Below are 576,716 nucleotides of genomic sequence, written 5' to 3' on the forward strand. Positions count from 1 at the left end.
CCAGAGTATTTCCAGTGCCAGAGAACTTGGTTAGGTTTGAAATATACCTTCCAGAATTTTTATTTCCTGTGGGGTTTATTCATATTAAATAACATAGCCACATAATTATTACTCCAAAATTATAAAACTATGATGCAATTAGTTCCTGTATTCTCATTAAATTGCTGTAAAGCCCATTCACATGAGAAAGCAATACTCAAACTGATGTCATTTGATAACAGATGATAACAGATAAATAAGTTTCTGAATTTGTTTCAGTGAATGAACATACATTTTCCAATTAGAATGCTTATAATGTCTAGTACAGTTAGTTACTTTGCACATACTTGGATAGGGGAAATATTTGTTGATTGACTATAAGAAAATTTGTTTATTAATAATGAAGAAACCAAGAAGCCAAGTTTAGATGAAATACTACTATCTTAAAATATGGGTGTGATGTCAGTCTTTGAATATTGCTTTGCTTTCTATAAATTTATACTGTACTGTCTTCCTAAAGGTCAATCTAAACTATTATTCACATTTTTACTTAAAGATTTAAAAAAAGGATTAGCTGGTATATTTTTTCCTATGTTCATTGACCAAGAAGATATTTAAGGTATAAGATTTTCTAATCCTGGGCTACTTGGAGGGCTCAATCATTAAGCCTCTTTCTTTGGCTCAGGTCATGATCTGAGGTCCTGGGATCCAGCCCTGAATCGAGCCCTGCATCGAAAGGGAGTCTGCCTCTCCCTTTCTCTCTGTCCCTGCCCTGCTTGTGTTCCTTGTCTCCCCCTATCTCTCTCTGTTAAATAAATAAATAAAGTCTTTAAAAAAATTCTAATCCTGATTTAAGCATGAACTTTCAGGCTTTTTAGAAATTGGAAATACAAAAACAATACAGAATATTTGAAAGATAGAGACAAATACTCATTAAGGTATTCCTCCTGGTACTTCATTTTTATCATCTACGTTCTAATTCTTGCTTATTAGACCAATTTCTTTGCTTTCCTTCTCTCCTATTTTTTGGGAATTACAGTTTGACAATATAACAAATGGACATTAAGATTTAGGAGGTGATTTTGAAAAGATAAATGCTTCACTTCCTCAGAGATTTATTAACTCACTAACTTCAACCCTATTCCTAATGACATAGGGTTTTAAGATTCAGGGACTTTAAGTTCCTAATGCAAATTAGAGGGAAAAAACCCTACATCAAGGAATCAGAGGCCCATATAATATACACTTTTAAACCTTGGGAGGTTAATTTGAATATTTTTTTTCTTTCTTTCTTTAAATCACAAAAGCAATATGATACCAGCAGGAAAGATAATTTTTTTAAAAAAGAAAAAAAAAAAAACCTGCCATCCAGATACTAACAATTATTTTCAATTGTGCACATGCCACTGATTTCCTCATCTTGATGTATACGCATTTTATATAGTTAGAATTTTACCATATAAAATTGGTATTACTCTGATTATCTTCACAGATGTCTTTTAATGGCTACTTTTAAAAAAATATTGAATATTCAATAAGGTCCTAAAACAGTGTCTGACACATAGTCAGTGTCATAAATACCTTAATAAAAAGATGGAAAGTATGCCAACTTGGCCAGAAGTTTCTTATTTTTTTAAAAAAGATTTTATTTGTCTATTTGACAGAGAGATATAGCGAGAGAAGGAATACGAGCAGGGGAAGAGGGAGAGGGAAAAGCAGGCTCCCAGCTGAGCAGGAAGCCTGATGCCAGGCTCCTGTGATCATGACCTGAGCCAAAGGCAGACACTTAATGACTGAGCCCCCCAGGCACACCCAGAAGTTCCTTAAAGGAAAGATGTACAGTAGCTCCCCCTTATCTATGGAAGATATGTTCTAAGACCTCCATGAATGCTTAAAAATGCAGGAAATATCAGATCTATATATCCTATGTTTTTTCCTATACATATATGTCTATGAAAAAGCTTAATTTATAAATTAGGCACAGTAAGAAATTTTAACCACAATAATAATAGAACAATTATAACAGTGTACTATAATAAAAGTTATGTGAATGTGGTCTCTCTTTCAAAATACCTTGTGGTTCTATACTCACTCTTACTCTATACTTACTCTACACTCTGTACTTACTCTATACTCTATACTTACTCTATACTCACTCAATATTGTTCTTTACTCACTCTTACTATGATGGTGTGAGATGATAAAATGCCTATGTGATGAGGGGTGGCTGTGTGTCTCATATAAGTGTCTGACTCCTGATTTCTGCTTGGGTCATGATCTCTCAGGGTTATGAGTTCAAGCCCCATGTCAGGTTCTATACTAGGCATGGAGCCTGCTTGGGATTCTCTCTCTCCCTCTGTCCCTCCCCACTCATGTGCTCTCTCTCTTAAAAGAAAGAAAGAGGAAGGAAGAAAGCAAGGAAGGAAGGAAGGGGAAAAAGAAAAAATGCATACGTGATGAGATGAAGTGAGGTGAATGATGTAGGCACGGTGATGTAGCGTTAGGTTACTATTGACCCGATGACTCATTAGAAGGAGGTTCATTTGCCTCCGGACTGTAGTTGCCTGTGGGTAACTGAACCTGGGAATAAGCGGGAACTACTAAAACTTACATTTTATAATACAGGACAGAACTGTAGTCTGTATTTGGGAGACACAAGTATGAGTTAACAAATTATGCCATTCTCCTCAATTTCTTTTGAGATGTTTTGAGTCTTTTCTCTAGCAGGATGTCCCTGCCTCAAATCAGGCAAGAGCTTTGGGTTATGCTGGAATGGCCTTGAGCTCGTTATTCAAGATTATGCTTGTCATGTATTGCCATGATTCTAAGGGGAGAAGGAGTTTGCTCTCATCTGATAATGAGATCAAGCAGCCCCCACTCTGGGAAGCTAAACAGGGACAGTCTATGGAGAGGCAGGTGATGGTGAGGACCAGCAGGACTGAGAGAAAGCCATCCCATTTCAGTGTGGTATAATTCCTAGCACTTTTCCATGTTCGCGTGACTTTTTAAAACTGCAGTAACTGTGTATAGTTTTTTACATGCTATTTCCCAATTTATTTTGTCATATGTTTTTGTCCAAGTGGCTACAAAGAATAGCAGCGTTCTACGTATCAGCCGTACCCCCAGTTTGAGCTCTGGCATAATAATGAAACAGAATGCCTTGAGAATAGTTTTGAATACATAAAACATGGGAATTAGTGAAAGTTTGCCATCTAGTGGCTGTTAATGCCTCTTTCGAAAATGTTAATCTAAGTACCGGTGTCTCCCTATCCATGTCTGTGTGTCTGAGTTTCCTGCCTTTGGATAACCAGATTTCAGGAAGTGAGATTGGGTCATGAGGAATACCCACATCTGAGCTGTAACTGGGTTTTGAATAGAGACTTGTGAGAGTTTGGAAGAAAGGGCTGCTTAGCTCAGGCACACTGCTCACTCCGCAGCCGCAGGAGGCTCTGCACCTCCAGTCCCAGTGCTTCCAGGCGTGAGGCCACTCGGTGTGGGGGGAGAAGGAAGGGTGGGTCGTTTGTGACATTGAGGACTACGAATCTCTGACCTTTCCATAGTCCAGGAGTTCATGTTTTACTCACGAAGGCAAAGAGCTTCTAGGAGAAAGGGTCTAGGGGACTGGAGATAAAAAAGACAGAGAAATCTTTTAAAGACAAATTTTACCCATTTTAAAATTGGCCTGTACCTTCATGTCACTACCGATCTATACTTTCAAGGCTGTTTTTTGTTTTGTTTTGGTCTGGTTTTTGTTGTTGTTGTTGTTTTTTAAATAAGAAAATGCATTCCACATTGCAAAGACACACACACCCGTGAAACACAACTCATCTACTTATTGGACTCTGTACTCGTGGAAGTGACAGACATCCCTGCACAGTGGGGAGACATTGACTTCAGCCTCAGACAGTGGGTGTTTGAATTCTACCTTTGTCACTGGTTTAGGGCAGTATTTTGCAGTAGTTACACACAGGCCTGGTTCAAATCCCAGCACTATCACTTACCAGGTTTGTGACTTTAAGTGAGTAATTTAACCACCCTGACCTCAGCTTTCTCATCTGGGAAGTGAGAATAGTCAGACCTATCTCATAAAATGGTTGTAGGAATATTAATATAAAGTATTTAGAAGAATGCCAGCACAAAGAATTCGATAAATGTTACTATTGTTAGCAGCTGTCTTCTATCTTTACAACTTGATATTCCAAGATTTGTGGCACATCATTGATACTAATATAAATATGCTCTCATCAAAAATCTATATATGAACATATATACATACGTGAATAATACAATGTATATGCTACTATACTAAGCCTTATTTTGGGGAAAGAACTGGTTTCTGAATTCCTATACAAAGTGGTTTCCCTTAAAACATTTATATGATTCCAATGCTAAAATGTCATCAACATATAATTTTAAGATATTCATATTTACATTATATTTGTGAAAAGATTTTTTTTTCCTGGAATAGTTTAATATTTTTTATAGTGCACCAAAATGAGGACAATGGTCGTTGTCAGCTCTCCTCAAGTAAAAATAAAAAACAATGGTGTGACTGTTCTAATTTTTCTCATTTCTAATTCATTGTCTTATGATTATATTGTTTATAATGAAGAAAATTACACTTACAGAAAGGCGCCTACGCGTGGGAAGTACAAAGACAAAGCAGCACTTGGATGTCAAGTATCAGGATTTTGATTCTTCATTCTCTCTCCCTTTTAGGGCAAATAGATTTACAGAGAAACTCAGCTGCAAGGCCCAACGGAAATACAGTCAAGTGGACAGCCTGAAAGGGAGATGGCAACAATGGGCTGATGAACACATACAATCCCAGAAGCTCAATCCTTTCAGTGAGGAATTCGATTATCAGCTGGCCATGTCCACCCGTCTTCACAAAGGAGACGAAGGCTACGGGCGTCCCAAGGAGGGAACCAAAACGGCGGAAAGGGCCAAGCGAGCCGAGGAGCACATCTACAGAGAGATCATGGACATGTGCTTCATCATCCGCACGATGGCCCGCCACCGACGAGATGGCAAGATCCAGGTTACTTTCGGAGATCTCTTTGACCGCTATGTTCGTATCTCAGATAAAGTGGTGGGCATTCTCATGCGTGCCAGGAAGCATGGGCTGGTTGACTTCGAAGGAGAGATGCTATGGCAAGGCCGAGATGACCATGTCGTGATTACTCTACTCCAGTGAACCTTCCGCAAAGAAAGCCAGACTTGACCCGCTGCTGTCTTAATGCCAAATGCTAATGCAGTAAAAATTAAAATGCAAACCACTCTGTAATAAGTTAGTAAATATTAAACAATTTTTACATAAATGACTTTTGGGGACTCTTATTTCTGAGGAAGTTTGAAGATTTTGAAGAAGTGCACACAGCCTATCAGAAGGCATGTAGAGTGTTATCAGTATACAATAATGGCATAAATATTTGAAATTCTACTTACCCTTTAGGCAAAAGTATTTGGCTATTAGTTGCAGAAATTATTATAGATCTTTAAACAGTTGCCACATCTAAGAAAAATGCTAATTTTAGGTAAACATTAGAACATAATAAGATGTGTCATTTTGGGGGAAAGAATTCAGTTAAGTTTGGCAAAACGAAAAATATTCTAAGAAGCTAGACTTTGTATTATTATTTCTATCAAAGCATCACTTATAAAATAAACACAGAAGTAAAAAGTATCCAAGTAAGATGTGGAAATTGATGACATTTCTCTGTTAGCTTGGAACTTAAAAGATTTCCAATAGGAGTTAGTTGTCCCTTTTGTATGATTTGCACAAATCACATAAAAACAAACATCACTGGTGTTCTTAAAGCTAAAAGAGAGGGTGGTATGTTTACCGTCACCGTGAAAGTAGTACACAGGTGAGAGATTCAGAATTAACTGTCTTTGTAGGACTTATTGGAAGAGTTTATTTTTTCTCAAAACATTAATGCATCATGCTGCTTACACTTATGTCAATGTATACAATGAAGTAGGAATACAGAAAATTATACAATGAAGTGGAATATTCAGTGTAAAAGAATCTGATAGAATCATTGGAAAATTAGAAACACATTTGAGTCATTTTAATTTTCTTAATGCTCTAACAAATTTTATGAAATACCTGAGAGTCATAAAATGGCATTATTAGTTTTGCCAAAGTAAAAAAGCTGTTTCATATAATGACAGAAACGTTTATTGGGCATTAATCTGTTACTTATTTTTTCTCAGATTTAATGTGTCTTACAAAATTCTAAAAACCAACTAAGACGTGAGGTTTTAATTCTTACTAGTTTCACTAAAAGTTGGTAATTATAGTACTTTCGTGTTAAATACAGAAATTAATGTCAAATTATAATACCTCAAGGTAATAGATACATTCATAATTGTTAGATGTTAGGTTTACCATAAAGTATGGATTAAACTACTATAGAAATTATCCTTGTTTTCATGTATGATTCTCTTTCAAACTGAAAGTTCCAATATCTTCTTAAAGAAGAATGTGTATTTTTGTTTCCCTAATAGATTTGTTAAATTACAAATTAATGACCAATATTCCTAAACAGAATTTCATGTAAGATCTACACTTCTATCATAGTGAAACCTATGTCAACATTTCAAGTCATGCACAATAATAAAAGATATTTTCTATATTTTCTGTTCTTGTTTATATATTACTGTTTTAATGTTATATTCCACAATACCACTTTATTGTGCTTGAAATACCACAAAATTACATAGAGTGCAAATTGAGTTACTTCTAGTATTCGTGGAATATTTAGACCAAGGTTTCAAAAGAATTTCCTCATATTCAGCTCCAAACGATAACCATTATGAAGCCATGGAGCAGATAGTCCAAACTTCATTTTGTCGGAATCTGAGGATGGAGTTAGAAAAGTCTTCTCAGAGAGCCTGCATTAACATTCCTCTGAATAAGGTATGGCTGTGAAGTCGGAAATCTAGTTCCCTTGGAGGAAAATGCCTGCTATGTGAGAGAATTTTATCCAAAAACTTCATGATAAGAAAATGTGTAGTTGAAAAACAGCTTTTAGACAAAAAAAAAAAAAAAAAAAAAAAGTAGAACTCAGGTGGCAAACGTCCTCATATTTTTTATAGTTGTCAAAATAATGAAAATTACACATGAAATACACATCATCAGTAGCATTTTACCAATGGTAATTTTATATACTCAAGCAGCAGTATACAATCGGTTTCCAAATCTTCAGTATTTTTCTTTTCCGAACTTTCAATAAGTTTTAAGAGTTTGGGGGCAGTTGAAATGTACTTTCTAAATACCCCTTCTGTCCAGACCACCAAATGTTTGGTGACTTTCAATTGTTATAACTTGAAGTTTTAGGACTTCCTGATTCCCAAGTTCACCTTCTTACCATTCTTCCCACCCACCCCCAACAGGAGGGAAGTCCTGCGTTCGAGTTTTTGCACCTATATTCATTTGCCTTCCACTTTGAATTTGCCAAACTCAAGTTCCTTTTCTCAATACTACCAACAGGTATATTGGGTGTTGATTCTCACATGATGCGGGGATAATTCTGTGTAAGATAAAACTTTGAGTCAATGGGAACTCATGCTCAGGGAAGTGCTGCCAAACTTCAAGTCACTCTGTTCAGAGGTAAGAGCAGTGGAATTCCATCTGGCCCCTGCTAAAGTGGCCCCTTAGTGAAGATGCTCCCTTAGGATTCCTAGAATGTTCCTTTTTATCCCCAATACCTACAACATTTATTAGTACACAGTTAGGAACACAGTTAAAGTCTATTGAATTATTTGCTTTACAAATGCACTGTATGATCTGACCTCTCAGGCTAGAGGTTTTCAGAGAACTATGGTTCACTTACCATCATCCCGAGAAGGGTGCTCTGATGACTTTTTGTGCCCATTTTGGGGGCATGTTGGTTATCTAACAAAATTACATTGCATTTATTTTTTTTTAATTTTTTAAAAGATTTTATTTATTTGACAGAGATCGCAAGTAGGCAGAGAGGCAGGCAGAGAGAGAGGAGGAAGGAGGCTACCTGCTGAGCAGAGAGCCCAATGTGGGGCTTGATCCCAGGACCCTGAGATCATGGCCTGAGCTGAAGGCAGAGGCTTAACCCACTGAGCCACCCAGGTGCCCATGCATTTATTTTCTGACCAAGAAATTCTACTCCTAAAATTTTCCTTGAAGATAAAACAACATAAAAACATATGCATAATGCATTATTCATTATTTTAAGTTGTAAAATACTGGAAAAACCTAATACATATGGGAACATTGCTGAATAAATTACGGTACATCCACACAATAGAGGCAATTCTAAAAAAAACCAAAAATCTTTTGAGAACTGGAGTTATTTTCAGTGTGTATACATATGCATGCACACATATATACATACTGGATTATATATGTGCATGTTTGTATGTATATATAAGTGTACACACACACACACATACAATAGAGGATACCCAGAAATAATGAAATTGATTTCCTGTAGGGATAGGGGGAATTGGGTTCAAAGAGACAAAATTCTGCAGAGTTTGACTTTTGAATCCTTTAAATGCTTACATATACAAAAAGTAAAATTAAATAGACAGGAAAAATGAAATTGAATATAAACAAAAGTAATAAATTGAATTCTATTTCAAATTCTTAACCACATAGGATAAAAAGTGTACATAAGTCTTGAATACAATATTTTGATTAAATATCTTCGGTCTAAAGACAAAAAAACAACCTGCAAAGGAATATTCTACTTTTGTTAATAGGTGTAGCAATTCTTAAACCATAATGGGTATATTGTCAGATTAAGCAAATCAGTAATATATTGGTATCCTCACAGTAGGAGAAGACACAAACATGGAGTGAGGGAAGACAAGGAAGAAGTCCGTAATGTTAGCCTATCAGAGGTGTTAGTGTGCATTCATGATATGGATTTACTTCCTGTCTCCTAAAAGGCCCTAGCAGCAAAGCCATCGAAGCAGCAGCAAGCACATCTAACATTCAGATTTCTGGGTGCCTGGGTGGCTCAGTTGGTTAAGCGTCTGCCTTTGGCTCAGGTCATGACCTTGGAGGCTTGGGATCCAGCCCTGCTCTCTGCTCTCTGCTCAGTGGGAAGTCTGCTCCTCCCTCTCCCTCTTCCTCTGTTCTCTCTCAAATAAATATAATCTTTAAAAAAAAAAAAAAGAAATTCGGATTTCAGATTATCATTCTTCTTGAAAAGAAACATGTCTACTTGGAGAAAAGGTTGCTTCTAGGATTGGTTTACAAAAAGTACAGGTAAATCTGGAACAGGGCCAAGCACCCAAGAAAATGAAGAAATGTACAGAAGTCAGTTTGACAGGGTACTCACTGGTTGAATATCGGACAGAAATAGATTATAACACTTCAAATTAAAAAAAAAAAACCATTAGTTCATACCACTAATACATACTCAAGTGGTAAAAAAAAGTTCTTACGGTAAATGCCAACTAATAAATGTGCTGAGAATGAAAGAAAAATCATTTTACAACAATTTCTTTAATTCAGGCAAGAATCCTCAATGGATACCAAAAACCTGAAAATCTAGAGAACAGAATAACTACAGAGTTAAAGTATTTCCCCACACATACCTTATTAATTACAAAGGGAAAATTATAGTAATGCAAAAGCATAGTGGACGCCATATTAATCAATGAATCCAAGCTATTATAACCAATAAGGGGATAAACATATATATGCGCATCTTTATATGCGGAGAACACAGCATCACTTCTGTGGTTTTCTTGCCAAAAATGCGTAACCTAAATATAGGAAAAAATTTAGACAAAGCCACGCTGATGAACATTCTATAATCCTGAGCTCTTCAAACATATTACTCATAAAACACGAAGAATGACTAAGGAACTCTTCCAAGTTAAAGGAGATAAAAACAACTAACTGTAATGCAGGATCCTGGATTGGATAATCGATCAGGAAAAATAATGCTTTGATGGACATGATTAGGACCATTGGTGAAATTAAAAAGCAGATGGCATATTAAATCAAAATATTGTATTATGTTAGATTTCCTGAATTCAAACACTGTAGTGTGGCTATATAAAAGGATACCCCAGTTCTTAGGAGATGCACAGAAGTACATATATAAAGTGTAACAGAATTGGATTCAGTATAATGGGTGAGTGGATGGACGTGTGGTGGAAGGGGGAGATAGTGGGGAGAGGAAAAAGCAAATAGTTCTATAAACATTCTAATACTTACCTCTTGGTTAAGAAATCCACATACTGCTCTTGGGTATATACCAAGGAATTAAATTGCTGGTCAACAGCTTTGCTTTAGCAGATACTGCCAAAAAAAATGTCCAAAGTTGTTTCACTTCACATTTTCTTTTAAGATAGACTTTATTGGGTATTTATTCTAATACTCTTAGGAATTGCCAAAGTTTTGCCTTTTTCGTTGAACTTTTTCGATTTGTAGTTGATTATATATTGTGTGCTTGAGACATCTATTAGATCTGTGTATTATACAAACCTTCCACCCTGTTGCTTGCCTTTTCACTTTTAATGATTTTTGATGAAAAGTTCTTAAAATTTTAATGTAGTAGAGCTGTTCTTTCCCTCCTGAGTGCTTCTGTGTCCCATTTAACGAATGTATTCATACTCGAAGTTCATGAAGATATTCTGTATTGCTTTACTATTTTACCTCTTCCATTTAGAGTTATAATCTGTAATTTTTATATGTGGTGTGAGATGGATCAAGATTATTTGTTCATTACACATATCCAATTAATCCAGCACCATTTATTTAAAAGAGCATACTCTCCACTGAGCAAGTGTCATCTTGTCAAAAAAAATAATTTTCTGGACCCTTGATTTTGATTCTTTTGACCTTTTGACCAATACCACATTGTCTTACTTAGCTTTTTAATCATAGTCTCTGGTGTTCAAGACTACAGCCTCATTCTTCAGTGCTTCCTTGGCTATTCTTTGCCTTTAAATTACCACATAAATTTAGAATCAACTTAATTTCCAAAAATAAACCTGGCCGAGATTTTCACTGCCAAGAGATTGATTTGGGGAACTCACATCTTTCAGTATTGTCTTCCAATCATGAATATGGTATATAAAGACTGAGGTCTTTTTTGCTATATATGCAATATTTTCAATGGTATTACAAAGGGCAATCATCTAAGCTTTATTTTCTAATTTTTGGTTGTATATGAAAAATGAAACATTTTTATATTGAACTTGTATTTAGTGAACTTGCTTAATCTAAAAACTAATTATAAAAGTTGGATCTTTTTGAAATTTTCCAAGTCCACAATCATGTCATATACAAATGACATTTGAAGTTCTTCCTTCCCAAACCTTAGGCCTCCTTTGTTGCCTTTTCACTGGCTGAAACTTCCGGAACCAGGTTGAATAGAAGTGCTGATAGCAATTATTGCCAGGCTTCCGAATATCTCTGGGAGGAAACTTCCAGCAAATCACTATTAAGCATAATGTTTCCTGTACATCTGTCAAGAATAATCTTTTTAATCCTTAATGATTAAGGAAGAACCTTTCTTTCCTAGTCTGAGTTTTTATCCTAAAACTGGCCGTGAAATTAACCAAAAGCTTCTTTTGCTTCTACAGAGATGATCATGAAACTTTTTTTTTTTCTATAAACCTGGTAAATGGTATGTTGAAATGTTAACTGCTCTTGCTTTCCTGGAATAAACTTAATTTGGTTATATTATTCTTTTATATATGGCTGATTTGATTTGTGGCTATTTTATGTAGGATTTTATACCTATATTCATAAGAGACTGTTTTAGAACTTTACTTCCTTGTAAGTATGGTAAAGTTTTGGTATCAAAGTCACGCTGGCCTCAAAAGGCAATATCCGAAGTTCTCTCTTAATACCCTGGGGAAAGTTCATCTCATTAAGACTGACTTTTTTCCTTTAATACTTAAAAGAATTACCTAGTGGAACCATCTGGGCCTGGTTTTTTTGTGGACTATTTTTTTCATTAACAGACTCAAATTCTGCAATACAGAAATCATTATTTCTTCTTGGGTCAGGTTTAACAAATTCTGTTTTCCAAAATGTTTTTTCCATCTTACCTACATTGTCAAGTTTATTGATGTAAAAATTGGGTGACAATATGCTCTCCTTTTTAAAGTCTAGAAGGCTCTGCAGTAATGTCTTTCACTTTTCAATGGTACTTTTTCTTCATCTTCCTAGAGGTTTAGTTTTATTATTCTCAGATCTTGTCTTGTGTCCTGGTTTAAATTTTACTGACTTCTGTTCCTATCTTCATTTTGCCCTACATTTTATTTTCATTAGGCTTAATTTGTTGTTGTTCTAGCTTCTAGAAATGGAGGCTTAAGAATCTTTTCTTCTGCCTATCACTTTATATTACCATATCCCCAAAATTTGTCTCAAGAATTCTCTCTTTTCACTCAGTCTATAATCTCCAAGGGCATTTCATTTGTAAGTTATGGCTGCAATATCTACTTGTATATTGTTGATTTAAAATTTTTTTTAACAGAATGAAATAGTAACACCCATCCCCATCGGCTCTCTAATTTCTCATAACCAACCTAATTTCCCTATCTGCTGCTTCTCTTTTTTGTACATCACTCATATCAATGGATAATTTACCCAGTTCCTAAGTAAAACACCTAAGAATTATCCTTATCTCTTTCTGACTAGTAGTAATGAAATTGTGTTAACACTAATTCCTAAATCTCTTTCAAATCCATGCTCCCTTTCCCCCCATGCTTCCTTCTTGATCACTATTGCTACAATTCTTATTCAGGCCTCATCATTTTTCCTCTGGACTGTGTGTAAAGGCTTGTCTCCTGGTCTCTAGTTTTTTTTCTCTACCAATCTAATTTTCAGAGATCTTTCTGAAGTGTAAACGTGATTGCGCCATTCCTCTGCTCGAATTTTCTTAATTGCTCCTATGAGATAAAAAAAAAAAATCTAAATTTCTTGGCATTGCACATAACGAAATTTTTTATGCCATCAGTCCTACCTTGCTATGCACTTCCCATCAAAAAAGAAAATAACGAAAAAAAAAAATAACCTAATTTAAAAATATCAAATGACTTGCGTACTTCTTCACAAGCCAAGTACCCTCTTTTCCTCATTTTTTAAACTATCATGCTCTCTCTACTTGAAGACATCCTTCTATCATTACTATTACCACCACCACACTACCCAAAACTACTAAAAGCATTTTTTACACATAAACCATAGTAGTAGGCTTAATCAAAGACTTCTTAAATATGAAAGTAACTTGATTATTCAATAACTCCAAACTCAAATTTGTATTTAAGTATTTGATTTTATTTGGTATACACCACTATGACCTTATTGTAACTGAAATCCAATACAGGATTTTTTTCGTTATTTATTTTCTTTTAATTATTAGTCAACTCCACAAAGACAATAATACTGCTGTGGAAGACCAAAGGGGGAAAAATGATATATTTATTTACAATTCTCTATATTGTAAACATTTAATCCAGATACTGTTACTAACTTATAATGAGAGAGCTTTACATAGACAAGGAAGTGATGCCCACATTTCTATTCACATTCAGCGATAGCATATTAAATAGATCAGATTTTGTTTTCCATTAGCATTATGCTTTCTTTAGATAATTATCTAAACTTTCAAAAGATCTAAATATATTCAAGTCCTATACAACTAAAGCTACTAAAGCCAACATATTTGGCTTATAATTTCCTTTTTAGAATAATTTAAAGTGCTATAAGCAACCTGGCAATCAACACTTTCTATAAGAACAAAACTACCTTTAAACATTAATTTACAAGATAATATACAATGTTTATCTGGAATAGCTGAAATTTCAGCACAAGGTCACTGTCACATGTATAACAGCAGGATTTTTTTTTTTTTTTTTTTGCATAACATGAAGCTTTGAAATTAACTGATGAATGACCGCCACAATGGCATATTATTGGTTTCCTACAAAAGAGGATAAGAACTACTAGTATATTCTATCTTGTCTTTGTTTTTTTTTTTTTTTGAGGTCACTTGACAGTAAGTTTGCATATTCAACAAGTCTACTGAGTTACAATATTGTCTACTATAATCATTGCCCTTTTATAACAGCAAATGCTAATGGTAGTTAATAACATATACCACTCAAAAAAACACACTTTTTTTTTCCCTTTTGAACAGGAACCTATATTTTGGGAGTTGGTGTGCAAGAAGGCTAAAACAACAGAACTATAAAACAGTGTATCTGACACAACATGTTGAAGAAATATGCATCTGTTTCATAGTTTTTGTACTTATGATAATGCCCTGCTAAGCTACAAATACGTAAATAGTATATTTTCTCGCTTGATATATTAAGTCCACTAGAATCAAGTTCTCATTCTCCTTTGTATTATATAACTTTACCAGATAATCCAATCATGAAAGCATATGCCCAAACCTGCAGATCATGTGCACTGTGGTCTATTACAACCAGAATTCTCTTCAATTTTCATTTTTATTAAAATGAAACTGAGAATACCTGAAAATTAATAAAGAGAATGTAGTAGTATGAATTAAAACTAGAACTCAGTGGTTTATGGACTATTCATTATTTTGGCATGTATTTTTTCCTTCACAAGAAAGTCTGACTAAGTTGAGCCTGTCCAAAAGTCACCTGTTGCAACCTCACAAATACCTCACAGCATTACCTAGTCTATTTTCTCAATGTCCCAATTAGACTGCTCTAGTAAAACAATCAACAGAGTTTTAAAAAGAATAAACCAAAAGAGGTTCAAAAAAAAGAGCACCATCCTATTAGGAGACTGAGATAACATGGACTGTAGATGAGGTGGTTACTGTGATTAAAATGCTGCCAAAATTCTGACAAAAGCCAAGCTGTTATACTGCATGGACCCATACCATGGTCTAAACCTAAAAAACTCTGGGACAGAAACATGATTTTAAAAATAAATTCTAAAATTATAGCTGTAAAAAATGGTGATACGATTAATTTTAAAGCACAAGTGACATGTTACATTGTATTGCTTCTTGAACTTTCCAAACAATGCTTGTCCATGTCAGGTTTGGGCCATTATCCTGCCAAGACAGAGAGCATTACATTTATTCAAAAGCCCAGATTTCAATGTCTTGAATAAAGAAATCTTCCTTCTTAGAAAGTGTATGATTCCCAAATGTTTTACAAGAATGGCTTCTTCCATGGTAGAGATCGCCATCAAGCCAAAGGGCAAATTCTCCCCTGCAATACATAAAAGAAAACAGTTTTAGCAATAATCTCTTAATATTTATGCCCTAAGTTGTAAGATAAATATTGCAGGGGTTGTAAAATAATAATTTTAATGTGACATTTCAATATTCAAAACTCTAAAATCATTCGTTTTTTCAAACCCTTTCCTACTCCTTTCCATACCAGTACAAGGCAATTTTGTTTTGCTCACATCCCAGTATAAAAATCACTTAGTGCACAGATTAAGCAACAAAATGAATCCTCTAAAATTAACTTCACATAGAATTCTTTTGGCTGTACAGGTGCCACTCTGTTATTCTTTGCCTGGTATTACGAGTTTCTCTTTGGTAAATGGTTTTAATATATTTGACATGAGTTAAATATTTAATGTATTTAACATGAAAACTCCTTCTCATCTAACATTAACATGCATAGTTAATGTTAAGAGTTCAATCTCTAATTCACAACTTAGGAAACTTTCGACTTCAGTTTGCTCAAGGTCCCATATATAATATATGTTGAAACCAGAATCTAAATCAGGTCTAACTCCAAAGCCTATACTTAGTCCATCACATCATGATTTACATTTGGGGGCTCCTGTTTGGAATTCTGGAATATCAAAGTCCGTGTTGCTCTAGGTTTCTGAGCCTGTACTCTCCTTCTTCAAAGACTGTAAACTGGTCTTAAGTTGCTATCAAATGACCCAATGTTTAGTTTTAGCTAACTGCAATCACGTGGTATAATCAAAATCAAGTTCCAGCAGACACTAATGACATTATGTATGTTATTTTCAAAGATTCAAGGCATCTTTAACAGCTTGAAATTATCAGCCATTTGCCTGTGAGGACTTCCTGGAGAGCTAACTGAATCACATTACGACTACCAGTTGGAGTAGGGCTGAATGACTGCCTGCACCCCACCAATAAAAAAAGGTGTAATTGGAACATATAAACATATGCTGATTCAACTAAGAATAACATAGTTTTTAGTTATCTGGTTAGGTCCCTCAGAGAAAGCTATAATAACCATGGTAATTTTTTAATCACTAAAATCATGTCTTCCAAACACCTACCTATAGAAAAGCTTAAGAGAAATTTGTTAGAATCACTCAGGATAATGAATATTCTTGCATACTAACAAAATTCTGCAGCCTAACTCAATTATTATAAATCCTCTGCTGTGGGAAACAAATAATACTTTTATAAGTTTGGGAATTATTTAGCATACTTTATATCCGATCCTGAAGGATGGAGAGAAATACCAAAAGAAGGAGTCAACGTTTGCTAAGAAGCACTATTTGAAAAGTCTAGGCTAGGAGAAGTAGAGCAAACTACTTCCAAACACTGTCTTTTAAAGACTGAATAAAGTTGGGGTGCCAGAATAAACAAAAGTTCTCATAGTGCTTGCCATGTAAAGGGAATCAAATTAATGACTGAAGCATACTGTTAAAAACAAAGCAAATAAGAAAACAAATTTCTGTTATTCTCCTACATATCAATCCAAATAGTCTCTAGGGTAGAATAAAAAGGAAACAATTGGATCTTTTTAATACATTGGGAGAAACAACATACCATCGTGTTTTTAAAACATTTGAGAAGGTCTAAGATATTAGTGTATTTCACTTTCAAATACCAAGGAGTCACTCTACTCTAAAAGATGGGTTTTAATCAAAAGGGAATCAACAGCATTTTAAAATGAATAAACAAATATTTTATCAATAGTTTCACATACTACATATAAGCACCTCCCTGTGAATGTATTTTCTTAATCGTAATATACAAATTAAGATTCAAATGTCCAAACTTTCCAAAAATAACTGATTTTATAAATAACACAGATGAACAGTTTCTTTAAACACCTCATGGTAAAATGTTCAAGAGACTTACCCTCCACCACCAAAAGCTAGTGAATCCATGTCTCCTTTGATAAAAAACATATTATCTCCTGTCCACTTAAAGACCTACATAAATAAAAAGAAAGCTTTAAATATGTAGATGGAAACAGTTACTATATAGAGTTAGTTCTCCTAAATCCCAAGTACTTAACAAAGCCTAGATTGACAGTAAGAGGAATAGTAACAGTACGAACGAAAGACTGGGCACAAGGGTCTGATGCTTTGGGCTTCAGTAGTTGTATGACTAAGTTTAAAAGCACACAACTTTCATTTCCAATTCCTCAAATCTTACTATCTCTTTACACATAGTTCTCTTTTCTATATATGTGTCAAGAACTGGGTGGTTAGTGAAAAAAGTTGAGGCAGAAAATCAGTTAAAAAATTAATATAGATGCCATTAACTTTTACCATTAAACATAATTGTACACTAATTTGATAATACTTTGATATAAGGCCAAGGTATTTTCTGTGGATACAGATTTGACCATCATCATTCTTAGGTAAGCCTACTACGTATGTTTATGGTTTCTAGTTTCAATTTTTTTAAAGAGCAGTGAGGACATAAAAACACTTAAGAAGTCCAAGAGCAAAATTTCTAGATGTTCACATTCTTAAATATCTTTTTTACGAATCTTCCATGGGAATTTTACTTAAACCTAATAAATAGCCATTTCTAGCACCGCACCTCACCTTTATCAACTTTTTCTTAAGTATTCATTATACTTTTCAATAAGATAAACGTTTTAAAATTTTTTTTCAATAAAATAAACTTTAACATTTGCTTTTTCATAGTTATAAAACATCTAATTTGTAACATTATCTGGTAGAAATAGCATAGAAAGATTTAAGTATAAGCACAACTGATGCTTAAAAAATCTGTAACGGGAACCTGGGTGGTTCAGTCAGTTGGCCTTTGGCTCCTGGTTTTGGCTGAGATCATCATCTCATGGGCGGTGAGATCCAGCCCCATGTCAGGCTTTAAGCTTAGTGGGGAGTTTGCTGCTCTGCCTCTCTTTCCCCCTGCCCTCACCCCCCACCCCGCTCACACTTTCTATAATGAGTAAATAAATCTTTAAAAAAAAAAATCTGTAACAATTATAAACTTCCAGTTAGCTGCAGGCATCGGTTATATTTTATGAGGGAACAGAAAGCACTGGTTAATCTGGTGAGCCAGTAAAGCACAAGGTATCTAGTGTATTATCAAACCCTTCCTATTCTGCTCATCATAGACACTATTTTTAAAGACTACTTTTTTAACCAACTGTGCTGATTCCTTTTTCAAGATTATAATTTCACTCTTAGGAAAGGTTTGACACACCGAACTTTAATGTACCTAAGATGCTGCGACTGCATGCAATGTTTTAAACAGTCAACATATTGATTGAAATTCATGTACATCTCTACATTTTAGATCTTACTGGCAATGGAATGTAGTCAATCTAAGTTAATCAAGCCATAATAAAGAAAAAGAAGTCAGGTAATTAACTGATTTAAACCCAAATGATTAATTTTTTAAGTTTTCAATACTTACATCATGCAACTTAGTAACTGAAAGTTTCTAAGAATTTCACAAAGGCAATTCAGAACAGTAATAATGATGTATACTCCTTACTGAGACCATGATGTATGTCTGATACTATGCCAAGTGTTGTATATATGATTCTCATTTAATTTTTAAACAATCTCATTACATTTTATGGTTCCCATTCTATCCATAGGAAAGTTGACTTCAAAATGGTCAAGAAGTGTTAAGTTATAGTTAGTAAAAGACAGAGATGAGAGTCAAATGTAAGTGTGTATGACTCCAAAGTGCATGTTCTTTTCATTATGCCATCTCTTTATAAACTGGATTTTGGAATAATTGTCCTTACCTCAAACTCTGGACAGAACGTAAAAACAAAGGTCTCTCCAGTACCATAAAAGCCATCACTCACTTTAAATGGCTCAGATGCTAATGCACCAAAAACCTAAGGATTAAAAAAAGGCATGCTCAATGACATGACTATTAATTTGCTTCATTAAGCATTACCTCACTATTTAGGTTTAAGTTAAGATGTAAAAACAACCAGAAATGTAATATAATTTTATCTACTTCTACTTAAAAAGGAAAACACGATTGGCTATTATAAAATTTGCATTATTGTCAAGTACAAAGCCTCTCACTTCTCAATGGAAAATTTTTCCTAGTTTTGAAATCTAAAAGGATGCTTATTGGGGTGCATGGGTGTCTCAGTCATTAAGCGGATGCCTTGGGCTCAGGTCATTATCCCAGGATCCTGGGACTGAGCCCCACACTGGGTTCCCCGCTCAGCAGGAAGCCTGCTTCTCCCTCTCCCACTCCCCCTGCTTGTGTTCCCTCTCTTGCTGTCTCTGTCAAATAAATAAATAAAAATCTTTAATTTAAAAAAATTTTTAAAAATTAAAAAAGGATGCTTATTATGACAATTAAACAGTCTTAAAAAGTGATTATTGGGCGCCTGGGTGGCTCAGTGGTTTAAAGCCTCTGCCTTCAGCTCAGGTCATGATCCCAGGGTCCACATCCGGCTCTCTGCTCAGGGGGGAGCCTGCTTCCTCCTCTCTCTCTCTCTGCCTGCCTCTCTGCCTACTTGTGATCTCTCTCTGTCAAATAAATAAATAAAATCTTTAAAAAAAAAAAGTGATTATCACATTTCAGGAGAACATATATGCACAAAGCACGTACAATAAGGATAACAAGTTACAGAGGGATTACAGGATTTAGGAAAGCAAAAACCCTTCTGCATGGGTAAACATTCTACTACTAAAATGGTATATGCTCTTTTTGTTTTCATTAGACAATAATGAGGGAAGGCTTTTGGTCTGAATTTCTTGGACCTGTAATGCTATGCTTTTACACAGAACAAGATACAAAACATAAATAACCTAAAAAAAGAATGAGTGAATAAGGAACTAGGACAAGGTATTTCAACGCTCTGGGTCTAAGTTTCCACATCATAAAATGGGAATGTAGAGAGTTTTATAGATGATTTCTATAGTCACTTTAACAGTCTTAATTTTTGATAATCTATTGATAATCTACTTTTACGGCATTTATATTTTTAAAATAGCCTTTCTTACTGAAAGGTGTAAGCATATATATATATACATATTTCATATAAATACAAACACACAGCTCAATGTTGAATTATCACAAAGCAGTCTCATTTAACCTTCAATTAGAACAAGAAACAGAACATCATTAGCACTTCAGAAGCTATTCCTGTGCCTCCTCAGCATCACCACCTCCACTTCCCCAGGGAAGTTAAAAAGCCAGAATACCATAGATTTGTTTTGCCCGTTTATGAAATTTCCTTAAATGCATTTGTAAGACAGTTACTCCTTAGTGTCTGATTTCCAACTCAATATAACATTTGTGACATGAATCTATGCTATGGCATGTAGTAAGCAGTTTCTTCATTCTTGTGCTGCAATTACCTTTTACTGGGTATATAACTTTGGGGAAGTTGATGAAATTCTTTTAGTCATAGTTACTCTTCTTGAGAACAGTGATGATAAAAGTATCAATCTCATAGGGTTTTGATGATTAAATAAGATAATGCACATCAATGATTAGTCAAATATGTAGAAACAGCACAATAAAGATGTCAGCAGTAGTGTTTTGTTTTTTAAATTAATATTGCTATTTCATCCTGTCATTACTCTCCAATCTGAACTAACTGACCTGAATTAGATGCTTCAGGAACGAACCAAAACCAATACCAATATTTCTCTTGCTTACCTATGGTTTTGTTCTTGGTATCTTCTTCACACAATTATCTTTAACTTTCAAAACTATGCTTCAAGACTCTGTAATTTTCACCCTTTCCATGAACTTCATTCTCACCTTGTCCAAATAGATATGAACACCCCTTATGCTTTCTCTAGGTTCTCACTACATTTGGCATATTTTGCTTATTCCAGGAGATACTAGTATACCTAAATGTTCTTTTTTACCAGTCTATAATCCCTTAACGGATTCATGCTCCTATCTATCCTCTGTAGCACTCAAAAATGTCTTCTATATTAGAAGTACTAATAAAATTATCAGATAAACTTAATAAAAATGTACTAATGGAAATTTTATGAAAAATATATTAAATGTTTAACTGTAAGCTCTTAAAGGGTAAGGTGTCTACTTAGTTATTTTTCATACCTGCCCATCACTGTCTTTAATCACCATCAGCACTGGGGTGTCTAAACCTGTCATTGTTCGATAAAGAGTCTTCAAGCTTGTGCCATGCTTCCCAGTGCCATAAACAAGAGTCCATGGATAGCCAATTGTTCTTGGTGGAAGATGCTTGGTAAGCTTTGAAAAATAAAATGTTAACATTTTACATTTAGCTTATTGTCAATATACAAGACAGTAATGTCAGCTGAAATGTAATGGTACTTTATAAAATGTAGGCTACAAAAATAACAGTAGAAATTATTCTCAAAGATACAGAGATGCATAAAGAATAATTGTACACTTCTCAGAATGAAACAGTAATTGTGCACCAGGAAAAGAAAGGAACATGCCAAATAAGGACATGGATTAGAAGAGAGACAAGAAATAGGGTTTACTTATTGTTTTTACCCTCTGTATTAAATTAGCAAAAATACTGAATGGACTGTTAAATTATTAACAAACTCTCAAATAATGGGCCCTAAAAACTGAGCTTCAACATTTTATAGCTGTGTGACTTTGAGAAAGATACTAAATTTCTCTATGCCTAAATTTTTTCACTCATAAAATACACACAATAAAGAGTATCCAACTCTGATAGGTCCTGTAAAAAACACATGACATAATCACATAAACCAAGTAACTACTACACAGTAAGAAATCAAAATTTTGGCTATTATAACATCTCATATAAATTGCTATTTTTTATTTTAATGTCTGCTCCTAACATCTTCTGTTGCACTAGTTGCTATATTTTATTTACTTTTATTCACAGGAAAGGAAGACTAATAGCAGTAACCCTACTTCTTTAGCTTGAAAACAACTAAAAAGAGGCCGTTTTACTCTTATGGGCATACACTCAGAAATGCACATATGTATGTCATACCTTTTCAATTTGATCTGGCAGTAAGAGTTCACTGGGATCACTTAGGTTTGGTCGAAAAGATTCAGACTCCAGGTCTGCTTTCAATGGAGCAATCTGCTTTGAATTTAGGTCTTCTCTTGTAGTAATCTAAAGAAGTAAACAGCAGCAGCATGTTAATATAAAAGTGCAACATACATTAAACAATGTCTGCCTTTTGAGAGAAATAAAACTTTGTACCTTAAAAAAGTAGGCTAAAACTTTAATTTAGGATTTTAGAAGTCAAAAGATGCTCCATCTAATAACAGTAGTATATCCAAGGTAGGGAAAGATTTTTTAAATATAAACAGACATTTTTCTCAACCACTGTATGATGGAAAGATAATGATTAACACCCTTATTTCTGTGTGAAAGGAAAAGTCACATGCAAACTTTAATTTTCCTGCTGAAGGGCAAAAGTGAGCCAGCTAGCTTGCTATTTATCAGTGCTATTTAAAATATGTAGGATTTCTTTTTTTTCATGGTAAACATAAAAATAGCCAGAAATAATTAAGAAAACTTTCTGGGTGCCAAAATTTTAAAGAATGATCCAAAGAAAGTATAGCTTTTCATCAGTATGTGTGCATACATAGATTTATTTGCTTCACTGAAAAATTACCATTACTTAGAAAATGACTTCCTTATTATTACTTTCAAAACAATTTTTGTAAATAGAGTTGGACCACACAAGAAATTTAAAAGTCAATTTTTTCATACCTATATTTTAAAAATTAGATAAATGTGACACATTAAAAAAGAATGTATGCTTTTGCATGATGGAAATGATCCTAAAACGATATTCTTAAAATGATAAAAATGTCAATTAACTCAAAACAAACTTGGATACAATCTATTCTGTTGATACTTTTTCATATTTTATTAATTATTTTATAAAGTACCATTATTACTTTTATTTTAATATATAAAATGCAGTAACATTGGGAAATAAAAGATATAAAACATAACTACTATTGATTTAACTTATAAGTCGGAAAATAGTACTCTATTGAAGCAGATAACTAAAATGCAGCAATGTCCAGCAACTGATTCCATTAAGAATGAAATCTTGCTAAATTATTTTGTTCCTTTAATAGATTTCTTACCAAACCTAAACAGCATATATTTTCAACCAATACATGTTCTAGAACTGTATTGTTTTTTGATGAGAAGTTAAACTATGTTAATTCCTTCACATCATCAGCATGTTTTACCCTTATTCTGATGATGTGAAAGGTTAAAAAAAAAAATCCAAGCCAGCATGAGAAGCATTAAAAGAAAAGAAAAAATTCAGTAGTTCTAGCACAGCCATAAAAACATCACTCATTAAGAAGAGGAAAGCACACAATACACAAAACTGAAAAATGAGTTCAACTGTATCACTTTGTTTCTTAAAAAAAAAAATCACAAAGATTATTTCATGGAATTTTAAATAATTTATCTAGTTCTGATATCTAGGATATTATTCTAAAGTATTTCTAATACCAACCAGGAATACCTCAAAAACAAAAACAATTTATCTCATTTAAAATATTTGATGTGAGGTTGATACAACTGAAATAACCTTAAAGAAGAGAAAATATTTAAGTCTTGTTATTCATTAAAAGGTTTTCAATTGTCTGATAGTACTTCATCTTTCAGATTTTATTTAGTAAAGATTCAACCTCAAACCCAAAACATTCTTCCAATTTTAAAAGTAAATGGACACTTCTCATTGCTCTAAGAAACACACAATACTGAGAATAGTTCTACAGTGACAGAAAATTCCTCTGAATATTTTTAAAATGAAAAGATGACAGAAAAGATAATCCTAAAGCTCTTCAAGGCAAAACTGGACTCTTTAAAAACAAAAAGGAATTTTCTGATGGGTTATTTTAATGCCACAGTCAAAACAAATCCTTTAAAAATGAGATTTGCCCTGACGGAAGACACTAAAAACAGGGAGTGTTCAATCTCCGGAGGGATTTAAACTACTGAATGGGGCACCTGGAGACGTCTGCAGAGTGTGCGTAGTTCTTCAGTATTTAGAGCATCGATCCTGCGGTGATACTCAGCCACTGACACTACCTGAATATGGAGACAGGAAGACAATAATTCCACTGACAGTTGAGAAAAAGAGCCAGAACAAAGCAAAACAAAAAAATGGAGAAATTTAAATGGAGAAAGAGAACTGTACTCAGGGTTTCTTTCCCCACTCCATGCTGAAAATCCAGGACATACCAATATCAAGCTATAGTGAAATACACATGAATGAGTTTAAAACTGCTACATCCAACTGGTTCATAATATAAGGTTTATGAACTTCTTCATATAGACAGAATTTGATTGAATAAACAGAATTATAGTTGCTATTTATAAAGGAAATACTACAGAAAACAACATGCTTTGCTAACATCAAAGACAAAATCGAAGATAACATCTAAAATCATAACGGCAAGCATTTTACGAAGAAAAGGCAGTTTCAACTCTCCCCTCCAAATCAGTTTAGCTCAAACATTATATCTTAAAGGCAATGCTGGAAGAATTTCTTCTAGGCAAAGATAAGAAACATACCCATGCCATATGAGCTGTATCAGAAAAAGGAGGAGGAAGAATAAGAAATGAAGTACATTAAAAAACCCAAGGTAGTAAGAAAAATAAGCTCTAGAAAGTAAAAATTAGATTTTCAAAAGTGTATCTAATCAACAGTACCTTCTCAGGCATATCTACTTCAGTCTTTCTACAGGACTCTTTTCAGTTTTTATCTTTATATTATTTCTTTATATTGGTACTGTAACAGTTATCTGTGACTAAAACTTAATGGCTTTCCTACATTCTGAATTCCTAAGAAAAATTCTTTACCTTCTTAAGTGCCTAGATCAGTCTCTTGCATAATGCAGCTGAAAGTTATATATGAAGAGGAGCATTATTATAAAAGTCCACAAAAACACACAAGTTTTCTCAGGTTGATACAATAGCTACAACTTTCTCAGATCATGACCTAATTCCTAAAACAGAAACCATAACACAGTGAACTCTGGTTGTGCCATAAATACGTGCTGACTCTCCTGAGCTATGACAGATTGCTCTTGTGATCAACACAGTTGAACCACTGGCTTGGAAAGAGTTGACTTCTAACCTAGGTTTTAAAAAGCTCTTCTTCTAACCAACTAAAATAAATTAACCACCCATATACACTGAGGTAACTCTGACAAGTCATATAAGCCTGTTGAACGCTATGAAAGACATGAGAATAGTAAAAAGGAAAAGAAACTGAATAAATATGTTTTCTCATAATATTGACTTTTACAAATTGACAATGCATACAATGTGATGGTTGATTCTACTCAGAAAGAAACCTAAAATGGTTATGATTTCTAGAGCCCTAGAGGATCAGATGTATCTGAGTTTGGGCCCTTCTTTATTTATTTCTCCATAAAACAATGGAATTAATAAGACCACATACAAAATACATTTTTTAATGAAATAATATGAGGAAATAAAATGCACACATACAGGACATACTGTCCTGCACATAGTAAATGATAGCTATTATTGTTAGCATTATTTTTGCTTAATTATTTTTCACAAATTACCCTAAGGACTAAAGGGTAATGTCTGAGAGCTTCCTTATTTACTTACTGATTGACTGACAGTATTTATTTATTTATTTATCCATAGTAAAATACTTCAGTTTTGAGAGCTTAACTATCTTGTATACCATGACTCTTCTGAAATTAATTTTAAATTTCAGGATTAGATAAAAATATTAAAGACCTTTCAATGAAGAACAAAAAAAATTTCAATAAAGGTGAAAGAGAAATTAGATCTTAAAATTAAAAAAATCACAGCCTGTTTTTCTATGACCAACAAAAGAAATCTCCACAAAATATTAAATGGCCAGCTATATTTTTCTTTTTTTTTCCCAGGGTGTTCAATCTGATCAAGTCTCCTAGCCAAGAGTTTTCAAATTATATGACTTATCTACTCCTCTGCATTCCTTCTATCCTTCTGGTTAACATTAATTTTATACTTATTTCTACTAAAGCTCCTTCTGTTACCATATTCAACACATTTCATTGCTAGAAGTAAAATTAAATTACGCTCACAAAAGGAATCACTTACAAGCTAACCATATCAATATCACTGAGTAGGAGGTATCACTGAGGGAACCATGAACTGCCATCCTAAGTATAAGCTTATAACATTTGGTAAAGTCATAGTTTCTTTTTACTGTCACAAATCTACCTTTTCTCATTCACACTGTTTTTGTAAAAAGCTGTATTTTGGGACTTATAAACTCATTACTTCCTCAATCCTAATATTTTCTCAGGCTATAATGAATGAAGATAAAAGAGACTGTCAAAAGAGTCTGTGAATTGGGGCGCCTGGGTGGCTCAGTGGGTTAAAGCCTCTGCCTTCGGCTCAGGTCATGATCCCAGGGTCTTGGGATCAAGCCCCACATCGGGCTCTCTGCTCAGTGGGGAGCCTCTTCCTCCTCTCTCTCTGCCTGCCTCTCTGCCTACTTGTGATCTCTGTCAAATAAATAAATATTAAAAAAAAAAGAGTCTGTGAATTAAGAAAAAGGGTGTGAAATCAAATGAGAACAGAAACACAGATAATATCAAAATAAATGAATAAAGACATACAGATTCCTAGTATATATGATGGAACTAAATTAGTCTTTTTTTTTTTTTTAAGATTTTACTTATTTATTTGACAGAAATCACAAGTAGGCAGAGAGAGAGAGAGGAAGGGAAGCAGGCTCCCCGCTAAGTGGAGAGCCTGATGCGATGCAGGGCTCGATCCCAGGACCCTGGGATCATGACCTGAGCCGAAGGCAGAGGCTTTAACCCACTGAGCCACCCAGGCGCCCCATGGAACTGAATTAGTCTTAAATTAATTTTTATCCCTTTGGTAAATCATACTTCATGTACAAAATTTAATTACCCAAAAGATGAAGTAGATTAAGTAGAAAATGGACACATCTCTACAAAATGTCCTATACAGAAAACTTACAGTTTCTGTCAGTCCCATGAGTAAGAACATGTTCTTCTCCTAGACATAAAGACCAATGCTATGGTCTAATAGTCCTCCTTCTAGGATGTTCGGTATTTCCCCAAGATTACACCCCCCCAAAAAAAACCCAAACAAGAACAACACAATCTTCCTTCCCCCAACTTCCCGGCAGACTAACAAAAGTCTGGTAGATAGCTGTGAATGTGACATTTTTATTCCTTACTTATTTCTTACTTTTGTTTCTTAGTAAAGGGAAATGGAGTAGAAAGACAAATATTACCTAATCAATGCCATTTATACTTAGTTTGGTACCCCAAAATATGTTTAATAAGGAGGAAATCTAAGTTGCAGTAGCTAACAAAAAGGCATACAACAGCATCCTTGAAATCACATAAACTTCTGTTCTATACATACACACCGTCTTTATTATAAAACAAGACCTGGATTATGTTAAAACTTTGCTCCTTTTTTTTCCCTAAATGATTACTTTCAAAATAACACTTCATGGGACTATAATAAATAAGGTATAAAAGAAGCAATTAGAGAATCATAAATTAGCCAAAAAGTAGAAAGAGGGAAAAAAAGAGATTCACAGTGAATCAAAACCAGAACATATTATCAAAGTTTTGATTTGAATAAATCTATATTTAAAGTTACTTCCTCTTAAGTGTATTTGTAGGTGACTCAGAGTCTCATGAGAAGGCAGATATATTCCCTGTTCTTTTAGTTAAAAAGAAACCTGTTAACCACTCAAAATCACTCAATTACATTATGTGTATGCTGCTTAACCTTTCTGGAACAATAAATGTAAGAAGTGAATCTCAAAAAGCGAATAATCTTATTTTCTCCACAGTATGTCAGAGAAAAAGAATACTCATTACAAAATCTTGAAATATATAAATCCACTATTACAGTTGGCTATTTCAAACCTCCTATCTCATTTATAAATCCAGCAGGCAGAAAATCGGTAAGAACATAGTCAAACTGAAAAGCACCTCAATTAACTGGATCTGACATGTATAGTCTACTCATCCAACAACAGAACACACATTCTTCTCAAACTCACATGGAACATTCATTAAGACAGACCACATTCTGGTCCATAAAACATAACTGAACAAATAGGTATTATAAAAAGTATGCTCTCAGACCACAACGGAATTAACTAGAAATTATAACAGAAAAACAGTGGGGAAATCCCCAACTACTTTTCAACAACACACTTCTAATTAATGCACAGTAAAAAAAAAAAGTCCTGGGAGAAATTTTAAATGTTTTGAACCTCATGAAAAAAAAAATTCCAAAGTACTGAAATTTTGGGATGCAGTGAAGACAGGAATTAGAGGAAAATTTATAGCATAAAATGCATATATAAGAAAAGGAAAGATCTAAGATCAATAATCTAAGCTTCCATCTTAGGAAACTAGAAAAAGAACAAATTAAATCTGAAGTAGAAGAAAATAAATGATAAAAAAAATTAACAGATATCAATAAGACTGAAAACAAAATACAGAGAAAAATCAATGCAAGAAAGAGCTAATTCTTTGAAAAGGTCAATAAACTGATAACCTCTAGCCAAGCTAACTAAAAGAAGAGAAAAAAGAAATGAATTATGTCAGAAATGAAAAGGGACCATCACTATTGATCCCACGGACATTAATTAAAACAAAGGAATATTACAAAGATTTTATTTATTTATTTGAGAGACAGAGAGCGAGCATGAGAGGAGAGAGGTCAGCTGGAGAAGCAGACTCCCTTCCAAGCGGGAGCCTGATGTGGGACTCGATCCTGGGGCTCCAGGATCATGACTTGAGCCGAAGGCAGTCGCTTAACCAACTGAGTCACCCAGGCACCCAGAAAGGAATATTATAAAGGACTCAATACTTATAACTTTGATAACTTAGATGAAATGGACCAATGCCTTAAAAGAAACAAACCACCAGAACTTACACAAGGAAAAACAAAACAAAACAAAATAGATCAACTGAGTAGGCCTATATTGATTATGAAATTTAATTAGTGGGGCGACTGGGTGGCTCAGTGGGTTAAGCCTCTGCCTTTGGCTCAGGTCATGATCTCAGGGTCCTGGGATTGGGCCCCTCATCTGGCTTTCTGCTCAGCGGGGAGCCTGCTTCCCTTCCTCTCTCTCTCTGCCTGCCTCTCTGCCTACTTGTGATCTCTGTCAAATAAATAAATAAAATCTTTTAAAAAAAAAATTTAATTAGTAACTACTTATCTTCCAAAACAGAAAATATGAGGCCCAGTTCTAGCCAACTAAAATGAATTAGTTACCAGGAAACATCAAGATACTCTATAGAAAGCTATGCAAACTTGTTGGAAGCTATGAAAGACATAAGAATAAAAAAACAGATAAACTGAACAGATTTCCATTTGTGCCATTATTATTATATTGACTTTTGCAAAGCAACAATGCATGCACTGTGGTAGCTGACTCTGTACTTACAAAGAAAATTACGATCGCTGGCATCTGGATTCACTGATAAATTCTATCAAACATTTAAGGAAGAAATTATGCTAATTCTCTACAGTTTCTTCCAGAAAATAGAGGCAGATGAAGTATTTTCCAACTCATGAACTAAACATCTGAACAGACACCTCACCAAAGAAGATAAAACAGAAGACAAAGAAGAATATGAAAAGATGTTCAATATCATCCATCATACATACAAATTAAAATAATGGGATACTACTATATACCTATTTAGAATGGCTAAAATCAAAAGAACTAACATCAATGCTGGTGAGTATGTGGAGCAACAGGAATTCTCATTTACTGTTGGTACAGTGGAAAACGGTATTGCTGCTTTGGAAAAGTCTGGTAGATTGTTACAAAACTAAACACACTCTTACATAATCTGGCAACCATGCTCCTTCATATTTACCCAGATGATTTGGAAACTTATCTTCACACAAATTCTTCATGTAAAACAGCCTTTCAAGTGCCAAAACTTGGAAGTAACTAAGATGTCTTTCAATAGGTGAAAGGATATATCCAGACAACAGAGTATTAAGTCAGTACTAAAAATAAATTAGCAATCAAGCCATTAGAAGACAGTAAGGAAGTTTACATGTATCTTATTAAATGAAAGAAGCCATTCTGAAAAGTCTACATATTGTATGATGGCAACTGTATGATACTCTGGAAAAGGCAAAACCACAGAAACAAGAAAATGATCAGTGGTTACAAGATATTCAGGTAAAGAGAGATAAATGGAGGCAGCACAGGGAGCTTAAAAGGTAGTGAAACAATCCTGTGTCATCCAATAATGCTATAGGTCATTCCACAGAATGTGAAACAGAAAGAATAGACCATAAGGTAAAATACGGACTTTGGGTGACAATAATGTACAATGTTAGTTCATAAATTATAACAAGTATACCATACCAACACAAGCTGTGAATGACAGGAGTAGTGTGTGTTGGTGGGGAGAGGGGTATAAGGGAACTCTGTACTTTGCACTCAATTTTTCTATAAACCTAAAATTGTTCCAAAAATAAAATCTATTACTTAGAAAAAATCAGGGGAAGGATAAACAAAATTTGGAGAGATGGTTACCAATTTGGGGAAAACATGAAATGACAAGGAGAAAGAACATACAGGCTGATACAACTGCTTTGATAATGCTCTAGTTCTTTAGTTGGGTAGTGGGATCATAGAAACTCACTTTATTATTACGCCTCCTAACTTGCATATGCAATAAATATACTTGTCAACTACTAAGTCAAATGAATAAAGAAAAAAAACATTCTACACTGAATATATATGCATATATCTTTTCAGTTAGGTTGCTGACTAGAAAGCAGATGTTTTACATACAGTAAGATGTATGTAAATACTAGTTAATAAATTTCCTGTGAACAGGTACTACAGGTAGGCAACACAGTATAGCAGAAAGAATAGTGGGTTTGGGTGCAGACCTCTGCCTTATTTTTAATTCTGCTTTTCAGTAGTTTTGTGAAGTTGAACAACTGCATTTAATCTCTCCATTTCCACGTCTTTCAAACAGAAATAATATTTTAAGCACTTTATGAGGAATAAATGATAATATATGTAAGCCATATATCAAAATAAACAGACACATTAAATATACAAAATAAATGTTAGTTCCCTTCCCCTGGCTATACTGTAAAGATTTTGAGAGAGAGTAAAGAATTTAAGGGCACAGGCTAAAGTGAAAATGCGTGGATTCAACCACAGCTCTGACCCTTATTTGTTGTAATATGACTGCCTTTTGTTTCTTAAAATGGAGATCAGAGTAGCAATTTTCACAATGAGGATTAAATGGTGTTAAGTGTTTAGAATAATATAGTGTTATTAGCATACAGTGTTAGAAGTAATATTTTTCTCATTAACATGATCATTATCTTGAGCCAAGGTCACTGGAAGATTTTTACATTTAAAGTAGCTCTTCTTATGGACTTTTTCTTACAGAGATACAAATAATTTATCACAGGATTTTTTTCTCCTATTTTCATACATGAAAGCCTAAGTACAAAAAAAAGATTTGTCTTGTCACATGAGGGCCTAAATATAAAAAAAAAAAAAAGTTGACTAATGAAATATTGACAGAGATAAAACAATGTTGATATATTTAATGATTTGTGACTTTAATCTGATTAAGCCTAAATTCTTATTATAAAATAGGCTTATAATGCTCAAGCAAATTACTACTGACGGACATTAAAGAGCTAGGATACAGCATATGGTTACAATAAATATATAAACAGCTTCAAATAAATAGTTAGAAATTATAAAGTTTAGGTTGTCAGAATAAACTCTAAACTGGCCTTAAAAAAAGACAGGAAAGTTAAGCATGCTTGATCAATATGGTTCTCACTGAAGTTCAATGGCAAAGGTTTAACTTGATTCCATATATTTTAGAGCATATTTTACCTATTAGTTATTAATGTCTCTGAGCCTTAACTCATTTGTAAAATGAAAATAATCTACATCTGGTTAACACACACAGTTACTATAAGGTGAAATATGACACTATATACATAAGCATTTAGTAAATTGTCCTGGTTTACATAAATACATAGCCATATTAGTACTAGCTATATGACAGTTTATCAATGAGGGCTACAGATACCATTCTACTAATCAGTTAAGTAAAGATATGATGAATTGTGAAAAGCTACAAAATATTTGTTATTCTTTAAGAATCATTTTCTATTTTTGGTTTTAAAGCACAAGAATCCCTTTTCAGGCAAAATCATATTAGGGAATCTCAATCTACATAACAAGAACTGCTATCCTTTTAAGCCTTATTTTCTTAAGCTTTTCTTCTGCCTTACAGCTACTAGGGTATCCACTCTAAAACAAGGAAAACAGCTAGAAAATCAGAACGTGAACCTGTCCACACATCAAAACATATCACACTGTATTGTCCCATTTTAAAAAATATATCCTGGTGAAGTAAGGAATGTGACAGTCATGCTCTCTGTGCTCCATGACAGCTTAGTTCAGTAACCATTCATACCTGTTCCCTCATCTTTAAAATGGGGAGTAATGCTGATTCTACAAGGTTACTGTGAAGGTTAACTGAAATAATATATAAACTACATGTATGGGAAGAGCTGAAGACCAGTGCAAAGCATGCACTCCTATCTGATAAAACCACGTAATAGCTTCCTATAAGAGTAAAAACAGGAAATGTTGAATGTGTTAAGTTTGTGATACACATTATAATGATCCATAAAATTCAAAACAAGAACATTTTGTTTTGCCTTTTTTCCTAACAGATTAAAGTCTTAGCAAACTAATTATAAACACTTATTTGAACTGCAAATTAAAAAATACATGAATGTTCTCCACAGTTCTTGGTTTAAAAAAAAAAAGCTGTGTTAACTGGCTATTCTCATAAATCTGTTCACAATTTTAACAAATTAAATCATTTCAGATGCCTACTTCCCTCTGTGCTGATGTATCACATGAAAAAAAAATTGAAATTATTCAACTTAAACATAAAAAGACCTAACAAAGTACTCTCAAGCCCAATAAAAACACCAGTTGAAATAATTTTGGTATTTTTACATGCTTAACATTTATGGGTGGCAAAATGCTTTGGGAGCATCTTCCTAAGTCATTCTTGGTTCTAAGTATTTACCTAGCTTTATTTAAATCACCAACAGTTACAGTAAAAATAAAATTAATATTCATAAGGCAAGTTATAATCCTGAATCACCACAGAAAGAACAATCGGCAATACGTTTTCTAAGAATTAATGCACACATATTTTTACTCAATAGTAAAAGGATTCTCAAAACAGTAAGTTGAAATTTTTCTTGACTAGAGAGAGTATCTTTTAAAGTTTTATAATAGGTAGCACAGCTGGAAATTTTTAGGATAGCTTAAAAAAGGCTTTTCTCAAGATTACTAAAATAATTGTCTTAATACACAATATTATAAATGTATCTAATTTGGGATCCAGTCAATAAAAATTAAAGTTAATTCATTCTGATGGTTCTACTCAATTTATTTAAAAAAAAAAAATTCTGAATATTTTCCAAAAACATCTTAAATTAAAAATTAAGGCAGCAATAAAGATTTTATAATTTCCTGCTGATGTAAAATAGGAAAACCAAAATACTTTTATAAAACAAAATTCCAGTTTCTTATTCATTCCTTTTTTGAAAATATTTAGGATTAGCAGAAGAAGCTTAAAGGTACTTTTCTGTAATCATACAACTTTGTATTCTATAAATATTCCCTCCGCTTAAACTTTCAGAGATTGTATAATTTTGCATCATGTCACCATAAAAAGACTAGTAAACAGACAAATTGAAATCATTGACTAAGATTTACCAGAGTGTATTTATGATTAATTGGTTGATGTCTTCTCCCTTTTTTCCCATACCAGAGACGAGACATTTCCTTTCCAGAGCAAATTAAGTTATATCAAATCTCATAATGACTGTTTTAAAAAGCATTCTTCCTCTGCTAAAGATAAATTTTCAGCACAAGAGCCCTACTACAGTGACAAAACAGTTTGCTTACAGACAAAGATTTGATTGACAAGACAGAGAGCTAATCACTAAGTAGTTTCTATTGCAAAGATAGTTCTGAGTGGAGACTGTAAAGCCAGGGAGGGAAGAGGTTTCTCATGTTGAAGTTTGGTTGCACTGTAGCCAAATGTGCAAAAAAAAAAAAAAGGGCTCAAAACTTTAAAGACACAGAGCATGTATTTGGAAGCACCAGTACACTAAGAAGCACACTAAAAATTATGTCATAAAAAAGTACTAAGTGCAGTTTCTAGAGTACTTCCTAATGTACACAAATGATTTCAACTAACATTTTGTTGTTTTGCTCATGCAGTCATACATCCATTCTTTATTTATATCTAAATATCCAACAAAATGTCATCTTTTATGTGAGCATTTTTTGAGCAATGAGACATCTTTTGAGGACACTCCAACCCTCAATTTTTATAGAATGTCTATGTAAAAGTGATGCCAATCTACTACAATAAATCCTATACAAGTATTCAAGTGACCTGAAAATTCCTTTACCTGTTTATACAATCCATTTTTAAACTTCATTTTCTAATACCTAATTTCTTGAAAAGGTACTTACAATTACTATAACCTACCTATACTTCACTAATCAGTGGTATGCTGAATATAACCGAAGAAGTGAACTTTGAAGATGAAATATTATGGCTATGAATTAAAACTTCCTAGAGCGAAGTTTTAAGTCAAATATCAATGCATAATATTGCCTGAATATTTCTTCCATTTTAAACCAGCTCCTACCCACACCTCCACATTCCATGATGAACACGCACAGAACACAGCTCACTCCACACTAAATATCCTTCCTCCTACTCACACCAGCTACTGCCCCATCTCCTCAACCAGCCCCACACACTTACACTAAGATCTCTCTCCCACAGTCCCTCATCTGTAAACTCTAACTATCTCCACATGGATCTTACTACACATAGAGCGCACCGTAGTCACTACCTGCCCCCGTCATGGCACACCCCTACACATACCATTACATGATTTGGTGGTAGTGGGCTGCCATTTTGAAAACCTTTTATCACTTCTAGCCAGATTTTCTAAAATTAAAAATATTATATGTGTACCCAAATGTGGCTGAAATACGTACATACACACCCCAAGCACAGAGCAGCTTATTTTGCTGGTTATCCTATCAGCATCCGTCCCTGCACCTTCTTCCTAATATAGCTCTGATTTTGCTCAAGTATCTTTTCAACCATGTTTCTGAGAAGTCTTGCTCTGCACCTGGACAGGATGGGTCCTTACAGATCTAAACCAGTTGCTCTCAACGTTTAGCTTGCATCACAATCGTCTGGAACATTTGTTGACATACAGACTGCTGGGCTCCAAAACTGGTTTCTGATGAAGCAGACTAGAATGCAATCTGAAAATATGCATTTTAATAATGCTGCTGCTGCTTATGGTCCAGGGACCATGCTTTTTTGAAAAACAACTAAACCACAATGAGATGTTACCTCACACCTGTTAGAATGGCTATTATCAAGAAGGTAAAAAATCACAAATGCGGGTGAGGCTATGGAATAAAGGGAACCCCTGTGTAATATTGTTAGAAATGTAAACTTATGCAACCATTATGAAAAACAGTACAGAAGTTCCTCAAAAAATTAAAAATAGAAATATCGTATGGTTCAGAAATACCACTCCTGGGTATTTATACAAAGAAAACAAAAACACAAATTCAAAATTATATATGCATCTCTGTGTTTGCTGTACATTATTACCGCAGCCAAGATATGGAAACAACTGAAGTGTCCATTAATGGATGAATGGATAAAAAAGATGTGAGATATATAGATATAGTATAGATATAGATATCTATATAGATATATCAGAATACTATTTGCCTGTAAAAAAGAATGAAATCTTGCCATTTGCAACAATACGGTTGGACCTTGAGGGCACTATACTACATGAATTCAGACAGAATAAGATAGATACTACACAATCTCATTTACACGTGGAATATAAAACAACAACAATAAAACCCAAGCTCACAGATAAACAGGTGGTTGCCAGAGGCAAGGAGTTGGAGGTAAGCAAAATGGCTGAAGGGGGGCGGTCAAAAGCTATAAGCTTTCAATTCTAAAATAAATATGTCCTGAGGATATAACATACATGGCGACTATAGTTAATACTGTATGCACATTTGAAAGTTGCTAAGAAACTATATCTTGAAGTCTTCATTACAAGAAAAAGAAATTAATATAAGGCAGCAAATACTAACTTTAAACTTGTTGTGGTGACTATTTTGAAATACACACAAATATCAAATCATTACGTTGTGCACCTGAAACTGATGTTATATATCAATTACACCTTAAATGACTTAAGCTAAGTCATTTAAATAGTTCTAAACATCCCAGAGTTTGAAAGAAATCTCAATTTACCATTAGCGTAAAATGACAGACTATAAAATGAAGCGCTTTTAAAAACAACCAGTTTAAAGGCTGAACAAAATTCATAACTCAACCTATTCTCATGCTTCAGATATTCAATAATCTCCTTTCCTCTACTTTCTTTATGGTGCTGAAATTATATCTGATTTCCTCTGAGTTGGGAATGGTCTACCAGGGCCAACTATACAAAATCCACCTACTCAATATTTAAGATAATACTTTAGAAGTAATTTTAATATTTAAAAGAATAAATTAGTTGTTCATTGCCGGTATATAGAAATAAATTAATTTTTGTGTGCCAAAAAAAAATTAGTCTGGGTGCGCCTAGGTGGCTCAGTGGGTTAAGCCTCTGCCTTCAGTTCAGGTCATGATCTCAGGGTCCTGGTATCCAGCTCTGCATAGGGCTCTGCTCAGCAGGGAGCCTGCTACATGCCCCCACTCTGCCTGCCTCTCTGCCCACTTGTGATTTCTGTCAAATAAAAAAATAAAATCTTAAAAAAAAAATTAGTCTGTCATTCATCCATTCTGTCTCTTCTCACACTCTGTATTAAACAACATTTTGGATTTTTTTTTTTAACATTTTGGATTTTTAATGGAAATTTGATAGCCTGTAACTTTTGGCTAGTTACTAAGGGAGAATATTAACAAAAAGCAAAACATTAGTTCAAAATTTTCCTGAAGTAGATAACATCCCAAGCTGACATTTTTATTAGTCAAAACAGAATATGTTAGGCATAATTAATGAATGCTGAATGATAATATGAGAAAATTTATGAACAGTCTAGAACTGGAGATCTACTCTGTAGCATAGTGCCTATGGTTATACTCTACAGCATACCTGAGAATTTGCTAGGAGGGTAGATTTTATGTTGTGTTCTTATTGCAATAATAATAATAATAAAGAGGGTAGGAAGAAACTTTTGGAGATGACGGATGTATTTATGACTGTGGTGGTAGTTTCGTGGATATATACTTGTCTCCAAACTTATCTTGGATATATACTTGTCTCCAACTTTTATATATAAATTTATATATATATATTTTATATATATAAATATATAAATATATTTAAAATATATAAAATATAAATATATATATTTTATATATATAAAAATTTGTATATATATTATATATAAATTTGCACAGATTTTTGTATGTCAATCCCTCCTCAATAAAGTGATTTAAAAAATACTTAATATAGAAATATTATTTAAGACAATTTGTATTAACTCATATATTCTAATTGCTTTAATTTTTAAATACTTCTTTAAGAACTTAAGAAATCTGTGTCTGCAACAGATATAATGACAGTCCTCCAAATTCTAATTGTTCTTCATGCTTTTGATTTTTACCCTTTTGTCAGATTTACTGAATTACTTTTGGAGTTCTGGTTTGTAATACTATGTGATATGATCAATTTAAAAAAGTATATTTTTCTTTAATTGCTTTTATCTAAAACATGTGACCTCTCTCATTTTAGTGACTTAGACATAAAGAGTACTTTCATTTTGAACAAAATCAATTCTGTATGGATTTTGCTGGCTAGACAAGGAGTGATAAGTAATTTTGTCTTGCTTTATTTATTGCCTCAGTTTCAATTTTGGCATTACTTGTGCCTTAATTAAAAAAAAATCCTTCTGTTTAATAAAATAAGTATCAGAATATCTGACACCTTAAGAAATAAAATATTCACCAAACAAATGAAGTCATCTCAGAAACCAAAAATCAAATGAAATATATTCTTCTTAATACTTTGGCAAGGGTGAGAAGTGATGACTAAACTGACATGATATGTTTCTAATTCTTATCATTACTTTTAAGAATGAAAAATACTATTATGCCATATAATCTACTGGCACATAATACTAGCAAACTCATATTTTAAAATTTAGTCAACAAGTATAAACCTGGGAGGTAAACATCTAAATAAATCAATTAAAGCTAATTTAATAAAGTCAATTTCTTAATTGTTTTTATCATTGTAGGGGCACTTAATTAGTAGGTTTGCAGTATGAAAGATACTGAACTGTAAGTGGCATAAAATTAACTTTAGAGATGAAAAAATGGAAAACTTTTTCTGCCATTTCTTATCCCAAAAGGAGTGAAAGTCAACTCAAAAACGTGGGACAACAAGCAACTGTAGCTTAAAAACCTCCAGTTTTGAGACCTGTGTCATCAAGCATCAAGACTGGCATGCCCAACACATGTGGCATTTTGAAGCCCAAAAAAACTTTCAGAGGATTCTAATAGAATATCTAAGACTATTTGAGACTATTAGACTGGTAGACCACTAGAGTCTATTAGAGACTCTCAAGTTGGAACTTGGGGTTGAGGGTGATAGAGCCTGAGGGGGTGTGTCATTGAGCCATGTGGTGAGCCTGGTGACAGGATAAAATTGACTTACATTATGCTGCAGTATCACTTTTACTTCCTAAGAAATTTTAAAAAATTCTTTTTATAGAACATCAGATAAATTAAAAATATGAATGCAAAATTCATTTGAACCTTAAGGATAAAACAGGCTTCAAAGATTTTTTAAGCTTATTACTGTGGCTGCTGTGTTAGACTATATTACTAGACTCTTGGGTTCTTGTCAGGTACATCAAACTTTAAAGAGTATTTGATGGACAAGTTCAAGAGGTACAGATCAATGAATTGCAGAGTGATAAGTTTCTTGGTTTCCCTCTCCTTGTAGTGCCTCTGAGTATACAATGTGATAAAAATCCTTTCGGTGTATAAGGGAGCTATGCCTGAAGTAATTCAGCCTGGCTGTTATTGATACAAAAAGAAACAAACAAACAACCGTGTTTTTTTAAAAGTCAAGGCATAAAGTGATTAAAGAAACCTTTCTCCACAGTGAACCAAATTTACAGACTGCAGATGCAACACACATAATAATGAGGAATATTTTGAAAAGTATTTTTATACAACATAATTTGCATCACAGGGCCTTGAAAATTAAAGTGTGGTATGATCAGTACAGTCTGAAGAATCTTCCAGAGTCTTAGCACTACATATATTCAACACAACACCTAGGGCAGCACACTGGTTTTTCCACCACTACTATACAATGTCACCCCATGAGGAGCTATACAGAATACTGATTTTCATTTGGTCTGAGATGACCCTAAGGCAGTAAGTTTTTTGAAAACTCCCCCAAATGATTCAAAGGTTCTGGCAAGATTGAGAACTTGGCATGGTAAAAAGGACAACTGACTCTGAATTACAGATTAATTATTATGATTTGTTAACGAGCATTTTAGCCAAGTAAGAAATAAACTTACAGAAATTATCAATAAAATAAAGATGATAGTCTATGATTAAATGGGTTGCTCTAGATCTAAGGCAGAAGAACATGTTAGCAACACTGTGGGGATGTTATCAGCAAAATCCAGACTGCACAACATTCTAGAAAAAAAATCTGATTTCTTAAAAATGAAAATTACAAGAAAAAAAAGCAATGCATAAAGAAATGGACAGAGAACCTACATTTACAGACTTAAAGAGACATTTTAACTGAACATTTGGAGCTTAGTTGGATCCTGATTCAAGTAACAAATTGTAAAAATTTATTCATATTACATATATTTTATAACATACTTACGACATTTGAAGAAATGGGAACTGGGGACAAAGAAGGATTACAGATGGAGTAAGTTGATAAAGCTGAGTGATGGTATATGCAAATTCATAATACTGTTTATCTCTAGTTTTGTACGTTTATCAAATCAAAGCACTATCATGAGGAAATAGTGTCAATAAGCATCTTTCCCACCTCTACCTAAAGACCTTCCTACACTTTGTTGAAATACCATTAGAATACTTCCCTTGTCAGTGAAAATCTATAAAAACAATCCCCATCAAAAATCAAAAAGTAACATTTTTCACAAAACTGCAAAGCCTCACATAAAACATTATACTCGCTACACATGTTGCTCTACTTCTTGTCACTGGTGACACTGGCAGAAACTAGGGAAAAGAATCTACAATAAATAGTTTCTTTCCGGTTGCAACATTATTAAACTCCAACAGCAGAAGGATTCATAATTAAGGAACTCATTATGGTTGGAAAATACAAACTTGAGGTAAGCTGATGTTTTTATGCTATTTTATATTGACTAAACTAGAACAATAAAGAGTATATGGTGAAGAATATCAATCTCTTACATACCTTAGTATAATATGCATAGTTATATGCATTTATATGTTATATGCATAGTATTTCTCAGATTCTTTCTCCCAATAATCAGGAATCTTAGAATAGAGGCTCTTACTCCTGACCATCTAAAACTTTGGCTAGCCTGCTCTTGGTGAATGCAGGTTTCTATTGCTCTCACCTCTCTCTGGAATTCACTATACAATCTCTAATACTGTACTTCTTCCTTCCTTCCTGTATGAAACTGGCTCTGAGGATATAGTCATGTATGAAACCCTGCCCTCTGGCACTTACAGTGGGAGAGGGACAGGAGGGACACAGAAGAGAAACCAGAGCAAATTAATCATATGCAAAAGTTTTCCAAATGTACAAATTTCTGGTTAGCAACGTATTTTTGCCTAAATAGCAGTTAGGGATACTAATCTCTTAAGTATTACTAGCTGCTTTACTCAAACAGACTGATGTTCAAGTTAGCTGTCATAATAAATTCATCCTACATTCTCCAGTCACCTATTCTTTACCCTGACATACAAAAAAGCCCCCAAACAGCAAGCACTTCACATTTTGAAGTACTTTTATTTACATAAGTGCAAAAAAATTCCATTTTTAAAACATTAACATTTAAAATATTTTAATGTCATTATACATTTGTTCACCAAGCATGAAACCTAATGTAAACAGACTTTGGATGAAAAAAAATATGCTTTTTATTTAGGCACTTAGTAACCATCAGGCACTAGATCAGCATGGTCTGATCTCAATCTCCAAAAGCCAGTGTGTACTCTTTAATACAGAGCATCTCAACTCAGACTAGCCAGATTTCAAAAGTGCTAAATAGCTACATATATGTAGTAGCTACTGTATCTATAGGAATTAGTATAATTTCCATTACAGCACCTCTCAATTCAGATATTAAATTTTCACAGGAAATATCTGATGCTGTTTAGAGTTAGGTTTATTTAGATTTCATAAAACTTACAGTTGAAAAATTCATGTATCGTAGTTGGTCCAAATGTACAAAAAACTTACCCAGTAACTGAATCAAATATCCATTTCAAAATTTAACTGAAAGTAAATAAAATTAAAAATTTAATTTCTTAGTTGCATTAGCCACATTTCAAGTACTCAACAGCCACCTAATAAAGATGTGGCTACAATATGAGACAGCACAGCACTGTTTCTAGATAATGCAGCAAAACATTTCTAAAATTAATTTTTTCTCTTTCATTTCCTTTTTATTTTAGAATTAATTCTGGTTGAAAACAGGTGAGGAGACATTTTTTTTTTTTCTTCAGAAGTTATGACCTTCAGAATCTGCCACAAGAACTAAGGCAGTTCCTTTGAATCAAAATAGTCAATAATCCATCAACAGTGATAGTCCATTATTTCCAAGGTTATGTGCTCCAACCCCAATGGAGAAAAGTTCCTTATTTGATGGAATTATTGCAACCTCCCTTGCCACCCAAGTTAAAAATTCCACTGTTACTTGGCTGTCATTAAATCCTGTCTGAATACCTAGGTTATACCTTTTTAAAACAATTCATGGAAACCAATGAGAATGAAGACACTTCGGTCCAAAACCTATGGGATACAGCAAAGGCGGTCCTAAGGGGGAAATACATAGCCATCCAAGCCTCCCTCAAAAAAACTGAAAAATCCAGAATACACCAGCTGTCTCTGCACCTTAAAGAACTGGAGAATCAACAATAAATCAAACTAACTCCACACATAAGAAGGGAAATAATCAAGATTAGGTTATACCTGTTTAAAAAACTTAATTTCATCCCCTTCCACTCTACCTTCACCTGTTGCTATCCTAGTACAAGTAGTTATCTTTGATCATCTGACCTACTTTAAAAACCTCCTAAAGTTAATTTTAAATACACAGGGATTTTACATATGTCAATACCCATGCAACTGTCACCCAGAAAAAACGGAGTATCTCCAGTACTCTATAAAGTTCCCTCCTGTCCCTGAACCCCTCAACCCCTAGAAACAAGTAGTCTGATGGACTTCTGATTAGTTTTGCCCTGGTGAACTTCATATAAATGCATATAAATTATACAGTATATATAAATTATTTACTGTATAAATAATACAATATATACTCTTTTGCACCTGGCTTGGTTTAATTAAACACATTATCCAAGACATTTATCCATATTGTTGCCTGTGCAAGCAGGTCTTTTTTATTGCTAAGTTATGTGGAATTTTATGAATATTCCCAAATTTACTGATCCATTCTTCTGCTGACAGACATTCAGGTTGTTTCCAGTTTGGGGCCTACTGCGAATAAAGCTGGTATGAAGATTAATAATGTTGGTTTAAGTATTAAAAGAACCCAAAATAAATGCTCAGTATATGTTACCTCTTTCCCTCCATTGTACTGGAGTTACAGTTGAAACTGATGCTGTATATACTACACAGAATGAACTTAAACAACTTAAAATCAAGTTGAAAGACATGCCATGTATACCTTTAATCATTATACATGTTAAGTACATGCACAATAAATTCATATTCCACAAACAACCACAAACATTAACACCATATGACTGACAAAATATACGCCTGTTTAATATCACATTTTAGCATCTGCTCTATATTTTCTAACGCATCATGAAGACATTAATCTAGGCAACCAGAAGAGAAAAACCAGATTTTGTCACCTTATCATTCCGATAAGACAACACATGTAAAAACATGATGTGCAATATTAAAAGATGTATCTTTAACTACTATTAAGTGGTTACAGAAAGTTAATTAGTGTTATTCTGGCCATTTAAACAAGTTCAGTAAATTTTAGCATATGAAATTTTTACACTTTGTAAAATTAGCATCAGCTTCCCTAGCATTATTGTACATTCACTTCAAAATAATGCTCAGGTATGGACTTAGAAGGAATGCTAATTGGCATGAATGTGTTAAATGATTGGTGCACTTCCTCCATGGGAGGTTATATTAAAATGAATCAGATCAGAAATAAATGTTTTATAAAAATTAGTAAAACAGCATTTAATATTCTAAAATCCACTCAAAGAAAGTGATTTTATTGCCGAGCAGTTGTCTAACATTATAAGGCAAAAGGAAAATGATAAACAGTAAAAAAAAAAAACCAAACCAAGGTTACTAATCAGATTATTTAAATAAACACATGAACAGAAAAACTTTAAGAATTACTCTTTTGTACAAAGATCATTTGCACATTGCCTGTATTACCATAAAGCTATAAATTCACACAAAGTAAAAGGATCGATGAAATCTTCACATTTTTCTCCTTACCTCCCATTCTCTGGCTGCTGCTTCATTAGTAGAATCCTCATTTGTTTCAGATTCTTCAATCTTTTTCACTACTATAAATCCAGGTTCTCTGGTATATTCGCCAGTATCTTCTGCATATATTTCTGGACTCCACTGAATGAAGAAGGCATACAAGTGGTCTGTCCTGTTAGAACATGTGACTGTTAATAACCGACCTACAATTCTGTGCTCCTAGCTTTAATTACAAAATGATATTTGTTAAATGACTTCACAAAACTTGAAGATATAAAATACACACAACATACACTATGCTTTATTTAAAAAGATAACGAAGCCCAATGGCAGGAAGACATTAACTTAAAAAAATTTACTTGGCCGTGTTCTGTGTTCTGAGAAACTCAGTTTTCCTTGTCATGCTTTTGAGTAAGCTTAGATGCTGTCCATGGTAATTTTTTTTCATCTTTAAAGAAACTAGTGGAGCACCTGGGTGGCTCAGCAGGTTAAAGCCTCTGCCTTCAGCTCGGGTCATGATCTGAGAGTCCTGGGATGGAGCCCTGCATCAGGCTCTCTGCTCAGCAGGGAGCCTGCTTCCTCCTCTCTCTCTGCCTACTTGTGATCTGTCAAATAAATAAATAAAATCTTAAAAAATAAAATAAAGAAACTAGTGATGGGAAAGGAAACTGAACCAGCAACTGTGACCTCATTCACACAATGACCTAATTATCTAAAATACAAGTAAACAATTTAGTAACTGCCTGTTTTAAAACCTGGACATTATACAGAATTTTCCCATGTTAACAGAAATTTAATTTGTTTAACTTTTTTTTTTTTAAATATTTTATTTATTTATTTGACAGACAGATCACAAGTAGGCAGAGAGGCAGGCAGAGAGAGAGAGGAGGAAGTAGGCTCCCTGCTGAGCAGAAAGCTGATGCAGGGCTCGATCCCAGGACACTGAGATCATGACCTGAGCCGAAGGCAGAGGCTTTAACCCACTGAGCCACCCAGGTGCCCCAATTTGTTTAACTTTTAAATGATACCAGGAACACACAACGTATTATTGGTTCAGGGATAGATGATCTAATATTTTAAGTCTCTCGCTCCCATATTCAATTTTGTTTACTATAGCAAAACCTGCTGTTACCAAAGATAATTACATCCTTGATAAACTTATTTGAGGATCAAACACACATTTCAAATATCTATGTTTTCTTGGCTATTAATTAGCCAGGATAATTGAATTTTAAAAAAGGGATTATCATTGCCTGCCCTGAGGTAGCGGCCATACTGTTTAATACATTAAGGAACATTCTTGCTCTAAGATATTTTTTAAAGTTTTTATTTACATTCTAGTTAGTTAACATATTGTGCAGTATTGGTTTCAGGTGTAGAATTCAGTGATTCATCACTTAAATACAGCACCCAGTGCTCATCACAAGTGCCCTCCTTGATACCCACCACCCATTTAGCCCATTCGCTGGCCACTTCCCCTTCCAGCATCGATCAGTTTTTCTCTATAGTTAAGAGTCTCATGGTTTGCCTCCCTAAGACATTTTTTTTTAATTTATTTTTTTATAAACATACGTTTTTATCCCCAGGGGTACATGTCTGTGAATCGCCAGGTTTACACACTTCACAGCACTCACCATAGCACAAACCCTCCCCAATGTCCATAACCCCACCCCCCTTCTCCCAACCCCCCACCCCCCAGCAACCCTCAGTTTTGTTTTGTGAGATTAAGAGTCACTTATGGTTTGTCTCCTTCCCAATCCCATCTTGTTTCATTTATTCTCCTACCCCCTTCTCTAAGACATTTTTCTTTTTTTTAAGATTTTATTTATTTATTTGACAGACAGAGATCACAAGTAGGCAGAGAGAGAGAGGAGGAAGCAGGCTCCCCACTGAGCAGAGAGCCAGATGCGGGCTCAATCCCAGGACCCTGGAATCATGACCTGAGCCGAAGGCAGAGGCTTTAACCCACTGAGCCACCCAGGTGCCCCTCTCTAAGACATTTTAATGAGGTTTCTTTACCACTAAAACTAGGTACAAATTTACTTTTTTTTTTTTTTCATTAAATCACAAAGAGGAATAAAATGTTAAATGGGGTAAATTAAAAAGTACAAAATGGGAGCTAAATAATTTTAAGGGGTGCCTGGGGGCTCAGTCAGTTAAGCATCTGACTGTTGGTTTAGGCTGAAGTCATTTCATGGGTCTTTATTTTATTCAGCCCTGGCGTTGGGCTCCACACTCAGCAGAGTCTCCTTGAAGATTCTCTCCCTCTGGCTGTGCATGTACACCCATGAGCACGCTCTCTCTTTTCTTTTCAAATAAATCTTTAAAAAATTAATTTTAAGAAGATTTAAAGTCAAGTTTTAATCATAAACTATTTTTTAAAAGTACTTTTCCACTGGTGGTAAGTGATACATAAGAGATCATTTTAATTCAAGGAATCTCAATAACGTTTTTGAGGTTTTTTTTTTTTTTTTACCTTTCTTGTGGCACAGCAAACCAATATTCATGTTTCTTATCTCTCTGTGCATACTGTTGCATTGTTGCACTTGCTTGAGATACAAATGTTTTCCTCATTGGTTTTCCAACTCTGAGACACAAAAACTTATGTAATCGATGCCTTCTCTTTTCTTTTAAAAGTGCAGAACCTAGAAATGAGATAGTGTTCATTCAATTCTCATACACCATGCTTAAATAATTTGGTTTAAGAATGCTTACCTCCAAACTTCTGACAATACAAATTAAAATTTAATTACTGAGTGTCACTTAGATGAATTTTCTTAAGTAACTTTTATTTTCTTGAAAACAAGATTCATGAACTAGCACCCAAGTTATGAACTGAAATTATGTCTAAGCACATTAGGGGAAAAAAAGGAAAGTTTCAGGAATTCTTGCGTTAAATTTTTGCTTGGAACAACTATATTAAAGCAATTACATGCACATATATAATTATCTGCATATTCTCTATCAGCCTTCTAAAATAACATCTAAATAAATACATTTGTAGACTCTTAAAAGGCTTACTTTAATATAGTCATTACAGAGAAAAATTTAATAAAAAATGTTTCTGAAGCTTTTCTATATATATGATGTAGGATAAAACAATCAATAATATCCTGGATTCAGCCACCTGTTTGGATAGTTTATTATGAATTATCTCTAACTCTTCCAAACAGAGATGCTGACATAAGGTATACTGAGGGTCTGAAATTATAACGGAATTCAGGATTCTGGACATTATTAGCTTATGAAGGTGGCATACTGTGGAAGAAAAAGCACTTATTTATAATCAAGGGAACTGAGTACTAGTCATGGCTTCCTTCTGTATAGTATTGTGCAAGGTGCATAAATCTGAGCCTCGATATTTACATCTGATTAAAAGAGTGAAATTTTACCATTTCCCCCACAATTATACTCCACAGTTCCATATTTCTTAAACCATTTCCTTATATTATAAAATCACTAAAGATCAGAAATGTGGAGTATTTCCCTACTACAGAACCTCAAGTTACTTCAAGTTAGTTACTTAAAACAGATTTTCACTCCCTGCCCTTTCAAAAAGAACTCAAATGGTAATACAGGTATAATTATATCTAAACTTCTCACTTTCTCTCATAACAGGAGCTCCATCCCCATCTAATCCCATAACCCAACAAACCCACTAAAACTGAAAGCATTCTACCACATTATCAGGTCAAACAGAACCCCTCATTTTATTTTTTTCAAAGATTTCAAAACATAAGGCAACCATCAGACACAAAGATAACAAATAAAGACATTCACACCAGCATTCTTTACAATATCAAAGAGATGAAATATCTTAACAATATGAGTTGTTACTAATGAATATATTAACAGTATGGAAATGGCTAAAATACAGGGCCATTAAAAGCCATATTTTCAAAAAACTATAATGACATAGGAAACTATTCACAACATAAAATGTTAACTGAAAAAATGATACAACAGCATAATCCTGATTGTATATGAATAATATACATGTATAGATACATAAAATACCAAAGTTGTATACATAATGTATTTAAGTGTGTATGTATATACACATACACACCAAAAATCAAGGATAAATACACCAATAATGATTACTGCACTGATGAATTTCAGAAAAAATTTTTATGAATTTACTAAAAATCTCCTATATTTGTCAAATGTTCTTTAATCTTTTATAGAACTTTGAGTAAATTAATTCCTTAACATCTACTAGATATCATCAGGATATCTAAAAAAGATGGTGCAAAGAAAATTCAGTACAGGTTATTTTAAAAACTGAATCAAACTTTTTGGATTGCTGGTGGGAAGATAAAATATGTAGCCACTCTGTAAAACAGCTTGGGGGGGGGGTTCCTCAGAATTAAATTAAACACAGAATTACCACAGGAACTAGCAAATCCACATTTGGGTATATATCCAAAAAAATTTAGAAGAGGGATTCGAACAGATATTTCTACCCCAATGTTCATAGCAGGATTATTCACAATAGTCAAAAGGTAGAAACATCCAAATGTACTTAACAAAGGAACACATAAAAAAATGTGGTATGAAAAGTTGACCAATGAATGATGCAGGGGTTAGGATATGGAATCCCCACATAGTAAAAAATCTGAGTATAAGATTTTTTGACTCCCCAAAAACTTAACTACTAATAGTCTACTGCTAACTAGAAGCTTTATCAATAAACACAAAGAGTTGTTTCACACATTTCATATATTGTATTCTATATTCTTCTAATACAGAGAGCTATAGAAAAGAAAATGCTAAGAAAATTATAAGGAAGAAAAATACATTTAAGTATTATACTGTATTAGAAAGAATCATGTATAAGTGGACCTGCACAGTCCAAACCCATGTTGGTCAAGGGTCAATCGTATATCGAAATACTGTAGAGCTTTTAAAAGGAAGGAAATTTTCAAACATGCTACAACACAGATGAAACTTAAAGGCATTCTCCTAAGGGAAATAAGCCACACAAAAAAGAACAAATATGGTATGATTCCACTCATATGGGATGCCTAGTATGGACACGAAAGTTCATAGAGACAAAGAGCAGAATGGTGGAAGCCAGGAGCAAAGGGGAGGAAAGTATGAGGAGTTACTATTTAATGGGTACAGTTTGTGTTTGGAAAGATGAAAAAGTTCTGGCAATGGATGGTGGTGATGGTTGCAAAACAATGTATCAAGGTACTTAATGCTGCTTAATTTTGCACTTGAAAATGGTTCCTATGGTCAATTTTATTCTACATACATTTTAGCAATAAATAAACTTTTGAGTTTAATTTTAAAAGTTTATATGCAAATTTCTTTAATAATAATATAATTATTATATATATTGTATATATAGAGAGAGATTGATGTGGAATCAGTATTTTAATAAAATATAAAAAATGTTAGCTAAGATACCTGAACTGTACCCCATTTAACCCATTATGTATTGAGGGGAAGCTATTGTGAAATAAGTCAAGCAGAGAGATAATTGGATAAACCAATTATATGGTTTCACTTACTTGTGGAGCACAAAGAATAACAAGGAGGACATTAGGAGAAGAAAAGGAAAAGTGAATTGGAGGAAATCAGAGGGGGAGATGAAGCAAGAGAGGCTGTGGAAACAAACTGAGGGTTTTGGAGGGGAGAGGGATGGGGGGTTTGGGGGGGTGGGTGAGCCTGGGGTGGGTATTAAGGAGGGCACGTATTGCATGGATTGGGTGTACTGCATAACGAATCTTGGAACACCGAAAAAATAAAATAAAATTATAACAAAAAAAGAAATAAAACAGTCTACTACTATCATTTTCATAAGTACACGGTACTAAAACCCAGAACTGAAAGAGAAATGATTTGTTTTAATTTAGCCTTGGTGTTTTTTAAACGAAAACATTTAATCAGAAAATGATGAACTTCTGGATATTTGGAACAATTTAAGAAATACATTTTTGTCTAATTGTACTTCTAAAAAAGAATTATAAACTTTGGCAATTACAAACTGCAATTACAATATTTTATGTGTGGTGAAAAAATTTTAATGAGGTAATACAGCAAGAATTAAGAGAAAATGGAGAAATCAAAGGTATTACAGAGCTTGTGTGCATTTTCAAGAAATTGTTTAAAGATAGAATGCTGTGAGTCAGGAGTATCTAAACATGGTGGAAAAGATGCTCATTATGCATACAATCCACCATGGGATAAAAGACCTTAGAGTAGGACTACAGACTACATACTTATTCCCAGAGAGGTATCAGTCAAGGGCCACTAGATTATCCTTGGGGAAAGAGGGAGACAATATGCCATAAGATGAATTAACTTTATATATTCCTTAACACTTACCTTCTATGTCAGCAATTGCTATTTTATGCTTAATTTCTTTGTGTGACACCTGTTGAATATTTTCCCTTTGCTGTTTAGTCTGTTGCATGGTATGAGTTTTCCAGAGTTTCCGTAGCTCTTCTACCTCTGTCTCTGAGTCCTGATTTTGCTCCTTTCCTTGTTTTCCTTTGTTGACAGTTGGCTTTTGTTTAAAATCTGCTGCTTCCCCACAAAGCATACTTTCTTTTTCACCCTCTTCTTGATGTAGTGAATTCTCATTCAGAAGAAAATCCTGGTCTGTATTACCTTTTATACCTATGCTTTGTTCTTTAGGGCCTGATATTTCCTGAAAATTACCTGTAGCCCGATCTTCCTTAGTGGCCCTTTCAAGATTTAAATCTGTTTTAAGAGAAGTAGTCCCAACTTCATTTGTAGAATGTCCAGAATCAGATTTTAAGTGATCAGGCATGTTAGTAGACTCTGATATGGGTGTTAAATATTCTATGCCACTCTGATTGACAGTCTGCACAGATTCTGATGACGCACCAGATGATTTATCTTGCCGAAGTTCATCTGAAGAGACAAGCTCCTCCCGTATGGGAGAAAGTTCTGATTCTGTGAACACATCCTCAGAAAGAGACTCCTCGGTGCTCCTCGGAGCTGTGCTGGCACTATCATTACCTGCATCGCGGGTTCTGGAGTCTATTTCATCAGTATGACTTCTCGTCATTTTCTTTAAATGGCTGAAGTCCCTTCCTGATACCTGATCTATCTCTCTGTCAGTAAACAAAATTAAAAGTTGTTACTTTTTAAACTGCATTTTATTTCCCACAAATGTAACACTGAATTAGTCATCTCTAAAAAGGTTTCTAGAAAATCACATAGTATATATCTCAATAGCATATCAAAAATTTGATTTATACAGATAGATCAAGTAATTAACTCAAGCTTTTGCAATGATTTCTTGAGACCTGGGAAACAACAGGACTACTTCCTGAATTAATCTACCTGAAAAGAAGTGGGAAATTTAAGTTTTGGGTGAAGCTATAATTCTACATTATAATTTATTCATTACTGGAATATGGAAAATAAGTTTAGATAAAATTTTGATAAAAATTTTAAATGTCTTAAAAAATAGACTGCTATTACACACATGGGGACACACACACACACAGACACACACACACACAGGGCTTATTTACATTTAAATAGAGATTACACTAAGATATGCAGCTCAAATGCAAAGCTGAAGACCAACTGGAATAAAACGGAGCCAAAAATACTTACAGGAATTCTTTGGGCTACCAGCAACAACTCTTAATAATTCAGAAAGAACTTGTTCAGCTAAAGTTTTAGATACTAGATATGTGAATGGTTCATAATTCTATCAAGATTTCCATGTTTAATGGCATTTATATATATGAGCACTAATGTTCAAAGTTAGTTTAAATTTTGGAAGGAGGCAGTACAAACGTCTATATAAAGCATGAAATGGAAGTCAGAAATTTTTTAAATGATGGTTAAAAAGCAGTTTGTGACAAATGGAAATTAACACGAGTTTACAGTGGGAAAACTAGTAGCAATTATGTAAGTTTATAAGAACAGGAGATGAGATGAGACAAAAATAATTGGCTGTCTCTGGATGGTGAAGCTGGATAACTCTTCTGTTTTATTTTTCCTTTGTAATATTTTTCAAATTTTATATAACGAATATACATAACACTTTATAACTAAAATAGGTAAAATTTTATTTTTTAAAAGGGTATCAGCAGAATTCCAATTCGTGTCTGTCTTGTGTCCCTTGCATCTGATTCACCATAAAAAACATAAATATCTAATGTGTCCTATTAAAAATATAATAGTGTCATCTACTGGTGATCCACTCAAATTGCATCTATAGGGTCTTGGAACTTGACAAAATGCAAAAGTTTTGAGAAACTGTACATTTAAGAAGACCATGAGGTAAGAGATAAAGTTAGCAAATGTAAGAAGACATATGTTTGAATAAGGGCTGTAAAACCTTCAGAGTTAATAAGCTAAAACTAGATATTTATGCCAATGATTTTGCTACTGCTTAATACAGTTCTAGAACAATACCTTTGAAATCAACTTTCCAAGCAGAAGACAGAAGAAAAATCAATCAAATCTTGTGCCTCAGTATTGCTACACATGACATTACTCTGAAAAACTACTTGCTTTATTTATCTAATCTGCTGCCAAATCGTGTTTTTAATTAATTCACAAGGCAGGACTGAAAGGTACTTCTTTTTGGAGGAATTTTTTAAAATGTATGGATCAAATGCATGGTCTTTCCAGGGACATTCTAAATAATAAAACAGTGATTTGCAAGAAGAGGAGCCCTACAGCATCCTAGTGGAATACTTACAGATCGTTCAGCATAAGAGAATCCCAAAGTACCAAAATAAAAGTAGAAAAGCAGGGCAGAGGAAAGTGGATCTCACAGTGACTGACAATACATGCACATATATATTATACATATATATATATTATATGTATGTATATCTTATTTTTTTAATCTAATCCTTTACTCTTTCACCTTTGTCTCATTCTTCCACCCACCCCAATAATACTTCCCGAAAGTTACTTTAGATAATGATCTATAAAAATAACTAAAGTAGAAGAAATTCTAAGAAATTATCTGCACCCCTACGGATGAGTTTACCAAGCCAAAATAATATCTATTGGATGGGAGGTATAATGGAGAGTTTTTGAATAAGGGATTTTATTCTACTACATGTATCCTAACAACTCATGTACTCTGCCTCAGAAACAAAAATAATTTGCTCTTCTCCTATGCAAGCAGTTCTGTACCATAAGGGTTAATTTTCAAACAATGATCCACATCCCTGTTGACTAATAAAGGGATATATATCTCAGTATCAGTTAAAGTGAAGCCAGTTTTTAAACTGTTGACAAGGTATGTGTGAAGGAATGGGGAGTATTCTTTTCTGCTGTCATTCCTTTTTTTGAATACTACTTTCTTCTTTTATTTCTTATTCCTCCCTTTTCTCTCTGGTCATTCCTTTGGTCAAGCAAACTACTTTCAAAGGCTGTACTGGGCTGCAGTCTCACAGCTATGTTATTTGAATCACATGAATCCTTTGACCAGTATATTCCAAGCATAACTCTTTCAAGGTTAACTGAGAGAGGAGGATGCTCATGGGATCTCCCTCAATTCTCTCACCAGACCCTTCAGGCTCTTCTAAGAAAAATTTGAAAGCTACCCTAGTCTACTTATACCACCTTAAATTAGTAACAGAAATAATTTAAAAGACTGAATGCTGCATTTGAATAAAAAGGCTGGTAAACACTCAATTAAAAAAGGTTTACAGGTTATTTTTAAATATCCAATTTCCTGACCAAATATACAAATATAAATCTAGAACAATTCCTAATTATTCAAGGTGTGTTACAAATAATCTTTTCAATACTATATTCTTTAATTATTGATAAAATAAAAACCAGTTTTAATAAAACTAATTAAAAATACTTAAGAATAGGAAAAATACTTAAAAGTATTAAACCAGGATCAACTATCTAGATGTAATAAAATTCCAAAGGAGTATAAACACCAATCTTACATGGGTAAGGATTCCTTTATCTTGCTATCCAAAATTTCTTTGTACATTGCAGCTGACATCACCTCTTCCATTGGACACATGATGCCATATTCCTCACAGCCATTCTCTTGAACCAAAGGGTCAGTTTTATGTGGATCAAACATTATATTATTTGGTGTAACTAGCAGCACACCACTGACTGTGCCCTAAGATGAAAAAAGAAAATGACATTTAATGTTCAAATTTTAAATTTTCAAAAAGTATTCTAGCTGTTTTTACTAATTTTGTTCTGATGTTAGGCCATCTGTTATATATAAAAGTAGTATATCCAAGCACTAAGACATTCTCATGAAAACATTTTTCATTATGGTTTACATTAATTTGCATTCTGCTTCCTGTGTTGTTCCCGCACTATGGTACCCAATATAGTTTCATGTGCATAAACAGGTTTAATAAATAATGTGTTGATAATTCAATCCAGTATAAAAGAAAAATAGTATAATCTCTTCAAAATGCCTTTTTAAAAAAATCTGTTTCAACTGACTCTGCTAACTACCTAGCTATTTAACTTTGGGCATGCAAAACTTCGGGGCCTCAGTGTCTTCATCCATAGGAGTAAGTAGATTAGATGACTTTCAGGGTCCACAGTAACCATTTTTAATTTAATCATGAAAAGTTATGAACTTTTAAATACATTTATATAAATAGCAATATAAATATGAAGTCCAACCTCTTGTTTTGAAATAAGCAAACTGAAGTCCATTAGAAGCCAATCCCACTAATTATTTAACTAATACTTATTGAAGCTTTGTACGTATCACATTTTACAGACATTATTGTTCATTTGATCTTCACAAGCACAGCCTGAGATGATTATATGAAGGGGAAAATTAAGGTTGTGAGAGGCTAGGCAACTTATCCTAAGTAATAAATAGCATAGCTAACGTAAGTGGTAGAACGAAGATTCAAAATTCAGGCAATCTGTGCCTTTTACTAAAATCCCTCCACATTTGAATCTAAACCACAATCAATCCAACTCAGGTGCTAAATATTCCTTAATCCAATTTTTAACTCCTATTCTACTATATTCTGTAAGTGTAAAAATGAAGAGCCGTAAGGAGTTACTTCAAAGCTGTCCTGTCTTTTTCTGAAGCTACTGAGGAAAAGAAAAACTTAAATCCTGCTTGATTTGGTGTAACATCCTCCTTCAAAATCCATATTCAGCTCTGTAAATTTACCTGGCTTAACTTTAAGAACATAAAACTTAAGTTATGACAGACACTGCTATTAAAAATGATCAAGTAAAAGAGTAAAAATGGATAACTCTACTTAAAATGGTCTCCCATCTAGGAGAAAGTTATGGCACATGTTCCAGATAATAAAACATGCTTACCATTTGTAGTAACTGCATGCAATATTGGAGAGAAGCATATGCATGTGTGTTTGCATTTCAGTGAAAAAAAGGGAATCAATCTGAGACTCTAAACAGCATTTTCTTTTTTTTAAGTTCAGACCAGGGACTACCTAAATAAGGAATAACTTTATATAAACCATGGCCTGATCATATTTTTCTTAAAGATTTTATTTATTTATTTGACAGACAGAGATCACAAGTAGGCAGAGAGGCAGGCAGAGAGAGAGGGAGAAGCAGGCTCCCTGCTGAGCAGAGAGCCCGATGCGGGGCTCGATCCCAGGACCCTGAGATCATGACCTGAGCTGAAGGCAGAGGCTTTAACCCACTGAGCCACCCAGGCACCCCCCTGATCATATATTGATGAACATTTTAAATAGATTCCTGGATCACATGCTAACACAAAACAAAGAGACATGGTGAGGTATGTTGTAGGGATATTTACATTGCTATGGATAATCTAAGAAATAGACAATCGAGAGAAGAGTATAGGGGCGCCTGGGTGGCTCAGTGGATTAAGCCTCTGCCTTTGGCTCAGGTTGTGATCTCAGGGTCCTGGGACTGCGCCCCTCATTGGGCTCTCTGCTCAGCAGGGAGCCTGCCTTCCCCCACTCTCTCTGCCTGCCTCTCTGCCTACTTGTGATCTGTCAAATAAATAAAATCTTTAAAAAAAAAAAAAGTATATACAATGTAAAAAATCTTAAAGGTTTCTGATTCTCTATCTTCCCTTACTCTATCTCACCTTCTATAAACTTAAGTTACTTGAGAAATAAAACCAAGTAATCAGTAAGAATTAAGGAAAGCAGGTGCCTGGCTGGCCCAGTTGGTTAAGCAACTGCTTTCGGCTCGGGTCATGATCCTGGAGTCCCAGGATCAAGTCCCACATCAGGCTCCCTGCTCAGTGGGGAGTCCGCTTCTCCCACTGGCCTCTCTCCTCTCATGCTCTCTCTCTCTCATTCTCTCTCTCAAATAAATAAAATCTTAAAAAAAAAAAAAAGAATTAAGGAAAGCAAACACCAAGCAAAAGTAAAAACTCTGAAAGACCTCAGTTCATTCTTGATTTCATAAACTTCATGTAAGCATTCGTTTTAAATAATGTTATATTATCAGGTTCACTGGCATTGCATTACATATTATCTTTCACTTCAGAGTATTTTTGCAAAGATAATCACTAGGTGTATAGGATAGAAAAGGCCCAATATTAATGTATAGGTGTATAGGATACTGTGTGTATAGGTGCATAGGATAGAAAAGGCTCAGTATTAATAATAATGCATTAATTACTAAATCTGTTAATATCGTAATACTGCTACTTTCAGTAGTGTAACTACAGATATCATTTGAAAAACGTCTCTAAATTGTGCTTCTCCTTCTTAGACCAGAAAGGGCTAAAGCCCTATCTCTCAACACTAGTCTCTCCATCTGGTAATGTTACTTAGTAGGAATTCACCTTTTTTTGCTGCTATTGTGGATGTGCTAATGTATTCTTTAAGCTTCTTTCCCTGACTCTAGGTGGGACTCTGAGGTATTCTGTCAGATGTTATTCTCTCTAAATCAAGAGTTGGCCATAAGAAACACCCCTTCAACATAAAATTCATAAAAATCTTTTGACAAAGTACTGCTCAAATTCATCTAACCAAGATCAAGTTTGAAATCATAAACCCAAACTAAAGCATTCCTGGTTTCATTCTGTTTAAATGCTGCTTCATAAATCTGAACATATTATCAGAAGCAAGAACATACTATAGTAAGCAGTTTCCAATTAAAATATCTTAATTCATATGACCTTCAGAAACTTTAAGCACCAATTTCTCTTCAGTATTAGTAACTCCCAATTCCTTATGTGCAATTACCTGACTAATCTTCCATGGAGAAATTATTTCTATTAGAAAGTAAAGCCTGTCTGTAAAAGTTATCACTTACACTATAATATTTGTAAATACTAGAAGATAAAAAACAATTTAGGAATACAACCCAGCAGAGAGAATAGCATTTACAGATCTTATTTTTTCAATCTTAAGTCCACTGTAACCTATTACAATTTTGTCGATAAATTTCCACAATTTTTACATAAATAACCCTTATTACAATAAATCTATAGGAAGAACCAGCCTTCAGCAGATGTTTACCTTCCAAGAACACCAGGCTGTAAGCTGTTCCTAACCCTGCCAATGACTTTATCTTTGCTTTGATACTTATATAAAAATTTTATTCAGATAGTTACAACTGAAATCCTGCTTCCACCCAATAACCAATTCTGCTTAAAACTACTAAAGCCACACACACACAATACATGAAATGACTGTTTTCAGCTATTAGAATGCTTGACAATGATACTTGAATAAGGGGAAACAAAGAATATGAACTCTATAAATGCCCCAGCATACTGAGTGGAGAGTTTCCAGGCCAGAGGCAGAGAAAGGAGAGATGAGCACTCCCAACTGAGAATGCTTAGAGATCCATAGAAGGCCTTTGTTCAAGTTTCCAGCTGAGCACTGAATGCTACCTATATGTATGGCAACTATCCCAGGACAAGAAAAGCAGCAGTACTCCAAAGTGGAGGAAACAATTCACAGAGTCAACAGAGAAAGGAATAGCTTGTGTTCTTACCAACCACAGCAAAAAAACCTTATAATTTATAGGCCCCCAGAAAACTCAGAAGGGCATTGTCTCAGTAAAGAGAAAAACTAGCTAGAGTTGCTTTGGTCCTGGCTGACAAAACTTAAAACAAGCTATGTTATGATCAAACTGCTTCTAAAACACAACTGTGTCACAGAAAATAGTACAAGTATATGTACAGAAATATAAAAATACCCAGCACCCAAGAAGATAACATTTGTATCTGATAACCAGTTAAAGATTACTAGGCATAAAGAAAAATAAAAAAGTAACTCATCACAATGAGAAAATAGGAAAAAACCCAGAAATGTGAGAAATTAATTAGTAGAAAGATATTAAGACAATTTTTATAACTATATTGTATATATTCAAGAATATAGAAGATAGACTATGCATGATAGTTATGGACAAGGAAGATATGAGAGAGCCAGTTTGAACTCAGAGATGAAAACATGCTCAATGGAATTAATAGCAAATTAGACATGGCAGAAAAAAACATTAAATAAACTTAAAGGTATAGCAATTGAAACTGTCCCAAACAGAAAGGGAAAAAAAAAAAGAACAGAGTACCAATGAGCTATAAGACACAACATCAAGCAGTCTAATACATACATAATCGGGGTTCCCAACAAGAGAAGAGGATGGAAAAAAAAAATCTGAATAGGACTCCAAATTTTCCAAATCTGATGAAAACTATAAACCAACAGATTCGAGAAGTTGAGTTATCGTAAGCAAAACAAACAGAAAAAATACCAAGGCATATTATTATCCAATGGTTCAAAGTCAATGATATCGAGACTCTCTTAAAGAGCCGTAGTCTAAAAACTATAGAAAAACTTACGAAAGAAATTAAACAGGACACACACAAAAAAAGGAAAAACATGCCATGCTCATGGATTGGAAGAATAAACATTATTAAAACGTCCATACTACCCAAAGCCATCTACACATTTAATGCAATCCTCTCAAAATACCATCAGCATTTTTACCACCAGCTAGAACAAATAATCCTAAAATTTGTATGGAATCACAAAAGACCCCAATAGCCAAAGCAATCCTGAAAAAGAAAAGCAAAGCTGGAGACATCATGATTTTGAACTTCAAGCTATAGTCAAGCTATAACTACCAAGTTGCAGTCATCAAGACAGTATGGTACGGGCACAAAAACAGACACATAGATCAATAGAACAGAACAGAATACCCAGAAATGGACTCACAACTCTATGATCAACTAACCTTTGACAAAACAGGGAAGAATACACAATAGAAAAAAGACCATCTCTTCAACACTGGTGTTGGGAAAACTGGACAGCAACATGCAAAAGAATGAAACTGGACCACTATTTTACACCATATACAAAAATAAATTCAAAATGGATTAAAGACCTAAATGTATGATAGGAAACCATCAAAATCCTAGAGGAGAACACAGGCAGTAAACTCTTTGACCTCGGCTGTAGAAACTTCTTACTAGGCATGTTGCTGGAGACAAGGGAAACAAGAGTAAAAATGAACTATCGGGACTTTTATCAAGATAAAACCCTTCCACAAAGCAAACGAAACAATCAATGAACCTAAAAGGAAACCCTAAAGAATGGGAAAAGATATTTGCAAACGATGTATCTGGTGACAAAGAATTAGTATCCAAAATCTATAAAGAAATTATCAAACTCAACACCCAAAGAACAAATAATCCAATCAAGAAATGGGCAGAAGACATGAACAGACACTTCTCCAAAGAAGACATAAAAATGACCAAAAGACTCATGAAAACATGCTCAACATCACTCATCGTCATGGAAATACAAATCATAACTGCAGTGAGATACCACCTCACACCTGTCAGAATGGCTAAAATTAACAACACAAGAAACAACAGGTGTTGGCAAGGAATGTAAAAAGAGGAACCCTCTTGCACTGTTGGTGGGAATGCAAGCTGGTGCAGCCACTCTGGAAGACAAAATGGAGGTTCCTCAAAAAGTTAAAAATAGAACTACCCTACCATTCAGCAATTGCACTATTTACCCAAAGGATACAAAACTACAGATTTGAAGAGGACATGCACCCTATAGTTTATAGCAACATCACCTACAATAGCCTAACTATGGAAAGAGCCCACATATCCATCAACTGATGGATAAAGAAGATGTGGTATACATAATGGAATATTACTTAGCCACCAAAAAGAAAGAAATCTTGCCATTTGCAATGATGTGGATGGAGCCAGAGTATACTATGCTAAGCTAAATAAGTCAGTCAGAGAAGGTCAAGTATGGTATGATTTCATTCATGTGGAATTTAAGAAACAAAACAGATAAACATATGGGAGGGGAGTAAAAAAAAAAAAAACAAAACAAAACCGTAAGAGACTCTTAAAGATAGAGAACAAACTGAAGATTGATGGAAAGAAGTGGTGGAGGGGAGAGCTAGATGGGTGATGGCTATTAAAAAGGGCACTTGTCATGTTGAGCACTGGGTGTTATATATAAGTGATGAATCATTGAATTCTACTCCTGAAACCAATACTGCACTGTCTTGTGACTAACTAGAATTTAAATAAAAATCTGAAAGAAGAAAAAAGAGAGACTATCTTAAACGCAACCAAAGAAAATCACAAATATCATGCAGAACATCAAATATAAAAACTGTAGAAGACTTCTCTTCAGAAACCGTGCAAGTCAGAAAACATTGAAGTTCTGAAAGAAACATCTTTAAAGTTCTGAGAGAAAAAGAAAACCATGTATGACTTAAGTTGGTAACATACTATAGTTACTTTCTAAACAATATCTGGAGTTCATTCTCCAATTCTGTGTTACTTTACTATATTCTCTCTGCACGCTGGAAGTTCTTTGTTTAGAAAAAGCAGCAGGTGTGGAAAGATAAAACATATATTCACATTGGGATTGAATTCTTGCCCTGATAGAGAAACCTTGGACTTATTAACCTTTTCTGAAAAAAAATTTTTTTTCCTGTGAAGATGGAATAGAACCACCGACTTCGTAGGCTATTCTGAGTTGATGAAATACTTAAAATACCTCACACAGCCTCTGGCATATAGTAAGTAATAAATAGTAGTTATTTTCCTTTTGTGTGTTATACCAAGTTTGTAAGAGTTACCATTCTGTACAGTGCCCAGCAGTGGTCATTTTATGTCAGTTTTTTGAAATACTCTACCAAGAGCAAATCAGCTATACTCTATTACAGTAAATTTATATCCCATTACCTTTAACAACTGCAAAAGACTACCACATTCTAAGTTAGTTATAAGCAAGGTCCATACTAACCCAAACTAGTATTTCCACCAATATCTTCAAATATTCAAGCCGTTGCTGATACTGACAACTTAAAATGCAAATGCCATATTGTAATATTTCAGTAAAGCATGATTAATTTTTTTTTTCTAAAGTACTATTCATTACCTTGCCACTGGTAATATATTTGCAATTAATTTTAAGAAATTTTTCAGTAAATGCTTCTTCTTCCTCAGAAGTTGAAGATACAACTCGTGCAGGTCGAATACCAGTAAAAGTAGATAAGGGAGTTGCTTCTTTTGGGTGGACTACGTCAGGATTCTTTAAAAAAAATAATAATAATAAAGGTACATCAGAGAACTAAATAAAAATTAAATTAGCACATTATTAAAGCCAAATAAGTTTTCCCCAATTCTCATCACATTCTTGGATGTCAGCTCAAAATACTTTTTTTTTTTTTTTAAGATTTTTATTTATTTGAGAGAAAGAGAAAGCAAACAAGCATGAGGCAGGAGGAAAGGAGGAGGAAGAGGGAGAAGCAAACTCCCCACTGAGCAGAGAGCCTAACACGAGGCTTGATCCCAGGACTCCAGGATCATAATGTTGAGCCGAAGGTAGACCGTTAACCGACTGAGCCACCCAGGCACCTCTCAAAATATTCTTTTTTTTTTTAATTAAAAAAAAAAAATTTTTAAAAAGATTTTATTTATTCATTTGACAGAGATCACAAGTAGGCAGAGAGGCAGGTGGGAAGGAAGGGGCTCGATCCAAGGACCCTGAGATCATGACCTGAACCGAAGGCAGAGGCTTTAACCCACTGAGCCACCCAGGCGCCCCAAAATATTCTTAAATAAAAAGAAATAGGAAAGAATGGCACTGTGTTCACATTCAATAAAGATCTCTAACAGAGCTTAAACTTATATTTTCAATGATTTCTTAATGGGATATATATTTATGGATAAATGGATAATCTGGAAAATGTGAAAACTACATCTCTTGTACCTGCACACTACACACACACACACACACACACAAACACACACACTCTCTCTCAATTGCTCCTAAGAAGACAGTTTACTAATCCCTCAGGTGTTAGGAACAGAGAAAAGACAGAGTGCTTGTCTGTGATACTTAGGTATTCCATTCACTGGAAGAGCTGTTTAAAATATTATGCTACAAAGTTTATCAATACCACTGTATAAAGTAGTAATTGGTTAGATCACAGAATCTTGACTTTTTTTAATGCCATGGACCATTCTCACAGTGAAGACTAAGGACTTCCTTCTCAGAACGAATTCTGAATACTTAAAATATAGGATTATGAAGAAAAACAATTATAATGAAACACAATTATCAAAACATTTAAAATTTAGTTATAATTTTATTCATATTTATAATAGTTATATATATAGTTGACACATATATCCTTCTTTATTAAACATTAATAAAATCTAGTGTTGACTGATAATCATAATTTGAACTATAGGGCTATAAACAGAATTTTTAATATCTAGAACTCAAAAATGATTTGAAAATATTTGTGAGTTCTACTGGGGACAAAGTCACAGGTATGCATGGTGCTACTCTATAGTTTGTTTATATTCTTAATTTTAGAAAAATATTATATTTCATTATAATTCACTTAAAGTTGTTTATATCCAAGTTCACAGACCCCCTAGAACTCATGTGTTCCCCCCGAAGTTCAACATCCTATACAATGTAGGAAGGCTAGACAAATGTCCTTTATTCTTTGTCTTAAATACCTCTAGAGGCATTTTATACTTCCTGAGTAGATGAACAGTGCCATATAGAAGAGTGCTCATAGTACCAAGGTTCTTCAGAGCTTTGAGCTGAAAACTGGCACTTTGGATAGTGCTGAATTGGCCTTTTGAAATAATAAACAAGAATGCCTCCTCTTCAATCTTAAAGATTTTGAGATACTTGAAAAGCACTCTCAAATTTTAACATAACTTTTTCTATTTCAATAAATGGATCTAACTCCTTAAGTCTGTATGAGGACAAAATTTTAGACTTCCTTTCTAAATTTTATTCCCTTTCTCCTAATAGATATCCAACAGATATTTTTTGAAGGAAGAGCAGTACAGAATATGGCAAAACAATTATATTTAATATACTATGAATGCATTTTTAAAAACCTAAATGGAATTAGATTGTAAAAGATGCATGACACTGTTCAATCATTAATATCTATTAACAAAGTTCTCAATCTTTTCATTTTATAATACAAACTAATAACTTTACACTTATCCTCTTTTCTTTGGTAATTATCTTACCTGAGTTTTATATGATTCATAAATTCATTCAGCACAGATCATTTAAAACGAGGTATTAGTAACAACAACATTAATGGATACTTATGACTATTTGTTATATATTTAAGTGTTACATGAACCATTTCATTTTACTTTCAAATCACTCATATTAGGTATATATATTATTACCTTAAGTTTAAAGGGCACTATGGTTAGCCATGTTCAGTAACTTGCCCAATAAGTAAGACAAAGCTGTTATGTAAAAGCCACGCTATCAACATTTGAACTAGTGAGCTTCACTGCAATACTTACACCTTACCTTTCAAATATTTTTCTAAACAATTGATAAATGTGCAAAGGGACTAAAAAGCCAATTCCAGAGCCAATGGAAGGCCCTCTGCAAGCTGGTACAAAGCTATCAACAAATTTTGTTTGACTCTTCAGGTACTGCCAGTTGCCAACATTACCTACTATGTAACCTAATCATTCGCAAAAACTGTATCAAGAAACACTGTCAAATGCTTTCCTTATATGAAGATAATACCTCGTTGAACAACATGATCGCTTAGGTTCCCTCAAAGTCTCAAATTCTACAACTCAGTATCTATAGCAATCCCGATTTGGCAGTGTAATCCTATTAAAAAGAATACATGAGATTAGCTTAGTAAATGCTCAAAGTATAGCACATAAGCACATAAGAGTACATAAAAAAAAAAAAAGCAACGCTTAGAGAGGAATTATAATTAGATCTCATCATAACTTACATACATGTACATTACCACCCAAAATATCAGTATGTCTATGTAGCTGGTTTTGTTGGTATTTATAGATTCTGATGCTTTTTTAATTTTTTAATTTTTAATTTTTTAATTTTTAATTTTTTTAGATTCTGATTCTTAATGCAGTGATTTTGAAGCTCCTGTGTGCTTTCTGAGATTTCTCTGCGCAATTCTGTTTTAGCCACTAAGGACAGAAAGGTCCTTAAAAATACTTAAGTATAAATATTTATCTAATGAGCCTCAGTCACTGTCCCAAATGTCAAATGTGCAAAAACAAAGCATCACCAGAACAAGTGAAGCAAAAAGGTTGACTTATGGTCATCTTTTTTTGTACAAGATGATTAAATATTATACATTATGATTTTTGCAGCTATGAAGTGGTCAATAAAGAACACGGGCTCTAAACCAGACTACCTGGGTTGGAATCCTAACTCAGCTACTCGCTAACTGAAGGAACTTAGACAGTTTCCTTATATGTAAAATAAACACTGTGACTGGTCAGGTACTGGAAGAAACTGGAAGAAAAGTATTTTATCTTGTAAATCTAGTAATGAATATATTCCTAGGCAAAAAAACAAAATGTAACTAAACCAAAATGTAACTAAAGTTAATAAAATTACTGTTCAAAAGAATTATTTTTAACTATTGCCTACTATCTCTAGCAGGTGATGACTATCACCCAGGGAAAGGGAAAACTTCTAGGAGTCAGTGTTTCTCAAGCCCTTCCTGGATTCATCCTAGGGAGAAAAAATTTATTCATATGACCAGTCATATTAGAGGATACTTTCTGGGCATCTCTGACAGCAGCTGAGTCACTACAGATTAAAAGGTCATTCATTAAAAGGTCATTCTTTCCCTCTCTCCCAGTAACATGGCAAAAGTGAGGAAGAGACCATTTTCACAAAGGAGGCTTTGTTGCTCCCTTTTAGCATTCTCTTCTTTGTGATCTTACACCTTTCAAGGAAGCTAGTTGGTAAAAACATTTCGGTTAAAGATGAGGGACAGAAAAGGACCCTACGGGTGTTTTAGTCAGGCAGGCTACTACAGTCAAGTTTTCACAATTCTGCTTTAGGGTTTGAAAAAGAGGGTAAATTAACCTAAGGCTACATTGCTCTCCTTTGTTGTTAAACTGCTTATGAGTACAGCAATTTGTGTCATGGGAGAATGGCATGGCCATGTTCAAAAAAGTATTCTTACATCATCTGGTCCAGCACTACCTACTCATTAAAACCTGACTTCTGCTCTCATCAATGGTGAAAAATGTAATATATTCCTTTTATGAGACTGCATTCTAAAGTACAGTGCTGATGTATTTATACAAATAACATATCCAACAAATAAATATTTGGAAAACGACCCTACTTCTCTCACTCTCTCACACACAAACACACCCAAACACATACTAAAAGCCCCTGGAAAGGAGAAAAAGAGTTAATAGTATTTCATGTACTTTACTCCATGAAAGAAGTGGAACTAGTTTAACAGTATAGCTTAGGAACTAATAATGTCTAATAATTTGTAGGCAAATTAATATTAATGACTTGTGTTTTGTTACCCATAGGTCATTCGGTATCTTAAACTTTGAGTGCAAATTGGGGCAGAGAAAAGAAGATGCTTCCTAAAGTAGGCAAGACAAGACAGAAGACTCTCCCACAGGGGGCACCTGGGTGGCTCAGTGGGTTAAAGCCTCTGCCTTCGGGTCAGGTCGTGATCCCAGGGTCCTTGGATCGAGCCCCGCATCGGGCTCTCTGCTCAGCAAGGAGCCTACTTCCTCCTCTCTCTCTGCCTGCCTCTCTGCCTCCTTGTGATTTCTGTCTGTCAAATAAATAAATAAATCTTTGGAAAAAAAAAAAAAAGACTCCCACAGGAATCTAGTCATTTAATAGAGAAATAGACTTTTATATGTAAACATAATCATTGGGTCATAAAAAAGGAAAAATTATGATTAGTATTAATTTACATAAAAAGGTAAATTTCTTTCAGAGAGATTTTAATTAAAATTATTAAATACAGTTTGGGTCTTTAAAATTCATTTATAAAACGTAACTTATATAAAACATTCCTTAAAAATGCTAGGTAAATTAATCCACTATTAATTACTCAAAATACTTAGAAGAATGATTAAGATGATGGGATTTTTTTTTAAAAGGCAGTGTATCAGGGGCATCCGGGTGGCTCAGTCAGTTAAGTGACTGCCTTCAGCTCAGGTCAAGATCCCAGGGTCCTGGGATAGAGCCCTGCATCGCATCAGACTCTGCTCAGCTTCTCCCTACAGTCAGCTTATTCCTCTGCCCCTTTCCCCTGCTTGTGTACTCTCTTTCTCTTTTTTTCAAATAAATAAAATCTTTAAAGAAAAAAAAAAGAAAAGAAACTCAAGAGTTCTAACTGCTGTAGAAATAGAGAAAACTGAAAGAAAAATCCAACAGGACATGGACTTCCTATCGTGTTACCGTCACGCTTATTAGGTAAAACTCCTTCTTTACTTAAATTATTATATGGTATTTGTAAGAGAATCTTGATGAATATCTGGACCATGACCAATAAAAAAAATTAATTAAATTAATATAATTCATTTTATTATTAAATTAATTTAAGCTGTCTGGTTTAATAAGAATGTTCCCTTTAAAAACAGAAATTTATAAATTTATGTAGCAAAATAAAAAGGGGAAATTTTGTCTTAACCATAGTCAAAGCAGGATAAAAAATCATGATGATATGTACATATATAGTGAGATTCCTTCATAGCTATCTTTGAAAAAAGACACTTACAGTGGCCTTATCAAATTCAGCCTCAGAAGATGTTGGCGACAGAGGACTTATAGGGCTTAGAGATGGAGAGCTCTCAACACTGGAGACATATTCAGGATCAGGAACATATAAAACCTGCAAGAAAGTATTCACATAAAAATTTAGTCAAACTGAAATATCAGTAACTGAATGGTGTTCTAAAAGCAAGTACCATTAACAACGATCTTCACCAATAAACAGCAAAAATAAAAATCTTTAAATTAAAAGAATATTTTTTACCCTAAAATTCTAACAGTAAAAAAAGATTTAAATTCAATTTAGACAAGTTTGATAATAAATACTGTCAAAGATAGGGTGGGGAAACAATAATTCTCATGTACTCTGGGTGTTCATCTTAGATGACAATCTGGTAATAGCTGGCAAAATTTAAGATGCATATATCATTTAACTCAGCAATTTTACTTCTAGGATTTTATAGAAATGTCTGCATATAAAACAGAGAAAAAGATGTAGAAGAGTGTTCCCAACAGCAATATCTATAATAACAAAGGAACTGAAACAGTCTAAAGCTTACTGTGCTTTGTTAATATATCTATACAGTCAATAATACCTACACATGAAAAAGTTTGAGGTCAAGCCATACTTAAATAAAACATTTTCTAATAATCAAAGTTAGATTTAAAAAAAAAGGAAAGGCTAGAATATTTCTGAAAGAGGATACAAACTGCAAATGTGATTGCTTCTGGAAAAGGAAACTGGAAGTCTGAGATGGGATAATTTAAAATTTTTTATCATGTACATGTATTGCTTTGAATATCGTAATAAGCTCTTTAAAATTACATTTGAAAAGATAATTCACAATTATCACTCTTAGTAATTTTCAATTACTAAGAAAAATTAATATAGATATGTGACCATGTTCTCTTCTAGAGACAATATGATTTGTTCAAAGCATGCATAAAATTATTCCTATATTTTCTATATTATTAACTATACTGCAGTGGATACTTTCTGTGTTGCTACTGAATGCTTCTAAATACCAATGAATTAAAATAAGATACCTGTCCAGTAACAACTGCTCGGGAGAATAACTTATTTAACTGAACAAGTTCGTTGGGCGTTGTATCAAATTTCAGGGCTATACTATTCAAAGAATCCCTTGATTCAACCTGTTTGAAAGAAAAATTTGAATCTGTTAAAACAGAAAAACTAAATCACGAGGTTTAATATTATTAAGATGTCTGTGGACCGATCTCACATTTCATTAACAAGTGGTATTTTCCATCTTTAGATATTTTCTATCTTTCCATCTTTAATTAACTTAAGAAATTTTGTGCTTTGTTAGCAAATGGCCTCAACCTATTATTATACAGTGTATATGCTTTATCATAATATATCACAATTATATGTGGGCCTCTACTTCAAGTAATTTCCAAATACAAAATATAACTTACAAAACACAAATGATTTTTATCTTACAAAGGCTCTAAAATATATTATTCCTTTGAATTGTTTCTAAAACATATGGAACCTAGAAACATACAAATTCTATTTTAGCAAAGTATGCCTGTATGAAACTGAAGATGCTATTTCTAATGATCTTTACATACACATCCTTTCATTCAATTATATAAATTAGAAAACATATTTAAACCAAAGTAATCTGCTTCCAAATCATTAATATCCTTTAATGATTGTATTTATAGAAATCTTAAGTCATGGGATTTTGCCAATTTCCTTGAAAGAAAAAGTCACTAGATCAGTCAATATAGTCCTTTGGAGTCCTCTACACATAAGGCATTATGACAGCTCTGTAGGATAAAATCAAGTGCATCTAAGTGGTTTTAGTGCACAAGGGATTTACAACCTAGTTGGAAAATAAGAATGACCAAAAAGGTTATATGAGATGAAGAGCAATTTAAATGAAACGACAAATATAACAGAAGTTCTGAGTATGGATAGTGTACCATATTTGCTCCAAATTGTCCAGGAAAGATTGTATTAAAAATATTTAAAAGCTGGATTTTTAAGAAGGAATAGGAATTTGAGAAGAAGAGAGAAGGGAAAGAACATTCAAAGTGAAGAACAGGACTAACATGTTAGGAGATAAAAAAAGTACAACACACTTTTTGTGTGATACTATTTCTTCCTCCCAATTCCCCCAGAGTACACTAATGAGTTTAGGACTTTAGGAAGGTGAGTAACTAGTGTTAATTCTGAAAAAGGATGAGATTAGAAAGGCATTTAGAATTACGCTGGAGAACGCTTTCAAAGTCAAGAAAAACAGATATGCATGTAATATAAAAAAAGTAAATATGTAGTTTTCCTTTAAGGGTTATATAAAACTAAATGTGTGACAAATACATGGGATAATAATTGAATAGTTTTGTTTCCTTCCTTTTACGCAAATTTTCTCATCTATGTAACGAGAGGATCTATCACTTACCCTACAGAGATAATATATGTAGAGTCTCTCTATAAACATATTTTACTTTGCAGTAACATCTCTAAGTTTACAAAATACTTTCATATTATCTCGCATTTTATCCTCACAATGATCTTATTAAATGGAGTGAGGAAAGTAATAAAAGACACCAATAGTTATAAAGCAAAGAAGATATATAGCTTGAGTGACAACAGGTCTAGGATTAAGGGGAAAAGAGAATAGATGCAGAAAAACCAACTTAACACTACTGCAGTAAATGAGGTTAAAAGTAACAGAAATATAAAGAGAGATTAAGGTGTATAAGGTTTCCAAGTAAGACTCAAGAAAGCATTCATGGAATGAATGAGGTTGTGATGATGTGTAGTAGTAGCAGCAGCAGGTCAGGGGAGCAAATGGTAATAAGCAACAGATGGTGAATCTCAAAGTTCCAATCTGGATGAATAACAGACTGAAGGGAAACAAAAATAAGAAAATCAAGCATTGGACAAGGATGGAGAAATTGGTAAGAGGTTTGCTACAATTTGGTAACTATCAAATGAAAGTAGGAAATACAAGCATCTAGGAAGGTGAGAACAGAAAAAAACTGGAGGTTCACTTCACACAGTTTATATAGTAAAGTTCTTAAGATCTATAATAGATTATAAATGGAAAAGTGAAAAGAAACAAGGGACCACTTATATTTGGAATCAAGAAGAGTAGAACAGCCAGTAAAAGAGAGGAAGATACAGTAAAACTGACAGCAAGAATACCAGGGCAATGAAACATAGTCCAATTAGTTTCAAGAACAAATAGAGGAAAAACAGGAGACATACTCTAAGAAATGATGGGTGATAATGTTCCAGAACTATGAATGACAATCTCCTCAGACTGAAGAAACACAGTAAGTAAAAATTTGTCTGAATCAGGACTTATTACAGTGGCACTGCAGAACTATTTAGGGCAAACTTCAAAAACAAAAAGAGAAGACTGCTTAGAAATGAATAAAACTAAAAAGGCAACAGAGGGACGTAAGACAATGGATTAAAACAGCTGTCAGAAAACTGTCAACCTGATAATCTATATAGACAGGTCAACTAACAGGAATGAAGGTGCAGTGAAGACTTTCAGACATCGCTTGATTATCTATTCCCAGATCCTCACTGAAAACAACTGTTAAGAAGAGGAAAAACCAGAAACCAGAAAGAAGGAACAATGAGCAAAAAGCAACAAAGGAAAGGCCTCTGGGTTTGATAATTAGAAAATCATTAGTCCCTTGGAAAAGGCTCTTTCATTAGAAAGGTATACAAATATTAAATTAATTAGGAAGAAAATGACAATGTATAGCATTTTCAAGATCTATTTTTGATTCCTACTGAAAGTGATTTCACAATTAAAAACATAATGTGTGTTTATATATATACATACATATGTATATATTAATTATTTTAATTTTAAAGCTATGTAAATACAGTGATTGATTTATACTATATTTAGGTGTATAAAATATATTTAAGCTAGATCGCAAATATTTCAGAACAAATTCTGAGAGCACATTATGATATCAAAAGTTTTATTTTAAGAGAAATACTGAGGAAATAGATTTTTTCCTAAATATAAAAATCATGCTATATAAATATTTTATATAAAGATGTTATATGAAAGTTTTATAAAACGGTCATAAGGATAGAATGTAAGACAATAAAATTTTATTCAGACTTTAGAAATAGAAATACACTTCTTACTTTCTTCTAGGATTTGGCATAAGGAATAGACTAAAAAATAGGGAGTAAAAGTCTAAACAAAGACCTGCAAGAGGATGTTTTATAACTTTTCTGGGTAATACTTGATTATTCCTGAAAGGTCATTTGTAACGTTAAGGAAAAATGTAATTTCAAGTTTCAACTATTCCCCCCATAAAATAATGGTTCTTAATTTAAATTTAATTCTGTTACAGAGAACACAAGTTTTATTGAATTATAAGAAAAGAATGGTAAACTCCTAAATTCAAAATGAACTACACTTTCACAATGCTTCACAATCGCATTATTACATGTGTAGATAACATCATATGCCTCATGCCTATAAAAATCTTATTCCTGTATAAACACTAATGAATACATTGAATTACATGACCCATTATTTTACTGTTTGAACTTATTTTCTCAATATCTCAATCATGTAGAGAAGGTACAAGCACACTCAATTGAACTTACAATATACTTTAAGATTCTTTCGATGGTAAAACTAATTCTACCCTAAATATCTGATTCCCAACCTTTTAAAAAAATACTCAGAATCTCAAAATTATCAATTATACAATATATAGAAATAAAGTGTAAACCAAATTTTTGATAATTTTTACAATTTTAAGGATACATGGAAAATAAAATCAAGACTGGAAGGTTTCATGACACAAATTCAGAGATTGTTTAAAACTGCTATTTGCTTCTTAATACGGTTGTAACATTAGAAAACACAAAACAACATAAAAATAAGGCCAGTTAAATAACTGTTTATAACTTCATTAACATTATGTAAATAAACAATATTATATATAATCAGATAAGCATTACACCACAGACTAAAGTGAATTTCTCACTTCAGTTTTCCATAGTAACCAGAAATGTAAAAAGTTGACTGCCAGAGAGATGTGAACGTCATTTGGAAAACAGAAAGAAGTTCCATTTCAAAGCTAAACAAACTTAGCCATAAATCAGTGCAAATAATCATGTGAGAGGTTATTCTGGAAGAAAAATGTCAATTTATCTTTTCAGTATTCTATCTGCCATTTTCATTATACTTAACACTGCTGAGAATGTAATGAAGACCACATTTCTAAGAGAGTAAATATTTTCCTAAAAGCCTAATCTAATAAAAATTATTACAACACAGGAATTTTGACTCCCCATAAATTACCATCTGCAACAAATTAAACTTTCTGGGTAACTGTCTTTGTATCACACTTAAAATTTCTCTTTAAGGAAAAATAAAACCTAAAGTACAATTAAGAACTCAAGTATTATTAATAAAACAGTTACTGAAAGGCAAGTATTTCTGAAATAAGGCAATTAACAATCTTTGTCTTACTTATTATAGTAGAAACAAAGAATGTCTTACGTAATACTCTTGCAAAGACAGTAACTTACTGTATACTCAACAGTTCCTTTAGGTTTCTGAAAGGACATTCGTCTCCCATCTTTCTTGTCTAAGGTCTTCTTTTGGCCAGTGTCTGAAAGAAAATGAGGTAAAACTATTAAATCTGTTTTCCTTCCAGAGCAATGTCAAGGACTGTTTAGAGCTCACTGGGCAATTATCTAGTAGACTTGCTACTACTACAGCTTGCTTCCTAGGATTCTCTGCTCTAAAATGCAACCAACTGCTGAAAAAGGAAATGTACCTTCTTGCTTGCTTGCTTGCTTTAAGAACTGACCAGTATGAGACACTATAATAACTGCAAGTCAATTCAAAACATGAGCAACTGCTGTGAAAGGATTATTAAGTGTTATTAAAAACTGAATTGTGGATCATTTCTTTCAACCTATCTAACTTAATTACAATTAACTATATATTTGAAGATATTATTATTATTATTGTTATAAACCAAACCAAGTCTGTAAAATGTAACATTAGTCCTCACAGGAAAAAAATAACTCCACTTCTACAATCATAGTTAAAGATGAAGTCTTCTCTATGGAATTATTTCAAATTATTAAATTCCTTATTTATATACCATAAAGTAAATTAAGATATGCTTCTGTATATAAATAAACTTTAGCGATTTCATTTCAGATAAAGTACTAAATATTTTTTACTTGCTTATCAAGGCATTTCACTTGAACATGTCATTATCACCAAGATTATGGTACCTGTTTCACTTTAAATTTCGCATTTAAAAAAATCTCATCTATACTTCATGCAACAACCATTACACTGAATTGATAAATACCACTCCTATCTAAATAATATGAAATGATTAAAATCAATCTCCAAAAAACAAAAACCAAAACTGAGTAAGATAGTTTGGTAAACAGTTCTAACAAAGCATTAATAATAGAACTAATAAGTCTGAATATCAAAAAAGTCAGTTAGTTTCACAGTGCTTAAAAAAGCTCTCCTAAAACATTCCTGATCACCTAAGGTAACCCAAGTCTCTGTTATTGATCACACAGCATTTGTATGTCTCCTTCTATAGCATCTGACTCCGTTTTAAGTCTCTATCTCTTTTTAATCCTTTCCGCTAAATGGTAACCTACAAAATACTGTGCTTGCTTTGTTCCACAACGCCTCCTCAGTGCCTAACAGCCTGCCATGGCAAGCATCCAGTTTGAAAGAACTAATGTTCTGAAGCACCAACTTAAATTGTACCTAGACTATCATAATTTTCATAAACCATCATTAATTTTCCATAAAGAAAAGCAGACGAAGAATTATGGCTCAACCATTATGTCCCTGGGGGCAACTGCCATTATGCCCCATTCCCCACTTTTATTTCCTAAATATTTACAGAATTCTTAAAAACTGAGAGTGGAAAAAATGTAAAAACTCAGAAAAATAGGCAAAAACATATAATCAGACAATTCAAAGAGAATATAAAAATGGCCCTTAAACATATAAAAATATTTTCAATCTAACTGGTAACTAGAGAAATGCAAATGTAACTTCACTGAGATACCATTCCTCACCTATCAGATTGGTAAAAATTCAAAAGCCTGACTACATATTGTTTGGCTGTAGAAAAAACAGCATTCTTCTATATTTATGGTAGGAATGCAAAATGATATAACGCTTATGGAAATGAGTATTTTTTTTATTGTAATCTTTTTCCTCCAATGAATAGCATATATTTTAATTTGATTTTATGATAAAACATTTTAAATCTAAAACAATTTTAAAAGTTTTAAATAGTAATTTCTGTTCTTTCATAAACAGCAGAGGGAGCTAAAAACACTATCCTCATTTTGCTGTTTAAACTTAAGCAATGCAGAGTATAATTACAGATTACTTTTTTTATAATTACAGATTACTTTTAACTAATAATATATATCCATCCTTAACTGATTTTAGGAATAACCATTAGTGTACATTTACTTTGCCTAACTGAAGTTTTTCAATTTGTGTTTTATAATATCCCAAGAGTTCATTAAATATTTAATCACAATGAAGTTTGCAATTGCTCTCATTTACAAGAGTTCACCATGGAATGCAGTTCAGAGCATGAAAACCAAGGTACCAGATTTCTATAGTTTAAACTTTAAAATAAATTCAAAGTATCCACCTTAATAATTTACAATTATATATTAGTTTATTACAAAAACAACTGTAAAGGTTAATAGCCAATATTAAAACATTTATTCATAAATATAACTACCAGAGCACAATGAAACACACTGATCATTCTATCAGTATGAAAACAGAATCACATAATCACATTATTTGAGACTTATTGAAAATAATTTCAGTTGCCACCAAGCCCAATCTCTTATTGGGTAATCGTAATACCTTTTTTTTTTTTTAAAGATATTATTTATTTATTTGACAGATAGAGATCACAAGTAGGCAGAGAGGCAAGCAGAGGGAGAGAGGAGGAAGCAGGTCCCCTGCCGAGCCAGAGTCCAATACGGGGCTCGATCCCAGGGCACAGGGACCATGACCTGAGCCGAAGGCAGAGGCTTTAACCCACTGAGCCACCCAGGCGCCCCATAATACCTTTTTTAAAGACAGTTGCCAGCATAAAAGAATCTAGACAGTGAGTATGGAGAGGAGAGGTCTTTTTCTTCTTCCCCACAAAAGTTATTACAGTTTAGAAATACATACATATTTGTGATTTAACAATCAAAATAATAAACATTTATTAAGTGCTCAGTATATGCCAGCCATTGTTCTAAGTACTTTACATTTATTACTTTATCTGATTCTTCAACCCTATAAAGTAGCTATCATTATTATCCTCATTTGACAACTTAAACTGAAGCACATTGGTGGTTATTGCAATTGGGAAAATGTTACTGTAATCTACTGGGTACAGGCCATGCATGCTGTTAAACTTTGTGTGCTAAACAATGTATACCACATTCCCCTCACAACAAAGAACTCTCTGTCCCAGAATGTCTATACTGTTAAGGTTGAGAAGCCTTTCTATGTACCCAGCACCTTATATTATTATGTGTGGGATACAATAGGTGTTCCATAAATTTCTGATAGGAAAACGAATATATAAAAACTTCCCCAAGGGGCGCCTGGGTGGCTCAGTTGGTTAAGCCACTGCCTTCGTCTGAGGTTGTGATTCCAGAGTTCCAGAATTGAGTGCCACATCAGGCTCCCAGCTCTGCGGGGAGTCTCCTTCTCCCTCTGACCTTCTCCCCTCTCGTGCTCTCTCTCAAATAAATACATAAGATCTTTAAAAAACAAACAAACAAAAAAACGAAACCACCTTTCCCCAAGATATAATTATCTTGATATATTGAAAAGAGCAAGGGACTTGGATTTTACTCTATCATTGCCAGATGCAGACACTTAACATGTAATCTAGAACAATAAACTCCCTCTAAGATGAATCCTACAAACTTCTATATTCTGTGTTTTCATAATTTGGTCCAAGATATTTTATAACTTCTACTCTAATTTCTTCTTTTGCTATTTAGAGAATATTACTTAATTTGCCAACATAATAACAGTTTCTAAAATTTATTTTTTGGTTAGTGATTTTTAGAGTAATTGCACCATGGTGAAAGAAAATACAGAAGTTCAAAGCTTTGAGATTTGTTGAAATTTGCTTTATAATCATATGTAAATTAGTAAATACTCTATAGGTACTTGAAAAGAATGTGTCTTCTCTACTGTAGGTTAGTGTCCTATGTGTGTGTATCATACATACATTTAATCTATCTCCATATCAAAAAGGTCGTTTGACAACTGTGTTCTCAAATTTTCTATATTCATATTGATTTTGCATGCTTATTCTGTAAATTACTAATACAGGTTGTTAAAATCTCCCACTAGAATTGTGGGCTCTATATGGTCCCTTATAAAATTTTCTCCTTTGTTTTCTGTATTGTAAGACCATGACACTAGGTTCAAATAAATTAGGAATTGTTTTGTCTTCCTGGTAAATTGAACCTTTCCTCAGAATACTTTTTGCCTTAAAGTTTGCCTAGTCTGATATTATACCAGTTATTCTCCCATCAGTGTTTACTTTTTCTTTAGATTTTCAACCCTTCTTTATCCTTACATTTTATTTTTTTTAAGAGTTTAAGTAATCTTTAGGCCCAACATGGGACTTGAACTCACAACCCTCAGATCAAGAGTTGCATTCTCTACTAAGCCCTATCCTTACACTTTAGATATGTCCCTAAAGTAGGACCTTATTGTCTATTTGTTCTGTTTTCTATTGGTCTGCCAGTTCTGTTACTCTCCTTTCTTCTTTTGGATTACTACTTATTTTGTTTTCCTCCCATTAATTTAAAGTTATGCATTCTGTAATAATTCTGTTAGTAATCAACCCAGAGGTTACAGCCTGAAATACTGACTTATCAGTCTAGTATTAAAGAGTACTTCTAGTCTCTTCCTGGACAATGTAAGGGCATTAAAATCTGTATGTCCCTGCCAAGACTTAAATGCAATTATTAAGTACTTAAATTATATACATGTATATTTAAAAAATACTAGAAATCATTACTTTTCTAGACTGTCAACATTCACTTAGTTTTACCCTCATATTTACCATTTTTATTGCAACTCTGAGTACTTTTACAGAGGATAGAATTCTAGATTGGCAGATTATTTCTCCCTGCTTTTTTATTTCTACTGTTTCTGTTGGGAAATCAACTGTCAATTCTACTGCAATATCATTAACTGTTCTGATTGCTAAGATTTTTTTTTAATTTTTTTTTTTTTAATTTGATAGATACACAGAGAGAGTACAAGGAGGCAGAATGGCAGGCAGAGGGAGAGGGAGAAGCAGGCTCTCCACTGAGCAGGGAGCTCGATGTGGGGCTTGATCCCAGGACCCCGGGATCATGACCTGAGCCAAAGGCAGCCACCCAACAGACTGAGCCACCCACTGAACCATCTTTTAAGATTTTTTCAGCTTTGGTGGGATTAGTATTGATTCCAGTAGAGGTTTGCAGGGATGCTTACATCTATGAATTAAAGTATTTCATCAGTTTGGAAGTTTTCAATCTCTTATTAAATAAGGCTTCTGCCCCATTCTCTCTCCTCTCCTTTAGGGACTCAAATATACATACATTAGACCTTCCCATTGCATTTTTATTAAGCATAACCTTCTCCCATATTTTCTACTCTTTTGTCCCTCTCCCTTTATTTTTTTTTAAGATTTTATTTATTTATTTGACATGGAGAAAGAGATGGCAAGTAGGCAGAGAGGCAGGCAAAAGGAGGGGAAAGCAGACTCCCTGCTGAGCAGAGCCTGATGCGGGGCTCTATCCCAGGACCCTGAGATCATGACCTGAGCCCAAGGAAGAGGCTTAACCCACTGAGCCCTCTCTCTTTGAGTATTTTCTTCTGACCTATCTTTCAATTCACCAATTCTCTCCTATGGTGTTGGCTAATTTGCTGTTAAATTCATCCACAAAGGTTCTAACTTGGATTATATTTTTCAGTTCCAGAATATCCATTTTTCTTTTTTATAATTCGTTTCTTTCTCCAAAATTCTCAACGTGGCTATTTTAAATCACAACTACACTATCCAGATTCACTGTTGTTTCTGAGGTCTCATTGTGTGCCTAATTATATTTTGTGCGCTGCATACTGTATTTGCAAAACTGTCTACTGACAGAATTTGACACACAAAAAGCTGTATTTCTCCAGAAAATATTGTTTCCTTCTGTCAAACAGCTAAGGACACTAGCAATACCAGATCTTGTTAATGAAGATACAGGAATGATAATCTGAAATTAAGCCAATATCTTATGAGAATCTACCTACTTCAGTTTCTCTATACCCTCAGATACAATGTTTTAGGGTCCTAAGTGAGAGTTCACCACCTCGCTTGTAGTGGGTCTTATATTCTATCTCTTATCCTTTATACCTGTATGTTGTTAAAAGCACCTTTTAATCTCTCAGTTGCTATTTCTGGAATCAACACATTACCCAGGGAAAAAGCAATCCCAAATTAGAACTGCTCTTCCTTGGCCTCTGTCCTCACTTAGATCCTAGTCTAGTTATATCAGTTTCCTTTCTGATACCTTCAGTAAAATTTATTTTGCTTTGGCCCAGCTCTTCAGATTGTTCTCGGCAGGAGAGTCTGAATTACCCAGCTTGCTATTACCGGGCTCAGAAGTCCCAAAAGATTTTTAAGCAGCAATTTGAAAAAGCAGTATCGAACTTTTAAATTAAAGTCATTTTGGTAGTAGAATGGAAAAGGCAAACTGGAGGAAGAAAACAAGCCTATAAACCAACAATGAAAATAGTATGAGATCCAGTTTTAAAATACTAGAAGTCCACTGCTATAACTGAATATTCTCATTTGGGTAGTAGCTACTGATAAAAAATGTGATAATTTAAAAAATATTGAGGTGGGAGTCAATATTTTCACACACAATAATAAAGAGTAAAACTTCAAAATCATCTTCTAAACTACAAGAGATATTCTGATTACAGCTTTTCTAATTAACTGATTCCCTCTATAGTGAGGTAGGACAGGATAAAAAAAAATGCCTGTATTTTCAAACTTTCACTTCTGATGACTCTTTATCCACAATCAAAACAAAAATAAAATTTAAAAATCCCGAGTTCTCTTCAAACTTTGTACACATGCTCTTCTAGATATCACACTGTCTTTCTGCTTCTTTTCATAGTCGAACGCTTGGAAATGAGTCTACTTTTCACTGTCTTTACTCCATCACCACCTACTGATTCCACAATGCACTATAATGGCTTCTCTCCTCCTAGGTTCACTAAACCTGCCTTGGTAAAGGAGAGCAAACTAACTGGCAAATATGATGGGCCTGTTCAATTTTATTTTATCTGATCTTTGTGAACCAGTCAACTAATTCCTTCTCAGTGCTCATCTGCCCCTTTATTTGGTAGTATCTCATACTGTTCTTGGTGTCCCACCCATTAGTTGTTCCCCTATAGTGCCCCTTTCTCTACCCAAAGATTTTTTCAGTGGTCCTCTCCTAAGTAAAAAGCTCCATTACATAAAGTGCTATATAGAGAGAGCCTTGCTACTTAAAGTTGTTTGTCAGGGACCAACAGCATTTGCAACACCTGGGTGCTTCCAGTGAATGCAGCTTCTAGTGAATGCAGAATCTCAGGCTCCACTTCAGAACTACTGATTCACAACTAATACGCATGTGCGATAAATCTGAGAAGCACTGTTAATAGAGCTTTTGAAAGGATCGAACTTGCAGACTGAATAACTGACAGAAGAATGGGCTTCCCTACTGGTGACAGCAATTTTCAAATCTCTGTCAAACTAATCTAATTGTTTTCTAAAATAGTCATTGAGATAGACTACATTGTTACTGAGTATCCTGTATTCCTTCCTGGGGAGGAATATAAAATACACTGCATCGCACTGATGTCTGACATGGCCATGTGACATGCTTTGCTCAATGAAACATGAACAGAAGTGATGAGTATTCCAGGTAAACTGTTAAGACCCACATTATAATTCTTAACTCTCTTTTTCCTCTATCTCAAGACCAGGGCTGTTTCATATAGAGGCTGCTCCATCAACATAGATCCTAGAGGAAAGATATAATTCCTAAGAGTATTACACATACACACAAGTACACATAAATCTGATCATTCCTTTCTACTCCTGATTAAATAATAGTGTGTGGAAAATAAAAGAAGAATTCATGCATAAAAAGCAAATCACCTACTAGGGAGAAAAAAGCAGTCTAGCTTGCTTAACACTTCCTTATGGAAACATTATTCAATTCCGGAAGACTGAAGTTATGTTAACTATATCAAAATAAAAATTCTAAGAGTGAGGAGGGCTTGATAAAAGGACTAATGGAAAGTACTGAACAATGGTATAAAAATGTAGCTGAAAAACTAACTGTGAATGTTAAAAATATGAAAAATATAAAAATAATGAGTCAGTATCAGGAGATGGTGAGAAAAAATATGGGAGACGCTAATGCCATCTGAAACAGGAATTAGTAATACCAAGGTCTTAGAATTTTCTCAAAATCTACTTAACTTTAGATACACCATTTAGAAAATACTTCCTTAGGGCAAAAAATATATCTTTCAGTTACCCCTTCCTTCAAGCCTTCCATACATCATTCTATCTGTATGTATACATAGATCTGGAAAAAAATGCTTATCCTAATATTAATTATGTCTCTGGATGTCTAGATTGGAGGTGGCTTTTAAACTTTAATCTTTGCAATATAGGACTTCTTCATAGTTAGCATATATGAATTTTACGAAAAAAATGTCTTATAAAAGATTGGAAGCATATAAGATTCTATCTTCAACATTTCTCTTTCAAGCATATATACGTGTCTTCTTTTCAGGAACTTTTCATTGTCACCTCACTTTTCCTAAGGTCTTTATCATACTGCGAGATTGCCATACAACTTAAAAATAAACCTCTTTTCAGAAATTGAATTACAAAATATTTGGTGCATGTCCAAAGGGCTTGTGAATAAAAGACAAAAACAAAAAATAAACAAAAAACCACTGTGGCTCAGTAATTTGAGACTCAGTTTTGAGGAAAATCGTTTTTTTTTTTTTTTTTTCCAACTCTACCTACACATTAGTCACCTGATAAAATTAGTTGAGGTCCTAAACTTAAGAGATTTTGGTTTATGATCTAATCTTTGATTACTGTCAGAGCATAGAGATCTCATGCTAAGAGTGGGGACTTACCATCAGAATTTAAAAAAAAATCTACCCAGGAAATTCTAATGTGCAGCCAGTGTTGAGACGCATTGCTCTAAAAGAGTGCTTTCCAATGACTTTCTGCAGTGACAGAAATAGTTTATATCTGTGTTATCCAATATAGTATCCACTAGCCTTAAGGCTTCTTCTGAGTGCCTGCAGAAGGCAAGTAAGGCTGAAAACTAAATACTTAATTAAAATTTTATTTCTGTAGAAAATTCTATTGAGTAGCACTGCTCTGGAACTCTAAAATCTAGATTTTATGTATGATCTAAAATCTGTAGTTTATAATCTAGCACCTACCCCTCAGATACACCATCTGATTAACTATGTATCTGTATTAATTGCTTTGGCCCTGTCAGAACTGCTTTTATTAACTTGCACTTTGTTGTTATACCACTGAACCACACTAAAGGATGGTGTTAAAAAGTAGCTTTTTGAAATTAGAGGCTATATTTAATATAAAGATGGTAAGGATACTTTTTGCTATATTGGAGTTCCATGAGAATTTCTCATTATTCTACCACCAATAGTGATATTCCTGCAGTGAATGGAATTTTCAGCAATGATGGAAATGTTCTATATTTGTGTTATCCGTTATAGCAGCCACTAGGCAAATGTGGCTATTAAGCACTTGAAATGTAAATAGTAAGGAACCGTGTTACGGAATCTGGATTCTGGACTCTATTTCTGAATCATCCAATATGATAGCAGTAAGGCCCACATGTGGCTACTTTAGTTTAAGTAAAATTAAAAATTTAGTTTGTGTTTCTCCTGCCTGTCTAAGCAATACATTTATCTTAGGGATACTAATTTACATCTGGTTACATTTCCCTTTTTTCAATGACTGCTAGAAAACAAAGGCAAATTTTGGACCTTTCTCTAACACAAGAGTTTGACCTTAAAATATGCCCCTTTTTTGTTCAAGAAAATTTATCAAGAGTCTCGTACCGTAAATTTGTTGATGACCACAAAGAGAGCCTTTATAAACAAAAAACTATTGTAGTTACTTTATTTTTTAATTAATGTTTCACTTATTAAAGTACAAATATAAAAACCTAGCTTTCCCTTAAGCCTTCAACTATAAAGTGCATTTTATTTATATATCTAGTAACTCCTAATACACTTCCCAGGGTACTTCTGATAGTTGATTAACTCAAACAGAAAACAAACTAAATATCCTTAAATAATCCTATTTATAAACCTGGATAATTAAATTTTCTTACTTACATTAGACTGCATTTATAAATTTCCTATATTCTATTTTAAACACTTAAATTGCCTCTAACAAGTAAACCTTTCTAAGAATGTAACTGTAGGTAAATACACTAGAATAAAGTTTTAAATATAATTAAGTTCTAAATATTCTCAGTTTCTAAATTTAGCCTACTAAATACTTGCACCTTACAATTTCAAAAACAATTACACAAATACTCATTTTAAATTGTATGTACAAGACTAATCTGTACGTACTCTAATAGGCCTAATTCTCTGAAACATAATTTTTTTTTTTGAGAGAGAGAGAAAGAATCTTAAGCAGACTCTGTACTGGGCCTGACGCCTGACATGGGGCGTGATCTCACCACACCGAGATCATGACCTGAGCCGAAATCAAGTGGGAGGGACATTTAACCAACTGAGCAACACAGGTGCCCCTGAAACATAGTATTTTAAAGACCAAATACACTGATTATTCCTAAACTTAATTTTAAAAATATTAGTACTAAGCATTTAATAAATGAAATATATTACCTGTACTTACTCCTAACTTGACCATGGAAAAAAGACCCATTAAGGAAAGTAGTGATTCTCAATGTGTGGTCCTTAGACCAGTAGCACTAGTACTACTTGGTAAATTGTTAGAAATGCAAATTATGGGGTCACCTGGGTGGCTCAGTCATTAAGCATCTGCCTTCAGCTCAGGTCTTGATCCCAGAGTCCTGGGATGGAGCCCTACATCAGGCTCCCTGCTCAACGGGAAGCCTGCTTCTCCCTCTTCCTCTCCCCTTGCTTGCATTCCCTCTCTCTGTCAAATAAATAAATAAAATCTTTAAAAAAAAAAAAAAAAAAAAAAGAAATGCAAATCATGGGGCCCAACCCAGAAGTACCAAATCAGAGTTTCTTGGGAAGCAGCCCCTCATTTTTGTTTTAACTAGATTTTCAAGTGATTCTGACACAAGTCTGAGAATCATTGTTTTACTGTAGTGTCAAATATTCAGAGACACTTTTGTCCAAAAACACAGATAATACTGGGGCACCTGGGTGGCTCAGTGGGTTAAAGCCTCTGCCTTCGGGCTCAGGTCATGATCCCAGGCTCCTGGGATCCTGCTCTCTGCTCAGCGGGGAGCCTGCTTCCCCCTCTTTCTCTGCCTGCCCCTCTCTCTGCCTACTTGTGATCTCTGTCAAATAAATAAATAAAATCTTTAAAAAACAAAACAAAAAACAACAAAAAAACCCCACAGTTAATACAAAAGATTTCAGTTTAGCTGTCCTGTGAGATGAGCAGTGACTCTAAAATAGGGAAATCTACCTCATGTTTAAGGAAAAAATATGATGAGCTCAAACTTACCATCTGTTACCCTGAGAGCAGACTGAGATTGTTTATCAAGGTGAAGTTCTTCTCCCTCACCTACCCCTCCGTCCACCTTAAGCAATGACACTAAGACTGCAGACATCTAAGGTCACTCTCCTCCACCGACCAACACTGAGTTTTGGGGATTTTTTAATAGTTACTGCAACAATTGGTCCTCCAAATCTTTTAGAGCCACTTGGTCTTTCATGGGTTCAAAATAAACTATTACCATAGCTTCAATGACAACCTATCCTATCCTTTACCTGATTTAACTTGTTTTAACTTAACATCATTTAATTTAACATCATTTAATTTAACGATATTTAATTTAACATCATACCTGATAGAGCTCTGCATTCTTCTCACATTCTTCTCACATCTGCATTCTTCTCACATCTAAGAGTGATGGCCCTAACATGGCCATCACTCTTAGAAATATCAAGATAACACTCAAATGGATTTTATATCCCTTATTTCTTTGTCTGGCTCAGTTTCTTCATCAGAAAAATGGGATAACAGTATCTATCTTATAGAGTTGTTACTAGGACTAATTATTTGATAGTGCCTGCCCAATGTTTCTGGCAACTATTATTTTTGTTGCTGTTTCCTCCTGAGAGCTAGTGTTTTAACCACTAAAACTAAATGAATATAAATTTTAAATAGGACCGAGTGAGATTAAAAGTATACTGTCACCAAGCAAGAAAACAGAATTGACATAGCAGGGAAGTTTATGATAACTAATCACAGTAAGTTGAGACTTAAACTTGATAAATCTACTTATTTACATGTATTTTTTACTGTATGACCCAGTAAAGTGAGTACTTTTAAAAGGCTAGGTGAAACAAGTCAGAGAAAGACATATATCCTATGATTTCAGGTGGAATTTAAGAAACAAAGGAGCGAAAAATAAGAGAAAATCAGGGAGGGAGACAAATCCTAAGAGACTCTTAACTGTAGGAAACAAACTGAGGGTAGCTAGAGGGGAGGTGGGTGGGGGGATGGGGTAATTGGGTGAGGGCACTTGATGTAATGAGCACTGGGTGTAACATGTTACTGATAAATCATTAAACTCTATGTTAACACTGTATGTTAACTAATTGATTTTAAATTTTTAAAAAAATGAAAAAAAAATAAATAAAGGCTACATAGTATAGGCTTTTGGTCATGCTCCCAAACAAGAACTATACTCAAGGTCCAAAAATTTTTCTTGAATCAAGTCCTAATTCACTCTAGGCAGAAATAAGAATTGCAGCATAAGATGTTTTCTTTGTAATTGTTATTAACTAAAGCAAATGGTGTGATAAGCTCCTTAATGTATCTAAGTTCCATTTATGTTTTTTCCCGGGAAACTATATAATGATGGAGTCAGAAAACACTAAAAGCTAGAAGAGCAAAAGCAGCCACCTAGGAAAGGAGTAAAGTCATCAGTAACACTAACAGTATAGCAAGTGGTTTGTTTATAGAAAGAGTGAAATCAAAACCATTTGACCAGAATTTTATCTAATTCATCCTTAATATGTCAACAGTAAAGGTATTTTATCAACATCATTACTGAACCCAAAACGGGGCAAGATCACTACAACGGGGTCCTGGAGTGCAGCCAATTTACAAGTGTGGATGTGTCTGTACAAGAAATACTGCGATAGTACACAGGGCATTTTAAAGAATTGAAGGCAGGGGTGAGTGACGAGAGGAATCTTAAGCAGCTGTTACAAAAATCTGAAATAAAGGTAGTCACAAGCAGAAAAGGCAAAAGAAATCTTTCAAACAGACTAATACTCATACCAAAAGACAGAAATACTAAAAGAAGGAAGGAAGGAAAGGAAGGAAGGAAGGAAGGAAGAAAGAAAGAAAGAAAGAAAGAAAGAAAGAAAGAAAGAGAGAGAAAAGGAAAGGAAAGGAAAGGAAAAGAAAAAGAAAAATCCTATAGCCAAATCCATTGGGTAGGTAGCTGCAAAAAAAAGAGTTCTCATTTAAGCAAAGGCTAACTAGAAATAAAGCACCACCTGTTTTTCACTTGTATATATACATGTTGCCTCTCAAAGGAGTCAATCTAGGAAGCTATACTTATTCTAAAAATGGTGATCAAATTATTGCTGGAGCACTTATTTCTTGAACTGCCTTTAGAACTCTGTAGGCATAACTTCATAGACCCACAATGTTTTTACACCCAAATGCTATTTTCTAGATCTACCACCCATCATTTTCATTTGTTGTGTTCTAAATGAAAAAGAGCTCCAAAATTGAGAACCTCTGGGATCATCTAATCAGTCTCATTTATAAACAAGGAAATAAAGGACCAAAGAAATTAAGTAAATGTACAAATTCTTTTAGCAAGTTAATGACAGGATGTACCTGCCCACCTGAGTGTGATCATAACTGGGACATCACAAGGCCTAACTTGTGTCAGAGATCTGGGAGCACCATAAATATTAAACAGTGTGCCATGAGTTGATAAGGCAGCCTCAACAGAAGAGGAATTTTAAAACTGCGACTATGATGGAGAGCGTCAGATATAGCAGTCTGCTCAATAAATGTCTTTGAATAAATGAATCTTATGTTTATGTTTGTGCTCATTAAAATACTGATCATATTCCTTCCTGGTTAAGTTTCACCACATATCTCTGAATCATATGAATATGTCTATTCATATTTTTTTTAATTTATTTATTTGACAGAGATCACAAGTAGGCAGAGAGGCAGGCAGAGAGGGAGAAGCAGGCTCCCTGCTGAGCAGAATCTCAGATCTAGAGGCTGATCACCTATCTTGTTTTCAATCAGGCAACTAAAGACTCATTTTAAAAATCCCTTATTCAAACACTTAAAAGGTTCCATCCTCATCCTTGGTCCCTCCTTTAGGAGAATTCTGCATCTGGTTAACACTTCCAAGGAGAAATATAGTATCCTCCCACTTTTTCATCTTTTAATTCCATAAACAGGAATACTAAAGACGATATGTTATGTAAAGTGAGGAAAAGTTATTTAAAGGGACCATGCTAAAATTAAGACTTTAATATTCAAGTTTCTTCAAAGCTTAAATTACACACCTACACACACTGGACAATAGATGTCTCCACTGTTTCACTGCTTTAAAATGAACGGCAGGATGTGGGGCTATGGATAGATTTTTACACTTGTGAGCTTTCCTCTATTTTCTAAACTCTCTAATGCTGGTAGTTTACTCTCAGAACACCAAAATGTGTATTAGAATAACAAAAATAAAATATAAATGACTAAGAGAGGTTTGCCACTTAATAACTTAGAGGAGGCCAATGACACTGGAGAAGTTCTCATATGCAGTACCTCTTCAACAAACACTTTAAAATTCCCTAAGATATCAGTATCGTGCCTTTATGGCTTTTTTTTTTTTTTTTTTGAAAGAACGCCACGAAGTCGTTATGATGGAAAAAAAAAAAAAATAAAAAAAAAACACAAGAGTGGGTATACTTGTCATTAAGGGAAAAAATAGTCTGCCAAGTTCTGCCCTCTCAAGACTCTCAAGACGCAGCCTTTCAAAGTATATGGCACAAAAATCGATCTATGTTCCGGTGTAAATTAAGCATTTTCTTTCCCAAAGTAATACTAAGTGAATCTTAACAGTTGACAAATTTCAAATAAAAACTGATCCAAACCAGAACACCAAACCCGGCAAGGCGATCTTAATTACCTCAAAGACGAAAAACGCCGGCATCATAATTGGTTCAATATTCACCTCCCAGTGGGAGGGAAAAACAGAATGGATCAGATCGTCCAAGTACTCGGCGGGGTTAAGAAAGTCGAGACTAGGTGAAGAAAGCAGGAAGAGCAGAGCAGGAAAAGCTACGACGCAGACTGCCGAAAGTCTTCCGTCCCTAGAGCAGAGCGAGTCCCCCCCCCCCCCCGCCCCGCTGGCCGCCCAGCCACACCTGCCAACGCCCGGCAGAGCGACCCCCGCCCACCCAGTTCGCGAGCGGCGCCAGCCGGGGCCGCGCACTCCCACCCCGAGCCCCGACCTCCGCCGCCCCTACTCCCGCCCTAGCCCTCAGCTCGGGTCGGCCGCGCGGGAGGCGAAGGAAGGCTGGGCTCACCAGGTCCCTCCGGGCTGGACGGCGCCGGGGGCCGGTGGGGCGGGGACCCGCACCCGGGGTCCCCCTGGGCTGGCTCCCTCAGGTAATCCTCGAAGCGCACCTGCCGGGCTTCGCCGCCACCCCCGAAGCCCCACAGGCGGTTGGCAGTGCCCCGCAGAAGGCGCCCGCTCTTCCCCGTGAATGTGGTCAGGTAGTCCATGCTGCCGCGGGGCAGGGGCCCAGGAGGCCGACGGTTTTCGCGGCGGCGGCAGCCACTGGGTGCGAGGCCGCCCGCCCCTGCGACCCGACCGGGGGCGGTGGCTCCGCGCGCCTCACAGGAGGCGGGGAGGGGGAGGGGGCTTCCCTAGCTTGGCCCGGGGGCGGACCATCAGGAAACTATCCGTCGGGGGTGGGGGGGGAGGAGATAGAGGGGCAAAAGTTTTTGAAAAGTTATTCTTGTTGCTTCCAAACGCCAAGTCGGGCAAAACTTCGCTTGTAAAGTAGATGCATTCTTCCTCGAGTAGATGCAGGGACGAAAAGCTGGCGGCTTTTAAGCAAGCCGGACCCGTCCTACCCGCTCCTCCACCCCCCGTCCCGCTCCAATGGAGCAGGCCTGCCCCGCCCTGCCCCGCCCCGTCCGGACCCGACCGGACTTTCAGGACTGCTGGGGAAAGCGGGGGAGGTTGAGCTTTGGGGCCCTAGGGCTGAGCAGAGGATAAAAATGGCCCAGGGAGGCTCTGCTGGAGTTACGTAGAGTTTGGGGGCCTAGAAGAGAAGTGTCAAAAAGTCTGTGTGTGGGGGGAGGGGCACAATTAAAACTTTTGCAGCTTGTTATTTTGGGGGCTCTGTGGGGGTAGGGAGGAAGGAGGGAAGGTGGCTTTAAGGCAAAACTTTGTAGTTAAAACCAACTTAGATAAGATGCTTCTTACCAAGCATTATGAGACCATATTCGAAGAATAAAGCATTAATAGTCACATTTTAAGTTCGTTGTGACATTATGAACTGTTAAGAGTTTGACATTTCATGAATCTGGTCCTATAAAGCAAGGTAATTAAGGGTTTTAGTGTGCAACCTTATTCTTTAGGCAGAGAAGTAATGACTTTTGACATTTACTGAGATTTGGTTATTCCTGTCCTTTCATATCTGTTTATATTACTTTTAGTTTTTCACATGCATTAAATAAACTCTCTTAGAATTACCAATTTATTAATGTATGTGAAGATAAGGTTTGAATTACTTAAGAGTTGGAGATTTTATGGAGTCCAGAAAAGCCTTCAGGAACTTAAGCTTTTTGCCGAACCATAAAGATTATCCCCTCTTCCCTCTTTCAAAATGATCTTTTCCCCACCACCACCTTTCAGCTTAAATTCTTACTAGAAAAAACTTCACCATTTTAACAATAGCATCCCCTTTATACCCGGTTAAAAATACACAATGTTTGGGGCGCCTGGGTGGCTCAGTGGGTTAAGGCCTCTGCCTTTGGCTGGGGTCAAGTTCATGATCTCAGGGTCCTGGGATAGAGCTCCTAGTTGGGCTCTCTGCTCAGCAGGGAACCTGCTTCCCCCTCTCTCTCTGCCTGCCTCTCTGCCTACTTGTGATCTCTGTCTGTCAAATAAATAAATAAAATCTTAAAAAAAAAATACACAATGTTTGGGCTGTACCCCCAGGGTGTAACTCCGTGTTTGTGAGAAAGGACCCAGAAATCTACATATCCACCAATCATCCCTGTGTTCAGATGTTCTGGACCTCTTACCGGACCCACCTGGTAGAATGGTAAGTGGCTCCTAGTTTTTCTGAGTTTTCTTTTTGATAAGGAAGCATTACCACCCTTAGCACCACTTCTGAAATCTCACAGAGGCTCAGTAAGCTTAAAAATCAAATTGGAGGGGCGCCTGGGTGGCTCAGTGGGTTAAAGCCTCTGCCTTAGGCTCAGGTCATGATCTCAGGGTCCTGGAATCGAGTCCCGCATTGGGATCTCTGCTTGGCGGGGAGCCTGCTTCCTCCTCTCTCTCTCTGCCTGCCTCTCTGCCTACTTGTGATCTCTCTCTCTGTCAAATAAATAAATAAAATCTTTAAAAAAATATCAAATTGGAATGACTTAAGTCTAATTCTGATTGACTAAATTCAAATTCTTTTTCTAAAATATGTTTCACATATAGAAATATCTAATTTAGTTTGTGATAATCATATCCAAATAGTGTCTGAGTTTTTTACGCTTCATTGAATCTGCACTTTTACATCCAACCTAAGCAGGAACCTGTACTCTTATCAGTTCGAATACAGGTTTAGAGGCAGTTGGCCCATGAGTTTTTTTCTGCTTCTGTTTCATGGAAAGCTAGAGCTGTTGGAGAAAAAAATGTGTAAACTTGATGATTATATGCTTTACAAATTTTGATTTAAACTCAAGTAAGCCCTTAATGTCTCCAAAATCCTTTTATTCATATAATCAATTAGCTTTCTTTCTTATTCTTCACATTTGTTGTCTGAAGTTACTAAATTCTTCACTCTAATGTGTTACCTTGCCTTCTGCATGAGAAGTCATTAGGCCATCAAATATGAACCCTCTCACTTTTCTTTTTCTCTTCAATCTACAACAAGCTCATCTCCTTTTACTTTGCCTCAGAAGTAACTTCTGTTACTGCCATTCCCTCTCCAAATTAACTTTTTAAAAATTTATTTATTTGAGAGAAGGAGAGAGAGAGAAAGTGAGTTCACAAACAGAGGGGGTTACTGGTAGGGATGGGGGTGGGGGCAGGGAGCTGCAGAGGAACAAGCAGATTCCCCTCTCCTGCTGAGCCGGGACTCCATCCCAGGACCCTGACATCATGATCCTAGCCAAAGGCAGATGCTTAACCAACTGAGCCATCCAGGCACCCCTCCAAATGAACTCTTGATCTTATTCTGGTTTATATTGCATTTGACTTGTCAATATTATTACTTCTTCCTTGTATTATTTTCTCTCTCTTCACTCTGGATTCTTCCCATTTTCCTACCTATATCATTCACAGAAATCCTTTCCATCCTTAAAAAAAAAAAAAAAGTTTCCTTATACCATGTCTGCCTACCCTAGCAACCTTTACTTCATTTAAAAATATATCTATTGGGATCCCTAGGTGGCTCAGTCGGTTGAGCGTCTGCCTTCTGCTCAGGTCTTGATCCCAGAGTCCTGGGATCAAGCCCTGCATCAGGCTCCCTCCTGAGAGCCTGCTTCTTCCTCTCCCCACCCCACTCCTTGTGCTCTCTCAATCTGTCCCTCTCTCTCTCTCAAATAAATAAATAAAATCCTTAAAAAAATTAATAAGAGAAATTATATTTATTGAGGTATGATTGACAAACCATATAATCCACCTGTTAAGGCATACAATTCAACAGATATTGTACATGTACACAGTTGTTAAACCATTACCAAAAATCTAATTTTTCAACATTTCTATCACCCCAAAAAGAAACCTCTTACCTATTTGCAGTCACTCCCCATGCCCACCTCCCAGGAGTTGGTGACCACTAATCTACCATTCGTCTTTATGGATTTACCTTTTATAGATATTTCATACATATGGAATTATATACTATCTGGTGTTTGGTATCTGACTTTTTTCACTTAGCATAATGTTTCTGAGGCTTATTCATGGTATAACATTTATTATTATTTTATTCCTTTCTATCGAGAATAATATGACACTGTATGGATATATCACATTTTATTTATCCATTCATTAAGTTGATGGGCATGTGGATTGTTCTCATTTGTGGCTATTATGAAGAATTTTGCTATAAACATCTGTGTACAATTTTTTTATGGACATATGTTTTAATTTCCCTATATGTATAATAATGTAAGTTTAAGGTATATAATATGTTGATTTGATATAATGCAAAATGACTACCACAATAAGGTTAGTTAACACCTCCATCAATGCACACATTGCTTTTCTGTATGTGGTGAGAACATTTAAGATTTACTCTCTTAGTAATATTCAAGCATATAATGGTGACTGTTTCCTATAGTCACCATACTACACATTGAAGCCTCAGAATTTCTCATCTTAAAATCAGAAGTTTGTACCATTTGAACAGTATCTCACTAATTTCAACCCCCAGCCTCTGGCAATCACAATTCTAATCTCTGTTTCTATGAGTTCACCTTTTTTAGATTCCACATGTGAGTGAGATCATACAGTATTTGTCTTTCTTTGGCTTTTGTTTCACTTAGCATAGTGCCCTCAATGTTCATCCATGTTGTTGCAAATGACAGGATAACCTTCTTTTTTTAATGGCTGAGTAATATTCCAGGGGTGTGTGTGTGTGTGTGTGTGTGTGTGTGTGTGCACGTGAGAACGAGAGAGAGAGAGAGAATATTCTTTATCCATTTATCCAATAATGGACATTTAGGTTGTTTCATGTCCCGGCTACTGTGTAATGTTGCAGTGAACGTGGAAGTTCAAATATTTCTTTAAGATAGTGATTTCATTTCCTTCAGATATATACCCGGAAGTGAAACAGCTAGATCTTATGGTAATTCTAGATTTATTTTTTTTTGAGGACCCTCCATACTGTTTTCCACAATGGCTTTACTAATCTACATTCCTACCAATGGAGCACGGGTTCCCTTTTGTCCACATCCTTACTGATACTTGCTCTCTCTTCTTGTTTTGATGGATAGTCATTTTAATTGTTGTGAGCTGATATCTCATTGTGCTTTTGATTTGCATTTTTCTGATGATTAGTGATGTTGGACATCTTTTCGTGTACCTGTTGGCCATTTGTATATCTTCTTTAGAAAAATGTTTCTTGAAGTCTTCCACCCATTTTTTTCATTGGATTCTTTGGGTTCTTTTGTTTTTTTGCTTTTGCTATTGAATTTTTAGTTCCTTATGTATTTTGGATATTAACTCCTTATCAGATAAATGGTTTGCAAAGGTTTTCTCCCATTCTTTAGGTTGGGTTTTCATTTTATTGATGATTTCCTTAGCTGTGCATAAGAGGTTTAGTTTGATACAGTCCTACTGGTTTGTTTTTGCTTTTACTGCTTGCCTTTTTAGTATCATATCCAAAAAATCATTGCTAGGACCAATGTCAAGGAGCTTTTGTCCATGTGTTTTCTTCTGGGAGTTTTATAGGTTTAGGTTTCACATTTGCATCTTTAATCCATTTCGTGTTTATTTTTGTGTATGGTATAAGTTAGAAACCCAATTTCATTCTTTTGTGTGTGACTATCCAATTTCCCCAATACCATTTATTAAAGAGACTGTCCTTTCCTCAGTGAATATTCTTGGCTCCCTTGTCAAATATTAATTAACAGTATATGGATGGTTTGTTTCTGGGCTCTTGATTCTGTTCCATTGGTCTGTCTGTTTTTATGGCAGTACTATACTGTTCTGATTACTATAGCTTTGTAATATAATTTAAAATCAGGAAGTATGATGTGTTCAATTTTCTCCTTCTTTTTCAGGATTGGCTATTTAGGGTCTTTTGTAATTCCATATTAATTGGGGATTGTTTGGTTTATTTCTATGAAAATGCCACTGGATTTTTGAGGGATTGCACTGAATATGTAGAACACTTAAGGTAGTAAAGACATTTTAACAATATTGTTCTAATACTTGAACACAGAATACCTTTCCATTTTTTTTTTTAAGATTTTATTTATTTATCTGACAGAGAGAGAGATCACAAGTAGGCAGAGAAGCAGGCAGAGAGAGAGGGGGTAGCAGGCTCCCCGCCGAGCATAGAGCCCGATGCGGGGCTCGATCCCAGGACCCTGAGATCATGACCTGAGCTGAAGGCAGAGGCCCAATCCAGCGAGCCACCCAGGCGCCCCTCCATTTATTTTTTTTATGTCCAATTTCTTCCTCAACGTCTTATAGTTTTCACAGTAGAGATCCTTCACCTCTTTGGTTAACTTTATTGCTAAGCATTTTGCTGTTTTTGATGCTATTACAAATGGTTTGCTTTATTTCTTTTTTGGATAATTCATGGTTAGTCTATATAAATGCAACTGATTTTCTATGTTGATTTGTATCCTGCAACTTTATAAAATTCATTTATTAGTTCTAACAATATTTTCATGAAGTCTTAGGATTTTCTGTATATAAGATCATGTTCTGCAAATACAGACAATTGCATTTCCTCCTTTCATATTTGGTTGCATTTTATTTCTTTGTCTTGCCTGAATGCTCTGGCTAGAACTTTCAGTACTGTTGAGAGTGGGAACTTACTGGGAACCCTTGTCTTCTTCCTGATCTTAGAGGAAAAACTTTCAAACTCTCACCATTGAGTACGATGATAATGGGCTTGTCATATATATGGCCTTTATTATGTTGAGATACCTTCCTTCCATACCCAGATTTATTGAGAGCTTTTGCCATGGTGGGATAATGAATTTTGTCAACTGTTTTTCTGCATTTATTGAGATGATTGTATGATTTTTATTTTTCATTATATTAATATGGCATATATATGACATTTATTGATTTGCATATATTGAACCATTCTTGTATCTCAGGGTTAATTCCCACTTGATCATGGTATATGATCTTTCTATTATGCTGTTTAATTTGGTTTGCTAGTATTTTGTGAAAAATGTTTGCATCAATATTCATGAGAGATACTGTTCTGTAGTTTTCTTTTCTTGCGGACTCCTTATCTGGCTTTGGTATTGGGGATAATGCTGGCCTCATAAAACGAGTTCCGGAGTGTTCCCTCCTCTTCCATTTTTTGGGAAGGTTTAAGAACTGGTGTTAATTCGTTAAATATTTGGCAGAATTCTCCATTGAAGCCATCTGGTCCTTGGCTTTTTTTTTTTTTTTTTCTTTTTGAGATATTTTTGATAACTGATTCAGTCTCCTTACTCACATTTGGTCTGTTGATATTTTCTTTCTTTCCTTCCTTTTTTTTTTTTTTTTAAAGATTTTATTTATTTATTTGACAGAGAGAGACACACAACAAGAGAGGGAACACAAGAAGGGGAGTAGGAGAGAGAGAAGCGGACTCCCCGCTGAACAGGGAGCCCAATGCAGGCTTGATCCCCAGACCCTGGGATCATAACTTGAGCCGCCAGAGGCAGACACTTAATGACTGAGCCACCCAGACACCCCTGTTCAGATTTTCTATTTCTTCATCATTCAATTTGAGTAGGTTGTAGATTTCTAGGAATTTATCCATTTCTCCCAGGTAATCCAATTCTGGGCACACTGGTCTCTTATGAACCTTTATATTTGTTTGTTATCAGTTGTAATGGCTCCTCTTTCTTTCTAAATTTATTTATAGCTGTTTATTCTTTCTTTTTCTTAGCCCAGCTAAAGGTTTGTCACTTTTGTTTGTCTTTTCAAAAAACCAACATTTAATTTCATTGATCTTCTCTATTTTTTGCTGGTCTCTATTTCATTTTGCTGCTCTGATCTTATGTTCCTTCCTTCTGACTTTTGAACAAGTTTGTTCAAAGTTCTTTTTCTAGTTCTTTGAGGTATAAAGTTAGGTTGTTTATTTGAAATCTTTCTTTTTTCTTAAAATTTTCTATAAAATTATCTCGCAGTACTGATTTTGCTGTTTCTAATAGTTTGGGTATGTTGTATTTTCATTTTCATTTGTTTCAAGATACTTTTTGATTTCCCCTTTGGCCCACTGGTTCAAGGGTGTGTTGTTCAATTTACAAATATTTATGAATTTTTTCCAATTTTCTTACTGTTACTGATTTTTAGTTTCATACTATTGTGGTTGGGAAAGATATTTTATATGATTTCAACCCTTTTAAATTTACTGAGACTTGTTTGTGACATAACATATGATCTGTTCTGGAGACTATTTGATGTGTTCTTGAGAAGAATGTGTATTTTGCTGTTGTTGGATGGAATGTTCTGCATATGTTCTGTTAGGTCCATTTGGTCTAATGTGTAGTTTAAAACAATGTTGGCTGACTGATTGGCTAATCCATCTCTTGTTGAATATGGGATTTTAAAGTCCCTTATTCTTACTGTATTGTTACCTGTTCTCTCTTCACATCTCCCTTCACATTTTAAAAAGTATATTTAGGGGTGCCTGGGTGGCTCAGTTGGTTAAGCCACTGCCTTCAGCTTAGGTCATGATCCCGGAGTCCTGGGATTGAGTCCCACATTGGGCTCCTAGCTCTGTGGGGAGTCTGCTTCTCCCTCTGACCTTCTCCCCTCTCATGTTCCCTCTCACTCTCTCTCGCTCTCAAATAAATAAGTAAAATCTTAAAAAAAAAAGTATATTTAGATGCTCCAATACAGGTGTATCTATATTAATGATTATTATATTTTCTTAATGAAACTGACATATTTGTCATATTATAATGACCTTCTTTTGTCTCTCATTATGGTTTTTGACTTAAATTCTATTTTGTCTACCTTAAGTATAGCTGCTCTTGCTCTCTCTTGCTTTCCATTTGCATGGACTATCCTTTTCCATCTCTTCACTTTTAGTTTATGTGATCCCTGAAGCTGATGTCAGTCTCTTGTGGGCAACATATGGTTGGATCTTTTTTTTTTTTTTTTTTTAATTCATTCAGCCCCTCTATCCCTTTTGATTAGAGAATTTAATACATTTACATTTAAATTAACAGGTAAAGATCTGATAAGTAAGGGCTTACTGATGCCACATTATTTTTTGACTGTTACTTAGTTCCTTTGCTCCTTTTGTCCTCTTTTGCTGTCTTCCTTTGTAAACTGATAGATTTCCATAGTGGTATGTTTTTTCTTTCTTTCTTTTTATCTTATGAGTATCTATCTACTATAGGTTTTTGCTTTTACTATGAGTTTCACGTAAAACATAACAGATTATTTTAAGCTGATAACTTAATTTCAAGAGCATGTAAAGACTCTTGGGGCTCCTGGATAGCTCGGTCAGGTTAAGTGTCTACCTTCCACTCAGGTCATGATCTCAGGATCCTGAGATCAAGCCCCATGTTGGGGCTCCCTGCTCAGTGAGGAGCCTGCTTGTCCCTACCCCTCTGCTGCTCCCCCTGCTTGTGCTCTCTCTCTCTCTGTCAAATATATAAATAAAATCTTAAAAAAAAAAAAAAGCCTCTACATTTTCACCCCTCCCCCATTTGTTTTTGATCTCTCAATTTACCTCTATTTTGTGTATCCACTACCAAATTATTATAGCCAAACTTATTTGTAATACTTTTGTCCTTTAACCTTTTCACTAGGGGTTAGTGATTAACACACCACCATGTTACAGTCTTAGAGTATTCTGAATTTCACTATATACCTATCTTTACCATTGTGTTTTATCTTTTCATATGTTTCTATGTTACCAATTAACATCCTTTCATTTTAGCTTGAAGAACTCCTTTTAGCCTTTTTTTTTTTTTTTTTTTTTAAGGGCAGATATAGTGGTGATGAACTCCCCCAGGTTTTATTTGTTTGGAAAGTCTTTAACTTGCCTTCATTTCTCAAGGACAAGTTTGTCAATTCATGGAAATCATGTAATATCTAACTGGCAACTATTTTATGGGACAGAAGTATCAGCACTCAATTTCTGATGGGATAAGCAGAATCACTGATGGAATTGATAAAGCGGACTGCCAATAAGCCAAGAGTTTTTGTAAGCGTTAAGAAACAAAGGAATGAATCTGTTTTCCATAGTATATCTGCATCTGCTAGTAAACCTAAAGCCTAACTTGGTGGATAGCCAAACTGGTTATGCTTTCTGTATTCAAAGTCTTACTACTCCTTTCTCCATTAAAAGAGTTACACTTGCATTCAAACTTATCATAAGAGACTATCACCTGTGTCAAAATTACCACAGAGGGGAAGAGTGTAGGTCATTGTCTGGATACAACCGCGATCAAAAACCAAAAAGTATATTATGAAGATTCAATTTGACAGAATGGGAAAGAACTTAATATTGATTAAAAACAAATTCCCCTCTAGTAGATGCAAATCCAGGATACAATCACTACAAACCCTACTTAAAAACCAAGTAACCTTTGCTTAATTTGAAAAGTGTCAAAAAGTATCAACTACTACACTTACAAAAAAAAAAAAAAAGCAAACAAAAAACAAAACAAAACAAATAAACATATGTAGGTAATCAAATCAAGCAAAGACCTAGGAATAGCATCATTGAGAATTTTAAGTGAAACTTAAGTCACCATAACTCACATCAACTTGCCATATAGTTATTTGAGGACTATTTTTATATCCTGCATTAACCATTTATATCCAAAGTTGTGAAAACTTAATAAGACTTTAAAAGTCTTTAGGATCAATAGCCAATCAAAATCCCAAACAGAAGTGTGATGCAGGCAAATATTTGCAGTCTCTTTCTACTGCAGGTTTCTTTTTCTGTGTGTACTCTGTGTGGGGTTGCAGTACAGTATTTACTTCTACAGATGGGACTACATGAATAGCCATGAAGAAGTATACTTTTAGTCTCTACCTTTCTGGATTCTTCCTCTCCACCTTGTTCCACTTGTCTCTTAAATCTATAATAGTTCTTTATACGTTGCTGCAACTTCTTATTTGTGTTTATTGGATAGAATTTTGATATTTCATGTTCTTTTTTAAAATATTTATTTTATTTATTTGACAGGCAGAGATCACAAGTAGGCAGAGAGGCAGGTGGGGGGGGCGGGGGGAGCAGGCTTCCTGCTGAGCAGAGAGCCAGATGTGGGGCTCGATCCCAGGACCTTGGGATCATGACCTGAGCCAAAGGCAGAGGCTTTAAATCACTGAGCCACGCAGGCGCCCCCTGATATTTCATGTTCTTAATCTAAAACTGATAAGTGAAACATTTGGATGTGTGGCATATTAAATGCTTTATTTTAATATATTAATTTTAGTATTAATATTAAATATTTTAAAGTTATAAAATATTTAGTTATGTTTTTAAAGTGATTTTAGGTTAGGATGTATTAGAAATAATTTTCCTCCCTTTGCTCTGTATTTTTTTAATGTATTTAAAAAATATAAAGTCCAAAATGTAAAGAAAGAACAAAATAATTTGGGAGGAACCCAAACCTGTTGTTAGTTAATACTTTTATACCAACGTGCCAATTTCCAGCTTCAACTTAGAGCTGCTAATTAGGTATTTGCTTTGTTTTGTTTTGTCTTCCTGTTGGTGGGGGAAACTGAACCCTGGGCTCTATTAATGCAAGAAGAAAGCAAAGCATGGTGTTAAAAAAAGAACCTGACTATAAGTCCATTCATCTCTCTTAAAGAAAGTGCTCAGCAGCAATGCCAAGTTCTTACCAATATTCCACTTATTTCAGCCATGCTACATGAACAACTAATAAGTACTGAGCATAGTATTTAAAAGAAAGAGAACCTACTCTTATTCCCAAAGTGTATGGAGATGCCCTGACTCCCCACTTCCCCATCACAAATAGCATTTGGGAGAGATGGTAACAATGCCAAGGTGAATCAGCCACAATTCAGGCAGCATATAGGAAGAGAAACCCAAACTTAGATGGTCAATCTTTAAATGATCCAGCATGAACTGGATAGGTTTAATTTGCAAAGAAATCATGCACTGGTTATTTTCTTCCATTGCAGAGCTACTCTTAAATCTCAGCTTTCTTAGAAAGCAGCAGAGACAGCAATATAACCATATTCTGTGTTGTCCTAACAAGCACGAAGGAAAGTTTGACCACATCCAGCCACCTCTCAAGAGAGAAGCAGACCACGCCCACATATCCCACTTCCCTGACCCTATCCAGGGACTCCTAGGGGTGCTCAGCTAGCTCTATACAACCAACAGCATCAGCAGCAGTGGCATGCAAAGCATCTATTGAGTGAGGTGATGAGGCCTTTTTGTGCCTATCCCATTGGTTTTCTGAGACTCAAGGAAGGGGTAGGAGGAGATTCCTAAAATATAAAGAGAAATTTTATAACAATGTTGTTAGGCTCTCAGATTGAGCCTGTCCTGCTAACATGTTACATGATACATAAGCACATGTATTTATGTTTGCTCTTAAACCCTATATATTATGTGACATGAAAGCCCAGCTTCTAGGTTCTCCCCTCTTAAATCCAACTCCAGCACTTGCAGTCAGGGTAATCTTAAACCCACAGATCTAACTGTTGTTTTTCCTCTACTTTTAATAAAAACACTCCTTATTCACAGCAGCAGCTTCCTGTTGATAATGAGAATGGGCTGTGAAACCTTTTTCAAAATGCAAATTTCTCAACTCAATTCCATTGATCCCCATTCCAGGGCTGTAGGGTGGGGCTCGGAGCCTACTCCAATTATGAGGCCTGCTCCTTTGTAGTTCTTCTGGGTGCATCTGCATATTTAGCTCATGGGAATCACACAGTAGTTTCTGAAATAAGGTCATACGTAAGATTGATTTTGGCAAATATTGAGGAGAAGTGATGTATGAGCTTTACACTCACATGTGTAAAGAATGACCTCTGTTCAAAATCCAGGCAATGCTTCTCACTCCAAATGCCTCCGCCCCTGCCTCAGCAATGAAAGCTACCACCAGCTCCAGATGGTACAGCTACTAGATGGGGACGCCATCTGCAACAACCTGGATGCCTGAAAAACCTTGTGGATCAGAACTCCTCCTCCCTAATCTCAGCCTGAACTGGGCATACAATATCGGCAAGAAATCGAGAAATACACACTAATTACAGCAAGCCACCCAGGTTTGGGGTTCATTTCGCACCATAGCATAAGCTTAGCCTACTCTGATACGAGGCATTACAAATGCTTACTTCACATTTATTTTTATTACATATGCCGAATTAATATAGGTTCCCCGACTATTTGAAAGTGGGACATTTCTATGAAACCTTTAATCAGCCACAATGGTATAAAAGGAAGAAGCAATTACCATTAATTTATATGGAAAAGTTTTTGAGCATTCCCAAAATAACCAAAAAAATAACCTCTCTTTGGCTTGGCTGATATCTTAGGACACATCCTGTTAACAGATGCACAAAATAAATCCAGATAAAGATGCCCACACAGTTCAAGGCTACAATGGCTTGATGCTGCGATGCTGAGTGTGGATCCCAGGGAAGGAGTTTTGCAGGGCTGTTCTCTCTGCAGTGGGTAGGCCTGCCTCTTTAAAGATTTGCTCCAAGACAAATGCTGAATGCTGTTTTTACTTTTGCCTTTTGTCCCTAAGAGCAAAAATCCTCTTTGGATTTCTTTTGGTTATCCAAAAGAGGCATTATGGTAGGTAGGTCTTGTGTAAAGGTGAAGTGGTGTAACCTGAACTTTCAAAAATCGGGGGATACCTGGATGTTGTAGAGCAGCTGATTTCGGCTGTGAAGTTAGTACATTTTACTTCTAGGCCTCTTGCATCATTTTCATATTCTGAGAAGTATTTTGAGGTTGCAAGACTATTCATCTTGGGGCGCCTAGGTGGCTCAGTCAATTAAGCGTCTGCCTTGGGCTCAGGTCATGATCCCAGGGTCCTGGAATCGAGTCCCATGTTGGGCTCCCTGCTCAGCAAGGAGTCCGCCTCTCCCTCTCCCCTTCCCCCTTGCTTGTGCTTTCTCTCTGTCAAATAAATAAAATCTTGGGGCGCCTGGGTGGCTCAGTGGGTTAAAGCCTCTGCCTTCGGCTCAGGTCATGATCTCAGGGTCCTGGGATCGACCCCCGCATCGGGCTCTCTGCTCGGCAGGGAGCCTGCTTCCTCCTCTCTCTCTGCCTGCCTCTCTGCCTACTTGTGATCTCTGCTGTCGAATAAATAAAATCTTAAAAAAAAAAAATTATTAAAAAATAAATAAATAAATAAAATATTAAAAAAAAAAGACTATCTTTTTTATCTTAACTATGTATGTGAATAAGGATTTTCTTGACATTGCACAACCAAAACACAGTAAGCAGAATGCTGAGACTCTGATGCTAAAAAGAATCCATCCATCATCTGTCATTCCTGGTTTAAAACTGGTATTTCATGTACATCAGCCTAATTCAGTATATGTATCTATAATACACATATGCCCATAAAATGCTATTTTTGGTATGTATTGGTTTTATGTAAAACTTAATAAATAAAGTTTGAAAAGAATTGCTTTTAGAGCTACAAAGGAAAAGTCCCAGTTTTCTTTCACAAGATGCCCTTAACATATTAATACCAACCTTATTAGACCTGAGAGAGGCCTTGGTGTTTATCTAGTTGAGCCATTTATTTTTATCGATTTGTTAGCGAAGGCCCAGATTCATCAAGTGAGTCTCAAGGTCAGATCCTTGAATCCTCACAGAGCCAGAAGAACCCAGGGCTTTCCTCCAGGGAGTGCTGCCTCATGAAATGCTCCATCTTTGGGGCCAAGCAATTAATTGTGACGCTCTCAATTTCCCCAAACATTTGCTGAAGTGGCGTGATGTCCCATAAGTGTTTCTCAGATGTGAAAGCTAGGTCAAACTATCGATTTATTTTTGAGATTTAGCTTTTTCATCTGTAAAATAAGAGCAAATAATGCCTATTTGAGAGCTCTACTGTGATTAGGAAGGATATCACTCATGCATCATGTGAGGCCCACTGTTCTTTGGCCTTCAATGAATAAATTTAGATTTATTACCTTCAGATGTCAGCCTACACTTCTAGATCAGGGTTCAGCAAAGTTTGGTCCATGGATCAAATCTGGCCTGGTACCTTTTTTGTGAATGTGGTTTTATTGGAACATAGCCACACTGGTTCTGTTACGTATTATGTGTGGCTGCTTTGGGGGCTATAGCAGCAGAGGTGACTAGTTGTGACAGAGAACTTAAGGCCCCAAAGCCTAAACTATTTATGCCCTTGCTATGCTCAGAAAAATTCTGTTGACCTATGTTCTAGATTGCTGAGATTATTTTGAAACTACTCTTTGTTCTTTTACCCCCAGTATCATTACATAACTCTTTCACTGAATCAGGCACAGATTTGTCTCCATTCAAGCTGTTCATAGAAATGTTTAATGAGACACAGGGAAGGAGAGGCCTAAGGCACACCACAAGAGACCACCTTCATGGCTGACAGTGATTCCATTCCCTGGACTCCGTTATCTGAAGAAGTATGAACCCACTAAATGATATTATCCATCAGTTCTCATTTATCAACAAAGTTGTGTATTTGCTAAATGCCTTCCTAATATGCAGAAGATGAGGTTCAGACCCTCCTTTTTGCCCTCCCAAGTGGTTTCCAACCTATTTTGTTTCTATATCCTTCACCTCCATCTCAACCCCATTTTTTGAAATCTGAATTATTCTTCTAGCTACAGTTTTCTGGCAGATCTCCTATTATTGGGGTAGAGATTAGCTAGCCGTCATCAAACCAGATTATTATTCTTCCTGGGCATACTACATTTCCCAGCTTTCTTTTCTATCAGGGGTGGCCAAGTGACTAAGATCTAGGCAATGGAAGGCTTGCAAAAGTCATGTGTGCTGGAGGAGGAGTCAAGATGGCAGAGAAGTAGCAGGCTGAGACTACTTCAGGTAGTGGGAGATCAGCTAGGTAGCTTATCTAAAGATTGCAAATGCCTACAAATCCAACGGGAGATCGAAGAGAAGAAGAACATAAATTCTAGAAACAGAAAATCAACCACTTTCTGAAAGGTAGGACTGGCGGAGAAGTGAATCCAAAGCGACGGGAAGATAGACAGCGGGGGGAGGGGCCGGCTCCGGGCAAGCGGCGGAGCAACGGAGCACAAAATCGGGACTTTTAAAAGTCTGTTCCGCTGAGGGACATCGCTCCAGAGGCTTAACCGGGGTGAAGCCTACGCGGGGTCTGCGTGGCCTCAGGTCCCGCAGGGTCACAGAAGGATCGGGGGTGTCTGAGTGTCGCAGAGCTTGCAGGTATTAGAACGGGGAAGCCGGCTACAGAGACAGAGCCAGGAGTGAGCTCACAGCTCGGGTTTACCTTGAACCGGTCGCAGGCTCGGTGAGCTTGGAGCGCGGCTGGAGGCCAGGGTGACAGGAGCAATTGGGCGCTGTTCTCTGAGGGCGCACTGAGGAGTGGGGCCCCAGACTCTCGGCTCCTCCCGGCCGGAGACTGGGAGGCCGCCATCTTCATTCCCGTCCTCCGGACTCTACGGAAAGCGCTCAGGGAACAAAAGCTCCCGAAAGCAAACCCGAGCGGATTACTCAGCCCGGACCCTGGTAAGGGCAGTGCAACTCCGCCTGGGGCAAAGACACTTGAGAATCACTACAACAGGCCCCTCCCCCAGAAGATCAACAAGAAACCCAGCCAGGACCAAGTTCACCTACCAAGGAGTGCAGTTTCAATACCAAGGAGAGCAGCGGAATTCCAGAGGAGGAGAAAGCAAAGCACGGAACTCATGGCTTTCACCCCATGATTCTTTAGCCTTGCAGTTAATTTTTTTTTCTTTTTCAATTTTTTTTTCTCTTCTTCTCCTAAATATTTTTAACTTTTACCCTTTTCTTTTTTAACGTTTTTTTAACTAGTTTATCTAATATATATACATATATTTCCGTTTTATATTTTTTCATTATTGGTTTTCTTTTTTTATTTGTTTCTCTCTTTTTTTTTTCTTTCTTTCTGAACCTCTTTATAACCCCTTTCCCCCCCACCCTCACGATTTGGGATCTCTTCTGATTTGGCTAAAGCATATTTTCCTGGGGTTGTTGCGACCCTTTTAGTATTTTACTTGTTCCTTCATATACTCTTATCTGGATAAAATGACAAGGCGGAAAAATTCACCACAAAAAAAAGAACAAGAGGCAGTACCAAAGGCTAGGGACCTAATCAATACAGACATTGGTAATATGTCAGATCTAGAGTTCAGAATGACGATTCTCAAGGTTCTAGCCGGGCTCAAAAAAGGCATGGAAGATATTAGAGAAACCCTCTCAGGAGATATAAAAGCCCTTTCTGGAGAAATAAAAGAACTAAAATCTAATCAAGTTGAAATCAAAAAGCTATTAATGAGGTACAATCAAAAATGGAGGCTCTAACTGCTAGGATAAATGAGGCAGAAGAAAGAATTAGCGATATAGAAGACCAAATGACAGAGAATAAAGAAGCTGAGCAAAAGAGGGACAAACAGCTACTGGACCACGAGGGCAGAATTCGAGAGATAAGTGACACCATAAGACGAAACAACATTAGAATAATTGGGATTCCAGAAGAAGAAGAAAGAGAGATGGGAGCAGAAGGCATATTGGAGAGAATTATTGGAGAGAATTTCCCCAATATGGCAAAAGGAACAAGCATCAAAATCCAGGAGGTTCAGAGAACCCCCCTCAAAATCAATAAGAATAGGTCCACACCCCGTCACCTAATAGTCAAATTTACAAGTCTTAGTGACAAAGAGAAAATCCTGAAAGCAGCCCGGGAAAAGAAGTCTGTAACATACAATGGTAAAAATATTAGATTGGCAGCAGACTTATCCACAGAGACCTGGCAGGCCAGAAAGAGCTGGCATGATATATTCAGAGTACTAAACGAGAAAAACATGCAGCCAAGAATACTATATCCAGCTAGGCTATCATTGAAAATAGAAGGAGAGATTAAAAGCTTCCAGGACAAACAAAAACTGAAAGAATTTGCAAACACCAAACGAGCTCTACAGGAAATATTGAAAGGGGTCCTCTAAGCAAAGAGAGAGCCTAAAAGTAGTAGATCAGAAAGGAACAGAAACAATATACAGTAACAGTCACCTTACAAGCAATACAATGGCACTAAATTCATATCTCTCAATAGTTACCCTGAATGTTAATGGGCTAAATGCCCCAAATGACACAGGGTATCAAAATGGATAAAAAAACAAAACCCATCTATATGTTGCCTACAAGAAACTCATTTTAAACCCGAAGACACCTTCAGATTTAAAGTGAGGGGTGGAAAAGAATTTACCATGCTAATGGACATCAGAAGAAAGCAGGAGTGGCAATCCTTATATCAGATCAATTAGATTTTAAGCCAAAGACTATAATAAGAGATGAGGAAGGACACTATATCATACTCAAAGGATCTGTCCAACAAGAAGATCTAACAATTGTAAATATCTATGCCCCTAACGTGGGAGCAGCCAACTATATAAACCAATTATTAACAAAATCAAAGAAACACATCAACAATAATACAGTAATAGTAGGGGACTTTAACACTCCCCTCACTGAAATGGACAGATCATCCAAGCAAAAGATCAACGAGGAAATAAAGGCCTTACATGACACACTGGACCAGATGGACATCACAGATATATTCAGAACATTTCATCCCAAAGCAACAGAATACACATTCTTCTCTAGTGCCCATGGAACATTCTCCAGAATAGATCACATCCACGGTCCTAAATCAGGTCTCAACCGGTATCAAAAGATTGGGATCATTCCCTGCATATTTTCAGACCACAGTGCTCTGAAGCTAGAACTCAATCACAAGAGGAAATTTGGAAAGAACCCAAATACATGGAAACTAAACAGCATCCTTCTAAAGAATGAATGGGTCAACCAGGAAATTAACGAAGAATTGAAAAAAGTCATGGAAACAAATGATAATGAAAACACAATGGTTCAAAATCTGTGGGACACAACAAAGGCAGTCCTGAGAGGAAAATATATAGCGGTACAAGCCTTTCTCAAGAAACAAGAGAGGTCTCAAATACACAACCTAACCCTACACCTAAAGGAGCTGGAGAGAGAACAAGAAAGAAACCCTAAACCCAGCAGGAGAAGAGAAATCATAAAGATCAGAGCAGAACTCAATGAAATAGAAACTAAAAAAACAATAGAACAAATCAACGAAACTAGGAGCTTGTTCTTTGAAAGAATTAATAAGATTGATAAACCCCTGGCCAGACTTATCAAAAAGAAAAGAGAAAGGACCCAAATAAATAAAATCATGAATGAAAGAGGAGAGATCACAACGAACACCAAAGAAATACAGACAATCATAAGAACATATTATGAGCAACTCTATGCCAACAAATTTGACAATCTGGAAGAAATGGATGCATTCCTAGAGACATATAAACTACCACAACTGAGCCAGGAAGAAATAGAAAGCCTGAACAGACCCATAACCAGTAAGGAGATTGAAACAGTCATCAAAAATCTCCAAATAAACAAAAGCACAGGGCCAGACGGCTTCCCGGGGGAATTCTACCAAACATTTAAAGAAGAACTAATTCCTATTCTCCTCAAACTGTTCCAAAAAATAGAAATGGAAGGAAAACTTCCAAACTCATTTTATGAGGCCAGCATCACCTTGATCCCAAAACCAGACAAGGATCCCATCAAAAAAGAGAACTACAGACCAGTATCCTTGATGAACACAGATGCAAAAATTCTCACCAAAATACTAGCCAATAGGATTCAACAGTACATTAAAAGGATTATTCACCACGACCAAGTGGGATTTATTCCAGGGCTGCAAGGTTGGTTCAACATCTGCAAATCAATCAATGTGATACAACACATTAATAAAAGAAAGAACAAGAACCATATGATACTCTCCATAGATGCTGAAAAAGCATTTGACAAAGTACAGCATCCCTTCCTGATCAAAACTCTTCAAAGTGTAGGGATAGAGGGCACATACCTCAATATTATCAAAGCCATCTATGAAAAACCCATCGCAAATATCATTCTCAATGGAGAAAAACTGAAAGCTTTCCCGCTAAGGTCAGGAACACGTCAGGGATGTCCGTTATCACCACTGCTATTCAACATAGTACTAGAAGTCCTAGCCTCAGCAATCAGACAACAAAAAGAAATTAAAGGCATCCAAATCGGCAAAGAAGAAGTCAAACTATCACTCTTCGCAGATGATATGATACTCTATGTGGAAAACCCAAAAGACTCCACTCCAAAACTGCTAGAACTTGTACAGGAATTCAGTAAAGTGTCAGGATATAAAATCAATGCACAGAAATCAGTCGCATTTCTCTACACCAACAACAAGACAGAAGAAAGAAATTAAGGAGTCAATCCCATTTACAATTGCACCCAAAACTATAAGATACCTATTTATAAACCTAACCAAAGAGACTAAGAATCTATACACAGAAAACTATAAAGTACTCATGAAAGAAATTGAGGAAGACACAAAGAAATGGAAAAATGTTCCATGCTCCTGGATTGGAAGAATAAATATTGTGAAAATGTCTATGCTACCTAAAGCAATCTACACATTTAATGCAATTCCTATCAAAGTACCATCCATATTTTTCAAAGAAATGGAACAAATAATCCTAAAATTTATATGGAACCAGAAAAGACCGCGAATAGCCAAAGGAATATTGAAAAGGAAAGCCAAAGTTGGTGGCATCACAATTCCAGACTTCAAGCTCTACTACAAAGCTGTCATCATCAAGACAGCATGGTACTGGCACAAAAACAGACACATAGATCAATGCAACAGAATAGAGAGCCCAGAAATAGACCCTCAACTCTATGGTCAACTAATCTTCGACAAAGCAGGAAAGAATGTCCAATGGAAAAAAGACAGCTTCTTCAATAAATGGTGTTGGGAAAATTGGACAGCCACATGCAGAAAAATGAAATTGGATCATTTCCTTACACCACACACGAAAATAGACTCAAAATGGATGAAGGACCTCAATGTGAGAAAGGAATCCATCCAAATCCTTGAGGAGAACACAGGCAGCAACCTCTTCGACCTCAGCCGCGGCAACATCTTCCTAGGAACATCACCAAAGGCAAGGGAAGCAAGGGCAAAAATGAACTATTGGGATTTTATCAAGATCAAAAGCTTTTGCACAGCAAAGGAAACAGTTCACAAAACCAAAAGACAACTGACAGAATGGGAGAAGATATTTGCAAACGACATATCAGATAAAGGGCTAGTGTCCAGAATCTATAATGAACTTAGCAAACTCAACACCCAAAGAACAAATAATCCAATCAAGAAATGGGCAGAGGACATGAACAGGCATTTCTGCAAAGAAGACATCCAGATGGCCAACAGACACATGAAAAAGTGCTCCATATCACTCGGCATCAGGGAAATACAAATCAAAACCACAATGAGATACCACCTCACACCAGTCAGAATGGCTAAAATTAACAAGTCAGGAAATGACAGATGCTGGCGAGGATGCGGAGAAAGGGGAACCCTCCTACACTGTTGGTGGGAATGCAAGCTGGTGCAACCACTCTGGAAAACAGCATGGAGGTTCCTCAAAATGTTGAAAATAGAACTCCCCTATGACCCAGCAATTGCACTGCTGGGTATTTACCCTAAAGATACAAACGTAGTGATCCGAAGGGGCACGTGCACCCGAATGTTTATAGCAGCAATGTCTACAATAGCCAAACTATGGAAAGAACCTAGATGTCCATCAACAGACGAATGGATAAAGAAGATGTGGTATATATACACAATGGAATACTATGGAGCCATCAAAAGAATGAATCTTGCCATTTGCGACGACGTGGATGGAACTAGAGGGTATCATGCTTAGCGAAATAAGTCAATCGGAGAAAGACAACTATCATATGATCTCCCTGATATGAGGGAGAGGAGATGCAACATGGGGGTTAAGGGGATAGGAGAAGAGTAAATGAAGCAAGATGGGATTGGGAGGGAGATAAACCATAAGTGACTCTTAATCTCACAAAACAAACTGAGGGTTGCTGGGGGGAGGGGGGTTGGGAGAGGGGGTGGCGTTATTATGGACATTGGGGAGGGTATGTGCTATGGTGAGTGCGGTGAAGTGTGTAAACCTGGCGATTCACAGACCTGTACCCCTGGGGGAAAAATATGTTTATAAAAAATTAAAAAATATTAAAAAATAAAAAAGTCACGTGTGCTACTTCCAGACCTGGCTCAGAAGAGCATCCCATTGGTAAACCTCCAAGGTCTTTTCCTTTTCATAGCCTGGAAGCAGATGAGCATGGACACCTGAGAGGCCATTTATTAAAGATGGCAAAGCCACAGTTGAAAAGAACCTGGGTCCCTGAATCCACCCTTAGAGAACTCAAGAATATTTTGGATTTGAACGTGAATAAATTTCTATTGTATTTAAACCATTATATATGTATTTTGATGTTTGTTATGAAAGAGCATGTAATTGTCAAAAATACACTTATCATTACTATTATATTACTACCAAAATATCACAGGAAAATATCCTAATAACTCAGTTCTGGACCAAGAGGTTACTAGTCATGCAAAGTGGAGGTAGGTGGTCTTTCACTATAGTCTCACCTACCTTGGCCTAAACACTGTTTTTGTTTTGTATTCTGGTAGCTTATTCTTCTTAATTGAGAAAAGTAAAGTAAAATAGGCTTCATGCTTGTTCTGCCTTTCTGTTAGTGTACATCTTCCTCAAAAAGAGAGCCTCACATTTCCTTCTTGTTCTCTTTAAGTCTAGGACTTCCCTTTTTAACAGAATGGCCCTAGTTTCTTCACTATTTCTAAACCTCACTTTTCTAAAACCTTACTCTCTGTTTTGGCCTTTCTGACACTCTTTGCAGTTTTATGACATTCTTTCACAAGTCCTTGGTAATATGTCCTTCATACTTTGATCTCTTCTAAGAGCTAAGCTCAGAGAACATCTTGTTAAGTCATGATGCTTCCTCCCCATTTTGTTTTCTCATCAAGATTATTCATGACTTTGCTTTTCATTGGAATGCTACCATCTCTCATGAAGGCCTTAGTTATAGTCTTTGAAATGAGATTAAAATGTCTTATTTGTTTATTATCTGTCCCTCCCTACTATCATTCAACAAGGACAGGGACTCCCTTTACTGCTTAAAACATGGCCTGGCACATAGTAGGCACACAGATATTATATTTGTTGAATGACTGAAATCATGTCTGCTCTCTAAATCTGATCCTAACCCAATTTTCTACAGCCCAAGAATCAGATATAGTTATATAGAAATATAAGTTTAGTTTATTTCCTCTCTTCATTATTAAGGAATACCAATTTCCAATACTCTTCTCTCAAAGAGTGGTTGTCAGCCTGGGCTCCAGATTTTAGGCCTCCTGTGGAGCTCTTGAAAATTCCAATGCTCAGGCCACTCTCTAGATCAATGAAATCCAAATTTCTGACAGGTAGGATATAGACATCAAGAAAGGACATTCCCCAGGTGATTTCAATGTGCAGTCAAGATTGAGAATCACTGCAGGCTTCCTCTTGTTTCTGTAACACAGTCTTTCCTGTTAGTGAAAATTAAGTCCAGACATCAGTAAATATTATGACACCATCTTGTGAGGGAATGTCAGTAATGAACATATATCAATTGTTTACTATGCCAGGCACTGTACTCAGAGTTTTTTCATACATTATTTCCTTTATACCTCATGTCCACTCTGTGAGGGAAGTTAATGAACCATCCCCCTTTTGCAAACAAGCTTATGGGGTTAGAGAGGTTAAGGAAAGCAACACTATCATTCAGGTCAGTCAAGAGTCTCTCCGGTGTTTGCTCTCAAGTTATTGATGCTACAGTTTTCAGTCATGGGCAATTTTGCCTCCCAGAAGGGTTTCTAGATTAAAACATAGGACTCTCAGTTAAATCTGAATTTCAGAAGAATGACAAATAAGTTTTTAGTACAAGTCTGTACCAAATGTTGCATGGAACATACATGAAAAAGTTACTTGCTGTTTATCAGAAATTCAAATTTACCTGGACATCCTTTATTTTCACATGCTAAAACTAGCAACTCTACCTATATGGCATATTCAGCAGTGTCTGGAGATATTTTTGGTTATCAAATGAGGGTGTGCTACTACTGGCATCTAGTAGGTTGAGACCATGGATACTGTTTAAGATCTTATAGTGCTTAAGAAAGCTGCAGCAACAGAGAACTATTTGGGTTCAAACGTCACTAGTGCCCAGGCTGAGAGCCCCAGATCTAATGGATGTTGGGAAAGATTAAGTACTCCCGTAAAAGCATCATGCCTCTGGCAACTTTTATATTCTGTCTTCAGAAAGCCTTCTTTCTTTCTTTTCCTTCCTTCCTTCCTTCCTTCCTTCCTTCCTTCCTTCCTTCCTTCCTTCCTTCTTCCCTCCCTCCCTCCCTCCCTCCCTCCCTCCAAGATTTATTTATTTTAGGGAGGGAAAGAGTGCATGGGGGCAGGGGCAGAGGGAGAGACTCTTCAAGCAGACCCTTCAAGCAGAGTGGGCAGCCTGATGCAGGGGCTTGGTTTCATGACCCATGAGATCATGACCTGAGCTGGAACCAAGAGCTGGATGCTTAACCAACTGAGCCACCCAGGTGCTCCAGAAAGACATATTTTAACCTTTGTCTAGCTACAGTAATATGTAATATTCTTTTGCATTTGCACTTTAGTAAGTCATGCCTAGAGATATTGGGCATCTACTGCTACTGGTGCATCCCTATCTCAAGACGGAGAAGATACAGGGCAGGCTATTGCCACTTCCTGACATATCTTTGTGCTTTCTCTTTCAGTCCCACATTCTGCTTACAGCTTCAAAATCTCTGTGGTCCTAGTTGAGACAACCTACCCTCTGAAGCCCTCCTTGCACAGACTTGACTTAACTGCAATGAGCAGAGAAATCTGGGACTGAAAGAAAGTTGTGATAAAAGCCCATATGGCAAAGGGAGAAGATAGCTGCATGCCAAATGGTTTATTGTTAATGGGATGATGCTTCTTTAGCTGGCAAATTTGCATGTTGTGAATGCATTTAGCATGGTGGCAAGTTTTTGATAACTTCAAAAGTTGTGCTACTTTGCAGATGTTTTCTCAAAACTTTAGTAAAAGAATACTGAAATGAATTTTATAAAGGATTTATAAATGTTTTATAAAACATGCTAGCTTGTGATGAATAAATCTAAGTAACTATACTTTATACTTTATATATTATAAGTAACTATACTTTATAAGATGCATATTTTCTTGTTTGATTTTGGAACCTGTTGAAGACTATGTTGGGTATTCTTTCAAGTATTATGATCAAACATCGGATGTATTTGGTACAAAGAGTTTTAAGTACCTCTTTAGGAATTTGAGCTTAAACATTAAATCATGTGGGGCGCCTGGGTGGCTCAGTGAGTTAAGCTGCTGCCTTCGGCTCAGGTCATGATCTCAGGGTCCTGGGATTGAGTCCCGCATCGGGCTCTCTGCTCAGCAGGGAACCTGCTTCCCTCTCTCTCTCTCTCTGCCTGCCTCTCTGTCTACTTGTGATCTCTCTCTGTCAAATCAATAAATAAAATCTTTAAAAAAAAATTAAATCATGTACCAGAGTTTTAATTTCAAGATTTAATTTGTTTTTCTCAAATGTAACTTCATTATATTCACTTGAGGGTATTTCTAAAAGCTGATTTGCAAGGTAATTAGGTCAGTTTCATGCCACCAAAGGTTAGAGCTTAAGTAATTTAGCAAAGATCACTTGTTATTTAAGCCTTTAAAAATATATGTTTGTTTTTAACTTTTATTTTATTTTTACTATTTTTAAATAGAGGACTATTGTGCTTGAAAATCATCACACTTACTACTTAACTCCCCCAAAAAGAAGAGACCATGAGTTCTGAGTTATATAGAAAAGAGCCACATTCAGAGGTCTACATATCCTTAAAGTCCTCATCAGAATCATCTGCATCAGCAAGGGGATAAAGATAATTACTACAAAAATCTCATATACAGCTAACTGAAATATATGGACACACGTACTTGCATTGCATGTGTCATATAGTTGATCCTTAATAAATACAAATTCTTTGCACTCGTCCAAAATTTGATATTGAGTGTTTATAAAATATGTATGTGTAAATATGCAGCTGGGGATGTTAAGAGTATAAAGAGAGAAAGAAAAGAAATAAGGAGAAACATTGTCACTGTAAACATAATGCTTCTTCTTTGATTTACCAAAGATAAACCAAAGCAGGGCGCTCAAAGATTTCAGACTTTGTGGCAGTGACAGATTTCAGAGAGGTTGTAAGATTCTGTGTATTTTCTCCCAAAGTGTTCAGTAACTACCTTAATTATATTTATCTTACCACACTAATTATTTGTTTATATTTCTGTTTTATTTGTTTCTCTGTCTCTGAAACTACTACTACACCTGACTGTCTACATTAATATGACCTTATTACTCTACTGTCATCTGTTGCATTCCAGAAGCATCCCAAATGACACATCGGTTTTAACAGAAAAGCATCAGTCAACAGTTCACACACCAGAACTCTTTGAACCCCTTGCTTCAAACCCTCATCTTATTCTACGAGCACTAAACCACCATATCATAGATTATCACATACATCATGATCATGACTCGATCCTAACCATTGAAAGACATGACTTAAACTTGAAAAGCTCAAACATACCAACTATTTCTACCCACCTTTCCCTGACCAACCATCTCCTAAGCACCACTAAGGCTCTTTGAGGTGGTATTCTCCTGATCTCAGTACTAACCCAGCTTCGTCTTCAAGAAAAGTACAGAAAATAGTGATGAGTATCAAGGGAGGTAGAGTAATTCCTGGTTCAAGTAGATAAAGTATGGCATGGCTTCTCAGAGAAGTGACAATTTAGCAGGGACTTGAAAGTTTAGTCGAATTTGGGAACAAAGGCTGAATACTGTGGGGTTTAAGGGTGCTGGACTGCATAACAGAAAACACTGAAGGAGGCGGAAGCTAAAATGTGAATGTCTACCTAATGAATTTGGACTTCCTTCTGTTGGTAGGGAGTCATGGAGGGTATGGTGCCCTTAGTGATAGAGAACTATAAGGGAAACAAAACAAAACAAAACTAAACAACACAAAAAACATTGTGCTTTAGTGGAAAAACTATAAAATATATAGTAAACTCAGCTGGGTTATCTGATTTTGACTCTATGGAAGCGACTTTATAACTCTATAAATGATAAAAACTGATAGCAATTCAAAATAATTCCCATCTATAAACAAAGGCATTCTTGGAGCACCTGGGTGGCTCAGTGGGTTAAGCCTCTGCCTTCTGCTCAGGTCATGATCTCAGGGTCTTGGGATCGAGACCCGCATTGGGTTCTCTGCTCAGCAGGGAGCCTGCTTCTCCTTCTCTCTGCCTGCCCCTCTGCCTACTTGTGATCTCTGTCTGTCAAATAAATAAATAAAATCTTAAGAAAAAAATAAACAAAGGCATTCTTGTCTATGTGAATCCCATCCAATAGACTGAACAGGCTTTCTTCACTAGCAGTGGAAGAATGTGTCTCCATCTGCACTTTTATTTCAATAATCCTCATCTATTAATATGTCTGTTTGGATTCGCCTTTGAACTGGTTGTAACATGTTGCCCGTTCTTTCATTAAGGAGTTAAATACAATATTTAAATGTGTTCATTTTTGTCTGTCTATACCTTTTTTGGGAGAAAATTATCCTTAAATAGTATTCTCTTACTGCCTTACTTCTTGGGTGTGTACACACATACATTAAAGCTCTTTCTTTTGCTATAATAATATTCTTTTAAAATACAAAAGGAAATAAAATTCTTTACTATATTTAGTAATTCTTTGGACTATGACATGTTGCACCATATTTCCTCTCAAATATATCTACAGTCATAAAGGCATTTTAGATATTTTGAAATAGTTTTGTATTTTATAATGAACAATTTTAATAGCAGCAACATGGTTAGGAGAAACAACAAACTATTCTAATTACAATTCCCTAGCCAAGGGTTCTAATACTGTGCTATAGCAGAGCAAACAAGCTGAGGGGTAAAAGAGTGTGTAGAACATGTTTAAGGAACAGCAGACGATCACGGTTTAAGTACCAGGTTTTGTTTGTACTGACTGAGGGCTAATAAGCAATACATACAATTTTATGCAGAGACTGCCACTGTGGTGGGAACAGAGGTAGAGACTAGGTAACTGGGCATCTACTAGGAAGAAGAAGGAGAGAAAACAACTGGAATATCTAAAAAATTGAAAACCACACACATCTAACAATGCAGTTTCCTATCCATAGGGAGCCTTGCGGGAGCATAACCTAAATTAGAGAAGTGTTAAAGGACCAGTGCCTGAGTGTCAGTAATTCTCTGACTCAGAGTCAGAACCAAAATTCTTTCCACTGTCCTATTACTCATTTATTCCTCCTAATACGGATTTGTCTTAAGGAAAATCTTAAGATTCTGTAGATTATTCCATAAAATCTAAACCAAAAGACCAAAATATACTGCCATATAGGAAGAACTACTTGTGGTTCAGACGGGAAGGTTTCTGAAAGCATATTCTTGCTTGTCTGCTGACTCACTCTGTAAGCATGAGGCACCTACTAAACCAGTCAGGCGTCGGTGGTTCATCTATAAACGTATAATGTCTACAGCTCAGGATGCTGGCTGAGTTTACTATTAAGTCTTTGAGAACCATTCTTAGGTTTCTATAGGAGGAAGCCAGAAAACATGAAACATATTACCACAAATACTGCCACTTCATAAGCTGCAAAAGTGGTTGGGTTTTCTTTTTTAATAGCTTGGGGAATTCTCCTTTGCTCCTTTTCCAGAAACAAAAAATGATGTGCTGTACAGTTGGTAAGTACATAAAGGGTTTATATGATGTTGAAAGGAATGCTTTTCTATATGACAAATACATACCAGCTTAAAAGGTTTCTGATTGATCACATAACATCAAAAGGCCTTAGTCTGCACTTAAGCATAGACTCTCAACACAATGAGATCAGTACAGGACTCTAGTAAACGCTTGGTTTGGATGAGTACGTATCTTAACATTTTATCTGTCAGCCATTAAAGTGAACTGCCAGAGAAGAATGCCATGACGAGAGCAAACACAGGGCTAGAACAGAAGCATCACCAAATCCTTTTTTTTTTTTTTAAGAAAACGTAACTAAGGCATTAAATCTAAGATCAATGGCCCAAAGTATTCACAAAGTGTAACACCTACTATAGGATCATTTTTGGGAAAAGGAGCTTGATGGATCTGGCTTTTGCCAGGACTACCTGAAAATGCCCCCAGACCAATGAATTTGTCCTATTTTTAAAATACTTTGGAGAAAGCTTCTCTGGCATCCTGTTAAATGATTAACCTTTCTTACTATGAGAAATTTCTTGTAGTTATTTCTAAAATTTATAGAGCATAAGCCTACTTCTTTTGGTATTTTTTTAAAATTATGAAAAATACTGGGGCATCTGGGTGGCTCAGTTGGTTGAGCATCTGACCCTTGGTTTCATCTGGGGTCATGAACTCGGGGTCGTGGGATCAGACTCTGTGCTTATGCTCAGCATAGAGTCTGCCTGAGATTCTCTCTCTCTCTCCCTTTTCCTCTGTCCCTCACCTCACCTCCCTCCCCACTCACATACACTCTCTCTCAAATAAAGAAATAAAATATTTTAAAAATTATGACAACTTCTAACATTCAAAAGTAGATAGAAGAAAGGCAACCTACTGAATTAGAGATTTGCAAGTGATATATCCAATAAGGAGCTAATATCCAAAAAATATAAAGAACCTATGCAACTCAACACCAAAAAACCAATGTGATTTAAAAATGGGAAGAAGAGGGGCACCTCGGTGGCTCAGTGGGTTAAAGCCTCTGCCTTTGGCTCAGGTCATGATCCCAGGGTCCTTGGATCAAGCCCCGCATCGGGCTCTCTGCTCAGCAGGGGGCCTGCTTACTCCTCTCTCCGCCTGCCTCTCTGCCTACTTGTGATCTCTGTCTGTCAAATAAATAAAATCTTTAAAAAAAAATGGGAAGAAGACATGAATAGACATTTTGCCAAAGAAAACATACAGATGGCCAACAGACACATGAAAAGATGTTCAGCATCACTCATCATCAGGGAAATGCAAACCAAAACTATAATGAGATATTACTTCACCCGTGTCAGAATGGTTAAAATGAAAAACACAAAAAATAACAAGTGTTGGTGAGGTGGTAGAGAAAAAGGAACCATCATGCATTGTCAGTGGAAATGCAAATTGGTGCAAACATTGTGGAAAACAGTACAGAGGTTCTTCAAAAAATTAAAAGTTAGAATTGCCATATGATCTAGTAATTCCATTACCAGGTATCAACCCAAAGAAAATGAAAACACTAATTCAAAAAGATATATGTACCCCTATATTTGTAGCATTACTTACAATAGCCCAGATATGGAAGTAAACCAAGTGTCTATCCACAAATGGATAAAGATGTGGTTTATATATATATCATTTTACATATATATAACAGAATATATATATAATCACTTTATATACATATATATAAACAGTATATATATAGATGGATAGATATAGATATAAAACAGACTATTTCTCAGCCATAAAACATAATGAGATCTTGCTATTTGCAACAACATGGATGGACCTAGAGGGTATAATGATAAGTGAAATAAGTTAGTTCAAAGAAAGACAAATACCCTATGATTTCACTCACCTGTGTAACTTAAGAAACAAAACAAATGAACAAATAGAAAGAAAAAAGAAACAAAAAAACCCAAAAACCAAAAAAACAAAAACAAAATTCTTAAACAGAGAGCAAACTGGTGGTTGCCAGAGGGGAAAAGGATAGGAGGATAGATGAAGGGGATTTCAGAGTATATTCATTTGATGAACACTGAGAAATGCACAGAATTGCTGAGTTAGTTATATTGTACACCCAAAACTCATTTAACACTGGATGTTAATTATACTACAATAAAAAAATTATAAAAAGTGTAAGAGAAAGAACATCTGATATAATGGTAGGTCTTCACACATTTGAAGTTAATAGACAATGTCAGAATGTTAGAATTTTTTAACAATTAAAAGATGTTCCTTATACAAATTTACATGGAAAAACTTTGAGATAGTATCTTTTGGATGAGGATTTGAGGGTAGGTATATTTTGCCTCTTACACTGTCTAGATCTCAATACAGGCTGAAGTCTGATTTATTTACTACTAATGAAAATAAAACCCAAAATGAAAAAAAAAAAGTACAAGAATAGTATGACAGATTCAACAATTTTAAAGACTTTGCCACATTTGTATCACTTATTGCTCTTTTCTTTGCCAAACATTTTAAAACAAATTCCAGATATATTATTTCACTCTTACATTCATCAGTTTACATGTCTAATTTAAACATAAAAAATTGGACATCCATCATTAAGTATGAGGTGCCATTATCATTCCTTTGTAGAATCCAAAACCTAGTCCAAACCCAACCTCCCCAATAGGTAAAAATGTCTTTTTCTATTGCCTTGTTGAATCATGATCTAAACAAGGTCTACCTACTACAACTGGTTAAGTAACTAGTCATCTAGATCAGTGTTTCTTAAACTTTATGTGCAAATGAATCACTTACAGATCTTACGACTCACTAGGGTCTGGGGCAAGACCTGAAAGACTGTATGTCTCATAATCTCCCAGGTGGTGGCAATGTTGCTGGAATCAAAGCAAACCACATTTGGAGCAGCAAGATCTTAGCAAAAGCCCCATCATATTTTGTTTTTTTTTCCATGCCCTTGGCTTATTGCAGAAATATGTCAGTGATCCTGGGCTATGTCCCATGGTCTGAATTTCCATGTTTCTTTCCATGTGATATTATTTAACTTGTTCCTCTTCCATTATCTTTACTTTTATTAAATAATGTTAGCTTTAAAAACTTGAATATTCAAGGTCACCTTGTCTGTGATTCAAGTAACTACTTACTCTGAGCATCAGATGCTTTATGGTGACAGTCTTGTTTAATAGGTGGCTCTAGAGTCCGATTTCTATGATTTGATTTCTGCCTTCATCACATACTAGTTGTATGACTTTGGATTAAGTTAATCCCCCCAAGCCTCAGTTTTCTCATCTATAAAATGGGTATAATATATATATTGTATAGTACTGTGAAAAATGGCATATGGCAAGTGTTCAATAAATGGAAGCCATTATTGTTACTGACGCTGTCATCTTTTTACTTCAAGTTACAATATTTTAGTTTCTGGGACTTTTCTTCTAAGTCCTAAAACTAACTTTTCAGCTTTTTGTTCATTTAGACTCTCCTATAAATCAGCTATAACTTTTCTTTTTCTTTCTTTTTTTTTTTTTTTAACAGTACAGATCACAAACTAGGCAGGACCTTAAGAGGGAGCATATCATGAGTTTTCAGAAATTTTCCTTTTCATGTTTTAATTTCTCTCTTTTCTAAGATTTTATTTATTTATTTGAGAGACAGAGAGAGAGAGAGAGAGAGAGAGAGAGCATGAGCAGGAGGAGAGGGGAAGACGGACAGGGAGAAGCAGCAGAGAGCCTGACACAGGTTTGCATCCCAGGACCCTGGGATCATAACCTGAGCAGAAGGCAGACAGATACTTAACCGACTGAACCACCCAGGCGCCTCTTCATGTTTTAACTTTTCTTTCAGATTACCATGACTCATATAGCCTACAAATAAGACTGATTTTTAATCTTATATCTGCTCATCCAAGTACGTCTTTCAAAGGGGGTTAGTTCTTGGTAGTTCACCAAAGAAACTTAGGTAATAAAATTGTACAAAATGAAATATTCCAAACCAAACATGTTAAGTGTATATTACAGAACTAAGGGAGTTTGTTGTTCATTCATGTAAATCCCACTAAATTATATAGACTTTTTTTGTGTTATCAGTAATAAAGAAATGTTTTACTATCAAGACTGAAGTTTAGTCAGGGAGTAAATCTTCAAGAGATTACTGAAGTTGAACTTATAGGACAAGTTTATATTTCCTTCTTTCTTTAATACCTCTTGAATTTTTTTTTATGACTGGCCATAGGAACAGAGCACATGAATTATATGGCTGTGAAGTCTGCAACTGCAAGTTGAAGCCATGTCTTTCTTTATAATAAATTCCATCAGCACAGAGACACTTAAAGAGTCATCTTTTTTTACAACAAGCAAATCCTGGCCCAGATGATCAGGGCCAAAAAAGAAATTAGGCAACAAGCCCAACATTATTTTACACTTCGGTCTTTTTTCTTTTCCTTTTGAGCTTTCTTTTTCTCAGATGTCTTTCCCATGAGACTATGAATATATTTGTTTCAGAGATGTATTCTCTTAGTTTAACATGAAGAGTAAAGTAAAAAAGGTAGAACTGGCAAAGAGTACTAATCCCAAAGCTAAAGAGCCAAGGGGAACATCTGAAAGTAGTTACTTTTGAAGAGTTATATGCATAGGCAGCTACATGGTAAAAGAAGAGTAGTGGTATTACCATAGTTTTACTAGCATGCAGTGGTTTGGAATAACGGTATTTACCTGTGATGTAAGAAACTTAGTTATTTAACTAGGAATCAGATGGTAGCCCACATAATTATGTCTAACTTAACAAAAGGCAGCAAAAATTTAAATTTTATACACCAAAAAGAGTGGTATATAAAAAGTGTCCCTTTGGGGTGCCTGGGTGGCCTAGTCAATTAAGTGACTGACTCTTGATTACATCTCAGGTCATGATCTCAGGGTCGTGAGATCGAGCCCCGCATTAGGCTCTGCTCTTGGTGTGAGGCCTATTTCGGGATCTGTCCCTCTCCCTCTGCCCCTTCCCCCCTCCTCCTGCTCACATATGCATACAAGCACACTTTCTCCCTCTAAAAAATAAAGTGCACTTTTTTTTTCTGTAGCTATTATATTTTTTCTTAGCTATTTTATGTGTGTGTGTATACATACATATATATATGTATGTATACACACACATACTAAAACAAAATCAAGATCGATACAGAATAAGCTTTACCTAACAAGGACAAGCCATTTGTTACTAGAAAATAGAGCATTTCACTTGACAAGTTGCTTTATTTCCAGACATTTGAATGCATTTTACCTGAAATTATTCCTTAAAAGGCAAACATAAAAAGGAATTCAATGTAATAAAACTACCCAGAAATGAAATAGCATATATAACCTACATAACCATGTTCAAATTTTAGGCCATATCTGTTTTCCCACATTCACCCAGAAAAAGGTAAAAGGCACAGAAAATGTGTTATGTCATCCATCACTGTAATAATGGATGGCCTTGCAAAGCTAGCTCTACACTTACGTGATAGCACTTAAAGGTAATGCCTGTTTCCACATTAAGCATAGAGAACACTACTTTTTCTCCCCAAACCTTTTCTTAAGATCTGAAGGGTAGGTCTAAATGGATCATGTCCTATCTTTCTTCATTCTTAATATTTACAAGGTCTAAATCTTCGAAGAAATCTTCTGTCTTCCCAAAATGTATTTAGGTTTAGGGAACATATCAATAACACATTTTCAATGAATATAGATATTTTCTTTCTTCTTGTCTAGGCTATGAACTAAATATTTCCAGTGTCTCTGATTTTTTTTTTTAAGATTTTATTTATTTATTTGACAGACAGAGATCACAAGCAGGCCGAGAGGCAGGCGGAGAGAGAGGAAGGGAAGCAGGCTCCCCGCTGAGCAGAGAGCCCGATACGGGTCTCTATTCCAAGACCCTGGGATCATGACCTGAGCGGAAGGCAGAGGCTTTAACCCACTGAGCCACCCAGGTGCCCCAGTGTCTCTGATTTTATTTCAGTTTTCAACCTGCAAAGTATTTAAAAAAATTTTTTTTTGCACTGTGTCCTGATGAGGGTTATAGAAGTACATAAGGTATTATACATCACACATAGCAGACATTGCATTTCCCTAGAACAGAGGATGAAAGCTGCACTGAAGGGATTGTTTTCTCATTTGGCCATTACATCACTGTATCAGTAATACGTCCCCAAGAAAATTTATGTTGAAAATCACTTAACACTTACATATTCTTAGGATCAAATTTTTATTAGTAGACTGATTATGATTTCCTATGGTATGACCTAGGTCACTACTGACACAGAGTAGTCATTCAATAACTATCTGTTGACTCAATTAAATGAATAAACACTAACGGAATGTAAGGAAAGCACATTATATGGTCACTAAACGCTCTCCATCTAGACTCACATCCATAAAATATTCTACCTTTTACAGTTCATTTTAGAGCTACTTAAAAATTAAAGCCACAAAGATATTTTGATAGATTTTTTTGTGTGTGCAAAAAAAAAAAAAGACTAATAGATAAATATAAAATGTTGTGCCTAAACAGTCCAAGGGTGACTATTTCTGGAGACATCCAATTTGCCTTCTTTACTTCACATTCCATCCATACACAGAAAAGCAACGGCTGTTTACCATCCTCATGAAGTGGCAGCGAGCATCACTGTATAAACCTACAGGATGGGTACATGCACACTCCAGTGTAAAGAATTTCAAAGTCTTCTTTCCAGTCTTCCCGTTCTCCTTTCTGCCCCTCATCTCTTCCCATCTGCGTGTTGATCTTTCCTACCTTTCACTATTGAAGCACTACTTGAAATATTAAGTCAGTATTCTCTCCTTCTTCAATGATTTCCATGCCTGATGACCCCTTCCCTTGATCCAGAAGCCATTTCTGTGCTCTGTTAACCCCGGGGTGTTATTTTTCTAGACTTCACAAATGAGGTCAGGTCCCACTTCATACGGCAAAAGGCCACAAGGAAATTCTCCAAAGGGAACTGGTATAATCTTAATTTGAAGTGAATGCTACAGATCATTTTTAGCAATTCCCACTGAACTCTCCTTAGCATTTACTGAATATTGGTGCAGCCTTGATCCCTATAGAAGCAAAAGGCCTATTGGTCTCTAACCCTACTCACTGTGCTCCATACTCATACCATAGCCACTGAGATAAAGAAAATAGCTTCGTAGGTTAAAAACAGAAGAATACCTCTACACAGTGGTCTCAAATCTTCAAACGAATTAAGTGCCTTACTAATTTAGGTCTACCCTCGCTCTTATGAGACAGGTTGCTTACTAGTGTTGCTTTGGAGTTCTGTTGCTCCTGATATGTTTAATTGATGAACTATTTGGCTGTTTCTGGATTTATAAGAGGAAGTTATTTTATGGATGGCTCTAGGATACTAGCTAGCTGATCTCTGATTTGTAACTTAAATTCTAATTCTGGTTACATAGTAATACTCTGAAACAAAAATTTGAACACATTAATCTACTGAAAAATACATTTCAATACAGAACATGGCCTGGCAAAGGACAAATGCTTTTCACTAGAAAAGTCTGAAGTTCTCATTATCTTAAATTTAAAAAAATGGCGAGAGCTACATTATTTGGTTTACTTTCAAGATCCTTTGATCTTGCACTTAGGGTGCACTACGGTCAAATGCAAGAGTTCATACAGCTCTTGAACCATGAGAATAATTTGCAGGTGTATTTTAAGGTTAAGTTCTTATTACTTATTGGTATCTTTTTACAATGCCTAACATGCACTTTTAGATTAATTTACACTTATTCTGCTCTCACTAATGACTAGAGAAACAGAAAGGTATGCATTCCTTCTTCTAATACAAACAACTCCTTCCTTTCTATTACCTTCTTAATAAAGCAACCTCTTATTTATCTACTATTTTTGATTTGCTAAAACTCTCATTTATTTTCCCTTAATGCTGGGAAGTGGGGGTCAGGGAGCTAAGATCAAGCTGATATTCGTGATATCCATCTTATACATTAGGAAATGATACAGGCAGAACAAATAACTTTTCTGAGGTTGTATAGTTACTTAATGATTATAGGAAGAGCTGCTAACTAATATCCATTCTTCCCTTCTTCCTTCCTGATTCTATTTGAAATAACAATATACTTAGCCAAAAAAAAAAAAAAAAAAAAAAGGCTGTTTTTGCACTTTCTTTTTCTAGATAGCCCTGTGACACAGTTCTGGACACAGACACAAACTGAAGTGAACTAGGGGCTTCTGGGAAAGTTTTGCTTCACTGGTACAGGTGCCCCTCCTTCCTTTCCAACCTTCCTCCTGTCTGGAAGATGGACGTGATGGCCAGAGGTATAGCCTCTTCGAACCATGAAGAAAGGATGAAGAAAATTTTAAAGAGACTTGACATCCTGAATTTTTATCAGTGATTTCCTACTTCTAGATTTCTTCCACAAGAGAAAAATACTGCTTTATGTGACTGTAATCAGGGGGTCTTCACACACAGACAAATGCAACTGCTCACCTTTAGAGTAGATGCTGGAATTTAGGTTCTCAGTTTTCAGCTCTGTCATCTTTCCATTGTTGTAGATTATGGTGCCTGCTAACCCTAGGCTACACCTGGACTTGCTATTCCTAGCACCCAGAAGGGGTGCTACATCAAGTCCCACAGCATGAAAACAAGGGTAGTATCACATCTTGGATTTTAATGGTTACCTCTCTAGCTTTAAGCAAAAAAGTGAAGTAACCAAAGGCTGTTTTTGATATTTCTCTCCCTCCCTCTTTCTCTCTCTCTCTCTCTCTCTCACACACAAACACACACATGTGGGCACGTGCACACACTCACACGCACACACACATTTTACTCAAATCCTTTCAAGGCCTGCCCTTTCCTTTTTTTTTATTTTGACAGAGATAGAGAGAGCACAAGAGAAAGCACAAGCAGGGGAGTGGCCCGCAGAGGGAGAGGGAAAAGCAGGCTCCTTGCAGAGAGCCAGATCAGATGCAGGACTCAATTCCAAGACCCTGGGGTCATGACCTGAGTCAAAGGCAGTCACCCAAACCAACTAAGCTTTAACTTGAAGCTCTCAGTTTCTTTCTTCTGCCTATCTACCACCAATCAACGCTGAAGGGTGAGAGGAGAAATGGAGAATTACTGTCACTGAAGTAATTTATGGGGATGTAAATATCATGATAGGATAGGAGGTTATCTGGAAGATGACTTGCAAATCTACTCAAACCTCTAAGACTGGAAAGCACTGAAGAGTTACTTGTGAGTGAGGGGTTTCAGCGGCACTCTGATCTCATCTAAGTAGCTACTCTTCTCAGTTTAGCCCCCTTAAACAACCTCACCGTCCCCTCCACCCCCAGCCAACGCAGGTGGCAATACAGCATAATGCAGGGATTTGCCGCTTATTGTTTAGACCTGCCAGGTCCTAGAATTAGAAGAGTACTTTCTAGAAACAGGGAAAGGAAGGAATGTACTTCTGCTAATTGCGTACATTTAAAAATATCGTTAGTAGATATTTTAACTGTGTAATACAAATCAGGTAATTAAATGCTTCTGCTTTTTAATATATGTCTGGCATGCTATGAACCCTCCAATAAATGTTCCTCCTGGCACCTTCCTCTTTTTTTTTTTTTTTCCTCATCCGCTGTCATGTTACTTGGTGTAAAAAGACTACTTCCTCTTTCAGATCATTCTATCATAGTCTTTATATTCCTCCCACAAGAATATCAGTTCTGCTGTGCCTGTCAAGCGAAAAAAACAAACAAACAAACAAAAAACTCAACAAAAACAAAAACGGAAGACACTCAAGCAAAAGATTTGGTGTCTAACCTCAAATTTATGACTCAGGCTAAATGATCCTGAGCATAGCATTTGCCATTCTGGCATCTCAGTTTTCTTAGCTGGAAATATGGTGAGGTAGCTTCACCTTGGAGAGGAACTTTTCAGTTCCAAGATTCTATCATTTAAGCCCATATTTACACATATGTCATTAATCTTTGCAACAATCTTGTGGGAAAGGAGAGTAACATTATCCCCATGTTGTAGTTCTAGAAAGGAGAGGGAAAGGGGTCTCTATGACTTGTCCACTGGTACAGAGCTGGCAGGTAGCCATGCCTGGTACTAAACCCAGAGATGAGCTGCCTTCTTTCTCTGGAGAGAAGGCTAAGTCACCTGATATAAAAAGGAGACAAAGGAGGTCAACCAGGTGAGATTTTAAGGCTCACCCTCAGACTCAGAGATAGAGGCAGGGAGTTTCACTTCCGTAAGACATGGGATTTTAATTTGTAAATATACCCTACTGTACCACATCGGCTTTGGACTGTGTAGTTGTTGAATCTCTCGGGGAGAAAGGATCCTGTTACGCAAGTTTACACAAAAGTTTATTAAAAATAATGTCTGCTCTCCTCTTCATAAAGAATAATGATAATCAATGAATATTATTTATTTTATAATTTAACATATGTGTTTATGCTGATATAGTGGACGCTACATTTTAGGGAATAATATAAATTCTAGAATTATTTCTGTGTTGGTATTCCTGACATACAATTACATACTAACCAGAAGAACATAAACATTCCTGAATTTAAATTATTAGTCTATTCAACATGGAAAAATGGAATATGAACACTAGCAATGATGATGGTTTACTTTGTTAACTGCTCCATCCTCTACTTTTAACCCAGTTCCTCGGGGGCCCTGGTAGTAGCCGGCTGAACAGAAACAGGGACTGGTAGTCAGAAGCTTCAAGCTCTGTTCCAGAGACCTGCACTGACTCACTCAGTGACCATGTGCCTATCAGTTGATCTCCCTCCTGCTCTCAGATGTGAGACTTTAGGAGTGTTGCCTAATTTCACTAACCTCTCGGAAATGCTACGAATGTAGGGTATGACTCTGGAAAAAGTAAGTAGAATCCAGAGGAAAAAAGCGTAAGATGACTCTTACCCAACTTAGTATGAAGCCTAACTATTACTTTTTTAAAATAGAATTTAAACATTCAAGAGAATTTAAAATTATAGATCGTAAAAGAAATATTTCTAAATGTTGATCTCCTCTCCTTTGGTAACAAAATCCCTCAATTTTATGGAGGGAAATGATTAGAAAAAGGGAGTAATTTTCTCTTCTCTTCACCCCTTTGACCTCTCTAAGTCCGATTGTGCTCCTTCATAAAATCTGACTGAGTGTTATTTGAAGGGTTAGGGCAGTTACACAGTGAATGGAAAAGAGGAATTCTTCATTTTTGAGAAACAGCAAAGCCCCACATATTTTGAAATTCTGTTCAGAGTTTGCATCACTTCTTTATCTGTTTGCCATTTGTTGGGTGCCGCACATTATGCTCAGCTCTAAGAATACAAAGACCATGAAGATATGGCGTCTACACCCATGGAACTGCCAACAGATCAGAGAAATTAGATTATTTCAAGAAATTATGACACTGTATGGGGAGTGTGAAGATGAAAGGGGATAGTAAAGAGGTGCTAAAGGCATCTAGAAAAAGTAAAGAATGTGGTTTATCAGTTAACCTCAGTGGGCGATGGAAGCAAGAAAAAGAAGGTCATTTTCCAGATACTTTAAGTTTTATAGTAATGGGTTTTAAAAAAAATGAATATTTAATCAAACTGAATTGTACACCTGGCAATGAGTCAGGCAGCAGTCAAGTCTATAAAAGCACTGGTTTTGGAGTTGGAGAGATAAAATTACAACTCCATTTCTGTCTATGGGTGTGACCTTGGGCACCTTGCCTGATCTCTCAAAATCTATTTCTTTGTCTAGAGACTGGAGATTATAAAAGTATCTATACCTCATGGGGTTATTTGAAGATTATGTGGGAGAATACACATAAGCACCCAGCCTAGTCCTTGAAACCTGGTAAGATGGTAAGTGTTCAGTAAAAACTGGTTACTAGTAAGTACTCTATATACATTTTCTCATTGAACTCTTGCAACAATCCAATGGATAAGTATTCCTAAAATAGGATACAGAACACAGGAGATGCTGGAAGACAGGTTTCAAATAATGAAAGAATGTATGTGCCATGATAAGGAGTCTGGAATATATGTAGCAGGCAATGGTAAATCTTTTGAGGGTTTTTAAGAGAGAACCATTGAGTTCTATGTTTCAGAAAGATCCTTAAGATGACAGTGTGGACAATGGGTTGGAAGGGCAGGGAGAAGAAGAAAGGTTAGGAGTCTAGTTAGGAATTCCTTATAATAAGTTACTCTGAGTAACAGTAGTATGGGAAATCCTAAATGACTCCAAACTCCACCTCCTCCTATATCCTGTAATGACAAAAGCTTTAGAGCTTGCCTAAATGCCCATTCCTTCAAGATATGAACTGCACCAGCACTGGTGGTCTTTTCAGATTCATTTTCTTTGTTACTAAGTGGCATGAGGCTGGCATCTGTGAAAGGCAACAAATAAGCTCCTTGCTAGAACTGGAGGAACTAAATATCAGTGTGATTTTTTTCTTGGCTGCAGTGGAGAAGTTGAAAACAGATGTTCTAAGAGCATTGGGGTTTGTTACCTTTATCATTTTTTTCATCTTTATATATAGATGATGTCATCATCAATCGTCTGTACATTGACTCAAGAGTAGTAAATCACACAATAGAAGAGTTGATGCAAAACACAAACGTAGAATATCTCATTGTACCATGGACTTACCACCACATACATAGTGTTTTATCTTTTTCTGTTTCAAAAAGCCATTTTTCCTTATCATAGCATTTAATGTTCCCACTGTAAAACAGGAATCTCCACTCCCTATTTTTGCTGGAGACTGTCAATAGTAAAAAGTATACATAGAAGAGCAAGGAATGCAATGAAAGTTTAAAACATGCTGAAGGCTACAATTTTTTCAAAATGCCAGGAGGATTCAAAATTCAGGACTGCTCTCTTATGTACCAGTATTGGAATATTAACCTTAAGAAATTATGAGAAACGAAGTTTTCTTTTGAAATACCATCTTTTTTATTCTGATTTTTTCCTCTTTCTACATGTGCTCTGATCCAATTTTGCTTAACAAGACTTGCCTTGATTTCAGTTGTTCGCGTAATAGGTAGTTACTTGTACTTTGAGATATAGGTTGGTAACATGACAGAGAACTATCTGGAGAAAAGAGTCACAATAGAAAGAAGAAAACATTTCAGCATTTTATGTTTTTCAAGATTTGCAATTTTAAAATGATAAAAGCAAAATGTGTGCTAGCCCTTTAAAAAAGTTATTGAACACATTAACATCATGTTGCATTTAAAGTATGTTATTCATATAAATTTAAAAATTGGTTTGAAATATTTATACGAGGAAAATTAGAAATTGTAAGTATTCTAAAGAATTTTTAAAGTTATATAGTATTTATTAAGTATGTTTGAAACTGAAAAAAGAATCACAACACTAGTGAATAATAACTATGAGATCTTTTCATGAAGTTTAAGACTTGGTAGTGGCTGTTGTTTTTTTATTACAACAATCTACAATGTTGGGGCGCCTGGGTGGCTCAGTCGTTAAGCGGCTGCCTTCGGCTCAGGTCATGATCCCAGGGTCCTGGGATGGAGCTCTGTGTCGTCGTCGTCATCATCATCATCATCATCATTGGGCTCCCTGCTCAGCGGGAAGCCTGCTTTTCCCTCTCCTGCTTCCCCTGCTTGTGTTCCCTCTCTCCCTGTGTCTTCTATCAAATAAATAAATAAAATCTTAAAAAAAAGAAGAAGAATCTACAATATTGAATCAGGAGATCAGCTTTGAGACTTGGAAGAAAAAGCAGAGGAAAAAAAAACGATTCTTAAATACTATCGCAAGTTTAATAAATGTGTAAGAGTTTTTTTTTAAAAAAAACAAGAATATTAGGGATGCCTGGGTGGCTCAGTGGGTTGGGCCTCTGCCTTCAGTTCAGGTCACAATCTCAGGGTCCTGTGATCTCTGCCTCTCTCTGTGTCAAATAAATAAAACTTTCTATGCAATTGGGATGTATGTTAAAGGTCTTTTTTTTTTCCCTTAAGATTTTATTTATTTATTTATTTATTTATTCCACAGAGGGAGAGGGAGAGCGCACAAGCAGGGGGAGCAGGCAGAGGGAGATGCAGGCTCCCAGCTGAGTAGGGAGCCCGATGCAGGACTCGATCCCAGCACCCTGGGATCATGACCTGAACCGAAGGCAGACACCCAACCAACTGAGCCACCCAGGCGTCCCTGTTAAAGGTCTTTATGAATCCTGCAGTGCAGAGAAAATTCAAGTAATTCTCTACCAGAAATAGTAGATTTATAATTGAGACACCAGTAAAGAGGAATAATTCCAGTGCTCACAATCAGAAATGATGGCTAATTATGAGTGTACATCAAGTCACTGGCTAACTCTGAGACCTCGTTTTGTCACTGTTACCACTCTCTCCAGTCACACTTGTATTCTTCACGTTCCTTGAGCCAAACTCGTTTTCACCCCCCAATCTTTGCACTTACTGTCATCTCTCTAACATGGTTAGCGACTCTCTTGGGTCCTTGTATGGCTTCTCATCATCTGGGTTTCAACTTTAATGATACCTGTTCAGAAATGCCCCCACTGATATCTAACATCATGGTGCCACAGCCCTGCCCCACTCTAATCTCATGTAATCATTATTTTCTTTTTAACATTTATTATCAAAATATCGTATTTCTTCTTTTAGCTGTTCATGGATAAAGTCATCACTCTGTAAGAGCACTGTGCCCTTTTTTGGTAGAAGGACATGTGTGACCAAGCAGTCTGTCACCAAGCAAGATCAAACTGCCAACATTCTGGATGACAGGAAGTTCATAGTGACCTTGTCAAATCAGAGAAATGATCAGCTGGAAACCTGACTTTCCCAGAGGAAGCAGGTAAGGAAAGAAAACATACAAGGACAAAAAAAACACTGAACAGACTCAGGATAAATTGACTTTTTTTTTTCTTTGCCCTTTTATATATAAGATGCTAGAACTGGCATAACATACTAAGCAAAAATAACCATTTAGAGAATAGAATTTCTTGTTCTTATTTGTCAGTACCCTGTAACCGGAATCCTATGAAAAAAACAGATTAAAGTAGCCTGAATAGATGAAACTGACAATTTTCTATATGATGCATTTGGATAAGTAAAGACATTCTCTTAAAAATTAAATTCAAAATATGTGTACTTATTGTTCACATAACTCATTTGCCTGTAATTTCCATTCTATAGCATATGGAATGTTATTTTAAAATATTCTCTCTTAATCTCATCCTCTAAGGCACATTTATTCGTTAGCATTCCTCAACATCCTCTTTCAAAAAAAGTCTTCTTTTTTTTAAAAGCAAGCTCTATGCCCAATATGGGACTTGAACTCATGACGCCAAGATCAAGAGTCACATGTTCTACTGACTGAGCCAGCCATGCACCCCTCTCTTCACTTCTGAGATACTTAATTCCCTTCCACTCCCTATTTACCTGCCCCACAACTCACTCACCAAGGCCCTGCTTTCAGCTTTCAGCAGATCTGTATTTGGTGTTTCTTCTTCTAAATTCCAATTCAGAATTATGTATGACCCCACTATGACACTTGAAGTACATGATTATAATAGTGTATGTGTCTGTCTTTCTCATTGGAGTCTACTTATATTATCAAATACGTAGTCCATGGGCTTAGGTTTTACAAAGCACAGCAGGCATTCAATTCGTGTTTTCATCTAATACTTTTCCATAGTGCTAACATCTTTTTTTAACCATTTCCCATCTGTTCCTTTATTACTACTGTTTGAATGTCAACATGGGTGGGATTGGGTGCATTTGTTTCTATATTTTTCCATGGTAAAAACTCATACCTTCTTTGAAAGAAATAAAATCCACAAGTAATGGAGTGAAGAGGCTTTGTTGTGCTGTTTAAGCCAGACAACTGTCAATTTTCCATTTAACTGGAAGGAAAGCATATTGAAGAAAATCCCGGCGAATAGATGAGCTATATATAGTTTTGTTTTTCCAATTAAGTTACTCAGTCATGTAAATAAGAACCATACAGTGGTTTGAATACAGACCCCGGAGCCAGGGCCTTGGGTTTGAATTGTGGCTCTGACATTTGCTAAACTGATTTGACCTTAGGCAAATTTCTTTATCTTTCTGTGCCTTAACTTTCTCATTTGTAAAATGGGGGTAATAATTGTACTGAATGCACAGGGTTGATCTGAAGATATATTCAACGATTATTTATTTAGGATGTATTACATATCAGGCTCTGCTCTTGATAGGAGCTGTCAGACATGAAAAAAAAAAGACAAAAATTCCTTCTTCATAGAGTTTGTATTCCATACACATTTAAGTGTTGGTGATAAGAGCTATGGGGGGAGAAAAGAGGAAAGAGAAGTAGGGGATATGAGCTGTTAAGGAATACGTGGGATTTGAACTTGTAGACAGATGGCCAGGGAATTTCACATTTGCAAAATCAACCTGTGAATAGAGATTAAAGAAAGTGAGGGTCCTGGCAGCATCAGTTGCTATGGGGCAAGCCTGGAAGGCAGAGGGAACAGTAATTACAAAAACCTTGAGAAAGAAGCATGTCTGGTAGGTTCAAGGGACAGCAAGAAGGCCAGTGCAGCTGAAGTAGAGCGAACAAGGAGGAAATTTTAGGCAACAGGTGTATGTGTGTGATGCATACTTGAGCCCATTTTGGGGGGGGTGGTGGAATCAGAGATCAGATGAGGCCCTGGGTACTGTGATGGCAACTTCAGCTTCTGAAGAGAAACAGGAGCTCCTGAAAGGGTTAAGCACAGGAGTGAAAGAATGAGATTCGTGTCTTAGCATATTCCTCTAGTTTAGCTGTCTTACTGAAAGCTGACTGGCTGGGAATGGGGTAAGAGGAGGGGGACAAGGGAGTTGAAAGGTGTTGCAGGGGAGAGCAACAGCAGAGGGAAGGAGACCAGTCAGAGGGCAGCAGTTAAACTGTAATAGTAGTCAAAAGATGATGGAGTTTGGACCCAGGAGGAAGCAGTTTGGGTGCTAGGAACTGGGCAGATTCAGGATCTATACTGAGGGTATAGCCAATAGGATACCTGGGCTGATAAGATACAAAGTGGAAGAGGAAAAAGAAGAGTCTAGAATTACACCAATATTTCTTGGTCTAAACATCTAGAAAAGTGGTGCTTCCATGAACTGAAATGAGCTAATATAGCTTAATGTATGATTCTTACCATTACGCTAAAATGTATTAACACATTATTTAGTTAATATATGTAAAGCTCTTAGTATAGTACTTAATACCAAATCACCCCAAGGTCAATGTTTGCTGTTATGATGAATACATTGAGATGGGAAAATTTTTAAATCCCAATATATATTCCATTTAAATATGGGAAAATGTTCATGTTAGAGTTACAACTTTTGGTCTTTGGAAGTGCCTGGGTGGCTCAGTCGCTCAAGCATCTGCCTTCCTCCCAGGCCATGGGATCGAGTCCCGTGTCAGGTTCCTTGCTCTGCGGGGAGGCTCCTTCTACCTCTGCCTGCCACTCCTCCTGCTTGTGCTCACTCTCTGACAAATAAATACAATCTTAAAAAAAAAAAAAAAAAAGATTGAAATGAGAAATTGGAAGCCTCTCCATTGGCAGAGAAAGAATAGGAAATGTGATTTTCAAGTAATGACCAAACTCAGTCTTCTTCAATTCCCCTTTTCACATCCAAGTGCCTTTAAAAAAAAAAAAAAAAAAAAGATTTTATTTATTTATTTGAGAGAGAGAGCAAGCAGGGAGAGCAGCAGGCAGAGGGCAAAGCAGGCTCCCTGATGAGCAAGGAGCCTGATGAGGGACTCCATTCCAGGACCCTGGGATCATGACCTGAGCTGAAGGCAGACACTTAAAGACTGAACCACCCAAGGCATCCCTACACGTGCCTTTAATACTGGAACTCTTTCTGTTCTTTAGTCTTGAAAGTATGACTATCCTCAAAAACAACAACAACAACAACACACACACTACCTTTTCAAAGCAGTCTGTTTTACACTCACTATAGCAATGGAATTTACATTAAGTGGTAGTATTGTAAGTACCGCTGAAGTACCCTGTGTTTTGAAGAAACAGCAATGACACTTATATTTTACCATTATGTTTTCGAAACTGTGAAACCAATACAATGAAAATATTAGAGAATGCTGAAATGCACAGAAATATCCTAACCAGTGTAACCTGAAGCGCTTCTGGGTTTTATGCAACAGCACCTGCATTTGTCCGTGGAGTTCATTTCTCATTGGAGAGTTGTAGATGAAATTTCAAGCTGAAAATATCTGAAGTATTTTTCATGGCAGAGAAAGGGTCCTGGCTATGGAAAAGACTATGTGATTAATCCTATTTGGTTCATTGATTTTGTATCTGTTCCCCTTCATGAATATCTGGAACCAGACAGTGGGACCCTTTCCACAATTACTACTATGATTTGTACCGTTTACCCCAGTGGGCATTAGCTTATACCTATAATTCTCTTTCTGTAGAAGGTAAAGCTCTATTAAAATGTATGTTATTGGGCATGTTCCATTGTAGTTTAAGTCTTCATGTATAACAGGGCCTGGTAAATGGGTAAACTCAGGGACCAACAAACAGACAACAAATTAAGGTTTTGTTGCTTTGACTGGACCGAGAAACTAAAACAAACAAATGCAGAAAGAAAGCACTAACTGCTGGCAACCACCCCATCCACCTCCACTGTGTTTTCCTCTGAAAGTTGGGTGCATTAGAGAAAATTCTTTGTCATTCAGTGATTCCAAAATCCACCGTTTAACATACTTACGTTATTTTTTTCTAAAGCCAAAGCCTTACAGTAACTTACAGATCGATTTGTCTCTTAAGTGGAAGGAACAAAGATAGGAAAGGAATTTGGGAATCTAAGTAACCTCTTTCATTTTTAATGTCACGGAGGTGCTGTGGGCTGTGGTTCTCCTAATTCAATAAAGGATACAAGTTCTGAGACTGGCACACATTCAGCACTGGGATTCAAAATAACTAAAGTTCTAATTGGTGGAAGTCCGCTGGAGACAGATTCCACAGTGCTTCTTGTGATCTGGGGAGTTAAGGGGCCCTATCATTATTTCTAATGATAGTTAAAATGCAGAACTTACTCTTTTTAGTTTGGGGCAAATTCTTGAATTTCTCCTTCTTTCTTCTTTCTAACTTTCCATTTACACATAATCTCATCTAATAACATTTTGTTTAATGTTGATGCTTAAAATTTATAGTCAAATAGTACTTCAAGGTTTATAAAGTACTCTCATATAAATTTCATATTCAGTACTTTTACTGGTTCAAATTTTTTTTTTTTACAAACTGTCCTGACAATCCAATGATGAAGAAATTATTCATACTATTTCTGTTCTTTGGATGTATAATTTGAAGCTCTCAGAAAAATTACTGGATCCCTAAGTACTCATAGTTTTAAGGAGTAGAACCATATCTTGAACCGAAGTCTTTAGTTTTAAAAATGTGTACTCTTTCCATCTCATTACAGCTAAATTTTGGTAATTAATTCACTAATAAAGTTCTCTGAGTATTTTCCAGAGGAGTTCAGTCAAGACAGTTGGTTCAAGAATGGGTAGAATCACAGTGTTAGGGAGTCAGGGTGAAGGGAGGTAGTGAGGAGAGACCAAAATTGGTTATGGATAAGCCACATAACAGAAAAAGAATACTCTTAAAATATTCGAATGTGAAATGCACAGCGTTTAGTATATTGTACAAGTAATAGATCAATCTGTATTTTTACTGCCATATTTCATTACATCTAAAAAGAATGTCTTATAAGATGCACCACCAAGAGGAAAAAAAGGAAAACAAAACCCTGCTAATTAAACCATGATACACCATCGATCATAAGATACTTTCAGATTTTAAAAAGCTAAAATGTGAAAGAAAAAAAAGGGGGGGCCAATCTTAGAATCAAAGAAGTACAGAAGTGGTAACTGCAGGGTATAAAAGTTCTCGAAATCGGTCATAACACAACCTTACTAGACAATCAGTAAGCATTTATTAAGTGCCTATGGATGAGCACGATGAAGCAAAATGTATAATCTAGGTGAAGAAGCTTAAGTGCTACATATGAAATATTAATTACCATCCTTTAGTTTCACAATGTTGACCACTGTTGAAGAAAACAGATCCACTTATGAAAACAGATGTCAAAGTGTGCAAGTGTCAGGAGAGATGGTAAAGGAGGGAGGAAGGAAAGGAGGAAGAAGCTGGGGGAGGGAGGATGGCTTGGAGGACAGCTAGAAGAGTGGAGGAGGGGTCTAATTTAACCAGAAGCTTCACTGAAATTCAACAGTGGTCTGAAAACTGTCTGCACCCAATCTCCTGATTATATAAATAATAACTTCTGTCCTGGATGTGAAATATTACTTTAAAACAATAGCAGCTTTGAAAAAAGGCTGCATGCGTTTTTATAACATCTGTAGCTTCATGTCTAACACTGAGGATTTTTCCATTCTTGTATATTTTTTAAATCATGAAGATAGAAAACTAAATAATAGAAACAGTTCTCAAATTTGAACTAAATATAATGATTAAATGTTGGGCAATGCTTCGAAATTAAATTGTGTTATGACTGGTTATCAACTTCCTTAATGACTGAAAAGCTTTAGAATTTCTGATTAAAATTAAAGAGTTGTTTGAGCTGAAACTAACTAATCATCTAAATATTATACTTGGGCATTTTGCGTATATCATCACAAAAATCTGTGTGCTGAACTGGAAAGATGAAATTAGATTGTTTCTAATTAAAAACATTTCTGTTTCTGTAATGAGAGTTTCATACATAAATTGCTCTATAATGTGAAATAACTGCTTTTGAAATTACTCAAATAAAAAGAAAAGATAATCAACCTTTTAAGTGTTCATTATGCTCATAAATTTATTTTTGAAATAATTCGAAAGAGATATGGTAAACCACATTTTACATTCTGATGTTATACAGTTGCTGTGATTAAGGAAAAACTAACCTAGTAATGGTAATCACTTCTTTTGAGAGATAAAATTATAAATAAATAATAATGCAGGGCAATTTCATTTTTAAAAGTCAATAATGAATTCCATCTGCTGCACGCCATTAAAAATCAAAGAAGTTACTTACATGCTTCAGATCTTTTTATATCTTTATTCCTTCCACTTAAAAGTACAGGTCGATCCATCAATAATAATGTTATTTTAACTTGTTTGACCAAAACTTGAAAAAAAAATGATGAAAACCTCCTATTTCTCTCCTCCTTTCACTGGAGCCCAGACAACTTAAAGGAATAAAATACTAAAGGAAAACAAATACATTTAAGCAAACTGCTAAGAAGATGGTTAGGAGAAACTACTGAAATGTATTATCAGCCTTTGAAACCCAGAGCAGTGGTGATAAAATCTGAGCGTGTGACTCGATCACTATTATTTCCCTAACTGTGTACAATTTTTCAGTTAGGGACAAGGGAAGACCATATGGAAGCCTTATTGACAAATGATTTCCTGCGAATGCATGAAAAGTCGTCACTAATGACTGGTCATAAATGCTCACTGGTCATAAAAATAAACCCTAAATCACTATGTCTGAACCTATTTCTGAGAGCACCTCCTGATAGAATTGTACTTAGCAGCACCACCTATAGCAAATCAGGGACAAAAAATGTACGTGCACAGAAAGTCTCTTCTAGATCCTGTATTTAGATTTAATATTTCAACGGAGTTTACTCCCTCCGGGCTTCCCTACCAAGCATTTCCTTTCTAGAGGCTGTAACCAACATATCCATAGCTTATCCGGTTTTTGAAAAGAGAATATAAAGTCAGCCTTATCTGACTTTCCAAAAATGACGTGTTTAAAGCAGAGAGCACTTACACATACCTTTGCGAGTGCAGAACATTTCTGAGGTCCTCCTTTCAAGCCTATTCAGCCAGTACTATGCTGCTTTCAGGAAGAGAGGACAGGGATTGTGGTTCTTGTGTTTCCCTGGGTAATACAACACTTCCTCTCCGGGAGAGTGCCCTCTCCTCCCACAGGGTGCCTGACCCCTGGCGGCAGTGTGAGAAGTTCGGAAGTTTCTGTTTCTGCACACAAGAAACTGTACCCACCTTGTGACTGTGGACTTGCTCTTGGCTCACTGAACGTTTTGGAAACAGTGCCAGCATGCTCTGCATAATGTTACCAAGTTGACCCTACAAGTCTGTCATGGAGTGAGATAAAAGGACTCAGTATCTAACTTCTGTACCGTTTCTTATCATAAAGTAAATCAATGGCATGACCACTTTTAACGAATCTCTATTATTTAGTCTTAATAGCACTGACAGGCAGTAGATTTGATAAGCTGGATATTAACATTCCTGGTGTTTTGTACCTTTACAGATTTTTAAATGCTGTTGACTCACTGTCCAAACATAAGTTTGATTTTTTTCCCCCAGAAACACCCACTGCATCATGAGACAGTATTCTTATACTAATTTTATACTATTGCGGTTATTTCTTTCTATATTTCTTCCCTATTAGAACAAGGAGAAAGTCTGCCACAACATTCCTCATCGTGCTGACCACTTAGTATTTGAGTGAATGGATAGGGGTCATAATAACTCTTTCCTTCCTACCTGGTCCCCTCTTAATCCACACTTCTGTTAGCTCTATGGAAGTGGATGGCAGCCTCCACAGCCTGACTCTCCTGGACTCCCTACTCAAGTCCTTCAACTTCAAAAGATTTTGCTGGACACTTCTTTTTTATTCTCCCCTGTCATTACACTTTTATATCTCAGCTCACTGAGATCTACACATAATTGTTCTGTATTTTATTTGGGGGTAGGAGTCACAATCATAGGGTGGAGAAATGTTAACTCAGATCCTCGCAAGTCCAAGGACTCCTGGATGCCAGGACAGGTGGGCTTCAGGGACAAGTTAAAAGATACAAAGGACACTGAACACTGTGTGCAGACTTTGTACACTGTAATGAGCTGACAATGGTTATAAAGAAGACAGAGTTCATGTTCAGAACAATGACACTCCGTATCACAGCAAGAATACTACGATTTTCAATGCAACACAAAATCTACAGCCTTTGCAAAGTTCTGACAGCTCCAAAATAAACTACTCATTGCCTAGTAAAGAATCTAACCAAGCCAGTGATTTTTAGAGGGAAATGCAGTAAACTAGCAATATGATTCATTCTCAAAGAAAAATTTATAGTGTCTCATCTTTTCTGTGGAGGTATTTTGTATCCACTACAAACTCTTTATTTGGCTCCTTTAAGAATTCCAGCAGCATTCCCTATGAATGCTATTTGATAAGACAACCTATGTAAAACTTCCAGTCAAGTTCTCAGCATTCTGCTGTAAGTTGGGGCTTAATAGATGCTAATTTCCATTTCTTTCCTTAATGACATGGCTGGCTTAAAGTAATGCTAGTAATAACAGTGCCTTACTTATGTTTAATGCTTTCTTATTTACAAAGTGCTTCAATTAATATTCTCATGTTATGCACACAACCACAGTGGGCGATGCTGTTTTATTCTCAAAAGTTTTGCCAAATTAGCTATATAGAGAAAATTAAAGACAGACTGCTTCCCTGCAGCTTTATATAGTGCACGAAAAAGAGGGGACAGAAGTGTTGTGAAGATGTCCTGATGTTCATCTTCAAATAATTCAGCATAGCTGCAAACTCCCGCGGAAATAAAAGCAGCAGGTAAAAATCAGGAAGGAATTGGCTCTTTTTAAAAGCAAGTCTTCATGTTAGAAGAAGAAACACACATATAAAAGCCCTGGACAAAATATAAATGCATGGTTTTCAACATCTGCAGAATATGCAAAGGAGGGCTTTGACATTTTTGTATCTCACATAGCCGGTAATGCTACCTGTATTTGCATTGCATGTGCATGTGAACAAGAAGGCTACAAAAACACTTCCACATTCATATCAAACACACTTGTGAATTGGGATACAACAGATGTCTCTCTCAGGAAATAACTACGTTCATAATTATGTGCTATATCTATACAACATACATATTTCCCAATGTTTGGTCATTTGCTCTTTCTTATTTGCTCTCATTAGGAATCTGATAGGAGTTAGACTTGACTCACTTGTCAGCTAAGTGTAGTTCTTTCAGGGTTTTTTTTGTAAGATGAAATCAGTGCTTTAATTGTGCTTAGACCTGTCCATTAGGCATCCGATGAACAGTTTCCTATGTGAGTACTGGCTCTTGGACATTGTTTTTTCCTAGCTGCCCATCATTTTTGGGATCCAAGCTGCCAAAGAGGTTCTCATTTAAAAATATTTTAAATGCTGTGATCAGAAATGCCACTGCTCCTACACCTCCTTTAGTTTTTATTCTAGAATCTTAGTTTTTAATTTATTTCTCTAGTTTACTTTTCATCTATTTTTATATCTGTTATTATAGCATGTAGATTAACCAATTTATGATAATGTGATTTTATTTTTTTGAAAGCATTTAAAAATTTTATTATGGTAAGAACATTTAGCATGAGATCTATTCTCTTAAAGAAATTTAAGTGTACAATACATGATTGTTGACTATGATAATGTGACTTTAAAAGTCCCTGTTTGTTGGTTTACTTTTATGACATGCAGAATTCTGCCTGATTACATAATTAGAGCTTGTTCAAAATGAAATTTTTTAAAGATGGTAGAGAAAAGACACTTTCCTAAAGGAAAATTTATCATAAAAACTCTTTCCAAGACTTGGGTAATTTGGGAGTCATGTGATCTTCCTATTTATAGATGTTAATTGTTGGCAGGTAGGATTATAAAAAGTACTTTTAGTAATATCACCTTACAATGCCAAGGACACAGTCTTAACCTGAGATGCGATTGGAAGTGTGTACCCTTTCCAAATGCACTCTGCAAAAGAACAAGAACACTTTCCCTGGTCCAGAGAAAACATATAGCTTCTCTAGGAGAAAAGTCACTTATCAAGTGTTTAATTTTTTTTTATTTTATTTTTTGAACAGAGGTGCTGTTCGTTTGTTTGTTTGTTTATTTGACAGAAAGAGAAATCACAAGTAGGCAGAGAGGCATGCAGAGAGAGAGGGTGAAGCAGGCTCCCTGCTGAGCAGAGAGCCAGATGCGGACCTCAATCCCAGGACGTGAGATCATGACCTGAGGCGAAGGCAGAGGCCTAACCCACTGAGCCCCCAAGGCGCCCCATGAGGTGCTGTTCTTAAAAGAAATTCTGAACTGCTTAAGAGTACCCCCTTATCGCTGGATATATAAAGGGTATTTTAAGTGTCGGGCTTCACTGGAAAGAAATAACTCCCAAAATTCCTGTAAGTTTCACATGCATGAAAGAGCTTTCATTAAAGCAAATCTTGGAGCATGTAACAAACTTCATGTTGTTTCCTGAGCTTCCATTAATTCGAGGCCAGCCTGTGCTAAGCACAGGGGTCACAGCGCTGACTCAGACATCTGGTACACATGGGCTTTTCCATTTTCTTCCTTCTTGTGAACACACTTTATGACTAAAGAAAAGAAATCTCTTCTAGTTCCGTGTTTTTTCTCTTAGGAAAAACGTCACATATTAAAGAAGGAGCACTTTTTCCATTCTCTTCTTGCCTCCTGTTAACGTTTCTCATCAATCTGTCCTCAGCAGTCAGTGTACCTCCTGCCTTGTCTGGGCTGCATCAGCCAATGCAAAGGTTGCAGTGAGGAACAGTTAAGGCTCCCGGACCAGCCTACCTGGGTTCAAATCCCTGATTCTCCACCTTCCAAATAGGAGGTCTGAGATCAATATTGTCCTCTCCACCTCTGTTTTATCATCGGTGAAACCTGGGTTTTAATACTTCCTACCTCATAGGGCTGCTAGAAGGATTAGAAGATTTAATACATACATGGTACTTAGAACAGCACTTGGCGTGTAATCAGTACTCAATAAATGCTAGCTTGTTAAATTACCATTATGCAGAGAGCTCTATAAAAGCATGTGTAGGTGTCTCACATATTGCCCACCATCTCAAGATAAGCCATGTTTATATAACAGTCTTTAGTATGCAGAAATTTCTTGGGATGAACCTTTAAAACAAAGCCTGAATAAACAAACAAGCAAAAAAGCGGAATCAGACCTATAAATACAGAGAACAGGGTAGCCAGAGGGGAGGAGAGTGGAGGAAATGGGCAAAATGGATGAAGGGGAGTGGGAGCCACAGGCTTCCAGTTATGGAATGAGTAAGTCATGGGGATAAAAGGTACAGCATAGGGAGTATAGTCAACGATACTGTAATAGACTTGCATAGTGACAGATGGGAGCTACACTTGCGAACATAGCATATGTATACAGTTGTTGTTTCACTATGTTATGTACCTGAAACTGTAGCACCAACAACTTAAAAAAAAGAAAAAAATCTTTTACTTCATTCTGTATTTTTATGGTTTTTTTTTCTTAATTTTAATTCCAATATAGTTAACATGTGTTATATTATTTTCAGGTATACAACATATTGATTTAACAATTCTATACATTACTCAGGGCTCATCATGTTAAATGTAGACTTAATCCCCATCACCTATTTCACCCATCTCCCCACCAGCCTCTCCTTTGGTAACCGATAGTTTGTTCTCTAGGGTTTGTGTGTGTGTGTGTGTGCGTGTGTGTATTTGTTTTGTTTTTTGTTTTTTCCCTTACTTGTACTAACAATTACTATCAAAACACTCATTGGGCCAGAGACCCTTGTGCTGTTAGTGAAAGCCCTGCCCCTCGAATAGCACACTGCCTACACTTGTGACTTCACTGGCCAGCCAAGTTTGTTCTCTATAGTGGAGTTTGTTTTTTGGTTTCTTTTTTCCTTTTTTGTTTGTTTCTTATATTCCACACATGAATGAGATCATATGGTATTTGTCTTTCTCTGACTTATTTCATTTAGCATTATACCTTCTAGATCCACCCACATTGTTGTAAATTACAAGGTTTCATTCTTTTTTATGGCTAAGTAGTATTCCACATCTTTATCCATTCATCTATCCATGAGCACTTGGTTTGCTTCTATAATATAGCTATTATAAATAATACTGCAGTAAACATAGGGGATGCACATATCTTTTTCAGTTAGAGTTTTCATATTCTAAAAAAAGTTTTTCTTAACTGTCTGATTCAGAAAAGTCAAAAAGTACCAAGAGAAGAGGTACAGAAAAGAAATAAAGAAAAAACATGATCAATCATCATACAAATGAGTTGTAGGCTTGATTTCAAGATCCAATAATAACGTTTAGAAGAAAATGAATGATTATATACATAATAATCTATACAGTATGTGAAAATTATGATACCCTGAAAGAAATACATTAAAGTTAATGCCTGATTAAAATATTTACATCAGTCAATGGTGCTTTGGAGACTGCCTAGTAGTACATATTTTTAATTTTTCACTTTATAAATTATTATAATTATGAATTATAAAATTTCACTGGATATGAATAATGTACTTAAGTATACTGTCTTCATTTCCAGATGATGTTCTGCTTTAGTTTCTCTTTTACCCTTACTTATATTTATTTCACATAAACTTGAAAAGAGTATGCTTATCAGAAAGAAGTTTTTTTTTTTTTTCGGCCACTCTTCAGGATTATGGACATCAAGAAGGGGAAACAACAAAGATCAACAAGAAGAAAATAAAAGAGAAAAATGATAAAGTGACTGGAGACTGAGTAAGGAAAGAAAATGGAATACATTTCATTTTAGAAAATAATTCAAGATCTTCCAGTCCTATAAATCAATCCTGGAAAAAAGTAGTTCTCTTGAAAAATAATAGAATGAACTATTTTTTTGTTTGTTTGTACATTTATTTATTTTTACCAATTAAAATAAATACCAATTAAATAAATTAAAATTATACTATATTTGTTCTAAATTATCTAGACCATGTGGCTAGAAACTGATGTAAAAACTGGAATTCATTACTTTATTTTTTAAAACAATGTATTACACTTCCTGACAACGAAAGTCAGGGGTGTCTGAGTAGCTCAGTCAGTTAAACATCTGCCTTCAGCTCAGGTCATGATCCCAGGGTCCTGGGACGGAGTCCCACATTGGGCTCCCTGCTGCTCAGTGGGGAGCCTGCTTCCCCCTCTCCCTCTGCCTACTACTCTGCCTACTTGTGAGCTCTCTCTCTATCAAATTAAAAATAAATAAATAAATTCTTTAAAAAAATAAGATTAAAAAAAATGTCACTGCCATAGCACAAATGCAAAATACTCTCCATCACTATCTAAAGGCTAGAGAGGATCCTAGATTTCAGCTAGGTTAATTTTGGAATAATCAGGAAAGAATGGGGAGAAGAGAAGAGAAGAGACTGGGGTGTTCAGGCTGTCTGACCAGCGATGCTAGTTTACACAGGACAAAGGCTTTGCCCCACCTGCTGTCACCTTTCCGATAGCAACTGTCCAGTTCTCCAGGGTCTATCCAGTTCTGGCTCAGTAATTCTCAGGGCAACATCTTTGCACTTGACAAACTCCCTCACATTGTCCTTGGCCCTTAGTGTCCCTTTTACCCGCAAAATGCATGCAGTCTAGTTTGTGTTCTCAGTCTAAGTACAAAAGCATGAGGACAATTAAAATCGATACCCAGACTAAATCCGACCTGACAGAGTGGATTCACTGCTCAACATCACAGGATCTGGCCCTAACAACTCCCTTCCATCCTTATCCTCTTGCTCACTGACTGTAACACACACACGCCTTTTGGCTATTCCTTGAACACACCAAGGATGCTCCTGGCCTAAGGCCTTTGCTCTTGAGGTTCTCCTTTTCTTACAACATTCTTCCCAGACATTGTCCTGACTTTGCTTCATCATTATATTTAGGTCCCTGTTCATATACCCCTTCACTAGAGAGGTCTTCCCTCACTCCAGTACCCAAGAAGCACCCACTGTATGCTTTCCTTTCATGATACTTCTCATTAACTGACATTAAACATTTCTGTGTTTCTGAGTAGTCACCTTCACTAGAATTTAAGCTCTAAGAATGTTCAACTCCTCACATCCCAAACACCCTCTGAAACATTATAGGAATTCAACAAGTATCTGTCCAATGACCCAACCAGAAGTTGCTAGGCATGTAACAGGTGTTCAATGAGTATCTGTGGAAAACCTTGACTGAATGAATATGTACACAATTTAGGTCGGTTTCAAAAACATATTTATAATAATATAATTTTTTTGTTATTTTGATTTTAATTTTGATTTGATTAGACTTAGAGTGTCATGAATGTTCTCTACAGGAATGTCATTTAAGTTGAGATTTAAAGGAAGAATAAATCAGGCAAAAAGGACTATGTGTTCAACAACGGATTATAAGCAGGGAAAAGGAAACTAACTAACTGTTCAGGACAGAGAAACTAACATGGGCAAACACCTGGTGGCTAGAGAAAGCTTCAGCTGAAAGTGAAGTGTGACTGTAGCATGGTAAAGGAGAAGTCAAGACAAATTCGGGCAAAGAGAGAGAAGAGGTATACGATGACAGAAATAAACAAGAACCAGTGCCTTCATGTGCCTTGTCAATTATTTGGAGGGGGACACATTCTGAATGCAAAAGACCACCTGGGAGATGAACTATAATCAATTGTGATATTGAAGCTGAATGACAGTGGTGAGGATTAAAAGAGAAGATTCACTGACCAGACTTTACAGGTAGGATAGTATAGAACAGGAATCCTTGAGTGATTGTAGCTGTGCTGATCGGGGAGGCGAGGTAGGGGAGGTGGAGGAAAGAATCTAGTTTGGTAACAGAGAACAATGAAGAGGCTCAGGTTAAAGGAGGACTTTTATTTTTCTTTTTAAAGATTTTATTTATTTGGCAGAGAGAGAGAGAGAGATCACAAGTAGGCAGAAAGGCAGGCAGAGGGGGTGGGGGGGAAGCAGGCCCCCTGCTGAGCAGAGAGCCCACCCATTATGGGGCTCCATCCCAGGACCCTGAGATCATGACCTGAGCTGAAGGCAGAGGCTTCAGCTGAAGGCAGACTGAGCCCCCAGGAGCCCCAAAAGGGGACCTTATAAAACCCACTGTGGAAAGGTTGATTTTGAGATACCCGGGAATATCCTAATGGATATGTTTAGTAAACAGTTGAATTTATAGATCTATTGTTAATCATATTTTTTTTTTTTTGGCTAGAAATTTAGATTCAGGCATCATTTGCTCAGAGATGTGAATCAATATTGCTTAGGACAAACGTATTCTCATTATTCTTTATCTAGCTTCAACTACTATTAATATTTTATCCCTTTTCTTTTACATTTGTGTTTTCTTTCTGTGATATTTATGTGTACACACACATACACACAAGCAATGTGTATATCTGCTGAACCATGTGAACATAAGTTAGATGTATCATGGCCCTTTGTCCCTAAATACTAACGCATACTTCCTATGAATATAGATGTTTTTACATAACCACAGAGCTGTTTTTAACTTCAGTCAATTTCACATTGACATAATACTTTTATATGATCTGTTGTCTGTATTCCAGTTTTGACTACTGACCCAGTAATGACTCCAGACAGCATTTTTAATTCTCAAATAAAAGTCAATTTCTTCTGCTACGTTTAGGTTTCAGAATTACACAAAAATCTAAGAACCACATTCAGTAGTTGATTTTGTTTGCATTTTCCTACCTACAAAAGAAGTACTAATATTTCCTTATATTACTAAAGCTCATTTCTTACAGCTTCTTGTTTTTTATTTTTTAAAAAGATTTTATTTATTTGAGAGAGGAAAAGTGCCTGAGAGAGAGAGAGAGAAAGGGAGAGGAAAAAGCAGAATCCCCACTGAGCAGGGTGCCTGACACGGGGCTCAATCCCAAGACCCCAGGACCATGACTTGAGCTGAAAGCAGACAGATGCCCCATTTCTTACAGCTTTTCAAATTCTACGGTTCCATCATCAATAAAGGGGAAAAGCCACCATACGAATAAAAATGAGTTGCCCAAATTGACCTCCTCTGTATAGTATTGGTCTTGATACAATTTATAAGTAAACAAAGCTTCTTAATATGCCAGATAGCATTCTTTCTCTTACTAAGATCACCTAGTTTGAGTTATATTCCTTTTTTCTCTCTTCAGGAAAGGAACCAAGTAGGAAAGGATGAAGAGTAGTGGTGGAGGGGGGACAAAGTCTATTCATAGAGTTTTGTTTCTAATTAAGGTCACCTTTAAGAAGTATCAAAATTAGATAGAGTTAACTCATTAGGCTGTCAGTAAGAGTTCAGGGTAGGACAACATAAACCATCAACATTCCAAACCTTGCATGACCAGAGTGGCACAATGGGAGGCTTTATTTATAGGAATCCTTTGCACCCACTTACAAAGTTGCTAAACTGGTTTCTGTTTCCTTTGTGGGTGTTTGGTAAAAGAAGAAAAGCATGCTTTGGCTTGTCACTGAGAGTTGTTCTCTAATGGAAAGGGAACTGACTTACCAGGATTATTTACCTCTACAAGTGCCCTAATTTAACATGGGTAAAAGCCACCCACACATGGACAAATGCCTTCCTCCCCTCTTTTTATGCAGATATAAGAGATGCACCTGGACTACTCTGCAAGCCATGTCAAAGACAGAGGTTTGTCAAGTCCAAATCTGTGATTAAAAAAATAATCATCTATGACTATAATACATCTGTGATTATAATAAATCTAGCAGTCTTTAGCTGTCCACAGAAACCACCACCAAGATGACCAAACTATGGTACGTTTTCCATTAGTCTACTGGAAGATTTGCTGCTAAAATACATGAACTCCAGCGAGCCTTCATAAAACAGATGCTTAAAAACAAAGTCCAAGGGTATGTAGGGCTCCAGGGTAGTGGTAGAGCTAGGGGCTGTGAGATCAGATACATCTGAGTCTGAATTCTCTCTGTCCCTGACTCTGTAGCTTTGGCTGAGGTATGCAAAGCTCTCTAGCCTCCAACTGCCTCTCTAGTGAAAAAGGAGAAATAACACCTACCTGCCAGGGCATTACATTAGGATTAAGTAAGATAATGCAGGTAAAATGTCTAAGTACAATGTCTGCCAAATGGTAGGTGTTTAACAAGACTTCCCTGAGCCCTTCAGTGTGCTGACAAAGATGGATTTAATACAAGGCAGCACTGATTTAAGGCCGAAGGTATGGAAAGGAAGGACCTGAGGCTTCCCGGGGGTGGAGGCACAAATCAGTGAAGGAAGGCGGCCCAAGAAAGGAGGCTCTGCCTCTAGTCCTGACAAGGGCACAAGAAGCTTGAACTCGGGAGAGTACTTGTGAGGGTGGGAAGGAGTACATGTTCATGTGTGTGTGCCAGGAAGAGTAGGGCCACCCTGGCAACCAGCAGGGACAAAGGATGTTTTGAGTCAAAAATAGTCACTTGAATTCTGGAGATATTCTCCAGGACACACAGAAGTTTAAGGAGCAGTTTCCCAGTTCAAGCTGGACATGTGGTGCTTTCGGCTTGACAGAAAGTTCTATCTGGTGGAAGCTGGCTACGTACCGTGAGCTGCTACCCTCGCAGAAAATATCCTCAAGAGAAGCGTAGCGAGAGAACAGGAAAGCCATGGACCATGTGTATTTAGGTCAGATGTAACTACCCTGTTCTTTATTTTACAGCTTTAAAGACAGGGTGCAAAAAGGACTGTGTGTAAAAGGTACTGAAATGCGGCGGGGTGGGGGGAGGGCTCTGTGCTTATCTGATTTCTGGGACATGGGTCATCCCATGTCCTCTTTAACAAGAAAAACCATTCAGAGAGAATTGCTTCCTTTCTGGGGGGTTAAGAATAGCAAAAACTCACACGTCCCCTGTGTGTTTACTTAGTGGCAGGTACTCTGCTGTGGTAGGCAGGACAAAGAACCCCTAAAAGTGTCCCTGTCCTAATCCCTGGAAGCTGTGAACATGTGACCTTGCTTACACAGCAGCACAGAAGAATTAAAGTTGCTTATTAGTTGGCCTTGAGATAGGAAATTATCCGGATGGGACTGGTGTGATCACAGGGTTCTCATGAGTACAGAAGGGAGACTGGAGAGTCGGTGGCTGAGTGAGGGGATATGAGAAAGACTTGACTGGCCACTGCTGGCCACTGGAAGATGGCAGGGGGCCTCCCCAAGCTGGAAAAGGCAAGAAAATAGATCCTTCCCTAGAGTCTCCAGAAAGAAAAGCAGCCCTACCTACATATTGATTTTAGCCTTGTGAGAAGCATTTTGGACTTCAGACCACCAGAGCTATAAGATAATACACTTGTGTTACTGTAAGCCACTCACTTTTTGGTAATTCGGTATAACTGCAACAGGGAAACCAAAGCATCTACTAAATACTTCACGTGGCACATCTGAGACAGGACCTCAGATTAATAATTTAATCTCATTTTAGAGAAAATTAAAAAGAAGTCCTCGAGAAGCTTAGAGAAGTCCTACTCTGGTGTGATACCAAAGCCCACACTCTTAACTGATATTCCCTCACCTTCCAAATTCTTCCAAAAGATCTTGAGAGGGGCTCAAGTTATCATCTTCCTTTCTTCTAGAAAGTTCTTCAATATAGTTCTACTTGTTCAGAGATACTTATGTCATGATATAATGGGACAAGAATGGATTTTCACACTTAATAAAAACAATATGAGTATTTTCTAACTGGGGTGTCTAGTTACTTTGTAGTGGTTGCTTTCAACCAGGAAATAAAACGGGCCTTATCACAAATAACTAACTTCCATTCATCGAAGCTTAGTGTTTATGTCGTTTCAACCTAAGTGCGAAGTAGGGGATACAGACGGGGTTTTTAAGCAAGTCTTTGTTCATAACATTAAATCCTAGCTCTCTGTCCTGGTTCTTCCCCTGCAGAAGGCAGCTGGCTGGATTGGAGCAGGCTAGTAGGTAAGACTCGGCTGAGTCCTGCTGGAGAAGGAAGAACATCTGATCTGTACAAACAGACCTCAGACAGAAACCAGCTCAGTAATGCGGAAAGGCTGCCATACCTTCCCCTTGTGTTTTAATTCCTGTAGTTTTAATTTCAATAAATATATATATTTTTTAATTTTAGCTTTTAAATTTAAATGATTACAGAGTTTGTTTCTCTATGAATTGTACAGTAACCTCTTCTAAAAGCTTGACTTCCCCAAGGAAATCTTTTCCTCACGCCTTTCTTTCAGCACAAGGGAACCATTTTACCCTGGTGCAGATTAAAAGTCCCAGGATCTCACCTTCTTCAATTTGTCAGATTTCAAGAAATCTAAGCCGAGGAGAACATTATGTAGTGTCTGAGCTATTAACTGACTGTAATCTGATGTGGCTTTTTATCATGAATGATGTCCTGTAGTACCTCAAATGCTTTGTGCAAAGAGATTATGAATCATATACATTTCTACACAGGCCACACACACTCACATGCTTGTGTACATACAAAACAGCTTCAAGCGTTTCTGAACCGCTTCCTTCCTGGTATAATGCTAGGCATACTGCATACACTTTTTGAGAACCACTCTGAGAACAAGAAAAACATGTAACAATTATCAAATACTAGGCATGCCTTTTATGTTATTACAGATAACTGTACAAGCATTTCTTAATCAGCTGTGTGCTGGAAAGGCAATAGACCGTTTTATTCAATAAAACTCTTCCTCTTTTCTCTTTGTCCCTGGTTTAAAAACCATTCAACCCAGCGCTCTAGTAAAGTAACTGAGTTTTGTTACTGCTTAAATTTCTGCATCTGTCCAAGGAAAACAGATGGATGAGGTCAAAAGCAGTTATCTCTAATGCTTCAAGTCTTAATAAGAACAATACTCATAGAATTTCACAGAAAGCCAAAAATTAATACCATATCTAAAGTGGTGGTTATCGACAATAGTGTATATGACAGAAAATGAAAAGATGGCATCTAAGAATTTTTAAAGTTCATATAAATATGTGGATTTATCCAACTTTAATTACATATTTTGTGTTCCCTGTAAAAGATGGTACATTTGAACATATATTCCCATGAATACAGGGATAAGTTCTGCATTCTCTCTCCATTAGTAGCAATGCTTTGTCCTGAGATAGCCATATTTTCCTGTTTTGCAGTTCTTAGCTATTAAAAGCCTACCTTTTTCATATAACTCGGTAGTCCATGACTGTGGAACACAGCAAATCTTAAAGGAAGACAATAAATTTGGGAAGGGAAGCACACGTTTAGGAGTCAAATATTTTGGCTCTAAAACGAATTAGTCGCATAAACCTTAGATAAGTCTTCTAAATTAAATTTAGTAAGATCCCTTCCTGTTCTACCATCTATTTTAGCAATATAATTAACCAAACTAATCAGATCAAATATTAATCAGCACCATCTATAACTCAGAATAATTGCATTCCATTTGGAATGATCAATGATAATGTCACCACATGGAGGACCAGCTTACATCAGGGGAATTTTTTTAAAGATTCATTTATTCATTCTGGGGGGTGTGTGTGTACATGCATGGGGGGATAGGCAGAGGGAGAGAATCTTCAAACGGACACCCCTACCACCCTGAATGCAGAGCCAGACATGGGCCTCCATCTCATGATCCTGAGATCAGGGCCTGAGCAGAAACCAAGAGTTGGACACTGAATCAACTGAGCCACCCAGGTGCTCTATAAAGGCAATTTTTAAGTCAGGAAGGAAGCACTAAGAAACATGTATTGCTGAATTTATGATTGAAAAAAATCATTAAATCATGCATACACATAGTACGCACAGTTTTGTGTATATACACATGTAGAGAAGTGCTTCAGAACAGTAAAGTATGTTTTAAGGAAGAACAAAAGGAAAAGGAAAGTATATACGCTGATACTTGGACATTCAAACCACATTGGGTTTAAGATAGCTATGAAACCTGGGGGTGCCTGGGTGGCTCAGTGGGTTAAGCCTCTGCTTTCGGCTCAGGTCGTGATCCCAGGGTCCTGGGATCGAGCCCCACATCAGGCTCTCTGCTCAGCGGGGAGCCTGCTTCCCTTCCTCTCTCTCTGCCTGCCTCTCAGCCTACCTGTGATCTCTGTCTATCAAATAAATAAATAAAATCTTAAAAAAAAAAAGATAGCTATGGAACCTTAGTGGGGAATGGGATATAGATAGGGAATTACACAGTGTTTCTGTCTTCCCATTGGTATACCCTACTTTTTAGTTCTGTTATGCAGATTAAACTCTGTAATTTTGATAGATTTATTTATTGTGAGGTTTAGGCGATAGTAATGGAGGCACATTCTATATTTAATATGGGGTTGGAGTCTGAGTAAGTTCAAGGTGATATGATTTCACTGCAGCTACAAGTGGTGGACATGTCTAGGGATGTCATCCGAGTCTACATATTCCCCATCCCCATACAGGGGCTTAGGCTGGCATAGCAGACTGTAGGATGAGGTCTCATCTGACGCTTGACTCAAGGGTTGCTCTTCCATGGGCAGATAGTCTGGGCAATCTCAACTAAACGATGAATTCTGAAGATCAGAGACTGTGTAGAGTTAGAGCCTAACTGAAATTGTAACAACGAAAGCCATGCACAAACTAATGGATAAGGAAAGAACTTAGTCTGCAGAGGAGAATGTAAATGACTTACAGGTAAAAACGAAAGATCTTGGGGAAGCAGGGAGAGAGAGACAACCTTGACTCCTGACTTTCTAGGACCAAGTCCTGTCTCCATAAAACCCAGAGTGTGGGTATTGCTGCTTGCCCAATCATTATCATTTTTATCTTTGTTTTGACTGTGATTGGGTCGGTTTTAGTTTCTTGCGACTCAGCTTTGACTCAAAAGAAAACCACCGTTTTAACAGTATGAAACATGATGCTGGAAAATATATATACATTTGACCTTACTAAAGCTCTGAAAAAATATCACTCCTATTTTATAGGCAATAAAATGAGAAAGGAAAGTTTTGTTCTACATTGTAGAGTTTTGTTCAACTCTGGAATTTTCAACTTAGGACTGCCCATCTCTATCACGCCACACAACCATCACCATTACACCTAAAGACAGTTTCTTCTTAGTAGCTAACAAGGCTCCTCCACAACCATAGATGTTTTTGTTTGCTTGGAATAACTGCAACCATGTCCAGAATTCCCCTAGGGTGATGGTGAGTCCTTACTCTTATACAAGGAAGCCAAAGCTGCCATTGGAGGTCTTAGCTCTCAGCCCAATTTTGTAAATCTGATGGTACTACATACAGGGGTTGAGGGCATAATGGGTAACTGGATCTTTCTGAAAGTATGGGCCATTTCAAAGAACTATAGGTGAAAAATTTCCAACTAATCTTCAGGCACACTGATGGTAAGACATGTTTGGGCCTGGCACATAACAGGAATTCACATATCTAGAATGTGATGGTTAATTTCATGTGTCAACTTGGCTAGGTGATACACCTAGTTGTTTAGTCAAATACCAACTGTGATGTTGCTAAGAAGGTAATTTTTACATGATATAAACATTTAAGTCTGTGGATGTTGAGTAAATCAAATTATCCTCCATTAATATGGATGGGTCTTAGCCAATCAGTTGAAAGTCTTCACAGTCAAGACTGAGATTTTCTTTCTTTTTTTAAGATTTTATTTATTTATTTGAGAGCAAGAGAGAGCATGAATGGTAAGGAGGGGCAGCAGCAGGGGGAGAAGCAGACTCCTTGCCAAGCGGGGAGCCCAGTGTGGGGTCTGATGTGGGGCTCAACCTCGGGACCCTGAGGACGTGATTTGAGCTAAAGGCAGATGCTTAACTGACTGAGCCACCCAGGTGCCCCAAGACTGAAATTTTCTGAAGAACAAGGAATTAGGGCTCAAGACTGGGACACAGAAACTTTTCCAGCTTGTTTGGCCTGCTCTGCAGATTTAAGACTAAAGATGGCAACATCAGTTCTAACCTGAATTTCCAGCCTGCCGGCTTGTCCAGTGGATTTCCAGTGTGCCAGCTCCCATATTACATGAACCATTTTTTAAAAATAAATATCTAGACATAGAGAGATGGCTATTTTATATATTATATATATACATATAATATTTTATATATTTTATGTATTATATATATTTTATATGTACATATATATAACACATATATAATGTATAAAAATAATATATACTATTTTATATATATTTCCTATGGTTCTGTTTCTTTGGAGATATTTTATATATATTTTATATTTTATTATATATATATATATATATATATATATTTACATACATTTCCTACAATTCTGTTTCTCTGACTAATATATAAAGTTGGCTGAGGTTGCTGGAGTGAAAGCATTTGATTCAGGAGACGCTAAAGAAAAAAATGTAATTTCGAATCTGCAGGCAATCCTTTGTCAAGGTTAAAGGGGAGCTCCAAGTGGATGGCACTAACCTTGGCGGAATATCTTAGTGAGTAATTCAGTACAAACCTAGGGCCAGAGCTGAGACTGGAATGGGGGGTGGAGAGCTCAACATCTGTGCAACCTTCCTGGTTCCTGGACACAGTGGAGAGCTGGAAGCCAGATGGAGGTTATTAGAGGAGACTGCAGAAGAAAAGCAAAGGTTCCAGCCATGTGTCAAGAGGCCAGAGTCTGACGAAGAAATCCCCTGTGTGGAGGAGTTGTGGCTAAGTTCTTAGGAACAACAGTGACCAATACCGCATCTATTGATACTGAACACTGTTTCCTGCTTTTTGCAGAAATCACCCTCATCACTTCTTCTCTTCCAACCTCCAATACCCAATAGAGTGTCACTCTTAAGAGTTAGTTGTGCTTTCGGGGTCAAATGAAGAATGCAGGGTTTTCAGCTTGAAGTACGGTGGGCCAGTGAGCAAGGTTGTGTACCCAGCAAGTGCTGTAGCAAAGAGTGATGATTAGAGGCGAAATGACAGGGAAGCAAGTTGTGCATAGTCTGACTCAGTTACAGCTGTTCTTGAAAGCGGTGGAGGGTCACTTGTTTATACTTGGAAGAAAAGCAGTTTAGGTAAGACAGCAGGGTAAGTGTTACAAGTAATAGCTGAGAACAAGCATTAGGATAAAACAATCCTGAGATTAAACCCTACCCCACTGTTGACCAAAGGGCGATGATCTTAGGCAAGCTCTTTTTCTGACCTATTTCCTCATTCATAAAATTGGGTAACTAAAAAAAAAAAAAAATCCTTTAAAGTCTTCACAAAGAGAGTGCATACACAGTACAGAGCAGACTACCCAGCACATAGAAAAAATTCAAACAACAGATATTATCATTAATAAAGATATGCCTGCATGACTTCTAATGTGGTTTGCAAATGCCACTTAATAACTCACATTTGTGCTTGATGCTGAGCTGTGATGGTTTTCTTTCCCTCTGAAAGCTGAGCTTTCTGACTACACAGCATCCTGGCTTATCCTTTCACCAACAGGAAGTCACAGGCCTTTTGAATTTTTTTTCCCTGATCCATTTTTCAAAAGGTGTTTGAAAATATACTTAAAAAATGGTTTGGGGGCACCTGGGTGGCTCAGTGGGTTAAAGCCTCTGCCTGGGATCCTGGGATCGAGCCCCGCATCGGGCTCTCTGCTCAGTGGGGAGCCTGCTTCCTCCTCTCTCTCTCTGCCTGCCTCTCTGCCTACTTGTGATCTGTCAAATAAATAAGCAAAAATCTTAAAAAAAAAAAAGTGGTTTAGAAAAAAAAATAGAAGATAGTCTGGGTTTTTACAAGAGCGTAATTGTTGGTTTGAGGTCAAGTGTTATGGCATATAATTAGTACACTGCACAGCATGGTTTTTCAAGTTTTTCCATTTAATCCCTACAAATGCTTTAGGTTGCTTCTGTTTATTCTGGATTTCTAAAGTATTTTCAAGGAATTGTTTCCTAAGACATTTTAAAGTGCTTTTTAATTAAAATTTAAAGTTCTATTAAAGTCTTTATTTTTAGAGAAGACCACTAATATTCAATATTAAACATCTACACAATATAGAAAAGTAATAAAAATAACAACCATCCATCATAAGCCCATCACCCACAGGCAACCATTATTAAATAATATGCAACCTAATACATTGAATACATTTTTAATTACCACTTCTTGAGATCTACTGTAGAGATCTTAACTAATAGTTTTAACTCAGAAGGATGATGGTATTATCTATAATATCTATAATACATTAAAATATTTTAAAATATTATTAAAACTTTTAAAAATATTAAAATATTTTAGATTGTTATATTTTTAAAAAATATTAAAATATTTTAATATTTTAAAAATGTAGAAAAACAAGATAAAAACATTAAAAGTCATTTTTTTGTTCTTCCTTCTGTATATTACAAACTATATAAAAATATTTTACACTTTATGTGTTTGGAGGGAAACTAATTTGAGGATGAGGACACATCAAGGCTTCCTGATTTTAGAAATAATTTTGGGAAATCTATTAGAACAAATTCACAAATATTTCATAAAGGATGACTGGTTTCCAGACATCATTCTATCTCCTCCTGGTGCTTACTAACAGATCCTGACTGGAGTCACATGCAGTTGGAATAGAAAGAGAGGGGTCAGGCCAGGTAGGAGAGAACAACAGAAAACAAAACGAAACATTGGAGCATACCTTCTAGATACACAGGCTGGGATAAATTAACAGAGAAATGTTTTGCTTTTGTTTTTGTTTTGTTTCACCTTTAAATTGGCAAAGATGCTTTTAACAGCAAAAAGAGTCAGAGGTAAAAGTGAGCTCAACTTCTCATATACCATTGGAGGGAATGTAAATTGGTCCCACCTGTCTAGAAGATGATTCAATACATCCAAATTTAAAAAATCATAAAGAATTTTAAACCCATCAGATCCAGAAACTCCCAGTTCTAGTGGTTCACTCTAAATACTGAGAATCATAAAGACAATTGCCATATGATTTCCCTCATATGTGGAATTTAAGAAACAAAACAAACAAAACAAAAGCAAAAGCAAAGGAAAAAACACCAACCAAGAAACAGACTCTTAACTACAGAGACCAAACTGATGCTCACCAGCGGTGGTGGGGTGGGGGGATGGGTGAAACAGGGGATGGAGATTAAGGAGGGCGCTTGGGATGAGCTCTGGATGAAGTATGGAAGTGCCGAATCACTGTATTGTGCACCTGAAACTAACATTAACAGTGTATGTTAACTATACTGGTATTAAAATAAATTTAAAAATGAATATTTACTAGGTCATCACTCATAAAAAGTACAAAGAATTAAAACTGGTTTAACCATACAATAATAGAGGGATAAGGGACTGGCTAAATACTTGAGATTAACATACAGTGGAATATTATGCAATCATTAAAATTCATGTTTTTACTATTAAGCCAATAAAAAGTAAAATGAACTATATTACCATCCTAATTTTAAGACAAATAATATTTTATATATATGCATGCATATATATGCATACAGACATTTATACACATACATATGCAAATGCATGTTAATGTATATCTAACTACTAACTTCATGGAATACAATATTTCTTTTCCTTAAAAAAGATGTATGTATGTATGTATTTACATATGTATGCAAGGCAGGGGCAGAGGGAGAAGAAAAGGGAGAGAAGCAAACTCCTCACTGAGTGAGGAGCCTGATGTAGGGTTCAATCTCATGACCCTGAGATCATGACCTGAGAGCCAAAATCAAGAGTTGAACACTTAACCCAATGAGCCAACCAGGCACCTCAAAATATAATAATTTAAAACTGAGCACCATCTTCTGACCCTACACTGTAGGCCAAAATGTCCATCTCTATTCTTTCAACATTTAGTAAATAGCACTATCATCCACTCATTTGCTTATGCCAAAATCCCAAGAATCATTCTTGATTATTTCCTCTCTTTCCTCCTCCAAATCCTATTTATCAGCAGCCCTGTTTCAATTTCAAATTTATTTAAAATCTGTCTACTTCTACTGCCAGGATCCTACTCCGAAGCTGCCCTTATCTTTTGTTTGGATCATGACGGTGACTCTAACTGTTCTCCATTCTTGCCCCTCAGTTTACTCATGAAGATCATGTCATTTCCTTTGTGTTAATTTGCTGTTGTTGTGTAACAAACTGTCATAAATTGAGAAGCTTAAAAACAACACTAATTTATTTTTTCATAATTCATTATCTAGTTTTTTTGGAACAGGAGTCCAAGCATGGCTTTGTAGGGTTCTCTGTTCAAGATCTTACCAGGCTGGGGCACCTGAGTGGCTCAGTCAGTTAAGAGTCTGCCTTCAGCTCAGGTCAAGATCCCAGGTCCTGGGATAGAGCCCTGCATCAGGCCACCTGCTCGGTGAGGAGTCTGTTTCTTCCTCTCCTTCTGCTGCTCTCCCTGCTTATGTTCTCTCACTCCTTGTGTCAAATAAATAAAATCTTGAAGAAAAAAAAAAAGGATCTTATTGGGCTGAAATCAAGGTGTTGGCAGGACCTGTAGTCTCACTGGAGCTTCTTCCAAGTTCATTGGTTTTTGGCAAAATCTAATTTCTTGCCATTGTAGGTCTGAGGCCTTTAGTAACTAGACACTACCCACTGTTCCCTGACACATGGGCCTTTCCACACAGCAGTTTGCTTCTTAGAGTCAATGGAAAAGCATATTTGCTTTATCTGAATATCTCTGGCTTCTTACTAAGATCTCTAGACCCTCTTTTATTTATTTATTTTAAAGATTTTATATACTTATTTGAGAGAGAGCAGGAGGGCACAGAGGGAGAAGCAGATTCCCTGCTGAGCAGGAAGCCCAACCTGGGGCTCAATCCCAGGACCCTGAGATCATGACCAGAGCCACTCAGGTGTCCCACGAGCTCACTTGATTAGTCCAAGTCCATCCAGACAAATCTCCCTCTGGAATAACTTAAAATCAACTGCTTAGAGACCCTGATTATATTTCCAAAACCCTTTGACCCTTGCCATACAACATGGGACTGGTATCTTCATATTCATATTCATATTTCTGCTCATGATCATTGAATGGGAAAAGACTTACAGGGAATGTATACGGGAGGATAAGAGTCTTGGGAGCTTGTATGGAGTGTATGAATTCATACATTGAAAACCTTACTCCATTGGGATAGTGGGTGGGGCCTTTAGGAGGTTATTAGGGTTAGATTAGGTCATTCCATTCCAAGATGGAATCAGGTCCTTATACAGAAAGGACCAGAGCCCTCTGTTGGCCATAAGAGGATATATCAAGAAAGCAAACTAAGAAGAGTGTCTTCCTCAGAGACCAGATCTGCTGGCATCTTGATCTTGGACTTCCCAGTCTCCACAACTATCAGAAATAAACGTGTGCTATTTAAGTCACCTAATGTGTAGTATTCTGTTATACTAGCCTGAACTTGCTAGTACAGAATTCTACCATCTTCGGCTCTGGGTGACAGTATCTTGCATCATGTATTTTCTCTTTAATATACTTTTTGTATTTTCTGAATTTTGTACACTGACTATATGTTAGCATTTTTTTCCTCTTCAAAAAAATCTAAAGTCATGTCATTCTTCCACTTAAAATCCTTCCATAGCTTTTCATCATGTTCTTAGAAAACTCCAACACCAAGGATCTGGCTCCTGTCTGCCTCTTCAGCTTCTATTCCTTTCAGGGAACTTTTAAATTATTTTGCGTTTTGTCCATTTTCCTAAACAGACTGTACATCTAAGGAAAGCAGAGCCTTCCTCCCTTGTATCCCAGGACCTAGCTCAGTGCCCAGTACCAAGAAACAGTTTATATGTCTTGGGATGAAACAAATGTTAATGGAAAATAGGTCTTTTTAAGATCAGCCTATATAACATGGGCAATACAACTGAACTGGGATAATATAGTCAAATATGAGGATGCTTCTTTAGTTAAGGAACTGACTGTCACATCCATGAAGCAAAGAGTTAGAACCCTCGACAGTGACAGACTCTCAAGTAACAATCACAAAACTGAGAGGCCTATGGATTCTTGCTGGTCAGAGAAATATACTGTTAAAGTCCACAAATCATTGTTATTAATATCCTCAACCACAAAAGAGACTACTTTCACTACCATCACTGATATAATTGACAAAAAACTTGGCAGCTTCAAAAGGTGATGAGTTCTCGTCACTGGAGTTGTGCCAACAGAAGTGAACGGCCCATTGGCAGGAATTTCGAGAAGGGATTTGAAGCTTGGATAGTAAGTTAGAAGAAACTGCCGTTTGGGTTAGGCTAAGTCATAAAGTAGCAAACTGGGGGGTACATAGGCCTCATTTATTTTGTGGATGGGTGTGTTTGGAAGACACAACTTTATTTTAAATTGGTTTTGATGTCTTTAGATAGGGCATAAGCTCTCGAATTCCTGTGGTTTCTATCACTCCTATTATTTGCACATGATGGATATAGTCATTTACAACCCCAAAGAAGCATGTGAATTTGCAACTGTTGGACTCTCCAAGGTCTCTTTCAATAATATATAAAGGACAAGGTGACATGTTAAGAGAGTTGTTGAGATGGAGGGATGTGAACTTTGCACTAAGAATAATCATGGCTGCATGATTTGCAAACCCTTTCTCTATTCTGTATCCTTGACATTCTAGCCTATAAAATCTCTCATTACTTAAGCTTGTGGCTCACTTTGAAGATTTTATCTGTTGTAAAAATATTAACTTAACCTTTCCCAGTAAGAAACTTGATAACAATCCAATCCATCTGTGGGCCCAAAGAAAAAGAATCTCTTTTTGTTCCTGGTTGAAGAATAAATATGACCCAGTTCAGATATTTGAAGAAAGATACATAAAGTAAGGAGGCTCTCAAATCATGCAAATATTGACTTCACCCTCAAAGTTCTTTTTACTTCAGAGCATTGAGTTACAACTGTATTTAATTAGTAAACATTTTAACCACTTAAGGACTGACTTCATGTCCTTCCACCAATTTTTACTGTTTCAGATGCTGAATTAGCATCTGATGAAGGGATGCTGACATTTCCTCCTCTCGGTAATAAACAGCCACTGGGAAGAAAGAACAGTTGTGTTGTGTGTGAGAAGGACCTAACACTATCCTCTTACTTGCCCTTCAGTGAGCCTCCTTAATGAAAGGAGGATTCTACAGGATCTACAAGGTTGTCTCACCCGATGGTTCCCTGTAAGATAGAAAAGGTTATCTTCACACCTGTGTGTGCTTATGCAAAGGACTGTTCACACCTTTGCCATCCTGAGCCATGTAGGAATCAGACATATTAGGGATAAGAACAGAGGCTACAGGCAAAAATTTTCTGGAGAAATAGCTAAAACTAGTGACAATCTTGAAGGATAAATGAATTTCATAGGTCACACTGTCAGCTTGGTCAAATATGACCCAAGTCACTTAGCCATTAGTGATCCATAATCCATAACTGATACTAACGCACATATGATAGCATTTGGCAGGCAATAATATATTCTCCACAGAGTCAGGCTCAATTTAAGGCAGTTACTTTTACTTAAACCACGAGGCACCTCCTGTTAATTTTTTGAGAGTGAGATATCCCATAGCTTGAATTAATTTTTCAGACTGTATTCAAAGATGAAATTTATACTAAAATTTCATCCTGACTGTATTCCATCTGGATCATATGAAAATAAATATTAAGCCCTTCAAAATTAGCAAAGTTCTGCTCATGAGTTTTGTTTTTATATTTTTATTCCTTCCAAAAATATTAAAAGGCACTAGATGGAATTACTATCCAGCTATGTAATACACAGCTTAAAAACAGTTGCCTTTTGAATTTTGCAACTTTTGGTTCACTGAATACAAAATATTAAGCATAAGTCAAAATTAAAATATAACCTCAGATATTCATGAGCAGTTTTTTGTTTCATGGGATACATTTGGGTTGCTAGGGAGGCAATTTCACACATTAATAATAATCCCTTTGTGGACTCTAAATATCAGGGATCTGCAGAAATGCAGACTTGCCAAGCTATCTGGTTATTTTAGAAAATGCTCTAAAATTAGGAGATTAAAAAGCACATACAGTAAGGACTCAGACACACAGCACACACGTCTGTGAATCATTAACACCATCACTTATGATGATCTTTTTTCTCTGGTCTGAATTTTATTTGTGATTAGACTGAGTATCTAGGGAAGTTGTAGTTGTGCAAATAGATCATTTTGCTTTTAGCTCTTTCCTTTACTGCATTTCAAGCAGTTCAAATTCTACAGAAAAAAATGGAGTAGTAGTTGGAGCCGAGTAATAGTTGGAAATTACTCCTTTCCACTGCACTTCTATGAACTGCCTTTGTTGTTCTGAATATTGGGGTAAGCAAAATCATCTCCACACTTTGGCTAACTCACTCTCTCATATAAATAAAAATAAATAAAATAAAAATGCAGGGTTAACATACCCCCAGCCTAGGTCCTTTTAACTTGCTCTACTTTCATTTTTCCCATCATACTTATTTCCTCCCAACATACCAGGGAATTTATTATTTTTTAGTTTTAATAGATAAGCTCCTTGAGGATAGGGATCTTTATCTTTTTTGTTAATTGATGGATCTCTTGTACTTAGATGGGTTCTTGGCATTAGTAGCTGCTAATAAATATTCACTGAATTAACTAAATGAGTTACTAGATAAAAGGGAAGTTCGGTAGGAATTTTTGCAAAAATTTATACTTTGAAAATAATATATGGTAGATTGAAATTACAAAATTAAGGATAAAGAACATTTGAAATGCATTTTCAAAAAACTAAAACCTTATTCAACAGTTTTTTTTACAAGTGTTCCTATTAACTGCTCTTTCTCTAACATGGATCTCTTAGCCTGCAGCTAGGCATGCCACAGGCCCCATTTCCAAAAATACTGAATTCTAATTTCAGTGAGTTACAGAGAATTTGAATACTGCTCCAAGAGTTTTATTTGCTACCTTTATTGGATATGCCTTATTCCTATTAGCCTGTGGGCTCATTTACAAGCAAGGAGGAAAAGGCCACTTCCACTATTCTTGCATGCTGTAAAAGTGACCGAAGAAACTAGATTAATGCTGTCTTTATTTTTTCCCTCACGAAGTATACCTCTTGCATTCTTACAGGGAAATGATGCCTCCATTTGAATAGAGAATGTAATGATGTGACTGATTGTTAATAAAGCAAAAAGCAAGTTCCATGCTTGCTTCTTTCTCAGAGGGACCATGACTCTATGTAATTTTATTTTATTTTAAAATTTTTAAAATGATGCTTTTTTAATAAAGATTTTATTTACTTATTTGACAGACAGAGATCACAAGTAGTCAGAGAGGCAGGCAGAGAGAGAGATGGGGAAGCAGGCTCTCTGCTGAGCAGAGAACCCGATGTGGGGCTCAATTCCAGGACCCTGGGATCATGACCTGAGCTGAAGGCAGAAGCTTAACCCACTGAGCCACCCAGGTGTCCCGACTCTATGTAATTTTAAAGCAAGGGTTGCAAACTGGTGGTCCACAGGCCACATGTGGCCCACATCTAGAATCTCCCACTGGCCACTCTCTCTTCTGGGTAGTACTTGTTCCTATAGGCAGGGAGATTATATAAGACTGAGCACCTTTTAAGGGACGAGAGACCAGTTCTGGTTCCTTTATGCCCAGACTCTGTTGTCTGTGTTTCATAGATTCCTTTTAACTATTAACAGCAATATGAATCAGTCTATTTTTACCAGTGTCCTTGGGCTCCAGATCTCATGCCTCAGATCACCCCTGGCTGGCATCCTCTGAAATTTTAGGTACCAGTGATTTTTGGTCTCATTAACTGAACTTGTTCTTCTTAGGAGAGATTTTGAACTCATTCACACTCAAAGCAAAAAGACAGATGAGAACTTTAAGTCTCCAAACAAGAGCTACCACTCAAATGAATAATAAAGTCTTAAAATGAAATAGCAGATAAGTAAGCAGTAGTTAGGGGAAGGGAACAAGTTTCCACGCCTCCATTCTTATGTGTAACCAAGAGGCCCCCTGGCTTGACTAGTTACAGGGCACCTTTAACAAACTGCCAAGTGAACCAGATGGTTAATTTAATTTTGAATTAATTTCAAAGTTGACAAAACCTTTCTCTTACAGAGCAATATTGGTGTTAAGATCCCTCTTAGCCTGCTTTTCTTTAAGGATTTACTTTATTGGAAACAAGAAAAAAACCAGCTCTCAAACAGACAGAGCCACACGTCCTATCAATTGCCAGAGAATAAAAACCAAAGTCTCAACAATTTAATAGACACTTACGTTTCACTTGCCCTGTTTGAGATTGAGATACGGGAGCTGTTCAGCTGGGCTTGGCGGGACCCTCAACTTCATTCCTTTCTGCATACACCCTGGGCAAATAATCAAAACAGAGTCTGCACCTTGAATTTATGGTCTTACATTCTATAACCAGACTAGGTTAAATCAGAATCAAGTAAACCAGGTGGACCAAGAACCTACTACGTATATGCCCCATGCTAGGTCTATATGCTGTTTGGGATGAAAAGACGAGTGGAGTCAATCCTGGCACTATTCAATATGGCACCTGTATGCAAATTAGGAAGAAAAAGAACTCCGCTTGGCAGATGCAGCATATCAACTGGGCCTGGTGTCATGGGGCTCATTGGTTTCTTGAGCAGAGTTGAGGTTGGTTTTCAGCCACAAATCATAGACTTGGTTGGGTCTATAGCCTTTATGAAGGGGTCAACATGCAGACTCATACACCTTAGGCCTCGGGAAGAGGAAGGAGATCTAGGTGGGACAGAAGTTATTACTCTCCAACTAGTTGCCTTTACCAACTCTTGTCCTCCCTCCTACAATGTATTTTCCTTCCAATATCCAGAGTGAGCTCCTTATTAGCATTAAGGCTATTCTTCTGATTAAAATTCTCTAATAATTTCTTATAATTTTGAATGAATTTCTTCCGTAATTTAGAATAAAATCCAAGCTCCTCAGCATGACCTAGACTCTGGTACTTTCCCTGCAGGCTTCTCTAATACAGCCACGTGGCTCTTTTTTTTCTGGCACCTAGACATCCCAAACTCTGCACGCACTGTTCCTCCTGCCTGGCTTGCTGTCCCCTAGATCTTCAAAAGCTCGGTTTCTCCTCTTTAGTGTCATCTCCCTTGAGAAGACTGCCCTCAATACTTCTGGAGTCAGAGGAGCTCTGTTTCAGGGCCTGGTTCCACCTCTTAGGATCATTCCTGTCTTGCCTCAGTATCTTCACGAAAGGTTAAGGTTAAGGTTAAGGTTAAGGTTAAGGTTAAGGTTAAATAGCTGCTTGAGAGTTGCTGTGAGAACCCAATGAAGCAAAGCATAGACAGCACTTGGAATAGTGCCTTTAGTTTGCTCTTCTCACAGTGACCTGCAAATACTAGTCATCAATATTACTATTTAATGTGTCAATCATAAACTTAAGTATTTTATTTACTGATTTTTTTCCTATTTGTTGGCTGTTTATTCACACGAGAATACAAGTTTTATCAGTGCAGATTTCTTGGTTTTCACTTTTCCATTTTGAGTATTTTCTAACAGCACCAGGCTCATAGTTGGCATCCAATAAGTCATTTGTTGACATTTAATACGGGAAAGACAATATGGCAAATCAGGAAGAAGTGGCTTTTCAGTAGTCTAACCCTAAATCTTCCACCATTAGTGTAACCGTGCTCACCTCAGGGACTCATTTTCCCCTTTACTATGGCTCTGCAATAGGGGGGAGATTTAGCTTGTTAATTTTAGAAGCTATGATGTGTGAAAAAGCCAAGTTAGGCAGCAGGCAGCAGGGGGCAGCAGTGTGTCAAAAATGCACCTGTAGTTGAGGACCCAGGTGTCCTCTCCTTTTACCTTTTAACTGAATAACTTTACATTTAAATATTCCATCAAGTCAGTATGTCTTGCAAGAAAAAGAAAAAATGGATACCCTCAGAGAAATAATGTGTAAATTCTTTTCTTCCTCTAAAAATGGAGTTTTCAATTGAAGGATCAAGAAAGACTCATGCTTGCCTTCTGATTTTATTCCCAAGTGGAAAGCAGTTAGTCATGGGACCTTTAAGAATCAGATTTTAAAACTGTGCTGGTGGTGGTGGTCATAGTTCCAGGTCCACTGTTTACTAGCTGCCTAACCTTGGAATGTTGGGAGTTAGTAGTAAAAGGTACCTTATCTGTAATAATACTATTTAATTTTCATACCAACCCTATAACTCATAGATATTAAAACACCAAACAATGAGAGATTAAATTATTTGTCTAAGATCATGAAGCTGAGATATACAAACCCTGATAGGAATCTTTTAACTATTATGTCATACTATAAGAAACTGCTTGGTTTGGGGCATCTGGCTGGCTTAGTTGGAAGGGGATGAGGCTCCTGATTTTGGGGCTGTGAGTTTAGGGGTAGAGTACATAAATAAATATAGAAACTTAAAAAAAAAATAAATACTCCAGCCTTAAAAAAAAAGAGAGAGAGAGAGAGACTGCTTGGTTTAAAAGTAAATGAGGGGGCGCCTGGGTGGCTCAGTGGGTTAAAGCCTCTGTCTCTGGCTGGGGTCATGATCTCAGGATCCTAGGATCAAGCCTGGCATCAGGCTCTCTACTCGGCAGGAAGCCTGCTTTCCCCTCCCCCTCTGCCTGCCTCTCTGCCTACTTGTGATCTTTCTTTCTCTGTCAAATAAATAAATAAAATCTTAAGAAAAAAAGTAGATGAGGGATTCCATGTATTTCTTGTAAATAAATGAAAACAAAGACGCAAGAAATACATTCTTCCTTCCTTGAAAAGTTAGATCATTAAATAAGAGTCAGTGTTTAGTTAACCTGATATCTGAAAGTGCCACTAGAAGTAACTCAAGTGAGCTCAGGTGTCCTCCTGAGATCCATCTCATACCATCATCCCGCTTTCTTTCTACTGTTGCTGTTCATATGTACCACACGGCTCAGCAGGCATCACAGCAATTCTCACCTTCATGGGCCTCTCATTCTGAGTCGTTTCTTATCTACATCTGTAACTTTCCTTTCTCTGTCCTTAGGTCTTCTAGTACTTGCTTTGTTTTTTCTCTTTTCCCCCAGCTCAAAAATACTGGTAATGCCCATCAGTTCATATACTAACAATTCCATCTAGAAATACCATAAGAAGGAAATACACACCAGAAAGAGAGGGAAATGCATGGAAGGGCATCCAGAAAGGTTTCAAGAACAGGGAGAGTCGAAAAGCCAGGTAGGGGAGTGGATCTAGGCCTGGCAGCAGCCATAAATATGTACACACATCTCACAGAAGCCCACTAACCATTGCACATTGACCTGTTTGGACTGCCAGGAGAAGGTTAGCCTATTGTTTGAGAACATTCTTCGGTCAAAGTCCGTCTTAAAAAAACAACTGTAAAGTTGCTTTGTATTTTCAAATTCAGCTATAGAGGCATGACAAGCAGGCTTTCTAGAGGTATTTCTGTGCGTCTCCAGTGATCCCAGAGTGCTGCGTGGCACGGCTACTCTCTTTTCCCATTACGCACTCTCCCACTCTCCTAGAAGAGGATTTCACACCATTTCCTTTCTCCTCATTAACTCTCCCTCCATCCATATTCTCAGTTGATGATCTTGCTACCTACTTTATTGGACAAAGTGAAGCATTCAGAGAACTTGCACAGACTCTCAGGGTCACATCGACCCTCCTACTGGCACCTGCCCCCACTAGCTCAGCTTTCTCATGTGCTCCCACTTTTCAGCTCATTTATCTTCCTCTTCTCTCATCCATTCAAAGACAATCCTTCTGAAACTCTGCACTGCATATCATCACATTTGCCCCTCCTTGCTGGATTACTCTCATTCACATCAAAACATGTTGTTATTTCTCCCATCCGAAAAAAGCCCTCCCTTGAGCCAATTTACTCCATCGATGAGCACTCCCTTCTTCTTCACCCCTTTGCAGAAAAACTCTTTGAAATTTCCTTTATTTTCCATTTCTAATATCTCTCATGCTCTCTCTTAAATCCAGTCTAATTGGGCTTCTAGGCTGACTATTGCACTGAAACTGTTCTTGGTCAAGTCATCAGAGCCCTTGACCTTCAAAGAAACAATGGTCATCTGAATTCCCATTCAAACCTTGACCTCTATACCCCTTCCCCATACACTTTCTTTACTGGCTTCTAGGAGATCACAATCTCATAGTTCTTCTCCTACTGAACTGGTTGCCCTCTTTTGCCAGGTCTTCTTCTCCCCAAACTGAAGACACGCAGGCCTCAGTTCTTGGTCATATGTCCATGCTTATTCTTTTGGTGAGCTCATCAAGGTTTTATTTATCATCTACATATTGAAAACTCCCAAAGCAATTATTTCCAGCACAAAACTCCTCCCCACCCAACCCCAGATTCACATAGCCAACTTGCTTATTCTCCACTTGTACACCCTTCTGGCCATTTCGAACTTAACATGTTCAAAAATGAATTCATGAATTCTCTGTAAACCTGCTCTACCCTCATATGTCCCATTTTACATGAGGGTAAATCCATTTGTTTGGGCCAAAACCTTGCAGGAACACTTAACTTCTTATTTTGTTTCTCTTTACTTTCTGTTTACTCTCTCAAACACCACATCCTACCTACAAAGAAAATCTGTTAGCTCTTCATTTAAAATATAAACAGAATGTGAGCACTTCTCATTGCCTCCATCACTACCATCTTTGCCAAAACCGTTACTATTTCCTACCTGAACCCAACAATAACATCTAACGGGTCTGTCTGCTTCCATTCTTATTGGTTCAGTGGTTTCCATTTTCAATTTTCTTCATTTCAGACAGAATGAAATGTAAATCAGATCTTGCCATTTCTTTGCTCAAAATCATTCGTCACTGTTTGTTTCACTCTGGGTAAGGGCTGTAGTCCTACGATCCAGAATAAAATTATGTGATCCCCATTATCTCACCAAACTTATCTCCCATTTATTCTCCCCTGTTCATTTCATTCCAGTCACATTCACTTGGATATTCCTGAAATGCATAAAGCAAGTTCCTGCCTCTGGGCCTTTCTTTCTGTCTTCCTGGAATTCTATTTTCCCTAGGTATCTGCATTGCTAGCCTCTCACTTCTTAAAGGTCTTTGCTCATTTTCATCATCTTCTTAATGAGACTTACCCTTACTACCACTAAAGAAAATTGCAACACACCCCAACCTGGCACTCCTGATCTACCTTTATCATTCTCTTTATCCATCAGCACTTATCACTTAATTTATTATACAATTTACTTATTTACAATGTTCTTTTCTTTTTCCTTTATCTACTTATATATAAGTTCCAAGAAGAACCAGATTACTATAGTATGTAGAATGGTGAATAATGAGATAATGCAAAATTTTAAAAAAATGTTGTAAATTCAGTCAGGCAGAAAATGTAACTTGTAATCTGGATAATAGGTATATTACCTAGTAAATTAGTTCAGACAAAAGTTGCCTGAGATGATAGGAGAAAAAAATGAATAAGGGAACATGTGATTTACTAGGTTGTTAAAAGGGGTGGGCTTGAAAAGTCCCATTAAAAGAAGAGATTTGGCTTGTTAACCTGTATTTTGGTAGATTTTTCTATAAGTAGCACTGAGAAACCCAGAATCAATATCCACAACCCAAATCAATGACTACAGTTACTGTAATAGACTGGAGATGATGATAACCATCTCCTTGGTTGAACTGTAATTTTTATCACCAGGAAAGCAGAGAGATGATGAAGAAATAAATATTACTCCAACTGGATTTATGTGAATTTTCTACAACATGGTGATTTGATTGTTTTGTCTCTTTACAATCTTAGTTTTAATTTTTAATCACAATCCTAGAACTAAAAGAAGCCAACAGTTAGTACTCATGGGCTTCTTATTAAAAAGCAGTTCTTCCAATCTCTTTCTTTTTCCACTCCCCAGAGCCAACCTTGAACTCTCTCCGTTCTGAGCTGCTTCAGCCTGAACTGATGTATAGAATAGCTTTCTTAGTGGAACTGCCCCTCAGGAGATGCTCTTTACTTCTTCCTTATAGGTGTCTCTGTCTTCTGGATTCTACACCTTTCTCTTTTTTCCTTTATTTTTTTGTACTGATGGGGCACCCAAGAAATGGGGTATGGGAGGGAAATTTTAAAGACATGCATATATGAAAATGGCTTTATTCTACTCTCACATATTATTTATAATTTTATTAAAACTTTTGGTAGGAAATAATTCACCATTAGAATTTTGAAGGCATACTCCATTGTCTTACAGTTTCTGATAGAGAAGTTATATACCATTCTGATTCTTGATCCAATAAATATGTCCTCCAGAAGATGTGAGGACCTTTGCTTTGTCACAAGTTTTCTTAAGTTTCATGATAATATGCCTGGGTGTTGGTTTATATTTATTCATTGTTCTTGGTATTGGGATCTTTCAAATTGGAAACTCAAGTCTTTCAGTTTTGGGAAATTTTCCTGAGTAGTTTCTCTGACTTGTCTCCACTCAATTTTTCCCTTGCGTCTCTTTTTCAAACTCTTGTTTAGAAAATGGACTTCCACTATTGGTCCTCTAATTTTTCTATTTATTTATCTCCTCTTTTCTTCTTATCCTATTTGTTTACTTTGGGGAAGAGTTCCTTCAAAAGGCTTTACTGAGTTTTTCATTTATGCAATCGTATCTTTAATCTTTTAGAGCTTTTATTTTTTGTTTTTGAATATTCATTCCTGTATCACCCTATTTGGGTTTATGGATACAAAATATTCTGTTGAGAGTATTAATGATTTAGAAGCTCCCCCCTCTATCCCACCCCTGTACATTTTCTGTTCCTTCCATTTTTTTTCTTCCCTGTGCATTTGGTTTGGTCAATATTCTCATATTAGAAGCTGTAATTTAAGAATGCTTAAATTAAGAATTTAAGAGCGTTTAAATTCTGGAATGCACCTCAACAGCTTTCCCATTTAAGAGCAGGACATGAAAAAAGGTTATTGGCAATGAGGCTTGATGCTGTACTCTTTACCGTAAGATCCTCTCGTGGAGCTGATTCATAGAATTCTTAATGTCCATAACTTTAGGTCTTTTCTCTTGGGTAAATCTAGTTTATAAACAGACTTTTTAGTCTTATCTTTCAGACTCAATATCACCAACTGGCTTTTGGGAATTCTGCACTACAATTTGGTACCTCTTAACTTTTCTGTTAGCTTCCCTATCTCCTAAGCTATCTGCTTTCCAGCCTCCAAATTGTTCCTATTATTCCCTCTTTTACATTTTTCCCTTTGTCCTATATTTCCTTTTTATAAAAAATCACTTTAATGTCATTTAAGTTGAGTATTGAAAAGAAACAAACCTTAATGGTTATATTTCATCTGCCATCTTTAATTGGAAGTCTTGCTTCCAGGCATGATTTTATGATGTTTGAAATGTTTCAGAGGATATAATTTATGACATTTATAGACTTAATTTATTAGTTTTATAGGAGTTAAATATCTAAAAATATTGACTTACTGTATTTTAAATTTGCTCCATTAGGCATTTATAGTGTTTGTTAAAAAAAAAAAAAGTATAGTTTAAAATGTTTGAAGAAGCTTATTTAACTTGGTTTGTAAATGGGAATAAATTTTAAGGGAACTTAATCTGTTAAATTTATGAGTTAATGGAATCAAATAACTCTATTATTACATAAAAATGCCTAGACTTATGAATTGTCCTTACCCCTTAAAGAAAAACTGTGCTTTCTAATTAAAATATTCAGTTTACAAGCTATATCTCTAAACAGAAATAACTTTAAAAAGTCTTTTCCACTGAAAAAAAAAAAAAAGTCTTTTCCACAAAAACACAATCCCTTCTCCCAATTGATTGAACTTGGAGGACATTATTCTAAGTGAAAGAAGCCATGTACAGAAGAGTAACTCCTACATGATCCCACTTATACGAACAATCTAAAATAGCCAAACTCATAGAAACAGAGAGTAAAATGGTGCTTACCAGGGGCTTGGGAGAATTATTAGTCAGAGGGTACAAAGTTTCTGTTATGCAACATGAGTAAGTTCTAAAGATCTACTGGGCAACATAATGGGTATAGTTAACAATAATATATTGTATACTAAATAAAATTCTAAGAGGGTAGATCTTATATTAAGTGTTCTTATCATAAGAATAATTAAGTAAGAAGGGTGGGAGGAAACTTTTGGAGGTGATAGATGTTTATGGGATAGATGGCCTCAAGGATACATGAGATACTTATCTCCAAACTGATCACACTGTACACATAAATATATACTGCTTTTGTATATCAATCACTACCTTAAAAATGTTTTTGGTTTTTTTTAAAACCCTAATTGGTAAGAATATGTTAAAAACTATCATAACTAGATCTGTCAGATATATAGAAGCTATGGAGGCAGAACTTTGTTTCAGTTTTGTCTGAAAACCCCACTGTTGAAACTGTGAAGTCGGTACCAAACATCTCCATATCCTAAAAGTGACGCTAAGGAGACTGTAACATTGGTTTGGCCAGCATTGGTCTACCACATACCTAAAAGGTATGAAACAGTTGATATGAAAGATGTCAAAAAAGAACTTCTTTGGAGAAAGTCGTCAGAATATTGAGTTTCCGCCCCAAACCCCATATGCTTTGGGCAAGAACTAGGGAAATCTTCCTTCTCATGTCAAGCCAAGTGAGCATCTTCAAAGTGATTAGTGAACCTAGCTGAGCTGCAGCTGGCTGGCCAGAGAGAGGAGGAGTCTGTGTAGGTATTGACCTTCACTCCCAACAACGGCAGAGCAAGGTAGTCTATCTTCTGGAAACCCGATGCCACGGTTGGTTCCTACCAAGATCCCACAGTAGCTAATTCTGTGGAATTGCTTTAAAGCGTATCTCATGCAAGAGGGGAACACCTAGTGAGAGAAAGGATACTCCAGAAGACATCTGAGGGACTGGCAGCTTGGAGTAATTATATGTAGTTAAACATTCTCTGGTATAATTCTTAGAACTTCATAAAAATCCACCCACTATCTGAAATCAGTATTATAACAAAATAAATCAAGTAGTTTTTGACTATGTTGTTAGTGTCCATCAGAAAATGGTGCTCCCTTGTTATTTCATTGACTAAACTAGAAAGAAATCAAATAGTGTGATAACTATGGTTGCACATTACTTATTATTTTCCTACTACTACTAAAAAGGCCCCTGAAGAAGTCAAAGGCCTCTGTTTTTCTCTATTCTATACCAATTTTCTCTAAGAAATCTTCTATTTTTTTCATGGCCACTTTGTGATCAATTTCATAGACTTCTCCAAAGTCTCACTATATTATGTATTAATGATTCCTTCACAAAATAAGCCTGCTAGTCAAGTGAAAAGCTTTAGCAATTATTTCTAACAACAGGAAATACAACACTGCTGTTTGTTGCTTCATGAGAATTTTTTGTTTTATGGGTTTTTTTGTACTTTATAAAATGTAGTGTTTTCCCTCCAACTTTGCTATCATACAGCCTTACCCAAAATTTAATAAGGAATTTGGCTTTTTAAAATTAGCAAAGGCTAAAGTTGAAACATAAAAGACTATTTTTATTTAAAAATAAAAGCACTCTCCATTGTTGAATACTTAACCCCCAAAAGAAATTATACTATGTTCTATAATGGCAGGAACATTCCTATTTCATTCATCATGCTAGATAACCATAACACAGAATAAATATAGAAAAGAAAATTGCATTGTCCTCAGGTTTGCTACCTTTACATGTCTCATAGAATAAGTGCCTTGTTTTTAGCTTATTATTAACTTTACTCTTACACTTCCACTTAATCTTGTCTTAAGTAACCTAACAGGCTTTTGTTATTTTTATTTCTTTTCAAGTGAGCCACCCTGAGTTTTGGCCAATATTGTTCTTCTTTACATTAAAAAAAAATCTGTCTTGCTATGTTTTTTATCAATTGTTTTTACAAATTATTTGATAGCATTAGAAAATTTATTAGTCACTGGCTGTAAAAGGTGAAATTTTCTGATTTTTTTCCCACATTAACAATTCTTTTGAGACTCTAAATATTGTTATCTTATTGTGAATACATGTGACATTAAACACATTACAATTTCACTTTGTTCTTCTGTTCTAATGTTTAGAGTGAAAAAGACATTTGCCTCTACAAGTTCCTACTAGTGAAATGAGAAATGTAAACAAGAAAAATCAAATGATACTAATAGAAATAAGATAAATGTCCTCAAGAGTTGTTATTTTTTTTTAAGACTCATACTGCAGCATCAGAATATTACAGACAACTAATATAACTAGTGCTTTTTTTCTTAAAGTCAAAGGATTGCAATTTCTGGTACGTACTCTCTAATAGGGTCACTATATAAATATCCAAATCCACTGTTACTTGGATAAGATTCTGTCAGTTGGTTAATTTCCATGCTTCACTAGCAGGACATGCTTTCCCCCAACTAATGATGCATGTTTCAAGTAAATGCGAAACAGGAATATAGAAAGGAATGATTTCAGAAACTTACTTCTCAGCTTCAAGGATATTGGGCATATTTCCTTGGAATTCAGCCTTCTATAGCAGTGGGTTGGTGGCTTCTCTTTCAAACATTCTTGCTATTTCACTGGGTTTATTTCCATCCTAAATTCTAAATCTTCAAGTACTAAGTGTCTTTGAATAGCACCATTTTTTCCCTCCATCTTTACCAGACTGTCAGAGTGAGAAGTCTACACCTTCCCACTTGTCTCCCTTGGACTAATTTGAAGAAGCTTTTAGAGCTGGGTAAGACAGTGGTAGCCAAAAGAATGAAGAAACAAATACGTGTTTTAGGTTCAAAGAGCAAGTTACTCATTTACTCAAGGAATGTTCTGGGAAATATTTAGCTCCTGAAATTAAACATTCAGAAGCCTTCAAGGATAGTACATTTTTGAAATAAAAAATAAATTGCCTCACCAAAACCTGAAAAAGATACAATGTTTTACAGACAATAACAAGAATGACAAGAATGTGGAGAAATTCCATCCCTAGCGCACTGTGGGTAGGACCGTGAAATGGTGTAATCACTACGGAAAACAATAGGGATGGTTCTCAAAAAATTAAAAATGGAACTACCAAAAGATCCAGAAATACGGTTTCTGTATATATGTACACAAGAATTGAAAACAGGGTCCCAAAGAGATATCTGCACACTCACATTCACAGCAACGCTATTCATAACAGCCAAGAGTTAGAAGCAACCCAATGTCCATTAATCGATAAGTAAATGGAATGCAGTATGTACATGCAATGGAATAATATTCAGCCTCAAAAAGGATGGAAATCTTGTCACATGCTTCAATATGGATGAACCTTGATAACTTTATGCTAAGCACACAGGCTTTCTTCACCGATAAGTGAAATAAGCCAGTCATGAAAAGACACGTATTTTATGATTCCACTTATATAATCTCTCTAAAGTCATCAGATTCAAAGAAACAGAAAGCAGAATGGTAGTTACCAAGGGCTAGCATTAAGAGGACAAGGGGAGATGGGAAAAAGTCATTTATGGGTATAAAGTTTTTGATATGCAAGATGAAAAAGTTCTGAGCATCTCTTTCACAACAATGCAAATATCCTAACACTACTGAATTGTATACTTAAAAATGGTTAAGATGGAAAAAAAATGGTTAAGATGGTTTAAAAAAAAGATATAATGTTTCGAACGATCCTTATTTAAAATATTCTCTGTGTATCATTCTGTGTATTTAGAGTCACAGCTACCAGTCATACACAGGAAGAAAATGCTGGTCATCTGTCTAAGTTGAATCACACACTGGGATTCTGTGCAGCTGGCTGGCAGCGTGTGGTTGGTCAGAATGCACACAGTTCCACTGTGAGCCTCAGACAATAGCATCTGGGCTGCTGCCACAAGACTACTGAAACTTGTTGGCGTTTTAACCAATCCCTGCTACCCTAACCCTTACTGAACTGAAGAAATACACACTTATTAGTGCTAAATTAAATAAAATCAAGAACATATGGCACTGTGATTAAGAATAGGGGCTCAGAACTTATTCTGAGTTTGAATCCTGACCCCTCCCTAGTAGAGACAGTGTGACTTTGGACAAACCACTTAACCTCTCTAGGTTTCAAGTTGTTGTTTTTTTTTTTTTTTCCTCACTCATCCATTTAGTGAAAAAGTTGTAACTATTTTGTATGGGATTTTCATGAGCAGTACATCAGGTGAATCATGTAAATGCTTACTGTAGCACCTGGCATGTAATAAACACTGAAATCTTGGTTACTATTGTATCTTCTCTCTCTCTCTTTCTCTCTTTCCCTCTCTTTCTTTCTGGAAGATATACATTAAACTAAAGATTTTCTTCTCAATATTCTGAGTAGGAAAATAAATTGTTTTAGTGAGTTTCTAAAATAAGGATTCATAATTACTTTGATTTGTAGATTAGTTGGTTTCTTCAAATATTGAAGTATTCAAATATTAATGGTATTCCATCTTTACCATTGTTACTTTCAAACTCTGTGACATTCTATGAAGTAGCAAGAGAGTATTGGCATCATCGTGCAGTAATGGAAAGAATGCTAAATTTGAGTAACAAATTTGGAGTAAACAATTTGTTGATTACTAGCTGTGTTACACTAGACACATTAACTTTATATCTTTGGGTCAGTTCCTCGTACAGAAAATTAGATCAATTTCTACTGAAATCTTGAAAGTAATTTAAATGTGATCAATTGTGATCATGCTTACAGAGAAACTCTGCAAACCCTAGTAAGTTCTTTAGAGTTATCTGATCATTAAAATATATGATTAGATTAAGAATGATCTATCATATCTATTTATCTATCAGATGTATATTATTGGTAACTGTTCATTGTGGAGTCACTGTCTAGGGCAAAAAAATGTTAGCCAATTACATACAGGTTCCCTTTCATGGGTGAAAACAGTCTCTTTTGTCTGGTACTCAAATCTAAATACAAACCCAGCTAGACCATTAATTGCTTAACCCAGCAACCTGGGAACAGGCTGTTCTGAGATTTCTATTCTGGTAACTGCTTCTTCCAGATTCCTAACAATCATTGGGCCTTTCAAACACAGACTGAAATTAAATTCTGAAGGATTTTATTAGTAGTGATTTTTCTCCCTTTTTCATTTATCATTTTCATTTATGGATATGGATGCCGCACAGAGATGGAGGGTTCAATAGTAAGCTATGCCTACTTAATAACCCTCCCCTAATGTTCGTAAGTCAGGAAAATAGTCACTTAGGATATTCAATTTTCAATATCAACTGCCATTAAATAGCATTATTGAAGGGTAACATAAACATTGCTAACATTTGAGTGCTTTTTTTGTGCTGAACAATTCTAAGAAATTTACATGGATTATTCAATTTATTAATCCTATAAAAAATTTTGAGGCAGATACATTCTAGTCATATTATCCTTAAGAAAACTGAGGTAGAGACAGATAAGGAAACTTGCCTAAGGTCACACAACTAGTAAATGATTGAACCAAGATTTGAGCTCAGTCTATTCTGACTCCAGAGCTGACAAACTCAGCCATAAGGCTTTATAACATCCTTCCCTGAATACTTCGAGATAACCAGAAAAATAAAAGTAGTCACCTACTTCTCCCATTTTCGCCTGGGCTTTTCTGTTCATTTTATTTAAGTAGAGGCTGGCAGGCTTGGGAAGCAGCAAGGCTAACGCTACCTAGTCTTAGGGAAGGTGGAAGGGCACACAGGAGAACCAGAATTTTGAGGAATTTCAAGTGTCAAGGAAAGGCAATTATAGGATGTGAGATAGAAAGGGATGAATTTCACATGGTTACTATATAACCAACTCAGTCATCAACACGAAATTGTGGCAAAAGCGAAGAGGTAAGCCAGAAGTGTGGTCTGGGACAAGCCAGGAACCCAGAGTAAGCTCAAATTCAGGAATAAAAATAGTCATGGCTAGGGACTGGCAAAGGTGGCCAAGAATTTCAGGAGCTAGCAAAAGTCAGTCCAAGTCAGTAATAAAGGATGTGGCATTTATTGGACAGTGGTATATTTTCTTCCTGTGCATGAAGAAACTTGAGATTATCTAGGTTGTAACTAAGGTCAAATGTAAGTGGTTGATGGTAGGCACAGGACAGAGAGTAAATGGGAAGATGGAAAAACCTTGTTGATACAAACAATACAAACACCACTGAGCTGATGAATGTGTAACTAGATCTGCTAATTGTTTTACTAGCCAATGAATTTATTACTGAGTCCAGAATTTAGATGCAAGTAGGATGATGAAATTAATCTATTTTATGAACTAACAATTGATCTATTTTACAACCATATTAAACTTTTAAGTTTTTTCCTTCTTGTCTTCCTGTCATATTTTTACAATTATATATATATGTGTACTTATATATAACATATATAAGTACACACATATACTTATATATGTTATATATAAGTACACACACATACCATAAGTTAGACATATACACACATACAAATAGAGTATATATAGTCAATTTTTAATTCCTTAAAATGTTGATCAGGAAGCTATGCCGGTCATGAGAACTACGATTTCTACCCCTGAATTGTATAGACCTAGGTATATCCTATATACGAACTTCTTTGCAAAGTCCACATAACTTCTATCAGAGTGACCACATATGTATCCATATTAACTTATAACATCAACTGTAGGAAAATTATTTTATCAATCTCTGTATTTCTGCTTTAGGAAATTATGCTGTAGCAGTCAGTATAGCCAGGAGACAGAACAGAATATAAAGAACAGTTTAGGTATAAAGTTGATAACACCAAGTTATCACAGAGATGGCAACTGTAGGAAGCCCCTACTAATTCTAGGGCTGGGAAACAAAAGGAAGTGTTTGGAATCATTAAACATAGGAACTTAGAGAATGGTTGCTCCTGGAGCGACTCTGGTTGCCAAAGTAAGGACGGGAGCTCGACAGATAAATATTCACAGGAATGGCAAGCAGAGCTCCTGCTTAATCAGGCTTTGCATTTTCCTTCTGGCGCCCTCTATGGGCAGAGCCTAAAAGTCAGCCGCTGGCAATGCAGAAACTTCGTTCTCAGGAGACCCAGCCTGGTCTCACAAAGCTGAATCCACGAGAGTGGATTTTGAACTGAGAGAAAATAAGTTAAGGATTTTGAACTGAGAGAAAATAACTTAAAAACAGGCAGATGTAGAAATGTGTTCAGTGTAATCCATCATTTGATAAAGGAAATCTTGAATTTAACTGTCCATGTAATTAGTTCAGAAAATCTGCAGATGATTACTTCAAGCTAACATTATAAAAATATTTCATACATTTAATGATTTTCTGGATAATACTATGAATTCTTCTAAGTAAAAGTTAAAAATTATTCCCCCAAAATACAAAGAAACAGATTTACATGGAAGAAATGCCACAAAAACTGTACATAAACATTTCATTCCTATATGCAAGATTACTTTATATACAATTTTTTAAAATACTTTTTTTTTAAAGATTTCATCTATTTATTTGACAGACAGAGATCACAAGTAGGCAGAGAGGCAGGCAGAGAGAGAGAGGAGGAAGCAGGCTCCCTGCTGAGCAGAGAGCCTGATGTGGGGCTCGATCCCAGGACCCTGAGATCATGACCTGAGCTGAAGGCAGAGGCCTAACCCTCTGAGCCACCCAGGCGCCCCTTAAAATATTTTTCTGGTTTAAATTATTGCAGTTCTCCTGAACTGAAATAGGATTTTAATTTGCAAAATGTATTCAATATTATTTAAATAACATGAACATCCTGTCTAAATATATAATGATGTTTGACTTAATTCAAGAATTTTCTTTCTAATGTCATAATGTATGACTAATTATTACCATTATTTTACAGAAAAAATAATTTAAATAGCATCCAAGAGACATGCCCAATAGACCCTCGATAAACTTTAACTAGACCACTGAATATTATTTTAAAATAATATAACTTTATCTCAATTAGAATAATACATATACATTTTAGAACATTTAATAGATACAGAAAAAGTAGAAGAAAAAGATAATTTTACCAGCCCAAGAAAATCGTAGTTAATATTTTAGTGCATTTATTTTCAAGATATGTCTTTTCAATTTTTTAAAGTTATGATCAAATTCTATGTGCAAAGTTATATCCAGCTCTTTTATTGTAAATGTTTATTTTCTATGATATTAAAACTTCTTGTAAAAAGTTATTTTAGGACTTTTTACTATTCTTTGAATAGACGAGCTTGATTCAATTAAGTGGCATTGTTTTAAAAATGTTACAATTTCAAAAAAACAATTTCAGGCTGTTGCTGGCGGTGATGATGATGGGGTGTGTGTGTGTATGTGTGTATGTTATAAATAATACAAAGTCTCTATCTCTTCTGTTGATCTCTCAGCCACCATTATTTGTTGCTAATGTGTTTGTTGCTCTTTTTTCTTTTTTAAAGATTTTATTTACTTATTTGACAGAGAGAGAGAGATCACAAGTAGGCAGAGAGGCAGGCAGAGAGAGAGGAGAAAGCAGGCTCCCCGCTGAGCAGAGAGCCGGGACTCTCTGTGGAGCTCGATTCCAGGACCCTGAGATCATGACCAGAGCCGAAGGCAGAGGCTTACCCCACTGAGCCACCCAGGAGCCCTTGGGTGTTGCTCTTTTCTAATTTGCTGTTTTTAATCTGCCAAGGGCTTAGAAATCATATAATCATAAGTGTTAGGATTTTATCCAAATTTAGAGTTAATGTGCTTTGAAATGAGAATCTGAAATCTCTCCTCTGAGAAGACTGCATGAGGTTTAGCACATAAATAAATGAGGTGTCATTTATTTTAGCAATTCAGTACCTGCTCATTTTAAAAAATATATATTCTTCAAGATTCTTGGCTGAATCAAGTTGGTTGGTATCATTAAATTAAAATTAAATGTAAGCAGGTGTCATTAAATGAGATATTATAATTCCCTTTTACCTAAGTTAGTGACTCAGTCAGGCACATGATAGTTTATATTTGCATTAAAACAAGGGAGGAATAAATGACTAAAATAATAAAATTTAATGTAGACATGAAAACATTGCTGGTGCATATGAAATCATACTCCAGGCTATCACAGAGGGTCTGCAAATGTCCTTTTCCAACTGAGGCAACTTTAATTTATTTAATTATAACAATGGTAGTGAGGGTAATATAAAAGAGATTAGCAGAACAAGCTGGAGAAATTTTCAATATTCTTTGTGGACAGTGGCTTAGCAATATAGATCTGGAGCCTTTAAAATTTTCCTACCTTCTGATTCAATTTCATTTTTAAGATTCTATTCTAATACTTCAAAATGCAGGCAAAAATTTATGCACAAAGATGTGCATAGTAACATTATTAATACCAGCAAAGACTGGTAATTCTAAGTATCTGTACTAGCAGCAGAATAAATTCTGGTACTTCTATAGGTTAAGTTACTGCAAACATAGAAACTGATATTAGTATCCCATTTTAATGATGTGACAAAATTGTATAATATTAGGTTAAAAAATGTGAAACTGTGTCCAATTACATGAGTAAAAAGAAGACTTACGGAGAAAGGTCATAAAGGAAATACACCAAACTTTTAACAATGGTTTTCTCTGGCTAGTGAAATTATGGTTGATTATTAACTTTTTAAATGTTTTTCTGTATTTTCCAAGCTTTCAAAAGTGTGCATTTTTAAAGATCAGAAATAAACAGTGCATATGTTAATTATTTTTAAATGCTGGATTCTATAATCCATGGTAACTGAAGTAAAAACATTATTCCCATGTATACCAGTCATATATTCTGTTCATGTTAGTTTATATTTGGACAACCTGGTGCACTTATTGAGAGAATTTGGGCAGATGCATCATTTCAGCTTTGGTGGACAAGAAGTTATACAGCCTCTTTTCTCCAGAGGCTCTCTACCAGAGCCTCCTAGTTTTCTCCCTATCATATGTATTCATCTTCTATAGAGAGAGAAGGTTTAACTGCGTACTATTCTGTCCAGCACTTAGTTTCTGGCCAATGAGAGAAATGAACAGAAGCAATGTGATGACTTTTGGGGCTTCTACAAAAAAGTTCTGTTAACTTCCTTCCCTTTCCCTTCTTTTCATGGTTAAAATGTAGATGTTAGAGTGGAACCCTAGAGAAGTCTTTTTTGGACCAAGGGATGGGAGATGAATATTAAGGATGCCAGAGGAACTAGAGTAAGTCTCTACCACTGACACTGAAAAACTTGTCCAGAACTGCTCACCCCCAGACTGCTGTATGGGGCAAAAATAAAATCTTTTGGCCTTTATTATAATAGCCAAATTAGTATCCTAACTAATCTGCTGTTCTATCTGGCAGAAGCAGCTGGATTTGGTTGATTACTTTTAGAAGATTAGCTCACCATTAATTACACCCAAACTAAAATCACTATATTTAGGACCCATTCCCCAACATTTAAATAGCTAATCTTAAATAACCCATTCTATAGGGCAATTAATATAGCTATTTGAGAGTGCAGAGTACCATGCTACTTGAAACCAGATGTCCCAGAAGCCATCTAAGGTTCTCCTAAGAATGATTTTTTTTTTTTGAATTAAAAATCACTCATTATATGCCATATGGCTCAGACTCAGTTGCTGGAGAAGATTCAGAGTATTTATTGGGATGATGTTGGGAGCACTTTCAGGCCACATGGCTTTCTACACCAGTGCTGAATTGAGAATCAGGCTCTCAGCTGTTCACAACAGAATGTTAGAAACTTCAGATCTGACCTCTTCAGTATAAAGAAACTTTGCTTTACTTTATATCTTAGAATGCTACACTATGGTCCCTTCTTAGAGAACTAAGTCTTGAATTAACAATGATAGAATACTGTTCAAGCATTTAAAATGGCTTTATTTGAAAGACTAATGAATGTATAACAATCTATTCTACATTCTCCAAATCATGTCTTCCATTAAATCAAAACACCAGAAAACAAAATATGTATACAAAAAGTAAGTATTTTACTGGTGTTTCTGGACTAATCTAGGAGTCCTTGCTGGATATATGGTCTCTGTGAAACACTGTCTTTGTCTCTTTTCTTTTTTCCTTTCTCTTTTCCTCCTCCTCCTTCTCCTTCTACTTCTTCTGGCAATATTTAATTCAATAAACTCTTCCTTGAATTTAATTTCCAGAAGTATAAGATAAACTTCAAGTTGCCTTTATTTCAAATATGTATCTTGGGTGTACATTTAAAACCCAATGTTTCCCATTTAGTCACGGCTACTCTGGTGGATATCTGCTTTTTTAGCCACCTAGCATATAGTCCTCTTACCAGTCATAACAGCACCCTACTCCAATGTAACCCATGTGCTTCAAGGGAAACTGACTTGACCTTCAAATGAAAAGTAAAATCTATGGCTCTCCTAAAGTAATTGGTATAACCTGATATCTAGGCCACATTTATTGAGATAAGAATGGGCAAGTGCTCAAAGTTGATTCATTTATGCTAAGGCTCAGGATTTTTGTTTGAGAGCAGAAAAAAGTCTTCTTTGCTGAGTATGAGTAAGACAGCATGTATGAGATACAGGTTCTCAACCACTGATAACAGCCTGTTAATTACTTCAGACTGGACACCTTAATCATGAAGAAAACTGAATGCTAACAAAGTAGCCATCTTGGAACCAAGAAGTAGGGAAGCCTACACAGAATGGAGTTAGCACTGAAGTAGAGTCAAGAAATGGAGACAGCGTGAGTATGGGTCTTTCATCACTTAAGTGGAGAGATCAAGCCTGATCCTGTTAAGCTGACCTCTGCCTATGAATTTATTTTATTGTTAAAATCAATTTGAGATTGATTTTACTGTTGCTTGTAACCAAAAGCATCCTGATAGAGACAGCAAGAAATTGAGATAAATTGAGGGCTTAACTCCAACACTAATTTCATCTCACATTCCTAATAATGCCAATTTCCTCTCTTCAAGGTTGTCCCTGGTTTTTTAACTTAATTACACCACTTTACAGTATGTTTCATTTCATAAACCTCTGCAGACTTTTCTTACATTACATGGGATGGTAGTGAGAAAGAAACCCACATTAATTCTCTGCCTAGGCATATCTGGGTGTCTCAGTCAGCTAAGTATCGACTCTTGGTTTCACCTGGGATGATGATCTCATGGGTCCTGGATGGAGCCCTGTGTGGGCTCCATGCTCAGTGGGGAGTCTACTTGAAGATTCTCTCCCTCTGCCCCTCCCATGACTTACAAAGCCACAACTGAGCACACACATGTTCTCTCTCTCTCTCTCTCCCTAAAATAAATAAATAAATCTTAAAAAAAAAAAAAAAGCATCTGCCTACTTTGTCTGACATTGAACGTGCACTGTTTTATTTAATTAACTGAAAAGGTAGGGTTTCTACTAATATATAAAGAAAATGAGGCTCAGAGAAGTAAGATTTCCAAGGTCACACAGCAGTTAACTCAGCTGCTAAAACTTGAATCTCCAGAGCTCAATCTCTATTATACTAGATTGCTTTAGATGAGTAACAAATTCCAAACAAATAATAGCAGGCCCATGCAGAGACCATTTAATATGTGAGTTTTGGTAAATTTGTAAAACATTTTAAGAATTAAAATTTTGTTTTGGAAAAATTGAGCATTTCTCAGGTCATTTAGAAATTATTTCAGCATCTCCAAAATAAGGCCGGTATCACTGACTCTTTAAAAGAGAAAAACATGAATGTGCTAATTTCAACAGTCTGACAACGAGTAGTTATTTACCCTCAATCTTTATTTTCAGTAGGCACCACATATTTCAAATGTTTTTTTATTGGAGAGCTATTTTATCATGTCTAAATCTCTTGGCAATCATGAATTAATCATTTCAAATTGACCCCTATGCAATACAGAAAACACAAAGCTATTGGCTCTGGACTTCTAGGTCTACATATACAAGAAATACCAAGGGGCAAAAATCTCAAGTCTGGAGATGCAGACATAGCGGAAGCAGTCTTCACGGTTTTTCTGAATGCAAAGTCAGACAACACAAGGAAGCACAACGGGATACTGTCTGGTGCATTCTTCACGTAAGAGTGGATGTTAGAAATGTAAGCAAGAATCATGGCCAGGGGTCAAACTCAGATCAAACCATCAAAGCCACACCATGACAGTGCCCTGACAGGAAAGCAGGAGCTGTGAAAATTATGTAAGGCCACATTTAGCTGCAACATGTTCTGGTTATTTTCCAAGCATTTGCACCTAGAGATATAAATAATCTATTTACCTTGGAAAAACAGCTCCCACGCAGACATTTCATATTTGATTCCATGAGATTTCGAGAACTCTTAATAGGCTACAGGTATTTCACAAGGTTTTACAGCATTTCTGGGTTTCATAACACCTTGGGATTACTTAAATGGGCACTGTCAAACTCTTTACATTACTTTAGCAAGACTTTATCCTTGCTGGGTTAGAGGACCTCGTATCTCAGCAAATGCAGAATATGGGTATTTACAACATTCATAAGCAATAACCTTTTAAAACTGGTCTTTAATTTTCTTTTTCAGCATATACATACTATCTGTGAGAGTGAAGGGAAAGAGCCAATCTCGGTTGACTGGATTGTGAATTGACATTTATATATAGATGTAAACATTTGAAGAATGGGATATATAGAATATATAAACATTTGGAGAATGATTTGGTAGTATATGCAATAATTCTCTAAAACTGTGAATAGATAATAATATCACTTTGAACAGGGGTAAAATATTAAAACATTCATAAAATTCCATTATCTTGATTGCGCCAACTGTGGAAGCATGAAGGAGCTCAGAGGAGGCGCGAAGACCCACCCTGGTAAGTGTTGCCTAAATTACCAACTCAAAGAAGTATGAGCTCAGTAACTGGCTGTTGTTTTATGCTGCTGGCTTTTTGAGTCGGTTTGTTATGCATCGGTAGCCACTGATACAAAAAGGACTATGTGCTTTTTCTCCCCACAGCGGCCTGTTCAAGAAGGAAGCTTTTCCCAAACACATGTCCCAGAATTAGCAGCTTATCCCTTCTATATTTCTCATAGCAACTCTATGAAGTGACGGTTGTTCCCGTTCTACGCACAAGGAAATGGATGTTTGGAGAGGTGACATGACTTCTTCAAAGTCACAAAATCCAAGAATTCAGTCAGTTCCATCTAACTTCAGATCACTGAGGTTAACATCTGCAGTAACACGTGAGATACTTTAGCTCGCTGACGTGTCTTCGATTTTCAATTCAGTTTCTGTGTTGGTGATGTTTAAATTACTCCTTATTGACTTTTCCTTTCTTTATTAAGATGGAGCCTCTTCTCTCAAAAAAAAAAAAAAGACTGAAATAAGCAGGACAAGTCAAAGATCCCACCTCAGAGAGGAGGGTTCCGCCACGAACCTGAGTGGCGTCTGACCACCACACGAACAACCACTCTTCTTTATGACTCTGAGGGCTTGCTCTTGTTGCCTCTTAGCTTAGCTAAGATAATGCAGAGTCTGAAGGGATCCTATGGGATGAATTCAACAAACAGACTCTAGGGGAGATATGGCCTTCTTTCTCTTCTTGGGAGCTGTCTCATGGTAAGATCATTTCCAATAATTAAGTAGAATTCCACAAACAGCAGTTTTACTGAGAAGTTTTACTTTTTCACTAATTCTATGGCTCAGATAATGAAGAGGTCCAGGAAATGTTAATACTTGGGTTAGCTGCCATTCACTGTCATCATTTAGAAGAAACCTAGGCCAGAACACTAGCCTCTGTCAGTAACATAATCCTTAACTCTACACTTTGTATAAATAAAATTTAAATTAAATTTCATTTTAGATTGAGCACTAATGGGGGCGCTGTGAGTGGCTCAGCTGGTCAAGTTCTGAATCTTCCTTATGGCTTGGGTCGTAATCTCAGGGTCATGAAATCTAGTCCCACCTCAGCCCCTGCTTGAGATCCTCCCTCTCCCTCTCCCCCACTCAGACATGCTGTCTCTCTCTCTCTCTTTCTCAAATACATAAACAAATCTTAAAACAAAAACTAAACCAAGCACTAACTTATAGCTATATATGAAATGATTTCCCATGCTTTCAGCTACCTTATTAAGGACAGCAAGCTATCAAGATGGTTTTAAGTAGCATAAAAGGGAAGGTTTCTTTAAATCCTACTGATTAGCTGTTTAGGTAATGGGTTATAGCTCCTTCGTTAGAAAACAAAATCCTAATTAATTAATTGGAAGGGCTCAATGCAGACAATGTTTCATCAACTACAATCAGAACAAGCAGTAACAGAAAAAGGAATTGGAGTTTACAGGTATGTGTGACAAGGAAAGGAAAGAATCTGATTCACATCAGTTGAGAGAAAAAGGAAACCGCAGGTGGGTATTTGCTCAGACGGCATAAATAGCTTCATGGCTACAAAATTAATGAGGGAAGGGAATTGCTCAGTTTCAGCTGAGAGAACAGGAAGCCAGGGCCCGGAGCTATGGAAGGAGAGCTCAGACTGGCTGTTAGGAAACCAGTGAGTTAGAACAGTCAGAAGGGAAGCACACGCAGAAAAGCCGACTGAGAAGCAGCACCAGCACGGACGTTTACATAACCCAAGAGGAAAGATTATGTAAAGCACAGGCATGGCCGTAGTCAGTCCACGTGCCTAACAAGGGGCTTCTGGGTAGCTTTTGTGCCTTGTTTCTCAAGGCCAGGGACATCCTACTGAGCTCAGCTGTTTCTGTACGATCTCACTGCAATTACGAATCTATGAACTGGATCCTTCCGTATGCTGTTCTACAGATGAAGTAAGGGGGAAGATACTCAGTATCCCCCCAGCTCACGCAGATAATAAGGACAGAACCAGGACTGGAGCAGATCCTGTCATACCAACACCTACCAACACCTATGCTCGGCACAGCTCCGCAGCGGCTGATGCTGAGACAACATCATCTTATACGTAAAACTCTGTATTCTTCAGTCCACCACCATGAGAACTTGGTTTGCCTGAACCGTCTTAAATGAAAGCACCATTCAAAACGCGTTTGTGATACCTCCCTATTCATGAGCCTCCAAACTGCTTTTGCTCAAGGCACAAGGGAATGGAAATGTGGATTCAATCCGGTTCTTCCTGCTTCCTTTTACTCTTTTACTCTTCTCTCTGGTTCACAACCTCTGCTCCCAGGAATAGCTGTGGGAGACGCAGGCAGGGGTCATGCCCAGCGCTGTGTTTTGCAGAGTTCTCAGACACTGCTGGCTCTCACAAGAATTTGCATTTTGTTGCAAGGCTTGGGGAGCTGGTTATCTTTGGAGAATTTCCCCCTGCTGCATCTGTTAACATTTCCCCAAACATTTTTTTTTTTTTTGCTCCTTACAATCTTAGCCCCACAGTGAAAACTTCCACTGCTCTGTTTTTGTTCTTTTTTAATGCTATTGCTGCACAGAACTTACCTTCCAAAGGGGGTGAAGAAAAGGGTTTATCCATACATGAACTGGCTCCCCCTGCTGAGGAACTTGTAGAACTTAGGCCAAAAGAAGTAATTTAGAACTGCCTTAGGTGGGGGAGAAAACCACACTGTGGCATTCTCTAACCCATATCCTGATAGATGAGCAAATGTACCATTCAAATGTATCATTAGTCTGCAGCCTGCCTGTCCGTCCTACTCATCCCCCACTTTATCATTATTTCCATAATCAACTCCTTCTTTGTGGCAAAGCTTTATTTCAAACCAGAGCATGCAGTGAAGGTCAGAATTTGTCCTCCAATATTTTATTAAACTGATCAAAAAGCAGAGGCTAGAGTTTCAGTTAGCATTTAATTGAAACCTTGGAAGTAAGCCTCCTCAGTATCACTTGAGAAAACAGATCCTAAGACTCATTAACTATAACCAACATATTCATTTTATGCACAGTGTGAATCAGGACTTTCACAGTAGATCAGATCCCATCAAATAGCTGTTTAAGGAAAATACATTCTTGGAATAAAATACTTTTACGAGGGCAATTAATTTTTTTCAGTACATCAGCTAAGCTACTCGGTGGCAAAATTCCAGTTCCAGAGCATTATACAGTAAGTCACTCTATTGGAAAAGGAAAGTTACTCACAATGTTCAGTTCTCCGAGTTTATTTGATTCCCATCATATCATTAATAGACAGGCCCAGAATGGACATAGATAGTTTGGTAGACAGATACAGATATGGATATGAACACATTATTTTCTCAAGCCATGGGGAAATTAAACTACATTTTGGTAAATTGTTTTGGTTTGACAGATCTAGGCATGAATCTAGACATAATCTATTGGTTTAACATATAATTGGTATAGGCAGAATTCATTTTTCTACATAAGGGGTAAAAAAACATGTCAGCTTTGACTACTTTCTGACAAGAATACTTATTAGCCCATATTTGTCAGCATGTGCTGGTTGTTTTTCAAAGCAAAGAGATTGGAAAATTATTTCTGTTGGATACAGAAAACTCAAATGTGTTCAAATAGGACACAACATTTATTTTTCATTTTAAACACCCATGGTAAGAACAAGTATATGTTTTTTAAAAATTTTTTTAAAATTTCATTTATTTATTTGACAGAGAGAAAGAGATCACAAGTAGGCAGAGCAGCAGGCAGAGAGAGAGAGGAGGAAGCAGGCTCCCCGCTGAGCAGAGAGCCTGATGCAGGGCTCGATCCCAGGACCCTGGGATCATGACCTGAGCCGAAGGCAGAGGCTTAACCCACTGAGCCACCCAGGCACCCCAAGAACAAGTATATGTTAATAAGGAGGGGTTTGTCATGCTCATCCTTTGGAAAGATCCCTCATCAGACCTGTAGTTGTTATAAAAGGACAACTTAGGGAAGTATGGTTATAGTTGCGCTTCTTACCAAACGCTTTTAGTAATCAGGTTAATAAGCAGGAGACATCCCCAGAAGGGAAACTCCATGACACCGCTTCCTCAAAGAAGTATCACTGTCCGAAGAGAGTACACGTGAGAAAAACAAGGTGGGGACCACACGGCCTGCGCTCTTTCGATGCAGACCAAACGTGGAGCTGCCATACTTTCCCTCTCCAAGGATCTGCAGACCATCCATCACTGAAGATCAGAGACGGGAGGGAGAGGAGAGGGCTGCAGCTCAATGAAAGGGTCAGTGCCGCCTCTGCAAAGGTGTCACCTAATGAACTCTTAAGGAAGGAGCAGGTTGCTCACAAACCGGATGCTCTTGGGGGCTGCGAGAAGCAGGCAAATAGCCCCAGCAGACCTGGACTGAGTGGCTTCTACAGAAAGGCATTAATGTTTCTTTCTACTCTCCATGTGTTTGGGCAATGAGAATTCAAAGCACATAAAGAATCTTTGTGTTAAATATTCATCTTGATTACGAATTCTCACATGGCTCCAAAAAGGAAAAAAGAAAAAACAACAACAACAACAACAAACCATGATATGGTAATTAAACGAGACACCTATCTTATCCTGCCTAGAACAAAGCCAGGCATGATTAATAACTGAAATAGATACTCATCTTCCGCATTAAATAAGGGAGCTCCAAAGATGCCCTTGACATTGATCATCAAGATCAAACACAGAATTCTTTAGGGCCACCAAGACACCATGGAGCTTGAAAGGTGCTAAACAAAAGCATTCTCCTGAAAAATTCCCCTTCTTTCTGAAAATTCTACCCTGTCTGGAAGAGGGAAACTTGTGCTTAGATACTTCCAACCCCCCACCTGTTCCTCTCCCCTGCCCTCCTATCTCTACATCTGCTCCATCAATAGACTTTTCAAAGTGATTCTGAGCCATTCACGTCTCTCTCTTTCTCTGTGACTGTCATTCTGACCCAAGTTACCACCTTCCCTGCTATACTGAAACAGCATCCTAGTTGGCCTTTCTGATTCCAGCGTATATGCGACAAACCATTCTTCACACACACTAACTTTTTTAAAAAAGTATTAACTGGCTTCAGATGATGCTTGTTTAAATTCCTTACTGTCTATGAGCTCCAATATGAGCCACCCAATCTTCTCTTGTAATTTCCTCTATTTTCCCCCTCCCTCCCTATATTGGCCTTATTTCCCTCCTTACAGTATGTGTAGGTCATTCCCATCTCAGGGCCTTTGCAGTTGCTACTCCAGGGTTTGGGATTCTCTACTCCTTGATGTTTATGTGACTTGGTTCTTACCATTTAGGTAATTAAAGAATAACTTCTTTGGAGATAATTCCCTGATGGCCCAATTGGAAGTATCCACCCATTATCCACTCTTCTCTATGGTGTAGCCATGTTAAATTTTTAAACATTATTTTTATTGAGTTGAAATTCACATAACTTGAAATTAACAATTTTAGAGTAATTTTTTAAAGTAAACTTTACCCTCAACATGGGGCTCGAACTTACAACCCCAAGATCAAGAATCACATCATGATCTGCTGACTGAGCCAGCCAGGCACCCTTAAAATGAACAATTTTAAAGTGAACAATTCAGTGACATTCAGTGCATTTGCAATGCTGGGCAACCAACCTCTATCTACTTCCAAAATATTTTTATGACCTCGAAGGAAATGCTGTTATCTATTAAGCAGTTGCTCTCCATCTCACCTTCCTCAGTCCCTGGCAAATATCAATCTATATTCTGTCTCTATGGATTTACCTTTTCTGCACATTTCCTATAAATGGAACCATACAATATGTGACTTTTTGGTTCCAGTTTATTTCATTTAACATAAGGTTTTTGAGGTTCACCCACATTGTGGCATGTATTAGTACTTCATTCTTTTTAATGGCTAAATAATATGCCATTATATGTATATACTACAGTTCAGTTATCCATTCATCTGTTGATGGACATTTGGACTAAAAATTACTTTTCAGGCACAATATATCTGAAATTATCATGTTCATTTAGAATTTTACTTTTCTCACTTGTTTCCCTCTACCACTGGAATTCAAGTTTTGTGAAATCAGGGACTTGACCCTCCCATACTCTATGTCAAGTAAATCACTGTTGAGTAAATAACGGCCAAACTTAATATTCCAGCAAAGTTGGGGGATTTATCAGGAAGTCCATTGCTTTAACCTTCCTTTTTCCATTGCTACCGTAAGGAAAAGTCTCTTAATCGGGCCTTAAACTTTATTGGCAGAATCTGGACCAACTTCAGTATTTCTAGATAGTTTGTAGTGTTTCCCAAACTTTTGTGGTCATAAAATTCAGCCTGGATAAATGTTAAAATACTCCTGGTCCTCTGAATACTGAGACAGTAGGTTTGGAGTGGGGACCTCTACGTTAAAATGCTCATGACCATTGTCACAATCATGGAACATTCCAGGATATGCTACGATCATGCACATTTGGGAATATTAGCTTAGAGCAGCAGTTTTCAACCATAACTTGAATAAAGTTGCCCAAAGAACTTCTTAAAAATATCAGTGCTTTGACTCAACACCTAGATACTATGATTTAATCTAGTTGAAGGATTAACTTTTGGGATTTTAAAAAACTTTTGAAATTAAAAAAAAATCTTCCCAGGTGATTCCATTGGGTAGCCAAGGCTTATATTGCTGGTTTTCAACTTGTCTGTCCATTAGAGTCACCGGGGAAGATTTTTTAAGTCCCTGTGCTCAAGTCTTAACCCAGGCTAAGTTAAATCAGAACATTTAGAGGTGACATAAATCACTTTTTTAAAAAAGTTTTTCAATTTTTTTATTTTTAAATAATTGCAGACTTACAGTAACGTTGAAATAATGACAATCACCATATAACTTTCACCCAGCTTCCTGTAATATTGTAAATGATCAAATACAGGAAATTAAAAGAATATTTTAAGTAATCTACAAATATTATTCAAATATTATGAGTTTTCCTACTCATGGTCACTTTTTGATTTAGGGTCTAATTCAAGATCCTGCATTAGATCATGAAACTGGAAGTGAAATTCACATAACATAAAATTAGCCATGTTGAGGAATGCTGGCCGTTTTGTAGAATGATTCTCAAATAGATCTATCTAATGTTTTCTTATAATTAGACTGGATTATGCCCTTTTAGGAAGAATGCCACAGGGGTGATATTGTAGCCCCTTGGTACATCATTTGGGGTATACATAATGTTGATATGTTTTATGATGAGTAAGTTTTAAAATACTCCAGGTGATTCCAATGTGCAGAAAAGTTTGATAACCACTGACACAGAGAAAATTATGGTAAGTGTGTCCAGAAATGATAACTTGATGGATCCTAGGAATTGGATATTACAGAGAATCTAACAAGAAAAAAGCATTCTGGGATACTGAAAACTTATGATAGAAATATAAATATAGATACAAATATAAATAAACTGGCATTTAGGCTTAAACATTTTTACTGAATGTTTACTACATTTCAGGCAATGGGAAAGAAAGAGAAACAGGACATAAACTTGGCCCTTAAGGGAGCTTAAGGTAATGCGGAAGAGAAATTTTAGCATAAAATATCAAGTATTAATACAGATGGTGGCTTAAGTGATGCTATTTGAGTTGAACCCTAAAGAAAAATGAAAAGTCAATAATGGAAGGTGAAAATGGCCCTCAGGTAAAAGAGGAACTTGGCAAATAAAGAGCTGTAGGCAAGAATAGCAAGATTTATGGCTTGGGGGTAGAAGCAAAAGACTGTATACATTTTGTTTTTAGTAGAGTATAATGTTTTTTAAAAATACAAGAATAGAAATCGTACAAGAATAAAATAGCATTAAAGGTTTTGTTTTGGTTTTACTTTTTAATGCGTAAGACTTCAGGGTTACTTTTTCTACATAAGAATTTATTTCTAGTTATGCCTACAATTTCTTTTCTCCTGGTTTAGAAAAATTTTCTTTCCTAAGATGTCAGGAAATGTTTGTGAAACTGCATTCCCAGCACTCTGATCAGTGCTGAGGGGCACTGAAGAGGAGAAAGAAACATTCTTTGATATCCAGGATGCTATTCTTTATTTATTTAGAGAAGCAAGTTAAAATGATCCACCTCCTTGACCACACTCAGGCTTCTAGAAACCATGTGGAACTAAATAAACTGAGAACCTAACAATGTCACTACTGTCAAGAGATATGAAATATTTATACTAATGAACTTAATGCGATTTAAATGAATGTTATATCTGAAAACCTCAAGATGAATACAGGCTCTGGCCACCTCTACCCACCAGAAAAGCTGTATTTCTTTTATCTTCTGAAAATGCAAGAGTCACTGAATCATCTCTCAAGACACAGAGAATGCGTGGAACACACGAGGGAGCAGAAGGCCAGCTGAGGACAGAGCACAAGCTGACACCCCGCCACCCCACCTCCCATCCCACCCCCAGTGGGATCTGCGTAACATTCCTCAGGCACTCACCACTGCCCTAAAGCGAAGGGAAGGGAAAAACAAATAGTTAATTTATAGAGATTACAGTCCAGCAAGACAGGAGTCTCCCTCCGTTTACAAATATCCTAGTGATTTACAAGAAAAAAAAAAAAAAGGCATTCTTATCAATAACCTAACTTCCAGAAGGAAACTCCCGACTGTCTGTTAACACTGTTACCAGAGGGAAAAACAACCTTAACTTGACAATGGCTAGTCCTGTTTACCATACAAAAATTCTTTTGAAAATCTCCCTTTTTCCTTACCCCAACTCCCAAGCACGTAATGGGCCACCCCTCACAAGCCTGGAGAAGTAGCTCTTTCTACCCGCAGGTTCTGTCCCGGGGCTTTAATAAAACCGCCACTTTGCACCAAAGACGTCTCAAGAGTTCTTTATTGGCTGTCCGCTCTGGACCCCACCCCACCAAATGTCACCTATATTCCAAAACTATATCAGAATCATGATGCAGTTTTACTTTGTGGTTTTTCACAAATATATCCAGCCAATGACCAGCTAAACTTACAAAATGCTATCTATCGGGAAGGCTTACTATTTACTGTCTCCGAGGTCCCTATGGATTTCTAGGAAGCCTGACTATACCAAATTCAACTTTGATTTTTATTTATTTATTTATTTATTCATTTTAGTTTTTATTTTTTAAAGATTTTATTTATTTATTTGACAGAGAGACACAGTGAGAGAGGGAACACAAGCATGGGGAGTGGGAGAGGGAGAAGCAGGCTTCCCACAGAGCAGGGAGCCCGATGCGGGGCTCGATCCCAGGACTTGGGATCATGACCTGAGCTGAAGGCAGGTGCTTAATGCTTGACGACTGAGCCACCCAAGGTGCCCCTCAACTTTAAAAAAAAAAAAAATTATTTATTTATTTATTTATTTTTAAAAGATTTTATATTTTCATTTGACAGACAGAGATCACAATTAGGCAGAAAGGCAGGCAGAGAGAGAGAGGAAGGGAAGCAGGCTCCCTGCTGAGCAGAAAGCCCGATCCTGGGATCATGACCTGAGCTGAAGGCAGAGGCTTTAACTCACTGAGCCACCCAGGCGCCCCTCAACTTTGATTTTGAAATGTAGCAATAAGTTTAGGCCTGAAGTCCACATACTGACACTGCCTATGAATAGAAACATAGCTGGTTGTCCACACAAGATATTCATATAGTGGAGAGGGGGACATGGGCAAAACCGATTTGCTTGATAAAGAGAAATGGGACTATTTAGAACAGAGTCATAGAGAACGCCCCGCCAGGTTCCCAGCTCAGGGGCTGCAATTCCGACAACAGGAAGTTCAGCCAAGCACTTCCCCTCCAGGCAGACACAGCGTGGTGGCCAAGCCTCCCACTAGAGCTGAAGTCAGAGCATCTCAAACAACACATAAATCCTCCCTGTTCTCTGAATACACCCAGTCCCTTGGTATGACGGACTCTGCTGGTACAAAGAATTACTTATGGAGCCCTTCTTTTTATATCAAATCTACTTTTAAAAAATTAGCTAGAAGGCAGGGGGGTGAGTGGGTGGCTCAGTCCGTTATGATTCTGCCTTTGGCTCGGGTCATGATTTGAGGACCCTGAGATTAAGTCCTTCATCGGGCTCCCTGCTCACTGGGAAGCCTGCTTTTCCCTCTCCCAATCCCTCTGCTTGTGCCCTCCCTCTCTCTCGGTCAAATAAATAAATAAAATTTTAAAAGAAAAACAAAGGAACACCAAGTCCCTCCCACTGGAAGATACTGAACTTCGATGTGGTTAGACTCAGCATTCTAAATGGAACTGTTACCACAAATGAAGATCTGAATTCGAGCAGCTTACCATTTTAGCCTGCGTAAGCAACAAATAGGCTAAAACAAAAAACTAATTAAAAGTTTTTTATATTTTTGTCCTTTACCCAAGTGTCTGAATAGGACTTTAGAGTATTTTTTTCCTGTGGTTCATTTCTTTTGCTTATTGTTGTTTCAACTAAATTTCGCTCATTTCAACAATAAATATTTTCTAATCACAATTATTGCACCCCACCTACATAGCGGCCTGTTGGTTGGATATTATGTTTAATTGGCTATTTCCCAAAATAAACACAGTGCTCCAGAATGAGTGAATTTTCCAGATAATTTACATACTTATTTTAAGACTGCTCTTGATGGTAAACTATCTGAAATTACTTACCCAAATAAACCAAGGTATAACAGAATGGGAGCACAGAGAATGGAAAGATTCATTTGGGGACCGGGAAAAAGTTTCCCAGGAGAGGTAGCATGTGAATTAAGTCTGAGAGCATTAACAGGCATTAATTAGCTGAGGGTTAAAGAGGAGATCCATTCTAGGATAAAGAAATCGTTGGATGCTGAAATGCTGGGACCTCTGCTTGCTGAATGCTCATCACTCTTGCTTACTTCGGACTTTTCTAGTGTCCTAGACAGATGAGGGAAATCAGAGAGGTGAGCCTTCTGAAGTCTCACTAATGAGCCACACAGAATGCTACTGTGAGGACAGATACTGGTTTCGGCTCTTGCTCTTGGTCTAGTTGTACATGGAGTGATGTTTCAGGAGCTGGGACTATAACATTGCTGCCCTGGCATCCCCCGCTTAGAGAGGAGAGCAGTTGGAGACCGTCGCATTACCAGGAAAGCCCAGGACCAGCAGCCTCCGCTTCCAAGTCCCATTCCTCAGGAGCACTGTCACTTTGGGTAGATCTGCAAGCAAGTTAAGCCACAGCCTTTCTCAGATGTAATATAGGAATGATGACAACATCTACCCCACAGCACTGTTGTAAAGATTAAGCTAGAAGTCTAGGAAAAGCTTATTAGTTGGATGCCAAGCAAAGAGTAAGAATTCAGAAATACCTGTTATTTTTATTCAGGATGACCTCTGCTACTCTGCGTTTCTTCCAAAGGCAGGAGCTGCAGCAGGGAGAACTGACTTTTGTAATAGGGACCCAGGAAGATCGCCAAGTGGATAATGATAGTTGCCTATTATCACATATACCTTTAGTTTTTTATCTAAATGATATTGTTTCAAAAACAGAAATTTAAAACATAAAAACAAATAAAAAATAAAAAGAGATGTGATGGGACATTAGTGAAAAAGAAATTTTGGTGTTACGACCAGAAATAAAACTCCAAAATTAAAAAAAAAAAAAAATCGAACTTTCCCAGTCATGCTCAGACGTATTGGCTAACATTCAATGTTCACTCACTCACAAGGTCAGCACATGGTCACAGAGTGTCTCCTTCCTGTGTGCCTGGCCCTGAACAGAGTGTGGGAGACACAGATGAACCCATCAGCCATGACTCTTGCCTTCCTGGAGATTATGGTCTAGAGAGGCATGAAAGTTACTTCCAAAAGGCTTAACAGGTTTTATGATGGGAAAACCCATGACGCTCTGGGAGTTCTGCCGTCAGATTTGGGATTCATCACCACCTCTGCTTGGAGGAGCTGTGTTCTTATGTAGGCTGTTCCAACTGCTGGGAGGAGGGAAGCTCAAAGCTCAGATTTATATCCTTGCTGCTGTTTTTTCCTAGCGATCATGCCTTTGTGGCAGGTGTAGTCTTCACTGGCGTTAGGATAGCTACTTTATGCTGCTTTAATATATTCATGAAAGTGGCAGGGGTTATTTTTGTGTTTGGATCAATTCCAGTAAAGGGAAAGAGTTCTGTGATCGGATGTTTAGACAAGTACTGCTTCTCCTGCGGCTGGTTTTAGGCTGCCAGAAAATGGCACATTTTATCATATTCACAGACTGCATTACCTTTGAATCCCCAAATATTTTGAGAACTCTAAAAATCAAATCCAAATCTCTTCATACTAATAGAAAGTGGCAAAGCAATAGGCAATACACATCCCACTAACAGAGCCAGCTCTCTTACACATAGCAATTTCCTATAAATGACTTCATTGAGGTCCTGCACATACAGTCTGCTAACAAACGAAAACTCCTTCAGCTCTTAACCATTCATTGTCAAAACAGTGTGAATTACTTTTAATTCACCCTTCTCTACTTGTTCATAGAGGAAATAATATTTGTTCATGTTTCTCATTCAGCTTTTTATATATTATAACATTTTTTTTTATTGTGATTAAGAACATTTCACATGACATCTACCCTCTTAGCAAAATGTTAAGTGCACAATACAGTACTGTCCCCTTTAGGCACATGTTTATAACTATTTCCTGTGTCATCTCGTATTTTCCTGTTCTCTGTCTCTCTCACTCTCTCTCTCGCTCTCTCTCTCTCTCTTTGTTTTAATAGTGAAAGATTAGACTGTGTACAACCACAAAGCAAAAGGCAGGCAACAGTGACATGAAAGTGGAAAGCTTCTAGTCTGTCCTTCTTTGCATTTACTTGTGTGCCCGGAGGAGCAGTACGCCTTGCTGGAAGGAGCACTGGACCAGGAGTCAAGAAACATGTTCAGCAGCCTCTTACCCTGAAAAAGGTCCCATGAATTCTCTGACTCTGGGTCTGCTTATGGCAAATGAGTGAGTCAAATTAGTTAACTGCTAAGATATAAAAATGAATGATTCATACCACTTCGTAACCATTAGGCTGATTATTATTTAAAAAAAAAAACAGACATTTGCAACAACATGGATGGATCTAGAGGGTATAATGCTAAGTGAAATAAGTCACTCAGGGAAAGGCATACCATTTGATCTCACTCATATGTGGAATTCAAGAAACAAATGAACAAAGAAAAAAAGGAGAAACTAAAAAACACACTCTTAACCACAGAGAACAAACTGTTGGTTCCCAGAGTGGAGGTGGGTGAGGGAATGGATGAATTGGGTGGTGGGGATTAAGGGTACACTTATCATAATGAGCACCGAGTCATAGTCGGATATATTATACAGCTGAAACTAATATAACGCTGTACGTTAGCTATATTGGAATTAAAATGTTTAAGAAGTGAACAGATAAAAACAAGTGTTGGCAGAGAATATAAAGTAATTAGAACTCGTGCATTATTAATGGGAATATAAAATCGTATAGCCTCTATTTAAAAAAAGTTATGGTGATTCCTCAAATGATTAAAGATAGAATCCCCATATTATCTACCAAGTCCGCATCTGGGTATACGCTCAAAACAAAAAATGAAAGCAGGGACACACACCGATATTTGCACATGGGTTTATAGCAGCATTATTCACAATAAACAAAAGGTGGAAGCAGCCCAAGTGTCCACTGATGGAGGAAATGGATAAGAGCAAGGGAATATACACACAAAATAGAATTTCAGTCAGCCTTCTCACTACAACATGGATAAACCTTACAGATACTATGCCATGTGAAATAGACCAGTCACAAAAGGGCACTTACTGTATTACTGTACCTACATGAGGTACCTAGAATCATCAGATTCTGAGACAGAAAGAATGGTGGTTTCTAGGGGCTGGGTGAAGAGCGAACGGGGAGTTACTGTTTAACTGAGGCGAAGTTTCAGTTTTGCAAGATGAAAAACATTTTGGAGATGGATGGAAGTGATGGTTGCATAACCATAGAAAGGTACCTAATGCCATTGAGAGGCACGCTTAAAAAAATGGTTAAAATTGTATAAAGTTTCTGTTATGTGCATTTTATCAACATTTTAAAAAATGAATGATTCCTTTATAAATATACTTTACAATACCAAGTCTGCCATGCTGGAGCCTGGGAATGTAGTGATAGAAGTCGCCTCAAGAGTTCACTGTTCAGCAGAGAACAGAGTGAAGTAAGTGGACACCCATGGTACAAGCTAGCGCATGCTGGCATGCTGAGAGGGAAATCTAACAGAGCCTGTAGACGTCAGAGGAGGAAGTGGCCCAGGTAAAGGTCAATGGTGAGAGTCGAGTAGTCTGGTGAAAGAGAGACAGAACAGGCCCTTGGATAGAGTGAGAACCCACAAAATGGCACAGAAGAGTCAACAGGTACTTTGTTTAAATGTAAAGTGGGAAGTATGTAGCAGTTTTCTTCCAAGGGGTTAATCAATGGACCGGCATCATTAAATAAGCTTTCCTTCTTTCTGATTTATGATGCTACTTTTCAAAACTAATTTTTTATGTGAATTAAAATCAGTTTTGAGGCCATTTGTTCTGTTCTACTGGTCTACTGGCTGGCTATGGCACTGATGTAGCACTGGCTTTGATTACAACAGGTTTATCATATGCTTTAGTATCTGGAAGAGCGAAATGATTTCATTTCTTTCTTTTTATAATGCCCAGGCCTTCCCTGCTTGCTTTCTTCCTAGCTTGTTTTGTTTTTGTTACTCATTATAAAAGGGACTCCTAAGTCCCATTTTCCAACTTGTTATTTATGGTTATGGATTATATATATGTATATATTGTATATATATATTGTATATATTCACATATATGTATATATTGTATATATTTATGTATATATGTATATATTGTATATATTTGCATATATTGTATATATTTATTGTATGTATATATTGTATGTATATGTATATATTGTATATATTTACAATTCTATAGTTCTGACTACTTCAGTGTAGTCTTTCATTCAAATGACTTTTCAGCTGAATGTCTTGGTTTTACCAGATAAACAACTACATTATCTAAAATGATAATTTTCTCTCTCCTTTGGTTGCCTTTTTTCCGAATTTCTATTTGGTATTATATTGCATTGTCCAGAAAAATGATTTTTTTTTTTTTTGGAAGAACCAGAGGTGACTCTGTCCTCAGAGGACATCTGGCAATGTCTGGGGACATTTTTGGTTTCCACAACTGGCGTTGGTGCTATTGGCATCTAATGGATAGAGAGCAGGGGTGCCGCTGAAAATCCTACAATGCACAGGACAACCTCCCACAGCAAAGAATTATTTGGCTCCAAATAGCATTAGCACTGAGGGAGAGAAAGCCCAATCTATAACTTCCAGGACTGTTAAATAGCAGTGATAAAAGATGGGCAATACTGACTTTTTTCTATAATCACTCTCTCAGTGATAAACACTAATAAACTAATCAAAATCTAGATGATAAATTTACACAATATATTACTAGGCACCATGAAGGTTTTAATCTCATAACAGGACAGTTACCAAAAGTTAATGAAATAATAGGAGATAATTTAGGGTTGGTCTGGAGAAACCTTATTTCAAACTTTACAAATCATCCCAGCACAACTATACAATCTTTCCTATAAAAACTTACAGAGAGAGGGGCACCTGGGTGGCTCAGTGGGTTAAAGCCTCTGCCTTTGGCTCAGGTCATGGTCCCAGGGCCCTGGGATCAAGCCCCGCATCAGGCTCTCTGCTCAGCAGGGAGCCTGCCTCCCTCTCTCTGCCTGCCTCTCTGCCTGCTTGTGATCTCTCTATCAAATAAATAAATAAATAAGTATTAAAAAAAAAACTTTCAGAGAGAATCTACTATGTCCTACAATGATAAATTGCAGCACTATAATTTTTTATCTATTATAATTACTTACTGGGGACACAGAATATTTGTACATAGTTTTAGGTCAGTCAAAAAAGCAGTGAGCTTTGCTCTGAGGTTCCTTCCACTGATAATATATGTACATGTTTAATTGCTCTCATCAATTGATAATGAATCAGATAATGAATGCTTAAAGAGCATTTCTATAGTGTAAGGTTAAACTTTTACCTTCTAAAACAAAATAAACATGATATTGAAATATGTTCCTGCTTACTTGGCCTTTTAATGTAATGATCAGATTTGCTAACAAAAATACCTGTAAAAGGCCAAGGAAAGCTGAAAGTTTCACATACTATTGGTTGACAGGTTAACTTTCATACCACCTGGGTATTGCACCTATCATGTCTCCCTTTGGATGATATGCTTTGACCAGAATACCATCTTGTAAATGAAAGGAAAAAACCTTGTCCTCTCTGCAGTTAAGAGGCAGGATGAAAATGGATAAATATTTAGAATGCAAAGTCATTCAATATTACTCAAGCCAGTTTTGGGGGGGAATAAATAATTCCACCTAAGACTTAGAGAGCTGACCCATGTGTTGTTCCCTATCACATGGCTGTCAATGCTGTCCTCTCTGACATTTATGTACAAAGATCCAAAGGGGCTAGATTTATCTGAAAACTAGATCTGAAAACTGAAAACTAGATGCTCTATTCTCCTGCTAGTAGGAGATGGACTCATTTATGGAAATAAAGATTTGGAAAGGAGAAGAAAGGAAGGTTACTTGCTTTCATTAGTGGCCAAGCTAGGCTCATGGGTGGATGGCACTGTGATGTTTTCAGAGGCTTCTTGAATCTTTCCACAAATCATTTATTTCAGTGCTACAGACAGTTAAGAGCATTAGCACCAGCTTCCTGCCACATTTGTACTTTTGTTTTGTTTTAAACCAGTGATAGTTCGGACTTCTACTCAGCCTCTTCTATAGCTTTATAAGCATATAATTCCTTGTATTAAGTCCTTTCTTGGACAAACACCTGGAGTGTTGTGGTTTCTGTTTTCCTAAGCAAATCTTAGCTTATATAGAATATCACTCACCAATGTGTATCCACTGGGAGAAATTCACCTAGTTGTGTCTGAAGAAACCAATTTTCATGTTTAAGGATGGCAGAAGCTTTCCATAAATTTTCAAAGAAATCTCTAAGAATTACACAATTCACAGTTTGTTTTTGTTTTTGGTCTTCTCTATTGTTTTTTTTTTTTTTAAAGATTTTTATTTATTTATTTATTTGACAGAGATCACAAGTAGGCAGAGAGGTAGGCAGAGAGAGGGGAAGGGAAGCAGGCTCCCTGCTGAGCAGAGAGCCCGATGCAGGGCTCGATCCCAGGACCCTGAGACCATGACCTGAGCCGAAGGCAGAGGCTTAACCCACTGAGCCACCCAGGCGCCCCTTCTCTATTGTTTTTGATGTGTGTATACTGCTCAATATCTTTTCTCATGGAATCATTAGCTAACCTCTCATCCCCACATTCAAGTACTCAAAAATGAAAAACCAACAACATAAAACAGGAAAAACAAAGACAACATGACCATATCTTTGGTGGGAATGTTTAAAATAAAGGTGGTTATAAAAACAAAGGAATAACCCTATATAGTTTAAACTAATCAAACTGAACTAATTTCAAAGTAGGATACTTGGTCAATAAGACTTTTATGAAATCATGTGAAATCAATTACAGGCAAAAAGGAATTTACCATACCCTCACCGACTGGGAGGGTTTGCTATTGATACAAACTATACCCATATATGAAAAAAAAAAAAAAACCAGAAGCAACTAGAGATAGGTAAAGGTTTTGCTTAAAAATAAAGAAAGAAAGAAAGAAAGAAAGAAAGAAAGAAAGAAAGAAAGAATCAATCTTCTGAAATATGGGAACTAATTTACATATAGTTTCATTGTTTTTTTTTCTCATGACCCTAAACCTCAAGCCAATATGAAATTTAGTTTCTTGCAATGATATTGCTTTCAGGTTATAGTTAACAGCATGAGATATTTGAAATACTTATTTAAATTGAATTTATTAAAAAAATAAACTGAATTTATTTATATTCAGTGATGCTACCACAGTTTTATTGGAGGCAATGGAAATTAAAAAAGAAAAAAAGCCTAACCCACACTGGAAATTCACTAAGATTAAATAATTTTGATTATATATACGTGAATTATCGGACTAAACTTTGGCAGAAATATAGATTGGGGAGAAAAAATAAGTCTTTCTTATGTGTTTTTCAAGTTCTGAATAAGAGTTTCATATTTAGGAAACGTCCTCCAAAATTTTTTAGAGTTGCCTTATGAAAACCAACAAAAGCCTATGGGGGAGAAAGAGGATATATTTTTCCCAATCAGGTGTTATCACCAGGCTAATAAACACTTGTTTTAGAATGCCTGCTGTTTGTTTGCTTCCTTGTAAACTATTTCATTTTAAGATTTCAAGTTGGGTAATATTTATAGTAATCTCCAACTATAACCTTAGTGGCTAAACAGTCTTACCAAATCTAAACAATGATCTGTGAAGGGCTTGGGAAGATCACTTTCATACCTATTAAAATGGTGAAGTAATTTTGCTGTTTGTAAAAGAGTAGATCACTTTATCCATAGAAAGTGGTGATACAGAGCAAAAAGGTCCCTGCTTTTGTACAGAAGACAAATCTTTGGTTTAGTAATTACTAACTATGAGATCTCAGGCAAGCTCCTTAACCCGTCTGTGCCTTAATTTGTTCATTTGCTAAATGGAGAGAACAAATATATAACTTATAGGGTATACTCAAGGTAAAATAGAATGAAACGTGTAGGAGCTAAGAACAAAACCAAGTAATAACTTGGGTCTAGACAGAATGTTGGTATCCTACCCCTGGTTTGTATGATGTGTTTCTTCTTTACCACCTTTGAGATCTGTGTTCACTCCCTGGAATCTCTCTTGGGCTACCCTGTATCTCAAGCACTGAGTGTTTAATCCTTGCCTTGCTTCTCCAACTTTTACTGAAATCAACCATTTCGCTAGCTCATCACACCTCAGGGAACTGCTTCCATGCTCCTAAGGCATCAACCACCAATCTGTTAAACTTAGTTTTTCCAAAGTGCTGGTAAAGCAAAAATCTTCTCATAGTGGGGATCAGTGATTCTCTGGGGAAAAAAAGTCCCGTCTTGGTTTTATAATTTGTGGGTGATTTTCAAAGAAGAGCTTGGCTTTATGATATCCCTTGAGAATCATGTTGTGTGCTCTGGCAACAGTGAGTGAATCTTTTCTTCTTTACCACTGCACTTCCTGAGAAGGATAATGTAAAGAATAACGGTGACATGAACTTGTCTTTCCCAAGGAACACTAAGGAGAGACTACAGCATGAGTTTATGCTTGTTAGTAGAGAACAGGGTTGGGGATAAATGACTTGTGTGACACCTCAGGAGCACCAATTTGTTTCAAGTTAACAAGATAGATACCCACTTTTATTTATTTACCACTTATTATGTAGAAAAGTGTTTCTAAGTGTCTCAAAATTGTGAATTATCACACTTTTATCAGCTACTATTAATAGATGTTTGTTAAACATTTATCATGTTTCAAGGGTATCCTAATTTAAAAAATACATTATCTACATTTAATCCTTGGGACAGCATAGTGATATAGAAGATATCTTTTGTTGGCAGATGTAAAAACCAAGGTTCAGAGAAATTAAGCAACTTTCCTCATATCATATAGTAACTGGTAAAGACTGGATTTAAATCCGACTATGTCTGCCAAGATTTTTACTTTTTATTTATTTACTTATTTTAAGATTTTATTTATTTATTTGACACACAGAGAGAGAGATCACAAGTAGGCAGAAAGGCAGGCAGAGAGAGGGAGCATGAAGCAAGCTCCCTGCTGAGCAGAGAGCCCTATGTGGGGCTCCATCCCAGGACCCTGAGATCCTGACCTGAGCTGAAGGCAGAGGCTTAACCCACTGAACCACCCAGGTGTCCCATGGCCAAGATTTTTAACTTCTTCCATGGGGCCACTTACTAAGGGACACTCCCAACTGGGGCAGTAATGTAGAAATACTAAGGAAGAAAAAGGAAAGCATTTCAGAAGTCTATCAAAATGCAAACACAAATTAACTGTGGCAAGGCATATCCTGTAAAATGGAATGGCACACACATTACCATGGTTTTGTGCAAAAAGAAAATATAAATGTGTTATTTTATAAGGGCCAAGTAAATAAAATATAGGGCAGAGTTGTCTTAGAATCCCCTACTTTTATGGTTATTATTTTCATATGATCCTTCTTTATATAAGGCTAAAAAGTGATCTTGGAACATCTGCCCATTGGTTTTAGAGCTACCCTCTGGCAGCCATGCAGATGACAGTTAATCTTTCTTCCTTAGGGTAGACAAGAGCAAGCGTGTATCCCGGAGATCCTTATCATTTAAAATTATATCCCCTTTTTTGTTTGCTATGCCACATTACTGAACAGTTCATTCTGATGGGAAGGATGAGAATTTGCCACCCCAAAATACTGGGGTGGCATAAGGGCTATTTTAGGCTGATTATTTTTAAGAAACAGCAGACACAGGAAAAACTTCAAAAATGGAGAAGTTATGCTTTCGTAAGAGACGTTCACATTTATAAAGGCAATCTCTATTTGTAAGGGTGTCTCCCTCTCCGTAGGAGAAAGGACGACTAAATCTCTAGAAACTCCTATCAATGGAGAGCAACAATTTACATCTGCTGTAACAACCTTACCCTTGTTTATTGTTCTCTGCCAGGTGGTTTTCTGTAACTGGCCTCTCCCACCCCAAACACCTTTTTATCTTAGGTTGAAGATGGTATCTAAAGTGGTGGCTTGGGTTATATTAGGGAGCTGTTCAGTTTTCCGGGGTCTCTCCCATGTACACAGGAGGTATGCATGTATTTAAACTTCTGTTTTTCTCCTTTTAATCTATCTTTTATTACAGGGAGGATCTCAGCCAAAAATCTAGTAAGATAGAGATAACATTATTTTTCCTCCCCCACAACTCCTAAAACTACAATCTATGAATCTTTTTACTCAAATTGCTGTTGAAGAAAAGCAGAATTCACCACCCCAAAATATGTCAGTTTGGCATAAGGATTATTTTGAGCTAAAAGCAAATAAACTCAAGCAGATTCAGGAAAAGCTCTTTACCTCCCCCTCAACGGCCTTAAATTTATTTGGGAAAGGGGGCACATACCAGGAAGAGAATTATTACCAGAGATACAGCTCACCCTAGGAACTCACCTGCATAACAGGATAACCTTTGTTATCTCTCACCTTTCCATGCCTGCTTCCCCGGACCCCTACACCTCTCCTTAGCTCAGGATTTTCTATGAGCTTTAATTACTTGGCTGCCTTTTGGAGCCTCACATTTTCTTTCCCCCCTTTTTTTTTTTAATATTTTACTTATTTATTTGAGAGAGAGAGAGGGTGTGCGTGTGAGTGCACACGCATAAGCAAGAGGGAGCAGCAGGCAGAGGGAGAGGGAGAAGCAGGCTCCCTCCTCAGGGAGCCTGATACAGGGCTTGATCCCAGGGTCTTGACCTGAGCCTAACAGATGCCCAACTCACGGAGATTTATTTACTTGAGAGAAAGAGAGAGAGAAAGCACACAAGACAGAAAGGGGCAGATGGAGAGGGAGAAGTGGACTCCCCGCTGAGCAGGGAGCCCAAGGCTGGGCTAGATCCCAGGACCCTGAGGTCATGATCTGAGCTGAAGTGAGGTGCTTACCCAACTGAGCCACCCAGGCACCTCTGGAGTCTCACAAAAACAAAATTAAATTTGTTTTTCTCCTGTTGATCTGTCTTATTTCAATTAATAGATCAGCCAAAGATCCTGAAGGGGGAAAAGGTAAAATTTTTCCACCCCTACACTGTTAAATCAGGTTTTCTGAAATATGTATGTGTACAGCTGGCTTTTTCAAACAAAGAGAAAAATTAACACTCAAACTCATCAAGTATTAACTTTTAAGTTTGAACCAACTATACAAAGTTTGAATCAATTCTATAAATGTTAATTTTTCAATTTGAGTCAATTCTTTAAGGTGAACTTACCTTGTCATATTTTGATTTCACTCAGCATTGTGTCAATTTACATCTTATCTGTCTGCATCAAAATGTACAGGTGAAATCCCAATGAGACACAGCCCCAAGTTTAAGTCTTGTGGCCCAGGGCTAGAAACCACTCTCCAAGCTGACTCCTTGCCATTAGTCATCCCCAAAGCTAGGATAATCATCTTGTGTTCATTTTCCTCTTTTTAATAAGACCATCATAAGAAATTTGTCAGCTGGTTCGGCCTAAGTCAAGATGTTTTCTCCATGACATTTTCCTAACCCTTAAGTCTTCTATTTACAAAGAAAGATTTGTTTGACATGAGTCATTCTTAAAGAAGTCCTACCCAATCCCACCACATGACATTTTAAATAAACTTACCATTTTTTAACAACATGCTTAGTGAACTTAGTTTTGGTTCCTATCAAAATATTATTGTAATTTTATCAATTCATACTTTATTAGAGCATGAAACAAGCAAATTATAGAAGTTCTATTTAATTTTTACTAAAAAATCTGCACACACACACACACACACACACACACACATACAACAAGCCTCAAGCCAGATCATAAAATGAGTTTTCAAACATTTCCAGTATTCCTCTTTCATTGAGAAAATATGGAAAGGGCAGGTTTAGTGTTTCAGTGGGAATAATGCATTAATTATAAAATGCTACTTCAAATACACACATGAGAAGTAAAATTACATGAGCAAAATGAAGTGCATAATTGTACATATCAATTATTTATAATTGATCCTTAGGAAGCTTAAATGACCTACCCAGCTTTATCAATTATAGCAACAGTAAGTCACAGTTGTCACTTTACAGATGATACAGTGCGTATGCGGCCATTACGTCATCTGATAAATAACAAAGTTGCTACAAAAGAAGAGGTCACATGGCTTGAAGAAAGTGAAATCTAATGGAAAGAAGTTAGGTTTTAGAGTCAAATGGAGATCTTCCTACTTGTTAACAGCAGGGTGACCTTGGGCAAATCATGGGATATCTCTGAACCTCATGGGTAATATGAAGACTACAGTATTTTATGACAAGGTTTTTATGATGATTAAATGAAATGCAAATTCACACGGGTCCCCACATGCACCTGTGCTTCTAACTGCTGGTTCTTTTCTCCTCCCTCTTCCCCACTTTGAAGGCTCAAGCTTCACCTACATTTTCGTATATTCAACTTAACTCTGCCTCACTGCACTCAGAACACCTACTTTTATGCTATTCATGGTTGTGGAGTTTGTCCGAACTATCTGGAGTCATGAAACCCAAACAAAGAACACAGCCACTGAGAAGAGATTCCTTCTTCTGTAAAGGGATTTAATTGTTACAAAGGTTGTTCATTTCAAGGCAGCAATACAACTGTACTAAATAAAGAAGTTTGGGAGCCTGCAAGAAAAGACAAATCATGAGGAACTGTTGGAATTATACACAGGGAACACATAGGTCCAACCTGAACCCTGTAAATTTTGGAAAAAGAGCCTAGACTCATTTTAGAACAACAAAATTTAATGAAAGAATACTAAAAATGGCAGAAAGGAGATGATGCAAGTAATTGAACATGTTTTAAAAAAATAAATGTTATTTTGAGTTGTATTTAGAAAGGCGTTGTGCCAAAAATCAATGCTCAAAATAATTTCATTTGAAAAGAACACTAATAAAATGCACTTCAGTTAAAAATATTAAATTCTAAAAAAAAAATATTGAAGTCTAAGAATCAGAGGCGCAAGGAAATCTGTGAGCAGGAGGATATCAAATTCCCTAGTTTGTCAGACGTGGGAGTTCGAGTACTAACAGGTAAGTGACCCAGGTCCTGGCCTGTACATTTGGATAGGAATAAGTGTGGGAATAGTTTTCAAATTCATCTGATTTTCCATCCTCTTTTTCCATTATTAATGACTACGTATTTAACTCTAAGGTCAGCTGAGGGTCCTATGTATCTGGGTATATTCTATGTGTCTGGGTATATTTTCCCTATTTTTTCCTAACTCAACCAGGACAAGGAACTTAGTCCTTCCCCCAGTTTCCACGGGAAACCCAAGCACAGCCAGAATTTCATGATTCGTACGAACTTCGCTGAAAGTTCAGGAATCACAGGCAGGGGAGGTGCGGAGAGGACATAAGGCCCAGCATGAACAAAGAAAACTGGCATCTGGGTTAAAAGATGATTGAATAGACAGTGCTCTGGAGAGATACAGATTTATCTCTCTGGAGGTATGTATACACATTTTGAAGGAGGCTAAAACTCTGAAGGATTCTGTTTATCTTTCAAAGAATTGTGAAATCTTAGGGACCTTTTCCATGGAGGATTCATTTACATTAGGAACAGAGGGGTTTTTGTTTGTTTGCCCCCCGCCACCCCTTGCCCCAACCTCTTTCCAGAGGGAAGCAGGGCAGCTGCCATCTCCTGTATAAATGTCCAGATTCATAATATCAGGGTTCCTGAAGCATAAACCCCTGTAGAAAGATGCAGAACATCTTTCTTCATGTTGCTGCAAAGGGACTGAAGAAAGGGGACTCGGCACTATCACTGCTGTAGATAATAATTTGTCTGATCCAGAAACCTTATTTTTGCTTTCAGTGTAAAATAGATAAATATAGATATTAAACACTTATCAATAATGTATTTCCCCAGGCTAAAACTAATACTGACCAGCTCTTACTTCCTCATTGACCCCCTCCATTTCCTTGTTCCTTCTTCGATGAAATAGCAATTATTTGTTTCATATTTACTAGCCAGATTCAATACGAAGAGCTTTACACGCATTACCTATTCTAAAACTCACAAAAATTCTCCCATCCAAGTACTAACCAGGCCCGACCCTGCTTAGCTTCCGAGATCAGACGAGATCGGGCGTGTTCAAGGTGGTATGGCCGTAGACTAAAACTCACAAAATTTCTATGAAGAAAGTACTTTTATTCCCACCGAGTAGATGAAAATACTGATCAACAGTTTTGACCAACACAACCCGTGAATACTAGCACAGAAGAGCCAGCAAATCTCTAATTTCTTCTGTGTCGGAATTTTCACTTCCTCTGCTTTTCAGTAAACTACACGGCCTGGTCACAACTCATGCTCTTGACTGATCACATTCAGGAATCAGCTAACATGTCTCCAGCGCTCTAAGGTTAACCACACAATTCTATCTAGTAATGCGGTATGGTCACTTGTGTATTCTGTGACGCGAGAGCTGTGTACGTGTAGTGTACTGTGAGACAATATTCACACTCTTAATCTGAAAGCTTCTTGTATCTCAGATATTAAGGGCGGGGAGCTAAGCAGTTTGTTTTGAGAAGGAGCACAAGTCTTAACGATAAATCCTTAGTTCAGAATGATAATTTGGGTGCAAATATTGAAACATGCGTTCTGTGCCCTGCCAAATGAAGAAAGCCTTCAGGCCCGTTAGACTAGCCTTACTACTCATGGAGCAGCAGCATCAGTGTCACCTGAAATCTTGTTACAAATGCAAAAGCATGGCCCTATCACAGATCTACTGAGTCAGCACTTGCGTTTTATTTATTTATTTATTTGCATACAAATGAATTGTAGAAAAAGTTTATTTGCTGGTCACTGATTCTTGAAATACAATCCCACATCCATGATACAGACACAAAATGATGGGTTGTTAAATCTTGCTAACCCATCAAAAACTAACTTAACATGGTAAAAGTAATCGCATACATATACTTCTCTCTCCATGTAATGTAACTTCCAGTTTGAAGCACACAACGCTGAAGTGCGTTAAGTGAGTTAAAGACGTTAAGTGTGTCTTTATGGGTTAAAGAGCACCTGTGTTTTAATAAGATTCTCCAATGCACATTAAAATGTAGAGAGCAATTCCTCAGAATAGTTTTAAGGCATTCAAGCTTTCCCTTCTGAGTCCTGCTGATGAAAAGTAAAATCAAACCTTTCCCCTCCCCGTTCAGGTGGTATTTCATGAAACTGCCTTAAGACTCTGAGTCATTTGCTGTCTTGTGCTCATCCTTAAGTTCTCTGCAAGTCCCAAAATAATGTAGGGCAAAGTTCTCAGACCATGTGATGTATGACTCCGCAATAAACAGGGTGTTTAAGCAGAATGAATCATAAGTGTGACTTACACAAAAAGGAGAGACTCATGAATACTGATCTGATACTGGAAAAAGATGTTTTGATATACCTTGACTTTTCTCTAAATTGGATAAAAACCATTTGCTTTAACATCAACAGGTTTCCAATGTGATGCCTAGACATCAACCCCAGTTCAACCCATTTTTCTCCACAGATATCATTACTCCAATAAACTTAAGTGGTAAGTGATGACCAAAGAAGGGAACCAAAGAGAAGATGCTGCCCCCTCTTTCTTTTGATAAAGAAAATTCTCTACACAGCTTTCATGAACACCTGCGTTCTCTAATGGTAGCATGTCAAGCCCCATCATGATAATCTTCTTTCACAGTTTGGGTCATATGAATGATGAGGTTTCATCTCTTTCCTAAAGGACTGGTAGGAGCTAAGAAGGGACAAATGTACTGGAATATAGAGCTGGAAGATACAAGAATTACTTGCTCTGCCCTTGACCATCCTTTCTCAGTTCCCTCTGCAGCCTCTGGCCTCTTCCTACTCTTATATTTTGGGTAAGACTCTACTTCTCATTCTATTCACTTGTCTTAAGAAACTCCTGTATGCCCACTCCTGTATGTGCCTGTATGTGCCAATATGATCTGACGACTTTCTTCGAAACCCAACGCCTGAGCATCAGAATGGCAGATCCAACTGCCTATTTCCACAGGAACTTTAAGCTCAACTGACCCACAGATGAACTCAACATCCCATTTTAAAAGCTATCCCAGGAGTATTTTCCATCTCTGTAAAATAGTAACCTCATTCACCCTGACATTCAAATTTGAAACTCAACAGTTATCCTAGAAGCCTCAAACGAAACATAATATCATTTCAAGAATTAATTTTTTTCTTTATGTTAAGAGTCAATTCCTCACTCAATTGCTGATTTTGTTGATTTTCTCATGTCTAGCTTTCCACCTGTACTTAAATTTTAGTGTCAGGCTCCTCTTGAGAGGAAAGCTTTAGGTATTTCACATTTTTTTCTTACTCTTTCCTTCTCTCTAGTGTCTTCTCTTTCCATCCAGCTATTTTGTGTGTATCTCTACTTGCCCTCTGAGACTTTCATTCCAGAAAAAAAGAATTCTATAAGAAGTCTCATTTCCAACTAATGGCTCTTGTCAATGGTACTCAATCACTTACTAAGTGAATGAATGAGCATTCCCTTTAAAAAAATTTTTTGAATACGCGTTCTTAAAACTACCCATTGAATTAAAGTTTAGATAGGCTCATAGAGGGGTGGGAGTGAAAAATAAATATGAGAACATGGAGAGAAGGAATTATTATAACTTATATTTCTCTTATTTTAATTTCAACGCATCTTTTTGGCTATACCTACCCCATCCCATTTACCCTATGTGTATTTATAAGAATATTTCTCATGCCAGGAAAGATCTGTAATTTGACAAAATTATTTAGGACAGGAAGTGAAACTCTGTAGTCCCAAACAGCATTCCAGATACCCTGTTATTTAGAGTAAATATTATTCTACTGCTTCTGTTATACTTGATTTACTTGAAAGACCCTCAAAGACACTGAAACTACCTAATTAGAAAGGAAATTATTTTGAATGGGTCTACGAGACCCTCAATAAATAGTCAAAGTTCAACTCTTCATGAGCACCTATGGTGTTTTACCTCCAATATACTATTGATGACAATATTTGCTTCCTATGGCTTTGAGAACTATGAGAGGAAATCAATGTCCCTTCTATCAATGTATTAAAATTTAAGCAACACATAAAGTTCAAGGACTCTTGACTACAAATGCTAGCAAATAGAAAATATTATAATGCAGCAGGCAGGCAGGCAGGCACTGTTTAAAGCCTTACAGATTTCAAAATAAAAAATCTTAAAAAAAAAAAAAAAAGAAAAGATAAAAGGGGCACCTGGGTGGCTTAGTCAGTTGAGTGTCCAACTCTTGGTTCCACTGGGGTCACGATCTAGAGCCCTGTGTAGGGCCCTAAGCTCAGCCGGAAGTCTGTCTAAGGATTCTCTCTCCCTCTGCCCCATCCCCATTCATGTGTTCTCTCTCTCTCACTCTCTCAAATAAACAAATCTTTAAAAATAAATAAAAAATTTTTTAAAAGTCTTACTGACTTCTCTGATGATGGGCTATTTTCCATATACTGAATGTGTAATGTTTTTAATATTTACAACACAGTTCTCTGAAATAAAATGCCTATCAATTCTTCCATAAGACAAAATACACCAGAAGACTTAAGATTCTAATTTATGAAAGAGGTTTACCAAAGAAATGACCAAACAGAATAGAAGAAATGTGATACTAAGGTTTGTTGGCCATGATAACAGAGACAATATGGGCTTTCTCCACAAGTTAGTATCCATCTAAAGTACTAAAGACTTATTCATATAATACTTGAAGGTATTTAACTCTAATTTACATAGCAACATGAAATAGGCTAATTAATAGATAATATAACTTTAAAACCAGCTCATTGGGGCACCTGGGTGGCTCAGTTGATTAAGCAACCAAGTTGATTTCAGCTCAGGTCATGATCTCTGGGTCCTAACACTGAGCCCTCCCTTGTGCTCTGTGCTCAGCAGGGAGTCATGGTGTCCCTCACCCCCTGCTTTCTCTCTAAAATAAATAAGTAAAATCTTTAAAAAAAAATCAAAATAAAACCAGCTCATTAATTTCTCCTAGTAGGTATTTTTGCCTAGCGAAAAAAACTGTTTAAGCTAATTTGCTGAACACAATATTTTCTGTATCCTGTACTCATATTCCCATTACAAATCCATATAGCTTTTTATTCATAGGTTGTACTAACACAAGACTTTTAATCTCATAGTCTGTGCAATTTATCTCAAAGTTTGAATTAGTGAAGTTTCAGAATAGCTCACTAAAAGCCTGCTTGCGTGTATATGTGCACATGATTTATTGTAAATCTATTACAAATGGCCACTGAAACATTTATAATTGAATTGTTCAAAGTAATCAACAGTAGTCGATGTAGTTTCATAATGTGTGGCAGAAATAGCAATGGAAACATTGCCCTAATTGTGCCTAGCTTTAAACTATTTTTATTCTTCTAAGTAATATTCTTTTGATCAGACTTGTGAACATGGCCACTATTTCATTAAAGAACGTAAGTACTGAATTTCTTTTCTTTTCTTTTCTTTTGTTTTAATGTGTAAAGAAATGTCATTAGTATGAATTGGGAAGTTAAAAAAAATCAGGACACACAGAAACTTTACTTCTGAATGTGTGCAAAATCCTTAGAAGCTTTTAAAATTCATACTCTTTGAAAGAGAAAATACTGGGGAAATTAGGACATATTTTACTGTTCGAATTGCCATTACTTCGATCATTAAATGTTTAAAATAAAGTGGTCTTTCTTAATAATCTGTCGTTCTTTTCCCCAGTCATGCTTCAGTGAAACGGAGCATTCCTCCAAGTCTCAGTGGGTGGAAAGGGCAAGTTTTGATGGCTGACAGAGCTAAAGGGCTTATTTTAATAGGGATTTAGCAAATTTCAAACAGAATCATGATGATTTCTCAACCATGAAACAATGTCCATTTTAATTATTCCACAATTCTAACCAGTTTTAATTAGCTGTTTAGAAATCATTAAGTAAATTGACAGGTATAATTTATTTTTAGTAAGTTATGATTATGCTGCAACTCAAACACCATTCTGTGAAAACTCATTAAAGGAAACCTCATTTAAAATGGAATGGGACGGCCAGCAGGGGGAGCGCTCACACCTTACCACTGGGCCTTAACTGCAGACCCAAGAGGAAGAGACAAACCTTGTTAGTCCATAATACTTTACTAACCCACAGGAAGAAGAAAGGGTTTTCTTCTCCCCCAGGGCTAGCCCAACCAATGAGAGGCTGTCACGATGGGAGCCCACAAAAGACCACAACACTTGCAACTCCCAGTTTACTCCAACGGCCCTCGCAACGCCCCTGTTTCTTCTATAGAAGGGTAGTCCTTTACTCTCTGGTCTTCTCTATTGTTCTGCCTTAGCTTGCTTGTCCTGAATTGCAGTTTTCTGCTATTCCTGAATTAACACATTTTTGGAGGTAAAGTAAATGACAGTTTTATTTTTCAGGTTAACAGTACCAATACAAGCTGCTCAGGGAAACCTGAGAGTTATTGATATTTCTTAATCCACTTATCACAACAATGATGAAGCTGTGTTTCTTGATCCTGGGTTGATTACTTCTGACAGCGAACAATCATAGAGTTAGGGCAAAAAAGAATAAGGCGGCTGCATAAAATAATGGTGTGAACCCAGGAAAATTAGAGTTTGCAAACTTCTCGGGCACACTATAGGCACTACCAATCTACAGGGATATCAAACAAACACTTTTCTTTCTTCTGAGAACATCTACTGCTGCTCAGTAAAGTTTAAAATTGTATAAATGTTTAGTAAAAAAAGATCTAATTTCTCTAGGAAGACGTAAAGCTTTCATATTTATTTTAGAGTCAAAAAGGAGTTTCTGCTGATAGGTTTCCTAGCCTTCCTGTTTTGAAGTGGGTTTTAAATAGAATAAATAAGAAAAAGTGACATGAAATAAAAACCCAACTAAATACCTCTCCAACATGTACACACAGACACAGACTCTCACATACTGAATCCCTAGGTCTACTTATCCTACAAATGAACAAAAAATTGAACTTGGGCTCTCAATATCTTTAAGTTCACTATCCTAATAAAAATTGTACATTCTTATGCAATACACATAAAAAGAAAAGAAATGACACTTCTGCACATGTACGGGGCTTCAAAATTTGTGAAAAGCTCAGGTTCACTTAGAGAATTTCAGCTTCCCTGTATCACCAGGAACCTCAGCAATGGAATAATTTTCCCTACATATTCTTGTGACTCAGAAAATACAAGAAGTCATCAAAATGTCAGAACAAACTTCAGAACAAAGTCATTTTTCTGAAGAACATAATTTAATTTGAACCCTGAGAGCAGTTATCCATTTTAGTTTCTGTGCTTATAGGCGGTGACCTGTATGCCAAGATCATTCTGCTGATTAAATCACAGAGACTTTCTGCTTTTACATGAAGATTCTTCTAGCTGGAGAGAAGGTTCTGGTTCAGGGGTGACCTAGTTTCATGCTGTGGAATGTGTCGCCTCCAGCAAGATTAGTCTTTTTAATTTTTTTTTTCTCTCCTGTTACAGTGTTTTTCACTTTAGAGTTGCTCTTTTTTATTCATATAATTAAAAAGTCTGGCTTCAAAATGAGAGGCATACAAGTTATATGGTGATATTTTAAAATGCCTGGTGTACCGCAATTAAAAAGCAGTTAAAATATGTGTCTTGCTTTTCTCTTTTTAGAGTTTCCAAACTAGTTATTACTGTTTTAATTTTGCCAACTACTCAGAAGAATTCCCAGGAAACCCCTAATTCTGTAGGCTCTCTTTTTAATATGTAAGCAGCCCAGGGTTAGTAAGATACAAATTTGTTTTTAACTGTGCTTCATTAAACTTGCAATGTGGAAGGCATTCTAACCTGAAGGCAGGGCAAAAGACAAGAACATTGGATTTCAGATTTTACAATTTCACAGACCGGCAAAATTTCAAAAGGATATTCTGGGGGACATTTCCCAACTTAATTTTGAGAAGCAAAGAGATTTAAAAAGAACAAACCTGACTGAAAAAGTCTATCAAACCAATGTATATACTATGTCATCATTTCACAAAAAGCAGTTCGTTTTTAACACAAGGAAGGAGGCAGGAAAGAAAAGGGGGAAAAAATGAAAGAAAGGAGGAAGGGAGGAAGAAAAAGGGACAGAGCAAGAGAGGAAAAAAGAAAAGAAGGAAAGGAGAGTCACTTTAGTTGAATAAGTCAAATCTGATGAAAAACTAGTATTCTTTTTCAATGGCTCTGTTTCACCATCAATGGAATGGATTTGCACTGGGGAAATCACTCTATTAACAATGTAATTTCATTTTTGTTTTGCTTCTGAGAAGAGACTGTGATCTGAAGACGTAGATAAGCTCTTTATTATTAGTTAACCGTCTCCGTAGATTCTTTCCTTGGCTTTGCCACTATTTAGAGTGTGATCATGAGTAAGTCATTCAACTGTCAGAGGCTTAACTCTATAGAATGCTGCATGGTGGTCAGAATCCATGTTCCACTTACCCTTGAAGAATGTTATAAGCAATCACTGATTTCAAGGAGTATTTGCTAGCGACCTAAACAACTCACAATGGGTATGTTAAAATGCTCTGAAATCTATTCATGTTGATCAGATTTGGGGAAAGTGTGGCTGGTTATGAGGGACGTTTGGGTTTACTTTCAACACTCTTCTAGGCAGAAAGAAGAGCCGGCATTAAGCCTGTGATGTAGTATACATTAGCACACCTTCGGGAAACTGTAAGGAATTTGGCTTGGCTAGAGTATAGGGCTGGGGTCTGAGAGAAAGCTGGAGAGTAAGTGGGGGCAGCACACGAAAGGGCTACAGAGGAACGATCTGGTTTTCTGGGGAGAGTGAAGAACCACCGCAGGGCTTTTGAAGCAGGAGGCAGTTGATCAGAAGTACAAGGATCAAAGACTAGGAGGCTTGCATCACACCAGTCCCAGGTTAGCTCCAGATCCCCGCCCTGGGATCATGAGCCCTGGCTGCTTCCTTCGTGCCCAGCAACCGCAAGGACAAGCTCACTCACTGATGGAGAACTTCCCCATTCCAGGCACCACGATGAGCACTCATGCAGACGATTTCACTCTTTTAGGAAAAAAGGAAAGATGTGAAGACAGCGAGCTTTGGAGATTCTAAGTACCCATGTATGCGTACTTAGAAGTCCAACGTAGACATTAGGTTCCAGCAGCCCCGTATCTCACCACTGACGGCTGATCAGGTGAGCCAAAGGAGGGGTTTAATAAGCAAATGGAATGAGTACACCACGGCTTCCTGACATTGATCAAAATCATTTAGGATCTTTGAAAGCTGGTACCATTTTCCCTCTAGGCAAACTGACTCCCGAACCATTCTAAAGAAGTAAGAGCTGGGGGTGCCTGGGTGGCTCAGTGGGTTAAGCCTCTGCCTTCTGCTCGGGTCATGATCCCAAGGTTCTGGGATCGAGCCCCACATCTGGCTGTCTGCTCAGCAGGGCGTCTGCTCCCTGCCCTTCTCTCTGCCTACTTGCGATCTCTGTCAAATAAATAAATAAAATAAATAAAATCTTAAAAAAAAAAAAAAAAGAAGAGCTGTACCTTAAAAAACAAGCAAAAAGCAAACTTTCTGGTAACATATACTAAAACATGTCACATTCTTTAATTTCAATATTCTATACTACAGCTTAACCCAAGTGTCTTATTCTTTTCTTGGTAGGAATGAAAAGCATATGGACGCCACTTCTTCAAACAATGCTAGGAAGCTTGAAGGTCATTAAACTTCCCCTCAATCATTTGTTTCTTCATGCTGCAAATGTCAATTCCATTAGTCTTTTCAAACCTAAGTCTATGCAAGGAAAGCAAAAAACAACTCTCTGAAAAATGTATTATGAACACATTAGATGTCCTGTGTGTAACTGAAGCCATGCTAATTGATTTCTCAAAACTGCACAGGTCATCTGAAAAAATTCATCAGATAAAACCTGTGTAGGATTTAAACACATTATACAAAGTAACTTTTCTACCACCTTTTCTCTCTTAACCTTTTTTTTTTCTTTATATACTTAATCATTCCTTGACAATGTGTTAACATTCGGATTGTTTATAGCCTGTTCTCCCCACTAGAATACAAGCACCTGAGGGCATGTACTTGGTCTTATTTACTCTTTTATTAGCAAAACTTCAAATAAGGCCGGGCATGTAGTGGGCATTCCATAAATATTTACTGAATTAATAAATGAAAGATTCTTAAATGAATGAACATATTTTCATATGTGGGAGAGTTTGAGTTATACATATGCCCCAAATAAACCCAGAATTCAGTCATCTGAATGTAAGTGGAAATTACTGTGTAAAGAACCCTGACTGATTCACCATAGGTGGTGTTTCAATAAAGGGAAGGTGTTACAGCGACATTAACACAGATAGAATAAAAGGCAAAGACTGGGCTGGGCCATGAGGGTAAACAGGCGATTAACGGAGGGAGGTAAGCAGGCTGTCAGTTCATATGACAAGGTGAGGACCTTACAGGAAGAGGTCTCAGCTGAAGGAAATCTCCAGAGGTACTATTCATTCCGACACCTGAGAGCCAAGGAGCCCCCGTATCACACCTGTTTGGAAGCCCTGCTGAGCCAGGAACCTGGGAAGGTCAAGTTCGCCCTTGTCTGCTTTGTCTGTGAAGTTGCAGAGAGCACTTTAAACAGAGGTGCTCTGTCCTAAAAGAAGACTTTGGTAACTCTAATCTCAGCAGATAGATAGATAGAAAATAGACAGACAGATAGAAAGGTTGTATTATTTGGTTCATCGTTTTCCATAGCAGGTCTTCTGATCCTTTTCTGAGGAGCAGTGAGGAACTAGAATGAAACCTCCAAAGCTCCTCCTGAAACTGCTTAGCCAATTTCCTCCTCTCCTCCTCCACTAGCAAGGGCAAGGTTAACCCTCACAAACTCTGCTAGCCCCCTTTACCAACCGCCCCATTACCAGCCTCAAAGCTTATTTAGCACTCCCTACGCACTTCACGCAGTACTAAGTGCTTGGATCAGGGAAATTCACAGCATCACCCCCTACCCACAGGAATGGAGAGCTGGTGCGGAGACAGACATGCCAACACAGGAAGACTAGGAGGACAAGCAAGAGTCAGAGGCCAGGGGAGCTTAAATGCAAGGAGGGGGATTATTTCCTTTTAATTTACCTGAAGATTCATATATTTCACATCAATAGAGAACAGCTTATCCCCTACTTATTCCAAATCAATGAAATGTTATTACACTTCTGTAGAATGGGTTAACTCTCTTATAAAAGTGAGTTTATGCTGTGTCATTATTTTGCTGCTATTAGGCTTAATAGGTTTCTATTACTAGGAATAATTAAGGACCCAAATCTACTGTCTATACAAGAAGACTATATGTCTTTCCTAGAGTCCACTCCACAAGAAAAAGAGGCTGTACATAGGTCCATGAAGGAGAACAGTTGTGAGAGTGAAAGAAATTTCTAGAGAAGCTGGTGCACCACTCAGCCCCTAAAAGTTAAATAACTTCAAAATCTTCTAGTGTCTTTTAATTTGAAAATTCTTTAATCCTCAGAATCATCACTTGAATTTAAATACACTATTTCACTTAAAAAGGCTCTTCATTCCATCAGATGGCCAGTCCCCAAGCCTGCTCCCTTATTTAACTTTGTGGAAGGTTTTCAGTGCTCTTCCGTCTCCATGTTCAAACCGCATGAGAAAATGACCGCATCAACCCGCAGAAAGATATATGCATCCTATAAGCAAGGGGGATGGAACTGCAGATGGAATGAAGAGCCTTTTTAAGTGAAATAGTGTATTTAAATTCAAGTGATGATTCTGAGGATTAAAGAATTTTCAAATTAAAAGACACTAGAAGATTTTGAAGTTATTTAACTTTTAGGGGCTGAGTGGTGCACTAGCTTCTCTAGAAATTTCTTTCACTCTCACAACTGTTCTCCTTCATGGACCAGATGGAGAGGAGAAGGGAGTTGAGGGAAATTGGAAGGGGAGGTGAACCATGAGAGACTATGGACTCTGAAAAACAATCTGAGGGTTTTGAAGGGGCGGGGGGGTGGGAGGTTGGGGGATCCAGGTGGTGGGTATTGGAGAGGGCACGGATTGCATGGAGCACTGGGTGTGGGGCAAAAATAATGAATACTGTTATGCTGAAAAAATAAAAATAAAAATTAAAAAAAAAAAAGGCTCTTCATTGAAAAGCCTAAATGTAGTACTTAATTTGGCCACAGGAGGGCTTCTAGGTTTTTTTTTTTCTCAATTGTGTGATCTAGAAATTCAAACACTGAAAGATACCTTTCAATGAAAGGGCACACTGGCTGGTGGATGGGTTAGTCGGCATGTTTCCTTAAATGAGATCATCTGAGAATTGAAGTAAAAATACTGCTCCACTGTATTAGGCACAGAGACTCATTTGGCACACCAATGCAGGTAACCTTCTGTATAACTGAAGGCTGATTCTGAAGTGTCACAAGAGAAGGTTAATTTCATTTGCACAGTCTGCTATCTCTTGCTCATGGCTCCTTAATTTCTCTCAGGTTCTATCCCTCATCCATAAAAATAAAGAATAGAACACCTGCCTAATAAGCTTCACCTGTGCCTGGTATATGCATTACCAATAAGGGGTAATTTTAATTGTTGTTATTATCAACACATGTCATTAAAGGATTCTGAAAGACACTTGTTTTGTGACATAACCTTTCAATACAGGCGATTATATAGTTGCTAATATTTCAGCCTTGAAAATAAGTTACGGGTCCAAATTAGTAGAGCAGTTATAAAAACACATTAAATTAACAATTCAGATATCTGCTTTAACATAATAGATATGCCACTGGCACTTGTTATGAATCAAATTATTACAAGTCCAATCATTAAAAATTCAGTAGTGGTAGGGTTATTTTTGATAACTCACCGTACATCTCTCTGCAACCCAAACTCACCATTTAGACTTCTATTTTCTAGGCTTATCTATTTATGTGGCCAAGCTTGTCATTGTTTCTCCCTCATTTTCTCATCTTTAAGGAATATTGTGTTTATATGCTAAACTACTTTCTGAAGGCAAAATGCTGTTTTTTTTTTTTTTTTTTTTTTTTTTCCCTCAGCCAGTTAGTAAGTTGGAAAAGCAATAGAAGGTGATGGACATGTTGAAGGGTGGGAGGAAAGGGCACTGGAAAACAGAGAGGCAGTTGTGCAAACTTTATGGGCTTTTCTAGTTAACTGATTTTTGGAAACATGCTATTGTAAGCTTTAAAAATGGAAATATGAACCTGTTTACCCTTCTATCAGTTCTTATTATTTGACTATAAATAACCTCAAAGACACCATGCCTACCATCTCTTGAAAAATAAGACCTGAACATTTTCATCAGGAAAGAGGACACCAGAGAGTAGATGTAGGAAGAGGACATAAAATGGCAGAACAGGAAAGCATGGTTTTAGTCACCACATCCTGAAATAGTGCTAGACCTACATGGACGCATGTCTTCAGACCTGATGGATACAACGGAACCCAAAGACACAGGAACATGGCTTGACAAAGTCACAGAGAAAACTGATGTGGGAGTCAGAATTAGGAATCTGGCCTCCTGAGTGTGATCTCTAGATAAGAACACTAAAGTAGCGGAGACAAAATTTTCAAACATCCCATACTCAGTTAGGCTGGTGGGTTCCTCATTTTATTTGCTATAAATATATGCCCTTTGATGTAACTTTGGTTAACCTATGAAGCCATAGTCTCTACTTTAAAGGCTTTTGGATATGACCAAATCTCTCTAAAATGAAGTCATAAGCAAAGCAAAGCCTCCATACCCTCTTTCTGGGTAGATTTATCTCCTCTATGCAAATAAAGCAGCATTATGCCTACAGGACTCTACCCAGAGTTTACTGTTTTCTTAGCTGATGGGTTCTACGTGGGGTTCAATCCCTCCAAAACGAAGTAACATGCAAGGCCAGTGCACGCCTGCACAGCTATCTGTCCTCCCTCAGCCTCTATTTTCTTAGTGGTTTTGGTAGTCATGGAGGCACATCAACCACTGTCTCGACACCCTGACAGAACATGGTGAGAGACTTGAGAGCCCGGAGGAAACATGAAAAGAACAAACACAAATAAACAAGAAGCGGTGCTGGTTGTGGGGGGCAAAAATGAAAGCACGTAGCACGTCAGCTCACACGCTGGAGAGCCCAAGACACACATGACTAACTCCCCTCAGGCCAGGACAGGGCCAGTCCCCAAGCCTGCTCCCTTACTTAACTTTGTGGAAGGTTTTCAGTGCTCTTCCGTCTCCGTGTTCAAACCGCATGAGAAAATGACCGCATCAACCCGCAGAAAGATATACGCATCCTATAAGCAAGGGGGATGGAACTGCAGATCCCCACATTCACAGGACTGTTCAGACAGACGGCACCTGTCCAAATGCATCACATGTCTGGTGCTCACCAATAGTGTAGAACCTCTTCAGCTCACTCCTCCGAGAAGGATGCTTCTGGGTATTGGTTGCATTGTTCTGCTCTTCTTCAATGATGGGCGTCTTGGGTGTGGGGGGCTTACTGGCTTGTGGCGTCTGCTTTCCTGCAGCAGCCAGAGGGTTGAACCCTGGAGCAGTAATATCCACCGACTGGGACTTTTTCTTCAACCTACAGGTAAAGAATACCAGATGCTGTGGTTACTTGCTCGAGACACACTTGTTTCAACTTCATCATAATTTTTTTTTCAACAACTGAGTTAATATTTGGCCCTTAAATAGAACCAAGTTTATTCAGAAATTATAGACCTTCTCTACAGTATCTTAAATTCTTCAAATATTTGTGAAACTAGTTGGGGAAAAAAAAATCTGCCTAATCATTTTAACAGATTTTGTTAAAAGGTATTAGAATGTAAGGCGATAAAGGATTTTTATTTTTCTAACAGCAACTAAAATGTGATGTCAGACAAAGACAATGCATTTGGCTACTGCTTTTAGTTCCAAAAGGAGTATATTTAATGCTATTGTAAAACACTAGTTAGAAATAAATAACTGCAACCCAGAAGGAAATAATGAAATGATTATTTGGGTAACTAGAGGCTGCCAGGGCTTCTCTATTTAATCTATAATAGCATCTTAGCTGTAAAAATTATAGAGTTCACATTATTTCTCCAGACATTCTCATGGATTGCTCACTCCTATGTTTTAGAGAGCTGACATGAGAACTCACATGGAAAGCAAAAGGCTATCCATAAAATTTCCCCCCGCTCATGCATAGAGAACGTTTCTCTTGGTGTAAACATTACTGATAAATGATATGAGATAAATATAAATATGTCAAGCTACACAACTTTGTATTTGTAATCATAACTGAACCTTAAGCCCAATCTACTCTTGGCTCATGGTACTTCTAGAAGCTAACACTAGGTGTCATTTTTCAAGTCTAGATTCCACATAGAAAACAAGTTGGTAGTTTTCTTTATCAGATATAGCAGCCACTTTGGAAAACAGTGTGGAGATTCCTCAAAAAATTAAAAACAGAGCTACCCTACGACCCTGAAATTGGCACTATTGGGTATTTACTCCAAAGATACAGATGCAGTGAAAAGAAGGGCCATCTGTACCCCAATGTTCATAGCAGCAATGGCCACGGTTGCCAAACTGTGGAAAGAACCAAGATGCCCTTCAACAGATGAATGGATAAAGAAGATATGGTCTATATACACAATGGAATATTACAAGGTCATCAGAAAGGATGAACACCCAACTTTTGTATCAAGATGCATAGGACTGGAAGAGATTATGCTGCGTGAAATAAGTCAAGCAGAGAGAGTCAATTATCATATGGTTTCACTTACTTGTGGAGCATAAGGAATAACATGGAGGACATTAGGAGAAGGAAAGGAAAAGTGAACTGTGGTAAATCGGAGGGGCAGACAAACCATGAGAGACTGTGGACTCTGAGAAACAAACTAAGAGTTTTGGAGGAGAGGGGGTAGGAGATGGGTGAGCCTGGTGATGGGTATTAAAGAGGGCACTTATTGCATGGAGCACTGGGTGTGGCACATAAACAATGAATCTCAGAACAGTGAAAAAAAAAATACAGCAGTCATACTTGAAAATTGCAATTTCCTATGTTTTGCACTTTTATACCTCCAGACTCTATTTAGGCTTTTCCAGTACATTCTTCTATATTCTGTCCCACTGTCAGGTCCTGCTCATGTTTCTAGACTCAGCTTAAAAATGGTCTCCTCTGGCACGAGAGCATGGTGTTTTAAGACCATTGACATTGGAGTTAGAAATTCTAGGCTTGGGGTGCCAAGGTGGCTCAGTTGGTTAAGTGTCTGCCTTTAGCTCAGGTCATGATCCCAGGGTCCTGAGGTCAAGCCCTGCCTCAGGTTCCTTGCTCAGCAGGGAGTCTGCTTCTCCCTCTACCCCTCCTCTTGCTCAAGATATCTCTCTCTCTTTTTCTCTCACATAAACAAATAAAAATCTTAAAAAAAAAAAGAAAAGAAAAGAAAAGAAAATCAAGGTTCAAACATCATGTCTATCACTTAAGCTTTGAAACCTCAGACATATTATTTAACCATCTGGAGACAGAAAAGCAACAAAACAATAAGAATATGAAGCTCCTGTCACCCAATTATTGTTATTTTATAGGGGACTGTTACCCAAAGGATAAAAATTAACACTTTAAAGAAAGAATAGCCAAGGCTTGATGTCAGATTGATAACAAGGGAGGAGAAAGAAGAGGTAGAAGAAAGGGGATTCCAAGGTTTCTGGTATAGGAGATAAAGTGGATTAAGATTTATTGTGGGAGAATGAAGGACTCCTAGAATATGCTCCTCCAGGAGTACAGTTCCACGGAATAGCATAGTTTTTAGAATACAAGCAGGGTTGCATTACAGATTTGTAGTAAAAAAATTAGATTTTGGATTATCTTGTTGACTATAAAAAATGTTGACTAATTTTCATTGAATATAAAAGCAGGGGGAGATTGGGGAGGGAAGAAGGAGGAGAACAAAGCTGAGTGGGAGAACAGGATTGGGCAAGAAGACTTCCAAGGACCTTCAGATTTGAAGCATCTACAAGTAGACACAATTCATGCAGCAACTGGTAAAATTATTAAGTTTTTGTGTGGGAATCAGGGCTGGACCTCAAGACATTGTTTACAAATAATAACTTACATATAGTCATAGAGACATCCTGGCAAGAGTCAAAGATCATACGACTGACCATGTGTATCTGGGGCACCTGGTAGGACAGTCATTGAGTGTCTGACTCTTGGTTTTGGCTCAGATCATGATCTTGGGGTTGTGAGATTGAGCCCGGCATCAAGCTCCATACTCAAGTGTGGAGTCTGCTTGGATTTCTCTCTCCTCCCTTTGCCTCTCCCCACTTCTCTAAAATACATTTATTTTTATTTTTTTAAAATATTTAATTTATTTATTTGACAGACAGAGATCACAAGTAGACAGAGAGGCAGGCAGAGAGAGAGAGAGAAGCAGGCTCCCCACTGAGCAGAGAGCCCGATGCGGGGCTTGATCCCAGAACGCTGGGATCATGACCTGAGCTGAAGGCAGAGGCTTAACCCACTGAGCCACCCAGGCGTCCCTCCAAAATACATTTTTAAAAAAATATGTATCTCATTGCTAGACCACACCATCTGTAGTAGACTGTGAATTAACATAGTTATCATACTATATATTTACTTTTTCCTTTTATAATTTTGAGAAAAATTTAAACTACAGAAATACTGTTATTTAACCATTAAAATTATTTTTGTTATATTTCTTTCATTAATATTTGTATAAATCTTTTATCTTATAAAGAATAGTTATATTGAAAATAAATGGCATCCTCTGGGCAGCTTCCCATGATATAGACCTTGGTATCTCATATCATTCCACAGAGGGGATTATTCATAATTAACTCTAAGCTTCTATTTAATCGAACTTATTAGAGCAAAAACTTTTTTAAAGGAATAAAAGTATCAATTAGTATAAGATTCATTAATGAAAGCAGTATTTACTACAGTTTAGCAATTTCACCATCACCCATATGATTTTAGCCATACCCACATATCACCTACTTAGTATTCATGAAAATTGAACTGCTTTCTCCAAACTGCCAACAAATATGTTAAAAAGTGCTCAACAGCATTAATCATGAGAATCACAAATTAGGACCAAATTGAACTCATAGCACACCCCTCAAAATGGCTTCAAGGTGAAAGACATGACATTAATTGTGGAGATAAGGAGCTATTGGAATTCGCCAACACCTGATGGTAGGTTTGCAAATTGGTACGACCACTTTGGACAAATGTCTGGCAATATCTGCTTAGCTGAAGGCATGCATCTTTTTACTCACCAATTGTATTCCTAGGATATGTCCTACACAATATGTTCACCCAAAGACACAGTCACAAACGTTCATAGAGGCACTATTTTTAACACCTTAATATCCAACACAACCCAAATGTTTACTAACAGTAGAAAAGGGCAAATGCATTGTGATAATAGTTGTACAATGAAACTTGTACAGCAATGGAAATGAATGAGCTACAACTACTTGCAACAGCAAGGAATGTTTTCACAAAAATGATGCTGGGCAAGAGCAGCCCGGTACCAAAGAACGCATACTGTGTGATTCCATTAATATAAAGTTCAAATAGAAGAAAACCCACCTCTGATGTTAAAAGTGTGGGTAGGATAACTGCTGAGAGTTATAATATTGATGGAGACATGAAGGTGTTTGTAGGATTCTAGCAATGTTTTGTTTCCTTTTCTGGGTACAAGGACATGTTTACTTTGTTAAAAACCTAATCATCTATGATTTTTGCAGATCTTCTGCACATATGTGATACTATCCATATGAAACTGACCAACTTTTAAAATTACTCATTTACAATGAAGATTACTTGCCACAAAAAGTGACAGTAAAAAGAAACAGAATGACAATATTGGCCTTTAGCCTCTCAAAGATGACCAAAGTAGAGTGAATCTAAGGAAGGATCCTTTCATTTAATAGTATTTTAAAAGAATCACTCTGGCCGCTCTGGTGGTTTGATTGAAAGCTGCATCTCAAAGGTAAGGTGAGCAAGCCACATGGAATGTCCTTCAAGGAGTAGCTAGCAAGAATCACCCGGTGTACCACAGAGTCGAGGAGATGTGGATTTACTTTGCACAGGGTTATCTACTTTTTTTAATGCCTTAGTCTTCCCAATAACACCATTCTTGTCCTAGTCTGGGGTTTGCAGGCTGGAGCGGAATGTTACAGTAGTACTACACACAACTAAGAAAGGCATCAAAATTAGTAAGAATAAGTTAAGAAATACGTTGCAGGTCATTGAGGCAACAAAGTTAATTTGTCCCAACATGGCTTCCCAGAAAAGCATACTTAGATGCACTAAGACTAGAAATATCATATTGAACCCTAAACACTCTATGAAATCACACATATTTGACCATTTTCACCAACAGAAATGTCAATTTTCTTGGGCAAAATAGGTAAAGGGGATTAAGAGATACAAACTTTAGAGTTATAAATGAGCCAAGCAATGAAAAATACAGCATAAGGAATATAGTCAATTGTGTTGTAATCATGTTGTATGGTGACAGATGGTGACTTCACTTGTCATGGTGACCACTGGGTAACATACAAAACTGTTAGGCATCTATAACTAATATAACAGTGTACATCAATTATACTATTAAAAGCTATAATAAATTCTTAATATCAAGTTTCTATAGCTCATCTCATCAACTTTATTTCAAAATTAAATTTGAATTTTACTCTAAAGCAAGCTTTTTGGGAAAAGGGAGCTCAGGGGAGTAAGAATTTAAGGGAAATGTATTAAATTTTATAGAAAGAAAGCAGGTTGTGCTCTAGTTCTCAGAAAAGATTATTTATCAAAATATAAGTGTAACAACTTTTATCTCAAATTCATACAGACTATTTTTATCACCAGAAACTGTTTCAGAATTGATCATTTACTAAATTAAAGTCTCATATTGTAGCCTGGCAGCAATGACAGCTTAGATTGGAGACAGTGCTAGCTACAATGGATGAAGTTCTACGTCACTTAAAAATGTCTCCACATCCCACAAGTCCTTTTCAAGTAGCCTCTTTGGAAAGAGCAAGTAATTGTGGGCTCCAAAGGCCACAGACAAGCAGAAAATAGCCCTAAGGCATTTTCCCTGTCCCTTTTGCCCTTCCTCACCAGATAGTCTTCTCAATCAACACCTGAAGGGTGTTAATATTTTCATTGTTGCTGCTGGAGTCTGGAACACTGCCAGTAGCTTGAGTAGCTTTGCTGGCTTGTCTAAGAAAATACTTCTCTGTGCAGGTTTTTAGAAAGCAGAACTGTGTGGGTAACTGAATTACCCCTTTAAAGATCCTAAAAATGACTACTGTGATTGGCAAGGAAACGTGCAAACTGCTACCTTCAATTTCCAAATTTCACAAAGGGAAGTCTTTCTCAATTTTTAACAGTGTTCTTAATTAAATGTTAAACAAATGTAAATAGCATAATGGAATATGTAGGTGTACAAGAGATAAAATACTCATTGATATTAAGTGAAACATTACAAACAGAGACAAAAATAATCTCTTAACTGGCACCAAAAGAATCTTTGTTTAATGTGCTTTGCATTTCCAAAGGAAAATGGGGCCGACATCTTGGATGGAGAAAAGGAAAAGAGTGAAAGGAGCCATCCCTTTTGCCACTGCCCCACTATGTAGACAATCTAGTGGTTCATAATCTTTGCCCTTTATTCTTCCTCTGTTTTTGAGCAGAAAAGAACTAGTCCTTCTCTTCTCCACATGTATTCTAACACCTTTTTTCAGCCTGGTAACAATGTTGGACACTTTTGAGACTCAGTTTTCTCATCTATAAAATGGGGATAAAACGTACCCAGCTGGGTTCTATAGATTATGTAAACATCCTCTGTGAAAGTGCCTAGCATAGCATTCACACAGGATACTCTCAGTAAATGGGGGTTCTAACCTCTTTGTAAAAGGATGTAAGGGAGGATGTAATTTTGTTCTTCAAACTTCCAAGGGATGCTGCAGAATTAGAACAGTTTCTCAGGATCCTTCGCTGCTGCACTACTCAGGGGCTATGCTGCATTTTGTAAGGGGGTCTCACTTTTTCTGCCATGTGGATTTGGGGGAAGGAACAGAGAATAAAGGTTTTTGTGTGGTGTACAATATGATATCTCTCCTGTGAGAGTCCCCAGATCTTCTGGAAAAAAAACTGAATCCATCAAATAGTTTGCTTGAGTGCATACATTTTTTAAATCTTTATGAGCTGAATTAAAATAGCAATTAATTAAAATATTAAAATAGCAAACTTGTAAGCAGAGGTATAGACCAGAGAACCATGGGAGGGACAAAAACTTGAAAGGAAGTAAGAGGCTTTGACTTTCCTACTCTGTAAAAATAGGATTCATGCTCATTTCAACTCGTTCTTTAAGGAGCAAGAAAAGCCCTTATAGGTCAATGATGAAATGAAGTCACAGGAACTAGAGGAAAAAATAAGTGGCCGAAAACTTCCAATATCAACCAGTTTAAATGGGATTATCCTCATAATAATCAACTAAATTTCCTTCTTACATAATTTATTTCTACTTTACTAGAAACATGAGAAACCTTCCATGTATTTTTCAAATCACTGAGTAGAATGCATGCATCTTTGCTTAAATGAGTTACTGGACACCCCAAAGGTCAGGGTTTGCACCAACAGCAACTAAATATGGCTTTACGATGCCAACCATAGAGGACTGCTCTCAAAGATCCGGGTTGGTTGTCTATTTCAATAGCTTTGCCCACGGAGACAGCTTCTCTTAAGCTTCCTTACCTTTAGCCCTTAATTACTATTGTTTATTACTCATCTACTCTTTTGGGCATCCCTTTCCTTTTTCTCCTACATTGTAGGGTTTTCATCTACTATCACTAGCCTTCTATCATTTGCCATTCAAGTTATAGCCAAGCAATGCTTGTCATCTTTCTTTGTCTGCCAGGCTCCACATCTTTTAATAGTTTTGCCATTTTGTCTATATACCACATGATAGAATTCTACCTTAAGCCTAAACTAAATCCTCCCATGACTTAAATGTGTAAGAAAAAAAAAATGGTTTCATTTAGTTTGAGTTCTTCACTGGAATTACACCTTGCATCAAATGGAATTCAAACTGTACCTTTATTAGAACTAACTGGATATGCTCCTGAGTTCTGCAGCTATCTGACAAAAATGAACGCTCTACTATACACCTAGTAAAGTCTTAGGATGCCCTGGGGTATGGTAGCAACAGTTGAGAAAATCCACCATAGTATAATGAGAATATTCCTTAGGTCAGAGGAATTTAAAGTGGCAAAACAATAGAATATGAAAGCCCCATGTATATGTATTTGACTGTGTGCCTCTAGAATAATAGCAGAGTGGTTAAGACTATGGACATGGGGCCAGATTCCCTTGAATTGAATCCCTAGTCTGATATTTACTAGCTTGTAATCTTAGAAAAATTTCTTAACCTCATCTTGTCTTGGCCCTCTCATGTGTAAAATGGAGGTATTAATAACCCCTGTGTCATAAAACTGACATGAGCATTAAGTTAACCTTTATAAAACCACTTAAAATACTTAGCATGTAGTGAGTATTATTAGTTGCTTTAAACAAAAACGCAAGCAAACATAAACAGTCACTGGATGTTTATAATATACAGGGCAAAGGTCATGTATACATCATTTCATTTACTGATCACAATAAACCTATGAGGTAGTATCATATTCCTTATTATTAGATGGGGCAGCTGAGGTTTAGAGAAAGAGACAGGGCTATAAACTAGGGATGCTGGAATCCAACCAGTACATTTTGACCAAAAGGCCACTCTTTGGAACTAGGGGATAGAGATAAATTTCAGCTGTGATATTTCCCAGCCAAGGGACTTTTGGCAAGGACCTGGACTTTCTACACTTCTTATTTTCTTACCCACAATGGTGGTAGTCATGCTATCTGCCTGCTTCACCCAAGAGAGTTATTGTGGGCACAAAATGTGTTAAGTCATGTGAAAGCACGTTGCAAATTTTCAAAAATCTACAGGACTGGTACTAGCTATACAAATTCACTCTTTGCCACATTAATCTGTTGTATACTAACAAATGTGCATGTATACACATAATACACGGATGTATGTAAATGGCTGTTGCCCTAAAACCCAACATTTTGTAGTCCTTTCCAGTAATTTCCAGCAAGAAGACCATCTGTGGTTTGCACAACTCATTACTGTTAGCAAAGCTGTCTCCTTGCTTCCTAAAAGAGCTGGTGTAAGGGTATTTTTTTTTTTTTAAGTAGTAAAGCTGCTGAGAATGCAGATTTGTCCAAGTTGGATACTGTGGCTGCTGCAAAAATCTCGAGTCACTCAAAAAGAGCTTTGGAGAGCAAATGCCTAAAAAAATTTCACATTTCAAAATTAAGGCCTTTTGTTACTCCTCCTGTACAGTCTGACTAAAAATCAGCAGCTAAAAACAAACCACACACTCAGCAAAAAAAACAAACATATTCAGAAGTCCAACTGGAAGAAAATGACAGATTGGAAATCTACGCATTAAACCAAACAAACAAAGAAACAATCCAGCAAGATAACAGACTATGCCAATCACAGGCTGCTTTGTAAGTGCTATGCCTATACTATTCTTGGTGGCCCTAACACAGGAACAAAGCAGAAAATCTCATTAATGTAGAATCAGGATTTACACAACACAACCTTTTACAATTCTAAACCAACGCAAAGTGTTCCAACAGAGTATCCTTTGGGAGTGCAAACTGGTATTAGTTAATGGGACACCAAAACTAGGTACCTTGTTATAAAAAGACATGTTTCTAGCCCTGTTTTCATCCTAAGAAATGTATGCTTTCCTATTTGGAAATACAGACAACAGAGAATTCAAGAATCAAGCCACAGGTGCCAAGATATGTAAGAATGGTTTGCTAGAGCTTCTCTTGTTAAATGCAACCGAATTCAACTCTGTGAAGGGCAAGGCCAGTGTCTATAACATGAGTTATGTAGAAGCATACATGAATTCACTGCTATTATACCTAATTCTATGCTAAAAATACCAGAAATTAAATCCCAGACCAATCTGCCTCTCTAGAGTTTAGTAAGTCCTGACATAAAAGGTGAATATTTCTTATAGACCTTTCATGAAACAGACATCCAAATCCTCCAGGTTTGCCAGCTGGTTTATTTATACCTGTGTTCACATCAGCCGAGAGAGGAGAGAGAGTAAAAAGCCCTTTCGATGAGGAGTCCTTACCACCAGATTAACCTAATCCCTGTATTCACAGAAATCTCAGTCTGTTCATCAGTTTATTTCTAGGATTTAGCATGGCTCTTGCCATCTAGTAGGCAATAAATAAATAGATTATGGGATGAATGAATGGTCTCATCGTGGGGAAAAAAAAAACACAAGAAATAATACAAAAAGATAAGCAAGTTCACATATAAAAAAGCTATGAAAATAAACTAAAAGAGTAAGACTTTGGACAGTTTGGAAGCAGATACAATGATCAATTTAATTCATTCATTTAAGATAGCCTTCTTCCCACCCCACTATGGGAATGCGCTTTTGAATTTAAAAAAAGGAAATACATTCAAAATCTCCACTGTGACCAATGTGAACAATATTTCAATTCTTTATTCACTAAACCCAGTCTTACAATTTGTAAGGAAACACTCTGTACTTTGATAAATTGATATCCTTACACAAAACTTTGCAGTGGTGGCATGGAGAAGAAGAAGGAGCAACGACTCTGGAATTGGGTTCAAGTTCAGGATCTACTGCTTTTAAGCAACCTAAAGAAGAAATGTTTTAATTTTATTGACTAGAAATATCTACTTAATATTTTTGGAGCACTCATTAAGAGTTTTGCACATTATCTTTCTACTATGAAATTTCAAAGCACTAAGTTAATAGTAGTAACATTTTCACGAGTTTCCCTTTCCATGTACTTTCCAATTATACTACTATATTATAAGCATTCACCTTGAAATTACACAAATTTCCAATTTATTTCAGTTTTTGCCTTGGAACTTCAAAGCCTTTCAACTGGAAAAATCCTGAACGTACAAACACATTATGCAAATCCAAAGATTAGGGCTTGAAGGATTTAGAAGTCAAATTCTTATAAATGTTAAACAGTCCTCTACAAGAACTCACAGAGATGAAACTTAATTTTATTACCTTTGATGAAATGATTTGTAACATGCTATTGCCACACTGAATGCATTCTGTTTATTCATTTTAGTAAGAAGAAATCAGAATAAATAAGACTATCTTAAGACTTAGGCTTCTATCCAACATTGCTGATTAAAGGAATCTATTTTCGACAGGGCCTATTACACACTATCTGTATAAAACATATGGACTAGCTGATTAAAATGTAGTTTTGCTTACGTACAACATAAGGCAACTCTGAACTTAATCAAGATAGCTTCTGTAGGTAATGATCATCTGGACCAAAGCCTAGTGGTTTACAGTTAAAATGCCAATGTAGCACAACAGTCTCCCATCTTAATTTCCTCAAATGAAGATTCAAGAATCAGGAAATGAACATACAGAAAAATGCAGGTCTTGTGTTTACATATTAATTCAGGATCTTAATGGAAAACATAACTCTGGTTAATCCATTGCTTCTTTACGTCCTTTTTTTTTTTTTTTAGATTTATTTATTTATTTGATAGAGGATGAGCAATCGTGTGGGGCGTAGGAGGCAGTGGGAGAAAAAATCTTTAGCAGACTCCCGCACTGATCACTGAGCCCCAGGGCTTGATCTCATGACCCTGGGATCATGACCTGAGCAGAAACCAAGAGCTGGATGGTTAAGTGACTGTGCCACCCAGGGGCCCTCTTTACCTCTTTAAATTTAGATCATCCTTTGATAGATATAAAAAATCCATAAGTCATCCTAACTGTTTTCAAATGAAAATGATGCTTTATGGTTTTTAAATGTAAGATTGCAGTGTTGATTATATTATTGATTGAAAATGATTTTTTTGGAAACTGCCCTATTTAGATTCTGATCAGCTGCCCTCGTAGGCATGCTACGTCCTCTTCCCCAATTTGAAAATCACTGCGGTATCTGTTATAGGTTTCTTCCGTTCAGCTGATAGTAATTTAATACATGAAGACTACATAGGGCCCTCAGGACAACTGAGGTAGATTTTAGACCTTTTTCAGATAAACATATTATATAACATTTAAAATTACATTAAAGAAATCATTGTCTTTTTCCCAATGGTTCCTCAATAAACCTACTTTTACCTTTCCCCACTGTTTTAAATCTTTTTATTTTTCCTATTACAGAAGAGAATGTGGTCTTCTTGTTAAACCCCATCTCGCCACGTGCTCTCTGATTCCAATGGCGTCCTCTCTCACACTCGAGGTTTTAATGTACTAACCACTCTCTTACCTCTGTGAGTCCTAAACCAATTGAGGAAAGATACAGGTGTCAGGGAACCCATCACAAGTGGACGGCTTGGAGACGCAGTGCCCTGGTGAGACTGACCCATGGGCAGCGGGTCCCAACGACAGGAGGCAGAGGAGGCTGGGCTGCCGTCTAAGACATCCCTCTTCTTCTTTTGGGGAGCCACAGGTATTGACAACCAAAGCTCTCTTTTAAATCCTTCAGAAAACAAGGAAATGTCTTTTTTTCTGCCCAAAGGAAAGGATGCAGGGAAGGGAGAAAATGTTCCTCCTAGGTCACTTTCTCAAGGCTTTACTCCCTGGTTTGCTTCCCATTCTGGTCACTGATGGCGTTGTCTTTACTCACCCATTCCCACCAGCACTTAACTGGGGGCTAACAGCTCCCGTCCCTTCAAGTACTTCTCTTTCTAAAGCTACCTTCCCATGTCTTGCTTTCTCTTCTCTCCTTTTCAGTGCTCAGCATCATCTGCTACTCACTGTGCAACATTCTCTGCTTGGCACCTGCCACTTTCAGAAAACGGAACATTTAGGTATTCACTCACTTTATGGGGTCAAATGCAAGGTGACTTTTTGGTGTTCACTTCTCTTAACCTTTTAGCTGTGGGATGTAATTGGGGAGGTGGACAGCACAGAGGTTAAGGCCACAGACTCTGGAATTAGAATGCCTGGGTCTTGAACTCACCTCCTTATTACAGAATCTTGGGCAAACTACTAAATTTCCCTCTAAAATGGGTAAAATGGGTTTAATCATAGTACCTACCTCAAAGGGTTTTTTAAAAGGATAATATAACACTATCCATATAAATATTTAGCATGATGCATTCTGGTACATACACGTGTCTTTTTTTACCATCCCTCTATCTGGAAAAATTCTAGCTCAGATTTCCTGATATGCAATTCTTCTAATATTTCTTTTTTCACTATTCCTTGAAGGGTCTCTTTTTTCCTTTTCAATCCTAAAATTTTGATTTTCCAGAGGCCTGATGAAGTTGGGCCTCCCTCTGTTCTAATTTCATGATCTCCTTAGATGTTCTCATACATTCCCTTCAGATGAAATATTTATATGATTTATATGATATAATTTTATTTATTTGTCTGTTTATTTATTTTTGAAGATTTTATTTATTTATTTGATAGATCACAAGTATGCAGAGAGGCAGACGGGGTGGGGGGGAAGCTTGCTCCCTGCTGAGCGGAGAGCCTGACTGCGAGGCTCGATCCCAGGACCCTGAGATCATGACCTGAGCTGAAAGCAGAGGCTTAACAAATGAGCCACCCAGGTGCCCTGATTTTTTTTTTTTTTTTTTTTGAGATAATGTGAGCACAAGTATGAGTGGGATGGAGGAGGGGCAGAGGGAGACAAAGAAGCAGACTAACCTTTGAGCAGGGAGCCCAGTGTAGGGCTCGATATCAGGACCCCATGATCATGACCTGAGCTGAAGGCAGATGCTTAACTGATTTAACTACCCAGGTGTCCCTGAAAACTACCATTTTTTACCTCCAGCACAAACCCTCCCCAGAATTGCAAAGTTAAATATACCACTAGCTTCTTGGCATTATCAATCACCTGTGGCACATCTTAAAGTGAACATGTCCCTAAACAAATTCTTGATTTCTAAACTCACCCCAACCTTCCTTCTTACCTTCTCTATCTCTGTAAATGGTAACAGCACCCTTAAGCAGAAACTTGGAAGTTATAGTTGCCACACTCTCCACTTCTAATTCATCAACAAGTGCTCTTTATCCTGCCTTCAAGTTCTGTATTAAATCTCTGCACTTCTCTCCATCTCCACCACCACCGCTTTAGTCATCCCTCTTCTGGGTTACTGCCAAAGCCTCCATACTGGTCTCCCACTAAGTCTTTCCTCTCCTACTACCTATTCATCTTATAGCAGCCAAAACAAGCATTTTTAAACATAAAAGAAACAGATCATTTTCCTTCAAATAATTGAATGGCTTCCCACTGTGGCTGGATACATTTCTTAGCTTCTTCCTGTGGCCCATCAGGTCCTGCAGGTGTCTATCTCCTACTTCCCCTTGGGCTACTCATTGTCTTGGCCTATTTCTTGCTCATGCTGTAGTCATTTTGGTATCCTTCAAGGTTCCCGAACATGTCAAGCTCTTTCCATCCGCAAGGTCCTTACACATATTAATCCTTTCAGCCGGAATGCTATTTGAGTTGCTATTTCCTTCTCATTTTTCAGTCTCCTTAGCAAAACCATCACCAATGACACTAAGTAGGTTGCTCTCATTTCCTGCTCCCCACCCCCTACTCAGTCCCAAATTATTTCTTAGCACTCTGCTCATCTGCTTCTCACAAGGTCTAATAATATATTCACTCATGTTCACTTTGTTCTGTCTCTCTCACTTGGCTATTTACTCTGGTGGGGCAGAAGGCACAATCCCTTTATGCACCGAGCACGCTGCTCTGCACACATTGTGTCCACCAGAAATATTTACTACATGGACGGATAAGAGAATACATGATCTCTTCACATAGATTCCACACATGTCTTGATTCAGAAGACCTGCAAGTAATGAGATTATGTTTATTTTTTTTTTTTTTTCATTTTTAGTTTGGCTCAATCACAATATCCCAAATCTATCTCTTTTTTTTTTTTGAAGATTTTATTTATTTATTTGACAGACAGAGATCACAATTAGGCAGAGAGGCAGGCAGAGAGAGAGGGGGAAGCAGGCTCCCCACTGAGCAGATTACTCGATGTGGGGCTCGATCCCAGGACTCTGAGATCATGGCCCAAGCTAAAAGCAGAGGCTTTAACCCACTGAGCCACCCAGGCACCCCTGTCCCAAATCTTTCTTAAGAAATTACAGTCATATCTCTTTGGTTAGAAAACACAAGATCAAAGGGGGAAAAAACAAACAAAATTCAGATGAATGGATAAAGAAGTTGTGGTATATATCTACAACAGAATACTATGCAGCCACCAAAAGAAATGAAATCTTGCCATTTGCAACGACGTGGATGGAACTAAAGGGTATTATGCTGAGCGAAATAAGCCAATCAAAGAAAGACAATTATCATATCATCTCTCTGATATGAGGAATTTGAGAGGCAGGGTGAAGGGTTTGGGGGGTAGGGAAGGAAAAAATGAAACAAGATGGGATCAGGAGGGAGACAAACCATAAGAGACTCGATCTCACAAAACAGAGGGTTGCCAGGGGGAGGGGAGTATGGAGAGGGTGGCCGGGTTATGGACATTGGGGAGGGTATGTGCTATGGTGAGTGCTGTGAAGTGTATAAGCCTGATGATTCACAGACCTGTACCCCTGGGGCTAATAATACAATATAGTTAATAAAAATAATTAATAAAAAAACAAAAACAAAAAAATTCCTAACAGTTATGTAAAAAGAGCACTGTCTCCTAATCTAAGACCTGAACCAATTTTGAAAGCTAAAAATTATAGTTGAATACAGTCCCAGAAATAGGCTTAGGCTAGAAGACCCTTTTAAACATGTGTTGCTAGACTGATTTATGCTAATGGACATTTCACTACTGCATTTTCCAGGCCCCATACTTCTGCAGGTGTAAATTACATTAAGGGAAAAATCAAATAGAGATTGGATGCAGAGAAGCAAAATATTTTACATTAACAAAGCCAGGAAAAAAAAGGTAGTTATAAAAAAAAATAACCAAAAAACTATATATTATGTTCATTTCTAATCTTATTAAGGACAAACAGAAATTCCTACATAACTTCTTATTTAAAAGTTATTCAGTCAATTTATTAAAGAATAAAAATACAATCTGATGATGGCAAAAAGTAGCAATCTATATTTGAGACTGGAGAACTTTCAAGTCTTTTTTTTTAAATGGCAGCATTATGTAACTTTTACTTTACATGTCCACAAATGCTTGTCTAACAAACAGTGATTACTTATACAATTTACAGCCATCTTTTTCATAGCACAGAAAGAAAGGTCAGTGACACACAGGTGTGCTACAGTGATACTGGGTCGAGCCCTGAGGAAAACACATTGTGGAGGAGGGCTTTGCTGACACTTAGGTCCTGGGCAGCTGCTGTGAGGTGCAGGCAAGTCCCCCTGGGAAAATGTGGGGTCCCTGCACAACCTCTAGGCTGCTCATCTGCTCCCGGCCTACCACCAGGGGTGACAAAACAGGCTATGCCAAGACTGTATTGGGCACAGGCGCCTAGTCACCATGAACAAGGACTTCTTTGAAACAAACAAACAAACAAACAAAAAACCAGCTTGATGACAAGGGACCCAAAGTCGTTCTACTTTAATTGTAAGCTATTGCAATGTAATTAAATTTTACTCTTTACTAAATCTTAGGCCAGTGTTTTACTTAGATGGTTCTGAAGCATAACATAACCTTTGCTTTCACTTCATAATAGCATAAAAATCAGATCCTTATAGAATACATTTGCTAACAGAGCCTGGACCACCCAACACTTCCCACCAGCTCATGGCTACACAGCTAAGAGCATCCATCCTTCACTACCGAATGTTTCAGGATCCTGTTTAGGGCACAGGAAAGCAAAGACTCAAAACTACAAGTAGAAAGTCAAGGAAAAGGGAAAAGGAAAAGAAAGTCAAGGAAAAGTCAACGAAGACTGCCAAAAACATTAGGTTATAAGGTTATAGAAGCCCAAATAAATCTGATTGTTCCACAAACTTATTCTTCACAGAAATATTTAAAAAACAATTTATATGATGGCTTTTACATTCCTAGAGAAAACGTCAGAACTAACATTCACTTTAACTTTCTAAGAAGTTCAACCTAAATGCCAGGGTTGATGTTTAAAACTGAAACAGTATATAAAATACTTATGGAACAGTATTTAAACCCCCCTTTCCTGAGCACTTAATAAAATTCAAATGGCCTAACAGGAAAGTCTCTCACATAATAGTTTAAAAGCATCTGCCCCATACATGGCTCAGTCAAGCTAATTTTAAAGTTTTATTGTAGGCTTGCTGCTGGATACAAAATGAAGGCATACAACTGTTCCAAGAGGGATAGTATGTACAAAGCCTAAGCTAGGCCCAATGTGGGACTTGAACTCACAACCCCGAGATTAAGTGCTCTATTGACTGAGTCAGTTAGGTGCCTCAAGGACTTCCAATTTTTTAGGGAACCCAAGTTCAACCGCCGAACTGTACAGCAGCAGTAATGGAACTAGCATTTCTTTATTCATGTAATACATTAAATAAATAACAAGTAACTGACTTTAATCTGCATAGCATAAACTACTTGAGGTCAAGGATTGTCTTATTCATATTTGAGCCACCAGTGCATCTTGTCAGGAAGGATAACACAGGCTATCTTTAACGTAACCACCATCAAAGGCTTGACTTCACCTAAGGAGAGACCGAAAACCCTGGTACATACAAACACCACAGCAAGGACTATTTTGAGCCCTTCTGATGAACACTCATGTGCTTTCTAACACAAATATGATAATGGCAGTCCAGTATTCTGCATTCTGCCATTACTAGAAATAAAACCTGACATAAGACACGTCACCTGAACTTCCTCACGCTCATCTATGCAATGCTGGTCATCATCTCTGTGACAGTTGCCTAACAAGGCTCCACATCTTTGTGTTTACCAAATAGCTAGTGATTCCCTTTTATGTTCAGGCACTATACTAGGCTCCAGGGATGTACTTGCTGGCACCAGCATGCTGCATCTTGTTAGGTGAGAATGAGGAGACTCATCTCTTGCTGGGCAGCATACTTAACAGGTTCTTTGTAGTCCAGTCCTCACTGGGCATCTCTCACCTACTATTTCCTCTCTTTGGATAAATGTAACTCTTCCCATTGGTCACTAATGGCTCCTTCACCAGTGTGCACGTGGGTCATGCTCTTCCTGCTGCGGTTACCTCCTCCCCCCGCCCCCACCCAGGCAGCCCTCTCGGATAAGATATAAGACTTGTTCAGGCCAGATCTCCTTTGGAGGGCCACATCTTGCAACAAGAAGAAAGCGCCTTTGCCTTGTGGGTCTTGGCAGCCCCACAATGCAGCAGCTCCTTGCATCCCCCTGTCAGATTCTCCAGACAGCTATCATCCCTATTCTTTTTGATTTCTTGAGGTCTAGTCAAAGCCCAACTCATTGTTGACCCCAAGTTCTCTGGGTTGTCTCAGTGAAGTTTCACGCACAGATTTAAGGGGAGGTAAAGGCCTCTCTCACTTCTTGTTGGCGGGCTGGGATACAACAGGATTCCCACAATGCCAGCAGCTCTGTGTAAATCCTATCGTAATCTCCAAACTGTTATACTGGCCGGTGGGCGTGGTCCGCTAAGAGTCACAAAATCAGTTCCTGATCATCAGCTTTTCAAATCTTGGTTTGGTGGTCTCACACTTCATTCTGTAATGGAGTAACAGATGCTTGCTCAGTTCCAGCTGAAACAGAGCAACTGCTGAATTCTAACTTCCTGCTACAAATCTAATGCATCTTTATGAATCTTTCTTGAGGTCCTTGCTCTCTGGCTAAGGAAAAGTTGGAACTGCCAAAAAAGGTGGTGACAGAATGGAGATATCCCTCTAAATCAGTGACATTTCTAGTTAAAAATCATTTATATGTATTATTCAATTACTTTCTGTATCTCCCTTGAAAGCTTACTGAGTTTGATGCACTATGCTAAGTGCTGGGGATACAAAGATGAAAAGAAAATGGTGGCTACCCATTTTTATATCCATTTAGGACATAAAAAGGAATGGATTTGGGGCATGCGGGTGGCTTAGTTGGCTTAAGCGTCCAACTCTTGATTTCAGCTCAAGTCATGATCTCAGGATCTTGAGATCGAGCCCAGCGTGGGGCTCCACACTCAGCGGGAGTCTGCTTGAGATTCTCTCCAACCCTCTCTCCCCTGTGCGTGCTCTCTCTCTAAAATAAATAAATCTTCTTCCTCTAAAAAGGAATGGATTTTAAAAAACAAGAATTATAGAAAATAATACGTACTCTGGTTACAAGAAGGTAATTCCTTTCCAACTTTGAATTTGCCTATAAGAAATTTTAATATTCATGAGTATTTATTTCTGACCATGTTTTACTTAACTATAAGAAATTAAGTTCAAAAAAAAAAGAAATTAAGTTCAAGTATTTATGAACTGTGAGTCACTGCTATTAAGAATGATTTGAGTAAGAGAAAAGTGATGTTGGGATTATTGAAAAAAAGAAATAAAAGTAAAGCAGAAGGCAGGGACGGGATGGGGGAATTTTGTTTTATTTTGTTTGTCAAGAAGCTCTGGGCTGAAATGAGGTAGTCAAATTTTATTTTACAGAAAAAGCGTCTATTACCAAAATGTTACCCCCCCAAAAGAGATGTTAGACCAAAAATGTCAAAATTAATCTAATTGTACAATAAAGAGCTAAACTCTTTGATTTGAGTAGAGTTAGCTCTACAAGCACTGAGAACATCATCACGCATGCTCTTAATTTGCCATGGATAGGGAAAAATCAGGTAGGCAGGTACTGCACATAGGCACTTGAGAACCACTAGTCTGAGTGATCTGTAATTCTACAGGGAGTGAATTTACTTCATTAAGAATCCCTTTAGTCAAATCTATTCCACCCTGCCCCCTCTCTATGCCTTACAGCAAAGGGACAGACTTTATATAATTTTCCAAGCCCTGCATTCAGGACTGGCTACATAATTTTGTGGTGTCCTGTGCAAGATGAAAATGCAAAGCCCCTTGTTAAAAAATATTAAGAATTCAAGACAGTCACAGCAGAGCATTAAACCAAGTGTGGGGCCCTCTGCACAGGCCTTGTACGGCCGCACAGGTTGCATAGCCATGAAGCTGGCCTTGTCAGTGCTGCCTGATATGATTCCCCTCCACTCAAACTGATTTCCCAAAGCACAGCTTTTTAAAAATGATGCTTCAGCACTTATGAATCTTGTATAAAGAAACATTTCCAGAATGATAATCCCACTTGACGATGTCTTTGTGATTGGTCAGTAAATCATATCCTGCAAGTCATAGCTTAACCCCAAAGTACTGTAGATTATGAATTTATAAATATTGTCTTAACCTCCTAGGAGTTGATATTTCCTTAGTCAGTTGAAGTTGATCTTTGGATCTGTGGTGTTATGTTGGAGCTTAAGAATAATATCCTACATGTACACAATTTGATCAAAACCACCTGGATGGTTCAAAATAATCTCCATGTGGAGAAAAGGGTACTGAGAGTCTCAAGCTGTGGGATGGGAAATAGCTGTGGAGGAAGCATGCTATCCTTCCCTTTTTGCACTGAAGCAGGCAGTGTTAAGATAAATAAGATTTTGATTTTCCAGAGATAGGAGGCATTTCAGAACAAGGGTGATTTGCAGAGTCCTAAGAAAAGTATTCCAGCTATCACACTAGGCTGGCCTGCCATTATTCCTTCTTTGGAGACTACCATGGTCTCCTCCTATGGCTTCCATTCTTTCCTCTCACTAAACCCATTTTTCACACCAAGAGCAAAGTGCTCCTTTAAAAACATAACTCAGATCAAGTCAGACCATCCAATGCCTTCTTATCTTTGCTGAGAGTAGATTTAAACTACCTATCATATCCTGCAGGATCCCACATCCCCTGCCTCCTTCATTGGCCTCATCTCTGCTCCTCCTGACTCTTTCTGCTCTGTCCATGCTTTCCTTTCTGTTCCTTGACACTGCATGAGCCTCAGAACTTTTGTATTGGACGTTCCCTTGTCTAGAAACACACTTTCCTCTAGAAAGTCACCTGCCTGGCTCCTTGTCACCCGGGTCCCAACAGTCTCTTTGCAGAAAGACATGCCTTGATGGCCAAACTGAAAGTTGTCAACTTCCTCATCACCTTACCTGGTTTGTCTTTTCTTCAGACCATTTATCATCGATATATTTTCTTGTGAATTATCTGTAGTCCCTAACATCTCTTCATTAATGATGTGAGAGCTGGCAGCTTGCCTGCCGTGTTCACTGACAGATCACTAGTGCTTAGAACAGAATTTGAAAGGGTACAGCAATTCTGTTACACACTGAAGTATTTCATTCTGCATTAACTAAGAAGGAAACACTACACACTTTCTACCACTTAAAAGTGACGGTTCACCTGCAGAGATTTTTAGCTAGAAGGGAACATTCTACTATTTAAATATGACATTTTTTCTACAGAGGTTTTTTAAATATACAGGAAAAAGACCAACATCTGCAATGTAGCACTTCATGTATGGTACCTATTGTGTTTCTCCTCTATGACTGTACTTATAGCTTTGGCAATTTCTTAGGAGCTCATGTAAGTAGTCTACAAAAGATGAGAATCTGCATCATAAAAATCTACAGAGCACCACAGTCAATAGCTAGATATTAGCAGTCACTTGTGATTCTTGGGTCATTGGGCTTTGTCACAGTAAGCAAATAAAAGCTCAATGACTACATATTTAGCATTCATTCCTCAACGTCACAGGCAACAAAAATACTGCTTTGTAATTCACATAATGATTTGAAATTGCAAGTCACTCTAAGACAGGGAACAAGGTCAGAGTATTAGAGGAAGAACAGGGTTTTTTTTTCCTACCACATAGTGTCCTATTTAAGTTGAAGGATATTGCTGGAGCCCAAACTGAAATATTTCTTTATCTCATTTACCCACATGACTAAGTATTTATCTTTGTAGTCTTTCTAACCCAACATAAAATGTAGAATATGATTCTATTTGCCATTCAAGAATCAAGTATGAAGAGGGAAAATTCTGAAGATTGTTCGTAGTCTTTTTTTTTTTTTAAGATTTTATTTATTTACTTGACAGAGAGAGAGGTCACAAGTAGGCAGAGCAGCAGGCAGAGACAGAGAGGGGAAGCAGACTCCCTGCTGAGCAGAGAGCCCGATGCAGGCCTCGATCCCAGGACCCTGAGATCATGAGACCATGACCTGAGCCGAAGGCAGAGGCTTAACCCACTGAGCCACCCAGGCTCCCAACAGTTCGTAATTCTTATCATGCATCATTTGATTAAGGGGATTAGGAATTTTTCAAATAGGAATAGGTTCATTATGAGTTTTCATCTTTCTTACATATTAGAAGCAAAATATTATATAACTTTGAAAGGAAAAATCCTATAAATATAAACAGAATCTCTTTTGTTAATGTACTGCTGACAACAAAGAATAAAAAAAAAAAAGGAAAACCATGCAACACAAAGATTTGTGTCACAGAATGGGGAGAAACTAAAATAAATATACTTTACATTACATGCACACTTTTCCTTTCCTGATTTAGGATGCCCCACACTGATCAGTCATCAATAAAGACCACAAGAAATAATAACATTTTTCATGAGGATAAATATTAGCCCAAAGCAAAAGTAGTAATTAACAAGTAGTTATTCTGGTAATCACCTCCTGGGCAAAATTATAGTTGTCAAAGTAAACAGAACAGTACATACTTTAAAAATATCTGTTTATTTCCTAGCCAAAGATTTAAAACCTGCATCAGTTGGTTCCTTACCATATAAGATGAGGAAGTGAACTAATGGCAATGAAATTGTCCTGGGGGAAAAAAATCAACTCCAAGCATTTTTGAAAAAGATTTCTAAGTGACATTTTATAATGAGTCCCAAGATATATCACGTAACACATACAAATACATATGCACACACACACTCATAAATAAATTAAGATGAAATCATGATTTAAAACAACAGTCTTAAATAAGATTAACTTAAGTGAGCTATATTCTTATGGTCCATACTGTGATGTAAAGGATTCTGGATTTCATATAAAGGTTTGACTGAAGCTAAAACAGGGAGGCTGCAAACAATCTCACGAAATTTGCTCATTCTCATTTCTGGGAATCTCTCTAAGAAATTTTGGAGGCTATTGCCCAAGAACAATTACCAGAAAATTTCTAGCAAGCAATAACAATAAAATAAGAGTCATACGGACAAAAGTCAGAGATGAGTCATGATTTCTGAACTTAGTTAAAAGTACTAACTAATCCTATAAATGAGTTTTCCTGGGGGGAAAATGGGGCCACAAAAGGGAAATATTAAAATGTGTATATTTCAGGGGCACCTGGGTGGCTCAGTGGGTTAAAGCCTCTGCCTTCGCCTCAGGTCATGATCCCAGGGTCCTGGGATCGAGCCCCGCATCGGGCTCTCTGCTCAGCGGGGAACCTGCCTCCCCCTCTCTCTCTGCCTGCCTCTCTGCCTACTTGTGATCTCTGTCTGTCAAGTAAATAAATAAAATCTTTTAAAAAAATAAATAAAATAAAATAAAATGTGTATATTTCATAGTGAGAAGATAAAACACACTGACATATGTCTGATCCAGTAAAGATAAGCTCCCCCACCAAACGTTAATTAATTAATTAACAAGACCATGTAAATTCTCCTGGGGGGTGGGGCTTAATCACCTACTGGGGCATTATAATGAAACTGAAAAAAGAAATTAGGGTTAACAAATATAAATGCCAGCATTTTCATTGCAGATTTCAATCTTTATCAAATATACATTTTTGATAACTAGAGGATGAGACTCCAGTAGGTATTTCCAAGAGTTTCGAGTAATAAAATCTTCACCAGATGAGCCAGACTTTTTAACAAGACACTTCTACTGTGACTACTTTCTCATTATCTCATGGCTAATACTTTCTCTTTATTTTTAGATAAAAGCGAGGCAGGCAGAGAGTATTACAGAAAAATCCTAGCTGAATGTGTGTAAAATTTTCTAATAGATGAAAAAGAATTACCTGTCATGATCACAAAGAAATGATTAAGTGCCAATGACTCACACTGCCCCATTAACTGAGTCCCAGTATGAATTTAGAATGATTATAGGTCTGAGGTTTTTTAAGTCAATATGTCAATTTAGTCAGTGCTGGAGTATTCCAAGAGTTTATTTTATCATCATCAAAAGCATTTAAGACATTCCCCTTTAAAATGTCCTGTGTTAAGTATTGAACTAGTGCATTTTACCCAGACGACAGATCGAGTGGATGTAAAACTGACTCCACAAGCTCGGGTGTGTCAGACATAATCACTTTTCTTTAAATCAACTTAAATCTAACACTGGGCATTCTGTGGCAGCAAATTCAACCCTTGCCCAGAACTGTGCAAAAAAAGTCTTAAACATCACCAAAGCAAAACAAAGCACCCCCTTCCCTTTGCCCACTGCAGTTGTTCGTCTAACTGGTTTACCTTTGTCACAGTTGGCATGAACACATTAGTCCACCCACTGTCCCAGGCTGCGTGGGTCCCTCAAAGTCTGTGACTGTGCCGGTTTTGTGCCTGTGGCAACCATGGGAATCATTCACGTGGCTGTGGCAGTCCTGTTAGTGACACCGGTGGGTCATCTTTTCAGAGATCTTGTTATCTCTTTATAATGTGTTCGTCACCACTAACTCACCTGGCTTCCAGGCAAGTCTTGTCCTCCAGCCATTGGGTGGAGTCACGTGACAAATTCTGGCCAATTAGCTGTTAGTGGAAGTGACATGTATGCCTTCTGGTCCATTAATCACCAGTGAGACACCCCCTCCCAAACCTCTTTTTCTCCTCTGGTACAGTACTAGTAGTGTTGGAGATGGTGGCTGTTCTGTCTACAAGATCCCAGAGTAAAGAAACAATGGAGCCGAATGAGCCAATGCTAACCACAATGGAACTCAAGCCTGAATGAAATATAAACCATGCTGCTTAATACTGCTGAGACTTGGGGCTAGTTTGTTACTGGAGAATAATTTAGTCTGGTGCTTCTCACAGTTGAGCAGGCATCAGAATGACCTGGAGGGCTTGTTAAAACACAGATTGCTTCACCTGGTTCCCAGACTGTCTGATTCAGTAGGAATGGGGGGGTAGGAGAACCCACGAATTTATATTTCTAACAAGTTCCCATGTGACGCCAATGCTACTTTGGCATTAACTAAAGTATTTAGCAAGGACAAGACATTGAGAACCACTATCCTAGGCTATCCTGACTGACACACACTGCCTTGGAGTGATGCACAAGCCTTTCTTCTGAACTGCAGTCCATGTTCAAGGGTTCCATAGACTTGGTTGGGAAAAATGACTGTGCCTTTATTTTCATTAACCTCCAAGTAAAAATTTGACATTTCCTTCTATTACAAATGTAGGCAATAAACCACAATAGGATAATCAGTACCTATAAATCCATCATGAATGAAAAGCAGACATATTTTTATTTTAGTTTATAGCTAAAAATCTGTGTTCAACACCATATCAAAATTAATTATTAGATACGCTATTAGAAGTTATTTTATGCATCAATAAATAACCAGATGTTACCATATCTCAATCTTAAAAGTATTCTGACAAATGAATTTCAATTTCATAGGCTTCCTTTATAATTCTCTCTGAACTACTGAAGGAGACCATGGCGTAGAAAAACTAAGTAATGCAGCATCATCTGCTCAGCTCAGGCTGAATTCTTTCCTGTCTTGGGATAATTCTTTTTTCCTCTAGCTGTCCTTAAAAGAACTATTTTCTCTTCTATCCTACCATAGGATACACTGCATAATCTCTTCAACAAGATTGGATTTACAGAAAATAAAAAAAGAGCAGGTTTTCAGTAACGTCTGCTTTTCACACTGCAAAATTCCCTAGGATGGGAAAACTAAGGAACTGGATAATTCCTTGGGAATGGGGGCAGGATTTCAAGGGGAATAAACTTAAGGTAAAACTTCAAAAAATTATCCTACCACATTCCATCTACACGGAATGGAATACCTTCCTCTCCTCCTTTTTCTATATAAATACAAGGGTTCATCTTCTTTCAAGACTAGTGCAAGGGGTCTCTCTTCCCTGAAACTTTCAATAATTACCTAGTCTTAGTGTTTTATTGTACTTGGCGCTAATACTTAATTTAATATGTGTGACTGCATATTTACAACTTGAGGTTGATAATATATTCTTCAAAATGCTATGAGATTAATATAAGCAATATTTAAATATTATGTGTCCATGTTTATTGCCATTACTTATATTCATTTTGTCATTTACTGAATCACAGGTATCATCAATTACTGGTCTGTAGAGAAATTGGGGATTTCTCTCACCACGGGGAACTTACGTGTGTCAGGTATGGCTGGGACTGGGAACACAGTGATGATCAAGATAGAAAGGTCTATGCTCTCACAGAAGTTAACTTCTGCTGAGGAATATAAGTAATGAGTAAAATAATGAAAGAATAACCAGAAAATGCCCCCTAACGTGTTAGAGAATCTAAAGAGAATTAGAAGAGAATTAAAAGCTACTGTTGCCATCTGGGAGTGTGTTAGAAATGCAGTCTCAAGTCCCATCCTAGACCTAGTGAACCAGACTTGACATTTAAGTATGAGCCCACGTGGTTTGTATCTTTCTGTTTAAAAAGCCCTGGTGGGTGACTACATAGTGGCACACAGTACACACTCAAAACTGACTCATTTAGTGACAGTGCATGTTCACTGACTGAACCCATGCTATGGTTTCAGGGGGATAAATCAGGATACTGATAAAAGCTGGAGACGGTTATATTTTACAGGTACCTGTCTTCGCTATTTAAGCAAGCCTGAAACATTTTCAGAACTTGTTTCATTCCTCACAGTATAAACCTACTGTGTGTGTGGAAAACCACTTAAAAAAAAAAAAAACACTGTTTCTAGTGAGACCATAAGCAACATATTCAGCTTAAAATTTCACTAAGTGCTGGAGGTGGGGTGGGGGAGAAAGGGCACTAAAATCCACATACTGCAAAAACCTGGTGCTTCTGAATCCTCAGCTTCTAGATGGCACTGGACTAGCTAGTAGGAAAAAGTCGGGCTGTGGAAGAAGTAGATGGTGGAGGTGGCGGAGGGCGGGGGGTGTCTTCTGGTCTTGCTGTTGCAAGCCATGATCTGCAGCCAGTTCCCTTACCTCTGTACTCAGGTGCCTCGCCTAAAAAATGGGGCCAATAATAACAATCCAGCAGTGTTCACTATTTCCAAGATCTAAATTCTTTTTTTTTTTAATCACTTTTAAAAATTGAGGTAAGTTGACATACAATGTTACATTAGTTTCTAATGTACAACACGGTGATTCAACAATCCTACACTTTAGGTTATGTTCACTGCCAACCATCTGCCTACCGTCTGCCACCATATAAACGTTATTATAATACCACTGACTATATTCCCTGTGCTGTACCTTACCTCCCCATGACTGATGCATTCCACAACTGCAAATTCTTTCACCATATTCTGATTTCATTCTCAGAGTGACTATTAAGGTAGATATCATCATGCCCTTTCTAGAGATAAAGAATGAGGCCTGGAGTAGTTGAGATCTCAGTCAGGATCCTAAGAACACCAGCTGGAAGAACTGGTGCTTGACAGCAGGTGCAGAGGGCAGGCTTCAAAGAGCGTGTTCTTACCGTTAGTTTATACTGCCTCATAGAGCTGTTTTGGTAATACAATACTAAACTGACCTTCACTCTCAGGTCATTTTTCTTTCAGTCTCTTCTCTTATACTGACTATAAATATCAACTTGCAACATAACACAAAACAAAAACAGGGTGCCTAGGTGGTTCAGCCAGGTAAGCACCTGCCTTTGGTTATTTCGGTAAGGTCATGATCCCAGAGTACTGGGATCGAGTCCCACATCAGGTTCCCTGCTCCATGGGGAGCCTGCTTCTCCCTCTCCCCTGCCTCCCTCCCTCCCTCTCTTTCTCTGCTCTCATGAATAAATAAATAAAATCTTTAAAAAACAAAACAAAACAAAATGGCTTCGGTATTCCTCAGCAGACCCTGAGCCCCCAGAAGAAATAAGCACAGGTCAGAAAGATACTGACAGGAAAGAACAGAGTCCTGGAAGATATGGATATGGAGGCAACCGTGTGTAAAATGGGGAAAGGGGAAAGAGTGGGAGGGCATGAAAGGGGGAGACGGATGTGAGGATACAGGGAGCATGTATGTGACAGGTGGGACACTGGCACCTGAGGGAGGCAATGTGACATGAGATGGGCCGCCGGCTGGACTGTGCTGCAGGCTGAGGGGCTTCTCTCTGAACTGCCGTGTGGTGGGACATTGCTTAACCCCAAAGTTCCCCGCTGCCATACCTGTATGTATAACTACAGCACCGAAGGAAGTAGAACAATTGCTAAAGCATTTCAGAGAAATTCATGTTTAAAACTAGCTCAGTGGAGAAGGTTGCTTATCCCAAAGGTCTACTGCGGCTACTTCCGTATATGTAACTGTATCTTCCCAGAATGCAGAAAACATTATGATGTTGTCACAAACCTAGACTCTTCTTCAACCTGGACTCTGTTATTTAGGATTTGGACTGGTGGGATTTTGTTAAAGCATGACAAGACAACTTGGTATGAATGAACTTATAACCTACAGTCGAGGAATAAATTGGCCTGGGAGTCTACAGAGTTTGTGAGGCCATGCTTCCCTTTCCCAGAGACTTAGCTCCTTAAGCTCACCACACAGCCCAAGCAAGTACAGCAGCAATTTAGAACATACTAGAAGACCTGGAAGATGGTCAGCGGACAATGCGGCCTTGGGGCCTGTTTCCAGCACTGGAGGGAAGAACAGCAAGCATTAGGCACTCCCTCACACACATCACCGCGCAGGAGGGCGCTGGGCGGCTTCTGCTTGATGTACCTGCACAGGCGCTCCAGAGAGTCATAAAAGCAGGAATCCCGAGGTTTTAAGGGCGACTGTACTCAATACAGTGAACACACTGAGGAACTGAGTCTCTTGTTTTCTTCTCATTTTGCTTTAGATTCTCTGAAGCTTTCAGACACAGAGCAACACCCTACCTGAAGACCCAGCTTTCTTTTTGAAGTTTTCCTCTGAGGGTTTTCTGAGCGAACTCCCCCCTGAACAGATCAAGGACAAATCATGCACTAGCAGTACATGGCACCTGCTGAATCCGAGCGCTGAACAAGGGAGCACCTTCAATCCTATGCAAACCGTGCCCCCGAGGCACATCACGGGTGGTGGCAGGGGCACGGCAAACTCACAGCTGTAGGTGCGGTGGTTACACTTTCAAGAAAAACACACTGGTATCTGATAGCTGCCATGCACGTGGCTACCTCTCAGTTATTTGGACTTAATTACCCAACTGCTAGGTATTTCTTTTAGCCTCATTAAAAAAAAGCCTGCATGAACCCAGGACATTTGAGACCCTTGGGTGAGTCTTCTAAGACATAACCACATGTTATTTTATACCATTTTGCACTTTTTAAAAAATGTTTTTTGTTGTTAAATCTGGAGGCAACATAAAATACAGGTGGCTGTACAGATACCTTAGAAGTGCTAAGCACGGATCTAAATATTCACGTAAATCATTCCAGTCGACCCTGGAGAATGACCTTCTTAGCCTCATTTTATGGATGAGGAATGGGCACAAGAAGTTGAGTCACTTGCCCAAAAGCCACACACGTTCAGAGCACGTGTCACTGGAATTAGTGCTTCTCATTCCACACCCCTGCTCCTTGCTGGCCAGGACCACACCAAACAGTATGACAATGTGTGACACGTAAGTCAACAAGCCTCTGCTCTTTCACAGACTTGAAAACTGAAAATTTCACACCTCCAATATTTTCACACTTGTGAAATGTCACAGATTTTGTAGGAGCCTTCTGTGGGGGTTGGGAAAAAAGGATACATCATCACGTTAATTGTGTGTACTGGCCAAAATATGCATTCTGTTTAGATAAAATATGAAAAAAAGTGTCGGTCAAGGAAAAAACCGTATACTCACTTTGGGGTGTGTGTGCATGTAAATGAAAGCGTCTACACTCACATGCCGATTTCAGTCTACTAACAAATAAAATACAAACATAAGGGGGAAAAACTCGTGAAAGATAGCAAAGATAAAGTGGGGGTGGGAAAAAAAAGAAAGGAAAACTGGAAAGCAAGGCCAGTTATGTAAGCAAGATTCGCCACCCAAAGTGTATACAGCCAAAAAAAAAAAAAAAAAAATTCTTTTGCGGGGCACCTGGGTGGCTTAGTCAGTTAAGCATTTGCCTTCAGCTTGGGTCATGATTTCAGGGTCCTGGGGTTGAGCCCTGCCTTGGGCTCCCTGCTCAGTGGGGAGTCTGCTTCTCCCTCTACCCTTCCCCCTGCTAATGATCTCTCTCTCCCTCAAATAAATACATTAAAAACCTTAAAAAAGAAAGAAAGAAAGAGAGAGAGAGGAAGGAAGGAAGGAAAGAAGGAAGGAAGGAAGGAAGGAAGGAAGGAAGAAAGGAAACAGGTGTTAAGGGTAGTGATCCCATGTCCCATTTTGCCTACAACAGTCCAGTTTAAACCAGCTGTTCTAGAACAATTATTAACAGTGCCCCAACCCTTTCCTAAGTTTTCAATCTAGATACAAATTATATGGTCACTTCAGTTATAGGAAGAAAAGTTGTTTGACAGGCGAGAAAAATATACTGCAGGAAAGGTTAAATTATTTCCTCAAAAATCATACAGTATAGGGAGCCTTAGTACATACGCCAAAGTCAATAAGAGGCAAGTATTTTTCATAAAACTTTGAACAAAAAGCATAAAATATAAGCATTTTTCATAAACATCCTAAGAACAGAAGACTGATGAAACACATTTTATTAATAATCAGAACTTTTTTTGGAAAGTATTACTCTTCGTAACCATGTCATGATTCTCCTCAGATACCTTAATAATGTTTTGTATTTTCTAAATCATCACTGGTTTATCTACTATTCCAAACATATCACTACAAATTCTCAAAAAGTCAAAATCAAATGACTAATAAATATTTACCTAGTGGCTACTACATATAAGATGCAAAATAATGTCAGATACACTATTATAAAATGTGTGTGTTTTTTGTGCATAACCTTAATTATTAAAGGGAATCTATTTCCTGAGAAAATATAAAATGATGAAATTTTCCAACAATTGCCCAAAGTCACCCCACTGATGATGATAATGCTCCCTGGGACTCCTTCTGCACTCTTCAACCTGATGTTGCCACGTCACACAATAGCTTTAAAAGTAATATTCAAAAATGCTTGAATAACTCAATAATATGAGTTAATATTCAGGAAGAGCTCACGATACTGGGGATATATACCCAATATTACTCAAAGCTGTTCTTTACATCTAGAATTTTTAGGTTAAAATTATACTGACATTAAAGATATTATTACCATATAATAATTATGACTTATAATAACATATTTCCATTTCAGAAAGAAATTATGTACATAAACTTAATTGTAGTACTATGCTGACAATCTACAAATTCCATTTCTTCCTAGATGATAAAAGGCAAGTTGAAAAATCTCATTTTCTGCATATAAATCAAACAAGAATATTGATGAAATGTGAAACAATGAGAAATCCCCAAAACTCTTAATACAAACAAAACAGGCTTATTTCCTCCAGCTCCAGGCTACTTACGATATAAACATACATTTTATTACGTATGTAATCGAAATACTACAAAAAGAAAGAAGGGCATTGTTTAAAAAAAAACAACTATCCGTATTTTCCTCTAATTCTTCCTTTATGATTATTAAACAAATTTAGAAAAGACAGGACAGATTTGAAAGTTTTTACCAAGACAGGTTCTTTAAAATGTCTAATTTTTGATAAAGTTGGCTCAGAAACCTAGAAGGTCATATCTAAGAGAAAGTATGCCTGCACGATTTGCTGGAAGAAAACCAATTTGAAACACAGGGTGCAGCTTCAGTGACATAAGCTAAACATAGAACATGAAAGTAGAGGCAATTAAAGGCTCGGTAGGTAACATTTCTTTGAAGCATGCACAATAGTGGCTTGGACTAACAGTCTGAAATAGTTTAGTCTGAAATTGGTGCAATTTTCTTTTACTTGATTAATTCCATCGCTGTTTATTGAATGATCTCAAAAACTTCTACTGGGGCCCTGTCCTGGGCACCACAATAGCAAATTTTATGAATGAGCCTCAGCCCTTCTGCTAAAGCAGCATAAAGATGTGGAGGGAAGTAAGGAAACAGACAATGTTCACGATAACAATGCTAACCGTGATGACCATGCCATTATTAAAAACAGCATTAAGTTGTCGATTGCTCTCCATATTCCAGGCACTATGTTAAGCAATATAGCAATTCACTCACAGGTAAGAAACATGAAACCCCAAGAGGTGCAGGATTCACACAGGTCCCTCAGGGAGAACTTAATAAAACTGGGATTAAAAGCCAGTGCTCTTAGCCACCATGCCATGGAGGTGAGAGAGGAATCAGAGGAGTGTGGGAGGAAGAATATGGCCTGAAAAGATGCATATGTCCTCATCTCTTGAACCTGTGAACAGATTACCTTGCACAGCAGAAGGGACTTTGCATATGTAATGAAGTATCTTCAGATGGGGAACTGGTCAAGGATCTGGGTGGGCCCAATGTAATCACAAGGATCCTCAGAACCAGACAAGGTGTTAAGAGTCAGGGGGATTTATGACCACAGTAGAAAGACAATACAGGATTAGAGAACACACATGGCTGGCTTTGAACATGGAAGAAGGAAAACCAGAGCCAAGGAATGTGAACATTTTCTAGAAACTGGAAAAGGCAAGGAAACACTTCTCCACTAGGGCCCCACATCTTTCAGGGGTTCTCATCTTTTTCTTTGTCTTTGTCCCATCTTTTCTCAACTGCCCATCACATACAGCTTGAGGATTAATGAAAACAACAACAACAATTGTTCTTTGGGACATCCTGTGGGGGAAGGGAACATTCCAGAAATTTAAGGAATTGCTACTACGGTTGTTAAAAATAGAGAGAAGTCAAGAAATGACAAAATGCTTGTGATACACTGACTATCACAACTCCTACAGCTTCCCACCCACACAACTAGCCAACTTCACAACTGAAAACATTGCACTGTCAATATGCCAAAACTATTTACATTCCCAGTAAAGTCTCTTAAGTTCATTCTTTAAATCAAGTTAAATTTTAATCTTTTGTGAGTAAATTCTGAAGTCTAAACCTTTATATTCTCAAGCACTGCCTGCAGCTCAGGAATAACTATGAATTAAACAGAATAAAACAGGTACAAATACTGACTAGTTCACAGCGACTGAGTGATATAATCAAATGCCAGATCTCCATGCAAAAGCAAGTTTATGAAATTAATTGGCCATCTCTAAATAGTAAGGATAAACACCCAAATTTGAATCCCTCTATATTGGTGCAATGAAGGTAAATGCTTGGCTTTCATGTATGACCATGTGTGTATGTGCACTGACAATCCCAGGGGGTGTAATGGTGTCGCCTGGAATTCTGTAAGTGAATCTAGTCTAAGAAACTGTGTCCAGTTAGCAAGTGAGAAAAATGTGATGAGCAAATCTAAAGTGATACAGTAGAGGGCAATAAAGACTAATAGGTAGACGAGACGTTGCAGAGCATGTCAATAGGAACCAAATGAAAGATTTTGATTTATGATTCCATTAGGCATAGTAGCATGACAGCATGCATAATTATAAGCAGCATATGGTCAGTAACAATTTCCAAAAATAATCTAAACAAGCACAGTCCCAGGGAAATGGACAAGATAAGACAGATACTGACATTGTATTGTTCAGGGCACACACTAGATACTTAGACCAAAAAAGCTGATTATTGATAATATATTTTTTAAAAGGTGTATCATATTATGTTACGCTGGAGTTGTAAAGGTGATTAATCTGGAGAAAAGTCACACTTTTTCTCCTCTTTTGAGGAGATAGGTACTGAACTGTATTCAATAGTACTGAATAGTATTCAATAAAGAGTATCTAGAAATTATCAGAATTTTAGAACTTGAAGGACACTTCAAGCATATGGAACTTAAACTCTAGATTATTTAAATGCAGTTGAATTTAATCTTCTACTTTAGAAGTATACACACTTACACACCAGTCACACACACACACACATTCTCCAAAAACTTTTCTTGGAAACTATTCTAATTTTTAACTCTGACTTGCAAGAAAACTCTTTCCTACTGCTAAAAGTTATAATGGGTTTATAATGAAAAATAAGCAGCAGGAGAAATTATATAAGAGTTCCTTCCTAAGATCAAATTATTTTTAGAATCAATCATATAGATTATATTAAATTTAACTCTTAACTAGCTCAAAGGCACCAAGGACCTCCCACCAAATTCTCATGGTATTTTACCCACTCCTATTTTAAATATTCTCTCTTTTCCTGGGTTTACTGAATCCAGTGTTTCTCTCAACAACAACAACACAAACAACAAAAACAAAAATCACTGCTCTTCATTGTTTTTTATAGGTACTCTTTCTGCCAGGCACTTTCTTACTGTTCAGACAAAATAATTCAAATACAAGATATTTTGCTGCCTTTTTATTCTGCTTTGCAAGTACGAATTAACTTTTTTTTTTTTTTTTTTTTTGCTAAAGATCAAATTTTGGTGATTTGAGTATGTAATACAGTAAAAAGCAAACTACTTGCATTCCAATAATTTTGAATTAATGAATTTTAGTCAGGGGCTTGCCATTTTACTCTTAAAAACATATTAAGAGGGGCGCCCGGGTGGCTCAGTGGGTTAAAGCCTCTGCCTTCGGCTCGGGTCATAGATCCCGGGGTCCTGGGATCGGCCCGCATCGGGCTCTCTGCTCAGCGGGGAGCCTGCTTCCTCCTCTTTCTCTGCCTGCCTCTCTGCCTATTTGTGTTCTCTCTCTGTCAAATAAATGAATAGATAAAATCTTTAAAAAAAAAAACAAAACATATTAAGAATGGGGTGAGTTGTGAAATAAGATAAATGCCAAAAAATTAGGAAATCCTTCAGTCACACGATCCTCATGGAAATGCCAGTTACATAAACACACACAAATAATAAACCACTCTCACCTATTTATATAACAAAGTCACTTAAAGAAAGATATCATTAGGGGTGCCTGCGTGGCTCAATTGGTTGAGTGTCTGCCTTGGACTTGGGTCATGATCCCAGGGTCCTAGGCTTAAGCCCTGCCTCAGGCTCCCTGCTCAGCGGGGAGTCTACTTCTCCCACTCCCTCTCCCTCTCTCAATCTCACTCTCACTCTCTCTCAAATAAATAATCTTTAAAAAATAAAAGATATATTAAAAATAAATTTTAAAAGATATCACAATTAATTAATAGTTACTTTGTCAAGTTAAGGTTAGTCATCACTAATTAAACATAGGAGTAAGTACTATACTAACTGTATGAAAGGCCTTTCTAACTTACTTCCCTTTCACTCTCTTTATTCTGATAGCATTCCAATTCCCAGCCAACATGCGAACCTAGTTATACCAGCACCTTCTAGCTGAAAATGTGCAGAATCAATAACAGCAACAACAGCTAACATTTATCAAGGTGCCCTAACCTTCACCTGAATTATCTCATTTCATTCTTAAAATAATCCTAGGAGGCAGGTGCAAACAATCACAGCACCATCACCAACAGGAATGAAATTAACAGAAATAATGCCAGATACAACTTGATATTCTTTATCTGTGTTGACTTATTTACTTCCACAGCTACCACAGGAAGTAGGTACTAGTGTATTTTCCTCATTTTACATATGAGGACATTGAGGCACAGAGAGGTTATGTAACTTGTCTAGCCTAAAGGCTATGAAATAGCAGATCAAGAGCAAACTCCGTTTGGCTCCAGAATCTCTGCCTGTAACCACTACACTATGCTGTCTCTTCTCCCATGGCAATTCTATGACACCCATACTAGTCTATTATCCTCACTCTACAGAGGAGAAAACTGAGACACAAGGAATTTATGTAACTGAATGAAGACTACCTAGCTCAGAGGTAGGCAAATTTTCTTCTGTAAAGGGCCAGATAGTAAGGTTTTCGGCTTTGCAGACCATGGGTTTTTGTGGCAACTCTTCAGCTCTGCTCAAGTAGCACTAAAACAGGCATAGACATTACACAAATACACGAGTGTAGCTGTGTTCTAATAAAACTTTATTTATAAACACAGAACTATGACTTTCACATAATTTTCACGTGTCAAAAAAAGTCTCTTTAAAAAACTTTTCAACAACGTACAAACCATTCTTAGGGTTCAAGCCATTCAAAAATAGGCAGCAGGCCAAACTGGAAAGACCAACTATACTTTGCCCACCCTTGATGGTTCATAATTGTTGTACTGCTCTATTAATCCCAGGTAATCCATGTCCAAAGTTCACATTTCAAACTACTCTACTCCCAAAAAAGTGCTTCTCAAACTTGTGTGTACATAGGGGTCTTGTTAAAATGCACTTCTTTTGATTACCATAGGCCTTTCCTAGTCTCTGAAATCACACCCAATGGTATGCTGCTGTCCATAGCCAGGTGCGAAAAAACTTGTGCTTTCCAAGCACGCTTTGAGTAACAGTGACCCCTTATCCTATGGGGGTGCCGATTTGCCTGGCAAATACAAAAATCCTTTAGATTACATTGTCTATAATCTTGTCAGTTCAAAGGGAACATTAGTCTGGAATTCACATGAAATATATTTCTTTTTTTTTTTTTTAAAGATTTTGTCCATCTATTTGACAGAGATCACAAGTAGGCAGAGAGGCAGGCAGAGAGGAGGAAGCAGGCTCCCTGCCGAGCAGAGAGCCTGATGTGGGGCTCGATTCCAGGACCCTGGGATCATGACCCGAGCCGAAGGCAGAGGTTTTAACCCACTGAGCCACCCAGGCGCCCCCACATGAAATATATTTCTTACTGCATCCATGATAGCATAGTACATCTGAGTTATCAAAATTTTCCTTTCAAATTAGATAGCCTTTTTGCTTTCTACTTAGAGTTGTAAGGCTCATGTCAGTGACAAGGAAAAGCACAGTCAGAATATTAAAAAACCGTGGTCTTCTCACCTGATTTTTCTAAACAGAGTATTGAATAGGCAATACAAATTTCTGCCTCTGATGAGACCCAACATTAAAAGCATAGGAACAACTGAATAGGCAACTGTTTTAAAAGTTCTGTGATAATTTTTCATGCTAATCAAGTTTACCCATGGAAAAATGGAAATAATCCCCTTTTAGAAATCTCTGCACTTTCCACTAGAAATTAAACACCCTTAAGTTCTACTTTATTAAAATGTCCTTTCCTCTCCCTATAGATTTGTGGTCATATCACAAGGCTCTTATTAGAGACTTCTAGAAAATAGAAAGACTTAATTTTGTGTGAAAAGAAAGGCTTTCTGGTTATCTTAGGAATTTATTATTTGATATAACAAAAGGTTACATTTAGTTTTCTTTTAAACCTATAATCTAGTACTCACCATCCTAACATTTGTTTTATTTTTCTGAAGAAGCCCTGAGATGCCTAATGAGAGCATTTGCTGCCTAAACAAAACACGTATTTTTTATAGCCTTTTCAAGCAGTGTTTTCCAAGGCACTGGGAAAAAGGATGATGTTGTGTGATGACTACCATTAGGATACAGTGATATTCTTTGACCTTTATTTAATCACCATCATCAAAAGGCATTTACCAGGCCTCGTGGTGCACCTGGTGCCACCAGGTACCTCGTGGTGGCAGCAGCTTATTTGTGTCCTGGAGTTAAGTTCCATCCTGCCTTAGGGTTGGAAGGAAACTTGAGTGGTCACCTTATCAAACTGAGCTTCCAACCAAAAAATACGCTGACCCATTCAGAGAGCCCTTTCTCTCCTTTTCCAAATGGTATACAATATTTTTATAACCTTCCCTGTCAACCACTTCATAACAAAGTCAACTGACCATGAGTGAAAAAGCAGATTTTATAGGACATATCAGATTGGGTAATGCAGCACGTGTGCATGTGTGCGCAAAGACACACACACACACACACACACACACACACACACACAGACTGACAAAAAAGCACAAGGCTTGTCCTGGCTAGGCAGTCTGCCACATGGCTTATTGTTAGGCTAAAAACCCCCCAAAATCAACCAAACAAAAACCTCAGAGTACAAAGTTAAGAGCAGCTTCAAAAATCCAGGGATCTGCAGCCAAGACCAGACCATGCAGAGTGAGACCACTGACTATTGCAGCTTACCAGGGAGAAGTTCCCAAGAAATATAATCACTGGACACTAATATTTAGATGACTGAAAAAACACAAATACTAACTTTAGAAGAAAACATGATCTATCTCCATGCAGTGACTGGAGCAACAGATTAATATAATTTAATTATATAATTCTCCTCCATGAGCTAAGCATAGGGTAGTAAGTTATTTGTTTGCATGTAGATGTATCCATTACCAGAACAATAAATTTGTCTCATGTGTTGAAGAGTATTTACTCCAATAAAATTAAGCCAACTGACATTTGAGGGTTACAGTAAACACCTAGGGTTTGTGGTTTTTTTGTTTGTTTTTGGTTTTGTTTGTTTGTTTTTACCATTTAGCATTCATTTACCTTCCTTCCCATAACTACATCCTATCCCTATTTCCCTCAGGAGCAACCTCTCTTCTGCTCAGTTACCTGCCTCTACTGAACCTGAGTCTACATTCCAACTCTGCGGTAGGGCATGTGATCCAGGACTAACTCAGTCCTCAGAGTGTGTGCCCTAGCCACAGCTATGGGTTCAGGAGTGAGAATCTCTCTGCTCTTCTTTCCCATCATCCCTAAAACCCAGAAGATAGAGACAGGATTTACCACTGCTGTGTGGAGAACACATGAAGACTGAGACTCAAGTCAACACAACAAGAGGCATCAACAGGAGATAGAAAGGAACCAAATGTTGATGATATTTTTTAAAGCCCTAAATCCAGAAGGTCCTGGGGTCTGGGCTTTGCAGCCTATATGAGTCAATAAAGCTCTTCTCTGTTTTAATTAAAAAAACTTAATTGATTCAATGCCTTAAAATTAAATAAGAGTAATATGCCATTCACTTAATCTTTTGTGTACATACATTTTAATTGTGAATAACTTCAGTTAGGTAGTGAACAAACTGTCACCTTAGCCTAACTGTACAGTTTTTGAGGTGAAGTATTATGTCTTATATTTCTTTGTATTTCCCAAGACACCTAACAGTATATTTTTACAGCATATTCTCAAAAATTTTTTGTTTGATTTACTGACTTACCCTTTCATTTGTGAATGAAAAATCCACAGTAGATCTGAATTGGGGAAAAATAATAGCTCAATACAATTCAAAACATGGTCTAATGTTAATGTTTATATATGACCTACTGCTACTTTTGGAGCAAATGCATAGTGGCTCATTTATTCAACACAGTGCTTTCCTGCATATCCTGAATCCAGTCATGAGGAAACATCACTTTATAAAATAACTGATCATTGTTTTTCAAAAGTGGCAAGGTCATGGAAGGTAATAAAACTGACACAGCTTGGGAGATACGATTGAGATATGACAACAGAATACAATGTGTCATCTCAGAAGAGATCCTGAACTAGAAAAAAGACAGTAGTGGAAAAACTGATGGAATTCCAATAGGGTCTACAGATGTGTTAACAGAATGCGTACACTCCCATTTACAGGTTTCAATAACCGAACTACAGCAGTATAAGAAGGTAACATTAGGAGAAGCTGAGGCAAGGCACGTGGGGACCCTCTCCGTATTTCTGTAACCTTCTTCAGAGTCTGAATTTATTTTAAAATAGAGTGATTTAAAAAAAAGAGTATTGTCCTCTTCCAAGTAGCTTGAATATACCCCCAATGATGTTGTTATTGCATAAGTATTTTTGGAATTTATCTGTCAGAATTGTCTTCAGAGCAAGGATATATGTATGCATATATGTATGTTTGCTTATTTATTTATCTGACAGAGACACTGCCAGAGAGGGAACACAAGCAGGAGGAGCGGGAGGGGGAGAAGCAGCCAAGGAGCAGGGAGCCCCATGAGGGGCTCCATCCCAGGACCCTGGGATTATGACCGGAGATGCTCAGGTGCCCCTAGAGCAAATTTTTAAAACAAAACAAAACAAAAAACCTCTCATTACTTTGTGAAAATAAATGAAAAACCCCACTGAAGATGGAGTCCAGAAGCACAGAAGGGGACGCTCTCCGAAAGTACTACTACTACTACTCTGCAGCCGGCATGACCAGCAGGAAGAAGGAAGACAATAATAATTTCAATAAGAAAGGATGTTTTTCACATAGGAATTTTATCTCCTGCTTTAAAGAAAAGGAAGGCTGGTCCCTCCCTACCCAGCAACCACACACCAACCACCACGTGCAGCCAATGAAAACCCGCCACAGCCTTGAATCCCTGTCTTGTCCAGTAAACTCCTGTTCACAACAACCCTTCCCAATTTCCTCCTAAAACAATAAAAGCTGACCACCCCCCACCCCACTTTGTCTCTTCAGACCTGCCTATGGTTCATCATAGCTTATTTGTCCCGAATTGCAATTTCTCAGCTATTCCCAAATACACTTTTTTTAAAAAACTTAATTAAAACTGCTCTTTGTTCTGTTTCAAGTTAACAACTTGAAAATCAGAATTACTAGCTTGATAGTCTCCTGTATTTATGTGAGGCCCTTGAAGAACCTTCAGCACCGGGAGCAATCTAAACTGTGATCCAGGAAATCTGTGTTTTAGCTTAATCACCAAGTCTAACTGAATCACTTGAAGCCAAAAGTAGGCTCAGCAGGGCTTCACTTCTTCTTATTCTATGTCTACATTTACTTCTTTATACTTAATACAAAAATGTATTTCCTGTGGGAGAAAAAAAAAATCAATAAATATAAACTGAATTGGAAGTAAATTACTTTATAAATGAAATGTACAAGGCTATAGATAATTGAGTCAAAAACAACAAAATCAAAAGAAAGTCATGTAATTTCTAACTTTTATTTTTAACCTCCAAAGAATAACCAAGAAATGGTCAAATTACACTGGGACCGAATGTAAATTATTTGAGTTAATAGAATAGTTACTGAGGAAAGTTCTTCTTCCCTGCCACCCTCCCCTCCTGAAAAAAAAAAAAAGTTATAGCTCTACAGGGTACAATCCATTCCTCAAACCAAAAATATTAATACTACCTCCCTAATCCTGCAATATATTCCAAGCTTATATTACGAAGATTCAATTTTATGAAAAAACGATGAATGTTCATCTTTTTATTAAATTCAGCAATCATGTAAAGTATGCAGCTATAAGTCTAAACTGAGTTACAGTGCAAGATACAAAATTCATAAGATAGAGGTCTTGCCCTCAATTGAGAAGCACAATGTCTAGAAGGACAACACTATGTCAACATACAAAATATAAGTATGTGGAATAGCAGAAGTTCATACGAGTCACAGAAGTAGGGCACTAGAGAAATTAATATTCTTTGGACAATGACGTTAGAGAAGGCTTCTTAGAGAAGATAATGCCTGAGTCAGTCTCAATTTATGAACAAGTAAATTTGAGACTTATATAAAGTGGCTTATCCTACATCACAGGGCTAGTTTATGGAACATTCAAGGATAGAACTCAAGTCCTTGTACTGTCTCTTGGATAACGTACTGTAATGACTTCCTGTCACTCTGTTCAAGTTGGTGAGTTGTCCATTTTTAAACTATTGAGAGAGAATGCTGACAGGTAATGATGTTCCTCAGATTGTTAATGACCACTTTATTTTTTATTTTTTTAAAGATTTTATTTATTTATTTGACAGAGAGAGAGAGAGCATGCACACCAGCAGGGGGAGGGGCAGAGGGAGAAGCAGTCTCCCTGCTGCGCAGAGAGCCTGACGGGGGGCTCTATCTCAGGACCCTGGGATCATGACCTGAGCCAAAAGCAGATGCTTAACTGACTGAGCCACCCAGGTGCCCCTAAAAACCAGTTTAGTCTTTAAGGTGGTAAGTGAAAAATCATGGTATCATCCTTGATCTGTCTCCTTCTCTCCTATCCGGTAACTGGTCCAGCAGCAAGCATGCAGGGTAATCATTCAAAATATCCGTAATTCTACTACCTCTCATCCTCTCGCCACCCCTACTATGGTCTAAAACAAGATTACCTCTTACCTGGTCTCCCTGCTCTGCTAGTCTATTCTTAACACAGCAGCCAAAGTGATTCCATTGAGATGTAAATCTGATCATGTTACTCATCTGCTCAGTCTCATCCAGCGGCTTCCCTTTTCACTCAGAATTAAAGCCAAAGTCCTAACAATGACCTACAGGGCTCCATCTGGTTTAACCTCCTATTGCCGTTCTGACCTCATCTCCTACTACTCTCCTCTCCCTTGCCTCCATTTACTCTCTCAATAAATTCATTTCAATTACCTTCTCTTCAGTACTCTTCAAACACATCAGGCATACTCCCACCTTAGGCCTTGTACTTAATTTTTCTTTTATTCACACACACACATCTAGATCCTTCACTTCCTCCAGTAATGATCCAATAATCAATCACTCTCAGTGAGGCGTTCCATGGCCAAATCATCTAAAATTTCACCCACACACCATTTCCCATCTCCCTTTATTTTATATTTATTCTTAGTACTGAAAAATATTGAACACAGCATATAATTTATTCACGTATCTTGCTTATCTGTCTGCACCCTCCTCTCTAATGTGGGCTCCAAGAGGGCAAGAACTTTTATCTTTTTTCTCCATTACTTTATTCTTAGTACCTAACATAGAGTAGCATTCATTATACACTTGTGAAGGAATAAATGAGTACAGATGTCATGACAACAAAGAATAAGTCCTTTCAAAGGGCTGGAAAGAAACAGGTTCTTGGAAAAGATAAACCAAATTGATAAACCTTTAGCCAAACTCATCAAGAAAAAGAGAAGACTCAATAAATAAAATCAGAAACGAAGGAGGAGAAATAACAACTGATACTACAGAAATACAAAGGGTTATAAGAAAACAATTATGAGGGGTGCCTCGGTGGCTCAACGAGTTAAGCAGCTGCCTTTGTCTCAGGTCATGATCTTAATACCCTCGTACTGAGTCCCGCATAGGGCTCCCTGCTCAGTGGGGGAGCCTGCTTCTCCCTCTGCCTGCCGCTCCCCCTGCTTGTGCTCTCGCTCTCTCTGATTAAAAAAATAAATTATGAAAAATTATATAATTATATGCTAACAAATTGGACAACCTAGAAGAAACTGATAAAATCCTAGAAACATACACCCTCCCAAAACTGGGAACTAACAGAAAATCTGAACAGACCAATTATTAGACATGAAATTGATTAATCCAAAAATACTCCCAATAAACAAAAGTCTAGGACCAGGCGGCTTCCCAGGGAAATCCCACTCAACATGTAAAAAAGAGTTAATATCTATTCTTCCCAAAATATTCCAGAAATGGAAAAGTAAGGAAAGCCTCCAAATAAATTCTACAAGCCAGCATTACCCTGATCCCAAACCAGAAAAAGTCACTACAAAAAAAGAGAACTACAGGCCACTATCTCTGATAAACATAGATGCAAAAATCCTCAACAAAATATTAGCAAACCAAATTAAATAATACATTAAAAAATCATTCACCATGATCAAGTGGGCTTTATTCCAGGGACACAAGGGTCAGTCAATATTCACACATCCGTCAATGTGAAACATCACACTAATAAGAAAAAAGGTAACCACCATATGATCATTTCGCTAGGCAGAAAAATCATCTGACAATAAAATTCACCCATGATTACAACTCACAACAAGGGTTAAGAGGGAATATACCTCAACATAATAAAAGGCCATTTATGAAAAACCCACACCCAACATCATACTCAATGGTGACAGACTGAGAACTTTTCCTCTAAGATCAGGATAAGACAAAAATGTCCACTCTCATCATTTTTATTCAACAGAGTGCTGGAAGTTTTAGCTGCAGCATCAGGTAAAAAAAAAGAAATAAAAGGCATCCACATTGGTAAGGAAGAAGTAAAACTTTCACTATTTGCAGATCACAAGACACTCTATATGGAAAATTCTGAAGACTCTACTAATAACCACTAGAACTGATGAGTAAATTCAGTAAAGTGACAAGATACAAAATTAGTATGTGGAAAACTACTGCACTTCTATACACTAATAACAAAGTAGCAGAAAGAGAAATTAAGAAAATAATCCCATTTAACTGTACCAGAAAGAATAAAATATCTAAGAATAAAATTAGCCAAGATAAAAGACCTATACCTTTACATACATAAAGAACAAGCCATGCTCAGTGATAGAGAGTAGGGACCACAGAAGAGATGATAATCCACGCCTAACATCTACTAGTACACAACTATTTATTGAGTAAATATATTAATAATAACACAGGAGATTTCTTCTAGCTTCAGGATAAGACCTGATACTTAACAACTATGAAGTCAACAACAAAAAAGGCCCATGGATGGCACTGCCAAGAGTCTCCCCCAACTGAAACTTACATGGTGTTAATGTCAAGGACCATGGAAAAATCAAAGAGTGGCTGTGGTAGAGTGATATTTGTCATGTCAAAATTCCTCCAGCCCATGAAGAAGAGAAAAAGCCATAACAGAAGTCAATAAATAAATGGTTTATTTTTTTATGTATTTTTTTCCTGATTTTATGTCTTTGCATGGTGTGTGTGTGTGTGTGTATGCAAAACACTCCACAAGGAACAGGCTTCCTCTCTTCTCACAAAGATACATCTATAACCCATGATTTTGTGTGGTCTAGAGATAAACAACATATATTTTCCTCATAGTTTGATTTTACTCCATTAACTCTACTACCAATTTTTTATGACAAAATAAGATTTGAAAAATCCCCACATCATAAGATATTTTGAAGATTAGTACAATACTGGGCTTGAAAACATTTTTGTAAAGTATTAAATGCTCTTATTATTCCAAAGGAAACATTTGTGGAATACTTTCCCATAAAGGTTCTAGGTTCAACTCCATAGGCTACAGACAAAACAATGGGAATATAATCTGAGAATTCCAGAAATAATTGTGTTAAAGTAAAACCCATACATAAATAGCAAAAACAAAGATAGGTTCACTTCTATCCTGAGGCACTCTGCAATGCAGAAGCATTTGTGTGTGTGTGTGTTTTTTTTTTTTTTTTTTTGGCATTTGTGGAGTGAAACTGACTATGTATCGATGAAGAAACTAAGCTATGAGTAATAACTGACTATTTGTTACCCAGATGATTCAGGCTTAGGACTCAGATTTTCCTGACTCTAAAATACAAGGATAAAGCACATACTGAGCTTTAACTACGTGCCAATATTGCTTTAAGTCTTTATATGGATATCACAATGATGCTGCTGCTCTTACAATCCTTCCTTCCCTTGACAGGAGAAACGAATTGTCTGGACAAAGACAAATTAAGTCATTTAGAAAGCCCACATAGCTTGGAAGTGGCTCAACTAGAATTTGAACCCAGGCAAGCTAACAGCCCCACGACGCTCTCAATCTCTATGCTCCTTCTCTAAGTAGAGGTAGACTGTCAGCCTTTCCTCATGCGTTCTTATTCTCATGGAAAATTAGTTCTTAGGGTGGAAAAAATCCTAGCACAACGGTCCAGCACCTCCAAAGAGCCACAGAAAATAAAAAGATACACTAAGTCTGTGGTATTAAAATTCTACTAAAGGGAGGAAGAGATAAGGAAAAAGGTCTAAGAAGGCTCCTTATGAGAAAGGAGGGGCAATTATTAGAAGTGCTGAAAATACTGCCTCAGATCAATACCTCTTAACCTAGAAGAAGTCAACACTTACTCTGTGTATTAAGTCGAGAATGGACTCAATAAACCCTCATCCCATTAAATCCTTTCCCCTGACCTTGAAGAGATGACTAATTGAAGGTCACATCGAAGAACCGTTGAAGTAGAGGATCCACCTTTATGAAGGCTGACAGCCAGCCTCTCTCCCTGCATTTTTCCTGCAGCCTCCTTGACTTGCTGTTTTGTTTCCCTAAAATGTATAAAGTACAGGCTTAGGAGAACGAGTACTCAGTAGAGTGCAGTGGAAAAGGCACAGTATTTGGACACAGAAGAGTGGAGGGGACGTCCGCCATTTACTAGTGTTGACAAATCATTTCAAACAATTCTCTCATCTACAAAATGGAAGCAATAAAGAATGAGGAAAGGCATAAATAACAAAGATGTATGTTTAATGTCAGGTAGTGTTATTACTGGAAGGAAAGTCGGTGGTCGTGCTACTGAAATACAGTAATAATTATGTGTGGAATTTAAGAAAGAAAACAGATGAACATATGGGAAGGGTGAAAAGAAAACAAAGGAGAAAGGGAAACAAACTAAAAGAACAACAGAGAACAAACCGGGCTGTTCTCAGAAAGGCAGGTGGGGCTGGGCTACAGGGGTGATGGGCACTAAGGAGGGCACTTCTGATAAGCACTGGGTATTGTAGGTAAGTAACAAATCACAAAATTCTACTCTAGAAACCAATACTGCACTGTATGTTAACTAATAAAATTAAGTAAAAATACACTCTTCTTCAGGCAATAAATAAATAAATAAATGTACATTGATATATTATCTCATTTGAGCTTCAAAATAAAGTGGAACAATCAATTTCTAGGTCTCTTGAGTGCATAGGAAAAACAGAGTTCAGAGAACTCTAGTGCATCACCTAAGGTCACACAATTAGCGAGGGTCAGAACGATGTCTTCTATCCTGAGGCAGTGCTCTTCCAGGCAAATCTTTCTGTTAACCATCAGTACAGTAGTAAAGTAGGAAATCTCATTGATTTTCTGATATATTAATTGGTTTTAGAACAACAGAATAAATGATTAATTTGAGAAAATGAGTAAACATCCCCACCATGACAAAGTTTTTGCTGACTAAGATTTATTCTTCATGGGCTCTTAATAGATTTTTAAATAGTTTAGCCAAGTCTTGTATTATATTTGCTATTCACTCAGAGAAGCATGTGTTCTCTCAGAGGTTGGCCACAAGAACTGAAGAATATATGAACAGGTAATGACGAAAACAGAGGGGGGTAAATAAAGTAACACATTCAATGCAGAAATTACAATTATGAATTCAACACAATATTTCATTTATGTTTTTACATATTGCCTAAAGTTTAAAAATCAGATAAACCTTTAAAGGTTAATAAAGATTATTGTAGGGATATAAACATACAAAAGTGAAAATTCTCACTTCATTTCTCTACATGACCTTAATTTTGCTAAATTATTTACAGAGAGAAAATTTTCTGAAACTGATCATTATCCTTTCCCAAAATATTTTTGAGGCATGCAAAATAGACCAGGAGACCAACCAACCAACCAAAACCTGTCTCTGAGATCACCAAAGATCTTCTTGTATTATAAAAATAATACATTAATACGGCTAACTAAAAAATGAATAATGAAAAGGAAATAAATCCATCAGTATCCAAGTCAGTACCCTTTTTTCTAAGCATAAGCTTCAAAAATACAGTTCATATAATATCTTTAGATGTTTTCTTATAGGTGTTAATGAATAACTGCAGTCTTAGATCCGATTCACACTCATTAAGGAGTAACTTCCTTTGGTGCAACTGCTCTCGGACGAACAGATTCTTAAATATATGTGCTTGGCTACGTCTCCCTAGTGTTCTTTCCTTCAGGCTAAAGGAAGGAACTGCTTGTTCAACTTCTTCCTATCTTGAATATATATATAATATATAACTAATACACAGTTTATATTAACTTAATATATACTTACACATTAATTTAGCACATCACTTTATATTTAATAAGTATATAATATAAAATATATAATGCATAATTATATATATTTGTGTAAATACAAATAAGTATCTTCTATATATTAATCTGTACATATAGGTCCTAAGTACTGTTTTTCTCTGTGATATTTTATACAAGCTTATGGAAGTAGAGTTGAATGCCATTTGATTGTATTGTTTAACCAAGTCAATATATATTTGAGAAATGACTATGTACCTCAAATTTGACCAGCACCTATGGAAAAAAACAAAGTAGAATAATGTATGGCAACTTTCTTTGATCGATTTGTAGCCTAGTTGGAGATATTCAATTTTAAAAGTACACAGAGTAATCCTAGTATAATTAAATACTCCATTATCTGATACTAATAATACCTACAATAGGAATTTATAGGATTATCAAGTATAGGTCACATATGCCACAATTTCTATTGCCTTGTCCATGGCAGACATTGCTAACAGACCACTGTACTGAATGCTGAGTCTGGACCCAGGACTTTAGAACGCTTCTGTAGGTGAAGTACATTAAAAAAAGAATGAAAAGTAAGTTTGGTGGGTTACTACTGGAATTCAGCTGTACAGTGTTAAATTAGCTCCTGGAAACTGAGAAATATGTTAAATGTGCTTGACATATTTTTCCTCAAAATTTGTTACTGGTTTTGTTATTGTTATAGGTTATTATTATAGGTTTTACAGAAACAACTTGTTTTTAAGTGAAATTCCTTATAAGAAGTTTGACTCAGAATAACAACATGCTTCAATAAAATTCCTCAATGCCCCATTAAAGATAGAATTTATACTCTTTCAGGTTTCTAAATTTAGAGTTTAGAAATGACTATAATAATAGATTGTCCATCAGGGCACCTGGGTGGCTCAGTTAAGCATCCGACTCTTCGTTTGGGCTCATGTCACGACCTCAGGGTTGAGATAGTGCTTCACACTGGGCATGGAGCCCGCTTGATATTCTCTCTCTCCCTCTCTCACTGCCCCTCCCCAACTCTCTCTCAAAGAATGATAACAATACTAATACTACAACTAAACTACAGTTTGTTCATCAGTAATGATAGAGGGACCTAAATGGACTTCCATAAAACTAGGGATAGTATGGGATGCTTTTTGTTTTCCACAAAGCAAACAGTAAAGAGAAAAGTTACATATTTTTCCCAAGGTCACAACTAGACACACACACACATGCACACACATTTAGTATGCTCAATCATTTGATACCACTTTCAGATTTTTTTTTAAAGATTTTATTTATTTATTTGACAGAGAGAGATCAGAAGTAGGCAGAGAGGTAGGCAGAGGGTGGGGGGGGGAAGCAGGCTCCCCACTGAGCAGAGAGCCCGATGCGGGGCTCGATCCCAGAACCCTGAGATCATGACCTGAGCCAAGGTCATGGTTAAGGCAGAGGCTTAACCCACTGAGCCACCCAGGTGCCCCTCACTTTCAGATATTTCATTTGCAGAGTTACTCTAAGATATCTAGCTCCTTTTCTGATTTCTTTGGTGGGGGCTAGCTTACACAGGCTGAGCCTGAAGACATAGAATAGTGAAAGCTGTTTAATCAAAGTTCATAGAATTTTCATTGCAAAACCACTGGTGGTTCCATGGTAAAAGCTTTATGTCTCTACAAGAACCCTGACCACAGTGCATATGGGGGATGGAGGGGGATAATTTCAAAAGAGGCAAAAAGGCACAGCCCAGGGACAGTCTGAAATCTCTGCTGTGCAAGACAAGGGCAAGTGTCAACCTTTCTTAGTACATTTCATAGTGCAAATATCATACACCTGCATCTAGGAAATTTCTGAATCGCCATGGGGATGATTCTGGCTCATCTGTCAGTCACCTGTCTTAGGCCAGTGTACATGCCTGGTTCATTCTGAGGACAGGGAAGGATTTTGTCTTATAGAAAGTTTTTTCCTTAAGGAGATGTATTAAGGAAGACCCCAAGCTTTGAAACATTCTAGCATGGTGTATGCTTACTAACTTACTTTTATAAAATGATAACAATTAAAAAAAAAAAAGGTTTCGTCAGTGATGTACTTAATTTTGCCCAGGCACATGGCACGGGGATTAGCCATTTTTAGAGACTGCTTTTTAAAAATCCCTAGCTACCATTAGAAATGCTTCTGAAACCAAAGCTACAGGGTGGCCCTATCACTTGACTTGGTATAGATGTTTTCCAAATGCTAGGCAATGGCATGCAGGAAACAACCCAGGTCTTCGAGTCTCATTAGAATCCACTGTGCTCTTTTCCACACAGTCCCCAGGTAACTGGAAGCAGAACACTGGATACAGAGTACTGGGAGTTACATTTCTTATACATAAAAAGATGATTATGGAATTTAATCCTGCCCTTGGAAACTAATGGTGGCAGCCTCAAGGAAAGCCTTAAAGGCTTTCCAGATACATCCAGGCATAAAGATATCCTCAGTGATCTATCCTTCGGGTCACTATCAAGTCGTGAAGGCACTGTTTCAAAGCGCTGGTGTCAAAGGCAAATTTAGAGTAAACTACAAACGACAGACTGGAATCCATGAGGCTAGGACCACTTCTGTCTTGTCAACCACTGCATCTCTTATACCTAGCTGCAAGCAGGCACTCAGTATGCACTTACTACGGTCAGCTGACTGTCAACTCTACAGCTAGCAGGAAGGAGACACCTAGGAATGCTCTACCTGCCACCCCTTGACTTTCAGCACATGCAACACAGCTGGCTGGTGGCACCGGGTGAACAGTGAGGGTTAGCCATGACATCATTTTTCTGGCAGCCTTCACTAGATCACCAGGAGTGTCTTTTATTAAATTAAAAGATTGTTTTTAGTGAAGAAATACAAACTGTGACAATGGATGCATCAGGAAAAACCTGGCATGGATTAATGAGGCCATGCCATTATAGAAACTGAGCTGAACAAAGAGCAGCTATGCTAGGTCCTGGGCCTGTCGAGATATTGGCCCACCTTCTCGCTACTGACAGGCTGTTGCGTAAGCCAGAGAATGGTTAGCTAATTACAGATGAGAATAGGAAGAGAGACAGTCACTTCTAACCTTTAGTGCCCAAAGCCAGGCTATGCTAGTAGAAAAGCAAGGTAGCTGGGAGGAAGTAGCTTGCTCACCTGAGTCCAAGTGCCTGGTGCAGTGTCCGGCACACTGGGGGTAAGTAGTAAATTGCTATAATCAGTAAGTAAACATCAAATGAATAAACCCTAGTCCAAAAGTGGAGAAAGACTGAAAATTTTTTTATTAAAGCAATCTTAAAAATGTGATAAAAAAGGTGCCAGTCCGCTATCTTAGCCCCTCATTTAGAGGTCAGTTAGTGATGCATCTTGATGCAAAATGCTCAGAATAAATACAACTGCAATTCACAGGAAACACACACACATGTATTTATTTGGTCTCTTGACTTCCTGAGTCCCCATTCATCTCTTATCCCTGGTTGACATGGGACTCAGATAAGAATCCAGCTGAAAGAGGGACTAGGCGGAGAGACTGCAAAGGTTCCACAGGCAATCAAACAGCTGCCTAATTTGCTGCGGTGGAATCTATCACAGATGGTTGTTCTGGATGCCACAGAAGCTACAAAGAAAAAATGCAGGTGGAACAGTGATGTGGGGGAAAAAAACTACAATAGCTCTCAAGACAGATTCAGTTTGTCTTTTTCCTTCAAACTACACTGATGCTATCAATTTGCAACATAATCATTTCATCAATAAACCAGACAGTGGGACTAGATTTACTCAAATTCAATTATTTCATCATTTTTTTCCAGTTTCCCTGTTACTATGTAAATAATCAAATGTTGGGTTTTGGGGTTTTTTTGGAGGGGGGCAAATAATATTTATCTGCCTCTGGTTAAATATACTAGAAGAAGCTCAGAAAATCCTTAGTGAAAAGCTGTCAGCTTGATCATATGACTCAAGGAACAGATTTAAGAATCATCAGAGGAAGCAGGAAGTGGGTATGGTAGGGAAGGACAATATCTGCATTCTATTCCTGTTGTCTGCATCCTCTGGGTGACCTAGGATGACTCACATCTCTCTTTCTGAGTGCTTGAAATGATTCAGTTTTTTTTTTTTTAATTCTCTATTTAATTCTATATCATACATAGATCATTTCCTCTGGAAAGCAAAAAAAAAGCAAAAAAGAAAAGAAAAGAAAAAATACGAAATGATCTTTTTTAGTTCTTTCTTCTATCTGTACTCCAAGTCAGTTATTAACTCCATTGTTTAGGAGGTTGAAGTGAAATGTCATTACATTTACAGCATCTAATAGTAAAACAAACAAACAAACAAAAAACAGTGATGAAAATATTGTGGAAAGTAATTTTTAAAGGTTTTGAATTATGGGACATGACAAGTATGACTTTTAAAGCCCAGAAGAAAAAATCCCTATTGGAACTGGGGAATTAGTTTTTCATCAGGAAAACACTAAATGTATCTTCTATGGTATCAGATTCAGTGGATCATAATCTAAAAAACACATATTCTCAAACTTCTGTGTCCATAGGAATTATCCAGAACCCCAGGACTCCGAAGCTCTGGCATTTCTATCCAGTATCCCCTGTGAAAGATGCAGGATGGACCAGACAACATTTTCAGTGACACCATTCCAGGCGGTCACCACCTGTTCCTTAGTCAGGATCTTTGAGAGTTACAGTAACATGTACAAGTAGAATGACTCACGGCTAACATTAGGGATTTGGACACAAACTCTTTGACACTTGTTAATGAAAGGAGAAGGCACTTTTAAAAGATGGGCATTTGACCTTGGCTAATGTTTTTATCAATAGGCAATATTCCAACTGAGATTTTAACTTTGCTCCTAAAGTTACTAAAATTGCTTTTAGCTGTCTTTCTTCAAGCTCTGATCTGTTCATTTTAGTGCAAAAGTTGTGAAGATATAACTGTTTATCAAATAGTTTTTACAATACTGATAAATATTAGGTTAGTGAATTCTCATTTGTTTGTTTTGTAAAATGGAGTCCTTGACCAATACAGAACTTAAATGTTCTGACTAAAGCAAAATAACAAGTCCTTTATTAGAAGATGCTTGGCTGAGAGCACCAGCATCAGAAGTCCTCCCAGGACAACCTTGGAACAATGTTCTCTCATTCCATACTGCTCCTAAGTCAGGAATGAGATATATTACACTGTGTTTATTCAAGTTTTACCGGAAAATAACTGCATCAAGAGTACAGAGAAAAATACCACATAGGGGGTTCTTATCTTTGCCCATGCAGTCACAAAAAATGTGCGAAGTGTTAAAATAAATGTATACAAAATGCTCAGAGGGCACCAATGAGGCAGAAACTGAGATCATCTGGGGCAGCAAGGAAGGCGGGCTTGGAGATGGCATTTACATTGGATCATGAAAGACTGGTGTTGCTTTGAGAATAGAGAAGTAAATTTCATGCAGAGTGAGTAGGAACGAGGGCAAAAGCACAGGGTTGCAAAAGTATCTATTTGCACTCACAAAATCTTGTAGTTCAGTGAAAGAGTGTGTGGGATTGAGCAGAGGGGAGAATGGACTGGAAGCGTAGGCTGGGGTAAGAGTCACAGCAGCATGCATTCAGTCCATACACAACTCACTTACTTCAATTTTGAGATGGACTTTATTCTCTTAACCTTTAACACCTTCGAAATGAGGATGTGGTTAGGCAGGTGGCAGTTATTATGTTGCCATCCTTGTGAATGCAAGTAAACACTTGCAAAATGGATGCCAGCAGCTTGGAAGAAGATTCTTTTAAGTTAGAATGGCCAAAATTAGAAGACAGGAAACAACATGTGTTGGAGGGGATGTGGAGAAAAGGGAACCCTCTTACACTGTTGGTGGGAATGCAAGTTGGTGCAGCCTCTTTGGAGAACACTGTGGAGATTCCTCAAGAAATTAAAAATAGAACTTCCCTATGACCCTGCAATTGCACTACTGGGTATTTACCCCAAAGATACAGATGTAGTGAAAAGAAGGGCCATCTGTACCTCAATGTTTATAGCAGCAATGGCCATGGTTGCCAAACTGTGGAAAGAACCAAGATGCCCTTCAACGGACGAAGGATGAGGAAGATGTGGTCCATATACACTATGGAGTATTATGCCTCCATCAGAAAGGATGAATACCCAACTTTTGTAGCAACATGGACGGGACTGGAAGAGATTATGCTGAGTGAAATAAGTCAAGCAGAGAGAGTCAATTATCATATGGTTTCACATATTTGTGGAGCATAACAAATAGCATGGAGGACATGGGGAGTTAGGAGAAGGCAGTTGGGGGAAATTGGAAGGGGAGGTGAACAATGAGAGACTATGGACTCTGAAAAACAATCTGAAGGGTTTGAAGAGGTGGGGGGGTGGGAGGTTGGGAGAACCAGGTAGTGGGTATTAGAGAGGGCACGGACTGCATGGAGCACTGGGTGTGGTACAAAAACAATGAATACTGTTATGCTGAAAATAAATTTAAAAAAATGATTAAAATTAAAAAAAAAAAAAAAAGAGAGATACTTCACCACAGGGATGCAGTGGGTTAAGCCTCTGCCTTTGGCTCAGGCCATGATCTCAGGGTCCTGGGATAGAGCCCTGCATCAGGTTCTCTGCTCAGCAGGAAGCCTGCTTCCCCCTCTCTCTCTGCCTGCTGTTCTGCCTACTTGTGATCTCTCTCTGTCAAATAAATGAATAAAATCTTAAAGAAAAAAAAGAGAGACGTTTCACCACAAATACTCCTGATGCGAGAACAGTATTATGCGGCACGAAACGTGGCTACCAATAACTTGGAGATAGAAAGACATTCAGAAAAGGCAGGCTTTCACTACAAAGTTGTAAGATCAACCTAAACTTAATTAAATTTATTTTGCTTATATTTTGTTTTTTACTTATGTAAGAAGTGACAGATAATAAAAACTTTGTTCTTTTTTTGTTTGTTTGTCTTCCCTGAAGAAGTCTAAAAAGTCTGTCAGGAAGAATGAAATTAAAACTCAAAGGGATATAAGAAAGAAAGAATCATGCCATAGTTTAATTTGCAGATTATTTTTCCTTCGTGGTCCATAAGAAATGGTGGGTTTTGTGATCACGGACATCTTAGATTTGACAAAATAGCTTATTCGGCATGGGGAATGCGTGCCCAGGATCTGCCACGCTCTACGCTAGGTGCTGGGACTATGAGTGAGCAAAACGGGATATATCCCGCATCTCACACTGCTCCCAGCTTACAGTCTCGATGTGGGGCTGAAAGCCTGAACTATGTGTTCTACAGGGAGCCCGCGAGGGTTTTAAGAGCAGGGATGATATGATGATGTATGTTTTGAGGGAACTTAGCTCTAGCATTGATATATAGGACGGAAGGCAGGAAAGGGCACTGCTGGTACAGAGAAAGATCTTGAAATAGTTTGTGTAAGATATAATGGGGGCCCGAATTAAGGCATGGCCACAGGCAGAGAAAGAAAGAGGATTTAAGCAACATGATTGCCACTGCTCATAGTTCTTGATCAAAGAAAACTAGCAGACAATTTAAACTCCCTCGACACTGGTGGAAATATAGTACAGCATTTGAGAGCTATTTAATCACCAAACAGATTTTTCACTTTCAAAGTGGTATGTGCACTTTGGCCTGAAATTGTCCAGCACTGAAGACAAGGCACTGTGCTAAGCCCTAGGAATTCAAAGAACTGAGTCTTCCCAGGTGAAGGGTGGGGGGGGGGGGGGGGGGGGGGGAGGGGGAGGGGGGGAGGGGGAGAGAGAGAGAGAGAGAGAGAGAGAGATATCAAGTGGTGATGTGATTATACCGATGTGACTATGTGCAGTAATAGGTAAGGTAGGCACTGGGAGAGCTCAGATTGGAAGCAATGCCCAGAGATGGGAACAATCTCCAAGGGGAAGTCACATCTGACCTGCAGAAGTGCAAAGAGCCCACAAGTTAGACATTACAAGAAAGGGCATTCTGGTCAGAGGTAAGCCTGTGGAAAAACCCAAAGCTGAGAAAGAGCAAAGAATATTTGGAGCAATTTTTAATACATGGATATGTCTATCAACAGTGGGGAGAAATAAAGGGACCTTCTACCCAAAGGACCTTACTTCACATTAAAGTGCTTCAATTTAATTTTAGAGCACTACAGACCCATTAAAGGATTGCTTATGTTTCAATTTATATCATTTAAATAGGCCTTTAAAAAATGTTGTAACTCTAAGTTGGACACATAAAATCAACTCTGAAAAGAGTTTTTAATCAAGTTTCAAAATAAATGATAAAGGGGTGCCTGGGTGGCTCAGTCAGTTAAGTGTCTGCCTTTGGCTCAGGTCATGAGCCCAAGGTTCTGGGATCTCAGCAGACAGCCTGCTTCTCCCTCTCCCTTGACTGCCACTCCCTCTGCCAAATAAAAAAAATAAAATATATTAAAAAATACATTATAAAAGAAAGGGAAGTGATTACTAATATGTCCTATTAAACTATACAATTAATTGAGAATGCCTCTGAAACAGCAAAGTTCCAGGAGCAATAAATTGGTGACCAATTTAAAATTTTATTCCTTTACAAGTGTAGTAGCAAGTAGCTTTGGGTTGCTCTGTTTGCAGAATTATTCCATGATATAGTTCAAAGTAATAGGAAAGGTATCTACAGAGAGTGGTCGAATGATTCTTTTTTATAAAGATAACAAAATACAGGGAAATTTTTCAGTTTATTCAAAGTTTCTCTTTTATATTTCTGAACATAGTATAAAGATATATATATATACATATATATACACACATATATATACTCATATATGTGTATATATGTATGTATATACATATGCATATATATATTTATAAAACAAATGATTATTTTAACATCAACATTTTGTGATGCCACCAACTTTGGCTTTCTTTTTCAATATTCCTCTGGCTATTCGAGGTCTTTTCTGGTTCCATACAAATTTTAGGATTATTTGTTCCATTTCTTTGAAAAAAAATGGATGGTATTTTGATAGGGATTGCATTAAATGTGTAGATTGCTTTAGGTAGCATAGACATTTTCACAATATTTGTTCTTCCAATCCATGAGCATGGAACATTTTTCCATTTCTTTGTCTTCCTCAATTTCTTTCATGAGTACTTTATTGTTTTCTGAGTATAGATTCTTTGCCTCTTTGGTTAGGTTTATTCCTAGGTATCTTATGGTTTTGGGTGCAATTGTAAATGGGATAACATCAACATTTTGGTTTGCTGTCATGTTTATAGAATAGATTTTAAAATAGTGCTGTTTTTGAGTTCAGATTTACATGGATTTCACAAATTTAAGAAATTCCAAAGGCATACAAAATTCAACTAACATCATCTTCTCTTTGGCATACTAGGTCAGCACCCATCTGACATAATTTTAAAATTACCACTGAAGAATGAAGCACTTCTTTATCTTGAGTCTTTGATTAAACAAATGACCTTCCAAGAAAGAAATCAAATGCAGATGGAATCAGGAGTTAGACCATGGTTTGTGTGCTCCACACAAGAATTGTTTTGAAATAACTGGAAGACCCTGGGACCCTGCACTTTGGACACAGCAGACATCTAGTCAAGTGTGTCCCTTTCCCCCACATAATCTCATGTCTGCATGTAGTTTTAGCTTACCCCCCCACCCCAGCTGCTTGAGCACATCACAGCCTTCCTGATGTTATACCATATTTGTTACTTACATGTGTAACTCAGTTTTACCCACTAACATGTAAAACTCCAGAGAGCAAGAATCATGTTTCATTCATTTTTTCATCTTTTTATAACAAAAAGTTAAATGCCTTGCCAAAAAAAAAAGCTTAAAAAAACTATGTTGAAGTAAACTACAGACATGTGTATAATACTAACAATTTTATTGCTAGTCTCAATAGATACTACCATTTCTAGTAAACAATTAAAATTTTATATTATATAAACTTTGTTTCTTTGTGCTATTTTTATTGAATTTTTTGTGCTATCTTAAATCATTTATGTTCCCATCAGCATATTTCAACATCATCAAAACTATTTGAGAAAGGAAAAGGGAAAAAAACCCCATCCTATTATTTTATTTTATTTTCTTATTAATTATTTTTGTCCTATTTATATAAATTACAACTGAGCTGGCTTTGAAGTGAATGATTATGTATATGCAAAGTTTCTCAAAATGTCAAAATTATAGAACAAATCCCTGAGTCTAAAGAATGTATGTTTAAAGAATGACCACTTTGATGTGTTTTCTAAACAAGTTTTCGTTTCTAAGTGAGTAGAATTCATCTGTATAACTAAAATAATATTTACATTAGAGCCAGTACCTATATATATATATACACACACACATATATGTATACATATATATATATATCTCATAAGATTTCTAATATTATGCACTCAGATGTGGCCTTAGATGCCAGATGGTCCAGAACAGAATGTTCACAGTATCAGTGTTAAAACTCACATTCTCAGATGATTGTATTCTTGTCATCACCTCAAGAGCATATGTTTTTTGTACCAAGCCCTGAGTGAATAAACACAATATAAATTTTTTTTCTTCAGAAATTTAAGATGTGAATAAAGTCAGGCTCCTCCTCCAGCTTTGATGGGTTCCACAGGAGCACAAAGAATGTGTTCTTTGTCAGTTCCCAGTTCTTTTTTTTTTTTTTTTAAGATTTTATTTATTTGACAGACAGAGATCACAAGTAGGTAGAGAAGCAGGCAGAGAGAGAGGAGGAAGCAGGCTCCCCGCTGAACGGAGAGCACGATGTGGGGCTCGATCCCAGGACTCTGGGATCATGACCTGAGCCGAAGGCAGAGGCTTTAACCCACTGAGCCACCCAGGCACCCCCAGTTCCCAGTTCTTGATAGAAATAGTACTGAGTATGTTTGCTGCTTTCCAGAACATAGCCAGTTATGCAAACTTGCGTCAGCTTCAAAAGTAGTTAAAGCCACAGAAACAACTCAATGAGCTGCTAATTCTTCAGAAATAAGAAAGTGGAATTAGTTTTCTGAGGCACAAAGAAGAAACCCTAATCACTATAGAGTAGCTTCGTTTTCAAACTAAAAAGAAAAACAAAACAAAACAAAACAACTCTTTAAGAGCTCTATGAGGGGCGCCTGGGTGGCTCGGTCCTTAAGCGTCTGCCCTCGGCTCAGGTCATGATCCCAGGGTCCTGGATCCAGCCTCACAATGAACTCCCTGCTCAGTAGGAAGCCTTTTCTCTCTCTCCCACTCCCCTTGCTTGTGTTCCTTCTCTCACTGTCTCTTTCTCTGTCAGATAAATAACTTTTTAAAAAAAGAACTCCATGAAATGGAAATACAGATGTATTTAAGGAATAATCTATACTCAGGAGGTCCCAGGATGACTTAGAGATGTCTGTTTGCTCTACATGAAATGCTGACTGGTCCCACAGGAGGCATGGGACTTTGCTGTAGAGAGTAAACTGTTGCATGAGTCATGGGAAACATATTCTTAACATAGACTATCCCAGGCAATGTGTTTATTTCAGAGCTTCTTGTCCTTGTTTATTGTTTTAATTGCTTCTGTTTCTCCTTTTCAATCCAAAGTTCAGGACTGCAATGACTTAGTGTTGTTTTTGTTTTTGTTTTTTTTTGTCTTACCAGTAAAAACAACATTAAATGGAAATGTCCTAACTTTTGTATTTCTTAAAGTCTTTCGGTTTGCTTTAAAGAATCTAAACTGGGGGCACCTGGGTGGCTCAGTGGGTTAAGCCTCTGCCTTCGGCTCAGGTCATGATCTCAAGGTCCTGGGATCGAGCCCCACATCGGGCTCTCTGCTCAGCAGGGAGCCTGCTTCCCCCTCTTTCTCTGTACCTGCCTCTCTGTCTACTTGTGATCTCTGTCTGTCAAATCAATAAATAAAATCTTTAAAAAAAAAAAGAATCTAAACTGAAGATACTACACACAGACAAATATGGTAAGATCACTTACAGACTTTAAGGTGAGGGGGGGCATTTTAAGAAATGTGCCCTTGGGATGTGGCCAGGCATAATTTTGATCAAGAAATCACTAAGAAATTGCAGTATCATGAGGAACATCTTCATTATGACACCTTGGCTTTGGTTAAAGCATCTAGCATCTGGCTCATCTCACTCTCTGTCAGGTGTCTATTTCAAACTCTTAGACAAGTGAACATTCAGTTATTCAAACATCCACCATAGCATGAATAAATTATGGTTTAATCATCCCATGAAATATTATGCAGCAATGCAAACCTGAGCTATAACTCTTCTGGCCTGGAGTAAGCATCGTTCTACTATGACATGTAATTTGGGGAGAGAGAGAGACAGAGAAAGAAGGAGTGTGTGTGAGCAGAGGAGAGGGACAGAAAAAGAATCTTAAGCAATGGGGCTCGATATCATGACACGAATTAAAATCAAGAGTCAGACCCTTAACTGACTAAGCCACCCAGGCACCCCATTCACAGTATGTTTTTACTTTTGTTTAAAATATGGATGGATGTGGGAGAGTATGTAAGTGTTGTTTAAATATGAAGAAAAATGTGGAAGGATAATCTCTACTGACAGGAGAGTATGTTTAGAAAGGGGATATGGACAGAATGGGAGAAGATATTTGCAAATGACATATCAGATAAAGGGCTAGTATCTAAAATCTATAAAGAGCTTATCAAACTCAACACCCAAAGAACAAATAATCCAATCAAGAAATGGGCAGAGGACATGAACAGACATTTCTGCAAAGAAGACATCCAGATGGCCAACAGACACATGAAAAAATGCTCCACATCACTCGGCATCAGGGAAATACAAATCAAAACCACAATGAGATACCACCTCACACCAGTCAGAATGGCTAAAATTAACAAGTCAGGAGATGACAGAGGCTGGCAAGGATGCGGAGAAAGGGGAACCCTCCTACACTGTTGGTGGGAATGCAAGGTGGTGCAACTACTCTGGAAAACAGCATGGAGATTCCTCAGAAAGTTGAAAATAGAGCTACCCTATGACCCAGCAATTGCACTACTGGGTATTTACCCTAAATATACAAACGTAGTGATCCAAAGGGGCACGTGCACCCGAATGTTTATAGCAGCAATGTCCACAGTAGCCAAACTATGGAAAGAACCTAGATGTCCATCAACAGATGAATGGATAAAGAAGCTGTGGTATGTATGTGTATGTATATATACATACACATACACACAATGGAATACTATGCAGCCATCAAAAGAAATGAATCTTGCCATTTGCGATGACATGGATGGAACTAGAGGGTATTATGCTGAGCAAAATAAGTCAATCAGAGAAAGACAATTATTATATGATCTCCCTGATATGAGGACGTGGAGAGGCAATGTGGGGGGGCTTAGGGGGTAGGAAAGAAATAAATGAAACAAGATGGGATCGGGAGGGAGACAAACCATAAGAGACTCTTAATCTCACAAAACAAACTGAGGGTTGCTGGTGGGAGGGGGGTCAGGAAAGGGTGGTGGGGTTATGGACTTGGGGAGGGTATGTGCTATGGTGAGTGCTGTGAAGTGTATAAACCTGGCGATTCACAGACCTGTACCCCTGGGGATAAAAATACATTATATATTTATAAAAAAATTAAAAATTAAAAAAAATGTAAAAGAAAAAAAAGAATATGGCATAAATTTTCCTTATACATTTTTATACTGTTTTCTTTGCATGAGTAAGCACATTATTTTGTAATTTGAATATCTAATGAAGAAAGTGTAAGTGGAATTTTTTAAAATTAATCTTGATCTGAATTTGTTTTTAATTTTATTAATCTATTACCAAGCTACTATTGACCCTACTGCTACCATTTACTAGTTGTGTAAGACTGGGACAATAGGGATTATTACAGGGATTATCACACCAATCTCACAGAAGTGGTTGTGATCACTGCTGACACACATAAAGCACACTAAAGAATAGTGACTCATATTAAACAATAAATATCATCTTCTAGTATAAGTGGGGGCTATCTGAAGAAATAATTTGCTAAGGTTTCTGGGAAACTCCACCAGTTTTGTTAATAAAGCATATTTAATGTGGCCACCTACTCTTGGCTCAGAACTTTGGATAGTTTTCCTCATTTAAATATTGATGGAAGGAAGCCAAAAACTGTATGTTTTTCTCATTATTAAACAAAGAATCAAAAGTGATCAAACTGGTAACATCTGCTAAAGCAGATTAATTCTTAATTAGGAAATTTTAACCCCCAAAGTATCTTTTTAATTCAAGCAAAAAAAAATATATGTATATATACACACACATATATATATTTTAAAGATTTTGTTTATTTATTTGACAGAGATCACAAGTAGGCAGAGAGACAGGCAGAGAGACCGAGGAGGAAGGAGCAGAGAGCCCAGTGCGGGCTTGATCCCAGGACCCTGGGATCCTAACCTGAGCCAAAGGCAGAGGCTTTAACGCACTGAACCACCCTGGCACCCCAAAATCTATATATTTTTAATTAAGTCCCCAGAAGACTGTGGTTTTCTGGCTTTTAAAATGTAAATTCATGGTCACCTTTAAAAGTCTAGCTAGGCAGCTAAATGCTAATTAAGTAATGTGGTTAAATACTCAAGTTGCAAAAATTATGTTTTTTTCCCTCCCTCAATGTTTTTTTCCCCCACTTCAAAACTCCACATCAGAAGGAGAAAAGCTTTAATTATTTAAAACAATGTAACACTGTAAGATAATTTTGATACCTAAATAATGTTAAAAATATCAATGCTATTGACTACATCTTACCAAAATAAAAAAAGAAAATGCAATTTTTATGGTAAAAAAAAAAAAAGATAATTAGTGAGTAAAGGGAATTTAGTTTACTTCTGAGGTAGGAGATGAGTTCCTGTACCTCTGTTATATCTACTATTCTAAAGGATCACATGGGCATCTACCACTGCTGATGACAACTGAAAAAGCAAGAATACCCAACAGATTTCTGCGTTGCTAGACCTACACCATTGTTGGTTTAAAACAGAAAGTACTCAGAAAACTATTATTCTCAGAAAAATGTAGACAAAAATTTTCCTGACTTGTTCTTTCAAGTAATTACTTAAAAATGATTTTAAATAATATAAGCTCAACAGAACATACTGAAATATATATTAAGTGCTTACAATGGTTTTAATGGAAAATAAAAGGTTTGGTGATCTCCCCATGCCATTTAAATCATACAGTAAAAGGTGGTAGTAAATGGTAGTGCTGAGATAAAAACAAGAAAAACATCATTTAAAAATTACAAAGCATTATGCTTTCAAAAGGCATCAGGATGTAATGGATATAGCAAACCAAGCCATTAGAAAGGTTTTCTCTTCCTATAATACCTATGCCTTTGGCAGGCTGCCTTGTTCATGGTCCCATTTCATCAGGAAACAAATGGCCATAGAAATCCATCTGTTTGGTCCCATAAACACTAAGATTTGATTTTCCACTTGTACAGAAATCAGAGATCTATTTGATAATGGAACCAGGAAACGTTTCTGCATAATAACAGAGGAAGTAACAACAGAGGGAGCTGGCAGATCCCACCTACCCGGGGATGTTTTTGTCCTTCGTCATTTCTGTGCAGGTGAGCAGGCAACCTTATAGCCCTGTGGGAGCCCAGTCTGATCTGATGAGTGTTGTGTTACCTGTGAGCCTGGTACTTGATGTCTCACATGCTCCACCCACACTTCCATCAAGGGCCCATGGTTGGGAGAGGAGCTGGTATGCAGAAAAGCATCCAAGGAAAAAAGAGACCCAAACTCCGCAAGATAAGCTGTTATCCACCTAAAGAAGATGCCATTCGGTAAATACAGGGAAGGCAGGTATTAAATGCAATTGCTTTCGGTTAAGTATGTGAGAAATATGTTCCATAAGTGTATTTTTCTCTGTATCACATAATTTAAATCATACGGTAAGAGGTAAATGATAGGTAGCACTGAAGTGAAATTTCCTTGTAGCATATAAAGAGCAGAAACAAGTTAGAGACACAGCCCATTTCAGACTTTGAAGCACCAGCGAACATGACATTGATGTCTACACTGTTCTCATTGTAAGTCACTGTGTTCTTACTGTGTCCTAGGCTTTGTGATAAGTGCTTTAAATGTATTACTTCATTAATTTCAGTAGGCTGTGAAGTAGGTACTACTCATATTTTCGTTTAACAGAGGAAAGAATGGAGTATTTAGCAAGGCTGAGGAACTTGCTCAAGGTCAAATGACTAGAAAATGGCAGAGACAGGATTTGCAATCTGACTTTTATGACTTCTAAGACTGACTTCTTGACCACTTTATCACATTTCCCTCACCCACATTATTACATTACTTTAGTAAAAGCCCTCATAATACCAGAATGTTCCTCCTAAAAATTAAAAGAAAAATACATAGATAAGGTAGATTTAGTAATTTAAAGTGAGGCATTACAAGAGCTAAACCTGTTACTGTTGAATTAATACCCTCAAAAAGTTTTAAATGCCTTCAAAGAAGCATTTACCTTTTAACGTGTTTTCAAAATCTGGAGTATAGATAATAAAATATTAAAAACCTACAACTCAATACCAAAAAAACAAATAATCCAATTAAAAACTGAGCAGAAGAAGTGAACAGATATTTCTCCAAAGACATAGAGATAGATATCCAACAGGCACATGAAAAGATGCTCAATATTACTCATCATCTGTGAAAGGCAAATCAAAACTCCAAAGAGACATCACCTCACGCCTGGAAGAAATGTCCAGAATCAAAAACACAAAAAAAACAAGTACTGGTGAGGATATGAAGAAAAGGGAATTTTGCACTGTTAGTGGGAATGCAAGCTGGTGCAGCTACCGTGGAAAACTGCATGCAGATTCGTCAAAAAATTAAAAATAGAATTATCATATGATCTAGTAAATTTACTACTGAGTATTTACCCAAAGAATATGAAAACATTAATTCCAAAATATATATACACCCCTATGTTTACTGCAGCATTATTTAGAAGAGCTAAAATACAGAAGCAACCCAAGTGTCTATCAACAGATAAATGGATGAAGAAGATATGGTGTGTGTGTGTGTGTGTGTGTGTGTGTTTACATATATGTACACACATACATACATATACACATATAATAAAATATTACTTAGTCATAAAAAGATTGAAATCTTGCCATTTGTAACAACAGTAGGATAGATCTAGATGGTATAATGCTAAGTAAGGTTAGTTAGTCAGAGAAAGACAAATACCATTTGATTTCACACATATGTAGAACATAAAAAAACAAAACAAATGAACAAAGAAAAAAGAATGAACAAAAAAAACTGGACTCTTCAATATAGGGAACTGATGATTACCAGAGGGGAGGTCAGGGGGATGTGTGAAACGGGTGAAAGGAGTTATGAGTATGCTTATTGTGCTGAGCATTAATGCATAGAATTGTTGAATCACTACATTGTATACCTGAAATACAACACTGTACATTCACTATACTGAATTTATTTATTTTTTAACTACACTGAATTTTTAAAATTAATTCATTAAAATAAAGAAAGTTGAAATGTGGAAATACACTAAGAACATTAAGGAACAAACAGAGCAAATATGAACACCAAATGATAAGATTCAAGAAGTATAACAACAAAGATCCTTTCACACCTGCATAACATTGAAAAATCATGGCAGTACCTCTCAGTACAATAACTAACGATCATAGCAATGGTCCTGCATTGTCAATAGATTCAAAAGGCAAGTAAATGTGCCATACTTTTTAGAAAGCTGCCCATCAAAGTTTTTTTTTTTAATTATTTGTGCTGAGCTGATCATTCTTATAAAAGCATAAAGTTCCCTTAAGAATGTTTAGGAGTAGGGTGCCTGGGTGGCTCAGTGGGTTAAAGCCTCTGCCTTCGGCTCAGGTCATGATCCCAGGGTCCTGGGATGGAGCCCCGCGTCGGGCTCTCTGCTCACTGGGGAGCCTGCCTCCCCACCCACCCCGCCTGCCTCTCTGCCTACTTGTGATCTCTGTCTGCCAAATAAATAAATAAAATCTTAAAAAAAAAAACAAAAAAGAATGTTTAGGAGTCCTCAGAACCTTTAACATAATAGATTCTCTTCAAATGTCTATTAAACAAATTAAAGGAGTGCAAATGCAAAATCTGGAAAACTCAGATACAGACAGAATACCAGAATTAGTGGTATCCCTGCATTACCACCTATGATCAATCATTTGTTGAACTCATTCTATAACCTAGTACTTTGCACATGCCATTAATAATCAACAACAACACTGAAAAAATAAATACTGGTATGCCAATTTTATAGGTGACTGAGACATTGAAAGTTTGTCAATTGCCCAAATTCACAAAACATGTGATTGGCAGAGCCAGATTTCTAACTCAGAGTGGTTTGATCCCAAAGGCTGGACATTGTTCTCTATCCCAAATTTTTCAAACAATGATGAGTGTGCAATTAATAACTACGTATTAAATTAATTTCAGAATCAGTTATATTTGATTTTAAACATTATTCACATATGCTTAATCTTTGCAGCGTGGTGTTAATATTCCTATCTTTATAAAAGATAGGGAGATAAAATGTGTTCTAAATTTCATTTCATAGAAGACTACCAATAACTGGAACAGTTTTTATCAGTTGAGAATAAAAAGTAATAAAACTTGTTAAAAAAAAAATCTAAAAGCATGGTCCTTAGATGTAAATGACCAGCTTCATAACAAATAGAAGGGGCAGGAAGAGCAAAACATACGGACATTTAAAGGAGATGTTGGGGGTGGAATAAAAACCAAGATTTCTTCCACCAGAGATCACTGTAAAAGTTCAATTTCTAAGTGGAGAAGCTCCCAATGAGTACAGAGAAGGTTGACATATGACAGCCGCAGGGCATCACCACACCTTGACTGGTGAAGAGAAGTAGAAATGAGGGTAGTTAAAAAAAAAAAAAAGAAAAAGAAATGAGGGTAGTTTCCTTCAACCATTGGCCAACAGGTTGGGGAACCGCCTTTGCACACAACCAAGTGTCCTCCTTATGGATTTCTAGAAGGTTACAGTGAAGGGGAATTGAGCCACCTCCCATCACACTCAACATCTTTCACTCTCATCCATTGGCTTGGACTGGAGAAGGAAACCGTCACAAAGCCAACCTCCATTTCACAGCCTATAAGAAAGACCTCTGTTGGCGTCCCTCTGCACACACTAGAGTTTGAAAAATATGCCGAAACTGCGGTCTTGTCAATGCTTCTAATCACCAGCACCTTACTCCAGGAGACACTAAGGCCAACTTGATCGTAAGGTAGGACTCTTAACCTGGTGCAACAACAACACAAATATCTATTTTTGCCAATCTACTTCCGGAGGAGCTGTTTTCATTGCACTTTGAGGGAAGAGTAGTAGTAAGACAAGTTTTGCCAAGTGTAGAAATGTTCCTAAGGCTTTGTGATCTAAACAGTGTTAAACTGTGAACCAATTACCGTGCGTGTCCTTTTATTTCTGTCCCTAACATTTTTAATCAGGTAAAATCTGAATAAGCGGACATCTAGAATAAACATAAAAGGTAAGAAAAAAGTTGAAGAAAGGCAACAGATGATGGGCGTAGACGGAAATCAAGGAGGATGTCCTGTGCCTTGGCAAAAATGGGGAGACTGTGCATAGGAACCAGGCATAGCAAAAGCTGGAATTATTTTAGCACAAGCTGGATGTGGTACCATCTGGGGTGCTGTCCTGAAACATGACCCAGTTAATAATGAGCACTTCCCAAACTACGGTCACGAGGCTGCTAGCTTCAGTATCCTGCAGATGCATGTGCTGGCACTATGAAAATGCTAATGTTTGGACAGACTCTTAGAATTCAGCAGTTAGGCCTCTTGGTACTTGTCACATCTTCATTGTTAGTTTATCTTACAATGATTCAGAGTGCACCCTTCTTGGGTATTTAGTGCCTAAATAAGCCTCTTAAATGACTACAGACTTGTCACTAGCCTGTAGAGTTATACTAGAAGTAAAATAGGTGAGATTAGGCTGTTTAGTCCACTGTGCTACAGGTTCTTTAATAAGAGGAAAGCAGGTGGATATTATCAGAACTGCTTTAGCAGTTTCCATTTAATTCCCTATAAATAAAAGCCTCTGTTGGTAGACTCATTAGACAAAGGATTTAGAAACATCAGAAAAAGAACTCTCCTTGAATTCCTAATGCCTACTGCCCAAGGTCATAGCTAAAGTACTTTATACTTGTTCTTAAATACATGATTTATATTAAATTCTCTCAATGCTAACATCTGTATGCGTGTATAAAAGGGGGGAATGTATGTATGTGTGTGTGTGTGTGTGTATACACATACTTTCTATGAACATTCTGGAATTAAATATTTTAGATGATAAATTCCTTTTTAAAAACTCAAATAAGGAGGGGTGCTTGGGCGGCTCAGTCCCTTGTGTGTCCAACTCTTTGGTTTTTTTAATTTATTTATTTGACAGACAGGGATCACAAGTAGGCGGAGAGGCAGGCAGAGTGAGAGGAGGAAGCAGGCTCCCTGCTGAGCAGAGAGTCGGATGTGGGCTCAATCCCAGGGCCCTGAGATCATGACCTGAGCCGAACGCAGAGGCTTAACCCACTGAGCCACCCAGGCACCCCATGTGTCCCACTCTTGATTTCAACTGAGGTCACGATCTCAGCGTCCTGGGACTGAGGCCCACAAGGGGCTTTGCACTCAGCGTGAAGTCTGCTTGAGATTCTCTCTCTCCCTCTCCTTCTGCCCCTCCCCCCACTCTCTCAAATAAATAAATCTTAACAAAAAAAAAAAAAGCTCAAATAAGGATTGAAAATACTTAACAGAAGTTTCTAAGTCCAAGCTCAGGTATAAAAATACACAATGGTTAATAGTCGTGCTTGAAGAATGGTACAAATTGGGAAGGTATAAATTATCTTTATGCATTTAACATGAGAACTATATTTGATGAAAGAACACTGATCATCTAGGTTAATGTGCTGTACTGGTATTTTGATTTCATTGTAGCAGTACTTTATATTTTAACATGATTTTCTAGGATGAAACATGAACCTTGATTTTATTGTTTAAAAAATCCAATTGACAAATTGTCTCTTCAATATATTTAACTGCCTACATCTGAAGAGTTAATAACTACAAACGAAATCCCATGCCTCCCTAAAACAAAACAAATGAGAGTAGAAACTGCAGATAGTAATCTATTCATCAGTGGCCTGATTATTTTTCAGATGCATACCTAGGCCGATATAAAATTTAAGAACTAAATTTTAATGACTTGGAAGCTAAGACAACAAAAAGAAACGGAAAGCATCCAAATCAGCAAGAAGGAGGTAGAACTCTCACCACTTGCAGATGACATACTGCATAGAGAAATCCAAGAAACTCCACCAAAAGGTTGCTAGAACTGATAAACAAATTCAGTAAAGTCACAGGGTATGTGATCAATGTAAATGTAAATATAATGTAATGTAACGTAAATGTAATGTAAATCTGTTGTACCTCTATATACCAATACGAAGAAGCAGAAAGACAAATTAAGGAATCAATCCCATTTACAACTGCACCAAAAGTAATAAGATACCTAGGAATAAACCTGACCAAAAAGGAGAAAGACTTGCACTCCAAAAACTGTAAAACACTGAGGAAGGAATTGAAGAGGACAAAAATAAATGGAAAGATATTCCATGCTCATGGATTAGAAAACCAAATATTGTTAAAATATCTATACTACTCAAAGCAATCTATAGATTTAATACAATCCCTATCAAAATACCAACAGCATTTTCTCAGAATTAGAATAAACAATCTCAAACCTTTTGTGGAACCACAAAAGAACCCAAATAACCAAAGCAAACTTGAAAAAGAAAAGCAAAGTTGTAGGCATCACAATTATGGACAACAACTTATAAAGCTACAGTAGTCAAAACAGTATGGTTCTGACAAAAAAACAGACACAGAGATCAACAGAACATAATAGCAAACCCAGAAAAGTATAGTCCATTAATCGTCAACAAAGCAGGAAAGAATATACAACGGGAAAAACACAGTCTGTTCAATAAATGGTGTTGGGAAAACTGGACAGTGACATGTCAAAGAATGAAACTGGACCACTTTCTTATATCATACCCCAAAATAAATTCAAAATGGGCTCAAGATCTAAATGAGAGACCTGAAACCTAGAGAGAGACCTGAAGCCTAGAGGAGAACACAGGCAGCAACTTCTGTGACAATGGCCAAAGCAACTTATTTCTAGATATGTTTCCTGAGGCAAGGGAAGCAAAAGCAAAAATAAACTATTGGGACTTCATCCAAAATAAAAAAGGTTCTATACAGTAAAGGAAACAATCAACAAAATTAACAGGCAACCTATAGAATGGGAGAAGATATTTTCAAATAACATAACCGATAAAGGGTTAGTATCCAAAACATGGAAAGAACTTATAAAACTTAACACACCCCAAAACAAAAAACAGAAACAACAAAGGGACATCTAGGTGACTCGCTCAGGTCATGATCCGAGGACTCCTGGCATAGAGCCCTGCATCAGGCTCCCTGCTCAGTAGAAGCCCTTTTCTCCCTCTCCCACTCCCATTGCTGTGTTCCCTCTCTTGCTGTCTCTCTCTCTCTGTCAAATAAATACAAAAATCTCTAAAAAAAAAAAAAAATTAAATTAAAAAATAAAAAGCTAAAAGACTAAAAAGCCAAAAATATAAATACAATTTAAAAAAGCAAATGTCTTCTAAATATTAACAACAGCAAAAGCAACAATGCAACTGTCATTTTCCCATTATTTTGCTCCAGGTGATATTTTAAGAGCCTTTCATGTATTACGTCATTGAATTATCCCAACAACAATGGGAGTGGGACTTTCATTAAATCCAATTCATATGTAGGTGTGAGAGCGGCACAGAGAAGTTAAGCAACTGGCTCAAGTTCATATGGCTGGGAAATTAAGAACAGTGCTAACCCAGCTCCAGGTCTATCAGACAAGCTATAGGGTCCTGTACCAATAGGCCTTATCTCTAGCCTCCTGTCCTAAATATGCTGCTGCCATCTACTGAATCCTAAGGACGGCACTGTTAGGCACTGTTAAGTACTTAATAAACCTCATCAGACTTAACACTTACAGCAAACCTGTGAGAACAGCATTACTGTCATCCCAAGATGATAAAACCCAATCTCTGAATGGTTAAATAATTTGTCCAGCTGCAAAGCAGAAGACTCAGGCTTAGAGTCCCACGCTGGCTTGCTCCTTGTCCCTGTACTGCCTTGTTTTCTGTGCGAAGGTATGAAAATGCACTAGTGACATCCTAACAGCCCAGTCCTCAGGCAGTGCCAGTTCAGTAGCAGGACCTGGGGCATACAGCTGGGTGCAGAGTCGAGCACCAGCTGGGAGCGGGACAGTCTTGAGTTAGAATTCTGCTATTGGCTCTCTATGGACCAGGACAAGCTACTTAATCTGAATGAGTCTCCTTTGAACTGAGGATAATGAAACCTACCTTATATGGCAGCCCAGAAAAGAGTAGGTGCTCAATATTAACTCTCTTACACAATGACTCTTCAAACACATTTTGAAATTAGTGACCAAGCTTTAGAAATAAAGGAATCTAGAGCTTCCTTACAGCTGGGAGTAAAGACCTGGTAAAAAGTAGGATTTACAAAGTATTCCTAGTTCCTACTCTGGTCAAGTAGAACAGCATTATCCAACAGCCATATAATATAAGCCACAGATGTAATTTTAAGTTTCTTAAAATCCACAATAAAAATAATTACTTTTATTAAGATGTGATCTTACCTAGTGCATCCAAAATATTAGCATTTCAACACGTGGTCAGTACAAAAATTTCTAATGATATATTTTGCATTTTTTCTCACATTGCGTCTTAGAAGTTCAGGGTGTATTTCTCACTTACAACACGTGTTGATATCAGCTCATGCCTCCTGTATTGGACGACTTTATAACATATGAAGACATGACCATTTCTCTGTTCTATGATGGGTTTTTCAAACCTTTTCTTTCCTTGTTTAGTCCACTCGGAATGTGGACATTATCAGTCAACAGTCTAGTCCTTGTATACCTACTCGATCTCTTAACGTTTACCTTTACGCTGATATTCATGGATGCACTAGATTCAATCTATTACAGTCTATGTGTGAACAGTGTCCAAAAGTCTGAACTGCTCATTAGAAGTTGAATGCCTGAAGCACTTGCTTGCCCTATTAAATGGCACCTTGTATATGCTCCCCTATGTATTTTTCTTTCTCTTTGCCCACATTTTTCCAGCTAAATGATAAGCCCCCTAGGGCTTTTGTGAGCATCTTTACAGCCCTAGCTTCTAGCACAAGGTCAGACACATACAAGAAAATCAGTGCATCTTAGGGATGACAGATGCTCTTGAGAAGTTACCTTGTAGGCTCTACCCTATCTACCACAGTACCTTGTAGTAGATACTTAATTCATTGTGTCTAAATGAATGGATGTTGCTTTACTGGTAATTTGAAAAGCTCCACTGCACTCAGGGTGAAAACACAGCCACTAAAGAGATTATGTAAGAGGGCTGTAGTGATCATTTCAGAAAGAACCTCATTTGCCATCCCTCATTTACAGGGAGGTAATTTCAAACTGGGACCATAATCCTGGCTTCCTGATTCCTAATCCCACACCTTCTATTAGTTTATATTATTTCTTTCTGCTTACACTACTCTGCTTCATTTTTCCAAAGGGGAGAGTACTACCCCCAAAGCTGAAGGTCAAAAATACTGAACCAAAGATTGTTGAAATGCCGAAGACTATTTGTATTAGTGGGAAAGATACAAAATAGCAATGCAGCCCTAAAATGAAAGGTGAGGAGAAAGTCCATTCTATGCTAAATATCCTTTATTTTGGAGATATGAAGAGGAACATTTTATTCAATCCAAAAATATGCTATGCAATTAGACACAAAATCATTACATTTTTTTACCTTAAATTTAGAGGATTTCTATCTTTTAGAAATAAAATTTTCCTGTATGTTGATAGCTTGTTACTTTTGTTAAAAGATATATCACAAGCATGCTGATGCTATGAAATGTCATTTCCTTAACAAAATGACATTTTTTTTCCCACAAAACCTCAAGAGATTGAGAAATTACCTCACAATGGATTTTTAAAGACAATTATCTGGAGAAGAGATCAATGTAAAGGATTGGAGAAAGTGCTTTGGAGCCTTACATATCTGATTTTGAATCCTGACTATGTCACTTACTGCTGGTGGATCAGAGGTGCATATAATGGACAGATATTTTGATTTGTTTTGTTTCCCAGTCATCCCAGCGGGGGGGGGGGGGCACACACAATGTATCACTTCTCTCTACTTCTTGGAGTTTGAGTTGTGTTGACCCCACTTCCCTGCCCCCAGGGGAGCATGTGATTCAATTCTAGCCAATAAGGAAAATACATTCAATTCCAGGACCCTGTAAGAGCTGTAGGGAAGAGACATGGCTGGTTGCTAAGGACTGGAGAGCAGAAAGGATATACACTGGCAGCTGTTGGAAGCCATTCAGCCACCTTAACGGGCAAGACAACGTGTGAGAAGAACACAGATAGGGAACCACAGCCAAAAGACGGAGAGAAGGAAATTATATCCTATGGTGTCAGGCATGACAGAAGCCAGTTCTACCCTTTACATGAATTATTAATATCTAGGTTTTCTGTCACTTGAAATCGTAAGGTCCTGATAAAAATGGTAAAGTATGAAACTTCTCTCAACCTTACATATCTTTAGTGATAAAACAGGAACAAATCACCCATTTCATTAGGTTGCGGTGAGAAGTCATTGACATGAGATTCATAAAATCCCCAGAACAGAGTGGGAAGCCCTCGGTCAACTGTGGCTATTTGACTTTAAAAGGGTCAGAAAGTGAGATGGTTAAGAATATAGGCTCTGGAACCAAACCGATTATGTTTGAAACAGAGTTACACTACTCACCAGCGATACAAATTTCAGTGAGATTACATAACCTCTCAATTCAGGTTTCCAAATCTATAAACTGAGAATAATAATATCCATTTGATAGAAGCATCAAGGCCTTTAGAAATAACCCATGCGAGGGCCTCGCTAACTGCCTGGCAAATGACCAGCAGTCATGAAATGATAGTTGTTTCTGTTGATGCCAATTTCAATAATTACTAACTCCAATATATTTTTATAGCAAAAGCATTATAAAGTATCCATTTTCATTTTTTAGACAGAAAGTCATGATTATCTTAAATTTTTCCTTAGAGGAAAAAAAAAAAGTTATGTGGATTTCAAAAAAAAAAAAACTAGCGTGATTTTTTTTTTTTTAAGATTTTATTTATTTATTTGAGAGAGAGACAGTGAGAGAGAGCATGACCGAGGAGAAGGTCAGATAGTGAAGTAGACACCCCATGGAGCTGGGATCCTGATGTGGGACTTGATCCCGGGATTCTGGGATCATGACCCAAGCTGAAGGCAGTCGTCCAAGCAACTGAGCCACCCAGGCATCCCCCTAGCGTGATTTTTAAAAACAGATGTAACACCCAGAATAAAGGAAGTAAAGCCTCACTTTACTCTTACTCTATCTGATCATTTTTGGAACTCGATTTTAGGTTTGGGTGCCCACAGGAGATGGGTGCTCATGCAGATATGCCCAACCACATCCCACAAAACAGTAAGTGATCAGAGCACGGAAAGGTGAGGAAATATGTCACAGGAAGGACACTTGTCATATCTGGGGCTGCTGAGCTTAAGGAAGACACAGGGCATGTGATAGGGCCACACTCTCCAGGCATGATGACGGGATGGTTCCAGAGGACTGGACAGCAGAGTGAAAGAATGGAGACTGTTTCCCTGTTTACTTCAAGTCAAACCATACCCACTTTCCACAGTTGTATGGTCACCTCTGCCTCTTTCACATCCTACATCTAGAGAATGTACTAGCTCTTCATCTGGGATATAAATCCACACCTATGAGTCCTCAGGGTACTTATAAAGTCACACAAATATACATGAATCATTCAGGCCATTATAAATGATGAAGCAGATGTACTGATATTTATCAGGAAGAGATAGTTTCCTTTCATAGCATCAAAGATCCTCACAACTGAGAGTAATCGGGGAGAACACCTGACTGAAAAACTGAGAAGCACAGATCAGTAGATAATGCTGTGGTTCTCTGTGTTCAGAAATGTACATGTAAATAGCAATAAAACTCCCAAGTAAGATATTGTTGTCAAGAAGAGTCCTTCAGGGCCTGTATTAGGATACTTAAGATAAGTATAATTTGCAAAAAGAATATTGTTATTTGCATGAAAGTGGAGGTCATGTATAAGAACCAATGTCTTCTTTACCCTGGACCTTGTAAATTCAATTAGCCACCAAGTCATTTATGCTCCATCACCAACTATATACTAAAATTGGCTTCTTTTCCCACCAGTATTATCACCTCAACAGTAGTTCTCAGTTGGGGCCAATTTTGCCCCCACCAGGGACACTTGGCAGTATAGGGAGATATTTTTGACTGTTACAGCTGAGCAGGGAGGTGGGTGATGCTACAGATATCTAGTGAGAAGAGACCAGAAATGGTGCTTAGGTACCCTACAATGCACAGCACAGCCCCTCAGTTCCCCAGCAAAGAATGGTCTGGCCCAAAATGTCAATAGTGCCTGGGCTGAAAAATTTTACCTGATCTAGTTCACTAATGCATTTTTTCCTCTCCTAGACTGTTGGAAATCTTTACTCCTTTTCAGTAGTTGCCCTCCCCAACTAAGGGCCCCTTACAATCCACTCTCCAGCTAGTAGCCAGAAAGGTCACTAATATGTATATAAATACATAAAATAAAAACGTATAAATATGTTGTATATACTTATTATATTATACAGATTGACCCTTGAACAACACAGAAGTTAGGGCAGCTGACCCCCTGTGCAGTCAAAAATCCAAGTATAGTTCTTGATTCCCCCAAAACTGAACCACTAATAGCTTCCTGTTGACCAGAAGCCTTACTAATAGCATAGGTGGTTGATTAACATGTATCTGTATATGTATTATTCACTGTACTCTTACAATAAAGTTAAGTGGAAGGAAAAGAAAATGTAATGAAGAAAATCACAAGGAAAATTCATTTACAGTATTTTACTGTATTTATTGAAAAAAGTCTACATATAAGTAGATCTGCACCATTCAAACCTGTTGTTCAAGGATCAACTGTATATGAATATTATATATTATCTCTGTACATCATATGTTTGTTATGTATTATTATATTGATTATACGTATGTCACTTTCTCATGGGAATTAGTCTGGGCTTGAGGCACCTGGAAACAGCAGTGCAGGAAGGACATTCTGAACTTCCCTTCTCTTCCTGAAAAAAAGAGGAGACAAAAACTGCCATGGAAAAGATGGCTTCCCTGCACCAGAAGAAAAGAAACATTCTTCAACCTGGAGTCAAAGCTGAGATGACTGTGTTCACACAGGCCTTGCTAAAATAATTCTCGTCTTTCTTTGGCCTCCTGTGTATTTCAGTTGCTTTTCCACATGGTGCAACCTAGCACAAATGCATGGTTTTACCACTTCTTTGGGTCTTCATTTCCTAAGGAGGGTTCCCCCATCATGCAAAACACACATGTTTTTCTTGTTATTCTATGTTAAATCAGCTTAAAAATCAGCTGAAAAATCCTAAGAAGGTGGTAGTCATATTTTGCCTCCCATCAGTATTATTAATTATAATATAATTATTACTAGTCATTATTATCATAATAAATAATGTTATATATGTATAATATCACACACACACAAATATAAATCTGGTCACCCCCTTTCCCAGATAAATCTTTCTGGTGGTTTACAAGAATATCTAGGAATTCCTAGCATAGGATACAGGTCCTACCCAAGCCTTTAAAGCCCCTCGCTGTCCCACCAACTGCATCTTCTACCACCCCCTCCCTCAATTCCTGGGCCACACAGACCTCTGTATTCCTCAAGGACAGCAAACTTGTTCCCACCTTTCAGTGGGATGTTTCCCACTGAAACATTGATGTTTCAATGGTGTTTCCCACCATTCACTTGATGTTCCTTCCTCCTTCCTACTGTCACTAGATGTCTGCATGGCTGACGCCTCCTTCCTCTCTCAGCTCAAGGATCACCCCCTCAGAGGTTCCACATGGCCTCCACAGCTCAAGCAATTCTGCTCCCCTCCCCCAGCCGCACTGCACTTCCAGTCACACTGCCCTGTGTCATCAGCTTCTCAGCACCTCACAGCATCCTCGGGCATTACCTCATCTAAGTATTAGTTTGCTTCTTATCTCTCTCACCCACTGATAGTGAACTCACAGGGAGCAGAGAGACCTCGAGTATTTTTCCACACTTGTGTCCCCCACATCTGGGATATCACCTGATTCCTAATAGGCACTCAATGAATAACTGATTGATAAATGAATGAATGATGTCTTCTGAATCCATTCAACTTTTTTCCAGCTTTATTAAGGTATAATTGTCATTAATCTTTAACATTTTTAATTTATTTTTTTATTTTTTTAGTTCAGATTTTGAAGATTTTATTTATTTGAGACAGAGAAAGAAAGTAAGTAGGGAACGAGGGGCAGAGGGAGAGGAAGAGTGAGAAGAAGACTCCCCACTGACAAGGGAGCCTAATGTGGGGCTCAATCACAGGACCCTGGGATCATGACCTGAGCAGAAGGCAGACGCTTAACTGAATGAGCCACCCAGGAATCCCAACATTACTTTTTAATTTTCCTAAGCACAGATCAACTTTTTAAATGTTGAAGTAAAGATTAGATCAATGACTGTCCAAAGTTTTACAAATTATAAATTAAGGGAATTGAACTCAGCTTTTTTTCTTTCCAGAATCATTTAACAATGAGGAAGGCAAAATTATCACCCCACAAAAGTAGTTTTTTTTTTTCTTCTCCCTGTTAGACATTCATAACTTCACAGTCAAAACATATGACATCACTGGTAAACTATGCTATTTCAAAGCACATTGGAAGTTCTAATTCTTTAGGCAATTGTCTATATTATGCCTCAGTATTATAGGTGTCAATGGGTTTTTGCAGTGTTTTCACTCATCACCTCTTCATTTAACAAAGTTCACAGTTTTGTAATAAAATCAACTTTTCTTAAACTTTAGCAAGCAAAATGCAGAACCCTAAAAAGTTTCTTTATGGTTTAGTGGAATATTAGTTCTGCTTAAGCAACTTGGGACCACAGTAATTCAAATGATCATTATTGCCATCTACACCCACACAAACACACATGCATATAACATCAGAGTAAAATAATTTAATCATAGGTAACATTATGCTTGAATTTTGACCACAGAACACATACAGCTTTAGGGCACGATAACAGAAATGAATGAGATTTAAAGGTAATATTAAACTTGTTCTTTAAGGAAAAAGTTTTTGTGATGTTGGTCTTTTTCCCTTCCTAAAATGACTTTTAGGTTTGCACATGGCCCTCTGGTGGGGGTAGACTAATACTCAGAGCAAAAAAGAATTTAATGTAATCACTTCTACAGATGATTCTAACTACTGAGGGAGAAACACAGGTGTTTATTCTGTTATATGCCTACAAGGAAAAATGAATAAGGAAAGCATATTTAAAAGAATGTTTCTTTCAGCACTGTTTCTAAAAGTAAAAACTGAAAGTGACCATAATCTAGAAGTAGAGGGACAGATAAATAAACTGTATGGGATAATACGTCCCAGTTAAAAGGATTGGACTAGAGAGGTGGATGGAGATAACAGATAGATAGATAGATAGAGAGATAGATAGATAGATAGATGGAGGTAGATAGATCTGAACAGGGACATATTTTGAAAACAATGTTGATTGAGAAAAGCAAATTGCCACAAGATACATTTGGTATGATATAATTTATATACAGTTTATAAGAGCATAGAACAGTATATTCCTATGTTTCTTTATTCAACACATATTTGGGGGGCATCTGCTTCATGTCAGCCATTATTCTGGGCGTCAAAAGGATGTAACCATAGGAGAATCATAGAAAGGATGTAATCATAGAATCCCTAACCTAACAGAAGCTTATAATCTGATGAGGGAGTAAAGAGCAAACAGATAAATGCATGCATACATATATACATATCCAGACTCTATCAGGTGGTGGGGAGCTTTATGGAGAAAAGGAAAGCCTAGTAAAGGATCCTGACCACAGTTCCACTATACATTGGTTGGTCTCCCCACCCCGACCAGGAGATGACTTTTGAACAAAATCTGCATGCAGTCAGTGACCTGATGGAGTCACAGGAGACAGGCCTATGCACGGGTAATCAGGGGGCAGGATGAGCGAATGCAAAGACCCAGAGATGGAAATGTGCTTGGCAATGTGCCCACTATGCTCCCTAAACGGCAAAGGGGCTAGAGGCGGCCTGTGCACCTGAAGCACAGGGAGGAAGGACACTGGGAGGTCGGAAGTTAGGCTGGAAAGTGGGTCATACAGAACCTTGGTGAGCACGGTAAGGACTTAGCATTTTTTTCCAGGTATGCTAGAGACCACTGAAGGGCTAGGAGGAGAGAGGTTTATGAATCTGATGCTATGTTTTTGAAGGACTAATTTGGCTGGTGGGTGTTGCTGTGAGAAAGGAAGAAGCCAGGAACAAGTAGCAAGATGGTACAAAAAAGATGACAGGCTAGATGATTGGACTAGGGGCACAGCAGGATCAGGTGAAAAGGCATTGGAATTATGATAAACTTTACTTCAGAGACCGAGTCAATAAACATTGTTTGTTCATAAAATTATATGCAGTAACAACATTAAGAATACATGTATTAAATACACATAGCATTGCCTCTGGGACAGGAGAAAGGGGAATAAGAAAGTAAAGGCAGATTCAACCTTCGAATATTTAAGAGGAAAAAGCTGTTGATGTGAATATGGTATAATCTTAATATCTATTAAATCTGGTCTTGGGGCATCCAGATGTTTGCTTTATCATCTTTGTAAGATTCTGGTTTTCATAGTTTTCCAGAAGAATATATTCTATAGAAAGAATAGTATCTATGCTTTCTTTCCACCATAAATCATTAAGTCATGTATTTAACTAATATTCCTTGAGCACCTACTCATGCAAGACACTGGTATAGATGCCGTTGAAGCTACAAAGTCCTCACAGGGTTTATATTCTGGGGGAGGAGACAGACAGTTGAAGAAACAAATAAATAATATAATGCCATTTTAGATTAGGGGCTATGAAGAAAAATGAGGTATGACACCAGAGTTACTTTAAACTGGTTTTAGCTTAATTCTCCTATAAGAGAAATTCAACATTCAGTTCTATTTTTGTGCTTATAAATCACAAACTTAATAAAGCATCACAGGAACACGAGCAGCTGACAGTTATAGGGAGATTACAGAGCACGGACTCTGGGGTCAGAAGCTCTTGGTTAGAAGTTGGCAAGTGTTCCGGTTATCTGCTCTGGCTTAAATAACAAATTATCCTCCTCACCACCATGTTCATCTTATTGTTTTTATTAAATCTCATGACTTTATAAGCCAGGAATTTAGACTGGGCAGAGTGGGGACAACTCATATCTGCACCATGATACTGGAATTTCAGCTGGGGTGGCTCCAAAGACTCAGCATATCTTGGGCTTCCTCAGAACATGGCGGTCTGATGATAGTAGGACTTCTTCTGTCAGCTCAGGGCTCCAAGAACAAGTGTCCTGGGAGTTGTGGGCAGAAACTACAAAGTTTCTTATGACCCAGTCTCAGAATTCCTAGAATATCACTTCTGCCAATACAATTGGTCAAACAAGCCACGAAGTCCAGCCCAATTCAAGGAGAAAGGGATTAAACTCCAACTCTCATTAGGAGGATTCAAAGAATTTAATCTACCATAGCAAATTACTTAATTATACAAAGATGCATTTATTTAGTCCATAAAATAGAGCAATAATGTTATAATGTTTCTTTCAAAGCATTATAATAAGAAGAAACAACCTATGGAAACTGACTGGTAGCTAACAGGATTTTGAAAAAGTTTTTGTCCCTGTACACTGACAGGGGAGTAACTAAGAGTCTTCCAAACTATTTTTACCCGAGATGAGGAGGGTCCAGGAAATCCCTGAAATCCACTGCTACTTGTAAGAGTAGGATATTCATAAGAAGGCTCCAACATTTTTTTCAGAACTTAGATTACCACGATAAGAAGATAAATGGAAAAGCCAGATCTAATATACTCTAAACTCTATACATCTGTCTTAGTTCTCAAAGTTTTATGACTTCTATAAAATAGGTAGCAACTTTGTTTTGGAAAAGGTAGGGTATCATTTTACACCCAGCAGGTGTTTGGAAGAGGAAAGAGGTAAGTGAAGTATTTATTCTTAGAATTATAAAATCAATAAAGTTTACTTCCTGAGGCAGCTGTTAAAACCAAGCTATTTTAAACATAGTAATGAATGTTCCTTCACTTAGTTCTGAAATGAAGTCAGATAGGTAAAGAGCACAATTCTATATTTGAAGAGAGTATGGGATAAACATAACTCTCATTCCCATCTGTGCTATATACAACTGTATTTTTAAATGGTGATTTCATCCTATTGGTTCTCTTTTAAGACTAGGCAAACTAAACTGGTCCATTGGTTTATATAATACAGGAAGCTTCTTTCAACTCTGTTATGGGCCTTTGGGTCCATTCATTTTACAAGGGATTATAACTTCAGGAAAAAAATGCTTAAAGAGAATAAAAGATACCAGTATATTATGTAAATAAAAGCACTAAAATTCTATCCACTCATTGCCTCAATAATATCTTTAAGTACCTATAGTATTCCTCTACTTCTTAGTTCCAGATTTCTTCTTATTTGAGAAAAATAGACCTTATACTTATTTAAGTGACCACACTGCCCAATATGGTTGCTACATATGGCTTTAAAGTTTGAATTAATCAAGATTAAAGAAGTTAACAAACTTGGTTCCTCAGTATGGAAGAGTGAAATTATTGACCATTTCTATCATCACAGAAGTTTCATTTCGTTTTTCTTCTTTCTTTCTTTTGAGATTTATTTCATTTCATTTTTTTCTTTCTTTTCTTTCTAGTCTTCTTTCTTTCTTTTGAGATTTATCTATTTATTAGAGAGATAGAGAATGGGTACATGCGCAAGCACACATGAATGGGGTTAGGAAGAAAGGGAGAGGAGGAGAAATCCTCAAGCAGACACCCCTGGAGCCTGACATGGCACTCAATCCCAGGAACCTAAGAACGTGACCTGAGCTGAAATCAAGAGTTGGATGTTTAACCAACTGAGCCACCAGGCGCCCCAGAAGTTTCTATTTAAACAGCATTAGAGATAATTTTATTTGTAGCCAAATGTATTGTAAATGCTACAGATGCTATTATTTTCATCACTAAGGTAAGGGCAGAAACATTCCAGTCCCTGTCTCCCAACTAAGCCCATTAGCCCCCAGGTATCTGATTATTTATTCTATATTGAGATACCACACATTGATTTATCTCAGACACTCTTAGAGGATTAGATTACTTCGCAGAACCTCTTCCTCACATAGCTCCAAATGCTTAAGCACGTTCCTTACAGATAATTACAGAATTAAGGAAATTAATATTCCTCTGCTAATATTCCAGGAAGAAAGGAAAAACAGCCATAGCCATGTCACCATAATGGCAGCTGCCAAGCAACAGACTTCAATACACAGTGAGGTTTCCTTCAGAATTTGCCAATTTCTTTTATTTTCTTAAAAATGTATCCAGAACAAGAGCTGAATATGACACCTACATCACCCACAGCTGTGAGCCTGGTTGTTGAAGTCTTCCAGGAAGCCACGTCCTACCATCTCCTGGCTTCAGTGAACGTGGTCCTGAGTCAGTCCACCGAATGTGGAAGCACATCACAGCATTAAAGTCAATGGGAAGAAATCACTGATGAGGCAATTTCTCACAATTTTCAATTAGTTGTAGTGGGAGAGGGGAAAATATGAAAATGTCAAAGATATTTCTGACAGATTTCCTGATGTGGTAATTCCAATTTTCATTTACTTATTTACTGATAGGTCATTTACTTATTTACTGGTAGGTATACTGATTCTAGTAATAGTCATTAGTATTTATTATTTACTACAAGCTAGGCAACATTGTTAAGTCATATTCCATATGATTTCATTTAATCCTCAAAAAAGAACGCTAACATAGGTACTATTATCATTCAAGCATAAAGAGTTTTAAAAAGTTGCCCAACACTACCACTGAGTAAACAGCAAAGCTCAAATTCAAACCCACACAGTCTGCCTCCAGGGCCTTCACTCCTCATCACTATACCCTCTGAAGCTGATCATGTTCCTAAAGAAATAAGTTAAGAATTATTCAGTGACTTATGCAGAGAGTATCACTTTCATCCGTGTACTGAGATGCTCCAGAAGAAGTCTAGGACCACACTGAAACTCCTTTTCATCATGTATAACCCCACTTCTTGAAGGACAGAAAACATAGTTTGTGAGTATGAATATTTTCCACAACATAAAGTTACTTGAGATTCACGCATGATTATCTTAAAAGACTGAAATTAAGAAGACATACAAAATTAAAAAAGTGGGATGGATATGCCATAAATTACAGGTCTTTAGGGTCTGGATAGCAATTTAAAAAATAGTAATCAACTGAGCCCCTGTTCAGGCCATTTTTTAAAGAATGGGAGCTAAGGGTTCCAAGATAAAGGACCAACTTTAGAAAACAACAGATAATTTCAGTAACAGAAATTGGTCTACAGAGCCGTATTACTACAGGTGGAATGTCCCTCTTACTATCCTAAAAGATAAAGGACATAGGATCAGCAAGAATAGGGACTGACTTATACCTTTACTTCTTTTTATTTTAATTTTTTGTATTGTTGCTATTCAGTGGCAAATCTAACATGTTCACAAAATGCATTTGAACAAAGAAATAATAATATTCTTTGTAAGACTGTAACAAAATAAAAAATAGTAAATCATCTAAAGTTAAATCTAAAGTAAAAAAGCTAAATCATCTAAAGTTAAAAATATGCCAAATACCTACAAACCTGGGTGAACTGCATCACTTACTTTTCATGGGCTAATCTCAAATTAGTCTTTAAATTATTTTTTTGATTGATGATGAAGGAAATGTTAGTTCACATTAGGCTATAAACAGATTAACAATCTCAGAGATGGTTTAGAGAGAGACCTGTATTTTCAAAAGAAAGAAATGTAAACACTAAAATGCATAAGAAAAAATGTTCATTCTCACTTATAAAAGAAACATGAATAAGGCATCACTTAAAATAAGTCATCAGATGGAGAAAAAAATTAAATTATAGTAATCAATAAAAGAGAGAGTCTAAGGAAATTTGAATCTCATAAAACTGCTGGTGAAGGTAAGACCTTAAAGAGGACAATTTGGGGGCACCTGTGTGGCTCAGTGAGTTAACCCTCAGCCTTCCGCTCAGGTCATGATCTCAGGGTCCTGGGATTGAGCCCTGCATTGGGCTCTCTGCTCAGCGGGGAGCCTGCTTCTCCCTCTCTCTCTGCCTACCTCTCTGTCTACTTGTGATCTCTCTCTCTCTCTCTCTCTGTCAAATAAATAAATAAATAATATCTTTTTTAAAAAAGGATAATCTGACAAAATTCATTACAGACTTCTAATTTTACATACCTTGGTCATCATTTCCACTATTATGAATTTATGCAGAAGAAACAGTTCTGGATGTTGGAAGATTTTGTTAGATGTATGCTTATTATAGCATTATCCTAAAGGTGAAAAATTAAGAAACAATCTGATTGTGACACAGAGAACTTGATTAAGTACATAATGGAATGTGTAACAGAATGTTTGCTCTCTTTTACTAGGTAGGCATTAAAATCATATTATTGGAGCATATTTAATGACATGGAAAATATTTACAGGATATATTTTAGTAGGAAAAAGCAAATGAGAAATCACAACAGTATGACTCCATTGAACATACAGAAAAATCCCAGGAAAGTCACAATAATAGTTATAGGTTTACTCAGATGATTGAATTAGAGATCATTCTAATATTCTCCCTTTTGTTTACATGTACTTTCTAATTTTTCTCCAAAGGATAAAGATTAGTTTTTTACTAAGAAAGAAATAATTACTTCATTGAAAAGCTTCTTGATAAAGGACTTTAAGGGATTTTGCCTCTTCACTATATTTATCTAAGGTAGTATGATGGAATTATTTTTCTATGGATAGCGGCTCCTGAGGGTAAAGAGGTAGGATTCATCTCTCAGAGAAAGACGAGCAAGCTCTTAAGAGATGTACAGCTTTTCATTCCATCCTCATCTTCTGTGGTTAAAAACACTGCCCACATGCATAGCCAATGTTTGCTGTACTTTTTAAAAAAATCCAGTTTTGCCTTAGCAAAGGTTTAAATCATGGTAGAATTCCACTAAATAAACAACTGTTCTGGAACAGTTAAGTTAGCCCAACAGAGGCTTAGAAAGTAAACTTTATTTAGAAGCATCTTGGGAATAGCTAATCTGCCTGCCAGAATTTAGTCAACTTATTCTCTCAAACTGCTCCTAGAATATATCTTAGCTATAGTTCCAGAAATACAGAAATAGCTCCTTAAATGAAGCCCAATCACTTAATTTGAATGACAGTTCCAAAATTGAATACCTGGCGTTATTTTACTTATAAAGGATGGTCAAGAGGATGGTTGGTAACTACATTTTAGAACAGATCTTCATTTTTGAGGATATTCATCAAGTGCACTTTGAGGGTGACATATATAGTTTAGAAGGACTAAGTGTCCAGTGATAAAAGCCAAGGAATCCCTTGAAAAAATTTTCCTGGTTAGTTTTTATTTAACTAGATGCAAATTTCATCAGTTATAAGATTCAAACTCCCATAGGGTCAGAAACTATTGCTTGTAGTGGGACCAAATAATAACGAAAGGTGGCTCAGTGAAAGCACAATCATGGCGGGGGAGACATTAATGTTTTTGAGCTCTGAGGGTCAGAGCATCTAGAACCCTAAGGAAATGCTGGATATTTATGCCAGCCAGCCATGGGACCTTCTGTCCTGGCCAGTAGCAAGGACCATTCTGACTTCCTTTGTATGCACTGTTCAGATCACTCACCTTTTAAAAAGTTCTGTATAATATTTACAAATCTATGTAATAGTAAGCGCAATACAGTGTAATGATTAAGATTAGACAGCACAGGGTTTGGTGTTAGAGAAAAATGGATTCAAGTTCTGACTCCACAACTGATTATGACCTTGGGCAAGTTACTTAACTTTCCCCAATCTTTTTATTCTGTAAATCTGGGGCAATAAACTTCGCTACAGAGTAATGAGTACTAAATTAATGCTCTAAAATGGCCTAAAATGAGCATTCCAGAAATGACAGTTAATGCTGTACGGGTGAATATGCACTCTGAGAAGTCCTTTAGCTCTTCATTGGAACCAGTACCTCTAGAAAACACAGAAAACTATATAACATGACTTAAGATGAAGATGTTGTTACTCCTACACTTTTGAGTATTTTATGATGCTTTCAATGAACAATTTTTTCTAAGATGGTAATACAGAATTTGGGACATTTTTCAGTTACCTCAAAAATAGATACAAAGTGATCATTCAGAATTTTTGTTTTTTAAAGAGAGGTGCTCTTTTTTTTTCCCACTTTGGGGGGGTGAGTATTTGTTCTTTAAATAATGTATTGTGTAAAATATACTATAGGACACAGAATACCATGTCTCCTTTTTGGAATTATCAATTTCTAACTTAACTTATATAGAATTTCATTGCATTTCTTCCTTAATTTTAAAAGGTCAATGCTTCATGAAAGGAGGCTTACATTCTCTATTGCACAGTTCCCTGTATAGACTTAGTCAGCAGTAACCACTTGGGGACCAATGAATGCATTATCATGGCAGTCACAATTCTACCTTTATTGCATCCTTGGAGCCCAGACAACCTAAGTCAGTGATGACAAAACCCTTTGGGAATACAATTTTAACATTAACTTAAACTTCCAATCAGCTAATTTTTTTTTTTTTAAATTAAACATCTATAGCCTATAGCAGAGAACTACCCTAAATAATCAGAACACTGGGTATAATTGGCTGGTTGTTCTTATAGCTATCTGGAAATTATCAGTCCATTTGCACATATTTAATGGAAAAGAAACTTTCTTGATGTTGTAGATTGATTGAATTAACGGTCCTAATTAATGGCCTCTCATATTCATGCTTTTTCCTCTTTACATTTGCATTCCCCCCCCCATCTGAATGAGCTCAGTCAAGTGACTTGCTTTACTCTGGCCAAATAGAAGCAAACTTATAAAAGCAGAGGCATGAAAGAGCATTTTGGTCAATTATGTTTCCAATCTTGTTTTTCTAAGATCACAGTGAGAACCTACCCAATCTAGCCTTTCCAAAGGATCTGAGAGACAAACATATAGAAGGGAGCTGAGATGTCCCAACTGAGGCAATAATGAACCAGGCTATAGCGAGCCATGTAAGAGAACCCATCCAAGATCAGCAAACTAGCCCCCGCCCCCAACAGCAACTAACCACAGAGAGTCAGCCCAGCTGAGCCCACAACCAACCAGCTGATCTACAGGCATGTAAATAATGATGAAGGCTTATTGAATTAAACTACTGCGTTTTGGGAGGGTCATTACATCTTATTATTTTGGTGATAGATTATTAATATAAATAGGTAAAAAAAAAAATCTGGGTTTTCCAATTGGGACTTCTAATTATACAACTCAGAACTATTTTAAGAGGTCCAGGGAAGATGGGCATTCTACATTCATGTTTTCCACAGTGTGCATGTGTGTATGCGTGTATGGGGAAGGGTATACCTGGTATTTCACAAAATCACCTATCTGGGAGTGGTATGAAAGATGTTAATGTTTCTATTTATGTTAATAATTCTATTCTGGGAATATGTTTTATCATGTATAGAATATGTTACAGTAGTTTATGTATATATAATTATTTACATATATATAATTATATATATAATTATTTATATAATTATAAATATTATTTATATTTAATAACATATACAGACATGTATTGGGGGCACATATTTTACCGATAGGTATGTACTCCCAAAAAAGTCCTGAGATGACTGATCTTGCTTGTGTTTACACAGGGTAATTTTCCTATTCAGCAAGAGTTTCTCACAGTTTAGGCTTTCATGATGGGTCATCTCTTCTGGAACGAAGATCAATTCATCAGTGAGGTGTAATTCTTCTCTTCTGAATCCGATGAGATTTTTTTTTAAAGATTTTATTTGTTTATTTGACAGACAGAGATCACAACTAGGCAGAGAGGCAGGCAGAGAGAGAGGGAAGCAGGCTCCCTGCTGAGCAGAGAGCCCGATGCGGAGCTCCATCCCAGGACCCTGAGATCATGACCCAGGCCGAAGGCAGAGGCTTTAACCCACTGAGCCACCCAGGCGCCTCTGAATCTGATGAGATTTTAAGTATTTTAAAAAATTACTAGTATTGGGGTACCTGGGTGGTTTAGTGGGTTAAGGCCTCTGTCTTTGGCTTGGGTCATGGTCCCACGGTCTTGGGATCCAGCCCCGCATCTGGCTCTCTGCTCGGTGGAGAACCTGCTTCCCCCCTCTCTCTCTGTCTGCCTCTCTGCCTGCTTGTGATCTCTGTCCATCAAATAAATAAATAAAATCTTTTAAAAAAAATTACTAGTATTCAGTTAAGGTAGACTGAAAAATAAACGTAGTAACTGTATAGTGATTTTTTTTTTTTAAATGCATGGTTAGTGTCTAGAACAACTACATTGGTAAAACAGACCATCGTCTCTTTGACTTGAGAACACTTCTCAAATATTAATACCTTCACTGGCCATACCAGTTATGGTGTGGTATCTTACTAATACTTCAAGCTATATTACATATAAACTATTTTTACTGCCAAATACTAGTCAACATAATTATTTTAATGGGTATAAAGATTTAGGAGTATGTGATTTTATAAGAGATTGTACATATTAATGGTTTACAGTGGTTTTAAAATGCAGCTAATTTACTTTTTCACATAAACTCCAAAATAACTTCTTCATTGCAACTAAAACTAAAATGATCCATTAGTGAAACAGTAAGGAATGACATATTTATTTTTCAGATATAAGAAAACTGATAAGAAAGATATATTCTTCATGACTTTAGAGAGTAAAGATAAATGTTAAAACATAAATTCTACGAATTAACAAATAAAGATATATGACCTCCATTTCATAACCAATTTTACAAGGTGCTATATCTTTAAAAGGAAAGTAATTTAAAACTGTCAAATTTGCTTCAGAATGGCTTTCTTATATATTAAATTCCTCTCCTAATGCTACCATATATATTTTCTCCCCCCCCACATCATTCTGCCCAGTCTGTACACATTCATATTTAAAGGTATTTTTAAAACACAAGTGATTTTTCTCCCCTTCACAAAACATAAAAATGTTTTCCTTCTTTTCTGCCCCAGAGTGTTAAATATCATAGGCTACTGACTTTCTGAGAGCTCAGGTTTAACCCTTTAAAGGAAGGTTGGAATACTGTGTACATGTTTATCCAGATGAGTTGTATTATTTCTGGAAAAAAAGAAGAGCTTAGTGTAAAGTCTGATTGACATACTGATTTCCATCGTGTTTTGAGTCATGTCTAATCCCATAAAATAAATCTTTCAGTTCAGACTACTGCTCTTGGACTGGTAAATAAAAAGTTCAGTTTATTTAGAAAATTCATTGACTTACTGCCCAAATAAGAAACAAAGAACCAGACTGTGGCTAAGACATTGTCCCCCAACAACAAAGCAATCTGGACAGACAACAGGGCTAAGGGATCCACAAAGGGAGTGGGCCGTGATGTAGAAGGACAAGTCTCCTCACAGGCCCCATGGATTTCAGCTCCCCATGCCTCTCCCCAGATAATGGGCTCATCCGTCATCCACTTAGCTTCTGAGCCAATAGGATATTGACTGGATGCAGGCTCTGGGGACTGAGATCTTCTTGGAAGATCTTCAAACAGACTCACCATGTGACCTCGATGAAGCCCATCAATACACCCCTTGGCTCTTCGAAGTTCTCTCTGTGCAAACAGAGCAGAAACAATAGCCTGCAGTGCGGCTGCCTCACCACAGCGTGAGCAGACTGAGTGAGCACATCCTGTCACGTCCACATAGGCTCCGATCAGGGAAGATGCTTGGTCCAGATGAGATATATGTTCTCACCCAGAGCACTCAGAGCGGCTGAAGTCATAGTTCACCACTCCACACAAAGCCTCCGTGCTTGCCTTTCTCAAAATGTCACATGCAAATGTGTCATGAACAGATAAATGCAACCAATGTCAATGGAGTCAGCAGTGTCTTTGGTGATAAACACAGGAATGGAATATTTTACTTACTACATTTTCCAGATAATGCTAATATATTTTTAATGGTTATAGGTTTGGGTATCAGCATTTTTCCAAAACTCAGAAGGATTTATGTTCTGAGGATTAATATAATATATGTTCATTATATTTTTTTTAATTACGTAAAAAAGTATGAAGTAAAACAATGACTATGAATTCCATCACCCAGAGATAACCACTGTCAACATCAGGGTGACTCTTCTAGGTATCTTTATGGATGTACGCATACAATACATATACACATATGTACATAACTATACATATATTTAAAATCACACCTACCTATCAACCTAAGTATATGCTATTTTGTGACCTGGTTTTTTTCCCCAGTTGTTGTAGGTTTCTATTCCTCTTTCAAAAATAAATAGGTTAACAGCGTGATTTTCAATGGCTGCTGTACTCTCCTCCATAGCAAGGCAAAACACTATTTTACTAACCTCCACTACCGATATTTTTCTTAAAGCATTCCAAAAAACAAACCACCATCAACAGAAAAGAACTTTGGCACCATTTCAAAAGATCAGACATTTTGTTGTGAACAAAGGGCCAGGAAATAATGAGACATTATAAGATAGAGAAGAACATTAAATATATGGAAAAATGGTGAGAGTAAATGACCATATTAGTATACTTAAAGTGAATCATGTATATCTTTTTTTATGCAAATATTACATATATAGAGTAGTTCATTTACAAAATAAAATAAAAATTAAAGATAACAAAAAAATGAACCTCCTCTTGATTGATTTAGCATTTTTTTTTAACTTCCTTGAAATCACATTCTCTATCCTGGTATTTTTGTCAAAAGTTGAAATTTAGGAGTTTCCTTAGTAGCTCTGGCCACTTGATCCTGAGTGGACAGCTGCATCTCTGAGAAGGCCCCCGCTTCAGTGAAACAGCCCTTTCCCTAAGCCCTCTGTCCCCTGCCATCCCTGGCCACTTCATGCCTGGGAGCAATCAAGGACGCACTCATCACCATGGCTGTCCCTAGTCCCTCGAGGTAACTATGCTCTCCCGTGTAATTTCCTACACTCTGGTCAACCCTTTGTCAGTCATCCTTTTATTAAACTCTCCTCAAGTTTCTCATTTTGAGTATGCCATCTGTTTCCGGTTGGAACTCTCCCTGAACCATACATATTTTATAGGTGTAAAGACACTACGGGAACATTGATATGATACGGTAAAAGTTGAAACTTCTAGCAGTCCCTGTTTTCATCACAAAATGTGGCTGACTAGGAAACTAAAATATTTTTCTGCGAACAGTAATAGTGTTTGTAGCTATATTTGGAACAGAAATATTGATAAATGAGTCTATTGGCCTTAAGACACAACTGAAATTTACTTAGAGTATTAGGTGTTTTCTGATCACGTTTGAAATGAATGAATTTCCTCAGGCTCAAAGTCTAAAGTGAGAAATAATTAGTTCCTAAGAACAGGACTATACATAACATAGTGTAATCAACCTTACACAGATTTGAGTGATAAATCTAAAGTTTTAAGACGTGTACATACTCTCTGATTTGCACATATTGTCTCACTTGCAGTAAGTAAATGTCAGTATGTCATATTTACATAGTAGTAGGGTTCCAAATGCTAAGACCAATGGAATATTTAATATCTGACAGCCACCATGTTCGGTATATCATGTGAAATATTGTATGACCCTCCAATGGTCATATGACATAAATACTGTAATTGCCATTTTTCAGATGCAATCACACAGCTGATATAAGGCAGAGGTGAAACTTGACAGTTCAAGACACACATATTAAGTATAAGACATGAAAAATGTTTCATTAGGGGTAGCTGGGTGACTCAGTGGGTTAAGCTTCTGCCTTTGGCTCAGGTCATGGTCTTGGGATCTTGGGATTGAGCCCTGCATGGGGCTCTCTGCTCAGCAGGGAGCCTGCTTCCCCTCTCTCTCTGCCCACTTGTGCTCTCTCTGTCAAATAAATAAATAAAATCTTTTTTAAAAAAAAAAGGAAAGAAAAATTTAGGCACACAGAAAAATCTATTTGATGTGTAATATTCCTTTAAGTCTTTTTATAACCCTTCCCAGGCATCAGTCTGATTTCTTTGTAATGTTAATAAACATTTTAAGTTAAGAGAAAACTTGCTAAATCCTGGGCAAAGGCCCCTATCAAGTCTCACTGTCCTCAAATGGCTAAGTCATGCAATAAAATAAAATCTTCAAGAGCTGCTACTTTCGGTTTAAATCTGGAGATCAGAAGTAGCTTAATAAGCAGCACTTTGCCCCAAGGTGCAAACATTACTTAAAAGAGAGCAGTCCAGAAGGACTAGGCTGTAAAGGAGCATTCGCGCCATCCCTCGTACAACCCTAATGCACTGGGTCCTATGTGTGCTGTGCACTGTGCTAATCACTGTTTGCATTAGCTCACTGAAAACTCATAACCTTGAAAGTAGGTACTATTATTATTCTTCTTAAATAGATACTAGAACCCTAATTCCCAATGTTTTCTAAATGTGCCTGTAAAGTCTAATGCAACAAAATAAAACTATTTTCAACCAAACAACCTTTCTTCTTTCAAAGAAACGGCAACAGGAACTGCACCAACTGCCCTCCTTGTCAAGATTTTAACATCCAATTAATTTTCAATTGTAACTTTAAAATTATAATAAAGAAATCTTAGTGACATCTGATAGTGTGTTAACAAAAATGCCTTCAGGATCTGCTCCAGCTTTATAAATGGCCAGTCCTCACGTCAGTTTGTCCTAAATTAGCAGCAATCTGATGTCACCGTTCTCTCATACGCTCAGGTCCGTGTATATTCTGTTAGAACCATCTCTCCTGCTTTTTCATCTTTACAATTTTTCCTTTTTTAAGTATATTACAACTCGGAAAAAAGGTCATCTCCCCTAATGAGACATTCTCTAATCTTGGGATGCCTCCACACCGTACCTACACCAATCACAACACTTTTAGATTATCTTGTAACTATATGATTATTTGTCTACAAGCTTTTTTCCCCCAGTAGTCTTCATGCCTAATGTGGGGCTTGAACTCATCACCCTGAGATCAACAGTCGGATGTTCTATTGACTGAGTCAGCTGGGTGCCCTTGTCTATAAACTTAAGGGAGGCGCCTGTGGTGTTTACCTGGCAAACTACTTAGGAGTTTCTCAAAATCTGTTGAGTGAAAGAAAGCTCAAGCAAGATTGTTCTAAGAAAGGAAAACCTCAAAGCTATGGTGTGAACTATTTGAAGATAATACATTGAGTCAGGTACCACACCATGCGCAAAAGTAGAAACAGGCCCTCCAGGGTTGTACAATCCAGTAAGGGGGAAAAGACAAAAAAACTTATACGAGATAAGAAGCAAAATGGCCTAAATTCAAAATGATACTGGAATTCTGATAAGGGAGCAACATTTTCTGACTATGCAATCACCAGAATGTACGAAAGAACGTGTGTTGCATAAGAAACTTAATTATGCTTTTTTTTTGTTTGTTTGCCAGGAACTGTTCCCCAGAAGAAGCCATATGATAAACATCTACCCCTCCCTCTACACACATGTATGCATACCCTCTCTCTTGTTCTCTGTTGCCCCTGCACCCACATGTGCACGTACACACACACGCCTCTTAAAATAATCAAAAGATAAAGGAAATTAATAGGCTTTTATGTAGCCTACACTCTAAATTAAAAAAAAAAAATCTTGGTTACTAGAACTGAAATTTCAGTGTTGTCCCATAGTCAACATCAGCTATTAAATCAAACTGCAGATAACATAATGATGTCTTCCGTTTTGGCAAAGTATGTTAATACCAATAAAGGATGCCTTATTGCAAGTAATGAGACAGATGGCAATAGATTTTTAGGCCTACTGGAAAATCATAAAAATACGCTGAATATTTACAAAGAAGAGAGGCTTTTAGCAGGGTGAAAAGTGAATTATGGCACTGTCAAGGCATTTTAACAGTGTGCCACCAGGGAGTCAAATAAAGGAAGTCAGCTCTGAGAAGACATGGCACCTGTCACTTCAGATATTTGTTTCTATTTCCAGGAGTTTCTACTTTGTTATAAAGGATGACTCAGATTAAATCCAGGCCGTCATTCCTCACAGTAATTGGGTTGCTAATTCCGCAGCCCAGCTTTCGGCTTCTGCGCAGCAGTTGGCCGAAGGTTATAAACTGTACTATTTATTAAGCCTTATTAAGACTGCTGTCAGCTGTAATCATATTGCTCCTCTACACAAAACCTTCAGTGGCTCCCTGCTGCTTTCCTAATTAAGTCCATACTCCTCAGCTTGGCATTTAAAAGTCCTTTACAATATGTTGCTACCCTTCCTCTCCTGTCTGTATGCTCACCACTCCGCCAAAGGCTGTTCGATCTGGTAGTAGTCTCAACTACTTCAGTTGCTCTAACACCCTTCCTGATACCCACCCTTTACCCAGGTGGTTCTGACCAGAATGTCCTTTCTGCTTCCCATCATTATCATCCCATTCCCAACCAACTGTCGGTTTGCCACCTCAGGAGCTTCCCAAGGGAAATGTGAAATAGGTCTCCATATACAGAGTTCACGGAGAGCCCAAAGAAAGGCAGACCACTCCAGAGTGGTAGTGGTAGGCTGAATAAGCAAGGCAACATACATAGGAGGCTTGTCTTAGGCAGCTGCAAGATGAGTAGATCTCTGTGCCTGCCCACCAGAATCTCTAAAATTTATAAGAGGCCTTAACTAGGTTCAGTCACATATATTATCCAGATGGTCTCAGCAACACCTTTCTATCTCAAAGGTGTACCCTTGGGGGGAAGCTTCTAGCATGGAGAAGGTAAGTGGAATTCACATTCCAAGGATAGGGGAGAGGTTGAGGAGATCCCCAGGTCCAGCTCGTGGGTCAACTGGTGGTCATGTTTCCTTCATGACCTCCTCCAATACCATCTCCCTATGTGACTAATACTTGCCAAACTTACCAAACTTTCAAAAATACCCTATTATAGAATTTAAGTGGTATGAGTGAGGAAAATATCAAGTTTGGGTGAGATAGATATGATTCTGAATTCTAATATTTTTCTATTTGCTGATGACCTTGGGTATGTTGAATAAGATCATACATGTACCTATCCTGTCATAGTGTCTGGCACATGACAGAAAATCAATATACACTTGTTTCCTTTTTCCTGAGTTCTCCAGTTCAACATGGTCTCTTTTCTCTTTGTATTACATATGACAGAAAACACTCCAACTGTGTCACCTGGGAGTTATGCATGATCTCTTAGCACTTGTCACATAAGAAACATTTGTCCTTTCATCAGTGATAAATCCATGATAGCACATTTAAGAAACAAACAACAACAAAAAATTAATGTCAGAAAGCAAAATCCCAAATATCAAAAATTAGTTTATAAAGTTCGGAAATTTAACACAGCTCCTTAGCTCCTTATTAGGACTAAAAAATATTATTGGTTAAGGAGAAAAGAAAGGACACTGCAGTACAAACGACAAAATTATTATGATATTCAATTAAAAGTAGATATAGCATTAGCTGTATTTTAAATTTGTTATTTACAATATGCTAACCACCATATACACTGAAAACTGGGTCTGCTTTAAAATCTGGAAAACCCCCAGGGTGCCTGGGTGGCTCAGTTGGTTAAGTCATCGCCTTCAGCTCAGGTCATGATCCCAGAGTCCCAGGATAGAGTCCGGCACTGAGCTCCCAGCTCCGTGGGGAGTCTGCTTCTCCCTCTGACCTTCTCCCCTCTCATGCTCTCTCTCTCTCTCTCTCTTCTTCAAATAAATAAAATCATTAAAAAAAAAAAACACTAGAAAACAACCAATTAAGAGTATTTTCCAGATAGCATGGAGTTAAAATCTAATTACTGACCCTTAACCAACCTGTTAAAAGCTCTTTTCAGTGTTACTGAAAATTTGATTAGCTCTTATTCAATTTCATTAATTATATCTAGGATACTGTAAATTTCCAAAGACTTTAGAGTCTTAATCTTGATAGACTGATGTCTTACTAAAAATATTAGTGCACATATTAATAAATCACAAGAAGTATTGGAAGGATTAGTTAATTCTAAGAAGAGTGCATAGGGAGTACAATAGAATTCCTAGGTTCAGGTACCTGCATATGTGCTGAATACATGTTTTAGTTCAATATCAAATGACCACATATTGAAAAGCAGTGTTAGATCAAAGTTAAAGGTAGGGGGCAGGGATAGGGTGGCAGGGTTATGGACATTTGGGAGGGTATGTACATTGGTGAGTACTGTGAATTGTGTAAGACTGATGACTCACAGATCTGTACCCCTGAAGCAAATAATACGTTATATGTTAATTAAAAAAAAAAGTCAAAGTCAAAATCAAACATTATCATAGAATGAATATACTAAAAACAGCTCTGTGTATGATAAATGCAGCAGATTAGTAACAACTCTAGAAAAACAAGGCATCCATTTTTAAAAGCTTTTTTTTTTTTTTAAGATTTTATTTATTTGACTGAGAGAGATAGAGAGCGAGCACACAAGCAGGGGGAGAGACAGAGGGAGAGGGAGAAGTAGACTTCCCGCTGAGCAGGGGAAGCCCGATATGGGACATGATCCCAGGACTCCAGGAGTATGACCTGAGCGGAAGGCAGTGGCTTAACCAACTGAGCCACCTAGGCTCTCCCATTTTTAAAAGCTTTAAGTGAAAGCAAAGCTGAGCCTTGTCTAAAACAAATTTTTCTTGAATTGTTTGTCAAAACTGTTTGTCAAAAAATGTTCTAAGTCAGTTACAGACAACCAAATGGATGCCCTGGCAACCAATGGAACTCATATGGTATTTATCAAGAATAGCTTTTAGAATAGCAAGTTAACATCTATCACTGAATTTCTATAATATGTTAAGCATGAGTGTTCTCTTTATAGGACAATAAGAACAAATAGGATTATGGAAGAAATATATACATCATTATCCTGCAATGAAATATACATCTTTTTTAAAGTTAAATGTTTCATAAATAATATATATCTATTATAAAGCCTTTGCAAAATATAAAAAAACACCAGAAGAGAAATTACCCTGAATACATTTAAGAATCATAGTTCAGTCTCCTCAGTTAATCAAGAAAAATAGAGGTGCACATTGCCTGACTTGATCATTAACATAATTCTATTTCAGGTCACAGTTTTGGGTCTAAAAGCTCCTGACTCCCTGTGTACTTCACCTTGAAAAATGATTATATTTGTTCAGGAATTTTTGTGCCAAAATAAATTAGGTTATGGAAATTGATAAAAATATTTATGTAGGAATTGCTCACAGCCCAAAGATCTGTTTAGTTCTGGAGGTTAAAAGCTGTACACTGTTATGTATGGTGACAGTTTTAAAGATGTCTGGTGATTGTTTCCAAGGTTGAACCTTAAAAAGCATTCATGTTTATAGCTCGGTCTGAGACAGGAGATATAGCTCGCTTTTAGTCTCAGGGCCAATTTTCCCCATCCCAGCATTTGAAGGATAGGCTGCCTATTGGGATTCTGAGGATTGATCGTTATGCTACCGGATATGGCTAAGGAAATTTCCTGAGAGACACAAAAAACCTGGGGCAGCCTGATACAGTCAAAAGTGAAAGTTGTCAGGAAAAAACCTAGGTTCAAATGTTAAAACTACTAGCATCTCACAAGAATTGTGAGAATTACTTAATAACAAAAATAATAAAAAATAACATTTTAAGTGTTTAATATTAATACGTATTGGAAATATAATAACAACTTTATTGGGGGGTGCCTGGGTGGCTCAGTTGATTGAGCATCTGGCTCTTGGTTTCACTCAGGTCAAGATTTCAGGGTCCTGGATCCAGGCTCCATCTCAGCACGGAGTCTGCTTGGGATTTTCCCCCCCTTCTCCTTCCCCTTCTACCCTCCCCACCTGCTGACACTCTCTTTCCCTACCCCCCTAAAATAAATAAAATCATTTAAAAAAATAAACCTTTATAGGCATTTTCACATCCAATCCTCATAATAATCCTGTGAAGTAGGTTCTATGTTTCTCTCCACTTTATTGCTGCAAAACTGAGGGTAAGAAAATTAAAATGTCACAGAGCCAGTGAGTAGCAGTCTTGACTAGGTCCTAAACAGTTTAACCTCTAAGTGTTCACTTGGCTATGACACATTTTGTTAATATGTTGTATGCTCAATGTCTTTTACAGTCTAGCACTTTCACTGTCCTGAACATGGAACAGGCCCCTTGGGTGCCACTATATCTAAAAAGGATATAATCATAAAGGATCAAAGGCAAAGGATCATAAAGGATCAAAGGCAAAGTAGCCTGAAACCTTAACTCTCTGGATGCTAAAAGGCCAGAGTTCTAGGATTTAAAGTGTTGTACAGAAATCAAGGACCTTGCATAAGGAAAGCCTTACTATTGCGTTATGAATATTTATAATTATATGCAACCAACATATATTTACTACTCAGTACAAATCTACTGCATTAGAAACAGGGGATAAAGTGTAGGGTAAGGAAACCTCTCCTGCAGAAATTACAGGCACCTGGGTGGCTCAATGGGTTGAGCCTCTGCCTTTGGCTCAGGTCATGATCCTAGGGTCCTGGGATCCAGCCCCACATCTGGCTCTCTGCTCGGCAGGGAGCCTGCTTCCCACCCCACTCCCCCCCCCCCCCCCCCCGCCTGCCTCTCTGCCTACTTGTGATCCCTGTCAAATAAATAAATAAAATCTTAAAAAAAAAAAAAGAAATTGCATATGAGGAAAAAAGCATCATTTATATATCTCCTTTATGATACCAAGAGCTTCTTGAATGAGCCAGGTATGTCCTTCACACTTCTGAGCCTTCATAGTATAGTACATAATGGGTATCCACTGGATAAAAGTGTCCATGTCTAACCCCGCCTTAAGTGCTACGCACGAGCCTGCCTTGCCTCAGTTTGCTGCACTCTCTTCCCTCCCTCTGTATCATCCTTGATGATGACATCAGCAGTTCCCCAATGCAGGAAGCTGGCCCACATGGAGGTTTCAGCTTACGTACCATTTTCACAGAGAAATCTCTCTTCTGTACATTAGTTCATATTTCCCTATATATCATTCCCATCTTGTAAGATACGTTTCCTTCCTCTGAAATATAATTAAACACTCATTTTTGTAATTAATTGTATAAGGGCAGAAACAGTGTAGGTCTTATCGCTGCCATAATCTCCACACCTAACTTAGTATCTAATACCTGGTAGATAGATGCTCAGTAACAATTTATTCAATGAATAAATGAGTGAAGAAGAATAAGTATTTCTGAAAAAATGAATCATTTTTTAAAAGATTTTATTTATTTATTTGACAGACAGAGATCACAAGCTGGCAGAGAGGCAGGCAGAGGTGGGGCGGGGTGGGGGGGAGCAGGGTCCCTACTGAGCAGAGAGCCCGATGTGGGGCTTCATCCCAGGACCCTGGGATCATGACCTGAGCCAAAGGCAGAGGCTTCAACCCACTGAGCCACCCAGGCACCCCCAAATGAACCATTTTTAAGAACACACGTATAATCAATCATTTCTGGAGGCCACAGATGCAACAGAAATAGATACATCCTGAGAAGCTTAGAGTTTAGTACAAAGCAGAGTCATTAGAAATCATTGCTGTTTTCTCCGAGACATTCATTTTAGAGTAGGTTGTTAGACACATTCCACCACACTTCTTTCGCTTACACCAGTCATCCATTTAATGATTTACTATTTTTCAGGCCTCACCCTACATTAGTTCATCCACAGTTTAGGTTGTGAAGTCAGAGGCTTTTACTACCTTTTTGCTTTGTCTATACACAGTGGCATTCTCATTTGGCTCAGCACCCATTTGCAGGAATTACCTTGAAACTGAAACAAATTCAGTGTTTAAGGAGGCCAAGGCCCTTTTGCAAAGCTCCCAGCTCTTTTTGAAAGATGATTCTGGATTGATTTTATGCTAATAAACTGATTTATTGAATGATGAGTCACACCTTTCTTCTAAGGATGTCTCTAATAGCCAGTATCTACCACTACTCCATGTAACTGTCCCTCAGAATAATACACTGCTTAAACTGTAACTTTAACTAATGAGGGGTTGTACTGGTCACGCAAGCATACATAAAGATGACCTTGAGAAAAACATGTACTAGCAGAAGGCCTCTAGTGGAGGGGATGATACATGTCTTGGAAGCGGAGCAGCCGGGAACGCCAGCCGGCTCAGGGTGGAAGGCTGCCATGCTTCCCTTTTTGTTTGTCTCCCCTACAGCAGAGAAAGCCTCCTGTTACGGTAATCCCTTTAGGGGCATTTGCACAACTAGAAATCTCATGCTGGTCCCCAGGCACACCCTACTCCTCTTCTTGTTTACGTCTTTACCTCTAAAACTTGTGACTGACATATGACTCACATTCCTTCTTGTTTACCTACTAGACATATGGCTAATTTATAACCTTTTCTTCTCCTTTGTTATCTTGTATCTAATAAATACGGGATTGAGGAGTTGTTCAGGGAGACAGTCCTTCAAGCTGTGTCCCCTGCTCCCGTTCTCTTAGAGCTATTTTGTGCCTCATTCTTCTCCCATGTGCTGTTAGGAAAGAGGCAACTCCACATACAAAAGAGACTTAATAGTCATTGGATTTAATTAGGAAAGCAAGAAAGTAACAGGATTTTTAATTTTCAAGCTGCATTAATTTAGTTCTCTTTTCAGGCAAGTTCTCTTCATTGACAAATGGAGTATCAAAGCTAGAAAGATGTTTACAGAGTACCAAAACCATAATTCAGTAAAAAATTATTTTCTATTGATTTTTTTCCTTCTAGAAATAAATAAGGGACACCTGGGTGGCTTAGCTGGTTAAGCATCTGCCCTCGGCTCAGGTCATGATCACAGGGTCCCAGGATTGGGTCCCATATCAGGCTCCTTGCTCGGCAAGGAACCTGCTTCTCCCTCTGCCTCTTCCTTTCCCCCTGCTAGTGCTCGCGCGCTCTCTCTCTCTCTCTCTCTCTCCCCCCCTCTGACAAATAAATCTTAAAAAGAAAAAAAAATAGAAAGAAAAGAAAACCAAGCATAAACGCAAACTCAAAACTTTTTCCAAGTAAAACCCTATTGTATCCAAAACCTTCCAGATCAGGGGACCCAGAAGAGAAGGGAGAGGAACAGGAGAAGGAGGAACAGAAACAGGAGGAGAAAGAGAAGGAGGAGGAAGAAAAGAAATCTCACCAACAAAGAACTGATATTAACATGAGTCATATCTGGATATGGCTGAATATACTTTTGGATTTAAAAAATTGCAAGGGTAGCAAAAAGGAAACCAATGAATTAATGTCTATCTCCTGACATCCTAAAATGTCCATCTCATTGCTTATTGTAAAAGGACTAAAAGTTAAGTGTAACCTACAGAAAAGAACCACCTCTGGTTTTGGCAAGCACCTAAGACAATGTTGCAATTCAGGGTTTCTCAAGAGCAAGACTGTTGACATTTTAGCCAGGTAATTCTTTGCTGTAGAGGGGCTGTCTTGTGCATTCAGTAGCATCAGTAGCAGGACGCTCAGCAGCATCACTGATCTCTACCCCCTTGGTTAGTAGCAGCTTCAAGTTCTGTAAAAAAAAAAAAAAAATTGTCTCCAAACATACGTCCCCTGAGAGGTAAAACCACTTCTGGGTTAAGAACCATGATTATAACTGTGGGGACACTGTCAACAGTACCTGGGACATTAGTGAAGGCTTCCCAAACAGTGGTGCTTAAGTTGAGGGTGAGCAAAACTTTGTCCAGAAGGCCAAAATAAACCCTTTGCCCATGAGTAAATTTAACTGGTAGGATCTAAAAAACTGAAAACGTTCAGGGTCAGCACTAGCCATTTCTGAGCCAAACCATTCCCCAAATTACACAGGCACAGTTGCTCTGCCATATTCTCCTTTCTTCACCACAATGTGCTTTGCAAACTTTACACTGATGAAAGACAGTAAAATGTAGTAAACAGTGGTAGTGGCTAAATCACTAACTATGTAATCATTTAACTTTTGGGAGTTTCAGTGCCAACGTTTATAAAAGGAAGGTGTTCAATTAGCAGATGACCTCCAATGCCCCTTCAGATTAAGAAATTCTTTGATCCATCCTTCTTGTTTCTCACAGTAGTCTCTGTGCTCATTAAAATGGACACCTTTCATGTTATATTGATTTTCAGTGGGCAGTAATCAAACAGTAGTTCTAATAAGCTGGGTACTGAAAACTGATAAGTAATGCACGCTCAGTTTTCATGCCCCTCTAGCATCAATTATTCAGGATTCAAAGAAGAAATTGCTCGCCTTTTAGACAAATCCCAGTGTTGCTGCACTGACAATGAATTACACTGCCCAAGATTACCTCAGAGAGTCACAACCTCGTCATGTCACAGATGTGTACATGTATCATATCAATATACATGAAAAATTCTGAAATGTTCCACACAGAGAGAAAGGAAAGAATATAGTTCGTTATATAAACCATGGTCTTCAGAGAACTTTGTTTAACCCACTATTTTCTGAAGCAGTTTCAGATGCATAGCAAAACTGAGCAGAAAATACAGGGTGTCCATATACCCTCTCACCTCATAAACGCACAGCCTCCCCTACCAGCAACATCCCCCACCAGAGGGGTACAGTCGTTACAGCTGATGAACCTACAAGGGCACCTCATTATTACCCAAAGTTCACAGTTGAAATGAGGGTTTGCTCTTGGCCTTATACATTCTATGTGTTTAGACAAATGTATAATAGCATCTATCCACCATTAATAGTATCATACAGAATAGTTTCATTGCCCTAAAAATCCTCCGTGCTCAGCCTATCCACACTTAGCCTCTAGCAACCACTGAATTTATACTTTCTTCATAGTTTTGTTTTTTTCCACAGTGTCATAGTTAGAATCACACAGCATGTGGCCTTTTCAGATTGGCTTCTTTCACGTAGTGATATCCATCTAAGTTTCCTCCGTGGCTTTCCATGGCTTGACAGCTTATTTCTTTTTAGTGCTGAACAATTATTCTATGGTCTGGATGTACCACTGTTCATTTATCCATTCACCTACTGAAGGGCATCTTGGTTGCTTCCAAGATTTGGCAATTATGAATAAAACTTCTATGAACATCCATGCGCAGGGTTTGTTCCGACATGATCTGATACTTTTAAAAATGCAGCTTGATCTAAATGAATAAGCAAGCCAGAAATAAATATCGCAGCTTGTATTTTTGGCTGAAAACTAAGTCAAATTCTATTAAGCAGACTTCTAATTTACATGCTACTGAATAAACTCAGCAGTTACATTAGCAAGCCAGAAGCAATAGGTATTCCTGTAGTACTAAGTACTCACACAAGTATAAAAGCAAGCAGTATGGCAAGCAGCATCTGAGACAAGATGAGATGGGTGTAAGGTACAGGGAAGAAAATCCCAAGTATGTTCTAACTGTACAAACTGTAGATGCTTCCTCCTTCCTTAGGAGGAATGGGGGACTGATTTCAGAATATGCTGCATGTCTTTTAGAGTTCACTGTATATGAATATATAGGATAGAGTTCTTTAATATAGTGTTTATTAATTGTTTTTTTGTTCCATTTACAGAACGCTTTTGTTGTATCAGTTAGGTATTGCTGTAAAACCATCCTGAAATACAGTGGCTAAAAATGACCACTTATTTAACTCATGATTCTGTGGATAAATGATTTGGCTGGTCTCTTTTTGTCTCACCAACAAAGAACTGATATTAATGTGAGTCACATTCCTCCTCATTGTCTTCCCTCCTCATCAGCTCTCAGGTGCAAGTTGGTTTTGCTGATCTCTTTTGTAATCTCTCACATCCCTGTGTCTGTGGCTGAGACAACTGCGCTGATGCAAGTCTAGACCATATGCTCTCACTCTCCAGCAGGTTAGCATGGCGTCCAGGTAGAGTTCCAAGAATGCAAGCACGTGAAGGCTCTCGTAGCTTATCCACTGACCTTCAACCAAGTCACTTCTTTGGGTTCTACTGACTGAAACAAGTCACAGGGTCTTCTTAGATTCAAGGGAAGAGGAAACTTCACTTCTTTTTTTTTTAAATCATTTTTTTAATTTATTTTCAGCATAACAGTAGTCATTGTTTTTGTACCACACCCAGTGTTCCATGCAATCCGAGCCCTCTCTAATACCCACCACCTGGTTCCCCCAACCTCCCCCGCCCCTTCAAACCCTTCACATTGTTTTTCAGAGTCCATAGTCTTCACTTCTTGATGAGAGAAGCTGAAAAGTCACCTCATGCAGGGCATGGATATAGGAAGAAGTGAAGGATTTGGCCACTTTTATAATCTGTTACATCTTGGTTACCACACTACCAGGACAATAGTATGATTTAAACTTTGAACTCAGAAATCAGCCACTGAAACTCAAATCCCTGTTTTGCCATTCGCTGGCCAAGTACTATTACCCTCTCGAAACCTAAATCACTTTACTTGTAAGATGGAAATAAGAACAGTAACTACCTTATTGTGTAATCATGAGTGGTAAGCACACTGCCTGGCACAAGAAAGCATCTGGTAAATGTTTTTTCATGTTATTGTTTTATTATCATTACTATCTCTTATGAGAGAAACTTACCTCACTCCAAGGAACAAAATTACTTTGGACAGAAAGAGAAAAAAATGCCTTCCCCTTCAAATAATTCATCTATAATTCATTTGTTTAAGTCATAGTTCTAAGTACATAGGAAGAGCAGAGGAGTTATTTCTAGTTAGCTTTCATTTTTATTATAGTGAACGTTTTTTTTCCCATTTTCAGTGACAAGAACAGAATCATAAAATTTCTCATTTGCTAGATAGATTTAAGTAAAAATATATTTGTATGTCTGCCTTTCCATCTGCCTTTAGCTTTTTACTTCCTTAAATTTACTTTCACCGTACATGCTAACACACTAAAATGTTTGAGAAGTAGCTACTAAGCAATTAAATTAAATTAAATTAAATTAAGAAGTAAAAAGTATCACTTAATCCTCCAAAATATATACCTACTTGTATCTATCTGTCATAAATCCATTCAACAGGTAAGTTTAAGCATTCTTTATTTACATATTAAAATGAGATATTCTGTCTCTAAGAGCGATTCAAAGTGGAACCTTGTCATGGAGATATTTTATTATAGACATTTCATTTTCTAACACAACAAATTTAAATCTTACTCATTTTCCTAATCCAAAATGGGAGAGTCAGTATTTTAATCACTAAATTCATCTGTCAACTCTAGCTGTAAAATCATAATACAAGACCAATTTGTGTTAATTTTGAAAATAAAAGTTTCAAAATGTTATTGTGAATATTTTAATACTCAGAAAAAGAGAAAACTGATTTGAAAGGAACATCTTTGTAAATACTGGATAAATACTGGTATTCTTTCAGTCCAAAATTGCTCATTCTATTTTATTCTCTTTTAAGGGTATTTTTAGGAGGACAGCCATAAAACCAGAATAAAACCCAGTGGGAGTTAACTTGATAACTTTGTCATACATGTGTAGAAAGTAGTTTTATTCAGTATGAACAGGATTTCCAGTCATTCAGATGAAACTTCCTTTATTTACAACAGGGATATGTAGCATTTAATAAAAAGTACTTCTGAATACCTACTACTCACACTTTGGTGATGATACAAAGGAAAGCAGGCAATGTTCCAGATTTAAGGATGTCGCAGTAAGCTCAGGAATATGGAACATGCACATATGAACGATGTAAGGGTATACACAAGAACATAAATCCAAAAGATCACTAAAACGGTTCAAATATGCAGCTGCTAAAAGATACAGAGTTAAAAAAAATCAAAATAGCTCAAAGGTTAATAATCAAGAACTGATTCAGAAAAAAGTGAGTCTTGAAAGGGCAAAATACAAATTATTTGTGAGAAAAACTAAAGTGTTAGGGGCGTTGACGAAAATAGAACAGAATGAACACACACCATTCCTTTATATAGCTGCCGGATGATGAATTTTCTTGATTAGCCAGAAACAAGGAGACTTGAAACATAGAAAAAAAAATACACTGAGATTTTGTATAGAACCCGATTTTGTTGCATAGGGAGCAAAGCACGTGAGTCAAGAGCTTGCAATCTGGAGTCAGACTCAGACGGCCTGGAACCAAACCCAATTCTGCCACTCACTAGCTGTGCGACGTGTGCAACTTAACTTGATTTCTTTGTGCCCCCATTTCCTTATTTGTAAAACAAGGATAATCATAGCACCTTCCTATATGCTGGATTGTGCTTTGTCAACCTGGTTGAGGCAGGAATTACGTTACATCCTTGTATGGTTCTGATCACTCAGGTCGAATGAGAAATTTGCCAGAGATGCAGAGTGGAGGGGAAGCAATGGCCATCTCTGGAAGTCTCTGTGGTTTGATGTGAGGATGGACAGACACAGAGATGTGTGGGCTCCAGCCTGTCCTGGCTTTTCCTCACCCCCTACCCTGAAATTCTTCCTTACTTGGAATGCTGCTGACCAGTGACAGGCTCAGGTCTGTCAGCGGGCACCTGACCAAAGATGCACAGAGATGGAAGCTAGGAAGAGGTCCCAGCGTCACACAGACCTCCCCATCAGCTCCCCTTCATGTTGTCACTCAGCTGCTACCTGGCTTCTCAGATTGACTGGCAGGTGACTTCCCTGATCTTACATCTCTTCTTCTGCAACTTCATGTCTCCAGCTCCCCTCCCAATTGTGTAAGACCTAATTCCTATAATAGGGCCCTCTGTGGCACAATGCTTATTGTGACGGATCCCCTGAACAAAAGTTGACTGAGATTCTTTCCCATAGAGTTTTGTGAGTATCACCTACAAATTTACCATTTGTAAAACGCTTACTAGCATAGTTTCTGGTATATAGTCAATACTTACAAAAATGCTTGTTAAATAAAATAATCTCTAATTCATTTAGCATCGGGCAAATGAGGAAGAAATAAAATCTGTGAAGAAAAAGGATGACAAGTGGCAGTACTCTCTGTGATATACAGCAGTTCAGATAACTAGGGTATAGGAATTCCAACACGGGGTAATACAGTGAGTAATAAACCAAAGTAATAGGCAATTAGGAACTTTTGACAGAATAATAACAGATATTATCTATTGAGTGCTTTCGATGTGCAGGTACTGTTCTAAGTCTTTTATATAGGTCATCTCATGTAATTTTCACAAACATCCTGTGAGGTACGTATTTATTCTCTCTGCTTTGCACAGGAGTGCAGAGTATCTCTAATGAGTGAAGTATCTCTAATTCTACAAAAAGATGTAGCTAGGAAACCATGTATGAAGGAAATAAAGCCCCATGTCTCTAGTCACTGAAGTTGGGAGGTGCGTCTAATACACGGGGAAACACAATGTTCTACATTCCTGGTGTCTGTGTTTTCTATGAGGCCTGGAAATCTCACAACATACTAGAGATTCTGAGAGATTCTATTCTATAGAAAGACCATTGTTGCTGCTGGTTGCACATGTTCCTTGGGCCAAAGAGGCTATAAGTGACATGAGAAAGCACATGTTGACACAGTGGAAAAATTGGGGGTTCTGGTATCTAGACAAATCTGCATGTCATCCCTGACTCTGTGCCCTCATGTGTGATCTTGAGCAAAGGCCTTCACAAGCCTGATTGTAATTTTCCTCAAAAGTAAAATGGAAGTAATGGTAGCCTCACAGGCCTTTTGTAAAGATTTATGAAGTAACATGGAACTATCTGGACAGTGTCTAGTATATTATTAGGTATTTTGTAAATGGCTGACTGATATTTTACTTTATTCTCCAAATTCAAAGTCTGAAAAAAGAAAAATAATTAAAAAGAAAAGAAAAAGTCTGAATTTGTTCTTGTTAAAAAAAATATACTTTCAGCATTCTAGGATTCCCATATGTAAGACCGGTTGATTTCCTAAATGCCCTTGAAATAAAACAAAGTTCATGTAGAAATGGTGAGTATCTTATTTGAAATGTAGTAATATGAAAAGCAGGCACTCTCACAGGGGATCCCAGTAGAGATAACAAGCACTTTCCAGCATGGTGAGAGAAAACTCCTAGCCACCATGTCAGGCTGTAACACTAGCATTTTGACCATGGATGTTTTATCATAATTAAAAATCCTAATAGCCTATATATTAGAGAAAATAATAGAAAATTAAATAATGAAGGTCCTGCTTATATTTCCATTTCAAAGTTAGCTATATACTTAAAATAAAAAACTGTTCTGACTTCTTTAGTTATAAATGCCTGTTAGTTAATAGAAAGGTATTTGTGGGGCACCTCGTGGCTCAGTTGGTTGAGCAACCGACTCCTGACTCCTGATTTCAGCTCAGGTCATGATCTCAGGGTCCTGGCACTGAGCCCCAGGTCTGGCACCGTGCTCAGCAGGGAGTCCGCTTGAGGTTCTCTCCCTCTCCCTCTGCCCCTCCTTCCACTCATGCACTTGCAATTTCTCTTTCTCTAAAATAAATAAACAAATCTTTAAAAGAAAGCAAAGAAAAAAAGAAGTGCATTTGCAATTGACCTCACAGTTCATGTCAGGAGAAAACTCACATATAAGGAACATATAATCAAAGGAACAGGAACATATAATCAAAATAGGTTTTTCTTACTTAGGATATGGAAACTTGTACTGGAAAGAATTATAAAAAGGAGCATGATTCATTAAATTTTATTGTTCCGGAAGTGGAGATGCAACATGGGGGGTTAGGGGGGTAGGAGAAGAATAAATGAAACAAGATGGGATCAGGAGGGAGACAAACCATTAGTGACTCTTAATCTCATAAAACAAACTGAGGGTTGCTGGGGGGAGGGGGGTCAGGAGAGGAGGGTGGGGTTATGGACACTGGGGAGGGTATGTGCTATGGTGAGTGCTGTGAAGTGTGTAAACCTGACTATTCACAGACCTGTACCCCTGGGGATAAAAATACATTATGTGTTTATAAAAAATTTAAAAAAAATTAAAAAATTAAAAAAAATTATTGTTCTCTCTGCTCTGGATATTAACTAGAATTTTGGCAATTACCCACTCATAGCACTATATGCACTCTGTTTCACTACTCAGAGTTTCATCACTATACTGTATAAGATATCACATATATTTGTAGTCCTAAAAAGAAATTATATAACTTATTTCATTTTTATTCCATTTTTCATTGGGTGATTTCTTTACCTTTTCACTATCACCTGAATCAAATGAAATACTAAGAGAAGAAAAAATAGGGATTCTGATCACAGTTTGACTGTCTTGTACTTCAGAAAAGCTTCTCTGGGGATAGTGAAATGCTAGTTAAAATAATGTTCACTAAGTATTCACCTCTATCGCTATAGCACCCTTTTTTGAATCATGAGTTTAAAAAATGATATCCTGGATGGGGTAGAGAGCAGCAGATTATGAAGCCCAAGATGAGCTTGTAACACTCATTTTTATTTCAACTCTTCTCAGCCGGGTGAACAGCTGGGAACTAGAGGAAATAATGATGATTAAATGTGAGGATTGTTACTGTCACAGCTGTATCACTAAATATAATAAAAAGTACAGAGATAGAGTCTTTTACATTTGCCAAATCTTTACTCATCTCTGCGCAAACACAATTAAGTAGGATCATTGTGGAATTACTGTATCAGGGTCAGGCATGGGGAAACTGAGTCTGGACTACTTAGGACGCTTAATATCTAACTGGTAGTTGCTTTAATTTAAACTTCAAAACATTCCAGTGTTTTCAGGTGGCCTTTGGGGCACCAAAAACATTATGGCAGGTACAAATAAAGACAATAGGGATAAGAGTTAAGAGTTAGTATTCCAAATTGAATGTAACTATCTAGAGGGGGAAGGACTCAACTGAAATTTTAAAGAAAATGAGACCAAAAATTCCCAGATGTGGAGGTACAAGGAATAATTTTAGAGAACAGTAAGAATCAGTGAAGCAGTGATGTATCAGCAGGGAAAAGAAGCTATGTTTATTCTCGGACAACTGTGTTACAGTTCAATTTAAAAAAATCTAATTTAAAAAAAAATAAAAAATAAATAAAAAATCTAATTTAAAAATGGGCAGAGGAACTAAACAGACATTTTCCCAAAGATATCCAAATGACCAACAGGTACATGAAAAGGCGCTCAACACGACTAATCATCAGGAAACTTCAAATCAAAACCACAAGATATCATCTCAGACCTACGAGAATGGCGGTCATCGAGACAACAAGGGTTAGCAAGGATGTGGAGAAACAGGAACCCTTCTGCAATGCTGACATATTCAGCCACAATGAAGAACAATACAGAGGTTCCTCAGAAAAATAAAAATAGAACTACCTTGCTATCTAGTAATCTCCCTTCTGGTATACATACAAAAAAAAAAAAATGAAAGCAGGTTATTGAAGAGACATATGCCCCTCTTGCCCATTTGTAACTTATTTCTCTGACAGCAATACGCTTGGCTCTCATTATCTGTAATTTACATGTATACATAATGCATATAAAGTAATTTCAGAATCACTAATAGGTACTCCAGTGAAAAACAAATTTGCAGGGCGCCTGTGTGGCTCAGTCAGTTAAAATCTGCCTTCAGCTCAGGTCATGATCTCAGGGTCCCGGGATCCAGTCTCGCACTAGGCTCCCTGCTCAAGAGAAGTCGGCTTCTCCTTCTCCCTCTGCCCCTCCCCACTGCTCATGCACTCTCTCAAACAAAATCTATTTAAATAAAGTTATTAAAACAAATTTGCCAACTGAATATAATGTTCATGCATAGTTCTTCTTGTTTCTGGCTTTACTGTATCCAATCAAAACAGAGTTTTTAAGAGTTATTTAGGTAAACTACTTTTTTCCTCACTACCTTCAGTAAGGTTAAGTCATACACTTGCAAAAAAGTTAAGATGTTTTTGTCAGTCTGTATTCCATCCTGGGATCCCTTGACATCCTGGTTGTCTTTTCAAAAATGTATTTGCTTACACTGTTGTTCACATTTGTGATACACATTTCTATGGACTTTGAAAAATGCATGGAGTCATTTATCCCCCATATAGGTGGTAAGAAGGACAGTTCCATCTCCTTAAGAATTTCCTCGTGCACCCATTTTATTCAACCACTGTCCTTTCCCCCAACCCTGGCAACCACGGATCTATTCTCCATCCCTATACTTTTCCCAGAATGTCAAACAAGTGGAGTCATAAAATATGCAGCTTCTTCAGTCTGGCTTCATTCACATAACAAAACATACTTAAGATTCATCCATGGTGTTGCTAACAACAACAGTTCCGTCATTTTTATGGTCCCGTAGTGTTTCACTGTATAGCTGTATGACATTGGCTTATCCACGCACCAGCTGAAGATATTCAGATCGCTTCCAATTTCTAGTGATTGTCAATGAAACTGTTATAAACATCTTCATACAGGTGTTTGTGGGAACACTGGTTTTAATTTCTCTGGAGTAATTACCTGGGAGTGGGGTTCCTGGATCCCGTGTCAAGCATATGATTTTAATTTTATAAGAAATTATTTCCTTTTACATTTTCTTCCCCCATTCCAACAGAAATTTAAACATATCCTTTCAAATTGTCTTCTAATTTTAAAGATTTCATCCTTCAGAAATAGCAACATGTCATGATTTGTGGGTGGATGTGTGTCAGTTGCTAGAAATATGTTCCTTCCCCACTCAACTCTAGAATAAAATATTGTGTCTCAAAATGCCCTGTCATTGGTTATTTAATCATCTAATGGATAGTAAATCTTTAGAATAATTATGGTCTGCTTTGTTAGGCAGGGATTCCGTGGGGGGGAAAAAAAGATTTTCTATTATTTTCCTAACGTGTATGTTCTACTACTTTCATAAAATGTACTTTTAACTGAACTAGCTAAAATCATCTAACAAATATGCAAGTAATTTTTCCTTGGCTAATAATTTACTGTGTTTCTGACAGTATACAATATATAGGAATATGAAGTTCTAATGAGAATATTCTATTATCCACTTATGTCAAACAGTATAATTTGATAATAAAAACATATATAGGAAGATAATTATATAGTTTTATGTAATATGTACATAAAATTGACTATAGTAGTTACATTTTCAAAGCTCCTATATTTCTAAGCTATAGATATATTTCTAAGGTACTTTTTACAATCATAATCTGAACTATAGCTATTTTTTATCTTTTTCTATTAAATTTTAAATTTTAATCCAGTTAGTTAACATACAGTGTTATATTAGTTTCATGTATACAATATGTGATTCAACAATTTTATATGTTATTCAGGGCTAATCACAGTACAGGTACTCTTTAATCCCCATTGCCTATTTTACCCATTCCCCCCTCCTACCTCCCCTCTGGTAACCATCAGTTTGTTCTCTATAATTTCAGAGTCTGTTTCTTAGTTTGCCTCTCTCTCTTTTATTCTTTTGTTCATTTAAGTTCCACAAACAAGTGAAATCTTATGGTATTTGTCTTTCTCTAACTTATCTCTCTTTTATCGCTTAGCACTACACTCTCTAGCTCCAACCACATTGTTACAAATGTCACAATTTCATTCTTTTTTATGGCTGCATAATATTCTATTAGCATTACACTCTCTAGCTCCATCCACATTGTTACAAATGTCACGATTTCATTCTTTTTTATGGCTGCATAATATTCTATTGTATATATATATATAAAACACCACACATATAAAATATAGCTATTTTTTAATCTACCCTACATTATAGATTTCATTACTCATGAATGTTTCCAAGAAGAGGGAAAGTAGAATAGAGAAGTATCCCAAGTTTTATTTTGGTAACATTTAAGTGTTTACAGATTTTCAAAGAATTAGATGATATGGTTTTTCCTATCTACTATTTTATCAAGGCTGTTTACAAATAGATTATATGAGTAATATATATTAAAATAGATTATAAAATAGATTACAAGTAATTTGTACTTTTATTCATTACACAAATTAGTAATGTGAATGAAAAATTCAAAGCATTGCTATGAGTTGGTGACTAGATTCCCATTCTTAACTGTGTTGTGGGACTATACAGGCCCTATTATGCTATAGTAGTCTAAGTGGTGAATAACTATCCCACGTAGCTTATGATACACAGAGATGGTATTATCAATTTATGAGTAGAAAGTTTGTTTTAAAGAGAACAGATAAGCTAATGTTCATCCATACTGTTCCTACTATTTTCTTTTTATCATACATTTGTGAGATCAACTTGAATTATAGGTACAGACTGTGGTGATGAAAAGATTTAGGGTAATCAACTCATTATATAAGAGTACAGAAACAGAAACCATATGGAAGCCTTGATTCAGAAAGGAAAATAATATCTAAATTAAGGGGAGGAACAGGAAGGGGGAGGAAACAGTGGCAGATCCTCCAGCTCTCCTACATTGGGAGAAATATGATTCAAAAGGGACCTGAGTAAATTGTTTTAAAGCTGTGGCAGCAAGAATACTGTTTCTGTTTAGACTTAATGTTATTTGAATTGTACACCTACTGGGTGACAACCCTATCTTGTTAGGAAATACCAAGCCATATTTATCTTTTCCAGAAAATTACTCCTCCCATTTATCCATATCTTCTATAATACATTTAAATACTTTAGGGTAATGATGAAGTTATAAGAAATTTTTTCAATAATTTCATTCTATCATTCCTTGCTTAAGGAATATGAGGCGCCCTTTGTTACCATTTTTTTAAATGATGATAAATCAAGAACACCATCACTGTATATCACAAGATATATATCCCTGTGTATCTTGTGATGAGATCACTGATGAGATCACTGCAGATCATCATGTCATAACATGTTTTACATATTGTGTATGTAATCACTACTTTATCTACTTGTCAATGTGAACATTCAATAGATCCTTAAGCTCTACTAATAGTTCCTCATATCCCTTCCTTTGTGACCTCACTTACACTGTAACTCAGCCGGGAAAAAACCCTCCTCTGCTCACTAACTCAGGTCAAGTTTTACCTTCTTCAACTGCCTACCAGACATCCCACTTAGATGTGTTAAAGGCACCTCAAATTCAGCATTATCAAAACTGAATTCCTAAGCAGGATGGTCTAATTTAGCTTTCAAGTGTTTGAATTTCTTCCACATTTTTTCTTGTCATTGAGTTCCAGTTTCAAAGCATTGTGGTCTGAGAATACGCAGGGAATAATCTCAATCTTTGGGTATCAGTTGAGACCTGATTTGTGACCCAGTATGCAGTCAATTCTGGAGAAAGTTCCATGTGCTCTCAAGAAGAATGAGTATTCTGTTGTTTTAGGGTGGATGCTCTGTATATATCTATGAGGTCCATCTTGTCCAGTGTGTCATTCAAAGCTCTTGCTTCTTTGTTGATTTTCTGCTTAGATGATCTGTCTATTGCTGAGCATGGAGTGTTGAGGTCACTTATTTGTGGAACATAAGGAATAAGCAAGGAAGACATCAGGAGAAGGAAGGAGAAAATGAACAGGAGGAGTCAGAGGGGGAGACAAACCATGAGAGACTATGGACTCCAGGAAACAAACTGAGGGTTTTAGAGGGGACGAGGGTGGAGAGATGGATTACCCTGGTGATGGGTATTAAGGAGGGCATGTATTGCATGGAGTACCAGGTGTCATACGCAAACAGTGAATCCATGGATCACTACCTCAAAAACTAATGATGTACTGTATGGTGACTAACATAAATAAATTAATTAATTAAATCAAATAAATGAATAAATAAATATATATATATACTTAAAAAACAAAACAAAACTGAACTCCTGAATCCTTGTCACCATCCCTATCTTCTTCCTTTGCCCTGTACCATAGTAAATGGGGTCATCCTCTAACAAACACATGTGTGAAGCAAGAATTTCCTATATGCAAGAAAACTTCAGCACAGTAAGAGAAATTCCTTGTCGTTCATTACTGAGGCTCAGCACCCATTGGTTATTCAACAGTCTTGTGATCTCTTTTGACCACAAAGCACCATGAGGGCCCTACTGCCATAGATGAGTATCACACACAAGATAGTGCTCACTGCCTTGTTTCTTTTCAAAGTCCTGCAGCTCTGCTCTTACATGTCATCCTTGGGGAAAGGAAGTCTTTATTGAATCTGGGGGTCCTTTGTGGTACAGTGTGGCCTGCTGATGCCTCCCTACCTCCAGAGCAGTGTTAAGGAATATTGCAAAGTTTGCTATTTCTGGATTATAGATTTGCAGGTGACATATTCCTTTAAAATGTTCTCTTTTGTAATGTATTGCTTTAACATCAAAAAAGCAATTAGTGTTTGGAAAAACACTAAGAAAAAAAACAACCAGGGATTTTTAAAAAGTACTGATTTTTTAAAAAAATTCTGAGCTCACAGATCTCAAAAGAATGTACAAATATAGTTCTACTTCATAGAAAATCAATATGTGATAAAGAATATTTATTGTGGTATATGAAAAAAAAAAAGGGGCACAGATTTGAAATCTTCCTTAAAATAGAGCACGTTTTTATTTGTTACATATCAATATTCACTACTCGGAAAATATTTTAAAGAAGGAATTCAATGTTCCCTCATGACTCAAGTCAAAGAGTGTATGTCTGGGTCATGGAATATGGACATCATTTTAATGAAAATGGTTTCATTTATATTGGCATATGCATAATACCGTCTATATAAACTTTTAGCAAAGCATGCCACAAATTTCACTTGGGATATTAACCTAGTAAAATCAGACATAGAGCAAAATGTTAAATTATTTTTCATTAAATACAATCTCTGCATTTTTAAAAAAGCTTTAATTATGAAAAGTGTCAAATATGTACAAGAGTAGGGGAATAATATAATGGACCTCCCTAATTCAACAATTAACAACTCATCACACATCCTCAATAATTGTCAACTCATAGCCAATCTTGTCTTACCTATTCCTCCATTCACTTTCTTCAACTCTTGGTATTTGTTTGTGATTGTTTGTTTTTTCAGTAAGTGCCACAGTGGACTCAAAACAGGGCTTGAACTCATGACCCTGAGATCAAGACCAGAGCTGAGATCAAGAATTGGATGCTTGCTTAACCAGCTGAGCCTCTCAGGTGCCCCAATTCCAATTATTTTCAAGTATATCCCAGACTTCATAACATTTAAATTTCTACATTGTTTTCAATGGCAAACCCAATAAAAGACTAATGGCAAACATCAGGTTAAATGTTACCTTCAATTTAGTAATACTGATGTTTCCCTTCTTAAACAAAATGTAGAATCATAGCTACAAAGTTGGTGGTCTCCTACAGAGAGGATTTTTAGGGGCTCCAAAAGGTGGCAAGATCACAAAAGATATCCTGTAGTCCAACCAACTGCCTGCTAGTGACTTAGAGGCCAGTAGGCTCTAATTCCTTAGTAGCCTCCATCAGTAAACCAAACTTAAGCCAAAGTCAATGCACTGGAATCCAAGAAAGTAAAACTTAAGAATAATCAAACATTGGGGTGCCTGGGTGGCTCAGTGGGTTAAAGCCTCTGCCTTCAGCTCAGGTCATGATCCCAGAGTCCTGGAATCGAGCCTCACATCGGGCTCTCTGCTCAGCGGGAAGCCTGCTTCCCCCTCTCTCTCTGCCTGCCTCTCTGCCTACTTGTGATCTCTGTCAAATAAATAAATAAAATCTTAAAAAAAAAAAAAGGAGAATCAAACATGAACAGCCAACTAGGCTTCCTCAAATAAAGTAACAGCTTAAGGTACAGGTAATCGAATAATTTCTTTGCTTTGTTCTCTACAAAAACATCTGCATCTTCTTTATGAAAACTTTACCCATAGGTCCTATTGGTAGAGTGCTCCCACCTTTGGTGTGCCCCATTTCAATCCATGTATGCCCAAATAAACTCTTGAAAAATTTTAGTATGCCTCAGTTTACCTTTTAGCAATAGGAAACTATGAACCTCAAGGCAAGTAAAATGGTAAACTTCCTTAGATGCTGTGCATCTGAAGTTCAACTTAGACTTTAAAGTCTCATGAATCCTGATGGTAATGGGTGTCATAATAGCAGTATTAGGCCAAGGGCAAGGGCTGAGAGTCTTTGAAGGACTAACCCATATGCATAAGCATAAGGAGGGGACATTATTGTTCCAGCACTTGCCCAGGGTTAGTCAAGTATTTTATTTACTGGGACCTTGAGTAGTTTTTTTCTGAGACTGGAGAAATGAGGATTATATTTATTCTCATCCACTCTTAAAGTGAAACTCCTAGCTTTTACTTCATGAACTCATTGTGTTTACCATAATTTGTTATGGTCTGGAAAGCCACCATCTAAGCTTTCTAACACTGGATCTACAATAAAAGTGATATTTGCCTGAGGGGTTTACCCATGGAAAGCACAGGGGCAATGGATTTGCTCGATCTATTTTAGGATGTAAGAAAATTCTAAACTTGATTTCTGGTTCTGAATGTGTCCTAGGATGGCTAAAGTTGCAAAATAAATTATCCTCAGATAAATAAGGTATTGCTCTAAGTGGATTTAGAGTCCCTGAAGTCAACATCTTAGTACTGATCTGATGCCTGCCACTCAAGTTTTTGACCATAATGAACACTTTCTGAGCAATCTCATTACTTGGAAAATTGAGTGCACTTATATGACTTGTCTATAGCAGGTGCCCTCCAATAAGCTAAGCAAAAATTAAACTCTAAAAGAGATGCCCCCCTAGGCTTAAAATGCTTTTTTGTTTCTCCTAAAATTCTCCATGCAGGAAAAGAAAAAGCTATTTTGAGTTCTACTTATAACCCCTGGGTTTTTCCATTATCTGCTAAATATCCCAATACCTTCACAATATCACCTTTAAAAAGATTTATTTAAAAATAAAAGAAGTAAAAGCTAGTTCAATAACCTCAGAGAAACACCCACCAATTTCAAAAGAATGACTTTCTTTCCCAGATGCATGAGAACAGTAGCACAAGGCTCCTCCTAGCACAGACTGGAAAATGTGATTATGTCAAGATGGAGCAAAAGAGAGTTGCTATGGAATTTCCAGCAGTGTTTGAGTGTTCATGCTGGTTACTTCAGCTGAAACTCCCACTAGCAAGCAACTGGAGAGAATTGGGGGGGGGCGGGTCTGTGTACACCTGCATCTCTGCCTTTTTGCCCTCTACCCACTATGTTGCATTTGAAGTTATCCTTCAAGAATGGCTGATCTCTAAATCCAGTAGTTTATATGCCTTTATTCTTTTGTTTTGTTTTGTTTTTTAAGACTTTATTTATTTGACAGAGAGACAGCAAGAGAGAGCACAAGCACAAGATAGCAAAGGGGAGCAGCAGCAGGAGAAAGAGAAGCAGCTCCCCACTGAGCAAGGAGACTGATGTGGGGCTCAATCCTAGGACCCTGGGATCACGACCTGAGCTGAAGGCAGACACTTAGCCAACTGAGCCACCTAGGTGCCCCATATGCCTTTATTTTTATTTACATCTTGCAGCATGGCATTAATGACCAATTTTGTCTTTTTACAATTTGTGTGTGTGCGTGTGTGTGTGTGCTCAGCTTCCATAACAGTCTAACTTGGACCAGCACCCCTTACTAACTCCTGAACTTCCCATTTCTAGCTGTGTGTTTCAGGTATTTATTCCTCATTGCTGGGTTACTGAAATAGCTTCATAATTTTCTTCCTTCTATCTCTTACCCAGCTCCAATCATCCAGCTTACTAATTCATAATCATCTTCTTAAAAGAGCCTTTTAAAAAAATCTGCTAACACCCATCAGCCTGTCCACACAGTAGATGAGTATCTCCTTAGTTCTAAGCTCCTCCCTCCAATCTTACCTTCTCCTGTTTATCTGCCTTTCTCTCTCCTCTGCTACACCTGGAAAGTCACTGTCTCAATGTCATCCTACCAATATCTGTGACTGTTCACCACCAGGGATCTGTCCTATGTGATCCTGCCCACCCTTAGACCTAGACATAGGGAGTGGGGAGGGCAGAAGAAGAAATACAAAGGCAAGAGAAGGAGAAAAATCTCCATTACAGCTCCTCTGTAATTGAGGATATTAACATAACAAGCAATGCTTTTGGGGGCCCTTCTTAATGATTAGATTGATTATTCCTCAAGATAACCTTCATTATTTTTTATAAGAGACCCAGAAATGTAATGTTGTTTCACTGACAAACTCAGAGCGGTGACAACTTAAGGAAATACTTGAAGAATCTCCTGTGTGCCCCATTCTGGTTCTTGACATTAAAAATGAGATGATTTTAAACTTGCCATGGGCATTCTAGTCCAACTTTCTAATACTGGAGAAATGCATTTCCTCCAGTCAACTTCCCAGTACTGGAGGGACACACCACAGGTTGGAAAGATCCTTAGACTAATCTGTTTACAGGCTTCAAGTCCTCTGCATTAATTAGGGCTCCTGTTCACAAGGAATGCAATATAGCTAGCTTAAGTAGAAAGAATTTTATTATAGGCTGGTAAGTAGTTATAAAAATTCCCAACCACAACATAAGAATGTTCTAGAGAAAATCTTGCAGCTGCCGCCACCCCCTGCTCAGCAGCTATGATGCCAAAGACCAGACCAGCAACGACACAAGAAAGGCCTTTGCTGCGTTTCCTACATTTCATTCCCGTACACTCCAAGTCAGACAATGGAATCTGTTTGTCAGAGCCCAGAGCAGGAGTGGAACTCCAGCGGCAAGGGAGTCTTAGAGGTGCTTTTTGAATTTCCAGCCTCTGTATACAGGAAGATATGCTAGAATGGGAGGAGCAGGTATCAAATAAGCCAATATGCAGAATCTGGCCCATGCACTCACCGTACAGTGAATGAGTCTGCTTCTCTTGTGGGTAACACACCATATAATGAGGCCGTATACAGATTGGATTACGACTGCAGGCCCTGCACTGAGACAACTGAGGTCCAAATCACATCTTAGTCCCTACTTGTGTGATCTTGGGCATCATGTACTAGGTCTGTGCATTTTGTCTATGAAGGGGATATTTGTAATACTTAACTCTCCAGCTTAATGTGACCATAAGGCACATTAAAATGTAAAGTGCTAGGAACACTGCCTACTACAGAAAGTGCTCAATAAATGTTAATTATCATCATTTCTAGGAAATTGTGGCTTTTTAAAACTTATATAAGCTGCACTAAGATCTATGTGCTTCTTTATCAGAGGATGGGGTATATGGATTGCAATAAATGCAACACATGATATTTGCAAAGTACCGATGAGAATTCTCTCCCTAGACTTCTTGCCTGCTTGCTTTTGTAATGTTGCTATGAAAGAATGGGGGGAAAAAATCCGTCATCAACCTGTCTCAAATTAGATAATTGCCACAGCCTATGACTCCTGTCCCTGGGAAGGTAAACGAAGTGTTCAGATACCTTTCTTCTTTGAAAGGATTGCACAGTTCTGCCTCAGGGCTGTGCAGACTCTGAGCCTGAACAAAACTCTATTTCTAACCCTGAAAAAAAAAAAATACAGAATGTAGACTGGAACCAGAATGGGTAATAACAAAATGCTATTTAATATTGTTTTGAGTCAAGAATTTAAGGACAGTAAAACAACAATAACCAGCACAAAAGCTTCAGAAAACTCTTGGTAGCTAGATAACTGGAAATTTCCATCTCTGTACTAAAAGAAATGCAATTAGGGCTAGGCCAAAGAAAAGAGCCTCCCCTGATTTGGGCAAGTACCTAAAACAGCTCCTCATGCCATTTCTTGAGCATCTCTGCTCATTAGAAAATTCTTTCACATAAGGTTCAGGAATCCTTCTGCCAAATTTAACCGACTGGTGAGTTCTGCAAACTGGTACTCTATGAAATCATTCTCCTCTCACCAGGCGCTGCAGTCCTGGAATAGGACTGTCAAGGACCAGCAGCTGTTAATATATGGAGCCGTATGGCACTGTCAGTGAGGACACGAGCTTATTCTCCCTCTTCCTGTGTGCTCTCTGGGAGGCGCTTTAACCTTCCTGTATTCATTTTATCATCTGTGAATGGTGGTAATAAGTATGCCTACTTCCCTAGGTTGCAAGAACACCAAATGAGATCATTTAATATTAGTTATCATTAATGATATCATCACCATCACCAACATCACAGATTCCAAATAGGTCTTAGGATTAAATAACACTTTTTAATTAAAACATCTTTATGAGATGCAATTCTATTTTTATCTACCTCTCCTAGATAGGCTTCCTTTTGCCCGTCTCCTTCATGATGTGGTAGTTAATTGTGTATCATCCTTTGCATGTGATTAACTCTTATAGGAGACAGATGAAGCCTTCTTCCTTGCCCATCTGTCCCTGTCCCATACTTCTACTAATGTCATGTATTACAATACGTATGGGAGTTCATCACACGTCTGGTTTATATTACTATATAGACACATAAAATCCCTGGGTCTTTTCCTGAGGATCTGCTATTATTCCAAGTTATCTCTCATCCTATAGTTTTATTAGTGAGTTTTAATTTTATCCCAAGTGCTACATGATAAAAGAATTCTGCTTAGAGACAGCTTTGACTTGACTGGTATGATTTATAGGTTCAGACCCTTTAGGTAAATAGGATAAACCCAATAAAGATGATTTCCATGGTATTGAAAACCAATGATCTGTCTCCTCCACCAGACTATTAGCTACATGAAGCCCAAGTTTGAGTCCTGATCATCTATTTATGTTTCAGCCAAAAGTGTGCACTTGGTATAGGCTGAGCTGCTAACCTCTATGCAGTAAAGTAATAGTTTGTTTCCTTTGTTTTCATCAACCACATGCAAGACAACCTGACAGATTTGTGAACACTGCTTCAGTTCCTTCATAATGTAGTATTTCAAATGATGCAATGACAAGGGACACATCTGGTTTACAACCCATGTTTCATTTTATTTTATTTTATTTTATTTTTATTATTTTTTTATTTGACAGATCATAAGTAGGCAGAGAGGCAGGCAGAGAGAGACAGGAGGAGGCAGGCTCCCTGCTGAGCAGAGAGCCCGATGCGGGACTCGATCCCAGGACCCTGAGATCATGACCTGAGCTGAAGGCAGAGGCTTTAACCACTGAGCCACCCAGGTGCCCCCATGTTTCATTTTAATGTAATCTTATAGCTGCTGGGAGGATGGAACACATGTCATTGATAACACATTTCCAAACTAATTCAGCATGGCTTATTGCAAGTGGTGAAAGTATATTTAGATGTACAGAAACTGATGATATTAACTATGTAAAATGCCTGGACAGGTTACACAGAGAAATTTTTAAAAACTTTTCATGCTATAACCTAATTAAAATACTGATCAACAGTGTTCTTGCCTCATTAGATGAGCATCTCAAGGAATGACAACTGCTTTTATGATCATTTACTACTAACAATGGGGAGACATGATTTTCATTAAAAGAGACACCTTAAAATGAAGTGAGCGGCATGTTCTGCAAAGATAGGCTTATCAATCTTTCCTTTCCCCACATTCAAGTCTCCCTCCTCTCCGCCTTTGGGGGCGACCAGGGGGAAAAAAGTGAAAAGACTATTAAAGTTGTTCCTTCCAGGTAAGCCCAGTATTCTTCCTTCCCAGAGTCACCCTAGATGCACAAAAACAGAGTAGCTAAGAGCAAAGAATTTGGATATTACCTGTCAGAGGCTCAGACCACTTCTTTCCACCTACATGGGTAAATTATTTAACCTGAATTCACTTCAGTTTCTTCATGTGTAAATCAGTGATTACCCAATGCCCAGGACAGGTATAAAAATTTACTGGGTTTATATTACAGAGCACTAACATAGTACTTAGTATGGAAAGCTGTCCTATAGTCCCCAACCCCCACTCTCCCAACCAAAACACAAAAACAAAAACAAAAACAAAAAAATCACTGTGGTTCACAGACCTGGACAGAAGAATTTGGAATAGAGGAGACAATACCAAATTGCTGGGACCCTTTGACAGGGCTGGACTGTGGGGTGAGAGTGCAGTACTCATAATCACGGTTCACGTGGATTAGGACGTCAAGGTCCTAGCAAGTGCATCAATGCTGTTGGGGAGGCCTGAGCCGGGGCCAGGCTGCAAGGAGGTCTAGATCAACGTGACATGAAAAAAAATTCAAGGACAGGATGGAAACATTATCAGGATTTCTATTTGAAGGAGTTACAATCAATTGAAAAAATAAGCACTGAGAAAATAGGCAGAACATTGTATCTTTAAATCAGAATGCTATCTATCTATTAAACTTGGGGAGGTCGGTCAGAAAACAAAGAGAGACAATGCAATTCCCAACTTCTAGAAAGACTCACTAACACTAACAAGCTGCAAGGACTTTCAATTTCCTTTGAATGGAATGGTTTAACTTTACCACGAAGAAACAAAGTATCCAGAAAGAATGTTAGCTGACCAAGGACATAAGTAATTCCTGCACAGCCAGGACTTAAGGCTGGGTCTCCTGACTTTAAGTGAGTTAAAAGTTTTATTTCCATACATTTGTTCTCCAGATATTAATATCACATCAACAGGAAAACTTCACATAGAAGCCATAAAAACAAAGAGAAAATCATTTGAGGGAGGGTCATAATTTAGAAAGAAATGCCTAGAGTACTGTTTATTAACTTTGCCACAGCTAAGAGTTTAAAATTAGTAATCATTTCACACATCTATATGCCACCTGGAGTTGTGGCATGACTATAGGTATATTTAGGCTACGGAACTACTGGATTATAAGGAACATCAGGTGAAGTTTTTTAACTAAAAGCTTGCCTTAAAACGGAATGTCGCTATAAAAAAATTCAATAATACAGAATATTCTATAATAAGGAACATTTCTTCCTGAACAAATCAACCCTGATGATTTGATGGAAACTTCAGTTGAATATATTATGAGAGAATGTGAGGAGAGAGAGAAGTCTCATTCAGATCAGCAATAAATGATGTGAACAGTAAAGATACATTCTGTTTGTTTGGGACTCTATCTGAGAATGGTTGAGGGGCTTCAAGAGTTGGCCTGACAGTCATTACTAAACGGTTCTCCTTTGTGTTTTCTATTCTGCCCCACCTTGACTCGTTAAGATTTTGCCTTCACCCTCTTTTATGCACCATCAATTGTTTCCTCTCCACACACTTCCTTTTCCTTTGCTTCAAACATACCCCAATCTTTCCAATCTACACACTTTCTTTTGCCTTGATTCTGAGATCACCTCATGACCAGCCTCCTCTCTCCTACTCATCACCTTTTATTTAATAAGGCGAATCTACAGTGTCTCCTTTTCCACCCCTCTTCCTCACACATAAACTGAGTGCACGACGGTTCTTGCCCTATTATACCAGAGAAACTCTTGTGTCAACAATATAACCAAAATCCTAACTTCCACACTTAATATTTTATATTTCCTTCTAATTCTGTTGGAACCCTTCATTATTTAGCTATCCACTCTGTATGGAAATTCTCATTCCTTTAAAATTATGCATTGATTTTCTCCTGAATACATTTGAAGCAAAATCCTTCAATTCAATATCATAGCAGTGACCATAGCTATTTTATGTTTCACTGCAAAAAAAAAAAAAATAAAACAAAACAAAACAAACAAAAATATATATACATATATATAATTTTAACCTCTCATTAATCTCCTTCTTCATACACAGAAATCATATCTAGTCTTTCAAGCTTTTATCAAAAAAGAAACTATCATGAAATCATATACCTGATAAGGACCTGCATCTAGGATATATAAAAGAAAAAACTGTTGTAGATTAATAATGAAAAGTCAAATAACCCAATGGGTATATGGTCAAAGGATCTGAATAGCATTTCTCCAAAGGCATAGCCAATTGGCATATAAAAATGTCTAATATCAACATCACTAATCATTAGGGAAGTATAATTCAAAACCACAGGGATACCACTCTGTGTTTTATTAGATACCTAGTAAAGATGGCTCTATTAAAAAGGCACAAGAATATGGAGAAATTGGAACACTCATACACTGAGGTGGGAATATAAAATGATGTACAGCCACCTTGAAAAAGTCTGTCAGTTCCTTAAGAAATTAAATACAGAGTTACCAATATGACCCAGCAATTCGGTCCTAATTATATGCCATGACAAATGAAAATAATGTCCATACAAAATGTTCATAAAAATGTTCATACAAAAACTGGTACATGTATTATATTATATAATTATTTATATTAACATTATATTAGCATTATTTATATTAACCAAAAATGTGGAAACAACCCGTGTCCATCAGCTGATGAGGGGATAAATAATGTATATCTATTTATATAAGAATATAGTCTATATTCACATAGAGTATATCTGTTTGATAGAATATTATTTGGAATGATTTGGAATAATGAAAAGAAATGGAGTACTGATGCCTGCTACAACACGGATAAACCTTAAAACCATTATGTGAAGTGAAAGAAGCCAGTTATAAAAGATCATATATTATATGATGCCATTTATATGAAATGTCTAAAACAGGAAGATTCATAAAGTCAAGAAGTGGATTAGTGGTTGCAGGTGGCTAATGAGAAGTTCGAAAGGGAGGGACTGGGGAGTGACTACCAGTGGGAATGGGGTTTCTTTTGGGGGTGATGAAAATATTCTATTGATTGTGATGATGGCTGCACAATTCTGAATGTACTAAACGTTACTTAACTGTATTTTAAATGAGGGTATTATATGACATATGAAGTCTATTTCAAAACAGTATATAGCATATATATTTTAAAATACCATGAAAACCAGAATGGACAGGAATGGCCTCCAGGAGCACATATTCCTGTTCATTTTAAACATTAAGGAATAAGAATTATTGTTTTTAATTTGTATATCAAAAAACTGGTCCCAAGTTTACATCAGTTGTAAGCCACAGCTAAAAGAAAAAAGCATGATCTTATATGCTGACAATATTCTCCTCCTATCAAAAAGAAAATTTAAAAAAAAACAGCTGAAACTGTTAGTTAAATATTATCAGAAAGATTTTCTGCATATCAATTATTCCCAAAGTAATTTTTTTTTGTAAGCACACTATAAATCTAGACTCCAAGGAGACAATTTTATGCCATCTGTTCTCCTTAAGCTTGCATCAGAATCACCTGGAGGGCTTGGTAAAATGCAGATTGCTGGATTCCAGCCCCAGAATTTCTGATTCAGTAGGATTAGGGTGGAGCCTCTAACATATTCCCAGCTGATGCTGACTCTGACAGTCCAGGGAACACATTTTAAGAACCATTCAGGAGTCTATACTACTTACTATTTAGTTTACTTGTGGTTTTATTTATGATTAATTTCCCCTGATCAGCTCCAAGAGAGCTATACTAAGAAATCAAAACTGTGCTATGAGCAATACAGTAAATCAGAACTGCCATAGTAGAAGGACTGCTTGACGGACAGAAAGCTATTGCACAAGACTGCAGTGTACCAAATGCGCCAACTCTTGAGCTTGAAATATGGCGAGACCTAGGCAGGGCTAGCAGATACAGAGTTGGAAGGCCCCAAAGAAAGGCATCAGTAAATCAGACTAATGCCAAAGAACAGGAAAAGAGATCAATAAAGTTTTGCTCCTGGAGGCAATGAGGTGACATTCACTAGAGCATTCCAACCAGCCTTCAGTTCCTGAACCCCAATGGTACAGGGGTCTCGTGTTCCCCTGACACTTTCTTGGGCTGCTGTTTCTGCAGTACAGAAAGCTTGCCTGTGTGACTGAGATGCATGTCCTCATTATTCTAGAGTTATTCCTACAATAACCTGTCCCTACTTAGACTTGAGTGGGCAGCTTTTCTTGAAAGTCCAATGAACAAATTTCCAAAAAGATCTTAACAAGACAGGGTTGATGGGCTGGTTCTAACAAGATGATGCTATATAGATATGTGCTCCTTATGGAATTTGAGCTCATATTTGATAACCACATGATAAAACTGACAAAAACAAAACAAAAATGAATTTGTCCTGCACTTATAGGAATATAGATCCAGAAAAAGAACAATAGGATCCCATGCTGTACTACGTCAAACCAAACCTGACTTTTGTGTTATTACCAGATTTTTAATAGAATCAAAGAGAAACTAAGACATGTCCAGAGTAGAGTAGAAGGGTCTGGAAATCACGGAACTGAAGGTTAAAGGAATCAACAGGTTTAATTTGAGAAACTTTAAAGAAAGGGAGATGAGGGGAAGAAGATACAAATTTTATCCAATAATTTTAGTGCCGCTCCAAAAAACACCAACTACGAGAAAGAAAAAGATTCCACAGTCTAAATTTGGGAGACCCAGATTATTTTATCTTTCTCTTAAATATCTCCTGTATAGATCAGAATATAGAACACTGCCTGACATGTAGTAGATGCTCAATAAATATTGATTGAATGACTCAGCCCAACAAAAAATTTGTAAAGTAATGAAATTAAATAATCTACTGTTTGAACTACCACTTCCCCAAATAACTTGACTGTGGTCTCCCCCACCTTTCCTCATGATACCTATTAACACATATCATGAAATCAGTGGTCTTCAGAAGATGTTTGGGAAAATGTTATATTAGACATAGCACATATGGATTTGGGTAAAATAAAAAGAAGGCAGTAACTAAAGTAGTCGCCGTAGTTCCAATGTAAAGAAAAATTTGTAGCAGAGAAACCCAAGATCATAATGGAGGCTAAGAACTCATAGGAAGGGTTTTCAGAAAAGGCTGGGGGGCTACTTGTTGGGGTTTCTGTTGATGGGATTCACAGTTTGGGTAATTAATCAAACTAGATAAGTAGTTCCCAGACTTAATTTTATAGAACCATAAATATGAAAATTAAAAGTGGAGACTTCAAAAAAAAAAGAAGACTTTTGAGCTAAACCCTTCTGCTTTTATCAATCAGGGATAATAATTATCATTTATTATCACCTTCATCTCATGAAAGACTATTCTAATACCAAGTAATCATGCAGTTCATCATTTCAGGCTAAAGAAATTTAGCAAATCAGAGCAATATTATCTTTTTCTCTTTTTTTTTCTTTTATTTTGTAATGGGATGCTTTGCCACTGACTGGCCTTTGTCCATGAAGCCCAGCTTTGTAACCAATGCCCTATGTGACCTCACAGCTCCCCTCTAGAAAATACTCTACGTTTTTAGGCACATGCCCTGTCAATGACAGCCAATAATTGATGATGATGAGAAAAGGCAGAAGCAGTTAAAATGGGCAGACTTCGGAACACAGAACTGAGGAAATTTCTCCAAAGTGTAAAAAAATCTATAGTACAGAATAGGAACAGGGCTATTTTATTTTCTTAAACACCAGAAAAGTTCCTACATCAGCTCAAATGAGCCATAGCTCTAATTTAGAGTTGAAAACATATCCACAAAACTCTTCAGTGTTCAGTAACAAACGTCCGCATACTTTAGACACAGAATAATCCTATAACAGTCGAATTACTTCATCTCCTGTTCCCATGTAGGTTTTTTTTTTTTTTTAAACCCAAATCTTCCCACCTATTCTATAAATATACTCCCATTACAATGCCTGGTTGGGGAGTCAGACCACGTGCTCTGGTGAATTCAGCCATTCATCAGTGCACAGCACCCTTGAGTATCAGGTGCCAACAACATGTAGGATGACCTCATCCCTCTTTTAGCAGGTGGCCGTCAAGGCACACTCTAACTAGGAAGCTGAAGTTTCACTTATCTCATCGCACATCTTCTGCTAACAGCTATAACTCAAAGCTTACCTTCAATAGATCATATTTACAACTTGCCAAATATAATAAGCATTTTATATGTCTGTTTTATTCTCCAAATGCCAAATTTGGAAAAAATATGGAGGGATATCAAGAAAATTCTCACTTCAAGAAAATGACTTTCTCTTATTCAGCTTGTAAGAACCTAAAAGTAATAAACATAATGAATGTTCTCACCATGCAAGCAAATGTCTTTTAAATCCTTTCATATCATCATCCTTACAGTTACTTCAAATATCTAGCCAGTTTTCCCAAAAAACACTGAAAAGAAAAAGACAGACAGAAGCAAACCTTAGAGACTCTTAAGTGTAGAGAAGAAACAGAGGTTGCTGGAGGGGTGGTGGGTGGTGGATCAGGTAAAAGGGTAATGGATATTGAGGAGGGCACTTGTTGTAAGGAGCACTGGGTGTTGTACTTACGTGATAAATCACTAAACTCTATACCTGAAACTAATATTATCCTGTATTTTAACTAACTCGAATTTAAATACACTTGAAAAAGAAAAAAAAAACACTAAAAAGATTAATACGGATTTAAAGGGGATCATCAAAATTTCAGTGAGCCTGATGTTATGCAAATTCTGTATCTGAATGCAATTTTATGATATTATACAAACCTCAGGGGAAAGGTCTAAATGAAAATGCACCCAAGGACACCACTTAGTTTGAATTTCAACTTTTTCTATCATATCCACGAAGGCACTTTGTATCAGTTATCTAAAAGTGAAGAGTAGTTAACTTCATCTAATTTCTTTGTCAAATGTTGGCATAAAACCAATTTTCGATTACAGCAGGAATCTGTGAAGCTAGTGTGCATATAAAGCTGAAAAACCATCTGGAACAATAATAGCCCTCCTACGTGAAATTTATCAGTCAGAAAAGATGGTAAATGTCTCAGAACTTCAGCCTTCTACCACAAGCTCCCAGCAGCAGCAGGGAGCCCTGGTGCACTGGCTCCGGCAGGGGAGGGTTTTCAGTCCCTGCTGCTCTGAATACTAACTTAGCACTGACATTATAAATTCAAGCACCATTTTATCTAAGCAGACCAAGATGAAAGGAAAATTTTCACTTCCATTCAACTTGGTATCTATAATTAATAGTTTCATCTCACCAAATATCAGTGATGTGACCTCTGCAAATGGGAATGTGAGAGCATTTGACTTTCCAAATTCTGGGGAATCAAAACACATCCAAAGGCTCAAGGCTACTTTTTATGAAATATAAATAGTCTTATTACTTAGGAGGAGCCTTAACAAATAGCACTGAGCAATGAGCCGGTTTTGTCCATAATAAAAAATGAGTTTGTTGAATTGCCAGGAGGAAAACTGTAATGTTATCTGATAAAGAACATGTAATTATTAAGAGAAGGAAATGCATAAATGTTAAACATGACTAAAAATAAATAGCAGGAAAGAAGTCAGTATAACCCTATAGAGGGAATTCCTGGACCACATATGGTAATGATGACTCCAGGAAGAAGGACGGATTAGCCACGCCTCCTTACAAAGACAGGGGCTTGCCCACATCTAGTAAAATAATATTATTATATGCTTGTGAGACCATTTTATCCCACCGTAGGTAATAAAGTCATTTGTAAGCTTTCTCAATCACTAAATCCACAACCCCACAGTGCCAAAGGGAGGTGGCAGATATCCATGGATGATTCCTTCTCTGATCTGGATCAGGTACCATTGACAATTAGTATCTTGGATTAGAGCCGGTTTGAAAAATTCCCAGTCCACCGAAAGTTCCAGACTTTCTGATTTTGTAATTCACACACACACACACAGGAGAGGAATGGGATCAAGGTTGTATTTCCAATTTTTATTTTGCCAGGTGAAGATATAAAGAGAAATAACCTAACTTCTATCTATAATCAGTGCCATAAAGGAAACCATATTTTATCACAAAAAGTGTAGAAAGGTAACAGTCTTCGAATAAAGGTGAATTTCTTTTCCAAGGAAGGACACATGGAAATGTTATGGCAGTGTTATCTCTAGAACATATGTGAGCACTTGGACAGATGCTCTATGTCATCTGGTTCCTCACTGAAACCACACACATATTAAACAACCAGTATAGAGGAGACACTTCATTGATTAATGTACTTTTATGTTTATATATTGGAATTAGCCTTAAAGTTTATGATGGTGAGAGATTTAAAAATATATGTGAACTATAAGTTGGATAATGGATAATATATTTTCAATTTCCACAATTTATAAAAACGTTTACTGATCTCTAAAACTCCTTAACATAATATAGAATATTTCTATTGATAAAATATCCTTTATATCATGTCCCTAATTATTCAGATGTATCAGATCTGTTGAATCTTTTTAAATGGATGATAATGAGACACAGGCTATATTCATGAAAAAGGTTTTTCATTTACTTATTTCTTTCATTATTACAGTGTATTACATTACATTCTTTCCTACATTACATTCATCTGCTGAGTGTTTATATTAAGAATACAGTATGAATTGCTCTCATAAAATTTGAAGATCACAGAGAACTCCTTTCGAAATAGAAATAAGATCAAGAAATAAGATCAACACGCAATTCTTGCCATTACTAAATTTCACTAAATTTACATTTTAGATAAATTTTCTCCTATAAAATGGTCAGTGAGGGCAAAGTTTCCTATCACATTTAGAATATAATCCTGTCTTTCTAATGATCTACATGTCTCCCTCTACCTCTACAAGCTCAGGTCCTGGCTCTTTCAAACCAGCTTTCTATCAAACCAGCTTCCTTGGTGTTTCCTCAAACACAGCAGGTACATTTCAGTCTCAGAGCCTTTGTCTTTCCTGTTTTTCTGCCTGAAATGGTTTTCCGCTGAGACTTGTATTTTTTATTTCCTCTCTGCTTAAATGTCACCCTGCTCAAGAAGCTTTCCTTGGCCACTTCCCCACTCCCCACCATCACTCTTTTTATTCTGCTGGGTTATTCTTCAAAATATTTATCACTCTCTGATATTACAAAACGTATTTGCTTATCTGTTTCTATCTATCTGTCTTCAGCCCTAGAAAGTTAAGCTTAATGAAAGGAGGGACTTCCATTGCATTCATCATTCTATCCTATCCACGGCATTGCAAACTACACATTGTAGGCACTGAAAAGTGCGTGTTGAATGAAGACATGAATGAATATAAATGCAAGAAAACATTTTCTAATTTACATAAAAATGTACTGCTAGTCTAGATTAAACTATACTACTCCACCTCTCTAACTGCATAGGAATTACTTTTAAAGTCCTATAAAACTTATAACAAACCTATTCTTTAAAAAAAGAACATAAAACCAAGTATAAATAAATACATATAACCCTTTTAGTGACCACCCAATTGAGCTGAAAAGTGTTTTCGTTTCCTTAATTATACGGCGATATTTTTAAAATCAAGGTAAATTCTCTTCACAATCTTAAAAACAAATAAAAAATAAAATCCAATAAGTAAACAAACAAAAAAAGATAACAGGGGGATATATATCAGGATGAAATGGTCCCTGAAAATGTTATGCACCAACAGCAAATGATGTTTAAGATTACAAATTTAATTTTGATCATGCTGAAAATATCATACCTTAGTCTACGTAACTTTTAATAATTAGAATTATCTTGTAGACCATTCACTGGCCTTTATCCTAATTACTCAAGCCCAAAAAGGGCTAATGTTTAGTAACTCTAGACTTTAAGGGTTGAAATGAACTGCCCAGGTGTATGTTAAATCTTCTACAGTCTAAGGAAATACTGCTTTAAGTATTTATTATAGTTCTTCCATGAGAAAGTATATTATAATTCCCCTGAGAATGATGAAAAGACATATTTCAAAGCATGTTTATAGACCTGGATGACATTCAAAAGGAAAATGATATGGCCCATCGTCAATCCCTGAAGAGCACTTGACTTTGGTGTTTATACATTTTTCCAATATGGACTGTGAATTAGTGATAATCAATCACCTGTTTCTAATGACTTGTGACCAGTGGCAAGCTTGGGAAGGAGGGCTGGTCAAGGTTACAGGTGTAGGCTCTGGTCACAGAAGAGAGTAGAACTAACTGGTCTCTGTGGGAATTGAATCTGCAAACCCAAATTCATTAACTCTACAAGAAAACAGACTCCTCTAAGCTGACCAAAATTTACCGATTTTCTTCAAAATGTGATTTGTGTCTAATTGGCACAAATGTTTAAGAACAAAAATAAAATATTCTGTCTTACTAATTATCTGATTATTCAAGGAGAAATAATTTGAGGTTGCTACATGGAGAAAAATATCCAGAAGCTTTCCTATAAATGTTTAATTTTTAAAAAGCCGTTACTAAAGGCACATAGCTCAAAGCCAGATATGATCAAGGATGCTAAAAATATAATGTGTTTACTTCAAGTGGCAAGCCCAAATCAAAATAGGATTAATTGTGTTATTAATGAAGGGATTTCTATTTGAAAAGGCATATTACGACTACAAAGACATACTGAAATTTTTCAGAATCTGGTAAACTGACTTTCATCCAAATCACCACACTTAAAGTATTATGTGATTTTGAAGACATGTTTTTATTCCTGTTGAATTTTCATTTTTGGCTCTTTTATTCTCTCCCCTTCTTCTCCTAAGTCATCTGCTCTTCATACTCTCCTATACTCAATTACTCTTCTGTGTTCTGGATCTTCTCCTTTACCAGCTGAACACCCCCTCACACGAGGATTCTTAAATTTTAGGCTTGCAAACCCACTCTCTCTTTCCAGCACCTTAACATAACAGTCATTCATTCAACATGCACTTATATTCTGGGAAACACATTATTTCGCCGCCTAAGTTCTTATCACTCAGAAAATCTCGTTTTTCTTTCAGTTAGAAACACTAGCTTTATATTTATACTTATGTCTAAACTTCTCTCTCTCACTCTCTCCCCATAACAGGCTGTTGACAATTCTGCCTTTTACCCTTTACTACACAACACAGGGTAAAAAAATTTCCCTTTGCAATCTCTCTACTTATCCACATTTCTCCCCACTGTGAGTTCTGAGCCCTTAAGAAAGAGATAATTCAAGCCTCTACCTCCTCTGACACTGCAAACGTTGCCCCTGAGAGCCTGCCATTTAACAGTGTAAATAGGAAAAGTACTTTGCAGAATCACAGTTAAAGCAAACTTTGAGAAAAGATTCTGACTTTTCCCCTGTCTTTGGTATAAACACACTGCTTCTGTCTCTCCAGAATCTGGTTTTTCCTCCTAAATACTGGTGCCGAAGAATGGTATAGGGGGATTCACTTTTTCTTTTATTCACTAAAGAACTTAAATAAAAATATTATAATGTGAATATTCTGACAAAGGGAAGTATCTACACTTCTAATTTTGCATCTTTCTAATTTCTAGAGTTCTAACACACTATTACTTTTGGATAAAGAAGATAAGTCAAATTAGTTTTCACCCGCTATTAGCATTACTGTAATTGCCAGCATTCACAATAATATTTTATACTAAAATTATATTTAATAGAGATCATTTACCACTACTAAATTTAGTCAATATATCAATAACTTACATAACTCAGACTTTACTATATTTCCAATCTATGGACATCCATGATGGAACGAATGATTTGTTGACTTTTAATAAAATTTATTAATCAGCTGTAAGTAAATACTTCCTTGATTAGCACATCTTCAGTATTTATAAGGAACTAACTCTGGTAAAATAGCTAGTGTACAAGACAGGTCCTTTCCTAAAGTAAAAAAGGAGATGAGTTGATAAGACACTTTCTCAGAAACACGTATTTTCTCCCTAGCCTTGATGTCTGCAATCCAGAGAGCTACAACATAGGGCCTCACCAGGGACTCTGAATGACAGTACCTTGTGACCCACCAGTAGTTAGTAATTTTCCTCAAAAGAGAAATACTTACAATAGTAAAAAGTGAAAATTAGAAAAGGTACAATCTAAATGAGTGAAATAAATAATGCTACTCCCACAGTGTGACCCAGCCTTTACACAGGATTCTGTTGCTTCAGATCCATCAGAGAGAGGAGCACGGACATTACACAGTGACAACGGAAGATGGGAAAATATCATCCATGGCTTGAGTTCAGTTTGGCAAAACTTTGTGGGTATAAGTAGAAAAGAACATGTTTCAGCATTTATAACTGTGGCTTTCTACGTATAGTAAGATTTTGGTCTTTTTTTTTTTTTTATAACTGCTGCTTTACATTTTTCTATAGTGTTTGACTCTTCATAATTAGCCATATTCCTTTATTTTTAGAAGTAAATACAAGAGACATATTTGTACTCCTGAATAATAAACCATTTCTTCCCTTATAGGAGAAACAAATATCCACTTTGTTCCCCCCAATATCCTGGACATACCTTTTACTTATTTTTATACATTTCTTTTAGAGATTAATTTGTTTGTTTTAGAGAGAGGGAGAGAGCATGGGGGAAGGGGCAGAGGGAAAGAGAGAATCCTGAAGCAGACTTCCCGCTGAGCGTGGAGCCTGACACAGGGCGTGATCCCACCACCCCGAGATCATGACCCGAGTCAAAACCACAAGTCGACAGCTCAACAGACTGAGCTGCTGAGGTACCCCACCCTGAAAGTACCTTTTAGAGCACTTACTACATTAAGTCAGTTATTTGATTACTTAGTCTTCTTGGCTAAGAGATGAGTTCCTATAAGAAGAGTCATTACTTCCCATTAAGACAGCATCCCTGTAGTGAGCCCAGGACACAGCATATTACGGACGCTCAATAGACTGTGACTGGTTACTTGGCCTCTTACTTTCATTCATCCAGTGTCTTCTTTTTCCCTGGCTCTAGTTCAATTACCTTCTCCTCTCTCAGGTGCCAGTGTTTAAGACGCGGTGAACAAAAGCTGAAATGCGCACAGGCATCACAACGAAAATGATTTGGTGTCAAGAAGATGGCATTTGGCAAAACCAGTTAGGCCACCATTAGGATCACCCTCCGAACACTGGTTGACAGATGTACGGTAACGCTAGTAAATGCGAGCTGGGGGTGCACAGGGCCGGGGGAGGAGAAAGTACTTGACTTAGTACTTAGTGGGCACTCACCCACTACCTCCACACTCTACCCTCAATACTATTCCAATGCCTGACAGGGTTCCCAGGTCCAGATACTCACTTCCTTCCAAGAGAAGCCCCAGGATATCTATAATTGAGGAAATTAAGGGAAGCATTCTAGTTGGAAATGGGAACAAGGGCACTCACCGTGAAGCCACACACACAGCAAGGGCATTGCTTTACCAGATAGTGTTCGTTTCACATGGGTAGCTTGGTGGTTAGGGGTACCAACTGGCTGCCTGCATCTATTGCCTAACTATGCCACTTAGTGGCTGTGTGGGCAACTTCCTACTGAAGTTTGTGTGTCTAAATTCTCCACTTGTGGAAATGTGAATAGCAACACTATGTTGCTAATAAGGTTGTGTGGAGTATGGTAAGTATGTTAATAACCACAAAGTGTCTAAAAAAGTGTCTGGTACAAGGTAAATGCCACATAAATGTTCACTCTTGGTAATATTTGCTTAGCTTTCATGTCAGAAAAACTGAATCTTTTCAAACATTATATATATGCACATAAACATTATATATACATGCATTATGTATATTACATATAATCTTATCAAAATAGTAAAACACAGGTTGAAGATGGTCATCAGGGAAGAAGCACTAAAAGTCCTTTCACACACCCCTTGGTGTTATACCATTTCCCTCTTTGTGCTATAGAAATAGCACTCTCTTTCAACTCTCTCTGCTTCCTCATGTCTCCTGCTAATTACCTCTGCTACCAGCAACAATTTCTTTCCCTCAGATCATAGCCTGGAATCTGCCACCTGCTCACAGATGTCTGCAATGATTCTGCACATCCGTTGGTCTCTATCTCAACCAAAGTCAATTCAATCATTGCCTCCATCTGGTAATTATTTACTGAACAGGAAGATTCATGAAACAGCTGTTGTATGTTACCATGTGATTCTTATAATCAATTCTTACCAGTCTCCTTACCTGATTCACAATGCAGTTTCCTAGAAATTTGGACATTTCCTAGATTATATTTCTTTTTGAGATTCACTATGAAAGGGCCAGATTATGTCACATTTTTTTTTTCAAATACCATACCCATAACTACTAGAGCAAGGAAGTTTCTTTTAATATGTAAAAAAAAAAGATAATTTTCCTATACTAGGTATTTAAAAGATGGGAGGATTGCTTGCATAGTTGTTAACATGAATTTCTAAATTCTTCAGTTGCATGTAGGGCCCCCTTTCCAGTAAGCCTCAGAGTTAACTTTTTAAAATCAACACATGAATATGGTTAGATATATACAATGTCATAGTAAGTAGACCAAACGGTTCAGAGTCAAGTGGATTTTGACAATAAACTCTGCTAACATTAATGAGATAGCCAAACAGAGGGGAGTCTGGCAAAAGCGGAACTCAAAAAACTCACAGAGATAAAGACCGACAGGGTTACTCTAATTCCCAGATACGAAGAAGCCGCCCTGAGAAACAGATGGGAGCGTCTGGCAGATACATCCTTACCGACAGACAGATCCCACCAGGTGTACCCTGTCCCTATCTGGGTTCCCTTAAACACTGGAAGCATGGAACGCTCCCTGCGATGATTATGTGACCATCAGCCAGTCCTCCGACGGAGTTTTCCACAACAGTTACAGAATGCACTGGTGGGGCCAAATCAAGCATTTCATGCAGTTAAAAGTTACATCTCTTATTTTAAATTAATAATCTGTCAAACCAGTTTCTTTTCCAATGTCGGTATTTTCATGTCTTAGTTTCTGAATTTCAAAACAGAGAGCCAGACCCTGGACTATAATAATTTCACCAAATTAATGTCATTACGGCCAAACTCCACACTGTTGTATAATGCAGTAACACTGGTAAAAGAAATTAAGAGCTCTCTGCATGGAAATCTAATGGGGAACATCAGTTGTAGCCAGAATTAAGGATACAACTGGATGAATTATTTCTGTAAAATTTGTACCTGCGAGATTGAAAGAATTCTAACAAATTTCAGATATATGAATTCTGTAAGCATCAAAAAAATTTTTAGAATGAAAGTATTAATCTGCCTTTGAATTACCTATTTTACATTTTTTCACCCATCTGCACAGCATCAATATATAGAATAGCTACTAAATTCTAAGTGCTGTGCTAGACAACTGGGCTGGGACCACAACACACAATCTCTTCTCTTGGTGGAGTTCACTGTGTTTTGAGTGGCCCTAACATCCCATTGAAAGGATGGCCGTTGACCGAACTATTGTATCACATCCAGTCAGATGTTAACTGAAATATATACCACCAACAGGTTCAAATGTTTGCCCTGTCCTGATTCTGGGAGCCAGGTCACCCACACCGTCTTGAGATATGACAATCATACCTGCGTTTTAATTTCCTCCACCCTCACCTGCTTCTTGTTTGTCTCTTCTCCCCATTCTCCTTCTCCTCATTCTCCTTCCTGTCTCCCCCCTTCATCTTTTTCTTTCTTCTTTGGCATGCAGCCCACTTTCAAAGATTCATCTCCAACACATGCATTTGCCAGGGGTATAGTTCCTTTAAATAAATGTGTCCTTAATATCTTCCAGGGGTTTGGGGGCACCTGGATGGCTCAGCTGGTTAAGCATCTGTCTTTGGCTCAGGTCATGATCTTGGGATCCTGGGATCAAGCTCCATGTTGGGCTCCCTGCTCACTGGGAAGTCTGCTTCTTCCTCTCCCTCTGCTCTTCCCCACCCCATACCCTGCTTGTGCTCTCTCTCTCTCAAATAAATAAATAAAATCCTTTTTAAAAGAATATCTTCCAAGGGGAGCCTGGTTGGCTCAGTCGGTTGAGCATCTGCCTTCAGCTCAGGTCATGATCCCAGGATTCTGGGATCAAGCCCCACATTAGGCTCCCTGCTCAGCAGGAAGCCTGCTTCTCTCCCAACCCCTGCTCATGCTTGATCTCTCTCTGGGTTTGAAGGGATTCACATATTCTATGGAATTCTTTTTCTTATTTTAATGGTGATTTTATTTTAATATGTTTTATAGTAATAATTCATAACTTACTTTTTTTGTTTATTTTTACAGAATATATTTTAGCTTCTTTAATTCATTTCTTTTTTTTTTTTCTTTTTTCAAATTGAGATCCTTTGCACCCAGTGGGAATCCAAGGATATATATTTTAGGGAGTCCATAAAAACTGGGTCCTTTGGAAACACTATTCTACATCTAATCACATGGTTTTACCGTTTGCCCTAAAGAAATTTCTTACTTAATTAAAAATAAATAGATGGAGCTAAGTGGCAGAAACCAGTCTCTCAAGCTATCTAGATTTCCAGCACAAACCAAAGACAAGGATGGGACAGGCTCCAATGAAAATGGGCAAGAGTACCAGGTCTTTCTTATATTTACATATTTATATATTTATATTTGTATATTTACATACATTCAGCTCTTTATGTTTATTAAAAAAAAATCCAAAGTCCTAAAAAATGGCTTCCAATTCATCCTCACTAGTATTGCTCTTGGTTGCCATAGAAAAGTTGTTAATTATATGCCAAAAAAATCTTCATACTTCTTATTATAAATTATAAACAGCATTTAAACATGAACTGGAAGTCAAAGATTATTCAGAATGTCAGCTATTTAAAGATATGAATCTATAAGGGAGTCTTCTCTTCCATATTAGACTTCTGTTCAGTATAGTCTGGGTAGATCTGCTGAAAGAGGAAGTCTAAAGAAAAGTACTGATGAGAAAATACCCATCCAATCCTTACAGCTTCCCTTACAGCCTGTTATTCCTGTAGCTGGGATTATAACAGTAGCTAGGACCACTGAATGAGTGTTTAATTCCTACTTATCTCTCCAGTAGGATGTCTGGAAAGAAAGGCATAGGATGTCACCTTTCATCCTATGAAATTATGGATTCATAAAAGGCTTGAACCCTTTCCAGAGTGCCCAGATACCACAGTGCTGAAAGAGCTAAAGTTTAAATTCTAGATAGCTTTCCTTACCTTAATCCAGGACACCAATTTCTGGAAACCAGACTTTTAAAGTTCTTTTTCTGCTCCAGTTCTGACAGTACAACTTTCGCACAAAATATGGCTTGAGGATATGCATGCATTTGGATTAGGTTAGAAGGCGATTCACTTACCACGATAAATTAGATACAGACATTGCAGCAATTTGTGGAGGAGTCTTGTGGAGAAGTCTTCTCTAGGTTTCAGAACAGGGAATGAGTAGGTCGAGTGGACAAGACCACTAGGAATTAGAATTTTAGCTTTGTTGCTGGAATGATGCACTTACAGTCTGAAATAACCTATAAAGAAAAGAAATAAAATGATATCTATAGAACGCAGTCTATATGACTTTTTATAAATATATTTCATCCAGGTCAATAGTTTGGTCATGGTATAAGACATAGAAAAATATATTTTTCTTAAAATATAAGACATAAACCAAAGATAAAATTAAATCAACCATATGATAAGCTGAATGCTTTACCTTTAAAATAAGTTTAAAGAGCAATACAATGTTCATCCCCTGAAGCACAGAATACAGGGAAAGAACAGAATGTGTTTTTAGATGCACCAATTTTTTTCTCCATATGGCCAATCAGTTGTGCTCTAAGTTAGTTTTATATACTTATGCTAAAAAGATCAAAACAAAGATCCTAATTGGCCATAGTATGCACTTTAAAAAAAAGCTCCTTGGCACAAATTAGTACCATGTCCAAAGCTGTAACAAAAAAATCATTCACTACTACTTCTGAGCAAAGCAAGTTTACATTGAGTAACATGTGGAGGAAAGCCAGTATGTATTTACCTAACCTTTTCACATATATTTTATAAGCATCGACTCTGTACAGTGTCCCATGATCTTGAACCAATATTTTTTATTAACATATAATGTATTATTAGCCCCAGGGGTACAGGTCTATGAATCGCTGGGTTTACACTTCACAGCACTCACCATAGCACATACCTTCCCCAACGTCCATAACCCCACCACCCTCTCCCTACCCGCCTTCCCCCCAGTAACCCTCAGTTTGTTTTGTGAGATTGAGTCTCTTATGGTTTGTCTCCCTCCCAATCCCATCTTGTTTCATTTATTCCTTTCCTACCCCCCAAACCCCCCACGTTGCCTCTCATCTTCCTCATATCAGGGAGATCATATAATTGTCTTTCTCTGAATGACTTATTTCACTAAACATAATACCCTCTAGTTCCATCCAAGTCGTCGCAAATGGCAAGATTTCATTTCTTTTGATAGCTGCATAGTATTCCTATATAAATAAATAAATATATATCTATATATTCCTATATAAATATAGTATTCCTATATAAATATATATATACACACACACACACCCCACATCTTCTTTATCCATTCATCTGTTGATGGACTTCTAGGTTCTTTCTGTAGTTTTGCTATTGTGGACATTGCTGCTATAAACATTCGGGTGCACGTGTCCCTTCGGATCACTACATTTGGATCTTTAGGGTAAATACCCAGTAGTGCGATTGCTGGGTCATAGAGTAGCTCTATTTTCAACTTTTTGAGGAACCTAGATCTATGCTGTTTTCCAGAGCAGCTGCACCAGCTTGCATTCCCACCAACAGTGTAGGAGGGTTCCCCTTTCTCCGCATCCTCGCCAGCATCTGTCATTTCCTGACTTGTTAATTTTAGCCATTCTGACTGGTGTGAGGTGGTATCTCATTGTGGTTTTGATTTGTATTTCCCTGATGCTGAGTGATGTGGAGCACTTTTTCATGTGCCTGTTGGCCATCTGGATGTCTTCTTTGCAAAAATGTCTGTTCATGTCCTCTGCCCATTTCTTGATTGGATTATTTGTTCTTTGGGTGTTGAGTTTGATAAGTTCTTTATAGATTTTGGATACTAGCCCTTTATCAAATATATTGTTTGCAAATATCTTTTCCCATTCTGTCAGTTGTCTTTTGGTTTTGTTAACTGTTTCCTTTGCTGTGCAGAAGCTTTTGATCTTAATGAAGTCCCAATAGTTCATTTTTGCCCTAGCTTCCCTTGCCTTTGGCGATGGTTGAACCCAAATTTTTGTAGGGTACAATTAATTTCATGATACTGTATTAGGAACTTTAGTTCCGGTCATTAACCATTAACCCAGTACTGTTCAATTAAATATTTATTGAGGATATACTACGTGCACATACACTATACCAGGTAGAGTTCAGGGGTAAGGATGAATGACATATAAATAAGACATGTTTCTGCCTTCAAAGAATGTTTTATGTAAGAAAGATGATTATAATAAAATGGAGTAAGTTTTCTAATAGATGTTTATACGGAGTATATAGGAGCGAAAAGACGAGCTTTCACCCCAGTCTTAGGGATTTGGAAGGACTTCTCTCTCTCTTTTTTTTTTTTTTAAGATTTTATTTATTTGACAGAGGGAGAGATCACAAGTAGGCAGAGAGGCAGGCAGAGAGAGAGAGGGGGAAAAGCAGGCTCCCTGCTGAGCAGAGAGCCAATGCAATGTGGGGCTCTATCCCAGGACCCTGAGATCATGACCTGAGCCTAAGGCAGACGCTTAACCCACTGAGCCACGAAGGCGCCCCTGGAAGGATTTCTAAAGAAGATAATGGACCAAACTACTAATGTTAGGTTTGGCTGCAAGTTTCAAAACAAACAAACAAAAAATAAAAAAACAATCCAAACTCAGAGTGGCTTAGAAAAGACAGTTTATTTCTCTCTCCTATAAACAAATCCTGAGTCTTAAGAAGTCCAAGGAAGATACAGCAATTCTATAAACATGTGAGATGGAGACTTCCTTCTTGTCATTTTACCATTCTTGACATGTGGTTCCCCTACATGTTCCAAGTGGCTGCTGAGCTTGAGAATGTCTGTTCCAGTTAGCAAGAAGAGGAAAGAAAAGGATGCTTTCTGAAATTTAAACATGACATTTCTGCTTGTACTTCATGGGACAGAGCTTAGTAACTTGGCCACTCTTATTCTACTGGAGACTGGGAAATGCAGTCACTATTCTAAGCAGCCACAAACCATGGTACCTATTAGAAATCAGGGATAAACGTGGGTATTGGGAGAAAATTAGCATTGTCTGCCATTGTGTTTGTGACTTGGTGACCTTTACCCACAATATTTTATGATTCTGTACCTACTGCAAAGTGACAAACATAGGGCAGAGGTGAGGTGCCATCAGTCCGTGGTTTGTTGGTAATTTTACATATTTGATATATAATGTGTTAAATATCAAACTTCTTCAGTTTTCTTAAATCACTCATAGAATCAACAAAATATTCTGTGTGCCCTATTATTTACCAGACTCTAAGTGTGAAGGGCGCAAGACTAATAAAATATGGTCTTTGCACATAAAGAATTTACTTACATAGATGCTATCATGTAAAAAAAATAAAACGCACTCTGAAAATTGCTGAGTATATACAAGGGCATACGAGCAGCTACAGGGGAATAGAGAAAGAACCATAATTCTAGTGGATTCTAATTTTAATAGACCCTGTCTGCCAGTTGAGTAAGCAGCTGTAAGATCGGTATCCTAAACAGTCTCCTTGCATTCCCGAAGAGGTTTTCAAGTCCATTCTGCCCTTGTTAAAGCATACGGACTTCCATCTATTAAGGACAGAGGAACTCCAAATTCTGCTCTGAAAATTGGTAACTTCCAACTCTCAAAATCTGTTATTACCTGATTCTTATCAAGGGTTCAATTACCAAAAATGGAAAAAAAAAAAAGTATGTGCTATTGTCCGATATAATTCATTCTAGATAATCTTAATTCTTAATTCTATCTTTAGAGAGATATGTATCTGGATATTATTATTTTAATATGTAACCAAATTACCTTTACTGAGTTATACTTTGGGGTTTTTCCAAGAGTTTGCATTGAAGGATGTTAATAAAGATAATAATAAATAAGCAAGCAAAATCCAGGCCTGTGAAATCAGCTATAAGGTTTAGTGGGCTATTTACTGACATAAAAATGTTGCCCTTATGAGCACTTAAAGCAAAAACGTGCCAAGTTTCAATACTAAGAAAACTATTATTCTAAAATTCTGACTTGCTTTAATCCTATGCGGACATTAAGTTTATTTCTTTGCTTTAACTTATGAGAAGCTCTGCAAAAATCTGTCACATTTCTTTAAGAACTATTCAGGGCTTCAAGGTTTACATTTTTATCAACTTTTTTTCCCATTTCTGGCAACTTTAATTTTTAACATGTTTTTGATAAACACACATACATATACAAACATATGCACATACAGACATACATGTGTGTAAATACATAGAAAATCCTCCCTAAGTCTTTTTTAGGGTGAGAAGGATATAATTAAAGACAACAATTCCAGATTTGCCTGCTTCTGCAGAATGTAGGAATAACACGTGAAGAAATTTGATCTCAGGATCTTTGATCAAACCATATGAAACCATTGTTTTTGTAGGTCAAAATGGCCAAATATTATCAACATATACGGTGCAACTTAATATAACTGAAGGGTTGACCAAGACAGCCTAATACTATTGCCTTCATCCTGACTCAACTTTACATCGGCTTCTTCCTGACTCTAGACCCCGACCTCTCTTTTCTTAGAGTGTTTACTATAGAAAATCTGCAATTATAAATTCTTGCTCTGCCCCTTTGAGATAAGAATCTATCCGTTTCTTGCCAGTTATACAACCCCAGTAATGTCTTTCTCAAGGACTGGAGAGCCATCCATTGGAAATGTAATCATCAAAGAAGATTGTGTTCTACCTCCCAGTCTCTGTGGGAAGATAGGTGCCTAACTTCTTAAGTACCAATTAGCAAACACAGATGGCCTGAACCCATTGAGCAACCTCCTCCTAATACCCTCCAGTACTTTTCAACTAGCTGACTCTTAGCACTTTAAAACCCTCCTGTCTTCTGTTTCAGCAGAATTGAGATCAGTCACTGTCCCCTATTCCAAAAGTCTTGAATTAAGTTTTCCTTGCCTGTTGAACGTCACCCAGTTTAATTTTTCTTTGAGAAGGTTTTTTGTTTTTTGTTTTTTAATTTCCTTGAAGTTCAGGAAAATCTCCTAAGAAGCTGGCAATGTTGTTAAAAAGTACAGTTTTTTCTCAATGCCTTTTACCTGTAATAACTACCAACTTGGATTTTTAAAAGTTTATATTAAATGTGGATTTATAAAATAAAATATTAGAAAACTGCATTTTTTTCTGATGGTATACCTAGGTGCTTATAAGAAAAAAATATATGAACATAAAAAAATTCATATGGCTATTCATAATGATTACAATAATCACTCTGGGATTCATTTGGAATTAAATCATCTTTTATTTTTATTTGCATCCTATAACTATCTAATTTATTTCTTCAAGGATACATACCCACAAGGCAGTCAATTAAGTTTACTCAATTTTGTAACACAAAAAAGACAATGATGTGATGCTTTCAAAGGCCTTGGAGAAATGACTCATTTCTTATCAATGAAAACTTTCCAAAGAAAACATCTTTAGGATCTTCAGAAAAGGTTAAATTTTCTGTACATTTTGACGATTCACAATCTTTTTTTCCAAATAAGGATTTATTCATTTATTTGAGAGCAAGAAAGAGAGAGCATGAGGAGAAGGGGGAGAGGGAGAGAGAATCTCAAGCAGACTCCATGCTGAGTGCGGAGCCTGACTTAGGGCTCCATCCCAGGACCCTCAGATCACGATCTGATCCAAAACCAAGAGTCAAATGCTTAACCGACTTGAGGTACCCGGGGGTCCCCATGATTCACAATTTATGCAAATCTCAACATCCTTCTCCACACTTAAGTATGAATTTATAGTTTTAAAGCAAAATTCTAACATTACTAATAGCCTCCACTGTCATAAAGAGAATGTTTTTCACATTAGGGAAAACTTTTTAAAATAAATGGATTGATTTGACTCTGTCTGAATGCCCAGCCATGATTGTAAGTTATAAGCATAGGCACAACTGTTCTCTTGAGGTCACTCCTTTAGCACAATGTTAAGGAAAATAGTATGTCAATTTAATACAAGATCCTCATTTCACATATTCATTAAAAGTGACTAACTTGAGACACCTGCATGGCTCAGTCGGTTAAGTGTCCGACCCTTGATCTCAACTCAGATCTTGATCTCAGGACTTTGAGTTCAAGGCCCCAGTTGGGCTCCATACCCAGTGTGGAGCCTGCAAGAAAGAAAGAAAAAATGAAAGAGGGAGGCAGGGTGGGAGGGAGGAGGAATGAAGGAAGGAAGGAAGGAAGGAAGAAAAGAAAAAAAAAGTGAATAACCCTTGAACACAACAATGGATTATTGAGATTGTATTTTACCAAAATAATTATTTTTAATCATTTTATCCATGAATAAGATTCGGGGCTTCAAACTGAATTGAAAGGAATACCACATTCTAATATGTTTGTTTTTCTGTAATCACCTTGCCATTTAGTTATATAACATGAGAGAACTTCGGAAAGGTGATTTTAGTAATAAGTAGAAAATGAATTTTCACAGCCTAGTCCAATGACTACATAAAAGATTTTGTAACTTTACAATGTTAAAATTTCATGAAGATCGGGTTAAATAACCTGCCATATGATAACTGTATGTTTTGTTCTACTTCATACTTAAGACAGTAAATCTATTAAAAAATTACATGGAAGAAGAATGAAAATGATTAAAGGTTCTGAGCATAAGCACTATTGAGTGTCCCTAAGTGAAGCGCCCTTGCTTTGCCTAGAAAAAAGAGAGCTTAGAATCCAAAAGTGACACTATTTATTACAGAATAATTTCAAAACAGGTAAGACCAATGGTCCATTGGATTTTGTTTAATTCCACTAAAGGCATTGTAAGAGCATAATGGGCATAAAGTGAAGAATAAAATGCTTCAAGTAGAGAACAAACTTTTTATGCTAAAGATTCAAAATAAATGTTAGAAAAAAGAATAATCAAGAAAAAAGTAGGATATGTTGAATTTTTCAGGGTGGTTTCCTTATTATCATCAGATCAGAGTCCTCTTCCTTGCTTTCTGGTTTCCCTATGGACTAATACCAGTATTTCCCAACTTAGCCTCCTTACTCTAGTTGAGCTTGCTTGCTCAAATACTCATTCCTGTGTCCTGACTAGACTATGAAGTTCTGATTCTTCTCTGTGGCCTGGTGTTTTCTTTCTTCTTTAATTGCAACTCTCCAAATTCGTCAAGGATCAATACAAGCCCCACAAATCCTAGGAATTCTTGCCTCATAGTTTCAGGTTTCTCTGATAGCCCCTCTTTCTGAACTTACATCCAATTTAGTAATTAAAATACAGTAAAATATGTACATAATTTTTATGTATATTATTTTTACTTGCTTCAATAAGCTCTAAGTTTAAAAGGTCAAAAATAGTTTTTTATGTTCAAACTCCAAAGCATCTAGAGAAGTTCCAAGTACTCTCCACCTATGAATGAACTAGTGGACAAAAGTGCAGTATTTTAGCAGCAATATGACTTGAAGGACTGAAAAATAGTGGTTTGAATACAAACTTTTCTTCTTATAGTCTCATACTGGTATTATGAATTTCAGGACCTCCAGAGATTTGGAAGAATGTAAGTCAATCACTGGGGAAAGATACTCTTTTTCTTGGAAAAATTCTGGTTAAATATATGGACAAATCCTTAAAATAAAAATAAGCAAGAAAACCAACCTAAGAGTTTGCCTTTTCCCTTTATCTTACAGATGTTTCTCTAGAGATAATATTTTTAAAAATAAGAGGGTTCTAACTTGAATTTTTATAATTTATATTATTGTGTTAATTGTAAAATAATAAATTTAGGCATACAGATCAAAATCAAAAGGATATATAATGAAGATAAACAGTTCTCCCTCTTCTGTCCTCTGTCCCAGCCATCCAGCCAGACCCTCTTTACAACTGTTTCTACCAGTATCTTTATCCTCATAGAGATATTCTCTGGATGTCTATCTATACCAAACTATTCCTAGCTATCAATTCATCTCCCCATCTATTCATCTACTTAGTTTTCACAAAATGGTGAAATTATACACATTTTCTCTAGCACCTGGTATTTTCACATACATGCATAACCATAAGCCCACATATAGTATTTCCCTACAAATCCACACACAGAGGTGCCTCATTACCTCTAAGAGTTGTAAACAATTTCACTGAATGGATTTACCCTAATTTTATAGGCCATCTCACAATAAAGGAGATTTAGTTTGCTTCTGATATTTGCAATTACATGCAAGCCTGCAGTGTATATCCTTATATATCTGATACAATGTAAATGCATGTTTGTGGATAAATGCCTGGGAAGTAAAATTTCTGGGTCAAGTTTATGCATATTTTTAATTTTAAAGAAACTGGCAGATTGCCTTTCATAGAAGGTGTACCAGTTTACATTCCTACAAGCAACGTATAAGCTTAATTGTTCTGGCATTACTGCTTTCTAGAGTACCAATAAGCCAGGCAGATTTTATAAATATAGTTCCTGAAGTGTATTCAATATCCCAAGCCAGAAATACTATTCCACACATCCAAGTAGGCACTAAGCCTGGTTATTCTACCTCCGGGATATCTTTAGGATATGTTCACTTTTCTCCATTCATACCACCGGTGTCTACTCATATCTGCGTAATAACAATGACCTAATAAGTAGTCCCACTTCATTTAGTTCTCAACCAAAATGTTTTTCTGCAGCACACTACAGGTTGAGGGCTCCTTGTGTGATGCAGTGATTTTCTAGCTAAGAGCAGCAGAACAGAGAGGCAGAGATAGTGACATTAGGAAAACCTGGGCATGTTTTCCAGCTATGCTTTTTGCCAACTTCTGGCCTCAAGAAAATTAAGTACATTCCCTTGCTTGTTTCTACACTTGATCTTAGCCAATTCTTTTTTTTTTTTTAAATAGAAATGTTAATCACACTTACAAGGAAGGTCAAAATGAAAATTAAAAAAAAAATGCATGGAAGGACTTCATATTGCCTGGCGCATAGTAAGAGTTCAAAAAGTGATAATGCTGGGGCTCCTGGGTGGCTCAGTCAGTTAGGCGTCTGCCTTTGGCTCAGGTCATGATCCTAGGATCCTGTAATCAAGTCTCATATTGGGCTCCTTGCTCAGTGGGGAGCCTGCTTCTCTCTCTCCCTCTTCCTGCCACTCCCCCTGCTTGTGCTCTCTCTGTCAAATAAATAAATAAAATCTTACAAAAAATAATGCCAATGATGATGAGAAAAACGAAGAAGGAGGAGGAGATTGTGATGATAATAAATTTGCCCCAGTGTCCATAAATTGCTCTATTTGCCCTCACATTAAAGCCCTAATTCTTTGAGATGGTTTATAAGACTTGAGATGATTTAACACCAGCTTCCCTTTCCACCTTCCTCTTTCATGGAAGCCCCACCACCCTTTCTCAACCCCACCCTCCTCCACAAGCCACTCTATTTCAGCTAAATGGTCTTGGATTTTCCTGACTCCACCATGTCTCTCTAGCTTACAGGCCATTCCATTCACATGCTAGTCCCACTGCATGTTATTATACACATACGCTTTTCCTCCTCTGCTGGCTAACCATTACAACTCAACATAGACAGTGGTTTGTCCAAACTTTCCTAGTCCTTGGCAGGTGTAGCCCCCACGCTCTCTTATAACACCTTGCTCTGAATGCATGAAGATGTTTAAAAACAGTGGTCTAATTCTTTAATGCAGGTATTTCCCTCTAAATTGCAAGTTCCTTGAAGATGGACAGAAAATCTGAATAGCAAACCCAAGGCCTAGCCTAATACTTGGGACAAAGAAGGTATTCAATGTTTGCTGAAAAACAAAGAATAAATATCTGATATCAAGAAATGTAAAATTCTAGATTGCTGAACTAAAAGCAGTGTTCCCTTTTCCTTCTAAATTATAAAAATATTATTTCTATATTTTTATATTTATGGGTTCCAAACTTCTAAATGTTGTTACTTTTTAAAAATAATTATTAAAATATTTTTTGAAACTTGGATATTAATTAGGGAATATTAATTGTGGAAACTTGGTAGAAGTCATTCCATTTTGCTAATGTTTTGCTACTCAATTTTGCCCAGAATATAATTTAGTCGTAAAATACATAAACTAACATCTTTGTTCGGATATGCAAAATAGGACCAAACAATCCTGATATTCTAGCTACATCAGCAATCATCACACAGACTTTCTAATAGGATACAGACGTGTTTCTCTAGAACAATGGAGTGGTTAAGGTCAGCATGGATGTAGACCAAAAAGAGTGTAAGTTCCTCCCACACTATTTTTACACACTATTGATACCTAGCCTGAAAATACAGTCTTTGTAGAAGATTGAGAAATCCCACATATTAAAACTTCAGATCAGCACAGATGGTAACCCTGGAGACAAATTAATGCAAAGCTTTATGTGTCCTTTCACTGCAGAGCAGCTGTCATTTTACTTATATTAAAGCCATTTCATGGGAGGTATTAGTATTCAATTGAGCATGTCAGTAATTGGTCTAAAAGCATTTATCACAGAGACATGGCTATATTTATGATTATCCTAAGTACCCACTTCAGAAATATCCCCTATGTTCAACCTACAGAAAGTATTTGCCATAGCCAGGGAAATAAAGGCTTCTGGACGTTACAGTAATTCTTAAATAAATTATCATGCTCAACAAAGGTCACCTTAAAGCAGTCTGGGATTATTATCTTCAGAATAATTGATTATACCAGATATTACTACAATTCTCTGAGAATAAAATCATTTTATTTTTATATAAACTACAAAGATACCTTTTCTACCCATGCTGAGGTTTGATTTCAATGTCTCTTGAATGGTGATGTAATCAGAAGCTTCTATGTGGCCTCTGTCTTCCATCTCTCCCTCTTCCTGGTCTTCCTCCCCCCTATTCCTGATTCTGTACAACCTTTCCTTGTCTCCACTATGACTTGAAATTAGTACTTTTCTTATGTCTTCCCTTCACTGACCAACTCCACAAACCGTTCCTCTGCACCCACCATCTCTCCCTTTTCACCACCCACTTATGCTTGCTGGTTTTTATTTCTGATCTGCTGGTTTAATATCCTGATCACCAGTCAGCTGGCCCATATGTAACCACTAATTCCTCTGTCAGGCTCCCCTCACCCTCTCTGTTCTTCACGGGTCCATCACCTTCTTCCCATTTCCTTTATGTGGATATGCACCAAAGTTCTGCCTAGCTTGGATTTTCTCAGTGGCTAATTCACAGATTTCGATGTACCTCATCCTTTTTCCTGACTTCCAGAATCATCATTCCTAATTATTTATTAAACAGTTGCCAAATTATGTGTTTGTTTTTGTTTTTTTACTGCTCAGTAATATCTCTTTAAGTCATTGTCTCCTTTTTACCCCCTAATACTACCACCCGTGTTCAAGCCCTTACAGTTTTCTGTTTTGACCAGCTTTTTTTTTTTCAGATTTTTAAAGCATCTAAAAATAATTAATTAAGGTATATTTTAAAATCTTAAGAGTGGACTAATGACCAAAATCCTAACTGAAAAAAGAGTTTTAAAAGGAGATTATGCTGAGTGAAATAAGTCAAGCAGAGAAAGTCAATTATCATATGGTTTCGCTTACTTGTGGAACATAAGGAATAACATGGAGGATATTAGGAGAAGGAAGGGAAAAGTGAAGGGCGGAGGGAATCAGAGTGGGAGACAAAAGATGACAGACTGCAGATTCCGAGAAACAAACTGAGGGTTTTAGTGGGGAGAGGGATCGGGGGATGGGTAAGCCTGGTGGTGGGTATTAAGGAAGGCACGTATTATATGGAGCACATGCAATGAATCTTGAGACACATCAAAAACTAATGATGTATTGTATGGTGACTAACAGAACATAATAAAAAAAATTAAAAAAAATAAAATTTTTTAAAAAAGAAACAATTTTGATAATTAAACAAAAAAAGCTCTTTAGTTCATTTTTTTCCTATGGACGAGTTCTCTTTTTTTTAATTGGAGTATAGTTGACACCAATGTTACATTGGTTTCAGGGGTACAGCACAGTGATTGGACAGCTCTGAACTTGACCCTAAGCTCACCACCAGCTGTCACCATCCAGTGCTCTTACAATATCACTGACTATATTCCCTATGCTCTGTCTTTCATCTTTGGGCAGCTTAAAATATTAAGCATTTGGGGGTGCCTGAGTGGCTCATTTGGTTACCCATCTGACTTTTTTATTTCAGCGCAGGCCATGATCTCAGTGTCATGATCTTACAGTTGTGAGATCAAAACCTGCAAAATGTGACCAGCTCCATGCTGGGTGTGGCGCCTGCTTGAGATTCTCTCTCTCCTTCCCTCTAACCCAGATGCCTGACCACCCAGCCCTTGCACATGCACACACAAGCTCTCACTCGCTCTCTTTCTCCCTAAAAACATGAGATCTTTAGTGTTGATACGCAGCATGCTGATGTTTAGAAAATAAGCACTCCTACTCCTGAGCACTAGCGTCCTCTGGTACACAGTTTACAAATCACTGGCTGGAAATGGCTGCCCTGGCCCTAAAACTTGTCTCTGACCCCTGGTCCACATCAAAAATTAATTTTATCAAGGCAAAGCACTTACAGATGCAAACTCCTTCTTTAGAAATAGAAGTAGTCATTCCAAATGAACAGCCAGTCATTCCACGTAGATTTTACGCTTGGGATCCTCTTCCATATGGTCTAGCCTATATTTTCTGGCTTGTCTAAATTCAGGTTGGGTTACTACTGTGCAGTGAATTTGTTTCCACCCTCTGCTGAAGGTCTAGCACAGCACTCTTACCTTGGAACTAGTCAAACATATTAAATTGAATTCTCAGTACAAAACTCAAAGTTTTCAGGTATGCATTATTGTGCTGAAGGGTAGCACTAAATAAATGAGGCTTTTAAAAAAGTATGATATATCTAAACTGCCTGGTGTTTTTAAGAATTTACAACAAATTTTGATGAGTCACTAAAGGTTCAGTCCCATGTGCAAAGCCCAGTGGAAAGCATTGCCAAAACTCGGTTTAATTAAAAACAGAAAGAAACAAAGCAGCAGATTGGTTTTCTTTCCCCCTAAATAAATGTTTCAAATTAAAAAATATATATTTTAGGTACACTTAATGAATCTTTCTGTACTCTCAAAACATAAGCACTTATGCATTCAGAAGTAACTTGGGAGAAGTGGGGAAAGCCAGCCAGGGACGCAATGCATTTTAGGAATGTAATTTATACTTATTGCTGCTGCTTTTCTGAAGGCTTTTCAGGCACTGCTTTAAGGCCCTTCGCCATTCAGCCAGAGTCACCCTGTTTATCCTCATCTCAATTATCCCACCCTTCCTGCCTCTGAAGCCCTGGCCATATGTGCGCCTGCTTCCTCCTCCAATAAAACTAAACCCTTCCATGCCTGTTTGCTCAGAATGAACACACTGATCAGTATGTTCAAACTTCCAGCAATGTCTGTCCCTTACCTTCCAGAAAACATACTTGTCCTGAAGAGTCTAGCTCAAATATCAACATCCCACACTTTAAAATTAGGTAGAATTGTGTGTCCCCTTCAGATCTGTATCTTTTTTTATGATATACATATTTCTACTGCAATATTTATCATGTATGTCACTGCTGTTATAGCTTATTATCTGGTAGGTTAGGTAGGTTAGTAGGTTAGTATTATATTAAATTAGGTAACTACTTAAAAAAATAGTCATTTACTTAAGAAACATGGAATTTGAAGTTTCTGGCCATAAGGGTAGTAGAGTACCCTTGTGTTATAACAAATGGACAGATAAACAGAGAGAGGACATAGTAATATTTACTTAAAATGTATTTATTTGTAGGTAATATTTTAGAACAACTACAAAAGCAAAAGGAAACTAATATTATTTATTCTTTTATCTGGGTTCTACTAATTCTCAAAACAATTAATTGTATCTTTATATTTTTTTTTCAACCATCTACTACATAGTGTAGTTTGTTATCTAAAATAAAGAGCCAATAAATACCTGTTAAATTGATTTTAGCTGAACTGCTCTATTGTTATAGTCATGCAAATAATTGATTTTTCTTCTGTTTAACAAGGAAGGCATTTGCGTAAGAGATACTCAATCGATATAAGAAAAAAACAGCCTACTTCCAAGAGAAGACATTTAAAAGGTAAGAGCGTCTTGCTGATAATCACTAGTCAGCCCTGACCTGTAGACAATACCTTTTCTTAGGGAATACAGCAGCCCAGAGTAATACATTTTTCACAGATACAGATACATACACCAGAAAAGCATGTGCATATCATTCTTTGCTTAGGCAAGTATTTTCTTCTTTTGGGCATTATTTGAAAAGACCCAACATGCTCAAAACCCATTCACTTCTCTTAAGTCCTTTCCACGAGGCTGGAGAAGAACTGACTTTTCCCAAAGAGCTTTTGATTTTCATTTTGGAGGGACAGACATGCTTAATTAAAACTGACACCTGAAGGAACTTTCATGTTTTGGAGCTAAACAGAAAGTGCTTCTAACCATCAGAGTATCACTGAAGATTCACAGAAGCTACAGTCTGTGAAGGCACACAGCCCTCCTGGCAGAGAGATTATGCCACTCCTGGCAAAAAAGAATTAGGGATTAAAAAATAGTTCAAATATCCAGGCTGAGATGAAAAACAAAACAAAAAGCCTTTTCTTAGCTTATCATCCAAATTATCTTTCTTCACAGCAGCGCCTACTCAACAATTTCTTCATCAGCTCTTTATTAAACAAAAATTAACTCAAATCGCAACCCTAACTCTTTATGTTCTTGTAAGATCCCACAAACCAAAGAAATGAGCTGTCACAAATTAGGACTCCTTGAGTAAGGACTGAATACCTGCTTTGTCAACCAAAGTGCTGTGATTTGAGAACCATATAAAATGCAATTTAATCTTCAACATTTACTTAAGGGCCCTGGATGCTCAGAGTTATATAAATACACAGGTTTTAGTTTAACATCAACTTTAAATTTTCACTTAAAAACTGTGTCAGCCTATCTTTGGATGTGTAATGCCCTGGCTTCTTTTTTTTTTTTTTTTTTTTTTTAATTCTCTGATAAGATGACATTCTTTTTTTTTCTTAAGATTTTATTTATTTATTTGACAAACAAAGATCACAAGTAGGCAGAGAGGAAAGCAGAGAGAGAGCGGGGGAAGCAGGCTCCCCGCCGAGCAGGGAGCCCGACTCGGGGCTTGATCCCTGGACCCTGAGATCATGACCCGAGCCGAAGGCAGAAGCTTTAACCACCGAGCCACCCAGGTGCCCCAAAATGACATTCATTTTTAAAAAGCCAAATTTTATCAAAAGAATTGGTATTAATGAAAATGTATTAACTACCTCTGTCAATAGTTTTCTCTAATTCACTGATAAAAACTGCTTTAAGTTCATCACCAAGAAGCTGTTTCCTCTACAACTTCAAATGCTGCTCTCTTGAATAGTCGTTCAATCTTTTACGCCATTCTGGACTTGAAGCTGAAGCTTGACCTCTTTACCCAATGATCAAACTCTTTCATCTTCTTCTTCAGATCTTCAAAGGAATGTAGTGTCTCAGTAGCATCTACATGGCTTCAAAGTTTATGATTATCCAACCTCTGCAGGAGATACTTTTCAAGCTTTTCAAACAGACCCTATTATCCTTGAGTAACTCAGTGAAGCTTTCCAAAACAAGTAATGTCATATTGTTTTGAATGTTGTCACAAGTGTAACAAAGCCCATGCATTATAGATGGAAGTATATGCATCACCAAGCTTATGTCTTTTATGTGTTCACCTCACTCAATATATTTTATCCCTCCAATATTCTTTTTTTTTTCAAGATTTTATTTATTTATTTGACAGAGATCACACGTAGGCAGAAAGGAGGCAGAGAGAGAGGGGGAAGCAGGCTCCCTGCTGAGCAGAGAGCCCTATGCCACGCGGGGCTTGATCCCAGGAACCTGAGATCATGACCCAAGCCGAAGGCAGAGGATTTAACCCACTGAGCCACCCAGGCACACCCCTCCAATATTCTTCTTTAATGCATGGGACTTTCTAGACTTTTTCTGTTCACCAATGTTCTTCACAAGCTCATCCATTTCCTTAGAAAACACGGACATGATTGTGGAGTGAACTGCTGAGCAGTGATAGAAGAAATCTCTTTATCCTCCTACACGGACTCACCTACAACTTAACAGTTCCATTGTTGCAATCATATAAACATGTTATAAGCAGAATTCCTATTTGGATAGTAAATTTTGGGTGAGAAGTTCTGCATAACATTACAGCAAATATTTTGATGGCAAGAGTTCAGAAACTGAGGGCTCTTTGTATTGCAGAAATATATGTGTTAACTGGTCTCCAATTTAGAATCTTTGAGTGAGTAACTTCCCAACTCCTAGTTCCTCCTAGTGCTCATCAGAATTAATTGTCACCAATTAAGATACCTTATTGGAGCTTCTGCATATTTATTTCATTCACTTGTATTTACTGAATACCTGTTACGTGTCCAGCAGTATGGAGGGGAGATAAGAATTAATAAAATGTCCTCCAGCTCTCAAGGATTTTGCAGCACTGCAGAAGCAGACAAACATAAATACACAGGAATACACAGTATGGATTACAGAAGCAGACAAACATAAATACACAGGAATACACAGTATGGATTACAGAAATCATGGCAAATATTCTCATAATATAGCTGAGGCACAAAGAGAGATGTAGATGTTTGCTCACAAGGAGGCTGATTTCAGGAAAGCATTCATGGAGAAGATGACGCTTGACACAACTTCTGAAAAGTGAAGTGGGTGCAGCACCAGCCAAGGCACACAGGAGGTGTGGAGGAGCGCAAACAGCCTGACATGCGAGGGAGCGGCCCCTCAATCATAAAGCAGAGCAGTGCAGAGGAGTGAGAGGTAAGTCTAGAAAGGGATCAAGGGCTAGCAGATCATGAAGGGCCCCACATGCACACAGGTAATTCTTGTCATGCAGAAAAGTAACTGTTGACACTTAAACACATTATATATAGAATTCCACCTTTCATGCATTAGCTGGCCAAATCTTCTTGTTCATGGCTTCCTGTGGGAGAAAGGCCAGCATACTGTGGCATCCCCTCTGCAGTAGCAGTTTAAACTCCAGCAGCAGTTTAAAAAGCTGGGTGCTGGTGGTCACTGCATCCTGACCTCTTGGAGATTATGAGAGGAACAAGGTGGGGATTAGGTGGGAAAGGAGTGTCTGCCACAGATAAGATACTTGTGGACTGCACTTAGCCTCACTCCAACCTTGAGTTACCAACCTCCTGATAACCAGGAAACCCCAGCCTCTGGGGACATTTCCAATACACTCTTAAAGTGGCCTCGTGCTGTGCAGGACAAAAAATAATGGGAACTGCTAGTGATTTTTAGCTCTTTGATAATGGAACACAGTCATTTTATAACACATATGTTAATTTTTTTAACTATGGCCATCTGATTTAAAACATTCTCAGAAATTTCCTGGGTAAGAATGAATAGGAAAATCTATACTTGAATTTTGCAACTGACATTGGTTATTTGTTGTGTCTACCTTAGACAAACTATCTAACCTCTCTATGTGTCGGTTTCTTCACTTCCTCATGAGGTTGTTATAAAGATTAAGTAAGTTAATACATGAAAAACACTAAAGCAGTGCCTTAAACATGTAAAGAACTCAATAAATACTAGATGCTTTCGTTATGAGCTTCTCCAGTGTTCATTTCTTTTTTTTCTAGCAACAGTTTGAATTTCCATCTAGGAATATGCCCTCCCCCAAAGGGATATGGAATATGGGATATGGGATAGAATATGCCATCCCCTTGAATGTGGGCCAATCAACATGTTACAATACACTAGTAATGGTGATTGGCTCATGAATGGGCACACAGACCAGTCAACAAAGAGATACTAGGAGTCTCTTGATGGGGAGGTTTGGAGTTTCTTGTTTTCTTTCCTGCTGTACCATAAAACTGAGAATTGTGAAGCCACAGTGGCAGCCACCATCTTGGTATCACATTTAACCTGAGCCTGGAGCCAACACAACGGAAGGCAGAACGGTGGTAGGAAAAGAAACCAATTCCTGTCGACATAATTCAATCCAGATCCATTCCCTGAAATCTTCAGCTGTTATCAGTTCCATTCTGCTTAAGCAATTTGGATGGAGTCTCCTCTTATTTGTAATTGAAAGGGTAGTTCATAATAAAGAAATTATCCTACAGGCATAAAGAGACACTGAAGGAGTTTAAGGAAGGAAGGAAGTTGAGTATCATTCTAGCAGCACTGGAGAGGGCTAAGCAGGAGGCAGGAAGACAAATCAGGAGAAAAGGATAACAATCTAAGTAAGAACTGATGAGGATTTAAAAATGAGGGCACTTGGATGAGACGTGTGGTGGAAGAAGAGAGGATATTCAGTGCCTGACTGGATCTGCAGAAAGAAGAAGGGCATGGAGTTGAGGATGACTCCTGGGCTTTTCACTTTGGTGACTTGTGGATGCTGACGCCATTTATCTGGATAAGAAATATAGAAGGCGGAGTAACATTTAAGGGGAAAAAAATGAATTAACATTGACATGTTCAGTGTCAGGTGCCCATGACATAACTAGGCAGAGATATCAAGAAGTCGACTGAATAATCCAATCAGACATGAGCAAAATGTCTGGCCTAGAGCTTTATGTTAGGCAATAATGAATGGAATGGCTTGAAGCCTTGGGCATTGGTGAGTTAGCCAACACACAGTATGTAGGAGAGGACTGTGTTCAGAATCATGAGAACATAAATAACTAGGGACAAAGAAAGAGAACCCAATAAGAAATGCAGAAGGGAAATGGTCAGAGGACGGGGAGGAGAACCCAGGAGATAGCACGGCACAGAGCAAGCAGAAGATGTTTTCAGAAAGCAAGACACCAGCAGCATGAAACATGGCCTAGAGGTCAGACAATAAAAACACTTCTGTTTGCTGTAATACTTCCGGTGAAGGAGGGAGCAGATGTCTAATTTCACAGAGTTGATACGAAGTGAGGAAGCACATAGACTTAGAGAGGACTATTCTTTTCAAGAACTTGGTTTAAATGAAAAGGAGGTTTTCCATATAAATTATCGTATCATCTTGGAAGAGAGGGAGTTTGACTTCTTCTTTGCCAATCTGAGTACCTTTTATTTCTTTGTGCTGTCTCATTGCTGTTGCTAAGACTTCTAGTACTATGCTGAACAACGGTGGCAAGAGTGGGCCTCCTTGTCGTATTCCTGATCTCAACAGGAAGGCTCTCAGCTTTTCCCCATTGAGAATGATATTTGCTGTGGGTTTTTCACAGATGGATTTTATGAAGTTGAAGAATGTTCCCTCTATCCCTATACTTTCGAAGAGTTTTAATCAGGAAAGGATGGTGTATTTTGTGAAATGCTTTATCTGCATCAATTGAGAGGACCATGTGGTTCTTCTCTCTTCTCTTATTGATTTGTTCTATCACATTGATTGATTTGTGAATGTTGAACCATCCTTGTATCCCATGGATAAATCCCACCTGGTCATGGTGGCTAATCTTTTTAATGTACAGTTGGATCCTATTAGCTAGGATCTTGTTGGGAATCTTGGCATCCATATTCATCAGGGATGCTGGTCTGTAATTCTCCTTTTTGATGGCATCTTTGCCTGGTTTGGGAATCAAGGTAATGCTGGCTTCATAGAAAGAGTCTGGAAGTTCTCCTTCTGTTTCTATTTTTTGAAAAAGCTTCAGGAGAATAGGTATTATTTCTTCTTTGAATGTTTGGTAGAATTCCCCAGGGAATCGTCAGGTCCTGGACTCTTTTTTTTCTTTTGGGAAGTTTTTTATCACTGCTTCAATCTCATTACTAGATATTGGTCTATTCAGGTTGTCAATTTCTTCCTGTTTCAGACTTGGAAGTTTATAGATTTCCAGGAGTGCATCCATTTCTTTTAGGTTGCTTAACTTATTGGCATATAACTGTTGATAATAACTTACGATGATTGTTTCTATTTCCTTGGTGTTAGTCGTGATCTCTCCCCTTTCATTCATAGTTGTTCCCACTGTTGGTGGGAATGCAAGCTGGTGCAGCAACTTGGGAAAAAAGTGTGAGGAGTCCTCAAAAAATTAAAAATAGAGCTACCCTACAACCCTGCAATTGCACTACTGGGTATTTACCCCAAAGATACAGATGTAGTAAAAAGAAGGGCCATATGTACCCCAATGTTCAGAGCAGCAATGGCCACAATCACCAAACTGTGGAAAGAGCCAAGATGCCCTTCAACAGACAAATGGATAAAGAAGATGTGGTCCATATATACAATGGAATATTACTCAGCCATCAGAAAAGATGAATACCCAACTTTTGTATCAACATGGACGGGACTGGAAGAAATTATGCTGAGTAAAATAAGTGAAGCAGAGAGGTCAATTATCATATGGTTTCACTTACTTGTGGAACATAAGGAATAACATGGAGGACACTAGGAGAAGGAAAGGAAAAGTGAATTGGGGTAAATCGGAGGGGGAGATGGACCACGAAAGACTGTGGACTCTGAGAAATATACTGAGGGTTTGAGAAGTGAGAGGGTGGAAGGATGGGTGAGACTGGTGGTGAGTATTAAGGAGGGCATGTATTGCATGGAGTACTGGGTGTGGTACATAAAAAATGACTTTTGGAACACTGAAAAAATAAAAAAAGAAAAATAATAAAGGAAAAGGAGCAACATTTAGGCATTATAGGCAGTAGTTTGCCTATAAATGTTTGAAAACCAGCACTAAAATCTGGTTTGTAGCATCTGCCTATTTCCATCATGTGAACCATTCCTCTATAGAGGTGACTCAATCTACCAACATGGCATTAATGAAAGCAGAGCTGGGAAGTGGGGCTCACAGTTGGCTCTCAGGGAGCATGCTGGTGTGGCTGGATTCAGCACACATATGAACTATGGAAAGCCACATGGATGAAGGGTACAAAGTGTGGAGAAAGAGCTAGCATAGAAGGAAAAGCTAACACAATATAAAAAAATAGCTAAGGAAGCAACAAAGAAAATTCTTGAAGAGATTAGGTCAAGAACAGATGGAAAGATGTAATACAGAAGAAACGAAACCTCCTCTGGGGACTGACAAAAAGAGTTGAGGTTGAGTGTAGATAATTTTTTTTTAAAGGTTTATTTATTTATTTATTTGAGAGAAAGAGAGCGTGTGGGGGGCAAGGGGTGCAGAGAGAGACAGAGACAGAGTGTTAAGTAGACTGCACTAAGTGTGGAGCTGGATGCGGGGCTTGACCTCAGGACACTGAGATCACAACCTGAGCTGAAACCAAGAGATGGAAACGCAGCTAGACACTCAAATGACTGTGCCACCCTGGTGTCCAGAAAGAGGAACATTTTTAAGTACAAACATGGGAGATTGTACGAATTATGACTAAGACAATTCACAAATTCCAATTCCATTGAGTAGTAGAAGGCAAAATCTTTGGTTGGCAATCAGGTGGCATTGGGCTTCCAGAGTATAGATGAGGTAATGTGGGAAACGGGAGCAGATGGGGACCAGAGGCAAATACTAAATATATATGTCTGTTGCGTGTGTGTGAAATACTCACACACACATATTTGATGTTCCTATCTTCCCCCACTAGATTGAAGTTCCTTTAGAGAAACAAGGCTAACTTATTTATCTTGGTTTCCCTGACATATGTCAGAGTTCATTTCGTTGTCTTTTAATATTATTATTTGTTGATAAGTAGGTATATAGGTAGATTGGCTAATTGGATAAACAAGGAAAAAATATGTTGATATTTCTAAAAGGACATACTGTTTTAAAGGTATTTATAGGGGATACAGTCAATGGTATCATAATAGAACTGTTTGGTGACAGATGGTAGTTATACTTGTGGTGAGTGTAACATAATGTATAGAGTTGATGAATCACTATGTTGTACAACTGAAACTAACGTAACATTTTGTGTCAACTATTCTCAAATAAAGAAATAAAACATTTTTTTGAAAAAAAGGAGGTACTATTTTAAATGTCCTTTATTTCTCAATCTCAATCAAATCCCATTAAACTGAATTTAAGTATTATATTTATGCCATTTGTTGTTGTTGTAGTAGACCTCCCAGCGCACCTGTATGGAAAATAGTGATCCTAGTCTCAAAATACAATTTTAAGCAAAGGTGGTGGTTATAAAAGGGGCTATACACACAGAGATGACACAAAAATACTAGAGTCCCTGCCCCTCTTTTTTACAGAATAGGTACCACAGAACTTTTAGCAGCAACCGTTAAAATATTTTCAATGCTCTTGAGTCAGATAAACTGTCTAGTTTATATCTCTCACTTAGTATCTTTAACTGCTGTGTTTATATTTGCTTATTTCTGCAGTATGAATAATGCAAGTTTATCCAATGTATCTTTAGGATTATAGTGAGATTTACTATAAATGTTTTGCAAATATCAGTAACTGTTGAATAAAACAGAGGCTTCAGGAGAAAAATTTGAGATTGTAAAATTGTAGCAGGGAGAACAAATTTATAGCAATTTAATCCAGCCGTGTTCCTTAGTGCTTTTGTATTCTTTATTCATTCATTCATTCTTTGATTCATTTGACACATTTTTTAAAAGATTTTATTTATTTATTTGACAGAGAGAGAGATCACAAGTAAGCAAAGAGGCAGGCAGAGAGAGAGAGGGAGAAGCAGGCTCCCTGCTGAGCAGAAAACCCAATGTGGGACTTGATTCCAGGACCCTGAGATCATGACCTGAGCAGAAGGCAGAGGCTTAACCCACTGAGCCACCCAGGCACCTCTTATTTGACACATATTTAAGTGCCTATTAAATGGGAAGCATTGTTCCATGTGCCAGTAACATAGCAAAAAAAGAGGAAAGACCTATCCTCACATGGTTCAGATCCTAGTGGTACAAAAAAATAACACTAACTGTCGTGGCCGGTGCGACAAATCAACCAGGAAACATGAGGGTAAGAGGATGGTGAAAAGCAATTAAGAGACAAAGAGATGGGGGCAGGAGGGACACTGAGGATGTCCAACAGTGCCGATTTTATTCCACATCTTAAAATCATTTATAAGGCAGACCACAATAGGAGGAGTAATACATCAGTACCTAGTCAGATGATCGCAAGTTTCTATAACGAGGAGTAATACATCAGTACCTAGTCAGATGACCGCAAGTTTCTATAACAAGTTTACATTAACTACAAGCAAACCTCGTGATGCCAGGTAGTCTAGGCTAAAGCCATTAGCAAGACAATCAACCAGGGAGTGGGTTATGGGAGGTACAAGAACAACATGGACCAACTAAGAATTCATGACCCTGACCACATTGTTCCCTTCTGCAGGGAGAGTGTGTGGGAAGTCACGTAGGCGAGCACACGACACATAGCACAGACCCTTTCTCAGTGTTACTCAACTTTCCTGTCCTTAACCCCTTATCAAGGCATCCAGACTTTCAAGGAGACACAAGTCAGGGCCTGGTTTGATCCACGACTCCAACCGTGCCGTGGCCTCCAACAACTAACAAAACAATAAAGGGTTATATAATATCAATAAAGAATAAATGCTAGGAATGGGCACCTGGGTGGCATAGTCGATGAAGTGTCTGTCTCTTGGTTTTGGCTCAGATGGTGATCTCAGTGTGGCAGGAGAGAGCCCTGCCTCAAATTCTGCACTCAGCATGGAATCTGCTTGAGATTCTCTCTCTCTCTGCTTCTCCCCCATCTCTCTCTAATATAAATAAATAAGTGTTTATTTTTAAAAAAGATAAATGGTAGGAAGAAAAATAAAACAAGGTAAGGGACCAATGGGAGATGGGCTACAATTTTAGATATAGTGCATTGGGAAGGCCTATATAAGGAGATAATATTCGGGCAGAAAATATAAAAGGGAAAAATTTAATTTCCTTCCTATTTATTGGTTCACTATTTATTGTTTATTAATTTGGATTGTGAATGATTTTTTTAGAAGTTTTTTTCAAAAATAAAAGTAGAGGATGCAGCAGCTTGGGTAAAACTTCTAAAGCATATTCTTACATATACCTTTGCTTCTTTAAAATGGAAGGAAATAAAGATAATTTTAAATGCCTTCTAGCGACTTGTAGTGGTAGATCATTATTATGATCCATTTAAGTCAAGAGCTTTTTTTTTTTTTTTTCCTTTTCCCTCCCTGACAGTTGCTCTAATCCCAACATATCGGCTGACCACTGCTAATTGTTATGGCATAAAAAAACAGAGCCAAGGCTGAAAGGATTCAATGAAAACACTTAAAATATTCTGACTGTTGGTTTTAAGGTTTGTCTACAGAAGAGTTTTTGGTTGTAGGCTATAAAAGCTCTTCCACTAGCTCTAAAAATTATGTCTTATAAACTGACTCTGGGAAAAGGAACATATCAATACACAATGTTATTTATGTATCAGATCACAAAAGCTAATATTTATTAATTGTTTACTCTATTTTAGAGTTTGTTCTAAGCAGTTCACCTCAATTAATCCCTCCAAAGCTAAACTTGCTCCCTCGCTTTTATTATCTGTAAAACAGGGAAATAGTAGCAACTTCTTTTGAGTTTTACTGATGACTTTATGATTCATCACATAGTACATTTAGCAGAGAAAGAAGTATATTTCTTATCAGAGGACAGTGCTTAAAGACTCTGAGACAAAAATGAACTTGGCATGTTCTAGGTAAACAAAAAGGCCAGTATGGCTCATTAAATATGTATACCTAAATAGTATGTGTTATTTGGCAGGATATTCCTGATTATCTGTTTTACCTATACTTTTGTTAAATTTCCCTATGCCTATAGCTAAATGCAGGCAACGCAGGAGTGACTCTCAAATAGTAAGACAGCCAATGAACTTCTCATTGTGGAAACAGAAAATGTAATTATTTTCCAAAAGACAAACATGAAATTCATAATGTGAATCTCCCTATAAGAAAAGAAACAGCTTTAACCAACAGAACACTGAAAAAGAAATCGCTTTCTTTTATTTAGGTGCTATGTGTAAATTCCTTCTTTTGACAGATGAGAGTAACTGGAGAGGACAGAGACTTCACAACCCCATTTGCTAAGGAATCAGATTAAAACCAGATAGGAAATTTTAAAAGGGGGAGAGACAGAGAGAGAGAGAGGGAAAAAAAAATGATAACAAGCAAGTACATATTTCCTTTCCAACTAGTAAACTATTGTATAGATTTCAAGAATCACAAAATACATTTTAGAGAATTGCAAGTTATAAAGCATGTATAGTTTAGGCTATAATCACAGTTCATGAGTTATACTTGTGAAGCATTTCAGACATATTTAGAATGCCTTAGCCACAAAATATGCCTTACTACTACATGGTATACTCTGTAGCTCTTCTTGTCTGCTTTTGTCTCCCAATCTTTCTCCCTCTCCTTACACATACATATATACACACACACACAAATATAACCCTCCATTTTTAGAAAAATTTGTAAGTCAAATTTATAACAGTGTATTAGGCTTGTCTGTTTCAGTGACTGTCTATATTCAGAAAATTCTCTGACTTTTATCATAAACCAATTGCCACAAATGTTGACATATATGCTGAAATATACATTAAGTAATTTAGAGAAAGAAATGTTAATTTTTCTTCATTTACTGACTTTTCCTCTTTCCCTCTGTATTTCTGTTTACACTAGTGCCACATTTTACATAAGCTCTTACTTTCAGTTGTCTTATTTATTTTAGTCAATAAGCAAATATCATTTGCCAAACGTGTAGACTATAAAATTATTTTATCATAATAATAATGTCTTCAAAACTGTTTCTATTCCTTAAATATGTCATATGATGGAGACATTTGGCCTTTAAAAAGTACAATTAAAATCTCATCTAGAAACAAGAATATTCATGAATTATGTTTGTACTTCTATGTTAATTACAAAACTTAATATTTCAAGACATGTTTTACAACTCAGACATACTGCCAATTAGAATATTTTCTAAGCATAGTTGCTTGATGTTAAATTTAAACATATTTGTAAAATACAAATGCAGTTTTATTTATGAAGAGTTTATAATATCCTATCATCATATTACAGATATTTGCCTAACAGCTGAATTAAGCTCAGTGCCTAAAATGACTCTTGTTAGCGTGAGCCATTAGTTTATGTCAACATTACCAGGTCATTAAGAAGCCATTCTTGTCTAGCACTTAGGATATGAAGTAACAGGGAGTTCTGTCCACCTGCCACAGTGCCCAAAATTCTCTAATTTGGTATTCATCTCCTAAAACTGGCTGAAGTGATTCACCAAAAATAACACACCTTCAGAAGAGAAAGTTGAAGTCAATGTACTGAGGCTTGCTTTTGTCCCTCCCCAAATTTAGAAATGAGCCTTTTATGGGGTAGGGCAAAAAATTCCGCCCTGAATTAGTTAAACCTGTGGACACAATCTGATTGCCAAGCATCCCTTTGAATTTAGGCATAAGTCTACACTGGAAATGTGAATATGAAGTAATAGTATATTCCAGAGGGATTGGTGATAAGAAAAACAGGCCCCTAACGACTAGAATCTGACACCTTGCTCCCAAGGAAGTAACTCACAAGGCCATCATCTGAGTATCCTGATGAAACACATCCAAGTCTCCAGTTCCGCCACCAGAACCACTGAATGCCTGCAGTGAAATGGCCACTCTTCCCTAAAGCACACAACAGAAGATCCAGTGTCCTTGGTAATCCGTGAAACAATAGACAATGTTTACTCCTCTTGTATACTGTCAGCTCAGACCTTGCCCTCCCTGGATAAACTGTTATCCTCTAATCTGCTTTTTGGCTACACTTCCTCACCTCTCTTCTTCCCAATGGGTCTAAGGAAAATTAAATTGGTATTAAAGATAACTTTCATATTTATATCCCGTGAGTCCCCTTTATCTAGGTCAAATCTCACTCTTTTAGAGGAAAATCAAAGACCCCAAACCTAGTTCTAATTCTGGGCCCAGAGAATTAGTATTCAATCAGATTAGGAATCAAATAATCCAGGAATCACTTAGCTCAACTAACATTCTCTAATTTTACTTCAGTGAATGATGTACTATAGTGATTGCAACCAAAAGGGCATGACAGGCTGATGGAGAGGACAGAACGAAAGATCCAAATTGTTAGGCCCTCCCATGGAAAACAGTCTTGAGTACAACTCAGCCTCTAATTCTGGGTGGCCAAGAAGGCAGTATCAGAACAGTAGGCATTCATTCAAGTATTTGGGGGCATTTACTACATTCTACTGCTCCATTCAGGATATCCAGAAATCAAGGAAAGAATTTGATTTCAAAGAGCTCAAGGTGCAGTGTGGGTGACTGAAATGTAAATTAACAATTAAAATTAAATCATTATTGTATTTCTGGGCATTAGAATAGGAAAATGGAGAATAAAAAGCTACTGAACTGGGCAAGGGAAGGTGGGTCTGAGCCAACTTCCTAAATTAGGTAATGTCAAAGTTTAAAAAAGATGCCAATTAAGGCACTCTGAGAGAGGGACAAAACATATTCCAAGGCCACAGAGAGAGGACGGTGTGTCCAAACAATTAGGGATAGCTAAACTGTAAGTGGGTATGTGAGATTTATGCATGTGACTGTGTGTTCAGGGTAGGACATGAGATGAAGCAAGACACGTGGGTGTGATGTTTCAAGAAAGTTATAATGCAACATATTCTTTTTTAGATATGACACATAAAGCACAAGTAATCAAAGAAAAATATTAAGTTGGATTCAAAATTAGAAACTCCTGTTTGTCAACTGACACTATAAAGAAAGAAAGTGAAAAGACAATGAACAGAGTGTGAAAAAATATTTGCAAATCATCTATCGGCTGAGGCTCTAGTATTCATGACACATAAGTAACTACTCGGCAATAAAAAGAAAACGCAACCCAATTAAAATGCAGGCAATTACTGAATTAAAATACCATATGTTTTATAATGTTTAGAAACCGGAGCTGTCACACATTGCTGGTGAAAATGTAAAAGGTGCCGTGGAAAACAGTTTGACGGTTCCTCCAAAATTTAAACATAGTGCTATCATGTGACCCAGCAATTCCACTTCTGGGTATCTGTACAAGAACACTGACAACATACATGCACACAAAAACTTAAACATGAATGTTCATACAGCATTTTCATTATAACCCAAAAGTAGAAGCAACTGAAATGTTCATCAGCTGATGAGTGAACAAGATGTAATGCACCCATATGCGGGACACTCTTCAACCACAGAGAGCAATGGAGTACTGACACGTGCTCAACATGGATGAACCTTGGAAACATTATGCTAAGAATACAGACCAAAAAGGTCACATATTGTATGATTCCACATGTATGAAAAGTCCAGAACAGGCAAGTCTACAGAGACAGAAAGTGGATTATGGTTGCCTGGGGCTGGGAGAGGGAAGGGTGGGAATTCACAGTTAATGAGCATGGAATTTCTTTTCAGGGATGATGGAAACGTTCTGGAATTACATAGTGGTTATGGTTGTTCAGTTTTTTGAATATATTAAAAACCACTGAATTGCATACTTCAAAGGGGTAAATTTTATGGCATGTGTGCCAATTTTTAAGAAAAGATTTAATGGGTTGCCAAAGGAAATTCAAACTTTACAGGCACACATGGTTGGCCTGAGTTTCCACTATAAGGTACAAGTCTCCAAAAGCCAATTTTATCTTAGATTTTCCTATGATCAAGCCTTGTACTATAAATGCATTCAGCTTCCTATCAACAAGTTACTTAGGCATCAGTAAAAATCTAATTCATTACAATAAGCGTTGCAAGTTTCTTAAGTATACATGACAAGATCTTGTCAGTTTTTCTTCCATAATATTTTAAAAACTGAAGATCCAACTAGAAGAGGATCCAATTAGAAGAAATACGGCAAAAACAGATTCTTAAAACAGTATATGCATAGCTCAAATTTTGAAGCTGTTAATTTATCATGTTATCCTAAGTTTTACCTTGATCCCCTCTCAGCTTTGCATCCTAATTCCTTAACACATGACTTGATTTTATAAATTCCCAAATCTAAAAAATGTTCTCACTTTTTTTATGGGAAAAAGAAATGTCTGGTGAGTAGGGAGGAAGAAAAGTAGATGCACATACACACATATCCCATCCTAAGAAATAAATATAACAAATGGTGCCAAAAGCTTACTTGAAGATTTTTATGCAGTGTTTCTCATTACAAATTACAAAGAATAAAACGTTTGTCAAAATGAGATTTATGGCATTTTCTTCTGTAGTTCAACACAAATTATTTCAAAGCCATCATCTCTTATATTTTTATTAAAAACTAATAAAAGATCTGCTTAAAATAGTATTATAATTTATTTCTAAGACACCTCTGAGATGTTGTGCTTGAATTGAGTTTGCAAAGAAATTAAATGTATTTGCATTAAGTATTTCAGTGACAAATTAATCTATGGTAACAATAACTTTAATTGGGAAAAACATTTGAAGCAATTTTTCAAACATTTCATTTCAATCAACTAATGGAAAATATCCAATCATATTTGCATAAAGTTAATTTTGAAATGTTCTGTTGATATTAGACAATTAGAATGCATTACTGTGCTTTGTCATTGAATGAGATGTCTGTTCACTTGAGGACTGATGATAAAGTAAACTTAAATATTTATAAATTAGGGCAAATAGTACTGGAGTAGTAGTTCATAAACAAACAAGTAACAAGCAAGTCTTGAACAAGACGGTCATTTATTGTACTGAAGTGATTCTGGGCAACTCACCAATACTCAATCACGGCAATATGCAAACAGAATAACCCCAAAGTCTAAAAGATATTTACAATGAAACCTAGTTCTTCTTGGCATTTCATACTTCTTTAACTACCATTGTTTCAAAACACCCTTCCTCAAAACTATCACGTGGCACTCAAAGAATTATTATTTCTGAGCCCTTAGAAAAAGTTGCCAAGAAACAGCTACACATTTTTGTGGAAGAAATGCTTCTAACATATTTTGCTGGGTCAAATCTTCTTGGTTGAATGTTTCAAAATTGATCAGAATGAGAATGTCACCAGCTCTTTGTACCTTGATGACACAGACCAAGGAATTCAATAGAACTGACCTACACTTACATTGGATCATGCTGGTTCTCTCCAGGGCAAGAAAGGTAGAGTCTTGAGAGGACAAGCCATAATTAAGAAGGAATTCCCAACACCCAGCAGTCATAAACCACATTCATCCAGAAAACAAAACATGCCCAGAGAAACTTTCACCCATTAGCTGATTTTTATGTTTCTTCTCTATACCACAAAGGAGCACATTTTCCTTTTTTACAGTACCTAATGCTAAATTGAGCTTCCATTGAAACAGACAGCTTGGTCCAAGAAAATTAAAGAACTGTGAAAAAGTCACAGTTTTTAATCCAAAGGACTTATTTCTGCAACACTTGCATGTCCTTGACCTTAAGGTGAAATAATTTCTTCCAGTGAGGCTTCTATATTACCATACTGTGAAGCTGAACTGAAAACAAATACATGAAGAAACCAATTGTATTTTGATGAATGAACAGCTGTCCTCATTCAACATTATTTCTTTCAAGTCCTCAATTAAGTGCCTGGCATTGTGTTAAGAACTGCAAATGCAAGTAAGACATATTTGCTAAGCTTAAACCATTCAGTCCAGTGGGAAAAATAAAGGAAGCAGTATGTATAAAGGCCAAGAAATATAAAAGAGAATGGCAATTCAGGAACCAAGAACTTTGCCGTGGCTAGATCAGACGGTAGTATGGGGGACTGGCCAAAGATGAGGCTAGGGAGGGAGACAGCAGTCACAGCAGAGCCAACATTTATTAAGAATCAACTATATCACAGCTGCTATCACAAACACATCACATACATTTTTTTTTCATTTAGTCCTTACAAAACAAGTTGATAAGGCAGATCGCATTTTGATCACCCCATTGTAGATGAGGAAGCTGAACTATAAGGACGGTATGTACACTGATACCCATGCTGCCCAACCAATAAGCAGAATTGTGCTTTGATCTTGGCTCCCGAATTCCAGATCCTATTTTATCATAAAAGGTCTGTGCACAAAATAATAATAATTACTATTATTACAATAATTATAATTATTATTGTTTTTATTTGCATTTCCCTCATAGGTGGAAAGAGATCACGGTTGAGTATTACACACAGAAGTAACACCAGGACCCCAAAGTTGAACATGGGTTAGAGGAGACAGACCATAGAGCTGGCAGATAACTAGAGGGCCAAAGGGTAATCCAGGCTGGAGATGACAGAGCTGTGAATTTTGGCAGCAGAAATGAAAAGGAGATATGGACCTATCACAGCATTAATTCATTTAGAGATGTTTAAATTTCTAATTAAGGACTATGGAATAAGAAACATGCTCTTAATAATCCCTAAAATTCATCAAATACTTGGTCTACAAAGATGTAGGTGATGAGGAATTTTGTTACAGCGCTATTTCTGTTCAGGAGTCCTCTTTTTTCCTTTTTTTTTTTTTTTTTTTGTCTTTTATTCTTGGCTCTAAACCAAAATTGTCACCTTTCTCTATATGAATCTCAGAAAGGAGGCTGACTGACGCTGAAGTTTACCATATTCCCCACAATCAGCACCCAGCACTGTGTCTATATTCCACTAGCCCTTCCTGAGGCATCAAAGAGTATAGTTATGCCTTTTTTGCTTATTAGAATGATCTTTAACTTCTCATGTGGCATTTTTTAAATCTAAAAGAGAATTTTACTGGACAGAATTAAAAACAAGCCAATAATAAAATGTCACATGCTCTCGTCCCTTTTTGTGGAACACGTGAAGCTCATCTACAATCATCAGTGCATCTTACACCTCCCAGGTTTGAAAGGGTCCCCAAATACCCTTACTAGGACACTGTCTTTTGATTCATAGAGCAACGAAAGACTACCATCCTTCAAGTACAATTTGTGTCCAGACTCCTCAGCACTTAGAACAATTTGAAGAGTGCTACTTGATAGAACACAAACAAAATACACACCTTACTCCAATGTAGTCTGTAATATTTCTCTGGGAGTTCTGAATAAGCAGTATAATGAACGGAGGAGACAGCCATTCGAATGGAGGGAAAACATGCTCCTATTTTTTGGTAATACTTGTATCTGAGCTGTCCACAGTTCTTTGCAATGAAGACTAACACTTAGAAGACTGCTATTTGCACCTGCTGACTGACACTTGGCATCAAAAGGAACTGAATCAGACAATGGGAATTTGTTACTGTTGTTTGTTTTGCTTCTCTGGTTTAAGACTGTCTCATTCTCTGTTCATACCATTTTACCTTTCCCACCACAGACAGGTACTCCGTCCATATTAGTCAGAGTTTCTTATCTCTCTGGATGTAAATTTATCCATACCCACACGGCCAAGAAGGGCCAAATATAACCCTTCCAAAGAAACTATAAACGTTAGGGAAAGAGACTCATGGTCTCTTCTCTGGGATTGTTAGCTATGAGGCCACATAAGTCTGGCACTGACAGCCAGGCATCCTTGCTGCCATGTGTTGCCCAAAAATGGTGCCAAAATAAGAAGTTAGTAAAAACAAGAGAGACACACGGATATCCAAAATTCTAGTGATATCACCAGATCCACTGCACCCACACTATTTGAATCAACCCACACCCTTGATAAACTTCCCATCCCTTTTTCAATTCAGCTAATTTGAATTGAATTTCTGCCACTTGCAGCTGAGAGCATTCTGATTACCAATGCAAGACCAACAATAAATTAGTTTCTTCTCTTTGAGAACACAAAATAATAGAATGCTGGTTAAAAATAGGTACATTATATAATGAAGTAAGTTTATGTTTTGTTTATCAATAGATTAACTTGAATTATGAGCTGGTATATATAATTCCTTTGGCACTGAGTAACCAACTTTTAGAGAATCTTGAGGTACAAAGCCAAAAAGTATTCTTTTTAGAAGAAACATTTATATTAAAACAATAACAGACTAAAAGAGACTTTTCAAAAGCAGAAAACAGTAGAAATCTGAGGACTTCAACAAGATTTAAAACAATGTGGAAAAGCTGCATTTAGCAAGGTACATTTTCAGTTGAGGACAATGGAAAACATGAGTGAATATATTTCATGAATTATGCATTGTATCAAAACCTCATTTGGTAAGCATTCTGACCTCTGCTATTTCTGTGCTAGTGTCTATTGTACTCTCAATAATCAGAAACAAAATTAGCATGGTAGATAATAGATAATACTAGAATTAAAGACAGAAAGTTGAAACCCCTTATAGTAATTTAACATTTAAAAGCATGAAATTAGTTTTGAAATTAAAATGAAACCAAAGAGCAGGAGAAAGAAGTACCCGCTTTCTGGTTCAAGCCAAATTTTTAGGAGGACATAAAACTGCTCTATATTTTTATTCTCCACAAAGTGGTTCAAATGCAGATTAATAAATAAGTTAAATAAATTAAATAAATAAATAAAATTGTAGAGAGCAATGAGTTGATCAATGTAGGTTCTGCGTTCAAACTGAACCTAGCACAATGAAAAAGAATCTCACGGTGGTTAATGGTGGTTAGATATAGGAGAAAGCTTTTATAAAGGACACTTCATTACTGAAATTACAGGTAAATATTTGCATCATAGATGAGAAGTTAAAATGAGTATTTGCGGTCATGAATTTTCTAAAAATTAAAATAATTTAATGATTTTGCTCATAAAGGAAATATTATTATGTTAATTATAAATTAACTCCCTCTATAAATTATGTACTATTTTATAAAGTAGAAGTTCTAAGCAGAAAAATTAATAAAAAGGTGTCATGGGGGCACCTTGGTGGCTCATTTGTTAAGTGTCTGCCTTTGGCTCAGGTCATGATCCCAGGGTCATGGGATCAAGCCCTGCATCCAGCTCCTGGCTCTGCAGGAAGTCTGTTTCTCCCTCTCCCACTCCCCTGCTTAAGTTCCCTCTCTAGCTGTCTCTCTCTCTGTCAAATAAATAAACAAAATATTTTAAAAAATGAAAATAAAGGTTACCATCTCCTACAAAGTCCTTCAAAGCTTTCATGATGTCCCTCAACTCTTGCCCACCACCTTTCTGACCTTTTTCCCTACTGCTTCCCTCTGCTCTTTCTGCTCCAACCCAACTGGCCTCCTTAATGCTCCCCAAAGGTTCCAGGCATGCTCCAACCTTCCATGGGCTGTTCCCTCTGCCTAGAATGTTCTTTGGCTTGAATTCACATCCCTCACTTCCTGTCTTCCTTCGGGATTTTATTGATGTATAATTTTCTCAAGAAGGCCTACCTTGGGCATTGTATCTCAAATTGCCCCCACAGAACCTCTCAATTCTCCTTACTTGGCTCTATGTCATTTCTCTCTTATTTTTCTTGCTGTTTAGAAAACTATGATTTAATTTTTATTGTGTTTTTGTCTAGTCTCTGAATCTTCCTCCTCTTTAATTTTTATTATGTCTTGTTTGTTCCCTACTCCCTGTCCCATAAAAATAGGCCAGGATCTGGGTCTGCTTTGTCTGAGAACTGAAGTAGTACATTGTAGGTATTCAATAAATATTTTTTAACGTTAAACAAATTGATTATTGAAGTATAGTTGGCATACTTATATTAGTTTCACTTGTATAACATGGTGTTATACACCTATGATAGGTGTAGTTACCGTCACCATATACCATTAGTACATTACTACTGACTATATTCCCTATGCTGTACTTCTCCTCCCCGTGACTTATTTATTTTATAAATGAAGTTTGTACCTCTTAGCCCTCTCACCTATCTTAGCCATTTCCCCAGCCCCCTTCCCCCTGCAAGTAACAGTCTGTTCTCTGTATTTGTAAGTCTCTGGGGTCTCTTTCGTTTGTTTTTTTGGTTCCTTTGTTTTCTTTTTTAGATACCACATATAAGTAAAACCATATGGTTTTGTCTTTCTCTGACTTATTTCACTTAGCATAACACCCTCTCTGCCGTGTCGTTGCAAATGGCATGGCTTGCAAACACCATGGTTGCAAATACCATGTCATTGCAAACGGTAAGATTTCTGTCTTTTTTATAGCTGAGTAATATATTATCGTATATATCACAGCTTTATTCATTCATGTATCAATGCATGTGGATGTTGTTTCCATATCTTGGCTATTGCAAACAATACTGCAATGAACACAGGAGTGCATAAATCTTTCTGAAATAGCGTTTTCATCTTCTTTGTGTAAATACCCAGTTATGGAATTATTGGATTGCTTGGCATTTCTATTTTCACTTTTTTGAGGACCCTGCAGACTGTTTTCCATACCAGTCGTACCAATTTACATTCCTAACATTTCACGAGGGTTCCCTTTTCTCTACGTCCTCACAACACTTGTTATTTCTTTCTTTCTGAAAATGGCCAATCTGACTGGTATGAATTCACATCTATTGTGGCTTTGATATGGATTTCCCTGATGATTAGTGATGCTGAGCACCTTTTCATGTGGCTGTTGGCCGTGTAGATCTTTCTTTGGGGAAAATGTCTATTCAGGTCCTCTACCCATTTTTAGTTGGATGATTTGGAGGTTTTGATGTGGAGTTGTAGGAGTTCTTCATACATATTGGATATTAACTCCTATTTGGATATATTCTTACACCAATCACAAAAATAAACTTGCAACAGGTTATAGATTTAAGATTAATAGATCAATGACCTAAATGTGAGACGTGAAGCCATAAAACTCCTGGGAGAAAACACAGGCGTTAAACTCTTGCACATTAGCCTTGGCAACTGTTTTCTGGGTATGTCTCCTCGGTTAAAGAAAAGAAAAGAAAAGTAAAAATAAACAATTGGTACTACATTAAAAGTTCTGCTGAGAGAAGGAAACCATCAATGACATAAAAAGGAAAAAAAAAAGAAAATCCAGAGAAAATAAATGGGAAAAGATATTTACAAATGATACAGCCAATTAGGCATTTAATAGATATGTATTGAATGAATAATCGAAGGCTGAATTTGGCAATGTTAAATGAAAATAAATGTTATATAGAGCCCACTAGTTTCTAACAACACTGGTAATTACCAAAATGTAATTTAGTTGGTAAAACTGAAATTGTGTAGAAGAGGAAAACTACAGCCAATTTGGGCCCAAAGAATATACCTGGGCCAAGAGGGTAATAAAAATACATCACACTATTCACTGGTTTGGAAGGTCTTTGCTCCTACAGATTAGAGAAGAGCGAGAGGAATGGAGAAAAAACAGGTGGGGTAGGGGTGAGGGGAGAAAGAAGAAGGGAGACTTCTGATTATCCAATCTTCTCTTTAATCTGAAGAAAACAGAGTCTATAAAGTTGCTTGCTCATGGCCAATCAGACATTGGGAAACCAAGCTGGGGCTTAGAATCATACCACAAACAATTAAAGCAGAGTAAAAACAAGTGATAGAAAAGAACAGTTTACTTTGTGAATATAATGTTAACTTTAGAATTGTTTCACTTAATCCCAATCATTTTGTTTATGTATACTGTGTTTCAGTTTTTCGTTTTGTTACTGCTTTTGTTTTTGCTGTTTGGCCACATTCATCCATTGACTTACTTGAAAAAAATTCATTAAGTTCTTACTATATTACTGGTTCTGTGCTGGGCAATGCGGAACCAAAAAAGAAGTAGGCTGGGAACTTCTGGTCTCCTATATTGATTTGCATGAATCTTTGATTTCAGTTGACTTCATTTCTCATTGTCCAGAACCATGAGTATAACAACTTCTGAATCCTGTGAGTCCTTCTAGTGAATCATCAAGCCTGAGGGTTGTGATCGTTTCAGACCTACTTTTAGGGCCATCGTCATGTCCTGCTAACTCGAGGAGGCCCTTCCTCATCCAGCCCTGTTTGATTTCTCCCTTCTTTGCCACTAAATTGCATATTACCCCATCCTTTCAAATGTTTTGTTGATCTTCGACTTGAAAAATCTTACTGCCCCAAATGGATAATTACAGAACCTTCATCGATACTGTACATACCATGCTATACCTAATCAGACATTCAATAGAAATCTGTTACGCTGAACTAAATTCAGATACTTATTAGCAACTAATCAAATACTTTTAGATTTTGCAATTCAAACAAGATGGTTACAGTGGAAATACTTAGCTCATTTGCATGCTAAATTAAAAAACAAGTATCATAACCAATGACAGACTTTCTTCTCCCACTAGCCAAGTGAAAAACACACTATGGTCATAATAGCTGGTGATGGTTGTTTTCTCTTCGTACCACTTAATGGTTCATGTGTGCAATGAATTATTTGTATATACTAATCAAATTTAATGGCAAACTGGTAAAAAGGATATTGAGTCAGAGTACAAAATGTCTGTATGTGAAGCAAGGACTCTTCTTTCTTTGAAGAGGGCTGTCACTTATCTATGTTTTCCTCTTTTTTTAAGATTTTATTTATTTGAGAGAGAGCATGCTTACAAGTTGGGGGGAGGGAGAAGGATGGGCAGAGGGAGAGGAAGAGGGACGGGCAGACTCCCTGCTAAGCAGGGAGCCCAATGCAGGGCTTGATCCCAGGACCCTGATATCCTGACCTGGAACCGAAGGCAGACGCTAAACCTACTGAGCCAACTAGGCACCCCTCAACTATCTATGCTTTCATCTTAGCCTTCGCTTTCCATTTAAACATATCTCAGGCACTTTTATCATCATAAAAATAATAGGGACACATTTTTACTGCTGAAAGGATCCTAAAAATATTTAGCTCACTGAGGAAATGGGAACTCAGAGAAGTTAAGTGATTTGGTCAAAGACATACAACAATTTAATGAGGAAGCTGGTGACAGACTCAGTTCTCATAATTTCCATCTAGATTTTAATTGCAGTAGCATTTTGTACTTCTCAATTGCGAAGACTTATATACAAATCTGATCCTTCCAAAACAGTGCCAACATATTTCAGAACTGTTTCTGATTTCTCAGAATATAAAAAAATATGTTGCTGGAAAATGCAGAAGTAACCCCAATAGCCAGAAAAGTATTCTTTTTTTTTTTTTTCAGGCAGTAAAGTGCTCCCCAAGTATTTGTGAGAGACCCAAGACTATGCCCATTGCTTGAATGTGGCTACTCTGTCTGGCTGCTACCATGTGGACTCTGCTTTTTCTTTCCCCTTCTGCCACAGCCCCCTCTAGTGGGTAAGTCCTGTTAGATACTAGCACATACCAGATACCACTCCCAGTCACTCACATGATTTGCAGGACCCCCAGCATTTCCACTGGGTGCCATTTTCACTTTGACTTAGACTTGCTGGTTCCCCTAGCTATAGCCACTGTTGTATTCTTCGGCCAGTTCTGGTAGACACTGCTGTTTCGTATCAGACCCCATAGCTATCACTTGTCGTGAAACTCCTTTTATGTAGACATGATGTACTGAGTCCCCAGTGCAAGAATTACTATGGTGCCTTTTATGTGACAGAGAAGAACTAAAGCACACGGACCCAATTCTTAGATATTATTAAGGCAAACAGTCTTAGAGCTATTCCTCTCCCTGGAAGTCAGATATTGACTAAGGAGAAGATCTAAGAGTAAAGACACAGGCGCTACTGATTCCAACAAAACTATTCCAGGCTTTGTTATTAGATTAATTACTAATAAAAGGATTATGTCTTTTCCCTAGGAAGTACTCCAGTTCCTCAACCAAATGGTGGTTGTCATTTTCTACTCAACACACTAGGAGAACTTTCCTCCATTAGTGAAACTAGTTCTCCTAGTCTTGAATGCTTCTTGGAAGGATGAGAGATGGAGTGAGATGTGTAGATAAACTAAAGTTATGACAAACAGTGTGATCAAAGATGGCACATTCTTGGGGCACCTGGGTGGCTCAGTGGGTTAAAGCCTCTGCCTTCGGCTCGGGTCATGATCCCAGGGTCCTGGGATCGAGCCCCACATCGGGCTCTCTGCTCAGCAGGGAGTCTGCCTCTCTCTCTCTCTCTCTGCCTGCCTCTCTGCCTGCTTTTGGTCTCTGTCTCTCAAATAATAAATAAAATCTTTAAAAAACAAAGATGGCATGTTCTTGCCAAATATTATAATTATCAGCAGTCACAGTCAAAATATTCATCCAAGCCCATTATAATTCCAAAGATGCCAAAGCAACTGACTTTATATATTTGGTATCTCAGGGTCTAAAAGATCAGTCACCTTGATGATGACCCCTGGCTGTACATACATCTCCTTTCTACTTTTATTTTATAAGCAATAAAATAAATTGTGATATATTACAATCATCAAGTTCATTCTTCTACAGATTCTCATATACAAATGTTTTCACCATTAAAGAGGATTTTATCTTATAACAAACAACAGAAGTGGTATAATTATTTTTATAGAGAATTTTAAAATAAAAATAATCTGTACATATTTGAATAGAAATGTAAATGTAAACCATATATTAAGATTTTTTTCTATATAGTCATCTTCCTAAAACATTCAGATCAAAGTGAAAAATATTAATCAAGTAAAATAAACGTGACTGGCAAATTTCAGGTTGATTCAAGAGCTGATGTGTATGAATAACAGGGATAATGGATGACATTTTCTGAGCACTCGCAAGAGTAATCAACATATATATGGTGACTGCTGTCATGTATTAGCTCATATAATCTTTTTTTTTTTTTTTAAGATTTTTGTCTATTTTACAGACAGGGATCACAAGTAGGCAGAGAGGCAGGCAGAGAGAGAGTGGGGGTGGGAAAACAGGCTCCCTGCTGAGAAGAGAGCCAGATGTGGGGCTTGGTCCCAGGACCCAGGGATCATGACCTAAGCTGAAGGCATGAGGCGCCACCCAGCTGCCCCATTAGCTCATATAATCTTTGCAGCAACTCTATGTAACAGAGTTGAGGAAACTGAGACAGAAATAAGTTATCTGATAATGGTGAATGGCAGAGCTGGGGGTCAAAACCAGTCTGATTCGAGCCCTAGAGCTCTTAACCCGTACACTATATTGTCTCCCACAGGTAGCAGGTTCTCTATAAGAAAAACATGCAAATAAATTACATGTAGATTATTTCTAAAGGGAAATTCTATAGATTCAGAGAAAATAGCAGCAAAACAAAGCCAACATTTCTTTATCTTGTTAGCAGAATATGCTACATAACAGTACACGAAGAGTTAATCAAACAATATTAAGACAACTTATTGTTTCATTGGGGGAAAAAGATTTCTGTGAAAAAAAAAAAAAATAGAAAAGTTCTCTCCACAATGTCCTTCCTCTTTTCTCTTTTGCCCTTTTCCTAAAGGGTCTGTTATCCACTTATAGATGGCGAATGTGTTTTTTTAAAAAGATTTTATTTATTTATTTGACAGAGAGAGATCACAAACAGGCGGAGAGGAAGGCAGAGAGTTGGGGGGGGGGCAGGCTCCCTGCTGAGCAGAGAACCTGATGCGGGGGCTCTATCCCAGGACCCTGAGATCATGACCTGAGGCAAACACAGAGACTTAATTCACTGAGCCACCCAGGGGCCCCTGCATATTTTTTTTTTAACCTACAAAATTTCCTGTATACTTCAGAAGGCCACACTACTAGTGGGAATTATGGAGGAAAATATAAAATTTGAAACTAAAGGATGTAGATCATATTTCTAATTAGTTTTACCTTGTATTATATGAGTTTTTTTCAAACACAATACACATTGTCTTATGGCTGTTTTTACAATATCAGCAGAGATGAATAATTTTAACAGTGACCTTATAGCCTAAATAGTCACTAAATGGCCCTTTATAAAAACAAGTTTGCCTACCCCTGGTCTCATACTGTTCCTTCATATAACAATGTTCTGTGATTGCTCAGTTTTTATTTAATTGAGCAATAAAGGTAACCAAGGTTGTATAAAGAGGTGTTACAACAAACTAGTTTTCCAAGGAATAATCTAGAGCCCTCTCAACCAAAAGTGCAGATCAAGTTATTCCAACATCAAACAGAGCAGGTATTTGGTAATCCACAATAGAGAAGTGTTTATTTCAGAACTATAGCATAAATCATCATTCTGGAAAAAAGCACCTTTCAGGAGAGCTAAAAACAATTTCAAACATCAGTTGAAATGAACTTAGGGTAGAATCTGGAGTCTGTGCCTTTGGTTTGGAAAACATGGATGTAGAAGGGCTACACTCTTTCCCTTCTATCTCCTCACCCCTACTTCCCATTGCTCACCTAATATCCTCTCAAAATAGTCTTTAACACCATTTAGAAATTGGTGTAAAGATTATTTGAGTTTAGTAACACCTAGAGTTGCTTGGTCTATCTGTGCCTTTCGCCACCACCACCACCAACCTCAACATTCCCCTCCGAACTCCTGCATCTTACTTGTTCCTGCCACACCTTGAACCACACACTATTGCCAGTCACATGCCCACTGGCCAAAGACCCTCCCCGTGATAAAGACTTTATTTCATTAACTGTAGTAGCAAGATGAATATGCTAAAAAAAAAAAAAATCAAACTAGCAAATCCATTATATTTTTTCTTTGAAGTAGAAATTGTCAACTCAAAACATTTAATATGAGAAAATGTATTTAAAGTCATCCATCCTTCTATCAATAAATGAAATTTTTCACAAAGCTCTGTTTTTGTCAATTGTGATACCAAAGTCCATTTTAGTTAAAAATTATTGCTTTCAACATATACTTTATAGAAGTAAAATGAATCCTAGATTTGAAGAAATTCTCATCTTGTCACATGAAGTACCATAGATCTGTGTTTCTAAGTCTTATGTATATGAACCAAAACTTAGCTGTCAAAGCTGGACACAAGTAATAACTGTTGTCAGGAATGACAGAGAAAAAGACAAAGGAAAGAGAGAAAGAATGAGGATTACAAACACAGAGTGATTTCATATTTACCACCAAGAAATTGCTTGCAAAAAGAAATATGCACTCAGTAATTCTTAGCTAAAAACACATTACCTATTTTGCCCTAAATCCTAAATGGAAGTCATATTCGGTTAGCACCATTGTAATAAGGCAATGGAATGATGGGAAGACTGAAATGTTAAATGTAAGTTTTCTTAGTGATTGCCTCTTCTTCCCTTCTAAAGAGAATTTCTACTACCTGGTCTCTGTGGGCTAAGCAGAGGGAAGAGACACAAATATTGGGAGAAACCTAAACCTATGACAAGGAGATCCTGAAGGCAGGAGTGAGCAACGAGAGAGAAAAGAAAATGTCTCTGGGGACGGGTGGGTACAACAAAGAGGAGAGTCCCGGGACATTATGAAGAGGGAGCGGAGCACCCGAGTCCAACTTCAGACCTCATGTGCCGAGTGATACGGCCGCATCTTTACATCTCAGTAATAGTCACTGTTGCTCCAGGACCTGCAGCCTGAAAAGAAGTATTACCTGAAAAGAGGGAGAGATTTATAAAGTGCCACTTGGACTGAGCTTCTCAGTCTAACTCCAGACCACAAAGGACACCTCTCAAACTGCCTGGACTGGGAAACAGAGAAAAGAACCTGCACCGACCACAGGTAGGCAACCCCTCCTCCCAAACAACTTCAACCAGGACAAGAAATACTGCTGGTCAGCAACGACTCCTAATCAAAAAACCTGGGCTAACAAGCCAAAGTCTGAAACCGAAAGGATGCCTTTATTACTCCTGCCTGAGGCTACCGAGCAAGCCATTTATCTTCAAGAAGCTCTTCTCTCAAATATTGCCCCAGAATGCTGCCTAAGGGGAAATGGCTGCAGCTGCTTCTTAATGCAATTTTTGTCAGGAAGATAAGTTTCCTCATTGAAAGGGTAAATGGAAGAAGAAAAGGCTTCTGCAAACTGTCATATTTCACAGGAAAAGGCCTTTTAAAATTCCCTCGGAGTTTGATTTTCTCTTACAAACCAAAAGAGCTCTAATTGCCCTGCTTGGAGATAGGCAAGACAGGCCTTGTTTCTTCTGTCCAAACCTCGACAAAAAGTTTAGTTCTCTGAAAGGCGGCTCTTCTTCTATTAAATCACGTTCCTTATGGATATAAAGTTGGCCAATCACCAGTCTGAAAATGTGCTGCCTTTAGTTGAATGTGATTTTCTTTAGTCAAAAGAAAGTCACTTTTCAACTTGTCCTTCTGGCTCCCTGGCAAAGGAGTAGTGAGCCTCCTCCTTACTTTTTCTCTGGCTCCATTTCAATGCCATCAGCTAAACAGAAGGCTTTTCAATAGGCACCAACCCAAAATTACTTCTGCTGGAAGATCTCATGGAACGAAGCACCTATAAAACAATTGATTTTTTATAGTATGATATACTTTAATTGGCTAAATTACTTTCATAAGGAATCTTTAGGAAGCCCATAGGTTCGGTTGAAGGCTAAGTCAAAAATGTGGGAGCAATGTTAATTACCTTGGCAATATATAGGCTACTAGAAATGTTAACCATAGAGTCATTCCACTTAAACATTAAAGATTAACATACTCCTATAACATGGAAGACAATTTGGGTATTTTCTCCCTCATTTATTAAAATGGTTATTGACAACTGTAGATAGATCTAGGACCATGCCAAGGTCTAGTGATAAAAAGATATATTGTACCTACTCTCCAAAAAGACTGAGAAACTAGCAAAAAAGCAAGTATCCTATAATAATAATATAGCATAGTCATACTTGTGATATGAATAAAATGAGTGAAGGAACACGGAGGAAGTAACTTGGCCAGGACTCAGGGGGAAAAAAAGGATGCACGAAGCCTTACCTAAAAGGGAAAGTCTAGCCTAGCTGAGCTTTGAGAAAAATCTGAATTTGCCAGGCAGGAGAGTGATGACGGGGCATTTATTGCAAAGACACTGAAAGTCTGTTTGCATCACTTTGAGGAAAGGCAGAAACCCTGGTGAGCCCAAGAGGCAGAGTGAAAGGGTGTGAGAAGAGGTTAGCAAGATGGGTTTTTGTAAGGCCCTGAATACCATACAAAACATTAAAACTTTCTGGAGACTCTAAGGACTATCAAAGATTTCTGAGTAAGGAAGAAACTTGGGACAAAACTACAGGCCAGAGAGACTACCATGACTTTGCCATTTGCTTAAACTAAACTTGAACAATAGACAGTTTATAGCAGACTTTAAAAAAAACGCATTTGCTTTTAGATTTTATAGTTAGTCAGTTCTAGGATAGGGACAGAGAAGAAATCCCAACCAACTTCTTTAGACTTTACATTTTGTGGGCGTGCTTACACTCAGACACCAAAGTTAAACTTGAATAAAATGGTATTTTCAAATTTATCAATTTTGTACCCTAGTTATTAAGGTTGGATTTCTATTTAAGATGCCTATGTCTATAAGCACCGTATATACTCAGGATTTATAAAATTTATATAAGAGGGACTGGAGTCTAATATTGTAATCATTATTAGATTAACATTATTCTTTATGTAACAGGTTTATTTTCTTTATTATGCTTTCCTTTGCATCTTCTTTTTGGGCAGAAGGAAGAGTAGAATGTTGATGTCCTTTATGGTGGCTGAATGCAAAAAAACTCTTTTCGTGGGGGGAAATGTAGAAAAGATGCAAAAAAAAAAAAAAAAAAGAAAGAAAGAAAAAGAAAAAGCATGAGAGAGAATTCTCCTCATAAAGATATTCTGAAGGCATCCTGCTGTGTCAGTTAGATCCTACAGCTGCTCAAAATAGGAAATATCCGGAAGCACTGTGCTGTGTAATGGGAGAGGAGCTCTCATTTGTTAACTTCCTTGTTCCAATGGTGTCCTAGCTAGAAAGTCATCTGGGGTATAAGCTAAAGGAAGATACACATTAGGGTTACATTTTATACAAAAATGTATTAATATGATCAATATTTAAAATCAAACCTGAAATTCAGAATGTTCACTTGCCAAAAAATTTTATACACACACACACACACACACACACAAGCACACAAGCACATGTATACATAAAATAAGTCTTGTTTAAACAAACTTTAATATGAAAACTATTAAGGTCTGTTGCAAACTTGTTCATAAAATGGAGTTAAACATTTTTATAGTATCTTTTCAAACAGAAAACAATTATAGTAAGCCATCAGCCTTTCCCAGCCTTATATTTTACTAGTCTTAAAGGGAGAAGTTAAACACTGAATCTTTATAGAGATCCAAATAAAATAAAGAAACAAGGATGTGATTTAATATTGTAGGTTCATTGACCTTCCTTTGTAAAAAACAAAACAAAACAAAATCAGTGTAAGTGAAGAGTTATAATCCTCAATGACCAAGAGAGGTAAGAAGATGGGAGATAAATACACAATGTAATGAGGGAGTATTGTCCAAAAAGCCCTCCATGTTTTCAGCCTACATTCTTTTCAACAAAGATTGATTACAGCCTTCAAGGCAGAATGTACGTCATTATTCTTCAGGAATCCCATCATGGGAGGCTAAACTCCTCCTTTGCTATTTTTATTAGCCTGTGTGTGTCTACACCTGAAAATATACAGGGAAAAAGAACATCAACTTCTGTATTTTATAAATGTACCTTCATGTAACCAAAGCAATGGATGGGTTTGTTTTAGGATTTAATCATCCAACACGGGTAGCTACATGTCTCCAATGTTCAGATTTTCCTTTATACCCTTTGCTACCAACGTTGAGCCACCTCGATGATATGAATGTACTGTGGATTTACTACAGCTTTTTATTTCACAAAGGTTATTACAAAATTATGTAAACCAAACCCCTCTGTAAATGATCTATCCTACAGATTATCCATTTATAAATGGTTTTGAGAAATAGGTTTTGTGATTCTTCTTTAGTTCATGTCAAGGTTTGAAAATAATATATATACTAAAAAGGGGTTTTCTGAACTACTCTACATACCTCTTGTTTCCAGTTGTGTTCATTCAGATTTATTCTTTGTGGAATTAAGGGGCAGTGTTACATGTAGGCAGAGATTCAAAGAGAATGTGACAAATGGAATCGGAAGTCCTTTCTCCACACACTACCACCCAGGCTTTGCGAACTTCAGTTCCCTTTCAGTGAAAGCAGAAAAATAACAGTTGTATGTGTGATAAATTACACTTTCTGCTACCTTACACGTTTCCTACTGCATTTCTTTAATTCCAAGTTGCCACTGATTATAAGCCTCAGTTGTGAATTAGTGAACAGTTTTTCTGAAATTGCTGAATTAAGTGAGTCAAAACATTAGTCTTAGGGTCAAGAAAAAAATGCTTTTGAGGAAATGCTTAGCTAGCTTTAAAGATCTCCAACCATCAATTACTTTGTTAGGAGGATGCCATCCAGTTATAGAAGGTCCTATAGATAGAGAGATAGATATTATAAACATATATACATACATCCTACATATGTACACATATATCCTATATATACATATATATTCATTAAAATAAATTAATTTATTTGATATATGTAAATTATTAATTCAACAACAAAGTTATTGAATAAATTAATTTCAACAATGAAGCTTTTAAATAGCTTAAGGTAGGGAAAATGGAAAAAAAAAAAATACCACTTATGGGATACTGGCTACTTGCCCTGTGCTATGTGTTTTATATACGTTCTTTCTTTAAAGATTTACTGCAATCCTATGAGACACATTCTACTTTACCCACTTTACACTAAACGAAACTCAGGCTCGGAAGACGTAAAAACAGTAAAATACTTGACCACAATAAGGCATCTAATAAGTGGCAGAATGGCCATTCAAAAAGTCCAACACCCTTTCCATTTTAATGCCTCTCCAAGAAATGTCGAATTGACAGGTTTACAGAACACTAACAAAATCGCTGCTAAAATATACTTTTACATACTTAAAGCAATGTGTTTAGAAATGTACCTTAATATTACTTCAGCTCAGTTCTTCAGGAATATTTACTCTCTCATCACTAATGCTAATCCCAATGTCTTCCCCAGAGATAATTCTGAACGACTCTACTATTACATTTTAATTAACTTTAACTTTTCAAAAATTCAGTTAAGATCCCATTATTTTCACGTAAGTCAGGATACTCTTTCTTTAATGAGACTTAACAACTGATGACTTGCGTTCTATTCCTGGCTGTACGTGCCAGGAGGGAGGCAGTGAGGAACTTGTGTGAAGGCAGGCTGGCCTGGCTCTGAGTCATGGCTCCACTAGCTTCCAAGGGACCCTGGACCAGTTATGGAGCTTCTTTAAGACACAGTGTCATTAGCATTTACGGGTTCACGTTCTACAGCTCTTAGTCCACGGCCTAGCACAGAGTAAGCCTAGTTCATTTTCTCCATAAATACTTCAAATGTTACTGAGGTACAGAGCCTATAAAAGGGAACTGGAAATTTCAGTGCATTAAACTGTAGCTTGGGCAGTGAGGACAGTGCACTCACTATGTTTCATACATAGAAGCAATTAAAACTAATTTTAGACTCAGGCATATAATATTGAGCCCCATCACTAATTAACATATCAAATATTGCCTTCCCTCTGGGATTGGAGGAACACTGGTGAAAACTGCGTAACAGTCACAACATGCGCCTTTTAGAGATCACATCTTGATCAAAACATCAAGAACTGTGGCGCAACTTCAGTTTGCAACAAATGAGAAATACCTTAAAAGGTGTTTCCCAGAATTTGTTCCACAGACACTAACCTCTAAAAGAAAAAGATCTCCCCGTAATTTCAATTTCATGTAAAATATTCCCTTTTGGTGATGATCATGTGCTCTGTGACCATCTGCAGTAAGGAAGCCTGTTTAACTTTATTTACAGATTTATAATTACCCGAATTCACATGATCACAGATTTCTTTTTCTTCACATAACATCTATTAAAATAAGTTCTATGGAAACATAGTCTAGGATTCAACATCCTCTTTAAATCGCCACCAAAAGGTGCATTAAAAAAAAAAAAAAGCTCTTCTTTAATCTCTAGTCAGAGTAATGGCATTATGAATCTCCTCTTCAGTTTTCAGAAAAATTGTGCTACAGAGGCATGAGGGCCTGTTAAAATTTCAACTAATTTTGTGCTGAGGGCTACAGGATGAGAACGGCATATGGCAGGGAGTCTTACACTTTCTACCTACATGAACTGTTTAAGTTCCATAAAAAGCTGTATGATTTATTTATTTATTTATTTTTGGCAATGGATTCCTGCTACAGAAATAATGTATCTTTAGGCTATAATACGGCTGGAAGAATTCATTTTTGTCCTAGCAAGAGGGAGCAAAAAACACATTGGACTAGGGATTCTTCCTCATCACAAAATAGCAACATGAATCTCACAACTGATAACTCTGCTCATTGTAAGGAAGAAAAAAAAGCTCTTCCACGGTAAAACAGGTGTCAGCTTACTGGTCACCAGTTTAGGAAAGTCTCATTAAATTCAAAACATCCAAATGAAAATCAAACAACCATGGCAAATAGCGGGCCTCATTTGCATGTTTCTAAAATCTACTGCAAGATAGAATATGCTGTACCCTAATTATATTGGTTTCCAGTGGATTTAAAATTAAAATTAGAACTTTCTCATTAAAAAAAAGTGTATGTACTTAGGGAATTTTAAAAGTTCCAAGAATGAAACTAACTCTAATAGCATGATTCTAAAGGAATAGTAAATCTCAACCAATCTTTTTAAATTTTGTTTTAAGATTTTATTTATTTACTTGTTAGAGAGAGTGAGCACAAGCAGGGGAGTGGCTTAACCGACTGAGCCACTCAGGCATCCATCCCAGTCTTAACCAATCTTGAAGGCAGTCATGATGATAGCAACTACTTCTTAACAAACGAGAGGCCAATATTCTACCATCCTGAAATGATATGTCACATAGCATTATGACTATTTGGAATATTAGGATAAAAAATACAAATTAAAAACAAATGAAGATTCTCAATATCCTCCTTACATTTCACTTGACTTAGTGGTCTTTGATGTTCTTCATGATCACATGTTTCTAATGACCACTTTTCTAAATAAGAAAATACCTCCAAAGTACATTCTAGGCAGCTCAAAGGAATGGCTCATCCAAACACGTCTCTTTTCGGTGTCATCTGATTAGATGGCCTATGCAGATGAAACACAGACATATACCAATGTAGGTACCCTTCATTAACATCTGAGGGATAATTTTAAGTTCAACTCATTTATAAAGTCATTAGCTGATACAGGACTTCATATTATAAAACAAACTACATAGGTTGCTGTATTAAATTAAGCCTTATAACTAGCTTTCAAGAAACTAACATTTTTTATTTTGACTGTTCATAAGTAACCTAGTTCATCGAAGTCCACCAATCTGAGTCACTCAAGTTTGAGAACAACATAGATGGAATGTTTGTGCCCACCCAAAATTCATGTTAAAATGTAATTTCCAATGTGATGGCATTTAAAGGTGGAGCCTTTGGGAGGCGATTAGGTCATGAAGGCTCTTATAAAAGAGGCAACATTAGTGTTTTTATTAAAGACACCCAAGAGATTTCCCTTGCCCCTTCTCTTGTACAGAAACACAGCAAGAAGACAGCCATTTATGAAGCAGGAAGTGGTCCCTCACCATACACCAAATCTGCTGGCGCCTTGATCCGGGACTTCCCAGCTTCCAGAACTGTGAGAAATTTGTATCTGTTGTTTACAAGACACCCAGTGTATGGTATTCTCTTATAGCAGCCCTAACAGATGAAGAAAGGAAGTAACTTAATAAATGAGGAAGCCTGTATAAATATCCAGGACAGTAGTGAACTTCCAGTATGACTTGCAGTGATTCTAGCCTAAATTCATACCCCCGTGCATCCTGTCCTACAATGAATAGAGCTGGATGATCTATCATTTCTGTAGAAATGAAGTACAGCATCTGAGGCAAGGTCATGGATGACATTGTGGCTTCTGCCTTGTCATCTTGGCTTGCTCACTCTGACAGAAGTCAGGTACCATGTTGTGAGGACACTCAAACGTGGAAAGGCCCAGATGGGGAAGAACGAAGGCCTCCTGCCAACAACTAGCCGTTGTGAATGAAACACCTTGGAAGCCACCCGGCATCAAGCCTTCAGATGACTACAGCCCTATCTGGCAAACTGATTCAATTTCTTGGTAAACCTCCAATCAGAGCATCCAGCTAAGCTGCTTCTAAAGCTTTGAGCAGCAGCAACTGTGTGAAATGATAAATACTTATTGTATGTTTCAGCCATTAAATCGTGGGGTAGTTTGTTACACCGTAATGGATACTATTAAGTTTTGGGTTGATTTGCTGCATAGTAATGGATAAGTACACCCAACAAAGCAATCCACAGTGTTTTGTAGCTCCTGACGTGTTATATGTCTGTTTCATAAATAAGGGGTGTGTGTGTGAGTGTGTGTGTGTATTCTAGTGGTAAGGTGTGTATACATATTCTAAATATATGTTCTAGTGGGAAGCACTGAGTAGAGACTTTCAAAGAAGTGGGGCATTTCTCTTGAATGTCATTCACTGTATGATGAGTTACAAAGAGCACACAAATATAAGTTCCACCAGGGCATGGATTTTGCCTGTTTTATTTTCTAATGTATCCTCAAGACCTGGAATAGTGCCTGGATTACATTGGGTGCTTAATAATTAGTAGATGGACGAATGTATGCACAGTAGGGAGGGCATGTCCCAAGAACTCCCATTAATTACGCTCTCTGCTTTGGAATGCTTACTGATAGCACAGAAAGGAACACCAGAGAGAAAAAGGAGTATTTGTTTTGCCAGATCTACTTGAAAGACACAACCTGCACTGCTACAGATGTTCTTCTGAGCCTTCCTCCTTCTTCTGACTGCAAAGGACCCTCCACTCAAACTGAAGCTGGCCTCAGGCTGAACTAACGCTGACTGCAGCTGTTTATCTTCACGCACTCAGGGTAGAGTTTGGCAACACTGTGATTGCTAACGACTACACAGAAAGCCAAAGAGGGTAGAGAAGGAGTATATACTCAAGATTGACTCCGTTCAAGAGTACGTTGAAATGACATGAAATCCAATCATTTCAACCTCTTAAAATCTGTACGACTCCCAGTTAAACAAGTTGGCCTCTAATCCCTCTTATAAGAACACACAAGTAATCATAAAATGTATTTTAAAAAAGGAATAAAACCAGAACTACAATAACCATAGAAAGGGAGATAATGGGGAGAGAGGAGTGGAGGAGGTAGAGACAGAGCATAAATCCAGAATGCTAGAAGGCAAAATAATAGCAGCAAACTGATTTAGGGCAGAGAAAGCTGAAAGTCCAATGCCAAGAAGGGGTAAAAGAAGGAGTAGGAGCCAAGAAACAAGCAAATTAACTGGCAGAAATAAAAAAAAATGGGAATAGGGTGCATCTTGTATTCCTGAGGGTAGTGGCAAAGGTGAACCTAAGAAGAATGGTTGACTGAGCGTCTAAGAAGCACAGAGGCCCTTTGGTCCAATCGTCCACCCCCAGCAACCACATGATTGCAAGTCCTCCACCCATGCAGGGACTTACTGTTCAGTTTCCTGAGAAGGTGAATCAAATTATAAAAGATCCCAGAGTGAGGTAACTGCTAAGAGTGTCATAAAACAGGGAATAAGTAAACGTCCAGTGAATGTCTATGTCCTCGAAAGTAATCCCTCTGCCCTATCACACACTCCAGCCACCCTGCCCCAGTTAGTTCTAAGAATGAGGGCAGCTTATGAGGAAGGACTTGTGATTATTCCTCTGCGAGCAAATTGGCAAACAAGATAAAATACTTACAGTTAATAGTAATTTGGAAGAGAATCTACAGATGTGGATATAGACAGATACATAGATACAGACGTAGAGTTTAGTGTGCATATGTCAAATGAAATGATCAAAAATGAAAAAGTGAACAGGGAAGTCAAGTTCTACACATAATTAACAGGTAGACAATAGGACTCTAAATGCTTTATTTGCAAATATGAATAGACAATCAAGATATAGATCAAGGAAACAAGAAAGAAGGAAAACTGCAGAGAACAGAAGACAGACAAACATGAAACAAGTACAGGATATTATATAAAATTTGAAAATTAATGATAAGAACAGAAATAATACATTCAGTAAAGAAGAGGAAAGAAAAAATTGAAGAAATCTCACAAAGTAGAACAAGAATAAGAAAAAGATGGAAATTAGAGAAGAATAAGAAAATTAGAAGACCTACAAAGTTGGTCTAATATCTATATTACAGAAGCTCCAGAAATGCAAAACAGAAAACCAAGAGAATAAAAGAAAATGTTTCAGAAAATATACTAGAACATAAGTCACCAGATAGAAAGGAACTACTAAGTATTTCATATAATGAATAAAAAAAAATGATTCAACCTAAAGTACATCAATGTAAAATTTCAGAACACTGGGTAAAAAGAGAAATCTCTAAAAACTTTAATAAAAGGAAACTAAAAAAACTAGAAAGCAGGCCAAAGCCAAAATATTAGGTAACAGGATAGCATCATACTTCTCAATAGCACCTGAGTGCTGAAAGAAAATGGAGAAATGCCTTTAAAATCTGGAGGTGGGGGAGTATTTTTAATCTATATTTCTATACTCATTCAGACTTCAACCAAATGTGAAATTAGAATAGAGACATTTTTAGACCATATAATATCTCAAAAATGTACCTTCAATTATGTAATCTTTCTCTGGAAGTTATAAGAGAATGTGTCTGCCTAAAATGAGAGAAAAAGCTAAGACATGGGAAGAGCTGAGATCAGAGGGAAGGAAATACAAAACAAGAGAGAAGCAGAGGGAATTTGGGGATGACAACAAAGGGAAATTAGGTACGACAAATGTGTAGCAGAATTACAGAACCGAATCAGATCAGAACACGAGGATAGACAGATGTAACACAGCTGCATGAGGGCTATCTCTAAGTAAACAAAAATAAAAATAAAAACATGGTGCATTTAGAATGAATGACAATGCAAAGACAGAAAAGAGAAAATGCATTCATTTGTCCAGAAAATGTCCAGAAAATGTCCAGAAAAACACCATTATTACAGAAATGTAATCAACAATGAATAACATATTCATGGTCATAATTTTATTATTAAATACTGATTTCACTGAAAAGTGACATAACCAGTTGAAAAAATGGAGGAAAATACATTTTAAAAATTATCCCTTTTATAATCAGAAATCTGAAGACATTACATAAATGTGAAGAAGTTAAGGTATTTAGAAACAGCTAAATCTGAGAAAAAAGCAGCTTAAAGTGTTGAAAGTAGCTGCCCCAAGGAATAAAAATAAGAATAGGGAGGTGAAGAGAAGGGACATTTTGTTACAGACCCTATAACTTAACAGACCCTATAACCCTGAAACTACCAACCTTTACGCTAGACATACATGTTAATTGTTTAAAAAAAATTTAGGTTTAAAAGATCAAACCTAACTTAATTGAATATCCCCAAAAGTATATAAATATTATATTTAATAAGACATGAGAAATCTTCATCCACATATGAGTACAATAGGAAAAAAATAAATTGCATTTCCCAAAGGAAAAATACTTTCCTCCATAAGACTGGGAAATTCAATTTCTTCACCATCCCTCTGACATAAAACTCTTCAACAACTAACTTCGCATATTAATATAGTCCAGATAGAGTTGTAAAATCTAACTAATAAAAAAGCTAAACAAATGAGATTTGAAATGGGTCCATCAAGAAGGGATATAACTACCTCATGTATCCTGGAGTATATTCCCGCTACTTCATCTACATACACACACACACACACACACACACACACACACACACATACACAAGAACACAAAAATTATTTAAAATTTGAATGTAGGATCCAGAAATATAATTTTTCTGACTGCCATAGAATTGATTTTTTTCTGAAAGTGTTTTGCTCAATATAAGAATTTCAACTTAACTTGCAGATCTGTAAATTTTAGCTAGATCATTTATGAGTATTACTCTGAATAAAAAAATGGAGCTAAACATTTCCATGACTCGGCAGATTTTAGAAAAGCACACATTCTAAATTTTGAAGGTTTTAGTTCCAGAGGTTGCACATCATTTGTTTTCCAATTAAGTATATGGACTTTCTTGATGACAAACCCAGTAAATTTTAGGAAAGAATACATTATAGAAAAATTAGGGATTTCATGAGTACATTTATGTCACCCACAAAATAGCTATGTTTACAAATAGATTAAGAATAGGTTTTACAACAGAAACAAAAATTGCATTATTTTCTTTTATGAGAAAATCTCTTTCATATATTATAAATAATTGCTTCCTGTTGTCAGAGTTCTAACTAAAGCTTTTCAGAGTGGTATAACTGAAATCACATATAGTATCAAATTGAGAAATATCTGTGTTTTTCTTTGTCAATACTTTATAAATAGTAATAGTAATAAGCAGGTAAATACTGAGTATTTTCCTATGTCAATATATACATTTAGCTGCCTTTAAACTGCATTTATGTAGAACTCTTAGTACTACACAGTATTTTATAAGGGATTCTCTAAATGCATTCTAGTATTACTTAAAAGGGATATTTTACAGCATGACAGGCACATACTCTCACCCTAACCCACAGCTTACTCCTATCCCCCAACCCTAACCCCGACATTCTGGAAGTCTTTGAACTACAGGATATCAATCACATACCCTCACCCTAACCCTAACCCCAGGTGGGAAAACATGGATTCCTGAACAAATGGTAAGAAAAGATGAGAAGCATCCTAGCAATTCTAGAGAAGACCTAAAACATTGAAGAACTGGTAATGTTTCTGAAAACAGCTGTTGACTATAGAGATATAAACAGAACTGAGTATCTATATAAAGAGTACTTAGAGCCTCAAATCCCCTGTTTGCCTTAGCACAGTAGGTGGCTGCCCTATCTATTCCCATACTACCAGAAGTCCAGGATTTTACCATCCCGAAAGGTCTCTGAACTGCAAGACACCATGCACATAACCAACTCGTAAGTCTAACCATAACTTTAACCCTAAACACTTAACCCTTAACACTAACCCTTTCTCCAATCTTCACCCTGTGGAGAGGTCTCTGTACTGCAGGTTCCCAGGCACATACCTTCCCCCTGACCCTAACCCTCACCCTAACGCTGACCTTAGATGTGAGAAAGTGGGTTCCTGAACATACAATAAGAAAAGCTGAGAAGCAGCCTAGTTCTTCTACAGAAGATCCCAAACATTTAAGAATTGGTAATATTTCTGAGAATGGATATGAAGGTAGAGATAAAAAAAAAAAAAGACAATCGAATATTTATTTGAATAGTATTTAGAGTCCTAAATCCCTTCCTTGCCTCAGCTCTGTGGATTGCTGCCATGTCAATTCTCACCCGAGCAGAAGTCTAGGGTCTTATTCTCTGGAGAAGTCTCCGAACTGGCAGATGCCAGGCACATACTCTAACTCTAATCCTAACCCTAGCCCTAACACTAACCTTAAACCTAATCCCTGGAGAGGTCACCAAACTGTAGCTAAAGAGGCATATACTCCATGCTGGCAATAACAACCCGACAACTTACCTTGGCCCTAACCCCAAGTAGGTGGGGAAAAAAAGATAAAAGAAAAAATATTTAGTATATATGTGCCATGGAATATTACTCAGCCATAAAAAAGAATGAAATCTTGCCATTTGCAAGGACACGGATGGAGCTAGAGAGTATTATGCTAAGCAAAGTAAGGCAGTCACAGAAAGAAAAATGTCCTATGATTTTCTTCATATGCGGAATTTAAGATATAAAACAAGAGCAAAGAAAAAAAGAAAGAGAGAGAGAGGCAAACCTGGAAGCTGAATCTCAACTCCAGAGAACTGATGGTTACCAGAGGCGAGGTGGATGGGGGGATGGGTGAAATAGGTCATAGGAATTAAGGAGGGCACAGGCTGTGATGAGCATAGGGTGTTGTATTAAAGTGTCAAATCTGACACCTGGGTGGCTCAGCTGGTTAAGCAACTGCCTTCGGCTCAGGTCGTAATCCCGGAGTCCAGGATCGAGTCCCTCATTGGGCTCCAGTACCGCATCAGGCTCCCAGCTCCACAGGGAGTCTTTCTCCCCTCTCATGCTCTCTCCTACTGCCTCTCTCTCAAATAAAAATCTTTAAAAAAATAAATAAAATATAAAGTGTCAAATCACTATACTGCACACCTGAAACTAATATTACATGGTATATTAACTGGAATTTAAATAAACATGAAGAAAAAAATAAGGCAGCTCTTTCAGGCATTAATCTATTATTATTAATTATATTAATTAATAATATTAATATATTGTTATTAGATTATGTAAAATCTCCTTGTTATGTAGATACTCACCTGCAGCTTCTTTGTTTTTGGTTTTGGTCTAATTAAAAAGCAGTTAACAGGGAGGAAACTGCTAATACACAGAGCTGGCAAGGAATTCTTAGATCCTTCTAGGTCTGACTCGTATTTCTGACTTATTACTGGAATAGACACCACTCATTTTCTGGAGGTGGACTCTGATAATCACTGCCTTGATTCTATATGCTCAGAAATCTCATTCTAAGAATTTGCCCCAGTGGGCAAATTGAAAGCGGCCCACAGACTGCAGGAAAACACTCACAAGTCAACATGTACATCATTTCTTAAATTCATGCCACTATTCTAACAATTCAAAGTGTTCCTTCATTTGAAATGTATCGCTGGGACTCAACCATACCCCCACGCCACTGTGCTCCCTGCTGAGGATGCAAATTTCTCAAGGACACACATATGGTCCCTGCCATTACATTTTCACATTCTTGTGGGAGAAGCTTACATTCCTGTGAGAGATACGTATGGAGAAAAAGGGAGAGGATGCACAATAGGACAAAAAAATCCTGGAGTCCTGGAGTCCCCCCCAAAAAACCAAGCATGCGACCTAAGAAGTCTGAGCCACAAATGTTGTGGAAAGAGTGCTCGACACTCAGAGAACCGCATGTGCAAGAGCCCAGAATGAAATAGACTAAGATGCATTCTGGAAACCAGAAGATTATGGATGAATGCAGAATGTGGGGTCTGGGAGAAGGGTGACAAATGATGTAGCTGGAAAGGTCGGTGGGTGCCAAACCATGAAATATAAAGGTTTTTGAGTCTTATCCTAAGGGCAATGGGGAAATTGCGATGTCTTTTAAATTTTATTCTCATCGAAGTGCTATTTATACACAATTACGTATTTGACTGATGGGTGAGCTTGTTTGAGAAGCGATGATCAAGGGCACCCACACCTTCTTCCCCAGTACTATTCCAAGGAGCAACCTCTTCTACCCAGTTCTTCTTTTAGGCCACTTGATGGCCCCCAGTTCCAAATAAAATGCTGATGTCTTGATGACTCAAGCTATTTATTTTTCCTTTCCACAATTTTTGGCAATCATATTATTTTTACAAATTTAAATACAGAATCAGTATCCCCTTGTCCTGCTTGTAAGATGAATCTATGAATGCTTCTACACCTCCCTCCATCTTCACATTCCTTTTTACGTCTTTCCCCTTTGGCCACCTAACTTTTTTTTTTTTTTTTTTAAGTATTACTGCAATCTCATGAACATCTACATTCTAATTTGAAAATCAGCATAAATTTACACAGACTGAAATGCACAGACACTAAGTGTACAACTGCATATGTGTTAGCCAATGTGCACAGTACTATAATCAACATGCCAATCAAGATATAGAACTTTTCATTTTCCTGGAAAGTTCTGTCACTTCCCCTCACTGTGTAGTCAATTCTCAACCCCCACAGACAACCCCTCTTCTGATTTGCTATCACCCAGATCAAATCTACCTATTTCAGAAAATTCATAAAAGTGGAATCATATAAATTGTACTACTCTTTCACTTAATATGAAGTTGTTAGAGACATCCATGTTTATATATGTATCAGAACTTTATTTAAAAAAAGAACTTCATTTTTTCTACATTGCTAAATAGTATTCTCTTGTATAAACATGTAACAATTTGTCCATTCTGTTGTGGTTTTTTCCCAGTTTTCAGCTATTTAACCTACTATAAGCATGTCTAACTTTCCACTTCTTCTGAATAAATACCTTGAATTAGTTATAGGCTAAGTATATGATAAATAAGACCAAGTGATAATAGATTCCCACAGATCTAAATTCCCATTTATTATAATAAGAATGAAAAAATTATTAACTTTAAGGATTTATATATACATCAATGCTTTGTGAATCCAAAACTGTTGAATTTCACTTGAAGATTAAATCTGAACAATTCTGTCTAATATTGCAATGTAAGAGTCATCAAGAAAATTACTCCTTTGGTATCACCAAAGGAAAAAATCTTAGTACAAGGAAATTTTCAAAACCAACTATGTAACAGTATCAATAGTTCTTCAAAATCTAGAGAATCCTATTCACACTGCATTTAATGGGAAAAAAGAGCTTTGAAGGTATGGTGAGAAATGCACGAAGAAAGTAGGCTAAAAAAGTAAAAAATAACCCACTTTGCTTCCTAAAAATCTAAGCCCATTGGAAAATCTCTTACATACCTCTCCTGAGGCATTTAAGTAGCTTAGCAAAGAGTCCTCTAGTTTTTGCTCTAGAATACAAACTATAGCCTTGTGTTAGAAAAAGCAAATAAAAATCCTCTCTATCCCAGTTATAGGTGGGAACAAAACAGAAGGAAGGCCCAGTTGACATTGTTATACAATACTGATGGAACAAAAATAAAAAGCAGAGAATCAATCTTAGACACAGACACTGCTAAGAATAGATATTGGGGGACACCTTGGTGGCTCAGGGGGTTAAGCATCTGCCTTCGGCTCAGGTCATGATCCCAGGATCCCGGGATTGAGCCCCTCACCATCGGGCTCCTGGCTCAGCAGGAAGCCTGCTTCTCCTTCTCCTACTCACCTTGCTTGCATTCTCTCTCTAGCTGTCTCTCTCTCTCTGTCAAATAAATAAATAAAATCTTAAAAAAAAAAAAGAATAGATATTGGACCTAGAGAAAACCAAGGGGTATACTGGCTGATGAAAAAAACATGAGTCAGTCACAGCAGAAAATAACGGATGAGTGGCTGGGGATGTTTGAAGGCAAAAGGGGATTTTAGAAATTATTATCCACATAGCCAAACAAATAATTAAATATTATTTTAATCCAATTTTCTCAAGCTAATATAAATAAAATATGATTTTTATTATAGTGAAAAATGAACTATAAGCAAAGTCATAAAAATTATTTAAATCTCCTAAACTAATTTAAACTTATTTAATTGGAGCATCTTCCTTAGCCAGAGCTCTTAACACTGCTACATCTACTCTTGAAAGTAACACTGAAAGCACGTACTTTCACACATGATGAATCTTAATCTGGAAATATGTATCAACTCTTTTGGTTATCTTTTCATAAAATATATTTTGAGATTATGGAAAATTTTTAAAATAACACAAATTTTAGTACCAGAAAAAGGGAATAAACATAGAAGAATAATTATTAAAATACAATTAATTAATGAAGTGACTGCATGGGAAAGGAAACAGTGTAACACCTTCAACTATAATACGATTTTTTTCTATAAACAGTTTTATCTTAGCCTAACCAGAAATTTCTTCTCATTCGAAAGGCAAAAGCACAAAATCTCTGAATCTAGTTTTATTCTTTCCTTTATAAAATTTTATATCACTTAAAATGGCATATAGTAAGAGGAGTAATTCTGGCATAGATTATTATACTTTTATCTCAGTCCAAAACAAACACATAAAAAAGTTCAACTAGGCAGGTGGGCTTCTATCTATATATTAGCTGCATTATTAGCTACTGTGAAATACCTTGTGATCATTCCAGCCAACTGATGCTAATTAACAGTGAAACTAAGTTCCTTTGAGTCAAATGTATAACCTGCCAAGAAATTTTCCCCCAAAGAAAGACCCGAGTTGTCCATACAGTAGCTACTAGCCACATGTGGCTACTAAGTACTTGGAAAGAGGCTAGTGCAACAGAGGAGCTGAATATTTTTAATTTAATTGAAATAGGAATTTCAATTAAATTAAAAATATGAAATGAAACTAGAATTATAAAATACATACTGGATTTTGAAGATTGAGAATAAGAAATGCTAAAGAGCTCACTGATACTTTCTCATAATCCTTACAAATTGAAATGATTTTTCTTTAGCACATTGGACTAAATAAAATGTATTATTAAAATAATTTCAGGGCACGTGGATAGCTCAGTTAAGCGTCTAACTCTTGATTTCAGCTCAGGTCATGACCTCAGGGTTGTGTGATAAGGTCGTGCTCTGAGCGGGATGGGGAGCCTGGTTAAAATGTTCTCTCTCCCTCTCCCTCTGCACCCTCCCCCAACTGCACACAAGCATGTGTACACACTCTCTCTCAGTAAATAAATAAATACTTAAATACAATAATTTCACCTGTTTCTTTCTTAAATGTTGCCACTAAATATTTAAAATTATGTTGTGGCCCATGTTGCATTTTTCACAGACAGCTCTTGTTTAGACTCTTTGTAAGAAAATAAAAACTGAGTACCTGGTTCTGATAGGTTTTAAAAGCTATGCATTTGTTTGACTTTATTCAAATTAAAATGCACAATGATCAAGCCTAAAATTTGAGGGGACTAACAGGTTGGTTCTGACACTTTATTAATTAGGTGTAATTCCAAGCTTAGACTTCACAGACATCAGGAAAAATCAAATTCAAAACACTTAAAATGTGTCTTCAAACAAAAACACATAGACTATAAAATGGAAAGAATCCAGTTGTTCGACTTTAAAAATAAATATAGGAAATATTTAGGAATGTAGATGGTAAGGCAAGATTCTGGGCTAGCAAACCAGTTCAGTTATCATTTAGAGATTAGAAAGAAATTAAATTACACCATAGGAACACACTAAATTACAGAGGATTTGATTTAAAACAACTCAAATTTAATCAGAATTCCAATCACTAGCAGAAAGAGTTGGCTGAATCCACTTTCTTGAAAAAGTAATTACAAATAATATATACTGATGGAGCCAAACAATTGTATTTAATGAAACATAAGGTATTTTCATATAGAAATTTTTTTACACTTTTAGATAAGTAAATAATAATTTGCACAGCTAAAAAAGAGAGGCAAATAATGCAATTTTATCTTAGTAACCGTACAAAGATAAGTGAAATGTATTCTAGTGTTAAGGCACTAACAAATATTAGAATTTTGGAAGGTGAACCACATAATCAAGGACATTTACCTGACACGTACTGGAAGGGAAATCACACCAATTTTAAAATATTTTGCTAAAATTTTAATTAAGACAATTTATGTATTATAAATATTTTATCCCAAAATATGTAAATTGTTCTACTCAATAGATATTTGTATTTTTGAACATGTGAAACATAAATCCTAAAAATACCAACAGTGACTGTGAATCCAACTTTTTAACGTATTTGGTAGGTTTACCTCAATGACTCAATGAAGTAATATACACAAATCTGCACGTTTATGGCACAGTAAGCATCCAATAAAGTGTATTTTTCCCAATAAACGTGAAATGTATACATTAAAAACAAAGGCAAATTCAGCCAAATAAATATAGAAAAATTAAACAACTTATTCAGGACTTTCCTTTTCATTTACGTAATTTTAAAAAGACAGCTGTACATTCTGTTTTCTTTCTTCTCTCAAAGTATTCAAACCATAGCTTTTTTTCTCCCACATGAGTTTACTGCCATACTTAGGTCATAATTCCCAGATGATTCTCAATTTTTTTTAAGGTATAGGCTCATCCTTCACTATGAAATGTATTAAACTTAATATTATGGAAAAACAAACTGCTGAATTAAAGGATAGCAGGAAGTTCTTCTGACCAAAGAACGATTCTAGAATTTGGGGCAAAGAAGACTGACAATAAAATTGACAAAAGTTGCAGGTATCCACGAACTCTTTATAAAGTTATGATGTCAGTACTTTCATATGACCTCCATCTCGCTATATATAAGTAGGTCCTTGTTTGGTTATTTCTTATCCCTATTATCAGTAACTTTACAAAATTTATTTACATCTGTTTTGCTTTTAATTTTTTCATGTGATAGAGGCTTTTATTCTCTCTTCAAAGGAAAATATGGCCAAAATTACATTCTTATTTCTGATTCCTCAGAGGAAGTATTTTTACTTGCAATATAAACAAGTTACATTAAATAACTGAGGCATTTACCGAGTCCTTAAAATAAGGGTCAACATTTTTATATATTCTCATATAACTCTTAGGATATCTCTGCAAGTCTTGAAGCATTTCTGAGAAGGTTACTATTATTCATGCACCTTTTTAACACTTCAGGAAATTAAAGTTCAAAGAGGTTATTACTTAACTTATCCCAAAACATATAGACTCTGTATTCCTTAGATTCTAAGATGGGTCTGCTCTACTTTGATGCATTCCTGAAACTGGAATCCTACTTATAATCAGTGGCGTCTTCATTTGATGAAGTTCAGTCAGTAATGAGGATTATGGAAGGGATTTGGACTTTGATTTGTCCAAGGCAAAACCCTCTGTTCTCCTACAGAATGGCATTACAACAGTGTACAACATTACAACACTATAAATTTCAAAGCCTGACCACATTTTCATTTTCCTATTGAGCACTGAAATCAACCCACTGAAATATAAAAAATAAATCAATACAATAAATTTTTGTTGTTGTTGTTTTTTAGTTTTTAAAGATTTATTTATTTACTTTACAGAGAAAGAGAAAGGGGGAAAGAGCACAAGCAGGAGCGCAGAGGGAAAAAGAGAGGGAATCATGAGGCGAGGCCACACATTGTGGAACCCGACGTAGGCCTTGATCTCATGACCATGGGATCACGACCTCAGCTGAAGCAGAGTCGAACGCTCACCCAACTGCCCCTCAGGAGCGCCTACAATAAATACTTAAATAGCACAGTCTACATGTATGACATGAAGACCCCACCTACCTTAAACTAGATGACTCAACTTTCTAAGTAGTGAAATTAATACATAAGTATACCTTAAACATACACTGACTGCAAAACTTATAAACACGACCCTATCAGTAGTAACAAGCAACTCTTCTTCAAATAATCTGATTCCAGGTAACATTCAATATTCCTAATTTGGGGCAATTTTACAGATACGCTGAAACAAGCACTATACTAAAAGTCAAGAATCCCAGCTTTGGGACACCTGAGTGGCTCAGTTGGTTATATGTCTGCCCTCAGCTCAGGTCATGATCCCAGGGTGCTGGGATCGAGTCCCACACTGGGCTCCCTGCTCAGTGTTGAGCTTGCTTCTCCCTCTGCCTGCTGCTCCCCCTGCTTGTGCACACACACTCTCTCTCTGACAAATAAATCAATAAAATCTTAAAAAAAAAAAAAATCCCAGCTTTATACCCCAGCTTTTATATGACTTCGGTTTTATTACTTCGTATTTTTGGACCTAAAATTGTCACATTTTACAACGTAAGGGTTTGAGCCATTATGAAATAGTCTACTTCTAAACCGAAATTATCCATTCTCTAACCCAGATATAAAGAAGAAAAAGAAGGGTAAGAAAAAGAATGTAATTGTCCCAACAGAAATTATCCAAGAGGGTTTCTGAAGGGATAGCCTGGAAGGCAGCAGAAGAAATTCTTGCTCCCTAGTGGAACACAAAGCATTCATACATAGTGTTCCCAGCCTTGAGTCAATTGAACCTCTTCAAAAAGGTAACGCAGAAGAAGTTCTTTTTCAATATCTGTACCACGGGCTTTCATGAAAGAGTAACTGAAGCAATGAGGGTTTTCACTGCAGGCTACATTTTGATCCGTCTCTGAAATGTCTGTACAGCACAGTCCTTGTGCCACAGATGAGTCATTGCACGCCTTGGGTAGAGTATCTGCAGAACATCATAAAAACAATGATTCACAGTGCATTTTATGCTGCAAATGACTCATTAATTCATTCTTCTAAACATATTAACAGAGGGATCTGTGTATAACGGAAATTATGTATGTTCAACAGAAATATGGAAATACACATATGAAATTCATTTAAAGGAAAAGAAATCTTTCAGGTTATTCACTGGAAAGAGCCTCTCTACCCAAATGGAATAAGCCATAAAATAGAGAGACTTAAATATAAATCTCAGACACGGGAAAGGGAAAAGATCAGGGTCCCAAATTAAAGGTAATGGATGAAAGGAAACCATCAGGCTCAGTCTGGGACACTGTTCCATTGAAAGGGTGAATTTAAAAGATGAGATCAGGCTCTATTGTCAGGAGTCAGGACAATACTCAGAGGCTCAGAAAGGCCAATCTTTCTGGATAGATCTGATGAAGTCTACCAATTAACTCTATAATTTCTTTTAATCTATACATCTAGTCTTATCTCTAAATGTGCTTTCCCCAAATTCTATACCCCAAGGCTTTTACCTCACTTCTTCCTTGACTTTTAATAAAATTCTATTCATCCTTCTCAAGACAGGAACTATTCCACTCCTCAAGAATCTGCCATTCTCTTCATGGACCAAACGACTCTGCAAACTCTCCTCTAATATATCTTGTCTCTTCTACAAAATTGGATCTAGTTTCATTGTTTCATTCATCCACTACAGTGCTTAATCAATACTTTCAAAAAATGAAATAAACTGTTTCCTCCAGGCCTTAAATCACTAAGAAGTGTTTCTGAATGAGATCAGAGGGTCTTTAAGCATATGTAGTGTGCCTGGCATAGAGGAGATTCTCAACAGATATGTGATTGGAAACTACGGGGAGTGAACTTTATAATATAGAAACAGTGACCCAATGTCATTAATAGAATGAATGGAAATGTGAGAGATGAGAGGAGATGGGGGGAACATGAGAATAAATGAGGTTAAAGCCACAAGCAATGGCTTATTCTTATCTATCACTATCTTCTCAAGCACCTGGAAAAAATACCTAGAAACAGATGGAGCAGTTCTTGTGGTACAATTACATTCTGAAAACTATAATGCATTCACTGAACACTGATCCTCTCCCAACAAAAAACAGCATTCATATTGTACATCACTATAATGAGCTACTATACTGCAGTAGCTTGCATTATTTTTCAAAAATACTGCTGCATATATACTCACTTCATGCTGACGTCAGGCTTGAGCATGACTTATTTTGACCAGCAGCATGTGGGAAGAACTGACACAGGTGCAGAAGTTCTTGGATCAATTACAAAGTCCGTGATGGTCATTTTTTTCTCTCTGCATTGAGCTATGCAACATTCAAGATTTAGGCTACACTGAGTCCAGAGTAGAATGATGAGAAGAAAAGCTCCAGATGGCTTGCAGTGGACATGACTTGTAGATTGAGTGCGAAATAAACTTCAGTGGTCTAAGCCACTAAGATTTAGAAGCTGACTGCTAATACACAATACCTAGTTTAACCCAACTCATTACATGTGTGCATACACGTGAGATTACCTAAGCAGTGTATCATGTATAAACACATACACACATAAAACACACACACATATCTATGTATAAACAGGTCTTTCTTGTGCTTTGTTTTTTAGGGGTTTCAGGTCACTAGAGGGGAAGGAGAGGAGTGTCAGTGAAGACAGATTGGTAAGGTTCTTATTTGTCTGCCAAAGAACAAAACTGCTTTTGTTCTGTTTTCTTGCTCAGAAGGGCCTCCTTCCTATGAAACAATAAACATAAATGCCATTTGCTTCTCCTTACTAAGTCAGCCATGTGCTTGTATAGTTCTGGTTCTGATTACCCACCTCTGCATCACTTTCTCTTCCATTCTACTCTACTCTACTCATCTACAGAAAATACTCCATAAAACATAGGTATTATAGAGACAGAGACTACTCGTCATGACTGACTCCAATTATACGGACTTATTTTCCTCTAATCCCTACTTGATATGCATAAATGAGCAGCAGCAAATCAGGCTGAAAAGCAAATAAGAAAAATATTTTGTTACCTATCTACCAAAATTTTTTTGCAATATTATTTTTTGCAAGATTATACTTGATCTATTGCTGGATCACGACCTCCCACAGTGATAAATTTTATGTATCTGTCAGGGCAAAAACTTGCCATCAAAAATCTGTTCTTCACGTTAAGCATCTGTTCTGTATTCATTAAGTACTCTCACCAGTTTTTGTTTATTTCCTTTATCCTGTAGATTTTCCCCTACTCCTTTCCCAAGGTATTCTTAGGTAAAGATACTCTTAGCATGATAAAATACTCTTGATGAATATTTATACTGAATCCTAAGATTAGTAAAAATAAAAACTTATATGCAAACAGCACAGTGCCCAGTACACAGTAGATACTTAATAAGTGGTAGTATGCCTCCCCTTAAAAATTATCAAATCACTGACAAAAGAATACAATTAATCCAAGACAAAATAAAATAGAATCTTAGAGTCTATTTGTTTAATATATTCCCAACCATGGGGCTCGAGTCACTTTATGTTGACAGTACAAGAATGAGTAATGTAGTCACTGGCCACACTGGTATTGATGATACCGTAAGGTCAGCATGAGCATTAAATGAGATAATGCACATGAAGTAGGCAGCAGTTTCAGGCATAAATGCCTCTAATTACTCATGGTGATGACATGGACTTGAGCCGTCACCACAGCTTTAGGATGTGCTTGGACTTCTCTGGTAAGTGAATAGTAATTTTTTCAGAGCAAACCAGTCATCACATAGCATCTACTACCAGGTTAGGTCAAAATAAATAACGGAAATTATAAGCCCAAACTTAGGAACCCCTGTACCAGCATGGGCCAGGAATCGGGTGCCAAAATCTGAGGATTGTTCTTGTCCCAGCATTATCTTTCCTCTCTTCAATCTTCCCCGGCTTTTGGCCCAATCTCAGGGACAGCAAAGACAAACATTCACTGCTTGTCCAAGGAGAGAATGACAGCCAGAGATTGTATTTTCTCCACAATAGTTATACTGGTCTCAACACTCCTCATCAATACAACCCAGGTCCATCACGAGAGTTTAGTCAATCACAGAAAGCTCACGGGAGAACAAGAGCTCTATATGAGGCTCATTTAATAAGTGCCTCCCTCTTTGATGGTAGGAACTAAAGAGGGTATTAATCAAGTTACTTAACTTCTCTTTGCCTTGGTTACTCATCTATAAAATGGACATAATAATGGCACCACCCTTCCAGAGTTGTTATAAGGAATAAATGAGAAAACATCAGCAAACCACAGAGGACAGGGACTCACCTATTTTTAGTCCTCAATAAATATCATTGGTATCATGATTATTATTATCATCATCCACATTGTCATTATGTAAAAGAGCTTGAGGTAATCACTAAAGCCTTTTCATATCTGTTTTTAAGAATACCAACAGGAAGGATACCCTTGGGTATGAGTACACTCATAGCCAAGTGAGAGTTGATAAAACCTTGGATTGTCTCAAGGTGAAACAAAACAATGAAAGGGGTTGGTACAAGTTGATGATGAACCCATAAGTCCCTGTAAGAACAGCAGACTGGTCACCCAGCAGGAGACTGTGAACCACGGTGGCTCTGAAAATTGTTGCATGTCTGTGACCTTCTCTGATGAGTGACAGACCTAAGGAAATAACAGTTGTGATCCCAGGGAGCAATCACGGGGAGCAGTGGACAGGGTCAAGCTAGAAGACTGCAGGTTCTGAGATTTCCACCAAGAAGGCATGACCCACTCTCTAGGGAAAAGGGTTCAGTGTCATTATCCTATAATGTGGCAAAGAGACTGGTGATACTTTATTTTCTTCTCCTTAAAGACAAAACCCATCTCTGATTTGTCATTCTATTCCCCAACAGTTCCTAGTACTTTAATGATACCTGGTACTTTCTCACATAGTAAATGTTCAAAAAAATCTGTTGACTGAAAAATAGTTTGGCTCCAAATATTCTAATTGGTTAAGAAATCTGGAATCACTGGATGATGACTGGTCTGCTTGTAAACTGTAATCAGACTCTAAGATTTTTAAGGGGTTTCTGCCAAATACCACAACTGAACTCCAGCAAATGCTAAAGCAGGGAAGAGACACTGCTGGATCCCACCAACTCAGATCTCCTGGTAACATTATTTGTGGTATAATGAATCATTCCCTCTATAATGCGGTTATTATAATATATATATATGCACTAGTGTCCTTTATTTCTTAACTATCACTCATGTCAGCTGCTCTCTTTTAAAAGATACGACTGAGAAGTCCAATGTGTAATATTCATTTAAATATTTAAAACTTTTCTTTAATATTTGAGGGTACAACTGAGGTCATTTACCTCAGATTTTGGCTGACCTAAAGAAATCTTTACTATAGTAGTCACCCCAAACTTGAATGCTAACCATCTGCCCAGCAGTATATCATTATACTTTTGTTCTTTGAAACCAACGGTCACACTACTCAACTTTTATAAAGTTTAACTGGATATCTATAATGTTCCAGACATTCTACTGGATACTGGAGTTAAAATATACAGTCTTCCTTCTACTTGCTTACAGTTTGAGGGGAGGCAGGAAAAAGTAAGTCAACCATTCTTGATATAAAATAGTGCTATGAGAAAGGTAAAGTGAGAAATAAACCTAAGAGAAACACTTAGATCAGAATGGTTAGAGGATGTAGAAGGCTTTCTAAATGATGGTGTATAAGCTACACTTCAAAGAACAAGTAAAGTTTAGCTTGAGCTGCCCTGTGACCCTCCTTCATAAACATGAATTTGTTATTAAAAAAAAATCAACAAAGCATTTGAAAATCTAGAAGCCATAATTTTAAGGTGTTGTTCCATGGGTATTTTATAACTTATCAGTGTGTAGTTCCATTAATTTGGCAACCAGAGCACACCTCTAAAACTGCAAAGTCAGCAACTATTCAAGAATATGCCATACCTGAATAAGCCAGAGAACTTGGTAAAATTACGGCTTTCAACGACAACTTCATCTAAAGCAATGCTCCTGGGGCACCTGGGAATTAAACATTTGCCTTTGGCTCTGGTCATGATCTCAGGGTCCCAGGGTCTTACTTGGTTTCTCCCTCAGCCTGCTTCTCCCTCTGCCCCTTCCCCTCCCCACCCACCCACCTATACTCTCTTGCTCACTCTCCTTCTCTCTCTCAAATAAATAAATTAAATTTAAAAAATAAAATAAAACAATGCTCCTCAAAGTGAGGGCCACAGATGAGTTTGCTCTGCAAACTTTTTCTGGTCTGCAGCAAAGTGAGGAACCTGAACTAGAATGTAAATCAATGTACTGCATCTTCATTGAGAAAATTGCACTATAAAATGAAATTTACATTTTGGCTCAAGCCAAATTTACATTTTGGCTCAAGCTCCTTACGTTGTCACAGATCAGTGGCAAAGGCTACAGACCACTACTGTGAGTAGCACTGATGTAAATGAAAACCGCCCAAGTATAACTGTTCTCTTTCCCTTGCACGCAGTATCTAATCTAATCTCGTCAGCCAGGGAGAGGAGCACTGCCATTCTGTGTGGGCCACCTTCTCCCACATCTTACACATGTCCCAAATGCAGCCTCTCTGATCACCTCCACCGCGAGTCATGGTGCGGACGCCTCTGACTTCTCCCATCTCAACGTGCTCCTGCCACTCTCTTTCGGTGCCTGACCTGTGCTGGTCTGGCCTCCCGGGCAGCTGGGATGAAACTTCCAAAATCATCAACTGGGTTAGGTTACTCATGGGTTTAACAAATGACTTCAACATTCTCCAAGGACTGCTTTCTTGGCTATCCTGCTACCTCGCTGGCTGCAGCTTCTCAGGCCCCATGCTTTGTCTCCATCCCTTCTGGTTCTCTAAATATTACTCTGTCCTCAAGCAGATCCTCAACTCCCTTCTCTTCTGTATCTACACGCTAATATTGTTCCTCACCCTCAGGCTTATCAAGCTCTGTCACATTATTCACGTTACTGGAATATCTTTTCTTTAAAGCCTTTATATATGTGCTTAACTTGCTGGTTGTCTCCACTGACTAGAATGTGAAGTCTGTGAAAGCAGGGATTTCTTTAGATTTATTCACCACTTGTTGTTGGCTTTTTTTTTCCCCCCAATGTTTGGCAAACGGTAAGCACTCAGTTTATGTACTGAATGAAAAACATGAATGAATAAATGAGTTGGCTTCCAGTTATGGAATGAGTAAGTCATGGGGATAAAAGGGAAAATGGTAAAAAAAAAAAAATACAATAAAATAAGTTTGGAATCCCTGAAATTAATACGGAATAAAAACTACAATCAGTTTAGAATACAGTAAGCTGAAATATATTATACAAAAATAAATGTTTGGAGGTGGGACATGTTCCTATATCAATTCCAATCGGACACTCTTCCATGTCAGGCTATAGGAAAGCTCCAGACGGTGCCTGTGCTTCTGTCACCCAGATGTTGCTCCTCCGTGACTCACACTGTTCTCTACTGGAACAGACCTTTCCTTGCATCAGCGTATGTACTGTCCGTCAGCAACTATATCAAGTGCAAGGGTCATAAATTCAGAATTACCAGTTGGACTGTTGTAGACCTCACTCTCTTCTTTTCTGATTTTCACAAAATTTAAGGAAGCTCCCACATCTTCCAATATACTTTGCCTGCCACTTCTGAATTCTCATTGCCCAGGAACCCCATCTGTTTGCATGTCCCACTGTCTCTTGGCTGAGGCTACAGGTCCCAGCAATCAAGCTTTGCATTCTTCATGGGCATGGCCATGGCAACCGGACGTGCGTCATACCTCACTCCTTCTGGCAGAAAGATGAGCAGACTGAGATCCAAATGAACAGGAAACTCTGCCGCACAAATGTGCGTTTTCCAGCCACTTACCTGTGTGAGACTAGAAATGTCCTATGTAGCTAGAACAGCCCAGAAGGGCTCTGTTCTTTTAGTTATATATGCTTATAGAAACAATAAATGGTAACAACCCAAACACTTGGAAGCAAACCCCAAATTTAAACGTGAATGCTAATCTTTGTGTACTAACAATCTCCTATGGATACAGAAGTAAGAACTATTTTTTGTTTTTGTTTTTTTGGTCTCCAAGGCAATCGTTTATTAAGCCATCAGTTCATTAAAGACAGTACAGCAGAGTTTCATTATCTTCATGCTATCTCCCCTCGTGAAGCATTTTTCTTTTGAAAATGTGATGTTTTCTCCATTATATTACCTGGGAGGGATAAACCTACTTTTCCTATCATAGGAGCACAAGGGATAATAAACACCTCAGTATATTCTGTGATACAATGTAGAAAATCGTTGTTTATTGTATTCCCCCCTCTCAATGGAAGTGAGTTAACCAAAATGCTTCACAGTGTTCTCAGAAACCATTCAGGCCATACCCTGGAAGACAATGTTTTCCAGTCACTGAATTACGCTATGCAGAGCAACTCTTCTTATAGCTTAGTAACCAGGTTCTATTTTTAGCTGAAGGGCTTATCTTGTAACCCTTCTTAGCAGAAATTAATATCCATGAGACAAGCACTGATGTAAGATAAAGTGAGTCTAAATAATGCCCCTGACTCCCCTTGTTTTTCCTTTAGCCACAAACCATCCTAATTTATAGATGTTTCGTGTCTCCCTCTTCATAAAGAATTACGACAAAATAAGCCACTGACTAAACCGCATACCAGAAATGTCATTACAGTTCCTCTGCTTTCCACTTGAGGTTCACAGGACACTTGACATACTCATTGCCATTACCACACTGTGTATCTTTTCTTCCCTGCCTTTAAAAGGAAATGTCTGTAAGAAACTGATACCTAGGATACCAAACGGAATGAAGCTGTGGCAGCATTTTGCATCCAAAATGACTGAGTCATATTTCCTAGCTATTTCACGTCCACATGAGAACATAAATGCCCTTCATTGCTGAGTTACTAGAAATAGAGGATAATTTGTCTTTTATTATTTCTACTGCTCATCTCTCTCATCTTGTTATTCATGTGAGAGACCATTACTGGAGTTGTAATGTCTTCCCTTGTTGAACAACAGACCCTAGAATGCCTCATGCCAAAAGTGAATGTGTAACAAATAAATGGACCCGTGGATTTCAGACGGCGAAGCTGTAAGTAAAAATCAGCGGCTACCGTTTGTCTGTTTGTGTAATGCACGGCAACAGCGCGTCTCCTGTACATGAGAAAAAGTCGGACGCTACTACTTCAGCATGTCGCTGAAAAGATGCAGCGCTGTGTAAAGGAAATGGCAACAGGAGTGGGGAGTTGGCACATTCGTTGGTTTCTCTCGCAAACCCTTCCTGGCTCAGGGAAGCAGAGATGTTCGATTCTTTCACTCACATACCAGATGACGTCTTTGGACCTCTCCCTTCCTGCTGCCACCCGATTGCGGGGCAGTTTATTGGCACCACATGTTTTCATTCTTCGGGTTGAAAGGAACAAATACCTCACTCAAAACAGCTGAAGCGGAAGTAGAAAATAATAGGTTCGTGCAACTGAAATGCTCAGAAACAGCTATTTAGGGTGGTGGGATCAATGGGCTGAAACGTGCCTTTTCCTCTTCTGTTTCTATTTTCCTTGGAGTAGCTTCATTTTCAGGCAGACTTTCTCCATTTGGTGACAAAAATCCATCAGCAGCTGTAGATACAAATTCTAACAGCTTTGTGACCTCCATGAAGAAGAGAGCATCATTTTGGTGTTCTGCCACCAAAATCACAGGGAGTGACTCCTTCCGTCTTGCTGGCTGACATCATATACCTACTCTGGAACAAGCCATTCTGGCTCAAGTTGGGGATACTCTGGCTGACTGAGTCACATGCTCACCCCAAGAGGAAAAGGAACAAAGGAAACAGGTGAGTCCCATATCAGCCATGGAACTGAAAAAGTTGATTCCAGTGGTGGGGGCAGTCCACAAAGAAATGTTGCTCAGACAAAAGACATATATTCGTGGAAACACATTCTCAAAAACAAATAGCACCTGAAACAGAACAAAGCCTTTTGATCCAATGGTTAGGCTCTGAGGCTCTTACTGATATCCTGTGTAAAGATGCCAAATACACAGGAAAAAAAATTGCAACTTTTCTAATCACCTCTTCTGAATAACCTTGTCTCGAGGACATTTCAAAGTACTTTACAATGTACAGTCACCATGTATCCTCTTACGTCTTCTATGTACTAGGTAAAAAGAACCTCAGTACTACTAATAAGCCACGTTAGTACAGGTGGGTGCCAACTGTCTCAGAACACGTTGCCTTAGCTTCATGTGAAACAGTTCAGAAATTGCACAAATGTAGGCACATGGACCCTGGGTTGACACCTTGAAACGGGAAGAATGTTCCTCTTGTTCACGCCCAATGCCTCAGAGTAGCCAAAAACAAAAGTCCAACTAGAATAATACAATGAGCTGGTAGCTAATTCGTTCCATTGGTAACTAATATTATAATGAGCCAGACCTGCTCAATTACTCTGAGGACAAAATTTTGCCATTTTGAAAAGTACACACATGAAATGAAAATTGTATTTTATATTCTCACTCAAATGATAAAAAAGATTGCAAGAATTTTAATTCAAAGTAGTGGCTAAGAGGATCATATAGACATCAGTGTTCAATACTACTATGGCCCATGTTCGTTAATCAAATGGAAAATTCAAAACTTTTCTATAAATTTAAATGTACCAGGGATTACCATCCCTGCAAAGAGCTTTCTTGCAAGCCAATTCAATTACATAGTATCTTCAGCCTTTTATAATGAGGTCCAAATAAACAGGCAAACAATCACAACTAAAATAGCAAGCTGGTATCTAAATTACTTTAATAGCCCCTTTTCTAAAAAGATTGGAAACAATGTAATAGCTTTTATAATGGAAACGTTATGAAGAAGTCTTCAAAGATGCATGACAAAAGCCAGTGGTTTAGAATTCCCCTAGTTCAGAAGTTCAAAGAAACAAGTAATTTTATCCTGGAACTGAAACCAAAAGCTTGCTAGCAGACTTGAAGGAATAGTTGTAATAATGAATATGTATTATGGTACAGGTGTCATATCCACTGTGCTTAAATAGCAGACTTTTTTTTTTTTAATTTCTAGGCATCCTGCTTTTGTTTAATGCTATCTGTTCTCCTGGAAAAGAAATACAGTTACTCTGTATGGAAGGATCATTGATCATGTCACCCCCTGCTTCAAAAACAAAAATCCTCAGTCTGGCCAGGAAGATCCTGCATTGTCTGATGGCCGGCTTATCTTTCCACCTCCACTTTGTCCCATCCTTACCCTTCTCCCAGGCACAGACTTTCATTTCCTCGTATGAGACAAAATGTTTCCTCTGCTAAGAACACTTCTCTACTCCTTGCCTCAACTCCAGCCCCATACAGCTCTTAACCTAGGGAGCCCCCTCTTTTCTTAAGCACAGGTCCCTCTATTCCTCAGCCTTCCTCCCATTCCACCTGCCTGGTCTACGGAGCACCTTCCAGGCACTATAACCAATGCCTTTCCCTCCAACACCCATGAGGGCAGGGAGCATGTTTGCTTTGCCCCTTATTATATTCCACTGTTAAGCTGAGTGCCTGGCACATACTAGGATCCCAAATGTTTGTTAGAAAAATATTCCATTAAAAAAAAAGAAGAAAAATGTTCCATGAAATCGAAGACTAATGTTTCCCTGTAAGTATATTTTTCTCAAAATATATTTTGATTTGGCAGATATCACTGTGATTTGCATTCCTGAGACACATCAGGAAGGTCACAGTAAAAGTATTTTAGTGACTTCAGGAAATTCCTAGATAACTGTCAGGTTATATAGACCAGACATAGATCAATGATAGAAGTTAAACAAAAGCAGATTTTTGCCCCAGAAGAGGCAAAACTTCCTGTCAGGGTTGTGAAAATGAAATAAGCTCCCCTGAGGTATTTAGAGAATCTACACAGAGAATCTACAGATTCTCAAAAATGTACCCTTTGCATTTACAAATTGGCATGAAACTTACTAGAACCAATGCTTCCTACAGAATAGCACAGCTGGCATTTAGCCAATCAAGCACAGATCTGGTAAATTAGAACTCACTCAACAGCTCTGGCTTTCTGGACCACACCCTGAATGGAACTTACTACTCAGATTCCAAGAACGGTTTTAGGTTCTTAACCTTTCTAAGCGCTATGAATCCTTCTGAGAGTCAGTTAAGGCCTGTGACCTCTCTGAAAAATGAGATACACAGGACTATAAAGGAAACAAAATACAATGAAATACAACTGTCAAATTTTAAAAGCATAAACTGTGACATGGTAAACATGTTTTCTTAACTAACTGAATACAAAGATCTAACAGCAGCTCCAATAATAACCACACTTTCAAATAGGGATGAACATAAACGACTTTAAAAAAAAAAAATCTGGGGGCGCCTGGGTGGCTCAGTGGGTTAAGGCCTCCGCCTTCAGCTCAGATTATGATCTCCGGGTCCTGGGATCGAGCCCCGCATCGGGCTCTCTGTTCCACAGGGAGCCTGCTCCTCCTCTCTCTCTGCCTGCCTTTCTGCCTACCTGTGATCTCGGTCTGTCAAATAAATGAAATCTTAAAAAAAAAAAAAAAAATCTGTAGGGGCTCCTGGGTGGCTCAGGTGGTTAAGTGTCCAACTCTTGATCTCAGCTTAGGTCTGGATCTCAGTGTCGTGAGTTCAAGCCCCACGCTGGGCTCCAGTGGCAGATTTCACACTGGGCATGGAGCCTACTTAAAAAAAAAAAAAAAAAATCTGCAAACAACTGTAATGTGATGTGATATTATCTGTGATTTCCACTGGCAAAAAAGTCACAGGTACTGCCAAGGCTTCTGTGTTTTGTGACCTGTACTCTCAATTAAAGGCAATGCTAAATTTCAGTTGGATGTCAGTAACAGTAAAGATGTCATTTTTGTATCTAGTATACAGAGTTCTATCCATGCTTGCAAATTACAGGTTAAAAACCTCCATTTTTGAAGGACATTACATGAATTCTAAAGATCCTTTAGCCTGGAAGAATCTTTGATCAACTTGATATAAGTTTAAGGGAGTGGAAAGGCTATATATATATTTACAGAGGCCTCTGAGTTTCAAAAATAGAATGGTTTATAAATCAGTAGTATTTTATGCATTATAATGAAAAAGAACATGCAGATACTATGTAGGTTTTTTTCTTGCTGAGAAAATCAGGACCTTCAAGTCTCTCCTACCCTTACTATCAACCCCTCCAGGCAACTCCTGTTTTCTCCATAATTCTCTTGATCTACTTCTGAATGTTTGCATTTTCTAAAGTGCTGTGTTTTTCATGAAACATTCATGGCTACTGCTCTAATGGTTACCATCAGTAATTACTGGCACAGGGGTGAGGTCAAGCAACCTTCCTTTTATTTCTTTTTATTGTCAAGTAGAAATTCTGCTCTGTGGAATACTACCACAATCTGTTCATCCATTGCCCAACTGAAGGATATCCTGGTTACTTCCAATATTTGGCAATTCGAATACAGAGGCTACTGATGTTTGCATCCTCTGGGTCTATCCTCAGTCTTAGGCCTTAGTCTGGGCCTTGGGTTGACTTTTCCTCAACATTTCTGCCCCATCTTCCCAGTGTCAACCAAAATATGCTCTTGATCTGTTGCAGATCTCCAGCTGGTATCAGTATGGGACACTGGGCCCAGTGGGGTTTCCGTCCCTCCCCCAGAGGCTTAAGGCTTTTGTATATGAGGGAAGAATCTGGGTTTGTAGGTGAGATTTTGTGCCTGTTCCCAGGGGAAGCCTCTCACCACCTGCACACCTGAGGAACCAAGGGGTTATCTCTCTGGTCCACTTCCTTGCCCCTGAGCTTTCTAGTGAACACTGAGCAGAGGCCCATGGGGGAGAACGTGTGGGGAGTGCATATTCTCCTTGTGCCTGTGCTCCCATTTATTGTCAACTAGACTGCTGGCCTTCACTTGACTTTTAAGGATTCATTTACGATTTTAAATGCTTTCTTCTTCTTCATGTTTTAAATTTTTTTACTATTATTCCTAGTTGTGGTAAAACATGTCTGACGTAAAATTTATCATCCTAACTATTTTTAGGTGTACAGTTCAGAGGCACGAAGGACATTCACACGGTTTCACAACCATCACTACTACCCACCTCCTGTTTAATATCATACCATTTTTTTAAGTTTCAACTACCCAAATTTTTAAAGGAAGCTTGTGTCGTTACTTTATACTAAAATTAGAACTTAGCATAAATAGAGGATAAAATAAAAAAATAAATACTATGAAAACAAAACAGTGTTACTGGACTTCTAAAAGCTTTACATCTGAAGCCTACTCTTCATTAAAAAGGGAGATTTAGGTGTATTAGAGAGGTGTTACAAACTAGCACCAAACTGAAACTTTCTCTTTGCCTTAGTGAGAAACACTGAAAGGGAACAGATTCAAAGTCCTTTCAGTTCAATTCAGTACATATCCATACGCCACCCAAAGTCATTCTGATCCTGCATAAAACCAGTCATCGATCCCACACCTTTAGAAATACTGCTTTAGCCTAAGTCCCCTCCAGTCTTCACATTAACATATTAACTTTAGAGGTTCAGGGCTAGCTCTGCTGGCAAAGACAACCTAGAGGAGGAAAGAGATTAAGGAGAAAAATTACTACCCACTTCCAACCCTATTTTTTAAAATGGTAAAATGAAACAAAGATAGGGATGATACATGAGCAAGGAAATCCTAGAAGACCAGAAGGCTATAAAAGATAGTAGGCATGAATATGGCAGGGCTGATACCAATCAGGTAAGTACCCGGGTAAATGATGCACATACATTTGTAAACCAGACTCTGGTTAAACAACAGGTTCGTTCAACAAATAGTTACCGATCCTCTGCTTTATGACAGATAGCGTGTGGGATTCTGGATTGTTCCTGATCGGTTCCAGAGTAAGCTCTGAAATACGTGTCTGCGTAAGAGCTGGAGACTATGTCTGCCATTTGAACTTCTCCTTCTACCAACATGTAGTACCATACTCAAGGCTCAAGGAACGTTTGGGGTTCACTAAAGCCCTCGGTATTCCTACAAGAGACTCTTCAACATGGAACTGTGGGCAGTTATCTAATCTAGGTGCCCTTACATTCAGAAATCTCTTCTACATCATCATGACAAATATTTACCCAGTTTACGCTGACTGCTTCCAGAGCCATGGCCCTCACTAACTCTCATGGTAGCTCATTCCTCTCTGGAACCCACTAATGTAAGAATGTTTCTGCTCAGAGCGAAAGAAAATGGGCTTCCCTGAAACTTCCAGCCATGGGTCCTAGTCTCTGTATGTGAACAAAGACGGCATCTTTCTTCCTTTCAACATCTGGAGGCTCATATTATATTTATCTTAAAATCCCCTTTGCCAAATTTATGGTCTGCAGTTCAAAAAAACTGTTCTTAAAAGCCAAATTGTTTTCTACCAGTTTTCCACTGGACAGAAGATTATTTAAAAAAGAGTGCCTAATACTTGCCATGATGCTTCAGATAGAGTTTCACTAGAGAGAATGACAGGCTATCACCCTCCTACTCTTCAGACCTAGCTGTGTGCACTGTTGTTTGTTTTACCCACACCGCACTTGTACTAAGTTGGTTAGTGTTCCTCCCAATTTCGTGTCCTCCCTGGAATCTAAGAATCTTACCTTATTTGGAAGTAGAGTCTTAAAAGATGTCATTGCTTATGTTTATTAAGATGGGGTCACAATAGAATAGTAAGGGCCCTTAATCCAACATGACCTGTGTCCTCATTAGAAGACAAGAGACCAGAGTCACACGCAGCGGAGAGTATTTGGTATTGCAGAGAGTGAACGCCGTATGACAATGGAGACAGAGACTGCAATGACGCATCTATAAATCAAGGAACGTCATGGATTCCTGGAAGCATGAGAAGGTAAAAGAAAGGAATGGAACAGAGTCTCCCCGTCAAGTCTTCAAAGACACAATAGCCCCCACCAACTTTGACTCCCGAAATCTATCTTTCAGAACTGTGAGACAGTGGATTTCTGTGGTTTGAAGTCACCCAGTTTGTGGGAACTTGTTAGAGCAGACTTAGGAGAGTAACACAGTATTTTTGTCTTCAACATAGATACTCTGCTTAGATAATATACTCAGGGTTCCCCCCACCTTTTTTACCTTCTAGTAATTCATCACCACTGAAGCACGTTTCTCCATCATGAATCTCTAACGGACATTAGTTCAGTGTGCCTGCCCAGCATCATCTATTTCCATTTCTCTGGTAGCAGCAGATCATTGATTATGTCTTGGGCTAATTCCTTGGGCTCATTAAACACAGTTGTCAGTGGACTATCAATCAAGATGTCTTGTTCTTTCCCAGAACATACTCTCACTCTCTCTCTCTCTCTCTCTCTCTCCCCCGCCTGCTGGGAATCCTGACCCGTGACCATAGCGACACAAAGATGGAAAAGAGCTAGAGTTGGTTCATCCCAGTAGTGGGCTATCCTTTCCAAGGTCTTGTTTCTCAGCATTTCCTTCAGTTCCATGAACTCTTCCATCAACTACCCAAGGAATTCCTTTCTGCTTAAATTAACCAGAGTCAGTTCGATTTAACTTAGTTAGGGAACACTGATAAATTAGAAAACTGAAGCTCTGGATTTTGTTCTGTTTTCTTTTACTGTTTATCTTATTTTTCCTTACAACTATTAGTAGGGTGAATTTTCAGTTTCACTCAATTCCCTCCCACAAAAGTCCAAATGATTAGCTCAAAATACCTTGAGGTACAACTATCTATAATGGATTTGTTATTGTTATTTGCAAAGGCTATGTGTTTCAGTCCAAGAAGAGGAAGCTGATAGAAAACTTAAAATAATGCATAGTTCAAGACTACTAGCAACATTTTTATTTTCACTCTAAGGATGGCAAAAATAATTTATTAACTGCAATACCAAAGAAAAGTTTCCCCACAATATTTAATGACAAACATGATGTGTACCTAAGAATGAAACAAAAATTCTTAATATATAACATAACCAGCAGTTGTGCCAATAAGACTATGCTAAAATGTCATCTCCCTAGGTTTTTCTTATTTCTTTTATTTTACTTTTTAATTTAGAGTGAAGGAGAGAGGGCATGCACATGGCGGTGGGGTAGGGGGGGCAGGGAGAGGGAGAGAGAGAGAATCATAAGCAGGCTTCAAGCCCAGCACGGAGCCCAATGCAGGGTTCAATCTCACAACCAGGCCCTGAGATTATGACCTGAGATGAAATCAAGATCTGACGTTTACCCAACTGAGCTACCTAGGAGCCCCTCCCTAGGTTTTTCTAAAAATCGCTGAATATTTCCATAGTGCTAGAATGGTTCTTTTTCCCTCTTGGCTGTTCATTTTAGTTCACATAATTAAAAACTATATCTTATTCTTTCTCTATTATATACTTACCAATATTATTGTTTATTTGAAATTCAAAACCATGATGGTAAAGAGTTAAAATTGCACTTCGATAGACAAACCATAAGTGACTCTTAATCTCACAAAACAAACTGAGGGTTGCTGGGCAGAGGGGGTTTGGGGGGGAGTTATGGACATTGGGTAGGGTATGTGCTATGGTGAGTGCTGTGAAGTGTGTAAACGTGGAGATTCACAGACCTGTACCCCTGGGGGGAAAAATATATATATATATATGTTTATAAAAAATAAAATTATAAAATTTATAAAAAAAAATTAATAAAAAAAAATTGCACTTCGATAAATACTTCAGTGATATAAAAGAGTACCTTTAAACTTCCCTGGCCCTTTTAAGAATTTAAGATCTAAATAGATCTAGTGGTAATAAATGTCCTACTTATTTCCATCATTTTTTTATTTTTTAACTCATTATGCTAGAATATATATTCCCTCATGTTGGGAAGTAACTAAGGGAAAACCAATTTTTTTTTTAATTTTATTTTTTATAAACATATAATATATTTTTATCCCCAGGGGTACAGGTCTGTGAAACGCCAGGTTTACACACTTCATCGCACTCACCATAGCACATACCCTCCCCAATGTCCATAACCCCACCACCCCTCTCCCAACCCCCTCCCCCCAGCAACCCTCAGTTTGTTTTGTGAGATTAAGAGTCACTTATGGTTTGTCTCCCTCCCAATCCCATCTTGTTTCATTTACTCTTCTCCTACCCCCTTAACCCCCCATGTTGCATCTCTTCTCCCTCATATCAGGGAGATCATATGATAGTTGTCTTTCTCCGATTGACTTATTTCGTTAAGCATGATACCCTCTAGTTCCATCCACGTCGTCGCAAATGGCAAGATTTCATTTCTTTTGATGGCTACATAGTATTCCATTGTGTATATATACCACATCTTCTTTATCCATTCGTCTGTTGATGGACATCTAGGTTCTTTCCATAGTTTGGCTATTGTAGACATTGCTGCTATAAACATTCGGGTGCACGTGCCCCTTCGGATCACTACGTTTGTATCTTTAGGGTAAATACCCAGCAGTGCAATTGCTGGGTCATAGGGTAGTTCTATTTTCAACATTTTGAGGAACCTCCATGCTGTTTTCCAGAGTGGCTGCACCAGCTTGCATTCCCACCAACAGTGTAGGAGGGTTCCCCTTTCTCCGCATCCTCACCAGCATCTGTCATTTCCTGACTTGTTAATTTTAGCCATTCTGACTGGTGTGAGGTGGTATCTCATTGTGGTTTTGATTTGTATTTCCCTGATGCCGAGTGATATGGAGCACTTTTTCATGTGTCTGTTGGCCATCTGGATGTCTTCTTTGCAGAAATGTCTGTTCATGTCTTCTGCCCATTTCTTGATTGGATTATTTGTTCTTTGGGTGTTGAGTTTGCTAAGCTCTTTATAGATTTTGGACACTAGCCCTTTATCTGATATGTCATTTGCAAATATCTTCACCCATTCTGTCACTTGTCTTTTGTTTTTTGTTTTTTTTTAAAGATTTTATCTATTTATTTATTTGACACACAGAGAGAGTGAGTGAGAGAGAGAGAGATCACAAGCAGGCAGAGGCAGGCAGAGAGAGAGGGGGAATCAGTCTCCCCGCCGAGCAGAGAGCCCGGTGTGGGGCTTGATCCCAGGACCCCGAGATCATGACCTGAGCCAAAGGCAGAAGCTTAACCCACTGAGCCACCCAGGTGCCCCTGTCTTTTGGTTTTGTTAACTGTTTCCTTTGCTGTGCAAAAGTTTTTGATCTTGATAAAATCTCAATAGTTCATTTTTGCCCTTGCTTCCCTTGCCTTTGGCGATGTTCCTAGGAAGATGTTGCTGCGGCTGAGGTCGAAGAGGTTGCTGCCTGTGTTCTCCTAAGGATTTTGATGGATTCCTTTCTCACATTGAGGTCGTTCATCCATTTTGAGTCTATTTTCATGTGTGGTGTAAGGAAATGATCCGATTTCATTTTTCTGCATGTGGCTGTCCAATTTTCCCAACACCATTTGTTGAAGAGACTGTCTTTTTTCCATTGGACATTCTTTCCTGCTTTGTCGAAGATTAGTTGACCATAGAGTTGAGGGTCTATTTCTGGGCTCTCTATTCTGTTCCATTGATCTATGTGTCTGTTTTTGTGCCAGTACCATGCTGTCTTGATGATGACAGCTTTGTAATAGAGCTTGAAGTCCGGAATTGTGATGCCACCAACTCTGGCTTTCTTTTTCAATATTCCTTTGGCTATTCGAGGTCTTTTCTGGTTCCATATAAATTTTAGGATTATTTGTTCCATTTCTTTGAAAAATATGGATGGTACTTTGATAGGAATTGCATTAAATGTGTAGATTGCTTTAGGTAGCATAGACATTTTCACAATATTTAATCTTCCAATCCAGGAGCATGGAACATTTTTCCATTTCTTTGTGTCTTCCTCAATTTCTTTCATGAGTACTTTATAGTTTTCTGTGTATAGAAAACTTAGTATAGAAATCTTAGTCTCTTTGTTTAGGTTAATTCCTAGGTATCTTATAGTTTTGGGTGCAACTGTAAATGGGATTGACTCCTTAATTTCTCTTTCTTCTGTCTTGATGTTGGTGTAGAGAAATGGTGTAGAGAAATGCACACTGATTTCTGTGCATTGATTTTATAACCTGACACTTTACTGAATTCCTGCACAAGTTCTAGCAGTTCTGGAGTGGAGTCTTTTGGGTTTTCCACATATAGTATCATATCATCTGCGAAGAGTGATAGTTTGACTTCTTCTTTGCCGATTTGGATGCCTTTAATTTACTTTTGTTGTCTGATTGCTGAGGCTAGGACTTCTAGTACTATGTTGAATAGCAGTGGTGATAACGGACATCCCTGCCGTGTTCCTGACCTTAGCGGAAAAGCTTTCAGTTTTTCTCCATTGAGAATGATATTTGTGGTGGGTTTTTCATAGATGGCTTTGATAATATTGAGGTATGTGCCCTCTATCCCTACACTTTGAAGAGTTTTGATCAGGAAGGGATGCTGTACTTTGTCAAATGCTTTTTCAGCATCTATGGAGAGTATCATATGGTTCTTGTTCTTTCTTTTATTAATGTGTTGTATCACATTGATTGATTTGCAGATGTTGAACCAACCTTGCAGCCCTGGAATAAATCCCACTTGGTCGTGGTGAATAATCCTTTTAATGTACTGTTGAATCCTATTGGCTAGTATTTTGGTGAGAATTTTTGCATCTGTGTTCATCAAGGATATTGGTCTGTAGTTCTCTTTTTTGATGGGATCCTTGTCTGGTTTTGGGATCAAGGTGATGCTGGCCTCATAAAATAAGTTTCGAAGTTTTCCTTCCATTTCTATTTTTTGGAAGAGTTTCAGGAGAATAGGAATTAGTTCTTCTTTAAATGTTTGGTAGAATTCCCCCGGGGAAGCGGTCTGAACCTGGGCTTTTGTTTGTTTGGAGATTTTTGATGACTGTTTCAATCTCCTTACTGGTTATGGGTCTGTTCAGGCTTTCTATTTCTTCCTGGCTCAGTTGTGGTAGTTTATGTCTCTAGGAATGCATCCATTTCTTCCAGATTGTCAAATTTGTTTGCGTAGAGTTGCTCATAGTATGTTCTTATAATTGTTTGTATGTCTTTGGTGTTAGTTGTGATCTCTCCTCTTTCATTCATGATTTTATTTATTTGGGTCCTTTCTTTTTTCTTTTTGATAAGTCTGGCCAGGGGTTTATCAATCTTATTAATTCTTTCAAAGAACCAGCTCCTACTTTCGTTGATTTGTTCTATTGTTTTTTTGGTTTCTATTTCATTGATTTCTGCTCTGATCTTTATGATTTCTCTTCTCCTGCTGGGTTTAGGGTTTCTTTCTTGTTCTTTCTCCAGCTCCTTTAGGTGTAGGGTTAGGTTGTGTACCTGAGACCTTTCTTGTTTCTTGAGAAAGGCTTGTACCGCTATATATTTTCCTCTCAGGACTGTCTTTGTTGTGTCCCACAGGTTTTGAACCGTTGTGTTTTCATTATCATTTGTTTCCATGACTTTTTTCAATTCTTCGTTAATTTCCTGGTTGACCCATTCATTCTTTAGAAGGATGCTGTTTAGTCTCCATGTATTTGGGTTCTTTCCAAATTTCCTCTTGTGATTGAGTTCTAGCTTCAGAGCATTGTGGTCTGAAAATATGCAGGGAATGATCCCAATCTTTTGATACCGGTTGAGACCTGATTTAGGACCGAGGATGTGATCTATTCTGGAGAATGTTCCATGGGCACTAGAGAAGAATGTGTATTCTGTTGCTTTGGGATGAAATGTTCTGAATATATCTGTGATGTCCATCTGGTCCATTGTGTCATTTAAGGCCTTTATTTCCTTGTTGATCTTTTGCTTGGATAATCTGTCCATTTCAGTGAGGGGAGTGTTAAAGTCCCCTACTATTATTGTATTATTGTCGATGTGTTTCTTTGATTTTGTTATTAATTGGTTTATATAGTTGGCTGCTCCCACGTTAGGGGCATAGATATTTACAATTGTTAGATCTTCTTGTTGGACAGATCCTTTGAGTATGATATAGTGTCCTTCCTCATCTCTTATTATAGTCTTTGGCTTAAAATCTAATTGATCTGATATAAGGATTGCCACTCCTGCTTTCTTCTGATGTCCATTAGCATGGTAAATTCTTTTCCACCCCTCACTTTAAATCTGGAGGTGTCTTCGGGTTTAAAATGAGTTTCTTGTAGGCAACATATAGATGGGTTTTGTTTTTTTATCCATTCTGATACCCTGTGTCTTTTGATTGGGGCATTTAGCCCATTAACATTCAGGGTAACTATTGAGAGATATGAATTTAGTGCCATTGTATTGCCTGTAAGGTGACTGTTATTTTATATTGTTTCTGTTCCTTTCTGATCTACTACTTGTAGGCTCTCTCTTTGCTTAGAGGACCCCTTTCAATATTTCCTATAGAGCTGGTTTGGTGTTTGCAAATTCTTTCAGTTTTTGTTTGTCCTGGAAGCTTTTAATCTCTCCTTCTATTTTCAATGATAGCCTAGCTGGATATAGTATTCTTGGCTGCATGTTTTTCTCGTTTAGTGCTCTGAATATATCATGCCAGCTCTTTCTGGCCTGCCAGGTCTCTGTGGATAAGTCTGCTACCAATCTAATATTTTTACCATCATATGTTACAGACTTCTTTTCCCGGGGTGCTTTCAGGATTTTCTCTTTGTCACTAAGACTTGTAAATTTGACTATTAGGTGATGGGGTGTGGACCTATTCTTATTGATTTTGAGGAGGGTTCTCTGAACCTCCTGGATTTTGATGCTTTTTCCCTTTGCCATATTGGGGAAATTCTCTCCAATAATTCTCTCCAATATACCTTCTGCTCTCCTCTCTCTTTCTTCTTCTTCTGGAATCCCAATTATTCTAATGTTGTTTCGTCTTATGGTGTCACTTATCTCTCGAATTCTCCCCTCGTGGTCCAGTAGCTGTTTGTCCCTCTTTTGCTCAGCTTCTTTATTTTCTGTCATTTGGTCTTCTATATCGCTAATTCTTTCTTCTGCCTCATTTATCCTAGCAGTGAGAGCCTCCATTTTTGATTGCACCTCATTAATAGCTTTTTTGATTTCAACTTGGTTAGATTTTAGTTCTTTTATTTCTCCAGAAAGGGCTTTTATATCTCCTAAGAGGGTTTCTCTAATATCTTCCATGCCTTTTTCAAGCCCGGCTAGAACCTTGAGAATCGTCATTCTGAACTCTAGATCTGACATATTACCAATGTCTGTATTGATTAGGTCCCTAGCCTTTGGTACTGCCTCTTGTTCTTTTTTTTGCGGTGAATTTTTCCGCCTTGTCATTTTGTCCAGATAAGAGTATATGAAGGAGCAAGTAAAATACTAAAAGGGTGGCAACAACCCCAGGAAAATATGCTTTAGCCAAATCAGAACAGATCCCAAATCATGAGGGGGGAGAAAGGGGGTAAAACAGTTAAGAAAGAAAAAAAAAAAAAAGAAACAATTAAAAAAAGAAAACTAATAAAGAAAAAATAAAAAGGAAAAATATACATACATGTATTAGATAAACTAGTTAAAAAACGTTAAAAAATGGTAAAAGTTAAAAAAAATTAGCAGAAGAAGAGAAAAAAAAAAGTTGAAAAATAAAAAAAAAAATTAAATTAACTGCAAGGCTAAAGAATCATGGGGAGAAAGCCATGAGTTCCTTGCTTTGCTTTCTCCTCTGGAATTCCGCTGCTCTCCTTAGTATTGAAACTGCACTCTTTGGTGGGTGATCTTGGTCCTGGCTGGGTTTCTTGTTGCTCTTCTGGGGGAGGGGCCTGTTGTAGTGATTCTCAAGTGTCTTTGCCCCAGGTGGAATTGCACCACCCTGACCAGGGTCCGGGCTGAGTAATCCGCTCGGTTCACTTTCGGGAGCTTTTGTTCCCTGAGCGCTTTCCGTGGAGTTCCGGAGGACGGGAATGAAGATGGCGGCCTCCCAGTCTCCAGCCCGGAGGAGCCGAGAGCCCGGGGCCCCACTCCTCAGTGCGCCCTCAGAGAACAGCGCCCAATTACTCCCGTCACCCTGGCCTCCGGACGTGCTCCGAGCTGACCGAGCCTGCGACCGGTTCAAGGTAACCCCGAGCTTAGAGCTCACTCCTTGGCTCCGTCTCTGTAGCCGCCTTCCCTGTTCTAATACCTGCAAGCTCTGCAACACTCAGACACCCCCGATCCTTCTGTGACCCTGCGGGACCTGAGGCCACGCTGACCCCGCGTGGGCTTCACCCCGGTTAAGCCTCTGGAGTGATGTCCCTCAGCGGAACAGACTTTTAAAAGTCCTGATTTTGTGCTCCGTTGCTCCGCCGCTTGCCCGGAGCCGGCCCCTCCCCCCGCGGTCTATTTTCCCGTCGCTTTGGATTCACTTCTCTGCCAGTCCTACAGAGATAAGCTATCTAGCTGATCTCCCGCTACCTGAAGTAGTCTCAACCTGCTACTTCTCTGCCATCTTGACTCCTCCCCGCCGGGAAAACCAATTTTTAACCTTGACATGTTCAACTCACTCATCACAAGTCGATTATATTTTATAGTAGCTTAAAAGCTGGCTTTAAAAATGCAATGATGTTTATGTTACTAAACTATTTAGATGAATGAAAACAGAATAAAATATTTTTTACTCAAAGCTATTTATCATGGCTGTTAACTTTCTTCTGCTAAACTGTGGTATGTGCCTGTGACATCTTTTCACTGTGATTTACATAAAAATTTAAACATAGATGAGAAGGAATCCTTAGTCTATTACTATACTAATTCTCAATGTAAGACCACATTTTATCTTAAAAAACAACTGCATTTAAAAGTCTTCTGTGGGGCGCCTGTGTGCTCAGATGGTTAAGTGTCTGCCTTCGGCTCAGGTCATGATCCCAGGGTCCTGGGATTGAGTCCCACATCAGGCTCCCTGCTCAGCAGGGAGTCTGCTTCTCACTCACTCTCTGTTCCCCCTGCTTATGCACTCTCTCTCTCTCTCTGTCAAATAAATAAATAAAAATAAAATGTTTGAAAAAAATAAATAAACAAAAGTCTTCTGTGGCTATGGCCCCAACAAGGACTGTAGAATTTTTAAACAAATATAAAGATTTAATGAATTAACCTTTCTGGAATATTTTGCTAGCTGCCAACATGTAGAAATTTATAGACATTAAGAATTGTTTGTGGGCTGCCTGACACCTGGGTGGCTCAGTCAGTTAAACCACTGCCTTCGGCTCAGGTCGTGATCCAGGGTCCTGGGATCAAGTCCCCTATCCAGCTCCTTGCTCAGCGGAGAGCCTCCTTCTCTCTCCGCCTCGGCCTGCCATTCTGCCTACTTGTGGGCTCGTGCACGTGGGCGCTCTCTCTCTTTCTCTCTCTCTCTCTGACAAATAAATAAATAAATAAATAAAATCTTTAAAAAAAAAAAAAAAAAGAAAAAGAATTGTTTGTAGCATAAATTCTAGCCTTCATGTCCACTAGTTTGGTCTGTGAATGTAGGATCAGTAGCCATCAAGGTCACCTATGATCCAAGGGATAAGTCATTAGATATTAGATAATAATGTCAAATAAGAGTAACTTACATAATGACAGATACTCCTGACATTTTGAGAAGACAGTGATCCTATGATCAAATGTCTAATGTAAGAAAATATATTAATGTGTTTCTTTAACATTTACTTGGGCTTTTTAAAAGATTTTATTTATTTGAGAGAGAGTGAGTGAGAGAAAGAGAAAGAGCAGGGGAAGAGTGGAGGGAGAGGGAGAAGCAGACTCCCTGCTGAGCAGGGAGCCCATGCGGGGCTCAATGCGGGCTTGATGCAGGGGCTCAAACCCAGTACTCTGGGATCATGACCTGAGCCAAAGGCAGACACTTAACTGACTGAATCACCCAGGTGCCCCAACAAATGTTTATCTGCAACAGAACATAAATCTCAGTGTCTATCTATCCAGTCTAATGACGTATAATTAAGGATGAAAGCTAATATACATTGGTTTCTTTTAAAGAGCACGTCGCTTTTACCTTCTTCAAGAAGACAGAGACAACTCTAAATCACAAAATTAGAAAGGACTGTATCAGTATCCGCTTAGCCCAGTATTCTGATTCTAAATGACATCACATAATAAATTTCCCAGAGACAGAAGAGACATGCTATTTATAATGAAGGCTGGAAGCCTCAGGAGATGTCCTGGGCTATTTGTTTCTTTAAGATGAACACGCATCTACAAACAAAAGTAAAACCTTCCACAGGCAGGTCACCTATTTCATGCATTGCTATTGCTCATCCTTAATGATAATAAACTATAATGAAATAAAAAGAAGAAACCCTCTTTGCCTTTGCCATAGCATAAATTTCAAATCCTGCTTTTGCTGCTGCTGTTGTTCTTAAGTTCGACGGGAGCAACATACAGCGTGTGATAAAATTCCTTGCCCTCACGCTACCTTTCTTTCAACTGGGATGATAACTGACATGCCACAATGACCATCAAGTTTGTTTTTAAGTAATGGAACCGCTATGTTAATTCATCTGCCCCTATATAAGGCGTATGTATGACCTAGCGTGCGGAACAACAAAAATGCTCAGTTCTAGAATCTTTCTATTAGTCACCTCAAAATAGTGACATGGCTTGCTCAGTCTCTGAAGGTGTATATTCAGAGTCTTTGCTGCAAACATGATTAGGACAGAACTGATTTCAAATTCTGCTTCCTTCTAACCATCATACCAGCCGTCCCACTGCCTTCTTCCACCAGGACTATCAGCCGCATATAAGGGCACACATCTATTCAACAAGTGAACTTGCAGGGAAGGGAACCGTTTCTCCTTGTTCAGATGTCAAACAAAATCAATAACCACTTCCTAAAGAAAGAAAAAGGGAGAAGAGAACTGACCTCTTTCACCTCAAATTGCTCACGCTCTCTTTGTCTAGTGTATACAGACATCCACGTAACCTTCCCCTCTGAATGTTTGTGTTTAGAAGTATTTTCAAGAAGTACGCTGTATCTCTATAACTGCTCCACATTTCATGAAAATGAGTAACCCTCCTGTTTACAGATACAGTTTTAAAGATGTGTATAAAATAATGTATATTCTCTGAATGACCTTAGTTTTGCAACTCACTGCTATGCACACAGCAGCCTACCCTTAAAGATGCCAATAGTCCCAGTACCTACAATAGGACTTGCTACTGTTGAACTGACAGATGCTTGCTGAATTTGTAATACACGATTCTCATTGGTTCAAATCATATCCGTGAGCTTTTATATAGTCCAATGACAGGTACACTCCACCAATACCAGTTTTGTTCACAGTGAGGTTCTATTTCCCTCGGTTCTTTCACCATTCCCCTGGGAAAGAGGAAGCGTTCCTAACAGCAATTGAACAAACAACTGAAAAACAACTCAAACATGCAACCAGAGACACCGAGGTTGACTTTGTGGGAAACAAGCGCTCTCCGGCTGCCTTTTTGCAAGAGAGACACCAATCTCTGCTCCACATGGAAGCAAGGAAGAACTGTTTGTGTCTGTACACACAGGGAAAAAGGGAGGGATTACTGGGTACCCCAGAGACTTAGCAGGAGTCTGAAGTCTCTTCTGCTACAGAAACTCCTGAGGGACTGAGGGATGGCCATGGCCAGGAGTGAAGGGAATGGTTATTAGAACGAGAAAGGAAGTAAGCAGCCCTAATGATGATCTCTGTAGAATGAATTGTGGTATCTACCAACCAATCACCAAACGATGGGGGGGGGGGCAAGGAGAGAAGGTCAAATAGTGACGGAATCTCTCTAGTTCTTCTAGACCTCCTTGTGATAATGACAAAGCTTTTATCTAGTAAGTGTTCTGAGTTCCTGCATACACGTGGTATTAGAACTGTTCCCTGATCTTATTACATTCAGGAGTGTAAGCTACTGCTCTTTCTCTCTAGGCAAGAGTACTGTGCTACAAGGTAGAAAGGTTTGTTTCTCAATACATGCCATGCTGTCAATTTTAAATTGGAACTCAATACGTGAAAATTATATGGGATTCTTGCCTTCTTGTGTTGATGTCTACAAATACTAAGGTTTCACTTTGGAACATTTTATAAGGCTTCTAATAAAAATTCATCTAAAAATTCATCTAAAAAAATTCATTTTTTTCTCTGATTCTGTTCAATCCCTCACTACATGAAAAAATTACTAGTTGTAATCTTAATTATTTTTAATTTAAAAAACTTTAATTATGTATGTTAAAGAGCAATTACCAAACCAGTTCAGTGGAAAATACTGTAGCTGAACAGTTTTATAACTTGTTTTCATCAAAAATGTTTACTCAGTTTCATCAAAAATGTTTACCTATCACTGTAGACATTCCCAATACATGCTAGGATTTGTTTTCAAGGCTGAAAAGAAGTTCTGCTAAAAGGAAACCTCTTCCATTTCCCTAAAACAAGTGTTTTTGAACATGAAGCCATTCTGCAAAGAAAGCCTCTTAGTTTTAACTACTCTTACTAATTTTCAAGATGAATTCCAATAGCAATAGGTGAAAGTATCCTAACAAGAGTTGTTTTTATTTCAAAACATGTCTTGTGATAAGGCAGGGTTTTTCAAATTCAGCCCTACTAAGATTTGGAGTCGGATAATTCTTTATTGTGGGAGACTACCCAATGTGTTGTAGAATGTTAACAACATCCCTGGCCTCTGCCCACAAGATGCCTGAAGCAACCCCCTTCCCAAAAAAATGTCTCCAGATGTTGCCAGTGTACCCTGGGGGAGGGGGGGAGAGGCAAAATCACCCCTCTAGAAAACCACTGTTCTAAGCCTATCAAAAAGATACCCTGAGGTAACAGGTCATTTCTCTCCTTCCATATTGACTAACATTTCTTTCTCTCTCCTAGTTCTGTCTCATCGAGCCATTTCAGCACTTTTTTTAAATGCCTTTACCTTAGGACAGCAAAGATTTCACTGAATATTTCTTAAAGCATACCAGGGCTTAGGAAACAATCCTCCTGGAAAATTATTGTCAAAATATGCTTCTGAGGACTAAGAACCAGCCCAAGGATACAATCCTATTTCCAATGCAAGAGATGAAGGATAGACAGGGAAAGGTTTTCTCATTTCACATTAAATTTAACATTTTATAAATGCAGACTTCACCTCCACATGCTCATAAGCTCTTCAGGAGCCTAAATTCTGCCCTTTTTTGGGGGAAGGGGGGCACCCAAATCAATTTGTGCAATAATCACTCCTCCTTGACCTCCAAACAAACAAAACCCGGCAAACATATAAGGTTATGTTGTATCTGTACAGCACTCCAGGGAGAACAGAATTGATGGCTAACCTTAACCACATGTTCTAACAATAATCAATGGAAAATTAAAAAAAAAAAACATAGTAATAGAAGGAGAAACTGACAGCATTAAGTCTTTATTCAGTCTCCACCTTTCAGATATCCAGAATCATGGACATATTTCATAAGGTACATCTCAATAGTTATTGTACTAGAAACTAAGAAAGCCAATGTCACATGGAATATGAGGACGTGCCCTGGCCATGAAGCTTGTTGTCCTTTCTGCTGTATTCCTCCACAGGTCAGTGATCACTCAGCAAGACAGCCCATACCATGCTCCTCACCACTTTTCTAGAGTTCTCCCTTCCCTTCATCTGCTGCTCCCCCTGCAATTTGGATGCAGGAACTATATCTGGTGGTTGCACAACCACCTCAGAGCCCAGCCCTCTTAGGAATCAGCAGACAGTAGGTTAAGTTCTCACTTTTCCCTTTCTGAGTCCTTCCATAGATGGTACAGGTTTCCAGAGTCACCTTCATCCTCATTTCCCCCTATCTGGTAAAGTCTCTCTAAAAATATGGCAACGGCGAGACAGCATAGAAAGCTGGAGTCTAAGAAGGCGCAGACGTGGTAACAGATCCCCGCCCCCCGTCAACATCTCTCCGGTTTCCGATCCTGTATGCTGAAGACGCTTCTTCCCTTCTTGCGGTTGGTGGGTGAAATTTTTCCGAGTCAAAGAGGCGTTTTTGCATAAAGCTTTTTGCATTAGACGCTTGTTTATTCTATTAATCTGGTCTTATTTTCTTTTTAAGTTACATTTACATGTGGGAAACTCAGGGAAGATCCCTGGTCTCGAAAACCCATGAGTGCTGGTCACTCTGCCGGGCTTCTGGGTCCCAATGGCCATTTGGAGCCATCATGCTTCCGGAGTCCGTGGGGCAACATCACCGCGTCACCTGAAGGGGCAGCAGAGTGAACTGCGGACCCCCGGAGTGAAGCCCCAGGTAAGGAACCGAGGCCGGAGCCCCTTTGGCCGCCGGGACTCCTAGGATCCCCCCGCCGCCCCCCACCCCGGCACAGAAGGGACGGCCGCCTCCTCGGGGTACCAAATCAGAGCCCAAGACTGGAGCCAGGTTCGGGGTGTGCGGGGGACCGGGAAGAGATTAGAAAGGTGCATCATTGGACGAGCAAGGAATGTGACTCTGGGGAAAGGAGATAGAAGAGACGTAGGAAAACACGTTTCCCTTAATCCCCTCCCCATGCCGCCTGTGGATCCCAGGATCTCCTCGTCATGGAGACAGACTGCAGCAACAGACGCGACCCTGGGCTGGCAACATGCATACACTCGCGCACACACGCCCCGCCGCGAGTTGCACGCTGCAGACTTCTGCCTGACTTCCCAGCCCAAAACACCTTACCTTCCGGGCCAGAACTCGGATTCCTATGGCTCAGAAGAGACACCACCCCTCTCCGCTCCCTGCAATACACACATTCGGACTCCAGACTGCACTCCGAGGAGGCCGGGAACCACTTACGGGAAGCCCAGGCAGTTCCCATGTAAATAACTGCCCTCCCGGCTGCCTGATCTATCCAAATCTCCTACTAGCTCGCCCAGAGCAAGCAAGCGGCCCTGCGACCAAGCCAGATAGGAAAAGGAGGAGGAGCCTGGGGTGCAAATGAACCTCAGAGGACCGCTACTAAGTATTCAGGGGACCACACGTAGCCTTAAACCCCTTCCCGAGCCTTCTGACTCCACCAGCAGCCCGGTTCCTCCATCCGATCTCTGCACCGCTGCCCTCCTCCTCCTCACCCAAATCCCTCAACGATTTTCCAGCGGGCCCTTCCAGGCCACTTTCTGCATCCATCTCTCTCCAGACGGTTCCCAACAGTGGCCTCGAATACTCACTCCAAAGACCTTGATTCAAGGCTTCCTCGTATCATCATTATAGCGCCCTGAACCTGGCACTAATTCCCCAAATTATCCGGGTCCACTTGTTTTCTTCGGAACCTGTCCCTTCCACCACCGCCCTTTGCTCTCGTTCAAATCCGCTTTTCACGCGCCCCACTTTCCATCTCTGCCGCTCCGACCAGGACACGCTCACACACACACACACACACACACACACACACACACCCGCCCAACAGCCCCTATACTGCGCTCTCACGCCGCTCCCACCCTAACCCCCGGAGACACCCCGCTTTCCCTCTGCGGCTCTTCTCGGCCGGGCCCCCGCACCCAAACCTAGCCTCCCCATCCCGCACCAGCCCGGTCCTTTCCCCTCACCTCGCGGTCCTTCCCCTCTGCCCAAGTTGGCCCCCTCGCCCCCCGCCAGAGTCAGTGCAGCCCTCCTGCTCTGCCGGACGCCCCGGCTCGAGCATCCCAGTGGCCGCTCGCTGTCAAATTGGCCAAGCGGCTCTCCGAGGCGCCGGGCATTCGGGGCAGCTGCTAGCCGCGCCTCCCGCCAGCAGCCCGGGCTCCCCCGGGCGCAGAACCTTCGTCCCACCGCCCAACCACCTTACAAACTTACTTGCCGGTCGCCAGGAGGGGGCTGCGGTGAGCGGCGGCGGGCCCCGCGGCGGCGAGTGCGCCCCTCTCGGCGGGGCTGGGCGGCGCGGCGCCGGCGCTGCGCTCCTGCGGCCGCGCGGTGAATGGGCTCAGCCTGACGCAGCCCAGCTCTGCCCGCGCCGCCGCCGAGGCCGCCGAGCGCTTCCACACATGCTCAGTTTCCGGACCTGCCTGCGTGGACGCTACCAAGAGCGAGCAGCGGCGGGGGGTGGATGGGAACAGGCGGAAAGCAGCCACCAAGGAACGGCTGCGAGCGGGAGGGTACCACGTTGGAAGCCGGGGAAGAAGACGGACGACGCGCCGCTAAAAATAGCTCCTGCGGAAACCGCGGCTCCGGCTTAAAGCGCCCCCTCCCGCGCGCGTCCCCGCCGCCCGGAGCTCCGGAACCTGCGCTCGCTGCCGCGGCGGGGACCGGAGCGCGCGCCAAGTCCGGCCCCTGCCCGCACCTCTCAGAGTGCCTCCTACCCGGGCCCCGGGGCTGCCCGCACCGCTGGGGAGTGGGGGTGTGGGGTTACTCCCGCCCGCCGGGCACCCAATTTCAGGCGTCGCCAAAGACACGGAGGAAAGTTGGGCTAAAGCGATGAAAAAGCTCCGCCACAACGAAATTGGCTCCGATTTCTGGAAAAAAAATTTTAGGGGGTTGCTTGGATTTGTTAGGAGGAGGAAAGGGCGACGTTCAGCATCCCAGAAAGCTGCTAACGTGTAAACTTCTTTTCCGGGCGTTTAGGACTCCCTGGCACATTCGCTGACACCCATCCCGATCTTGCTGGCTTTGTTGCTCTTGTTTTCCGAACCGTAATTTCTTTGCCCGATGTTCTACCTCCAACCTTCCTCCTCCAACCCGGCTTTAAACTGCGCAAAGCAAAGGGCGCAAACTGGAGCCGGGTAGATTCTGCTGGTAGAACCGAACTGGAACCTGTCCATTTGGTAACGATGCGCAGCCAGGGTTCCGTCGGTCCCGTTGCAGAGGTCGGCCCCGATGTCTCTTCCTTGGTCCCCTGAGCATCCAGCACTTTACAGCCTCATGAGCTCTCAAAGCCACCGATCCTGCAAATTATTTCCCCGCTATTAATTTTCAGTATATTCTACCTTAATTCCGGATAATATACTTTTGAAATTTTTCCACCTTTAAATGGCGACTTAACAAATGTTTCCAATTCCCGCCTTTTTCATTCACCTCTCACAACTACCCTATAAGAGAATCATTATTTCAGTTTGATTAGATAAAAACTTTGCCGTTCAGAGATGCTCATCTTTTACCTGGAGTAATACTGTAATGTTGAACCCAGAGTCAGCCAAACTAGAAATTCCTGTGGTTTCTGCATAGCCTACTACCCAAAATCTATACCTTTACCTGAGATAAAGGCTCAGGAAATTTAAGAGTGGAGTGGAGTGCTAATAATTGAAAAATGCTGATCGGGAGCTTTGTTTTACTTTTTTTTTTTTAACTGATTTCTTTCTGGGCATTTATAGTTTAGATTTCCATGTGTTCTGTGGAAAGTGACATGTTACATTTTTATTTATTTATTCAGAGAATTTACTGAGATCTTGTAAGGGCAATGTTTTCACTTAGAATGTATTTTATAATATCATCTTTGCTAAGGCTACTTTCTTTTGCTGTTGTTAACAAATTAGTGAGGTTTTGCTAACCCCACTGATTAACTTGGGTATGTTTTTCATAGGACTGTAGTGGTATAGATCTGTTTGAGTAAAAGTTGTTGTCTTCCCTCGTGAGTAACCTCCTCCCCTTCCCCTTAAAATTCAGTGTTATGTCCAGCCCCAAACAGATGATCAATTAATGTTTGATTTTTACTTGATAGTTTTTAGCTCCTTAAATCATTCTTCCTTTAAAGGATGTCTCCAATAGATGGCATCTCCAGGACTAGAGGCACTTTGAAATGACACCACCATTTTCCTAATGTTCCATGGGTGATTCACTGGGAAGATGAAAATAGAATTTCCTTAGGGCATCCATATAACTCACCCATTCCTTTCTGTAGGCAGTGAAAGAAGATGAAAAATATATTTTATCTTTATTCTGGTTGTTCTCCTTCTTTCTCTCTCAATAATTAATCCTAAGGTGGTTGACTGAGTATCCTTATGCTATAACATGACACTAAACATGATCATGAACTGGGCAGATTATGATTTGAAAGTTTAGACTTTGATTTCCTACCTAAATATGTAATTTGAAAACACTGCATACAGGACTCTTAATAGCAAAGGACAGGAACTCGGCTGTAACTAACCTAGCCAAACAAAGGAAATGCACTGGGGCACATACCTCAGAAGTACAAGGGGTGACAGGACTGAACCATAGCTTAACAGCATCAGCAAGAATAGGTTTCCCTCTCTCACTTGGTGTCAGCATTACTTTCTGTGTTGATTTCATTCTCCATCAGACTGTGTCCAAAGTGCAGTTCCAGCCCTACACAGCTGACCAAGTTTTCGATCTTACAAAGAAAGCAAATCTTGTGCTGTGATGAGCCGATCAATCTTTGACAAAGGGCTATGGTTGGATGCCCTGGGTTGCATGCACACCCTTGTGCATCCTCTGGGGGAAGAAACCTCTCAAAAGGAAAGTATCCAGTCAGCATCAGAAGGGGTAGGGGATGCTTGCAAGATAGAAATAATAGATAGCCATCACAGCTATGTTTCTTCATAGGCAAAAAAGGACAGCAAGCTCATAGTGGGATATCCATTGGTTTGAATAATTCAGAAATGAGCAAAAGAATAATAAAGCTTTGAAGTGATTTTTCCTATCTCCTTTTAGGTTCAGATGCTTTGATTTGCCTGCCTAAGGGTAGCAGTTAGTCCGCTTTTTGTTGCCTTTTCATTTTTATTTCAGGACCCTGGTTGTTTCCAAAGTACTGCCACTCATTAAAGTTCTCAAATGAGCCCCAGTCAGCTGAGGCCCCCAGTCCACAATCTGTCTCTATAGGAAAAGGACATTTCCCATATTCTTTTTTTTTTAATTGAAGTATAATTAATATACACTTTTCTATTAGTTTCAGGTATATAATCTATTGACTCAATATTTTCCATATTCTTAAAGCTCATTCTTTCTTTTCTGATTTCACATACTTGATCATTATGTGAACCGTATGGTGATAGTGGGCCTTTTCTCTTCTGCCTCCAGTCTGAACATATGGGGGAAATGCTGTTCTTCCTATAATAATTGTATTATGTCTTTCATAATACATTATACAACAATATATATGTAATACAATACATAATACAAATAAAGAATTATTTACATAAATGATTGTCACCCTTTTTCTCTTTACTTATCCCCAAATCCAAGCAATTCTACTGTTAAATCTTATAATATTTGTATATGAATAAATGAATGTGATCTATGAATCATTTCATTTAAATCACATTTTATAGTTATAGTAAAATCATCAGATCCAGGATCTTTTCCTTAATTTCTTCCTCAGCGACTTCTGGCATGTGTGCTTCTAGGAACTCACAACATTTGTCACAGCACACCTTTTTAATCCACAGCTTTAATTATTCCTCCTTTCTTTGCCTAGTTTCTGTTGCTATATTTTACCCTAACGTTCTTTGCCTTCTTTTACAGTACTCTCCCATTTGTTTTAGTGATCTACACTCCTTGTTTTCCTCCCCCACTGAACCAAGTTCATGGAAGATTGGGAATAGGGCAGATTTATATATGTGTGCATTTTTATTGTTTTCAGTGTTCAATAGATGCTTGCTTAAACATTAACAGATTATAAGGGGAAGGTGAATATTTAGACCTGAAACAGGAAGACTCATGGGGCTAGCATTAAACTCTCTGGTTTCAGGAAGTGAAAAAAAAAAAAAGATGGCCAGGGCTGATGCTAGAGGTAGAATGGAACACGATATAGACTGCCTATTTCACCATGTTGTCTGGAGATAACTTTTATTTTTATTTTTTTTAAAGACTTTATTTATTTATTTGACAGATCACAAGTAGGCAGAGAGGCAGGCAGAGAGAGAGGGGGAAGCAGGCTCCTTGCAGAGCAGCGAGCCCGATGCGGGGCTCAATCTGAGCCGAAGGCAGAGGCTTTAACCCACTCAGCCACCTAGACGCCCGATAACTCTTTTATAACCCCTTCTTCCCTCCTTTGCTTTTTCTTACTATATTTCTCTAACTTGGAATTTCTTCAGTATGATCTGTGCCACATCACCTAGTAGCTCTAGATCAGTGGCTCTAGATCAGTGCCAGATCCTGGCACTGACCACGGAGCATATTCTGCTTCTGTTACATAGAGACAGCCCATTTTAGACTGTTGGGCGCTGGGCTCCTTCTCCATTATACTTCTTTCATGCTGAACTACCTTTTAGAAAATCAGAACAAATTAAGAATGCAAAGTAATTCATAACTGGGTTCTTTAAGAGAAAGGAAATATCAAGATGGCATCATTGAAGAACTATTAAAAGCTTATCTTCTTGATAGCTTCCTTCCCATTGTAAAAAAAAATAATTTTTAATATGAAGAATTAAGTGAGAGTAATTCAAAGCCACTAATCCCCAAATCATTTTCTCATTTTATGTATAAATGTCGTAACAGATCAACTAATGATATTTACTAAAGGTATAAATGTTCATTTCTCCCTCTCTCTGTACTTCAAGGCAGAAACTGCTCCAGGTCATAGTCATGGGACATTAAAAATGCTCATAGTATTTGTGAATCAAAGATGCTTCTTGCTAAAAGACTTCAGCTCTGATGGCCCTTTCCTCAGGGAAGAAGAATGTGGATAATCACATTCTTCAAATATCAGGCTGCTCTTTACTTGCCTCTAAATCTAACACAAATATTACTTAGTTATTGAACAAGCAGCAAGGTCTTGATACAACTGCAACTCTTCACTTCTCATTGAGTGCACTGCTCTAACAACAAATGTTCTTAATGTATGATCTCAGATTCTCAAGTATTATCAGGTACTTCTATGTGTCTCATTCGGGGCAGACACTCTCTTTGCGCAGTATTTGTCATTCAATTCTCATAGCAATCCACAGACGTACTTTTTTATTTAGCATCTTTTTGGTTATACATACAGAAAACCAATCTAAGCTTGTTTAGACAAAAAAGAGATTTTCTGGCACATTATTTGTGCAAAATATAACCTCTAGAAGACAGGGACATTTATGATCCTCAGAGGGCAGAAATGCTGTCATGATTCTACCATTCGTCCTCAATATCTCTCTCTTGTGTCAGCTGTATCTTCCCACCTTGCAGACAGTCCTTCTCTACAACCTGCATAGTCCAAGGATTTCCAGCCCCCCCCATTATATAAAGACTGAATCTATTGCATTTGTTTGGTTTTAAAATGCCAAGAAAACTTAGTGACTTGCTTTCAAAAAACAAAACAAAACACCATGAAGAAGAATAGAGAATCCTGACAGACACCAACTTAAGCAAGTAATGAAAGTTATAATTAGAGATGTCATGTGGATATATTTTCCCTCCTGATATGATGTGATCAGGGCACCTTATCTCTGGGGAATTATTTCCAGAAAACTACAGTTCTGCTCCAATCATGAGAAAATACCAGACAGACCAAAGTTGAGGGACACTACAAAATACTTAACCGGGGGTGCCTGGGTGGCTCAGTCAGTTAAGCGGCTGCCTTCAGCTTGGGTCATTATCCCAGTGTCCTGGGATCGAATCCCGCATCAGTCTCCCCGCTGAGCAGGGAGCCTGCTTCTCCCTCTTGGTCTGCTCTGCCTATTTGTTCTCCCCACCCCTCTCTCTAATAAAATCTTTAAAAAAAACAAAACAAAACCCTAACCAGTATACTTCAAAACTGGTCATCATGAAAAACAAAATAACAACAACAACAAACTAAGAAACTGTCACAAACCAAAGGAGACCTGAGACACACAGATGAAAACAGTGTTATACCCTGGACTGGATCCTGGAACAGAAAGAGAACATTAATGAAAAAAATAAAATAAAATAAAATCTGGAGTTTAGGTAACAATAAGTACCCGTGTTAATTTCTCAGTTTTCACAAATATGAGATATTAAACACAGAAGAAACTGGGTGAAGGCTGCACAGGGACAATCTATACTATCGGCTCAACTTTCCCATCAATCTAAAACTATTCCAAAGTGTTATTTTTTTTTTTATTTTAAAATATAGAAAATAAAGCTAATGTTAGTCAAACAAATTTCTGGGAGAAAAACCATTATCCAACCAACTTGGATTAAGTGTCCATCCTAGACCAACTAATTGGGAGGAGCAGGCAAAATCATCCAGCAGAAAGATGTTCCCGGGTCCCACATTTGCTCGTCTGCCATTCCCAGAGAATGGGAGAAGTGGAGAGAAGTAGACAGTTATAAGCCAGGCAGTTGTCCAGTTGGTAAAAACATGGAGGAAAAGCTCAAAGTCAAGGGAGTGAGTATTATATTTCATCAATTCTAAGATAAAATAGCCCTCCAAGATAAAATTTAACATTTATGAAGCTGGAATTCTTCTTTCTTTTTTTTTTTATTTTTTAGATTAAGATTATTTATTTATTTATTTGACAGAGGGAGAGAGATCACAAGTAGGCAGAGAGGCAGACAGAGTCAGAGAGAGGGGGAAGCAGGCTCCCCACTGAGCAGAGAGCTTGATGCGGGAGCTCGATCCCGGGACCCTGGGATCATGACCTGAGCTAAAGGCAGAGGCTTTAACCCACTGAGCCACCCAGGTGCCCCTGGAATGCTTCTTTCTTAGCGATATTAATTATGGTTTGGATTTAGTGAAATATAGTAATTTGCCCATGAACATAATAAATCATGAGACCTAGAATTCAAACTTAACCAGTCTATTGTGTGGACTCCAAAACAAAACAAAACAACAAAAACAACAAAACAAAAAAACCTTTGAATGTCATTCTTTACAGGCTTCCCTTCATATTGGCCATAGTACCATATGACACCCAGTGCCAATTACATCAACCCAACCTGCAAAAACAAACGTGGAATTGAAACCATGGCAAACTTGACCTAAGCGCTTATTATTCTAATAAAATTATCACCAAGACACTATACATAGCTAGAAAATTAGGTGGAATTCTGGGAAGTTAGGACAGTCAAGGGCCAGGCTTTAGGTTATTTTATGTGCATTATACATGAAATGTCATAAAACTCCATTTTAGAGATCTCATTTTGATATCTCAACTTAAAGAGCTAGAAAGAAGATAGATTTATTTTAAAAATAGATTTTCTTAGCCATGTACCTCATTCGTTTAATGAGATATTATGAAATTAGGAAACATGGATATTTATTGTTTTACCCCTTTAAGATACCATAGCATGCTATTGAAATATAACCTGAAAATGAGACAAATCCTCCATCAATTCAATTCATAATCACTTCTTCCCCACTGGTTATTAGCTAATGGCCATATGAGGCCCTTGTGATGTATTACAAAAAGATATACTTGGTTCCTGCTTTCGTGGCACTTCTATCGTATAATTACAAATGAGCTAAGACTAAAAGTTGTAGGAGTTCAGAGAGCCTATGCCCAGAGAATTTCATCTGGTCTGGATGGATAGAAATGGCCTAAAGAATTGGTGCTTAAGCTGAGAGTAGAAAAGCAAGTAGAAACCTTTACTGAGCACTTGCATGCCAGGCACTACATTGTTTGGTTTACCCAACCTGAGAGATACTGTTCCAAGGGGACCAGCTCATCATATGTCCAGATCTCTTTCTAGAGATTTTACCTGTAAGCAGAAGTTGGGAGGCTGAACATCTACTCTTCCCAAACATGTTTGTACCTGGGATCCCAGCTATAACCTGGGCTCCACCAACCAGAAGCTCCTATTTGACTTTTGAACTTGGACTTTGAGCATGTGGGAGAGACATGCTGAACCTGAGACTTGCTGGGACGTAATTGCAGGTGTGGCAGTGTCTTCCTGATCTTTGGATAACAGTTAGTGACCTGACAGTACCCCAGTCATGGCTACAGTGGAGTGATTCTTGAGCTGAAGCCACAAAATCGATGTGAAACTCCACCTCCCTTGTGGCAGAGGTAACTGCTCTCCTGGTGGGCTATATTTGGGGAGTTGTTCTGAAAGTGGTTTCTGAAAGCTCAGTATATAGAATGCTCTTCTAACTATTCTAATGATTTTTCTAAGTACGTTCCCTGAATAATTTCTTCTCCATGATATAATAATCACGGTGTGTTCTATCTGTTACTGAGCCATGGATCAGGCAGCATTTGGTGCCAGAAGTGCTTGCAGACCATTAAGAAAGGATATCTAGGATCTATTGTCCGACCTGGTTTGGCTGGAAGGGTATGAGGTACTAGAAGTCCATAATAGTCACTGGGCAATTGTTACCTACATTATAACCTGGGGTTATTTAGATTATGAGCTGTGGTTAACTGAAATGAAGTGCCCAATGAAAGTGTTTCTAAGATTCAATGGAGTTGTTCCAGTAATGAAGTCACCTTTGAAAAATCAACAATAATTTGTATAATTACTGAACTAAGATTTTGAGAATCTTCTGTCTTTTTGCAGAATTCATATAGCTCATGCATAAATTAAACAAGTGAGTTACATGGAGGATATGATTGCAGGCACTACCCTTGTATCTTTCAAATATTTGGTGGTGATACTTTTCTCTATGATTGCCCTAGGATTGTGGTTTAACTTTGGCTTATTACTTATCATTTTGCTAGGGAGTTAAGGACAAGGTTTGGGGGGAGGTTTACTTTGGGGTGAGTGTCTTTCTACCTTGAAAGCATCATGAAAATGTCAGGAAGTTAATTAATAGTTGCTGAGTATACTGTTGTAACCCTTTGCTCAGGGGTGGGGAAATTAAGCATAGAACTGGTTTGCAGAAGCACGGAGCCCCCTGTGACCCTAACTCAGCACAGAATTTCTATTTATCACTTGTCAGTGGACCACAGTGGCACTCTGGACCAGAATTAGAATGTAACAATCCCCAGAAAGGTCTGGGTACTTTACTATGCCCAATATACAGTCACCCTGGTAAATAGTTACAGGTGCTTTGGGGAAAGAGTAGGAGGAAATAATCAAGTATCTACAAGGATGGAAGATTTCTTTCTGAGCGTACCCAAGCTCCAGTGCTATAACCTCGGTCTGGCAATCAGGTGTCTGAATTATTCACCACTATATTCTCAGCACATTGTTGGCACCTAAAATAAATGAGGATTAAACAGATAGGTGTGTTCTCTATGATACTTCCTTTTCTAAAGAATGGTGAACCTTTCATTCCAGCTATCTTCTTCTAGCAGAGATGAAGTTTTTAGTGCTAGGCATTATAATTCAGAAAGGTTTTGAATTCTGCTAAGACAAGATTTGATGTGAAATCACTTGGAGGATGAAGCATGGTTTGGAATGGGTAATAAACATAAATTTCTTCAATTCTCAGTGATTTGTATTTAAAAGAACTTTCATTTACAAAAAAGAACAGAATAATTACTTACTTTCAGAAATGTTAGGAAGATATTGGTCACATAGAGCAATTATGATATTCTATTATGTACTTGTTTGCTTTTACCATTTAATATTGAGCAAACATTTTGTGAAATATGAAAATGGTGCATATTTAATAAGACAAGAGGTCAAGGAAACAAAAGAAAGGAGTAAACAAAAATGAAACATCACTAAGACTTGATTTCTTATCAGATTTTGTTGAGGGGGGTATATAGTATTTGTTGCTTATGTAAATAAGAATTGATAAAGAATTTGGTTTTTTACTAAAAATTAAGTTACATTATTTTAAACTTCTAGAATAAAATATTAGAATGAGCAGAGACATCTTTCTAAATAACCAATATATTATGCCAACAGAGAAGTATCTAAATAGGAAACCAAGAATCTACATGTCATATTTTGCTAGTGCAGGGCAGATGAATTTGCTTTACCTGACCATCTCCCACCATCTGTCTGGTATCAGTCTAGATGCCACTTCATTGACACCCCATCCCCACCACTTAGAGTTGGGCTAACCACTCTTCCTAAGCACTCTCATCTTGTCATAGTCTAGCATACATTCCTCTGTAATGCTTAATGGTTGCAATTTCATATTTTTTCATCTGATGTCCGGATTGAAGAGAGGGGCTATATTCTGTTTCAAATAACATCCCCAACACTCAAAGCATGTCCAGGCACAAAGCAGCCACCAATAAACCTGAGTTGAATAAACAAGGAGACAAAACATGACACTTGACATTGTCTCCACTGACCAGAACATCTCAGATTCAAGGGAGAAGGATCTGGTTGCACAGAGAAACAAGGGTGGAGGTTTGACCATGGGCTTAGAAGACCCACAACCTGGACTTGCTTTTTCTTCTAAGGAAAAGCAGCATTTTGAACTTTGGGGAAAAGCATAAATCATAAATGAAATAATTTATAATCTGGACTTCACTAAAATTAAAATCTTCTGCTCCAAAAGATAATAAATGAGAAGATGAATAATAGACTGGAATAAAATATTTTCAAAAGAGACATCTGATAAAGAGCTATTATCCAAATCGTACAAAGAAACTCTTTAAGCTCAACAAAAAGAAAACAGCCAGATTTTAAAATGGGCCAAAGACCTTAACAGATACATCATCAAGGAAATTATACACAGATGGCAAGTTAGTATATGAAAAGAAGCCCCATATCATATGTCATCAGGGAAATGCAAATTAAAACAATAATGAGATATTACTTCACACCTATTAGAATGACCACAATTTGGAGCACTGACAACACCAAATGCTGATGAGGATGTAGAGCAACAGGAACTCTCAGTTATTGCTGGTGGGAATGCAAAAGGTACAGCTACTTTTGAAAGACAGTTTGGTAGTTTCTAGAAAACTTAACATACTTTTACCACCCAATCCAGCAATTATGTCCCTTGGTATTTACCTAAAGGATCTGAAAAATATGTCCACACAAAAATGTGAACACAAATGTTTATAGCAGCTTTATTCATGATTGCCAAAACTTGGAAGCAACCAAAATGTCCTTTAGTACGTAAATAGATAACCATGTTATATCCAGAGAATAGAATATTATTCATACTAAAAACAAATGAGCTATCAAATCATGAAAAGACATAAAGGAATGTTAAATGAATATTATTAGTTGAAAGAAGCCAATCTGAGAAAGTTGTATACTGTCTGATTCCACCTATATGACATTCTAGAAAAGGCAAAACTATGGAGGTGTCAAAAGGATCAGTGGTTCCTGGAGATGGAATGTGGGAATGATGAACAGGCAGAGCACAGATTTTTAAGGTGGTAAAAACACTCTGTATGATATTAAAATGATGGGTATATGTCATTATCCATACATCTAAACTCACAGAATATTCAACAACAAGAATGAATCCTAAGGTAAAGTATGAACTTCAGGTGATTATGATGTGTCAATATTGGTTCATCAATTTGTAACAAGTGTACCATGCATATTTTCTGACCACAACATTATGAAACTTTAAATCAATCACAAGAAAAAATTTGGAAACCACAAATACATGGAGGTTAAAGAGCATCCTACTAAAGAATGGGTGGGTTAACCAGGAAATTAAAGAATAAGAAAATACATGAAAACAAATGAAAATGAAAACAAGATGGTCCAAAACGTTTGGGATGCAGCAAAAGCAGTCACAAGAAGGAAGTATATAGCAATACCAGCCTAACTCAAGAAGCAAGAAAAATCTCAAATATACAATCTAATCTTACACCTAAAGGAGCTAGAGACAGAACAGCAAATGAAGCCTAAATCCAGAAGCAGAAGGGAAATAATGAAGATTAGAGCAGAAATAAATGATATAGAAACAAACAAACAAACAAAAACACCAGTAGAACAGGTCAATGAAACTAGGAGCTGGTTCTTTATGAAAGAACTAATAAAATTGATAAGCCCCTAGCCAGACTTTAGCAAAAGGAAAAGAGAGGAACCAAATAAATAAAATCATGAACAAGAGAGGAAAGATCACAAGCAACAGGACAGAAATACAAACAATTATAAGAGAATATTATGAAAAATTATATGCCAACAAACTAGGCAGTCTGGAAGTAATGAATAAATTCCCAGAAACATATAAACTACCAAACACTGGAATGGGAAGAAACAGAAAATTTGAACAAACCAATAACCAGCAAAGAAATTGAGTCAGTAATCAAAAATCTCCCAACTAACAAAAGTCCAGGGTCAGTGGCTTCCCAGGGGAATTCTACCAAACATTGATCTCATCTTCTAATTCACTGGACTCATTGTTATATCTCCTGGCAAAAATATTCTGCCCTTTGGAACAAAGATCTCCAAATCAACAGAACTGAAAATTGCAAGGATGGTGTCTTTGGTTGTCAAATGAATTCTTTGACGAGGACCAACATTGTACAGAATGCCATGACAGTGAATAAAACATTCTGAAAGTTCAAAAAAAAAAAAAAAGAAAATTATTACTTATTCTTCTCAAACTGTTCCAAAATATAGAAATGGAAGGAAAACTTCCAAAGTCGTTCTATGAGACCAGCATTACCTCAATTCCAAAACCAGACAGACCCCACTAAAAAGAATTAAAATATCCCTGATGGACATGAATGCAAAAATTTTCAACAAAATCCTAGCAAACAGTATCCAGCAGTACATGAAAAAAGTTATTCACCACGATCAAGTGGGATTTATTCCTGGATTGTAAGAATGGTCCAATATTTGCAAATCAATCAAAGTGATGTATCACATTAATTAAAAAAAAAGGATAAAACCACGTGATCCTCTCAATACATGCAGAAAAAGCATTTGGCAAAGTACAGTACCCATTCTTGATTAAAAAAACCCAAAGCAGGGATAGAGAGAACATACCTCAACATCCCAAATGTACCATTTCTGTGGGGGGATGCTGATAATTGAGAGGCTATGCATGTATACAGACAGGAAATATATGAGAAACCTCTGTACCTTCCTCTCTAACATAAAATTGCTCTAAAAAACATAGTCTTAAAAATCTTTTGTCTTTTAAACTTTTTCTATTTTCTATGCCATTGATTTCTGCCATTATCTTTATTATTCCTTTCCTTCTAAATACTTTGAGTTTAATTATGTTCCTAGCTTAAGATGGTAATTTAGACAATTGATTTTGAAAATTTCTTATTTTCCAGTATAGGCTCTCTAAAGCTATGTTTTCCACTAAGCACAGCTTTGGCTGTATCATGTATGTTTTGGTATGTTGTGTTTTTACTATTACTGAGTTTAAAAAATATATTTTTTAAGATTTTATTTATTTATTTGACAGAGAGAGAGAGAGAACACAAGCAGGGGGAATGGGAGAGGGAGAAGCAGATGCCTCGCTGAGCAGGCAGCCCGATGCAGGGCTTGATCCCAGGACCCTGGGACCATGACCTGAGCTGAAGACAGACACTTAATGACTAAGCCACCCAGGTGTCCCTAAAATATTTTGAAATTTCTCTGTTTCTTCAAGCCATTGGCTCTTCAGCAATGTGTTGTTCATGCTCCAAATGCTTGTAAAAAGGTGTCTACTTCTTACTGATTCCTAATTTATTTTATATTTTTGAGATATTATATATGCCAGTATATTGACTGTTGTGGTGAATGTCTCACGTACAACTGAAAAGTATATGTATTCTGCAGGTTTTTGGTGTACTGTTCTATAAATATTAATTATGTGGAGTTGGTTAATAGTATTGATGAGATGTTCTGTATCTTTACGAATGCTTTATCCATAATTACTGAGGATGGAGTGTTAAATTTTCCTGTTATGCTATGGATATCTTTCTCAAATTATGAAGGCTTTTGCTCCATCAATTGTGTTGCCCTATTATTATCTATACATATTTAGGTTTGCTATGTCTTAGTAATAAATTGCCCCTTTCATTACCAAATAATAATTTTCTTTACTCTGTTTCATAATAACAGTATTATTTATATAAATATTGATGGATGCTTTTATATCAGGTCTTTCTTCATTGTTTTTGCTTTTACTCTATGTATGTCTTTGTATTTAATGTATAAATTTTGTAGACAACTTATAGTTGGGTCTTGCTTTTTTGTAATTTTTAGTGTCAATTTCATTTACATTCAGTAAAATTATTGTTATGGTTTGGCTCAAGCCCACTATCTTCCTATTTGTTTTCCATTTGTGCTTTAGTGGTTTTGTTCTTTTAGTGCTCCTTTTCTTGTCTTTTTGGGGGTTAACCAACTATTTTCTAATATAACATTTATTTCCTCTACTTATTTCTTAGCTATATTTCTTTTTAGTTTAAAGATTTTATTTATTTATTTGACAGACAGAGATCACAAGTAGGCAGAGAGGCAGGCAGAGGGGGTGGGGGGAGCAGGCTTCCCACTGAGCAGAGAGCCCCACACAGGGCTCCATCCCAGAACCCTGGGATCATGACCTGAGCCGAAGGCAGAGGCTTAACCCACTGAGCCACCCAGGCACCCCTCTTTTTAATTTTTAAGTGGTTGTTATGGCACTATTCCCTTTTTATTAATTTATTATATTTTAAGTGATTACTCTAAATAATGAAATGTATCCTTAAACTGTTAGAATCTAATTCGAATCAGTATTGTACCATTTCACACTATACTGGATATTTTCCACTTCCTACCTCTTACTTCAAACTTTTCACTTTCACCTGCATTTCCCACTTCACACATGTAATAGCCTTAGAACAATGTAACTTAATTTACTTGTCAATAGCCTGTACTTTGCGTTATTGTGTAATATCCCTGGCTTCTACATATGTTATAAACCTCACCTTACACTGTTACTGTTTTGCTTTCAACAAAAAACGTCAATTGCCTTTTAAGGAAAAATGAGGGGGAAAAAACTCAGACTTTTACATTTACTGATTTACCATTATTTTCTGTAGCTCCAACTTTCTACCTGACCTCATTTTCTTTTAGCCTAAAAGACATCCATTTCCCATAGCACATTTCTATCTACAAGGTTTTCTATGTTGAATTCCCCAAAATGGCAGTAGGATATTGGTTCTGCTACCATTGTTAGATCGATTGTTTTTCTAATTTCTAATCAGTTTACAGATTAGCTACCATTAGGACACAGAACCCACATTTAATCTAATCAGCTGTAGATGAACTTTGAGGATGAGTTACATAGGACAAAATATTGCTGACTACAGCTATCTCTTCAACAGAAACTGCGGCTGGGTTAGTTTAACCTATAATATTAATGCCAGATACCATTAACTGAGAGTTTATGGGGCTTTAGTCTAGTTTGATGGTTATCAGAAATTATTTTATCTAATCCTTGGAGTTACCTTAAGAGGTAGTTATTTTTATGTCTCAAAGATATTAAAAACATTTTCTAAAGCCACAAAATCATTTGTTGTAGAGCTGGAATTCAAGCCTCAGCTGCATGACCTCAAAGATTGCATATTCTTAAAACCACGATGCTGTGCCATTTCCTATAGAAGTTACTGGTTGCTAACAACGCCCAGAGGACCTATTTGAAGATGTGCTATAAAACAAAAGAATGATGAGTAGAAAACAATGTTCATGAATGACGAAATTTTAGTTGGGACCTGTTGGCATTAGAACTTTTTAGACATACAGAGCTATCTCTAGGTAGATGTCTTACATATGGTTACAAAATTATTTATAAATGAGTTTTTTACTAGAATGATACAATATGAGCACCAGTGTTGCATGAAATGTTGAATCACAGTATTGCACACCTGAAACTAATACTACACTATATATTGACCAACCGGAATTTACATTAAAACTTTAAAAAATGTGGTAGAAATGTTAACCACAAATACAGTTATATAAATGTTCTATTTTCATGAAAAGGTTCTTAGAAAATTTAGTCTTTTAAATATATAATAGAAGGAAGGAAAGAATAATAAACCCAAATTCAGATGAATTCAGTACTCATCTTTGGACGGTGAAATTATATATTTATTTATGTTATTATGCTTTTTTGTATTTTTCAATACAATCCAAAAGATGGCTTTTATCATAAAAATGTATTTCCCCTTTGATGTTATGAAAGGCTCAAAACACTTGAAACATGTAGCAGCTATGATTTTTTTATTCCATTAATACATCTGTGCAGGAGATTTTCCCTTTGACTGTACCTAATCCAACCAAAGTCCCCAGCCTGCCAGGCTGGTGGGAAATGTAGCGTTAGATACTCCTGGAACTCTCCCTCATGAGAGTCCTACAAAGGCCCTGTATGTTGTATGAATAGTACATCTGAAGTCCCCATTTTTCATTGATCCACACTGATTACTGCTCAAATGGCCAGTGTCCAGGAAGATCTGGGTGTTTGAGAGCCAAGAGATCTCTCACTATCTTCTCACCCAGCATGTAGGAAACTGCCATTTTCCTGAGGTCCTGCTATTTATAGGATTTATGGCCCTCTTCTACTTCCTAGGCTTGAGTAAATCATCTCTCTATTATTTCTCTCAAGTCCCTCAAAGCACTTACCTCTCTTCCCTCTTCCCAGTGGGATAAATATCTTTTTAGTAAGGCTTTCACAGTAAGTAGGGAGAAATCCTGTCTTTAGGCATTAAAACAAAACAAAACAAAGAAACCCCTCCATTTGTTCTTTATGATGAGTAGACAGCCAAGGATTTTTGGCAGTCAGTGCTGAGCAAAGCTTCAGCTAGGTGCTGGAGTTGAAAGTAAGTCACAACTCAGCTGGGAAGATAGGATACCCATATGGAGAAATAATCATCCAGAGAGGGCCAATGATAAATATTAAGTATAAATTGGTTGGTATTAATTTTGTTATCGTCTTGTCCCAGTGCCTTTAAGTCTTTTCTTTATACTTTTACTTCCCTATATCTGCGTGTTTTTGTTTTTTCCATATGTCCTTAATCAGTATCCTCAGTCCTTTCTACCAAATGGAAGCAGACAGATTTCTTCCTTCCTACACAGATTACTCAGTGGGTATGTCAGAGAATTTTTGTTTTTCTCACAAAGCAAATTAGAAATTTGAAATGTCAGGTAGACAGATGTGTGAAAAGTTCTTGTCAGGTACAGGAAGAGAGATGATTCAACATCTATACATATAGGAAACACAACAGCATTCAGTGCTATTATGTTTTGGAGAGTATAAATATCATAAATTATTTCAACAAAATCTCTGACCTATAGAAAGTTCCTCAAGAAATACCACCTTGTTTAAACATTAAAATGATGCTGCAACTCAACTGACTACCTCTCTCATTTCACCCTGAGTTACCAATTTGTGAAACTTTTTATGGAACATTTCTTTCTTCTCTAAATATGCCTTTATTAATGAAAGAAATCTAAGGTTTTCTTAAATGAGCTACTTTATCCAATATGGTGTAATCTCATTTAGCTTTCTTGGTCCCCTCAGTGTCTGTCTTTTTAATCCATCAGAGAGGGGGAAAAAATGAGGAAGATGAAGAATAAAGGAATACCTGACTATTTACAATTTTCTAATATCAGAAGATTGGAATAAAACACAGCGAAGCCCATTTAAGTCCCTAGTCCCCCTCCAACGTTTCCTCAGAACTTACCTTTCTCATAACTGTTACCATTTTGAAGCAGACATTGATTCTTAAAATTTCCTATTTTCGGGATCTCAAGAACACAAGAATAATGTATACTAATGCATTTTGCATTGTGCATTATTTTTCTGAGTTGAAAGAAGATTTCTTCCTGGACATCACAGTTTTAGTATCAAGACTTGGGTTCTAATCCTCACTTGCGTTTCTGGACAGGTAGTATCAGAGATGTGACCATTACTCTGTTTTTCAGTTTCCTTATTATTAGTAAGATGAGGGAGAGACAAGAACCAAGCTCATAGGACTCAGTTGGGAGGGATACAAGAGCTACTCCAATAGTCACAAAGACTATAATACAGAAAGTATGTATTTGGAATTTTAAAATTCTTTCTTCAATAAAAAGTAAAAGAGAAACAAATTTATGAGTTCTATCCAGAGGTTTGGGATTTGTCTGTATATTTTTCCTCTCTTTGGATGTATATCGGATGTCACTAGACAGAAGCTGAAGAGTTCTGAGGAGAGCCTTCTAAAACATGTATATTCCTGTGAAGTGCTTTCTGCCAAACACGTGATTTGCTTCTACCATTTCTTGACTTTGATGTCTGTTCATAACCTAACTGTGATATCATTTGGTGTTTTGCATCTCAATTCCAAATTATCATTTGCCCTTCACTACATTCTGTTTTCTCCTGCTGGCTTTGCCATGTGCTTGCCCACAACAATTGGCTTTGTTCTTCTTGCCTCTGGAAATTACCCTGGCAGGGATGTCTGGCAGAGTTCAGGACTGTGCTCTCCAAAGGAGCATAGGAAGTAATTTAAAAGCTATTTTGGAGTCAGAGCCAAGGGAAGAAGTGTTAGTAAGACGATTATATTACAGGCTAGTACTTTATAACTCTGTATTTGTTTACTTATTGGATTCTTTTAGCTCTTTTCCTCAAAAGAGAGCAAGCTTCTGAAACTTCTTCAGTCCTAAAATGAAAGATAAACCTTATTTAAATTTTAAAAGACAGAAGAGCATTAGTGGTATCTAAGAGTGTTTGTGGCTGACTGCAATTATTTATTTATTTTTTCACTCTTTCAGTTTTAAGTAAGCATTTAATGAAGGAAATGCAATAGAGTCTGTGTGGATACCAAGCTGAAGCAGAGGCAGACTATGTATTAAGAAGCATTACCTATTGAATAAAGAGCAAAAATGCTAGAAAATAAAAATAAATAAAATGTATGAAAATTTAGAGGAAAGGGAGATTATTTCTAGCAGGGGAAATTGAGAAAGCTTTTTTGTGGAGGGAGTTGTCCTTTTCCTCTTTCATTATTAATTGGTATTTTGTTGTGCAAAAAGATTCACTGGTGACTAAGAAAGAAATCATGAAATGCCAAAGGCTAAGCACAAGGAAACTTGTTTAATGCAATAAAACGTTTACTTCCAAAGTTTAGCAGTAGAAAGGTGAGCTGTTTAAGTCTATGGTAAGAGTTAGAAGCTCAACCATAGTTTAAGAAAGGCAATGCATTGGGCCATATAACTGTTAAGCCCAGAGGGACATTAGTTTTATACATAACTGGATCCGAACAACCTCATCAGACTCACCAGGCACTCTCTATCTCAGCCTGATGACTGTACTTTATTTTTACGTTAGTTTCATCATCAGGAAAACTCTATATAGTGGCCATATTGACCACCGGTTGTCCTAGGCTATAAGCAGCAAGGTAATCAACTATGATGGAAAAAGATGTTGGGGCTTATTTTTGGGCTCTGTTGGCCAAACTTTGGTTTCATGCCTCTCCCTAAGCCAATTGCTGTGGCCAGTGGAAGGTGGTCTTTTGACTGACCACGTCTGAATTATATAGGAACCCACAGAGCCTGAGAATGGGTCAACCCAAGATAACCCCATAGACTGAGAATGGGGAGAGGTGGTTCGTTACGAAAAGCGAACGTGGTATGACGAGCAGAAGGATGACTGAATTTTGGGACAGCAAGAACACACAATATTCCACAACCAAAAAAAACCTCTATGTCATGGGGTTAGAGTGGATAACTACGCAACTCTAATCACCTCCCTGGCCACTGCCGCCATCTTCCCGGCACCACAATGTTCCTTCGTTAATGCTCGAGCTCAAGTATTTTTTTTTTTTTTTTAAAAGCAAACTAATGTCAGTTGGGTCCCTCTGGCACAGCTGAGCTCAACAGGATCTTTATAAAAAAACACTAAGAAAAGGAAAGGGAATAAATACTATTAAAAGATGAGTGGAGGTATATTAACATTTTTAAGAGTTTATTTGAGTAAGGCTTAATTGCAATTGGGCAGCACCAAAATGAAAGGGGTTAGGAGAGCTCCATGGAGAGGAGTGAGAAATGGTAAGCAGAGCCGGTACCCAAACAAAGGAAATTATTTGACTGGCTGTAGCTTAAAGTCTAGATCCCTGTTTATGACTGGTTCTGATTTTGTAACCATGAGGCATTTACAAGATTAGGAGGAAATTATTTGACTGGCTGTAGCTTAAAGTCTAGATCCCTGTTTATGACTGGTTCTGATTTTGTAACCATGAGGCATTTACAAGATTAGGTTTGGGTTTGCTTACCTAGGTGGCCCCTGCTTTCAAGCCACCTCAGTCTGATGACCTCGTTAATTCATTGAACAATACACAGGGATACAAATAGTAGTATTGTAAAGATTTCTTTTTGAAAAAAAAATTAACATAAGGGAAAATATTGGTTGCCACCATCTTTTTCCTGCTCCCTTCTTTCCTGATAATGAGATTTTTGTCCCAATACTTTTATCTCTCCAATAGTGTCCAAGTACTTCAAAGGAAGCTGAATGCTTCCTTGGCAACAAAAGAGCTGATAATAAATGTGCTCATGATAAGGCATGAGAACCCATTGAAAAAAAGAAATGAGATGTAATGAAAGGTTTCCTGGGCTTTTCTGTAAAGACATTTCCCTCTTTTTAAGGTTAAGCCTCCCAGAGGAAAGACTGATGCTTCTTAGGGCATGGAGTGTAGACATTAAAATTTACTCTTATTACTATTACTTTGCTATCAGAAAGGAAACCTCCTTTCCCCGCTTTCCTCCTTTTCCTTCTCCCTCACTACTTCAGCTTCCTCTTTTTCCCCTTCTCTTCCTTCTCCTCCTTTTCTCTCTTTTGCTCCCCCCCCCTTTTTTTAAAGATTCACCCATTTATTTTAGAGAGGGGGTGGGGAGGAGCAGATTGAGAGAAGTCTGGAGCAGCCTCTGTGCTCACCGCAGAGCCTAACCTGTGGCTCAGTCCCAGGATCCTGAGATCACAACTGGAGCAGAAACCCAGTAGATGCTTAACTGATTGTGCCACCCAGGTGCAGTGCTTTCCCCCTGCTTTTTCCCCTTTATAGAACAATAGCAAAACCAATGCAGAATTATATCTAAAAAACACTAGTTTTGATGCAAAGAGATGGGATTATCTAGTTTGAGTGCAACCTCAGAAAGAAGCGGTGTCAAAGTGCGCACCATTACAAAAAAAAAAAAAACAAAAAACCAAAAAAACCATCGATTGTGTTTATTTCCCAGATTGCTGTGCCTCTTGGTTTCTTCTCTACACCTCAATCAAGGTGATCTGATTTTTCCATGACCCATAAGATTTGGGTTCTTTATTCAAAAACATCTTCAAATAACATTGGCCAAAACATTTATCATGGACCCATTCATTTTTGCATGTCCTTCTCCTTTCAATTACATTAATTGCCCAGTTGCCCAAATTTAACTACAAATAATGATTGACCTTTTCATAAATACTTTCATGATGTACATTCCTTGGGGGCTGTGATCTTAAAGGTAGTATATCTTCTCTTGGCTTTCTTTTTTGTTAGATTCACTGTTGGCAGCAAAATGTCAATTTCTGCATCTGTTTGTATGTTCAGAGCCTGACTGACATCATGGAAGAGGAGAGTGGAACTGTGTGTGAAAGGTCAGGTCAAATTTTATCTTGCTTTGTACTGGTGAAGGCGTTGGACAGCTGAAGCACTAGCTTGCTCATTCCGCTCAGATGATCCTGGCTGTGATACATGTTTTCACACTTGTGTGAAAATTTGTCAAAAGCTCGATGAGAATAAATAGAATGTGGGAAAATGGACACTTGGAAAGAAAATGCTTCTTTATGCTATGGGTCACTCCTTGCATATAAGAAAATTACACAGTATGAAACCCATTTATGTCTGTGTGAAAAGATACTTTGGGGCATCCATGAAACCCATAGAATAGCTTAAGAATGACAGTGACATTTTTAATAACGAGTCAAGCTAAGCCCAGTTAGAATAACAGTGTATTCTTTCACATTTTGGGGACTTGTTTTCTTTCTAAAAAATATAAATAGTTTGGGCACATAAAATCATGCAAGTATTTGAGCCATAAATGGGTTTTAAATGGTTTAAATCGGTGGGAGTTATTGTTGTTTTAACCCTTTATTATCCTTGTTATGATTTTTTTGTTTGTTTTAGTTGTTCATGTTGTAGATCTCAAATTAAACCCTGTGATGGTTAATTTTATGTGTCAGTTTGAGTGAGTCATGGTGTGCCCAGATAAAACATTTTTCAGAGTGTCTGTGAGGTGTTTCTGGATGAGATTAGCATTTGGGATCCCTGGACTCGGTAAAGTCCACCGCCTCCCCCAGTGTGGGTGGGAATTCTCCAGTCCCCTGTGGGCTTGAATACAACAAAAGGCAGAGGAAGATGAACTTGGCCTTTTTTTCCTGCTTCAGTATTTGAGCTGGGATACCTCATCTCATCTCCTTTCCTCAGACTGGGAGTTATTTCATTGACTCCTCTGGTTCTCAAGTCTTTGTACTCAGACTAAATTGTATCACTGGCTTCCCTGGGGATCAAGGCTGCAGATGGCAAATCATGAAGCTTCTCAGGCTTCCTAACTGCATGAACTACTTTCTCATTCTCTCATGCCCTCTCCTCCCTCTCCTCCCCTTTCTGTCTCCCCTCCAGTCCCCTCCATCTTCCTCTCCCTCCTCCCACATTCTCTCTGTTTTTCTAGACAACCCTGACTAATATGAAACCTGTACAACAATATTCTACAAAGTTTGTTCCCTGGACTCTGAGGTCCGAAGGAAACAAAAACATTCTCTCTGGAAAAGAAAAGGTTTTTGTTGTTTAATAAGGTTAGGAAACACCAGGCATCACAAGATAAGCTTCTTTACTTCAACACCCTTTGGAGCCTCTATTGAGCTAACTGTACATGGGGACTCGCACGGAGAGTAGATCTAATATGCAACACTTCCCTGGCTTTTTTTTTTTTTTTAAATCACCAAAGTTTGGGCAACGCATATCTTATAGCAGTATTCTTCCTTAGAACACACTGAGAAAAAAGGCCATTGTAAGCCCTCAGGAAGTGGGTAGAGCAGGACTTACAGTTTTCATTTTGCTTCAGACATTTGGATTCTCCAGTAAGTAGATAAATTCTGCAGCTCTAAATTCATCCGCTCCATTTTCTTGTTTACTGCCAGCGCGGAGTTCCATATAAAAAACGTCATTATCAAAATATCACACTCTAATAGCTTCGAGCAGTTCAGAAAAAGTCTTGTAAAACTATACACATTTTTAAAAGTCTGAACCAAGAAGTATTTAGAGGAATAAAGGTTTCAAAAACATCTGATTCTATCCTGAAACCAATACGACACATGACATTATATGTTAACATAGCTAGAACTGAAATAAAAGCTTGAAACAAAAACATATACATATATATTTTTAAAACCTTATACTTTAGTTATATGCAAGTTATTTGAAATCATGATGGTAATATCTACAGTAACATCATGATCTCTAAAGTATGTTCTAAAGAACTTCACAATGACTTATACAAAGAGCAGAAAAGATAGCTCTTCAATTTTTATTCCCACTAACAATAAATGTAGAGAGCAAGTGAATTGGTATTTTCAACTTCTAGTGATTTTTGAAATAAGTCAAGTAAAAATTCTGCATTTTCACAGTGAAACTCAGAAAGAATACTTACCCAGATAATTTTTTGAGTTAGATTTTTTTTCTTACTGAGAATTCCCTGTAAATGACTTTAGCATCATTGCAAATATGAACCTACTTGCCTGTTAGTTGTGCTTTCTGGAATTTTACTTTACATTTATTCATATATTCATTATTCTTATGTAATGACATATAATATGAATGAAGATTTTATTAGGGTACCTTCTTGTGAGATCAAAAATAACCATTTCTATCAGTTAGTGCTAGCATGATTTCCTCTTCCTCCTATGATCTGAGAATATCTGAACTACAGAACAGGCACTTACAATCTTTTCATAGCCTTACTGCTACATTAATTTTTTTTAATAAATATAAAATTATACATTTAAAAACCTTCAAGTTGATGGATGGTTATATGAACAACAAAAGAAAATCCCAAACTGTTTTAATCCTTAACATCTCAGGCTGCAGTGAGTCCTTCCCTTGGTTCACAGCAGCCTGAGAGGGAGGGAGCATTTCCTATCCTGTCCAGACTGCCAACCAGGTCCCTAGCATGCCACTGATAAGTCACTCCTCTCTGCCTTACCTTCCCTGGTCTGTCACTATGGGAACCTCTTCCTGATCTGTAGATACTCACAGGCAGCTCTATCAGTTGGCACATGGCCTTAGCAATTGTTCGGTTCCTGGGATTACTGTATTATCTGCTGATGATGTAATCTTACCCGCAGCAGAAAGGGGATGAAAAGTCACAGCTTCTTTCTCTTTCGATTACTATTTCACTTATAAATGGAGATCCCATTTCCTCCCTTTTTATTTCCTTTCTCTCCAACCATCCACTTCCCCATCCCCCATGATATAGTCATTTCCGTTCTTTGGTTCTTCAAAGGTAGTCAACAGAGCAGCCTTGGAATCAGATAGGTCTGGACTTGAGTTCCAGTTACAACTCTCATTAGCTAGTTGGTCTTCAAAAATAACAGACTTGGTTCCTTCTAGGGTAGAATAATATTGATAATACAAATTTCATAAGGTTGTTGGGATATCAAAGGAGATAAATATCTATTAAAAAACTCTGGCACATAATTGATATGCAATACATATAAAGTCCCCATGGAAAATTCTCTCTTTCTGTGCAAACTCCACACACTTTTCTGTAATTATCTTCCACTTCCAGTGAAAACAGCAGAGTCAAAACTATTTGCTAGTTATTGCACTGGACTCTTCAGTGCAATAAAATAATTAGGAATTAATTTATTTAGCAAGCAATTAAAGTGCAATCCTTGTGTATTGCACTGCGCTGGGGAGAGTATAAAGAAATTTAAGAGACAGCCTCTACTTTCTACAAGAAGTACTACATCTGTTTGGTTAGATAAGAAATGAAACAGCAAAATATCAATTCAAAGTTATATATAATAATTGCAAATATGAGTGCTGTGAAGTTTTTTTTGTTAAGCTAGAAATCTCAGTGTAGGAATATTTGGAGAAGGCCTTTTGAAACTAGCTGAAATCTAGCCATCTACAAAAGGATGCTTATGATAAAATGATTCCACAAGACTATTTCTGTTTTCTGTTTCCAGCTTGCTATTTTGCAGTATTCCATGTTTGATATTCTGAATATTTTCTTCCATTCCCCCCAAGGGGAGGAATTCCCCCAAGTTCAAGGATTGCTTCACAGATGGCTTTTAATTCTAGGGAAAATAACCACCGCTTTAACCATGAAACAAGAGATTATTTGAGATTTGTTTAAGTTATATAAAGGGCAAGAGGCTATTATGGTTAGACATAGAATAACTTTTTAATAACATTTTTGGGATAATTATTATGTAATGAAGTTATTTAATATTATAAGTTAGAAAGTATCATGTTTTAATGATGTAACTGTAATTCCTCTTTGATGTATGAATTTGTCCACTCAGTAGATACTAGGAAGTGTCTTTCATAAACTGGAAGTAGCTCCTGCCCTCCTGAAGCTTACGGATTAGTGAAGGAGATAGGAATATACACCCAAATATGCAACTAAGTAAATAATCACAAGTTTTGATGAATGATTATAGAGGACAAGAATGGATACTTCATGAGAGATGATGCAAAGAGGGACTAAACTGAGATTTGGGTAGGTGTCACAGCAGGCCACTCAGGAGAAGTGACTGGTACACTAAACTGAGAAAATGAGCAGGGGTGAACTAGTGAAAAGTAGAGGACAGTAATTCCAGGCACAGGGAACAGCATGTGCAAAGGTGCTGAAGTTAGAAAGATCTCAGTACAATGTTGGAAGACACTTAAAAAGGTGAGTTAACTAATACACAAAGAGCAGGGAGTTGGGGTATGAGGTAACTCTGAGGAGGGTCTAGGAGACCATGGCAAGGACTTTGGGTTTTATTCAAGTAAAAGAGGAAGCCATTGCAAGTTAATGGTTATCTTTATATAGTGATTGTTATAAAATAGCATGAATAAATACAATATAGTAGCATATTGTCTGGTTCTTAGCAAGTGCAAATAAATGGTGATTCATTATTATATCATTATCAACACAGTAAAGGATTAAAACTGATTAAAGTGGATTAAATCTGAGAGGTCAACTCCAAGGAATTTCTTAGAATTTTGTATTATTATTCCTGAGCCTCTCAATTCTATATGTTAATATGACAGATTATGACCTGGTTAAAATTGAACTTTTAAGGAGCTAGTTCTTAGAGATTCCAGCATCCTCAATGCTATAAACCTCCATGCTATAAAGATGCTAGGATTCTTCAGTTAGTCAAGAAATGATTTTTTTCAATGGTAATATCAACTTTTAAAATACATTGAGAGTATGTTTCTTAGAATTCAAAAAGTTGAGTACTGTTATGATCATCAGTACATGAATATTTTGTTTTATTTTTTTAAAAGATTTTATTTAATTTTTTGACAGACAGAGATCACAAGTAGGCAGAGAAGCAGGTAGAGAGAGAGAGAGGGGGGAGGAAGCAGGCTCCGTGCTGAGCAGAAAGCCTGATGTGGGGCTCAATCCCAGGACCCTGAGATCATGACCTGAGCTGAAGACAGAGGCTTAACCCACTGAGCCACCCAGGTGCCCCAGTACATGTATATTTTAAACACATACTATGACTTTAGTACTTGGGGTATGAAAGTCTCTAAGAAATAGTCCTGGAAGGGTCTGGAATCTGAAGGATCAAGTTAAAAATGCACAGGAAAAGACAGGAACAGGTTGACCTAGTATAGGAATTCAGAGAGGTACCACCAAGAATGGAGACAGTTTTGAAATTTCCTTCTGACTGGTATATGAGCTTAGAACTGAAGAGAGACCAAGTCTTTCAAACTCTACAAGGGAATGTCCCTAAATATATGTGATGTTATCTCACTGTAAGATATTAAAAATATTGTTGCCAAATGCATTATTCAGAGAAATGAGTCTCCTTCCTACACTTTTCACCAGTGAGAAAATCTAAAATTGGAGAAGTTACCCAGATCTGATTAATTAACTCAAAAGAAATTCCACACTTTTATTAGGAGCAGCAGCAAACATGAGAAGATCTATTTTAGACCTAATTTTAGCATTAATAAAAGCAGAGTCTTCCAAAAATGACTTTTCAAAAAGGGTACAGCAATGATAATATTTCATCAAATACTAGTGTTGTGTTTATAGTCACAGGATCATTTAACAGGTTTGATTTTGCTTCTGTTTTGAACAATTTGGGTTAAATTCGATGGAGCTTTTCTCTTAATTTCCTAGATACTAATTTCATAAATTGATGTTACCTCAAAATCTTAATTTTTTAAAAGATTTTTATTTATTTATTTATTTGACAGACAGAGATCACAAGTAGGCAGAGAGGCAGGCAGAGAGAGGGGGGAAGCAGCCTTCTCTCTGAGCAAGGACCCCCAATACAGGGCTCAATCCTAGGACCCTGAGGTCATGACCTGAGCCGAAGGCAGAGGCTTAATTCAGTGAAACACCCAGGCACCCCTAAAATTTTAATTTCCGACTTACATTTTGAGTTTGCTCCATCTAAATAAGTATACCTTCATTTTAATTTTTCCAAGATTACTTTTTCAAGTTTCAGGAGGAGTAACTTTATCCCAGCTCTGGTGACCAAAGTGACATCCCTTTTATTCATTCCCTGATAGAATTTGCTCAGACAAATCTGGGGAGAGAATATTGTCTGTTTACCAGAGAAGGTATAAAACAGACTTTGAGAAACATTTTTTTGAACATTGTATGTATGTATGTATGTACGTATGTATGTATGCATTTAGTTAGTTGGTTAGTTAGGTTAGTGAGAGAAAGAGAGAGAGAACACAAGCTGGGGGAGGAGCAGAGGAAGAGGGACAAGCAGACTCCATACTGAGTGCAGAGCCCAATACAGGGCTTGATTTCAAGACCCCAAGATTGCAACTTGAGCAGAAATCAAGAGCCCAACACTCAACCAACTGAGCCACCCAGGTGCCCCGATTATGGGAAACAATTAACTGACTGTTTAAGAAACAGACTCAGAGCTAAGAACAGTCAACTTATTGTCATTCCATATTTAAAAATTAATAGGCAATTTTTAAGAGCTTTTCAGGTTTATATAAAAATCTATCAAAATATACAGAGCATTTCCATATGGCTTCTCATCCTTCCCCTCTCAGGCATAACCTCCTCTATTATTAACTACTTGCATCACTGTGGTGCATTTGTTACAACTGATGAGCCACTATTGTTGCATTATTATTCACTGAAGTCCATAGTTTATGTTGCATAAACTATGGGTTTTGGCAAATTATGACACATACCCCCTATTACAGTATCGTATGGAATAGTTTCACTGCTCTAAGCATCCCCTGCTTTCCACCTATTCCTCCTACCCTCCTTCCTTCAAACTCCTGGAAATTGCTAATCTTTTTACTGTTTCCATAGTTTTGACCTTTCCAGAATATCACGTAGTTGGCATTATATAGCATATAGCCTTTTCAGATTGGTTTTTTCACATAGCAATGCATATCTAAGTTTCCTCCATATCTTTTGCTGGCTTGCTAGTTCCATTCTTTATACTGCTGAAGAATATTCCACTATCAATGTCCCGCAGTTTGTTCATTCATTTTTCCTACTGAAGGACATCTTCCATCTTCCAAGTTTTAGCAAATGTGAATAAAGCTGCTATAAACATTTGTGTCCTGGTTTTTGTGGACACACACACACACACACACACACACACACCAGTGTCTGATACAGCAGGTTCTCTAATATGGCTAGCTCTTACTGCAATCCAACTCACAACCAATTAGTTCATACACACATTATCAAGAAAATGTGTAAGGGAACCATTATCTGGAACCAAATAAACTTTGGGTTTGGGCAGAGATTGGTACAACCTCAAGAAAATTACTTTACTCTTCCTCCGAGGAACATACTAAATTTTTGTTTTGCAGTCTCCTTTGCAATCAGGTATGTACAAAGTCCTGGATTTTAGCCAGTGGAATGGGGGCAGAACTGATGAGTGAGGCTTGCTCCATAAAAATCTTCTCCATGGGTTCCCCCATTCCCCAGTCTTCTTTTTTATCACTGAGATGGCAGCCACCAAAGCCATCTTTAAACTCTTGGAGAGGGCAGGGCAGCCATCAGCCTGCGTGCCACATAGCTGTGTGTAGAGATCGTCCCACAAATCAGAACACTTGAGTCAGGCTGCTACGTGAGCAACAAATGAGCTTCTGTTGTATTTGACCTAAAGCAAATTCTGGGGACAAATTTGTTATAGCAGTGCATATCACCCTGACATAATAGTTAATTGCATTATCACCACCAAGAAAAATCGGTTGTGATTTTATAAAAAGGTACAAAACCAAAATAAATTAATATACCTAAGACCTGCATAGTATTTGGTTTGATCATTCACAAAAGGTCACCTCGGGAAACAATATGATTAAATACATTGTGATTGAACATACTAGTGGCAAACATAATTATTTGTATTATTTGTATTTACTGTTCAGTTTGGATTATATATTAAATTTTAAATAATATCCAACATAGTGATTTGATCTTTTTGTATTCTGGCTTTACTACTTAAATACTTTAATATGCCAGACACAGAGCTATGTGAGTTATGATTCCTGTGAACATACAAAAAGTGTGACCTATTTTAATGGTCATATAATGGTTACATAATGGTCATATCATATATACAGAAACATTACCCATATTCCATGTGTCATTTTAAAAATTGCATAATCTTTTATTTAATTGATATCCCAATTTTCTTAGCTATTCCCTTATTTTTATACAGTTGGGTGGTTTCTAAGGTGTTATAATAAATATAGCGATAAAATAAACATCTTTTGAACATTTTTCTTTTAGAATAAATCCTTAAATACAAATCATTAGGTCAATTATACAAACTTTTTTTTGACTCTTGATATATTTTTCCAAATTAATTTATTAAAAAGTTGTCCCCAATGATTACTTCACAAGAACAAGTGATTTGTTAGACTAGGTTCCCAGCCACTTTTCTAAAATTAGGACTTAGAATTTCAAAAGGAGTGAGATACATTGATCTTGTGGTAATGACCATTAAAATAGGTCACACTTTTTGTATATTCACAGGAATCATAAGTCACCTAGCTCTGTGTCTGGCATATTAAAGTACTTAATGAATACTTGCTGAATGAATGCATAAATGAATGAGTAATGAATAAGTGAATAAATTAAAAAAAGAAGTATATAAGGTCATTTATTCTAGTTTTGATATTTTCTCTACATATTAAATGTTCTCAATATTTTTTTAGAAAATTGTTCATTATTAGGAATGGGTGTGTCCTCATCCTAACATACTGGTCAAGAAAGTGGAGCTGGATCTCCAGCAATCACATCTGAGGTTGTTTATAATAACTTGAGGCAATACAATGTAGGAAGAAACAGAAAAAAACATCTGAAATAAATTGCTTTAAAAAGAGCCAAGAAGGAAACTGCAAGACGAGCTATGGGCACTGAGTTCAAGGGCAGTCATACCTTCTTATGTCTCTGACCTCTTCCTCATCCCTGGGCTTGGTGGATTGGTTTGTTAGTGGACACATGAGCCAAGTTGTGTTTTGTTTTTTTTTTAAGATTTTATTTATTTATTTGACAGACAGATCACAAGTAGGCAGAGAGGCAGGCAGAGAGAGAGAGGGAAGCAGGCTCCCTGCAGAGCAGAGAGCCTGACGTGGGGCTTGATCCCAGGACCCTGAGATCATGACCCTAGCAGAAGGCAGAAGCTTTAACCCACTGAGCCACCCAGGCGCCCCCACATGAGCCAAGTTGTATGAATGAATCCTTTCCAAGGGACTAGGGAGGAAAGAGAACATATGATCAGGTTTGTTTATTTGTTTGTTTTTTGGAAGTTGTAGTTTTAAGAGTAAAGCCCAGATATTGTGTACGTGTGACTATTTTGTCAAAGGGAATATTATATAAAGGGATTTCAAAAAAAATGGAGGAGCAGCTATTTATTTCCTATGAGGGTCCAAGTTAATTTCTAAGTTGCTTTTATAGGAAAGCAAGTGAAAGGTTCAGCATGCTGAAGGTTAACTCCTGGGGTGCCTGGTTGGCTCAGTACTTAGAGTATGTGGCTCTTGATCTCGAGATTTGAGTTTGAGCCCCACATTGGGTGTAGAGATTACTTAAAATAAAATAAAATCTTAAAAAAGTAATAAAAGAGAACTCTCAGTCAGAAGTGTTTTAAAACCAAGTCCCTTTTTTTCTTAAGGAAAAAAAAATAGAATAATCTTATTCTTTTCTCATGACTTGTCAGGATTCCACTTGCCAACTCATTCTCCTTGTTCTAAAGATTTAGTCAGAATTCAGTTAAAAAGTTCCTCACTGTTTCAGCAACCAGCTGTTTCAGAAGAAGAGGGTGGACAAAAAAAAAGGGGGGGGGGTTTACGGTCAAATGCTCTAGGTTGTTCCCACCATAGAATCTCCTTCTTGAGATAAACTGCCTTTTTCTTTCATATCCAAGATGACTGACAAGGATATATACTTTCCAAAATGTCGATGTCTCTTTCCATCTGACTGTTGACCACCAGGCTTCTCCTTGGTGTTCCTTCCTGTAAAAGTACTATTCTTCCTGCCCCTCGGCTCTCAAACTTGTAATGACTTGCTTTAGCCAATGGAATATGAGTATAGGTGATGTATGCAATGTTTGAGAAGTAAATTTAAGAACCATTTTAAAGTTCTATCGTCGTTCCTTTCCCTTCACTGTGAGGATGGCATGTTCCAAGTAAGAGCTATTCCTTTGCCTTAGAACTTAGAGCAGGGCACAGCCATAGCTCACTTCTAGGCAACATATAACATAGACAACAAATAAACTTTGTTATTGTAAACCACTGGTATTTTGGGATTGTTTATTACCCTAGCATAATCTAGGGAAAGCTGAATATACTATAGCCAGTCACCATTTTCCCTTTCTCACTTGGGCACTGAAAGACAGTTTTCTACTCTATAGTAGAGAGCACAAATTAGCTACATGCAAAAATTCTTAGGACACTGTGAAAGACAGACACATTAAAAAATTATCTGATGCTTTTTATTTCCCCTGTTATAAATTATATAAATTATTTTCTACTATAATGTACCATCTTAAGGGTGTTTTACCAATACCATATGTTCAAAAAAGGAGGCAAAGTCACATGACAAATACCTTAAACCCCTCTCAGTCTGATATGACAGGAATGGCCAAGACACCATGGTATATTCCACATCTCATTTTTTTCCCTATTGATTGTGAACAGATGGGAGCAGTCTATTTAAAGAATAGTAAATCCTGGTATTTGGCCATTATCCAAAGCAAAGTGAAAGAAGGGGGTGGCATTCATCTGGCTCAGTAGCAGAGATAACTAAAAATAGACACCCAGCCCTATCACAGCAAGGCTGAGGGTTGCTAGGCAAGAGTGCATTTTCCTCAGTAGTTTAGGATCATCCATTCACAAGTTTTAAATTGCCTACTAATTTCTTATATATATTTGTTCCATTGTTGTTAAACATTAAGCATTCACCTCTATGACCTCTCCATTTTATATAAATGTAAGATACAGATTAAGATGATTTACAAATTGAAATAGGTCCTTTTCTTTCTGAGCCCAATAAATTCAAGTGTGATGCTCTGTGATTTCTATCCAAATACTGTAACTTCATTCTCAAAAGCAACATTTTCTCTAGTTAAAAAAGTTACACTATTTAGGGTCTCTGTAACAGAAGATGTGGTCCTCTGAGGGTTACTGATATTAATATTAGATGCTTTAATTACATTGTCACTCATTTCCTGAGCAATTGTTAGAATTGCTAAGTCTTTTGCCATAGATAGAGGAGTAGTTGAATAGGCAATAATGGTCTCCTAGAGCAAAGCCAGGTATTTCCATCTCTCCTGCAGTGATTTTTGACTTCCAACCACAAGAGTAAAACAGGTCACTGGAGACTACTGTATATGTAAACATAGTGTGGATAGGTAAAACATAGTGCTGACAAGTGTATTGACTGGAACATCAAAAATGTATTGGTCCTACCAAGGCTTGCAAGTGTCTATTGTACCATTCTCAGCAGATCTCACTTCTTTCTGCGTACTTATGATGTTATTGATTATTGATAAAATTATACCCTAAAAAAATTATACCCTAATTGAAATAAATAATCTACAAGACCGTGAAACAATATGGAGGAAACTCACAAATATAATATTGAACAAAGAAGCCAGATACAAAAGAATACAGGATTACAATTCCATTTACGATGCACAAAGCCAGGTGAAATTGTATTAGAAATCAGATTGTATTTGCAGAGGAGGCAGACACTAGAAATGAGGACATGAAGGACATGTCCCAAGGACATGCATGAGGACATGAAGCCTTTAGGGATGGTAGTCATATTTTATTTCTTGTTTCAGGGGTAGTTACACAGGTATATTCCATTCATGGTAACTCATCAAAATATATACTTCTAATTTGTGCACAATAAAAAAGGAAATATATACTCCAGAACTAAAGGCATAATCTAGGGAGGTGAGGTCTTAATGATGTATTTTGAAAATTTTTGTACTTTGTAAGTCCATTAAATCAAACTTTATTTTTTTGCTAACACTTCTTATCAATTAACAGCCTTCATCTCTTGAACATGGACAAAGTCTGACCCACAATTAAATGCTGACTGACTTACACATTTCAAATCATACCATAGCACTGCTCATTCATTATATAATCTCCCTAACCCTGAAGCTAAGCTGACTAATGTGGACCAGACATTCTCACTTGACCTAGTTGCTCATTCCATGGATTTTTTAAAAAGATTTATTTATTTATTTATTTATTTTAGAGAGAGAATGATCACAAGGTGGGGGAGGGGTAGAGGCAGATAGAGAGAGAGAATCTTAAGCAGACTCCCCCTGAATGCACAGCCCAGCATGGAACTCAATCCCATGATCCTGAGATTATTACCTGAGCTGACTGAGACACCCAGATGCACCTTTTCCATGGAATTTTTAAAATTGGATGGTCCAGGGCACCTGGGTGCCTCAGTGGATTAAAGCCTCTGCCTTCGACTCAGGTCATGATCCCAGGGTCCTGGGATCAAGCCCCGTGTCAAGCTCTCTGCTCAGCAGGGAGCCTGCTTCCCCCCTCCCCGCCCCCCTGCCTGCCTCTCTGCCTACTTGTGATCTCTGTCTGTCAAATAAATAAATAAAATCTTAAAAAAAAATTGGATGGTCCTGGTAAAATCTAGGAAGATTATGTGTCCAAATACTATTTAGCTCCATGTAGAGACTTAAAACAGTCTAGTTTTCTCTGATTTACTCTGCAGGGTCTGAATCTTAAAATTTCTATGGACTTTTCCATTTGTTGTTTTAATTAAATTATATACATTCATATATAGATATAATATACATATTACATATGTACATTATATTATATATTATAAATTTTATATGTATAACATATATGTTATAACATGTCATGTTATATATTATATGTATATTATATATATGTTTAGTATATTATACATGTTATATATGTAAATTATAATATACATACTATTTTTTTAAATGAAATTTATTTTGAAATCTCTACCACTTAGTGTGCTAACAAATGCTTACCAAATATTATGCCTATTTTTAAAATCATGTCCAATTATCCAACATATATTATGCCTGTTAATAAAAACATTTAATTTATAGTCAGGCATTATTATGTGAGCTCTAGTCCTCATATCAGGCACATTAAGGCTTACTCAGGTTCGTACACACCACTTTTCATTGTTTATTTTTCTATAAATTCACTTCCCCAGTAGCTATGGTGGAAGTCTAGCACTTCCATAAAGCTGTGTCTACCTGTAGATGCTTTCTAGGTGTATGATTAAGTGTTATTAATATTGAAGTCTATAGTTGGTCTCTGGTAATAGGAATTAAGTTTTCTCAGTTTGTACAGAAAGCCCTGTGAGCAGTTTCCAGGTATGCTCTAAAGAGGGATGGATGGCTTTTCTTTCCAGGTCCCATAGATAGCTGTGACCAGGGAAACGTATGTAAATTATATCATAAAGACAGCATGATCAAGATTTGCTTATCATAAAAACAAACATGGCTGGGGATCCAGACTGGAAAAGCAAAACTCTTATTAAGTAGAAATTGTTAATATCAAATAATTTGGTAATTTAAAGTTATATTTTTCTTGTAGTTGTTCAGTTCCACACAGAGTTTTTCTTAGGCTCTTAAGCATTCCATAACTAACCAAAACTTGCCTTTTATTTGGTCAAAGGAATTTTTCATTTTTACTTAGTATTTTTGGTGAATCATAAAGTCATGAATCCTTGATCTAATTCAATAAGTGAGAAACCTCATATTTATATTATTTTCCCCAAATTTTTGTTTCTTGTTTCATGAATCATATATTGTTGTATAAATCCAGGAAACAAGTAAACTTCACTTTTACGTCCACTTGGGCTTCAACAAAGAAATGTCCAAGTCCTTCATCTGTAGTATCTTTCCGGTAGTTATGACAGTGTGTGTAACTGGAGTGGGAGGCTGAACTGATTTATTGATCAAGTTTATTTCCTTCACTTCATTTTTCCCTATCCGTTGGTCTTATCTGCTAGGAGGAAGGGGACTAGAGAAATAGCATCATAAAGACGGGGTCCATTAAGACTGGTCCCAAAAGGAGATTCAAATTAAAACCACATTGAGATACCACCTTACACCAGTTAGAATGGCCAAAATTAGCAAGACAGGAAACAACATGTATTGGAGAGGATGTGGAGAAAGGGGAACCCTCTTACACTGTTGGTGGGAATGCAGTTCGTGCAGCCACTTTGGAGAACAGTGTGGAGATTCCTTAAGAAATTAAAAATAGAGCTTCCCTATGACCCTGCAATTGCACTACTGGGTATTTACCCCAAAGATACAGACATAGTGAAAAGAAGGACCATCTGTACCCCAATGTTTATAGCAGCAATGGCCACAGTTGCCAAACTGTGGAAAGAACCAAGATGCCCTTCAACAGATGAATGGATAAGGAAGATGTGGTCCATATACACTATGGAGTATTATGCCTCTATCAGAAAGGATGAATACCCAACTTTTGTAGCAACATGGACGGGACTGGAAGAGATTATGCTGAGTGAAATAAGTCAAGCAGAGAGAGTCAATTATCATATGGTTTCACGTATTTGTGGAGCATAACAAATAACATGGAGGACATGGGGAGATGGAGAGGAGAAGGGAGCAGAGGGAAATTGGAAGGGGAGGTGAACCATGAGAGACTATAGACCCTGGAAAACAACCTGAGGGTTTTGAAGGGGTGGGGGTGTGGGAGGTTGAGGGAACCAGGTGGTGGGTATTGGGAAGGGCACGTATTGCATGGAGCACAGGGTGTGGTGCAAAAACAATGAATACTGTTACGCTGAAAAGAAAAAAAAAAAAAAAAAAAAAACTGGTCCCAAAAGAGAGTTTCCATGAACAGACCCAAACCTGCTAACATTTCAGAGTGGTGAGGATTTTGATCTGGGACTTAAGTCACTTATTCAATAGTTCCATTATGTCCACTGCTTGGAGGTAAGAGCAAGGTAGAAGTCTCATTTTATATTCATATTATGCTTCCTCCCACAGACAATTCTATTGTGAAATCTATTCCCTAAGTCGTTATTTTGGGACCAGAGATCTTGTATGTTTGAACAACATTCTGCAAAGACTACTAATGTTGTCTGCATTAACCAGGAAAGTAATCCTATAACCTGAATGAGAACGACATACAAATCTGTTTTTCATCTGGATGGTATAATACATCCCAGAAATAGACACGCACGTATTGTTATACATATGAAAAGATACTCAATGCCATTCATAATAAGACAAATGCAAAATGCAACCAGATGGAGAGGTTATTTTTCATACACAAGACCAGCAATGCCAAAACAGTTAATAACTTTGTCAATGAAGGATGAAGCATACATTTGTACAACTTCTATGGAGTGTGATTTGGCAATACCTATCTAAACTACTAATGCATTTGTACTAGGACCAAGCATTTCTCTCTCCAGAAATTTATTCTACAGATGTATTTGCACCATACAAAATAATGCGTTTAGAACATTCATTAAAGCATTAGTGCTGTAGTAGTCACAAATGAGAGCAACTTAAGTGTCGCTCAATATGAGAGAAATAAAATGTAGAATGCTACATTCTTAGATCAGTACCTGCAGGCATTTAAAAATAACAAGGAAGTGTTTTGTATGTTGAAACAGAATGATTTTCAAGATATATGATATTAAAGCAAGATGCCAAACAGTGTGTGCAGTATACGACTGTTTATGCAAAAAAAAAGGAGTGAGGCTAATAAATGTTTGCTCGTGTAAGAAGAAAGAAGCTCTGGCGAGCTACATGAGAAACTGATAATGCTAGTGGCCTTAAAGGAAAGGGGATGGGAGTTGGGGTGGGGCACAGGATAGAAGGAGAGTTTTTATTACAGGTCTTTTTGTATGTTTTGAATATTGAAATTGGTAGATAAATCACCTACTCAAAATATAAGTGCAGTTAGAAAAAAATAAAGATGTATTTTCCTGATGAGCAATCTTGCTCAATTAAGATTTTAAAAATGATCCTTATATTAGAAATCATACCAGGCCCAGGACAACTATAGTTGCTACAGGGTCATTTACCTTTCAACATCTATAACTAATCTGCAGGCCCCATCCGTCTTCAGATTAGGTCAAACTGGCTATTTAAAGGGAGAGTTAGTTGGATGGATTACCCAGTTCCTCTTATTTTCAAATTTCCATTATGATTTCAGTCCTTCTGGGTTCTGGTAGGGCTTTTGATTTGTAATTGTGGTACAGTGGGGGAGCATATATCCTATAACCCTGCACAACATCCATGTTATACAACCAAGCCAAAGGTCATCCTTCCTGCCATGTTACTACGAGCTCACACTAAGAGAGAAGTAAATCCACCCTAGGGAATACTTGTAATCTCGCACAGCCAACAAAAAAACATTATAACTCAAACTTGATCCCTGCATCTCCAACTTCTTCATTGGGCCAACTTCTTCATTGGGCCTCCCCTGAGCCTGGAATTAGCACTTCCTCTGGACCTATATCTTAAGGCCCTAAAATTATATTTATATGTTTTCTCCAAAATACCTAAACTCTGGCATCAGATTAATGTTTTTCCAGAAAGACTGGATACTGTATACAGAGAAAAGAAAATTGAGCTATTTATCCTTTTCCTTAGACGGCTTAGGTTAAATAGGATAAATTGAAATTCACTTACCCTAACATTACTCCTTAAAATCAGAAATGAGCTCTAGTAGAGTGATTTTTAAACCACTTTGCCTGTTTGCTGGTTATGCACACACATGAAGTCTGGAGGAAGATGCAAACCTTGACTTGAGGCTCAAAAATCACATTCCTAAACCATACTGGGTACACAGGAATTGTGTGGCATTTGTGAGGTAGGGAAAGCATACAGTGGAGTCTGGAAATGGACTCTCTGCTCTTTTAAAATTATCTTCTGTTCACCAGAAGACAAGGAATTTTGGAAAAGACACCGGATACCTTACAAGGCTGTCTCTCTTGCACCTCCCAGGACCTAGACTCTTGTTTTCTGCTCTCTTTCTTTAGCTAATGCATTATTTTTCCTCCCTAGGTTTTCCCATTTTCTCCTCAGTCACAGGTATACTTTTTTGTTGTTGTTCCATTCAGTTCCATATTGGATGAAAAAGCTAAAATGAGGCAAGGATCACTGAATATTGCCAATGGACTAACAAAATAATCGTACTTCCGACACTGAGCCTCAAGATGGTCTCTCATGATGCAGAAACAGTCTTTTTCTTCCTTTGCCTTGGATTACATTTTTTTTTTAAGATTTTATTTATTTATTTGAGAGAGAGACAGTGAGAGAGAGCATGAGAGGGGAAGTCAGAGGGAGAAGCAGAGTCCCCTTGGTGTTGGGAGCCCGATGTGGGACTGGATCCTGGGACTCTAGTATCATGACCTGAGCTGAAGGCAGTTGCTTAACCAACTGAGCCACCCAGATCCCCTCGATTACATTTCTAAATCCTGATTTTCACTCTCAGTTTCTAGTAGATGCTAGGATTGGAGGAAGCAGGAAAACCTCACTTTTTTAGGAGAAAGAGGAGTCCAACACTGAACCCAAGTTTAAAAGCATGCTTGTTTAACCTAGAGTCAGATTAACTGGACATCTTTACCTTTGGCTACACTTGACTTCTCCCAGCTCCTTATATTTCCATTTTGTTCAAGAAAAGTATCTATCTTCTTTACCAGCTTTTCCTCGACTCAGCTCTTTACTTAATATGAATAATTAAAACTATGCAACTAGGAGTATCAAAAAGCTCACAGTCAAGCTAATTTATTTTAATTAAAATTGGATTCACAGAATTCGAAGTGGTCCCACTAGGCAAAAATATGCAGCCAAATTCAGAAGATGCTTTGGGAGCCTGGAGAAGCTCAGTCAGCACTTCCAAGACCAATACAGGTTTCAGATCATTAAAATGACCTTAGAGAAAGTAAATGGAAATTGTGAAATAGATACAGACATTAAGGTGTATTTCAGTGTTTGGTGTGATGGGACCAGACCCTCCTCTGGGCTTCTAAGTTGATAGACAGGCCTGAAAAAAATCATCTATAAATATCTAAACTGTATGCACACAACTGTAAATTTGGGGGTCCAAATTAAGGTTAAGGTAAAAATGGGTTTCCTACATTCAAGAGCAGGAATGGAATGCCTACAATACACAGAAAAGAAATTCCTTATTCTATAATTCTAATTCAATTTTAAAAGAAGCATGTTGGCAGTAATTATACATCAAATGACACCAGCCAGTTACTGAGGCCTATATTATAATAGCATCATGTCCTAGATTTTCCATTTATTTCATTCCAAATCCTTACGGCAATGTTAACCAGTCAAACGCCCAATTCTCTAATGCTCTCAGGCACTGCCTACTAGCTTAAAGCAGTTTATGATTATTTTAGGTTATTTAAAGTCGTCCATAGTGAGTAAATCTTTCTCAACTATGGCATGCCTTGTTAATTTGCCAGTGGCTGAGTAACACTGCACCTTCTCAAAATAGCCGTCTCTACCTTCAGTTGGGTGGAATCTTCTAGGACTGTTGACCGCACCCTCCATTGAACAGGTCATGAGTGAAGGAAATGAGCCAGATGTAGAACACTTCCCATTCCCATGGACTTCATTACTATTCCTGGCCTACAGAAAGCATTAAAATAATATTTTTCGAATGGGCACTAAATGGATATTTGATGGTGATCATCTTTCCATGATGCTTGTGCTTTATCGCTTTTGCTTGACATTCTGCTGGACCCTGTGTCTCTCCTTTGTATTTGCTACTTTTCTTTAAGTCATTACAACACAGAGTTGCCATACCTGTCATCCAGAGGAGGTCAGACAAGAGAGAGACAGAGACAAAGATATGACAGCAACAAATTAAAAAATGGATTTCCCAAAATTGCCATGGATGTGCAGTTCACATTCACTCACACATACATGCTGTATTTTACTAATGGGGAAATAGGTAGTTGAAACATATATAAAAAGGAAAAAAACAATAGAAGAACTAAGTCAGAAGGAGAATTATGGCAAATGCATTTTTAAGCATTCTTCACTCCTGTAGCATCAGAGCAAGTACAGTCTTTATCTCTAAAAAGTCTTTCAAGATTTTAACAAAGTAGAAATGATAATCTTTACTGAAATTTTCCACTTAAAATGCCTGATCTGGAGCACATAGTGGCTCAGTTAGTTGAGCATTCCACTCCTGATTTTAACTGAGGCCATGATCTCAGGTTGGGAGATCGAAGCCTCATTTTTGGGTATGTGCCATGTGTGGAGCCTGCTTAAGATTCTCTCTCTCCCTCCCCCCACCAACCCTACACACTCACATGTGCAGTCTCTCTCTCTCAAAAATTTAAAAAAATAAAACTAAAAAGACTGATTTATAGTTTTATAAAATAAAAAATTTGTAGTACAGGCTAGGTTGGTATGTGGACTAATTTGGAGAAGACCCAGTGGATTTCATCCCTCCAAGACCATAATTTACTTAGGGTAATTGGTTTTATCTTTCTGCTTCACTTCATCCTCAGGGCCAACATTATAACTTTTTAAAAAAGATTTTTATTGATTTATTTGACAGAGAGATAGAACAAGTAGGTTGAGAGGGAAAGGGAGAAGCAGACTCCCCGCTGAGCAGGGATCCCAACATGGGACTTGATTCCAGGACCCTGGAATCATGACCTGAGCCAAAGGCAGACGCTTAACCATCTGAGCCATCCAGGCACCCCCAACATTATAACTTTTGTAGGTGCTAAGCATTTTTGCCTGTGTACGTCCCTTTCCCCATAAAAATATTCAAAACTCTATTTTTCAACTGGTATAAAATTAAATATGTTAATATAATATATTAAAACATTTTCTTCAACCTAAACATTCTTTTTTCTTTTTCTAATTAAAAAAAAATTAAATACTTTATGAGCTTCTAAAGGCATTATGGCCCTAAGCATGATGCTTACTGTGCCCCATGGATGGTTCACTTTATCCATCCCAGGTTGTCAGCTGGAAAGAAAGATTACTTAGAGTGTTGGAGCTAGTGGGATCTTGAAAGTGTAAGTTCAGTGTTTTCTTAGGTACTGGGCCAAATAACCATTATATTGCAACAAAAATACACTATTAAAACATACCTAATTTGTACAATTCAAGGATGGGTAGTCTTTCTTTAAAGATCTAAATTTGAATTAAAAGTCAAAACTTTACAAAGGACTACCTGTGAATGTGTATATGTTAACAAAACACCAACAACTTTTAAAGGAAACTTTGTATTACTAAAGTCAATTGTGATAAAAACTAAAAGGAAAAGCATAAGATGCCATGAGAGTGAGTAACAGGGAGACCCAATCTAATTCTGGTGGTAGTTTATTCATTCTTTCCCTCTTTGTTAGACTAAAGATGGTAATGGTCATACTAATGACCACTGACAATTAGAATGAGTAGGAGACTTTGTTTAAGAGGCATAAACAGTTTCCAGCTAAATAATGAATGAAATTGTTATAAACCCTTATCCAATTTTTTTTGTGTGTTGGTGTTAAAATGGTTGGATTTTTACCTTCAGAACTGCAGCCTCAAAGCAATAGCATCGTTATGTCCGTAGTATCCAAATCTTTGTGTTAAACACCCTTTTATATCTCTCTCTCTCTTTCTCACTCTCACTCTCGCTCTCTCACGTACACATGCATCACCACCACCACTGATGCCATCACCACAGTGGGTCCCCAAATCACAGTCTGAAGCAATTTCCAGATCTCCACATTTTTCCCTCTTCATTTCAATAGAAACACAAGATTAAAACACCTGGCCACTTAAAAAACCTTATAAATTATATCCAATCCCTTCAGCCAACATTGTTTAAAAATGTCTAACAGGAGCTAGCTCCCAAGGTCACATATGCATCCCATATGTGATTGTATGCCTTGCCTCTGTGTGTCCACCTCTCAGTAAGCAGGTAAGGCAGGCCTTATGCATAGAGTCAGTCCCTTGTTCTCAGAGACAAATGTATTTTCCATTTTTCAATGTTTGTTGTTTTCATTAGATGGGGCTAATGGAGGTATACTTCGTCCCGTCCTTGGCTTGTTTGACTTACATCAGCATTCTCTTTTGAAATATGTTCCGCGTCTTTGCGGTTGGCACTCAGTGGCAGTAAATGCTCCTAATACCTCAGAAACATCTCTAGCCTCTGTGGACAGAGAAAGGATAGAAACCTACAAGAGATCATCCTAGCCACCCCTCTTCAGTCTCGGGGCAATTCATTTTTTCCTCCCGCCTGTCTCGTAACTCCTTCACGCTGACGGCTGCTATTTTGGGGATATCCCTCCACTGTGTGTTGAGTCTTCTTTCTCACTCAGCTTTCTACTTACAACTTTTCCAGATGTTTTTACTTTTTAGTCCTTGAGGATACATGCCTTCCTGTTTGGTTTGACTTTGGCCATAAATAAGTGAAAAACAAGTACACAGAGTGATGCTGCCCAATTCCACCATTCTCTGAGGCACAGCTATGACAGGCAGTAGGAACAAGCCCAGAAAACCCATGAAGATTTAAGTACAATTACATCAGCTTACCTTTTTGTTCAACAGATATGAAATTGAGGTGCTTGAGTTTGGGAATATTCGGAAATGTCTCTTTTTTCTCTGGTACCTAGCCCAGTACCTGACAGCCTAGCAGGGACTCAACAAATGTTTGCCGAGTGAATGAGTTTGTTTTCCCTATTGTCTAATACACTCCTTGGGCCAACATGATTTAATAAGGTGGACTTAGGTTAGGAGTTTAGTGTGTGCTGTGGCCCAATCTTTGACAATGGTGCCATGGCTATCCTTTCTATAGTCTCCTGTGGGGGAGGGGCTCTTCTCACAGGGAGACGGGGAGGGTCTCATTGGCAAACTCTTCTCCTCTAGCATTATTGTATTTATAAAGAAAATGGTTTTGTTAGTTTTTTTGTTTTGCATTTTAGCTAATAATTCAACCATTTCCTCCTTGGGTTAATTTAAAATTTTCAGGTAGCTACCATCTGGTCTCGTGGATTTATCTGCATTTAGTTTGTGCCTAATTTCCAGAATAGCCTGGGCATTTGCCAGTGTTTGCACCTTGTCCTTGAAGACTTCAAAAGCAATTTGGGAGTGAGATGACTCCAAACTTCTTCCCTAAAATTGTTGATAAATAATTTGTCTATTCACATCATATCTGTTACTTTCCTTTAATATACCCTGTATAGCATGATTTTCAAATGACTGTTTTTTGTCTTTAAAGACACAGCTTTGGGGCACCTGGGTGGCTCAGTCAGTTGACTTCCAACTTTTAATTTTGGCTCAGGTCATGATCTGAGGGTCCTGAAATTGAGCCCAGTATTGGGCTGTGCCCAGGGCGGAGTCATTTGAGATTCTCTCTCTCCCTCACCCTCTACCCCCCCACCCATTCTAAATCAATAAACAAAATCTTTAAGAAAAAATAAATAAAGGCACAAATTTCACATTATAGTCCCTGGAAGGTACTTTTTGCCTTCGTTTCTCGTTGATACAACACCTGCTACATTTGAATGAGCTTAAGTCTTTTCACTTTCCCCAGATTTTTATTTTTTGGAAAAAGAAAGACAGTATTTCCAGCACACCCTCTCTAAATTTTCCAGCTAAATATGTCAGTGGTTTTTTTGTTGTTGTTGTTGTTGTTTAAATATATAGTCAATTTGATTGTCTTTAATCTCAAGGTTCATATTGGCAATCTTAAAAAACTTCTAGAATTCTTATATATTAATACATTTCTTTGTAGTTTCATTGAAATTTTCTATACTTTGTACCCTCGCTTATCAAAAATACCTATTTTTAGTAGTACTAATATAGTAAGATGGATTTCAAAAAGAAACATGACAAGATGTTTGATGGTATAAATACAAGCAAATAGAGCACTGGGATAGATGATTATTATCATCTAAATTGAAGAGTTTGAGGATGGAAAAAAAAAATTGTCCTTAAGTGCTTTGAACATAGCATACATGAAATAATTAAGAGATTGAGTCAACCTTAAAGAGGGTGCCTGGAGTCAGGCCACAGGGCTCTGTAATTGACCTGAGGCTAACCAAACAATAGTTCACAGGAAGAACTGATGTAATCTTAGGCTACAAAAATAGTAGTATAAGAAGAAAAAGAATCAGCCTATGTTCTTATCTCATCTGTACTGTGCTCCTCTTACTACATGTCAGGACTTTTTTTTTTTTTTTTTTTTTTTTTTTTTAATTTAAGGACACTGCCCAACTGTAGTATAATAGGGTGAACAAGACGAAATGTCACCACTCTTGAAAACAATGATAAAAACAAGACAAAGTGGCCAATGTGGGAACAAGAATGATGACTTCAAGTATTTGTGGGTTATCACATGAAATAAGGACTTATTCTAATTTAGATCTAGGCAAAACAAACAAACAAACATGTAACGTCAATAATTGGAATTTAAGAGGCTGCCAGCTTGAATTCAAGATGAACATTTTTGAAGGTCATTCTAACACAGCAGTGATGCCGCTTTGTCAGGCATTAAGTCCCCTGCTACCAGCTGTGAACGCAGATGTTGGATAAACCACGGTCAGAAATCCCATCAGACTGGATGTTAAAATAATTCACCATTTTCCCCTCCAAATCCGTGAAACTTCCAGTTTGGCTAATTCCATTTTCCACAACCAGAGAAGTAAGCCTGATTTTCAGTGCTGTGCTCACCTTCCCAACCTATTCAGAGAAAACTCCCCACACTGAGCTGGTCATAGTAATGGACCAGTAACTCAGACAGATGTAAGCTAACATTCCCTGTGTTTTAATCTCTGGAGGAAATGTTAAGCAACAAAGCCTACCCACAGAGGTGTGAACCTGAGCCTGTGAGTTGGATGCTGGCTATCTTCCTCCTTTATCAGTAGTTGTAGACACCTACTGCAATATGGCCATTTGTCCAACTGGTAGTGCTAGGGAAAGAGATTCCTGTCAGACAGTTGTGGTTGGCTGACCATTTCTCATTTTCAACTGTTTCTCCTGACCTCCTTCTGGATTTTCACTAAATAGAAGTGGAGTCCTTCAGTGAGATCACCGGGAAAGCCTTTGCTTACCTGGTATAAGCATTGCCAGTTCTTCTCCTTCAGGACTGGATCATAACACTTAATAGTGGAGCTTTAACAACTAGGGTACAGCCATGAGCCAAAGCTCCTGGAGAGCTTTAAAGACATCAGCAACACCAACAAGAGCCCAACAAACACACTTCTATTTATTTAAATATTTTTGCTCAGAATTGTTTTGTTGCCCATACCTGAAAGCATTCCTAAGTAAGATGTGATCCTTCATGACTTCCCCCTGGGCAATGTAACATTTCTAGTCATATGATTGCTTAAGCATCTTATACAACTAATTCCTTAAAACAACCCTCACTTGTAACCAAGAGGTCTGAGGAACATACTAGATATTTAATGGAGTCATAGAATCTTAGAAGGAAACTTCAGAGCTCCTCAAGTTAGAAAAGTTCACAAGTGCAGGAATTTCCTTCTAAAAGATCCAGAATAAATGGTCATTTATTCATAGAGTAATTCATAAACTATTTTTTGAGTGGCTACTATATTTGAATGTCTCTGTTAAGAGATCTCACTACCTATCAAGGTAATCTTTGAATAGCTTGGATAGAAATAATTTTGCTTATGAACCAAAGTATTTTGATGTTATAAAGGATATATTTTTAAAAATCTTGCTTTTAAAGATGTGTTTATTTGGGGGAGAGAGAAAGAGAGAGAGCACGAGCAAGAGTAAGGGCAGAGAGAGAGGGAGAAGCAGACTCCCACTGAGCAGGGAGCCTAACATGGGACTCAATCCTAGGGTTCCTGAGATCATAACCTAAACCAAAGGCAGATGCCCAACAGAATGAGCCACCCATGCATCCCTAAATATCTTACTTTTATAGTGTGTTCTCTGAAACAGTTATTAATAGAAGTTATAGGAAAATAACTTGTCACAATGGAAATTGCATGATCTTTGAAGTAGAAGTTAATAGTTTATAGAATTTGCTGGCACTGCTGTTACTAATGATATAACTTCAGGCAAGTTCTTTGCATTATTCTTTATTTACCCTCACCTCTCCCCATCCTCCTTACTCTCTCTGTGCTGAACTTTTCAGAGTACAACACCTCCGGCTCCCTTTCCTTCTGTTACTGGGTGGGTTTGGTCAATGGATGGCATCCTCTGGAGGCTGGAGGATAGGAGGAGACACAGTAACATTGGAGAGGTCAGGCTATTTAGTCTGCAGTAGACTTCCTCCATTCCCTGTGGTTCTGTCAGGGGTTGTGTTGCTCTGGGATTGCATCTCCTATATGATGACTTTCTTCCTTCGAGCATTCAAGGGGCTCCAGTAACATCCATCTCTCCCCTTTCCCTTTTGGATCCAAGTGTGGATGTGGCTTCCCACTGTTGCTAGTTCCTATGGCCACTATTAATATCCTCTCAGCCATTTCCAACTTTAAAAATTGTCCCTTTCAAATATAGCATCTGTTTCCTGTGGGTCCTGAACTGCTACATTTTTAAATCTCTCCAGACCAGAGTTTACTCATATGCATGGGGATATTAATAGCTACACCCAAGAGTTCCTGTGAGGGATTAAATAATACTGCCTCTGTGATCTAGTCTGGTGTCTGGCATGCAGTAAATATTCCATAAATATAAGACTGTATAAACATTACAGCTGAAAACATAATCATCCTAAATGGGTGTGCACCAAGAGCGTTCTCATTTTTACCTACTGGCAGGGTCCTTTTTCCTAAATGAATGTAACCTGACACTCAGGAGTGGAAGGAACATGCAGTATTATCAATATTGTGTAACAAGGAGTGTTGCTTCTCTTAAGATCCTCATTCTCCCCTACCAAGCCCATCTATCTTTTTCTCCCTGGGTGTCTAGTCATTCAAGAATGAATAATAGGTAACACTTCACAAGTTGAAAGCAGTGCACTTCCATTCATTTTATGAGCAGTACAATGACCTAAGAACAGTTTAAAATACCACATCATTCCGTGGGTTCTGTTTATATATATAACCAAATTAAATGCTTATTAGCATGTACACACTTGAACATAGAGAAAATCTTTATGTCACATTCTTTCCCATGAGCATCTTCTTCCCTTAGACTTTGCACATACTTCTACATGTTGCTTATGAAGCTGTTTGGTAGTTAGTTGTTTGCATTTTGCTCTTCTCCACGAGACATTTCTACCCATAGCACCTGGCAGAGTTGCCTTTCACTCAACAAATATTTGTTGAATGAATGGCATATAAAAGTTAACAGGGACCATTGCTCTTATTTAGGATCCAAAATAAGATGCAGATGGCTTGGCAGATGGCATGTAAGGTCATGCAATGCCTTCCCAGGGTGCCAGAAGTTATTCACAGAAAGCCATTGCATCACCACTGTAAGCAGCTTGAGCACTCCTGTGAATCTTAGCAGACAGGTTAGCTCGCAAGAGGATGATTAGTGGGGGAGAGTGCAACATCCTGTCCCCTGTTTCTAAAAGATGATACATAAAAGTAAAAGAAATAATGGCCTGAGTACACCAGCATTGGCCACCGAGAGCCTTATCTTAAGCTGAACCACTATCTGTGTCAACCACCCAAAAAAATGATATGGTTATTTCTTCCTGAGATATTTTGGGGCCAGATGTTGAATATGTTAAAGTAATAGACAAGCAAGAAAAGGTGATTCCAAATGATCTGAAGTCATGGTTGAAAATATACCAGCAAACAAATCCAAGGTCTATTAAGAAATCTTTCATTGAGATCCCATTCTTTTATACTGACTTCCATCATCATTCAAAAGATATGCAGTGACTTAAACAGTATAAGTACTGGATTTCTTACAGTGCAAAGGGAATAACATTTGTAGTCTTTACTTTCCAAACCTTTATTTCTGATGTGAAACAAAAACAAACAAACAAACAAAAAACTAACCAAAGAAACAAATAAAAACTTAAGTATTGAATGCCTTGCCATGCTCAGAACATGGCATATTTCTTTATGTGGCTTTATGCGCTGTACCCCTGCCTAACATGCTTTCCTTTCCTTTTTGTCTACCTAAATCTAAATGTGAAGCCTTCCACGATTACATTAAGGACAGGATAATTACTCCTCCCATGTGCTTCCTTATGAAACTAACTTTGCACAGTAGACTGTGACCATGTGATGATGAGTGAAAATCATCATTGGGCAAACTCACATATAGCTAGTTAAGATTATTTTGAAATAGTTGTCTTATAGAGTTCTTGTAGTCTTCCATTATTTTCCCCAACAGTCACAGTAGTATCAGAGGTGCCCCTAAGAGACTACCTGGCTCCCTTTATACTCTTTCCTTTTCCCACTGTGAAGCAGATTCCTTTCAGTGGATATTTTGATGTACTGTATGGGGCACAAAATGTAGGCCTTACTCACCTAGCTTCTGGTGGTGTAACTAGTGGATAGCCTCCACCTGTCAACCCTCTTTGGAGATTGCTTCAGCTGAAGATAGCCTCCTGATACAGCTGGCTTTCTGTGGTGATCCAGTTTTCTTTCTCCAACCTGGGACACTGTGAATGGGTTTTTCCATCTTCAGGGCTCCCCACAGGGTCAACTGAAGCTTTCTTTGAGGTTATATTGCTAGTCTACTTCTCCTCATGCCCAATTCTGCTTGTTTCCCTCCATTTTCCTTACAGGTGTATTGAGATAAAGAGCACTTCCTAATAAACCTTCTGTATGCAATCTCTTCTCAGAATCAAGGAACCCAACCTGTGACAGTTGGTGGTAGGAGGGACCCAAGAAAACCCACTCAAAGATAGGATTTGGAGCAGGATCACGCAGATGCATGGCAGGCAAGGAGGACCCCATTACTGGTGGTAGGTAAAACACTGTGAGCCCCAGCACAAAACAGTGTGATTGTTAAGACTTTCATCTGTAGAAAATAAAGATGACAGGTAGAAGGTGATGAACTAGCCAGTGTGTGTGTGAAGTGTCTGAGAAGTGTGGGGAAAATAGTAACTGCAGGGAAGGAGCTGGTGGCTCTGGCTAAACATGACGAAAGCTTTAGAAAAATACTGAGAAAAACAAAACAAAAGACTGAGAATGATTCATTGTCACTTGAAAGCTAGGTGTGGAAGCCAGGGGGCCTTCTTGGTAGCACAAGAGAGGCACTCCTCTTGTGCCACAGCAGGGCAGAGAAACCAAGCACCAGGCCCAGGACTGAATAAAGAGTAGCTGGGTTTTAAAAAAAATCCATCCTTCCAGGGCAGGTCTATGATCAGGGCCTTGGTTGAAAAAAAGAAAAGGGATCATGACCTATTGGATGGATTTGATGTCCTAAAAATCTTGAATTCTCAGGTCTCCTTGCATCCTATGGGCCTTCAAAGAAAGCCTTATTTCTTTTCTTTTTTTCTTTCCTTTTTTTAAAAATTTATTTGACAGAGAGAGATAGTGAGAGAGGGAACACAAGCAGGGGGAGTGGGAGAGGGAGAAGCAGGGGGAGTGGGAGAGGGAGAAGCAGGCTTCCCACTGAGCAGGGAGCCCGAGATAGGGCTTGACTTGGGATCATGACCTGAGCCAAAGGCAGATGCTTAAAGAAAGCCATCCAGGCATCCCAAAAGGCTTATTCCTGTCAAAGACTAGTAACTTTCTTCCATTTGGAAGTGATACAGAATCTCTCCCTGCAAAAACATGTGTCCTCCATTTCCCCAGGATCTGCCCATAGCTCCCATTAGTCCACCAGGCTACAACAATGGTTGAATTACAACATAAACTCAGCTAGAGATGTACTGGGCTCAATAAAGAAAGGGACTACATCTCCAAATTACTGCAGGACATGCTAACATGCACCCCTAGGACCTGGAGAATACCTTTGGTACTGGATTTTGTGAGTGCTTGATTAGGATAGGCAAAACATAAGGGCAGGAAAAAGGAGGGTTTATTTATTTATTGAGATCACTCCACTGAGACAGACAACTGAGCACCTAGGCAAAGATTTGGGGAGATGGTGAGGACAAACTACTAGTCACTGAACACACATGAGGTATGAATGCCATAATTTCCATAACACAGCATAAGAAGAAATAAAAGGGATCAGAGATATGGGTGTGGTAGAGGGAAACTATTAGAAATACATGACACAAGGCCAAAGTCCCACCAGGGGCCACAGAAGAGCCTGGAGCTTATGCTGTTCACTGAAGCAATACAGACTGTCCTGTTGAGAAGGATACCAGCATGAGAGAAAAGGTCAGTGTGGGCATGTTCTGTAGACTAGGCTGAATGACAAGTTTTGCAGTAGAGAGGCAAAATCCTTGGAACAGCAGAGTTTGATGGCAGCACTTAACTGTTAGAAGTCAGACACCTTTTAATGAGTGGCAAATTTAGAAGGGCTGCCATGTAGGGTCTGTCAGAGAGTCATGGAAATGGTCAGAGAGTCATGGAAATGGTTGATAGAATATGGTGTCTCTAGGGGCAAATAAATGGGCAGCTAGTAAAAGTACTACTGAAGCTGCGCAACTAAAAGAAATGAAGAATGAATGATTGGGAGGCTAAGGGCAGTTGGTCCCCCAAAATTATAATACCTTGCCTAGACCTGAAACAGCTATTAGACCTGGAAACTAATTGACTGAAGGAGAGACTTGATTCCCAGAAGTAAGGACCCCGATGTACTACAGCAAGTGTACATGTCATGATTCTTCAAGGTATTACTCAGTCCCTAGTTTTAAGCTGCTGAATTTGGGGACAGTTTGTTACAGAGCAATAGAGAACCAATACGGCTACTCTGGTACTTTGTGCATGAGCCCATCAAACAGCACTGGGGTGACTGGGGAAGGACCTGGAGTGAGTTGTCTTTCCTCTTAATTATGAGACACTCTTTCCAGACTGGGAGCCTTTGGCGACCAACACTTCTCTTCATACACTGGATCTGTCCATAACATTTCCTCAAATTTGTTTGTCATTGATCCTCACTTTTTTTTTTTTTTTTTTTGCCTTCAAATGCAAGACCATCAAGTCAAACCATTAATTCTTCACAAGTTAATATAGTTCTTAATTTTGGACAACTGTCCATTTAGGTAAAGAGGACAAAGACGTCTACTGTCCAGAGTTTTGCCTACTGATAAGTATTGCCTTCTCCATTGCCTTTAAAGTGATGCTTAGTGTGGATACAACTGTCCAGCAGCACACTTTCATTTGATACCAGCACAGTGAGCAGAATTCCCTCTTAAACACACAGTGGTGGGTGCAGGAAGACAAGGTGATGTTCCTTCCTGTGAGTAGACACACAGGTCCATCCTTTTAGACAAGGATTTGGAGTTTGAGTGTCTCATTTGGTTTTTCAGCTGACAAGTGTTATTAAAAGTCCATACCCTGTTTTGTCTTAGTTTCAATACCTTGTGCCCTTTGTATGCCACTGGTGACATTTCTGAAATCTTGCCTTTGGTGGGTATTTCATTCCAAGGACACTCAGGGGAGAGTTTACTATTTTGTCATGGCAGGTCATGGGCTACCACTTTGTTACTTAACAGTGACTCCATGTTCCCTAGCTCCCAGATTTCCTGGAGGTTCTGTGCTATAGCCACTACCAGTACTATTTTTTAAAAAGCCAGGATTCTTACTCAACACCAACAGAAGCTAACATTGACTGAATTAGACTGAAAAATAATGTATTGAACAGATAATGGATTACTTCAAGAATTTTGGCAAAACAAAAATAAAACAACAACAATAAAAAATCCACAAAGATCCAGTCAGAAAATTGGTAAGTATAAAAAGGTGATGGTATAGCCAGAATAAAAAATAAAACCAGTATTATTTTTTAAAGATTTTATTTATTTGACAGAGAGAGAGACAGTGAGAAAAGGAACACAAGCAAGGGGAGTGGGAGAGGGAGAAGCTAGCTCCCTGCAGAGCAGGAGCTCTGATGTGGGGCTTGATCCCAGGACTCTGGGATCATGATTGGAGCCAAAGGCAGACACTTAACGACTAAGCCACCAGGCACGCCATAAAACAGTTTTGAAAAACATTCCAGTGAGAAGACTAGTAATAATGCCACCAGACATGAACACTGCAGCTTGCGCCCACACTGTTACTGGCATTGGGCACTGGCTATCACCATGGTGATTGTGCCAGTCCTACCTCCAGACACTGATGCTGATGCTGTCACATCTACGGCAGAAAGAATTTCCCTGCTTCTTGATATCACTAGTTCTAGGCTCTACATCCAAGTCAGATACATTTGATTGGCTGAGCCTGGTTCACAAGCTTCAGTAGGAGCCTTCACTGGAGGCTTAGAAAGCAAAGAACTGGCCTTTTTGGCTTTTATAGAAGGACTCCATTTACTATTAACACTCTATTTAGAGAATTTCTGAAACAGAAGGGAGGACAGTTATTAGGGAAGAAAAAGACAAATGCCTTCTATATACTATTCCTCTGCTCACTGGATCCCTGGTCTACTTCTCCCACTATATTTTATGTCTACCTTCTTTAGGAAGCCATTTGTTTTAGGATTTGAGAATATACATTTCCTTAGCTTGAACACGCTAACTGGCAGACTGATGAATTACAAAGCTGAATAACGAAAACAAGAATTATACTTTTTTCAAGTAAAGAAATGAGTACAAAAGGAACTCCAAGTTACAGAAACACACAACTGTTTGAGAGTTATTTGTTTCTGTAGCTAAAATCCACAATCAGTTCCGGAGAGTTAGAAATTGGCACTGTATTATACGAATACAAATGAAAGAGTTGCATCAGAGTCATTAGAAATGAAGTTAACAAATTCAGATTAACAAAAGTGAGTGAATATTTTGAAGATATTAGAATCTGAACTTAAGGTTTTTCACAAAAGAGTGAGTCATCCTGAATGAAAAATAATTTTACATCTTCTGAGACAACTTCAAATGAGATGTTTAAATATAATTTGGCCTCTGGCTTCCTTTTCACAGATGAGCCTTACTAAATAGAGAGAGCACATGAAAACCTATTACACACATTATGGAAGACAGAAACAGTAAGACTTCTTTTACCCTATGACTGATGGCATTAATGGCTAAGAGAAAATTGCCACAGACTTATGTAATGATCTGGACTTATTTCACCATCCTGTTTCAAGTAGATGTGTCCACAAAGGCTGTAGCTGGGACATGCTTTCTATATGGATACATGAATTGGGTAGTTGGGTTTTGAGCAAATCTGGGAAGGTCATGGTACCTATCAAAATAATTGCAAGTGCCATATAGTGGGTCTGAAATACAGGTTCTAACATAGGAAGTATGAAGGTAGATCATGGAAACATGCTCATAGTGACCATGAGTCTCCGGGATGATTCTTCCCAGGCCTCAACAAGCAAGCCTCACCAAGTGACCTACTGGTGGCATATTCAAGTTTGTGTACTATCTATTCCTAAAAAGATTCTCTATCATTTTTTTACAAAGAAATTCAAGGGGCGCCTGGGTGGCTCAGTGGGTTAAGCCTCTGCCTTCGGCTCAGGTCATGATCTCGGGGTCCTGAGATGGAACCCCACATCAGGCTCTCTGCTCAGCAGGGAGCCTGCTTCCTCTTCTCTCTCTGCCTGCCTCTCTGCCTACTTGTGGTCTCTGTCTGTCAAATAAATAAATAAATAAAATCTTAAAGAAAAAAAAAAAGAAATTCAATCATAAACAGAAAAAGTATATAATTTACCTTGATGTACCTATTTTACAGCTTCAATAAGGATCAATAGATACGTGGCCATTTCCACCCTCCCTATATTATTTTGAAGCAAATACCTGACCACGTAATTGGATTCTAGTACATATCTCTAAAGTTAACAACTTTTTTAAAAAATATAACTTCAGTACAATTATTACAAATAAAACAAGTATTTCCTTGATATTATTAAATACTCAGTTGGTGTTCTAATTTTCATTAATCTCATAGATGTCATAAATATAATTGTGTTTTCTTGGAAGACGGTAGAATCAAAATCCAGATAAGGTTCATGCATTACAATTGGTTGATATGTTTCTTTAGTCTTTCTCCATCCATAAGTTCCCCCTTTATCTTTGTCTTTCTGTCCCCGCACAACCCTCACGACTTATTTGTGGAAGAAGCCAGGTCATTTGTTCTGTAGGGTTTCCCGGTCTGGAGCGGCAAATTTCTGAGAACAAAACATAGCAATATTGGAAGTGTGAGGACTCCCAGCCCTGTGCTCCTGGCCCCTACGAGAAGTCTGACCTTGCCATATAAGTTCTTTGGGACTATATATCACAGTGTCCTGGCAAAAACAAAGAGCAATGAGCTTGGGAAAAGCCAGGATGGGAAATTTGCTTCTAAAGTTGGTGACCTATACCTGTCCTGGTACAAGGAGGAAGGAATGAAGATAAAAGACTGAAGAGAGAAGAAAAAGAAGCACTGGAAGGAATGTAGTCTGTGGCTGTGAGCCCCTGTAGATCAGGAGGTCACATTGGGAGTAAAGGAGGCCTGGGGGAATATCCAGCATTTCTATGGATAATGTGGAGGTCCCAGAAACAGAGACAGGCTTTTGCTTTTTTATGTAAATTAGATATAGGCTAATCTCCCCTGAAACCTTTGGGTGATTTTTAAGAAGCCAAGGAAATTTTGAAATTACCTTTTTTTTTTTTTTAAAGATTTTATTTATTTGACAGAGAGATCACAAGCAGGCGGAGAGGCAGGCAAAGAGGAGGGGAGCAGGCTCCCCGCTGAGCAGAGGGCCTGATGTGGGGCTCAATTCCATGACCCTGAGATCATGACCTGAGCTGAAGGCAGAGGCCCAACCCACTGAGCCACCCAGGTGCCCCTGGAATTACTTTTATTTCAGATTATTTTTCATCACATGGTATGTGGGTTTTGTTTTGTTTTAATGTGACACTGAACAGAAAACTGGAACACATGGGTTCCCAGTTCCTTCCCTTTGATCCATTTCCTCAGGTTTCTTCTCCCAGAATCAGTGCAGGATGATTTCTTTTCACCCTCCCTCCATGCTAACTGGAAGTCAATGTTTGTCCCTTAACCTTTCTCTCATCCTACCCTATTTACTAGGGTCTTTCTCAGTCGATAAACTTTTGGCTACAAATAATAAAAACCTTATCTTGAAGTTATGAAAATAAAGCAAATTTATAATGTCATCTAACAAGGTGGTCTGAGGTGGGGCGAGTTATTCATACATCTCCAATCAGTTTGCTCTCCAACAGCTCAGTTTTGCCCTCCTTTAGCACCTTAAGATGACTGCAACAGTTTTAACAATCCCCCTCAGCAAACCATGTCCAGAGGCAGGAAACAATTTTTTTTTTCCCTTCTGTGTTTCTCTTTCAAAACAAAAATCCTTTTTCAGAAAGCATAGCTCATTTACTAGCTTTCCTCTCTTGTTTCATTCTCTAGAACTGGGTGCTGTGTGTTTTCCTAAGACTGGCAAGAGAAATAGAATTATCATGAGTCCATTGGCTTGGACTAATCAAGACTCAGACTCTTTTGGCTGGGAATCCTAACACCTCCCTAAGCACAAAGTTACGTGGAAAAAAACGTCAGAACAGGGTCTGTCACTATGAAAGGGTGAGGTGGGGGATCCATTCGCTTAGGCATCCAACTGAGTCTGTTACAGGCCTTACCAGGCACCAAAGACAGAAATTAAAAGACTACTATAGAAATAATAACATTCATAGAGAGGAAGAGGCTTCTTATTAAAGACTTATTGGATTCTCCTTCCCCCAAACTCCTGCCCCAGACATCCCCCACATCCTCAATCAATACCTTAAAACCATTGAATCTAAAATATTTTATTTATGGGAATGAAGTGATTGAAGGGATTATAAAATGCCTTTGCACACCAGGCTGGGAGGTGAGAAGTTCTGGTTTGGATGATACTTTTTATTCTTTTGAATCATAAGGGTCAGCGCTGGGCTCAGAGGAGAGAAAGCAAAGTTAAGATGGATAAAGGAATCCTTCTCATTTCATATCATGCTCAGCATGGCAGGGATTCTGAATAGATAGTGTAATAGGAAATGGAGCAGGTACATTTGAATGGAATATCTATTTTGTTGTATCTATTAGAACCTTGGCATAAAAGTTAGCAGCTGGAGAAGAGAGAAAACAGGTAGAGAAAAGGAGGAACTAGCTCTCCAATTCAATTGTCTAGAGGCTTTCTCAGAAGCAGGAGCCAAGGAAGAAGAAGAAAGTTTTAACAAATAGGCTTGATCCGGTAGGCCTCTGGATTCTAGAAACAAAATTTAAGTTTTATCATTCATCTATTCACTCATTCATTCATTCAACAAGTATTTCAAACTCACCCCTTTACTCCTTCCTCTAGCTGTGTTCAGTCTTGTTCACATAGATAAATCTGGACTATTTCTTCTATAAGCTAGGAAGATACTTGTACACGTCTAATTATTTTCTATGTATAGCATTCATGACCTCTTCGGTCCTGGGTGAATCATATGCTGTATTGAGATATAGTTCTGTCTGCTATCCCTACTGAGGCGTTCAGACATGTACTGAATAAGATTATTTCCTCCACCATCTCTTTTTTTTGTAATACGCTTTCCCTGAATATGTTCATCCACTCTTGGTCTTTAAACGCCACTTACACATTGATGACTTTCATCCTGGTATGTTCAGCCTAAACTTCTTTCCCTTTATCAAGCCTTAATACCAAGTTCTACATGAACATGGATATCTGAAAATCTCACAGGCTTCTCACTTTCTCCATCTCCAACCAAAATGGGTCTCCTCATTTGTCCCCTGTTGAACCTTTTTCAGGGATTCAGAATAAAAAACATTTGTTGACTCATTTATTCTACCCAAGCTTGGTGCTGAGTGTTTTGAGTAATCAAATGTTACATATGCCACAGTCCCCTTAAGAACTTACTCCCTCGTGTTTCACCTTCTAATGAAAGAAGAAAAGGAAACAAGTCAGTGACAACCCTCTTGTCTTAAAAATTCTGCATTCTTGGTGACATATTTAAAAGGGTATATGTTTTAACAGTGTAAGTTTGAAAAAGAACATTTCTGCTTTCATCTCAACAGATGTGGCTGAAGTAAGGGATTGGGGTTATGCCAAATAAAGTAAATGACTTAAAAGCCAAAATGGCATGATGAAGCAATGTTATTTTTATCAAGATGACTGGTCTGATTGGCGGTGACCTTGAAAGCTTTCATGAAGGTTTTAAAGTGACATGAATTAGGGAGACAAGTTGGAGAAAGCAATGACTCATCTGCATTAAGTGAAAAAAATGTCTTAACAAGAAGAGAACTCAAGTGGACAAAAAACGAATTCAGAAAAAAGACTTAGATCACATAATTAGCTTTCAGAGAATCAGTCTACTTCTTATCTGATAAAATCTTTCATGATGATATGATATAAAGGTCTGTATTCTTTGTTATTTCTAAGTATAAAAAGTTCCTCTAGACTGATTTCTTGATGAAGATGATTCAAAGGTAATACCTCAATTATGACTTCTGTGAAATGTTTTTGTACATTTTGGGTTAGTGATAATCATAATACTGATATACAGTTAAAAATAAAATACTTAATGTGGCTAAATAATCAGAACAAAGAAAAAGTGAGTATTTATTATGTGGTCCTCATGTCACAGATACTATCATTTAATTAAGTAAGGTAAAAATTTGTAGGGAAGTGAGTCACACTCACAAGCTTCTTCTGTATGAGGTAAGTATTGATAAGGTCTGCAAAATACAAACATAGAGCTATGGGAATTCAAATAAAGAGAGTTCAAAAATAACAGTGGTAACAAAGAGGTCTTCATGGAGGGGCACCTGGGTGGCTCAGTTGGTTAAGCATCTGCCTTCAGCTCAGGTCATGATCCCAGTGTCCTAGGATCAAGTCCCATGTCAGGCTCCTGATGAAAGAGAAACAGGGAGCCTGTTTCTCCCTCTGCCTGCCACTCCCCCCTGCTTGTACTTACTCTCTCTCTCTCTCTCTCTCTCTCTCTCTGTTGTCAAATAAATAAATAAATAAAATCTTAAAAAAAAAAAAAAAAAGGAGGTCTTCATGGAAAAGGAATCCCTTGAGCAGGGCCTGCTTGCTGGATCTTGATGTTGGCCATGGAGTCAGAGGTAGGATGCAGGAGTAAATGAACATGGGGAACTAGACCATATGCTATGGGAGTTGTGAGATAGCAAATTCCAACTTGTTTCCAGGCTAGGTGATGAATCGGGATCATGGTAGAAGAATAAAAGAAGGGATAGAGAAATAAGTAGGGAGTATGGCAGTAAGGTGATTAAAGGTGGTCTAGATAAAAATAAAAGGTAGGTATTTGTTGTTGCTTCTCATTGGATCCCTGTGTGGGTTTCCATCACTGTTTATTTCCATAAGTTCAAGGAAGATGGGTCAGAGATCTGTTTCAAACAGAGAGAAGGGTGTGCATCAAACCTAAATTTGGATAAAGACCTGACTGACTTGAGAAGCGATAACAGATCCAGTTTAACTGATATTTAGTCTATGTTTAGAGAAAGAGAGATATTCAGGCAGGAACCTGGGAGGATAGTTGCATTTAGGTGTTGGAAGGAGGAAGAAGAGCCAGAAAAGAATCAAGCAGTGGTCAACTGTTGCAGATATGTAAACAAGAGATACACAAATGGAGAAAAGCCCTTTGAAAAACCAGCTTCACTAGAGGAAAAGCTGAATTTCAAAGTGGGACCCCTTCCACTGGGGATGCACAGAAGCATAGTAATTAGTAATGCAACTCTAACTGTGGTTACAACAGGAGCCATTGCATTATTAATCCTTATTTACTTCTTGATAGTTTCAAAATGCAGAAAGAATAGATTTTGCTATTTACTACATTTATTTGCTTTGAAAATGTTAACTTAGACATTTAGTATCTTGGGCAAAATTACGGATCATCCTTGCTCTGGAGCTCTCAGCTTGGTTGGTGCTAAACAGAATTGATATATGGGAGTAGAAAATAGAACCATGGGGGAAAATTGGCAAAGTTAAGACTAGAAACAGGAAGATAAAGAAAGATGAGTGAACACTGTCTTTGTTATCTATAGCTGCATAACATAACTCAAAACTTAGTGACTTAAAATCACCACCATTTGATTATTTCTCTTGATTCTGTGGGTTGCCTGGGCTCAGCTGGGTGCTTCTTTTGCTCTACATGAGGCTGGCTGGGAATGCAGTCATCTGAGTCTATTGGATGCAATGTCTAAGATTTCTTTCCACATGGCTGGAAATTAATGCTAGCTCTCAGATGGGTGTTTACCTGGGGCTTTCAACCGGAATATTTACATATGGCCTTCAACATATGTGGAGTGTCTTATAGTACAGCAACTGGATTCTGAGCTAGTGTCCCAGAGCAAGCATTGCAAAAAGGAGGAAGCAGAATCGGTCACCCTCTTAAAGGACAGGCTTAGAACTGGAAAAGTGTCACCTCTACCATACTCTATTATTGAGCCATTGCAGGCTGAACTGGATTCAAACAGAAAAGAAACAAAAGCTGCCTCTCAATGGGAAGAATGAGAAAGAATTTGCAGTGAATTTTAATACAGCAAGTGCAAGAGAATCAATTAGATAGGGAAAAAAACCAAGGCAGAAGGCTGTTTTGCTATGAATTTTTTACTGTTTATATAGATTATGTATTTTATATATATATCTATATATATACATATATCTGTATATATGTTTGTGTGTGTGTGTGTATGGTATGAGGAATTTCCTGAGATATCCAAAGATGCATGGAAAACTCTCTTAGGTAAGTATCATATCATGCCTAAACCAAATTTGGTCCTGAAAGGAAAGGGGCACATACCTAAAAGGGCCATTTTAGCAAAAGAACACATGAAGCAGGGAAAAAAAAAAAATAAAAAAAAAAAAAAAATCTGTTTTTCCCCCACCACTAGAGGGAGGATATCCTCACAACAAAGGTTCTCAGCAGAGACTGTATGTAATTGTTTGAGTAGTTGGGGCTTAGAATTATTTAAAATTTGCTATCAATGTAACTTTAATTAAGATGTGAAACGGAGTATTTCACGTGATTTTTTTTAAGATTTTATTTATTTATTTGACAGAGAGAGAGATCACAAGTAGGCAGAGGGGCAGGCAGAGAGAGAGAGAGGAGGAAGCAGGCTCCCCACTGAGCAGAGAGCCTGATGTGGGGCTTGATCAGGACCCTGGGACCATGACCTGAGCCGAAGGCAGAGGCTTAACACACTGAGCCACCCAGGTGCCCCTATTTTATGTGATTCTTATATATGTATTTAATTTCTGACTGTGGGTTAATGTATTCTGCATGAAAGTAAGGCATTGCTATGGCAAAAGCACCGAAGAACATTATTCAAATGAAATGAAACCATGAATAGAATGTTCCATGTGGGAGTAAAAATAATTAACCATTAATAATGTCACCTTTTACCTCTTGCATTTCATCATTAAAAATATTTCTAAGATTGAAAGTTAAAACAGGAAATTTTTTTAAAATGGAAAGATCTACAAAACTGACTCATTAACTTTTTTAATAGTTGAAAATAACTTCAGTAGGATAGATCCAAATCCATACTTAGAACAACAGAATCCTGAGGCTTTCAAATACTCAGGCTTGGGAATGAAGTCACATAGAACATTGGTTCAGCAAATTATCTCCAAATTCAGTAAGAAATTGAACTTTTTTCTCTTCCTCCTTCCCTCTTGCCCTCATTCCTTCCTCCCTTCCTCACTTCCTTCCTTAATTGAAACAAATCTTCATTGTGTGCTACTATATTCCATGCACTGGACTAGCCCAAGGTGTACATTTGTGGGTGGATAATAGAGACATATTTCCTGATTTCACAGAGCTTTTAGTCTGTGGGATTCAGGCTACAAAATATGGATATATTTTGGATATATATGTATAATAAAACAAATAATTATAATCAAAATTTTAATTAAATAGATCAGGCCAAATTTCAAAGGAAATTATGCAAGAACTCTTGAAGAATTAAATGACGCGTTTGCTTCCTTTTTAATCCCATCTCACATTTTCAACATCTTAGAATGTTATATTTGTGAAGACAATGTTCTCTGTAGGATACCTAAACAGATTTTTTTTTTAAAAGTTTGTCAGCATTGTTGAATTTGGAATTCTATCACCTCTTCTGCCTCTTCTCTTCATTATCTAGAGTGTTTGACACCACCTCAATTGACTTAAGTGCATGCATGCCACTCTTTTTCATAATGACTCCACTCATTCTCTCTAGAACCTACGGAGCATTATCTGTTTATTTTTAATCATCCAACTATGTCATGGTCAAACTCAGTCTTTCTGCATAGTTAATAAGAGAGACATGTTAAGAGCATCTTCAATTTGTCTGGATAGATGATTCTTGAATATCTCCAGCTCAGTTCTCCCCTGTACTCTGCTATAAATCCAGCTACTCACTTCACATTCCATCTGGGTACCTTAAACTCACTATTTTAAAAACTAAGCTGACATCTCTACAACACTTGTGCATCTCCTGAGATTCATGTACCCATTCACCAGGTCTTCATTGAGTTTCTCCTGCAGTCTATGGAGTGTGCTGCTAGGCTTTAATCAGATCATATTGTAACTGATTCATTACTTGTCCATCTCCCTCTGTGCTCTGATTTAAACATCACTGATTTTCTAGGTCCTAATACAGATTAGGAGAGCCGTAGATCTATGTCTTAGGGTTCTTTGGTGGGGGGAAAACATGAGTTGTTCTCCCAGAGCACTATTCCTCTGAAGCTTCCTTGCATTTATCTCTTCAGCCCTCACCATCTTCAGTCTTCAAACTTTGCCATTTGCAGTTATCGTCAACTTACATTTTCAGCATCCAAAGATCTTGCCTAGACTACCTATTTCTGTAAGTTTAGTAATTATGCTGATTGTTAAGTGCCTATTTCTAGTATTATATGGGTATTTAGCAGAAGCTTATTGAAGACCAGATCATAGAAAAAAATGTTTCACTATTATGTATCAAGTAGGGACAGGTGCTCATACAGTATCTCTATGAAAATAGCTTTAAAAAATGTATCTTTAAGGGCCCAGTGTTGCACAGCCTATGCATACAGATGAAAATGCAATCATACAGTGCAATAAATGACTGGAAGAATGAACCTGCTTTCAAAATATGATTCTCAACAGATAAAATATAGAAAAATAGCATGAAATAGGAACCAATCACTGTTTGGCTCTTAATTTCATGACTTACATAAAGGTAACTTGGTAAAGTTCTTATTTAATTTGCTAAAGCTCTTCTACACATAATTTTATAAATGAAATGAAGATAATATTCTTTCCTTTGGTTTACCAGTGCTATGATTTACTTGTTACTACTGAAGACTCTTCATTGACATCCATGTTTGAGAACGGATTGATTGTTTAATAAGAACGAAAGCTGTTTTTGACTACTTGACAAGATATTTATGGAAAGATGATTATAGTTTAGATCATTTACTCTGATTATGAGAGAGTTAATTTTCTTAGAAGATTATGCTGAAGACAGTCTTTGGTACAATTTAATTTAACCTCTTTATGTTACTAGATTTAAAAAAGGAAATGAGGGCTTAAGTAATTAAGTGACTTATCCAAGTTGACCCAGCTTTATTGGAGTCATGTGGCAGATTTAAAGTAGGCTATAAGCACTATGAAGTAGAAAGTATGTCTGTTTCACTCACTACTGAATATTGGTGACTGCCGTATTGACTGGTATAGCATAAATATTTAATACATAGATGTTGGATGAATGAAATTATAAAGAATTAGTAATACAAATCTTTTTTTTTATACTTTTCCAGAGTTACTAAGTCTATGAAGTCTAACTTCAAATATATGCATTTGTCCTTCTTTGCTTAGTTAATTATCACAACTAAGGTTATTGTTCTTTAGCAAAATGGTGGATTAAAGAAAGCATGGCCAAAACCTGGAGACTATGCAGACCACAGGAGCCAAATCCATGAGAAATAAGCTCTACCCTCAGGGGAAGGCGGAGACCATTCTGTCTGCATCTGTGAATGCAGCAGTCATTAGCACATGAGTGATGGGTGGGAAGACAGGCCTGTAGAATGGAAGTCTGAGGGTATTTTGCTTCCCAAAATATAGAAATGGCACAAAGGATGTTTGGAAGCAGATGGTAGGGTAAAGCCACAAACCCAGGTATCGGCTGCCTATTCAGCTCCCTGGTCATTGGTCTGCGGTTCAGGGTCAAGACTGATTTCTAAAGAACCATGGAGGGCTCCTGTGATTATCAGAAAAGAAAGGAAATTGCAATTCTTGCTTCAACCAGTAGCTTACCAAACCAATTAGCCCAAACCAGGGCTAAGCACTGAATGATCCCAACGGGGATTGAACTACTGAAAAAAATGATTAAGTTATTGTTCCTGAACAAACTAAATGTGAAAACTAAAATTATAAGTAGGTTAAAGTTTTCACAAAAACTTTGGGCTCCTTTGGAACATTATCCTTTTTTGGTAGCATTTTCAACAGAACATGTTCACAGGAAGGAGCCGAGGTGTTACCCTTAGCATAATGTAATATTCAGTAAGTAGGAGCAGATAAAAAACTGGCAGATTGATGACCAGCATTACTGTTTCCAGTCTGCTTTTATTCCTGTAATTTATAGTCAAGGGTCCTAGTCAGATACATTGAAAATTCAAAAATTTCTTATTTCTGTCATACATAAATTTACAAAAAAAAAATTAAGACTAGAATCTTGCCACAAAGTTCTTTGAAAGACAAAATTAGAATGTTCCAAAGGAACTTCTGTACACATATTGTAAAATTTAATACTTATGGGAAGATGGATTAATTTAAAACCATTAAGGTATTGTTGTGCAAGACAGACAATAATAGAAATTGGATTGTAGGTTCTTACTAATTCTAGAATAGAAAGAAGTTCAGACACATAAACCAAGTCTTCAGTGGAAGGGCAATAGGCCAAACAGCCAAACAGATTTTCTGTCTTATTTTGTAGGAAACTGGGAACTTAATGGTAAATCTCATGGACAGGGATTATATCTTTGAACTGGATTCATATAGAGCTAGTGCAACACACTATTAATATGACAATTTCCTAATTAATGCTGATTATTGATGAAGTAAATGGCAGTTGTTGGTCTAATATGATCTAATAAGATGCCCATGAGAAGGAGAAAACTATCACTAACAGAAATCCCAAGATAATTAATGGCAAAATCCCAACATCCTTGTTCCCTGATTTTCTGGCCATTACTTTCTGAAAGCTTAAGCAACTTGAACGACACAATTCATCTGCTTACTTTTCCACAACATTCTGCTGCTATAGGCCTGGAGTCAGAGCTGTAGGCAGGGGCAAGAGTTTTCAGATTAGCAACATATGGAAAAATAGGAAGGTAGGGGTGTACCTGCTCCTTGCCTTTGAACCCTGTACCTTCACAGATACCCCATTGTCCCCATCTTGGGCTTAACTTCAAACAAGGTTTAGAGACTATTTCTCTATCTGTTGTGATTTAAGGAACTGTAGTTGAGTATTTCTGTGGATAAGAAACAAATCAGCCTCAGAGCTGGGGTGCTCTGAGACTCTCCCCAGCTCCAGAACCCAAGTTTTCCATGTAGTCTTTGTGAATGACCCCCCACTGAGGCTGCAGTTCTAAAGATACTGGTGTTTGTGGGATATCTGCTCACAGAGATAAGAGTCAGGGCCAAGAGACATTAATAAGAACCGTGATCTAAGGTGGGGATCATTTGAAGATTTTTAAGGAATAGATGATATTCCAGTTGGTAGAGCTGGGCATGATTCTGTCTAGGCAAAATCACCAGCATATTTTATTCGATACTAAGTATCTTGCCTGAGTATTGAAAAGGATCTTCTTTAATCCCTCCTGTGGTGAGACATATAAACAGGGTATAAGAGGGGATCAAGTTATCTCAGTAGTGAGGGCAGGAGCAAGTAGATGGGAGGGTAGCCATACACGCACTAGTATACTTGATACAATGTGTATTTTCAATTACTTTTTGGGCTAGGAAGTGGCAAAAAGATTGGGGAAAATATTGCTGTTATGCACCTCAGCTAAGTAAGTCCATGAAACATTGGTTAAATGATCAAACACACAGCAGACCCAACATGTCATGTTTTTAAAGATTGTGTAGCAATTTGGCATAGCCTGCTAGCCTGCAACCAAGAACATAGTTCTTAGAGATCATTTTAGCTGTGATTTCTAGAGGAGACTGCTTATGGACATGTGGGTATAAGCATGTGTGTGTTTCCCCTTGATGGAAATTTTTCATCTGTAAAGAGAGATTTTGTTTAGAAAAACTCTGAAAACTGGAACCTCTTAAATCTGAGTCTTTCTGGTCCTAGATCCCTGCAGCTCTGCCTATCAAATTCTGCACAGTGTATTTCTGGCCTGCTTATTTTCCAAGCCATTCTTTTTCATATTTCATGCATAGGTTTTAGTAACACAGAGATTCCCCACATGGGGTTACAGTAAACGTTAAGTAATAAAAACAGTCTGAGGTCAAATGCACTTAGGAAATGCTAGGCAGAATAAAGATGAACAATTTTCTTTACTGTAGGATTTTGCAGGGACACAAAGAGCCTAATAGCTGTTAATCTCTGAGAAGAATTGGAATGTTGAATCTGAAAACAGACCCTCCTCTATATTTTCTTGCCCATGAGGAACTCTGGAAACTATTTTGTATTTGAGCACATTTTGGGAAAAGCTGCTGCGGAACCCAGAGGAAAAACTTGAATAGGACTTTATCCTTTCAAGGTGATTCCTCCTTTGCTGCTCTAAAAAATCAGGAGGAAATAGTATTTGTAAGTCAGATTCATTGAGATGAGCAAAAAGCAGACCTTCCTTAGTTTTAACTTTGCATTCCCTATTCCATTGTCTGGCCCCGATTCCTTTGCTTTGGAGGCATGAATTTTCCTTTCCTAAAATAGAAAAGGTTGTTGTAATCAGTGAAGCAAAATCATGGGTCTGAAAGGTGTATTTTTAGATACTATTTGTATCATAGACATGACAGCTATATGCTCAAATCGACAGGAGACATTTTTATAAAAAACAATCTTAGGCAAGGTAATATTATTAGATGTTTGACATATTTATTTTAGTTGCTAAAAGTATATAAAGTAATATATGCAATAAATAACAACCAGGAGATTAAAGTATATGACATGAGCTATAAATTAATGTTAACTAGTCTTTAAGGCAAGGAAGGGCATGCCTGTTTATAAACTAGCATAATGCAGAAGTGTGAGAAAATTATGGGGGATTTTTATAGAATTCATAATCAAAACTTCCACTTTAATTATTATTATATTACCCTCTAATCTTGATTTATTTGCTTTGAAAATCTCCTTATTTTATTTTTTTGGTCAATGGCAATGGTAATTAAGATTTAGTAGAGCTTTACATATTCCAGCGTACGGTAATCTTAGTTACGTCCCCAAATTCTGCAAGATACGTATAATTATTAATTCCCTTTCAGAGATGAAGAGGGTAAGTAAATAGCTCCATTGTAATCAACTATAAATAAGTCTTAGAGCCAAGATACGGATCCACTTCTTTTTTTTTTTTTTTTTTTTTTGACAGAGAGAGAGAGAGAGAGTGAGCACGAGCACAAGCAGGGGGAGTAGCAGGCAGAGGGAGAAGCAGGCTCCCTGCTGAGAAAGGAGCCCAATGAAGGACTCAATCCTGGGACCCTGGGACTTTGACCTGAGCTGAAGGCAGATGCTTAATCCACTGAGCCACCCAGGTGCCCCTGGATCCACTTCATACAACACCAAATCACAAAGTTCAAGTGCCATCATCTGTGCTATTTGAATAGCTTTGTCACTCAAGGTCTATATTTAACATATGTGATGATTATATATGTAGTACTTTGAATCTTCATCTAAAAATACGTGAGCAAAACATCCAGTTATATGATTAGCAATCACGTTTCAATTTGGTCAATGGTGAATCTTTCAGATCATGATTATTTTAAATTTCTTCTTCCTTATTCCCCTTGGTTTGCTGACCTTTCCCCCATTTCAGTGCACCGGAGAAAAGGCAGTGAACATTCCATAGGAGATGATAGAAAAGGTATTCACCTAAGTTGCTCATAGAATCTACTGGATAACTTCACAGCATACCAGGGTCACATACTGGGTTGTCCAACATTCCAGAGAGCACAGGGAGAACCTGACACATGCTTCTATAGCAAATGCCAGAAAATCCCCAGGTATGCAAAGGTGCCATTCACCTGGATAAATAAACCATTTTGTTATATATCTGGGCCCTGGTTGTTTCTATCCTACTTTAAAAGGATCACACTTAACACTGCAAGCCCATAGTTAGGGCACCTAAAAATCCATTAGTGACCATTCTGAAAGGAGGTGTTGCTATAAGGATATCGCGATCACCACAGCTGACCCACATCATATGGCTAGATATCAAGGATGTATTTTGGTTTATTTCAAGCAAACTACCACTGCTGTGTTTTCTTCTTTACTACATATACTTTCTCAAAGTTTTTCAGGGGTCCCATGAGAGGGGTGAGGCAGAAGATATTATTTCTTCCCATTCTGACTGGAGATTTTATCATTTGCCCTTCCTCCTTCCCCAACTGTTGTCATAAAGACATATAAATGAGATGGCATTTTTCTCCTAAAAATCTCCTTCTGTCAATGACAACATACTCAGTAGTTGTTATTAGAACATGAATATAAAATTTGTTTTGAAATATTCCAAATGGACTCAAACTTACCAGGCCCACTTATATCTACTAATCACAATATCTTTTTTTAAGAGGCTGTATATAATTTCCTGCCACCTGAAAATTCATTCTGAATACCTCACACACATATGCCTAGGGAAAAATAACATACATTAGATGCTCTCCAGGATTTATTAATTTTCATTAGATTTAGTCTGACTCTTTATAGGACAAAGGCATGTGCACCATAGTTTATTTCCATACTTATCTCTAAGCATAAGTTTCAGTAATTTAAAAGATATATTCATCAAGCGGCAAGTAATTTTATGGATGGAAAAGCTGATCTGGGAGGGGTTAAGGTTAGCCTAAAACCACAAAACTTGAAAAGATAAGTAGAAACTGAACTTTTATACTTTTATATACTTGTTCTGCTTTTGGAATTCTGATGTTTGACAGAAAATGGGAAACATGGTAAGAAAACTGAGTGCTAGGCTTTCCATTTAGGAGCCCTGAACTTGAATCCCAGCTCTGCCAGTTACTAGCTGCAAAAACTTGGTAAGTTGTATGTCCTCTCTGGGCTTGGGTTTCCTTATCTGTGTGCTGGAGAGAATACAATCAATGTAGAGAGTTTGTAGAAGGATTAATTGAGAGAGCATATGTGAATGCACCTGGCGTTCATAGGATGCTTGAACATCCTATCCTGATGTTCTGTGGCAATTTAAAACAGGAATGATACATCATTTATCATCTATTAAATTACCACAAATTAAGAACAATGATATCACCCAGGGTAGGCAAGCATGTGAGGAATCAGGCATTCTCACTGACCTGCTAAGCAGTGTTTGTAGATTTCCACTAAGCAGTTTCACTGAGGGAAAATGATACTATCTGCTTCATTTATACATCTGACATCGAGGTACATGACTATCGATGGGAGAGAGGCATTTTTACTCTAAGACAAGACTGACATGCATCTAAGGAAAGTAATACTCCAGTGTCAAAACTCTGTCCCATAGGGTTGGTGAGGTTGAAACCAGTAGAAAATTTAAAGTTCATGTTTCAGCGGCACCTGGGTGGCTCAGTGGGTTAAAGCCTCTGCCTTCTGCAGGGTCCTGGGATTGAGCCCCACATCGGGCTCTCTGCTCAGCAGAGAGCCTGCTTCCCCCTCTCTCTCTGCCTGCCTCTCTGACTACTTGTGATCTCTGTCAAATAAATAAATAAAATCTTTTAAAAAAAAAATAAAGTTCATGTTTCAGAGAACTGTTTCAGAGAACCGTTTTCCCCCTAGTGAGCTATTACATCTTTTCAGACCCCACTAATTGTCCCTGCAGAGGCCTGGGCTTAAGGTCAACTGATACGGTACAGCCTAGGAATAAGCAAGGCTCTGCATTCCTTACCTGCCCTAAGAAATCCAAGACCCTCTCCATTTATACCTGCTCTCAGAGCATGTCCATAGAACCTTCTCCTTCTCATAAAATAACCTTCTGATGTCAGGAGCTAATTTTTGCCTCATTCTGATGTTAAATCTCCACCCCAAAATGCAGATGGGATGTATGTTATATATATGTTTGCTCAATGCACATGTCTATTTTTTTTCATGAATAAGTTTTCCCTCCCCTTTCATCAATATGTATACACTCTCCTACCCCAAACTTTCCCTTTGAAAGCCTTGCTCCTTAACTGAGAACCTGGGAGATGGCCTTTAGACATCAGTCCACCACCTCCCTAGGTTGCCAGCCTCCTGAATAAAGCAACCTCTCCTTTCCAACCAACATTTGTCTCATGAGTATGAGCTCTCAAACAGTGATCTGCTGACCTTGTGTCTTGGTAACAGCATGAACAAGAGAAAATATCTGTGCTAAGAACTTGTCTTAATGTTGAGAAAATTGTCTGAACAATGCATCTCAGGAAATGAGGACAGTGCACTTAGCAATTTAATTACATCCCCAAATAAGAAAGAGGGAAATGAGAGATGAGGAAAACTCACAAAAACTCTAGAAGGGGCACTTTTTGTGTAAGGGGGAGAAATGGATAGAAACTGGACCCCATGATAGAATTGAAAATAGGGGAGAGTAGCCCCAAAGAGAGAATCCAAAAGGCAAAATCCTTAGACAATAATATCAGAACAGACTGCTGTATCAGAGCAGAGAAGACTCTTAAAATGGTCCACTGTCTTCACCAGGAACCTGGGGTGAGCTTCTAGTCTGCACATTCCCCACTGTTCGAGTTCTCATTACCGGAGAATGGCCTTGACTCAGGGGTTTTTATGTTGAAGTTTTACTGACTGTACTGTGGCGAAAAGGTGCAAAGAGAATGTGAAAAACTGGTCCAGAAATATGGGTGGATTCCAAAGCAGGAGCTGAGGAGAAGCAGAAAAAGTTAACTCAGATAGTTCATGTTCTAATCATCCAGCAAAACACTCGTCTTTGGAGATAACAAAAGCATCTAATTTTATTTTTATTGTGAAACTAACACTACCCATCTCAGACTTGCACTGGTGTCATTTTTAATGGGAAAGTACAATAGTTCTCCTGGGCCAAAAATTGGTGAGCAAGAGATTGTTGATTGTGAGTCCTTCTTCGGGGAGAGAACAATGAGAGATTGATACCAGTGAGAGACTGACATCATTGCAATGTGGCATGACACTGTCATGGAGAATAAACTTCATTTATGCTACATTGTCCTTGAAGTTTTAAGATGTAACCACAGAAAATTAGGAAAGTCTAGTCTGTTATTAAATCTTTAATAAGATCATCTATGGCTTCCTTTTCCTTGCATGCTGTGTTTTAAAGCCAAATTCAAATTATGAAGAAGTTGGAAAAACAACCCCAAATCCTATTCCCTTAAATAAATTTTATTTTAGGCAGGCATTTGCACAGTTCTGCAGCACAACCAACAATTTATATAATCTCTTGTGAGTCACCAAGGGAAGCTGGCATGATTGACCTAAATGCTTTTGATGTGCAACAAAGGAGGCTAGGGAAGTAATGGAAATGCATGTGGAACCCCACGGTAATGTTTACTACCTTGGATGTTTCTCTCCCAGGTCTCCTCTGCAAGACTCACTAGACACCACTTGGATCATGTATATCACTATTAATTAAGTTTAGACTTGAATCCCATTTGTCTCTTCTTCATTTTGATGTTTGGAGGTACCTTAATTAAGAGTATAAAGAATGATGTGACAAAGCTATACAGAAAGGAATAGAATATAATAAATCACCCTATTTAAGGTATCTTTTTATAAGAACTGTTTTGTCTTTTCTTTTTGTCTTCTCATTATGACTTTTTGGTCCAAGGGGATGTCCTTTTTTTTTTCTTTCAGGAATGCATAAAGTTCCTTAATCTGCCAATTCGTAGGACCCTTGGGGATTATCAATTAGGAAATACTGGCTACAAAAAGGATAAAGTTTTAAAATTGTGATGGACTTCCAAAACAATTACAAGAGTTGTAAATGCTTCTTAAAAATAATTTGAACAATTCTGAAGTATCCAAAGTAAGAAGTGAAAATCTTGTCCTTAATCTCCTCTTCTCTCTTGAGAGTGTGGTACAGATTCTTCAGGAAGTTTTCTCAGTGTTAATCCAACCATATGTAGTAGCTTTGTTGTTGTTACCAGAACTAGAATAGATTCAGGCTATGTATTCATTTCTCCCCAGAACAACATAAGCTTTGAAATTGTTCCTTGCTGGAATAGAGAGAAACATCTCATTCTTTTTAATGACTACAAAATGTTCTGTAATATAAATCCACCATAATTCATTTAATTTGTCCTCTCTTGATGACCACTTATATTCTCTACTTTTCTATTTTTTCCTTTTTTCAGAAATAAACATTTTTTACATATATGCATAAAGAGTACTGAAAACATTTCCATATGATAGATTCCGAGATGTGAAATTATTTAATAAAAGGATGATTTTTAATTTCCATAATTGTTTCCCAAAAGAGTGTGGTGATTTGTTTTCTCACTCCAGTGTGTGAGAATGCCTGATTCCTCACATGCCTGCCTACCCTGGGTGATATCATTGTTCTTAATTTGTGGTAATTTAATAGATGATAAATGATGTATCATTCCTGTTTTAAATTGCCACAAAAGAAACATCAGTGCTTTTCTCTTTGTGTCATTCACTTATCCCTTCTCTTGATCAGTTCTCTAGATAGAATCATTTTATACCCTCATATTTTAAAAACTTGCTAAATTTCACTGGATGTATTATTATAGAATTGCAGCAATTGAGAGACAGAGAACTCATGATCTTCTGAGGCAACCTATTTCCTCTTTCAATGGTCTTGCACTGTATGAAAGATTTTTCCAAGGAACCAAAAGTTCTCTCCCTGTAGTTTCCACTTATTATATAGTTCATGACCTTTTAATATGAAGTCTAACGTAGGTGGTTCCCTCTTGCCCTAGCAATTTCTCCTTTTCCTAATGCTGCTTTGCATATCTATTAATTAGCTCAGATTAATTGCTAAATAGAAGCCTTGCTTTCCTTCTTTGGGACCCTTCAAATATCTCAGATTAGTTTATTATCTTCTCAGGCAAACAGTACTTATGTGCTGTCTCCAATTCTGTGCCTCCAATCATTCCTATTGTTTGTGACTTGAGACATTACAGCATAATGTCTACATTTTCTGAGATCAAGAGAATAAATATGGCATTCGTAGAAAATCATATAGTCTTTTCTAAATGATAACAGTTATAGCTAGATTTGTTACTTGGGGAATGAATAAAAATCAACTAGACTGGCTATGTTATGTTAAAGGGAATACTTATGAAAAAATTCAGTTCTCAGGTTTGGTTTAACTAGGAAATAGAGAGACTTTTTGTTTTTTTCTTTTTTTCTTTTTTTGGAATTTCAACTTCTGTGTGTTTGTTTTCTTATTTCATATATTTAAAATAAGAGATATTTTTATCTGGGTTGTCACTGATTCTTGTTTTTCCTTCTTTTTTTTTTTTCCCCAAATTGAAATTGGATTATTTAAGATACATATATTTCAGTCTCTATTCCTGGAGTCAAGGAAGGAGGCCTTCCTCTCACTTGGGAATGAAGTGGGAAGGGGAAGTGGGTGGTCCTAGCTCTTTTTTTCTTTTCTGAAAAGCAACTTTTGTCAAACTGCAGGGGACCTAATTTGATAACCGTAGATGTGAGGGTTTCCTTTTTCTGTTGTTGACTTATGCCATATTCTAGGTGAGTGGATTATTATTAAACTTCTAGAGTTGGATGAAACGGTTTCAGGTGTTTTTTTTTTTCTTTCTTTCTTTCTTTTTTTTCCAAATTTCATAGCTACATAAAGGGAATCAGGTGGTTTGGAAAGCAAGCTTCTGGGGAAAATTTTAAATTAATTCAGTACTACCAAGTTGCTTTCCGACTATGTTTGGATCTATATGTAGAAAGGCTGCTTCAATAGGAGAACAGGTGGCAAAGTTATTGAGATATAATGAAGTTTTTTTTTTTTTTTTTAAAGCTATTTTAGGTTTTCTTCTAAGGAAAGTAGGACTGGATTCCATTTCTATTGAAAAATCTTTTTATATGGATAACAGCAAGGTACATAAACTCAAATAGAAAAGAAGCTTTATTTAAACTTATCACTCTTAGAAATGCCTTCAAAAATAACCATTTAAAAAAAAAAGAATCACACACTGTATATGATGGTTAGTACTATGGATCTGTGAGAAAGTATCAAGTAAAATTCAATACAGACTGTCCTTATAGGCAGTTTTGGAGATAGAGAGAGATATAGGCAAATATTTAAGCTCCATCAGTTATTGACAGAGTGACTTTGGAGAAGTCATTAGAGGGAATCTCAGCTTATCTTTAAGCTGAGAGTCCACTTCCCTTATCTTTAAGATGGAGATAAGGATGGCCCTTCCAACCTGAAATTCTCCAGGATTTGTGAGTATTAGATGGCTTGGCTACAAAGACAAATGAGATAAATGATTTAGATATAATAATTCTGATCAAGTTTAAATGATTTAGATATAATAATTCTGATCAAGTTATATCACTTCTTGAAACATTCCAAAGATTTCCAATTATAACTAGATTAAAATTCAGATACTTTATCTTGGCTTGCAAGGTCCTATATGATTTGGACCAAAGTTAGTTTTGCAGTTTTGCAGTTTTTTTTTTATATTTGCTCATGTTTTTTATAGTCCAGACATGCTGGCATTTTTTCCCCCTGACAGTTTCTTGAACATTAAAAAAAAAAAAATGTATTTCTACCTGAAAATCTCTGAATTTACTATTCCACTTTTTAAAGATATATTCCAGATTGATTGGATTCAGGAAACAACTTAAATTTTTTCTCCTTGGAGGGTTTTTCCAACCTATTTAAAATACTACCTGTACTTCAAGTAGGAGGAAAGCAGCATGTGCCAGAAGCCTCGGCAGTAGGGAAAGAAAGCAGCTGCCAACCCAAGATTCCATATCTAGTGAAAATAGCTCTCAAAAAGGAAGGTCAGAGGGGTATGCTTTCTGACAAACTAAACCAACTAATTTGTCACCAGAAGTCCTGCATTAGAAACAAAACAAAACTTATAAAATATAAGAAAAATATAATATATATTTTAAATATATATAAAATATATTTTTATATACATATAAAATATATATATATAAAATATAAGAAAAGATTCGTAACAACAACGAATGATCCAGACCATGCTACCAACCACATTGACCCTAACTGATACTTACATACCACTAAATCCAACAACTACAAAACAAGGAAACTTTTAAAAAAGTGCAAGGGGTAGAAAGATAGATCAGATATTGGCCAATAAAATGGTTTACAATAAATTTTTAAGAGATGGAATCATTGTGGGCTTTTTATTTTCCTGAGAGAAGGAAAGAATGTATCAGTAGCAATAATATAACTAGGAAATCACAAAATATTTGGAAATTAACATATTTCTAAATAATCCATTGTGAAAGAAGAAATCACAAGAGTAACTAGAATATATTTTGAATGGAATGATAAAGAAAACACAGTCTATTAACATTGGTGGATACAGCTGAAACAGTGTTTAGAGAAAAATGTATAGACTTAAATGCCCATATTAGAAAAGAAGAGAGGGGGGAGTGCCTGGGTGGCTCAGTGGGTTAAAGCCTCTGCCTTCAGCTCAGGTCATGGTCCCAGGGTTCTGGGATCAGACCCAGCATTGGCGTGGGCTCTCTGCTCAGTGGGGAGCCTGCTTCCCTCTCTCACTCTGCCTCTCTGCCTACTTGTGATCTCTGTCTGTCAAATAAATAAATAAAATATTAAAAAAAAAAAAAAGAAGAGAAGGAGAAAATCAATCAGCTTCCATATTAAGAAGCCAGCAAATGGGTGCCTGAATGGCTCAGTCATTTAAGTATCTGATTCTTGGTTTCAGCTCAGGTCATGATCTCACAGGTGCAGAGATGGAACCCGGCTTCCAGCTCCATGCTTACCTAGCAGGGAGCCTGCTTGAGGATTCTCTCTCTGCCCCTCCCCCATGCGCTCACATTCTCTCTCTCTCTCTCTAAAATAAATAAATCTTACAAAAAAAAGAAGCCAACAAAGAAAAGCAGAATAAACGCAAATAGCTAGAAGGAAATAATAAAACTATGAATAAGAAGCCAATGAAATAGAAAGTCAATAATACATTTTAAAAAGAGCAACATAGAGGGTATTATGCTTAGCGGAATAAGTCAATTGGAGAAAGACAACTATCATATGATCTCCCTGATATGAGGAAGTGGAGATGCAACATGGGGGGTTTGGAGGGTAGGAAAATAATAAATGAAACAAGATGGGATAGGGAGGGAGAAAAACCATAAGAGACTCTTAATCTCGCAGAACAAACTGAGGGTTGCTGGGGGGGGGGTTGGGAGAGGGTGGTGGGGTTATGGACATTGCGGGGTGTGTGTGCTGTGGTGAGTGCTGTGAAGTGTGTAAACCTGGTGATTCACAGACCTGTACCCCTGGGGCTAAAAACACATTATATATTTATAAAACATAAAAATAAAAAAAACATTTAAAAAAGAGCAACAAAATCAATTCATCTCTAGCTAGACTATTTAAGAATAAGTGAATGAACACAGAAATGTAAACTTGATTTAACATTAGAAAATCAGGCAATTTAATTACATTATTACTAGAATCAGGAAGAAAAACCGTATGATTATCTAAATAAAGGTAGATAAAGCATTTGACAAAATCTAATATCCATTTATGATAAAAACTCTCAGGCACAAAGAATAGAAAAGGACTTCAACCCAATAAAGAGTAGCTACAAAACCCTGCAACTAACATAGTACCTAATAGTGAAATAGTGAACTCCTTCTAACATTAAGAACAAAGGAGGGATGTTCGAGCTCATCACTTCTGAATGACAGTACATTCAAAGATGTACTGTCGCTGAGGAAGTGATTCATTTATACACACTGGCGACCGTCTCAGTATACTGCATGTTAGCTATCCTTATTCTTTTTATGGTACTCTTTGGATCTTGCTGTATGCATTTGTGAAAGGGTGTCATTTCATGTGTTTTATTGGTCATATCCTGCCTGATTAAATGAGGACCGTCAGCAAGGAGGAACCATGCCACAGAAAGTATACTTCTCATCCCAGCCAACATCTTAACCAACCTACAGATAAAGACTGGCAAGGAAAGGGTGCTTTAGATTCTCACTGAAGCCTACAGTAGGAAAAGCAACTGCATGTACAAAAAATGAGTGGCAAGTTTGACTGTTTCCATTTATAGACGGCAAATATTTGTGAAGTATGAGGTTAATTTTGTTTGTATCTCTGCTGGGCTGGCTGAAAGTGTTTATTTCAGAAAAGAAGAAAAATGTTACAGCACTCCAGGTACAAGCAACATAACACTTTTCCATTGTAATGGCATCTTTTAACAGAACTATTTATTTACCTGCCTACGTTAAGTCCAGAGCAAATTAAGAATTATAAGGCAATGCCTACCTGTAATCCCCCTTAGAGGTGATACTGTCACACCAAACGATGGTGAGGGTCTACCACATGTTATGAGAAGAGGAAACAAATGTCAGAATCAACTGTTCAGTTGTCTGGGGCCTTCCTATTTACCAGGTCTAGGATTTGAGTTACAAAAAAATACCAGGATTTTTTAAAAAGTATTTCCTTTCATAAATTTGTATGGGAGGAACCTGTGAAGAGTCAAGGACTATTTCCACATGAAAGTTATGTTGTGGACTATAGAGTAATAGCAACGTGTTTGGCTCTTCTGTGTCCCTGCAACCCCAATAACAGAAAAGATTTATTTCCGGTATTAAGGCGGCTTGATGAATCTATTTTTACCCTCACAGACATTTTTGCCATTGATGTAGATCAAAATGGAAGCCAAGATTTGGGGAGCCATTTACAAAAGGTTAAGTGTTAGTTGGCATTTGGTTGCTTACCTGGGTTTCTCTTTTGTTTCATTAAAAATGTTTCAAGTGAGTGCCCTCAGGTGTTCTAAGATCTTTGTTTAGTTTTCCTTAGAAATAAATGCACCAAACTAGGAAGAGGGACTCAGGAATCACCTCCTTCCTCTTCCCTACCATTCACTCTCCTCTACCTCTCTCCTGCTACTTCAGCCTCTGCTTTCCCATACATGGACTCAGGGTATCAGTCCTCTGATAACAAAAATGACTTGCATTACCTCCTATTTTACTTCTGTCACCTTCAATGGCATCAAGAATGACAAAGAAAAACAAGAAGGAGGGCAGAGAAAGGGAATAGGACCTTTCCAGAAATGGAGCTCATTCTTCATCCACCCTTAAAAGCAAATCCAGAAATTGAATCACTGTTTCACTCCTGGGATAGAATTCTGGTAATACTTTCTTTTAAATATGACACTGATTGGGAAAAATAATATATTTTCATAAATACCACCAAAGTTTTGGGTTGATTTAGAGATGGCCAAGTAGTCTTTTTTAACAAATTGATTAGCCAGGTTGGAGTGGAGAAGAGGGAAAGACAATTTACTGTGGGTTTAAAAGAACACAGTGAAGGAGTTAGAACTGGATTATCCTGTTCATAATGAATACAATGAAAATTTATTTATCAGTTACTATGTGCAGCCTGTTTCCATTGGAGACAGTAAGAGTGGGAGGCTGATATAACTTGCTCAAGATCATGCAGCTAGTAAAGATGAAATAAACCCAGTATTTCCTGACTATACCAATCATATTCTTAAAAAGCTCAACTACAACTTAGTACTACCTCTCTTGAAGCAGAAGGAAGTGGGGACACCATTCCTGATGGAAACAGTACAACCAATGATAAAGAGGAAATAACAAATATATTGTACACAGAAGACTGCACACATTTGTCTGTTTAAAAAGTAATTACGTACTGGAGTGTTATGGAGCCCAAATTGCAATTTTCTTGTGACATTCTTTTTAAGTGCTCTCACAGCCTGAAAATGTTTGAAAATGTTTTGTACAGTGGGAAAGTTTAAAAATTGAACTTTAAAAAGGAAAAATTTAAAAATTGACCTGAAAGTTGCCTGCAAAACTCGCCATCCTACAAAATTCCCCAAATTGTATTTCCTCTGCTAAAGAAGAACTACTTTCTTTTGGGGGCAGAGGTTGTCTTATGACATTAGACTGGTATTCTCCTACTAACCAATTATTACCTGTTGTTCATTCACATGCTATTCAAGAAAGACATTATTAATTTGGATGTAAAGAAAATTTGGAGAGGAGCTAATTTGTCATCTACATTGAGTTTTTAGATAATAAATTCTAGGCTATGGGATATCCAAATTAAAATACCCTAAGGACTGCTGGGATTGTAGGAAGAGACCATGAATGACAGATTTGTAATGAAGATTTATGTTTGAGAATCAGAGAAAAACAGCATTTCATTGCTGGAAGGGATCTTAGGCAGCATCTGGTACAAACTTCTCAATTTACAGGTTATGAAATTGAACCTTAAAAGCTGAAATAACATGCAATCTAGTGTAAGAGAACTGGCTCCAAATTTTTTGACCATCAACTGAGTTCAATACTCTTATCATGCCATCAACCTATTATCAGCATAGAGAAGATCACTAAGACACTAAGACTATGAAGGAAGTGAATCAAAGGGGAGTGGGAAAAAATGAATTCAGAGACTTCACCTGGGGAAAGAATGCTGATCTGAGAGTTTTGGGGAATATTTATAATTAAGTTATGTGTGGAGAAGGAAGAGCAGCATATGAAGAAGAATGGTGATTAGGGAGTTGGAAGAGAGGCAGAAAAATTATTTTCCCAGAAATTAATCCTGAAATGTTATGAAGTTTTTCTCATATTGTGTTATCTAGGGGCACAGAAGTGATCTGTCAGTTGAGAGTACTGAGAATGTAAGTTTTAAAAGGACAAAGAATATTTTTGTGAATTTTGTTCACCATGCGTCCCAAGCACATAGCAGACCCTCAATAAATATTCACTGAATGAATGAATAAAAATTGTCCATATGTGTCCGTAATTGAATATGGTCTTTTTTTTTTTTTTTCTGTTGTTAAGACTCTTAAGTGAATCATGATTTTGGAAAAGGTAACTGGAGGCTTTATTATAGAATTAAGTTAGTTTCTACTTAGCTCAATGATTTTTTTAAAAACTGCAACTGATACACTAACTTTGAAATCAACTTAGATTACCTGCAATTGTATTGATAATTTGAGTTAGAAACTGTTCTGAAATTAAACTAGAATAGTGAGAAAATAATTCCCTGGTGGGTAATAATATAAATTGTATTAAAGAAGGAATATACTATAAATATACATGATATATTTTGTGTCTGTTAAATTATAGAGAATCTATTACTTAGATGCTTTCATATATAAAGAACTCCTCCTCCAGAGATTAAAATGACATCTGGATTGAAGAAAAGTACCCATATTATTAAGATACAATTTTCATGTCATGAATGTTTTGCAGGTTTTGAAGAAATATGCTATGCAAAAAAGATATAGTTATGACTAGCATACTTAATATCAATAACACTAGGATTTTGAACATCTAGAAATGTCATCACATTTAATGTAGTATTTGCCCTCTTAGGTTGGTTGAGTTTTAAGGATATGGAAGCATAGGCATGGATCATTAAAGAAAACACACTTATAAAGGGCAAAATTAGTTCACTTATATATAATTCAAAATTGTGGACATCATCTTTATAAATGCTTATTTCTTTCTGTATTCCTTCTCTTTTCTTTTTTGATGATTTATTTATTTATTTGAAAGAGAGAGCAAGAGAGCACAAGCAGAGAGAATAGGAGTGGGAGAATTAGGCTCCCCACTGAGCAGGGAGCCCAGAGTGGGACTGGATCCCAGAAGCCTGGGATTATGAACTGAGCCAAAGCCAGATGCTTAACCGACTGAACCATCCAGGCACCCCTCCTTCTCTTTTTTAATCAAAGTTTCCCCTTTTATTTAAAAATCAGAATTTTGAATGCTTGGAAAGTACAAGGATATTCTGTGAATACTTTTTATGTATTAATTCATATAATGTTCACAATAAAATTAAAAACCAGTTACCATTATTGTCCTTACATATGAAGAAAGTGAGGTAGAGGGGAGTTAAGTAACTTGCTCAAGTTACACAACTAGTAAATGAAATAGCTGAGATTTAACCCAAGAAATCTCTCTCCAAAGAGTATCCTATCTTATGTTGCCCATTTGTAGAATAGTCATTCCCATTAGCCCCTACCCATTTGGGTTTTACCCTACTTGGGATTTGTTAATCTTCTTGGATCTGTGGGTTTCTATATATATTTATTTTTGTCAAACTTGGTTATTTTATTATTATTATTATTATTATCATCATATGTTTGCTTGCTGTCCACTTCTCTCTTCTCTTGTCCTGGGATTCCTAAACACACACACACACACACACACACACACACACACACACACACATGCATATATCATGGAGTTTGTTAATATTCCACAGGTCACAGGGCTTGGTCCCTTTTTTCCTTTTTGTATTTCAGTTTGAATAGTTTCTAGAATAGTTTCTAATAATTTAACTGTCTTTAAGTCCACGAATCCATTCTTTTCCATTGTCCAATCTGCTCTTATATTCATCCATGAATTTTTCATCACAGACATTATTTTTTAGTTCTAAAATTTCCATCTTGTTTTTATAATTTCATTTATCTGTTCTGATTTCTCATAAATTCACTCATGCTTTTACCTTAATGGCTGTATTAATATCCTTGTCTGCTACCTCCAATATTTTTATTATCTTGTGGTCTTGGAGAAAAGACAGAGGAATAACTTTATTCAAAGCAAAAAGGCTGGATGTTTTTGTGTTCAGGGAGTAGTCACAATGGAGAGTTGAATAGTCCATGTACACAGTGAATTTGTATAAAGCCATGAAAATAAATGATCTATGACTAAACACAACAGCATGAACAAATTTTGAATTGACTACTGAATAATAAAAGCAAGCCATTGAGGCCTTCTCACAGGATTATACCTTTTTAATGAAATGAGGAACAGGTAACATCAAACAGTATGTTGCCAAATACACATACACACTCTCTCTCTCTCTCTCTCTCTCTCAAAACTAAGAGAATGAGAAACATTCAGTATAGTATTTACCACTTGGAGGGAGTTGGGGGAGAAGAAAATAGGTAGATGCTAAGTGTTACATTTGATTATTGGTTTGGCTAGTGGTTTTACGGATATTTATATATTATAAAGAATTAAATAGGGGTGCCTGGGTGGCTCAGTGGGTTAAGCCTCTGCCTTCGGCTGGGGTCATGATCTCAAGGTCCTGGGATTGAGCCCCGCATGGGGCTCTCTGCTCAGCGGGGAGCCTGCTTCCCCCTCTCTCTCTGCCTGCCTCTCTGCCTACTTATAATCTCTCTCTCTCTGTCAAATAAATAAATAAAATCTTTTAAAAAAATGAATTAAATACACAATAATAATAAAGATAATAATAATAAATAATAAAGATAATATAATAAAGATAAAGTAGGTTCACTCTACTAATGACAGTGATATGTTGTGAGCAAAGATTTATGATTATATATCAGGCAATTTTGTGTCTCTAAGGGACATACCAAAAATTTAAAAGAAAATAGGAATAGGAAATGGGAAATAATGCTGGAAAGGTAGGAGATATCAACTCATTGTTTTCTCGGCCCCCTTCTTGTCCTTGGAACTCACCACTAACTTCATTTGCAAATATTAGGAAACAGATTGCATCTTCAATTGAATTTTGTGGTCCATCCATTATCCAGCAGAAAGTACCCCAATGACACTGGCATCCCAGTACTCCTTGATGGGTTTCCACTTACGAGCTACCTGTATCTGGGGTCCAGGAGGTAGTCAGAACCACAGGACCCCTCGATTACCTGATACACCTAAAATCTTCAGCTCTCTGGGATTACTCTGCACACATATGTAGTGTTTCCTTCTTCAGTTTTTTCTGTGTTACCATCGCCACTCTTTATCTCACTCCTCCTGCCTCCAAACACCACACACACACACACACACACACAGGCTACTTCCTTGGTCTTTGTTACTAAATTCTGATCATCCATCCATGGTATGCTTTCTATTTTTTATGCTAGTCTGTGGCTCTGGGTCTGAAACTTTGTTCCATTCTCAGGTTTGTGGCAAAGGTCCTACCATTGTTTGACTCCCATGTCTACCCTGTTGTTAACTGCCTCAAATACGATGCTCTTTGACCTTACTCTCCACAGATTAACTCATTCTTTTACATTCAACTCAGGTGCATCCTTCTCATGGGAGCCATCCCTACCTGGTGTGATGGACTTCTTCACCCTCTAGCACTGGAAAACTCCAGCAAGGAAATTTCTTTGTGTTTTTTATTTGAAGATTCAATTTTTTAGTATGTGAGCATTCCCAAGTTGTCTTCCCAGTGGCTTTTGTGTGTGTGGCAGGGGTGGGGGGAATGTTTTTTCAATTCAAGTAGGATTTTTTTCTTTGCCAAACCTTTTCTTGACATTTTTGTGGGAATAATTGTGGCAAAAGGCAGGACAGACAGAACTAGAAAGGCTGCAGAAAGGGTCAGTTCCTAGGTTTGCTTTCGTGGTGAAGAATGCTTGTAATTGATTAAAAACAACAAAATTTGAAGCCAGAGAGAAAAACCGAAAATCCACCTGGTTATAATGGGGATGAATTTTTAAAGATGTAATAAAATAGACTAGAGAATTTGTAGAGAAAAGAGGAATTTTAGTGAACATGAGAGGAAATATTTTTGCAATGTTTTGCTATGGAATATAAATTGAATTTCTGGTAATGTTTTTCAAGAAGAGCATGTAAAGACTGGAATTACTTTTGAATTATGGTCAACTGCTTGACTTAAAAAAAAAATAATACTTTGCAAGAGTCCTGGATTTTTTTGGTATGCTCTGTTTAAAATCACTTTTGGTCTTGTGATGCTGGCTAACTCTAGGGCTTTGGGCATGGACTGTGTACCTCCAACCCATATATACTCAATAATCTTTTTGAGCATACAAGTGAATTGTGTTGAAATTTAAGTTCAAGAAAGAACATGGATTTTGTTTTGGGTGCAGTGGGGAGAGGCAACAAGGGCTTTTATTCTTTTTCCTTTTTTTTTGTTTTAAACCAGACAAATATCTGGATTAGATTTCTTTTGGAATTGGTAACTATGGAAACAATGTAGAGGAAATGAGAGGAGAGTGGAGGGAGGGAGACCTCTCATGAGGCTGTAACAATGCACAATGAAAGAGTTATATGGGCTTGAGCTGGAATCCATGGGAATGAAAATAAGCAAATGAACATAAGAATCATTGTGTAGGCAGCGTTTTGAGGGCTGACATCAATTTGTGGGCATCCTCAGGAAGCCTATACTTGATCTTTGCCTCTGCAACACCATGTGAGAATCTCTTGTGCTTATTTAGAATTAAGTCAATGGTTATAGGGCTAGACGAGGTCACAAGTTAAAGGAGTAGACAATAACATTTGTATGATAAGTCTTAAAAATCAGGATGATGAAATGGTTATTAATTGGGAAGAGAAACATAAAAGGAAGGAGGATAGATAGGATAATTATGTATAATAATGTGTTCTGTTTGAAATAGTTTGATTTCTGTGCTTTATACTACAACCATGCAAGATGTAGAGGATATCTAGTTTGGAGCTTAAAAGAGGTTACAGGGCTTGAGACAATTTAGTTGAGAATTATCGCCATGAAGTTAACCATGAAAATTATTAAAATGGTATCTTTGATGGGATAGATCATAGGGAGAAACATGATAGTGCTAAGGTGTGAACTTTGGGGAACATTTGCATTTAAATGTTGGATAAAAATAAGTCAAAAAAGTGGAGTCAGAAGAAATTAGAGAGGAACTAGGCCACTACAAATTGAAAAGATGCTAAGGGAGGAAAGAATTTCAAGGAGAAAATAGTCCATAATGAGATATCAGCTAGAGACATCAGTAGTGACCAGAAGGAGACTTAAGAAAAGTCCATTTAATTTAGCACATTTGTGAACCCTAATAAAGAAGATTGATTCAAGATGGAGACAGTGCCCAGATTATAGGAGCCAAGATATAGAAAGGGAGAGAAAAGTGGAGGCAACAAATAATAATGCTCTTTTGAGAAATTCTGCAGAACAAGGAAGAAGCTGGCTAGCTTGGGGAGGAAGAGGAGTTAAAGAGGTAGATCTTGAAGATCTTCAAGATCTTGAAGCTCTTTGTAGTTTGAGAAGTAGAGAGAATTTGAATTTGTAAGGAAATGGAACAGACTGAGACAGTGACGTCCTGGAGAAGTCAGGGAGGGTTGTAGGTTCCCATGGGAACAAAGCTCTTGAGTGCATAAATCCTTCTCAAGAAATAACATTTGAGGAGGAGAGAAAAGAGTCATATCAGATCGCCTCAATCAATGACTGTAGGTGTTCTGATTACCTGCCAAGAGAAGGATTCTGGTAATGGTTTAGGATTTCACAATGAATAGAAATTCAGATTATCTCTTTTTGTATGTTTCTAGAACAGTTTGGAGGATGTTAGCTTATCTTTGAAATTCTTTCAGTTTCTTTGGAGAGTAGATATGTTATAAAGACAGAATATTACACTTTATTTTACTCCCCAAATGGATTTATAGCCTTTTCTCATCTTGGAAACTTGGAAGCTATTCACTTTGAATCTGTATATTATGCAATAGCCATTGGAATCAGATTGTCCTCTCCAAGTGGCAATTAGCCTTTCATCAGTTTATGTTCTGCCTATGACATTTTGCAGTGAGTTTTCTGTAACAGCCTTGGGTGAGTGCATGTGCAGGCAGGAGCAGGAGCAGCTCCAGGCCACACTGCCAGCAAACTGTTTCCTCCCAAAATGTCAATGCATCTAGCAATCAAGTCTCCTCATACATCATGGTAAAAGGACAATTCTCTGTGGATCAGATCAAAGACAGATGATATTATTCTAGACAAATAGTCTAGATTACAATAGTTAGTGAACCCCTAGGAGTGTTGCATATCTAAATGAATTATATTTATTTTTTTACATTGAAGAACTCCAACTAAGGAAATCTTTTAAAGTAAGGTTGTACTATCACCCTTAAAAATGTCTATGTCTGGGGCGCCTGGGTGGCTCAGTTGGTTAAGTGTCTGTCTGCCTTTAGCTCAGGTCCTGATCTCAGGGTCCTGGGACTGAGCCTCAGGTGGGGTTCCCTGCTCAGCGGGGAGTCTGCTTCTCCCTCTGCTCTGCCCCATGCTCTCTTATGTTCTTTCCCTCAAATAAATAAATGAAATCCTTTAAAAAAAAAAAAAAGTCTATGCCTTTTACTCTGTGTAGGTAATGGGTTTCTGAGTCGTCCTGGCATTTGGATTAGAGCTCTGAGCATCCTCAGTGCACTGGTCAAAATCTGAATGAGTTCTGGTCTAACATAAAGGCTGTATCTTGTGCGGTAAATGAGATAGGATTCACTTAAGCCATGATTGGTGAAACAAACAATAATAACAAAACAGTGGTTTAAAGAGGATAGAGGTTTATTTCTCTCTCAGTCAAAAGTCTAGAGGTCTAAACCATAGTTAACACGACAGCTTTTGCTCTGTGAAGTTCTCAGGGATCTAGGCTCTGTCCAACTCAAGTGGGATCTTTGTTCATAATCCAATATGGCAGAGTTGACATTCCAAGCAGTATGATAGAAGAAGGCATGAATTAAAAATAAAAAAAATAGGCGAGAGATATTCCGTAGAGTCCCCCAAATTTGCTGCAGAGAACTTTTGCCCGAACTTAGTCATGTTGTCAGAATTTAGTTACATGGCCACACCTACCTATAAAATAGACTAAGAAATACTGCTCTTTTCCAGATCCTAAGTGCTCAACTAAAATTTGAAGGCTGTATTACTGAACACAGCAAGGAATCTTGGCCACTGTGGTATCTGCTATTTGCTCTGGAAGGGAATATTCATAAGCATGGCTAATAAGGAGGCCACCGAATGGATGATATAAAGAGACGGAAGAAGTCTAACGAGGAAACAAACGAACACTAGCTTTATGTTCAAAGCGGAATTGAGAGTTCTTCACCATCCCTCTCTATAAACAAATCGGTTAACACCCACTTTGGTGCCATCCTCACTTTTACTCGTGTGTGGTCTCAAGATTCTAAGTATGATCACCAGCGCTTCAAAAGGACAGTCAGGGTTGCCTACATCCTGTTGGATAGTGAGTCAGCTGCTGAGGGAGGTGTCGAATACTGGCTCCAGAGTGACAACCTCATGTATGTTACGTAGTTGTTAAGTTGAAAACATATGCTCTACATATACTCATTTAATATAATATAGAAGTTAATACAGTAAGCTTAGCAGTTCACTTGGTAGTTAAGTTGAGGTTATGAACAAAAAGCATTATCTCCTAGAGATTGATAAAATTTTTTATGTTCTAGCATCTTCTATCCTTAAAAATATTTTGAAAGTTGTGACTCAAAGTAAAATGATAAGTATTACATCAATATTTAATAATTATAGTCTATCAATTATACATGGAAAATTTGGGTCAGGGAAAGAACTTATGGTATTCACTACATTTCCTCCGTGTTATTCTGCCACCCTTTGATCATAGTCCCCTATCATCCTAAAGGTAATGAGTCAGTTGATATTTACCAATTTGTGTAAAATACATTACAGTTAGTAAATTAAGCATTTACTTAAGTAAATTAAGCACTAAGCATTTTTTTCTTCCATCCTTATAGTTCTCAGCCCTTACAATTATCTCTACAATTGACAAGCAAGAAACAGATGAGTTGCTGAGTTTCATCTTTACAAGGGTAAGGGGGAGTGGAAATCTATCGTACTTGTCTTGCCATTGATTATTTTTCCGATCCTGCTTGGCAGCCTGCTTAACCAAGCTAACAAGTACTTCTCATCTTACCTAGTGGAAAACAGCAATAAGAAGAGGATCAATGGCATAGTGAGCCTGCCTTTCTTCCTTCTTTCCATTCTCCTCTCCTTCTTTTGCTTCCCTTCCCTTCTGCACGGCACTCAAGCTAAATGAAAGGGAATGCATTCACATGGTAGCCAATCAGACTTTGCAGCATAGAGATATGTCTGAATTAAAATTGAGATCTGAGTCTTTAAGTTCTGGATCTGTTAAAAAATGTTTTCATTGATTGCCTAATCAACTGAAGAGTCAGAAAATAAAAAAGGAACAGAAAAAAAAAAAAAAAGAAACACTAACATAGAGAAGAAAATAATAGTGTTTTTTCCTTAGTCAGAAAGAGACAGCTCCACACAACCATAGGTCAAGTAGTACTTTATAAACTTTTGATAGTGTATTTTATCAGTAAAAGATGTTTGAGCTTTCATCTCCAAAATATGTACATTTATTATTTTATCAATGATATATTTTGGCATTAAATATTTTTTAAAAATTGATATTTTAAAGGATTAGATGCAAAATAAATATGAATGCATCTTTTCCTATCATCTTCCCACTCTTCAATTGGACTCCTTCTCTCCTTTTGCCAACCTCACTTCAGATATCCTGAATATAATGCATTTGATTGAAGACAAGCACTGCAGAATCTTGAATTTCCCAACTGCCAACCTCTAAACAATGAATCAATTAACTGATTGGGTTTTTGAATCTTATGAGACTATATAATTGAGTGCCTGATAACCTGCCCACAGATTTCCAGAACTCAAGTGAGTAATTTGGGATAGCAGTGGTTAACTAGAATGTGGTTCTTCAATTATTGTGAAGCAACAGGAAGTTTGGGTGGTGGCATTTGTCTCCTAGAGTGGAGGATGGTGGATTAAGATCCTATAAAGCTCTGTATGTGATCAACTTATCTGGAAGAATTGAATTTTCCTGGAGTTAAGAAAACTCCCAAGTGAAATTTGATTATGATCTCTATGCATTTTTCACAGTGGGACTACCTGCACACAGAGTATTTAGAAAAACATTGATGTGATTCAGTCTCTCTAATTAAATCCCAAACACATTTTTTGTCACCTTCCATGTTTTAGGAACTGCATTAGATGCTATGGGATAACACATAATTGATTAAGTCACTATAACATCTGACTTCATAAGGAATAATTAAATTGGATATGAACATAAAATATCAAAAAATATGATACAGTCATGAATAAGGTTCAAAAGAAGCAGATAGAAAATGATTAAATTCATGGAAAGATATTTAAATAAAGTAGCATCTGATCTTGCTTTTGAAGATTGCAGGTTGTAAAAACAATATATGGGAAAACACAGAGATATAATATGACACAGTTTTGGCTTGGCCAGAATATTTATCTAACAGAGTTTCCATTTTCCTATCTTTAAAATGAGTCATTTTGGCTTTGTGGTCTTAATTCAACAAATCTACCCGTATACCCACTGCATTTTAGAGAAAATAACAATGAATAAAACATGGTACATTCCCTTAAGGGGCTTTCAATCTATTAGAGGAAAAGGACACATAGACAAATAACATAAAGCAGTCCCTGTGAAAATTCGTTAGCCTAGAGAGTCAACAAGGCAAAGTGAAAGGATCACCTAGCAACAGGGAAGACGTATGGGGTTAGGTCAGAGTTACCTTAGAATCATTGGTGATGAAAAGGATTACAACTAACATTTTTTGAGGAATTTTACATAGTAGCCTTACATGCTTTACTCATAATACTTCATTCCCACAAAAAGCCTATGGGTTTAATATTATTGTTGGTTATAATTATTATTATTATTCCATTTTATGTGAGAGGAAACTGAACCTGAGATAGGTTAGGTGACATGGCCAGGTCACAAAGCAGTTAGAACCAAAGGTGATGTTTCATTGCAGACAAGCCAATGCTAGACTATAAGATCTGAATCGCACTCTGTGACCTATTTCATCATGTTCATAGCTGTGATTATGGGGACAAGTCAGGGCTGTGGTTGGAAAGAGCAAGACAGCAGGGCTGATGAGGCATCCACATCAGAGAAATTTGCAGTTAGTAAATATCCAGCCACAAGAACTAGGATTGAGGCACAGGACATTAGATCCTCCATAGATTAGGGAAAGCTGGAGAAGCAGGTAAGAATCTAAGGTGGGGATATAGGGTTTACAAAAGGAACCAGGAACCCATTTACTAAAACCAGAGCTCAATGCAAGAATGAACAACCAGGGGCACCTGGGTGGCTCAGTGGGTTAAGCCTCTGCCTTCAGCTCAGGTCATGATCTCACGGTCATGGAATCGAGTCCCGCATGTGGCTCTCTGCTCAGCAGGGAGCCTGCTTCCTCCTCTCTCTCTGCCTGCCTCTCTGTCTACTTGTGATTTCTGTCTTTCAAATAAATAAATAATCTTTAAAAAAAAAAAAAAAGAATGAACAACTAGGAGAAAGCACAAACTCAAGTCCTAGAAAAGGATATAACATCAGAGAAGCAGCAATGGTGAGTTTGTGGTATAGGAAGGTTGCTGTTGTGCCTCTAAGTAGTGCCTTGATGGTAGATTGAACCTATAGCCTGGTATAGATTATATTCCATGGGTGACAATAGGGTATATTGGCTAACAACACTTGCTTCAAGATGGACATAGCTGTTTCGGAAGGCCATTTATACCACTTTCTAGTTGTAAGCAATTACTTCATTTCTTTAGTCTCAGTTTTGCTATCTGAAAAATGGTTAGAATGATATCCACACTACCCAATTTACTGTACTAAATTACATAACATGTATAAAGCATCTACTATAGAACTTAGTACAAAGTTAGTGTATTGGTAAAAATTACTTTTGGCAGCAAGTGACAGAAAATCCAAGATAATAATAGCTTAAATATGACAGAAATTATTTTTTCTCCATGTGCACTTGAAAATAATGTGTATTCTGCCATTTTAGGATGAATGTTCTCAAATATATGTGGTAAATCCATCTGGTTCAGTGTGTCACACAAAGCCATTGTTTCCTTGTTGATTTTCTGTTTGGATGATCTATCCATTGATGTAAATGGAGTGAAAGTCCCCTACTATTATGGTATTACTATCGACTAGTTCCTTTATGTTTCTTATTAACTGTTTTATGTAGTTGCATGCTCTCATATTGGATACATAAATATTTACAATTGTTATCTCTTCCTGTTGGATTGTTTCCTTCATTATTATATATAGTGTCCTTCTTTGTCTCCTGCTACAGTCTTCATTTTAAAGTCTGTTTTGCCCAATATAAGTATCATTATTCCTATCCATTTGCATGACAGATGTTTCTCTATCCTCTCATTTTGAATCTACAGGTATCTTTAGGGCCGAAATGAGTCTCTTGTAGGGAGCATAGGTCTTATTTTTTTTTTTAATTTACTCTGTCATGTTTGTCTTTTGATTATAATGTTTAGTACATATACATTCAGAATAATTCTTGATATAGATGTATTTGTTGCTATTTTGTTATATGTCTTATGGTTACTTTGTAGTTTTTCTTTGGACATTGTCCAGAATAGATCACATATTAGGCCACTAAACAAGTTTCAAGAAATTAAAAAAGATCGAAATCATACCATGCATCTTTTATGATTATAATGCCATGAAACTAAAAATCAACCACAAGAAAAAATCGGGAAAGAGTACGAATACATGAAGGTTAAATAACATGCTATGGAACAGTGAAAGAGACAACCAGGAAATCAAAGAAATAAAAAATTACATGCTAACAACTGAAAATGAAAATGCAAGTGTCCAAAATCTTTGAGATGTAGCAAGAACAGGTATAGCAATAGTTCTATTTCAAGAAGCAAGAAAAATCTCAAAAAACAACCTAACCTTATACTTAAAGGAGCTAGAAAAGGAAGAACAAACAAACCCTCACATCAGCAGAAGAAAGGAAATAATAAAGAGTAGAGCAGAAATAAATGATGTAGAAACTAAAAAAACAAAACAAAACAAAACCCCCAAACCCCAAAAAACAACAACGAGCAGTGAAACCAGAAGCTGACTCTTTGAAAAGATCAACAAAATTTGATAAAACTCTAGCCAGACTCATTAAAAAAAGAGAGAGCAAAAAGAAAGAGGGCTCAAATAAACAAAATCACAAATGAAAGTGGTGAAATAATAACCAACACCACAGAAACACAAACAATTGTAAGAGAACTTTATGAAAAACTATATGCCAACAAATTGGGCAATTTAGAAGAAATAGATAAATTCCTAGAAACACATAACCTCCCAAAACTGAAGCAGGAAGAAATAGAAAATTTGAACAGAACAATTACCAGCAAAGAAATTGAATCAGTAACCAAAAAACTACCTATGAACAAAATTCCAGGATAAGATGGCTCCACAGGCAAATTCTACCAAACATTTAAAGGAGAGTTAATATCTATTTTTCTCTAATATTAAAAAAAAATAGAAGAAGGAGGAAAACTTCCAAATTCATTCTATGAGACCAGCATTACCCTGATACCAAAACCAAATAAAGACACCACAAGAAAAGAGAACTACAGGCCAATTTCCCTGATGAATGTGGATGCAAAATCTTCAACAAAATAGTAGCAAACTGAATTCAACAATACTTTAAAAAAATATTTCACCATAATCAAGTCAGATTTATTTGGGGATGCAAGCATGGTTCAATTATTTGCAAATCAATCAATGTGATACCTAAAAGAAAAAGATTAAAAACTATATGATTATTTTAATAGATGCATAAAAGGCATTTGACACAGTATAACATCCATGCGTGATAAAAACCCTCCACAAAGTAGGATTAGAGGGAACATAACTCAACATAATAAAGACCATCTATGAAAAACTACAGGTAACATCATAGTCAGGGGTGTGGGGAAACAGCTTTACCTACAAGGTCAGGAATGAGAAGGGATATCTACTCTCACCACTTATATTCAACATAATACTGGAAGTCTGAGCCACGGCAACCAGACTATAAAAAGAAATGAAAGGCATCCAAAATGGTAAGGAAGCAGTAAAACTTTCACTCTTTGCAGATGACATGATACTATATAAAGAAAACCTGAAAGACTCACCAAAAACTGGAAAAGGTAAATGAATTTAGTAATATCATACGATACAAAATCAATGTACAGAAATCTATATTGCATTTCTATACACTAATAATGAAACAGTAGAAAGAGAAATTAAAACAATTCCATTTACTATTGCACCAAAAATAATAAAATACCTAGGAATAAACTTAACCAAAAAGGTGAAAAGCCTACTCTGAAAACTATAAAACACTGATGAAAGAAATTGAAGATGACAAAGAAAAGGAAAGATTCTCTGTGGTTATGGACTGGAAGAACAAATATTGTTGAAGTGTCTATACTACCTGAAGCAATTTACAGATTTAATGCAATCCATACCAAAATATCCACAGCATTTTTTGTAGAAACAAAACAAACAATCCCAACATTTGTATGGAACCACAAATGACCCTAAATAGCCAAAGAATTCTTGAAAAAAGAAAAACAAAACTGGAGATATCACAATTCCAGACTTCAATTTATATTCCAAAGCTGTAGTAATCAAAGCAGTATGGTACTGGCACAAAAACAGACACATAGATCAATGGAAAAGAATAAAAGCCCAGAAATGAACCCACAGTTATATGGTCAATTAAACTTTGACGAAGAAGGAAAGAATAGGCAATGGGAAAAAGATAGTCTGTTCACTAAATGGTGCTGGGAAAACCGTACAGCTACATGCAAAAGAAGGAAAGTGGACCACTTTATGTCACTATGCACAAAAATAAATTAGAAATGGATTAAAGACCTAAATGTGAGAAATGAAACCATAAAAATTCTAGAAGAGAGCACAAACACTAATTTCTCTGACATTGACCATGACATTTTCTAGATGTGTCTCTTGAGGCAAAGAAATAAAAACAAAACTGATAAATGCCTTTGGTCCAAATGAACATGCCCCTAAATTTCTGCACAGTGAAGGAAAAAATCAGAAAATTAAAAGACAACTGATGGAATGGGAGAAGGTATTTGCAAATGACTTAACTGATAAAGGGTTAGTATCCAAAATACATAAAGAACCAATACAAGTCAACATCCCAAAACCAAATAATCCAATTAAAAAGGGGCAGAAGACATGAACAAACATTTCTCCAAAGAAGACATACAGATGGCCAACAAATACTTGGGAAGACTCAACATCGCTCATCATCAGGGAAATGCAAATCCAAACTAAAATGAGATGTCTTCTCACACCAGTCAAAATGGCTAAAATAAAAAACGCAAGCAATAACAAGTGTTGACAAAGGTATGGAGAAAAAGGAACCCTGGTGCACTGTTGGGAATGCAAACTGGTGCAGCCACTGTGGAAAATGGAATAATCATGCAACTGGATATGTGTGTCCATGTGTACATAATGGAACATTATTTAGTCATAAAAAATAATGAAATCTTGCCATTTGCAAGGACATGAATGGAGCTAAAGAGTATAATGCTAAGTGAAATAAGTCAGAGGAAGACAAATACCATATGATTTCACTCATATGTGGAATTTAAGAAACAAAACAAGCAAAGGGAAAAAGAGAAAGATAAATGAAGAAACAGACTCTTTACTGTAAAGAACAGATGATTCCCAGAGGGCAGGCAGGTGGGGGGGTGGGTAAAATAGATGGTGGGGATTAAAGAGTACACTTCTCATGATAAGCATTGAGTAATGTATAGAATTGTTGAATCACTATATTATACACCCAAAACTAATATAATGCTGTATGTTAACTACACTGGAATTAAAATGAAAGAAACTTAATTAAAAAAGAAATTTGTTTTTCTCTTACATAAATGTAGGCAAGCTCAGGATTGGTGTAGCAGCTCTAAAATCATCAAGGACCCAAGTTCCTTTTACTTACTGCCCTGCTATGCTGAGCATATCTTGCTGCTTACAGTTCAAGATGTGTCCTCCAGCTATAGCCATCAACCTCTGCATTCCAGCCAGCAGGAAGGAGGTTAAGGACACTTCTCAGATGTTATATATACCTTCTTTTCGTTTCAGTTTCCTTGACCCAAATTAATTCAACTAGCAAGAGGCTGAAAAAAATGTCTTTGGTCCAAATGAACATGCCCCAAGCTGAATATAGGTGTTGTGTCCCTGCAGAAGAAGGAGAGGATGGATATTGCCAAGTAGACAAGTAGAGTTTCTGGTACCTTTTGTAATTTTATCACTGGAGACTCAGTAGAAGTCTTTTAGTAGTTTCAGTATTACACAAGGGAGTACTAAGACATTCCACTTGTGGGAATTAGATAAACATTCCAAAAGAAATTTGGAATTTGGAGTAGCTACCGCTAGAGAAGAACAGGTCTTCTTGAACCTAGGACTTCTATGAGAGTCAGGAATCAAATGAAGTCTGACTTCTGTAGCTAATACCTCTCTAGTAAACCTGTTTCCTCTTCTTACTGGACTCACTGATGATATTTTCAGTTTCCCTTATAGTTAGGAACGGGCACGGTATGGAGTTCTAACTGATGAAATATGTGTGTAAAGGATAATGCTCCTTCCAGGCCTAACACATAAAAACTTTCCATGCTTGAGTTTTTAGGGTTGTATTTTTTTTTTTTTTTAGGTGATCTAGAAAATCATGCATTTGAGAAGACAGAGCACATCTTACTCTCCAAATATACTGAGGCTGTGTTTGTTTCTGTGTCCTGAGAAGTTAATCTCTGTTTTAGAGCCCTGCTACTTATTCTTCCATGGCTGAAACTCCTCATTATGCAGGCCTTACCTGTAGAACACTCTCTTCTTCTTGTACCAGTCACTATCCTTTTTGCTATAATTTTTGTTTTTCCTTGATTTTATTTCTGATCTCCTTTTAATCTCTAGCCATCCATCTAGTCTCCATAAATGAGAATATAATACCCATGAAGGCAAGGACCTTGTCTAGTTTGCCCAGTACTGTACTCTAGCATCAGGGTAGAAACTTACACATTGCAAGCATTTTTAAAATATTTGCGGAAAGGTCACGGAGCAATTTTATTGCTTATTTGTCAAGCTGAAACTTTTCCAGTATCAAGTACAGAAATCGATTCTCCTATATCATGGGATTTAGGGAACCATATCCTTGCAATAGACTGGGAAGTATATAGATTCATTTATGTGTTATTTGTTTATTGCTATAAATTCTTAATAAATAATGTAGATGCTATTTGGATAAAATATATAGTGTACATGTGTGTCTATGCATGTGTGTACACACATATAAACAGTATATTCATAGGTACAGTATATAGTAATTGTAAATTAATATAAGATGTAGAAATTATCACCTTTAAATTCCTTGATTTCAGGGGCCATGTCTTCTATAATGTTATACTTTCTTAGAATGCTGTACTTTCTTAGAATGTTGTACTTTCTTAGAATGTTGTAATTAGTCATTGTTTGAGAAATCTATTTATTAACTGAAGAAGATTATTAAGAGTTTATATTCTTTATGACTATTATAGCATCATTTCTGCCAGAGAAAAAATTTACCATCGGGTACATGGTAGTTATGCTTTTCTCTTTGTCCTACTGGGATTAAGTCCAAGTCATGATGGTATCCCTAATGTTTGTCAATAAAGAGAAGAGGGGAAGATACATTATAGGGAATTCTGAAGGTCAGGGGTTCTATCTTAAGCGTATTTAGCTAGCAAGCAAGGAAAAGGATAATAAGGATAGACAAGGATATCTATTTTTTTAAAACAAATAAAAATTAACTGAGAAAAAAAAAACAATAAAAAGCTGCCCACAAAATCAGCCAAAAGGCTACCTACCAGACAGAAACCAAATTATTAGATTATATATAAGAGTCTCACTAAGTATCTCAGTTTTTATGCAGACTTCTGCTTTCTTAGGCAATACTACCTTTGAACTCAGAATATAAACATTGTTTAAACAGTCTGGTTACACAAATATTTTGTGATCTATTTGGAGTAGGAGGTCTTAAATTTCAAACAACCAGGGAAAGGGCATAGAGGTTTATGATGTCCTTATGTCTACCCAAGGTTGGCCTATCTGAGTAGAACATCCAACTCTAGTCATTCATTTTGTTGGGCCAAAGGAAACCAAAGTTAACCTAATATATCTTAAAATATGTGTTACTCTACATTGTTCCAGTGACTTCAAAAAATCTACACCTATCCAAACAGTGGATCTTGTACTATTAGCAAGATGCTTGACATAGAACCAACACTGAATTAACACCTCTGAATGAATTCTTAGAATCAGCCAGTTTGCAGAGATCAAGACCAGTGAGATAAACCAGGTGGTCTAGCTCTGTACTTCTTAAATTTAAAAGTGGATATTAACCACAATGATAGATTCTGACTCAGCAGTTTTGGGATGGTGCCCAAGATTTTATATTTCTCTGGTCATGCCAATGATGCTAGCCCTCAGACAACACTTGATGTAGTATGTATCTAGTGTCCTGATTCTCCAACATGGCCACACACTGGAATGACGTGGGGAGCTTTAAGAAAAGCAGATGTTTGGGCTCCACTTCCAGAGATTTTGATTTAATTAGTATGGGATACAGTCTCATCATTGGGGTTTGTAAAAGCTCCTCATAACCTACTGATGTAGAAGACCTGGCCAAGATGTGTGTGAGAAGAGCACAGTAGTGTTGGAAGAGAGCTTTAACATAAAAATTCTCTTCTTTAATGTATATGGAAATTCACTGATAAGTTCAGAACATATTGTCATTTTTTCTTTGGATCTATTAGGAACAAGAATAGCCTTTTTCAAGGCAGCGGAGTCACCTGATCACTGAATTTGCACCTGTTCTTGACTGGCAAAGCAGTTAACATTTTCAAGCTCCCTGAGTTAAAAAAAATAAATAAATAAACAAGCAACAGAAAACAAGTTCTCCAGGGTGTGTTTTTAAAAACATAATCATATGTTGCTCATCTAATTCTAACTACATGGTTTCCTGAGGGCTATTTAATTCTATGGGGAAACTGAACTGAGATTGCTCCTGAGATACATGCAAACATGTCCTTTTCTGAGGGGAACATATGCGGGCAGAACAAGGAAGCTCTAGCTCATCTTTGATGGGCTCAAGGGAAGTCTGTGAGTCATTAAGATGAAAAAAAGCTCTGCTCTGTCTGATAACAGGAAAAATCCTGATAAATCTACATATAAAAGTTTAACAAATATCTGCTCTAGAAAGATCTTTCTAAGTTTAAATGTAATATAAAAAATAATGAAAAGGGGCCCCTGTGTGGTATAGTCAGTTAAGCATCCAACTCTTGGTTTCGTCTCAGGTCCTGATCTCAGGGTCGTTGGATTGAGCCCCGTTTGGGGCTCTGTGCTCAGCTCCCTCTCCCTCCACCCCTCTTCCCCATCCCACACACTCTCTAAAATAATAAACAAATCTTTAAAAAAAAGAAGAATGAGAAGAAATGAGCATAGCTCTAAATATTTAATTGAAAAATATTATTTAAGGATTATTATCAGAAACATTCATTTATCTTACAAATTAAGGCCTTGTTTTATTTGATTCAGGTGTTGTGCTGGGTCCTGGATATACAATGGTGAGTAAGATGGGCACGGTTTTGCCTTCTTAGGGCAGATAAAACATAGAGACAGAAAAGACAAACTTTAAAAAATACTTGGGAGGGACATTCTGGGAACATAGTGACCCAAACACAACTCTCTGTCCATCTTCTTGTTTCTATAACCTAAATCCACAGTATTTGTCTCTATTGATATAAATGACTATAGGGTTATAGGCAGATGTGGACAAACAATGCTCTATCTAGTTGGCATCTTGGTGGAGAAAACTGGTACTGGAATTTCTTCACAATAGTCTAGGAGAACAACTAGAGAATAGTTTGAGTCTCAGTGTAAAATCAGAGTACTGGGTCCCGGTAAGAGCTTGCCCCTTAAAGAAGTGTAGATGTTCATAAAGAAGGCTCTCATTGTCCCTACAATCTTTTTGCAGAGACCTCATCAGCAAATTGGCAGCCTGCCTGTGTCTATACCATCAGCACACGTGGGTAGGACTCATTACCTTCCACTGCCTAGGAGAATGCTTTCACATAAGGAACTTCAATGTTGGGCAGAACCCTTATAAGCAGACAAAGGGGAAAAAAACCCACCCATCTAAGGGGACTAAAAGCCAGAAATAGGAAGATTGGTCAGAATAAATGGAATCCATCCCAAGTGAAATAGAGCTTCTGGAGGAGACAAAAAATAAATTGAAGAGAAAAATAAGAGCACTTTTTGGAGCTAAAACTTGATTTTTCATAACTATTCAATTCAGTATATAAATGAAGGAGAGGATGATTTCCACTGAAACCTGAATTATTAGCCTGAAGATCAAATTGAAGAACTATCCCAAAGCAGAGAGGGAAGTATAAATAGATTGAAGGTATAAAATGGAAACTATAAGGGAGTTAGTGGATAGATCCAAGAAAATTAAAAAGTGAAAAATGGGGATTGCAGGAGGAGAATGGAACAGATGTCAGAGAGGGAATAATCAAGCAAATACTAGAAGATTTTCTTTTGAGCTGAAGGAAGATCTGCATTGCCAATTGAAATGACTTAATAAATTCTAGACAGGATGAATGAGTAAATGCACTCACCTAGGCAAATTCAAGAAGACTCTCAAGTTTGCAGGCATCCATGCAGAAAAAAAAATAAGTAATCTACAGAAGAACAGAAAATCAGATTGATGCTGGACATCTTATTCACAACTGAGTTCAAAGGCAATGATATAAGATTTCGAAATTACTAAGAGAAAAGAACTGCAACATAAAAATCCAAACCCAAGTACGCTGTTATTTGTTCATCAAAATAAAATACTCGGGTGACCTGCAAAGTTCTTGAATGGTAAGACTCACTATCATAAAATATAAGTTCTCCAGAAATTAACAGATAAATATTATGCAATTCCAGTTAGAACCCCAACAAGCCAACAAGTTTATTTTTAGGTGGAAAATATTGGATAAAACAAACTTAAATACATATAGTAGATTAAATGTCAGATTAAATGTCAAGATAGGACCCGAATATATTAACGAGAATGAAAGTATGGCTCTGCCTTATCAGAGAGGCCAAAAAAAAAAAAAAAAAAAAAAACTTTGTAATCATATCAACATAATGTCAATATAGAAGTAGATAAACAGAAAATATAGAAATTCAGGAATATACCTATTAAGTATAAGAATTTATTACATACCAAAGTAATAGTTTAATTGACTGGGGAAATGGACTACTTATTAATTTATGCTCAGCCAACTTGCTATTCATCTTGGAAGAAATAAAATGATCCCACATTTTATGCCCATACATAAACATATTATAGATGGATTAACATTAAATACAAAACATAAATGTAAAAAAATTAAACATCTTACAAAAAACACTAGAGACTGCATATAAAACTGAGATATAGAGGATGATTTCTTAAAACAGAGAAAAAAAGACACATGCAAGAGGAAGTAAACATTTTTGATTACTTAAAAAGTGTAGCTTTAATAAGGCACAAAAAACCAAAAGAACAATATGATGCAGAAAGGTGTATAAAACAAGTTAAAGACTGCAAAGGAAAAATAACTTCATATATATGTACATACAAATTTACTATCTTGGTAAGTGTGAAAAATTTCGGGACTGCTGGGAAGGGATATAAGATGTGTTTTCCCTAAGGAAGTAGGAAGTAGCATTAAGAGTAAGACATGAAGGATATATCAAAGTTGGGTACATGAAGAAGGGAAGAACTGTTCTAGAAGGATGAATGGTATAGGAGAAGATTGCATTTTGGAAAGATTTTCAACTGGCACCAAGGAGAAACTGCAAGAATCCTTGAACAATAGGAACTTGATAAGGGAAGAGGAATCTAGCTCAAGATGAGATTTGAGGGGAAGGTAAGCAGGCAGATTCTGAGCACAAGCAGTTCAATGGTATCTTAGAAGCAATGAGCAGCCACTATAAAGTTTAAGGCAGAAAATGCCAGCCTATCAGTTTTTTTAAGAAGACCCTTCTGGCAATTAGGTGGAGTTTCGACTGTAGGCGGGTAAAGTGAATGTGGAACACTTGGCTTAGAGGCTGGCAGCACAGCCATTAGAGGGTGGACTGGTCTACCATGATGGCTATGATGTTAGAAAGAGAAAAGATGTGGGGAAGGGTGTGGAGGATGCAGTAACTGGGTGATGGGCATTAAGGAGGATGCCTGATGTGATGAGCACTGGGATTTATACACAACTGATGAATTATTGAACACTGCATCTGAAACTAATGGTGTACTATATGTCAGCTAATTAAATTTAAATTAAAAAAAAGTTTAAACATAATGATTCATAGGAAAAAATTCACAAGCATATTATGTTATAGCGTCATCAAAACGGGTAAAATAGGAAATGACTGAGATCTGGAAAATAAGATAAATTTTTATATATCACTTTGAAATACTGTTTGTATTCTTTAAATGTTAAAATTAAATTACCAAAAAAACAGAATGGTTAGAAAAATAACAACATTTGCAAAGTCTGTACTTTATATTGTAATCTTAGCTACACAAGAAAAAAATGTGTGTATGTACGTATGAGTCAGAACATGTCTGTGAACTTTTGGGTGGGGATATAACCAAAATGCGGATGGTTATTTTCTCTTTGGAGCCACCATGTGTCATTTCCCTCCCCATAATTTTTTGTAGTTTCCAGGTTTTCTCTAGTGACTACAAATTACTACTTTAATCAGAGATTTTTAAATACATAGGAGGATAAAAGTTGTCAGAGAATTTTTTCCTGATTATTCAAATGCAAAATTAGCCAAATTAATTTTATCCTCTTTAAATATTTCTTCTTTTGTATTTTGATTATGAGTTATTTTAATCACTATTTTAAGTCTTTAGGTAAAAAAAAAATTTAAATTACCAAAAGTATATGCAGATTTTAATTAACCTCAGAGTTTAAGAGGCATCATTATTTCTAATTTACTTGGCTGGAATTTTAGAAAACTAAGCAAACCCAACATATTATTAATGTTTAGGTGTATATTGCTATAAATAACTTTGGTGTAAAAGGCTCAGAAACAGCAAGAGAGAACACTGATGGGAGTGGGAGTTTAAGAAACCACAATTCTGAAACCTGTTTATGTGACTATTATGCTTTCATTCTTAATATAGAAGTGAAAAAATTAAGCTGATGTGTGTAGAGAAGATAGAATTTCTATCTTAAATACCAAAAGGTCAGTGTCATGAGATAGGCTTTCCAAATTTAAACAGGGCTGGGTTTTGATTATGGAAATGATAAACTCATAATTTTATTTTCATTATGTGATAAAAGAGGAAATTATATGTTTGTGTGGGGGTGTATTTATAACACATATAATACATATTAAAGTATTACATATATTTAAAATATTTCCAAAACAACTTATTCTTCAAAAGTTTAAAGATATATTTATGTGAATATATCCATTAGTTACTGAGAAGAATTGTATTTTTTAAACCTATAAAGATAAAATAAATGTCTATATATAAAGATATAAATTAACATGTATCTTCTGTTTTGATATAGTAGGTATTTTGTACTGTTAGCTTTTTGTATCTAATTTTAAATTATATTTCTAATATCTCTCTCTAGTTTAAAACTATGTATTTATGGTATTACACAGCAAAATAGCATTCATATAGTGTGCATATTTTATTTGTTTTTATATTACTTTGAGGAAGAAAGTTAATTCTCATGGTGAAATGGTAAGCTATGAGAAACATCCACAAAGTATTTTTAAATATAGTTCCTAGGAGAATATTTTAAGTTTATACACACACCCCTATGAGTATTTTAAGTATATTTAAATTTATAAGTATTTTTAATTTGCTGTAAGTATGAAAGTAATTATAATTACTATACATTTAAATGTGTTTGTGTGGAATTAATGTAGTAGTGAGGCATAGATGCTGAAAAAAGTTTAATTAGTCATCTCCCTGTTTCTTTGCAAATACTGCATTTAGGGAATTTTTTTCAAACTCCTGAGGCAGGTGGCTGTTTTTCACGTTTAAGCAGATTAAATGGCTCTCTTACTTGCACTATTGAAGCTTAGCAATTTTTAGAATATTATCTGTGAAGGTAAATTGAGGTTCAACCTGCTCAACTACATATCCCAAAATAATACAAACAGAAAACAATGAGATTTGGCTGAATTATGTATGACTTGGTTACACGACAATGGTTTTGTAAAGGGACACTTGAGTCAATTAATTAATCATGTGCATATGCAGTAAATGTCAGTGTCATAAAGTTAGATTGAAAGGAGAAATTCCAAGAGCAAAACTTTACACTTGTTTACTTCAAATTTACAGTTTCACATCTAAACCTAGTGATTAAAATATCTGAAATTAAATTTACATTGTGTTGACTTGAAGGGATATTTTGAGAATTATGTCCTTATGAAATGTTTTCAATTTCAGCTTACCCAGATTTCAGATGGTTGACATTCATTCTGCAATAGAATATTCTACCCTTTATAGCCTAGAATATTTTAGCGGATTGGGTGACATGTTGTAGCTCCCCCTGTTGTAGCCATATGCACAGCACGGTGAAACAAAGCAAACCAAAACAACAGGAAAAAAAAGACTTAGAAAATCGTTGAAAAATATAACTAACCCAGAAGAGAGCGGAAGACCTAGATTTTACTCAGAGAAAATATCCTGTTCCGTACTGGTCAACAGGCTAATAAATAAAAAGAAATTCTAAAAATCTCTGATTTTTATCATTTTTACTGGTAATAGAAAATGATTTCCATTGGAGTAATTTAGCACAAAGCTTGGAAGCTGGTGTGGTAGTAGAATATAGGGGTAGAAAAGAGACCCTTTAGATGCACCGGCAATTGCTCTAGTTTCTGAGATGACTACGTTAGATACTGTTCAATGACTTAAGCGTGGAACCAAATCAAAGGTGGCCTTGAGAATTGAATGAAAGTCTTAACTCTTAGTTTCGCTTTTCTTTTGCAAACTTGTTTTGTTCCATTTTTAGAGAGGCATGCCCAGACAGATTAGCTATTCTCCATCTCAACCAGTGTGGCCCCTGTGGTGGTGACACAGTAAGATGCCTTTAGATAGTAAGCAGTTAACACTTATTTTCATAATTAAATATTTATTTTCATACATTTTAGAAAAATACAGGTGGCACCCTGAATTATGGTTTTATTGATCTTGCTTAGGATGAGGCTGACTTCTTGAAATTGTTGATTTAATCTTGCTTTAAGCAAAAACACGATATACAGAGTAGTGAAGATGATAAACCTGTGGTAAGAAAATTAGGAGTCAAGTTCATTTTTGAGTAAAGTTTGTGAAATGCTGTTTTATGTGAAAAATGTCCTTAGAACTCTGAAGACTCAAAATTCTCTAGAAATCTAATTTATTGAGCTAAAATAGTAACTAAAAGACTAGCAAAATTGTTTACTTAAATTAAGATGTGTTTTATTTTTGCCGAGTATATGCCTTTTAAAAGAAAACAAGTGACTTCCTTTTTATTGTGTAAATTTGTTGCCTTCCCTTCATCTCTTCATCACTTTTGGCTCAGACTCGTAATTTCCTTATCAGGCCAATGCAAGAGTCTTTCCTGCTTCTAGTCTTGGTTCCTTCCAATTATAATACTGTGAGAACATTTTTTTTTTTAATAAAACAAATCTGATGTAGTTAAAAAAAAAATCTTGGCATGGCATTTTTTGTTTGTAGAATGAAGTCATGAAGCCCATGCTATTGAGCAGAACCCTGCTCCAACTTTCTCATCCTTCCTTCTCCTCTGGCTCCAGACACATGGAGAACTTTCTGTTTCCTGAATGGGCCCATCTGCTCATCTTCACCTACTAGGTTGAAGCATGGCAAGCTTCAGCTTGTTTCTATTTTCTTTCCCTCATCACCGAACTTCACTGAGTGCCCCGCATGTATTATGTGTTGTACGAGGCAACGCATATTACTGCTCTCATATTTACAGCTCAAGGGAGAAGAAACATTAAATGAGTAAAACAATAATTGCATAGTTAAAATGTCATTAAAGTCCATGCAGAAACAAACCCACAGGTGATAGAAGAGAGAATAAGAGGGAAACATTTGTACGAGTGGCCAGTGACAACCTGTCATGTTGACACTCAATGTGAAACCTGAAATGTGAAGCAGGTATTAGTTTTCTATCACTGCTACAACAAATTACCACTTGGTAATTACCATAACAAATTACTACTTGGTAAATACCATACTTGGTGCCTTGAAACAAGACACACTTATTGTGTGATAGTTCTGGAGCTCAGAAGTCTGAAATGGGTATTGTGAGGCTAAAACCAAGGTGGCAGGGCTGTGTTCCTTCTGGGGGCTCTGGGACTGAATCTGTTCTTCATCCTTTCCAGTGTCTAGAGGCTGCCCTCATTTCTTCACCTGCAGCCTATTATCTTCAAGCCCAAAATGACTTCACTCTGGCGTCTGCTTCTATTTTTACATTTCCTCTTTCTCTGCTCCCCCCATCTTTCCTATAAATACCTTTGTGATTATGTTGGGTCCACCTGCATAAGACAGGATAATCTCCCCATCTCAAGATCCTTAACATTGGCAAAGTCCATTTTGCTGTGAAACGTAACATATTCACAGGTTTCAAGGATAAAAAAGCACATGGCCATATTTGGGGGGCAGGCGTTATTCTGTCTACTGCAGTATCCAACCAGGCAACACCTGCTCTTAGCTTCCTTCCCTGGTCCCTCCTATGGGGATGACATGGTACCCTGTGTCCTCTCTTGGGTTCTGAGAATTCCTGCCATAGCCCTAAACTAGACAGCTATGTTCTGTTTATGAATCTGCCTCCTCCCAACTCTAAAACTCCTGAGGGAAAGATTATGCCTGATTACTTTCCAGATTCCAAGTAGCACAGGTTACCTGGCACATTATAGGCACTTCATAATTATTAGTTTTAACTTAATATGTCTAGTTTGAGAACATTGTGAATGCTGTCACTCAGTTCTAACAACAACAACAACAAACATCATCTAGAATGTTCCACTTCCATTATTAACTTCCACATGTGAGTTAATAAATAACATATATTGCTAACATTTTATCAGAACCTTTTTGTGTTTGTTTGTTTCAAGTAGTGTTTAAGTGTGGGTGTTGGTACCAGACTGACTACGTCAGAATTCCAACTTTAAGAATTACTAGCTGATATTGAGCATATTAAAAAAAAAAAAACTTGATGCCTTAGTTTCCTCAAATGTAAAATGCTAATGAAGACACTGATCTCATAGGGGTGTGGTGAGGATTAAGGGGATTAATAATGTAAAACTTTTAGACTGCCACAATGAGTATTAACCGCTATTATTAACAAATGTCTACTGAATGGTGATTATAGTTAAGGAGGGATTCAGTTGAAATTTCACCAGATGATTGTATAGTCAATCAATCATGATTTCATGAAGCAGAGTATGGATTTGAGGTAAGGTCAACACATTAAAATCTCTTTCACTAGTTAGACTTTCAACACTTGAAGGACTCTGCTGTGCACAAAGAAGTACATGGGAGACTGAAGTTCAGTTTTATTATTTACAATTTTTACTTCCAAAATGAGGTTTTAAAAAATACATATTAAAAATTGATATGTGGCAAAACTGACATTTCCAGAGATGAAGAGCTTGTCTCTGTGCCAATGGTCAAATGTCACGTAGCCTTTAATAATTTGACTGAAACTAATGACATTGATAAAAATAAGGCTGTTTAGGGACATCTCCCATCTGGGGAGATGGGAAGGGCATTACCTTCACCACAGATAACAAGGCTTTCATTGTAGACTGTCTTTCAAAGGTTAAAACACTATTTCATTTTGTGTTCTATCCCCATGTGAGTGCTCCTTGACACTCTCTTTTAATTGGGGGTATTATTCTTTTTCTTATTTGTCAATAAATTACATTTTACTGTGGATGTTTTCTAAGATTTGTGACTGGGCTCTATGGTTTATTATGTGCTTTCAGTTTTTTGTCAGGTTTTATATCTTTTAATCTTCAGAATTTCAACAGATGGTGACTCTTTCCGGAGGTTAGATGAGCAATTAAAATGCTGTCTGGTTGCTTTGTGTCAGTGCATATGCTATGCACATTTCCTGCTAAATATGAACAAACCACACAGTCTTCTTTTGCCTTACTTTCCTCTTTGGGAATTTAGGAATAGAAATATTCATTCTTCCTGACTGTTGTGAGGAATGAGTCACAGGGAAGATGTGACATCTAGCTTGGTTAATATCCACCAAAGCTAGGCAAAACCAGAGATTCTCAGACTTGCCCCAGAGAGTAGTTTTGCCAATGTCTGTCCTCTGTAGGGGTTCTCAGCACATAGTTAAATAATGTTACAAAGGAATGTCATAAATTAACCTTCAGAACAAGAAATGAATTACCCAGAAGTACTCTCTGTGTGCCTTGAAAACAAATGTATCATACCGTAAATACTCTCTGCTACTTTGTTAAAAGTTAATCACCATTTTCTGCTGTTTTACAGACATATATGGCACCTTCATTCAAGCTTTACTACTTGGAACCCTATTACAAATTAAATGAGATGTTGAATTGTACTAGAACCATATAGGGTTTTGATTAAATTCAACAAACTCGGGGTGCCTGAGTGGCTCTGTTGATTAAGTGTCTGCCTTCGGCTCAGGTCATGATCCCAGGGTTCTGGGATCCAGCCCCACCTTGGACTCTCTGCTTAGCAGGCAGCCTGCTTCTCCCACCTGCTCCTCCCCCTGCTCATATGCTCTGTCAACTAAATAAAATCTTTAAAATAATAAATTCAACAAATGTATGCAAATCACATCTGCATTGGATAAAGTTCTATACTTGGATGGAAAGTCAATCTTGGGAATCAAAAGATAAATACCATCTTTGTCTAGAAGGAACTTATAATACATTTAGAACAGACAGAAATATATTGCTGTTGCCTAGAGGGACTCAATAAATTTTTATTAAACAATTGTTAAATGTCATGGGAGGGGTAAAGGAACAGAGTAGGGATGGATTGTGAGTAGGAATATTAGGGAAGATTGGTCAGAAAGGGCAATATTTATGATCGACTTTGAAGAAAATCCTCCTTTTGAGAAGGATTCTTGGTATTAGGACCAGCCCATTCTGGGTTACAGATATGGGAAATCACTTAGCATAATCTGGGGCTATGGCTAGTTTGGTATGGCTAGAGATTGTAGCTTTGGCCATGGAGAGCAGAGGGGTATGGAGCTGGAAACGACATAGAAGACCGGATTACAGGGGCTTAACATTGCTAGGAGTTTGAACTGTAGACAATGGGAAACACCAGAATTTAAAATTACACGCAGTATTATGCTGTTAAACCTGTTCTCTAAATTAAAAAGCTGGATTTATAATGTTTACCAATTTTCATAGTGTAAATACTCCTCCAAGACTGATTTTAAGGTACCAACCTGCTATCCCTAAACTCAGAGCTGGGAAGAAATGCCTAACAGCAGTACTTTGCCTGCTGGTATGAGCTGGCTCCCAGCGGCACTGACAGGAGCAGGTGTGCTCTGATACCCATTTTAAGAAAGTTTATCATGGCATCTGGTTAATGAATAGATTAGAGACAGGAGTCAGAGAATAGGTTGAGACACTAAACTATAATTCAGATGAAACATGAAGAAAACTGAAGTAGAGTGTGGGTGCAAACCTGAGACACAGGAGAAAATGCTTAACAGAGCAGGGATTATAAGACATGGTCTAAGGATGGCTTCTGAGATATATGTGAAGTCCCTGAAGCTGTGCCCATGTATTTTTTTGTGTGTGAGTGTCTTTTGGGTGTGCGTGTTTTTTTTTTTTTTCTTTTTAAGATTTATTTATTTTGAAGAGAGAGAGAGAGCATAGAGGACTGGAGCAGAGGGAGAGGGGGAGTCTTAAGCAGACTCCGTGCTGAGCTGGACACAGGCCTTGATCCCAGGACCCCAAGATCATGACCTGAACCAAAACGAAGTTGGACGTTTAACCAACTGTGCCACCCTGTCACCCCAGGTATGAGTTTTTCTTAGATTTTCAACTGGTCTATGACTCCCACTCTTAAAATTGATAGAATTTTACTAGCTGTATGCAGTTCAAAGAAACTTGGGTATTAAAGAATAAAGTTGCAGGTGATTTAGAGACTTGTAATTTGAGCAATTGGAAAGATATTATAACATTTCTGAGATAGACAGTGAAAAACAAGGTCAAGATCAGAAGATTAAATCCCCTATGTAAATGTGAATTTTTATTTTTTTTTTGAGAGAGAGAGAGATGCAGTCCAGCATGGAGCCCAATGTGGGCCTCGATCCTATAGCGCTGAGATCATGACCTGAGCTGAAATCAATAGTTGGCTGCTTAAATGACTGAGCCACACAAGGTACCCTAGTAAATGTGATCTCTTTAAAATTTTTTTATAGCAGTTTTAGGTTCACAACAAAATTAAGAAGGTATAGAAATTTTTCATATATCTTATGCCCTCACACATGCATAGCTTTCCCCATTACCAACATCACCCACCAGCAAGGATACATTTCTTAAAATGGTTGAGCCTAGGCTGACACATCAAAATCACCCATAGTCTGTAGTTCAGAGTTCACTTGTGGTGTACATTCCATGGGTTTGGACAGATGTATAATGATGTTATCCATTATTGGAGTATCAAATAGGGTAGATGTATTGCCTTAAAAATCTTCTGTGCTCTATCTAGCATCTCTCTCTCTCTTAGCTCCTGGAAACCACTGAATTTTTTACTATCTGCATAGTTTTGCCTATTCCAGGGGATACATGTGGAATGATACATTATGCAGCTTTCTCAAATTGTTTTTACTTAGTAATACACATTCCAGCATCCTCCATGTATCTTCATGACTTGTTAGCTCCCATTCTTGTTAGCACTGGTTTATATTCCATTGTCTGATTGTACCACATTTTACTCATTCACCTACTAAAAGGCACCTTGATTGCTTCTAAGTTTTGATAATTATGAATAAAGCTGCTATAAACATCTGTGCACAGGTTTTTGTGTAAACCTAAGTTTTCAGTTTCTTTAGGTAAATACCAAGGAGTACAATTCTGGATCATATGGTAAGAATATGTTTCATTTTGGAAGAAACTGCAAACTCTCTTCCCAAGTGGCTATACTAGTCTGCATTCCCACCAGCAGTGAATGAGAGTTCCTGTTGCTCCACATCCTTGGCTAGCATTTGGTATTGTCAGTGTTCCAGATTTGAGCCATTCTAATAGGTGTGTAGCAATATTTCATTGTTTTAATTAGCATTTCTCTGATGATATGTGATATCATTATGGTATATGCCCATTTTCCATGTGTCTATATTGTTTGATGATTGTCTGTTAAAGTTGTTTGACCCTTTGAAAATCAGGTTATTTCCTTATTGAGTTTTAAGTGTTCCTATAATTTGGAAAATAGACCTTTATCAGGTATGTCTTTTGCAAGTATTTTCTCCCAGTCTGTGGCTTGTGTTCTAATTCTCTTGACAGTGTCTATTGTAGAACAGAGTTTTTAATTTTAACAAAGTCCAGCTTATCAATGGTTCCTTCCATGGATCATGCATTTGATGTTGATCTATAAAGCCATCACCAAATCCAAGGTCATCTAGGTTTTCTCCTATGTGATCTTCTTAGCGTTTTAGAGTTTTGTGTTTAATACATAGATCTGTGATATATTTTGTGAAGGTTGTGAGGTTGGCTTTCAGATTCATCTTTTTGCATGAGGCCATCCAGTTGTGGCAGCACCATTTGTTGAAAAGAATAGCTTTGCTCTATTGTATTACCTTGGCTCCTCAAGGATCACTCTGCTCTATTTATGCACATCTATTTCTGGGAGTCAGTGTGATCTTTATGAGAGTTTTAGGACAAACTACCTTGGAATGCAGCACACAAATGAAGTACAAGAAAATTGGGTACTAATATCAGTTTTAACACTAAGCAGGTAAACATGTATATAGGAACTCAGTACATGCTTTGTTACAGAAAAAATGACAATTTTAATTATATCTCCAGGCAACTCAAAGACTCTTTTGATGAGAAAGGGAGGAAGAAGAAAAGAGAAAAAAGAAAAAAGGAGGAAGGAAAGGGGGAAGAGGAAGAAAAGGACAAAGAAAGTGAAGCTTTAGTTTAAGGTCTTTTTCCATTTTCAAACAATATATGGGAGCAGGTGTCAGAGTTTAAAGAGGAAGTAGAGTATAGTGGAAAGAACATAGGCCAGAAAGTCAGAATTTTTTTAGTTTCTATCTTTTTGGCTTTATAACCTTCAGCAAATAACAGTCTAATTCTAACTTTACTGATTTCTAAAATGGAAGTAACTAAAATCTAATTTTCAAAACCATTGCAAAGATCTAGATCTAAATTTCATGCAACTAAAATCAGTGAGAGTCAAATGTCTGCCCTCCCATTAATAGATTTCAATAAAAACTGACTTTTTTGGTTCATAATCAATATGCATTTGAGCAGAAACTACTTTGGGGTTTAGAACGTGAGTCATATCACTTTTAATAATTTGCCTCTGCCTTCCTTTCTCTTGCTGAAAGATGACCATTTCAAACAAATCTTTGTGAAATGAAGAATCTCAGTTCTGAACCTAAACAATAAAATATTGTAATAGACTTTAAAGTTTTCTCCTTAACATATTTTAGAAAATTGAATTTAAGACCTGAAACAGCTTAAGTAGTTTCGTAGGGCTGCTGTACCAAATTACCACAAACCTGGTGGCATCAAAAACCAGAAGTGTATTTTCCCATGGTTCTGAAGACCAGAGTCTGAAATTAAGGTGTCTATGCTTCAGTGGAAGAAACCATTCCTTGCTTCTTACAGCTTCTAGTGGCTGCAGACATTTTTTGGTGCTCTTTGGCTTGTGGCTGCATGACTTCAATCTCTGCCTTTTTTCTGTGTGTGTGTGTGTGTGTGTGTGTGTGTGTGAGATCTCCCTTTGCCAACATTTGTATTAGCGTTGAGGGGCCAAAAGGATCTCCTCATCTCAAACTACTTAACTTCATAAATCTGCAAAGATCCTTTTTCTAACTAAGGTAGCATTTAGTCTTTTGACTATAAAGAGATAGTCATAGGTTCTGAAGCTTAGGAAGTAAATGTTATCTTTTGGAGGTGTTTTATGTTTTGTTTTGTTTTGTTTTGTTTTCCCAAGAACACCACACTGTCTGTCATAAATTTCATGTGAACAGAGAAGCCCTGTTTAAAATAAATTCTTTTTAAAAATACTGCTGAGAATAAAACATAAAATATATGAAGAGACATAGAGACAAAAGACAAGATTCTCTTAGAGATAAGAGATTTGTACTTTTCCTTGGTCATACCTGAAGTCTTCGTGTATTGTTTCTTTTTACCACAATAGCCAAGAATTTCTTCTATGTTCCTCAATTTCAGCTTTAATTGGGTGGAGGAATCTAGTGAGGCTATGGGAAGCTACAAAAAATGTCTCGAGAGTTCACTCAACCTGCAGGCCCCTATGAGCCTTCTACTTATTTACCTACCTCTTTGGAATATTTCAGCTTTCCCATGGAGGCTGGGAATGATTAGCACTACCAGGTACCATTTATGCAAAAGATATTTAATAAATAGTTGATTTCTCTGTGAGATTTTAGCCTTGCTTTTATAGTGATGCATTGACATTTTAGGTCTAAAAGCTAGTCTTTGATTAAAGGTCTTGTTGGGGCGCCCAGGTGGCTCAGTCATTAAGCATCTGCCTTAGGGTCAGGTCATGATCCTCCGGTCCCGGGATTGAGCCCTACATCAGGCTCCCTGCTCAGAGGGAAGCCTGCTTCTCCCTCTGGCACTCCTCCTGCTTGTACTCCCTCTCTCGCTGTCTCTCTCTGTGTCAAATAAACAAATAAAATCTTAAAAAAGAAAAAAAAAGTCTTGTTGTCAACCTGAAGGTAATTATTTTAAAGCCTGGGTTGAAAAAGTCAACACAAACCAAAGTAGTTGAAAAGCTAAAATAACAACAACACACACACATAAAAACTGGTACTTTGAAAAGTTCATTAAAATAAAACTATGGCAATCAGATAAGGAAATAGAGCATAAAAATTTCTGACACTGACATTGTCTCAATAGACAACATAAAATCACAGATATGGAAGTAATTTTCAAACTGTGGGAGATATTTATGCAACTATGTGTAACTTTAAAAGAATACATGACAAGAAATTTAAGGATCTAAAGAAAATGATTTCATACTAAAGTAAATACTATGAAGAATTGGCCCAAGGAGAGAGACAGTATCTAAATGGACCAGTCACCATTAAAGATCCTACAAAAGTAATTGAAAAGTCACCACTTTAAGAAGGTATAGACCGTGGCACCTGGGTGGCTCAGTGGGTTAAATCCTCTGCCTTCAGCTCAGGTCATGATCTCAGGGTCCTGGGATGGAGCCCCACATTGGGCTCTCTGCTCAGTGGGGAGCCTGCTTCCCTTCCTCTCTCTGCCTGTCTCCCTGCCCACTTGTGATCTCTCTCTCTCTGCGTCAAATAAATAATTAAAATCTTAAAAAAAAAAAAAAAAGAAGGTATAGACCTGGTTTTGTAGCTGAGTTTGAACTACTTTCTAAAGAGAATACACTTCACAGGGCATTTAAACTATTTTAGACAATAAATTATGAAGCATAAACCTAATATAAATATGTTACATTTAACATGAAAAAGAAAACATAGATCAAATTCATTTCTAAATATGTAAAAACCCTCATATCACCAAATTTAGCAATGAGACGAGATTAATTCAATATAACCAAATAAGGTTCATCCCAAGAAAATACATTTAAATGGGCATTAATATGTAATCGTACCATAATTAAGTAATCTACAAATGATAGAAAGGGATTTCATGTTTATATAAGGTTTTGATAAAATTTAATAAATATTGCAAATGAAAACCCTCGCTAGCATAAGAATGAAATATCATCCATGGCTAATCTTGGTTGGTTATTTACAATAATTATGCATTACTCAATACCTTTTTGTAAATTTCAAAATCTATATTTCAAATTTAAAAAGAACACAAGCAAATGTTTAAACATAATTAAGACTATTTGCTAAAGCCAAAAGCAAATATTATACCAAATAGTGGATGATAAAGCCATTTCCATTAAAATCAGGAATAAAACAGGAATACCCCAAATTATGTCTATATGTAATATTAAAGGTGATTTTGGCAAATGCAATAAGGAAAAAGTTTCAAAAACTGGAAAAGGAGAAACAAAACTTATTTGCAGATGATAAAATTATACGCCCAGGAAATTTAAAGTATTCACTAAAATGAATTTTAAAATTAGTGGGAAACTTATTAAATATTAACACACTGAAAATTAACAGCATAGTATCAGTACTGGAATAAATAAATATATTGGTAAAATATTAGAGTCCTGGGGTGCCTGGGTGGCTCAGTGGGTTAAAGCCTCTGCCTTTGGCTCAGGTCATGATCCCAGCCTGGGATCAAGCCCCACATCAGGCTCTCTGCTCAGCGGGGAGCCTGCTTCCTCCTCTCTCTCTGCCTGCCTCTCTGTCTACTGTGATCTCTGTCTGTCAAATAAGTTAAAAAAAAAAATCTTAAAAAAAAAAATAAGAAGGAAATGCTTTAAAAAAAAAAATTAGAGTCCTAAGTATATTCTTGAATGTGTATGGAAACATTATACAGAAAAGTTGGCATTTCAATACTGCAGGAAATATGATGGTTTACTTAATGAAGGCAGTAGTGAAACTGACATTTAATCTGGGAGAAAGCTAGATTCCATCTCATATCATGTACAAAATATATTCCAGATGGATTAAGAATTTAAGGCTACAGCACAAAACAATAAAATGTTAGAAAAAAATCTTGGTAGATTGTATATTTCAAATTTTGGGTACCTTTTCACTTATGAGGTAAGACACTCTGAAAAAATGAAACCTATAACACTTGAGGACCTAAAATATGAATAAAAATAAATAACAGTAAAAGATACGATAAGCAATAGTAAAAAAATACTTTATCTTGAGAAAAATATTTGTAACAGATACATAATGCTCAAAGGATTAAAGTCCTAATTATACATTTTATGAAGTTTTGAAGAAAGAATAACAAAAAATAGAAATGGACAAAAAATATAAAGATTCAATCCCTCAAAAAGGAAATACAGTTGGACAAGACATACAAAAAAATACTCAATCTCATGAATTACTTTACTAGGAAAAAGCAAATTAGAGGTCACAGGCATAAAAGAGATGCAGTTGCTCCCTCATGTTATTTCTAGTGGTTCTTTTTTTTCAGCGGGACCAGCAGGTGTTCACCCCAAGAAGTCATTCAAAGTGAGCTTGATGACTCTGCTACTATGCACTTTTATTCTGTGTTACAACTCCTATAACCCACAGTATTTTATAACTTCATACTTTCAGGTATTTGTTTAGCAAATGTCTGCAAAAGCTCTTTGTCTAGGGTAGGAGTCACATACATATAAAGGTAATTAAGAATATGAGGGGTAGAAAAATGCTATAGAGACGCCAAAGTCTCAAACCTTGCCTAGAGAGGTCAGGGTGGGAAAGACCAGTCACCATACAAAGGTCTTTTCTTAATCTGCAGGTTATTAAAACTGCATTTCAACTATAGTTTAATAGCCGCTCTGTAGAGTCTGTAGTAATGTCATCACTCCTGTTCCTGTCTTGCTCATTTGAGTCTTCCCTCTTTTCTTTTCTGATCACCTGGTCAGGCTAGTGGGAGTTTTATCAAGTTTATTAATCTACTCGAAGAACTGGTTTTAGATTTCATTGATTTTCTCCATTGCTTTTCTTTTTTTCTATTTCCTAGATTTTATTCTGACCTTCATAAGTTTATTTTATTTTTTCTGCTTACTTTGGGCTTAATTTGCTCTTCTATTTTGATCATTTATTTAGGTGCAACTGGAAGTCATTGATTTGAGAACTTTATTCTTTTTTTAATCAAAGTGTTTAGTTCTATACATTTCCCCTTGCTTACTGCTTTATTGACACCTCAAAATTTGATATGTACTGTTTTCATTTTCATTTCGTTTAAAAACATCTTTCAATTTCTTTTTTGATTTTTTTTTTTTTAATCCATGAGTTATCTTGAGGGGTATTTAGTTTCCAAATATTTAGGGATTTTTTTTCCCAGGGCTATTTCTGTTATTAATCTAATTTCATTGTAGTCAGATGACATATTTCACATGTCTTAAATTGATCTGAAGTTCTCTGAGATTTCTTTAATGGCCTAGAATATGTGTTCTGCTATCGTTTGGTACTATGCCCTATAAGTATCGATTAGGTGAATTTGTTCAAATCTAATTTATTCTTAAGGTATTCCTATTCCTGATTTTCTCACTTTATAAATTTAGTTTCTATCAATGTTTATAATTCTAAAAATATTGACATCTGCTCTTTATGTTATTACGTGCAATGACATACAGCTCCCTCTAGTGACTAAATTCAAAGTTTTATATTTTAAAAAACACCTGTTTCTGAATGTTTCCAGAAATGTATTTAGTTAGTAAAAAGTACATACTTTGGAATGACAAATTCTTTTTAAACATGTCTCAGTGTGATGAATTTAAGTGTTAAAAATAAATTATATATATATATGTATATATATATATATATATGTATATATATATATATATATATGTATATATATATATATATATATATATCAAACTAAAGTTTAAAAAAATCATTTTTTATCACTACAGGGGTCTAAACATCTATATTGGGGCACCTGGGTGGCTCAGTGGGTTAAGCCTCTGCCTTCAGCTCAGGTCATGATCTCAGGGTCCTGGGATCGAGCCCCACATCGGGCTCTCTGCTAGGCAGGGGGCCTGCTTCTCCCTTCTCTCTGCCTGCCTCTCTGTCTACTTGTGATCTCTCTCTCTGTCAAATAAATAAATAAAAATAAAAATAAATAAAAATAAAAAAATAAACATCTATATTATTTTTCTTAATCTTTTTGTCAACTCATGTGTTGTCTAGAAATTTTATATATAAGTTGTATAATACAAACTGAAAGATGAGTTCCTTTTCCACAAACACACAAATTGATCAATCAGAAACTCTATGTCCATGTAGATGCTACAAAGTCTTCCTTCCCCAAATCAGTTATCCCACATGTAGTAATTAAACACATATTATGTGCTGTTATGAGTTGAACTGTGTGCCTCCAAAATTAATGTGTTGAAGTCTTAACTCTCAAGGGTCCCAATACCAAGAAATTCAATGTCTAGTAGAAAAACAGTCTTGTAAATGTTCAGTGTACACAGCCAATGCAATTTATGTCCCAGAGGAGGGACATGCAATCCAGGTCTGATCAGTGCATGAAGCATCTTGCCTTTCAGGTAGAGACCATTGAGCTAATCTGGAAGACAGAGATGGGTTTGGAGGGAAAAGGAGTAACAACTGCAAAGATGCCAGAGTAATAGCCAATCTGTTAAGATGGGATGAGCTAGGGGTTGGGAGTAAGTGTTTGGTATGACTGGAAATTAATGTTCAGTCATAGCACTGGCCAGGGAGGAGACTGACATGAAAAAAACAAATATGCCTTCCATAAGGGACTGCCAATCTAGTTACAGAGACAAAATTTAAATGTGTGAAGAGCTCAGAAAAGATAAACATGCGATTAAGCATAAATGAATATTAACTACATAAAACAATAGCAATAATAACTTGCAGGTTTGAGTAAGTGTGGAATTAAACAACGCCAAAAAATTAAAGATTGCCACCATGCCATTAGGAAGCATAGATAAATATATTATCAGGTCCTTATTGGGAAATACAGGTAACAGTATTCATTTGTAGCAGATTCTAAAATGACAAAGATACATGATAATATGTAGGCTAATTACTGAACAGTAATAAAAGAATATATACCCAACAAGCTAATGGAGAAAAATGTAATAAAATAAGACACTTGATTAATAAAAAAAGAAGAAGGTCAAAGAGAAGAAAAACGAATCAAGAACAATTGAATAGCAAATAGTAAGATGGTGAAGTTACATCCAAATGCGCCTGTCATTAGTTCACAGAAACTGATTAATTATCAGATGAAAAGGCAGAGACCGGAAGAGCGCCTGGGTGGCTCAGTTGGTCCCGGGGTGGAGCCTCATGTCAGTTGGGCCCCCTCCTCTGCCAGGAGCCTGCTTCTCCTTCTCTCTCTGCCACTCCCCCTGCTTGTGCTCTTGCTGTCTCAGAATAGAAAAAAAAAAAAAAAAAAAAAAAATCTGCTACACAATTACTAACCAAAAGGAAGCCATGTAACTGTGTGATAATAGCCCTCTAAAAAGGATCTTAAGAAGCATGACTAGAGATAAAGATGGTCACCTCTCTAGATAAACATAAAATTCCAAATTTGTCTGCAATTAATAACATAGGCCCACGATTTATTAAAAAACCACAAAACAACAAACAAACAGGTAGAACTAAATAAGGAAATTGACAAACCACAATCATGGTGAAAAATTCCAGCAGCCCTCCCTCCATTGGATGGTCACAGTGTTAGCTCTGTGGTTTTGACATTGCTATTTCAGCTGAGCCAACAAAAGGGAAACAGTTTACAAAAACAGGAAAATTTGAATGAAAAATAATCTTTGAAAATATTTTAAGATTTTTAAATTTAAATTTTTAAAGATTTATTTATTTGAGAGAGAGACTGAGAGAGAGAGAATGAATGGGAGGGGAAAAGGGAGAGAGAGCGGATCTCAAGTCGACTCTGCCCTGAGCTTAGAGCCTGAGGTGAAGCTTGACCTCATGACCTGAGCTGAAACCAAGAATCAGATGCTTCACTGTGCCACTTAGGTGCCCCTGAAAATAGCTTAAAATATATATCCCAACTCACATTTTAAAGTAAACAAAACTTCTCTTGCAGGTATATTGAAGTGAATTTCTCAGATTATTTTCTCTCGTCAGACTTTCCATATGGATGATCAAGAACTTGCATTTTAAATTTATTTTATGTGCCAACACGTCCAGAATTGTGAAGTGAATTTTAATTACTAATGATGAGAAATCTAAAAATATGTATGGCTTTTAGGGTAGCTCAGTTTCAAAAAACCCAGCAGTTTTATATTATTAAAGTTTATATGCCCTCCATGTAAAGGTTGTTGATGGAGAGCAGAGGTACAGCAAAGGTTCTTTCTATCCTTTGTAATTCTGAGTCTCCATCAAGTACTGAGCAAGACAGAGTTGAAACTGGCCAGATACTTCTAAAAATAGAGACTGTCATTTTAAGGGAAGTGAGCCCAGTGAAGGCCCACACTCAATGCCTCCCAGTTTGATTTTGCTCCTGAAGCAAATCTGGCTGTCATCCTCTTTTGGATTTCCTTTCCCTGCTACTCCTGTGCTGCTTGCATATTTTTCCGCCCTTAATTCTAAATGCAAATATTTCTTCACTCAACACTAGTTTCTAATGTTCCGTGTTTTTAATTTTGT

General features: G+C 37.2%; 2 protein-coding genes across 15 annotated transcripts in view; one reads left to right on the forward strand and one right to left on the reverse strand.

Moving 5' to 3' along the window:
- Window positions 1-5,300, forward strand: part of ABRA (actin binding Rho activating protein) — a 9,863-nt gene extending 4,563 nt beyond the window's left edge. Inside the window, exon 2 of the mRNA XM_032858475.1 lies at window positions 4,699-5,300. Within this exon, the coding sequence (XP_032714366.1) occupies window positions 4,699-5,176 (478 nt within the window). The 3' untranslated portion in view covers window positions 5,177-5,300. The remainder of the gene's footprint in view (window positions 1-4,698) is intronic.
- Window positions 5,301-13,251: 7,951 nt separating this feature from the next.
- On the reverse strand, window positions 13,252-457,947 carry OXR1 (oxidation resistance 1). Of its 14 annotated transcripts, none has more exons than XM_032858478.1 (17): window positions 457,778-457,947; window positions 363,505-363,669; window positions 223,898-224,094; window positions 72,574-72,656; window positions 68,064-68,171; window positions 67,024-67,137; window positions 61,371-61,523; window positions 53,943-54,127; window positions 50,362-51,116; window positions 46,502-46,670; window positions 44,035-44,197; window positions 24,142-24,222; window positions 22,144-22,269; window positions 21,246-21,398; window positions 18,946-19,041; window positions 17,067-17,140; window positions 13,252-15,192 (listed from the first exon to the last, which is right to left on the reverse strand). In XM_032858478.1, exons 2-17 carry the CDS (start codon window positions 363,525-363,527, stop codon window positions 15,057-15,059), a joined length of 2,616 nt encoding a protein of 871 aa, XP_032714369.1. In that variant the 5' UTR covers window positions 363,528-363,669; window positions 457,778-457,947; the 3' UTR covers window positions 13,252-15,056. The 14 variants fall into 14 exon arrangements, with proteins under 14 accessions (XP_032714369.1, XP_032714370.1, XP_032714367.1 ...); XM_032858479.1 differs by lacking the exon at window positions 457,778-457,947 and adding an exon at window positions 440,933-440,947; XM_032858476.1 differs by lacking the exons at window positions 363,505-363,669; window positions 457,778-457,947 and adding an exon at window positions 363,365-363,488.
- Window positions 457,948-576,716: the final 118,769 nt, after the last annotated feature.

Source organism: Lontra canadensis, unplaced genomic scaffold (assembly GCF_010015895.1).
Source record: "Lontra canadensis isolate GAN:19392208 unplaced genomic scaffold, GSC_riverotter_1.0 scaffold15, whole genome shotgun sequence".
NCBI classification, from domain to species: domain Eukaryota; kingdom Metazoa; phylum Chordata; class Mammalia; order Carnivora; family Mustelidae; genus Lontra; species Lontra canadensis.

Excerpts from the sequence above, each read along its gene's own strand:
- OXR1 (XM_032858476.1), bottom strand. The coding sequence starts at position 363,474 with ATGCATGCATATCCTCAAGCCATATTTTGTGCGAAAGTTGTACTGTCA. Across the intron at positions 72,657-223,897 it reads GAAGAGGTTCTACACTATTG|ACACTGGCCAAAAGAAGACC; the intron begins GTGAGCACCAGA and ends ATTTTCTTTCAG. Across the intron at positions 68,172-72,573 it reads AAGGAACTGTTGAGTATACA|GTTGAATCAAGGGATTCTTT; the intron begins GTAAGTTACTGT and ends TCTTTCAAACAG.